This window comes from Typopeltis vanoorti, chromosome 17 (assembly GCF_054136105.1).
Source record: "Typopeltis vanoorti isolate ZY-2024b chromosome 17, IOZ_Tvanoo_1.0, whole genome shotgun sequence".
In the NCBI taxonomy this organism is placed as follows: Eukaryota; Metazoa; Arthropoda; class Arachnida; order Uropygi; family Thelyphonidae; genus Typopeltis; species Typopeltis vanoorti.
The window spans coordinates 82,032,658-82,609,373 of record NC_143565.1 but is presented as its reverse complement, the minus strand read 5'-3'; the positions used below and the strand labels follow the sequence as shown (position 1 = coordinate 82,609,373).

The following is a 576,716-nucleotide window of genomic DNA, read 5'->3' as shown; positions in this document are numbered from 1 at the left end:
ATAATGAAACAACTGAAACAATAGTGTAACTTATATTTAAGTTTTAAATTTTGCAATTATTTAAAAAATACCCATATATTTTTAAAGATATTCTAAAAGTATTTCAAATACCATAAAATAATATCTCTAAATTTATTATAATTTAATTATGAGAATAAGTTAGAGTAATATCAGAAAAAAGAGAAAATATCCTCAGTTAAATCTCTTAAACACGTTTTTGACATTTTTGTTATTGCCATTTTTTTCTTAACATAACATATCCTCTGTTAAAAACACGTTTTTGTTCCCATTTTGTTGGCATTTTTTTTTCATAATAAACCTTTTTTTTTTTTTTAATTAGCAACTGTAAAAGAACGGCATACATCCTGTGACCAACAAACACCTGTCTTTGGAAGAGAGTGATAATCTTTCTTTTCTGCCTTGAAATCAATTCGCAGTTTATGTGTGTGTGTTGGCATTCGTCCCAGCGTGGCAAAACAACTCCTTTCAGTACAGATGCCAGGAATCTCTCTCTGTTACAGCACGCGCTCTTTTATGAGATGTTTTTGAAGCATATTGTGCATTCACACCTCGTGGTAGGCTAACCGTAGCCAGAAACTCCTCCAGGCGTTCCTACTGTCAAAACCTTTGTGCTGTGACAAAGTTTTTGAAAAAAAAAAAAAAAGGTAAAAACCTCTACTACTTTGAGGTATGCGAAATACGATGGTTAACGAGGATAGATTACGGTAAGTCGCTTCCTTTAATTATGCTCTGTTATTTGATGATTTCTTGACTTTTTGCTTAATACAATATTATCATTAAAATATTGGCCGAGGAAGTAAAATGTTTCTCTGATTATCAGATTGGCTGAAATAAGTAGAAATAGATGCTAAATTCAACTTCCCTTTAATTATGTAAATAATAAACATTTATTTGATCTTAAATTGACATGTTTTAAATGTATAATTCTAACCATTTCCATTACGATTGTCAATATTTTGCTGTAAGTATTTCTCTGTATAAATTGATTGATAGTTGGAAGCTTGTGATATTTTAGATACTTATAAAGAAGGTATGGAAAAATATCTTATTCTTCTATGAAATAATAATGCAACTTATATTTATATTTAAAATTTTTCTAATATTTTAAAAACTACTCATATATTTTTAAAAATATTCTAAAAGTATTTCAAATACCATAAAATATTATCTATAAATACATCATAATTGAATTATGAGAATATTCTCATACAATATGAGGAGAATCAATCTAATACCTTTGGAGGGTAATGGATGGCAATGAAGTCTAACTGAGGCTCGGCTATTACTGTTACCCTCCTGCCATGATCAGAGCTCTAATTTGATAGCTCAATAACACCTTATCCCTACACTGTCCTCTATAGATAACGGGGAAGATGAAAAGCATTCTTGCTGCGCCCCTTTAAGCCAGTCCTTATAAGGACTATCTCATAAATAGGTGGTCAGAGCTAATAATATTAGCTCTGACTGGAACATTTGAATTGCCTTGCATGGAAAAATATATCCTCTGTCAAACGATGACACATCGGATGTTGGTCAATGAGGCAGCAGAGATAAAGGAGAGATCATGAGAAGAATAACCCTGAGCTTGAAATGCAATGTTTCCTCCGCTTTATTATTATTGTTGTTTTATCAAGATTTTTGGATTTCCTGCAGATTAACAACGAATCAAATATCACTTTAGTCATGTTTACATTACCCATTTTGACCTGTTTACAAAGAGACAATAGTACTATGCATTTTCAGTGAACGCTAATTAGAATGACAACTGATTTATAATTTTTATTCTTTTATGAGTCACACTCATGAGGATTGCAGATCCATAGTACAGTGAGTGGGCTTAGCATTATATAGTCTGGAGACCAAGCATAGAACTTTTTCAAGTTCAGGTCCGCCATCGTCCCGTATGACATCACCGGTGTCATACGGGACGATGAAAATCGACGAAACCATCAACTACCTAAAGACATTAACAAACACACATACACAGAATAGTATTTGCGTCCAGAGACTGTTGAGAAAGACGCCAACCACTCGCATTCTTCCAGTTACATTGTCGATGTTCTTAACTGACGGCTTGATACCGAGTAGTTAACATATCAGTAACCAAAGCCTGAGGGGTCGAATCCCACATGGATGCTTATGATTGTCTTTAAGTAGAAGATGCATTTCGTCGCCAATGTGCGATCATCTTCCTACTTATGAAGCCTGAAGTGTCTTGAAAATGTCCCATGTCCTGATCTCTAAACTAGAGTTCTTGAAAGATGTATTTAACCCACACATAATATTAATACTAATGTATAGTAGGCTTACATCTTGCAAATGGAATTCATCGTTAAAAACACTCTACGTAAATTTTAATTGCAAATGAATGTATGTTCTTTCGGTCTTAGAAATGTCTCCCAGAGTCGTTCTCATATTTGTGTCACTGGGTGTCACAAATGTATCAAATAGAAAGATATCAGCTGGCTGGCCGAGTGGTTAGCGTGTCCGCTCTCCTTTTAAGAGACTGCGGATTCGAATCCCGCTGTGGATATGGATGTTTGTGATTGTCTGTGGAAATACTAGTCGTGGTGGTCGTCGGTAGATGGCGGTGGTGTAGCTGTGGTCAGTTGGTGGATTTGTGCGTGGTGGAAGCAGAGTTGTAGAGTAGATGCCCTCCCTCGATGAGTCTTTGGACTCCCTGGAGATGACAAAGAATAAAAATAATATCAATAATTAATTTCTCCGATCTACAAGCTCGGTTTGAAGGCGTTACCAAAATCCTTGTCCTATTGTGATAATACAGACTGTAATAAATAAATAAGAGAAATATATAACACAATTCTCTCAATCCTCTAACTTTCGTTTCTGTATAGATCAAAGTTTATTAGTTCCCGATTTAGGCTGCTTTGATATAATTCATAAAGAAGTATATTTTCATATTTTGTTTTCTGTCTGATATCGTTTTGAATCTAGTATTTCATAATTTGATATGTATGTGTGTGTGTGTGTGTGTGTGTGTGTGTGTGTATGCCCGCACGCAGGCTATATGAGTATTACAATTACTTACAAATTAGTGTTAGGTAAAAAATGGTATATATCCTCTGTCCAAAAAGAAACCGAACTTTTCGAAAAACAGAAGAAACTAGTGGCGCCACCTGTTGTATCTTTTTGTTGTCGAAAGCGGAAACCTTCCTTAGTGTTGTGTCAAACTGTTTATGACATTTGTTTCATTAGAAGCCGAGTTATAGCGATTCTCTTCAATTCCCTGCGCATAGTTTGGTGAGATATGGGTCGAGAACAGCCTTCATTAAATGCTTCGGTCCGTACAAGCCTTCCCACACGACGGCGATCTCATTCCTCAACGACTGTCTTAGAACCACAGTTATGCCTCTTAGACAAGCAATGTGGGTTATTTTTCCACTGATTAAACATCCGGGTTATCTCATCTTTTGAGGAACAAGTCGCCTCTGCTGTTTTCAAAATCTTGGTTCCAGCCAGACGGGCATCCCCAATATGCCTTTTTCCGAACTCCGAAAAGATCCTTTTTTTTCCCCATTCGGATCAACATTATTGACGATTACCGACCAGCATCATTCTTAAATAGTTGCTTAGAACGTGGTGACTCACGTGACCAAGTATTTTGCATACACACAGTGCGTGACGTCAATGACCGGTGCATTGTGTCTTTTGTGTACCGTAAGAGATTTCTGATTATTAATTTTCTATTTTATCACACACACACACACACACACACACACACACACACACACACACACACACACACACACACACACACACACACACACACACACACACACACACACACACACACATTCTTCTTCTTAATTTGACAAAACGTGCGATGCATAATCATTTGGAGCTTCAAGATCTTACATAACCAACGTATTAAACTCTGATCTCCTTGCTGTTCTGTAGTAAGGTGAAAATTTCGGCGCTTCATTGTTACCGAAACTCAGTCTTGATTGATTTTTAGCAAGAAAGATCTTATTTCATTTTTTCTTACTTTTATTAATAATAAGTTTCCAAACAGTCAGGATATTCAGTCTTGGGCTGAATTCCACTCCTAGCCATATCAAGAGTGGTCACCTGCATTTCTTTAAGTCTTTCCTTCCCATGGCTTGTGTTCAAGGTTGGAGGAATGTTTAGGGGACTGAACACAGAAGTATTTTCTTGCTGTAGAGTGGATGTCGATATTAGGAAAGACTACGCACAAATGTTTAGCAATTCTTCTGTTTTCTTTTGTCGAAAGATTCGTGGAGACATTTAGAAGTCTTGTTGCTAATGCTGGAAGTGATTTGATGTGTTCCTTAATGTAGGACTCCCAGAAGAAGAAGAGGAAATCCCATAAAATCTGCGTTACTTTGAAGAGGCACTGCATTTGTACCACAAGGACTATTAACAGTTGGATCCCCGGGAAGGAATCCAGTGGCTCTGGTGAATGACCAGAAAGCTCGACTACCCTTTGAGCATGAATTGAACTTTATGCTTTTCGCTTTTTAAAACTTAGATTTCTTGATAGTGTTGTCTGAATTTGTTGAGAACTATAGGCTGAGTGGGATGTTTTTTATTCTTAAGTTACTTGTAATATACTGGTTTCTTTTCATTCGTTCTCTTTTAGTTTTTTTTTTTCTTGGACTGCTTTGACACACTTAAGGGAGAACAAAGATTCATATACTGGTCGGTGATTGTGATTGGAATGCGAAGATGAAGCTTTTCAGTTAGAATTATTTGTATTATTCGATTGCAGCGGATGTTTAGGTGAGAAAGAAACAGAGAGAAGCAGTCAAAATCATCTCGTTTGGCACCCCTATAACGTGGTGCCAAATGAGAAACAAGAAATTGAGAATGGCTGAGTGAAGCTAAGACAAATGGATCTTGGAAGAGAGTTGTGGTCTGCGTTACCAACAGGAGAACTGACATCTACAGGGTGAATGATTCCAATGTATAATTTCACAATTCATGCAGTGTTCCTTTTGTTTTTTTATGATCGATTGCCGGTCTGGTTGACTGAGTGGTTAGCTTGTCAGCTCTCCAGCCAAGAGGCTTCGGGTTCGAATCCCGCCATGGGCATGGATGTTTGTGAATTCCCTATAAGCTCTGTGTGGAAAGGGAATCTGTAACCCTACCACTTATTCTAGCGGAGGACCGTTCCTAGTGACTATACGGCGTCTACGGACGTCAAATGTGGAAAAAAAAAAAAAAAGAACGCACGTGACATGCAGATCGATCTCTGGTTGCTGAACATTGGTATGGACGCTCTTTGTGTCCACAACATTTGATGCTGCATATTGTCACATCTAGCAAAAAGATTTTTTTTTTTTTTTTGGTAGATGGGATTTCATAAAAAAAATAATAAGGCCTAAATGAATATATGGGGAAAAACTGACCTATTATTAATATTAAATATTATTAATATTAAATATGTCATTAGACATATTAAAATATGTTTAATGACATTTCAGCGCCGTAACTCGAAGAAATGCTGTACTTGAAAAGGGTGAATTCCAAATGCAACTTCGTAAGCACATATTTGGATGGCAGGCATGTGTTTTCCAACCTCTCTGTCTCATTCGTAGCGCTTCGGATGACAATACCACACTTCTTCTAGCTTTAAAAAGCTTGTGCTGTCCAAACCAGAATTCATTCCAGTGAAGATGAGGAATTTTCATATCTTAACGTCTATCTCCTCTATTATAAAGCATGATTCAAAGACAATGTTTGAATGATGTTCTCATAGGCATTGTTCTCCTAATTGTCTATTGGAATAACACTACGCATGAGCGCTTCTTCGGCACAAACGTATCTAATTTTTACTTATATAAGTATTAAAAAAAAAAAAAAACATACGTTTTCAGTTTTGTCGTCAGATGGAGTCAGTGTTTCCACTTTGGCAAATGTTTCTTGTCTAAAACCCAAAATGAAATTGATTATTAACCAATGAATTTTCTATTGATACGTGAAAAGTCATTGTTCATGTCAGCTTATGGCTATACATTTCACCATGAAGCCTTTGGCTCTTCATATGTCTAATAATTCATCTCAACATTTGTCAACCCAACACACCATCAATTAAATGCCATCAATTCACAGTTCAGCTTCAAATTTCTTGAATTAACCACTCCTGTTCATCATCTGGCCATCAATATTTATGGTTGAGTCCAATATAAAATGTCTCTAGTACCTTCAGCAATGGTACTATCATGGAAGTACCAACATAAAAGGAATGTGCATTATCTGCATACTCATGGACATAATAAATCCTCTATCACCGTTTTATTCTTGAAATGGAGTGGACAGAAATCCTTTATTCTTAAGTAACATTTGGAAATTTCGGTGGTTCTCAAGACATCGAGACTGCAGAAAACTTTCTTTGCCCTGATTCTACCCCCCCCGCCTTACTCGCATAGTCTGAAATAGTTGGAGTTTTAGGTTCGAATTTTCTGAGCTGCAGCGTTAAAAGCTCGAGTTTTCACAAGAAAATTCCCACTTGTCTGCGTCAACGATGTGTTGAGAACTGGCTAAAGAAAAGCCTAAAAAAAGTTCTTATACTCAATGGAATTTCTTCAGTCTTTCTTCTGGTTAGAAATCATAACAAGGCTACATCTTTCGGTGTCTGTTTCTCCCTTCCACTCAAAGTTAGATTGAGTCTGCTGGTTGAGGGTTTAGGGGAATTATTGCCATTCCTGCTGTATTTCCTAAGCTTGAAGCATGTTGTGTATGTAAATATGTTGAAGCGGTTTATCTGCTTTTTGTTGGATGATAAAACCAAAGTTTTAGAAAAGAAAACACCCTGCTACGTTCGTATGAAACTGATTAACTCACTATCAGTTAAAAAGCCCTTATACAGATTTTTTTTGTATCCACGAGAGTCGAATTATACACGTTGACTTAATATCAATTGCGTTTGTACTTTGAATTCTTGTTTCATCTACTGAAGTTCTATTTTCCAGAATAGATGCAGTGTTTCGGAAACAGAAAAGACATAATTAACGATCGCGACGTACCTCAGTTGCAGATATATATATATATATTTTTTTTTTAATTAGGTCACTTAAATTCATGCATTGAAATCGTACTCCACAGGAACTATTTTTTTTCTGAGCGCAAGCATCTCTCACATTGCTTCCAATGTGACGAATTGGCCAATTAATTCAGTCGTGCGATGATGGTTGCACAGTCACTGCGTACTTCGTTGTAGGAACTAAGTAATTCTCAGCACGCATCCACAAACTTCATTTAATATGCTCCTATCGGAACAAAAGCCTACCCCCTCCACACACACACACAATAGTCCATTGATTACACAATATTCCACACCCTCGCAATGTTTTTGCAACCTTTTTATTTTTCGTGAGCGTAAGTTCGATACAATAACAAAACTCTCTCAGCCAATTCAAATGGCACAACGTTGGCTTGGCGCCAGCACTTTTGTAAATGCTCCTTGCATTCCACGGCATAGCTTGACAGATGTGACATTCCTCACTTTACTAACGACATGCTACTGTCTTTCAGGTCGTTGATGCGTCTTTCTCAACCAGCTCACCTGGTTACTTTTATCTCAAGTACTTATTTGGCGATTCTCCTTTTTCCAGAGAACAGTCGGACGCCTCAAGAGCCGTCTGTATTTACGAGCCTTCTGTACGTTACTTGCTTCTCCACACATTTTGGAACTCAGCTATGGATGACCTTTGCTTCAGGTAAGCAACGGAAGTATCCCTTATACTAGTTAGGTAATTGAGAGACTACACTGTCTAGTTTAATTTTCTTTTTCCTTTTTTAGTTATGCTGTCTTTAATTGATGCTAAATTATTTTTCTCGTTTACAGGATTGGTGTTGTTCTTTACTTTACCACGTCATGCTTTTGGCCAAGTTCAACGTCAACTGTTCCCTATTTATTTCCTACTGAATTCGCTTCTATCTCTCATTACATTAATCATTTTCATCTGCCACCATCCGTTTAGAGACTGGGAATTATGGATACAGGTAACGTAGTCATTAACAGCATTAAACAATGCTTAAATTTTAAAGTAGAATTTCTGTTGATTATAGCTTTTTAAGGAAACATTAGTAGAATGCTACTTCCATTAGACTCCATATTTACAATTAAAATTAATTCTAACAAAACTAATACTTTGCAGTCTTTTAATTAACCAATTGAATCAACGGATTATTGGATCGGTAGGATTCAAATTCGTTTTCACAATGGATTATCAAGAGAAGATGAATCTAGGCATATTACGAACACATATTCTTGTATAACCTTCCTCTTGACTGTTTTTAAAATCTAGATTTTGTTTAGTATCACTTCAATCTGATAAATCAAGCGTACAAATGAAAAGTATTTGTATTATGTTTTATAACTTTCGATTATCATTCACAGCGCTTTTTTTTTCTTTCTTTCAGACATGGCTGTTGGTCCTCTGCTTTATGACCGAACTGAGTACCCGTTTATATGTTGTGCCTCCCTTATTAGACATCTTAAAAGAAAGGATGGAGATTGAGCAGCGAGCAGGAATAGGAATGGAAGTTGGCTATTACGATCCTGGTCCATTGATCTTTGACGAACATTATATGGACATCAACAGACGGTTTCGAGTTCTACATGGAACATGCGTAGTAGCCAATGTCATTGCTATGTTTTGCAGTGCCTCACACATGTATTATATGGGGGTCAGGTTCCGTCTGTTACTTGCATGGAATAGTACCTACATGGACGCTGTGAAAAATGTTGCTATAAATCAGTGTTTTGCTAGGAATTTTACTTAAAGTAAACCTTTAGTTTTTATGTATACAAACTGAATATTGTTATTATTTGTATTCGGGTATTACCACACTGATTTTTCGAGACGTAAGTCAACCTGTCATGTTGATTCAGTGATTGTAAATGAAAGCTAGACTTTTTTTTTTTAATGGTTTATCTGTGCATTTACAGAACAAACCTCTTTGTGCCAAATAAAAACTTTCTTTCTGATAAAGTGAATATTATTAATAAAAATACACAAAGATTTTTTTTTAAATCGAAGTTTTAATTTCATATTATTTATACTATTATTGATAAATAGCATTTTTAAATATGTCATTAGTGTGATACGAAATAGCATCATATATTGATATGTATATATATTTAATTTTGAATTAAAATAAGTATGAATATTGTAATTATTATTTATTTCTCCACTTAATTTCCCTTGTCAGACATGCACAGATGAGGTCATGATAACGAAAATGAAGTAGGCTTCGTTACAATTGTTGATTAAGGCTTTTTCTTTCTAGACGAAGTACGAGGAAGGTCTACGTCATGACTGTGACCCAATAAACAGTTGGACGAATTTTGGTGAAATGTAGTTTAGATACAAATACAGGGTGTTCGGGATAAATTTGACATATTTATAATTAATTATATTTTTCCGTAAGTTACATGTATTAACACACACTTCTCTTCATTTAAAAGTTTGGACCCTTCTTCATTCATATACAAGATGTCAGAAAGGATGGATAGCTGGAACCCACCTGAATCATGGAAGAGAATAACTTGTATCATGATGATTCGTGCCCGCCATCAAAATAAGGATATTACGACTGCTGCCCAATGCTCCCTGAATACAGTAAAAACAATCAGGCATGAACTAGAGACTTGCAATGGTGACTACGAGGATGTAGCAAGAAGAAAGATCCCTAGCAGACGATCTGATTGCGTTCGTACAGCAGAATTCCTCGCAAATCTGCAGGAACAGGTGTTGAAGAACCCTGGCATTGGAATTCGGGCTTTGTTCGTGGAGTTGCTAACTGTAGTCAAGCCCTGGATAACAAGGGTAGGCAATGGTAGGCCGTATGTATGGCAGCAGGATTCGGCCCCTTGCCACACCTCTGGGAAAAGTCAAAAATGGTTGTCTGAAAATTTCTACGACTTCACCAGTCCAAATGTTTGGCCTCCAAACTCCCCAGACCTTAACCCCATGGATTATTTTGTATGGGGCGCAGTTGAAAAAGACACCAATCGCACTTCCAGTAATACAAAAGCCCAGTTAATGGATAAAATTAAAACAGTTTTTGCGGCCCTTCCCAGGGAGACTGTAGCATCAGCTTGTTCGAGGTTCCGAAGCAGAATTGAAGCTGTGATCGATGCTAATGGTGGTTATTTTGAGTAAATCTTGTTGATAGTATTGTAATTAACTCTGCCTGTAATGTTTTTTTGTCAATTCATTAAATTTAATAGATACAAAGAAGATTTTCTTTTTCCTTACGAAACTGTCAAATTTATCCCGAACACCCTGTAGTCTCTGCTCTCAGATAATTCTATGCTTTCATGTTTTTCTCTAAATTTTTTCTAAATTTTAAACCAAATAATTGCTACCCAATTACGTGGTTTAAAACCACATAAATTGGTTATTTAAAAATGAGGTAATTTTAATCTTTTTATCAATGTTAGTATTTACTACCTTCTCTCCTTTTGTGAATGATAAATGACTCAACAGAAAGGCGTCCTTCTTACAGTGGTCAGCAGTCATTCTATAAAAGGTTGGAGACATAAAAGATTGTACTATAAATTTATAGTACATCAGTAACATGGGTGAGTTAAAGAATTTTTTGATCGTTTTTCTTTATTTCTTTTTATTTTTTTTACCTACTCTAAAGACTAAACATGGAACTGTTCAAGCCACTTCAGGCCTCCAACAAGCAGAGAGGTGGTTTCATGCAAGATTCGACGTGTGAGTTTCGATATTGGACGGATTTTTAAAAACAGTACCAATACTCGATAGATTTCTGTGAATAATATCAATCCGCTACAGACATTGTGACTGTTCGAGCAAAAAACCATGGAAATACGAACACTCTACAATTCAATTCTGAATGCTACTGTCAGCAATAAAAGACTCTGTAGCTGTCATTATATATTTAGTTATTGTTGTACAGCGCTGAGCAGTTAGGTTTAGTTTTTAAACAAGTTCAAGGCTAACTGAATCTTTTTCTATTATAATTCCATTTTCATTGACAATAAAATCTGAACCCATATTTCCTTTTTTCTCTATAATGGGAAGTACTTATTGGCAAAATAAACAAGTTGTCTAACACCTTTATTCTCCAAAGGAAATAGGGGGGAACTGTTTTGTTCCGTAACTTTTTGGAGATCAGTAGACAGCTGAGCTCCATCCCTCAGCCATCATTAATAGCTGAACATATGAATTGATAATTTTCAAGAGATCTGAAAGAAAATATGGCAGACAAATCCAGCCATCTTGTGATCCTAAACCAAAACACTTATAAATTTGTCTGAAAGGTGCTTGTTTTAGATTTGATTTTTCTGAAGTGAAGTTGTAAAATCAGAGTTTCAAGATATTAGAAAGAAAATATTATTAAGATAAGTGCTTCCTATCTTGTTAGAATTGAGTGAAACTGATATTTAGAATCAGTATTTGGTGTTTACGCATTGGTCCATTGTAATGGCAAATTAGGAAAAAACAGAATTATGTCTAGTGTCCAAGAGTTAAAGTTCAACTGTTGGGTAATGAATGATGGCACTATATAAGAATGTTATTCATCTTTCTTTCTTTGACATGTTTCTCGTTTCCAACATTTCAAATATCATTTGATTAGCTAAGAATCAGTACTCAATGGAGAAGAATCAGCCCGTTCCGACATTTTTTTTTACGCTTCTGGTTTTACATAATGCACCAGATTCATTACAGACCGAAGGAAGGAGTGTACAACCTTTATATATATACAGTCATCCCTCGACTTACGTCGGGGTTCAGTTCCATCAGGCAGGACGTAAGTCGATACATTAAATCAACAGAGTTCCAGGGTTTAGAGACTTAACAGTAATAAGTATACTGTCATTTTAATTTTTAAACCCTATTATAAAACTGTACTGTGCGCTATTGCCACTGTAAAACAGGAGAACAATCATCCAAATCTTCCTCCACAATCACATCTTCATTACCTTCCCTGTGTGAACGATCAGGTTGGGGCACTTCTGGTGTAACCTTTGTTTTGTTTTTTTTTGATGAAAATGTCCGATGTGCTTTGCTTATTCCTCTTCTTCATTTCATCATAGATTTGTTTATAGCAAGCAAACTCATCATCTACTTTCCTTTCTACTAATAAGTAGCGTTCAACATTGGGGGTCCATGTCTTCAACCATTTTGAGAACATCGCTAACTGCAAAGAACAATTCTGCAAGACGCTTCACTGTGAATTGTTTAACTACCTCTCCTTCTTTCTCTTCCAATTCTTCGTTGGTCAAGTCTTCAGGGGCACTTCTTATGAGTTGAATTATGCAGTCATCATTCACTTCGAGATTCAGGTTGTTTGTTAGGCCCACTATTTCTTCACTCAATTTACAAGGGTCTTCATTTTTTTAAAAACTTCCAAAATCGTGCCCAAACCTTTTTAATGTCTTTTCCATATGCCACAAATACATTGAGAGGTCACTTCATCCCAAGCCACAGCAATATTTTTAATAGCATTATAAATATTGAATGCTTTACAGAATCGCATGAGAGTCTGATCATTTCTTTCATTAACAGAAATGACTCGTGAAAAAGTTTTCCGTAGATAATAAACCTAAAACACCACTAGAACTCCCTAATCCATCGGTTGGATGAATGAAGTAGTGTTTAGAGGAAAAAAATATGACCTTGAACTTGGTGAAGATCACCGATATAAGACTGATGACCTGGAGTATTATCCAGAATTAATAAAATTTTAAATTCTACATTTTATTTCACACAACAGCTTTCCATTTCACTCGCATAACAGTTGATTAAAGCATCCTGGAACAATTTTTGAGAGTCATCCACGACTTCTTATTGCTCCGATAATGAACTAGAAGAGAATGATTTCTAATGTTTTTGAAGGCTCGTGGATTCTCAGTGTGCCATATCACAAATGGTTTCAGTTTATATCCAGTCACATTACCCCTTAACAGAATCCTAACACGGTCTTTAAGAGCTTTTTGTGGGTGAATTGTCCGCTAGGGCATTTTTTTTCCGAAACAAGGTCACATTATGCAGAGCAAAACGCTGCTTGAATCTCATGAACCAACTGGAAGAAGCGTTGAATTCATAGTCATAATCGGGTTCTGCTTTCTCCTTCAATGTGAAAGAGACTCAGTGCCTTAGCGGTTACGGTCAAAGTGATAAGGGATATGCGCTTTTGGTTCAGGTCCTCTATGCATGATGGAAGTAACTTTTTCATATCACCGATAGGACCTTGTCCTTGCTTCGTCACTATCGTTGAACTTGCAACCTCGTTTCAACATCAGTTGCTCGCCTCTTTTTCTGTGATTCTTCACTAGGTTTTGTAATTGGGCGCATAAGGGCCATGTTGCACAAAATATCGCGAAATATTTAATGATAAATAACACATTTTTCAGACACAAAATCAACAGAGGAAATGTTGAAGCCGACAGAGGTTGCCGCTGAATGCGCTGTTGCCACTGCATTGTTGCTAAATAGAAATCTTTTTATTATACGCTCGCTTGCGTCTTGCTCGAAAGTATAGTCGCAAATAGTATTCATTCCATTATGGGAACACAGACGTATCATGGAAGTCGAGGGATGACTGTGTGTGTGTGTGTGTGTGTGTGTGTGTGTGTATATATATATATATATATATATTTTTTTTTTTTTAATTTTCGATAAAATAAGATAGCCCCTCCTCCTCCGGGACAATATTTCCAATATTTATGGCATGTAAAAAAAAACACTTTCCGGTATGTTAAGTACGAAATTGTTTTCAATAAATAAGCAAAAAATCGCCAAAATGACGGCAAATCGTATTAAATAATAGACGTGCATTATGAACTGCAAAGAGTTATATGAACATTTCGAGACTTAAAATCTTAGAAAGTTTTAGGCATCTGACTGCAAGATTCGAGATCGGTTACGCTCATTAATTCCAATTTCCATTTGCACGAACACTTAGCAGGGCATTAAGAAACTTAGAAGTGATTTCACAAGTGTTTGGGAAAGCAACTAACCACCATAATTAAAATCTAAATTTCATCTTACTGCCTTCTAATTTCATTTAGTTTCTTACAGAAACTGATTATCATATAAAAAAAATTAAACTATATAAAATTAAGACAACACGCGATCAACCACTATCATTGTCATTTGTAATTTCAAGTGTTTTTCTAACAACAACGTTATTGATAGGTTGGCAGAAGTGTACCCTATTCATGTTCGTCTTTATCTGTGGAGACAGAGTAAAATTGTTATGAGTAGTTTGTGAGCTTTAAGCTTGCCCTTGGGAGTTTGTGAGATCACGCGCAATCAGTGAATAGCAAAATGGCTTTAGGTCTTTTATACTTGTAGTGATCATATTCATTGTAGTCTGAAGCTTGTTTGATCAGTTGATTTGAGTTCTTTTCTAAAGGCGCCTTTGAAAAGAACTTGACTTCTACAGAATGAAAACAAGATGGGATATCACGGGGTATCTGTTCATTTCTGATGAACCATGGAGCAGCTAGTATCATACGTAAGCATTTGTTTTGTGCTCTTTGTAGTCTTAAGATGTTAGATTTGGATGTATGGCTCCAAGCTGGCGAGGCATAAGCAATTATAGGTCGAATCAGTATCTGAGAGTAATATTTTCTTTGCTGCGTCGGTTAATCATGGGCTAAAGTTCAGTGTTAGCTTTGGATACTTTCGTACAAATGAGTTCGATGCGACTATTGAATCGTGGTCCTTTATTTAATTGTATACCTAAGTATTTTTTTCCCTGTTTTCCATGGGATTTTAGTATTAAACAACTGAATATCTACTTGGGGATGCTAGCCTTTTAGTGAAGAGCATGGCTATACTTTTTTTTGTGGGTTTACTTGACTCTAATCAGAGAACTCTTTTCAAACATGGAGATGTTATCTTGGGGTCTCTTTGAGCCTCTTCAGATGTGGTCTTTAGAATATTTTTAGAATTTTTCCCACAATTAGTCATCATTGCAGTTAGATAATTATATTGGATGCCTGATTAGCTAAGACCCAAAGCCTGTTGGTTTCGGGTTTGAATCCTGCCGTGGGCATGGATGGCTTTAGGTGGAAGACCATCTAAAATGCTTCTGGAGAATAAATTTGAAGTATTTTAGTGTCATTAATGAAACACATAATAACTGTTTGATCTCAATAAAAAGTACCTTTCTTCGGGCTACTTTATTTGTACCAAAATATCCACACACACACACACACACACACACACACACACACACACACACACACACACACACACACACACACACACACACACACACACACACACACACACACACACACACAGCAGAAAAGGCAACTGCAAAAAAATTACTTTACCCTGAAACTTCCCGTCACAGCATCTTCAACTTACCATAATTTACTAGTTACATAACACGGCCATTATTTATTGAAATAAAATATACACATCTCTGTTAAGCACAAAGGAAAATCCACTGAAGGAATCCCAAATATTGATATACAACAATATTAGCATGCAGTAGCTGAACCACTTCGACTTCCTGCAATTAAATGGCACTTATCCCAGCAACCAAGTTTATTGCGTCCTTGGTTGCTTGGCAATGGTGATCACCTTGTTCATTTACACCTTTTATGTGTGGAAAACTGAGAGAAAGGGGGGGGGGTGGAGGATATTGGTAGAGTTTTTGAACTTCTCAAATGTCCTTCTGACCTTCGTTGGATCGCATTTTCCAGATTAATTCAACTGTTTTTCTCGACTAATTTGCCAAAACGTGCAACAAATAAAATATTTATAATAAAATAAAGCTGGGATTACTTCCAGTCACACTTCACTTCCCATTCAGCGGAAGAATTTGTGCCATAAACTGATAATACATTGGCTCTTCCATCTATTCGCCTTTCACCTAAAGGGGAAAAAAAAAAAAAAAAAAAAAAAAAAAAAAATTAGCAAATTTTCGTCACTGATCAGCGAAGAATCAATGCAACATATTGGAAAAATCATCAACACCCTCCCTTATACGATTACGTACCTATGTTCCCTCCTACCTCGTACAAGAAGTGGTTGTGAGCACCATCGCACCCTCTGACCCCAAGTAGACAACTCCGTTGCGATGAAGTTTCATCTTGAGACCTGGAAGGTCAAGAATAGGTTAATGTTAAAGTGATGAGGGCCTAAGAAAATGAAACAACATTCATTTAGGCTTAATAACACGAACATCATATGAACTATATATAACTGAAGAAAACGGACCACACAAGATTTAGTTTGTTCTTACTAACCTTTTCCTTCCGTCTATGTGATTGTCCACAGTGTCCGAGTACTTCAATGTCTTAAGAAATTGCCGCACTACCTCGTTGGCTGTGGTGTAAGTATCGTCAATCACCATGTCTGTGAAACGCTGCAACTGGGGAGCATGAACAGTCAAAATAAATCCCTCGTGTAATATGGCCTGGGAAATAAAGGGATTGATAATTAGATGAGGGAGCGAGTGAAGAAACTCATGCTGAGATTTAGTGTTGTGATTCAAATAATAATGATGTGCATCAACATATTCAACATCGCCTGAAGCTTTCGATACTTAAACCGAAGACTTTTCAAGGTTTTGTCCAAGCTTGGAAAAGAAGGGAAAAAGAGGATGAAACTATGTCAGTAGAATCTTTTTTTTTTTCTTCTATTAAATATTATTATTGATAACCAGATGTTGAAATAAAATATTATTTCAACATCGGGCCATTATAATATAAATTAAACTATACTATCTTAAAATAATTCGTGGCGATTATTATTAAAATCAATGTAATAGAGCTATCTGAAGTGAGAGATACAGAAATTCTAAGAAAAATCTAAAAAATAAAATAAAATAAAGGAAGATATTTATAAAAATATATAATTATTTAATTATGACAAGTCGAATTAAATGCGAGATTACTAAATCTATTAAATAAAATTTATAAATAAGTAATAGCTTGAAATTATGGAAAAAAATATTTTTTTTACTGACTAAATACGTTATGGTAAGCAGATGATCAGATATTAATTGCTAATACAGAAGATGAACTAAACTTGGTCCTAATTTTTGAGATCGATTTAAAAAAAAAAAAAAAAAACACGTGATCTTCAAGCGTAAATATATAGGACATATTTTATTATGTTTTTTTCTGATTTTATTAAATTGTTAATTATATGCAAGCGTTTATACTTCGTGGTTTATTGTAAACATATCTACTGTATTTCTTTATTAAACTAATATTCCAATATTTTTTTTTTGTTCACTGTTCTGGTACTTTGTTTTAAACTAAGAACATCAAGCTACACTAATATCTAAGCTTTAGACTTTCAGTCAGATGATTTCGAAATCTTAGATGAAAATTTAAAACAAATGAACTCCAGTCGATGCTGAGAAACGTCAACTTTAAATCGCATCCCTAACTAGAGGGTAAGGTCAATTTTGAATCCCTATCAAGCGGAATGCAGCATCTTTACACAGATGGAGTTATTCTCATCTTCATCTTCAGAATGAAGATGAAGATGAGAATATGAGAAAGATGAGAACGGGGGATCTGAGTCTGCAAGGTACATTAATGATATTGGGAAGGATTTGACAAGCGACATACAGCTATTTGCTGATGAAGCAAAGATAGGTAGGGTAATCAGGAATGCTGCTGATATGCAGTACAGGAATCTCGATTAGTACGTCATTTTTTTTCGATACCCAAATTCGATTAGTGCGCCTATATATATCTTAAAAATAAATGTTACAGATTCTAAAAATTTTCTATCTATACATTGTTATGGCTAACTATTTTAAAAAATCACTCACTAGAATGAAATGATTTAGTTACCGATTTAAAACATTTTACAAAGTTATTTTTAATGCCCTACTACACTACTTCCATGTACACTATGTTCCAAAATTTACCGCCAATATTTATGTCGTCTGCTACAGTACGTCCACAGATTCGAGACACTTCTGCGCATGTCACAAAAAGGAGAATCCATTCCGATAATAGGGTGGTCAATTCGTCTTCTGGGATGAGTTGTTTTTTATTATTACACGTCGGAAAATTAACTTTTATGAACATTGTAGTTTTTAAAGTGGGAACTATTTTGCTTGTATAACAGTTGGGAAATTTTATCTATAAAGCAAGTGATTTCGCATGTTGGCGACCGATTCGTACGTCCTTCATTTCTTTCTCCCCTTCAGCATGAATCGACTATTCTTGGCACCAAGCCAAGCGAAGCTGTACAAAAGTATGGGCATAATATAATTACAAAGTGCACTGATGGTCGTATCTCATGCCTCCTTTGCAATGTTATATGAGTGTGTTTTCCTTACTTTTTTTTTATTTTAAAGTATTTTCCCAAGCTTTAATCATGGGTAAAAGAATTAGTGAGCAAAAAAGTGGATGTGAGAAAAAGATTCGATGATGAAGAGAGAAGCAGTAAAATTTGCAGAAGAGTAGAAGAGGCAATAGGGCCATACCGTCGGTTGTATGAAAAAAAGAAACAAAATGGCGCCAAACTGCGTTAGCTCAATTCTTTGTTAAGAAGTAGAATAATAAAATTTATATTCTGAATATGTTTTATTGTCATTCAGCTTCATGGTTTTCCTTTAACTAGGCCCTGAGACATACCTTAATTCTTTTATTAAAAAAATTAAGGTTCGAAAAAGAAATTTGAGGAACGAATTATACTGTTTCCCATAGATTATTATGTATCATATATATTCGATTAGTGCGCCTGTTTTAAAGAACGCATTAGGCTCATTAATCGAGGGATTGCTGTACTTACAGAATGATTTGAATAGCCTGGAATTGTGGGCATGGGAAAATGGATGTCAGTTCAATGTCAGTAAATGCAAAGTCATTCATTTCGGCATGATTAGATATCCAATGACGTATTATATTGGTGGGATTAAGCTAGAAAAAACTGATGAGGCTAGGGATCTTGGAATGTTAGTAGATAGGAAGTTGAAGCTTAGGGGCCATGTGGCAAAGATTGCAAATACAACTCCAAAGATAATTGCAATGCTGAAACGAACGTTCACGTGTAAAGATAGAGATGTTATTTTGCCTCTTTACAAAGCCTTGATAAGACCTCAGTTGGACTACTGTGTGCAAGTCTGGTCTCCATTGTGATTCTGATACAGTGGAAAGAGTGCAGAGGAGAGTGTTAAAATGATATCAGGATTGTGGAATACTAAGTATGAAGACAGATCGAAAGGGTCATACAAGATTTCAATTGATGGAATTTTTCAATTTACGGAAAGTGAGGAAAGGACGAGAGGCATCCTTGGAAGCTGAGAATGAAGAGCGTGAAGGATAGATTTTTCTCTCAGAGGGTGGTGCGTGATTTGCCATTGGATGTTGCGAGTGCAAGCAGTGTGAATGAATTCAAGAATAAGTATGATAGCTGGTGTGTGTGTGTGTAGTATGTGGCCTCCCTCGATGGGTCTCCGAATCCCTGGAGGTTTCTCTTAATAATAATAAAAGTTTTTAATAATGGTATTCTACTCACACTACTGGCGCTTTTCGACCTCTCCCTGCCATCCTCTGTTTGCTTTGCATGTCGACCCTGCAGGAAAAAAACAAACATACCAACTTTATGAAATTGATATTTTGGATTATCACCTTTCAGATTTTAACAACAAATCAACTACTGGATAGTTTTGAATAAGAGGAAATAACTGTCAATATTATCTTCAGTATGAATCATGAAGCTGCAGTAGATGGGGAGTTATTACCTGTCTTTTATCTTTGATGGCCTTTTTCTTTCCTCCTTCGATGTTCAACGATCTTATTTGATGGACCAGTAATGGTGGAACCTCAAAGAAAGAAAAAAAAAATAATCAACATACGATTAGACAAAGTTGAAATGCTGTTGCTAGGAGACCATATATTCTATTGTTACAAATAACAAATTTGTTACAAAATAACAAATGACTGTTCGTTGAAAAACTCAGAACTTTGGCGTTTTTTCCCCTTGTTTTAACTTTTAAGTAATTAATCATTTTCAATGAAGACAGAGAGACCGATATACGTTGTTTTTACACGCATGTCGACTAATCACTGGCGCCATCTTGCGCCACGTAACCCAAATAGATATCACTGTTTATTTAAATTAAGGGGATATTAAATCCCACATTGTTTTAAAAACGAATAAGAAACTCAAAGATTGGAATCAGAGAGTTTCACGCCGAATATAGTAAACTATAAAAGTATCGGCGACTACTAGCGTGAGCTAAGTAGTCACTTTTGCTGCGAGTTGCCCGAGTTTGTACTACGTACTAGGACTACTTGCATTAGCTCACGCTAGTAATCGCCGATACTTTTATAGTTTACTATATTCGGCATGAAACTCTCTGATTCTATTGGCTCTTTATATTTAAGTAACAAATCAGTGTTTTACCTAATGATATTTTTTCCTCTGTAGAAAGTAAACTAAGTACTAAATAAAAACAAAACTCGGGTATTAGGAGGAATAGCGCATGTTAGTAATTTTCGATAGGAAATATGACAAGTGTACTGAAAAACCTACCACCCAAAGCATATGCTGGTACTTGATCATCATTTGGGTGAGTCGACACGTGTCCGTTGCCACACTCACTTCGCTTGCCATGTCGACTTTCCCGTTATTTTTCCTGTAAGTCGAATTGAGCAAGTTTGGTGCCATAATCATCGACACATTGTGCAGACTCATACGATTGTATTGTTCGTGTTCGACCACCCTCTTCAAAAACCGTAGCAGCTCCTAAACAATGAAAACAAAAGACTTTAACTGTCTTATTTCCAAGGACATTATTTTTGAAATTTATAAATTTTGTTATCGACATTTATATCATCTATGCAATTGGTTAATTTTTTTAAATGAAAATTAACTCTTTGTTCTATTTCAGATCAAGTGATTCGAAATAGGACAAAGGATAGTGTCGCCATCTATGGTAATTTCATAACATTACTTCTGTAAACCAAATCATTATCATTAGTTGGATGTTTACCTGTAATACATCACTGTAGAGGTCTGGCAGAAGGATGACAAGCAAATTAAGAGCTTTCAGCTGATGTTCTATATCTGATATTTCTGAAAAAGACAAAAAGAAAAGGCAACCGGTGAGTAATTGGATAGTATAAACATCCCAAAAGGAAAAGGGAATGAAGTCTCTAGTCCCATCTCGAAATCTAAAAAAATGAATGTAAAACTATTTGATTATAATATTTCACAAAATTTAAATAAAATTTAAATATATATATATATAATTACTACTCTTGAAATGCTTAAAAAAAGCTTTCTTTTAATTTTTGATGGAAAATTAACATATTAATACACATTACAAAGGGAATAAAATATATAAACATAACAAGAGCAGCATATCAGTAAGTCACTCTTATGGCATTCATAGTGAATTATAAATATAAAAGAATCCTTTATTTATATATTCAATAATTTGAATATTATTAAATATTATAATAATTAAAAATTATAACATATAAGACTTATTGTTAAACTGACCATAGCTTTTTAATTCGTTCGTATGTTCGTACAATATTGCCTACCGATTTCGCTAGTAACTGACTAGCTTTCTCAAGGCTTGCACAGTACAAAAATGATAAATGCAAAAAAAAAAAAAGGTTTAAGAATACAAAAGACGTTAGTACCTGTTAGGTAGCTAAGGTAACACGTTCGCGTGACATTTCTACTCAGTATCATTAACACGCGTTACATGCAAACACGTAATATGATTATTCGCTTATTGTAGTTCTGTTGACCTGAGGGAATTAATTAGATTTTTCCAAGTATCGTTCAGTATGGCCCCTTGATTTCTGTTTAGGTTGCTGCCTGTACGTAGCACTACTGCTGCTTCTTTAAATAACCGATGTCTGTAATCTTCGTCTACGTAGGGCATAGAGCTGTTATTCCAATCTATCGTGTGGTTCGACGTTGAAAAGTGATGTGCTAACCCGGAGGTGATCCTTCTGTTGTGATTTACGTCGCCAACATGTTCTTTCGGCCTTATTTCCAGGCTTCTGGAAGTTTGTCCAATGTAGGAAAGACCACACGTGCATGGAATATTATACACACCTGGATATTTATAAAATGGAAGACTGTCTTTAGGAGATCTTAGAACCTGTCTGATGCTAGTAGTTGGTTTAAATACAACCCTGATGTTATGGCCCTTTAACAATCTTGCAATTTTGGTGGAAATTGAACCCATAAAGTGGATGATTGCTGTTAAAATTTGCTGGGAGACTGTTCTTTCTTGTTGGTTATCTTTGTATAGAAATTTGTTGATGATGTTTCGAGGATAACGATTTTGCGATGGTGTTATAACAATTTGGGACAGTTCTGTTTGAACTTCTTCATCGTCGGAGATAAAGTTTCTGGCTCGATTTCTCAACATGTGGATGATGCTCTGTTTATGTGACCTATGATGGTTTGAAGAGTAATGTAGATATCGTCCAGTGTCCGTAGGTTTTTATAAATGGAAGTTTGAAATTGTTACCTTGTCTTTTAACTAGTATGTCCAAGAAGTGTAGCTGTTCGTTGTTTTCTACTTCTAGAGTAAATTTGATTTTATTATGGAGTGAGTTGATTCTATTGACAAATATATGTAGGTTTTCCATGTTGTCCTGTCATATGATGAAGATCTCATCTACATATCTCCATTATATTGAAGGTTTAGGAGTAATGCTGGTGAATATTTCATTTTCAAATTTCTCCATGAAAAGGTCTGCACATGGTGGTGACAGAGGGCTGCCCATGGCTAGGCCTTCTAATTGTTTGTATACCTTGTTTGTATACAATTGTTTGTATACCTTGTTTGTATAAATTGTTTGTATACCTTGTTGCTAACTTGGAAGAAATTTGATTGTAGGCAGTGCTTGAACATCTTTGTAATATCAGCAGGAAAGAGATCTTTGATAATGTTCATGAATTCTTCTACTGGTACATTCGTGAATAAGAATACTACGTTAAGGGAAAAATTAGACAAACAGAATCCTACATAAAAAATTCTCAACACTTTGTTGACAAACTCAAAAACGTGAAGATAACACAAACAGACATAACTTCACGTTTTTGAGTTTGTCAACAAAGTCTTCACGTTTTTGAGTTTGTCAACAAAGTGTTGAGAATTTTTTATGTAGGATTCTATTTGTCTAATTTTTCCCTTTACTAAGTTCGCTAGGTGCTTAGCCAATAGGTAAGTGGGGGAAGACTTGCCATCCACAATCGGACGAAGTGGCACGTCTTCCTTATGCACTTTAGGCGCCCCATCCAGTCTAGGAGTGATGGGATGCGAGGATTTAAGCTTTCTTTTTAGTTCTTCAGGCCAAGTATTCATGTTACGGATCAGAAAGTTTGTCTCATTATGGATCTTCATGGTAGGGTCTTTATTGAGGATTTTGCACGTGGAACTGTCTGATAGTAAGTAGTTTATCCTCTTGAAATAGTCTTTTGATTTTAGGATGACAGTGGCATTCCCCTTGTCCGCTTTAGTTATTATTTCTTTGTTCTTCCTCAAAGCGCCTCCGTAGCGCAATTGGAAGAACGACGGTACATTGCGCCCTTCGATTGGAATAGGCCTAAGTTCGATTCTCGTCGTGAAGGGAGGAATCTTTATCTGGGCGATTTCAATCGAAGATGAGTTAGCTGATCTCACACGGAGGTAGCAGGGTTTTTTTCTCCCGGAAACCGGGTTTTTCATCCCGCATACATAAAAATCGGCTCTTCAGAACACACGCAATTTACAGACAAAAAATACTAGTTGTGGTGGTGGTGGGCGGTAGATGCCGTTGATGGAGATGATTCGTAGTAGAGGTTCGATGTAGTGGTTGAAACAGTTGTAAGTGTCCTCCCGCGATGAGTCTTCGGACTCCTTGGAGGTGTCAGGAATAATAATAACAATAACATGGAGTGATATTCAGTTTTGGTTGTTTTGCTGTTGCTAGGATGATCGTGCTTTGGAATTTAATATCGTTGGCTACAACTTGTGGTAGCGAGTAGAGACTTTTTTCAACTCCACACATAAAGTCCATTTTAGGAATGTAATTTGGAGTGATTGAAACCTTTCTTTAGTATATCTGATTCATGTTTCGAAAGGCAGTGATTCGACATGTTGAAAATCACTTTGTTATCTGGGAGGCCTTTGTGTGTCTGGTATTTTTTCTTGTAAAGTTCTTCAAATTTTCTAATTTGTTTGACTTTATTTAATTGGAAAGTTTTTTCTCAGCTTTGTTCTATCATGTGGTCTATATTATTCCAGGTCGTGTAATCTATACTATTAGAAATGTCATCAAAATAGTTGCGGCAATTAACATCACTTATATTCAATTCGTACCTGATGTGTTGGATTCCTTCTCTGAGTAGTGCCAATGAAGTCTTTTGGTAAGTTCTTTTGGCTTGTATGGATTGAATATGTCCTTTGATGATAAGGAATTTAGGGATGATAGGGATGATAGAGAAATCCCTAGACCTTTTTAGGAATGTTAAGTGGTTCAATAGTTTGGTCTTTCTGCATTTTTTCTTTTCTAGGCACCGTACTTTGTGTTTCAATAGACTATTTAAATTATACATATTTTTTGGTGGTCGTAAAATGTCAATATGGGGGAGATATGTAGATGAGATCATTATATGGCAGGACAACATGGAAAACCTACATATGTTTGTCAATAGAATCAACTCACTCTACAATAAAATCAAATTTACTCTAGAAGTAGAAAACAACGAACAGCTACACTTGGACATACTTGTTAAAAGACAAGGTAACAATTTCAAACTGTCCATTTACAAAAAACCTACGGACACTAGACGATATCTACATTACTCTTCAAACCATCATAGGTCACATAAACAGAGCATCATCCACATGTTGAGAAATCGAGCCAGAAACTTTATCTCCGACGATGAAGAAGTTCAAACAGAACTGTCCCAAATCGCTATAACACTATCGCAAAATCGTTATCCTCGAAACATCATCAACAAATTTCTATACAAAGATAACCAACAAGAAAGAACAGCCTCCCAGCAAATTTTAACAGCAATCATCCACTTTATGGGTTCAATTTCCACCAAAATTGCGAGATTGTTAAAGGGCCATAACATCAGGGTTGTATTTAAACCAACTACTAGCATCAGACAGGTTCTATGATATCCTAAAGACAGTGTTCTATTTTATAAATATCCAGGTGTGTATAATATTCCATGCACGTGCGGTCTTTCCTACATTGGACAGACTTCGAGAAGCCTGGAAAAAAGACCGAAAGAACATGTTGGCGATGTAAATCACAACAGAACGGTCACCTCCAGGTTAGCACATCACTTTTCAACGTCGAACCACACCATTGACTGAAATAACAGCTCTATGCCCTACGTGGACGAAGATTACAGACATCGATTATTTAAAGAAGCTGCAGTAGTGTTACGTACAGGCAGCAACCTAAATAGAAATCAAGGGACCATACTGAACGATACACGGAAAAGTCTAATTAATTCCTTCAATTCAACAGAACTACAATACGCGAATAATCATATTACGCGTATGCATGTAACGCGTGTTCGTGGTAGAAAGTCACAGTTTCATACGGACATGTCACGCGAACGTGTTACCTTAGCTACCTAACAGGTACTAACGCCTTTTGTATTCTTAAACCTTTTTTTTGCATTTATCATTTTTTGTACTGTGCAACCCTTGTGAAAGCTAGTCAGTTACTAGCGAAACCGGTAGGCAATATTGTACGAACATACGTACGAATTAAAAATTTATGGTCAGTTTAACAATAAGTCTTATATGTTTTAATATTTTACGACCAAAAAATATGTTTAATTTAATTTAAAATTATTTTATTAACTTAAAATTATATTTTACTTTTAAATTATACACCGTTCAAACGAAAACATATCTGGCACTTTTTAATGTTTGGAAATTCCTGAGTGCTTAGAGGCCCTGTATGGTGGCCTGGATAAGAATAGCCTCACTGTAGCCCATGCATGTCGCACGAGGCGACTAAAATGGGGCCCCAGGGAGTGTAATGGATGGCAATACTGTAGCGAATGAAGTTTTAACTGAGGCTCGGCTATTGCTGTTACCCTCTTGTCATGATCAGAGCCTATAGCGCTATATAACCCTATGCATACATTTTCTTTACAGATAACGGGGAATATGAAAAGCATTTTTGTTTCACCCATCTAGCCAAAAAAAAAAAAAAAAAGTGCTTAGAGGAGGGAATGATGGATTAGAGGTGATTAACTCGATGCGGATACACGTTTTTTATTTATTGTGCTTGAAAACCGTACTTTTTTAGGCTGTACTACATAATTTACGGAGGTATTCCGTGAATCTTGCATTGCACTGGCTTTAACTCTGCCCGAATTCCTACTATCTCCCACTATACACGAAATGTGTATGAGGTCAATGGCCGCGTAGGCCCCACCGCATTGATGACCAGTGGTGGATGTATGGTTTTTGGGAGGTAGGGAATCCGAGTTGAGCCAAGCAGTTTCACGGTCTCTTCCCACAACACTACAACACACCACTTCTCGATCTTTGCTAGTTGACTGTTCCAGTCAACAGGATTGTTCTGGCAGGTCTTAAGCCTGAGGGAATATAATTGTAGGCTCACCGTCCTACTTTATTACCAAGTCTTTCGCAGCCCTCAAATAACCAGGAGACGCCGCATTGGCATCGAAGGCATCAAGGAACAGATCCAAACTCTAAACAAGGAGGAGACAGTAGATGTGCTAAAGTTTATCAAGTCAAAGTTTGAGACTGACTGGCCGGGTTATTTAAACCTGCAGGCCCAAACAAACGATCCAGAAGGAGAGGATGAAGAATCTAAAGTGGAATTAATTACTGTTCAACCACCTAAAACATCTCCATAACAACTCACAACGGGAGCATTCAAACAACAGAGAGTTATAACAACAGAGGATCTTATGGAAGAGGACTCACCCACACAGGACGTTCCGAAAAATTCGGAGAAGGTTCCCCCAGTCATATTACGGGATAATGAGAAATGGACTTCTGTCACATCAGCCCTCAGGGAACACAACATCACATACTCCTGGGCAAAAAACTCAGATGAGAGAGTCAAAATCCAGCCAGCTGCTGTCACTGACTACAGGCAGATGACAAGGCTAATGGACAACAAAATATACCCTGCCATACCTTTGCTTTACCAAGCGCAAAGACCCTAAAGGTAGTGATACGCCGTGTCACAGAAGGAATCACTCCCGAAGAAATCTCCGCTGATCTAAGCAACCAGAGCCTGACCCCAATCAAAGTGAGCAGGATGCTCAGGTCTGACAAAAGGCCAATGCCTTTAGTACTTGTAGAGATTGATAACACGCAGAAGACGATACATGAACTGACGCTATTTGTGGCCTCAGAATTACCAGAAAACCTCTAAGAGAGCGTCAGCAGGACAGTGCCACAGAGGTCAGCGGTTTGGGCACGCCCAAAAACTATGCCGGGCCAAATTCAGGTGCTTAAAATGCGGCGAAGGCCACCAGACCATCACATGCACCAAACCAAGATCTATGCCAGCTAAGTGCGCAAACTGAGGACCCATCCAACTATAAGGGGTGCGTAGCACACTCAAAGAACCGCAGATCAGCAAAAGCCGCCCATCCACCGCCCAGCACTGACACTCCAGACAACCGTGCAGATCGCTATCCAGTCCCAACAATCTCCACTTTGACAACTCAGTAAGGAAAACAACCTGAAACCAGGACCAAAACATACGCCTAGGCTGCACGAGCCAAGGATACTTCCTCCAAAGAACTCACAAGCTCCAACCTAACATCAGTACTAACTGCTTCACTAGCAACCATGCTTCAGGAATTCAGCAAAACAAATCCTACGCTGTCTTCCACGAATAAATTCCTGCAAGGTACCCATTCAATTCTGACAGCCCTCAATCATGAATAAAAGGAAATATAAGCCTAACTCCCTTATCATAACTGCGTGGAACGCAAATGGACTGAGCAACAAAATCCTGGAACTGCAAGAGTTCACTCACAGATACAATCCTGATATAATCTTAGTAAATGAAACATCTCAGGCCAGCTAATAATTCTAAATTACGGAGCTACATATTGTACAAAACAGACAGACTCACCACCAGTGGAAGAGGTACAGCCGTATGCATTAAAAACTATCTAAGCCACAACGTCCTGACCAATCCGCAAACCAAGAACCTAGAGATAATAGGTATTGAAGTTCATACAAACAATGCTGTCAGCATCAAAATCTATGTTGTATACAATCCACCCAGCATTCCATTACTGGTATCTGACTTGGACTCCATTCTCGGCTCCACAGACTCCATCATCATGGCTGGAGACTTTAATGCCAAGCATATAGCTTGATTCAGCTCCACAATCAATAACAAAGGTCGTATTCTAAACCATTACTCAACGCGAAACTCTATTGTTATAGTCGGACCCATAGAGCCCACCCATCACATTCCAGCTGGAAGTTCAAATGTACTCGACATCGCCATTCTCAGAAACATCGGATACCAATCAACTGGAAACGTTAAACGAGTTATCTTCTGATCACAACTCCATTCTGCTTAAGCTCGGTACACAAGAGCAATTCTCTCCTCCGCACTCCTTTATATCTTGGGACAAGCTCTCCAGAACTCTCTCAGATCACATTGGCCCAGTACCTATTATCCATAATAAAGAGGAAATAGACATAGCCGTAAACAACCTTACCAGCCAAATCAAAAAAAGCAATAGTATCAGTTACCCAAACCACAGTCTTTCACCTTAGCGGTCGGATTCCTGAGGAAATCATGGACCTAATCAGATTAAAAAACAAAGCCAGAAAGAGGTACCTTAACACATGAACCTCACAAGATAAAACAACTCTAAATAATCTTAACAGACAAGTCCGTGAAGCTTTGCAAAAAAACATCGAAACCAAGATTGGGAAACCAAACTGACTAATCTAAACCCAGAGGACATCTCCACCTGGAAATTCTTGAGAACCCTCCGCACTAAAAGTCAACCTATACCCCCAATACAGACGAAGAAAGCAATTGCTCACACAGATAAAGAAAAAGCCGAAGCTCTAATTGAAAGCGTGGCAACTCAATGTAACCCCTCTTATGAAAATCTGAACATGAATCTTATCTACAAGATTCACCGCCGAGTCAAGCGGGTCTTAAGACAACAAAAGGATAATTCAGAACCTATCACACCCACTTCTCCAGCAGAAGTTACAAATATCATAACCCATCTGAACAACAACAACAAGGCTCCAGGTCCAGATGGACTCACAAAGAGAATAATCAAACTACTTCCCAGAAAAGCCATTGCGCTTCTAGTCAACATAATCAGTGCCATTCTCAGATTTAAGCATTTTCCCATAACTTGGAAGACGGCGGATATCACGCCAATCAAAAAGACTGGAAAGAACTCTCAACTCCCCGAAAGCTACAGACCTATGAGTCTTCTATCCAGCCTTGGAAAGGTTGCGGAAAAAAGTCGTCCTTACAAGGCTTCAATCAGCAACGAATAAATTATTCCAAATGACCAGTTCGGATTTAGAAAAAAAAACCATAGCTCTGTACAACAAATACACCGACTGGTCGAATATATCACAAAGGATTTCAACTGGAATCTCCACACAGCTGCAGTCTTTATAGATGCTGCGAAGGCTTTTGATAAGGTGTGACATCAGGGTCTTCTCTACAAACTCAAATTCAATATACCAATCAATTTAATAAAAATAATTGACACATACCTCGAAGACAGATACATGCAGGTCAAAATAAATGAACTGTATCAACCAGACGCAAGATCCTAGCAGGTGTACCGCAGGGCTCACTTCTGGCCCCATGCTATTTTCATTCTACATAGCTGATATCCCTCAAAACCCAAGTTCAACAATCACAGCATTATATGCAGATAATACTGCTTTATTAGCAAGATCTCTCAGCCCCAAACTGGCAATCAGAAAACTCCAAAGCAGTACTCATACATCGGAGAAGTGGCTGATGGACAAGCAACCATACTGTTCTCCAAAAAGGTCCAGACCAAGGAGGACATACACCTGCTAGGAGTCAAGAGTCCATTGCAGACTAAAGTCAAATATCTCGGCGTGATGCTTTACAAAAAAACTCCAATTCACCAGTCATATAAAACACATAAACTAGAAGACATCCAAAGTAACCGCGCAACTCTACTCCATGATCAACAGAAGAAGCAAACTGGATACTCGGAACAAACTACTCATATACAGCATGGTAATACGTCCAGTCATCACTTACGCATCTCCTACATGGAGCCATACATCAGATACAAACATTCAAAAATTGCCGAAGATATAAAATAAATGCCTGAGAATGATTCTGGACGCCCTATTAGAAATTAACTCCCAGAAACATTAGAAACTCCCAGATTCACAGAGAAGTCAACATTCCCTACATCACATCCCTCCTTCATGATCTGGCAGAAAAGTTCTTCACCAAGAAAAGTAATCATCCAAATCTGCTGATCAAACAAGCTTCAGACTACAATGAAGCATAATTCTACAAATACAAAAGACTCAAGTCAATTCTATGCTTAGCTGAACACAGCTAATCTCCCTACCCTTCCAGGGCGAGCTTAAAGCTTAATAACACTCTACTATAGTGTTTGTATCTGTCAGATACAAACATTATTTAATATTGTTTAGTATAAATATTCTTACACATATCCAGTGTGGATATGTGTAAGAATTACAGCTTGGAGGTCATGAGTAGCTGCGCATGCATATATTACGAGTGATATTCCACACTGTTTATTGCGGTGTTATGTGATATTTCCTAGTAAATTGTATCTGAGAGATACCAGAGATCCAACGACCTACGATGTCAGTATAGTATTGGTTTAGTTGTTTTTTACTTCTTTGTTTTTTTTTCCAATAATTTCTAGATTGTAAACTGAAAATAAATAAACTATCATGTATTATATTTGCAGTGTTGTTGTTTTTTTTTTTTTAAGTTTTATCGCATTTTAGCAGATACTAGCAATGAATGTATCTCTCAGATACACGAGACCTATGCTGCAATTTTTTCGACCGCGACCTCCGTGGAGTTAAAAAGAGAGCAAAAAGCATTCGAGTATTCACTTATTTATCCGCTAACGAACATTATTAGTTTTAATTTAAATGTTTATGAATAAAAAATATGAATAGAATTCTAAATAAAATATTTAAAATTTTATCCGATAGTAAGTTCCCATCTAATTCTTTTTTATTCATTCAGTTCGATTTTAATTTATAATTTGATAATATTAATACTTTCAGATTTTGTATGAATAACATCGTTTTTTAACCTCTGGTGAAAGGTATATTAACTTCCGAGTCATGACTTTAAAAAAAAAAAAAAAAAAAAAAAAAAGATTCCTCCAACACGTTAAAACGATCTCTCTATTCTGTGACCGCAATTTGTCTTTCATCCATGTTTTCTTAGCAGCAAAGCGCACGCTTTCATTCTCAAATTTACTTGGTCTGCATATGTGCTTTCCAGTTTGTAAAATCCCCACATTTCCATTAAGGTTAGCAGATTTCTTACATAATTCTTGGAAGTATTTGAATTAGTCTAGAAGTTTTAACGTCGTCGACATATTTAGCACATCACCCACTCTATAAACTGGTCTCTTTTATAACTATTCTGCTCACGGTAGGGAAGAGTGATTTGTTGGAAAAAAAAGGGGGGGGGGGTCGTATATGTGTTTGACAATCGTTAACGTATTCCCGAATATGGAAGGGTTAAAAGCAGATAGTGACAAGCTAACCTCGTTACCCAAATACTGTCAGAATTCACTTCTTATCATTGGCTTTTTACATCGTTAAAAAGATACTCAAAACCGTTGCGAGTCGATGATGAATTTTAATATTAATTTCGTTAGTATTGGCATATGAATTTCTTGTTAGCGATAGGGATATGTTCTCAGAAGAATATAATTAAGCGCAAGTGGATTTGTTGACCGATAAATAACCACGGGTAGACAAGTACTGATAAATACTGCAAGGAGTTCATGGTTCAAGTGTCCGATGGAGATGGTAGAACTAAAATCAATAGCTAAAGAAAGCGAGTGATTCTGTTTGTCTTATCTTCACTTGAGTAGTGTTTTTAAACTTATTTACTTCTCGTGACCCAGAAAAAGACACAGTTCTGACCTCTACCTAAGGAAGAAACCTTATGACCCCAATTTTAATAAATAAAAGCTAAGAGTCAACAGACATACCAGGATTGATTTAGGTTTATGTAGAGATCCAATGGATAATAAATAGTCTGAGTTCCAAAGTTAGTTGCACTACAGATTGAAGCAAACAGTTCTATCCGCCTGTGGCTTCTAGAATGAAAATTGTATTTCACTTGGTTTGCTGTATCAAATGAAAGCCAGTAAAAGAAGGATTTCTTATACTTTCTAAGACACTGTCAAAAGAAACAAAGCAAATGCTGACACCGTGGAACCATTTGTGTGCGTGTATGGATGTGCGAGCAAGAGAAAGGGTTATAAGTTTCATTGCATGTGCTAAGCTAGGACTTCTCAAACTTGACGTTATCAAGCCCCTTTTAAAATGTATATAAATTCATGGTGTCCCTTTTTTAAGACGTTCGCAGCCTTAGGAGAGGATCGTGAGCTTGTAAAAAAGGAATGAAACAAAATGCATCTAATGAACTTTAAATAATTCGTTTCAAATTAATTAATTGATTTAAAACAAAAAGAAATTATACTCAGTCAGATCTGAGCCACGCTAATTTAATATTTTTATATAATTCTATAGTTCTTCCCTGACTTAGTCAAAAATATGTTTGCATTTGCACATAATATTGAACAGATAGAGCAGCAGATAGTCTAACACGTCTCGACATGTTACAGGTCAACGCAACAATATCAACTTAGTTAAACTCAAGCTCCAAGTTTCCCCCTCTTGGTGCGACATCTAACGGGCATTTCGGATCCTAATACAAATTCAGAAGGGGAAAAAACTGTACACGTGGATTCCTCCCTCACTATTTCAGTCAATGCCCCATTTTCACCCACAGACAGCGAAGTGTCTGTAATCTTAGGTAATCAAGGTTCTCATCTCCCTCTATGACCTGCCCGATTTCGAAACCAATCCAGCTGGTTTCTTCCCCGTGTGTCCTTGACTAAACATGCAGCGTTGCCTGTTCGGTAGTCAATGCAAGCAGGACTCCGCTTTTGTTGTTTGACCTGTTCCCAAATTCTCCGCGTACACACACACACACACACACACTCTCCTCTTTCTCCCTTCCAATTTCCCTTTCAACACATGTACAAAGAAGCCTTATTTCTACGCTGACGCATTTTTCAGGGGGGGGGGTGTTCCGAGAGTACTTTCTTGTTCTAGTTCTCTCTTTCAAAGAGCAGAATGTGCCATTTATTACAAGAAAGAAAGAACGCTTGTCCGATCGTTATATTATTTCGGTTTCTCTCATTTTCTTTAACCGCTGCCAAAGAAATGCACTTGGATCACTTACTTGGCACTTGAAGGAAAGCTTCGATGTAATCCCGAGTCAGAATCGGTTCTGGCAATTGTCTGATGAACTGCTTGAGAAGGGCAGCGCAGTCGTGAACGGATGAACTCCTAATAATACGCTCGGCAGCTGCAGGATTGATGAAGTAATGGCGTTCAATTTCCTGTCGTAACACCTAGTGGGTGGGACAAATTGCAAAATAAACACCTTCGTTTAGACAGAGTCAAACAACTAGTCAAATTACTTACCCAGAAATTCATAAGTGTCCGTGACAAAGATGATTAAATATAAATACTTGATCATTCGTGAACACACACAGATAATTTAGGCAACAGTTTATGCAACATTTTACGTAAAAATATGAATGAAAACCTCGTATTTGTTTTATGATAATCTCGGTCATGAAAAGTTAGCAATCTAGAGCTCATAAGTAAGGTATCTGGACGCCCTAACTCCACAGACCAAATGTAGTACTTTTCAAGCCACTTCAGGGTCTCCAATGAAGAAATTGGTAGAAGCATATTGGATAATAATCAATTCTGTGACGAAAATACTTTAATCATATCACGGTAGGATTCGAGTTTACAAACCAACAAATGTGAGTTCGAATCCAACCGTGATATCTCTGTCCACGTGACCAAATAGCCCAGCAGAAACTCCAAATCAGATTTCAAAAGAGGTATGTTTGCTAGAGCAGACTAAGTAAAGCTAGGAAACCTCAGTTTGTGTACGTTTTGATGGAAATAGAAAGTTAGCCTGACTTAGAAACAACAAATGGGAAATAAAGAATCGTCATTCAAAGGACAATGAGACAGTATTAATTTGGAAGAGAGACATAAAAAAACAGAGACGAGAAAGTACATTTGGAATCGTGACAGATGGATCCAATGGTATGTGGCATTACACTCGGAACTGCATTTGTGCATCTAAATGATTTGACGAGCACGTAGAACGAAATGCAATATGAACAAACAGGGTCAGACATTTTTATTTTTTTTAAAAGTCATTTTTTTTTTTAATTTTAAAACGCCACATTTTCGGACTGTCTCTGTGCGTGGTCATGTTAACAATTCTTTGCTGCTGGGGAACCCAATATTTTCCAAGATTCCAACTGACTATCTGGAATTTTAAAACATTCATTATCGATGTCACTCATATCCAAAGGAAGTCTGCTTCATAGGTTATCTTCTCTCTCTCTCTCTCTCTCTCTCTCTCTCACACACACACACTTTCTCATAGAAAGTGATCGTTCTGTTTCTATTATAATCCTTTTCAGTAGGTATTTTGGGCGCTGAGGTGCTGGTTTAGCACTACTGATGTGCTACATGTACAGATCATATTAAAAAAAAGAATATGCACCCATCTGATATTTCCATTAATATATTGTTTGCTGTTCTATACATTATGAATGATTAGAAAACCATTGCAATCTCTAATATTACTCTTATACTCAGTTCTGAAAGCTTTCAGATGTAAAATTTTATGGTTCCATTCCTGGTCACGTTTATTTCACATTACAAGAACATTATGTAATGCTCGTGCATGTCATAGTTCCGCATACTTTGCTAGATAACTACAAGTGCCAACCGTAGCTAAAACATTAGAATTTGCTGTATTTGCCGTATAGTAACAGCAATAAGTAAAAATGCACGTAAGAAAACCGTATAGTGCATCGTTCTGTAGAATCTCCGAATACGTAACGTTTTTATTTACATATCCATAATGACATTCTAAACGGAGCTAGAATCGCGTACTGCTTAACTAAGCATAATAATATCTCATTTTAGATCCTACAGTTTTCTATGAATAGTCAACTTTCACCTTCAAAGTAAATTAACAATACCAGTGATCCAAAATGCGTTTCGTGACTTCGGTGCCATGATAAGAATGTAATCCATACCGGAGGTGTGATTTAATCGATGAGGTTTATTATTTACTTGTCCATTAAGGTCTCTAAAGTGAAGATCAATATATAGTCATTCAAGATCAACGATCAAACCTATATTCTCATGGTTTGGTCCGTTTTCAACAAAGTAGCCCTATGGATACGTTTCTAGTCCGAGAAAAGTTTTGAATTTTGGTCAAACCATTTGATTTTTGACTGAATATCAAATGACAATATATCAAATGAACTCTTCGACTTATATCTAAAGCTTATTTTCTGCAGTCCCGGCACAAAAAAAGTCAAGTTCCCTTCTTGATAAGTTTAATGCTAACAGAAGAAATGACTAGGTGACTAGTCATTTCCTTTTGTCATTGCATAGGTGAATAGTCATTGAAACGACTAGTCACCTATTTTACAATTTCACATCCAAAGCTCCCTCAGCCTCTGGCTTGTGCAGAAATGGACCCTGTTTCCGCTCAATTCCAGATCTGTTCAACAGAATTTTTTTCAGATTTAGGACGGTGCATCAAAAACTACCCAAAGTTATGCGTTACAAACTTCGCAACTCTCGCGTGTGCGAATGATATTAATAAACGCATTTTGATCGTCATGTCGGAGTGCTGTCACTGGTATTATTTTATTTTTGCTCCCTATCTAGTATCCCTAGAGGGTCTCGAAATATATTACTCAAGACAGTGACAATAAAATTACTACGTCGTTCGATTTCTAACTTTCGGATTACTTTCATCAGCGGCCATATTTGATTTGAAAGCAAAGTTTTTAAACTGATATAAATTAGCTATCAACGTTGTTGGTTGACCTAACGTCATATTTTCCTTTCCATAGGAAAAAAAGCATCAATTAACTTATCATCATATGTAACAGAAGACTGTATGTGTCATTTCTAATTAATATTTTTGCTGACATAAAAGCAAGAATAGCGATGGGAAGAAATGCCTTTAATAGAAAGTGGAATTTATTCAGAAGTAAAATGGATCGAAACCTAAAGAAAAGACTAATAAAATGTTATGTGTGGAGTGTTTGCCCTCTATGCAGCTGAAACTTGGACACTGAAGAAAGAAGAAATTAAGATTTTGGAAAGCTTTGAGATGTGGATTTGGAGAAGGATGGAAAAAATCAAATGGACAGATAAAATAACTAATGAAGAGGTTTTAAAAAAAGAGTAGAAGAAGAAAGAAGTCTGTTAAGGAGAATAAAAAGAAGCAAGGGAAACCGGATTGGACATATTCTAAGAGGGAATGGAATCATCGGAGATGCCATCGAAGGAAAAATAGACGGGAAAAGATCCAGAGGAAGGAAAACAATGCTAGATGACATGGTGAATGGAGACAGGTACAGAACCTTGAAAGAGAAGGCTCAGAACAGAAGAGAGTGGAAGGAAAGTTTCTGTTACTAAAAGAAGAACCTACTCAATTGCAGAATACTCAAAAAGAAGAAGATTTTTGCTGAATAGAGGGACAAGAACTGCTTACAATATGTGTTATTTCTCTTATATCAGGGCTATCGATTTCACTCATCTCTAGCATACCACTATAATAATAATAATAATAATAATAATAATAATAATAATAATAATAATAATAATATAATTATATTATTTAAATAAATATATTTAAATACTTTGTAATGTAAATAAACATCATGAATTGAATAAGTATTTAGACCTCTACTAGTTATACCGAAAGTTTGATCATTTATTACTAAACAACAGGTAAAAGAAAAATTCTTTATGATCTGCAATGCCCAATACTCTGATCGTTCAAACCTTGACAATGGTGCAGGAACTGTTGCGTTATATTTAAGCCATTAAACCTTTTTAATTACATGTAGCCTCATGAAATGTTTCAGAGAAACCTCAGAATCGTGTTCAGAAAGATTTCCCCCAACACCAAAGAGGCTATTACAATTTCATGATTTTTTTTTCGATTTAAAGCACTATACTTTTTTTTTAAGTAGTAGGAGAGATAGAGAGATGTATGTAGAAAGTAGAATGCCCTCCCGCGATAAGTCCTCCTTTGAGGTGTCACGTTGTAATAATAATAATTTTAATTATGAAGTTTAATTATAAAATAAAGTTTCATTTTATAATAAATCAAAAGAAACGTAATTATTAAATTATAAATAACTTAATTATTAAAGGGAGAGGACTGTGAAAATTAAGGTACTTTCATATGCATAGCTATTTTTTTAAACCTCTATTTGTCTCACGTGATTTCATTAACATAATTAATTGGAGGAAACTGACTGCTGAGGAAATATGTACGAAAACAATCATGGAAAGTTGACTTCCTGAAGAAAGAGAAGGTTAAAATTCTTTTACGTTTTACTGAACGTTACGTTTTCTTTGAAAACACTCACACAATAGCCTTGGGGGTAAAATGTAGGTGAGTAGAGCGTGCTGCGAGTTCGGCGGAAAGAAAGTAGACTGCAGGAAGGAAGTTTATAAAATACTGAACGTCAAATAAATCGTACATTCGGAGATTGAGCAAGCACATTTGAGAAATAAGTCAAAGAAAGTGAACTAAACAGCAGGCGCCAAGATAGAAATAAAAAAAAAAGAGAAAAAAGAAATATTAGAATACAAATTCAGAAACAGGCAACAGACCAGTCTACTGTCTTTCAGTAAATGCTTTTAAAGCAAGTTTTTTATACTAAGTCAGTTATCAATTATTTTTCATTAAGAATTTATAAAATAAAAACTCCTTCAAGGAGTTCAATATCATTGGAATACCTATATATTCTTGGAGAAGTCCAAAAGAATCCAATATCAACATTATCATTAACAGAACTTACCGTCACTTTATGTACAGATCCTCCAAGACGAAGAATTCCTTCTTCTCTGAGTCCCTTATTTTCAAGATGGGATAGAATCTATAAAAAAGAAATCAAGGTTTACATTTGAAAGTAAAGAAATGAAAAGAAGAAATTTCGAGGTTTAGAGAACGCGTGTATCGTACAAAATAAAAGACTGACGCAAAAATAATATTGCATCTTACACTTAATTTACTTGCAAAAGAAGTGACTACTTTACTTTGGATTAAATCATCGTTCAGCATTAAACACTTACCCAGACCAAAATTAAAGGAATGTGGTATCCATTTATTCTACTTTTGTCTTGATACATTAGCGTAGCCAATGGTACTCCAAACACTGCATCATCTAATCAATAAAACAACAGATATTTTTTGGGAACCAAAAATGACTCATCACAGGTTATTTTAAAATAACGATTAAAATAATTGTAGACATATTTTGTAAAACATGTCTACAATGCGTCTATATCTTTACCTTTAACTCTTCTTTTCAATAACTTTCTTCTTCCATATTTCAGGTCATAAGATTCGTACAACGCCGTTAATTCAATGAAAGCAAAATTTCGAACTGCTGCCATATCTTCCATACTCAGATCTTCGGTATAGATCGTTCCTTGCTCGTTTGGTTGGATAACCATATCCTGAAATCAGCAATGTTATTTTTAATATACGGGGGAAAAATCAACCAATAAGAATTCATAACTCATTTTTCAGTTAAACAAATAATTTAAGCTGGGCACGAGAAATCAATTTTGTTTAGTCAGGTACTTTTTTCGCCGTCATGGGGCGCTGATTACAAGTTGATTTTCGACTGCGTATTTATTTAATACATAAGCGCCTAAAATAAATACATTTATTGAGATGCTACAAGCCCTCAAAATTTTATTTTAAATTATTATTTAGTGACCCCCCCTTTTTTTTAAGACGATGTAACCGGATTCTACCTATATTTACACCTGTAATTCGAAGCGAAATCTTTACGAAAGGCATCTTGTTAAGCAAGAAAATATCCAGTTTCAGGAAGTATACCTACCTAGTAAAAAATGTTGTAATAATTCTGTAAGATACAAGTTTTGAAATCATTTGGTTGCTCGTGTATCATCATTCTAGCGAAAGCCTTGACACAAATTACAAATGGAGTCAACATTCGGATTATGTTAACGTTTGTGCTAAACCTAATAATGCACATCATTTAAGTTTGTACGTTAGGCAATTCACGGCCAATTTCACGCACAAGTAATTCATAACCATTAAAATATAACTATTTTTATGAATAGTTTTTAAATGAATTGTGTTGACGGCTTAGATTTTTTTTTTTAATTCGTTTGCTTCGAGATCAAAAAAAGCGCCAGTTAAACAGGCGTCGTTTACTGAATAGTCAGAAAGAGAGAAATCGTAAATTGAAGTAAAATACGGTTCACTGGCAGGTCACTTGGTCAAAGCATAATTTCAGTTTCTATGGCGATAATCGTGTCAACGGAGTTTCGATTGTGTAATTGATATTTGACACAGTTCACGCTACAAGAGAAACTTCGAGTGATCGATATGAAACTGCGTCCATAACTTTGCTTTCTTAATAATAAAAATTAAAAATAAAAAACAAAAATGAAATTAGTCTTACACAGCAGGCCATCACATAAGAATGAAATAAAGCAATTAAAAAAAATTTAAATGGAGAATTCTAAAGGTCTAAAGTAAGAAGTCTGTAGGCTCCTCCACATACGCAGTTAATGTTGTACAGTGGCAAACTGAATGTCTTACTAAACGATCAAGATTCCAACATTTTTATAACAATAGAGAAGCCTACCACATTCCTATCCCTTTCTCCAGGGATGTGGTGTTAGCACGAGCAGAACAAGTTGTAGCATGCGGTCAAATAAGTAGGCTACAGGGTATTTTGTCTGTACCAAGTACATGTGTGAGATGTGACACACAAACCGGAACAACCTTACCTCCGACCAGCGTACGTACACTGATGAGGACAAGTCTTCGTCATCAACTCCTGACCTCCCTCCTAAGGCAATGTTTAAAAGAAAAAGGGGGCAAATGAAGAAAGTTTGTACTCTCCAACGAAAGTGCTCCGATGTATCTCTCCCCATCTCATCCCCCTTCTATGCAGCAAACACCCTTCAAAAACTAGGGAATCGAACCCCAAGTGTTTATTCATCTGCACCTGTTCTCTCACATTGAGGTCTGAGATATCGTGAGGGCTAGCTGCAAAGAATTGGGTCTCTATAAAGTTACGGAGTAAGAAAGGCGGGTCATCATTTGCGAGATCGCTCGGCTGCGTAAACAACAAAACTTTCTCTTAGGAATTTTTTAATTGAAGAAAGGAGGTAAGTGTTTTTTTTCTCTCTTTAATTGTTCTTTGTTTGAAAGTATTGGATTCGCATAATTAATCAACTATTGTTCTTTAAATGAATTGAGCAGAACTTCTTAAGAAGTTTGTTTCAAGATGTGGTCAGGATGACAGTTTAAAATTCAAATGACGTTTCGGATGATGTTAAGCCTGTTATTCTTCGCATGAGTTAAGAAATTAACGTAAAGATTTTTTAGACCGTGACTTAGTCGTACTCAATGTCTCCATTTGTGGAACGACCTCAACGAACTCTACCGATAGGTGGTGACAGATAAATTTATCGAAATACTGCATGGTCGTTTGACTTAGTGAACTGTCTCGATAAATATTTGATCATATTACAATAATGAAAACAACTTTAATAGCCTATGAAATATATTTTGCATAGTCATACTAAAATATATATATTTTTTAATCTGTAAACATTGATACAGTAAAATGAATACGATCATTCTGTACTGGCCCAATATGACAATCCATTTTTACCTCTTTTTTTTTGCAACAGTCTCTTCATTTTATCTTGTTGAACAATTGCAAAGTTTGCTGCTCAATAGCATGTACCATTCTTCTATCTTAATAACTCCTGACTACAATATCATTGTTTCAAAATGTCACAGTTGCCTATCCTTACAGTGTGCGTGCGTGCGTGCGTGTGTGTGTGTGTGTGTGTTGAAGCTAAAACAACTTTTAGAATCCACTCTTAAAATTGACTTTGTATCATAACAAAGCGTAGATGTATTTGAGAAAACAGCCCCAATGGTAATTCAAGTTGATTTTATCCGTCTTCTGCTGTATTAGCCTATGGTAGGATGGGCTCGATGTCTATACCATAGGATAATCGCTTTGTAGTAATGGAGATTTGAATCAGTTACTCCTCTAAGAAGTAACCAAACAAAAACGATAAATGGAAGATGTGTGGTTATGGTAGAGCGCGCGCAGTGGAAATAACGGCCATCTAGTCGAAAATGATTTGGATCGATTATCATTGCAGGATGTGTGGAAACATTCAAGGAATTTTCAACTGAATGCAAATTAATTGGTCTCATTATAGAGGGGGCAGCTTTGCCACCTGGAAACTGTACCAAAAACAGACAAACAAGCCGAAGAATACACAGGCAGACTATATAAATAGGTTCAGTCCTCTTAGCAAATATTAAGTTTAGGAAAGCCGATTTGTAATGCAATTTCCACTAACATGCTAAAGGAAAATGGGATGGAAAAATTACATAAATCAATGGATCAGGAACTTTCTAAAGTTTTATTGAAGCACCACATATTTACTTCCAAAGTGCGCATTGTTTCTGAATAAATCGTTGAATAATTTAAAGAAACCGTTAATACTCTGATAATATTTAATATCCTACCTTCAGTAGAACTGTGACATGACGGACCTTATTGTAAGGATGAAACCAGTATGGGTAGGAATGAAAACAAATCTCATATGAGGGGGTTTATGGTAATTGAAATAAGAAACCTGTTCCACCAAACCACTCTTCTGGAAGAGAAGTGACGAATGATCATGACCACTAACATTTTCATGAGTAACATTTACAAGGAAACTTCAGTTCGGTCCATAACTACCAACTAAACTAGTTTTTGTAGCAGTAAAGAAATAGTAAATGAAGATATTCAAACATTTACCTTGTAAAAGGTCTAGGAAGTAGGTGTTGGATTTATACCAAGAAAAACAACACCATTTTGTAGCTTAACAAGTGGAATTATTGAGATGTGCGTGTGTCACTTTTTCTTTCATGCATTCATTTTTTTTTAATTTGACCTTAGTGACATTGGTCACTTTTTTCCCCCTCATTTACGGAACGTCATCTGTTTAGCATCCAAAACACAACAAGTAAGAAAATTTCACCTAATTTTCTTTTTATCAAAAATTGAACACTTGTATTATTTAATATATGGGTTATTACCAATGTAAACAACCATTTTATAAAAAGAGGTTCAAAAAATTCAACAACTATTTCAATGCTATTGCTAAAGGGGAATTGATTGTTATTCATATCACGTATCGATTACTTTTTCCATAGACTAACATACGACCTCTTTTCCTTGTCTTTTATTCCAGAATGATGTCATAAATTTTTAACCTACATTATCTTTGACCGCTTCAGCAAAACCAAAGGCTGTATTATTCTTGGAATTATGTTAGATGTGTTTATATGAATGAATATTAATGTATGTTAACGAAGCATTGCACTGAGGATGAAAAACAGCTCTCATCAAAGCGAATCCAGATTCGCATGTGGAGACAATGAAAAAAAATAGTATATATCAACTGGAATATGAAATTCATGTATAGGAATAAATTCCTCATCTTTGTGGACTTTGGCAAACAAAGATGAGTTTACATGATGATCTCTAATGATTGGGGTATTTGTCCCATCATGCTATGAAATTTCTTTTTAGTTCCTCTGTCGTTGAATATGCGATCGGATGTCCACTAAACTATTTTCGGAAAGTTGGTTTCATTATATTGACACGTAAAATTTCGGTCAACAATGTTTGTCTTCAACGGGTCAAACAGAAGGAGGTCCCTTGAATTAGGTCTACACTATAGAGTCGCGAAGGGCTTTCCATAGCCAGCGATCGAAGACTGTCAGCCAGACTGACTCGATAATACTCGATGCTAAGAATAGCGTTCTCTTATGAAGCAGGAACATTACTGATTGCAAAGCGGACATTTCTTTTGAATAGAAAAAGGCGTTATAATTCGGCATCGAAAGTTCAACCTGCAATCAGGAAATCAATCAATCAAAAAAAAAAAAAATCAATGAAATCAATCAATAAATAAAATAAAATAAAATTTGTAACAGCATGGCATTCTGAGATCACAACATTCCAGCAATGCTTTGTTGTTCTAACATGCACCAGTACAAGAGAGAGAGAGAGAGAGAGAGAGAGAGAGAGAGAGAGAGAGAGAGAGAGAGAGAGAGAGAGACTGTGTTGAAAGCTTGAGTACTATAGCTAGTGCAGTGCTAGCACTTGCCATGTTCTGAAATGTTTTATAATTCTACAATTATATATCTGCAATTATGTGCCTCCTATCAACACTTATCGCAAATTATAGTAATAAGTGTTGATGGGAGTTTCCGTACAATACTATATGGCTTAACTTCACTTTTTCCGGTCTCTCTCTCTCTCTCTCAAAAGCACAGACACTTTTGACACGACGCACTTTCAGATATCTTGAGAGAGAGAAATAACGAGTTTTTTTTTTTTTACTTTATTGGATGGAAAATATGACAAAAATGGGCAAATGCATGATGAACGAGTAATGAAAAAGTGGATGGCCTATTGTTTTAGAGAAATTGCATTCCTTCTACTAGCCTATGATTTCTTTAACCCATCATGGGGTTAGGATAATGCCAGTTCAGAAAGGCAATGATAATTACAATCCCGGAAGAGGGTTATCCGAAATGTTTCCAGTCCTGTTTTCTTTGTGAAGTAAATTTCTTTTTTACACAAACAGCCAATTACTTTTCTACCCTTTTCAGTACTTTATAAAAGATAACAATAGATCCGTACGAGAAAAAAAAAACTGTTTTTAAAGGAGGGAGAGTTGTAGCCTCTTAACTCTTTCAGGTCATAACTAAGAGCTGGTCAGAGTATAATCTTTGATATATATCAATGCATTCAAAATGCAGGACTTGAAAGTTCTGACCTGCATTGAAGCCATATTAGCACACATTAGAAGACTGTGTCACGCTCGACTAACCCTTGTTATAATTCACTATCACTGATTGCTGCCAAAAGAAATTAGGTCTGTGTGCCTGCATTCTGAAAAAGGTAACATTAACATGAATTCGGCCTGCTCTGTAGGAATGTTATATAGCTATTGTATATGAATCGGAGATTGCTGTTATTACGTAACAAAAAACTGCATTTATTTAAAAGAGTTTTATTTTCTGCTGTCTTTCTTTTAAACTAAATGGAATGAATGATGACATTATTAAGATTGGATGTATCTCTATGTAAGGGAAGAAATATTTAATAGGGAGATATTTATGTATGATAACTACTCACGTAATTGCCAATGAAACAAAAGAATTCTATAAACAAACGACGTCATGGTTTAATATGTTGTGTTCAACATATTAAAAAAAGCACAGTGAATTGAGATTAAAAGTTTACTACTGGTTCCCAGAGTTTTTTTTATTTTTTATTTCATTGAAGTTAATGATGCCACCAAGATAAGATGAACCGGTTCATTATATCTTGGCAGCACCCCTAGTGGTATCTTTCACGGAACTAACCCTACTCCTTCCAGGTTGTGATATTGTGCTTACGTGACTGGATAAAACGTTCCCAGGAACTGCAGGATCTACAATACAAGTTTTCTTCTAAAACACTCCCAAAATCGTGGGCACTCGAAGAATTTAACGTCTACAGTTTCTTTGACGAGCGTGAAAAAAAAAAAATCTATTTTCAAATATGGGCTGTAGTTACGGACTTTTTTTAGAATGAAGATATTTTATTATTAATTAATAATAAATAAATAAATATCAACTCTTATTCTGCGATATTCTTGCAAGTCATGATATCATTTAGGAAGAAAGCAAAATGCAAATAATCGGAGAAAATCGGAGAAAATTAATAGTCCATACGCAAAATCTACAGATAAATTTTAATGAGGATCCCAAACAGAACAAGCTCGTAAAAAAATTCATTACATAATACAAACGAATAGCCATCTGTCTGTATTATGCACAGACAGACAGACAAAGCGATAATAGTAAAAAAAAAAAAATCAAAATTTCTAATAACAGAGCTAACTCAAGTACGAGGTATCGTCCATCTATTATATTTCATCGCATTTCGATTACTTATTATTTTTTTTCTCTTGCAGCATGAAGATTAGATGGAGCTGGACTGTTCTTCTCTTCCTTCTAAACATAGAAAATATCAGGACAATATTCCTCCCTATTCCAATCCCAATTTTCGTGGTCACAAAGTTCTTATACGCAACTAAGTAAGTGATGCTGAATGTCTTGTGAATACTCCTAAGTTTAAGGAATGCTAGATATTACGTATTGTTTGTTTTATTTATTAAATAATTGGATACTGGAAAATACATTCAGATGTATTTTCCAGTAGCCAATTAAATTAAATATAAATTGCACTTTTATATCGGATTTATCTGATTATAATAATAATGATCATAGTTCTATACGGTATAACCTTTCAAATCTTCATCTATGTCAGGATTCACCATATACTACACGCGTAATAATATAAAATAAAGGCTACAAAATGAAGACATAGTAGTGTAAGTAAGTGGTCTTAATTAAAAAAAAATTATTTAAGTGAGAGATCGCAAAGCGAGGACTGATTTACATATCAATAAATACACGTAAAAAGGCCTACTTAGTAACTGCCTTAACTCTAGTAATATAAATGATTTATGGCTTACAAACATGGTTTATAGTCCTTTATTCATCCGATCTAGAATCGGGTCTTAGTCCCACTTAATCTGATAGCATTAAATGGAGTTGTAACTTCGCGACATTCTTTACTTATTTGCATTCTGAAATGATTGTTCTTAACCGTTGATCCACAAAAGAAAATGCATCATGGATTGTAGTTTGGCATTAAGCTGTTTCAATAGATGCAATATTCACATCTACTTCTGCTATTAAACTTTTACTATTTTAATAATTCATATAGAAGTTATTTTCGCTAATATATCGATGGGGAATAGAAAAACGTAATAAGTGTGAAACGTCCATATACCTGCTACAAAATATAAAAAAAAATATTTAAAAAAATACTCAACATTGAAGTATTAATGCTGATGACAAATAAGATCATACGCAATGTCACACTGCTCAACAGTACTAGAGCAATAGAAAAGATGAACATTTTAATTGGTATAGTTCGCCCACCGATTTGAGGTCCCTCGACACTTCTGCGCATGTCAGAAAGAGGAGAATCCATTCCGATAATAGGGTAATCAGTCTGTCTTCTAGGATGTAATAATAAACAAACTGAGTTTGTTTATTATTACAGGTCGGAAAATTTAGCTTTTCTTTTACGAACATTGTTGTTTTTAAAGTGTAACTATTTTGCTTGTATAACAGTTGGAAAAATGTACGTAGAGTGTTAATACGTGTAAATACTGCGTTCTACATAAAGCAATGTCACTTCGCTCCATGATAAGTTTCCTTTTATTATGGGACTTTTTAAAACAAAATCCGATTTCATGAAGTATTTTCCTTAAAGTTTCTCTTTTCTAAGAAAAATTAATTTTTTCTTTAAGCACAGGAATCAATTTCGGAACAGTTGGCACCCTTTTCTCGACCACGTAAAATTCGTGAATAGCTCTTCTTATAACGTCTACATCAAAATCATTCAAAGCTACGGTTTCTACGGTTTTCTTTCTCTGGCGCTTTTTTCAGGAGATTTAAATTTTGGCTTACCTTCACCTTTTTGATTCCCTACGAATTCTTTTAACAGTCGACCCCGATACGCCCGCAATTACACTTGCACGTTTTATGACTTGAGAAAGGGGAAGAAGAAGACGGCCTTCTGACTATTCTTTTTCGCAGAATGTCAGCACATTATTCAATATTCTTTTGCAAGAACTACTGAAACGTGTAACAATAGAACTTGTTGTCTGTACTGGATCCATCATACAAATTAATAATAAAAAAAATAATGCAAAAAGAGAACAACAAAAATCAAACTAGTACTAGCACAGCGACAGACAAGAAAGCACGTGATTTCTCATGTTGGCGACCAATTCGTACCTCCATTTCTTTCTCCCCTTCAGCATGAATCGACTATTCTTGGCATCAAGCCAAGAAGGGATCTAGAAATGGTGGGCGAACTATACCTGGGGAAGCGAGTAGGACAGGTAGCTACCCCATCTCTTCGTCTTTAACATTATATTGTCTGAAGCAGTGAAAGCCCGAGGTTCACGGGATGAAAAACCAGAGTTTCTGGAAGAAAAACCATTGCTTGTCCGTATCAGAGATCCACTAACTCGGAAACCTGTCGAAAAAAGGGCTAGAAAATGTTCCTCTGGTCGGTGACTAGAATCGAACTTAGAACGCCTTTTTTTGAATAGGCTAGTGCTATGGACGCAATGCCATTTCCACAGAGCTATGCGATATATAATGTTTACAGATATAATTACTTATGGTGTTAGATTTGAGAGGTTATACCTTTTACTATATTATTGTCGTATACTGAATAAGTTTTTTTCTCATTCTAGAAAACCCGTCTATTATCGTGTACCGGTTTATGAGGAAAAAACGAAATCATATGTTCCATACGACAGCTACCATAAAAAGGAATATGATCATGGGCACTATGCTCCTCCTACTTACAAGAAAGAATACACTCCTCCTGTACATTATGCACCTCCTCCTACTTACAAGAAAGAATACACTCCTCCTGTACATTATGCACCTCCTCCTTCTTATAAGAAAGAATACACTCCTGTACATTATATTCCTGCTACTCCTCATAAAAAAGACCACAGTCATGGATATAGCTATGCTCCTGATAAATATCCTCATGGTTACATTTCTGGGGTAGTGAAAATCGACATTACCGGTTATCATGATCATAGCCCTGTATATTATCCCGATAAGAAATATTCTAGTTATCCTAAGACAGAACACAAACCTTATGGTTATCCAAAAGTGCATTATGATGATTATCCTAAAGTAGATTACGCATATCCAAAAGTGGAACACAAGGATTATCCAGCACCTGCATATGTATATCCAAAGCCTGAATACGCATACCCAAAAGTAGAACACAAGGAATATCCAAAGCCAGAATATGGATATCCCAAAGTGGAGTACAAGGAATATCCAAAGCCTGAATATGGATATCCCAAAGTGGAATACAAGGAATATCCAAAGGTGGAAGGCTATGGTTATGCTGCTGCCCCAAAGGCAGAAGGATATGGCTATGCTGTGGCAGCACATAAAGATCATGAATATCCAAAAGTCGATCTTCATAAAGAGTATCATGATCCAGCAAAAGCTCACTATTATGTAAAAGAAGCTCATCGTACAGAACCGGACCTCTACCTCAGCGTTACGTCATACTAACATATACGACAGTCTCTCTTTCAGCAAGTTAGAAAATGAATGCCAAACATCAAATCAATGTCTGAAATGAAGATTTTTTTTTTCATTCACCAAATAAGTCTACGTGTGCGGGTCACCCAGAAATTTCTAAAGGTGATTGGTAAGTCAAGTGAAAATAGTCCAAACTATTTCCATTTTTGCTGCATTTCTCAATCACCCTGTTGTAAAATCATACTTTGCTGACATTTGTAAATAAATATTGATATCTTTTTTTTTTGAGATTATTAAACATCGGGACTGAAGAAATCTTAAGCTTTACCAAGAGATTTAGAGAACATTAATTCGGGCATTCTAATATCAAGGATTTATTGGATAAGGATACATTTAACTGTGATTTTACCGTCCACAATAATATGTGTTGTGTAGATACTTTCCAGAAACTATGAAAGAAATATATTGTTAGCGAAGATAAACAAATATGGAATCTTTGGTATTATATTAGTGCGTCTTCTATAATAAAGTTCGACAACCAGAGAAATTCTACATTCATTCAATTCGAATTGGAAAAGAAGCTGTGACTTTAGTCGATTTAAAAAATAAAATCCATCTCCTTCCATTTACCGTTTAAAAGAGACTCGAATGTTTATTTTAGGATTTTTTTTTGCCATAAAATAACAATATATAGAAGTCTATGTCTTTATTTCATTTCTAAAAAAATAAACAACGCACAACTTATCTTCTCTAAATACTACTCTAACACTTTCATTGTCAAGCTGAAAATTGGAATTTTGTGTGGTGGCCAATTTTTTATTTATTTTTTTATTTAGTTAGGGACGTCAACGCGATAACGCGTGATCGGCCGTTTGGTGAGAACTCGCATCGCGCGATATCGCGTGATTGGCAATGAACATGTTAAAATAGATATATCCTGACGAATGCTTATTCATTGCTTTTGAATATTTTAAGAAACTAGAAACTTCTATTCTTCTTACTGAACTTCTCAAAGTCGTGGTTCGTAATAAAAATAAATATTTTAACGCCCATTATTCCCAAAGGGAATAAGTACAGCTCCTTTAGCGCTGAGTAACTTTTTGAAGATTGTAGGTAAGCCAGTTTAAACCCTGAACCATTTGGGGATTTTTCTTTAAATTAAAAACCATGAATTTCATTATTGCTTAATGTTTTATTACGTATCTTTACTTAGGGATCACATACATTTGGCGTGCGGCAACTTTTGCCCTTGATCTACTTATATTATTATTCAACATCGAGAAATAATTCAGAATCTACCAAGTATATATAGTTGACCTAAAATAATGCTGGTATTTTAAACACAGAGGTTATTCAAAGCCAATTATGGATAATTCCTTAACCTAAGAGTTGTTCATGTACTCAGTTCTGTGCGCATGTCCATTCCATCCCACTCTTATCAGTAAATGAATTGAATCAAGATGGCGACAATTCAACAAAAAAAGTTCAATATGTTTAATAGTAATAAAAAATTGCGTTAGTGATTCGTATGCAACCATAACTTAAAGCGGATATGGCGGACTAATCTGCCTACTGTATTAGCGGTGATATAACCAGTTTAAAGCGAGTGATTAAAGTAGACAAACATTGGTTAAAAGTAAATAATGACTCGACAACCGTTTTCTGATCACCTCTTAGCTCTGATTTTACACGCTTAGAATTTTCTTAGTTTTGTAAAATATAAAGTGTGCGCATCAAAACTGACTTGGCTATAAGAGTTAAAAATAAATAAATAAAATAGATACGTTGTAACTACAGTTACTTCAGAAAAGGATATGAAATTAGTTGAGTTACTGGATATACGCACATGCTGAGCCACATATAGAGCTCACAATGGACTTAGTAATTTCCCCAAAACATTTTCAATAAATATTTGTATTTAAAATAGTGACGCTCTATTGTAAAGGAAATCATGTCTGTGTGCGCACACATAAAAGCGCCATTAGTATGTAGGTCTAAACAGGCTTGAAAACGGACCACTTTCGTGGGTGAAATTATCATAAAAAATTCCCATAAACAATAGTTCAATGCAACATGTAGGAAGAACACGATTATCACGCTAAGAACTGTCAAAATAAGGTCAATAATTAATGTTTTATTCAGGACTGGTTCTAAAGGAAAGAGAAAACTAATCCTCCTCCCCAACGTGTACCAGGAAGTACACATTTTCATGGAGGAGGGAGTAAAAGTTCCCCTTAGAGCAGACTGAGTTATATCGTAGTCACATAAGCAAAGTGGATATCAGAAAGATCCTCCCGTAGCTTAGTCGGTATGGACGAAACACTTTGGTCGGAAAAAACTGGGTTCAATTCCCATCCATGACGTGAGGAACCTTTATCTGGTCTCTTTCGACTAAAGGTGAGTTAGCCGGTCTCATACGGAGGTAGGTTTTTTTTGTTTTGTTTTTTTCCCACCAGGAAACTCGTTTTTCATTTCCCAGAACAGGCAAACCATGTGTGTTCACGAGGTCAGGCAAACCAGCCCCCGTGAACACACGTGGATTACAGTCATAAATATGTCCCAGTTATATTCCGGTCCCGAGCCCGTAAAATTGGGGGTTGGGGAAAGCAATGGTGAACTCCCCTGTAAAAATCTCACCAGGAATACTTTGTGGGCAATGCCTACAAAGTCACCTAGGGTCGGAAACGATTAAAAAGCAAAAATCGGATAGGATATTAGATCCAGCATTTTCAAAGCCGAATGTAGAAACTATGAAAGTTTCGTAAAAATAAGTTGATCAGAGAGTTGACGGGAATACACTCGCAGCGGCATTAATGAGTTGTCTTAGCGCGGACTACTTAAAAAACATAAACGCTGCCCAAGAGTTTGTATATTCGCTTTCTATTAGTCCATTTTGATATGATAAAGTGTCACTGCGAGTGTATTCCCGTAGCTCTCTGGTCAACTTAGTTTTACGAAACTTTCATAGTGTCTACATTCGGCTTTGAAATAATGCTGGATCTAATATCCACTTTACTTATATAATATATTGATATTTTCCAAATAAGTAAAAAATATTTTCGTACAGGATTCTACAACGTACTATATGTATATTGTGGCGTCCTGTACGACTTGTGGAAGAGGAGGGGGGGGGGGGGGTCGCAATTTTTACGATGCTGTCTGCAAGTTACATGATCATCCAAGTAGTGAGAACGCTAGTTTGCTTAAATTTAGGATTTAAGTTCAGGAATTTTAAATAATTTAATTTAAATTAACGAATTTAAATAATTCGGGACTATTGAACTGTAAAGTCCTTTTATATATATATATATATATATATATATATATATATATATATATATATATATATATATATATATTAAAGCGATTATACAGACGAAATAGTTTAAGAGTTTTAACTGAATAGCTTCGCATCGAATGTGACTTATCTCAGAAAGAATTTAAAACACAGAAGGATAAAAATGGTGTTGACATGGAAGCGGATATGTGTGTGTGTGTGTTTGGACTGATGTGCTGAAGGTAAAAATAGACGAGTAATAACCGAAATAAAGTTTATTTGCCTTATATAAAAAACAAACAAACACACATTAGAATGAGGTAAGTATGCTTATATACTTAAAAAAGGTAGTTTGAAGAACAAAGTGGACAAATAAAACAAGAACTTAAGTGGGGAGGGATGGGGCATCTTTTGCTAAGGTTAAAAATATCTTTTTGTTCCTCAAGTGTCAAATCGGTCTGTTTCAAAGAATTAAAGAGTACCACTCTAACATAAAAGCGGTACATTGCAGAAGCTTTTCTTTGATGTAAGCCACATCTGAGATGATATTTTTTTATTTAAACATTTTTCGATCTTCGTTCTCAATTAGAAAATTAAGTAATTCAAACGTGGGTAGCGAATTTTCTTTAGCTTTTATGGTCATAAAAGATTAAATTATCCACTTGGAATTATCCGAATCAGATTTTTCATTAAAAACTTTCATGAATTTGTTTTGTAAATATACGAGATTAGATGTATCAGCATTATTGCAGGTTATGCCTACAGTTTGGTTTTTATCTGTTAAAAAGTGTGCAAGAATATATAAAAAATGTTTACCAGCATTTTCATTAAATATATTGCCGGTGTTATGAATAATTTTAGAAGATATAAACGAAAGCTTTACAATGCTTGATGAACTTTTTCATAATCTATCATATTTTTCATAATTTTTCAGCAGGTGGCGACATTGAACCGTCTATTATGGCATTCCAAACACGATGCCTCACAAGTCCGTAAACACAGGACAACTTCATTTTAAGTGAATGATTTCACTTAAAATGAAGTATAATATTCATACTGTTAAATTTTGTCTGATATGATTACACTGTACGCACGAAATTAAATATTAACTTAACATTAATTTATAATTTTTAGTTTTTCTGGTTAATAAACCCTATACATTCGCTCACATGATTAACTCATACGATTGTTCATTCACCGTGATGGAAATGAAAAGTTAAACAAAGGGAGAAATATTCTTGTATATGACACGACATTAACACAATCAAAGGCATTTTTTGAAAAACAAACGTTACAAACGATTTCTTATCCAAATGTTTCCATCTACTACAAGTTGACATAACATGAAAAAAAAAAAAAATGCAACGCCATCTACATTGTATACAAATACAAGGAAGCCACAAATATGGAAGCTGCTGGAAGAATGGTCACTATGATTTAACTGATTCATAATTTATTATTTTGATATTAATTTATTTCATCAATTTCTTATTTCTTATGGTTGCAGTAACTTATTATCGCTAGGTGCAATATAACGATGCCCGTCATAGCGCAGTCGGAAGCAAAATGTACTTGGTGTCAACGATTTTTCATTCTGGTTTCCGCTTCCATCAACGAAAAACTGGTCTGAGAATTATACGCAACTGACACACATAGTTTAGCTACACAGGTGTTGTTAATTAAAAAAGATGTAGTGAAGAGCAATCAGGAAACAATGTTAGTAAACGTTATTATCAATTAGTTGCTTGGACAGTAATTCAACTAAGCCCAATACTCGCACATGCGCTGTGATACAGTACATTTAATTCCACATGGATATTTACGTTTTCATATTCTAATGTTGAATAATAGATTCCTTGCCCTACATTTCAATATTCTGTTATTTTATTTTGAATAATCGCTTGCTTGATGAAATCTTCAGGACTGCTATCATCCTGTAATTGTGGTTAATTTAATTTACAATACAAGTTAACTAAGAAGTTAAGAAGCCCGTGTATAATTTCGGCTAGTTGTGTATTCACTGACCTTTTTTTTTTTTTTCTTTAAGCGTCACGAAGTCGCAATAAATTTTGTCAAAGCAGGATAAATTGAATAGCAAATTCGACGTTAAAATAATCAGATTAATTACTATTGTTTGTTGGCTTACAAAAAAAACCTGCTCTTATTCACGCACAAAACTAAACTCAACGTACATCAATCATATTGATCTAACGATGTATTTGATCTTTGATCATCCCACTATGCAATTGATCTAACAAGATCAATTACATAGTGGGATGCTGTTACATATCTGGTAGATCGGTTGCTAGTGATGAAGAAATGCATCACCAAATAGAAAAGATGAGCGCGAAAAGAGTAATCATAATGGGAGACTAATTATCCAAATATTGATTGGGTAGCAGTAGAATCTCATGAGAAGAATGAAAATGCATTTATTGAGCTGTTGCGGGACAACTTCCTCAAGCAGCATGTGACAGAAGGAACTCGAGGTCAAAGAGTGTTAGATTTCATTATAGTGTCAGTGGGCGTTTCAGTTAAAGACGTAATTATTCTGCCTCCAGTTGGTGACAGTGATCATGCCGTACTCACTTGGGAAGTGAAAGTTTATGAATGTTCCATTCAGAAAAGGTTACATGCTGAACTACAAAGCAGGAAATTGTGATCAACTGAGGAGTACACTGAGTTCAGTGGATGGGATCGGTTGCTGGATGGGAAGAATATCAAATAGTGCATGGGAAGCATTTAAACAATACTTAAATGACGCGATATCAGAATGCGACATAGAGTTATTTGCTGATGATATAAAGATAGGGTAATCAGGAATGCTGTTGATATGCAGTACTTGCAGAATGATTTGAATAGGCTGGAATTGTGGGCATTGAAAAATGGGTGTCAGTAAATGTAAAGCCATTCACTTCGGCGTGATTAGATATCCAATGTCGTATTATATCTGTGGGATTATTATTATTATTATTATTACGTGATCCCTCCAGGGAGTCCAAAGACTCATCGAAGGAGGGCATTTTACTCTACAGTTATCTGTCTCCACCAACTACAATCATCATATACACTAACGCCATCTATCGCCGACCACCACTAGTATTTTCACAGACAATCACAAACATCCATGCCCACGGCGGGAATCGAACCCGCAGCCTTTTGGGTGGAGAGCGGATACGATAACCGCTCGGCCAACCAGGCAAGCAAATTATGCTAGAAGAAACTGATCAGGCTACGAATCTTGGAGTGTTACCAGATAGGATGTTGAAGTTCAGGGGCTATGCAGCAAATATTGCAAATACAACTCAAAAGATAATTGCAATGCTGAAAACGTTCACCTTTAAAGATAAGGATGTGAATTTTGCCTCTTTACAAGGCCTTGATAAGACCTCACTTGGATTATTGTGCGCAGGTCTGGTCTCCTGGTTTCCATTGTGATTCCGATACAGTGGAGAGAGAGTGCAGAGGAGAGTGTTAAAAAATACCAGGATTGTGGAATACTGATTATGAAGACAGATTGAAAATTTATAGACCGCAGACACTAGCAAACAGGAGAAAGAGGGGTGATATGATTGAGACATACAAACTTCTGAAAGGGTCATACATGATTTCAATTGATGGAATTTTTCAATTTATGGAGGGTGGGGAAAGGACAAGAGGGCATCCTTGGAAGCTGAGAATGAAGGCCGCCAAGAAAGGTGTGAGGGCTAGATTTTTCTCTCACAGGGTGGTGTGTGTGTGATTGGAATGGATTGCCATTGGATGTTGTGAGTGCAAGCAGTGTGAATGAATTCAAGAATAAGTATGACGGCTGGTGCGTGTAGTATGTAGACTCTCTCGACGAGTCAGGGACTCCCTAGAGGTCTCTCTTAATAATAATAATAACATTTTTTCAAAACTTAACTAATAACTTGGAGAAGGCCAATGAGTGTTGTAATGTTAAGCAGTTCTGTCCCACGCACAATCCAAACAGATATAAATTTGAAACAGTGATTCATCTGTTTTCACTTCAGAATTATCTTAATCATTAAAGATTGAGATCATGAGAGGTATAGTTCGTTCATGGAATCCACGTTTATAACGCCTTTCTGATGAAGTGAATACTATAACTTTCTGCTGTACAGTAACTGATAGTTTTGGGGTAATTGTGGGCATGTACTCGTTCAAAATAGCATATTAAAAATCAAGTTCTAGACGTCTTTAGAAAAATGTGCAGTTAGCTAATTCTAATAAATGAGAAAGAGAAAAGTAACGTTTCAGGAAGAAGACTTAATGTGTCCAGATGTCAATAGTATGAACTCCGCGTAATACCGAAATTTATACTTTAATAGCTCAACAGTACACATAACTACTACTAAATGTGTTCGAGGTAAGGTTATGAAGTTCTATTCATTCATCTCCCCCCCCCCACCCCACTAAACTCCTAGTTTCATTGGCTCACGGGAGTCTGCCATTAGAGGTTTTCGACAATGGTTTGAAAAGTTTGGGCTCAATCCTATTTAGCTGCAGCTATGCATTGAAAACAACTAGCATTGGAATACATGCAAAATCATCTCATAACTTTCGTCTAGCCAATTAAATATGAAGCTGGATAAAGCGTGGTCATCATTTTCCTCACAAATAAATAGTTAAACGTTTTAACAACTGCGTCATCTGTTGTTTTATCGTACATATTTTAAATTATAGTCGGTGACACTTCTTAAAACAGTAGCATATCTGTATGCTTATTTTGTTCTTCTTTTTAAAGATAAAAAAATCCATAATATTCATAAGAATTATTTAATTATTTGTTAGCGATCCGGTGTCTGAGCAGGTCAATGAAGTATGATAAATCCACCATCCTGCAACTTAGATCGCGTTATAGAGCATGAAAGTTTTGCTGCAAACACTTTTCGGATGTTAAACCTTGTTTCCCAAGCGGTAACACTGATCTGAAATAGAATATCTGATTGAATTTCTAAGTCCAATATTGAAGGGACGAACATGACCTTAAAGTTCGTTTTTAAGAATCCCCAGTTGCAAGTCACTGTCTCTGGGTTCTTCCTATGGGAACATAGCAGTTTATCGTACCGTATAGGGCAGTGGAGATCAGTTTCACCATAATAATGCATCCGATCAATAGTGGTGTGCTACAATAGTTGTAGCACACCTATTTACACAGTATGAAAATAAAATCCTCAACAAAATCTAAATCACTACATTATAGGAACTACTCGTTAGAATGACGCCGAAGGTCCAAAGCGACTGACAGAATCCTTCACTCTTCTACACAATATTAGGTCACCACATCACGCAGTTTCTATTCCATCCACTCCAGTAATTTTACTCAATACAACGACATGTCTGTGTGAATACCTTGATCAATATTGGAAGTAAATTTGTAGATTTGTTTTATGTCGGTCCCACTCACAAAGGTTATTATAAACCTATAGTACATTTGTACAGTGGGTAGGCTAAGGATTTTTTTTTGCCATTTTTAATCAATTAAATAAAAAATTACAAAAATATATATATTTTTTACATAGGCTGGTAACCATGCTCTAGAGACTAAACATGGAACTTTTTCAAGCCACTTCAGGCCTCCAATAAGTGAGGAAGTGGTCTCCTACCTAAAGACAATCAGAAACGATCTAAATAAGATAGTTACATCAACCTGCTACCGATAACTACCGACTCTTTTTCTTAGAAACTACATAGTATAAATAAAGCATTCAATTTTGTTCGTATTTGAATTTAATCCATTTTCGAATAATAATAATATATTATAGCTTTGAAATCTACGAGGAAACAAACCCCATTCCGTACATTTTTGTTTTTCAGGCACGACAAAAGGAATGGAACAACAGATTATATGAAATGTTATTCTATTGATATGACACGATACATTTATCGATAAACGCGATTCAAGAATCGTAAAATGAAAACTGTGTGGAGCATATCTAACAAATAAAAAAAATCAAGATAATAAAACACTCCAAAAATACCATGTGATACTCGTACCATATTTTTTAAAGATACTTTGGTTCCAATTCCAATACCTCGTGATAACATTCAATAATTATAACAGAAGCTGGCAACGACATTGAGAAAAGGAATGAAGAATTTTTACTGACATTTTCAAGTATAATATATATATATATATATATATATATATACTTTTAGTGTCTGTTTTGAGCTAATTACTTTTCTAGTAACCAGTATGGCTACGGCCCTTGGTTACACATATTTGCATTAACTAACTTACATTACTCTAAACCAGTTACTTATCATAACTATGAAACCATTCGAAATATATTATATTCTACTTGCATATATGAGAAAACGTTTTATTAACCATAATAAAATAATAGCCAAAATAATTGTTAGTACCAACAGAATATGATAGTAATACTTGAATTTTATTTTGTAACATTGTACTGTGCATTGAATTGTATTGTGAAATATTGTCATAATTATACAAGTTGGATAGCATAATATGTATAATTTGTATACGTGATGTGAATAATAAAAACTGTTTAAAAATTATGTTAAGTAATTATTTTGGAGAGTACTTTTTTAGAATTGAAATTATTTGAATTATTTATAGATTAATTTGCAAAAATATAGGGACACCATAATTATTTTTGAATGTTTGTGAAACATAAAACCGGTGTGGGACGAGCATGAATCAAGTCGATGAGTCAGATCAATTGACGATGTTATTTTCCACTAGTATTTTTTGATGTGATCAGAAGTATTATTTAGGATGTGATTGTGAGTTGCGAGTCTGAAAAAAAGAGATTGACGGTGAATTGTGATACTATAAGGTAAGATTTTGACTTTTAATGCATCCCCAGGCCCTCTCACATGGACGAATTGGAAATTGCATACCACACATTCCAACTAAAGAGCGAGAAAAACTTAAAGGTGGTCATAAGAGGGCTAGTAGAAACTATAACATCAGAAGAGATAGCCTAGGACCTAAAATCACAAGGCGTCGAGCGATAAAAGTTTCTCAAATATACCGGAAAGACAAACACCCCATGCCCCTGGTTCTAGTTGAAATCAGAGAGAAATTTATGATCTAACGACTGCTTGTAATCTAGCGATTAAGACTGAGCCACTCAGAGGGGAAACATCTGCAGGGCAATGCCATCGCAGCCAGAAATACGGGCATGCGCAGAAACTCTGTAGAGCCGAGTACAGATGTGTAAAGTGCGGAGATAAACACCCCACTCATACTTATTCCAAACCACGCACTACTCCTGTTAAATGCGCAAATTGTGGAGGGCCACATCCGGTGAACTACAAAGGCTGCACATTCCACCCAACTACCCTTATGAAAGCTAGAGAATCAGGAACTCCATCATCACAAAAGCGTACAACACCTCCTGCAGCAGAAAACCCTCTAGTGACTACAACTCATAGGTCGTACGCCAAAGTAGTTACCTCGAGTACAAAACAGGCAAAACCCGTTCCAAGCAATCAAAACTCTACTTGCTATTCTAATTGCTACCTTAGGGGAGATGTTAACTTCATTCAGCAAAACAAACCCTAATCAGAATGATACAATTAAGTTCCTGAAAAATACCCAAATCATATTCTCAATGCTTAATGGATAATCTATCTATCTCAGTTAATTCCATACAGATTGCATTCTGGAATGCTAACGGTCTCAGTAATAAACTCCTCGAACTACAAGAATTTGCAGACCGTTTTAGAATTGACATTCTTTTAATTAGTGAGACGAACCTTCGGCCCTGCGACCACCCTAAACTCAGATATTATTGACCACTCAGAAATGACAGGCTCAATGCCAGAGGTGGTGGCACAGCTATCTTTATCAATAAAAGCAACCGTTATAATGAAATCAAGGAAACCACTACAGCAAATATGGAAGTAACTGGTATTGAAATCCACACCAATAACGCAGGTAGCCTAAAGCTATACTCAGTTTATAATCCTCTTGGCAAACCTCTCCTACCCTCCGACCTCTCTCAACTGCTCGATACTAATGAAGCAACAATTGTGGCGGGAGATCTCAATGCAAAACATCCCTTATGGAACAGAAAAAGTTTCAATAATAATGGGATGATTCTCTACAACTTCGCAATGTTAAGAAACATCGTTGTTGCAGGTCCAATTGAACCAACGCACCACGAGGCAGACCAGATGTGCTAGATATAGCCATTTTCAAGAACACCTCTTACCATTTTCAGCTACAGGTGATTAATGACCTGCACAAACTTCACTAAACTCAAGGTCGCACTCCGCACACATGTAGGCTCCGTACCAACTATCTCCTCCTGCGAAGAAATCGACACAGCAGTCAAAAACCTAGAAAATACAATTCATGCTGGCTTGGCAGCAACCTCCACAGTTACCACCCCAGCCCAAACCAACCTGCTTCCGGAAGAAATTCTAAATCTAATCCGTAACAAAAATAAAATCAGACGCCGTTATCACAATATATTATCTCCCTAGGATCGTCAAGAGCTAAACAGGGCTACCATCTTAGTTCGCTATGCGCTCAAAGATCACAGGAATCAACAGTGGGAAAGAAAACTATGTTCCCTAAAAGCTGAGGATAACTGGCTGTGGAAACAGGCTAAAGCTCTCCCCTCGGATCGTTCCAACACACAGCCCATTCATCAAAAATATCCACCGACATGTTCGCTGCGCTCTACGTCAGCCCAGCAGCCGTGAAAATATTTGTCATACTCCACCTAGGAAAGATTTTACCATTGTCAAGAAACTCAACAACAAGAAGGCTCCAGGACCTGACGGATTACCAACAAAACTAAAAAGGTGCTCCCACATAAAGCAGTTATGCATCTGGTAGCCATCATAAACGCAATGCTCAGATTCAGTTACTTTCCAACCCGATGGAAACAAGCAGACATAATTCTCTTTTACAAGCCGTGGAAAGCAACAGAGTTCCCTCAGAATTATAGGCCCATCGGCCTCTTGTCATGCTTGGTAAAAATTGCCGAAAAAATTATTCTCAACATGTCTGCAAGATGAGGTGAATAAAAGCAGCCTTATCCCGAAAGAGCAGTTCGGAATTCGTACTGGACAAGTCTACAAATTAGTAGAGTTTATAACAGGCTTTAACTGGAGGCAAAATACAGGAGCCATCTTTCTTGATATTGCAAAAGCCTTTGATAAGGTTTGGCACAAAGGCCTTATCTACAAATTAATCACAGCCAACATACCACTATACCTTACTAAGCTTATTGACTCCTTTCTAAAAAATCGTAAATTCAAAGTCAAGCTATGCGGACTCAAATCCACTAAAAAAGAATCACTGCCGGTGTACCTCAAGGCTCGGTACTATCCCCACTGCTTTTCAACATCTACATTGCAGAAGCCCCAAGCACAGCATCAACTACCATGGCTTGCTATGCGGACGATATGGCAATTTTGTCCGGATCTCTCAGGCCGCACTTAGCCTAGCAGCGATTACAAAATGCAGCAAGAATCCTGGAAAGATGGTTTAAGAAATGGAGGATCGATGTCAATGCTGACAAAAGCACCGCCATACTTTTTACAAGACGGAAAACATCCCACTGTGGAGAAGTCAAACTGTTCAATACAGCTATTTCATAAAAATCCAAAACCAAATATTTAGGCATACAACTAGATAATCGCCTCAGTTTTAATCCACACATTGAATATGCCTGCAATAAATCCAATTCCTCAATTGTTCAGTTCTACTCTACTCTCTTCTCAATTGGAGAAGCCAAGTTAGAACCGAAAACAAGCTACGGATTTACAAATCAATCATCAGACCCACTTTAACATATGGATCACCGTTGGAGCAACACTCCCCCAACAATAACATCAAGATAACTACAAGTAATTCAAAATAAGTGTCTTCGTATGATTTTCTTTCTCAAGGGCTCACTTTAGTGAGTACGGGCATGGCAAACCCGAGGTACCTGATGCTGGACCATGCCTTACTTCATGTAATATACATCTGTTATATTATCTGTAGACTGGTCCCCCCTTTTTTTCTTTCCTTCTTTCTTTTCTTCTTGCTACCTTCTCCCCGATGCTATTAGAGTATTCGAGGGCTAGGGGTGAATCTTTCCTATTTTGATATTTCATCTTATGTGGAAAGGGCCTCTGCAACCCTACCACTTTCTTCTTGCAGTGACTTCATTCCAAAATGCTACTATGATTGTGCCTAATAACGCATCTGATGCTGCATCGGCTGTCGCGCAGAATAATCATAGCCGCGTTCAGGGCTTAGGCAGAGGTATCAGTGACACCGTGAATGAGCAACACAGAATGTATAAGATTAATCTTAGAAAGGAATTTTACATAGGTACATGGAATGTCCGGGGTTTACAGATGGGTACTCTTGAGAGTGTCTGTAAAGAGATGGATAGGTATAAAATTAACATCTTGGGAATTACAGAGACCAGATGGAATGGAGAAGGTCACTTCAAAAGACAGGATGGTAAGCTAGTTATTTACTCAGGTGGTGACTCAAAACATCATGGGGTAACTGTGATACTGAAGACAACTCAGGCAAGAAGCCTTCTTGGTTATAACCCCATTAATGATAGGATACTCTCCATTAGACTTAAGGCTCAGCCTACCAATGTATCAATTGTGGTAGTTTATGCACCCCACACGGATAGGCCTGAAGAAGAGAGTGAAAAATTCTATGAAAACTTGCAAACTGTTTTGGACTGCCTACCAAGGAGAGACATACTGTACATCTTAGGAGACTTAAATGCAAAAGTGGGAAAGAGTATGAGAGTCAGGCCGGAGTGTGGCATGTTTGGTCTGGGTGAACGTAACACCCATGGTGAAAGACTGTTGGAATTTTCCCGTGCTAACAGATTATTTATTACCAATACCTGCTTCCAGAAACATCCACGACGGACCTATACTTGGACATCCAACATTGATAGGTCAAGGCACCAGATTGATTACATTCTGGCTCTCCAGCGGTGGAAGACGAGCATCTCTGATGTGCATACTTGTCCTGGAGCAGATTGTGGTACAGACCATCAGCTGGTAAGAGCCAAAGTAAGACTAAGACTCCGAAGACTTCCAGGTCAGGCACATTCCACTAGATTGGATGTTAGAGTAATTCCTAGTGGATTCACAGAAGAAACATCAACTCGGCTGGATGATTTTTTGGAGACCAATGAGGAAATCTCACCAGAAATGCTTTGGGAAGGAGTCAAGATGATAATACAGGATACAGCGAAGACGTATCTCGGCCCAATAAGAAAACCAAGAGACCCATGGATATCAGATTCAACATGGGAACTAATCAAAAGAAGACGGTTGGAAAAACAAAGAGACACAGGGACCGAAGAATACAAGAGATTACATAGAGAAATCAGAAGAGCCATCAAGCAGGATAAGGAAAAGTTCTATACTAATAAATATGAAGAAATAGAGTTCCAGATGAGAAGGCATAATTATAAAAGGATGTTTTATTTAGTTCGTGACTTAAAGCACAAGTTCAAGCCTAAATTGAATGTCATCAAAGACAGGAATGGATCATTACTAACAGAAGAGTTGGAAATCAAAAACAGATGGAAAGAATACTGTGAAGAACTGTACAGCAGAGTGGATAAAGAAAATGTGGAGTCCTCCCACCAAGAAAATTTTGATTTGGAACCTTCTCCACTTAGGCATGAAGTTGAAAGAGCAGTTAAGCAGCTCAACAGAAATAAGGCCCGGTACAGATGAAATCCCAGCAGAGTTAATTAAGGCCACAGGAGATGGAGGGATAAGAGTGTTTCATAGATTGATTACAAGGATATGGGAGACAGGATCATGGCCTAGAGACTGGAAGAAGTCAGTTTTCATACCACTACACAAGAAAGGTGATATGAAGGCATGCAAGAATTATAGAACTATTAGTTTGATATCTCATGCAAGCAAAATTTTATTAAAGATCATGCTAAATAGGATTGAGGCCAAAGTTGAGGCAGAGATGCCCGAGGAACAAGCAGGTTTTAGGAAAGGTAGGGGCACCAGAGATCAGATCCTTTGCCTTAGACAGATCATAGAAAAATATAAAGAATTCAGACTCCCTCTGATAATGTGTTTCTAAGACTACTCTAAAGCTTTTGACTGTGTTGAGCATGTGAAACTGTGGGAAGTAATGCAAAGAATGGGTTTTCCTCAACACACTATCATGTTGATAGCCAACTTGTATAAGGAGCAAGAAGCCACAGTAAGAACAGGTGTTGGATTGACTGACTGGCTTCAAGTTGGAAAAGGAGTTAGGCAAGGATGTTTACTTTCTCCTCACTTGTTTAGTATATATGCAGAGGACATCATGCGTGAAGCATTGGATGAGCTCAAGACAGGAATTACGATAGGAGGTAGATTGATCAGTAATCTGAGGTACGCTGATGATACAGTACTCCTTTGTAATGACATGGAAGAACTAGGACTAATTCTTGACAAAGTTAACAAGATCAATAATAACAGAGGACTTCAACTCAATTCTAGCAAGACAAAGATCATGGCTCTCAAAGGAAAAACAAACAGAGCTCTTGAGAAACAAATGTATCTTAATGGAGAAAGAATTGAGGAAGTCAGCAAGTTTGAGTACCTGGGATCCATAATTAATGTGAAGAATTGCTGTTCAGAAGATGTCAGAAAAAGGTTAGGAATGGTTAAAACAACAGTCAGAGACCTGTCTAAAATCTGGAAGGATGGATCTATCTCCATGGGAACAAAGTTGAGGATTTTGGATGCAGTTGTTTTTCCAACAGCAACTTATGGATGCGAGACTTGGAACCTAAAGAAGTCAGATAAGAAACGGATATCTGCTTTTGAGATGTGGTGTTACAGAAGGCTGTTGCGGATATCATACACTGAAAGGCGTACAAATGAATGGGTGTTAGAAAGGATTAGTAGAACTTTAAGGCTCCTTAAGAATATTGACAGAAGAAAATTAAAATATTTTGGACACATAGAAAGGATGGAAGGAGGACTTCTCAGAACAGTAATAGAAGGTGAAGTTCCTGGAAAAAAGAGGCAGGGGTAGACCATCAATGAGATGGATGGATGGCGTGTGTGGAGTGACTGATCTTCAGAGAGTTGAGGCTGCCAGAAGGGCAAACAACAGGACTACAAGCGGGGCCTAGTGTGGAACATCATCGAGCATCGGAGTGACCATACGGCATCTGTAGATGCCGAGTGAACACAGACGTATGATTTTTGATGCACCGCGGTTTGTCAGGAATGCTCTCCTCCATCGAGATGCTAACATCCCAGATATACTCAGATTACTTCTCCGGATTGTCTCTACATTCTTCGTCAAGACGGCTCTCCAACCTAATCAACTCATTCAAGAGTCATCCAACTACGATGAGAAAGACTAAGATGGAAAGATAAACGCCCGAAAGCAGTTCTGCTCATCGGTACAAGCGCTCTCACAAGGCCCTAAATTGGGTGAGCCAGGTGCTCGATAATCTTTTCTTCATTTCTCAACTCTTTAACGACGAAGGGATAAAAATTCAAGGGATTGTCACATCCATCTCGCCATAAAAGTTAACAGTTAACAGCATGAATCAAGGAAGAAAAACGGTCGTAATGGATTTTTGAGTAGTGGGATTATTATCTTGATTCGAATTGTGATCTCATGGTTAGTGGTGATTGGTATTATTGATGGTGAATTGTGATAGCAATTAAAGTGATTAAATTGTGAATCGCATTAGAAGAATAGTGCGATAAACGCAGGTAAGAAAATCTTCGTATTAGAAATATCATTTACGAACGCCACCAATTCAGACAATAAAGAAAGAATTCGTATCCAACCAAAAATTTCCACCGATTACAGACAACTAACAAAATTTCTGAATAATAGCAAGCTACCCTACCACACATTTGCACTCAATAGTGAAAAGAACCTTAAAATTGTGCTCAGAGGAGTAACAGAATCTATTACAATAGACGATGTTCAAGCAGACCTCCAAAACAGAGGCTTCAGAGCTACTAAATTCAGCCGTATGCATAGAGCTGATAAAACACCATATCCTCTAGTATTGGTAGAAATCAGCAAAGACAAGAAACACACCTACGATCTTCAAAACTATCTGTGATTTAGTCATAAAGACTAAATCATTAAAAGACAAATCAATAACGACGCAATGTCATCGCTGCCAAAAATTTGGCCACTCACAACGCTGCTGCAAAGCAGATTACCGATGCGTTAAATGTGGTGGAAAGCATGCAACAATTGAATGCCAAAAACCACCCCCCTGAAGTTTGCGGAGGTCTACAACCCGCAAAACTACAGGGGCTGCATAGCATTTCCTCAAAACCAGAAGACAACTCCAAAGCAGTAGACCCATAAAAGAACACACGTCCTCCCATCGCGCCACAATATCCACAACAGACGGAAGGACGTACGCTGAAGGAGCAAGGCCAACCTACCTAAAAACCCCAAAGCCAAGAATAAACCATTCACAGCAAACCAACAAACCTATCCTACAGAACATAACAAGCTGCATAGGAGAAATGGTTGCTGAACTCCGGCAAACCAACCCAACTCAAGAAGCAAAGAATATCATCCTAAGACACACACACACACAGTCACTGTTCTCTGAAATTCTTAATGGATAAGTGTAAAAGAAAATCTACTGTATTTTGTAATAACAGCTGGAATGCCAACGGACTTCCTACTAAAATACAAGAATTACAGGAGTTTGCAGCAGAAAACCCAAGCAGACATCATTCTCGTAAATGAATCACAGCTCTGTCCTAATGACAAGATCACAATCAACAGTTATAGTACATACCGCAGAGAAAAGTCCACACCCAAGTGCGTAAAATAACCGAGAACGCCACACTCCCATCCAACAACAAATCCATATCACTAGTAGAGATATATCAAATCTTAAGAAAACTAAATGACAAAAAAGGCTCCGGGTCCGGATGGAATCACAAACAAGGCGCTCAAACTACTTCCACGTAAAGGTATTATGCATCTGGTGGCCATCATTAATGCCATCCTACGGCTAAAGTACTACCCAGAACGATGGAAACTCACAGATGTCTTCCTAATTCTAAAACCTGAAAAAAAAAAAAAATAAAAAATCTCAGAACTACAGACCGATTAGCCTCCTATCTTGTGTAGGTAAGATAGCCGAACGCGATATACTCAAACGGATTCAAGAGGTAGCAGATAACAATCACGTCATACAAGACGAACAATTCGGCTTTAGGAAACATCACTCCACAACACTCCACATTGGGTGTTGTGGAGTGATATTCAACGACTACAGAGTCGTTGAATACATCACCCAAGGTTACAAATGGCACCAACACTCAGGCGCAGTCTTCCTGGACATAACTCAAGCATTTGACAGAATTTAGCATCATGGTCTAATTTTCAAATTACACCAAGCAGGATTCCTATTACCACTAGTTATACTCAATATTAAATCATATATTAGCAATAGACAATTCAGAATAACAATCAATGGAGTCAGAACCCACTGGATGAAGAATTAAGGCTGGAGTCCCTCAGGGCTCTTTGCTATCTCCCTTGCTCTTTTCCATATACATGTCAGATCTCCCCAAGTTATCCCCATCCATCACCGCCCTGTATGCTGATGACACGATTATCATGGCCAGGTCACTTCGCCCTCAACTGGCATAAACAAGCTGCAGATAGCAATCAACGTATTAGAGAATTGGTACAGCAAATGGCGTATATCAATCAACCCAGGGAAAAGCTCCGCAGTACTATTTACCAGACGTAAAGCAGATCTGAACACAACCATACAAATGTTTGGAAAAATCATCCCTTGGCACAACTCAACCAAATATTTAGGAGTTCAGCTTGATAAACGCCTAAACTTCAAGACACGCATAAATAGTATCTCCACTAAAGCTAATCAGACTATAGCACAGTTTTACCCATTCTTGAATAGAAGCAGCTTCCTAAACATAAACAACAAAGTTCTCCTCTACAAATCAATAATAAGACCTCAACTAACTTACGCTTCACCCACCTGGGGACACACGACTAAGCAAAACATCCAAAGACTACAAACAAACCAGAATAAATGTCTACGAATGGCATTTAATACCCCTTGGTTCATCAAAAACTTCCAATTGTACCGAGAAGCCAACCTTCTAGATATCAAGACTTACATGATAAACATTGCAGAAAAATTCTTCACAGTCACAGATAATCACCCAAATCAGTTAATTCGACAGGCAGAAGACTAACAAGTCCTCAGATCGTTTCAAGCACAGAAAACCGAACTCCTTCATCGCAGGAGAAAGCTAATACAACATAAAAAGCTCACAAAGAGCTGGTAATTAACCTACAATAATCCTATCACCCACAAACTAAAATTCAGATGAAGAGTCAAGGACCCAGTTCATCACCTAAAGAAGTTCCAAGCAGGAAATGAAAAGGTCAAGAACTATCATTGTACAATGATCAAATTAAGTGTGGAAATCATTAAAAGACAGAAATAAAAATAAAATTTAATAAATATAAAATGGAGAGAGAAGCTTAAGGACCTAAACATCATAGTTGAAATTATATAATAAAAACAAATCCGTGGGACTAAACTAAATTCTTGGGAGAAGGGGTCCATCAGTTCCCAGATGTGCATAATAGATAGATATTCTTTCCTCCAGCTACGATAACTATTTTATTTATTTGAAGCTCCAATATGCCCATCGAATACATTTCAATAGATAACTTTTATAATTACTTCATTTGAAGAGGTTCATAGCCTAATGACCGAAATGCAAAGTTCAGAACAACTGTTAACCACATTAAGATTTTCCACGCTCTCCACTACAAAGTTTATTCAACGTAACTTTAAAATACAAGTAAAAAACGAATGAATAAGTAAGGCGGAAATAAACACAACTCTTTGTTCAACGAATTGTTAAATAGGGCGAGAGTTTTAAGTTCATTGTCCGTGACCCGTAGAAATGCAAGTTACCTCTTAACCTACTGCCTACAGCACCAATCGAACAGTACTTGCATACACATTGACAACTGAAATAATGCCATTCCCAATCGATTGTAAAGAAAATAGAGGGAGTTGGTGTTGCTAAAAGAATGGGCGTGACAAATATTGGCTATATACTACGAGAATAATTTTTGTTCTTTCTTGTTGGGTTTTGTTATTATTAAACAGACCATACAAGGTAACAAATAATCGATAGATGGAGAGTTCTTCTACCTTACAGGGATATTTATATTAATCCTCAGGATTAGAATGGCGAAATTCGAATTTTTCTGATTATCCCAATATTCATTCTAATTTTTTCTGATTATTCTAATTACTTTGTAATTTCAGTTTTTGATTGCCTTATCCTTATAAGGACTGGCTTAAAGGGGCGAAGCAAGAATGCTTTTCATATTCCCCGTTATCTGTAGAGGACAGTGTAGGGATAAGGTGTTATTGAGCAATTAAAGCTCTGATCATGGCAGGAGAGTAGGCTACAGCATTGCCATCCATTACCCTCCAAGGGTATTGGATTGAATAAATCAATCACTGCATCTCACGGTCGATTGTTCTAATCATCCATTATTTTCCCCTCAGTTTTTGATTGCAGTTTCAAGATGTACTTTTCATAATTTTTTTCTAATATTCTCAAAATGGTGTCTTTGAAATATTCCAAATTTTCTTAAAAAGTTTAAAAATAATTTAAATTTACTAAGTAATTTTATGTAAAATTTAACTTAAAATTAATATATATATATATATATATATATATATATATAAAATTTTTAAAGTTCGGATACAGTCCAAATCTTTTCTTCTTCAGTAAAACAAAGAACTATTGGAGATAAGCGAAAACATTTAGATTTATCTTAAAAAAAGAGGGGGGGGGGGGGTATAAACTTTGAGAACCGCTGATCTTTATTAATAGATAGTTACGCAACTAATTTTTCTTTTGGTAAGGATACATACTCAAATATTTAAGTTCCATTCACTGTATTTCATTTCCCCAAGATAATAAACAATCTCTACACTTTAAATTTCAGTTTTCTTCGATTAAAAAAAGTATGTTTCTTTTTCGAAGTTTAGTAAATGTCGCACATTTTAAATAATTAGGTTTTCAGTACACAAGTAATATTATATTTAATAAATCATAAAAAAGAGACTATTTTGGAATAAGAAATTTACAGTTTACTAAGTTAATTAAATAACACAAGTGCGCATGCGGTGGGGAGGGGGGGAAATGCGAAGTTATGTTTAAATTCCAATTATGCAGTTCTGGTTATGAAACTTTTTTTTTGGTTTCTCTTAACTGTTTAGGGATACCTATCCTTGAATGGGAACAAAATGCAAGAAATAAACACAAATATTTGAATAATTTTTTGAATAATATATATATACATATATATTATATTATTAGAGATGGACGGAGTGTTTTTTTATATTTATATAGGGTGGGGAAGGGGTTGAAAACAGCAACTGATTTCCCACAACCCCCCCCCTTTAAAAATCAGTTGCTGTTTTCAATCCCTTTCACCCCTTCCCCACCCTATATAAATATAAAAAAAACACTCCGCCCATCTCTAATAATATAATATATATGTATATATATATGTATATATATATTATTAAAAAAAACCCGGGTTTTTCCATTTCCATTTTATTCTCCCACATTGCCTAACCCCCCCCCACACACACACACACAGTAGTGTGCACATCGCAGAAAGAAGAAAAGTCACAACACCCAGAAAAAGGTATGTGTAAATTTCTCTTTCTTTATGCTACATATATTTCTTGGTAAATATACATCTACAATGCCTAAGAATCTGTGAGAAAAGAGCCAATGACATTTAAACTGGGGCACTCCTAAACAGAAGCAGGCAAAATAGCCGTAAATATAATAGTTTGTTAAGAAGAGTAACATGGGAGTTTTCCCAGAAATAATATCCATAATAGCAAAAGATGAAATTACAGTAGTTTAAAGGAATAGACAAGTGCACTATTCGTCATAGCAATTAAGGTTTTTCTCTATATTTTAATATAGGTGGCGCCCTTTTCCTTCGAAACTAGGTGAATCTGAAAGCCAAATTTTTTGTATAAAATATTAGTATTCACGTAGTAACGTCGTGATGCACTATTTCCTGTCAGGTGTTTCTTCTTTAATGAACCATATGATTATCTTTTCGTATTTCCTTAAATGACATTAATAGCGAAGTGACAGAAATAAACGGTCAATGGAATTCATACACGTTCAGTCGAGTTTGTTATTTATGAATTAATAAACATATGTATTCAGATAATAAACATTCTACCATTATTTTCCTGTCTTTTTAATTGTATATATTACACTTGCAACCTTAATTTTTTGAATAATTTAAATAAAAGTTTTAAATTTTTCAAATTATTACAAAATTGTTTTCATTTTTTTAAAATACACCATTTATTATTTACATTAACCTAAAATTATATACAATTACGTTAAAGTTGGCATACATACATATACATACATATATATACATATATACATATATATACATATATATATACATATATCTCACAATAAATACAATTCTAATCAGACTCATTCCTGCACTCAAAAGAATTCAACAGGGCTGTTCCCTGGGTTTTTTTCTCTCTCTCAAGGCGTGAGAAGAGTATCCCTGTCTATGGTCTCTAAGCAGAATAAGACTGTTGCGTGAATTCGGATTCTATCTACATTTTCTTCGACATATTGCGACAGTTTGGTGTAGTCAGTAGCGAGAATCTAACGAAAACTAAAATCAAAATTTTTGGAAAATGCAACTCAATCAATCTTCTGACACTGTTGACAGATACTGTAATAGTACTTGGAATACCTTTCTTTTGGGAGCTCTGTGCTGCCCACTAAAAAGTTATTGAATTCCTGTCTAGAGAAACGAACACCATTCAAGCATAACTACTTGTCGTTCAAAACGAAATCAGTAATAAAAACACACAGCATCCTTATGGCTTCCTATCAAAACGTAACAAATATAACTGACTCACAAGATCGCTTTATAGGTCAACTTCTTTGGGAGTCACAAAACACGCGATGAACGCGAGGCATTTCTCCATCTTTTTTTTTTCGGGGGGGGGGGTTGTCGTTCCCATACTAAAATACTCTTAATTTACTAACACGGTTCGAACCACGCGAAAAGCACTGTTTTCAAATGATACATCAGACATAATTACCGTGGATACCCTACGATATTTACTGTCCTATTTGGGATCACTGGTCGGGATGTGGAGATGATGCCTATTTCATATGTAATATATTAAGATGTGCTTCAGCAGATTCCAAAATAAGTGTATTGGAAGTTATTTGATTTTTGCGAATACAAAATACCCGGTAGTATGGGACACGTCTACTAGTGTCCATCGGCGTAGCGAATCTGGTGGAATCTAGTTGAAGTACTCAGGATCCAATCTAACTTTTTTGGGAGGCGGTCCTACTGCAGTTTCCCCAGTAAGGAAAAACCATATATGGTCAACTGAGGCCTGTTTCTCTCCTCTTTTACTATTCCCACTCTGTTTTTCTTCTTCTGACTCTCTCTCTGTCGAATCTCAGGGTCACTTTAATATTGTAAAAGCCAAGGATGAAACGAACTCACAATGTTTTATATTTTTATAACTAAACTTTGTTCAACATGTAAACACTAGATATATATTTTATATAATTACTTTCTTATATGATGATTCGTCTAAATTTTATCAAAAGCGTTACGTAACTGAAAGGTAGCTTTTCATAAATGCAAACACCAAAATCCTTGCTAAAATTAAATCAAACTGTGAGCCTAGTTCGCCGAGTGAATACGGTAAATTCTTACCAACAGGCTGGGGGCTCGAATCCCACTATGGCGTGAACATTTGTGAAAGACTTAGGTGGTAGATGTTTCAATCGAGTGTCAGATCACTAAGTTACTTATTAGAGAACTGATGTAGCTTAAAAAAAAGTACCACAACATCTAAAGCAATTTTTAAACGGTTTCTCGTAACCCTAGGGTTCCGTAAAACATAGACATTTATATATTTGTATTCGATGTAGTTTCTGAAAAAAAAAAGTGAATAATTTTCAATATTATGTATGTTTTCTTGATTAAAATACTTTTCAGGTAACGATTGGTTGTTATAATTCCTTTCTGATAATTTTTTATGAAAATTTTCAAAAGGGTTCCACGAGAAAGAAATATTTTAATGTAGGATTCCGCATAGGAAACACTGACCTCAAGTAGGGTGAAATCCTAATTAACGCTTAGCTCACTCATATATACTATGAACTATGTCCCTTCGTGGGTGTAGCATTCACATTAAACATGTAATTAAAAGAAAGAAACTTCAAGGTAACATCTTAAGAGCGATGCTAAATGAAACCAGAAAAATACAGAAAGACAAAAACAGTTCTGTCTTTATCCGTATAAGCAAAATACACAGTAATGCTCATTGGTAGAACTACACTTTTCCAAGTTGCTATAACTCATATGTGATCATTTCGTAGTTAAAAAAATTTACAGGCAAATAAAGAAAAGCCGAATGGAGGAAATTAATGAAGAAAAATAAAATCAAGAAATAAATGTGGGTCAGGTTGAGTGAGTGCACTGACTACAGGATGGACCAGTTTTTATTCCACACCTTTGCAAATAACAAGTAAGTGTTAAGGCAAATGACCTTATCACAGATACGACATCACAATAGAAGAATGGGAAATGACTTTTGGAGACGAGAAACATGGAAGTTCATCAGATTAGCGAGCATTACTGTTTTATATTTTCCTATTTTTAGAATCCCCAAGTGAGACTGATTTAGTATGGTTTAAGTAAGCGCTTAAAATCGATCTTACTAATGCAAAAGCTTTTTCAGATGAAATTTCCATCCCAGAAGAACGTAGAACTTATTGGTGTCGGTTTTTCATGTGGCTTCTACCCAAGAACCACTAGTATGTTTGTACCGTGGGTGGATTAAAGATTTTTTTTATTTACTTATTATTATTATTTTTTTTTTTTACATAAAGTAAAGCGTCAGTAAAAATTCTAGAACCAATTCTGCAAAAAATAACACATTTAACCCTTTTTTTTTTAAATCTATTAACATAAAACATTCTTATCTTTTGGGTCACTGATTTGCATCCTCAGACCTCGAACCAAATACGGAAGGAAACAGATTGTGACCCAAGACAAGGAAGAAAACTGCAGAATACACATCTATAAATTTAAGCATACAATTGGAAAGAACTTAAAAGTATATTGGGAGTTTCAAAAACGCAAATCCTATTTGAAAAGATACTTAACGTACGCTAACTTGATCGGCCTATTTTGTTTAAAAAAGAGTTCCCAGTTAAGTCCCTCACACTTCGATGCAGAGACTTCTCTATCCCACCACATCAAGTGATTATTGGCACGCTTACCTGAAATATCCTAATTTCCTCTTTAAGCTTCAAGGGGAAAAGAAGAAAAAAAAACTGCTAATAAAACATTTGGTACCAAAATAGACTTGAGAAGGAAGACCTGTACATTGGGAAGGTGTTATTTATAAGAGGCGGAACGTCTTAAAGAAGAAAAATGGGGAAAATAAAACAAGGAACTCAATTTTATTGTAGCCTTCAATCTAGAAAGGTTACGTTTGTTTAAACAAAGTACAAAGCGGATAGCAAGATATCATAGCATTCTTATGATGTCAGACAAACACACGACTGTATTCAAATACAATATTTGCACGTTTGGAGGGTTTCAAAAAATATCTAAAAGCTGTTGGATGATTGAATGGCACGCATGCGTGTGTATGTGGAGGAGGGAGAACAGATGTTCGAGCTTTAGTGGTTTCTTAAAAGTATGAAATTTTCGACACAATAAACAGAATATTTATATTCGTATAATGTGTAATGATATGTCTATAACGAAAACACGTTTTTATTATTAAATAAATTTTAAAATATTACTAATTTTTGTAAGGTTAGGTTACCCTATTCACTCGGCGAACTAGACCTGCAGTTTGATTTCATTTTAACAAGGATTTTGGTCTTTGCATTTATGAAAAGCTACCTTTCAGTTACATAACGCTTTTGATAAAATTTAGACGAATCATCATATAAGAAACTAAATACTTAAAGTGAAACTTGTTTCACTTTAAGTATTTAGAAAATATCAAGAATTTTAATTTTTTTTAATAACAAAATACAAACTTTATACACCATTAGTTAAAACCAAATGAGGTTTTAACTGTGGCTCGACTATCGCCGTTACCCAGCAATGACTAGAGCTTTTAGCTCAATAACACCACATCCACACGATTTTCTTCATTCAGATGAAGGGATAAAGAGTCAAGGACTCAGTCCATCCTCACCCCCCCCCCCAAAAAAATAATAAAAATATAAATATAAACAATGATTTTATTCATCACCGATACGAAATACAATACAGTGAAACCTCGATATAACGGACTAATTCGGGCGAGGGGGTCCGTTAAATCCGAAAGTTCGTTATATAATAAAGTAGATTTTTTGAATGCATCGGTCGGCACGCGTTAAAATTGCCGCAAAAAGTCACACCACGCGACGACAAAAAAAAAAAAAAAAACTACAGTGCGATTGGTGTGATCACGTGCTAATCATTCGTCGAACATGTTTTATGAGCGGTGATTCATTTATGTTGGTTAAATTACTACAGTGTTTTTCCAACATATGGACAATTCGCCAAAATTTGTTAAAAACAACAGGAAATTAATAACAAAAAATAACCTGTTAATTTAATTATAAGCAAATCTTGGTTGAAAACATTTTAAAATTAACAGGGTGTTAATTTTCACATTTGACATACGGACCGGAAATTTTGTCCGTTAAATAGAGGGTTTACTGTACTTTCATTTTCACCCACAATTTCATTATGAATTTTGATTATCTCAGAACCAGTGATAGACCAAATAGTGCTAGGGAAGAAGCACCACTGAGTCACAGACACACAAAGTAAAGCTTACATAGACAAAGTTCTGATACTAAAATTGTGAAAATGACGAGTTGCTTAAAAAAAAAAAAAATGACACGACATAAACTTTATTTCTACTAAACTTGTTTCACTTTAAGTATTTATTCTCCTCAATTTCCTTTTTTTTTTTTTTTTTTAACATCTGCAGAATTTAAATAGAAGTTTCCATGTAATAATCATAAGAAATAGTCAAAAAAAGTAATAATTTATAACTAACTGAGTATAAAAGTAAGTTAAATATTCTTTGCAAGATCGCAAATTAATGGATCCAACCCACTAGAAAGACTAACTAATATAAAAACAAAACAAGAAAAGTATTCTTCTTCTAATCTTAGAGGAACGAATATGGGATTAGAAAGAACCGAAAATATCGACAGTAATAACTAAATAAAAGTCCAAGTGGTCGATGCCTTTAATAGACCATTTAATTCGTTCCGCTTCAAACTCTGTTATTGACATCAAAGTCCCATTCTCGAATTCGTAAAAGTCCCGGATGGATAGTCACTTCAGATTGTTTGATCGTATATTATTCTTCCGCACCGGGAAAATATTTTCGTATTCACGCCAATGCACGATATTGTTCTAGAAAACAAGTTTTTTTTTCCTGTATTTTTTTTTATTCCATATTTTTCGCACGTAGACAGAAAGGAGCTGGTTTCATGACAATCTGCGAGAGCAGTCATACTCTCACAAGATCCAGACAGGGACGCCACTATAAACTCAAGCTGACAAGTGCAATATTAAGGACAGGACAACAATCTAGTGCAGAACCATCCCTTGTTTTCCTCACACAACTTGTGATCCAATTACGGGCTGAAGGTGAATGCCACTCCTCGGTGAAAATGTTAAACTAAGCCGTTCTACAATACCGGTTGTCGTTTCACGTATTTGTGTACATTCAAGTGGAACTTTGCTCCAGTTTCAACGTTACTTCAAGCTGGTAAGTGAAAGTAGACATGTGATGTTTCTTTCCAAAACTTGTACGACTACAAACCCATCTATTGTTTCGAGATTCATATTTAAACAAAATAATTCGGTCGTCCGCAATATTTTGATTATGGCTCATCTTCTAGAACAATCTCATACGTAGTCGAACGTTCGCAAATGCGTATTCACTAATACTGAATTGTAAAACGGAATAGATGATCCTAATTTTCAGGTAAGACTTAAAAATAATTATTTTTAAGCATTTACAAAAAACGTATATTGGCTATAGAAGACAGGATTACGTCATTATTTTTGTACGAGAAAAATAAAACTGCAGCGCGTGAAGCTGTAGACGACATAACTGTTTCTCAAACGATGATTGGTTCATGTTTCGTTTTGTCGTTTGCTTAGTGGCGTAGATGAAGAATTCTTCGAAATTAATGAAATTCTAGCCTAGCGGAAATGTTAAAATTGAAGTTTTATAACTTTTTTTTAAAAAAATATTTCACGATATATACTGAAAAAATGCATCTGAGTTGTTGACTAATTACAGCGAAAAGAAATATGTAATTGATTTAACAATGTACAATAAACTTTGAAATTTGGAGTTTAAGAAAATCGGCGTGTTTGAAAATGTAGTACATTAGTGTGCAAAATAAATAAAGAGTATTATTTACATGCTTTTCTCAATATTTTGGAAAAGAATAACAAAAAAAAAAAAAACTTTATATGGATAAAGCAAGGAAATAAATATTAGCGCTCAGAAACTTAAGTAACTTATAAAATATAGCTCTTTCATATTTATTTGATCAACAACCGATTCAAACCTTAAGGGATTGTTTTACGGATCTTCAGGTAAAAAACATTGGTAGCGTAGAGAAAATAATGATAACAAAATAAAATAGAAAAATATGAGTGTTGTCTCCTCAAGTAGTATGTTGAGATCATTCAAGATATAGGCTATCGGTTTAATAGAGAAATTTATACATGAAAATGTTGATGTCTAATTAAACATATGTTCACATTATATACAATGTATCTCAAACAACTATTCTTGAATTATATATAAGGAATAATGCTTAATTATAAACCAATTTTATTTTAAAAATGAACACATTTATTATTCTTAACACTGAATTAACTTCATGACAAAAGAACTTTCTTAACCCTGCGGAGGTCACGGCTGATCTGACAGATACAAACAAATTGTTTAATATAAATATTCTTACACATATCCAGTGTATAGCTTGGAAGTCATGAGTAGCTGCGCATGCATATATTACGAGTGATATTCCACACTGTTTATGCGGTTAGTTTTGGCTTAACACTCGTTATATAAAGGTGGGTGATATTTCATAGTAAATTGTATCTGAGAGATACCGTGAACTCCGATGTCAGTATAGTATTGGTTTAGTTTTTGTTGTTTTTTTGTTCAATAATTTCTAGATTGTAAATGAATATTTGCTGCGTTTTTTTATTTTTTATTTAAGTTTTATCGCATTTTAGCACGTACTAGTAATGAATGTATCTCTCAGATACATGCGACTTACGGTGCAATTTTTTCGACTGCGACCTCCGCAGGGTTTTAAAACCGCGACCTTTAAAAACATATTTATTTCAAAATGTTACAAAAAAAAAAAAAGGCGAGAGAGAGAGAGAAAGTAGCATTTGTCAATAACTGGCTATACATATAATTCCGACCTCAAATCGTATCTGTTGTTTGCCGATGATAGTACACCCAGTCGTTCTCATTGACAAATGTATGACTCCCCATGAATTGGGAGTATTATTTATTTCAGTATTTTCATTATAAAGAGTACTTTTGGTATCATAGTTGCGTAAATAATACATCTGCCATTATAATGTAGTTACGAACTGCGATACAGATTGTTGATTGAAATTAAAGTTAACATGTAAATTACTCTATCCCCCCCCCCAGAGTTCTCTTAATTGCATTCTTAATAATTACGTTCATTAAAATGTATTTTCAATTGTTTATCCTATTTCACTCTTTGCGTTTGTTCATCCTAAGCTACTGAATTAATGTTTGGTAGTTATTCTCAGCAATGAATCGAGTTTAATAAATGTCTAATAAAAATTCTTTTTTACAGTCATGCACAAGAAGACATTGTGTTTCCTACTCATCTGTCTTCTTTGGAGTACCCTTTTTATCAACGACACCAAAGCATTTGGAGAACTACTACAAGCCAAGAAATTTCTTAAGAAGCTTATGAAAATATCGCTTCTTGGAATCCGTAAACTACCTCGTGTACTAGTTCTACCATTTCCTCTTCCAGTTCCGTAAGTATTATTCATTTTTATTCACATATATTTAATTTAATGAATCAAATTTTTGGAATTTTTTTAAAGCAACCACGAGTTTTAATTCCATATCGCCATTAAATTTCATTTGCAAAATACTGTATTCTATTAATCACGAACATAAAATCCACAGAAAACCTACTTTAAGCAAAAGCTAAAAACTTTTCTTACTGTATAATGAAAAATCTAAACAATTAACTTGATAAAGAACTTTTAGTAACTTACACGATGAATTTCTATTTATTATAATGATAAATATCATATTATATTTAAGAATTATTATAATTATCATTATAAATTTTTTTTTTTTTAAATTTGTACAAGCATTATTCAAATTGCTTAAAAACTCATAATTAAGTGCTTATTTTTGTAGGTTAACTCCACAGACGTGAGAGGGCGCTGTTTGATTATACTTTAGAATGGTTAGACAATTGTTTGAAAGTTACAAAATTAAACTGAGAGACAAAATCAGAAAATCAATTAGGAAAACTGTCTACAATTGATGTGAATATAGTGAATTTTAATTATTTAATAATATTGAGATTATTCGAGAAGGAAGTAGTAATCAATAAACATTTATATTAGATTTAAATCAATGTCAACGGTCTAATCAAAATGAAGTCATAAAAAATTACCTTAATTTTGGAAATTTAATACTGGTGAGTTTTAGAGAAGCGCATTTAATTGGGTGCCTATTTTCTTATAACAGACTTTTCTTTAAAAAAAAATGCTAACAAGGAAATCTTAATAGAAACAGTTCGCTGTAGAAAAATATAAAAAATAAAATAAATAAAAGTTAATGTAAAAGATTATTTGCTGAATCTGTTTACCAACTTCATTCACATGTTGAGAGATGATGTCTGATAGGTTGAAAGCACTTCTCAAAAAGGAGCTTACAGGGGTAAATACCAGCAGGGTGACGAGTGGTTTCCTGCACTGGTCCAATTGAATTATTCAATATAATAAACCCACGAGGTCGATGTGAAGCTAAAAGCGATAGGCTATTAAAAAGGGGTGGTTAAGTTAATAAAATGATGACAAATATAGACTTAATGATGTTTTATTATTTTTTTTTTCAAAATTCAAGCGAATATTGAGACTTTTTTTTATAATTCTTTACCGAGTCTCATATACGGAAAAACTGTACTTTTAAGCGACTCATCAAGGTGGCAAAGATGGGCAAACTTGACGGAGAACGTTGACCTCGTAGTCTTAATCGCTTCTACGTCAATTCCAAACAACTCAGCTTCGAGTCTGTAAATACAGCATACAGTAATTGAAATAACGTATTATTTCGTAATTATTATCAAACATTTGAACACTACAAAAGTGTTTTCTTCTGCGATCTTTGCAAATTTAAAAGATACCCTTTGGAAATAACGAAGATAAATAAAAGCCCAAAGTTATGTGCTATTAAACTTTAGTTTAACAGAACTCGAATATTAAAGATGAATAAAATTTTGAAATTTTATTAATAATTCTAGTAATTTTTTTTTTAATAAAATTAACTTTTAAGGTAAAGTTTTGATAAAAGCATCCAGAAGCGTCATCTCAGGACTTTTAGTAAATCAACAGAAATCGCAGAGATGCTCACACATAAGATCTCCCATCCGGTGTACTGAAGGTCAACGACCACGAGAGATGTTCCCTATTTAGCGGTTTATCGTAACTGGCCTGAAATAATCTAAACGAGTACGGTTTGTTAACTAGCTATTAGTTGATCTTTTTTACTGAATTCTTATTGAGGTTTATAATGCCCATGGATATTAATAATGTTGGACTAAATTCGATCATTTTTATGTTCCTTTATTAAAAAAAAATCAGGTTTTCGCGCAAACGTATTCACATTTATGTTATTCCAGCTATATAATTTTCCAACATTAAAGTGATTTTTTCTTTCTTTTTCCAGAACACACGTTGATTTAAATAAAGGTGCAGGTCACTACGGAACTTATGAAGGATATGAACATGATATGCATGCAGAACAAGGAGGTTATTATATGTTTGGCTAAGAGAAGATTACTATAATTAGATGTTTTAGTGTTGTTCATAATTAAAGAATCTGTTTATTCACTAATAAAATGTTTATTCAAATTACGTTTAAGCTTCCAATGTTTATTCTAAAAATGTCTTTATTTTAAATTTTATTTGGCAAACACACTAATATGCACACCCGTAAGAATATGTTATTACTTATAAACATCTTTAAAAAAAGCAATCCGAATACGGAGTTATTTACTTTGAACAAAATCTTTTCTGATTCGCAAAGGATCAGAATGCTTGTAATAGCCTGCTCCATAGTTGAATGCGATTAATTTGCGAAACAAAAAACTATTAGATACAGTACATAAATATTTATGTAAAAATGTTTTACTGCTTGTTTTAATACAGGTAACGTTATAATAATTGAATTGTTATGGGATTTCTATTAAATGATTTTTAATAGAAAAATACTGAACTAACAAAAATGGATCTAATATTTTTATTGTTTTAGGATTTATTAAAATTTATGGTAATTTCAATTCAAGTTTTATTTTGTATGTCACTATGAATGAACCATTTACAGTAGAAAACAAAAATTATACCGTGAAGATACACACACACACACATACGCACAAAAAAAAAAAACTTATTGCCAATACAAGGCTGCTAATTATTTCTAGCAATTCAAGTATGCACCTGAAGTACTTGAACAGTATTTTTGATACTTCATGTAAACTTCGTTGAGAAACGAACACAAACCACAGCTTTCCAAGAAACTAGTTAATATATTCCTTCTTAACCACTTGTCAATGCACAACACTGTTGTGTCACCGTTCTTGTGACCTCTCGTGTGTGGTATATACACACACGAGATCAATATACAATATTATTATTATTACGGGAGACTCATTTTATTAATTATTATTATTAATTATTTATTGATCATTTTAATTATTGAGAGTCCATCATCGAGAGAGGCCACCAGCGGTGGCCCGTACATAAGCACTGCGACACTGCAGCATCCCCAAAGAAAAAACGAAAAATTTTAATTTTGTTTGTGTTTATAAATACTGTAATAACAATGCTTACAACATGTTAAAGGTTACAGCTTATGTTTCGACAGTGATTGAATAGTTAATAATTGGAATTGTTCGATTAACGCTTTAGATTACGAAAGACATGCACTGCGATCTAACGCAGTGTCGGAATTATCACGTTCGACTAATTGCAGCCAGACTCTCCGATATTCATTTGCGCTTGTGATTGCACGTTACAAGTCATTCCGACACTGCTCGTTTGGGAAGTGTATTGTATGCTTGCGCGCGTTATTTCTGTGAGACACGAGACTTTTATTACTGGTGTTTGTTCGTGGTGAGCGCGAAATATTTTTAATAAAGCAATTTTTTAATATTGTAAATTTATTTATTAATAAATTAGTTACTGATTAGGAAAAAAAATTTTTTTTTTATTTTGTATATGCAGCACCCCCCGCTTAAAATTTTCACCGGCCACCACTGGAGGCCACATACCACAAGCACGAGCTATCATATTTATTCTTGAATTCATTCACACTGCTTGCACTCAAAACATCGAATAGCAATCCATTCCAATCACGCACCACCCTATGAGAGAAAAATCTAGCCCTCACACCTCTTGTTCTTTCCCCACCCTCCATAAAGTGAAAAATTGAATCGACTGAAATCCTGTATGACCCTTTCAGAAGTTTTTAAGTCTCAATCATGTCACCACCCTCTGCAGTCTACAAATTCTCAATCTGTCTTCATACTGAGTATTCCACAATCCTGATGTCATTTTTAACACTCTCCTTTGTACTCTCTCCAATATATCAGAATCACAATGGAAACCAGACCTGCGTACAATAGCCCAAATGAGGTTTTATCAAGGCCTTGTAAAGAGGCAAAATCACATCTTTTTCTTTACATGTGAACGTTCGTTTCAGCATTGCAATTATCTTTTGAGTTGTATTTGCAATTTTTGCCACATGGTCCCTAAACTTCAACTTGCTATCTATTAGCACTCCAAGATCCCTAGCCTGATCAGTTTCTTCTTGCCTAATCCCATCAATATAATACGTCATTGGATATCTAATCATGCCGAAGTCAATGACTTTACATTTACTGACATTGAACTGCCATCCATTTTCCCATGCCCACAATTGCAAGCTATTGAAATCATTCTGCAAAGACTGCATATCAGCAGCATTCCTGATTACCCTACCTATCTTTGCATTATCAGCAAATAGCTGTATGTCGCTTGTTCAAATCATTCCCAATCTCATTAATGTACAGATTGAATAAGTGGACCGATCACTGATCCTTGTGTACACCACTGGTTACCTTAAACCTTGTAGACTCAGATTCCCGTATACCACTTTTTGATATCTGTCAGTCAGCAATCCTTTTATCCACGCTAATATTCTATAATCCAAATCCATATTCTCCAATTTATGCAACAGAATATGTAATACGTTTTTTTATTTAAAAAAAAATAGTGTATTATTGAATTATGAAAGTATACATTATGGTATATACTTTATTTCAGTACTTCTCTTTACATTATAAATATTTGAAGGACTTAAGCAATGTGACCAAAACCTTTCCATCTGATGCTGTTGCAGCCTCCTCTACGTTCACGAGAAATAGAATCTGTTGGTATGTTTACCGCTTTATTTGAAAGTAGAAGTTTGTGTTATTAAGTTATAGCGTTATGAAAAAGAAACAGTGTGTACCGTATATCCTGATTAATATCTGAGAAAGAAATTGGCACAGACCTTCGAGAAGTAAAAAGTGACTTTTGGAGAAAAAAAATGAGTTTAATCAATCCAAAGTTTCAGTTTGGTTTTCCGAGTTTTGAAGACTAGAATAATTAATAGTTCTTTACAGAGTGTACAAAATTGCAATGGCGTCCACTGATAGTGATTATTAGGAAAGTCTTACAATGAATGAAAGATAAAACAATGATGAGGTTCAAGCTCCTTGAAAAGAGTGCCTTGGAATTCACAAATTAATAAGTGGGAAATTTCAGAGTTGGGTTGTTCCACTATTAAACAATGATCCTGCTATTCTGTTATGTATTTGCGGGAACTTCACCCAAGTTCGCAGGAAAACTGATTTGGCATCCTAGTATTTTATTTCTTTTTACAAAAGGAAATCTGGTGATATGGAGGGAAGGAGATTTCTTGATCACTTCTTCCCAAGAAAGCACTTCAAATAAAAATGTTTCATACTAATATCAAGATTCTCATTTCCCTCATAACACTGATGTACTCCAAGTTTTGTAGCCTTTTTTTTTATGAAAAAGTTATTCAACCTCTTCGCAAATTAAACTTTGAGGTCATATTCTTTAATTCCGCATCAAAAATTCTCAACTGTACTCACAGCAGTGCAACCAAGTACGGATATTTACATGGACATTGGTCGTTGAAATGAGGTTTGCTACAGTTCACCGATTTCTTCCAACCTTGTTAAACACACGTTGGACAACAAAGTTATTTATAGTTCATCTGCATACTGGAAGAACCAATTTACTTCTTTTTTTTTTCCCCTTTAAATTTATTTAATAAAAATTACGACCTACAGATATCTCAATAAAATATTACAGCACATGTTTCTGTTTTCCTCTGATCTATCATGCTAAAGTTGAATGACCTTTTTCGTTTGCGATTAACCATAGAAAATCAACTACAGCCAAAGAGATTTATAAAGTTACTCAGTTTTGTACGGTGAGTAATGTTTGAGTTCATGCGATTGCTTTCGACCATGGAAAATGTCGATAGAAACGTAGAATAAACACGAGATGGAATATGTATCCTGAAAAAACAGAAAACGAGTTTCGAGTGCGGTTCTATGTCATATATACAGTAAATCCGATACGTTTTTGAAGACTAGAATAATTAAAGATTCTTTACAGAGTATAAAGAACGTCTTATATGGAGGTCATATTGTCCAAGTGAGGTCATGTTGTTTGCCTGTGACCTAATATTGAAGATTAAGTCGTTCGTTGAATTTTCGCACACAAAATCTGGCATTAAGTACATTTGTGTAAGTTTTTATGCTTGAAGCGGTTCAAACTGTTATTATAGCAGTCAAGAAAACAATGTTGCCTTAGCACTATTATGTTTAATGTTTGCTTAGTTAGAACAGATTATGCAATTATAGCATGCAACGAATTTCTTTTTAATGTTATCCGTGTTTTATTTTTCAACTACAACACTAGCGCACCCAAGTGGAAAAACATAGATATTATACCTCAACACTACGCAAATAGTCATTATTGCAAACGATATAAATCTGTGCGTTTTGCTTGGTAAAATCAGCAAAAAAAAAAGATCTAGTCTGCTATAATATATTTGCCTTTTTTTTTTTTTAAAAAAAGCTTAAGGTTTAACCTTATGATCATAAATTAATTAGATCTTATCAATTTTATGTTTGTAAATAATGCATTTGGAAGTAATTTTCAGAATTACAATCGGAAAAGTAAAGTATCGATATTTTATTTTTACCTAAGAAGATCTTAGTATTGGATTGTTACATATTTTGATGAAGTGTATTACTATTCATTTTCTATGTATCGAGTAGTACGGTCTTAAGTGCACTCATCTAAGACTGCAAAGTTTTTACAGCATACACTGTTTACCAAATCACTAAAATACCTGCATATAAGTACAGTATACAAACAATAAATTAAGTTTCAATTGTGGATAAGCCACAAATCAGAATATGCGCTCTCTATATAAATCTACATTCGAAATACGACGACCCTAGGTGACTTTATAGATATTGCCCGCAAAGTGTTCCAACTGTGGAAAAATAATCCAAAGGACCTGTCTAAGACAGTCTATCAGGAACAAGATCGCCGTCAGTTAGATACCGGTATGAGTAGAATGTTATTTACGTTGATACACAACACTTCATGACGATGAACTGATGATATACCAAATTAAAATCGATGGAGAAGAGAATGTGTGCGGCTACACCTTTTTTTTTTTTGCCACTAATTTTTTTTAATACAAAAATTATTCCTCATGATACTCTGATCAGTTTCCGCTTTTCTGATCCATAGCCACGAAGGAGATTAAAAAAGCTTTATTACTCAGAACTGTGTTCTGAGTATTGTAAGTATTGCCGTAGTCTGAGTCCGTAGTGTATTCATACTTTAAATGAATTAAGGGTGCGAAAGAGAATAAAAACTCAATAATATACGATTTGAATTTTGAGAGACAAATTTTCAATTCCTGCAAATGTTTAAAAAGTGAACAGAAATACATGGGAATCGGAGAGAGAGAGAGAGAGAGAGAGAGCAGAAATACATGGGAATCGGAGAGAGAGAAAGAGAGAGAGAGCAAAGACCTTTCCGAATGAGTGGAATTTATGGGAGTCAGAAAAATAATTTCTTTAAAAGTATTCCGTTTATGGTAAGGGAAATTTTACCTTTTAGACTTAACAGGATATCCAACTTCCCCCATCAATGTAGTTCTTCCTCACGGAAAGCACTTTTGACAATAGGGTCACAATTTACGGGGGAAAAAAAGAAAGGTTTATCTCTTCTTTTACAATAGACCGAAAGAGAACAATTACCACTATGATAAAGGAAATATTTCGTTCCTCTTAGTAAGGAAAACTTTATTCCTCCACATGGCCCCAGTAAGCGTCTCCATCGCGATTCTCCAATGAGCATCATGATTTGCTATCAGTTATTAGAAGACATCAAAATGGTAAATGGCAGAAGATTCCTTTCTGACATTCTTCTTTAAAAGCATCAACTTCCGTTGACCCCTTGCTAGTGGGATGAAAAGGTTACAGTTTGCCGCATAATGACCTTATCTACTAAGTAGGTCATCTTAACGCAGATTTATCCAAAACCCAGATAGCGAAAATGGGTGCTCTTGAAATAGCATCATTTGCTTCCTCTAAACTCTCAAAATCTCTTTTGTGTAGAGGTCGCTTGCTGAGTTATATTATCACAGAACCAACGTTGGAAAACAGACTTCTTATTGCGTGATGACATTAAGAAAAAGGACTGGTGTGTGTGTGTGTGCATGGGAAGGGGGGGGAGACAGAACCGATGATTTTTTTTGTTTTGTTTTTATTAAGGAGGTCACAGCAGGTACAAACTAAAATCTTTATCTTGCAAAGCTATTTAAAAGGCTGTGAGTAGATATTTTACTGAAGTCCAGCTAGAAAGCCCCCTGAAGTCTTATGGCCCCTGGAGTCTACGATGTGAATCTGTGTGTCACTTGCTATCGTCTTCCTGTGTAGGCCAGGTAGCCAGAAGGTAAATCTCTCAGCGTTTTTATATACTGGATTACTCCAAAATTTCAAACAGGTAAGCGTATTGTTCTTCTGAGAATTCTTTGAGATTTTATAAGATATGCAGAAGGAATGACTTACTTCAGGAGACATTAATAACATTTCAGCGAGCATTAAAAACATCTCAAAAATTATCTAAACTAGAATTCTTTATTTGAAACTGAAATCTTACAAATATACTTCATTTAAGCTCTATAACTTTAAATGATTTTATTGCTAATAATGTTAGACACTAATTTCTCTGAACTGTTGAAATCTTAATGCTAATTCTACACATTAAAACTTGGAAAAAAAGCAACTTTATTAATAATCACGTGAACCCTACGAATTTAAAAAAAAAAAAAATATTTATAGAGGTACTTTATTCAAAAAAGTCCACCTTTAGCAAACATTGTTTGGATTGCATGTTTATATTTTATTTCTTCATATTTTTCTCGATTCACTTCTTAAATGGAGAAAATTCTTTATTAGTAAAAGGGAAGGTACATTTTCTACCAAACGACTTCCGCAAACAGGAAGTTTTTTTTTTTTTTTTAGTGTGATTCGTATATTACCCAATAGATGGCAGTAGTATACACCAAAAATTGAACGCATGCGTAACTATAACAAAATCTAAACTCGTACTATATCTTAATGGTTCACCCACGGTAAACATGTACAAATGGTTTCCAAAAGATCCCGATGACGCTAAAAAAATGTTTAAATAGCAGGAAAACTAGACAGTGAAATAGAAAAATATAAAAGTGTAATAGTTTTAATTAATTAATATGCGCTAAATAAAATTTAAAATGTTTCATTTAAGAAAAGTATAGATTCTAAATAATTACTGGTTGTTTATAAAGTATTTTATGTACTTTAGTATGTTGCCTTTCTCCCTCATACAAATCCTTTTAGAGATAGAAACAAGCCTTCTTTCATAGTATGGCGTATTACATCCATGCAAGTGTCCAAGGACAATTCGCTTCATTTACCAATGACCTTACCAATGTTCTTTATTTTCTGGAAGTTGTAACGACCACTTAAAACTAGTTTTGCATTCTCGTTTATGTCATAATTCGCAACATTTGGGACACCGTTTGAATTCTTTTAAACGGTCCCAGACGTATCAGATATTAGTTTTACACTTCCAATTTTCGTTTCGTCTTTCATTACTAAAAATAGCTTTAATTCAAGATTTGGATAGATGCTATATAATCTTCGGAAAGGTTTTTGACAATTCCATACAGCTGCAAAGTTCGTTACAGAATACGAACGTTGTAGAGTCACTGCAATGAAACTAGCATAGATTTATTATTATTATTTATTTCTGAATACTTGGAAATAAGCAAACTTATTTCAGCTATATTTTCCCCCACTATATCTGCACTTCTAATCATGGGATTGCACTGATTAAACCTCAAATTTTGTATAAACATTTTAAAGATTATTTTTCACCAAGCAGCTATTGCCATTTTTTTTTTTTTTTTTTTTTATATACAAATTTCATGATTGGTTGCTGTAAATGGGAAAAAATGTCTGCATATCTTTTCAATCAGTACCGATAAATGTGTAGATAAAACATCAGAACGAAATTCCCAGACATAACTTTAATTTTTAAATTAATTGCTTCAGGCATTTTTTTGCACACTCATATAATGTTCCGTTATGAAGCTTGCTACATTGTCAGTAATACGAACTAAAATAGACACAATAACGTTCATCCATTACTGATATAGTCACTTTACGATTACTATATGAAAAATAATTAACAGAAAAAGAAATATGCAAAGAAGAATTTAAAAGATAAAACCAAACATTGTTTAAAGTTATTATAATTATCCAGCTAAGCATATCCCATAATTTGGTATTGAAGAATGTTTTTTAAAAAAAATGTCATAATTGCTAACAGTCACTTATAAAATTTAAAGTCAACTGCACAACGCACCAATCCTAAACATTCATTGTTATTTTGTACAAGTTCTTGCATTAAAATATTAAAAAATCTACTATATTAAGGAAGACAATTACTTTGAATAATAAGCATTATTACATTAATTATTATTTTAAAAATAAGTACTTATTTTTAAAAGCCAAGGAATGTATAGTTTTAAACGAGACAATTAAAAATACATTAATTGTATTTTTTCTACCACTGTTTTCATTTTATTATTAACCTTCATTATTACTTACAGGAAAATGTATTTCTGCAAAGCCACCTACATCCTCCTTACCCTAGTCATTCTACAAGGAATTTTCATTCAAAACGTCGAATCGGGAATGAAGATGAAACTAAAGAAATTATTAAAGAAAGCCCTTCTTGTTAAGGCACTCAGTGGTAGCAAGAGTATTTCTATCATTCCTTTTCCACTTCCCATTCCGATGAAAGATGACGATTACTCCATGATGGGATCGATGGGATATATGGGACAGATGGGAATGGGATATATGGGATCAATGGGATCCTACGGAATGATGGGAATGGATTCGAAAATGGTTCCAGTCGCATATCCGTAAGTATTTTTTATCCCTGTAATCATTACTTATAATTCAAAAGAACAGTTGAAAATGACAAAAACACTTACAGAAAAGATTAAACAAATACATTTTCTATGGAAAATTGATTTTAATTATCAATTTTAGCATTACTGACGATTTAAGAATAAATCGCATGTAACTACAGTTATAACTCACAATATCCAGACTTAAATATAATAATTCTAATTCTTTGAAAAGTGAAAAATTATTTAAACGGTTAACGTTTCATATGAATTTTTAAAACATTTTTTCCTGATGATTTTTATTTTTTTATTTTTTTTTTTATTATGGCAACCTTCTTATGGGATGAAATGGCATCAGTTACTTTAAAGGTAAAAAATGTTAATCTGAATAAATTCCTGCTGAATGAACTGTTTTTACAAGTAACCGCCGTTATCTAGTTACTAAGCAACTGCGTGGTTGCTTAGTAACTAGATAGCTATGGTTACAATCAAAATAAATCTGTCTTATAATAAGTCCATTGGATATTGTTATCAAGTAGCTTTTTTTTCCTTTTTTTTTGCAACTACTAGATATTTTTCATCTTTTTTTTTATAATGAAATTTTACTCATATTTTTTTAAGAATTAAAAATAGGTAACCTATATTTCTTAATACTAAAAAGAAATCAGCAAATTAACTCGTATCAAAATGAATACTAATTCATTAATTTTCACTATAATTCATGAATTAAATTCCCATTTTAAAAATAAAAAAAAAGTAACTACATTCCCTTTCTGAATATTTTGATTATAAATTTAACGTACTCATACTATTTCTTTTATTAAACATTCCTACTGAAAAGACGCTCGCAATGATTTTCACCGCATCTTTCTACCACTCAGCAAAGCCAGGTTCTCTCCTGTGCTGTCATAAAGAACTCAGGATTTATTTAGCACATTTTACAATAAAAGTTTTTATTTTCAGCAAAAAAAAAAAAAAATGAATTTCTTTTTAATGCTTTTGATCCATCATTTGAGTTAAACATCTGAGATTCTATTCTTTATACCGAATGAAATAAAGGAACAAAAACTGATAGCATTTTGGTAGCTTGCAATTCCATCAATGTTTTCTTTGCAGCCTAACCATGCTACTGTCTGAACAAACTACGGAATTCACGAGAGAAAAAAAAAATCAGACGTATTTATATAAGCACAAACTTAAATGGAACTTTAAAGGAGTCAGTTGATGAAAAAAAAAATAAAAAATAGAATAATCACTGCTGTAACCTAAACCCAGCTTGCATCCTTTTGTGCATCGAACTTACTGCATGAACTTGATAATACATGCTCTGTTTCTTTATAAAGCAAATTTCTCTTACTGTAATATTATTTTTAATGTTATTTCACATGTTTTTACAAATTTTCTCCTGCTTGAATCTCACCCAAGAAAGGTCATAACACCGATCGTACTTTAGCACGGTATAGGTATATAAAAATGAACTTTATAATTTATTACAGCGATGTTTACGGATTTGTCAAATATTCTGTCATACGTTTCGTCTGTATAAAAAACGGACGAACCCATTTATGAAGGGAGGGTAGATGTACTCTCTTAAAAATTGGACTGCAATACATTTCTGAAAGTTCCCAATGGGAAGAGATATTACAAATTATCTTGTAAATGTTAACTGAGAATTTCTTTTTGGATTTCTTAATCTACAACTTCATATCTATCTTTGTTTTGTTTTTTTCTATTGTGTAGAAATTCGGCTTTTGGTGGATATTTTAATGGTTTCCTTCTAAATTCAACGATGCGAGTTTCTAATTCTGTAGTAACTTTTTATATTTCCTGAAGTTTCTTTTCTTTTTTTCTTGGCCGAGATAGAGGCAGTTCTCGTAGAATGTAGCGTAGATACTACTTGGTATCGAACACAATATATGACGTCATCATACCTACAAGTTTTGTTGACAGTGAAAATGACACTTTGGATGTTAGTTTTTTACTATTGACAAAGACATCCCCTTATTTTAATAACTCCTAAAACATTTATTTTATGTTGTAGAGGTGGAGTATTAAAAATAAAGTACTTTGGAACTAGAACTTCACCTGGTATATGCAAGCAGAAGCATACTGTTGCCATGGAAACATCACATCTGTCTTAGCAAGATTATTTTATTATATGGAGAGTATATTAATAGATAGAGATAATTGGTAGTTCCGAAAGAAGACGATTTCTTTAAAAAATATTATTTTCTGAATGAAAGAAAGAAAAAACTCGCAGAATCCAGATTTTGAATATTTACAAAAAATATGTAGTCAATTCCATAAATCTTTCAGTTCAAATAAGAGATGAATGTGTGTGTGTGTGTTACTTAAAGTATAAACTGGAATGAAGAGTTTTCGATTTTCCTCAAAATCAAGGTATTTTATCCATAAAGAGAACCAAGGATGGATTTTTCAATGTCAGCTAAGCAGACATTTAACTAGATCAAGACTTATGGATTAGCCAAAAATCTATCTTGTTGGAATGTAAAAGAAATTCGCTATAAAAGTAATGCTTTACAAGAAATCTCAATTGCTGTTGATTTCTTTTATAAACTATATTCACCATCAATTTTGAATGCTGTATGTAAGATCTTTAATATTAATTTAATTTTCTTTATCAGCTTGTATTTTAGTATCTATTTATCTAGCTGATACAATAGATACAGAAAGAAGGTTTGATGTTAAATCAGATGCGAGACCAGGATGAAAATAATCTTCACTGTTGTTTTATCTATATGGACCACATTATGAAAAAATACTCTTAAATAAATCTAGTACAATTCTGTAGGATTCCCAAATTGAACTGAATAATTTGTATAGTAAATTTGGTATGAAATCAGCAATAACAAGACAAAGACAATGAAAATAAGCAGAAACATTGAAAATGTCAACTGTGTTGTGAACGGGGAACAAGCAAAACATTTCAGCTTCTTAGGCACGATTCTTAGTGAAGATGGTAAATTAAATATAGAAATAGACAACAGAATCAGCAAAGCTGGTATGGTGGGAAGTCAATTGAATAAATTCATATGGAATAAGAGAGAAATTAGTCGGAACACTAGATTAGTTGTATACAAGACAGTATTCAAACGAAGTTTAACTTATGGATCTGAGAGCTGGGTCAGAAGTAAAACAGTTGACCTAAGACTAGAAACCGCAGATATGAGAGTCCTGAGAAAGGTTAGGGATGTGAGCAGATGGCATCAATGGCAATATCATATTAAAAACGAGGATATTAGGAAAGAACTTGACATTGTTCTCACACATCCAGGAATGTGTGAGAATAGCTAATCTCGGGTGATATGGTCACTTAAACAGAATGGGAGATGGAAGGTTAGCAAAAAAAAAAACGTTTTTTTTTTTGTCAGGATGGCTGGAAAAAGACTAAAATCTGGATGGATTGATACAGTAAGAATTATCTTAGTAGACCGAAATATAAGATTTTACAATATTGAAGTCCTGATATATTAGGAGTGATACCGAGGAATCTTGTTGATAGGAAGTTAGTAATAATTTGAACTTTTAATGAAGTATATCATAACATCCTGTATACCCCCTCTCCAAGAGTACATATCAGGAATTTGATGACAATGATGTAAATTTTTCATGTAGTATTATACTATCATATCCTGTACACCCCTTGAGGGTATATATCAGGAATTTGATGATGATATATGGATTCTTTAAATAGTGGCTCATATTCATTATTATTATTTTGTTATATTTGAAATACAGAACTGGAGATGATTCTTGTTAGTTAGGGTAAAAAAACACATGACGTCAATGCCTTCCATTTTCGGGTTCACAAAGACGAGTCCTTTCTACGGCATGTTCCATGACAGCTGTTAATGTTTCTGGTCGCAGTGCTCTAATTTCTGTACGCTCCTTCAGTTGTTGGATTGTCTAGGGCTTGTTCACATACACCTTTCCTTCAGATAACCGCTTAGGAAGAAATCGGGAGGTGTCAGATCTGGAATGAACGCGATGGCAAAATGAACTGCAGATCGCGAAATTATTCGCCCGCCAAAAATGGGCTTCAGGGGTTCCATAGTGGCTCTGGCGAGGCGGGCAGTGAAAAATCTCAAAAATAAAATTAAAAAACCTCCAGGTTCTGCATTTCATTATAACGAAAAATAAATAAAAATAATTAATAAATAAAAAGTAAGTTATTAAATGTTTAAACCCCTTCGTGGCGTATTGTCCACCCTGTATAACTGTCATTTATTCCTTTGCGTTCCAGACTCTTCTAACATGTATATTATTCCTTGACCGGGTATAGTTCACGTATTTATTCACTACATATTTATTGCAACATATCAAACTCATATGATGCTTATTACATCTGGAATTAATAACCGGTATCTCTTTCGGTTTCGGATATTTGTGTTGCAGCGTTTCTCACATCATAATGCTAAACCTTTAGAAGAAAAACCATTATAGGTTCGATTCTAATCGCCGACGACCAGAATTTTCGTAATTTTTTTTTCCCCAACTGGTTTCGAGTTAGTCGATTTTGATGCAGACAAGGGTTCTTCCCCTACATACACGGAATTTTTTTTTTTTTTTTTTTTTTTTTTTTTAATGAGAAAAATTAGCAGTAGAGCTCACTATTTTCGGCAATAACATACCGGTTAGGGTTTAGAATCGTCATCTCGTGATTCTAATGAGATGACGATAGTCATCTGTAACTAACAAAAAAAAAAAAAAAAAAAAAGAAATTTCCTTCATTGAAGTGTATTTAAATACACTTCTATGTAGATCATCTTCCATCAATGCTGTCAAGCTCACCCTGAATCGCTTTACACACGCCCATAAAAGTCCTTTAACTCCTGCACTGGAGCTCAATTCAACGCACAACCAGGGAACAAAAATTGTTTTATTATTACGTATCACTCCCATGCAAGAGAGAGGCCGTAGAGTCTATAGATCAATGCCGTGTGTGGATAGGGGTCAAGACCAAAGTAATCTGTTGATATTTTTTTTTATAGCTGCAGGGTTGGTGTTGTATTTGGAGAATACTTAGATGAAATGAAAGATAATGCAGTAGGAGATTCGGATCTTGAATATCTTGAAAAAAAAAATCAACTTTTTTATATTGACGAATCATAACAGAAGTAATGTGTTTGTGTCAGAAACGACTTGGGTAAGACTTAGTTTGAGAAGAGATCTGGTCTTTACTGTTAAGGTACGCATTATGTTCTGTGCACATTTTACAGAACATTTTCGTGTACTTCCGATTCCAACAAGGATTCTTAAAAACAGCCCACTAGACCGAATATTCACATACATGTATACACCAGCAAGATTACTACGAAATCCGTGACCACTTCTTTAATGTGTTCGTTACCCGTTAAGTTAGAAAACGTGACTACTCCCGCTTTTTACAATGTCCTCAAGCTACATCGTGAAATTAAAAAAAAATCCCCCCCCCCGCAACAACACAAATTTGCAGAATGAGTGGGTTGAGGTGTAATCCAATTTATGTAGTTTCTTCGGCACGATGCACTTGTAAAAAAAAAAAAAAAAAAAAAAAAAAAAGATACACAGAGGGCGCTGAACGACTAATGAAGACTTCCACAATATTTTAAGGGACCGAAAATACTAGTGACCGAACATCAGAAATGAAAAGCAAAAACTAAGATCCTAAAAGGTGAGTTTCGTGACAACGTCCTTACCAATGATGTCATTTCTTATAATAGGATCTGAACACGGAATCATTTTGGGCTTATGTACTCTAGACTGTTTATTTTAATAAAATTATTACGTTTTTGTCCATTTTTTTTAACGTATTGATCCTAAATTTCATTAAAGTTTGTCCAACCAGAGCAGAGTTTTTATTTTTTATCCTTTCGAATCGTTTTGTCAAAATTTATGGCTGAAACCAAAATTAAAATACGTTGGCAAAATTTTAGACACGATTGCAAATACAGGATTTTAATAAAACCAAAATGGAGTTATACTTGAAATCTTCATTTATTACAAACACTTATTACAATTATTTTAGCATAAAAATAAAATAAACTCATGGCTTAACCTAATTCTACAAGAAAAAGATATTTTAAATGAATTTTTTTTTCCAAAAAAAAAAAAAAATGCAGTTTATTTAAACGAAACGATCCTTTAAAATTAAAATGGGAAATTGGAATTTCCAAAGATTACTGCTTTGAGTATTGTGCCAGAATATGTCAATAATTTCTTTTTATTCTTTATCAAAAACAAACAACTGAAATATACCTGGCATTGTGTTTGTTATCTTCGTTTGTCATCCCTAAAAAAACAAACACTATCGTATTTTGCGTCGATATCAATATAGTTGTCATTGGCACGTGCAGAGATTGCGTTGCCATGATGTATTCAACACGAACTCTATAAAATAACGTTAACTCAGGGTTCCGAAATAGTCTGAAAATTGTTAGTCATGGAAACATACGAGTTCTACTTAAAATCTAGTTAGTCAAATGAATAAGAGTTTTCCCATAATTCGGGGTTGGAAAAAAAAAAAAAAAACGTGTTTAATGTAGTAATAGTTTCTTCAATTGTTTTGCATGTTTTGGGGATGGAATGGGTGATCAATACTTTTAATAAAAATCCAAATATCCATATCTTACAATACATATATTTCTATCTCCTTCTTAGGATGTATCAGCAATCTCTCTTTCCCGTTGGATCAGGTGGAGGAAATGGAGATTTCAATGAAGGAGGACATGGCCGAATCTATGGAGGCGGTGGTTATGGTTCTGGTGGATATTGACTTGAGCTTAAAATCTGAACTATTTTAATTCATCATCCTCTGAGTATCGTGTAAACTATTTACAACTGAAATGCTTGTCATCCTGTCTTAATATTTACAGTTCATAATTGAAATGTGTTTCTTCTAGTCGTAGGTCAGAAAAAAAATGTAATTTACATTTGTGGAATAAAGATACGCATATTTGATTTCAAGCTGCAGTTTAATTCGGACTTTTTTCTGATGTATGCTATATTACAATGAGCTGAAACAGTTGTATGAATACATGTTATATTAATTTGGTTTATACAGTAATTTTTCGTTTTTCATAAATTAATAATTAAGAAACTCTTTCTATAAATTAATAATTAAGAAACCAATCTACTTCAAGGCTTCAGTCTAGAGTAGCACATTAAAACAAGTACCTACTTAATTTCAAAACAGGTGATTTCAACTTTATGCTTGACCTTTTTTTTTTTTTTTGTTATTCCTCCAACTCTTCATAAACATAAGGAAGAATTCTAATTACTTCTACAATTTTTCTCTCTATTTAAATTAAATATATTAATACGCGTAGATAAAGCGGTCATCCTAAGTTGGCCGAGTGGTAGCGATCCCGTTCTCCAACCAACAGGATGTGGGTTCGACTCCCGATGTCATTGATCTTTAGGTGAAACAATATTTGCATTGGTCGATATGAGAGTTGAAATAACTTTAAAAACTTCCATTTAGTCTCTGGATCAGGATTCCGAATATATAAGCCTTAGTCTACCCATGGTACTTAACCTATGATAAGTTTACAATCTCTTTAATAAGTATGCATATGGGTAAAAAAAAAAAAAAAAAAGCCCCTAAACACTGAGTACAGCAAGTATTGCTTCACACAGATAGAGTGTGTATGCCTTTACTCTTATGCACGTGCATATATATAAGATATGAAAATTCGAAATATGTACTTACACTCGTCGAATCTAAAATTTGTACTTACAGGTAGTCCATACATGTCTTCTCTAGGAGGAAAAGCTCTCTGGAAACTCAGAGCCTGTGGGAAAGAATATTTTACAGTCAGTGTTTAAAAAAAATAAATAAAAAAAAGTTTACAGGCAAATTAATGCAAGTAAAATAAAATATTGCCAGATTTTACCGAGCAAAAAGCATAGTTCTTGATGCTGTTTGTTTTTAAAAGAAAAAGATATTATCGGTCATCAGAATTAGCCACACACACAAGTTGCGTTGATATAACTGCTTTAGCATGATCGGTTAACACTATTCAAGTGTCGTGATGGGATTTATACAAACAACTCGGTACTGTAGCGCAAGCATGCTACCTTCTTATCAGAAGTATTTCACCTTGTATTAAATATCATGTCAACTTTGTTATTTCAAGTATTTCTCAAATGAAAATTTCTGCAGAATTTTATATCCATTCACAACAATATCCATGCAGTTAATATTAAAAATATTTATAAAATACCTTTAAATATTCTGAAGAATACTAAAAAAGGTATTTTAATGTTCATAGTCAAGACTTGAGAACATAATCAGAACGAACTGCTTCATTTATTAATAAAATTGTACCAGGTTTAATTCACTTAATTTCAATTAACTAAAAAATAATTTTAAAAAATAGATTACGTTTGCGATTTGTTTTCATTATAAAACAAACCTTATGAGGTAGAATTTCTCATTGCTTTGAAAGACGGTATCGTAACCTTTAAAATGTCACACGGTTTACGTAAATAAAGCATGCAAATCCAAATCTGGAAGTTATATATATATATAGCACTTAAATGTGAAGACAAAACATACTTCTCCTTACAAATCGTTTGGTTTTTACGACAAACAGTCAATGCGCCCTCTAGCAGAGAGCTGTGAAAAATGAGAAATCCAGTAAAAATCTGACTGTGTCGATTCAGATGATATTTATTATATTATTACGCGACACCTATGGAGTCCACCTCATCGCGGTAGAGCACACCACACAAATCACCGTCTGCGCTTCTCCGCAGGACATAATTTACTGTCTACTAATAGTATTTTTGTCTGTTATGGCCGTTTGTTGAAGTAATTATACGAACTAATAGTTTATACATGAATGAAAGAGAAACTGTTGACTCTCTCGTATAAGTCATGAGCCATGTCTATGTATAATTACATTAAGAAAGTCGTAACTGACTTTAAAATGGTACACTGTTTACGTAATTGACTTTTTATTAGATGTAGAAACAAGGAACAACTTGCTTTAATATATTTTGAAAATAAGCAGAAATTATTAACTGATGTCAGTCGTATGACATTTTCATTTGTTTGTTTACATGTCACGGTCTAAATTACAACTAGAAAAGCAACGTGGCCCTGGAGAGTTGTTTATAATACTATTACTTCAACCTGTAGCTATGTTGCAAACTATTGCAAGAATAAAGCGTGTGTGTGTGTGTGTGTGTGTGTGTGTGTGTGTGTGTGTGTGTGTGCACGCACGTACACACACATCATTTTATTGTGGTTTGAAAACCACAAACAGAATATCGATAAGCGATTTACACGCAGTAAATTTCGAAAAGAGTTGCCCAAGTTTTACAAAAATATAAAATGTACTAACTAATTATATATATATAATATATATTAAACGTATGACTAGTGATCAATAAAGAAACGAGATAAAATTACTGTAAACTATAAAAATCTGTCTCGCATTTAGATTTGGACTTCAAGATTTGTTTTATAGACAAATACATAAAAAGGAAAAAACTTTATTCTATGAATTTGAAGTTCAAATGTGAAAGAGTGTTAAACACCACTGTAACTTGGGAATTACTGATGAAAATTACGAAAAATAGGAAAACTAGAAAAACTATAGAAATAATTTGTAGAAAGTGCAATAAGTAGAAACTGAACGTCTGTGTGAAAAACAACGTGTGGTGAATTGAAATGGGTCACTGATTGACTTAACTGTTCTCTTCCGTACCGAGTGAAGTATTTTTAGGGAGTCCTCCACGCTACCTCAAACGAAAGAACAGTGTTCGTTGGTTGGACAGATTCGCGATTTGCACAGAGACAGTTGTTCAGTTAAACCAGTGTCATAGAAGAGGAAAACCTAGTTTGCTGAGGTGACGATGTTCGTAATATGTTTATATAAGATTGGTCATCTCAAGGAAATAAACTTAGTCTCTGGACAAGTGAAATCTACCTTCTTGAAATTACCAAATGATGAAAAGAACCCCTTGAAGAATGGTTGTAGATGTTTGGAGTTGTAGAAGCTGATATTCTGGAAGTTTTTGGCGATTTATTGGGCTAAAGGTTTGTCAAATGAAAAAAAAAAAAAAGGAATTCAGTGTAGTGTCATTGTTAAAACTGTGCATCGGATTGCAATCAACTTGATTTTTTTTGACATCATATGAAGGAACGAAGAGCCTTGTGGAACCATAACCTAAATTACAAGGCCAGAGGACAAATATCCACCCACCATCACATATAATGGGCATCCAGCTGAAAACCCAGTTGAAGAATTCAGACTATATGGTAGTGCCTTAAATCTTTGTGTGATGCCTTTGTAATATCATTAAAAAACAACTGGGAATTTCCAAACTTTTTCGTAGCATATTTTCCAAAGGCGGGTGATATAAACAAGAAGATCCCCTGCTGATTGACAAAGTAGAATAATTTTAAGTGATTGTAAAATAAATGTTTCCATATCAATAAGACTTCGTTCACTGCAAATATATTTTGACCAGAAGACTGCACAAAATTACACAACGAGAAAATGACTAAGATTGTCCATCTTGGCAACCCGACAACATGTGGATGAGACTGTACGAATGTTGTCACACGAGAGAAGAAATGAACACTAGTCTATGTGGTACACTGTACTTATATGGGTAACAAAATCGCTTACAAGAAACTTCAGTTTTGCAGAAGATGTTTTTGCTGATAGCTCAAGTATAAATGATTTTAATCCAACCTACACTAAAATGGTCAACTGAATTATTCCAGTCAAAGACATTTCTATCGGTGTAGTAACGACGCCCATCCGTTTATTATTCCGAACTTGAACCAGTAGCCAGCTAGAAGCCCTCTAACGATCAACATTTAAAACTCTGAGGGAGGATCACATACTAGTAGACATTTCTAATGAAAATAAGCAAGTTTACTTTATGCAAAAAAAGCCTGCAATACGCAAAAAATATCGCTAGCAAATAATTTAATTTCCTTGTATTTTGTGTAAACGCAAGGCTTAAACATTCCAAAATAACATATTGAAAGACAGAGATTGTTCAATTTATAGGAATTATCAAGAGTATTCAAAATTCGACAAGTTTATTTGCTACTATATTAAATGTGTTTTAACTGCACATTGCATTCAAACTAATGACGATACATGAAACTTCTTTCATCTCTATAAAAGAAGCTTTTCCAGTAGCACTCGAATTCCGATTGACTTGGTTACTGACTTTGTTGTCAGTAAGGACAATAATTCGCAATACTTCACAGTTGGTACTCTAAAAAACAAAAATTATTTTTCAGTCCTTTGTAAACGTCACTGTGACAGATGTGGTATCTAATCAAGCTATCAGTTCGGGGATATCTCATTACAACCTGCCATATGACAAGAAAATATAACTGGCACACTATTTTTCTCTTTTACAGTAGCAAACTATAGACCAATCAATATCTCAGGCGTGACAGTAAAAGCAGTAGAAAAATTGGTAAAAAAAAAAAAAAAATTCAAGAATGGATAGATAAAATATGATACTCAGCATAGTTTTGTGAAGGGTCGGTCGTGCCTTAGTAATTTACTAACTTTTTATAATAGAGTAACAGCTAAATTAGGTAAAGAAATGGCTATACGATGATTCTTCTGGATTTTACAAAAGGCATCTGACAGAATACCACATGGAACACTGTTGCGCAAATTAGAAGAAATGGGGTTGGTTATGACACTGGTTAAGTGGATAAAAGGATGACTGCTGGACAGATACCAAAGATATAAGAGATACCACAGATATCAAAAAGTGGTATATGGAGGAGCAGAATCGAGGCGAAAACAGGTGACTAGTGGTGTCCACAAGGTTCAGTGCTGGAACCATTGCTATTTAATTTGAACATAAATGATATAGGTATTTCCTACCTGAAAGGAAATATTCAGTTGTTTGCTGATGATGCGAAATTAGATAGCATAATAGTTAATCAAGGTGATGTGGAAAGCTTGCAGGAAGATTTAAATAGGCGTCGGCAAAAGTTAATGAGTGTCAGTTTGATGTGGAGAAATGTAAAGGTATGCATTTTGGGATAAATAGGTTACAAACTGTATATCATATTGATGGCACTGTACTCCAACAAATAGATGACGCTAGAGATTTAGGGATGGTGGTAGACAGAAAGTAAAGGAAATCCATAAGATTATTTGGATTAATTCTCTACTTGTTAATGTGAAGAACACATTAACAAGTAGAGATAATGAAGTTTTAATTCCTCTTTATAAGGCCTTGATACACCCACATCTGGATTATCAAGTCTGGTCCCTGGGTGGTTTCTTGGGGATAAGGAAGCAGTGGAGAGGAAGGCAAGTGACCAAGATGCTGACTGATCTGTGGAATGTTCACTACGAGGATCGATTGAGGGTGTGTGAATTTCAGAAGTTGGTTGATAGGAGAAAAAGAGTGGATATGATAGAAACATTTAAGTTACTTAAAGGATTTTATAGGATAGATGAAGGGGAAATGTTTCAGCATTTGGCTAGTGGGACCATAACAAGGGGGGGGGGGGTCATCCCTGGAAGTTAAATAAAAGGTATGGTCAGTAAGGATGTGAGGACTAAATTTTTTTGTTTTGAGTGGTGAATGAGTTTCCAGAGCCAGTTATGAGTGTTTTTTCTGTTGATGGGTTCAAGGAGAGGTATGGTGGATTGTGTGGATAGACTGGGTCTCCCGCAATCAGTCTTCGGACTCCATGGAGGTGCCCGTATAATAATAATAATAATGTTAGAACTAAAGTTCAGTGGTTCTGCAATTTTATTATTATTCACAAAAATGCTCATCTGGATTATCTATACTCTAATTTGGCATAAACAAACACTGAATCTTACCGACGGAGAGTTCTCCACATGTAGGTCCTTGTAATTTTTTTCTAATTGACTGACATCAACTCCATCTGTCATAACTCTGTTGTGTTCTCGTATGGTGGACCGGAAGTTATATCGAAGTCCGGCAATACCTGAAAATAAAGTAGAATTATGTTACGAATTAATATGAAACTTTAAGCCTCATAATTAAAATCTCTATGATAGTTCTGCAAAAGAGACATTCATGTTTTTGTTTGCCTTTAAGTATTGAGTTATTCGGTCTTAAACTGTCAATGTGACTTTTTTTTTTCTTCAAGCAAAAATAATAATGTAACTATTCTGCACATAGCTTTGTTGACAGTAAGGCTAGATTCTCCAACCAACTGGGTTCGAATCAGGGTACGAAACCGCCTTACTTATTAAGGCCTTGAAGTAGAGTGAAAGTTTTGTTCTTTACAGTATAGAATAATTGGATTATATAATCGATAACCTCATCCTGCAGTACTAAACAAATTTGGCATTTAAAACAAAGTTTATTTTTACTTGAAAAAACTTCAATATAGATTGCGCTTTGCGAACATATTTAGGAAAGATTTTGTTGGAAACTTTTATTAAACCGATCATTTTCACGTTTACAAACATCATAGAATTAGATGCCATTAAAATGTTAAGAAAAGGATGTACAAGACATTAACATTTTGTTCAGTTACAGTTTTTCACTTTACGAAAGCCTTATAAGCGTCTTCTGATTGACTAATATAGAAAACGATATATTTTTCAATGACAAATTATTTTCCACATGATCTCCACATTATGGAGATTCTATTATCAACTCATAAACAAAACAAGGTTATAGTTTGTGACATATTTTGAGTCAGCATTTGTTTCCTTGCTATCTTCATGGCGATAGTGTGTATCCTGTTGTTGCGTATGTTGGCTATAAAAAAAGTATAAAAACTGAGTACAAACACGCGACTGTCTTTCCGATGTCAACAGATATATATGTATATCCTGGATCTCCTAAACATAGCAAAGATGACTTAGGTACATTTACAGGGAACGAAATGCTTTAACAAAAATAACTAAATATTTAAAGTATATTCAAATGGAGATCCGATATTATTACCTATTAAAATCCATAAGCAATTAGATTAAGCAGTCCTTTTTAAGAAGAAAAAAATTACCTTTAAGACTTTCTTCACCTCCCAGAGACTTCCATAAAGATAATTTATATTCCTGTTTGTGACCAGACCGCATAAAATTGAGACCCTTTTTATGATCAGATGATTGTGACCTTCCTTCTCTTTCTATATGTTCTGTAGAGATGTTTGTGGGCTTTTTTCTTCGTTTATAGTCTGATATGTCATCGAATATTCTTTCTTCCCTCTGAAAGAGGTGAAGGAATAAAACCAACTCCATAAAAAACAGTTTAACAAAATATATGATCGATGTACATCTATGGGTTATATGCCAATAAATCCTGTTTTTAATAATTATCTATAAACACATTAATCATTCATAAGATAAAATTTTATCTGGTAAATCTGTGGTTTCTAACCATTTCTGTATCAGTACTCGAACTGGTAAATGTCATTACCCGAATCGTTAACACGTTCATTGCCCATCACGCGATACGACTTATCATCAAACGGCCGATCACGGGTTATCGCGTGAACGTCGCTAACTAAATAAAAACAATTTGGCCACCACACGAAATTCCAATTTTCAGCTTGGCAATGAACGTGTTAATCATTACTGTAAAAGGTTAGAGACACGTTCGCACTGTTTTTCTATAAGCGGAAGTTTATTTTCATAAGACCATAAACAACAACAACAAAAATACATTCTATTTTTAGCATTATTTGGCTTGTTTCGATTGGCTTCACGATATAAGAATAAAAATAAAATATAATGTGCATTTCAGTTGTTGTTTAAGTATTAGAAATTATGTCAGACGATCAAGAGTCACGGCTGCATTTCTTCTTCTTATGCAAACACCTCCTGGAATCAAGACTCATCGAGGGAGGCAATAGTAAGATGCATTCTATGCACTCTAAGAGGCATCATCCGCAAATGTTTATCCTACCTCGTCTTAAATGGTTCAATGTTTGCGCACTCACCACCTCATTTGGCAATAAATTCCACTCACCAACCACTCTCCATGCAAAAAAAGTCATGCTGCACTCTCTTACGCCACACCATTATACAACTTCCAAGAATGAACTCTTGTCTCCATTTCCTTCCCTACTTCAACCCTTTGAAAAATATCCTCGGTATCTATTTGATAAGCATCCCTTGGCAATTTATGTCTCAATCACATCACCCCTCTTCCGCCTATTGACTAGCGTCCGTAATTTACATTCTCTCAACCTGTTTTCATAGTCAAGATTCTACAATCTCGATATTCCTTTTCTTATTCGTCTCCGAACTTTTTCCACAGCTTACTTCTCACTGCAGGTGACCAAATCGATGCGCAGTAGTCCAGATGTGGTCTAATCAAAGTCTTGTACAGCGGATTGATCACATCCTTATCTCTACTTATCAGTGTTCTTCTTAATAAACTGGCATTTCTTTGTGCTGTTTATTATTTTTGCAATATGTCCCTTGAACTTCAATTCTTTATCCACCAATATCCCAAGATCACACGCTTCCTCCACTTCCTCTAATATAACGTCGTCAATATGATATACATCTTTACTTTTTTGAGATCCAAAATGCAACACCTTACATTTACTGGTGTTAAATTGACATCTCTACTTGTCGGCCCACATAGCCACTTTATTTAAATCGCTCTGAAGCACCAGTACATCTACATCATTCCTAATAACTTTCCCCAGCTTGGCATCATCCGCAAACGGTTGAATATCAGCTTGCAGACCACTCGCAATATCATTAACAAAAACAAATTGAATGGCAGTGGCTCTACAACAGAACCCTGTGGGACTACACTGATAACTCTCCTCCTGAGAAACGTGACACCTCTGTACACAACGTTTGATAATGATTAGAAAGCCAGTTTGCTATCCAATCAACCCACAGATTGTCCAATCCCATTTTCCATAGTTTATACACCCGTTTATTATGTGGTAGGCTGTCAAATGCCTTTGTAAAATCCAAAAGTATCGCTATATATGAATCACCAGTATCGAGAACGTAAATTAATGAAACAAGACCTTCCCCTTTAACAAACCCATGCTGACCTCTATAAAGAATTTTTTCCTTGTCCACCCAATCTTGTATTCTATTCCTAACCAATCTCTCCAAGATCTTAAACTACTCCAGAAATGCAAACTGGTCTCTAATTTGAAACATCTGTTTTGCTCCACCTTTATGCAATGGAACAATCTTTCTCTCTTTCCACTCATTAGGGATCGTTGAGGACACTAGACCGTCATTAAACAACCGAGTAAACGGAAGTGTCAGTTTCTTAATGCATTCTTTCATAACATGTGGTGAAATTCTATTTACTCCAATAGCATTAATTCACATCAATATGACTTAAGCAATCAGACTTCTACCTCATTCACCTTCAAGGAACTAGGTTGAAGTATTGATTCCTCAACTCTTGAATCCAAGTACAACATCAATCATGGATGACTGCTCTCAGAAGAATCATTAGGACTAAATCCAAACAGTGAACTCCTGTTCTCCCCTCTCACTTTAATTCAACAGATGTATTTAATAAAGCATCTCATGAAAAAAAGATGAGGCTTATTAAAAACGCTTTATTATTATTATACTTTAAATAAAAAATAAAAACAAATCAGCTAACGCCTTTTATTCCCTAATAGGGAGTAGGCGAGGTCTTTATACCTTATCTAGCTTTTGGAGACGGAGTGGGTAGTTCAATCTCCACAGGTAGTCAATCTAAGATAGTTGGCCCATGTCTATCACTAATTATAGGCAGCTACTGATGAAAAGACTAGCAAACAAGTGCTGCCGTCTCTTGGTGCCAATTTTATATTTCAGACAATAATATGTTATTGTCTGAAATAATGTGGGTACTGTGGTCGATTTTCTTGAGTTTCTGGGAGGAAAAACCCCTTGTCCGTGCCAGAGATCGACTAACTTTGGAACCGATTGAAGATAGGCTTAGAAAAAGTTTCTGTAGTCGGCGACTAGACTTGAGCCTAGGGCTAACTTCGAGCGGCCAAGCGCAGAGGACTCAAGCGCCACTTCCACTGAGCTACACAGGCCTTCTATTATTAGAGGCAGGAAAGCAATGAACTTGGTCATCATAATCATAATAACAAGGTAAATCAATTAAAATCTAAGAAAAAAGAGGTCATATGGTATGGTGAATCAATCATAAAATTTGCGTTTGCCGAGGGAGTCAACTACTTCTAGTTTCCCGGGGACGAAAATTAAAGATATGACAAAAGTAATTGAATTCATTTGGCATCAGGAGCCTGGAAAAATTACTTATTGAAATGAGAGCTAATGCAGAGATTCATGGAAACTAGATCATCGAGGGAGGAATTGGAAAATGTGTGTGAAAGTTCAACTACCATGGTATGCAGACGTGATAAAGATGTGAATGACTGCGAACATGGTTATGCATCTGGTAAAGAGGTGGAATTATACGCTTTCAGACAATTGAACATTTTAGCATGTATATTATTAATTATTATTTTATATAAACCTTAAATTCGCGTCACTCTCGACTTGACTCATTTCCGTCTGCACATGGTTAAATGATGTCATTATGATTGTTTTTATTTCAGCTGAAACATTTATTTCCTACTTCAAATTGCATTTTTATTTAAATATATTCAATAAGAAATCTAAATCACTGCGATGCTGAAATACTGAATAACCGTTAAATGTTTATTTACATTTTTTGTTTGAATACTTGTCATTACTAAGAAGTTTAAGCATACATACTAATGTTCTATTTGCACTGAAAAATATTCAAGAAATTATCATGAAACGAAAATTTCCCCACATACCAAAATTAAGAATGAAGTTTTATTAACTAAATTCAGATCACGATAAATATATATTTATATATATACACAATTATTCATTCGTGACATTTCACACTACTACACTGTGTGACGGCTCCTTTCAAGGTTGGCGACACCCATTACAAGAACAAAGCAGTTTTCTTATGAAAACTGGCAGACTACAGAAGGTGACAGCCTTGGAAACTAACTAAAGTGGAAGGTTACAGGTGTACTCAAGTGAAAAAAAAGGCGATGGAAGAGTGAGAAGAAGGAAGGACAGTATTTACGGAAAGGGGCGTAACGCAAGGCACAGGAATTTTGAATTGTGACCGGGAAATGCTTTTAGTATTTTTGATCAGCTGTATGCTTAGACTTTTCAATGAAATATTTCTGTGATCCACAGCCAGCTGCCAATTTTATTTATATTTCTTTGAATGAAACAATACTTACATACACACAATCATTAACTATACGTTTGGAATTAATTATTTCTAATATTCATTTGAAATTGTGCAAATATATAACGATTAGTATAGTGCCGATTTGCACTGCTAAAAATGCAAATTCGTTAATAGCCAATGGCATCGAGAGTATTTGAGTGTAGCGGTTTATAAATAAATTATATTTACAGGATATGTAGTGACGTTAGTTACGAAAATTGAGTAATTTTATAATAACGGTCTGGAATAAGAATAGGGTTAGTTTATAAGCATTAAAATTTTGCAAATCCGAGTTCAAAGTTCATATAAAAAAAAAAAAAAAAAAAAAAAAAAAAAAAATCTGCTAACGCCTTTTTATTCCCGTATATACGGGAGTAGGCGAGGCCATTTAGCCCTATCTAACTTTTGGAGACTGAGTGGGCAGTTCAATCTCCACTGGTACCCAATCAGAGACAGATGGCCCAAGGCTATCACTAATTAAGCGGTACGCAGTGAAGAGAGACGGCTCAAATGTGCCGCCATCTCGTGGTCTCTAACCCTAACACAATATATTTTAATGTCTGAAATAATGTGGGTTCTACGGTCGATTTTCTTGAGTTTACAGGACGAAAAACCCGAGTTTCCGGGAGGAAAAACCTGCTTGCCCGTGCCAGAGATCGACTAACTCGGGAACCGGTCGAAAAAAGGCTTAGAAAAATTTCCTCTAGTCGCCGACTAGACTCGAAACCAAGACTTCCTTCGTGCGGCCTAGCGCGATGGTGTGCAAACGCCACATCCACTGAGCTACACAGGCTCAAGTTCATATAATATAATAAAAATTGCTTTATTTAAAGTCATGAATTTCAATTCTTAGATATCGCCCAATATATGTTGTTCGGAAGAATGTAGGCTTAATCGACGTACAGAGACGTCTGCTATTTACAAAGCAGGAAAATTGGTTGATACATGCGCAGTAAGGTCAAATTGTATTCGGGTTGTATTTGGAGTTTGCGGAAACGTTGTAATGATGCCTTTAACCGTTTAGTTAGACCACCTGCTCTGTTTCGCTACGTTGTGGGTCATGCAGAATTGCAACAAACACACACACATTTGTGAAGGGGATTCAAAGTTATACTGCGTCTATAGAAATAGCGTACGTTACAGGGAAGCACATAAATGGAGCGTTTTTGCATATTGGCAAAGAAAATTAGCATGGGGTCTGAATTGCATCGTGTGGAATGTTAAGGAACCGGCTGTGAGATTACTTCATATGTTCTTGTTTTGAAATGGATACTATGTAGTCGTCGAGTGTTTTTCTGCTATTTAAAAGGGATGATAAGCATAGCATATCGATGTAATTAATTCAGCAGTGAATTATACATAACAAATATGACCTTGTTGAAGTTACATCGGTTAGTTAGCAAGGCAAGAATCGAATAAAAATCATTTAATAATTCTATTATTCCTGAATACTATATGGATTAGTTTTAGATAAAATTACGATTCAAAAATTAATATTAAGTCAGTATTTCACTCACTGACCAAGTGAATATGAGGGTTCAGAGAAAAAAAAAAGTAGTGCAACAACCAGGGCCGTACTTTACACTTTTACCGACGCGCTAGGGTGCTCCTGAACCCTCTTCTTATAATATGACAAAAGCAGTAAGCTGGAAGTTCGAATCTTGCCATGGATGTTCCTCGGCATACTAATCATGTTAACTCATTCACTACCACAATAAACAGAAGGTTGGATAAATTAGGTAGTGGCTACTCTATGACAGCGATCAAATAGGCTTAGAGAAATGCAAACGAAATATTAAATAATTCCTTCAAATAGGGGTAAATTCTAAATATCCAACTGAATGTTTACTTATAAACAAACAGACTAAAGATAGTGTATTATGGCTGTTAAATGCGTTTGTTTTCGGATCGGTTTGTTGGTCTTACGGAAGGTTTAAAAAGCAAGGAGGTAGAGTCCTAACCATTCATCTTCTACAAATTCCCATACCTCCTGGATAGGTAGTATACGGAAATGAGCTTCTCTTTTACTGTCCATATTTTGGTCAGATGGTTTATTCACAAACTTCTAACAGTATACAGAAAAGTGAAAATCTATTTAAATAAAAGTGCATTTTTTTTTAACACTTCTCTACAGTGTTACACCGATTTCGTTGGTGACCACTATGATCTCCCAGAACGTGAAAAATCACTCGTGCTGTCTGTTCTAAACAATTTTTCTGAAACCAGAACTTAGTTTGATAATCCTTATGAAAACAAGTTCTGGAACACTTCTTTCCAAAAGTTTCCACAATCGTTCATATACTCAGACCACAATTATTCACCTTATCAGTTTGTAACAAGGGCTTTGATCCGTCATGTTGTTTACTTAGAATGAAACAAAACATGACACATGTATGCACTGCTTAGTAGGAAGTCAATGGATACCCCCATGGGCAGGGTGCACGTCATTTAACGAGTCACGTATTTGTAGCCAGTATAAATGAAAGGAATATGATGCTCCCAAATCAGTGCAACTGTGTCGGTGAAATGGTTGCAAGAAGAGCAATGACGGATTTTGAAAGAGGCGTTGTGATAGGATGTATTATTGTAGGTCAATTTGTTCGACAAACTGTTGACAAATTGGGCCATCCAAATCAGTGATATCCTACTGAGATGGAAGCGCAGGGAGTGAACTGCAAGGTGCACAACGGGTTACTGTAGCAGAACCACAACATGCACATTACCCAAACCAACATGCAGCGTCGTTTCCAGTGGCGCAAAGAGCGCGTACAGTGGAATGGGATGTGGAAGCTGGGAAAACTGAGTTATGGAGCGACATAACGCAGTTTTCTACCGAGCAGATGGAGGGATGTGGTGGATGTCCTGTGAACGTCTTTTACCAGAGTGTGATCAACTATGAAATTCAGAGGTAGTGATGGTATGGTCCTGTTTTTTCTAGTCTGGGACCTCTGTTTTTGGTGCCACGAACAATGAACTCCAATAGTTCTGATCTCAACCCTATTGAACATCTGTGAGATGAACGGGCGAGTCGGGTGAGGTCAAGAAACGTCCGCTCCACAACAGTCCAGAACCACATTATATGCCTACAGGAAGAATAGTCCAAAATTCTCATTGATCGCGATCGTACGCTTGTAGAAAGCATGCCCCATAGGATTGCCACAGTCATTGCAGCGAAAGGCACTCCTACATCTTAAGGTATTGCTATGGGTGGTTATTCCTCCCACTATGGTGTACATTGACTTCTTTCCAAGCAGTGTATATGTACAGTAGGATGTCAAGAAATTTTTGGGGCAGAATTATGGACAGAGTTTTATTTATTTAACTGAAATTTAGATTTTAGGTGAGTGGTCCATCTGCAGTCCTGCTACAAGCAAAAAACTAAAGAAAGTTCAGCCAAATTCATTTCATGCCTTCTAACAACTCTCTTCCTACTACATCCTAAATTTGTTTTTGTTTAAAGCGTTAATTTGTTTTTTCTAAAATGTAAACAAATGTTTCATAGGTGCGAGTCTCTACAGCTTTACGTTCACTCCGGGCTTATGTAAATTCTAAATTAGATTCGAACAAACTCTTTGGGAATTGGCACCCACGTTAGAAACAAATAGGATCACTTCTACGAAGCATCAAATAAGACACTTGCATTCTGTCAACAATAGCCAAATCACATTGAAGAATGCTTCTGAGAAAAAGTATTTTATATCATCACAAAAACAGGTCTACAGCTGAGGCATAGAAGCAGCAATTTCCACCATGATTCTGTCGCAATTTGTAAAACCAGACTATTCTAAAATGTAGAAAAATTTCTGTGCATAAATCAATATGACGAATACAGACTGATCAGAAAAGATATTCTTCACTTTGAAGTATAAATGATGTGCTATTAAAGTTATTTTTTGTAGAAAAGTTATCACAAACTGACAAGTTTGAGCCTAAATTGGCGATAAGAAATTCAAGGTATGAAATTTAAACTGCAGCGAGTCAAAAGGAGGCGAACATTAACAGATGGCCGGGAAAAAAAATCGCTAATCTTTTCGTAAACAGTCCTTGTTTAATTTATGGTGACAGTTACCGACCTCACTTGTATGGATTCAGTGACTGTCGCCATTAAAAAAAAAAAAAAAAGCATTATGAAATACAACTAAGTTATGTACAAAACGAGGGAAGATCGCCATCTATTTAGAGACGTCTCAGCAGGGATATGACGCCATCTGTTCCACCTGAATGAGCCGAACTGAATACCGAGATTCAAACTAACTAATCGAGACAGGTGTGTGTGTGTGTACGAGCGCTCTATTACAGGGCTAGCAACGTAAACAGTTTAGATAATAATTGTAGCTGCTCTGACATTCTTATCACAAGATGCTACCTTTCATAAATAGAAAAATGAATAGAAAAATAAAAATACTTAGATAAAGTTGTTGTTGACAGGATCGTTTGTAATGTATTGTCAGTTGTAAGTGGACAAACCATATAAAAGTGAAAGATTGATTGCTTTAGTGTGCTAAACCTCCATTTCCAGGTAAAGCCACTAAACATTGAAAGTGCAAAGTCCAGTCACTCAGTCCTTGGAGGCAGAAAGAGTTATCGTTTCTCACGTCAAATGGTGACTTAAATGTCTGTTTTATCTCAAAGCACACGTCGTTAACATTAGGATAATCCAAACATCGCATAACACGGAGTTGAACCACATTGTAGCTCTACTTATGACCTGTTTTGCAATAATGTGGATGCAACACTATCTTCTCTCTCAATGCAGCCAGGTGGCAAGAGATGATTTCAACGTTTATTTTATTTTTTCCCTTCTTTGAATGACCGAAATCAGGTAAACAAAAATGTATGATTCCTTCGCAAACTAGTCTTTAAATTGTATGTATTATCTTTGGGTATTAAGATTGTAAACTACAAACTTTCCTTCGTAGTGCTGATTATATCAACGCAAAATATTTGGTGTTGTAGGATTCGCTTACATATGGGAAAGAAACCCATCGAAAACGTCACACTGGGAGGGAAAGGAATACTGAAGCGATGTCCTACTGAAGTTTATGCGGTTTGAGGGTCGTTCACTTGTCTTTGTTTTCAAGCAAATATGGACGACTATCATATTACACCTTTGGCCGAAACTGCTTAAGATTTGCATTTGAAACTATTTCTTACACCCACCAAAACAGTAGGCTTTATGAGTGCATTTTCGGAAGATTAGATCACCCTATTAATTCTCCTTGAACTGCCATCTTATCGATTTTTAAATTCATACTTTGTTGACCACGAAATACAACTCGCGTTTAAATATGCCGACTTTCGACGGTATGACAGGTAGTATCAAAAGATAGAAAAAGTAAATGTATTTAGGACACAAGCAAATAATTCCTTTCCACTGAATCGCTGGTTTTTAATCTCGCATCTGATTGCAAAACTCACTATTTCAGAGTGGTAAAAGGTACAGAAAATGGCGTCAACTGTCTGCTGTAATCTCGATCCGATACCGCTAAAATTATCGATAGCCATGCACTCAGCTTCGCTGATGGCTACGAGTGAAGATTTTCTTTTAGGATTTTCATACTTTTTTTTAATAACTGAAGCGCGTGCGCGCGTACACACACACACAGCAATACTAGTACACTTTCGACATTCCAGCATCAGTAAATGGCAAGAAATAAAACTTTGTGACCTAGATGAAGATATCGAGGGTAATGTGCTACTCAAAAGTGGCACAGGATCAACTTTTTTTTAACATTAAGAGAAAAAGTAGAACGATATCAAAGCCAAAACGTAATATTTCGCAACAGCCATTGTTAATTCCACGGTATATTAGCAATGACGTCACTGATTTTAATCCCAGTGACCTCTCAAGACGATGAAAATGAGCAACTTGCGTTGCAGACAATCTCTCGTCTATACTTTAGCACGAACTGAAGTAATCCAAACAGATGTTTCGAGATGTTCAAGAGGAGGTTTTAAGTTCTACCATGAAATGGTGTCTGTTTTCCTTCTTGAATCAAATATTATTTTTCAGGCAAACTTTGGAATTTCTTCTCTATCATAAAGCGTACATCTATAATAATTACAAACTTATCTTGCCTTACCTCTGTAGAACATGTTTCTGGAAAAATATTTCTGACGTCTGCCCTTGATCTCTGTTGTCGGCGACTTTTTGTTGCTTGGTATTCGGTGATTTTCTTGCGTACAGTTGCTTGTTGGTGTTGGGTTAAAACTTTCATGAACTTACTATCAACCTCATCTTTGATCTGCTCCTCTGAAAAAAAAAAAAAAAAAAAAGAATAAAAAATCAACAAAAAAGCTTCATGTGAAACTTTTTTTTAAGAATTGTTGAATAGTTGATTTTTTTTTTTTTTTTAATATTACTGGATAATTTTTGTCTCATTTGTGACGTTATCTGAATTCATGAGATGTACACGTGAAAGTGATAGGATGACACGCAATATATCGAAACTACAGATCATCATCAACGTATTCTTGAAAACATACAGATTTTAATGACACATCAAAAAAAAAAAAAGAAAGACGTAAATATTTGCGTAAGTTAGGAGACAAGATGAGACGGAAATAATTTGTGGGAGATAAATTTTACGTTGCATGTACAGACAGAAAACAGATCGAGAAGAAAGAACCGATTAGTTAGTCTTTTTTTTTTTTAATTCATTTCCTAAATATATTTTTTAATCTCATGATTTGTATGTGCATTCAGCATAAAAAAAAAATAAACGAAATACCTACAGGATATTTTCACACTCGGGTTTAAGGAATATATTTCTCTTTCCAGAATAGGATTAGCATGAGTTGCATTTTTTTTATTTCCCATTCATGAACACGATTGCATTCGACACGTGTCCAGAGTTGTTTACCCGAGCGATTTTTAATAACTGTATTGTTTTAAAAAAGAAACTTTGGACACAGAACAAAATCTACGACATAGTTAGGTTCGTTAAAACTAAAAATCCATTTATCTGTAGTCCGCACATTTGTATGATGGTTTATTATTTTTAAGTGCGAGTGAATAACAGTCTTAGACTAAACAAGAATATGTGCCCATCACGGTACCAAAAAAATCAAACACGATTTAGTTTTAACTCACCAAATGATTTAACTTTTGGGAGGAGGGGTGTCAGGAGGGATCTTTAGCACTTAAAACAGCAGGATCTTTAGCACTTAAAACAGAGCACCATATGGTTAAATCTTTAGACATGTGAGAGGGAGATGAAATTCTTACTTAAAATACGAACTCAGGATTCAATTACGATCCCGATTGAACAAGTTGATTCAGCATTTTGAACGATTCCTATTAGAAAATAATATTGTTGACTAAATGTTTCTGTTTACAAGCCTGCAGTTGATGCTAATGTGTAGCTGGAACGTGTCTGTATTGTTCTAATCAGACATGTTCCAAAAAGGTACAAGCACGTGTACCACGTTTGCTTGTTTACTCTGTTGTATTTTAATGATGGGCAACATAAGTGTAAAATATATATTTACCTCGGAATTTATTCATGAAAACATATGATAGTTTTATCAATAGATTTTCGGCATGTTCAACTATGAAATCTCTTAACATTTGGCTACACCTATAATATACTTGCCACCTGGTATACACAAACAGAAGTTAAACATGGAAGTACAAGGTGAAACAAACAAACGTCTTAATTATATTGAGATATTTATCCTCACTATTAAAATAAGTTACTGCTTTGAGTGAATTATCTGTACACATTTCAAATATACACTTCCAAGCCTATCATCGAAAGTCTGCTCCTTGCAATGAGATTTTAAAATTTAATGAGATCTGTCATTTTCTTTTTAAAACATTTTTTTTTTATGTTATAGTGTTGACAAATGAAAAAAGGCTCAGGTGTGTAGTTAATATATTTCTTTCGAATGGTAGAGCAATAGGCATTTGCACCTCTATATGGTGATTGCGATGCAAGGAGCGAGATGTAAGAGTTCAGTAGTGTTAATACTTATTCCCATAGTTCCTATGTCGGCGTGTGTTCTTCTGACCTTTTGTCTGTTTGGAGGGACGTAAAACCCGATAAAAAAAAATTCTCCAGCATCGTATAAGGTTGGCTAACTCACCATTTGATTGAAAACACCTGATAAAGGTTCCTGCCGTCATAGACGGGACTCGATCCTGTGTCTTTCCGACCAACGGACTCGTCTAAACCAATTGAGCTACGGCGACTTCATGAGTATGTTAGTACGATAGATCAAAAGTCTCTTCAAAAGGATCCTTTTTTAACAGCGCAACGTAGGTGTGTACCAATTCACAACAGAAATATTATCTATTAGCCATCTTACATTAGTGAAACTAAGCATTCTGATACTAAACTAAAATATATTTGGAAACTTAATTTTAATATAGATAATTTCATTTTTTAAAATCAGTATCTTTTTAATTCAGCACTGGATGTTTCAATGTCCTATTGGTCCATTTTTACTGCTGATACGATTGCCACGCATAACCCGAAGGCTAATTCGAGTTTGAAATTGCTGTATAATAAATCTAAGCAGAAATTGAAAGTGTATATATATATATATATATTCCGAATCAGTACAACTATATCCCTTCAATATGAGATATACTTAAAGGGATATATAGAACCCGAAATAAATGAGACAAAAAACTATCCCTTCAATATGGGATCTGAATTCAACGAAAGAAGGCGTCACTTATATAGAAGAAGCACTGAAATCTAAAATGGCACTCCAGAATTGGTAGAGAATGTGAAAAATTAAAAAAAAAAAAAAAAATCCATCTATTGTCGCAAAAAAAACTACAAAATTAAGACCAAAGCTTGCTCGGAGGGTTTATGCCCTATCCAACTGAATGCTGTGTGTGTGTGTGTGTGTGTGTGTGTGTGTGTGTGTGTGTGTGTGTGTGTGTGAGTGAGTGAGTGAGTGAGAGAGAGAGAATAAACTGAAAAATAAAGTACAGCGACCCCAAGACTAAGTAAACTGTATACCTAGAATAGTAGTCATTTTTCTTTCCAGTTAATAAGACATTTAATAAATAACACTAAAATAGGAAGAAATTCTCTACTCACCATCGATAATATAGTTCAGCACTCCTGAATGTCTCATCCACGTTTCATCTTCGCTTTCTGTAAAAGAAGTATGAAAGAAAAATTATAAGATACTTCCACGCATGTAGAGGAAGCTATCCGAAAGCAAAGTGCACACACACACACAGGAAGCAAATTATTCCAATAAACTTACCATCTGGTGTTTTGCTATCTTCGGAATCTTCTTCCACTTCTTTCAGATGTCCTTCTTCAATACTACTAATTTCGTTCAAATAATCGTCCATTGTGAAGGAATGCACGAATCGTCCCAACTCGATTTGGAAACTCGAAGAGTGCGAAACTTTGGTACTCGACTTCCTCAGACAGATTTAATTAAATAGTTGAACCATATTAACATCTCCAAAAGCCTGTAACTACAATAAAGTGTAATATTTAAACTTCCATAATTATATATATAAGGGGTCTGATTAAATACAACACCAGAAAGATATCAGAAAAAATATTCCAGTAATAAATATTAGATGTCACATGTTTTTGTTCGTTTATTATCAGCTAGAAGATTAACCAGGTTTCGGTTAATTTGGGGGGAAAAAAAGTTCTAAGTATAGTTTCCAAAAGTAAGGCAATGTTGAATGTGATAATATACGCGATTGCCAAACATCAGATTTTTTTTTTTGGTTTTAGTTTAAATAAAATCTAAATGAAATACCTTATTATTGCTGATCAAGCAACGTAAAAAAAAACCTTTACTTCACACATGTTAGCATCATGCATCAAAAATAACCATAATGTTATCTATAGATTGACTTTTTACTTGATTTCGTGTATCTCCGATTCACTGACACATATCTATCTGGATGATAACTTCAGTTCCGCTGTGCAATCTCTAGCAGAATTATTACTTCATCCTGAAGCACTCACCTATAACGAACTATTCGCTGTTACAGGATCGCAAGAAGATACGCAACCTAGTTTTCCTGTGCAGAAAGTCTGTACATGATCAGGAAGTAATAAAAAGAATTTACATATCTTACAAATTTACTATTTATTTATTTTTGTATGATGAAGGTGGGCATAGTGATTAAATAAAATCAAAATCATGAGACTGGAATTCGAATGGTGCGTGAATCATGATATTTCAATCATTTAACAATGCGATGTCAATTTCTACTTATTCTCAAGCATGCGCAAAAGTCATTACAGGAAAAATTGCAATGAATTGTGAAGAATTCACAATGCATTACAATTTTAATTATAATTCAACATTATCTTCCGTTAATACACGTTACATGCCAGATGCAACATTAGTTCAGGCATCTTTGATTGTAAAACAGGTCCGATTTCAGTTAGTGATAAACTACCATACCGCATCGGCAAATGCATTCTTTACACAGAAACCATTAAAACTGTCTTGTTATTACACAGAAAAATATTTTAATATTAAGCACGCTTGCCCTGTGTGGATTTAAAAACATCTGATAGTACTTTTTACATCAAACTTTCATCGTATAGGGAGAAACATCATTCACTCTACTCATGCTACCATAGAAACCATACCAATAATAGAGGCGTCAAGTGGGAAACAGAATTTTTAATCTACATAGATGGACAAATAAAAACTGCTCTTGAGTTTATATTTCAGTAAAGAATCCCAATTGTGGGGGTAGTTTTATTACTAAATTATCAGTATTAAATCTATATTTTAACAAGGCTACTTAGTTACATAGACAAAGTAGTAACTGTGACGGAAAATGAACAGGTTTTATTTTTATTTTTTTAAATTTCCGTTTTTACAAATTAAGTGTGTGATTTATAAACATAAAATAAGCAAATACTGAACTATATAATATAGGCTAAGGTTATAATTTTTTTTTTTTTTCAAACAGGATTTAAAAATTTTTTTTTTTTTGGAAAAAATAGTCATGTTATTTGTAATGTTGTACTTGTTAGATGGTATTTAACGATAAGATAAAAAAAAAATGTGTATATGAAACTTGTGCTAGGCATTCAGTGAAATTATAGGACTGCAATAACTGAAAAATATTTATTATTATTATTTAAATAATTGGACAGCTAGAGGAGATAAAATATGATATTATTTCACGCAAGTTGAGCGATATATTGCAAAAATCTATTTGATTAAAAACTAAGTTGGTTTTAATCTTCCTCAAGAAAGTAACACGTTAGCAGGATGTAGTAGTGAACGCTGGGTATAATTTAATTTCCGCTTCCTGTTGATGTCTGAAAAAAAAAAAAAAAACGTGTAAAGCCGTTTAATAGGATTTCCTTCACAATGCTTACATGAGGAAACAGACAGTCAAAACAGAAGAAATGTCAGACTACTATTTTTAGCAAGAATATTAGTGGAATAGTCGTAACTGGTTCATGGGAAATCCATAGTATTAACATAGTAAAAATGCAGTTAATTTAAAAGCAGAAGACACGATGATCGTACTGCCTATCTCTGTATGGGCGCATGCGTATAAGCGTGACAAAACTAACACTTTTTTTTTCGCCTATTTTCAAATCGACTAATAAAATGCAACTCCAATAATTTATTCATAAAAGCCAGCAAAAGAAACACGCATTCAGATGATAGCGTATAAGTTTCCCATGAGAATTCTAGTATTTAATGAACAGTTTTCGCTTGACGTATCTCAATGAAAATAAGGAAACCAAACAAGTTTTATTCGTCTTACTCATTTCAACCAATAGATGAAAATCTTTTTTTTTTTTGCCTTACTTTCATTAGAAGGTAAACAACTTTGCACTTACACTTTCCAAGGTTACAGTCCTTGAATAACTTTCTCCTGTTACTCTTAATTAGTATTACCACGTAGATAAACCTTTGATTTAAAAAATAAAAATAAATATATAAACGTTGGAGCAAAAACAAGAGGCAAAGAATAGACATTAAGCTGATATCAGATTAACATCAATAATTTATTTACTCATTGTCCTAGACCAAACATTTGAAACAGATGGGCCAGGGCCCGCATGCGGTACTCAAGAGAAAATGCTCAGTATAATATGGACTAACTTCCTTATTCTGTTTTACGAATTCTTTTTTTTTTAAGGTTAAAAAAAAAACAATTCGTACAACATTAAAAAAGGAAAAAATCTTTAAGCAGTCAATACAGAATTAATTTTAAGACAATCTGGGTTCTACAACAGTTACGAAATAGCTGCTGCATTCAGTCTATTACGCCAATGATTATAAAAGTATTGTTAATAAATAAATATTTGATGTAAGCCTTTTTAGTTGGATTTTCGATGAAAAAAAGTATAATTCTAAAACGTTATATGTAGAAAACCACCAATTCCATCTCAGAAATACCAGTGTTCAGTGTATAAGTAGTTGTTTGACGCATGCTTCAGGTTAATTTGAATTTTAACCTAATGTGATCAGTATAAACGATGCAATTAGTGATGTCCTATTTAATGGGTCGAAGATGCTCCACTTTTGTATGGTTTTCTTAACCGCAGGCTAGTATGTACGACACACACAACAACGTAACCCGATTCTATTGCCCCTTCTTCCCTGTTCGATTTGCACTCCCCTCTTCTCTCTACCTTCCCTGTAGGATGTATTAGCATACCAACAGAATTCTCCTTTCAAATTCTGTTGCTTCAAACGGAAGTTTTAAACCTGATTCATTAGAGGATACTCACTGGAATCAGCACCTACACAGGCTAGCTAAATTGTAGAACGCCACTATAGGATTTCGCTACAATTTGTAGTCAATGCACGCTGGTTAACTTAAGAGGAACAACTATTTAAAAATTCTTACAGCGCACCTTGTCGCCACAGGTATGATAACCCTAGGTCAGGCACGGTAGGGGATGGGTTAACTGGTTCCTCTATAGTTTAGAGGCACGAGATATTCGCTCTTTTCTCCCACAACTAACCGACCTTAATTGGAGCAGACACATTTAGGAATGTTAGATTTTTGAAACTTATAAAAATTTGTTCTCACTCTGTTTGCGCATAAACACGTCGATCCTGTCACTAAACTATGTGACGTATTAGAGAGATGGGACAGGGATTTCTAACCGGATGTTCTGGTTTGAGGCATCGGAGTTGATTATACGCATATACAAGGCTGCACCTGTGCAAAACACACACACACACACACACACACATATATATATATATACATACAAGAAACGTCATGTATTGTTCATACCCTCCGTGGGCTGACTGATAAATAGGGAAGAGGACTGGGTTGCGTAGAGGGCTTCTAAGCAAACATAACCTCTTTTATAAAGACATCAAAAGGAGAGATCCAGCGGAAATACAACTACCGTAGGTCCTATGGATGGTAGACGTCCTTGGGTTTTCGAGATAAGTGTGCCAACAAATCTAAGACACCTTACAAGAATACGAAATTTCCTTCAAAAGAAAGCAATTATAGAAGCCATGGGGACTGATTTCTGTCACAACACTCATGCGGTTTGTTTAGCAGTTTTTAAAGCGAACGTATGATACAGTCACTTTGGACGAAGTCATGCAAGTAGAAAACCAAACCCACAAGCAATTGCCGCAAGTTGTGACGTTTAAAATGAACAAGAATTTTGAAATCTCATCGGAAATCCCATGTACACAGGTGGGGTTATTATTCACCTGACTGAACACATCAACTGATAGACCACAGATGTTATAATAAATAGGATCAGATCGACAGTATGAATAAAAATACATTATATAACAGTGATGACTTTCACTTCTAGAGTGATCGAGGATTTTTATTTTGCTTCAATTTTTAATCTAATAAATCATTTGCTGGTTTCAGTATCACTTTTTTTATAGTAGAAATTCTAGTTAGGCTTAACCGCACACACTCACCCTTCGGAAAAGGTGCTATCATTACATAATTTTCGTAAGAAGAGTTCCGCAGCTGGACTGTCTCAACATTTCATGAAGGAGAAATTGGCCAATAGGCACTGCGGGGATACTTTTTTGGAGGCATGTTTCAAAATGTACAGCGCCTATTACGTTCGTTTAGTTTGTTCACCTAATATTTTTTTTTTATTCTTCTTTCTAGGAAGATTTTATTGACATTCGGCATCTTGAGATTTGTATTCAAATTTACAAGTCAGTAAGACCATTTTTTCTCATCAAAAGGATGTCTGCTGTTTGGCATGCGAAAATTTAATCATATGAGATATTTACAATGTCGAGTGGAAAAACAAAAATATTCGATTTTGATTTAAGTCGAATTATTTTAGCATATCCCTACCCATAAAGTTGACAGAAATAATGCAAATAAATAATCTTAAAGAAATAAAAAGGCCATTTTGTTACGTGAAAAGGTCTTCGACCAAAAAAGTCAAATCTTAGATATTTCGATTTTCCTAATTAAAACCACAGCATCCGATAAAATTTCAAAAACATACCAAATGATTGGAATTCGGATAAATACGGATTCAGGGGAAGAGATGGGGATTTCTTTTCCAGTTTCCGTTTTGTTGTGACACGCATCTAAAGTGTAAGGAGTATTTTGTGGCTTGCGAAGGAAGTCAGCTAGTAATAAAACATTTTAAGGTTAAATCATAACATTTCAAATTAGCTACCAAAACTCATAATTACAGGTCTACTTTAACTATCGATGTCCACATCTTTTTAAAGTAAAAAAAAAAAAAAAAGTCCTAACGAAATTTTATGAGTAAATGTTTCCTTTTAAAATATCAATCTTGGTTTGCTGGATTTACGAGCAGTAATTTACAGTAGTAAGCTCATTAACATGTTTGTTAGCCGATATCTTGTGACTGCGGTGAGTCACACACACACACACACACACACACCAAATCAGGTGTCAGTTTAAGCCAATGATCGATGGAAAAATAGCCAGTTAGCAGCAGATCGTATTAAATACCCGTTCTTTGCCATCTAAATAGCATCATTGTTAAGATCATGGCTTTAATGCCCTTGTAGTTTGAAGCGTAGACATGGGAAGTTCAATGCTTGTATGTTTACAAAAAAAAAAAAAAAAGATAGATAGTCTTGGACGTTGTTATTAGGTTTCCATGGATTAAAAATTGAGATTTTAATTGTAGACAGGTAGCCGGACTCTCTCTCACACACAGACCTTGACAATCATGCAAAACAATCCAATCCACCTGGACGTCATGTTCATTAAAAAAAAAAACATAACTACTTTATGTAGATCTTTATATTTACCTTTTAATTTTCCCAATAATGAGCTGTGATTATAATCAGCAAAGTTTGAGTCATGCAGTGGTACTGAATTAACTGCATATTTAATTACGTTTGAGAAACATCGCCCTCCACAATTACAGGAATAAATGGATCGTGATGAATGGTCTTATTATCGTACAATAAAACTGCACTTCCTGGGATGGCGCTGCATTGGGGGGAGTAGACTTTGTTTACATGCTTGATCGTGTGTTTCTTTAGTACCAGTAGAAGACATATTGGGGAGGGGGAATAATGAAACCGTAGAGTTACTTACGGTTGAAAATACCAGGACATACACACAATAGGTAAGTCTTGGAAATTCCTGCTGCCTTTCCTCCCCATCGTATCGCCCCTGGTGGGACATTACACAGCGGAGAACCGAAGGGCGGAGTGCTAAGAAGAGACCGTTGCTGTTATAGGTGTGGTCGCTTAGCACTAACAGCATCATAAGGTGTGTACTTTGTTTAGCTGAGGAAAGTATAACAGTCAAATATTTCCTTCCTTTCTTTGCAACATTCGCGTGACAAACAACCAAGGAAAATAGAGAGAGAGAAACTAGAGGACTTTATAGTCCGGTTCACTGAACCCCGTATTCCAAATAACGGCAGCTCCTCATAAATATAAACACTGTATATGTAAATATAACAATTCCCTCTTAACTGTCCGATGTTTTGAAATGTCGTGAATATCTTTCTCTAGTTCGTAAGCATTCTGAATTTTAAGTAGTCCCAATCGTGGGAAATCCGGGTCCAGTTGGGATCGTTTTGGTAGAGGCGTCTAATTTACGATAAATATCAGGAATATATGTTGTTAAATAATATTAAGAATTAAGTAAGATATTTACTGATTATATTTTTACAAAAAAAAAAAAAAACACTAATTATAAGAAATTTTTTCTTTATTTATGTTCGGCAAAGTCTTCTAAAATTATATGAGATTTTAAATTTCCTACTGCGGGATTTAGATACATTGGGATCAAAAATGGAATTGTTACAAGTCACTTCAGCCTCCAGTGAGCAGGATGATAGCTCTCACACTGTGAAATAGATTTACCATCCAAAGATTCAAAAATATCTGCTTACAGAGAGATTCAAACTCACGGTCTGTCGGTTGATGAACGAGCACGCTATCCATTCGAAGCAAGGGGATCGGTTTGTCAGGGAAAAATCCGGGTTTGGGATAAAGAAATATCAGCGCCACTTCAACAAAAAATAAATAAGCAAATAAATAATAAAAAAAAGAGATAAACAATAATAATCTAACATGGAATGGCAATAGAAGATTAATCAAGAAAAGAGCGGACGTGTCTTAGCATGGCAATTGTTTCCTCGACATTTCAAGAGTCTGAAATGCACCCCAAGCAAAACAATATCGGGAGTCGATCGATCTTTTTTTTTTTTCCCCTCATCTTCCAAAATGATTATTTTAAACTTACCTGTCATTGTAAGCATTCCCAAAAGTATCCATGAGGGAGTTCCAAAAAGTGGGATCACTCCCACTTGCAAATAACCCCGAACTGATGATCAACTATTCCGACACTCATGCACCGATCTTTACAGCAACCCTCGTGTCATACACGCACGCATTGCTCCACGTGACTGCAAACAAAAACAACGCAAGCGAAAGCACTTCTCCTGGAAGACAAGCCTGTACGGGTACAAATCACGTGGCTTTGCTGACACTTGAACTTTGCTACTACACGCTCACGCGGCACTCGCTGAGATAATCTTTACAGGCTTCACCGGTGACAGCTGCTCTTCCAACAGGGGATCTTCCTGGCATCGTAGGCAGTCAAGTTTCGTATCCAACTACACCGACGATTGGAACGCCACCATACGGTAGTCTTGAGAAACCTTTTTTTACTAGCTTGGAAGTTAGATTCAGGGGAGAATCGGCAGGTAAGCGGACGAACGTGGCGGGAACCGGAACTCCGTTGAAATATTTGTAGCGTGAATCAGTTGGCTAGTAGACAGTTGACTGGTCTTTATAGTCAAAGTTTTTTTTTTCTTCCTCTTTGGTTTTTTTTTTTTTTTTGCTTCTACAGCGTACGTTGTATAGCCAAGGGAAACCACATTCAGCTGTACAAAATTATAACAGAAAACGACCTTTGCTGTGATTGAGGGGCGGGCAAGTGGGACATTTGTATCTAATAACCTTCTTTCCTTGAACAAAGAGAAAATATGAAGTACGTTCGCTTCACTAGTGTACGAAAATATCAATGATGAAAGGGCAGGTATGAGACATGACTGTATAACGATTTATATACTGTGTTACATAGCCTTTGTGTGTGTGTGTGTATCTTCGTATACATACTAATTTGATGTTTGCTAATTATAGTGTTATACAGATAAAAAAAAAAAAATCCCTCAACATCTGTAACTTTCTACTGAACTTACCCTCGACAACCAGTTGTATGTTATTAAGCACACACACACACACACACAGAACATTTGTTATTTACTCGTATGGAAATACGAGATGTTGATAGTTTGAAACATAAGTCATGTTTAAATTGTTGGAAACGTGACTAAACTCTGAGTCAGTTGTTAAAAGAATGGATATTTGAACTAATTCATCAGTGTTCAAGCACTTTTAACTGTGAAGGCGTTTGAATTTTGATAAAAACAAAACATCACTCATAGCCAGGTGAATTGGATTTTATTACACAGCACTTTGCCAAGACGTGGTTTGAAGCTTATGTACGAAAATAAAACTGAAAAACAAATAAAAAAAAGAGAAATATTATTTCTTACTTCTAATTTTTTCTAGACAAACTAGAACACACTTTCGTCCTCCACACTTAGGAAACGCATGATTTGGGGGAAGGCAAGGGAGAGAGATGAATTGATATCTTCAGGTTTTACGCATAAAAATTCAAAGTTCTGTAAGTAAACCACTTTTGTCCTTAATAATACTGAATACATGATGTCATAAACCAGACCAGATTTACTTATTAATCCGATGGACAACAGATTTTGATGGTGATGATGCAGAAGATATTAAATAATTATTGAATTCGCATTCAAAAGACTTCAGTGACAAGGATCTTCCTGAAATTGAAGGAGAACGCGCATATAAAGACACCGAACAGATGGAATGTGAAGATGAGGTTCCAAAGGAAATAACAATCAAAGAATTGGATGGAACATTTCGCAGTTTAGAATCACCTAAGCAGCAAGTAATGGATAATCGAAGAATGCTTGTTTGCCGAGGAATATATGCTTATAAGAAAAAAAAAAAAAAAATTGTTCAAACGACACTTGTTTTTTTATAAAAAATTGCAGTAACTAATGTAGGTACGAGCATTTGTTAAACATTTACTTTGCATTCATTTTTTATCTTTCCTAAAAGAGTACCATATAAAGCGAATTATTAATACAGTAATCGATCATGGACGAATTGTAATTTTTACCAATGATTATTATATTTGATTAACGCGATTTTGATATACGCGGTAACATCGAGGGATTAATTAATAGCGTTAATCAAGGGATAGCTGTACTAGATATATCTTTTTGTGTGTAACCTATATTATACAAGGAACAACATCTTTATTATTATTATTGGTTACTCCATGAGGGCCTTACTCACTGAAGGAGGTCTTAAACAGTCAAGCACTATCCAACATTTGCTCAGCATCTATCATACTTTGCTTTGAACTCATTCTCAGTCATGGTACCCACAACAGACTCTGGCAACCTATTCCAATCATTCACTACTCTCCAAGCAAGAAACTTATTAATACCCTGCTAACTACACTCTTCCTCAGTTTCCAAGGATGGTCCCTAGTTCTTCCACCACTAGACCTGTTCTGAAAAATTTCCTCTGAAGTAATCTTGTAAAATCATCTTCAGTAATTTGAATGTCTCAATCATATCACCCCTTTCCGCCTATCAACCAGTTTCTGTAACCCACAAATCACAAAGCTTCAACCTGCTCTCGTAAGGTTCATTCCATAGACTTGCTACCTGGGGGTGGGGGGGGGGGGGGGTGGGGGGGGGGGGGGGTGGGGGGGGGGGGGGGTGGGGGGGGGGGGGGGTGGGGGGGGGGGGGGGTGGGGGGGGGGGGGGGTGGGGGGGGGGGGGGGTGGGGGGGGGGGGGGGTGGGGGGGGGGGGGGGTGGGGGGGGGGGGGGGTGGGGGGGGGGGGGGGTGGGGGGGGGGGGGGGTGGGGGGGGGGGGGGGTGGGGGGGGGGGGGGGTGGGGGGGGGGGGGGGTGGGGGGGGGGGGGGGTGGGGGGGGGGGGGGGTGGGGGGGGGGGGGGGTGGGGGGGGGGGGGGGTGGGGGGGGGGGGGGGTGGGGGGGGGGGGGGGTGGGGGGGGGGGGGGGTGGGGGGGGGGGGGGGTGGGGGGGGGGGGGGGTGGGGGGGGGGGGGGGTGGGGGGGGGGGGGGGTGGGGGGGGGGGGGGGTGGGGGGGGGGGGGGGTGGGGGGGGGGGGGGGTGGGGGGGGGGGGGGGTGGGGGGGGGGGGGAATAGATTTATTTGGAAAACCGAAACTTCATGAATTTTGATCAAAGAAGACTTCACTTAAACGCGCTGCTAATATTCTCTGTCTTCCGCTTATCTTGTAGGAGTTATATACACATAGTAAAACTCCGTGTTTCTGTATGTGTAATGAGATACAACAGTCTCATTTATTTGAGTAACTGATTGAGTAGAATGGAAGGCAATGCTTCCATCTTTTCATTGTGATCCTGTCAGCATATGTGACGTCATCAAGAGCTCATTATGCTATTGGTTATACGAAAAAAAAAAAATCCCACTGTGAAAACTATGGAATATTAATTACTGTGGCTTCATAAATTTTATTTTTATAAATCGATTTTTATGAAATTTCTAACTTCTAGTTAGAAATTTCTAGTTAGAAATGTGTTGGTGTTGCTATTAGAGCTAATGAGAGGAGATCTGCTCCTGGGAAAATATTTTTTAATCCCACTCCAACAAGAACAAGCCTGTTAATAATTAAAATAGTATTAAGGAAGATAATATGGTATACAATAAACGCAGTCCCCAGATCTCCTTCTGGACCGACAGGCCTCGGTAATTTCTACGACATACCCTGCCACCCTTGCCCTCGTTACTATCCATCTATATTATATTTATTGTCTTTTTGTATGAGTTGCTTGCGGGTGTTGCAGCTTTTATAGTACCGGGGTTCCTGCTGCAGTAAAAAATAGCTGAAATAATAATAATAACACACCATATCCACAACGTTCTTATATTTTCACATTTTCGCACACTAGATTCGAAACCAGGTTTCGAATATACGTTGAAATCGTATTATGGCAACAGATTTATTAGTACTGAGTTTATTAAATAAGCAGAAAAATTATTATCGGTGGTTGTAAACAATCATGTTTGTAAAGAAAGCATTGAGTTCGAAACTTATTTTTTTTAATTGTTTTTGAACTTTTTTAAAAAAAAATATTTATTTTGGTGTTCTTTAGACTAAGAATGGTTATTGAAGTAAGCCTCGTATGCTATTCAACTTCCATGCAAAAAAAAAAAAATATATATATATATATATATATATATACAGTTCAAATAATATATTGATACTTCTGATTTTCTTTTGTTTGATTTCTCAACGTACTGAACGTTAGTTTGTTTAAGAATATTTTCTTAAACGAACATTTCTAACATAAATAGATTAACTAGCTATGGAAAGTTATCTTACAATTAATATTCCAGTCCAGAGGACTCTATTATAGATATGTGTTATTACTATTCTTATCAGTCCATCTATGACATATCTCCTAGATTACAAAAAGAATGTACATTAAAGGTTGGAACACACTTAGGGAGGCTCTTTGTCATGACACCTTACAAAGGTCCTGCATAAGAGTCTCTGTGGTTTTTCTTTCATATCAGGCCTTGCTTCAGGGGGAGTTTCGTCGGATTATTGGGTTCTTGGACTGCAATCTTCCCGGTACTCAAAAAGCTCAGGCAAGAAGTTTCGGCATACAGGCTTGAAGATCACTCTGTGGCTTTTGACTTCGGTTGATTTCCGCAACAATAGGACATCTGACTTGCATTTGGCATGGGCTGTTCTCCCAATTTTTTCCCTCTGGCTTGAGTTCGCCATAAAGTCTGTTTCTCTGGGTCAGTATGCTTTTGGTTCTCCACCGACTGCCTCTGCTCTCTTTGGCATCAGCGCCTTGCCTCTCCTGCTTCGGTAACTGGACCTTGCCTCTGGTCTCTTGGCAGCTAGATCTCGCCTCCCCTCTGTCAGCAACTGGACCTCACCTCCTCTCAACTGTCTCTGGTTCTCTCCTGAAAACTTCCCCTCTGGTTCTCTGCCAAAAACTTCCCCGGCTCAGTCCTCTTTTATTTTCGCCTTTTCACGAACTTGCACCAAGGGTTGTAAAACCAGAAAAAATCGGCAGTTCTCCTTGATCCTTTTGTTATTATTATATAACATATATGGATTGATGTTATCATTGGTTGTTTCTTGAAATCAAAAGACTGAAATTTCGCATGGAATGCATCGTCTTTTCAACTAAAATATAGTCATTTTATTAAAAAAAAAAATCATTCAAATTTTTAATGTTAAGTATATACAGGGTGGTTAAAAATTCCACGTACAAACTTTGAGGGGAGGTAGTGAACATCAAAATCAACCCTATTCACATAGGAAAGCATGACCGGAAACGCCACCCGATAGTGATAGGTGGCGATGTTCGCCAGCGTTCCAGGTGAGCAACTGGGGCTTCCTCATTCAAGCTTTCGACGTCGTACGAAGAACAAGCGTCGTTTTACGAACGCTGAGATGGCAGACATGCACCTCGTTTACCATATTATGTATCCAGCTACTATTGAACTGTTCAGTTACGCCTAATAAAGTTTTATACACTACTTACTGCCTTGTGTTATTTCTGTATCTTTGTGTCCCTGTTAGTACCGTCCGTGGTCATGCTTTCCTATGTGAACATGGTTGATTTCGATGTTCTCTACCTCCCATCAAAGTTTGTACGGGGAATTTTGAATCACCCTGTATATTTATAAACGGACATAACCCTCATCGGTCTTTCCACTACATGTGGTGAGTGGCGATCGAGTTGAACACCATGGAATCAGATGGAAGCCGAACTTGTTATTAAAATCCATTTTACGCTGTTAGATGGGAATAAAATTGTTCTAAAATCTCGAAAACTATCGGAATTGAGCATTAGGGTGATTCTTCACTGACGTTACATTTTCAGGACATGGATTGGTTTATCTGGAAAACCGAAACTTCATGAATTCGGGTCAAAGAAACACTTGACTTACACGCACTGCTAATATTCTCTAAATCTTCTGCATCTCTTGCAGGATTTGTGTACACATATAACAGGAAATGTTTTGATTGTCTTTATATCGGAAACGATGCATCTTATCTCCTATTTTTTGAAAACTTAAAACATTTTTTTTAAATGCTGAATAAGAAGAAAGTCGATTATTGATTTTTGATACGGAGCTGATTATCTCTAATTAATGCAGTTCGAAAGAGGGTGAAGAAAGTTAGGTGCGAATTTAAAGTTAAAACTTCGTGTTGTAGTAACTGATTGAGTAGAATCAAACGCAATACAGTACTATACTTCCATATTTTCATTGTGAAATACATCTTGTCAGTATATGTGACGTCATCAAGAGCTGATTACGCTATTGGTTATACCAAAAAAAAAAGCATTTAGAAAACTATGAAACATTAATTACTGTGGTTTCATAAATTTCACTCCTTTTTAGTTTCAGGATTCGTGCATTCACAACTTTGAATTTTATTTTTATAAACCGATTTTTATGAAATTTCTAACTTCACGAAGCAGCTGGATCATGGAGGGGTCAAAAATAGTTTTACACGTACTGCTAATGCACCAATATTAACATTAACATTTCTGGCTAGATGGGTGAAGCAAAATTGCTTTTCATATTCCCCTTTGTCTTGTAATGGAAGAACTTTGAATGGAGTGTTTGTGAGCTTTATGCTCGCCCATTGAGGGCAGTGAAGTTGTGTTCGGCTGAACTTAAGATAGACTGTGGTCTTTTATATTTGTGTCTTTCTGCTTCATTATAATCCGAGGATTCCTTGATTAACGGGTTTGGATGGCTACTTCTCTTGGTAAAGAACTTCTCAGCTAGATTTATGAGAAGGGAGGAGATATAAGGGATATTCTCAGGTCGCTTGGTGTCGCACTGATTAGATCGTCGGCTTGTCGAGAGCTCCTGAAAAGATTAGTATTAGTTTGTGTTAACATTAGATATTTTACTAGAATTTTAAGTAGTATTGTTTGCTTTTTGATTCTTGGTGTGTCTGTGCAATTTTTGCGTGTTTTCTGTTATTTTAACTATTATTTTTAAGAAAAGATAGCGTACACATGGCACCGATAAAGAAAAAAATGGCGGCCAGGTCGCCATGTTTGTTTAAGAGTTTTGATGTAAACGAATTTATGCAATGTGCTGTCTGTGAGATATATGCCTTGCGAAGAGCGGTGGGAGTTTGGTTAGAAAGTGATAGTGGAGTTAATGTGTAGAAAGTGTAAAGAGAATGAGGACTTCAAGCGCGTTTCGTGTATCGAGACTGATATCGTTAACGGTAGTCAGAATGTAGAAAATGGCGGTGTACTAGAGAATTGCGTGGGTGATTTGATCGATAATGAAACTGGTGAGATAAATGCGAGTAGCGAAATTGCCCGTTTGAATGGCGCGATACACAGAGCCAAAAGACAACTGGAGAGTATGGAAAAATGTGTTTTGAACTTACCGACAAATAACCGGCGGAAGTCTGTGACCTCAAATAATAGAATGTTCGTAAACGTCAATAAAATGAACGAGCGAGTGCTGTATGGGGATTCGCTATTAAGAGGCGTAATAATTGAGAGTTTAACGAAGTCGTACCAGCCGGGTGCGAACATAAAGGACGTCAGCGAATCTATTCGACTGCAAAAACAGAGGGTGAAAGAGATGATAATCGTGGCAGGAACGAATGATTTGAAAGAGGACAAAATGGAAATGATAGAGGATGTGAGGGAGTTGTTTGAGGTAGCAAAAGAGAAGAGTGAGAGAGTTAGGATGGTGAGTATCTTACCGCGGTATGACAGCGAAGTGTTTAGAAGGAGAGCCAAAATTGCCAATGACTTTATGCGTGGGTTATGCATGGAGAGTGGTGTGGAATTTGTGGATGTGTGGAATGAGTTCGATGGGCGAAAGGACTTATATAAGATGGATGGGTTACATTTGAATGGAGTTGGTGTACGGAGACTTGAAAGAGTGTTGATGAATGATGTGGAAGTGGATGTACAGACTCAGGGAAACTAGATTTATTAAGAGGGGGGAGTAGATATGCAGACTTTAGGGGGGGGGGAAGTTAAGTGTATGAATGCGTATATTATGCCCGGGCGAGTACGACGGACAACAAATCAGAATGGGATAGTTAGTATAAGGCATCAAAGTAGAGATGGGACAAATGGGCTTCTGCGATTCATGTACACTAATGCCTTCTTGTTCCTAATACTCCTGGCATTAGTGTACATGAAGAGTTTTTGGCCATGGTTGGCACTTCCAGGCCACAGGTTGTCGGTATTAGTGAAACATGGCTGACAGAAGATGATAAAGCTAGTGGGATTGAATGCGATGGGTATAGCGTGTTCAGGAGTGACAGGGTGAATAAAAAGGTGGAGAAGTGTTATTGATGATAGCTGATGAGCTTCAGCCAAGGAGTATAGAAGTTGAACTGCAGGATGGGGAAAAAAGCACATTTGAGGCTGTTTGGTGTGAGATAGAATCTAGCAGAACAAAATATACAATTGGGTGCTGCTATAGACCGGGTGATGGAGTGGATGGTGGGGATAGTATGCATAAGCAAATAGAAGAAATGAGTGGAAGGAGGGTAATTATTATGGGTGATTTCAATTATGGTAACATTGACTGGAAAGAGGAGAGGGCAAATGGGAGGAAGGAATTGGATTTTATGCAGTTATTAAGGGACAACTATCTACGGCAACATGTATTGGAAAATACCAGGGGGCAGAGAGTGCTGGACCTAGTAATTGCAACTGAGAATGTAGCTGTAACGAACATCACCATGTTGCCACCAATTGGTGAGAGTGACCATAAGGTCATGACTTGGGAGGTGGCTAAAGGAGTCGAATTTACAATTAAGACAGGGTACATGTGGAATTACCGGGCTGGTAAGTATGACAAGCTTAGGTGTGTGCTTGGCTCAATGCCATGGCATGTTAAACTGCAAGGGCTGGATGTTGATAGTGCATGGGAGGTGGTTAAGAACTGTTTGCAGGAGGCAATGGTTGACTGTATACCAAGAGTCCGAATAATAAATCAGGTAGGGGTTAAATGGATGAATAACACTATTAAGCTTGAGCTGCAAAAAAAGAAACAATTGTGGAGGGAATTTAAGGAGAAGGGTGACCATCAGGCGAAGGAACAGTATAAAGCTCAGGCCAGGATGGTAACAAGGGTGGTAAGAAAAGCAAAAGCAGATTACGAAAGGAAATTGGCCACGCAGGCTAAAGAAAATCCCAGACAGTTTTTTCAATATGTTGCAAGTAAAAGGAAAAATGTCATGGTAGAATGATCTTAAAAAGTGCTGAGGGTAGGGAGGTAACCGAATCAGTCGATGTTGTGGAATTACTAAGCGAGCACTTTGCAAGAGTATATCATCCAGGTGGTGACTTTGCGGAAATAGAAGAACCAACAGCTTATACTGGAATTGTGATGAATGAAGTAGAGGTAACTAGTCTATTACAGAACCTCAATGTCAATACATCTGTGGGATTGGATGGTATACCAGCTCGTGTTGTACGTGAAGCGGCCAAAGAATTGTCAGTGCCCTTGACCATTTTGTTTAATTCGAGCCTCAGGACTGGGTAAGTCCCAAGGGGGTGGAAAGAGGGGAAAATAGTTCCACTGCACAAAGGTGGTTCCAAGGCTGCTGTTGAAAATTACCGGCCAATCAGCATAACAGGAATCATTATCAAGGTCTTAGAGAAAATAGTCAAGAGGAAAATACAAGATTGGATAGAAGAAAATGGGATACTGTATCGGGGACAGCATGGTTTTGTGAAGGGTAGGTCATGCCTCAGTAACTTGCTCACGTATTATAACACAGTGACGGCTGAACTGGATAAGGGTAATGGGTTTACAGTGATTCTACTGGACCTTGCTAAGGCCTTTGACAGGATACCACATGGAATTCTAATCAGTAAATTGCAGCATATGGGAATGGACATAGGGTTGGTGAGATGGATAGGAGGGTGGTTGAGGGAGAGATATCAGAGAGTGGTTTACTCAGGAGTAGAGTCCACAAGACGGCCTGTGACTAGTGGTGTACCACAAGGATCTGTTCTTGGACCACTGCTGTTTAATTTGTTCATAAATGATATAGGAAAGGATCTGAGAGGAACAGTTCATTTGTTTGCGGATGATGCGAAGTTGGGTAGGGCAATAGTGAATGCAGATGACGTCAAAATTTTGCAGGATGATTTGGATAGATTGGAGGTCTGGGCTAGGGAGAATGGATGTCAATTTAATGTGGCAAAATGTAAGGTTATGCATTTTGGGGTGAAAAGATTGGAGGCAGTTTACTGCATTGGTGGAAACGTGCTCCAGGAAATTGATGAGGCACGAGATTTAGGAGTGTTGGTGGATAAGGAATTGAAATTTAGGGGACACATTGCAAAAGTGGCCAAATCAACTCATCAAATCACTTGGTTGCTGAAGAATACGTTGACAAGCAGAGACAAGCAGGTTATTGTTCCTCTGTATCGAGCCTTGATAAGACCTCATCTCGACTACTGTGCTCAGATTTGCTCACCTAGGTTTCTTCTTGATGGGGAGGAGGTGGAGAGGATCCAGAGGCGAGTGACCAAGATGATAGCAGGTCTGTGGAATGAACCGTATGAGAACAGGTTGAGGATTTGTGGGCTGCAAAAATTGGTTGATAGGCGGAGGAGGGAAGATATGATTGAGACATTCAAATTACTGAAGGGTTTCTATAAAATTAATTCAGAAGATATTTTTGAGAACAGGGCTGGTTGTGGGAGGACTAGGGGACATCCATGGAAACTGGGCAAAAGTGTGGTTACTAAAGGTGTTAGAGCTGGGTTCTTTACTTTTAGAGTAGTGAATGAGTGGAATGCGCTCCCTGAGTCTGTGGTGGATGCTGTGACAGTGAATGAGTTTAAGGCGAGGTATGATAGATACTGTATGAATTTCGAATAGTTGTGATGAAAATGATTTGGGGCCTCCCTCGATGAGTCTAATGACTCCCTGGAGTTGCCCGTAATAATAATAATAATAATAATAATAATAATAATAATAATAATAATAATAATAATATTAACTTTTCTATGGATCTGGGTGTTTCTTATGAACCAGGGGGGGGGGCATCCAGAATCATCCTCAGGCACTTATTCTGTAATCTCTGAAGTTGTAGAATGTTTGAATTTGCGGTGTGGCTCCATGCTTAGGATGTGTAAGTGATTACCGGTCGAATTACCATCTTGTAAATTGTTAATTCTGTTTGCGTGTCCAGTTTACTTTGTCTGTTGATCATACGGTAGAGCTGTGCTAAGACGTTGAATGTCTTTGAGGTAATGTAACTAATGTTTGCTGAATAAGAGTTTACTATCAAGAATCACTCCAAGATATTTAACTTCAGTCTGCCATGGGATCTTTACTCCCAATAAATAAATATCCTCCATGGTATGGGTTTTCTTTCTAGTAAACAATATAGCTGAACTTTTCTGAGGGTTAACTTGTATCCTCCAGTCTGCCATCCACTTTTCTAAAGTGTGTATGCTAATTTGTAGTCTTTTAGTTGCCCGTTTTGGGCTCAGTGATCTTGCCATCAGTGCAGTATCATCTGCATATAATGCAGATAATACTGCATCTTGGGTTCAGAGGGATGTCTTGGGTTCAGAGGGATGTCTGCTACATAGATTGAAAACATGACAGGTGCCAGAAGAGATCCCTGAGGTACGCCTGCCGAGATCCTGCGTCTGGTCGAAACCGTTTCGCCGACCCTGACCTGCATATATCTGTCTTTCAGGTAAGAATGTATTATTTTTATTAACCTGACTGGAAAGTTAAATTTTTTTAGTTTGTAGAGAAGACCTTGATGCCATACTTTGTCAAACGCCTCCTCTGCGTCGATGAAGATGGCAGTTGTATTGAATTTCCAGTTGACACGTTTAGAAATGATTTCTACCAGCCGGTGCACTTGTTGGGCAGTACTGTGGGCCTTACTGAAGCCGAACTGTTCATTAGGCAAAATTCCTAACTTATCTGTTTCTGCTTGGATTCTTGAGAGGATCACTTTCTCTGTCATCTTTCCGAGGCTGGACAATAGGCTTATGGATCTGTAGTTTTCAGGAAGTTGAGGATTTTTTCCTGGCTTCTTCAATGGCACGATGGTGGCTGTTTTCCATGTAGTAGGGAAATGCTGGAATCTAAAGATGGCATTTGTAATGTTGACGAGATGGACTATGGCCTTTCTTGGAAGTAGTTTTACTATTCTGTTAGTTATGCCATCCGGTCCTGGAGCTTTTTTATTGTTTAGATGGGAGATGATATTTATCATTTCTGTCGAATTTGTAGGAGTGATATGTTCGGAGTTAACAGTGTTCTGTCTTAACGTTGTCCTAACATGACAATGAATCTTGTAAGGTTGATATTTAGATTTGTATAAGATGGATTGCACTGAGATTCTAGATTATCTACTAGTGCTTCGGCTTTCTCTTCATCTTTGTGAACTGTCCCTTTCTTGGTTTGTATAGGGGGTATGAGTTGTTTTTTGGTGCGGATTGCTCTTAAGAATTTCCATACAGAATGATCTTCAGTATTGATGTTAGCCAATTTGGTTTCCCATTGATGGTTTCTGTGTTTTTGAAGAGCTTCTCGGACCTGCCTGTTTAAATTGTTCAATGCTGTTTTATCTTGTGGGGCACTGGTATTGCTAATGCACCGTAGTTTCTGTAACTTTTTATGTGGGACTGATAAAGTAATTTCTTTTTACTTTTCTTTTCTTTTCATTTCTTTTCTTTTTTTTTTTTTTTTGCAATAGAAAAGAAGCACCCAACCTACATTTGGAATGCTTAAAATTAAAAAAGTTATTAAATAGAAAGGAAGTGGATTGCTAATTTTTTTTTTTTAATTTGAAAATATGGAAATCTATATTAATACCTGTTACTATTGATGATAGAAAGGGTAAATATATTTTGGGGCTCTCCACAAGAGCACTGAAAATTTTGTTACAGTTTTCACCTTCATATTTATAAAAACTAAAAAGCGTGCAAGTCTTACTAATATACGTAGGCTGTTCAATAAGTAATAAGACTATATTTATACAGAAAACAGATTACCTTTAATCGTCATCATTTACATGGTCTTTTCCCGAAGTTACTACCGTGAAACGCGATGCATTTATCCCAACGTTGCGTCCACTTCTTAAACACATTGGAGAGTCCGTTTTTTGAGAGTTCTTTCAAAACTGCCTCCGCAGCTTTTACATATGCTTTGTTGCTTTCGAAATGGCGGCCCCTTTCTTAGTGGTTTCACCCTGTTAGATATCCAGGTAGATATCTAACAGGGTGCACCTCGAGAAAGTGAGGATTGGACATTAGGTCAGAAGCCCTGGTCGGTTCTCCGCATTCCTTTAAAGGCTATGTGGAGGTCTCCTCTCAGTTATACAGCTTTGACCCTTAAGCACCCCTTCCATTTTCTTAGACATTATAAACACACATACACACCAAGAAGCGTACGCACTGCGAGAATGTCTGAAAATGGCACCAACGCCTTGCTAAGGAATCAACAAACTCAGCACGCATGTGCACCATTGCGATCGTAAAGCGGCAGTGAAAATATTTAAAAACCGAACTTACTTTCTGTAAGTACTTCCCTCGTACTTCCACATTTCAGTAGCGCCAATAGGATCTACCAACACGTCATCACTAACTCAATAGGCCAGTCGTAGAATAAAAAAAAAAAAAAAAAAGAAAACGGAAAAAAATGTCAGGAGTGGGATTTGAACCCACGCCCACATCCGTGGACTAGATTTCACAGTTGTATTACACGAAAGGAAATTATCCTTGAGTCTGGCGCCTTAGACCACTCGGCCATCCTGACAAGCTGCTTGTTTATTTATAAAATATTGTCCTATGGATGTCAAAAAATAATAATAAATAAATTTTTAAAATGTTAATTTTCGCTCATCACTTTTTGTGTGGGATCAAATTATTAGATGGACCATTTTTAAGTTTCGGGCCAAGGATGCATGATCCAGCAAGGATAATCTTATTAAGGGACAATTCATGAAGAATTGTTATGCGACGCAGAATAAGAATTACTCGATTGCATTTTTCGATATAAACAGTTAAGCAAAGCTTTGATTTTATGAAGCAACCTGAGATCAGAACGTGATTTTTATTACTGACAGCTCTAAAAAAAAAAAAAATCACGTTCTGATCCAAGTATGCACCATATAAACAAAGCTTTGCTTATCTCATTATATCGTCGATGATAAAAGGAGCTACTTGAAGCATTGATTCAGAGACAATATAAATTCTATTGCAAGTACTTAAAAATAATCGAAATTTGACTCATCAACAACAAAAGAAAAAAAAAAAGAAATTGTTAAAAAATGTAAAACATTAATTCAAATTGCTTTCAAACTTTACCCTTATTTTGCATTTTCACAATTTATTTACTTTTACATTCACATTCATTTACGAATAACTTTTGATCCTGTTTTCATAAACCCTCAGCGATAAACAAAAAACAAAAAAACTAGGATAGAGAATAAGCATGGCTTTAATCAAAGATTGTAAACTTTCAAAGCTTTTTTCTTTCTAAATGCCATTCTCTGAAATAACAATGCCCCCCCCCCAAATATAGATATTATAGCATCAACAGTATTGATGTTGCCATTAGCGCCAACTGAGGAAGAGTTTGCCCCTGGGAAAAACTTTTTTTCATCCCAATCCAATAAGGTCGAGCCTACTAATAATTAAAATAGTATTTAAGAAATATAAAACCGTACACACTAAACGCGGTCTCCAGACCTCCTTCTGGACCCCACAGGCCTCAGTAATTTCTACTAAATATCCTTTACTCTTTCCCCTCGTTATCATCTATCAATATTCGTATTTATTGTTATTTTGTTCGAGTTGCTTGTGTGTGTTATAGCTTTTATAGTATCAAACTTCTTGGTACAATAAGAAAAAACTGAAAAAAAAATAATAATAACATATCACATCCACACTATTCTCATATTTTCACATTTTCGCACGCCAGATTCGAAACCAGGTTTCGAATATACGTTTAAATCATATTATGGCAGCAGATTTATTAGTACCGAGTTTATTAAATCAGTAGAAATTATTATCGGTGGTTGTAAACAACATTTTCGTAAAGAAAGCATTGAGTTCAAAACTTATTTTTTAAAATTGTTTTCGATTTTTTTTTTTTTAATTATTTGTGTTGGACTTTAGAGCAAGAAGTGTGCTATTCAACCTCCATATAAAAAAAAAATGTATACAGTTTAAATAATATATTGTTGCTGAAAGTTTTTCCACTTGGTTATGTTATAAATTAAAGATGTCAAGAAATTATATATATATATATATATAGCTTAAAAAGAATGGGAGAGGGAAGATTAGGAAAACAAGTGTTCTCTGCCAGGTTGGTAGGAAAAAGACCCAGAGGAAGACCAAGATATGGGTAGATTGATACAGTAAAAAGTGCCTTAGAAGATAGAAATATGAGATCTGACAATTGAAGCCTTCATAGGATTGATTTGGAGGAAAATTGTAGATAGGAAGTTAGTAATGGTTAAGTTTTTCATGTAGTACTATCATATCCTGTACACCTCTTGAGTGTAAATGTCAAAAATTTAATGATGATGATGAAGAAATTATATACTTGGTTTAATCCTTTATCCAAGTGTAAGCAAACACTTGGATAAAGGATTGAATCAAGTATATAATTTCTTGGTATCTTTAATTTATAATCTATTGTAATTCTAATGTTTTTTTGTTTGATTTTTTTTTTCTTAACGTACCGAACTTTCGTTCGTTTAAGAATATTTTCTTAAAGTATTTTCTGAAAGTACGTAAAACAGAAAGACAAAAGAAAGTCCAGCAGTATTCGGAGAAATATCCCCCAAAATATTTCCGTATAATGAATATAGAAGAAAAAAAAATTATTGTCAGGAGTGGGATTCGAACCCACGCCCACATTCGTGGACCAGAAATCACAGTCATGTTACACGAAAGGAAATTATCCTTGAGTCTGGCGCCTTAGACCGCTCAGCCATCCTGACATATTTTGTTTCTCCTTTTAAAAGGGACATTCTATGAAAATATGAACATTACATTGTTTTATTTATTTACATTGTTCCCAATATAAATGCATCATAGTAATCATATAAATGCATCCAAACAGTACAGTATTTTTGTTTTTGCTGAATATATCGATATTTCAAATTATCACCTCTTTCTAAACGTACAATTTCCACTTCTTAAGCATCTGTTATAAGATATTCTCGCTTTTAAAGGGGAGGAACCTTAAAAGTCAAAACGAGGGCGATGACATTACAGCCAGTTTAGAAATAACTTTTCTATGCAACATAGAACAATAATTGCAAGTAGATATAAAAATTAAAGAAAAGTGACGAGTCAGTAAACTTCGAAGCAAACAAACATCTTTCCCTCGATTTCACGACGTGTGGATCTCGACATTAGGAGCCCGTAGTCAGTACAGCGATGACCAACTTTTTATTTTTTATTTTTTACACAGTTGCCATTTTACACAGATCAATCACATTATTTATTTATTGAAAAAATGTGCCATTTTTACATTAGTGAATCCCATCATCATTCCAGTCAAGGATTTAGGCCTAGCATGGCCTGTTCCAGCCTTAGAAGTCATCGTTGAATCTCTTAAGAAGACGTCCTGGTTTTCTTTATGGCTTGTAATTTAAGGCTTTTTTGTATTGTATTTATTTAAATTATATTTCTTTATATATAATTATATTTATTATATATAGTTATATTTAAATTGAAATACTAATTATTTAAATAAAAATTAAATTATATTTGTGTGTATAATTTTATTTAATGTTATTATTTTAGAAAGAAACGCAGACGTATATTTCACATCACATATTGGAATTGATGTTATCATCAGGGACGCGATAGTGGTTTGTGGCGATCGAGTAGAACGCCAGGGAATCAGATCCAAGCAGAACCTGTTATAGACTCCCATTTTGTTCTTTTAGATGGGAATAAAAGTGTTCTACAAAACGCGAAAAACTATCAGAAATGAGCATTCGGGTTTATTCTTCACTGACGTTACATTTTGGGGACATGCATAGATTTATCTGGAAAACCGAAACTTCATGAATTTTGATCAAAGAAGACTTCACTTAAACGCGCTGCTAATATTCTCTGTCTTCCGCTTATCTTGTAGGAGTTGTATACACATAGTAAAACTCCGTGTTTCTGTATGTGTAATGAGATACAACAGTCTCATTTATTTGAGTAACTGATTGAGTAGAATGGAAGGCAATGCTTCCATGTTTTCATTGTGATCCTGTCAGCATATGTGACGTCATCAAGAGCTCATTATGCTATTGGTTATACCAAAAAAAAAAAAAAAAACCACTATGAAAACTATGGAATATTAATTACTGTGGCTTCATAAATTTCCCTCCTTTTTAGTTTCAGGATTCGTGCATTCATAACTTTGAATTTTATTTTTATGAACGGATTTTTATGAAATTTCTAACTTCACGAAGCAGCTGGATCATGGAGGGGTCAAAAATAGTTTTACACGTACTGCTAATGCACCAACATTAACATTAACATTTCTGGCTAGATGGGTGAAGCAAAATTGCTTTTCATATTCCCCTTTGTCTTGTAATGGAAGAACTTTGAATGGAGTGTTTGTGAGCTATATGCTCGCCCATTGAAGGCAGTGAAGTTAGTTGTGTTCGACTGAACTTAAGATAGACTTTGGTCTTTTATATTTGTAACTTTCAGCTTCATTATATTCCGAGGATTCCTTGATTAACGGGTTTGGATGGCTACTTGTCTTGGTAAAGAACTTCTCAGCTAGATTTATGAGAAAGGAGGAGATATAAGGGATATTAACTTCTCTATGGATCTGGGTGTTTCTTATGAACCAGGGGGCATCCAGAATCATCCTCAGGCACTTATTCTGTAATCTCTGAAGTTGTAGAATGTTTGAATTTACGGTGTGGCTCCATGCTTAGGATGTGTAAGTGATTACTGGTCGAATTACCATCTTGTAAATTGTTAATTCTGTTTGCGTGTCCAGTTTACTTTGTCTGTTGATCATACGGTAGAGCTGTGCTAAGACGTTGGATGTCTTTGAGGTAATGTAACTAATGTTTGCTGAATAGGAGTTTACTATCAAGAATCACTCCAAGATATTTAACTTCAGTCTGTCATGGGATCTTTACTCCCAATAAATAAATATCCTCCATGGTATGGGTTTTCTTTCTAGTAAACAATATAGCTGAGCTTTTCTGAGGGATAACTTGTATCCTCCAGTCTGCCATCCATTTTTCTAAAGTGTGTATGCTAGTTTGTAGTCTTTTAGTTGCCCGTTTTGGGCTCAGTGATCTTGCCATCAGTGCAGTATCATCTGCATATAATGCAGTGAATGTTGTTCTTGGGTTCAGAGGGATGTCTGCTACATAGATTTAAAACATGGCAGGTGCCAGAAGAGATCCCTGAGGTACACCTGCCGAGATCCTGCGTCTGGTCGAAACCGTTTCGCCGACCCTGACCTGCATATATCTGTCTTTCATGTAAGAATGTATTATTTTTATTAACCTGACTGGAAAGTTAGCCATACTTTGTCAAACGCCTCCTCTGCGTCGATGAAGATGGCAGTTGTATTGAGTTTCCAGTTGAAACGTTTAGTAATGATTTCTACCAGCCGGTGCACTTGTTGAGCTGTACTATGGGCCTTACGGAAGCCGAACTGTTCATTAGGCAAAATTCCTAACTTATCTGTTTATGCTTGGAATCTTGAGAGGATCACTTTCTCTGTCACCTTTCCGAGGCTGGACAATAGGGTTATGGATCTGTAGTTTTCAGGAAGGTGAGGATTTTTTCCGGGCTTCTTCAATGGCACGATGGTGGCTGTTTTCCATGTAGTAGGGAAATGCTGGAATATAAAGATGGCATTTGTAATGGTTGACTATGGCCTTTCTTGGAAGTAGTTTTACTATTCTGTTAGTTATGCCATCCGGTCCTGGAGCTTTTTTATTGTTTAGATGGGAGATGATATTTATAATTTCTGTCGGATTTGTAGGAGTGATATGTTCGGAGTTAACAGTGTTCTGTCTTAAGGTTATCCTAACATGACGATGAATCTTGTAAGGTTGATATTTAGATTTGTATAAGATGGATTGCACTGAGATTCTAGATTATCTACTAATGCTTCGGCTTTCTCTTCATCTTTGTGAACTGTCCCTTTCTTGGTTTGTATAGGGGGTATGAGTTGCTTTTTGGTGCGGATTGCTCTTAAGAATTTCCATACAGAATGATCTTCAGTATTGATGTTAGCCAATTTGGTTTCCCATTGATGGTTTCTGTGTTTTTGAAGAGCTTCTCGGACCTGCCTGTTTAAATTGTTCAATACTATTTTATCTTGTGGGGCTCTGGTATTGCTAATACACCGTAGTTTCTGTAACTTTTTATGTGGGACTGATAAAGTAATTTCTTTTTACTTTTCTTTTCTTTTCATTTCTTTTTTTTTTTTTTTTTTGCAATAGAAAAGAAGCATCCTACCTACTTTTTGAATGCTTACAATTAAAAAAGTTATTAAATAGAAAGGAAGTGGATTGCTAATTTTTTTTTTAAATTTGAAAATATGGAAATCTATATTAATACCTGTTACTATTGATGATAGAAAGGGTAAATATATTTTGGTGCTCTCCACAAGAGCACCGAAAATTTTGTTACAGTTTTCACCATCATATTTATAAAAACTAAAAAGCGTGCATGTCTTACTAATATACGTAGGCTGTTCAATAAGTAATAAGACTATATTTATACAGAAAACAGATTACCTTTAATCGTCATCATTTACATGGTCTTTTCCCGAAGTTACTACCGTGAGACGCGATGCATTTGTCCCAACGTTGCGTCCACTTCTTAAACACATGTGAGAGTCCGTTTTTTTGAGAGTTCTTTCAAAACCGATTCCGCAGCTTTTACACATGCTTTGTTGCTTTCGAAATGGCGGCCTCTTTCTTAGTGGTTTCTTGAGCTGAGGAAACAACCAGAAATCGCACGGTGCGAGCTCAGGACTGTATTGAAGGTGTGGTAGGATATCTGTGTTGTTCTTCTGCAAAACGTCCACTACACAACCAGCGAATTGTGGCCTTGCATTATCGTGGTGCAATAAGAAGCCATTCTTCAGCAATGGACGCTTCCTTTTGACATGCTTGATGATAATCGCTGCTGTGTTGATCATTGTCTCTGTGATGGACGTTGAAGGTCTTCCCTAACGTTCAAGATCTTCCACATTTTGCCTTCCTTCCTTAAAAGTTTTATGCCAGCGAAAAACACTTGCCCTCGACATTGCTTCATCGTGGAAAGCTTCGCGTATCATGTTAAAAGTGTCCGATGCCGATTTTTGCAAACGCACGCAAAATTTAATCGCAGAACGCTGTTCCAAGGACGCTTCCATTTCGAAGAGTAGTCGCACCTCGAAGGCGCGCCGATGAGTACTTGCGTTTAGTCAAGTGACACTCTGGCACATCAGCCCGTATACGCCATCTATCAACCTCTTTTGTTAATACAGACAGCAACATTTCTTTATTCCACAGAAATTAATATTGTGATGAGTGGTTTCTCCACAGTAAAATTAGTCTTATTACTTATTGAACAGCCCACGTACACAAAGAGATGAGGGTAGCCATATCACACATTAGACCTGATATTATTAGTGAAGTCTGTAAAAGCTGACAAGCTCAAGTATCGCATTAAAATAAGTTCCATTTTTATAAAAGGCAAGTCCATGCATATTTTTATTGTTAGTTTTATGACCTTATTGCTTTTGGTGTTCCCCAAATTTTTCTTATAATCGAAAGTGTTCCGTGACTTTGAAAATGTTAAGAACCACTGAGTTAATCAAACAAATTTCATTTGTTTGACTAACCGATTAGGACTGGGAAGTAAGAGTTCCAACTTTTCCGTACCGAAAATACCCTTTGTGAGCAACATACGTGACTCGTCAGGAACTAAAGAGCTGATTGGTCGCGGATCACTTTGAACTCTTACTAAATAGCAGTAATTTCACAGTGCAAACACAATGAAATATGGCGAATTTGAGTGATGAATTGTATTACGACGATTATGAATTGTGAGTGAATTTTATCAGTATTCGACTATTTCAGTTTTTTTTTTTTTGAGTTTGTGTGGTGCGTAGAATGATTGAGGTAGTGTTGTTATCTGATGTGCAGTTCTCGTTACTCTAGATAAGTACTTTACTCCAGAAAACTGTAATTGCAACGAGGGCGATTTACTAAGCCTAATTTTTGCTTCCGTTACACACCGTCATTAGAATCGCCATTGTTGGCTTATATATATATATTAGAAATAACAGATTATTAACTATTGTAGTGCTATCATCACCATGTGCGAAGAGGAAGATGACGCTTTTATTGAATCTCTCAACAAAGGGCGGACGCTCAGCATTCTCAAAAAGATTGTAAGAAAAGTCGAACTCGCGGTTTTCTTACAAACTACGTTTGTAAGAAAACCGCCTTGGTTTCCAAACGTAGTTTGGAAACCAAGCAAAATAAAAGGACGATATAAACAATACTTTATTCACAAATTATACAGTATGATGTCCCGGATGAAGTCAATTCCATTCATTGTACGTTGCTTCATCTGTTTCATTGCAAATGTGCTCGTCATAATAACAATTAAACTCTTAATTAACCCACACTTTTCTTTCAGAATTCTCTCTCTCTCTCTCTTAGAGACACTGAACTTCGTATCGATGCCTTATTGGGCTGCATGTTTAAAAAAAGGATGAGGACGAAGACATTTGCATCCGAGTATTTCGTTGTGTTGTCTATTTAGTTCTTTTATTTGTTTTATTTAAAGGTCAAAATAATTTACATTTTATAGTGGTTATATACGTTTCCAGTTTGCATTTCTCATATTCTCTTCTTTTTAAAGTCATCTATTATTATATTTATTATTTTCTGTAATTTCTTATTACAATTTATTATCATATTTTATCATATAATCAAAGTTAGAAATTATACAATCTCGCAGTAACAAATTACAAACATATTTTTATGCTTTTTGCCCCAAGATTAAAAATATTAAAAAAAAAAAAATCTTCATATTCAAGGTGGACCCAGGTTGCTCTTCAATGCTTAAAAATTTCGACGAAACTTGCAGCAGAAAACCCTTTACTAACATCACCCAAAGAAGTTGACAATACAACCGTTCTTTATTTATTTATTTTTTTTATTTTAGTTTTGAGTAGTTAGCAATCTTTGATTAAAATTCATTCCTAATTCTTCATACTAGTTAATTTTATTTATCTATTTTTCATATTTATGGGAAAAGATAAAATTTTCCCAAAAATATATAAGAAAAAATTTACAAATGGAAAAGTTGTCAACTCTAATGTCGTTGCTCGTCTTATTAATTTAATATTATAGGAATTAATAACCTATAATAGCCAAAAGTAGATAGAGTACTAGACTGCTACCAGAAGAGAACTTATAAGTATTATATTTGCATATCCAGTGATCATACCATTTGATCTAAACACCAACTCCTTAGCTGGATAAATCGGCGCATGGCTCACGATGATGTGCCTGATATAAAAGAAAAATAAAACTTATCCACGACTCCAAGTGGCACCCCCTTATGACTCGGCACCTAGAATTGAGGGCACCCGTCGCCCTAACAATGCTATGTTGCTGCTCAAGGGTGAGACATGTGTGAAATATCCTGGACTCAAACTCCGTGAAACACTGGTTTCGAATCTAGCTTGCCAAAATATGAATGGAGTGAATGTGTATTATTATTATTATTATTATTATACTTTTACTATTTTTCTTAGTGTAGCAGAAATTCCAAAAGTATGTATAAAAGCTAAAAATATGCAAGCAATCATCGTATGTTAAGAAAATACATAAGAATATTGACAGGTGGTAACCAGAGACGAAGAGATGTGGCTGAGGGAAGACTAACAGAAATTACCATGAATTAGCGATTCGAAAGGGGATTCAGGGATCCTACTGTGTTGTACATATTTTTTGTTTGTTTGTTTGTTTTATCTTTCTAACTAATATCATTATTAGTTCGTCTGATCTTGCTGGCTGGGCAGAAAAAATTGTTACTGTGACGCGGACATTCTCACTTCGGCTTTCATGGTAAAACCAATACATTCGTCAGAAATACTGTTGTTATGCAATTCTATTAATGCTATCTATATTGGGGATTGTAGGGGGAGACAGGGATCGTTTCTTTATTCCTTAGAATAACATTTTGGAAAAAGAAATATATATGTTGAATTTCTTGATTGCATTGGACTTAAAAAGAAGATCCAACGTGAATTCTGCTCCACGAATATGGGTGATGTTTCAATCAATCTCGTAAAAAGTTTTATTATTATTATTATCATCATCATCATCATCATCTCTCAGTCACGTACCTCTTAAAGTAATTATATGAATAGTTATACAGTGCATATATACTCCAATTTAAGTTTCTATTTTACATTTTCAAAGCTATAAATATTATTTATTAAAAAAATAAAACGGAAGGAAAACCGCGTGGTGTTTTATATCAAATCTGAATTAGAAACAAATAAACAACAACATCAACAGTACTTCATTTATGGCTAGAACGTAATTTGATGAGTTTCATTGGTTCAACATTAGTTTTAAGGAAATCACGTGATTCTTCATTATGTTTACACTTCAACTTCAACTCGACTGACTCCAAGGGTGAAGCAAGATGCTTTTCATATTCCTCGCGGTCTGAATGGATACAGTGAAGAAAATAATTTATGAGCGATATGCTTGCCCTGAGAGGGCAACGGGATTATAGATCATTTCTTGAAATCAGAATGGCTTTAGGTTTATTATATTTGCACAGATCCATTTCATCATAGTCGGCAGTTTGTTGCACCAATGGATTGGGATGTGTAGACGTTTTTAGGAAATACTTTGCTGCAAGAGGCTGGAGGAAAGAGTAGATATATAGGGGATGTCTCTGTCCCGATGAAGTCGAACATCTCTGACAAACTATGGGTGTTCAGAATCATACGAAGGCACTTGTTTTGAACTCGCTGTAATTTCACGATATTAGTGTCAGCGGTGTGGCTCCATGCTGGCGAAGCATGTAATTATAGATCGAATCATCAATTTTCAGTTTCGAAAATTTTATTGTTGTCTCTAAAATTTGTAGGAATATCAACTTAAAAATTTTAACAGGAATGAGTTAAAAAAAAAAAAACGATACTGTCAGGTTTGGGATTCAAACCCATGACCACATTCGTGAACCCGAATTCACACTCTTGTTACACAAAAAGATCCTTAACTTTGAGGCCTTAGACCACTCGGCCACCCTCACAACACATCGTAACTTATTTTATTTATTTTATTTTTAACTCAATCTATTAATTTAGGAAGGGATGATTTTATGTTTATTTGCTGCATATAACACCTGCAACAGAGTTTCATGTTAGCAACGTTTATGCCGATCCTATTAGCATTTTCGTTGTATCAATATTCCTATTTTGATTATCATTTATAGCCCCAGAATTCCAGTTACGCTGAGAGAAAAAAAAACTAATTAAAATCCTTGTAATAATAATAATGCATCGTATCCACTATTTTAACATTTGGACATGCCATATTCAAACATCCGGGGTTCTGGTTATACCAAAGAGATGATCTTCACGGACCTTAACACTCAGGCGCTCGCAGCTGATCTGTCAGATACATGCAAAATGTTTAATATAAATATTCTTACGCAATTCAGTGTATAGCTTGGAGGTCATGAGTAGTTCTGCATTCATATGTTGCGAGTGATATTCGCACTTTTTTTTTGCTGTCAGTTTGGTTTAACACATGTTATGTAAATGTTTGTAATATTTGAATATAGTATGGTTTAGTTGGTTTTTTTTTTTTTTATTCTTTGTTCAATAATTTCTAGATTAAAATCAAACGATGTGGCCTCTGTAGAAGCGTAATATAGTACAGCGGTGCGATGATGAAAGGCCACAGTGTAAGATGATCAATTAATTATTATTTTTAAAAATTTAACTTTTAATTTTTGAATGTGAATCGAATCAAACGTGTGATTTGAAAGTAAAAGTAATGGAAATTATTTTCACACTTAAATCACTAAAACAAAAATATATTAGGCGAAAACGTTTCCAGATCAAATTTCATATTCTTCTAAATAACTTTTGTTTTTTTTTCTGATTTACTTAGTTGGCATTATGTTTCCAAGGAAACAACAGATCCGCTTACACCATATGTGACGTCATGAAGAACTAAAAAGGAGATTCATAGCTAATTCTAACCGTTCTGTTTTCCAACCCAACTCTAGACGACTTTAAACAGAAGAGAATATGAGAAATGCAAATTGGTAACGTACATAACCACTATAAAATTTAAATTATTTTGAACTTTAAATAAAACAACAAATAAAAGAACTAAATAGACAACACATCGAAGAACTCGAATGCAAATATCTTCGTCCTCATCCTTTTTTAAACATGCAGCCAATAAGGCATCGATATGAAGTTCAGCTTCTCTGAGAGAGAGAGAGAGAGCATTCTGAAAGAAGTGTGGGTTAATTAAGAGTTTAATTATTATTATGAAGAGCACATTTGCAATGAAACTGATGAAGCAACGTACAGTGAATGGAATTGACTTCATCCGGGACATCATACTGTATAATTTGTGAATAAAGTATTGTTTATATCCTCCTTTTATTTTGCTTGATTTTCAAACGTAGTTTATTTTTTATTTTTTAAGGTTTTTTAATATAAAAGGAGAAGCATAAAACGAAATTCAGCATATAAAAAATCGCTTTTTTTTTCTCCCCAAAAGTAATGCATGAAGTAGAAGAGAATACCTGTTCTCAGGAGAGTGATTCGAATGCTTTCCCCATTTTCCATTTTGTTTTAAAAAGTGTAAATAATAAAAAATATATTAAAATTACAACTTTCACGTTTTTGAAAAGAAATGGCTTCCCATTCGATGCAAGAAAAATTTTGCCATGCAACAGAGGAACAGAATTACAAACTGTCTGTTAAAAAATGGATGCAAATTTAAAAAAGGATACAAAAAAGAAGAATTCGTTAAAAATATAAGAACGATATAAGAATAACTATATTTTTATTAAAATAGAGAGCGCTAAAAGGGAAAAAAAAAGTAAAGCCAGTGAACACAATTCAGAGGTTTCTGATGATAGTAGTGTGAAAAAAAAATAAATAAAATTAATTAGTACTGAGAATTAATAATCCATTCCAAAGCAAACTATCGAAAACTATATTTAAAAAAAAAACTGCTACTGCATGTTATCTTGGAGGTCAAGTTAGTAAAGCTCTACCTACGCAGATTTCAAAGCTTTTATTTCCTGAAGAGAATTGTGCCTGTTAATTATTATTATTATTATTATTATTATTATTATTATCAGTCATTTTAAGAATGCCTGTGAAATTAATGCACTGTGCTGAGCAATTTTAATATAAACAAGCGTTTTGCAACAGTATAAACACAACGAACAAGAATTTTTTACAATTAATGTTGAATCACCGTAACATTTGCAGCATTGGTAGGTAATTTGTAAAGTTACGTTTCATGTACTATAAACGAGGTATTGTTGTGGTTTATTTCTTTTTTTGTTGTTTATTTTCTTTACCACATTTGATGGAAAATAACGTCGTTTTCCTTCCTTCAAAACAAACAAGAAAGGACTTTTCTTTTTCAGTTTTAAAAAGTTTTGTTTGCTGTTTCGAAGATTTGTGCAACTATGAAGATAGGATTTCTGAGATGGGCGAGAGAAAGAAAAAAAAAAGCTACTGTCAGGAGTGGGATTTGAACCCACGCCCACATACGTGGACCAGAATTCACAGTCAGGTTACCCGAATGGAAATTAAACCTTGAGTCTGGCGCCTTAGACCACTCGGCCATCCTGACAACAGTATGATTTTGCTGTAAAAATTTTACTGTGTGAATTACTGAAATGATGTTTTTTTATTAATATTAATCATATTTCGCAGTGCATCTCCGTCTCGAGTTTTAAGCACTCTAGCTGTAAGCATTAAGAATGCGTACAATAACAAGAGAGAGTTCGCCAACATATGTGATACTATTCGATAGCACGATCAGAATAACTTGCTCCAGATCAACACAAACCATTCTCGATGTTTATAAACAATTATCTTTATTACAAAATATAATTGTTGTTGGACTTTAAAAAACGTAATTTAGATTGAAGAACAGAAGTTTGAAAAATGTCAGCAGTACGTCCAACAGCGGAAATTTTCACCAGTGAGAGCTACCACGCTATTGATGCCCAATCAATGCAAAATTCACAAGAAAGAAAAAAAACATTTTCTATAGGATTCTACATTAACGGTACATTAAATTTTTTTCATTCATCCTTTCTTTAGTTTTTTCTTTTCTTTTTTTTTTGTTGCTTTATTTTTTTATCGATTTCATAAGAAGGTAATAAAAGACAAATAATGAACTAAGAGCTGGAGACAATTTTTTCCCAGTCATTTTTAAATGTAAAAAGAAACAAAAAATAGCTATATTTTATAGAAAAAATGAACACAAAAATTTCTTTACAGTAGTTTCAAGAATGTTTATTAAAGTCAGCATGAAGTGCTGCTTAACTTCAGCGTAAGCCAGAGGAGCACAACGAACTCTTCATGATATAATAATGTTCACTGCAATGTAAAAATGCATAAATTGCAAGAACTGCATGAAAGTGATGCGGAATCACTGTAACATCTCGCAAGACAGAATTTACCACATCAAGTACAGCATTTTGTGTCCTTGTAAATGGTGTATTGGTGCTTATTTATACTTTGCTCTTGTGCCTGGGTCCTCTAGCTGAGAGAGTTTGCGTTCGTTTAACAAATCAACATTTTTCGAGGCTTTGAAAATACGTAAGAGAGAAACATTAAGCGGAGTTTGGCTGTATTTGTAGAAATATATGACCAATAATGAATGAATGAAGGAAAAAGATCCACAAATAAGACTAGTTATGTGTTATAGAAATGCCAGTATTCGAAAATAAAGAATGAAAGAAAAAAAAAATCTGTCAGGAGTGGGATTCGAACCCACGCCCACATTCGTAGACCAGAATTCACAGTCGAAAGGAAATTATCCTTGAGTCTTGCGCCTTAGACCGCTCGGCCATCCTGACGCGTTGCATCTTACTTCGTGACAGCTCTTTCGACTGTAGTATTGAACCTCACGTAGCTTGGTTTCCTGAAGGGTCTAGTTCTGGACGTGGAAAGATAAAGTCCGTGGTATACTCATATAACTCGTCACTAACTGGCAACAGTACAGAATGTGGCAGAGTTGCTAGTTGAAGTGACAATATCAGCAAATAAGGATATCAAAGGATATTGATGAGATAAGCTGGTGTGAGTTTGTTTGGTGCATATTGGTCCGATTGGGAATTTGCAATTGAGTCGAGTTTTGATGAATTGTGATTTTAGTTTTGTACGTGATATTTGTTGCAGATGAGTTTCGAAGGTTTGCGAAAATACTGGCCAAACTACACTGCACGGTAAGCGTTTTTTTTATTTTTTTTATTTAGCTTCTGACACTTCACATTAACAGACATGGAAAAACAAATAGATGAGACGATATTTGAGGAAGTATATCGTGAATTCATCAGACTAGGTGAGCTGCTTAATAACAACTGGCCAGGAAAGGTGAAAGTTTAAGATACGTTTCCCCCGCAAGCGTCACAGGTGAAGATGCCGCTAAAATGGAGGAACAGTTGGACTCAGTGATCTCTACTCCCTCAGATTTAGAGGCCCGCGCACACACAAGAAGAGAAAAACGCCGATGGTCAGCTCTAAGATCTACAATGTACTGTTTACAAATTGATTACACAAAGGCCAAAAATGTGGATGAGGATATCAAGATACAACCCGCAACGAAAAATATTATAGAAAATTAACAATGGAAATGGTCGTCAAAGGTATTCGGCACCATGCATTCTCACTGAGTTCAGAAAAAAATTAAAGGTCGTCCTCCGTGGCGTCTGTGAAGACATTGATCCAGAAGAGATAGCTGCTGTTCTTAACTTACAGGATCTGCCTCCTATAAAGGTCAGCAGGATGTATAGATCTGAAAAGATTCCTATGCCGTTAGTCCTAGTAGAGATTCACAACATATGCAAAAATATTTGCAACTTAAAATTAATCTGCAGGCTCATCATCACACCAGAGCCACTCCGGAAAAGAGCATCTTCTGGCAATGCCACAGGTGTCAAAAGTTTGGCCACGCCCAGAAACTGTGTAAAGCTGAGTTTAAATGTCTGAAAAGTGGGGATAGTCACCAAACCAATATCTGTACAGACCCGAAAACCACCCCGGCTAAATGTGCCAACTGCGATGGCCGTCATCCAGCCAATTATAAGGGATGTAGTCAGTGCCGGATTTACGTATAAGCTAAAAAAGCTACAGCTTAGGGCCTCGCAATCTGCCGGGGCCTCAAATAAAAAAACAAAAAGACCAGCTGATGTCATTCAAAACAGTAGGGGGCGCGGGGGCTCTGGGTTTTGTATAACTTAGGGCCTCAGCAAGTCTAAATGCGGCCCTGGATGCAGTCAAGACCGAAGAACAGACGTTTGGAAACAGCTAAACAGTCTTCCTCCTCTAGAACACGAATATCAGAGGTCCCTGCACCACAGCCGGAGGTTCAGCGGCCACAATCAGAGGCCTTCAAGAATAAGAGTATACCAAAGGCAAACAAGAAGTTATGCAGATGTTGCCCGTTCAAACATGTCAACCCAGAACAGAATCAGCAAACAGCACCTACAAACCTGACCGCTATTATTACGGCCACTCTAGCAAACATGCTACCAGACTTCAGTATGTCAAACCCTTCAACAACCTCCACTAAAAGATACCTACGTGAAACACAGGCCATCCTCACAGCACTTATAGATGAATAGAAACAAACTAATTCCAGTCTCTTTCTTCAGATCGTTGCATGGAATGCAAATGGCCTCAGAAACAAAATTTTAGAGCTCCAAGACTTTACTCATAGATATCAGCCAGATGTTATTCTAATAAGCGAGACACATCTAAGACTCCTCGGACAGCCAGAAATAAGGGGATATCTCCTATACAGAACCGACAGGCTGAACTGTCGAGGCGGCGGTACTTCCATCTTCATTAAAAATTATATCAAACACCATTCTGTAAAAAACACTCCAAACCTTGAGGTCACAGGCGTTCACTAGCTCGGCTGGCAGACTGAAAATCTACTCAGCTTACAACCCACCCTTAAAAACCCTACTGCATTCTGATCTAAATGCCATCTAAGGCGTTAGAGAGTCCATCATTATTGCCGGAGAGTTAAACTCCAAGCACCCTGCCTGGAATTGTAAAACCACAAGCAAGAATGGATGCATCTTTTCAAACTACATAGGATCAAACTATGCTGTTGTGGCAGGCCCCACCGAACCAACTCATCTCAGTACGTTTGGCACTGCTGACTCCTGGATACAGCTATCCTGCAAAATATTAAACTTCAGTACAGCCTAAAATCATTGAACGAGTTATAATCTGATCATAACCCAATTCCGCTACAGCTTGGAAAACAAGAATACCTGTCTCCTTCCTCTCACTCATTTATATCGCGGGAAAAATTACCAAAAGTACTCCGGGATTAATTTGACCTGTTCCTCATATACGTTCAAAAGAAGATGTTGAAACCGCAGTCACAAGCCTCACCCACCAAATTAACTTCGCTATAATGGCAGCCACCTCCTACAAATCTGCCCTCAAGCCTGGTCGTCTGCCCGAAGACATTATGAACTTGATCAGAGAAAAAAACAGAGCAAAACATTTCACAACACTTACGCGCCACAAGACAAAATAGTACTTAATAGACTAAATGGGGCAGTGAGAGATGCACTCAAAGCTTACAGGGACCAACTATGGGAAGAAAAGTTAGCCTCTATCTCACCTATTGATCACTCTACCTGGGAACCACTAATAAATATCAGAAAGAAAGGCAGATCCCTTTCCCATATACTTTCTGACAAGGATCTTGTTCACACAGACGTAGAAAAGGCAGAAGCCATAGCAAAATATTTAGAAGAGCAGTGCAAACTTTCATAAGAAAGCTTAGACTTCGGTCACTTCTATAAAATTCACAGATAGGTCAGACACTCATTAAAACTCCCTGACACCGGTGCTGACCACTTTGCACCCACATCACCTGCTGAAATATATGATATCATAAAAAATTTAAAGAACAAAAAAGCTCCTGGTCCAGATGGCATCACAAATAAAGTGATCAAGCTGCTTCCCCGAAAAGCTGTAGTGCACCTGACCATAATCATAAATGCAATCTTGAGGTTTCACTATTTTCCTATCACTTGGAAACTTGCGGATGTAATCCCTATACATAAGCCAGGCAAGGACACACACCTGTCTCAAAATTATCGTCCAATCAGTATCATCTCCAACCTGGGTAAGGTTGCAGAGCAGGTCATCCTCTCACGAATTCAAGCTTCAGTAAATGAACTAAACAATCTTCCTAAAGAACAATTTGGTGTTCGGCAATACCATAGTACTACCCAACAAATCATCAGAATAGTTGAATATATTACCAGCAGCTACAACTGGCGTCAATACACGGGAGCTGTTTTCCTTGATTTATCCAAAGCATTTGACGAAATATGGCACTTCGGATTGCTACATAAACTTATCTCAGCCGATATCTCATATCTACAGAATAGAAGCATGTAAGTCAAGATCAATGGTGCTACCTCATCCCAGCGCCATATCCTGGCCGGAGTACCACAGGGATCCTTACTGGCTCCATTACTGTTCTCTATATACATGTCAGACATTCCACACAACCCATTGTCATCCATCATGGCCCTATATGCGGATGATACAGCATTATTAGCCAGATCTCTTTGGCCACACCTTGATACTAAAAAGTTTCAAGAAAACCTTCTAAAGTTAGAGAAATGGTTCTCCAAATGGAGACTACAAGTAAATCACCAAAAGAGCTCAGCCATTCTCTTCACGAAAAGGTCGATATCTTTTCCAGGAGACGTCTTATTATTCAATACTAAAATTCCTTGGCAGACAGAAACAAAATACCTTGGTGTCGTGCTCGACAAAACATTAACTTTTAACCAACACATGAAGACTACGTGTGTAAAGGCATCTAAAGACATCGCCCAGATCTACCCCCTAATTAACAGGAACAGCAAGCTAAACATCAGAATCAAATTGTTTTTATACCAGCTGACTGTTCGTCCCATAGTCACTTAAGGGACTATGTAAGTGACTATGGGACTCTCCAGCCTGGAGCTATACCTCCAACACTAATATCTTCAAACCGTAACATGTACAAAATAAGTGCTTACGAATGATTCTAAACGCTCCATAGTTCGTCAGAGCCAAGCAACTTCATCGAGATACAAATATTCCATATATTTTCTCTTTCCTACAATCTTTAGCAACAAAGGTTTTCCTAAAAATGTCCATACATCCCAACGATCTAGTTCAGTAAGCTGTAGCGTACGATGCAACGGATATATTTAAACATAAAAGACCCAAAGTCATTTTAATTTTATGTAGCCATACATAATTCCCTATTCCCATTCAGGGAGAGCAAACTGCTCATAAAATTTTTCCCTAACTGTAGCCGTAACAGATAGCGGGGAATATGAAATTAATGTCAAATGTCAAATCAGTGCATAATGGTCGTTAATCAGGTATGCTTCACTTTATTTGTATTGTACGAAAAATCTGCTATTCTGGAAAGAAATCCTGCTGGCTCCGTGTGGGATCGACTAACTCACTTGCAAATAAGACGTCCTCAGAATGGTCCCTCTGGATTATCAGTGTAGGAAGCGAATTCAAATGGATTACGCTCTTAGAAAATATTTCGTAAATGGAACTTTTTTGAGACGAATAGAATTGTTCTCTGGAACTTCAACAAAAGTATCGTAAATGTTCATCCGGGTCATTCTTAACTGACTTCACATTTTGGGGGGGAACAGGTTTATCTGGAAAATATCCAAGTTCACGAGATGCGGACGCAAAGTACTCAACCAACTCTTCACCTTCACGCATTGTTAATATTCTGTAGGTTCTGCAAGTTATCCTGTGGGATTTCTATACACATATAACAAAAAAAAAAAAAAAAACTGAATTTTTCAGTTTAAAATGAAAGCATCTTAAACTTAAAAGTTTTAAAAATAATTAACAGTTTCTATAAATAACTGCTGGAAATGAATACAATTGTTCATTTCCAGCAGTTATTTATAGAATTGTTTATTTATTTATTCTATATTCTGACCTTTAGTGAGATTTATTATCTCACTAAAGGTCAGAAAAAGAAAAACAAACTTAGGAAAAATTTCAAGGTCAAACTTCGTGTGTCACTCTGTATAATAAGACAGTTTCATTTATCTGATTGACTGATTAAAACGAAGATGCCATCATCTTTCCACTTTTCCACGGAAACAGTAGCTTCTATAACAGCCCATATGACGTCATCAAGAATTAAATTAGCCAGTCATCGTAGCTCAGCAGTACCATAATGGATAATATTTGGAAATATTCTGGTTCATAGATAAGTCTACGTTTAAATTATAATATGACAGCACATTCACAATAATATTTGTAAATAATCCTAAAATCATTTTTAAAAAAATGAAAATTGTGATTACAAAATTTAATTTGTTTTTAGATTTTTAAAAACGTATTTATATGAGGAACAGAAGTTTGAAAATGCTTACTGAGATCAGTGTCACGAGCTGTTTAACCTCACTGTCAATAGAAGTACGTACAGTAGTTATTACGTGTACGTAATAACTATTGTACGTAATTGTACGTATTGTAAGTTAGTACGTGTCAGTAATTATTAAGTACCTGACACGCCACTGATTCTGAATCAATGTAGAATCCACACCCACAAAAAAAAATTACTTCATTCTATTTAGAATTCTATTCTGGCAAGTATTGTTTACATCATTTGATTGAAATGAAAGTATGTAGAGTTTTGCATTAGCAGTGTTTCTTGGTTTCTATCGAATCTCAAAATAAAAATGGGAATTAGGCTTAACGAGCGTTGAAGTCATTAATGTACAAGCGCCTCTCTATCGTTCATTATGTATGTTGCGCTGATAACTGATAACTGATGTGGCATGATGGATATCAGTCCCAAGGACTCCAATCCCTTTGTCTCTATGAAATAGTCTTGCATTAAAGATTAGCGAGCACTTGGCTCACCCTATTTAGAGCTGTATGGAGGAACCTGAACCGATAAGGAGAGCTGTTTTCGGGCGCTTATGTTTCCACCTGTCGTGTTCGTCATAGTTAGAAGATTCTCGAATGAGTTGATTTGGATGAACAGCTGCTTTGGCAAAATAAGCAGCAGCACTGTTATGGAGGAACGTGGGAATATCTGGAATATCGGCATCACGGTGCAAGAGAGCATTTCTGACAAACCACGGAGCGTTAAAAATCATACGGAGGCACTTGTTTTGAATAACTTGTAGCTTGTTGATGTTGGTGGGGGAAGTGTGACCCCAGGCTGGAGATCCGTAAGTTAACGATGGTCTGATAATTGTTTTATAGATCCGTAGTTTGTTTTCAGTGCTAACTTGACTTCTTCTATTGAGGAGAGAATAGAGTTGTACAATTGCAGAGTTTGCCCTTTTGCATGCATAAACTATGTGGGAGTTAAAGTTTAAACGGTTATCAAGCTGAATGCCTAGATATTTGGTAGTAGATCTCCATGGGATGGCTGTGTTAAAAAGTTTAACTTCTCCAGAGTGAGATGCTTGTCTTCTTGTGAAGAGAATGGCAGTGCTTTTATCGGCATTTACAGATATTCTCCATTTTCTGAACCAGTCCTCCAATTTTCTTGCTGCAGTTTGTAATCGCTGAGTAGCTATATTAGGCCTAAGAGATCTGCTAAGAATTGCCATATCATCCGCATAACTAGCTATAGTGGTTAGTGATGTGCTAGGAACATCAGAAACAAAGATGTTAAAAAGCAGCGGTGAGAGCAGCGAGCCTTGAGGGACACCAGCAGTGATTTTTTTCATTGAGGATCGAATTCCGCGCAACTTGACCTGGATTTTACGGTCCTGTAGAAAGGAGTTAATAATTTTGGTAAGGTAAAGAGGGATGTTGGCTGTAATTAATTTATAGATGAGACCTTTGTGCCACACCTTATCAAATGCTTTTGCAACATCTAAAAAGATAGCTCCTGTATGCTGTTTCCAGTTAAAGCCTGTAGTGATGAATTCAGTCAGTCTGTGAATTTGCTGTGTAGTGCTATGGCCGGTACGAAAACCAAATTGTTCTTTCGGAATTATGTTATTTTTATTCACCTCCTCATTAAGTCGGTTGAGAATGACTCTTTCTGCGATTTTTCCTAAGCATGATAAAAGACTGATAGGTCTATAGCTCTGTGTCATTTGAGGTGCCTTACCAGGCTTGAGAATAAGGAATATATCAGCTTGTTTCCATCTTGAGGGGAAATAATTTAATCTCAGAATTGCATTAATAATGGCTACTAGATGCATGACAGCTTTGTGTGGGAGGGCTTTAATTGTTTTGTTGGTAATTTCATCTGGACCAGGGGCTTTTTTGTTTTTAAGCTTCCTAATGATTGAATAGACCTCTTTAGGTGAGGCGGGACAGATATTATCACAGCTACAAGGTTTCCGAAGCGCAGAGCGTACACGACGGTGTATCCTCTCTATGAAGGTCAGATCAGCATGCGTATAATTAGGACGGCACTGAAGCTGGAGGGCATCAACGAAAGCTTCGGCTTTTTCATTATCTCTGTAAACAAGACCTCTTTCTCCGTGAATGGGCTGGATGTTAGAGCGATCTGTACGGAGAGCTTTAGTCAACTTCCACAGAGAATTATCTTCAGCTTTGAGAGAACAGAGTTTTCTTTCCCATTGCTGGTTTTTGTGATCTTTTAATGCGTAACGAACTTGGTTGGATGCTCTATTTAGTACTCGACGGTCTTGCGGAGATAGCGTGTTGTGATAGCGGCGTCTGAGTCTATTTTTGTTCCTGATCAGAACAAGGATTTCTTCAGGAAGTGAGTTGACTTGAGCTGGGGTGGAAATAGAACAAGCTGCGGATAAGCCAGCGCGTATTTTACATTCAAGATTGCTGACTGCCAGGTCAATTTCTTCACAGGTGGAGATAGTAGGTACTGAGTCTATGATAGTGTTCATTTTAGCCTTGAATTTTGCAAAATTAGTGTGAGATTGGTTGGGAATGAGCTCAGGCTCCCCCCCTAAACTTAAGAGTACTGGATTGTGATCTGAGCTGAGCTCGTCAACCACTTGAAGTTGAAATTGATGACAAATATTGTTAAAAATAGCAATATCCAAAACATCAGGTCTGCCGATCGCTCCATAATGTGTTGGCTCGATTGGGCCTGCAATAACAATATTTCTCTTCAAGGCAAAATTGTAGAGGATCATTCCGTTGTTGTTAAAACTCTTGCTGTTCCATAAAGGATGCTTAGAATTGAGATCTCCTGCTACAATTATTGCTTCATTTGTATCTAGTAGCTGAGAGAGATCAGAGGGGAGTAAAGGTTTGCCAGGGGGGTTGTATACAGAATAAATCTTTAAGCTGCCTGCATTGTTGGTATGAATTTCTATGCCTGTCTCCTCGAGGTTAGATGTATTAGTCTTCTTAATCTCATTATAGCCGATGTTTCTTCTTACAAAGATGGCAGTGCCTCCTCCTCTGGCATTGAGTCTGTCATTTCTAAGTAATGAATAATTTCTGAGTTTGGGATTATCGCAGGGACGTAGGTGAGTCTCGTTTATGAGGAGAATATCAATTTGTAAATGATCTGTAAGTTCCTGTAATTCCAAACTTTTGTTGTTGAGACCGTTTGCATTCCAGAATATTATCTGTATAGAATTTGATGTTGAAGCTGAATTAGTCATTAATCATGGAGAAGATGACTTGAGTATTCCTAAGGAATTTGTTGGTATCGGCCTGGCTTGGATTTGTTTTGCTGAAGGCCATTAGCATCTCCCCTAGTGAGGCAGCAAGAATTGCTGAGGAATTTTGACTGCTAGCTGCAGGGAGTGCCTCGGTGTTACGTGAGGAAACCACAGAAGCATAAGATTTATCTGGTGTAACTTTTCGTGCTTTGATTTCAGGCACATATCTCACAATATTTTTCTGCGTGGGCTGAATTAACTCCTGTCTAGGTTTTTGAAGGTTGGATGGATAGAGAGAACAGCCCTTGTAATTAGCAGGATGTGGGCCACTGCAGTTCGCACATTTAGCAGGTGTGGACTTTGGTTTGACGCAAGTGTGCGAGGGATGGTTGCCACCGCATTTCACACACTTGTAGTCTGCTCTGCATAACATTTGTGAATGCCCAAATTTTTGGCAGCGATGGCATTGACCAGCCGATGCCTTTCTTCTTAGTGGCTCGGTCTTGATGACCAAATTGCAGACTATTTTAAGATCATAAATTTCTCTCTGATCTTTACTGATCTCTACTAAGACCAGAGGCATGGGACGCTTGTCTGCTCGATACATTCGAGAAATCTTTATTGGCTCCAAGCCTTGTAATCTAAGGTCAGTAGCTATTTCTTCTGATGTTATGTTTTCTACCAATCCTCTGATCACTACCTTGAGGTTCTTTTCACTTTTGAGTTGGTAAGTATGGTATGGAAATTTATGATCATCCATAAGTCTGGTGAGCTGGCGGTAGTCCGTTGTTCCTTCAGGCTGTATACGGACTCCGTCATCTGTGTTTTTGGCTGATGAGAACTTGATGTTATTTTTCTTCATCGTCTCTGCAAGCAATGACCATTTCTCCTTAGATCGCAAGACTACTGGTGGGATCCTCTCTTTGGGCTGTGTCGGTATATTTGTCTCTGTTCTTGCGCTAGATTGTGCTGATGTGTCCATTTGAGGTACAAATTCAGGTTCTGCAGCAATAGACTCTTTCTTTCTCTTCTTTCTGCTGACTTCCTGATAATCATTGGAATCTATGTCAGTTGTTGTGACGTTGTCATGTGTATTGTGAGGAGAAATTTCGGAGGTTTGAGGGTCTTCTGTCTCGACCTCCATAACCTGATGAATTTCAACTCTTCCTGGCCATTTCGTGTGCAAAATGTTACCAATTTGCCGAAAAATAGCTAGAAGTTCTTTGAAAGAGAGATCCTCATATGGTGAATCCATAATTAAATCTAGACTTGAAGTGGGGGAAGGATCTGCCTTGTCCCTTCAACCACCAAGTGCTGCACAGGGCAGGGAACAGGAGAGGGCCTGAAAAATGTTTTTGAAGATGAAATAAAAGTCTTACCTGCTCTGATGATCGAGCACTCTGTTGACGCTGGATAATGCACTGACGAAAATTAAGTGACTGTTTATAACAGCAAGCTATTAACTACTATTACAATGAATAATCATAAAAAATCGCTAAAACATATCAATTAAATTCACAATTCATCATCAATAATACCCGATACGAAACACTAACACACTCGACTGATAATTCTAAAATCAGAATTCTCAACATCGACTACTCGAGACGCCATCCTGAAAAATATCCTCCTAATTAACAACACAATGACTCATATGTTGCGCTCGCTTTGAAAGAGACTAAAATAGAAGAAAAATAAACCTAGGGAACCTAAGAAAAATAAAGCAAGCAAGAAATCTGATAAAGGTCCTTTATTCAAGAGCAATAGTTCTCAAACTTTCAGTGCCCGCGTGCCTTTTTTGAAATTTTAGTAACACCGGCAAACCTCCCCCCCCCCCCTTTTCAGGCAAAGACAACTCGAGAGAAGTTATATTTCATTCAAAGACGAATAATTATAAAAATTATTTATTATTTAACATTTGTGTTATAATAAGGGTCTAATAAATTACTCTGACAGTAGTATATTATTAAATTACAAACATATGAACGTTTTTTTTTTTTCGAATTATTAAATACAAGCATGATTAAACACATACAGATGCACGAATCGGTGGTGAAGCAATTGCTGAGTACGGTTATAATTTAAGATACGAATGATTCCGAAATTTAGCGGAGAGTTCCGACTGCGTGATTAGAACTATTCGAATTTAAACTTTTAATGCAAAGAATTCGAACCGCGAGGTTGGAATGCGATCGTGTCGTCAACCAGATGCTCCCGAGACAGTGGTCTGTCGATACGTGCCAAGACACACATTTTTTGCTTATTGAAAAAAAATTAATTATAAAATAGAGGGCGTTGCGAAATGAGAAAATATGGCGACAAAAATATAAAACTAAAAACAAAGTACGCTTATCTAGAGGAATGAGGCGCGTTCGGCTTGGTAAAGGCGCTTACTGGAATAGTACGAAAAAAGTGGATCAGTTATGTAAGAAGTGGCTATGAACGAACAGCAAAAGAATTCTTATCAACAATGAAAAGCAGATGATTCCAGGTGAAAGTAGACGTCCTCCAGGATCGGCAAAACTAGTTAGGAACCTTTTGATTAGACTGTTAGGTGATGACAGCAGTGGGTACAATGGTCGTTAAAGGCAGAGGTACTTTTGGTTTTTTATATTTGAAATGATCTGAGGGTTTGTAGTCCGCTGCCTGTCGAATTAGTTGATTTGGGTGATCATCTGTGATTGTGAAGAATTTTTCTGCAATGCCTGTCATGTAGGTCTTGATATCTGGAAGATTGGCTTCTTGCTGTAACTGGAGGTTTCTGATGAACCAAAGGGCATTAAATGCCATTCTAAGGCATTTGTTCTGGATCGTTTGTAATCTGTGGATATTCTGTTTAGACGTGTGTCCTCAAGTTGATGAGGCGCAAATTATCTGAGGTCTTATCTTGATTTGTAGAGGAGAATTTTGTTGTTTATGTTTAGGAAGCTGTTCTTATTCAAAAGTGGATATAGCTGTGCAATAGTCTGACTTGCTTTGGTGGAGACACTATTTATGTGTGTCTTGAAATTTAAGAGTTTATCCAGATGAACTCCTAGATCCTTGGTAGGGTTGTGCCAAGGGATGACTTTTCCAAACATTTGTATGCTTGTGTCGGTTTACATCTGGTGAAAAGTACTGCAGAGCTTTTTCCTGGGTTGATTGCGATACGCCATTTTTTTTGTACCAATTCTCTAATTCGTGGACTACTTGTTTGAACCTAGATGTGTACGGAGGGATCTGGCTATGATAATTGTATCATCGGAATAGAGAACGGTGATGGATGGGGACAACTTGGGAAGTTCTGCTATGTATATGGAGAAGAGCAGGGGAGACAGCAGAGAGCCTTGAGTGACTTCAGCCGTGACTCTCTTCTCTATGGATCTGATTCCATTGAGTTTTATTTTAAATTCTGTTATTCAGATATGATTTGATAAGTAGAATTAGTTTTAATGAGATTCCTACTTGGTGTAGTTAAAAATTTAGACCATAATTCCATATTCTATCAAATGATTGTGTTATGTCCAGGAAGACTGCACCAGAATGTTGGTGCCATTCAAACCCTTGTGTGATGTATTCAACGACTATGTAAATTTGAAGCGTTGTGGAGTGATATTCCTGAAGCCGAATTGCTCGTCTTGTATGACGTGGTTGATATCTGTTGCCTCTTGAATCCGTGTGAGTATAGCGTGTTAGGCTATCGTGCCTACACATGATAGAAGGTGATCGGTCTATAATTATGAGGATATTGTGTATTTTGAAATTAGGATGACATCACAAGCTTCCATCGCTCTGGAAAATAATTTATCCGAAGGATGGCATTAGTAATGGCTACCAGATGCATAACCCCTTTACGGGGAAGTAGGTTGAGCACCTTGTTCGTTATTCCATCCTGACCCGGAGCCATTTTGTTGTTTAGTTTTCTTATGATCTCATATATTTCTGTTGGTTGGAATGAGGCGTTTTGAGTAATTTTACGCACTTTTGTGTGGATGTTTCTTATGAAGTTTATATCTATATTGGTATAATTGGGGCTGCATTGTCTTTCTAAGCTGTCTGCAAATGCTTCTGCTTTTTCCTCACCATTATAGGCGACTCTACATTCACCTTGGATTGGAGGAAGTGTGAACCGCTTCGAACGAAGTGATCTGATCATTCTCTACAATGATTGATCCTATGTGTTTAGGTGATGTATTTTGTTATTCCAAAGTTGGTTTCGGTAATCCTTTAGAGCATACCGAACCTGGTTTATTGCGCTGTTAACTGGCTGCTTATCTGTAGGATCCATTGTTCTGTGATATTGTCTTCTTAATCCTCACGGATAAGACGTTTTTTGTCTTCTGGGAGTTTATTTGGTGGTGCAGACTTGGTTATATTTGTTATCTGTGTGTTACTGTTGTTAATATTTGCTTTTCAAAGGTTTTCACTGCCTTTTCTATATCTTCAGTGGATGTTATATGTAGAACTGGGCCAATGTTATTCTGGAAAGCTGAGGGTAGTTGTTTCCAGTTTATAAAGGTGGTGGCGTTTTCCGTTAGATCTTGTATGGCGCCTAGTTGCAATATGATGGGATTGTGATCATAACTTAAGTCGTTAACTGCTTGTATTTGGTAGCTGTACGTAATGTTTTTTAGTATTGTTATATCAAGTACATCTGGATGGCCGGTTGCTCAGTAGGGTGTGGATTCTGTGGGTCCTGTTACTGTCATGTTTCTTGTAGTGGTATATGAATTCAGTAGTCTGCCGTTGATATTTGAGTTTCTGCTGTTCCATGTGGAATGTTTGGCTTTAAAGTCGCCAGCTACGATTATTGCTCTACCTGCGTTTAGTATTGTTATATCAAGTACATCTGGATGGCCGGTTGCTCCGTAGGGTGTGGATTCTGTGGGTCCTGTTACTGTCATGTTTCTTGTAGTGGTATATGAATTCAGTAGTCTGCCGTTGATATTTGAGTTTCTGCTGTTCCATGTGGAATGTTTGGCTTTAAAGTCGCCAGCTACGATTATTGCTCTACCTGCGTTTAGTATTTCATCCAGATCTGAATCAAGGAGTTTTTTTTATTTGGGGGGGGGGGTTGTAGGTTGCGAATATCCTGATACTGCTTGTGTTTTCCATATGTGTTTCTATTCGTGCGGTTTCGATGTGTCCTGTTTAGGGTTCTAATCAAATTGTTCGCAAATTTGAGAAAAATTTAACAAAGTGCTCGCGCAGCCCCTTATAGCAAACCACTATATATATACCCAGCAATTAGACATGTGAAATGTCCAGGAAGAGTGGTCATTATCCAATGCCTAAATACATATAATTTCCTTGAAAAGATTCATGCACTCATATGTGCCTGGACATCATCTGCTTCTTAACCACGCTCTTACCCAGTTTCCCTTTCCCTCCTGGTTATCTGAATAATTATCAGTCTTACTCTTAATTCAAAATCAAATTCTTCAAATAACATATAACATTAAGCGCCTCCGTAGCGCAATTGGAAGAATAACGGTACAACGCGCCCTTCGATTGGAATAGGCCTAAGTTCGATTTTCCTCGTGACGGGAGGAATCTTTATCTGGACGATTTCAATCGAAGGTGAGTTAGCCGATCTCATACAGATGTAGCAGGATTTTTTATCCCGGAAACTCGGGTTTTTCATCCCGCATACAGACAAATCGGCTCTTCAGAACACACGCAATTTACAGACAAAAAATACTAGTTGCGGAGGCGGGCGGTAGATGGTTGATGGAGATGATTCCTAGTAGAGGTTCGGTGTAGTGGTTGAGACAGTTGTAGGTGTCCTTCCGCGATGAGTCTTCGGACTCCTTGGAGGTGTCGCGAATAATAATAATAATATTTCATGCAATGTGCTTAGTAGATATTCTTTGAATTTATAACATTAATTTAAGAAATACCCTAAAATTTCCTTCTTGATTGTGGAACGTAATATTTACAGCTTTTGAAATTTATTTCTAAACATAAAGACAGTATAATTCTGATATATGATAAAGATAAACAACTGTACATTTATATTCATTACTAATTTTGTATAACGTATAATGCTACTGCAGGATGGATGAAGCAAAAATGCTTTTCATATTCCCCTTTGTAAAGAAAGTTATTTGGGAAAGGGAGTTTTGTGAGCTTCAAGCTCGCCCTCTGAGGGTATTTGTATTAGTTATGATCCGCTGGGAGTAGAAAAGCCCCCGGGCTTTTGTATTTGTAGTATTCTGTTTCGATGTAATTAACAGCTTGTACGATCAGCGGGTTTGAATGTGTACTTGACTTGACAAAGAATTTTTCTGCAAGATCACGAAGAATGGAGGAGATGTATGCCGGTTTCTCGATGAAGCTGTGAATTTCTGATAAACCATGGGCATCTAGAATCATCCTTAGGCACTTATTTTGGATTCTTTGTAGTTTTGAAATGTTTGTTCGTGAAGAGTGGCTCGTGCTGGTGAGGCGTAGGTAATAACCGGACGTATAACCATCTGGTAAAGTAGTAATTTATTTTGTAAGTTCAGTTTACTGTTGCGGTTGACCATTGGGTACAGTTGAGCTATTACTCAGAATGCCTTGGAGAGAATGAGATTGATATGCTTGTTAAAAAGGAGTTTCTTGTCCAGTAGTACTCCAAGATATTTGGTCTTGGATTGCCGTGGGATCTTTTGACCAGAGAGCAAGATGTCTTCTTTAATGCAGACTTTTTTCTAGAGTATAACATGGCTGAGCTTTTGAAGGGGTTTACTTGAATCCTTCAGTTGGTGAACCATTTTTCCAGTGTGTTGATACTTCCTTAGAGTCTACTGATTGCCAGGCGAGGGCTGAGAGACCTTGCTAGAATTGCAGTGTCTTCGGCATAAAGGGCTGTAATAGTTCTTGAATTTAGAGGGATGTCTGATAAGTAAATTGTGAACAGTAATGGGACTAGAAGGGAACCTTGAGGTAAACTAGCTAGAATTTTGCATCTCGATGAAATATTTCCGTTAAGTTTTACTTGTATGTATCTTTTGCTAAGATATGAGTTAATAAGTTTTACTAGCTTAATTGGGATGTTGTTTTCAATAAGTTTCAAGATAACACCTTGATGCCAGACCTTATCAAAGGCCTTGGCAACGTTGGTAACACAGCGGCAGTGTAGAGGTGTCAGTTGAAACTATGGATGATGTGTTCTGTTAATCGGTGAATTTGTTGCACTGTGCTGTGAGCTTTGCGAAAATCAAATTGCTCATTTGGAATTATTTTATATTTGTCAACTGCTAGTTGTAGCCTTGTTAGGAAGACTTTTTTCTGTTACTTTACCGAGACAGGAAAGAAGACTGATGGTCTGTAGCTTGGGAGAGTGTGGGTTATTACCAGGCTTTTTCAAGGGATGATGTCAGCAGTTTTCCAAGCTGTGGGAAAGTACTGGAATCTAAATATGGAATTGATTATATTAACTAGATGAATTACGGCCACCCATGGGAGTGATTTTATTATTCTATTGGTGATGCCGTCGGAACCAGGAGCCTTTTTATTCTTCAATTGGGATATAATATAATATTCATTATTTCTGCTGGAGTAGTGGGTATGATGAGGTCTGAATCATCCTTAGGCTGTCTTAAGGCTTTTCTGACTTGACGATGAACTTTATAAATTAGATTAATATTTACGTTTTCTTATGATGAGCTGCATTGATTTTCCAGATTGTCAATTAGGGCTTCTACTTTTTCTTCATTTGAGTGTGCAATTCCATGTGTGGTCTTCATAGTGAGGAGTTGTCTTTTGGTATGAAGAGATGTTAGAAATTTCCATATGGAGTTTTCTTTGGTTGATTTCCGTAAGTTTAGATTCCCCATTCGGAATGCCTGTGTTTCTGGAGCTTCTCGAACCTGTCTGTTCAAGTTGTTTAAGGTTGTTTTATCCTGCTGTGCTCTGGTGTTGTGGTATCGCTTTCTGGCTTTGATTTTAGCCCTAATCAGGTCCATTATCTCTTCCGGAACCCGACTGAACGAGTGTAAGACAGTGGTTTGTGTGAGTAATGTTATTGCTGTGTTAATTTGTCTTAAGTTGCTTACAGCTAATTACTAATATATATATATATATATATATATATATACATACAGAAACCCATATACGTACAGACTGGGTTTCCATAAATTAAGGAACAAAGAGAAAAATAATGATAACTCAAAAACTATGAATTTTTATGTAATTCAGTGAAAAGCAGTGTGTGTGTGTGTGTGTGTGTGTGTGTGTGTGTGTGTGTGTGTTAAAGATACACCTACCTACAAAACTTGTAAATAGTTTAATTCGGTAACAAATGGGTACATGAAGAAAATGGTAAAAAAAAACAAGAGGTCAAAGTGCCTCAATAAGGAATGTGGTCACCCTTCACAGCAATTCAGAATTCCCGTGCTTCATGCATTTATAATAATAATAATAATAATAACAACAACAACAACAACAACAAACACCTCATTTGCTAATAACAACCATTGCTTCTGCAAAGCCAAAGCTCTTCTAAGTCTATCAAGGTCTGGGGGAGCAAGAGGTTATGAACATCAACCAGTGGCGCACTCAGGATTTAATCTTGGAGGGGGCCGAGTACTCATAACTTAATCTTGGGGAAGGGGGGGCCGAGATGAGTAGATGATTTGAGAATATACACTACGCATGGCATACGACCTATGACTAAGCATCTGCAGTGATCGCCAATACATGATACCAGTGATCTCTGGCCCGGCTCGGGCAAAGTATCGCCCGAGCACTACTTCGTTTGCTTTGCGTTCACAATGGCCGTGATTCCCGAGAGCCAGAGGGTATTTCCACCTTATGCGACCGCTAATTCATAAGTACAGTAGTATAGAAATAGTAGACACGACACAACAGAAATAAAAAAAAAAAAATAATAAATTTCATCAGGAAAAGATTTTTGGAAAATTTTCTAGTTTTTTTTTTCCCCCTTTTTCTTTTGGGGGGAGCCAGGGCGACTTGGACCCCCTACCTGGGTGCGCCAATGACACCAACACATATACTTAAAGATGAGGACGAGCATTATTTTTGCATTTTGCATATATATATATATATATATATATATATATATATATATATATATATATATATATATATATATGTTGAAGATACCAAGCAATTTTAAACCTGGTTTTACTCCATTTTTTCTAAGTAAGCAAACAGACAAAAATGTCAAGTTTGCGCCTGCAAGTGATGCAAGACTAGCTGATCCTACAGATAGTGCAAGACCAAGGCAACTCGTGGTAGAGGTGGAACAAGCTCCGATCACTTATCTTAATATTTACCCTTAATGCCAAAACACATCTCCAAGAAGGGGATGTATGATGTTTTGTATTAAAGGCAAGGGGCCACTACCCAGATCGGTTTCGATCCCCTTCTTGGAGATGTGTTTTGGCATTAAGGGTAAATATTAAGATTAGTGATCGGAGCTTGTTCCATCTCTACCACGAGTTGCCTTGGTCTTGCACTACCTGTAGGATCAGCTAGTCTTGCATCACTTGCAGGCGCAAACTTGACATTTTTGTCTGTTTGCTTACTTGGGAAAAATGGAGTAAAACCAGGTTTGAAAATTGCTTGGTATCTTCAACATAATTATACCCAAGGTAAAAATACTTTCTACATATATATATATATCTATATAATCTATATCTATATCTATATATATATATAATATATATATATATATATTCATAAATATATATATATATATATATATATATATATATATATATATATATTTATGAAGAATTGAATGACTAGAACCGAGATTTAAGTAAAAATGTTTTAATATAAAAACACGACTAGTTTCGGCCTGTAACAGCCTTCATCAGGTGACATTATAAAAGAAAAAAAAAGCACTAAACACTGAAGGTTAAAAGATTATGAACAACATAGAGAGTCTCTATACATAATTAGCATGAAAACGTTGTAGTTGTATTTAAAGCTGTTCTTTCGTTTGTTGTATTGTTGGGAGAGTGCGTGCTTGCAGCATCATGTGAACGCCAGTACACGATTACAACTGAATGACTATCTGGGAGGTTGTAGCTCAAGTTATTATTTAGATGAACAGGACTGAAGATGATTTCTCTTGATTCCACGATTTTTCTCTCTAGTTCATCATTGCAACGGAAGATGTTAGTAGATTTTTCCTAGCAGACTTTGTGACTTTGGTTTTCATCATTAGGATTAGCCGAGAAAAGGATATGACTTGATAATGCACTGGCTCGCTGTCACTTGTAACAAATGTCCCTCATGTGTTCTTCCATACGCAATTCGACAAATTTGTCTGTCTGCCCAAAATAAAGAATATCACAATCACACAATATTTTATACACACCAGGGTATTTGAGTTGATGATGACAAGGTTTTGGGTGGCTTATTAAGAAACGGATTTTAGGAAGCGAAGTGAAGAAGATATTGTATTTTCTTAGAACTTTTGCTAATTTATGTGAAACTGTACTTATGTAAGGAATAGATATATTGCCTTTGAATCTATTTGTTTCTTCTGAGTGATGTCTAGGAGGATTAAGAAGGAATTTTTCAATGATTCTCTTGGAATATCCACTGACTTCGAAAGAAGTTTTCAGATGGTTTATTTCTGCAAGAAGTTCATTTGGGTCATTCAGAAGAGAACGGGCTCTATGTCCCAAGGTGGAAATTATTCCAAGCTTATGAGGAGGGAAGCGATGGGACTGATTATGCAGATATCTGTTGTTGTGTGTGGGCTTTCTATATATCGATATTTTGAGTTTACCAGAAGAGCGAGTCAGTTTGACATCAAGAAAATGCAAGGAATTATCCGTTTCAAGCTCGGCAGTAAACTAAATACTTTGATGTCGGCTATTGAGATGTTCGAGGAAAACCATAAGGGATTCATGTCTATGGTTCCAGATAATGAAGACATCATCTACATAGTGTTTCTAAACCTTAGGTGTTAAAATAAAGGGAGATAGCCTTGGTTTCAAAATCCTCTACGTAAATATTTGCGAGTACAGGGGATAAAGGATTACCCATAGCCAGTCCATGATTTTGTTTGTATATATTATCTTGAAATTTGAAGTAACCGGACCTGATGCAATGTGCAAGCAAGGCTAACATTTATTTTGATAACTGTCCTTGAGTAATGTTAAGACTTCATCTGTTGGGACATTATTGAACAAAGAAGTTATGTCCAAGCTAGCCATGATGTCATCTTCATTAACTGTAATATCCTTGATGTATGTAACAAATTCTGTAGTGTTCTTGATAAAGGATGATGACTTGCCTGAAAAACGTTTTAGGTATTTGGCAAGATATTTTGAAAGATTGTACGTCGGAGAATTGATACCTTCTACAATTGGGCGCTCTCTTTATTGATTTTAGGAACACATATGCGAGGAATTAACGGATGGAGGGATGGAGAGAGCGTAGAGATAAGCAAACGTTTCGGGATAATTCAGTTGTTGGTTTTAATAAGTTATTTGTACGATTTTGAAGTTCACGGGTTGGATCTCTCTCTCAGGAATACTTACCAGTTCTGGGAGTTAAAATAGGCGGCCCAGAAACGTATGAAGAATAGTGGAGAGAACTGTGGAAAATAAATACCATGCGCCCAAGACAACTATCTCTAAGAGGAAAAGCGCGAATATGCAACATATATTTACCCTCCCGCATCTGGTACAAAGTGAACAACATACTATGGGCAGACAAGATCCACAGACTGTGTGCCACCTACATCCGGGGCTCTCGGTACGAACCGATGAGGAGAACAACGCTCTTTCACGAATTAGAAGCCGGAGGTCTAGGTCTACTTAATATCCACTTAAAAACAGTTATCAACAGAGTGAAGACTGCAGAAACAGCAAACACTGAGTCATTCCACGGATATGCAATAGCATTCCTATAGAAATGCCTTCCACACAGAATAATCAGCACAATGCCAGAGATTCACGGAAGAGTTCCCAGAATGTTTACAGAGATGGCGGAGGGATATGTATTTGTGACAGAGCGCATCAACACTGAAACCTTAATAAGTCAAAAAACAAAAGCAACATACTACAAACTAAGCAGAACAACCATTCCATACCACAACATAGAGAATTAAGAAGAGGACAAATCACACTCAGTCCGGTATTAAACAATATCTTCAAGCTCCCAATATATCCAAGGTATAAAACCTTCTTCTTTAAAGTGCACCATGCCTGCTTACCAACCAAGATGTGGATAGCGGCTAAAGGTATACACCTTGAAGGGCATGCAATATGTCAGTTTTGCCAGGAACCGGAAACACTATACCACCTAATATTATATTGCAAGGAAGCCGTTAAAAGATGGCTTCCCGAAATCAAAAAAATGAACAAATATTATATTATTCTGGCTAAAAGGAAAACATATAAACAGGGTGCAAACAATTGTTCTAATCCTAACGATGTACGCAATTTGGACTCACAGGTGCGACCAAGCGTATGGAAGGGAAGACAGTCCCGGAACCATATCGAAATTACATCACTATATCCAGGAGGAGATCACCAATTCAGTCCAGTCTAGAAGAATGACTACAGAAGAATGGGCACACTTAACCTCCAACCTTACATCAGACGAACCCTCTAACCAACAACAGAACGACACCTTCATCACTCCTAGTGGAAATGGGGCAAATCGGAAGTAAAATCGGAAGGATACTAGCTCTCCACCTCCATCAGAGGAAACAGCGCCTGAGTCACTTGGAACAGATCTCCTACCACAGGAAAAAAGAGTGCTCTCCTACTTCAATGCAAACAGCGAACTCAGTGTTACAAGTTAAAAAAAAAAAAAAAAAAACTATCAGGAAAATTACAAGACACCGAATTTTATGTAACATACGTAAAAGCTTCGTATGTGATTATAAATACCACTTGTAATATATAATATAATAGAAGAAATTCTGTAGATGATTGCATATGAATGTTATTTCGCTGTACAGATGTATATATGATTTATCTTGTAGAATATATAGTTTGCTATATATATAATAAGTGTGTATGTAAATATAATTTACTGTATATTCCTTAAAGAAAAAAAAAGTGTTAAACCCAACTGAGAGAGAGAAGAAAAAAAGCTAAAAAAGCTGCAATATACCTTAATTGATGTAATAGAAAGTAATGTGTATGTAACTAACACTTATGAGATTCCCTGTTTATGAGTAAAGAAGTGAAGGCATTTTAAGAGAACAGTAATGTAATAACTACGTTATAACATGATGATATAATATCACATGAAACTTCGATTGAAATAATGGTATAACAATTGTATATATAATTCATTATGATGTAAATAATTGCAAAAGTTGATAATAAAGTTGTTCATCAAAAAAAAAAAAAGAGTTGGATCTCTCTCTCAAGTATTGAGTAGGTATCATTATGTAGTAATTCAAGCATTTTATTCTGGTAATCTTCAGAGTTGAGGATGACTGTTGCATTGCCTTTATCCGCAGGAAGGATAATTATATCTCTGTTTTTTTTTTAAACTTTTAATAGCTTAGCATTCTGTTGAAGTAATGTTATCTGCAGGTGGTTTTGAGTTATTAATAATAAAGATTGATTCAATACGTAGAAGTTTTGCATCTTGTGGAGGGAGAAAAGAAGTAGCTTTTTCTATTTTTGTAAGTAGTGTCTCCTTTGGTATTAATTTTGGGGAAGGAATAAAGTTTAGACCTTTACTAAGGATGCTTTTTTTCTACATCTGAAAGTATATAAGAAGATTTGTTGATAACGACTTTGTCAATGTTGATGTGTGGTTTTGAGAAGTTCCTATTATTTTGTATTCTTTTTAATGTTTCAAATTTACTTTGTTATTATATTGTATTGTGGCTGCTTGAGATTCACAGTATGTATTAAAGGTATGCCAACTTTCATTATCTAGAGATTCTTCCAGTTTCTCCACTATAGTTCTTTTTTTATTGAAAAGAAAAGCGAGAGTTCGTTTAGTATCCAAGATTCTTTCGTCCATATCCATATATATATATATATATATATATATATATATATATATATATATATATATATTGGTGTCAGGTCCAAATGACATGAAGAATGGTCCATTTCAGACATTCCTTCTGTGGGGATATTGGCACACATTCTACTGGTAGTATGGCATACAGTCTGCCTTAATGAAGCCATCTACACTCAGTGGAAGCAGATACTAATGTTCCTGTAGCCAGGTCTATCATAGCTGAATTCAGGGTAGCACTCCTCCTTTTGATCAGCAGATAATCAGAAAGGTTAGTCATCCATGGCATTCCTTCACTGTATGTCCAGGATGCTGATTGTGACTTTTGGAATTGGTTTCAAAGTCTGTGAACCATGGAATAACTGGCATGCAACCCTCTTGCTACCTCCACTTGACTTTTGCTGGCCTCTAGTCTTACAATGGCTCACCCGAATTCATCAGTTAAATGTCTTGCATTTATATCCAAGAATTTTGGTATCATGAGAGGTCATGTTCTCATTTCAGACATGAAATGGAAAACTAATCTAAAATGCCAGCTTTTATGTTGTTACTTATTTGTATATACCCCTGGCAGTGCCACTCATTTGTATAGAATAGCCAGAGAGCATTCACTTTTTTTTTTTTTTTCATAATGCACCTGACATATCCCCCCTCCCCCTCTTCACCTGAGCTATCACGATTTTTCTTTATTCTTTATGGAAACCAGTGTATATACACATGTAGCTAGTACTTGTAAGCAGTGTACTGGAAGAGTGCCCATTACGAAGATTATGCAATACCTAAATACCATTTTTTTTTTTTTTTGAAAAGATTCATGCACTGACTGTATTTGCCTGGATCTCAAATGCTTCCTAACCACACTCTTTCCCAGTTTCTGGAATGACACATGGATCACATTATGGACAAAACTGGTATTAAATCATATCTATATTATTAGAGATATCAAACTTAACTTTTTATGCGATTACTATTATGCACTGCTTGGAAAGAAGTCAACAGACACCATAGTGTGAGGAACAAACAGCCATGACACCTTAATAAGATGTCGGATCTCCGTAGGATTTTTATGAAATCGGCTATCACATAGCAGTGCCATAATTGAATTTGAATTAGCTGTTGTCCAGTTAGTGTGTAAACTGTCAGTCTTCAGTGACTTCCAAAACAGATACGATTGTTAGAGTGTGACTTGCAGCACTGCCGTAACCAAAATAGTAGAAATCGTAGGTGTATCACAAGCCACAGCATAAAAGATCATGGCAAGGTATTGAAATGGACAAGGCATCTCAAAGGGTTGATCACATTTTCTGCTTGCAACATCACTGGCACAGTCAGGACATATTTTGCAGGAAGAGTGGCCCAAATTCCATTATCTTATGTACATGACTAGAATCTATGTCGAATTCATGGTGTTCTAACAGCCCGAGGTGGGCTGTTAGAATGAAATTGTCAAAGTGCCTCAATAAAGAATATGGTCACCCTTCACAGCAGTTCAGAACTCACATATTTCATGCAGTTTATAAAATTAATAACAAATAGCTCAGTTGCTAATAACAACCATTGCTTCTGCAAAGCTCTTCTAAGTCCGTCAAGGTTTAGGGGAGCGAGGGGTTATGAGAGCAACACATCTACTTAGAGCATCCTTATTAATAAAAAATTTGTAGGTATTTCCATTATTTTGATAACCCCTGTATTCTTAATGATAAATCTATTACAAGCAAAACATTTATCTATTCAGATATAAACTCCTCTGACATCTTTTATCTCCAAAAGGAACTAAAAACACTCCAGCCTTAAGTACAGGAATTTGGTAGACTGTCAGCCTTTGCCCTTAATCACTATCAATAGATGAATTCACTACTACTGATGAATTCAAGACTTTGGGGAGAGTGCTGTAGACAACTACTGCTATCATATACTTCTACATTCAAAATAGCATGTTCCATGAATAATGCGAAAAATCCAAATTTCTGGGAGAACCCATTCCACTTACCTGTGTCAAATATCAACTCAGGAAAGAACTGAAAACAGGCCTGGAAAGAGTTGCAGTAGACAGCTACCAGAATTTCACATATAATGGTCTTTCTTTTGGTAGTCCAGAATCACTATCTATTGGTAAATAAGCTTCTATTGGGAACAGCTGAATAAATTATATGGATGATGCAGAAGTTAACTAGTGCACTAAAGTAGCAATAATGCACAACCGCACTCAACACAATTTTAACTAATCTGAAATTTGGGTTAGAAACAAAACTCTTGACTTAAAAATAGAGACCGCATGTGGTGTCAATGTCACACTCATATTAAAACAAAGATTATTAGGAGGAAACTTGGCATCACCAGTATCAAGAACGTGTGAACAGAATTGATTTAAGATAATCACTCAAACAGAATGGATGAGGAAAAGGTTAGCAAAAATAGCTGTTTGACATTAAAGGTTGGGCTGGGCTGGGCTGATTTGATGGAATTATCGCTGAAGAAACTAAATTCCAGAAAAAAAATTATATTCTTGTTTTTATTCTTATTTTACTCAAGTATACGTAACCAAAGTTTGCAAATAAAATATCTTCATGAGGAGACTACCTGCACACATACAGGAAGTTAACAAAGTGATCTACTTGAACAGAAATCAATTATTTTGATGTTAATTTTACATTATATTGTACTAATATTCCACAAATACATGGAATTATTCCTTTTTTGGGCACGTATGCGATATAGTCGCCGACTAGACTCGAAACCAAGTCTTCCTTCGTGCGGCCAAGTGCCGTGGTGTGCAAACGCCACATCCACTGAGCCACATAGGCTCTGACTGGGGATGAAAACAAAAATATAATTTTTTCACATGTAATTAGTATTCCTTCCCACTGAAGAAAAAAAAAAGCTACAAGACTGAGTTTGGTGATTTTGTTAAGTGTGTTTTTCTTTCTAGCCAGTACTACTTTTTCTTTTTAGAATGGTAAACCCAAGTTCGGGGGGGGGGAATCTTCACACATGGCTGCTGTCTCACCTTCAGTTAAAAAGTCCTTAAAGGTTCCTTCTACCATAGATCCAATATGAATTGCTTGCTGTTTGAACTAAAGAACAAGTGTTTAATTGACAAGAAAACACCAAGAGGAAAACAAAAATCTAGTTGGATTGATGTGTGGCAGATGATAGTTATTAGTGCCCTAGAAGACCTAAATATAATAAGCCAATACTGGAAACCCGACAAATAAGTTGAATTTGGAAGAAAACCGTTGAACACAAGCAATAATGTATATTTAATTATTTATTACTATTACAGTACCTGTGCATTCTCTTGACTGTGGGTGTATATACACACACACATTCCCCTCCTTTCAGAATGCTGTAGCTTTGAGAGGACTCGAATACACCAGCTGAATGGGTAAATGAGTGGGGATGCCAATTCAATGTTGCAAAGTGTAAGGTTTTGAAATTTGGGAAGCAGAAATGGGGTGTAGAGTACACAATCGGAGGAAATATCTTGGAAGTGGTAGAGGAGATGATAGATTTGGGAGTGATTATAGACAAGGACCTAAAATTTTGGGGACATGTTACTGAAATTGTGAGGACAACACAGCGGATAATGGGAATGATGCAGAGGACACTGACTTGTAGAAGTAAGGATGTTATGGTTCCTTTATACAAGGCTTTGATCAGGCCACATATGGATTACTGCACAGATCTGGTCACCTGGTTTTCAAAAAGATGAAGATGTGTTGGAAAAAGTTCAGAGACGATTGACTAAGGTGGTTTCTGGCATGTTGAGTATGAAGACAGATTGATAAGATGCAATTTGCAGAAATTGGTGGATAGAAGGAGAGGGGATATGATCGAGACATATAAACTGTTAAGAGGTTATTACCAGATTAATGTTGGGGAGGTTTTGCACAGAACGGGTGAAGATAGGAAGAGAACAAGAGGTCATCCCTGAAAGCTGTATAAGGAGGGTGTGAGCAAGGGAGTGAGGAACAGGTTTTTTTGCATGGAGTGATTGGAATGCATTGCCCGAGAATGTGGTGAGCACAGAGACAGTAAATATATTTAAGGCGCGGTATGATAAACTGTGTGTATAATAGTGGATCTTCCACGATGAGTCTTTGACTCCATGGTTTTTTATAATAATAATAATATCTCAGGAAATGATTTCACATACTCCCCTCCTTCCAGAAACTGTTTTTTCAATGTACAAAACAGGGGGAAAAACAAACTGTTCACACCCAAATATATTTAAGGACTCTCAAAAGTACATGAACTGAGAATACCACACACCTCATATCCTGGGGGAAAAACTACTACTTAATAAAGAAATGAGCAGTCAGAATTAACCACTGGATCCTCTTCCAGATAACATTATGCTTAAATGAATATGCAAATAAAATAGATACATATTTCATGTATAAAGATTTTAGTCATTTTGTTATTATCTGCTTTCATCTTATATATCATAGCTCATAGCACCCAAGTCTACAAAATATGGTGAATTTGATATATCATTTTTTATTAATAAAATAATGCTGAATTTCATTGATCCTATCATATGATCCTATCATATTATATGCTACTATACTAGAGAAATGATTATGAGCAAGGTGGTTTCCCATTGCCTTCCTTGCCATGGTATATTTTATTTTATGACTGTAGCTGTGTGTTCACAAGGCTGGTTTGCCTGTTTTGAGGGATGAAAAAACCCACAAAAGGTGAGTTAACCGGTCTCCATATGAGACCGGTTAACTCACCTTTAGTCAAAAGAGACCAGATAAAGGTTCCTCACATCACTGATGGGAATCAAACCCAGGGTCTTTATGACCAAAGGGCTTTGTCTATACTACTTGAGCTATGGAGGCTCCAATTTCATTGAGAATATATTACAATTATACATTTTTTCCTTATGTCTTCATTGCACCTGACAGCTACATGTCTCTGATTAGCTGGTCTGGTTGGCTGAGTAGATAGTGTATTTGTTCCCCAACTAGACTGCATTTGAATCCTACCATGGACACACATTTTAGATGCATTTCTTCACTTGGTGCAAGACCACCAACCTACTCAATGAAGGTTTAAAAAATGTTCCATGGTTAGTCTTTAAAAAAAAAATTTCCAGTTTATTTAATTCTTAGTCTATCCACAGTACTAATTAATGTATAACGTGTATACAACCTATCACAGGTGGGAATCATAAAAGAAACATAAATTATATTAAACAATTATTTTGTTTAATATAATCTATCCACAGTACTAATTAATGTATAACGTGTATACAACCTATCACAGGTGGGAATCATAAAAGAAATATAAATTATATTAAACAGTTATTTTGTTGCTTTTATCCTTTAAATGAGCATGAGCAAAACAAAAGTTTGCTTGTGACATATCTTCAAGACTAGGCTAGGCTACTTGTATAGAGAAGCTGCTAACTGCACATCAAATTGCCTCAGTATTCCATTAGCACATTTCCTTTTGGATGGATTATATTGACACACATTATGGAAGGGGATTCACTATCCATGCCAGTTTCAAACTTTAGTGAGGTCTTACCAGTGGAAACTAACTAATGGTCAACAGCCTTTACATGTAAATAGCCTAGTCGTGAAGATACTCATATGCAAACTTTTCTTTGATCATGCTTAGATAAAGAAGAACAAAAATTTGCCAAGTATAATTTACTTTTTTTGATCAAGTAAAAAAAAAAAACCTAATTATCTCTCATCAAGAATATTTTAATAATATGGTGATATACTATTCTGCTACATGAAAAATATGATTTCTGCAATGATTAAGCTCTCAGTATCTCTGAAGCTGAAGGTTACCTTCCACTAATGAGACCTCAATAAATGTTGAAATTGGTCTAGGTATAACGTGTATAACTTCTCATTTATTTGTTTATTCTTATGGCAAAAGGAATACAAAGAAGCTACAGGTCAATGTCCAGTCTAGAAAGCCAATCCAGGGCCTCATCAGTAACCTCGTGGATGTCCTGGAGGCCACCACCATGAAATTAGCACCTTGAGCAGTAATTCACGATATGAGTAATTGTCTGGGCCACAGGGGAACAATCACAATAAGGGTGGTCTAACAGTCTCCATTTATGCAGAGGTTGTCACATCTGCCCTGGTTTGTTCTGGTCCTGTTGATAGATGACCAAATCTTCCTAGGAAGAGAAAACCAGGCTGCAGAGCATAGGGATCTTCAACCAGGAAGCCATTTGTTGGAAGACTGTTGGACCAGTGTTCTCTCCACGTCAGGTGTTGATGGTAAGGCAGCTGAAGAGAGTTCGTCTATGAACCAGAAAGGGTTTCTTGATTTTAGGTGAAGACTAGGTGGATTTATGAGTCTGGTGCAGAGGCAGAAGAGGGTTACTCATTACTTTATTAAATTCTTTAATCGAGGCGTCTTCTCCGTATATCTGGTGGAGCAATGCTAGATAGGACAGGCAGCCAGGGGTGCTTCTCAGTGTCCCACTAATCGTGCACATGGTAGAGTTAAGCTGGGTGTCTATAATGTTGGTGACTATTCCCACAATGCAGTGCAATATACACGATTGAACGAAGGTTCGCTGTGCATTGTTTGGGATGCTTGAGGCAATTTGATGTGAAATTAACAGCCTCTATAACTTTAGTGTGAAGACACTTCATGCACAAACTCTTGTTTGTGATTGGGTAAAAGGATAAAAACAAGAATATTGTTTCTTGTCAAATTTAATTTATTTTCTCACCAAGATAATACTTGCTAAAAGAAAAAAAAAAGTTTGTCATGTCCAAGACTGCATCTGGATCTTGCCAGTAAAAGGGATATATGTCATTTTTCAAAATGTGCTGTAGAGGCATTTAAATATAGTCAACTACATTTAAATTTTATGAGAGTCAACAATGATATAGTTAACTCTCATTATGGCAAACACTGTTAAACAAACTCGTTCATTATAACAAACTACTATTCCTGCGGTTCCTATGGATGTAGCATCACTACAACCTACTGTTGCAAGCAAGGCAGCATTTTTAATGTACTTATGAAAAATCAGGAAATACTGAAAAAAAAAAAAGAGGTGGAGGAAAAGTGGGTGAAAAATGAAGTCTCCTCTCTAATTTGTGAGAGTTTACAGGACGTGCAAAATTATAAATGAAACATTATTCAGTTTGTAAGTTACCTTACCAGGAATAGCATGAAAAAACAAATGGGAGAAACTGATAATAGCATTAGCTTTTCTGTAACAGCAAGTGGATATTTCACTTTTCAACAAGTTTCATAAAAACACTTCGTTTACATCATCATCAAATTCCTGCCATGCCCTCAAGGAGTGTACAGGATATGACAGTAATACATGAAAAATTTACATTATTATTAACTTCCTATCTACAATTTTCCTCCAAATCAGTCAAGACTCCAGTATTATCAGCTCTTATATTTCTATCTTCTAAGGCACTTTTTACTGTATCAATCCACCTATATCTTGGTCTTCCCCTGGGTCTTTTTCCTGCCAAACTAGCAGAGAACACTTGTTTTGCTAATCTTTCCTCTCCCATTCTGTTTAAGTGACCATACCACCTGAGATTAGCTCTGCTAACACATTCCTAGATGCTGACAATATCAAGTTCTTTCCTGATATCCCCGTTTTCAATATGATACTGTGATTGCTGCCATCTGTTCATGCCCCTAATCTTTCTCAGGACTCTCATATCTGCAGTCTATAGTCATTGGGCAAGTGTTTAACTTCTGACCCAGTTCTCAGATCCACAAGTTAAAACTGGTTTGAACACTATCTTGTATACAGCTAATTTATTTTGACTAATTTCTCTCTTATTCTATATAAATTTATTCAGTCGACTTCCTACTGATAACAGCTTTGTTGATTCTGTTGTCTATTTCAATATTTAATTTACCATTTTCACTAAAAATTGTACCTAAGTAGCTGAAATGTTTTACTTGTTATATAAGTTCTCCATTCACAATGCAGTTGATATTTTCAATGCTTCTGCATATTTTCATTGTCTTTGTCTTGTTGACCTTCAAAGCATATCTATAAGAACATGTATTCAATTTAGTCAGGGAATCCAGCATACTTGTAGCAGATTTATTTAGAAGTATAACATCGTCTGCATAAAGCAAAGAGCTGAGATTAACATCTCCAATTTTGATATCAGGTTTAATACCACTTTCCTTCATAATTTTATCCATACAGATAATGAATAACAGAGAGGATAATGTATATCCTTGTTGGCACAAGATTTAACATTAAACCATCTTCCTGTACTTCCTTCATTTCTAACCTGACTTACAACTCAAATAAAGACTAAGTATTGCTTGATATAATGCCTTATTGATACCATATAACTGTAGCATTTTGAATAGCTTCTCTCGACACCTTGTCATATGTTAAATACAGATCTTTGTTATATTCCCATGATTTCTCAATTATTTGTTGTAAAGCAAAAATCTGATCCTGACAGCCTAACTGTCCAGAATCCAGCTTGTTCTTCGCAAAACTTCCCCTCCACAATCCTCCTCAACCGTTTCTCGAGTATACTTGCATAAATCTTACCAGGAACATTCAGTAGAGAAATACCTCTCTAATTCTCACATTGTTTTATTTCTCTTTTTATGTATGGGTACCATGAGAGCTCTACTCCAATCATCTGGAATTCACTCCTCTGTCCAAGCGTTCTGAAATATGCAGTGGAGCTACGGTAAGATGTTTATACCTCCATACTTGAGCATTTTTGGTCGAATATCATCTACTCCTGCTGCCTTTACATATTTCAGGCTTTTGGTCTTTTCTACTATGAATATGTATTCCTGACTACATGCCTGTGCAATGTTTTTTTTTTTTTTTTTTTTACCACAGTGCTATCACCGATTGTTTCATTTAGCAATTTTTCAAAGTAATTACTCCATACTTCAACGATATCTATTTCTCCAATTCCCATGTCACCTTTATTATCTCTAATTTCTTTTACAGCACTCCTTCCTCCATTTCTGAGCTTCTTCAACAACCTCCAGAATATCTTGCCACCTTCTTGATATTTATTTTCTATGTCCTTACCAAAGTTTTACACAGTGTATAGTTTTACATTTGTCTCTGTGTTCTCTAAGAGCACAAGCTGATTTCTTTACTAGGAACTTTTGACATGCTTTCTTCTTTTTCTTCACTGCCTCTTTAACTTCCTGTGTCCACCATGGAGTTCTGATTTTTCTATCCTTGCAGACAATCTTAGCCCATGCCTCTATGTCTAAATCAATCAGTGTTTTCTTCAGGATTTACCACTGAATATCCAAGGTTTGGTTCTTATTCTCAAATTCTTTCATTTTTTCTTCAATAATCTTTATGTATTTTAGTCTACAGTTCACATCGGAGAGCTGCTCAACTTTTATTTGCTTTAAAAGTTTCTTACATGTTTTTCTTTTCAAAATGAAATTCACTTTTATCCTGCTCAAGACTAAATAGTGATCACTTCCAATTTCAAATCCTCTGTACACTCTGGTGTCCTGCACCAGGGAGAAAACATCACTATCAACAATAACATAGTCAATGAGACTTTTCTTATTCCTTGCCTCCTCTCTCCATGTGTATTTGTGCACATTTTTATGTTGGAAAATGGTGTTAGTAATAACCTGTTCATATCCTGAGCAGAAATCCAACAGGTATTTGCCATTATTAGCTTTGCTCTTTTCTCCAAATTTTCCCAAAATATTTTTGTATGTCTGACTATCATTTCCTACTCTGCTATTTAGATCCCCAACAAGGACCAACTCTTTCTTTTTCATTGTCAGTTGCAGGGGCGAATGCTGGGCTTGAAATTCACGCTTGCTCTTGTTATCATTCCGGGAGTGAAAGGTGTGATTGAAGTCTGATTAGTGGAATAATGAATTACCGATCATTTAAAACTATATATTTAGTAATTTATGCACATTTAATTATACAAATAGAATATCAGTTGTAAAATAAATGTTCTATCTTTTTCAATTCAGCTACTTGAATACAAATTCTACCCTACGGTTCTTCTTTATGAACTGGTCAATAACATCGTCATAAAAAGTTGGTTGTGACTTAATTTTCCTAAGCAACACGCACACTTGTAAAGGCTGACTGAAGCTCACTGGCTAGAGCTACTTTGACTGAAAATGGCCTTGTGTTTAAGATGATGTGAAGGGAGCGGACATGGTTATGCGAGCACATGAAATCACAGTGCCGCAGCGAGGACCTGGAAGCGCCTACAACCGAGCAAGCCAAGGTAACTTTGACTATACGAGCAAGCATTGGCCTTCGATACACAACGCAAAGCTCAATTATTGCTGTGCAAGCTTAAGACATCTTCTGTCTACAAGAATAAAAGCCTAAATGGAATGCTTATAAATGCATGCATTTATTAACAAATAAATGTTATTTCTTTCTCAATTAATGAGCTTATGCAGCAAACATGGAGAATTTGCCACTGGTCAGTTGTTTTCTCTAAAGCCTCAAAAAATTCCTCCACTTCTACCTAAGTAGAACCTTCTGTGGGACCATAGGCACAAATAAGTCTCATTGTCCAGTTCCCCATTCTGATATTTGCCCACATCACTCTACTTGAGACTGCCTGTCATTCAAGAAGATTAGCCTCGTATTTAGTGTTGAATATTATGGCTACTCCTTTTCCTTGATTGTCATTGCTTGAATATAACCTTTTGTATTTATTCTTTTACATTAATAGCACAAACCTTTAATAATTTTAGAATCAGTAGATTGTGTATGCATAACTATGAAAGAATACTTAAAATATCTATCTCTCCGTTCCATCTGATTCAGACAGGTCGGATCTCCTCCTAATGAGAAGTCACAGCGAAATAATGCAGCCGGAAACTCTGCTGCATCCTTATTAGAGGTATTCATGACTGTAGTCCGTGTGTGTTCACAGGGCCGGTTTGCCTGCTTGCGGGATGAAAAACTCCCAGCTAAACTGGGGGAAAAAACTCTACTGCCCATGCCCAAGACCAGCTAACTTGGCTATGGCTGAGGAAGATCCTTGAGCTCCTAACATCTCCAACAGGAATCGAACCTAGGACACTCCTTCCCCAGACATATGGCTGCGAAGCACACAGCCACTAGGCTAACCACACAGATATATATAGTTTGCATTTCTGTAGAATGCAGTTATTATTACTACTACTACTATGATCGATCACATGCTTCTCTTATACAGTTACCCCTCACTACAGCAAACTTATAGATTACAAAATCAGTTTATCATAGTGCCATGGTCAGGTCAGGACTTTTTTTGATAGTCTGTTAAGATATTTGCTAAGTGAGAGTCAATTATAGGTAACTTTAATTCAAAAAGAATATCAATAATTATTTGAATCAACCCCCTCCCTCCTTTTTCAAAAAATTATAACGAATTGACTGCACTCATATAATGAGTACAGTCAACAAAATTAAATGAGCTGACTCTACTTTTATGTGCATCACTTCTGGCCTAAAAGACTTCAGACTTGTGATGTCAAAAAATTATTTACAAAATACCTCGATCACTACTCTCAACCACCTTCACTGCTGCTGAATTACTTATTTTTAATACCTTTTAGAAGCTCTTTCTCCCACCCAAACATCAGAGTTCTAGAGTTTTTGCAATTTTGTGTATAGAGTTGATAACCTACTGCCCCTCCCCTCTCTCACACACACACTTTATTCCAAAACCACAAAAGTAAAATTGTTGATAGAACATGCTTTCCATTGTAGTAGAATAGTGCTGTATAGTGGAGTCAACTGCTCTCATTACATAAAAGCAGAATCATGACATTAGTTTATAAATTAAAAATGCCAAGAAATTATATTATTGGTTTAATCCATTATTCAAGTGTAAGCAAACAAAGTTTGCATGTGAATAACTTAATGACTGGACAACTCTTATACAGAGGCTAATAACTTCATATCACTTGCCTTAGTATCCCATAATGCAATGCAAAGCACATGTCCTTACAGACATGTATCATGCTATGCATTATGAGAAGACTTACTAACCAGGCCAGTTTCAACCTTTATTGAGGTCTCATCAGTGGGAACCAAACCCAGAAGTGATACCAAGGTTAAAGTAATGCAGAAGTCATATTTCCATATACAAGTAGCCAAAAGGTGTTAGATGTTGAAAGTTTCCTCACTTGATTATAGTATAAATTAAAGATGCCAAGAAATTATACTCTTGGTTTAATCCTTTATCCAAGTGTAAGCAAACAAAATGTTTATAGTATGACCAAGTGAAAAAACTTTCAATGACAATTTGTATGAAAACTTTTGTTTGTAATGTTTTGTTTTGTAAGGTTATGGAAAAAAAAAAACTTCTTATCAAATGCTAAAAATGTGACATTAGTGTTGAAACAAGTTTTGACATCACTGTTGCCACTTACAACAGGTTGATTTTTTTTTTTTAGGGGTCTGGGGACATTTTAGGCAAGAGAGAGTTTTCCAGATGTTACACTACAACAAATGTTTATCAATATATGTTCTTTTGGCAATTTATATTTAAAATACATATGTATTTTGGATTAAAAATTGAATTTTATCTTCTATTATGATTCAAGTCAAAATTATCACAGGAACACAATGTGAGGTTGTATTGTTCTACTACATATACTTAGTTTAGTGGTTCAGCTGTTGTTAACTAAGTGTAAGTAATGTTTCTTATAACAGAAATAATTTATGCATGGCAGTCAAAAAAACTGTTACGAAAAAAAAAAAAAAGTTCACAGACTACCCATTAGTGATTCTGTATGGCTATTTGTGCAATATATGTTATTCTACCAGAATTGTCAATATTATTCAGATCAGTATACAATTATAATATTTCATGCAGTTCTATTCATAACATATTTAATTTGGCTATTAATACAGTATTTACACTACTTGGTGAATAAGATAATTTAATAAGACAATAAATATCCTGCAGCTTATTAATTACTTTGCATTTATACACAGTATAAAGCATCATCATCATCATCAAATTCCTGCCATGTACCCTCAAAGGGTGTACAGGATATGAGAGTACTACAGGAAAAAAATTACATCATTACTAACTTCCTATCTACAATTTTCCTCCAAATCGGTCTGTTACTTGTCAAGACTCCAACATTATCAGATCTTATATTTCTATTGTCTAAGGCACTTTGTACCATATCAATCCACCTATATATTGGTCTTCCTCTAGGTCGTTTTCCTGCCAACCTGGCAGAGAACACTTGTTTTGCTAATCTTTCCTCTCCCATTCTGTTTAAGTGACCATACCACCTGAGATTAGCTCTGCTAACACATTCCTGGATGCTGACAATGTCAAGTTCTTTCCTAATATCCTCGTTTTTAATATGGTATTGCCATTGATGCCATCTGTTCACGCCTCTAATCTTTCTCAGGACTCTCATATCTGCGGTCTCTAGTCTTTGGTCAAGTGTTTTACTTCTGACCCAGCTCTCAGATCCAGAAGTTAAAACTGGTTTGAACACTGTCTTGTATACAGCTAATTTAGTGTTCTGACTAATTTCTCTCTTATTTCATATGAATTTATTCAATTGACTTCCCACCATACCAGCTTTGCTGATTCTGTTGTCAATTTCTATATTTAATTTACCATCTTCAGTAAAAATCGTGCCTAAGTAGCTGAAATGTTTTACTTGTTCCAACAACACAGTTGACATTTTCAATGATTCTGCCTATTTTCATTGTCTGTTTTTTTATTGCTGACCTTCATACCATATCTATTACAAGAGCTATTCAATTTAGTCAGAGAATCTTGCAGACTTGTAGCAGATTTATTTAGAAGTATAACATCATCTGCAAAAAGCAGACATTAACATCTCCAATTTTGATATCATGTTTAATACCACTTTCCTTCATAACGTGATCCATATAGATAACAAAGAACAGAGAGGATAATGTACATCCTTGTCTCACACCAGATTTAACATTAAACCATCTTCCTGTACTTCCTTCAATTCTAACTGCTGACTTACAACTCAAATAAAGACTAAGTATTGCTTGATATAATGCCCCATTGACACCATATAACTGCAGCATATTGAATAGCTTCTCTCTTAGCACCTTGTCATATGCCTTTTCCAAATCAACAAAACTTAAATACAAATCTGTTATATTCACATGCTTTCTTGACTATTTGTCGTAAAGTGAAGATCTGATCCTGACAGACTCTATTTGGCCTGAATCCAGCTTGTTCCTCACCGAGCTTTTCTTCCACAATTCTTCTCAACCGTTTCTCAAGTATACTTGCATATATCTTGCCAGGAACACTCAGTAGGGAAATACTTCTGTAATTCTCACATTCAGTTTTATTTCCCTTTTTATATATGGGTACTATGAGAGCTCTACTCCACTCATCAGGAATTCGTCCCTCTGTCCAGGCTTTCTGAACTATGCAGTGCAGCCACTGTAAGACTTTTATACCACCATACTTCAGCATTTCTGATCGAATATCATCTACTTCTGCTGCCTTTCCACATTTTAAGCTTTTGATGGCTTTTTCTACTTCAAGTATGGGTATGTATTCCTGACTGCATGCCTAGTCAGTGTCTTTTTTTTTTTACCACTGTGCTGTCACCACTGCTTGTTTCATTTAGCAGTTTTTCAAAGTAATTACTCCATACTTCAAGGATATCTTTTTCTCCCGTTTTCATGTCACCTTTATCATCTCTAACTCCTTTTACAGCATTCTTTCCTCCATTCCTAAGCTTCTTCAATAACCTCCAGAATTTTTGCCACCTTCTTGATATTTATTTTCTATATTCTTGCCAAAGTCCTTCCATGACTTTTGTTTAGCTAGTTTTACACAGTGTTTAGCATTCTTGCATTTGTCTCTATATTCTCTAAGTGCACAAGCTGACTTATTTGACAGGAACTTTTGATATGCTTTCTTCTTTTCCTTCACTGCCTCTTTAACTTCTTGTGTCCACCAGGGAGTTCTGATTTTTTTATCCTTGTAGACAACCTCACCACATGCCTCTCTGGCAGAATCAATCAATGTTTTCTTCAGAGTTTGCCACTGAATCTCCAAGGTTTGATTCCTGTTCTGAAACTCTTTCATTTTTTCTTCAATAATCTTTGTGTATTTTAGTCTACAGTTCACATCTGAGAGCTGCTCAACTTTTATTTGCTTTAAAACTTTCTTACATGTTATTCTTTTCAATATGAAATTCAGTTTAATCCTGCTCAAGACTAAATAGTGATCACTTCCAATTTCAAATCCTCTGTACCCTCTGGTGTCCTGCACCAGGGAGAAAACATTACTATCAACAATAACAGTCAATGAGACTTTTCTTATTCCTAGCCATAAAGTATTATTATTTAAATTAATAGAAAATGAACTGATCATTATCTGTACATTTCAAAAAATTTTAACTTAATTTTAAATATTCAGTATGACCAAATCATTGTTTCTTTAGCTTACTGCATGTAATGTAACTCAGCTTGTCCTGTATATTTGCCCTGTATATCAGCTTGTCCTGTATATAATGTAACTCAGCTTGTCCTGTGTATATGCTTCAGATGATGATCTTAATATGAAGATCGAAACATCGGGAAATGAAAAGAGTTATTTATAACACAGTTGTAAAGTCCATAATGAAATATTCATTCCCTAAAATGTAATATTCAGTATCTTTTGATATGTCACATAATGTTCTCTGCAATTAGGAACTTAATGCTATTTGTAAATATTGTGAAAATGTCATTATAAATTAATGAATAAATTTTCCTATTAAATATACAGCTTTATAGAAAGAACATAACCAAATTACATAATTTATTTATGCATCTGCTCTGAATAAAACATCAGTAAGCAAATGTGTTAGCAAAGTGTAATACTGTCCAATAAACTGAAAAAAGTGGAAAGTCACATGAAATAATGCTACAAAATATCATTTCCACTTGATTTCATTATTGGCAAGGTAAAATCCAATTCAGAATTCTATCATATAATGAAAGTGTAGTGTGTGTGTGTGTGTGTGTGTGTGTGTGTGTGTGTGTGTGTGTGTGTACATGCACAGATGACTGGTACGTGGCCGTGTTAGATATGTTTTAATCAAACTTCTGGAATTTATATTGCTAAATAAAGTATAAGAAGTAGAAAATCCAGCACCAGTCAATGTGAAATAATATTATAAATATCACTTCAATTTTATTTCATTACCGTCATGTGTCAAACCCAATCTCATTCAGAATTCTACTATATTGTGCATGTGCATACATGCACAACCTTGTTCTTGTAAAAAAAATTAACACACACACACACACACAGAGAGAGAGAGAGAGAGAGAGCACTTACTTAATATAATGTTATAAGCAACAATATGATCAGAATTGACAGTTATAAAGTTAAAATGCTTTACAGATTTATTATTTTTTTTTTTTCCAGCTTCATGCTTTTCTTATTACTCTTTTGTATCATTTAATACTTCAAGACTATAATGCTAACAGACTAAGATACCTTAAAAATAAATGCAAACATGTATAAAATAATGTTAAAATTTGTTAGAATATGTAACTAATATTATTATACTTATGAAGATTCTAATGACAAAGCTATTAAAAACTATGTACAAAAAGATAGGCCAAAGAAATTATAAAAAATAAGCCAAATGTAGATTTGTGATTGTACAAAAAAGGATGTATCCTGATTAAAACCATTCAATCTGAAAACATAGGCTTCTCACTGAGTATCAAAATCTTTATTTATCACGCAATGAAAGCAATGCCTCCAGCGCGCTGCAAAGACAGTATTAAAAACTATTATATTATCACATGGTAAGCACACTAAAACTATACATTTGGCAAACTGTTAAATATTACCGAGCCTAGGCCACTTATGGGAGCACTAGGTTTGCAACAACAGAAGAGAATATTTGCCCTGAAGGCAGCATAATACAAGTCAAGGAAAAATGCACACGTGTACAGAAAGGCAGGTTCATTTCGATTCCTAGTCACCATTTACAGAACAAAGTCTTCAATGAAGATTCTATGTACAGAAAAAGCCACCCATTTTCACTTCCTTTTATGGTCCATAATAATTCTGATGCTGCATAATAATTCTTTTCACCTTCCTTTCTCCTTTCTTTAATGCAAATATTAGATAAATAAGTTAAGCTTCAAAAATTTTTGTGCTAGTAAAAGCTAATTAAATTCTCCAACTGCTGTTAAAATTACTCACCTCTCAATTTCTTTATCTTGCTACTTTTTTTTATTTTATTTTTTAAATATGATATAGATAATTTTGCACTGCATCATGAAATTCAAAGTGAATAGTAGAACATTACAGAAATCTTCATGACACTGATGATTATCACTTTATGACCATATACAGAAAGGAGAAAAGTTGGCACAGATGTAGCAAAATGCTACAGTAAGTAGATTTTCACATAGTTTAACTGCAAAAGTAAATTTTGCAACCTCTTCGATAACTAAAATATTTTTAAATACAGTACAGTGATGGAAGTTCATACAGAATTCTTAAGAAAAACAAAGGTCTATGATGTCCAGTGCAGTAGTTTTAAGTTAGTAATGTTGTTCTTCGCTGTTATACCTACAGGCATGGTTAACTCCCATAAATTGTGAAATGCACAATTTCTTCTGGTTAATTTATACTTATGGAATGTCTTCTGTGGTGCCTCATGCTGAGACCACATAATTTACTTTATATATATATTATAGATATCAAAATTACAAGCCACAGGAACACACTAAAATCTGAAATGCCTATGCTCCTCTGCAGCTGCTCTTATTTATTTTCCTACAAAAATTCTTTCTTATGTGGAACCACTTTTTTCCCTGACCATAAATTATTGTGAATGGTAAAGGCATCAATGGTAACAGTCAAATGTTTAGTATGAACTTCAGTGAAGCACTTTCCACCAGAGTTGTACCTGGAAAAAACACAAAATGTAGTTTAAAATTTTATACCCTACAAATTGCATGCAGTCAACTCTTACCATAACAAGTTATTATAGTAAGAAAAGCAAATCACTAGAAAATAGCAAGACTGGTATTTTAAAGGAAATATGCTATGGCAATTTTCCACTATAACAAACCATTTATTAATCCTGCAAGTTTGTTATGGCAAGAGTCAACTATATTAATAGTTATCAACACCTGCTAAAACTATACTGATATCTGTTTTTAGGAAACAATAACAAAGAACTAATTTTTGCATTCAAAGGTAACCATAGTGTTAACTAAATTGTTGTATTTCTGAAGTTATCTAAATCCTTCTGTTACTGTCATTTAATTATTTTAAGTGAAATAGCAGAAGAATTTTGAAATCAAAAGTGCTTAGGGATAAAGAAATTCAGACTGTTCTATTAAAAAAGTACAGTTAGTGATTTTTTTAAAAAACTCCCACTTTATCAAAAACAGCTCATTGCATGTTTCTATGTAGTCTTTCATCAGAAATATATCAGAAGAATCATGAATAACTTGGATACTAAGAAGTCTTCTGATCTTGATAGAATCTTCACAACTGTGCTTCAGAAATAACACCCACCTGTTATAACAGCATGGTTTTGTTCTGATTATGACTAAAGCAACTAAGAGTTTTGTGGAAGAAAAAATTGGAATTTCTGGGAGGAAAAATTCTTCCACTTTTGTATGAAACTAGCTAACTTACCTTCACCCAACAAAGTCCTTATAAAGGTTTTTATGTCCTAGATGGGAATTCAAACTCAGATCTTTCCAACCAGAAGGCATCATTACTGACAGCATGCATGCAAGCAGGGCCATCGCCAACTTAGATGGTGCCCTGAGGTAAACAAATATCGCCCCTGATGAATTATAAGACAAAAATATAAGAAAATCTCCAATTGCTATTTTGTTTTTATTACAAGAGAAACATTAATACAAAACAATTACATAATAATATTAATTAAATGTTTGCAATACGGGGATATCGTACAATAAAACTGTTTATAAAAGCTCTTCTAAATTTAAATTATAAGCTATGTCCGCTTCTATCGATATAGTTGCTATACCAACCAATCTTTCCTGGGTCATTGCAAATAATTTTTAATCAGTTTAAGCTTGGAAAAACTGTTTTCTGCACTTGCTACGCTAACAGGAATTGTTAGCATAGTGACGGCGCTTACTGCAATATGGCTGAACGAGTGCCCTTATTAAGCTGCACTGTGAGGCAGACTGACTCTATGCTACACCCTGTCAATGGTGCTGCATGCAAGCTTATATTCAACCAACTGGAGACCTGAAGTTACTTGGAAAAAGGCTGCATATTTGATCTCTAAAGCAGCGATAGGCAATCTTTTCAGACTCGCGGGCCACATTCAACTTTTATTGTTAATAACTGCACCCCAAGGGTTTAATTAACCGAAACTAGTGAGTGAAAAAAATACTTAAATTATCAATTTTTATTATATCAATCTTAAAAAACAAAGAAATATTTAAAGTACGAGATATGAAACAAGTATGAAAATGAAACTCAATGAAAATTATCACATAAAAACAAAGTAACATAGTTTATGCATCACAATATGTGTCTCCCTCTGCTTTTTTGGTGAGCATCAATAAAATTCTTGGATATTTTCTAATGAAAATGCATTCTTTAATGTGTGGCAAGCCAAAATCTTGGTTGTCATCGGATGAAGTTGCCTTTGTTATGACGACTCAAAAAGGTTGACTCTGCCAAGTTGCATGGAGATATCACGATGTATAGGCATAAAATTAATTTTAATTTTTTATTCATATTATAAAATGTGTTATTTAAATAATTCAACAAATGGGCCACATGCCATGTAAGTATGGTCAACCTTTTATGGGCCACCAACCCCTGCTCTAGAGCACTGTGTTAAGATTAGCTAACCCTTCAGTCCACCCACAGTACTAATACTAATGTACTATAATAAAAGATTTTATGACTTTTCGTTCAAACCACTGTCCTTATATCAATATTTTTGAAAACAACAAAGGTCATCAAATGTCAAATTTCAATTACCTGGAGGGTCTACCAATTAATTAGTAATTGCGAATATGGATTCTATCACTCTTGCTTGACAGTCACTGGAAAGGTTTGTGCTCTTGATATTTTCAGGACATTAATATGTGGCAACTCCAAAGTCTTGTTGCACACAACCCACAATCTCTAATATTTAATCCACTAAATACACACAAAGGCAGTATCTACAATGTAATCTCTGCCCACAAAGCATATTTTTTTGTCTGCAGGAGGGAAAAAAAATCTGAATTTCAAAGAGGGAAATCCTGCTTCCTTTATACAAGATTGGCTAATTCACCTTCAATTGCAAAAGCTCAAGTACACTATGGAGGCACTTGTCTACTTTTCCACTCTTTGCAATTGCTGAATCATTAGTTTTATCACTAATTACCAGACCAAATCCAATGGTCTCAAAATCTTAGCTGTTTCAGCCATCATTCCTGTATTTCTGTCAAAACCTCCTTAACAGTATCCTATTCCCATTTCCTCTTGCTGTAAAGGGAAATGTCACTGCTGTTAGATTTCAAAGAAGCTAAGGAACTTAGTTTCTTTGAAACCTAATTAATGCTCTAACAGGGCCATTAATCCTATCTACTTAAGTGTATTATGGCTATAAATTGCACATGTACTTCTAGTTTGTTGCTTTTTATGATGAAAAACCAGACTTTCTGGAAAGGAAAACTCTGTCACTTCCACATCAGACCAGCTAACTGATTTCAATTGAAAACCCTATGTCTTGATTTGGGATAGTGCATCAAAACCTCCCTAAAAATGTCCCCGATACTACCCAGCAAAGGGCAGCTACTTAACAGATATTCTTTTAGAGACTTGTTCCAATCACCTTCTCATATATGCTTTGATATTGCCTTTTACAATAAAAAAAAATTCTTTGAAATTTAATGCTTATAGCTGGCATCAATAGTATTTCTGATAATGTCTATAGCATTTTTTTTTTATAGATACCTATTGCTCTGTTACTCCGATTTTCATAGTTTTCACAGACTTCAAAAAATCAGAGTAACAAAGCAGCAGAACATTTAATGAATGTCTGTTAAATGTGCTATCACTCTGAGGTTGTCACAATTCACTGCAGCTGATATATATTTAAAAAGCAAAGGCAGATTTCCAGAGATTCCTTCATATGGATAACATGTTCTAATGGAAAAGTGAGATAATTATTTCCAGTATGTAGATGTATAGCTTTCATTGAAATCATATTTTCTGCCTAATTATATGTTCTATTAATCTGCTAACATCACTGCAAAATACAAGGTCAGCAATTAAAGAAAAAAAAATCTAAATTTTGCTAACTTTAGAAATGAGGTAAACTTTGGAAAGAATCGGGTGAAGAGAAACCTACTGATACATATATTTTTTGAGGAGCTGTGTGTGTGTGTGTGTGTGTGTGTGTGTGTGTGTGGAGGGGGAATTAGTGAGGAAGAGATAAGCAGGTTTGGTGTGCTTGAAGTTGGCACTGTCTTCTTTCAGACATTAACAAATATGCCAGATTTCAAGTTGGAAATATATAATATTACGTATATTATTATATTGAAATTAAATAAATTACGTAAAAGAACATTTAAATTAATAGAATTTTGAATATATTGCATTCTAAACTATCTGAAAATTTACACATTAAGATAAAATATATTTATTTACTATTAGAATTCTCTCGCAGCCCACCAGGAACACCATGTGGCTCACACTTTGAGAAATGCTAATCTAGAGAATTAATAAATTCAGTAGAAAGTGATTTGGTAGAGGGTAAGTGTTCTGGTGTATTGAAAATGACAAACTCAGGACAGATAATAATGGTAGTTATTAGGGTTACAATAGGCTTTTAGCAGATGAATGAAATGTGATGGAGGATTTTAAGTCAGAATCCCTTACTTAAATGTATGTTAGATTCCAAATTAAGTACCAATTACCAGTTCAATTTACTTTACATAAAATTGCCATAGCATTAAAATCTATGGCAATTTTATGTAAAGAGGTGTGGAGTAGGCTACATCACAAGAATGTTAGTTGAGTATGATTGCCATAAGGAGATAACGGGAGGGAGGGAGGGAGGGAGGGAGGGAGGGAGGGAGGGAGGGAGAGAGAGAGAGAGAGGTTTAAATAAAGTTATCAAAAAAAAAAGAAAAACAAAGCTAACACCTTTTATTCCCGTATAGGGAATAGCCAAGACTGTTTTAGCCCTATCCAACTTCTGGAGACTGAGTGGGCAGTCAGAGAGATAGCTGGCCCAAAGCTAACACTAATTTAATCAGCACGCAGTGAAGAGACGGCTAACAAGTACCACCATCTTGTGGCCTAACACAATACTTTTATCTGAAAATACCAAAAATTCCAAAATTATGCTCATGGGAACAAACGATCTAAAACTGGAGCTACTTCAAAGCCTAAAGGAGGATTTTTTGGCACTTATATTAGCTGCTAAGTTCAGAGTTAAAAAGGATAATTTTATCAACATAATGCTAGGTTTGATAGTGATTAAGCAATGACAGCTCGTTGGATTCTAAGTAAGTTATGCACAGAAAATAATTGTGGCTTTATTAAGTTATAGAATTAGACTGTTAATAAATGGAAATACTGATAGATCTGAGTTAAGTAAGGTCATAAAATCAGTAATATATTTAAAAGAGTTACAAAACAATACTAAAGGAACTTTCTGGCAATTGATGGATGTGAAGAGTATTCCAAGTAATAACAGGAAGGACATTTACACTGACATAGGGGAAAAAAAAAAAATAGAACAAATATAGAACAAATTAAAGCATGTCTTGAATGGTAATTCAAGAATGGGAGAGGAAAGATTAGCAAAACAAGTGCTCTCTGCCAGGTTGGCAGGAAAAACACCCAGAGGTATCGCATTCATATGTCACGATGCACAAAGCTTAAAGAATACTTACTGTATTTACATGAATATAACTCACACTTTTTTCCCTCCAAAATTAAAGTTAAAAAATCATGGTGCAAGATATGTGCAAGGATTTTCAAAAACTAATTTTTCAGGAAAAAACTAAATTGACTTTTATAATTAAATCCTCAGTATTCATTATAATTTATAATTGCTCACAATATTTATAAAATGAATGTATTTAAATTTTAATCATCAATGTTATTTCGGCAATGAGCTGCTCAACATCACACGATATATTTGAATCTTTAACGACAACAGTTCTGTAATTAAATTAAACAAAACAGTTTGATTATTGCTTGTCCATTTATCATTTCAGAATCATAAGATCACCATGATTTAAAAAATTTTAAAACAGGAGTTTAAAACCAGCATTGTAAACTTGAACATTTCTCCATATTTCAAGCAACAATTACCAGTAATTTACAAGACTTGAGATATGTTATGAACAATCCTTCATGAATGACTAATGAGAAGTGAAAGCAGAGCAGAAAACGAACAACAATGATAGTCTAGCAGAGATAGCACAGCTGTGAAGACATGCATACGATTGGAGCTGTATTAACAAAAGATTGCATGATTTAACGACAAAGGCAACCTGATAATTGTTGAGTTGAAATATGATTCTCTTCAACTGAATTCCAAAATATCTGAAACTGCCATAACAACATTCACTATCTATTTCTTAACGTTTTAAACTTTTTTTTTTTGTGCGAGGTATATGCAAAACTTTTTAATTTCTATTTTCGTAAAGTAAAATCAAGTATCATAACAAATATCTGTATTTAAGTTCTGTAGATCTGGAAAAGGCATATGACAAGGTGCCAAGAGAGAAGCTATTCAAAATGCAACAATTGTATGGTGTCAATGGGGGCATTATATCAAGCAATACTTAGTCTTTGAGTTGTAAGTCAGCAATTAGAATTGAAGGAAGTACAAGAAGATGGTTTAATGTTAAATCTGGTGTCAGACAAGATGTACATTATCGCCTCTGTTATTCATTATCTATATGGATCACATTATGAAGGAAAGTGGTATTAAACCTGATATAAAAATTGGAGATGTTAATCTCAGCTCTATGCAGACAATGTTATACTTCTAAATAAATCTGCTACAAGTGTCCCTGACTAAATTGAATAACTGTTGCAATAGATATGGTATGAAGGTCAGCAATAACAAGACAAAGACAATGAAAATAGGCAGAAGTTATGAAAATATCATCTGCATTGCGAATGGAGAACCTATAGAACAAGTAAAACATTTCAGCTACTTAGGCATGATTTTTAATGAAGATGATAAATTAAATATGAAAATAGACAACTGAATCAACAAAGCTGGTATGGAATAAATTTATATGGCATAAGAGAGAAATTAGTCAAAATGCTAAATTAGCTATATACATGACAGTGTTCAAACCAATTTTAATTTATGGATCTGAGAGCTGGGTTAGAAATAAAACACTTGACTAGACAAAGATTAGAGACATCTGATTTGAGAGTCCTGAGAAAGATTAGGGGTGTGAACATTGTTAGTATCTAGGAATGTGTTAGCAGAGCTAATGTCAGGTGACTTAAACAGAATGGGAAAGGAAAGATTAGCAAAACAAGTGCTCTCTGCCAGGTTGGCAGGAAAAACACCCAGAGGAAGACCATGATACAGGTCTTCCTCTAAGTGTTTTACCTGGTAGAGAGCACTTGTTTTGCTAATCTTTCCTCTCCCATTCTGTTTAAGTGACCATACCACCTGACATTATTAATACAGTAAAAAGTAAATTAGGAGATAGAAATATAAGATCTGATAATGTTGGAGTCTTGACAGGTAACAGACTGATTTGGAGGAAAATTGTAGATAGGAAGTTAGTAATGATGTAAATTTTTCATGTAGTACTATCATATACTGTACACCCCTTGAGGATACATGTCAGGAATTTGATGATGATGATGATAATAATAATGCCAGAATTATTGAGAATAAGGATGTGGAGATTTTTGGCATTGGTTAGCATAACTTGGCCAAAAATTACTTCCATTAATGAGCCTTAGTTGACGGAGGATGATATAGGAATAGAATGCAAGAAGCATGGTATTTTGAGACAGAGAGAAGAGAATGGGGGAGGAGTTTTGCTGATGATGCAGAGAAATGCAATTCACTTGAGGCTATCTGATGTGAGATAGAGTACTCTAGGATGAAATACATAAGCAGTTGTTGCTGTAATCCAGTGGGTATAGTGAAATGTAGGTTGTATGTAATTGACATGATGAGTGCAGATTAATTAATTATTATGGAGGGATTTCAACTATGGGGATATAGAGATGGAGGAGAAATGATCACAGGGAGGGAAGGAAATAGAATTTACACAACTGCTAAGAGATAATTACTCAGGACAGCATGTAATAAAGGGGTTTGATAGTACAGAATTGGTCATAGCATCAGAGAATTTAATAATAACCAATCTAACCATACTGCATCTGCTTGGGGGAAAGCTATCATGTAGTCTTGACCTGGTAGATTGTAGACATGAGGAATTTTCTATTAAGAAGAAGGTGGGATAACAAAGCAGGTGATTATAACAAGCTGAAGAGTTAGCTTTCAGCAGTGCCATGGCATAAGAATTTGGAAGAGAGATGGTAGTGAACAGAAGCGGTTAAGGGGGGTGTTTGAAGAAAACAGTATCAGACTGTGATACTGCTTTCTTCACACATGGTCATGCTAATGGTGATTAGCATGCCTATGAGAAGTACAAGGCACATGTAAGAGGGGGGGGTGACTTGTAGGGTAAGGAAAGTCAATGCTAAATATGAGAGAAAGCTAGCTGATGAGACAAAAAGAAATGCTAAAGAGTTCTTTCACTATGTGGAAAAGAAAGAAAATAATGCCGATGGAAGAATGACTCAGAAGTGCTGATGGTTGGAAGGTAACATAAGCAAACCAAATAGTTGAGTTAATAAGTGAACATTTTGCAAGGGTGTACTTCTAAGTGATGATCATGCAATGTCGGATATGATACTGACTGATGGGAGAAGAGAAATTGAAGAACTGGAGATGCTTAGATGGCATATTGGACTGTGAGAATGTGCAAGAAATTAGTGCTTATTGATGACTAAGATGTTTAATTTAAGCCTCAGTTCTGGAAAAGTGACAGTGGGGTGGAAAGAGGTCAAAATAGTCCCACTGTATAAAGGAGGCACCAAGACAGAAGTAACAAATTATAAGCCAATTGGTGTCTCAATAGTGGTGATTAAGTTATTGGAGGAGTTGTTAGGACTGAATGGACAGCAATATGACTTGATAAGGTGCAAACAGTTCTGTGAAGGATATAGGTCTTGCCTTAGTAATTACTTTCTTTTAAGGTTACATGGTGATCAGCATTCATATTTAAGAATTTAGGGACACAAAACACATGTGTTGAGATGATTATTTTACTAATTATTAATAAAATAACACTTGACGTTTCGACCCCTGTATTGAGGTCATCATCAGAAGGATACATGTGTAGAGGGAACCAAGCTACATGCTCTTGCACTCTATACCGGTAAGTTCAAGATACCAAGCAATTTTAAACCTGGTTTTACTCCATTTCCCAAGTAAGCAAACAGACTAAAAGTCAAGTTTGCGCCTGCAATTGATGCAAGTCTAACTGATCCCACAGGTAGTGCAGGATCAGGGCAACTCGTGGCAAAGGTGGAACAAGCTCCGATCACTAATCTTAATATTTACCCTTAATGCCAAAACACATCTCCAAGAAGGGGATGTATGATGTTTTGTATTAAAGGCAAGGGGCCACTACCCAGACCGGTTTCGACCTTAATTGAGGTCTCGTCAGTGGGAGCTAGGCTAGAAATATCAAGATTTAGTAATACTGAGCTTGTAAGTATTTCGCCAAAACAAGTTACCATAAGGTGTTTTAACCTTATTAAATAAAAATCTCTGGAGGAGATATAAATGTAGAAAGTATTTTTACCTTGGGTATAAATATGTTCAAGATACCAAGAAATTTTAAACCTGGTTTTACTCCATTTCCCAAGTAAGCAAACAGACTAAAAGTCAAGTTTGCGCCTGCAATTGATGCAAGTCTAACTGATCCCACAGGTAGTGCAGGATCAGGGCAACTCGTGGCAAAGGTGGAACAAGCTCCGATCACTAATCTTAACATTTACCCTTAATGCCAAAACACATCTCCAAGAAGGGGATGTATGATGTTTTGTATTAAAGGCAAGGGGCCACTACCCAGACCGGTTTCGACCTTAATTGAGGTCTCGTCAGTGGGAGCTAGGCTAGAAATATCAAGATTTAGTAATACTGAGCTTGTAAGTATTTCGCCAAAACAAGTTACCATAAGGTGTTTTAACCTTATTAAATAAAAATCTCTGGAGGAGATATAAATGTAGAAAGTATTTTTACCTTGGGTATAAATATGTTCAAGATACCAAGCAATTTTAAACCTGGTTTTACTCCATTTCCCAAGTAAGCAAACAGACTAAAAGTCAAGTTTGCGCCTGCAATTGATGCAAGTCTAACTGATCCCACAGGTAGTGCAGGATCAGGGCCTTTAGTACAAATGCCTTTAATACAAAACATCATACATCCCCTTCTTGGAGATGTGTTTTGGCATTAAGGGTAAATATTAAGATTAGTGATCGGAGCTTGTTCCACCTTTGCCACGAGTTGCCCTGATCCTGCACTACCTGTGGGATCAGTTAGACTTGCATCAATTGCAGGCGCAAACTTGACTTTTAGTCTGTTTGCTTACTTGGGAAATGGAGTAAAACCAGGTTTAAAATTGCTTGGTATCTTGAACATATTTATACCCAAGGTAAAAATACTTTCTACATCTATACCGGTAAATAAAATCTACGCTGTTACTAACAATTAAAAATTGTTAACTAAATAAAAATTAAGTAACAGCGTAGATTTTATTTACTGGTATAGAGTGCAAGAGCATGTAGGTTGGTTCCCTATACACATGTATCCTTCTGATGATGACCTCAATACAGGGGTCAAAACGGCAAGTGTTATTTTATTAATAATTAGTAAAATAATCATCTCAACACGTGTGTTTTGTGTTCCTAAATACTTCAATATGAATTAGTAATTACTTTTTTTACAATAAAGCAACAGTGGAGTTGGATAAAGGAAATGGCTACTTGCAAAAACATTTGATAGGATCCCAAATAACTGGATAATTTGGGAGCAAACTGAGATTGATATGAATTAGTGATTTGGATTAGAGGATGGCTGATGGACAGATATCAAAGAAAGAGAAGTTTATGGAAGGAGTTGAGTTTAGAAGAAGGCAGGTGACTAGCAGTGTACCACAGGGCTTAGTACCTGTTGTGCTGTATGGTTGAATTTATACATCAATAATACAAGAAATTATCTGACAGGAAAGATTCACTAGTTTGCTGATGATGCAAACGTTCATTTACTAAAATCTTCTTTTACTATTGCTAAGATCATGTGCAGATTCTGCAGGATGACTTAAGTAGATGACTGGCAGTATGGGTAAAGGTAAATGGCTGTCAGTTTAATGTGGCCAAGTGTAAGGTGATGCACTTTGGGAAGAAGAGATCACAAGCTATGTACTATAATTGATGGAACTGAATCACATGAAATTGAGCAGGGAATTGAAGTTTAGAGGCATATTGAAATGGTGGCCAAAACAGCAAAATCTGATTACGTGGTTGTTGAAGAACACACAAGCAGGGATAGGGAGATTACTGTTCCCCTTTATAAGGCCACATCTGGGCCCTGCATGCATATCTGGTTACCTGGATTCTATGGGGGGACGAAGAAATGGTGGAAGGAATCCAGAGATGAGTGACAAAAATTGTGGCAGATCTATAGAATGCTCCTTATGAGAATGAAGGTATGTGGGTATTTTGTGAGCAAAAAAACTAGCTCACAGTCAAAAAATGAGGAGACATGATAGAAGCATATAAGTGGGTACTTAAAAATAAATGGAATCTGAACTTGGCACATGCACATTTTCTAGTTACAGATGATGCCACTAGGCATTGTGAGTGTACAGTTTTCTGTGCCAGTAAGGCAAGTGGCGTCATCCTGCATGAACTGGTTCATTGTTAGTGCTTACAAGCAAGTTTGGCAATTTTATGATGGCTGACCATAAGGAACAGAGAGTGTGTGTGTGAAATTTTGTTTTCTTTTGGGTAAAACTTCAGCTGAAACTATTGTTATGCTTTGGCAAGCCTTTAAAGAGCGATGCTTTAGATAAAATGCAGGTCTATGAATGGTTTTCATCATCATCAAATTCCTGACATGTACCCTCAAGGAGTATATAGGATATGATAGTACTACATGAAAAATTTGCATCATTACTAACTTCCTATCTACAAATTTCCTCCAAATAAGTCTGTTACTTGTCAAGACTCCAACATTATCAGATCTTATATTTCTATCGTCTAAGGCACTTTGTACCGTATCAATTTACCTATATCTTGGTCTTCCTCTGGGTCGTTTTCTTGCCAACCTGGCAGAGAACACTTGTTTTGCTAATCTTTCCTCGCCCATTCTATTTAAGTGACCATACCACCTGAGATTAACTCTGCTAACGCATTCCTGGATGCTGACAATGTCAAGTTCTTTCCTATTATTCGTTTTTTATATGATATTGCCATTGATGCCATCTGTTCATGCCTCTAATCTTTCTCAGGACTCTCATATCTGCGGTCTCTAGTCTTTGGTCAAGTGTTTTGCTTCTGACCCAGCTCTCAGATCCATAAGTTAAAACTGGTTCGAACACTATCTTGTAAACTAATTTAGTGTTCTGACTAATTTCTCTTTTATTCCATATGAATTTATTCAATTGACTGCCTACTATAGCAGCTTTGTTGATTCTGTTGTCTATTTCCATATTTAATTTACCATCTTCAAAAAAATTGTGCCTAAGTAGCTGAAATGTTTTACTTGTTCTACAGGTTCCCCGTTCACAACACAGTTAACATTTTCAACAATTCTACCTATTTTCATTGTCTTTGTCTTTTTAATGCTGACCTTCATACTATATCTATTACAACAGTTATTCAATTTAGTCTGAGAATCTTGCAAACTTGTAGCGAATTTATTTAGAAGTATAATATCATTCGCATAAAGCAAAGAGCTGACATTAACATCTCCAATTCTGATATCATGTTTAATACCACTTTCCTTTATAATGTGATCCACATTAGATAATGAATAACAGAGAGGATAATGTACATCCTTGTCTCACACCAGTTTTAACATTAAACCATCTTCCTGTACTTCCTTCAATTCTAACTGCTGACTTACAACTCAAATAAAGACTAAGTATTGCTTGATATAATGCCCCATGACACCATATAACTGTAGCGTATTGAATAGCTTCTCTCTTGGCACCTTGCCATATGCCTTTTCCAGATCGACAAAACTTAAATACAGACCTTTGTTATATTCCCATGCTTTCTCGACTATTTGTCGTAAAGTGAAGATATGATTCTGACAGCCTCTATTTGGTCTGAATCCAGCTTGTTCTTCACCAAGCTTTTCTTTCACAATTCTTCTCAACCGTTTCTCAAGTATACTTGCATAGATCTTGCCAGGAACACCCAGTAGGGAGATACCTCTGTAATTCTCACATTCAGTTTTATTTCCCATTTTATATATGGGTACTATTTGAGCTCTACTTCAATCATCGGGAATTCGCCCTTCTGTCCAGGCTTTCTGAACTATGCAGTGCAGCCACTGTAAGACTTTCATACCACCATACTTCAGCATTTCTGGTTGAATATCATCTACTCCTGCTGCCTTTCCACATTTTAAGCTTTTGATGGCTTTTTCTACTTCAAGTATGGGTATGTATTCCTGACCGTATGCCTGTGGAGTGTTTTTTACCACTGTGCTATCACTGCTTGTTTCATTTAGCAATTTTTCGAAGTAATTACTCCATACTTCAAGGATATCTTTTTCTCCTGTTTTCATGTCACCTTTATCATCTCTAATTCCTTTTACAGCACTCTTTCCTCCATTTCTAAGCTTCTTCAACAACCTCTAGAATATCTTACCACCTTCTTGATATTTATTTTCTATGTTCTTGCCAAAGTCCTCCCATGACTTTTATTTAGCTAGTTTTACACAGTGTTTCGCTTTCTTACATTTGTCTCTGTATTCTGTAAGGGCAAAAGCTAACTTATTTGCCAAGATCTTTTGATATGCTTTCTTCTTTTCCTTCAATTCCTCTTTAAATCCTTGTGTCCACAATGGAGTTCTGATTTTTCTATCCTTGCAGACAACCTCCCCACATGCCGCTCTGGCTGAATCAATCAGGGTTTTCTTCAAGGCTTGCCAGTGAATCTCCAAGGTTTGGTTCCTGTTCTCACACTCTTTCATTTTTTCTTCAATAATCTTTGTGTATTTTAGTCTACAGTTCACATCTGAGAGCTGCTCAACTTTTATTCATGTTAAAACGTTCTTACATGTTATTCTTTTCAATATGAAATTCAATTTTGTCCTGCTCAAGAATAAATAGTGATCACTTCCAATTTCAAATCCTCTGTACACTCTGGTGTCCTGCACCAGGGAGAAAACATCACTATCAACAATAACATAGTCAATGAGACTTTTCTTATTCCTAGCCTCTTCTCTCCATGTGAATTTGTGCACATTTTTATGTTGGAACATGGTGTTAGTAATAACCAGTCCATGTCCTGAGCAGAAATCCAACAGATATTTGCCATTTTTATTAGCTTTTTTTCTTTTCTCCAAATTTTCCCAAAATATTTTTGTATGTCTGACAATCATTTCCTATTCTGCTATTTAGATCCCCAACAAGGACCAACTTTTCCTTTTTCATTGTGTCAGTTGCTTTTTCTAAAGCATCAAAAAATTTCTCCATTTCTACCTTAGTAGAATCTTCTGTGGGACCATAGGCACAAATAAGTCTCATTGTCCAATTCCCCATTCTGATATTTGCCCACATCACTCTACTTGAGACTGCCTGCCATTCAAGAAGATTAGCCTCTTATTTTGTGTTGAATACTATGGCTACTCCTTCTTTTCCTTGATTGTCATTTCCTGAATATAACATTTTGTATTTATTGCTCAGAAAGATCTCACCAGTTTTGGTCTTTTTTGTTTCAGTCACCCCTATTATGTCGATCTGGTACTTATCTAATTCCTCAGCTAGCTCCATTTCTTTGCCATTCAGGCTTCTTACGTTGATAGTACCGATCTTTAACTCTGGTGATGTTGAGTTGGGGTTTATTTTCAGATTTGTTCCATTAGCTGACTTTTCACTGTTCACCCTGGTTCCCTGGCGAAAACAATGGGGGCCTTGTTTAACTGGGCGACGCCCCAGCCGGCATGAAATTTTGTCATGTTGTACCATCATTTTCTATATTGGTTTAAGCCAATAGGAATACAATTTGGTCGGTTAAATCCCAAATTGCCAGCCCATCCTCGTTCGTTCAGTATCCAGGTAGATACCCAACAAGGTGCACCACGAGAAGGTGAGGAATGGACATTAGGTCAGAAGCTCTGCTCGGTTCTCCACATTCCTTTAAAGGCTATGTGGAGGTCTCCTCTCAGTTCCTGTTTCAAAAACATGGACATGTCAGTTGAAGACTGACCACGATCTGGCAGACATTAAACAAGCAGAAATGATGAAAACACTGAAAAGGTTTGCCAGGCAATCAATGACTTGTCGAAAGACCATCGAGAAGTTTCTGAAGAGATGAATTTTAATGGAGTTTGTGACAGAAGATAAAAAACAATCGTGTGAATGTTTGGCACAATTTAAGGGAGCAAGTTCTTAATGACCAGAACTTTCTTTCAAAAGTTGTGATTGGGGATGAATCTTCGTGCTACGGTTATGATCCAGAAACAAACAAGCATCAAGTCAGTGGAAACATGCAAATTCATAGAGACCCAAGAAGGCATGTCAAGTTCGATCACATGAAGACAATATTGATTTATTCCTCCTGGACAGACAGTGAACCAACATTTTGAGAAAAATATGTGATGTGTGCAATGAAAGGGGCCAGAAATGTGGAGTAATGGAGATTGGTTGCTGCACCATGACAATGCCTCAGCCCACATGGCCTTGTCTATCTAACATTGAGGTTGTTCCCCACCCTCACTACTTGACCAATCTCTCTCTCTCTCTCTCCATGCGACTTTATTTTTTATTCCTGCGGATATTAATGAATCGTTATAATTTTTTTTATATGCTAATTAATAAGTTACTTTATGCAGTTATGATTTAATACCGCATCTTTACGTTTATTTAGATTTCTCTTGACCGAATGGCCACGTACGGTCTGTAAGTGGTTGTGTGTGTAAGTTTTGATAAATTTTAACTTTTTTTTTTATAATATATTTGTGTATATTTTTATGTTAGTAAATGATAAAAGAGACTAGTATTTACATATATTTTATGCATTCATGACCTACTGAACTTTTTTCTTAATTTTTTCAATATTTGTAAGCTGCGTGGTTTATCTGTGACTTTCTTCAAATTGTCGAAATCTTTAAAGAAATGTCCTTATATATTTATTTTAAAAAATGCATATGAGCGGAACCACGCAGTTCAAACTCGCATTCTTCAAGGGTCAACTGTATATAAAAAAATAGATGAAAATGTGTAAAAAAGTTCATAAAACATAATAATATTGGATCCTACTTCTTCTCAATCTATACTTTGGATCCGATATGATTACTAATACGATGTTCTTAACTAATTAAGTTGTAAGTTGATTTCTAATTCAAATATAAAGAAAATTTATATTTAAAGACTGCGCCACTTTATATCTGAATTAGTTCAAGAATTTAAGAAAAACCAACTCTCAACTACCTTTCCTTTATATGTTGTTATTATATATACTGGCCGAGAATATTTAACTTACTTAATTTACCCGCTTTGGTTCGAACATTATATGAATGGTGCAGTAAAAGAGATTCAGGCAAAATACAACTTTTGATTAACAAACTCAAACATTTAATTTTAGAATCACAAATTTTACACTTAAGATCAAATCACTAATTAAGTTATTATAAATACTTCAGCCTTTCTGATAATACTGTCATACAAACTCAGACAATGGTAAATTTGTTCTCTCTAATACAGTCTTCTCACAGTTCCTTAAGTTCCAAATTCAATAAAATCGCAGTAACACCTCTTTACAAGCAAACACTTTTAAATTTACACTTCAGCTAATCTTCGCAATAGTTACTGTTAACATAAGGAAATTCTAGGATGAAATACACTCACATCTCTGCATTGGAATATTAATGGTTGGAATGTTCTTACCGATAATCTTCTTTCTTCATCTACTTATACGCAAACACTTTTTATAACTGTAAACACTTTATACAATAAACGGCAATCATCGAAATAAATCTTCTAAGCAATAACTGAATTAATAAATGGTTACAATGCACATAATCAAACGTTCTTGCATGATCACTTATGAATTAAGGTAACACACAATAATGCCTTGACTTGAAGTTTTATATGCACAGTTGTCCATTCCTCCAGCATTCAATTAATTCTTTAGGTACTATAATTCTAAACACAGCTATCGTTAAACTTCAACTTTACAGCCTCTATTATTCTCTAGTTACTCCGTGCTATGCTTAAAGATTCCGTGTGTCCTTGAAAGGTCGGCCCTGAAATTAAATCTCAACTCTAGTATCGCTATTCATTCAGTAGTCACTCAGCTGTCTTCCGTAGCTATAATTGTTATTCTACAACTTATTAGCTAACCACTTCTCGACTACTGGACTTTTAATTAGCTGCTTGAGTGACTTGCCGACTCGCTATTATCACACTTTGATTCCAACCGAATGCCAATCCTCTCTCTCTCTCTCTCTCTCTCTAAATATATTTTCAGCGTTCCTCACTTATATATCCGTTCTTCCCGCCTAAATTGTTCTCGTGATCTCTTTAACTCAAATTCCTTCTAGAAAACTTTCAGCATTCTCCTCCATGCACTGTTCCAAACTCGCGCTCGCTCACTTACTTACGTCTCCATGACAACAAAACAAAACATAATGGAATTGAGGTATTGCATAAAGCTAAACTTCTACTAGTAGGAATAAATAAAAAATATTTACATTTACATTTCAATTAATGTGCAGTTAAAATATCAAATACAAATTCTTATAATATTAACATAGCAATAATTAAAATTAGTTTAATAATATTTTAATACAGAGTTTTTTCTTTATTAGTACACATTCTTGATTAAATAATTAAATATTAAATCAACTTATAGGTAGTTATATGAATATTAATTTATAAATAAGTGATTTACATTAAATAATATTTACAAATGTAGCCTTTGCCATGGTGGATTATGTTGGATTCTGAAGAGAGTATTAATAATTTAAATTTCTCTTCATTCAGAATCCAACAATAATAACACAACAACATATAAAAACTGTACATACAAGAAGCAATTGTATAAATAAGAATAATGTAAATTATCTGTATACAATAAAATATATTAATTTTCTATAAAAATGTAAAATCAAAAGAAACATCTGACAAGTCTTATAAAATCTAGCTGGGTGTATAGGGTTTAGACAGATTATGAATGCTGCTTAAATAATGAGTGTGCTCAAGCATAAAATGAGGATATTCAGCTAAAATACGATGAATGGTAAGTCTGGAATTACAAAACTCACCACAGGTACATCATCATCTATCAACAGGAAGAAGTGTGCGAGATGACTATGACCTATATGGAGCTGAGCAAGTACAACTTTCACTTTTTGAACCCCATGTAGACCAGACTGCCATAATTTAATTTCAGCCTTAATTTGGGAGAGCTTATTATTAGTCTCGCAATCCCGAGATGATGGCCACTGAGACTCAGTGACTCCCTACAGGGAAAAAGGAATTAGTGGATTTATGAGGTTGGGAGTGGCTGTAGGAAGGGGAGACGTGACCTCAATGTTTTATCTGGAAGGAGAACTGATTAAAAAGAGGAAAAAGAAAGAAAGAGTTAAAAAAATTATTAAAAAAGGAACAGAGGATTCTAATTTAGTCATTCTTTGGTAAGCAACACTGATTGGAATAGAGATCTCATAGTACCCATCTATAAAAAGAGAAATAAAACAAAGTGAGAATTAGAAGAATTTCCATTTTGGGTGTTCTAGATAAGATTCAGGCAGAAAAGGTTACGAAAAATTGTGAAAGGGAAACTTGGAAAAGAAGAAGAGGCTGGGTTCAGTCCAAAAAGTTGAGAAAAATCATGGGAATATAATGAGGGTCTTATTTAAGTTTTGTAGATTTGGAAAAGGCATGTGGAAAAAAGGTGCCAAGAGAAAGTTGTTTAAAACCTTAATTATATAATATAAATGGCACATTATATTGAACAAAGTTTATAAGGAGGTGCAGGAAGATGATCTGATGCAAAATCAGGTATGATACAGGGGTGTACATTGTCTCTACTGTTATCCATATCAATATAGATCACATTATGAAGGAAAGCAGCATTAGGCCTGATATAAAAATTAGACATACTGAACTTAGCTCTCTACTTTTGTGCAGATGATGCTGTACCCCTGAACAAATACTGCAGAAATCTGCAGAATTCCCTAACTAAACCAAATAACAGCTGTAATAAATTTGGTATAAAAATGAGCAATCAAATGATAAAGATTAAGAAAATAGGTGGGAACATTGTTAACATCAACTGCATCCTGAACGAAGAAGCTACATATAACTAGAAAAAATTTCACCTATTTAGGCACAATTTTTAGTGAAGTTGATAAACTAAATACGAAACAGACAACAGAATTAGCAAAGCTAGTACGATAGGAAGTCAGCTAAGTAAATTTATATGGAATAAGATAAAAATTGTTCAAACCAATTTTAACATGGTTCTCAGAGCTGGGTTAGAAATAAAACACTTGATCAAAGACTGGTAAACACAGATATGAAAGTTCTAAGAAAAATTAGAGGAGTGAATAGGTGGCATAAATGGCAGAACCATATCACAAATACGAATATTAGGAAGGAATTTGACATTGTTAGCATTCAAGAATATGTGGGCAAAGTTAATCAAGTAGTATGATCAGTTAAACAGAATGGGAGAAGAAAGGTTAGCAAAACAATTTTTTTTTGTCAGAATGGCAGGAAAATGACTCAGAGGAAGACCAAGATATAGGGTACATTGACGAAGTAAGAAGCGCCTTAAAAGACCAAAATACAATACCCAATAGGTAAGAGATTAATCTAGAAGAAAATTGTTAATAGGAAGTTGATAATAATGTATCTTTTTTATGTAGCACTATCATAAAATCTTGTTCATCCATCCTCTTTTAAAGGTATATATAGGAATTTGATGATGATATCTGATAAATTAATTTATTAAGGAAAAATCATAATCCATATTTTGCAAATATTAACCAAAGAAAGAAATCTATACAGGCTGCAATATTGCTGCATCACAGACTGAAGTCTGAATTCTAAACAGTAGCAGAGATCAGAGGTAATGTGATGTATCCAAGGATGACAATACTCACAATTAAAAATTTATAGAAAGATTAACTAATGATTTGAAAACAACATACAAGTTTATATTTTTTAATAAATTTCTTTTTTAACACATTTGCTGCCACGCTACTTCGGCATAGTCTGTTCCCGTACGCCGAGCATTTTCACTTCTTCAAGGTCAGTACAGTAATCTCGTTGCCGGGGATAAGCATCATACGAGTATACTCGTAGCTGGTTTACCAACTACGAGTATACTCGTAGTTGGCAGCAAACGTGTTAACTAAAATTTGCATTTTTCTAACTGAGAATGATAGAAGGTCTGCAACAGAAAAAGATTAAATGTAGATATAAATGTATATATATTTAGTGTATGCAGGAAATTTCAAACAACATACTTGTAAAACCTATCCATCATCTGGTCTGTAACTGCTTTAGGTCCAATACCATATAACTTGAATACTTCTTCTCTATCAGGATTATAAGAATAGAGAGCTCTAAACTGGCAACCTGCATCACGAAACAGGATCAGAAAATGTTTGCTTTCTGACCTGTTAATTTCCTGAAAATAAGCACAAATAATAATACCATTAATATTTTATTAATTCAAAAGGATATTCTAAAAATTTTTTTTAAAATTAAATCTGTTGCAAGCAAAGTAGTAAATTTTAAATCCTATTAACAAAATAATACATATAAATCTCTTGGATCATTTGAATAGCTAATTATTAAAATTTCTCCCAGATAGCATTTGTCTCATAAAAAATCTCCCCACCTATCCTAACAGAAAAATATCAGATAATGCTGAGATGAATTTGCACCATTCTGACCAGAGTAATAACAATTGTTTTGGAGACTTGTGGATGAAACTAAATTGTTCAACAAACAGAGACTATTTGTTGAACAATTTAAGTTTTAAAATGTACTACTTTCACATGCATTATGTGGTATGGTGAAAAAATAGTACTGAACTTCAACATCCCCTTCAGTGCAATGTGCCATTTGACTGCATGTACATTAGAAGAGCACGTGTAAGTCTATGGCATTATATTTAGCCATAGCAGTGGTGTTAATGCTGGAAAAAAAGACGTTTATTGTAGAGCATTATTTTCATTCATATAAAGTTGGTAGAGCAAATGATCCAAGCCTACGACATATTTGTGATCAGTTCATTCGTCATTTCCATAAGCATGCCCCAAGCAATAGCATCATCATTGTTTTAATAGAGAGGTTCTGACATACTGGGAGTGTTCTGCTGCAATGCAAAAGGTTCGGGGAGACCACAAACTGTTAACACAAATGAGAATCGTGTGTACTGGAGCAGGTATTACACTCTCCGACACACAGTCAATGCTGAACAACAGTAAAACCTGGAATACTGAGGCAGTCACTACAGCAAATCCTTAAAGAGCTAGGTGCCTTTTTGTATGTCATTCAGATGGATCAGTGCTTAACAGCAACGGGTTATGCTGCACGGTGGGAATACAGTGCACTCATGCACTGTATTCCTGCCAATTGTCTATGACAATCCATCTTTCCTCCATAATGTTTGGTTCTTAGACAAACACATTTCCATCTAAACGATCAGATGAATAGACAAACCTACAAGTTTCTTGGTCTCTCAAGACCAATATTTGACCAAGAGAAACCTCTTCACAGCGAGAAGGTCACCACATGGTGTGTGTGTGGTTTCCGGCCATGGCATAATTGGGCTCTACTTCATTGAAGAGGGTGGTGTAACTGTGACCTTGAATTGCAACATCGAGAATGTGTCGGTTCCGTTCACCCAGGATTTGCATAGTATGTGTTGTGCAAAAATCATTCTATTTCATGCATAGGTATTCCAACAGGATGGAGCAACCTGTCACACATCATGTGGTTCTAGAGTCCATTTATCAGAACACTTCTCTGGGAGGCTCATTTCAAGGTTCACAGAATTCCTGATCATGTAACTTAGGTTTCTTTGTACATTTGGCTGTAAAATATAAATGGATTCATAATATCCTTTGTACTTTTATTCTGCCTTTGATATTTTCTTTTTCAACTCTATATTTTAATTTCAGGACATGAACTAGTCATTAGTAACACCATGTCTCAACATAAATATGGGCACAAATTCACATGGAGAGAAGACACAATACTGGTACAGGATACAGAGTGTAGACAGGATTCAAAATGGAAGTAACCATAACTTAGTACTAAGAGGATAAAAATGGATATCACACTGAAAAGAACAGTATGTAACAAAGTCTTAAAAAGAATTAAAGTTCAGCAGTTTTTACAGGTAAATTGTAGACTCAACTATGCAAACATTATTGAAGAAAATTTGAAGCAGTTTAAAAACAAGAACCAAACCTTAGAGTCTCAGTGGCAAACTCTGAAGAAGACATTGATTGGTTCAGCTAAGGAGACATGTGATAAAGTTGTCTATAAGGATTAAAAATAAAAACACCATGGTGAATGCAAGAAGTAGTCCTGAAAAAGAAGAAAGAATACCAAAAGTAATTAGCAAATAAGTCAGCAGATGCCCTAAAAGAATGCAGAGAAAAATGTGAGATAAGCTATCTGTAGAAGTAGCTAAAGAAAAGTCAATTATGGAAAATAAATATCAGGAAAGTGGCAAAATGTTCTGGAGGCTATTGAAGAAGCTTAGAAATGGAGGAAAGAGTATTGTAAAAGGACTCAAAATGATAAAGGTGACATGAAATTGGAAAATAATGATATCCTAGATGTCTGAAACTTTGAAAGATTGGTAAATGAATCAACCAGTATAGAGCTGTACCAGAAAATTTTTAAGAGGAATGCAAAGCGGAGTGCATATCAATACTTGAGTTAGAAAATGCAATCAAAAACTTGAAATGTGGAAAGGCAGCTGGAGCAGATGATAATCGACCAGAAATGCTTAAGTATGGAGGTATAAAAGTTTTGCAGTGGCTATACTGCATAATTCAGAAGGTCATATTCCCAAATGACTGGAGTAGAGCTCTCATAGTACCCATCCATAAAAAAGGGAATAAAGTTGAATGTGAGAATTAGAGGAATTTCTCTGCTGAGTGTTCCAGGTAAAATTTATGCAAGCAAACTTGAAAAAGAGGTTGAGAAAGATTGATGGAAGAAAAAGTAGGAGAACAAGCTTGTTCAACCCCAAATAGTGGTTGTCAAGGTCAGATCTTTAAGGTCATTCACATTAGGACAATAGTTGAGAAATCGTGGGAATATGACAAGGATCTGTAGATCTGTAGATTTTGTAGAGCTGGAAAAGCCACATGACAAAGTATCCAGAGCAATACATAGTCTATAAGTTGTCAGTCAGCAGTTAGAATTAAAGGAAATACTAGGAAGATGGTTTGATTTAAAATCAAGGATAAGACAAGGAGGCACATTATCTCCACTTTTATTCATCTATATGGATCACATTATGAAAAAAAGTGGCATTAAGCTTGCTATTAGAATTGGAGATGTTCAACCCAGCTCTTTGCTTTATGCAGATGATGTACTCCTAAAAATATCTAGTATAGGTCTCTAGGATTCTTTAACTAAATTGAATAACAGATGTAATAAATTTGGCATGAAAATCAGCAATAAAAAAAAAAATCAAAACTATGAAAATAGACAGGAACATAGAAAAACTTCAGCTGCATTCTGAATGGAGATCCTATAGAACAAGTAAAATATTTCTGCTATTTAGGCACAGTTTTTAGTGAAGATGGCATATTAAATCTGGAAAGAGACAACAGAATAAGCAAAGCTGGTATGGTAGGAAGTCAGCTGAATAAATTTATATTAGAATTAGCAGCATTATATGAGAAAAAGCAGAATTTGTCTGGGAAGTTTCTTCATGACTAGGCACTTGTATATAGAAGCTAATGACTTCACATTAATTGCCTTAGTATCCCATAATGCAAAAACACACCCAAAAAGATGTGTGCTTTGCATCATAGGATACTAAGGCAATTGATGTGAAATTATTAGTTTCTATATACAAGTGGCTAGTTGTGAAGAAACTTCATTTGCAAACTTTGTTTACTTACACTTGGATAAAGGATTACACAAGAATATATATTTTTTGCATTTTTAATTTAATTTATAACCAAGTGAAACAACTTTCATGCTCCTATAACAGTTGTTCTACTGATAGTCTAATATTACGTACCAGAAATGTTGCTACACAAGGCTACACAAGCACCTAAGCATTTCATAGAATGTAACTAAAAGGTATAATCACAACATAAAAAATAAGAAATAAACCAAAACAAAGAACCAAACTAATTCAGGATATAGAAAAATAATTGAACCAGTTAATAAAATAAAATAAGATTTTGCATAATGGCATAGTTATTTAGTTCTCTTATGAACAGAACTAAATAACTATGCCATTTCACAAAATGAGGTACAAGAATAATCAATCAAAATAGCAATGTGTTAACAATCTCATATGGAAGAATAAGAACATAAAGAAAAAAAATATCTATAAAGCTTCCATTTCAGACAAATTATGGAGACTACAACTGTAGTAAAAATAATTACTTTAATTTTCCTGATGAAAAGAAGGAGTAGCCATAGTATTCAACACTAAATACAAGACTAATCTTCTTGAATGGCAGGCAGTCTCAAGTAGAGTGATGTGGGCAAATATCAGAATGGGGAACTAGACAATGAGACTTATTTGTGCCTATGTTCCCACAGAAGGTTCTACTAAGGTAGAAGTGGAGGAATTTTTTGAGGCTTTAGAGAAAGCAACTGACACAATGAAAAAGGAAAAGTTGGTCCTTGTTGGGGATCTAAATTGCAGAGTAGGAAATGATTGTCAGACATACAAAAATATTTTGGGAAAATTTGGAGAAAAGTGCAAAGCTAATAATGCCTGTTGGATTTCTGCTCAGGATATGAACAGGTTATTACTAACACCATGTTCCAACATAAAAATGTGCACAAATGCACATAGAGAGAGGAGGCAAGGAATAAGAAAAATCTCATTGACTATGTTATTGTTGATAGTGATGTTTTCTCCCTGGTGCAGGACACCAGAGTGTACAGAGGATTTGAAATGGAAGTGATCACTATTTAGTCTTGAGCAAAGATAAAATTGAATTTCATATTGAAAAGAATAACATGTAAGAAAGTTTTAACATGAATAAAAGTTGAGCAGCTCTCTGATGTGAACTGTAGACTAAAATGGATATTGGTGTTGAGGCTAGCAGGTGAAAAGACGTAGTCAGAGAGCTCCTGAAAGATTTGTGATTTTTGTTGATTTATTAAGTGTTTCTTAGATTTAATTGTGTATTTTTAGTATATTATTGTAGTTTTATTAGTGTAGTTATTGTACTAAAGTGCTTTATAACATAATTTCAGAGAAATTATTCGTTTTTACTATTCTTGAAAATGGCGCCAAAAACTCGTCATAACAAGGCAGTGACTAAAGCTAAAGTTGCAACTGAGGAGAGAGTTTGTCCTGAACAAAAACACTGCTGCAGTGATGATAATAATTTATCTGAGGTTACACTGACATTAGAAATAGCTCGGTTAAAAGAAATTATTAGGAAATCGACCAGAGAATTGGAAAAGGTGGAAAAACATTTGTTTAAACTTCGACAGGATAAGAAAAAGGATGAGAGCAACAACAGGCAGGAAAATACTGAACTTGGTAATCAAAATATTGATAACAACAAGGTAAGTCCATTAATATCTAAGAAAAAAGAAATAATATAGTATGGTGACTCAATTTTAAAATTTGCGCTTGCCGAGAGAGTCACCACTTCTAGTTTCCCCGAGAGCGAAAATGAAAAATATGACAAACGTAATTGAAAACCAAAAAACGAAACGTAAAAGAAATGGTAGTGCTGGTAGGTACAAATAATTTAAGTCGTGACAAACATAGTATGAGAGAAGATATGAAAGGTCTGTTTGAAGAAGCAAGAAAGAAATGCGAAAGAGTAAAAATTGTAGGATTACTACCTAGATATGATAGTACTGAGTTAAGGAGGGCGATGATAGCAAATGATTTCACGCACAGGCTATGTAGAAGATATGGATGTGAGTTTTTAGATGTGTGGGGTGTGTTTGATGGCCTGCACTTGAATTCATTTGGCATCAGAAGCCTGGAGAAATTTCTTCTTCGTATGAGACTTAATGCAGAGAGTTAGGGAAACTAGATCATCAAGGGAGGAATGGGGAAAATGTGTGTGAAAGTTCAACTATGGTATACAAACGTGGTAAAGATACGAATGCCTTTGAACATGGTTATGTATGTGGCGAAGGAGTGGGTAAAATATGCTTTGGGTTCGGGCCTTTTAAGTATGTCTGGGGAGGGGAAAGAGAAAATTCTAGACCAAGACCAAATACATTGCATATCTAATTATAAGAATAGGCTGAGTCGTAATTTATTATGTCTATACACAAATGCTAGGAGCATTAGAAACAAAGGGGTTGAGTTTGTTGCTTTATTGAATATGATGTGGCCTAAGATTGTTGGCATTAGTGAAACCAGGCTATCAGAATCAGATATGGTAAGTGGGATCGAGTGTAACGGATACACTATTTTTAGGAATGACAGAAGAGATAGGAGAGGAGGAAGAGTGCTACTAATGATATCAGATGATTTAAGTCCAGTTAGGGTAGAAATACAAGAAAACAAAGATGGTAACAATGTTCCATGTAGCAATGAGTTTGAGTCTAAATGGAGGTTAGAATGAAATATATGGTGGGGTGTTGCTACAGACCTGGCAGCTCAGTTGTAGGGGACGAAGAAATGCGTCGCCAATTTAGCCTTATGGGTACCAAGTGAATGATCATTATGGGTGACTTTAATTTTCCAAACATTAATTGGGATAGAATAGAAATCTCATGATCAGAAAGAACAGGAATTTATTGAATTGTTACGACAAGCAGCATGTGAAAGAAGGAACTCGAGATCAAAGAGTGTGGGATTTGTTCCTAGCATCAGAAGGGATCTCTGTCAAGAATATGGCTATTTTACCACCAACTGGTGACAGTGATCATGCTGTTCTTTCTTGGGAAGTATCTACTTGTATTGAAGCTCCGATTAAATCAGGCTACATGCTAAATTACAAAGCTGGAAATTATGATCAACTTAGAAGAATACTATCTTTGGTCCCATAGTATCAGTTACTGAATGGAAAAAATGTCAGCAATGCATGGGAATCTTTGAAAAAGTGCTTGAACAAGACGGTATCTGAATGTATCCCTAGTGTTCGAAGAGTAAATAGGTTGCGAGTGAAATGGATGTGCAGCCTTATTAAGCTAGAGATCCACAAGAAGAAGTTGATGTGGAAAGAATATTGTGAGAATAAGAGTGAGAGAAGTTATGAAATATATAAAGCTCAGGCCGAAAAGTAACAAGTATTGTGAGAAAAGCTAAAACAGAGTATGAAAAGAAATTGGCCATGCAAGCTAAAGGCAATCCAAAAGAATTTTATCAGTATGTTGCAAGCAAAAGAAAGAATGAATGTGGAAGAATAACTTCATTGAATGCAGATGGTACCATAGGTCAGAAGCTAAGGAGATTGTTCAGTTAATGAGTGCTCACTTTGCTAAGATATATCAACCACATGTATGTAGCATGGTGCAACTGCTACATTGGATGAAGAGTTAGAGGTTCATGAAAATGAGGTTGAAGAGCTCTTGCATAACCTGGATAAGAATTTGTCAATAGGAACAGATGGAATATCTATCTGTTTGTTAAAGAAAAGGCCTGGCCAATTCAGCTGAATTGGCTAGGCCTTTCACACATTTGTTTCACCAGGCCCAGAGCTGGAGATACCAGGCAGAAGCAGTAGCAAGTCATCTGTGCCTATGGGAGTTGCCAAAAGGTTTATCACCTTTTTTAAAAATTACTCTGGATTTAGAGAAAGATGTTGAAAATTTCACAGATGACTTGCTACTGCTTCTGCCTGGTATCTCCAGCTCTGGGCCTGGCTCCCACTGAAGAGACCTCAATAAAGGTCGAAACTAGTCTGGGTAGATGGCCAATCCCTTTAATGCATAACAGTATACATATCCACATAGGAAATGTGTTTTGCATTATGGGAGATACTGGGTTAGAAGTGCCTGGTAGCTTGCTCCACCTTTGCCACGAGTTGCCTTGGTGTTGCACTACTTACTGGATAAGATAGTACAACACTATATTTAGTCCTGAAGATATTTTCAGGCGCAAACTTTGTTTGCTCTCACTGGGATAAAGGATTAAACTAAATCTATTATAGTCTAACCTAGTGATAAATAAATTTTCAACATCTTTCTCTAAATCCAGAGTAATTTTTAAAAAAGGTGATAAACCTTTTGGCAACTCCCATAGGCACAGATGACTTGCTACTGCTTCTGCCTGGTATCTCCAGCTCTGGGCCTGGCTCCCACTGAAGAGACCTCAATAAAGGTCGAAACTAGTCTGGGTAGATGGCCAATCCCTTTAATGCATAACAGTATACATATCCACATAGGAAATGTGTTTTGCATTATGGGAGATACTGGGTTAGAAGTGCCTGGTAGCTTGCTCCACCTTTGCCACGAGTTGCCTTGGTGTTGCACTACTTACTGGATAAGATAGTACAACACTATATTTAGTCCTGAAGATATTTTCAGGCGCAAACTTTGTTTGCTCTCACTGGGATAAAGGATTAAACTAAATCTATTATAGTAAGTGTGAAGTTATGCACTTTGACGTGATTAGAGCCAGTGGCATATTATATTAGCGGGGTTATGCTACAAGAAACTGAAGAGGCAAAGGATCTTGGTGTATTGATGGATAAGAATTTAAAGTTCAAAGGTCACATAGCAAAAGTTGCAAATACAACTCAGAGGATAATTAATTTGTTGAAGCGAACCTTGACATGTAAGGATAAGGAAGTAATTTTGCCTCTTTATAAGGCTTTGATAAGACCACACTTGGATTACTGTGCACAGATTTGGTCTCTGGGTTGCAAGGGGATAAAGAAGCTGTGGAAAGGATGCAAAGAAGAGTTACAAAGATTATATCCGGATTATGGGATTTAGATTATAAGGACAGATTGCGAGTATGTGGATTACAGACTCTGGTTAACAGGAGAAAGAGGAGTGATATGATAGAGGTCTATAAACTTTTAAATGGGTGTTATAGCATTTCAACTGATGAAATTTTTCGTTATATGGAAGGTGGGAGAGAACACGGGGGCATCCATGGAAGTTAAGTTTGTTTACGGTCAAGAAATGGGTAAGAGCTAGGTTTTTCTCACAGAGAGCAGTGAGTGAGTGGAATAATTTGCTCTTATGAGTAGTGAGTGCATCTAGTGTGAATGAATTCAAGGGTAAGTATGATAGCTGGGTTGGGTAATTTACAGCCTCCCTCAATGAGTCCTTGACTCCCTGGAGATCTTAGATAATAATAATAATAATAATAATAATAACACACAAACATTATTGAAGAAAAAATGAAAGAGTTTGAGAATAGGAACCAAACCTTGGAGATTCAGTGGCAAGTCTTGAAGAAAACTCTGATTGATTCAGCCAGAGAGGCATGTCATGAGGGTGTCTGCAAGGATAAAAAAATCAGAACTCCATGGGGACACAGAAAGTTAAAGAGGCAGTAAAGGAAAAGAAGAAAGCATATCAAAAGTTCCTGGTAAATAAGTCAGCTTGTGCTTTTAGAGAATACAGAGACAAATCTAAGAAAGCTAAACACTGCATAAACCTAGCTAAACAAAAGTCATGGGAAGACTTTGGTAAGAACATAAAAAAAAAATATCAAGAAGGAGGCAAGATATTCTGGAGGTTGCTGAAGAAGCTCAGAAATGGAGGAAAGAGTGTTGTAAAAGGAATTAGAGATGATAAAGGTGACATGAAACTGGAGAAAAAGATATCCTTGAAGTATGGAGTAATTACGTCGAAAAATTGCAAAATGAGGCATACAGTCAGGAATACATATCCACACTTGAAGTAGAAAAAGCCATCAAAAGCTTGAAATGTGGAAAGGCAGCAGGAATAGATGATAATTGATCAGAAATGCTGAAATATGGAGGTATAAAAGTTCTACAGTGGCGGCACTGCATAGTTCAGAAGACCTGAATAGAGAGATGAATTCGTGATGACTGGAGTAGAGCTCTCATAGTATCCATATATAAAAAGGGAAATAAAACTGAATGTGAGAATTACAGAGGTATTTCCCTACTGAGTGTTTCTGGTAAGATTTATGCAGGTATACTTGAGAAACGGTTGAGAAGACTTGTGGAAGAAAAGCTTGGTGAAGAACAAGCTGGATTCAGACCAAATAGAGGCTGTCAGAATCAGATTTTCACTTTAGTTGAGAACAAATAGTTGAGAAATCATGGGAATATAACAAAGATCTGTATTTAAGTTTTGTAGATCTGGAAAAGGCATATGACAAGGTGCCAAGAGAGAAGACATTCAATATGCTACAGTTATATGATGTCAATGGAGCATGCTTAGTCTTTATTTGAGTTGTAAGTCAGCAGTTAGAATTGAAGGAAGTACAGGAAGATGGTTTAATGTTAACTTTGGTGTCAGACAAGAATGTACATTATCTATATGGATCACATTATGAAGGAAAGTGGTATTAAACCTGATATCAAAATTGGAGATGTTAATGTCAGCTCATTGCTGACATTAAATCCACTACAAGTCTGCAAGATTCCCTGACTAAATCGAATAACTGTTGTAATAGATAGGGTATTAACTTTTCTTTTACAAATATATATTCGTCCCACAAATCCTTCCTCTCTAAGAACAACTATAAATAGGACTACAGAAAATCCAGGATCCTAAATCTAAAATATCAACATTAATACTAAAAAATAGGACATCACTGTTAAAGAAAAAATCTGTAAGAAAGAATGTTTATTCATGTTGTAATTTATGAATAATTTTTTAAATCAAAAATAATAATTGTAATAATAGAAATAGAACATCACTGTTACTGGAAGGAAAACTATCTGTAAGCAAGAATATTTATTCATGTAATCATAAATTAAATCGAGCTTGATGTAAAAGAGAAAATATTCAATATGGTGTGAAAAAAAAAATAATAATTTTTTTTTTTTCACTAGAGGTCATGCCAGCAAGTAGCATGTGATCAAATCATTGTTTCTCTAGCTTTCAGTTTGAAATGTAACACAGCTTGTCTTGTATATTTATGTATGCTCCAGATGATGATCTTGATACGAAGATTGAAATGTAGGGATAATAAGAAGAGTTATTTTAACACGGCTGTAGAATCCTAGTTTCGAAAATGAAAGACATAGTATGAAGGTCAGCAATAACAAGAGAAAGACAATGAAAATAGGCAGAATCATTGAAAATGTCAACTGCATTGTGAATGGAGAACCTATAGAACAAGTAAAACATTTCAGCTACTTAGGCACAATTTTTTGTGAAGATGGTAAATTAAATATTTAAATAGACAATAGAATCAACAAAGCTGGTATGGTAGGAAGTCAACTGAATAAATTCATATGGAATAAGAGAGAAATTAGTCAGAACACTAAATGCTGTATACAAGACAGTGTTCAAACCAGTTTTAACTTCTGGATCTGAGAGTCCTGAGAAAGATTAGGGGCGTGAACAGATGGCATCAATGGCAATACCATATTAAAAACGAGGATATTAGGAAAGAACTTGACATTGTCAGCATCCAGGAATGTGTTAGCAGAGCTAATCTCAGGTGGTATGGTCACTTAAACAGAATGGGAGAGGAAAGATTAGCAAAACAAGTGTTCTCTGCCAGGTTGGCAGGAAAACGACCCAGAGGAAGACCAGGATATAGGTGGATTGATATGGTACAAAGTACTTTAGACGATAGAAATATAAGATCTGATAATGTTGGAGTCTTGACAAGTAACAGACTGATTTGGAGGAAAATTGTAGATAGGAAGTTAGCAATGATGTAAATTTTTCATGTAGTACTATCATATCCTGTACACCCCTTGAGGATACATGGCAGGAATTTGATGATGATGATTTCCTGATGTTTTGACCTTCACATTAAGGTCATCTTCTGGAGTATACACACATATATATAAACAGAGACAACCTATATTGCATTTCAAACAGTATGCCAAAGAGACAATGAATTGATAAAAAAAAAAAAAAAAAATACATCAAAGCTATATACTATTTATAACATTATCAGAGAACAAACTCATGACGGGGCAATTCCATTCTTACAACTGGTCTCATATCCTCACTGAAAATGGCCCATTCCTTTATATTTATAACCCACTCATGTGGGGCAACTCATGAATCCCGGCGAGTGTATTCCTGTAAGCTCTCTCTGGTCAACTTTTTTTTTACGAAACTTTCATAGTTTCTACATTCGGTTTTGAAATAATGCTAGATTTAATATCCACTTGATTTATATAAATTCATATAGTTTTATTACAGCAAAGATCCTGGATTACTTACAGTATTATTTATAATTAAGTCTTGGATGAAAAGGTTATGTGGGTAGAATATGTGCCTTCCATATTCTTGAAATTTTTAGACCATTATTACTGTTAAGATTAGGGTGGTCGATAAGAATTTCACAGGCCTCCTTATATTTACGTTCATACCACATTTTAGTATGATGTAAATAACAGGTGCTTTTCCAGTCAATTCTATGTAGAGTATTCAGGACATGATCAGAAAGGCTGGATTTACCATAGTTATTAAATTTAATGTGCCGTTTATGTTCTTTTTTTCAGATAGGCATTGTATGTCCTGTTTCCCCTATATAGGGCAAATTACAGGTGCAGTGAATACAGTATACTCTAGGTTGGGCCAGAGGAGGAAGTGGATCTTTGTATGAGTTGAATAAGTTCTTTAATTTTTGAAGGAGGTTTAAAAGTGGCATTAAGTTGTATTTCTGTAGTATTCTGTTTATTTTAATTGATAAATCACCTTTAATGTATGGAATGGTTACAGTTTCATTGTAATCTAGTTTATTTTTGATTTTAAGTGAGGTCTTGTGAAGAATTTTGTTGATAGTGTTTTGGCTAGCCATTCTTCAGGAAGGTATTGCCAATATTACAGAGGAAGGCAATGGCAAATCACCTCTGTACCTTGCCAAGAACATACCAAAAATGAGAAAATACGATATGGTGCTGGATGGTGAGACTCCCAAGGCCTGAAGGAATCCAACATGCAACTGGGGAAGAACAAAGGGCTTTCACAAGTAGAACCAGTTGTTATAAAGTGTCCAGGTCAAACCCAGAAGGAAGCTTGGTCACAGATGTTGCTGGTTGGAAAAGGGAGGCTCCCTGTTTCACAAGAACCCACAACATTGGAACTTGGAATGTTAGAAGTATGAACCAAGGTAAGCTGGAAATCATAAAGATGGAAATGGAGTGTAAAAAGCTGGATATATTGGGAATAAGTGAACTTAGATGGACGGGAATGGACCATTTTCAGTAAGGGGACTATATGGTGTATTACTCAGGAAAAAGATGGCCAGGTATGTATTAGGCTATAATCCAGTAAGTGACAGAATCATTTCTCTCAAGTCAGTGGACATTCAATGAATATGACCATCATAGAGGTTTATGCAGAATAGTACTTGGTTTCTCCAGTAGTACTGGCCCTATTTAGAAGTCTAAATGGAGCCAGTACTGCTGGAGAGTGAAGTGAGGTGGCCACTGCAACAGCTATCCAGTAAGAAAGCACCAAGAGGGGATGGTATACCTATTGAGGCACCAGAAGAAGACATAGAAGATTTTATGGCAAGTTACAAGAAGTAATAGATGCAACACCCAAGTGAGATTTATGGCTATTTATCAGAGATTGGAATGAAAGTGGGAGAAACCAAGGAACAAGGAATAACAGGTCATTTTGGATTAAGTATTCGTAACATTGCAGAGAAAAGACTAGTTGAGTTTTGTGCAGAGAATTCCTTGTTTGTTGCTAACATCTGCTTTAAACAACACAAACAGAGATTGTACACATGGATATCACCTGATGGACAATACAGAAATCAAATTGACTATATACTTGGACAAAGAAGATGGAGAAGTGCAATTCAGTCTGGCAAGACTTTTCCAGGTGCAAACTGTGGACCAGACCTTGAATTATTAGTGACAACGATATGTGTTAAATTACGGAAATCAAAAACAACACAAACGTCAATCAGACATGATCTTGGAAACATACCGACTGAATACAATATTAGTATACAGAACAGATTCAACATGCTCAATTTGTGTGAAAGAGAACCGGATGAACTATGGGAAGAGATTAAAGATATCATTAAATCAGAAGCAAAGAAGAATATTCCAACAGTTTGTAAGAAGAAGTCTAAATGGCTGTCAGAAGATGCCATCAAAACTGCTCAGGAAAGGAGGAAAATGAAGGCCACAGGAAATTTGCAGGAAGTACAGCATTTGAATGCAGAGTTGCAATGACAAGCCAGAAAAGACAAGGAAAAATACTTTAACCAGGAATGCCAACAAATAGAAGACCAAAACAAGAAAGGAAAAACAAGAGATCTTTTCAAAAAGGTCATGAAACTGACAGGGAAGTTCAGCACCAAGGTGACAATATTGAAAAGTAACCACAAAGGATATCTTACAGAAGCTGCAGACATCAAAGAATGATGGAAAGAGTATACAGAAGCCTTTTAGAGAAATGACTCCAAAATTATCGAAAAATTTGAAGAGCAGGATTATACACAGGAGCTAGAACCACTGGAGAATGAAGCGAGGTAGGCACTGCAACAGCTATCCAGTAAGAAAGCACCAGAGGGAATGGAATACCTATTGAGCTGCTCAAAGCCCTGAAAGAAGAGGCAGTTAAAATTTTAACAGCTCTATGTCTGTGATTTGGATCACAATTACATGGCCTAGGTCAGGGCTATCCAACCTTAGGTAATCTTGAGGGCAGGATTAGAAAAAAAATTCATCCGAGGGCACATCACAATGCGTATCTAGTAATTTGGTGAGTAGCAGTGACACAACCTCGAAAGCTGAACGAACGAACAACACTAATTGTGCACTAATCGCGAACTCATGTTCCCCTTGAGCACCTGGAGCATGCACGTTGGAACAAAACAGTGTAAGAATGTGACTTTGACACATCTAATATTTGAAAAACACGTAGGTATATAGGGATGTAAAAACACCAAATAGAATTATCAACATCGAGATTATTGATAGAATTAAAATATCTAATATGCAGAAAGTGCTAAATATGGCCTTAAAATCATCTACTTCAAAATCATTATGTTCAAAAAGACAAAAGTTAATGCAACATGTGAACGTAATGATTTTGAAGTAGATGGGGAGAAAATGGAAGTAGTTAACAATTTTGTGCTCCTAGAATCCTGAAATGATAAAGATAAAGGCGGGCCGCATGCAGTCCGAGGGGCAGTGTTTTGGACAGCCCTGGCCTAGGGAATGAAAAAAAATCTGATTATAAATCTTTATTGAAGAAAGGCGATGCAAGAGAGTGCATAAATTACAGAACTATAGCACTGATTTCTCATGCAAGTAAAGTGTTACTTAAGATCATTCAGAAAGGACTGGAACTATTCATGAAGAGAGAAATGCCAGATGAACAGGCAGGATTTCAAAAAGGAAGAGGAACAAGAGATCAGATCGCCAATGTGAGATGGATAATAGAAAGAGCAGAGGAATATCAAAAGTATGCCTAACTTTGTTTCCTCGACTATAGTAAGATTTTTGACTGTGTAGATCATGTGAAACTGTGGAATGTGTTAAGAACAATGGGAGTAAGAGCATTTCATTATCCTTCTGAGGAATCTTTATTATGAACAAGAAGCTACTGCCCAAACATATCTTGGAAAAACTGAATATTTTATTTTAAAACTTATTATACTAAGGATGTATTTTATCTCCATACCTGTTTAACTTGCACAGCAAATACATTTTAAGAATGGCAGGACTGGAGGAGTCTTCAGTTGAAATTAAAATTGGTGGAAGAAATATTAATAATTTGAGGTATGCAGATGATACCACCTTGCTAGCAGAATACAAAGAATATTTGGAGGAACTTATTATGAAAGTTAAAGCAGAAAGTGCTAAATATGGCCTTAAAATCATCTACTTCAAAATCATTATTATTACGGGCAACTCCAAGGAGTCAACAGACTAATCAAGGGAGGCCCTAACATCATGTCAAGAACAACTATTCGACATTCACACAGTATCTATCATACCTCACCTTGAACTCATGCACGGTCATAGCATCCACAACAGACTCTGGCAGCTTATTCCACTCATTCACCACTCTGAAAGTAAAAAACCTAGCTCTAACACCCCTGCTAACCACGTTCTTGCCCAGCTTCCACGTATGGCCCCTAGTCCTCCCACCACCAGTCCTGTTATCAAAAATATCTTCTGGATTAATCTTATAAAAACCCTTCAGTAATTTGAATGTCTCAATCATATCACCCCTTTTCCGCCTATCGACCAATTATTGCAACCCACAAATCTTCAACCTGTTCTCATAAGGTTCATTCCACAGACCTGCTATCATCTTGGTCATTCGTATCTAGATCCTCTCCACTTCCTCCCCATCAAGAAGAAACCCTGGCGCCCATATCCTAGATGGGGGTCTTATCAAGTCTCGATACAGAGGAACAATAGCTTGTTTGGCTCTGCTTGTTAAAGTATTTTTCAGAAGCCATGTGATTTGATGAGCTGAATTAGCCACTTTTGCAATGTGCCCCCTAAACTTCAATTCCCTATCCACCAACACCCCCAAATCTCTGGCCTCATCAATCTCCTGGAATACAGTTCCACCAATGTGATATACTGCTGTTAATCTTTTAACCCCAAAATGCATAACCTTACACTTTGCCACATTAAATTGACATCCATTTTTCCCTTGCCAGTCATCCAAACTATCCAAATCATCCTGCAAAATTTTGACATCCTGTGCACTCACAATTGCTCTACCCAACTTTGCAACATCAGCAAACAAGTGAACACTTCCTCTCATATCCTTTCCTATATCATTGATGAACAAATTGAAAAGTAGTGGTCCAAGAACAGAACCCTGCGGCACACCACTAGTCACAAGCCGTCTTTTGGACTCAACTCCTGAATAAACCACTCTCTGGTATCTCTCCATCAACCACCTCCTATCCATCTCACCAACCCTATATCGATCCCTATCTGCTCCAGTTTACTGATTAGAGTTCCATGTGGTATCCTGTCAAAGGCCTTGGCAAGGTCCAGTAGAATCACTGTAAACCCATTACCTTTATCCAGTTCAGCCATTACTGTGTTATAAAACGTGAGCCTGAGGCATGATCTACCCTTCACAAAACCATGTTGTCCCCCATACAATAGCCCATTTTCATCTATTCAATCCTGTATTCTTTTCCTAACTAATTTCTCTAAGACCTTGACAATGATTCCTGATATGCTAATCGGTCAGTAATTTGCAAAGGCAGTCTTGGAACCTCCTTTATGCAGTGGAACTATTTTCCCCTCCTTCCATTCACTCGGGACTAACCCAGACCAGACTCAAATTAAACAAAATGGTCAAGGGTACTGACAATTCTTTAGCCGCTTCACGTGCGACACGAGCTGGTATACCATCCAATCCCACAGATGTATTGACATTGAAGTTTTGCAATAGACTACTCACCTCCACTTCATTCACCACAATTCCCGTATAATCTATTGGTTCATTCATTTCTGCAACGTCACCACCTGGATGATATATTCTTGCAAAGTGCTCGCTCAGTAACTAAACTATATCAACTGATTCAGTTACCTCCCTACCATCGGCATTCTTTAAAATCATTCTGCCATGTACATTTTTTCTTTTACTTGCAACATATCGAAAAAACTGTTTAGGATTCTCTTTAGCCTGCATGGCTGACGTTCTTTCGTAATCCTTTTTTGCTTTTCTTACCATCCGCTTTCTAATCATCCGTTCATGTGCCTGCCGGTCACCTTTCTCCTTAAATTCACTCCATAGTTGTTTCTTTTTTTGCAGCTCAAGCTTAATGGTGTTATTCATCCATTTAACCCCTACTTGATTTATTATTCGGACTCTTGGTATACAGTCAGCCATTGCTTCATGCAAACACTTCTTCACCACCTCCCATGCACTATCAACGTCTAACCCTTGCAGTTGCACATGCCATGGCACTGAACCAATCAAACTCCTAAGCTTGTCATACTTACCAGCCTGATAATTCCACACCTTTAGCCACCTCCCAAGTCAAGACCATATGATCACTCTCACCAATTGGTGGCAATGTGGTCATATTAGTTACAGCCAAATCCTCAGATGCAATTACTAGGTCAAGCACTCTCTGACCCCAAGTATTTTCCATTACATGCTGTCGCAGATAGTTATCCCATAATAACTGCATAAAATCCAATTCACTCCTCCCACGTGTCCTCTCCTCACTCCAATCAATGCTACCATAGTAGAAATCTCCCATAATAATTATCCTCCTTCCACTCATTTCTTCTATTTGCTTGTGCATACTATCTCCACCATCTTTTCCATCACCTGATCTATAGAAGCACCCAATTGTATATTTTGTTCTGCTAGCCACAATTTCACACCAAATGGCCGCAAATGTGCTCTTTTCTCTATCCTGTAATTCAACTTCTATTCTCCTTGGCTGCATATCATCAGCTATCATCAACAATACTCCTCCCCCCATTTTATTCCCCCTGTCATTCCTGAACAAACTATACCCATCACATTCAATCCCACTAGCTATATCATTTACAGTCAGCCATGTTTCGCTAATGCCAATAACCTGTGGTCTGGAAGTGCCAACCAAGGCCAAAAATTCTTCCTTCTTGTTCCTAATACTCTTAGCATTAGTGTACATGAATTGCAGAACCCCCATTAGCCCCATCCCTACCTTGATGCCTTATACTAACTATCCCATTTTGATTTGTTGTCATTAATCGCTAGGGCATATTATACTCATTCATACACTCAACTGCCTCCCTAAGGTCTGCATATCTACCCCCCCCCCGGGAATAAATCTAGTTTCCATGATTCTGCACATCCATTTCATTCAACAACACTTTTTCAAGTCTCCTTACACTGAATCCATTCAAATGCAATCAATCCATCTTATATAGATCCTTTCGCCCATCGAACTCACTCCACACGTCCACAAATTCCACACCACTCGTCATGCATAACCTACACATAAAGTCATTTGCAATTATAGGTTCCTTCTAAACACTTCACTGTCGTACCGTGGCAAAATACTAATCATCCTAACTCCCTTACTCTTTTCTTTTGCTACCACAAACAATTCATTCAGGTCCTCTATCATTTCCATTTTATCTCCTTTCAAATCATTTGTACCTGCCACCACTATCATTTCTTTCACCCTTTCCTTTTGTTCTTTAATAGACTCACTTACGTCGTTGATGGTCACACCAGGTTGGTATGATTTTGTCAAATTAAATTATGTTCAAAAAGACAAAAGTTAATGCAATATGATTTTGAAGTAGATGGGGAGAAAATGGAAGTAGTTAACAATTTTGTGCTCCAAGAATCCTGAATTGATAAAGATGGGTATTGTACTGAAGAAGTTAGAAGATTATTACTTGGAAGGAAAGCAATTAACAAATTTAAGCAAGATCTTTAAAAATAAAGATATCAGCCTCACAACAAAAATCAGAATAATGAAAGCAATGGTATTCCCTGTGGAACTGTATGGATATGAAAGTTGGACCCTGAGAAAGAGTGAAAGAAGGACGACAGATGCTTTTGAATTATGGGTTTGGAGACACTTACTAAGAATACCATGGACTGCAAAGCAAACCAATAAATCAGTGATAGACAGAATGAAGCCAGATTGCTCCCTCGAAGCTATAATCATCATCAAATTCCTGCCATGTATCCTCAAGGGGTGTACAGGATATGATAGTACTACATGAAAAAATTACATCATTACTAACTTCCTATCTACAATTTTCCTCCAAATCAGTCTGTTACTTGTGAACACTCCAACATTATCAGATCTTATATTTCTATCGTCTAAAGCACTTTGTACCATATCAATCCAACTATATCTTGGTCTTCCTCTGGGTCGTTTTGCTGCAACCTGGCAGAGAAAACTTGTTTTGCTAATCTTTCTTCGTCCATTCTGTTTAAGTGACCATACCACCCAAGATTAGCTCTGCTAACGCATTCCTGGATGCTGACAATGTCAATGTCTTTCCTAATATCTTCGTTTTTAATATGATATTGCCATTGATGCCATTTGTTCACGCCTATAATCTTTCTCAGGACTCTCATATCTGCAGTCTCTAGTCTTTGGTCAAGTGTTTTACTTCTAACCCAGCTCTCAGATCCATAAGTTAAAACTGGTTTGAACACTGTCTTGTATACAGCTAATTTGGTGTTTTGGCTAATTTCTCTCTTATATCATATGAATTTATTCAATTGACTTCCTACCATACCAGCTTTGCTGATTCTGTTGTCTATTTCTATATTTAATTTACCATTTTCAGTAAAAATCATGCCTAAGTAGCTGAAATGTTTTACTTGTTCCACAGGTTCTCCATTCACAACACAGTTGACATTTTCAATGATTCTGCCTATATTCATTGACTTTGTCTTTTTATTGCTGACTTGTAGCGGATTTATTTAGAAGTATAACATCATCTGCATAAAGCAAAGAGCTGACATTAACGTCACCAATTTTAATATCATGTTTAATACCACTTTCCTTCATAATGTGATCCATATAGATAATGAATAACAGAGGGGATAATGTACATCCTTGTTTCACACCAGATTTAACATTCAACCATCTTCCTGCACTTCCTTCAATTCTAACTGCCGACTTACAACTCAAATAAAGACTAAGTATTGCTTGATATAATGCCCCATTGACACCATATAACTGTAGCGTATTGAATAGCTTCTCTCTTGGCACCTTGTCATATGCCTTTTCCAAATTGACAAAACTTAAATACAGATCTTTGTTATATTCCCGTGCTTTCTCTACTATTTGTCGTAAAGTGAAGATCTGATCCTGACAGCCTCTATTTGGCCTGAATCCAGCTTGTTCTTCACCAAGCTTTTCTTCCACAATTATTCTCAACTGTTTCTCAAGTGTACTTGCATAGATCTTGCCAGGAACACTCAGTAGGAAAATACCTCTGTAATTCTTACATTCAGTTTTATTTCCCTTTTTATATACGGGTACTATGAGCTCTACTATAATCATCAGGAATTCGTCCCTCTGTCCAGACTTTCTGAACTATGCAGTGCAGCCACTGTAAGACTCTTATACCACCATACGTCAGCATTTCTGGTCGAATATCATCTACTCCTGCTGCCTTTCCACATTTCAAGCCTTTGATGGCTTTTTCTACTTCAAGTATAGATAAATATTCCTGACTGCATGCCTGGTCAGTGTATTTTACCACTGTGCTGTCATCACTGCTTATTTCATTTAGCAGTTTTCAAAGTAATTACTCCATACTTCAAAGATATCTTTTTCTCCCATTTTCATGCCACTTTTATCATCTCTAACTCCTTTTACAGCAATCTTTCTTCCATTTGTAAGCTTCTTAAACAACCTCCAGAATATTTTGCCACCTTCTTGATATTTATTTTCTATATTCTTGCCAAAGTCCTCCCATGACTATTGTTTAGCTGGTTTTACACAGTGTTTTGCATTCTTGCATTTGTCTCTGTATTCTCTAAGAGCACAAGCTGACTCATTTGCCAGGAACTTTTGATATGATTTCTTCTTTTCCTTCACTGCCTCTTTAACTTCCTGTGTGCACCATCGAGTTCCAATTTTTCTATCCTTGCAGACAACTTCACCACATGCCTCTCTAGCTGAATCATTCAGGGCTTTCTTCAAGGCTTGCAAATGAATCTCCAAGGTTTGATTCCTGTTCACAAACACTTTCATTTTTTCTTCAATAATCTTTGTGTATTTCAGTCTACAGTTCACATCTGAGAGCTGCTCAACTTTTATTCATGTTAAAACGTTCTTACATGTTATTCTTTTCAATATGAAATTCAATTTTGTCCTGCTCAAGAATAAATAGTGATCACTTCCAATTTCAAATCCTCTGTACACTCTGGTGTCCTGCACCAGGGAGAAAATATCACTATTAACAATAACATAGTCAATGAGACTTTTTTTATTCCTTGCCTCTTCTTTGCATGTGAATTTGTGCACATTGCTATTTAGATCCCCAACAAGGACCAACTTTTCCTTTTTCATTGTCACAGTTGCTTTTTCTAAAGCATCAAAAAATTCCTCCACTTCTACCTTAGTAGAACCTTCTGTGGGACCATAGGCACAAATAAGTCTCATTGTCCAGTTCCCCATTCTTATATTTGCCCACATTACTCTAGTTGAGACCGACTACCATTCAAGAAGATTAGCCTTGTATTTTGTGTTGTATACTATAGCTACTCCTTCTTTTCCTTGATTGTCATTGCCTGAATATAACATTTTGTATTTATTGCTCAGGAAGATCTCACCAGTTTTTGTCTTTTTTTTTTTTTTCAGTAACCCCTATTATGTCGATCTGGTACTTATCTAATTCCTCATCTAGCTCCATTTCTTTGTCATTCAGGCTTCTTATGTTGACAGTACTGATCTTTAACTCTGGTGATGTTGAGTTGGGGTGTGTTTTCAGATTTGTTCCAGTAGCTGACTTTTTGTTGTTCGCCCTGGTTCCCTGGCGAAAACAACGGGGGGGGGGGCCTTGTTTAATCAGGCGACGCCCCAGCTGATATGAAATTCTGTCATGTTGTACCATCATTTTTTTTTATTTTGGCTTAACCAATAGGAATACAATTTGGTCGGCTAAATCAATTGGGGGCATCCATGGAAGTGAAATTTATTTGCAGCCAAGAAAGGGGTAAGAGCTAGGTTATTCTCCTAGAGAGCAGTTGAGTGAGTGGAATAATTTGTCCTTAGGGTAATGAGTGCATCTAGTGTGAATGAGTTTAAGGGAAGGTATGATAGTTGGTGTGGGTGATTTATAGCCTCTCTCGATAAGTCCTTGACTCTCTGGGGGGGGGGGGGGGGATCTTAGATAATAATAATAATATTTATTTTTTTGTTATATTTTATCCATGTGGCCATTTGGATGGGTAATAAACATAACCGGAAAGAAATTACAGCTTTGCCACACTTAATAGTGAAGTTCAGATTATATAGGCTTGAAGATAATTGCACTATTCCCTGGCCAATATATCTGAAGTGTCACAAAGTATACACTTTTCACAATTTTATTATTAAAATGCATGAGAAATGCTGTTTATAATGAACTGTACAAAATAATGAACTTCTACTTATTCACCACTCTTTTGTATCTTAAAAAAAATTGGGAGACAAATTCTTGCTTTTAAATTATTAAATGGAATGAAAATAGAAAAAATATAGTTATGTAATATTCCTATAAGTAGTTCTTCCACTACAAAATGCAGATTATACAAGGTTTCTTCAAGCCTGATTCTAACACAAAAAACTTTAGTGTCTGGAGTCATTCTAAGTATGAAATTAGCAAAATTATTCTATGGGAAAAAAAAAAAATAGTAGTGTGCATACTTAACTCATATGCAATCAGAGAAAAGTAAAGAATAATTCAACATCTTGTATCCACTGTCAGAGAATCTATTTCCAGACTCAGTTTTGAAGCAATCTACAGCTTTAGTTTTATTAACTTCAGGGCCAATTTATCAATTTAGCCATGTCTCTTCTGCTCTACTTCATCATGATATTCCTGATATGTATCCTCAAGGGTGCATAGGATATGATAGTACCCCATGAAAAAGTTACATCATTACTGATTTCCTATTGACAATTTCTCTTCATGGTAATTATTATTACCATGTGACACCTCCAAGGACAGTGCAAGAACTTAATCTGTTATCTGTTAAGACTGTAATATCATCAGATCTTATATTTCTGTCTTCTAAGGCATTTTTTACTGTATCAATCTACTTAGGTCATCCACTGGGCTTTTTTTCTGCTATCCTGGAAAAGAATGGTTGGTATGCCAACCTTTCCTCTTCAATTCAGTTCAAATGGCCATACCATACAAGATTAGCTCTGCTCACACATTCCTGAATGCCAATAATGTCAAGTTCTTTTCTAAGATCCTCATTTTTGATATGATAATGCTATCTATCCTTTAATCTTTTTTTATAGTTTTCGATTTGTACTCTCCAGTCTTTAAGTGTTTTATTTCTAACTCAGCTCTCAGATCAATGAAAATTGGTTTAAGCACAGTCTTGTATATAGCTGGTTTAGTGTTTCGACAAATTTCTCTCTTAATTCATATACATATATTGACTTCCTACCATACCAGCTTTTGTTAATTCTGTTGTCTCTATTTCCATATTTACTTTTCCATCTTCAGTAAAAATTGTGCCTAAATAGCTTATATAAAATAGCTAAATAGAAAGGTTTTACTTGCTTTATAGCAGGGGTTCTCGAACTTTTTAAATTTTGTACCACATAAATACGAATAAATATATGTACCACAATAAAAGCATTTCCCGATTAAAAATCAATACATCCCAAATGGAGTGTTAAATTTATATTATTCATTTATATTCGTAAATGAAATGTTTACATTATAATGAAATATAGTAAATGGTGGGTGAAATATAGTAAATACATGAGCAAATATTAAGAAGATTTATTATTGGCAAGGATTAATGCGACGGATGAGCCTGTTTCATTGTAACCAATTTCAATATGTCAGGCTTTATCTTCATTAATTTCAAACGTAAGTCAGGTTCAAGTTACAACCGTGTCCTATATTTATTTTTAATTAATAGCATGGCTGAAAACCCAGATTCGCAAAGATATGATGTGTTGAAAGGCATTAAAAATTTTATTGCTTTGTTGGAAATATACTTATATTCACCTCTTCTTTTTAACCAAAAATTGCATAATTTATCTTTTTTGAACTCATTCATGAGATTTCTGTCAAATGAAATATCTATGAGTTGATCTCTTTCTTGAATTGAACAATTATCTAGCACAGTATCCGAAAAAGAAAACAGATCTCTTATCCAACTTTCATTTTCTAAATTTTTCAGAAAAGTAGGAATGAAAATTATTAACAAATTCTATGCAGTGTTTTTCTATATCTTCAATTAGTTGTTCATTTAGACAGATCATTTTCCTGGAGATACTCTTCTAATGTTGGTAATATAACAATTTTCTTCCTTTTCACGTCCTTAATTATGTATTCTAGTTTTTTCACAGCTGCATTTATTTTGTCATGTACAATAAAGACAGTTATATTGGAACCTTGTAGAACCTTGTAAACTAGAATTCAGTTCGTTCAGTTTTCCAAAAATATCGGCCAAATACGCTAAACGTGATAGCCAGAGTTCATCAGTAAAACAATGGCAGAGTTCAAATTTGAATTCTGACAGAAATATTTGGACCTCTGAATGTAATTCAAAGAGTCGAGTTAAAACTTTTCCCCTTGACAACCACCACACTTATGTGTGTAAAAGGAGTTTATTGTGGTTACTGCCCATGTCATTGCACACAAAATTGTAAACAGTCGTGAATTTAGGGCCCGACATTTAATAAAATTCACTACCTTCACAGATTGATCTAAAACAGTCTTTAGTTCTGTGGGCATTGCTTTGGTAGCTAGTGCTTCACAATGTATGCTGCAATGTGTAAACTTGGCATCTGGTGCAACTTCTTTAATTTTGGCGAAAACACCACCACAACAACCTGTTATTGAACGTGCACCATCAGCACACACACACACACACACACACTCCTACACATTTTTTCCAATTTATTTCATGACCAGTGATAAACTCATTAATTTTCTTAAAAATCTCATCTGCTGTGATATGATTTGGAAGAGGCTCGCAAAATAAAAATTCTTCATCTATGACTTGTTTCTCTTTCATATCGAATATAAGCCATCAACTGTGCAAAGTTGTTTACGTCTGTACTTTCATCGAACTGAATTGCAAAATATTTGCTTTGCTTTATATTTTCGATTAGTGTTTGTTTTACTTGAGCTGCCATTTCATTAATTTGTCGCGAAACAGTGTTATCTGACAAAGAAACAACATTCAACTTAGCTGCTGCTGTAGGGCCAAGAATAGACATCACATCTTTGGCTGCAGGTAATATTAAAGTTTCTCCAATAGTGTGTGGTTTTGCAGTTTGAGCAATTCTCAAACTAACCAAATATGATGCTTCCTCTGCTCGTTCATTAATTGTAGTAAAAGAATGAAGTGAACGTTTGTTAGTTTTCATTTCAGTTCATTTTCTTTTAAAAAAGTCAAGAGGGTTACCTTTTAAACAGTCATGTTTGTTTTGAAAATGCTGTAGCAGAAGCAATGGTTTCATCGACTGATTCGAAAATTGCTCGTAACAAATAACGCACTGGGGCCTGGGGTCGTTTTCATCCTCGTTTCAAAAAAAAATCCATATTCCAAATAATTTTCATTATACTTTCTTGTAGCAGTAGCATTTCGTTTTCTAAATGCTTCGTGAGATTCAGGATTAAAACTAGAAGTGCTAGTGACATGCTTATGACACGCTAATGAGACTTCGCAACTGAAAATTCACATAAAACTGCAATAAAATTTCTTTGTTCGTTTTATTCAATTCGACAAGCTAAATTCTTGGAACAATCTAATCATTACAATATAAAATACATTTTTCTGAACATTTATTTAAATATTTTGTGTAAAAATTGTACCACCAAAAATAACATAATGTACCATTAGTAGCACATTTACCACAGTTTGAGAAACGATGCTCTACAGGTTCTCCATTCAGAATGCAGTTGAAATTTTCATCAATGTTTCTGCCTACTTCCATAGTCTTTGTCCTTTTTTCATCAAGCAAAAATTGTAATATTTTGGACATATCATGCAAGCAAATGACAGTCTGGAGAAGATGATGCTGCTTACTAAAGTTGATGGAAGCAGGAACAGGAGGACCAAGAATTAGATGGGTGGAAGTTAAAGAAGCAACTGGAATACAAATGGAAATTCTGAAAGATATGGCCAGGGACAGATCTGAATGGAGAGTGTATGTTCATAGAATCACCAGGAGTTGAAAACAACTCAATGGACCATAACAACAGCATTGCTGATAACTTTTAATTCATCTTTAAGTGCTTGTTCACTGGAGCAGATCTTCAAAGTCCTATTGTTTAGTGTGTTAATTTTAAGTGTGCTAAGTTCTTAAATTTTGCAGGAGGTTTAAAGGAAATTAAGGTTGTATTTCTGTAGTATTCTGTTTATTTTATCTGACGTCCCTTTAATATATGGAATGGTTACAGTTTCATTGTAATATAGTTTATTTTTATTTTTAAGTGAGGTCTTGTGAAGAATTTTGTTGATAGTGTTTTGGCTGTAGCCATTTTTCAGGAAGATATTGCTGATAACTTTTAATTCATCTTTAAGTGCTTGTTTGCTGGAGCAAATCTTCAAAGTCCTGTTTTTTAGTGTGTTAATGACACATGGTTTTTGTGTTGAGTGGTGGTAGGAGTTTATGTGTATGTGTAGGCGTCCAGTAAACAGTGAAGGAAAGACTGCCAGAAGGAAGATGTGTAACAAGTGTATCTAGAAAAGGAAGTGTGCTCTGCCAATTTTATATTTGGTTTAATCCTTTATCCAAGTGTAAGCAAAGAAAGTTTGTGCTGAAGTATTTTCAGGGCAATTCGTGGCAAAGGTGGTATAGCTTCTCATCACTTGCCTTAGTATCCCATAATGCAAAGCACATCTGCTTGCAGACATGTATAATGCTATGCATTAAGGGAAGGGTCACTACCCAGTCTGACTGGGTAGTGACCCTTCATGACTGGTTTCGACCTTTATTGAGGTCTCATCAGTGGGAGCCAAAAGAGGTGATGATAGTAAGGTGGAAGTAATGGAGAAGTCATATTTCCATATACAAGTTGCCAAAAGGTGTCACACCTTATTATTAGAATTCTCTGGATTAGAGATAAGTTGATGTAAGTTTTTTCACTTGGTTATGCTACCAATTATATATTTGGTTTAATCCTTTATCCAAGTGTAAGCAAAAAAATGCGTAGCATTATATATGTCCATAAGGAGATGTGTTTTGCATTATGGGATACTAAGGCAAGTGATGAGAAGTTATACCACCTTTACATGAGTTGCCTCAATCCTAAAAATACTTCAGGCACAAACTTTGTTTGCTTACACTTGGATAAAGGATTAAACCAAATATATAACTGGTACCATAGTCAAGTGAAAAAACTTCCATCAACTTATCTCTAATCCAGAGAAGTGTGTTATGACTTTCAATCAATCTCAATTGTGAATTATGTGTTTGTGTTGTTTGTTTGTTTAGGTGGAAAGGATCTATAAAGCTGTCAGACTGGAGGTAACATCTGAAGTGGAAATCATGTTGGAGGCTTAATGGATTTTTTACAACACTCAAAAAGAATTAAAATAGAATTTAATACTTCCTATATTTCGTCCTAGTCACTAGGACATCTACGGGATTACAAAAACAATTAATGTAACATATACACAAATAACAAACAATACTAAGCCCAACCATGTGGGTGACACTAAAGTCCTATCTAGGTAGAGTGTCCTCTATGGGCAGTAGTAGGTGGCCTGGAATGTAAGGTGGGATTTAATACTTCCTATATTTCATCCTAGTCACTAGGACATCTACGGGGATTACAAAAACAATTAATGTAACATATACACAAATAACAAACAATACTAAGCCCAACCACGTGGGTGACACAAAAAAAAAACAACTTAACCCACCTTACATTCCAGGCCACCTACTACTGCCCATAGAGGGCGCTATACCTAGATAGGACTTTAGTGTCACTCACGTGGTTGGGCTTAGTATTGTAAGTTTTTGTGTGCATGTTACATTAATTGTTTTTGTAATCCCTGTAGATGTCCTAGTGACTAGGACGAAATATAGGAAGTATTAAATTCTATTTTAATTCTTTTTGAGTGTTGTAAAAAATCCATTAAGCCTCCAACATGATGTCCTCACAGCACTTAAGCCTCTACACACGTATGAAGTGGAAATATGTGCAGAATCTATGAAATAAGACAAATAAAAGTAAAGATAAGACCAGTGGGGGAGGGAAGAAGGAACCCAGAAAACAACAGTAACATACGTATCAGAAAAAACTGTAAAAATAAATCCAATAACAACAACAAAAAAAAAAAAAAGAACAGAAAAATTCATATAGAAAAATCATAGAAAGAATGAAGGATAACAGATGAGAAAAAAAACAAAACAGATATGACAATTACTCAATTATTAGGGATGTTTACATCGAAGCAAGCAATGAATTTTGCATTTTAACATTAAAACTTAAATCAATTTAATTTTACTTGATGTGTTTTTCATGACATAAATGTTAAATAAAAACAAAGTGATGTACAAAATGGTTATGATCAATGCATCTTTATATAACTTGGGCCTTTAGAAACTGAAGAGCACTTAATAAACTTTATGGAACAAAAAAAAATAACACGAGACAATAGTTTAAAACTCATAAATTTCAAACCCCGACTCCTTACAAAGTTCAAGTTTGAAAATAAAGTAGTATGACATTCTTTCATGCTGTTTTTATTTTCAAACATTCCACGATGCAAGTATCTCCAATACTCTGAATAGAAGGACCTATAATGAGACTTGACTTATAATCAATTACTGTACTGCAAATTTAAATAAACTATAAGTATAAATAATATTCATATACATAAATAATTATTCAAAATTTTTCTTTCCAAAATAAATAAATAAATAATAACCAAAACTTACTTCTAGAACTTTCTTTTTTGTTATTGCATTCACTGCACCAGCTAGTACAGTACTAACAGCATTTGTTATTATGCCTCTATTAGATTTTGCAGTTGGTTTTACAAATAACTTGGGACCTGTGTACTCTGCAATGAAAGCTGATGAAGTAGTAGAAGCTGTATCTGATGCACCATCACTAGGTGGACCTGTTCCTTTATTTCGAGCACCAGGAAGAAGTCCCAGGCTTCCAATACTACCTGACGGCAGTTGCGAAGGAGAAGTGGGATGGCGAAGAGAGGAAGAATTCACACTGTTCAGAGAATCTGTATCAATATCATGATAGTCTAAACCTAAAAATATGAAAACAAAAATATTAAGCATCATATGTTTCAAAATTAAGATGTTTGGGAGGCAATCATAATAAGAAGTAGGTCATTGATCCTTTATAAGGCCCAATTAAAATTCTTTTTATATATATGGTATACGTGGTCAAGAAATTTTACTCATTTTCATTCATATTTTAACTTAGCTTAAGTGAACAGCAAAAGCTTTATGACTAACTACTTGCATAACATAATGACCAGCAGATAACTTCATAAAAGGCTATCCTGGGTATCTCTTCAGGACCAAAAGTATTGTTTAAAATGCAAGAATACAAAGTAAAGCAAAGCATGTTTGTAGGACATGCATATCAGCCTATATTATGAAAATGTCACTTCCCAAACTGGTTTTAATATTTATTAAAGTCTCGTTGGTGGTAAGCAGACCTGTGATCAGTATACTCATTCAAATTTTTAGTACTTGCACATACTTCTTGTCTGTCAGAACAGTATATTTAAATAGAATATCTACTGAGGAAAGTGTTATGGGTAATTTTTCATCCTAATTTCAATACCATTGGTTCTGAAAGAGAGTTCCCATAACTTTTTTTTTTTTTTTTTTGTTGTTGATTATATACAGAGGATGATGAAAACGTGTATGGATGCATTTTATCAGGAACATGGCTATGCAGCTTAGAGAAAACAATGCCTGTGGAGGTAACTCTCAATAGTTGAAGTTGCATTCTTGATTTAAAATATCAAAATGGTGCATTTAATAATGAACAGCTACTGAGTTAGCTCCAGTACTTCCATGAATCTCACATCACACTCAGCAGACCTCAATAAAGGTCAAAACTAGACTTGAAAGAATCTGTTGAAATAAAGTAGGCTAATATACACAAATGAAAAAATGTACTTTGCATTATAGGATCATAGGGTAATTTGTATTTAAAAAAAAAAAGAAAAAAAGATGGCTCTTAATATAAAGCATCTGGTAAAAAAAAATGAAAATATTTCATGTACAAATTGTTACCATTCACTTAAACTACAGTAAAAAAAAAAAAGGAGAGGGGGAGTTTAAAATACTTATGCTTTCAATGCAACATTCTTCATACAAAACTCCATTAATGCTAGTACGTGCATACAGTTTGTGTATTTTACTAGTGTTTCTTGAGTTTATAAACTTCACTGTCATTACCTGCTTCAATACAGACTAAAAAATATTCAAAAATAATGATGTTATAAGATACAAAAGAATAACCAGCTAGAGGTTCATTGAGTTAAACAACACCCTCTCTCTCCACCGTTTTCTTGGAACCAAGGCAAGCAGCATAAAGTCAGCTACTCAAACAAACTCCAAATCAACATGCAGAGTTCAAGGTTGGCACCATCAACATATGAAGCATTAACAGAAAAGAAATGGAACTAGCAGAATTATTCAATAAGTACCAGATCAACATAATAAGTGTGACTGAAACAAATAAAACAAAACATGTTGTTCTAAGCAGTAAATACAAGATGTTATATTCAGGAAGTAATGATCATGGAAAAGTAGGAATTGCTATAACATTCAAACAAAATACAGTGATAATATTTCCGAATGGCAGATAATATCTAGTAGAGTGACAGGAGCAAATATCATAATGGAAAATTGGACAATGATACTTATTTGTGAAACCACAGAAGGTTCTACTAAAGAAGAATTGCAGGAATTTTTTGAAGCATTAGAGAAGACAGTTGAGACACAAAGAAAAAGGAAAACTTGGTCCTTGTTGGGGATCTAAACAGCAGAGTTGGAAATCAATACAAGACATATAAAAATGTTTTGGAAAGTTTGGAGAAAAGAGCAAAACTAGTAATAATGGTAAGTGCCTAATGTTTAGGACATGGACTAGTCATTACGAACACAAATTTCTGAAATAAAGATATGCACACATTCACCTGGAGAGAGAAGACACAAGAAATAAGAAAAATCTCACTGACTATGTCATTGTTGATAGCAATATCTTCATGCTGATTCAGTACATGAGAATACAGAGGATTTGAAAAGGAAATGATCACCATTTAGTTTTGGGGGCATGTTCTGTATCCTTTTGAAAAGTGTGTAAGAAAGTTTTTAAAGTTGATAAGCTTTCACAGTAGAATAGCAGACTCACATACACAAATATTATTCAAGAAAAAAAATTCAATAACCAAACCTCGAAGATTCAGTATCAGAACTCTGAAGATAACATCAACTGATACAGCCAAAGAGAGTCATGTGGTGAAATTTACAAGGATAGAAAAATTGGAACTCCATGGTGGACAAAAAAAGGCAATCCAGGAAACGAAGAAGGCATATCAAAAGTTTTGTCAAGTGAGTCAGCACATGTGCTTTGAGAGAATAGAAAAAAATGGAAGAAAGCATAGTAGTATGTAAAACCAGTTCAATGAAAGTAATGGAAAGACTGGTAAGAGCACAGAAAATAAATATCAGGAAGGCAGCAAAATATTCTGGATGCTATTGAAAAAGCTTAGAAATGGAGGAAAGAGCAGTAAACAAAGAATCAGAGATGACAAAGGTGACATGAAAACTGGAGATATTCTTGATGTCTGGAGTAATTAGACCTAAATGAAACAAGCAGTGACATCATGGTGGCAGAAAACATTCAAGAGGAATGCAATCAGGAATACATATCAAAACTTGAGATAAAAAACCCGAGATGTTGAAAAGCAACTAGAATAGATGATATTTAATCACAAATGCTCAAATACGAAAGTATAAAAGTTAAACAGTGGCTACACTTCATTATTCAGATCTGGTTGGAGGATTGAATTTCAGATGATGAAATTCCATCCTCCAACCAGACCTTTCTTCTAAGTATGTGAAATCCTAAAGCAGCAGCTGCTGTTCAACATCCATTCATAGTCTTTTGCTTCAAAGGGCTTAACTTCTTACTCTACTCTTTCATTCCATTCACCTCTGTCCTATGAACAGCCTTTCTCACACCAGTTTTCTACAAACATTAAAACACAGCAATAATTAAAAAAAAAAAAAATTGGACTAAATGTTGAAGGTTTATGATAATTTAAATGGAATTTCATGTGGCTTGAGAATTTGCACAATTAATGTGCATGATAGATGTACATTTTATCAAATCTGAAAAATAGAAATATTTATAAATTGAATTTCATATTGAAAAGAATAACATGTAAGAAAGTTTTAAAGCGAATAAAAGTTGAGCAGCTCTCAGATGTGAACTGTAGACTAAAATACACAAAGATTATTGAAGAAAAAATGAAAGAGTTTGAGAACAGGAACCAAACCTTGGAGATTCAGTGGCAAACTCTGAAGAAAACATTGATTGATTCTGCCAGAGAGGCCTGTGGTGAGGTTGTTTGTAAGGATAAAAAAATCAGAACTCCCTGGTGGACACAGGAAGTTAAAGAGGCAGTGAAGGAAAAGAAGAAAGCATACCAAAAGTTCCTGGCAAATAAGTCAGCTTTTGCTCTTAGAGAATATAGAGACAAATGCAAGAATGCTAAACACTGTGTAAAACTAGCTAAACAAAAGTCATGGGAGGACTTTGGCAAGAATATAGAAAATAAATATCAAGAAGGTGGCAAAATATTCTGGAGGTTGTTGAAGAAACTTAAGAATGGAGGAAAGAGTGCTGTAAAAGGAATTAGAGATGATAAAGGTGACATGAAAATGGGAGAAAAAGATATCCTTGAAGTATGGAGTAATTACTTTGAAAAACTGCTAAATGAAACAAGCAGTGATGACAGCACAGTGGTAAAAAACACTGACCAGGCATGCAGTCAGGAATACATATCCATACTTGAAGTAGAAAAAGCCATCAAAGGCTTGAAATGTGGAAAGGCAGCAGGAGTAGATGATATTCGACCTGAAATGCTGAAGTATGGTGGTATAAGAGTATTACAGTGGCTGCACTGCATAGTTCAGAAAGCCTGGACAGAGGGACGAATTCCCGATGATTGGAGTAGAGCTCTCATAGTACCCATATATAAAAAGGGAAATAAAACTGAATGTGAGAATTACAGAGGTATTTCTCTACTGAGTGTTCCTGGCAAGATCTATGCAAGTATACTTGAGAAACGGTTGAGAAGAATTGTGGAAGAAAAGCTTGGTGAAGAACAAGCTGGATTCAGGCCAAATAGAGGCTGTCAGGATCAGATCTTCACTTTACGACAAATAGTCGAGAAAGCATGGGAATATAACAAAGATCTGTATTTAAGTTTTGTCGATCTGGAAAAGGCATATGACAAGGTGCCAAGAGAGAAGCTATTCAATATGCTGCAGTTATATGGTGTGAATGGGGCATTATACCAAGCAATACTTAGTCTTTATTTGAGTTGTAAGTCAGCAGTCAGAATTGAAGGAAGTACAGGAAGATGGTTTAATGTTAAATCTGGTGTGAGACAAGGATGTACATTATCCCCTCTGTTATTCATTATCTATATGGATCACATTATGAAGGAAAGTGGTATTAAACATGATATCAAAATTGGAGATGTTAATGTCAGCTCTTTGCTTTATGCAGATGATGTTATACTTCTAAATAAATCTGCTACAAGTCTGCAAGATTCTCTGACTAAATTGAATAGCTGTTGTAATAGATATGGTATGAAGGTCAGCAATAAAAAGACAAAGACAATGAAAATAGGCAGAATCATTGAAAATGTCAACTGTGTTGTGAATGGAGAACCTGTGGAACAAGTAAAACATTTCAGCTATTTAGGCACGATTTTTACTGAAGATGGTAAATTAAATATAGAAATAGACAACAGAATCAGCAAAGCTGGTATGGTGGGAAGTCAATTGAATAAATTCATATGGAATAAGAGAGAAATTAGTCGGAACACTAAATTAGCTGTATACAAGACAGTGTTCAAACCAGTTTTAACTTATGGATCTGAGAGCTGGGTCAGAAGTAAAACACTTGACCAAAGACTAGAGACCACAGATATGAGAGTCCTGAGAAAGATTATAGGCGTGAACAGATGGCAACAATGGCAATATCATATTAAAAACGAGGATATTAGGAAAGAACTTGACATTGTCAGCATCCAGGAATGCGTTAGCAGAGCTAATCTCAGGTGGTATGGTCACTTAAATAGAATGGGCGAGGAAAGATTAGCAAAACAAGTGTTCTCTGCCAGGGTGGCAGCAAAACGACCCAGAGGAAGGCCAAGATATAGGTGGATTGATACGATACAAAGTGCTTTAGACGATAGAAATATAAGATCTGATAATGTTGGAGTCTTGACAAGTAACAGACTGATTTGGAGGAAAATTGTAGATAGGAAATTAATAATGATGTAATTTTTTTCATGTAGTACTATCATATCCTGTACACCCCTTGAGGGTACATGGCAGGAATTTGATGATGATGATGATGATGATGAAAAATAGAAATGGATCTGTTGTGGGAATGATAGTTGCATATTTCAATCTGGCACACAATAGTGCTAGATAATGCAGTATCCCAAGATACATATATGTTGCACAGAGTTGGTAGTAATGATAAGTGTAGATGTTCTAATTGATGAGATTAAGGAAACATGGTTGATAGTAATGATTATGCTAATGTCATTACCTAATGATGTCCCTTCATTAGATAAAACACAAATCTATATTCAGTTAATATTAATGAAAGATTGTAATGAATTGGCTTATTAAATTTATTTAGCACTTTTTTTTCTGCATAATGCATACATTTCATTGGAGCCTTATATATCGAACACAACACAACGCATATCCTTTGGTCAAAAAGACCTAAGTTCAAATCCCATTTAGGACATGAGGAACTTTTATAAAGGCTTTTCAATTGAAAGCAAGTTAACTAGTCTCCAATCAAGATTAGTGTTTCTCTTTTGACTGACTTTCATATAAACCTTTCCTGGCATAAACACATCATGTCTACAGCCTGCTCAGCCTCCTAGAACTTTACATCATATTTCACTGAAAACACTACTTCATCTGTACAGCTCCTAACAACTCCATGCACAGTGAAATCAAAATAGTATTGCTATTTCCATCATTTCACAACTAGCCATTCCTCCAGGTGGCACCTGCATCAGAATACATGATGCTGGAGCCTTGTGACAATGTTCATATAAAATTGCTGATCAATGGACAAGGGATGTGATCTGAGTCTTTAAAAAGGCATGGTTGTTAGGTCCAGCTGAAGGGGGGGGGGACATTTTCTAGGAAATTGCCAATCCTGTAGGCTGTCTGAGGAGTGCTGTAGCACTCTTCAGACAACCATGCACAGTGCTCCACTGAGCTGGCTCAAATCATTCCTCTCCATCCTTTTATTCATGTAAGAACATGAGCAACTACTCATCAACTTTTATAAGGTGTTCCAAGAGTGTAAGGATATTGGACAGAACAATGTCACCAGGCCAGTGGTGGGCACCTGTGTTTCACTGATACTCATGGTGAATGCAGATTGTCCTGCCTTGTATAAGCCTATAGATTAAAAACTGGAAAGGCTAACATTGGAATTAAACCAGAGAATGAATGGCCATATTTCTCAGACCACAATCCAACATACCTTCTTCCACATGAACCTCCAAAGTAAATGCTCAGTCAGGATACTCTCTGCTTATGCCTAATAATCAATGAATACATCTGTAGTTTGCATCTGGGATGCCATTAAAGACTGGAAAAAAAGCTGTCTTTTTTCAGATGAATCTCAAATCCAGTTGTGCCACCATCCATTATGGTGGTCATATTTTGACGGGATAATGTATAAATCCCAAATCTTAAAATACAGTTCTTGCATTTGATGTAGCACTCAAAACCTTCCTGAATGCTTGATTAGATCCAGAAGAGGCTTTCTGTTAATAAATGACCCCCTCTACCCTCTCTCTCTCTCTAATGGACTCCATCCAGATATTTTTTCATAGAAGCTCTGTTTCTCCATTGTCTTTTTAATAGGTATTTTCTTGGGCAGCGCTCCTCTGAACTGACCAAAACCATTCCTCTCCATTATTTTCTTCATTTAAGAAGATGAGCAATTGCTCATTAACTTTAAACATTTCAGCTCCAAACTTACTGAACCATCTTCTCATTCTTTTATTTGAAACAACCTTCAACATACTATTCCAAAGGACTATAATCCCAAGCTATACAAAACACATCAGCAGATTCCTTCATTCTTTGTAATCACTTACCCAAAACATTTGGCACTATAGATTTTATGACCACTTGTATGTGATTATATATAAAAAACAATATTATTTTGAAAAATTATTAAATGAAATAAGAAGTGACAGAACAGTGGTAGAAAATATGCAAAAGGAATGTAACATTTTGAGTGAGTATTGAAGGTAGGGAAAAGCTGAGAAAAATTGTGGAAGAAAAACGCGCGAAGAATAATTTGAGTTAAGACCAAATAGGTAGTCAGGATCAGATTTTTACTTCGTGACAAATAGTCAAGAAATCAATGGAGTATAGCATAGATCTGTATTTAAGTTTTGTCATTATCAACAAATTCCTGATATGTACCTCAGGGGTATACAGGATAAGATAATACTGTATGAAAAGTTTACATCATTAACTTCCTACTGACAATTTCCTTCAAATTAATGTGTGATTTCTCAGGACCACAGCATTATCATATCTTATATTTCATTCTTCTATGAATGAAATTCTTCTTACTGTATCAGTCCACTTAGATCTTATTCTTAACTTTTCTTCTCCTTCTGTTTGAGTGACCATACCACTATACAGTAATTTTGCTCACCTATTTCTGAATGGTAACAATGTCAAGCTCCTTGTTAGCATTCAGGAATATGTGAGTAGAGCTAACCTAAGGTGATATGGTCATCTAAACAGAGAAGAGGTTATCAAAACAGGTTTGTTGCCAGGATAGCGAGAAAAAGACATGATCTAGTCGTATTGATATATAGTAAGAAATATCTTTTAAGTTTTGTAGATGTGGAAAAAACATTTGATAAGGTGCTGAGAGAAAAGGTATTAAATATTATATGGCATAGAATTTTGGACATTCTACCAAGCAGTATATAACCTGTGCTTAAATTGTTTGTTAGCAGATAAAAGTGAAGAATATAGAGAAAGATGGTTTAGTGTAAAGCATGGATAAATGCCATCCCACCCTTATTATTAATTTAGCTATATTGGTATTGATTATTTTATGAAGAAAAACAGCATCATCAAATTCCTGATATGTACTCTCAAGGGTTGTACAGAATGCTACGATAACATTACATGATTACTCATTTTCAAGTAACAATAGTGTCCCACCGCATACACCAGAAGTAAAACCTGTAAAAAATTGATGCATGTGTGAACAAATATCCTAATATTGTCAGATCTTATATTTTGGTCTTACTGCCATCCTAGCATCAAACACATTATTAATCCTTCATCTCACACTATAAGTGACTCTATCATCTTAGATTAGCTGTTTATGCATTCTTGAATGCTAACAATGTCAGGTTCCTTCCCAATAGCTTCATTTTTAATGTGACAGATCATTCAGTGATCTGTTCACTTCCCTGATTTCTCTGAGCTTTCATATCTGTATATGAGAGCTCAGATTCAAGCTGTTTCATTTCATGCTGCAGTTTTCCAATGGTTCATAATGGGCCCTTAAGCATCCATAACTGTCCAAGGTATCTCTAGATTTCATAACCATGAATGAGTTCAGGATAAGATGGCTAGTCCTATGCCAATAAGTATGCTTTTATATGTAAATTGTGTGTGTGTGTTCTGCTGGCCAAATTGCTGAATGCAGGATTAAAAATCCAAGTTTCTCCTTCACCTTCACTTGAAAGGTTCTGATAAAGATTCTTCGCATCCTATTTGATGGGATTCAAACCCAGGTCTTTCCAACTGAAGGGTTGTCAAAATCAACTGAGCTATGGAGGCTTCATCTGCTAGATTTGTTAAAGCTCTTATTCAGTCAGTTACTGAATTCTGCAGAACTTCAGTGAATTTCATTTGCAAAATTATCACCATCATTATCATCAGATCTATGGAATTAAATGATTCATCATGGGAAGTCTGCCACACACACACACAGACAGTTCATCATGCTGTGACTTAAACATATTCATTGTCTCTACACCCATTACACTTTAAGGCAGTGCATTTCAACCAACCCTGGATCAGAGTTTTCTATGAAAAATGTGATCCACATTAATCCAGTAAAAACCCCTTATCAACTTATATGTCTCACATCCTTTTCATCCATCTCTCCACTAGGAAATGCAAATTGCATTCCCTCAATCTGTCTTCTTACTCAACATTCCAGAAACTACCTTAGTCAATCATCTCTAAACCATTTCCATCTCTCCATCTTTTTGAAAACCAGATGACCAAATCAGTGCACAGTAATCCACATCCATGTGAAGTCTGATAACGCCTTATACAATGGAATCATAACATCCTTACTCCCATATGTTAATGTTCTCTGAATCAGTGCCATAATTTGCTGTGCTATCCTCACAATTTTAGCAAAATGTCCCTGAAATTTCAGTCCTATCCACCAACATCCCCAGATCCCTCATCTCCTCCACCACTTCTAAAATATCCCATCACCACCAATCTTATGCTCTGCATCCCATCTGTGCTTCTTAAACTTTAAAACCTTACACTCTGCTATATTAAACTGGTAGTAATTCCATTCATTCACCCATTCACAAGGTCTATTCAAGTCCCCTTGCAAGGCTACAATATCTGTTCTGCTCTTCATAATTCTTCCAAATTTCACATCATCATCTGACAACAACTGTATATCACCATTCAAGCCCTTTCCAATATCATTTACATACAAATTAAACACCAATGTCCCACAAACAGACCCTGAGGGCACACCACCAGCGACTTTCTCATTCATTCCATACACAACTTGCTGATATCTATCAGATACCCAATCTTCAATTCAGTGCACTAATCTATTATCCAACCCCCATCTGTTCCAGTTTAACTACCAGCATGTCATGTGGGAGTCTATCAAAGGCTTTAGCAAAATCCAAATATAATGCTGTGTATGTATCTGCTTTGTCCAATACATTTGTCACCTTGTTATAATGAGTAAGTAGATTGCTAAAAACAAGATCATCCTTTAGCAAATCCATGTCGTCGATAAAATAGAATGTTACTCTCAACCAATTCTGAATTCAGGTCTTTACTGACCACCTCTCTAGAGAGAGGCATCTACTAAGGACCAGGAGTAAGTTAAAGCTGTTGTTAACTCACTGGAATATTCTATCAAGACACGTGGTGATATACCATCAGTTCCTTCAAGCCTTAGTGAGATCAAGTTTACTCAATTACTCATATACCTACTGCTCACTCACTGTCAGTGGCTCCTCCTTTACCACTGGTTAAGTTCTGCATTTTACCTTCATGAGAATGAAGAGAAAATTAATGCCTCATTTACAGTAACATTGTCTGATGAAATAATCAAATCCAAGATCCTTGTGTATCCTTTGTTACATACTGTCTAAGGCAGTTATCCCTCAAAAACTTTTAAAAAATTCATTCTTTTTGTTTCCAAATGCTCTCTTTTCACTCCAATCTATATTACCATAATGAAAATCATTCTTCCACCCTTTTCTTATTAGTTAGATCATTTTGCCAATACATTTCCTTCTCACTGCCTTTCACATTTGCTTTATGCAGATGATGTTATATTTCTAAATAAATCTGCTACAAGTCTGCAAGATTCCCTGACTAAATTGAATAACTGATGTATTAGATATGGTATGAAGATCAGCAATAAAAAGACAAGGACAATGAAAATAATCAGAATCGTTGAAAATGTCAACTGCATTGTGAACTGAGAACCTGTGGAACAAGTAAAACATTTCAGCTACTTAGGCACGATTTTTAGTGAAGATGGTAAATTAAATATGGAAATAGACAACAGAATCAACAAAGCTGGTATGGTAGGAAGTCAATTGAATAAATTCATATGGAATAAGAGAGAAATTAGCTGTATACAAGACAGTGTTCAAACCAGTTTTAACTTATAGATCTGAGAGTTGGGTCAGAAGCAAAACACTTGACCAAAGACTAGAGACCACAGATATGAGAGTCCTGAGAAAGATCAGGAGTGAAAACAGATGGCATCAATGGCAATATTATATTAAAAACGAAGATATTAGGAAAGAACTTGACATTGTCAGCATCCAGGAATGCGTTAGCAGAGCTAATCTCAGATGTATGGTCACTTAAACAGAATGGAATAGGAAAGATTAGCAAAACAAATGTTCTCCGCCAGGTTGGCTGGAAAACGACCCAGAGGAAGACCAAGATATAGGTGGATTGATATGGTACAAAGTGCCTTAGACGATAGAAACATAAAATGTTGGAGTCTTGACAAGTAACAGACTGATTTGGAGAAAAATTGTAGATAGGAAGTTAGTAATGATGTAAATTTTTCATGCAGTACTATCATATCCTGTACACCCCTTGAGGGTATATGGCAAGAATTTGATGATAATGATAGTAACACCCAACTAGATATTTCATTCTGTTCACCTCCACACTATACTGCCTCAAAACCACTGCCATTATTTGCCACAAAACCACCTTTCATCTCCATCGTAGATGAGAATAATTCCTTTGCTACTATCAGTAGCACTCCTCTTCCCTTTCTACCATGTCTATCTTGACAAACAAGTCTCACTAACCCGACTCATAGTGTTTCCCTGTTTGTCTTGCATTCCTTCACTCTAATTCTCTTCACACATGCCACCCACCTCTTCATTTACAAGCTCTCCTACTCTACTTTTCTGCTCTTTCCACCTCTTACTTCCTTAAGTCTTCCATTCACTTCAGTTATTTCTCTCTCTTTCTCCCCCCCATCTCTCTTGTAGTAATAGTTCTTCCAGCTGACTCATCTCTTTTATACAGCTCCATCTGTCCCTGAAATTCATCCTACACATTCACAAAAATGAATTCCTTTCTCCTCACACAACTTTGCTAGTATCCCATTCATAATCTTTGCTCACTGTCTCAACTCCTCATTATCATACCTGGGCAACATGGACTACCTTTCCTACCACATTGTTATCTTTTACTCTCTTTATCAACTCCTGATATATATTCTTATATTCTCCTTGTTGCCATCCAGATCATAATAGAGATCAAGTTGAATATTCCAATTTTTATGACAAGTTTAGTGCTACTTTTCTTCATAATGTGATCCATATAGATAATGAAAAAATGTATAGATAGTGCCTTGTCATGCACTTGATTACATCAAACCATTTTCCAGTATCTCCTTCAGTTCAACTTAAATATAACTATGTAGTGCTTTGTATAATGTCCCATTTACCCCATATAATGTTTCTGAACAGTTTTTCTCTTAGCACCCTTTGATATGCCTTTCCTAAATCTGCAAAACTTAAACATACATCTCACATCTTGTAATTCTTACACTGTTCTTCCCCCCCCCCCCCCCCAATCTTTTTTTATAGATGGGTATAATGAATATCTGACCTGGAAACCTTCTGACTAGGCTTTCTGAATTATGTACAAATTTTATAGTTCTATATTTGAGAGTATTTCTCACTGGATATTATCCTTTCCATCTGCCTTTCCACATTCAGGTTTCTTATAGCTTCTACCTCAAGTATTGATGCATAACTTCTGATTTCTCTTGCAGATTTTCTACCACTGTTCTATCATAGTTCCTTTCATTCTCATTAACAATCTTTCAAAGTTCCTACAGAAATCCAGGATATCTTAAGTTTTTATGCCATATTTATCATCTCTTTTGAAGATGGCAGAACGTTTTGCCATCTTCATAATATTTATTTTCTATATTCTTACCAAGTTATTTTCATGACTTGTGTAGCTACTGTTATACATAACTTTTTTTTTTTTTTTTTTTTACATTTTTATTTTGTTTTATCTCAGGATCTCTGCTGACTTTATTATGAAGTCAGCTGCTCAGACATACTTGATTTTTGCCTTAATTTTAAAGCTCTTTTGCAGTTTCGTTTGACAAATGCTGGTCATATTAATCAGTAGTATAATATCAATTTTTGTTATGTCCTGCTGACAGGAATCAGCAAGAAGAACATATGTGATACATTTATAATGCCACAATGGGGAGTCAGAAATTAATCTGGATATTTCATATCAATCTATGCATCTTCTATGTAACTCATAACAAGAGGTTTATACATCCATTCAAAGTTGTCAAGTTAATTTATAAACATCCTGTATATATTAAAAAAAAACTATATATGAAATGCAAAAGAAACTATTGCCTAAATATTTAAGCTTTAAAATTAAAAATATATTTAAGCAGTTACCAATACACTGTAGGAGGATGGTCATATAACAGTGTATGGGGTATTACTATATATTTGAACTGTGGGTAGTTCTTAAATCAACAGATGCATACCATCTCTGTTACATTAATTGTCAGAAATGCTATTAGTGAACTTTTCTTACTCATATGTTTGACTGACAGTTGAGTATACTTGTAGGTTATATGTTACTGAAGAGTATAAAAACCAGAATACCTCCTAAAATAAGATGAGAATTCCTATTCACTCCAAGCTGGTAATCAAGTGAAGGTGTATTGCTACTGGAACCACCACTGCTATGAACAGATTTTGGTCTTGGCTTAGATCCTGATCTGTAAACAAAAAGAATAAAAGCAATTAATTATGGTGAAAATCAATTTTTTACAAGTTAATAGTATTTCATTTACAGTATGATGCTGTTGTCACCTTATAAGATTAATTTCTTCATATACAATATGAACTCACACATATATCAACTAGTTAAGAAAGGGAATGACACAATGTTTTCTAAAATTATGATGTACCAGTTGTCTCAATGAAACAGCAAATTTACCCAAAAAATGCATGATGCAGCAGAAAGAATTATTTGTATAACATTTACTAAACCTCACCTTCAGCAGAAATTATTTTAATTTGATCTCACAGACATCATATAATACAGAGAGTCTAACTGATTCATCTATTCAACTGTTATATAAATAATTCCCATAATCTAAGCACTTGATTCCCAAATCTTTGATGGTGAGAAATGGCCAAATGTGTAAAACTAAAATGGCTATAAAAACTTCACAGAGCAAAAAAAATTACTGGCATTTAATAAGCATAACCATGACTCATCATTTACTATTCAAGTGATTTGTTTTTATTGAATATTTCTAAAATATTCAATAAAAATGTATATGAAGAAATTAATCTTATAAGGTGACAACAGCATCATACTGTAAATGAAATACCATTAACTTGTAAATATTCTTTTGTTTTACTATCCAGACACATACTTTTGATTCTCACTCATTTTTAAGAAAGCAGAAATATATCAAATTTAAACAATCGTATTGTCTGCAAAATGACATAAACCAGAGACGAAACTATACTGAACTACAGTTATTTATGCAAGGCATTGGTAGATCCTTTGATAACTAAAGCAAACTTCACTACACAGACAGCAGCATTCATTAAATGGAATGCTGCTGTCTATGTAGCATTCATCAAATGGAATACTGTGCTACCAATGTCACTGATCATAAAATAAAAAATAATGGTTGTAAATTATGATACCAATTTACCAAATTGGTAAATTTTATATCAATGATACCAAAACACAGACCTGTTTAATCATCCATTCAGAGGTCAACATCCGTTTTCACAACAAAGGTCTCACTTCACTTTCCCCTTACCTTCATAATACTCAGATCTCAAGATAAGATCAATTTTGTCTTCTTGGGCTGACTTCCATCTTTCCTTTCCTGGCACAAAGACACAAATTTGGGAAGAGAAGAGCTAACCAGAAGAGGGCAATCCAGTTAATAAATAACACCATGCTCCATCTCACAAACTTATTCCAATCACTTACTCATGAATATTCTGTTTCATGTCTTTTCTACAGATATTTTTCTGAGTGCTATTTTGTTGAAGTGTCTTCCATCATACTTCTACTCTCTAAAAAAATATAAGCACTAAGGAGCATTGGCAGTGAAGCTTCAAATTTAGAATCAACTTCTTGTCCTCTTTCATTCCATCTACCTTTCCACTTTGGAACAGCTTTCCTTATTGTGTTTTCTCCAGTGAACACCACCACTGCCTACAGATGTTCAAGAAACACACTGATAAGTTCTTTCCATCATAATTACACACACACACACAAAGGCATCTTTAGACATGTTTTCTCCATTAAACATTAATATATGTGTTGTTTATTTTTTAACGGTATATATTAGAACACAGAATAATAAGTAAATAATTATTTATTAACTTATTGCTGATATTTCACTGGTGTTATAACCAGCATTTTCAGAGCACAAAAACACAGTTTGTCACAATACCCGAGACTATAACAACATGGTGTAAACAACGGACTGTTAAACAAAATTGTTGCAGCAACACAAAGACTGGAGTCCTGACTTTTAGTGCTCTCTATCTGAAAAAAAGAAGAAAAAAAGCAGCTATCACATAAGACTAGAGTCCTAAACAGAGAAAAAACCGGTACTAGTTTTTTCTTAAGATGACTGTCTCCCAGATTTTAGGCAAATTTATATAGCCATATTTGTTGAGATTTGGAGTGTTTCAGGGCTTTTGTTGCCTCTAAGAACAATCCCTCTGACTTGTAAGAGCTTCTGGGCAGTACTTTTGTGTTCTTCCAGTTGATCCTGTGTGCAGGGTATCCAGAGCATGGTCTGCTAGGCCCGGCTTGCCATAGTGATAATGCCGGATGCATTTTTTGTGTTCGTTAATGCGGATGTTCACAGTTCTTCCTGTTTGACCGTAGTAGGCTTGATTACATGAGCAGGGTACTTCGTAGACTCCTGGATGTGATAAAAGGGGAATGCTGTCCTTGGGTGAGCAGATAAGGGTTGCTAATTTGCCACATGGTCTGAATGTGGTGCGTAGTTCATGTTTATTAAGAATTTATTAAGAATTTTTTCGGATGTGCCTTTAATGTATGGGATGGTGACTGTTTTGTTGTAGTTCTCTGTGGTGGATAGTGGGAGGGATTTCTTAGGAGCGTTTAGTATTTTGTTTATCTTATGGGAATTATAGCCATTGGCCAAGAAGGTGTGGCTTAAGTGAGCCTGTTCAGCAGCAAGAGCATTGTCAGTGGATTTTTGGATGTTGGCTATTTAAATGCGCTAAAAATGTTTTCAATGTCTCTGGGCTATGTGGCCAAATAGCAAGCGCATCGTCAACATAGTGTAGCCAAAGTGTTGGTTTGAGAGTGGCTGTATTGATTGCTAGTTTTTCCAGGTGTTCTATGTAAAAGTTGGCTGGGGGGGGAAGGAGCCCATGGCTGTCCCATCTATTTGTTTGTATATTTTCCCTTTCCATGCGAAATATCCTGCATGTACTGTGAATTTGAATAGTTTAAATATATCAGGGGGGAAGTGTGACTTCAGTAGACTGAGGGTTTCTATTAGTGGTACATTTGTGAATAGTGAGGTGATATCAAAGCTTACCATTAAGTCTGAGCTTTTTAGGGTATGGTGTTGTAAAATGCTTTTTAGGTGGGCTGAATTTTTGACAAAGGAGAGAGAATTGTTTGTGAGAGTGGCTAGTAGCTTAGCTAAATGTCCAGTCAGTTTGTATGCGGGACTATTTATACTGTCCACAATTGGGCGTAAGGGTATACCTTGTTTGTGAATTTTTGGTGCTCCATAAATCCTAGGTGTTTTAACATGGAAGGACTCGAGTTTGTTTACTGTGTCTTTGGGCCAGGAAGTGACTTTTTTCAATAATTTATGTATCTTATTCTTTTGTGTGTTGGTGGGATTGCGATCTATAATTTTGTATGTTAACTAATCTTGTAACAGTGTGTGCATTTTGTTTTCATATTCTGTTGTGTCCATCAACCATGGTTGCATTCCCTTTGTCTGTTTTTGTTATGATAATCTGGCTATTATTCTGTAGCTCTTTTACAGCAATGATTTCCTTATGCGGGAAATTATTTTTAGGAGGCTTAGACTTGATTAAGATGTTGGCTACATCTAAACATCTGTTGTTGGCTATTGTTGGAGGTAGGTCGTATATTCCCCATTCGATGGATGCCATTATTTCAGCTTTTGGAACTTGTTTGGGAGTCATGGCAAAATTGTGCTCTTGACTTAAAGCACTAGTGGCTTCTTTGCTTAAGGTGAGCGATGATAAATTCATGACGACAAGATCTTGTTGTAATTGCGGTCGTTGTATAGTGCTGCATTGTTGGAGATTTCAAACTTATTTTGGTGCTGGTTTCTGATTATGTTGAATTCTTTTTTAACCGTTGTGTCGGTGATGTTATCTAGGATCTCCCATAGTTCCGTATTCAGAATATTATATAGTGATTCACTTAGTGCACTGATGGTCGAATTTGATTTTGCTAATTCCAGACGAGTCGCGTTAATCTGTTCTCGTACTAGCGCTACACTCGCTCGTTTATAAATGCGTAGAGCTTTGGCCGAGTGGAACTTGTTTTTGATTTTAACACAGTTCGGTATTAAATTGGTGTTTCAGCACCTCTTTAAGAAGGCTAACCTGTTCAGTTGTCATGCCAATTTTAACTTCCACTTACCATATTGTCGTGTCTTGCGTACGATATCGTCTCCATGAAGAATCCTTAAATGTGTGGACATACTTATATATTATATGCATATACATACTTATATGTGTTCGTCGTACATGTTGTTTATTTTTTAACGGTATATATTAGAACACAGAATAATAAGTAAATATTTATTTATTAACTTATTGCTGATATTTTGCCGGTGTTATAACAATCACACCATCACCCTTCTCAACCATATGGCATTTTAAAAACACTAACCCACAGAGCGAGAGCAATCTGTTCCAATGACAATGCTCTTGCTGCTGAACTGTGCTCATTTACGCCACACCTTCTTGGCCAATGGCTATAATCCCCATAAGATAAACAAAATATAATACTAAATGCTTCTAAGAAATCCCTCCCACTATCCACCACAGAGAACTACAACAAAACAGTCACCATTCCATATATTAAAGGCACATCCGAAAAAATTTCTAGAATTCTTAATAAACATGAACTAAGCACCACATTCAGACCATGTGGCAAATTAGCAACCCTTATCCACTCACCCAAGGACAGCATTCCCCCTTTATCACATCCAGGAGTCTACGAAGTATCCTGCTCATGTAATCAAGTCTACTACGGTCAAACAGGAAGAACTGTGAACATCTGCATCAACGAACACAAAAGATACATCTGGCATTATCACTGTGGCAAGTCAGGCCTAGCAGACCATGCTCTGGATACCACTGCACACAGGATCAACTGGAAGAACACAAAAATACTGCCCAGAAGCTCTTACAAGTCAGAGAGATTGTTCTTAGAGGCAACAGAAGCCCTGAAACACACCCCAAATCTCAACAAATATGGCTGTATAGATTTGTCTAAAATCTGGGAGATAGTCATCTTAAGAAAAACCTAGTACTGGTTTTTTTCTCTGTTCAGGACTCTAGTCTTATTTGACAGCTGCATTTTTTTTTTTTTTTTTTTCCAGATAGAGGGCACTAAAAGTCAGGACTCTAGTCTTTGTGTTGCTGCTACAATTTTGTTTAACTAATCCGTTGTTTACACCATGTTGTTATAGTCTCGGGTATTGTGACAAACTGTGTTTTTGTGCTCTGAAGATGCTGGTTATAACACCAACGAAATATCAGCAATATTTCGTAATAAGTAATAAGAATAATAAATAAATAAATAATTATTTACTTATTATTCTTGTGTTCTAATATATACCGTTAAGAAATAAACAACATGTACGACGAACACATAAGTCTGTCCACACGATTAACATGAGTGACTTAAGTGGGGGATTAATATATGAGTGTGAACAGCAATGAATCCTGGCTTATACTTTTATTTAGGCTTATACGTTGATTCTCCAGCATCATATATTGCTTAAGGAAATTGACAAAGGTTGAGATAACTAAAAATATTAAATTATTATCCCATATTTTTGCCGAAGTTAAATCAGCATCTTCAGGAATTAATACAATTGTATTAAACGTGCATGCAGGCACATTTCAGTAACAAAGATGAAAACAGGAGAAATACAGAAAGACCTAAAGTCCTATGATTATGCCAATTATTCGCTCTAGTTGGGTGTTCTTGGAAGTTGGGCTGACTGTCTGTAGATGAGGGTCTCCTATATGAGGGGTAGTCTGATTCAACCATATTTGTTTAGTTTGAGATAGTTGGTAATAGCTGCAGCAGATTCGAGGAAAAGCCTCTTGAACTTAAATTTGCTTTGGTGAAGTAAGGTAGCTTTTTTCTATTGGATCCTATGCTGGGTATCCACAGCATGGTTTTCTAATCCTGAGCAGCCATAGTGGTGGAATCTGATTCTGATGTAATCCTGGTGCTTTGCTATATGGACGTTGGCTGTCCTACCTATTTGTCCATAATAAGAAAGGTTGCACTCCAGGTAAATTCAGAAGTTGTAGCTGGTTGGGGAGAGCAGATAAGGGCTGCTAGCTTTTTGTATGGTTTATAAGTGATCACAAGATTGTGCTTTTTAAATATTTTGGCCATCTTTCTGAGACATCATGATTATAGGAAATGGTGATAAATTTGCTGTAATCTATGTTTGAAGGGATGGGGGGGTATGTGGTGTGAAAATTCTTTTTATTTGGTAGGAGGTGTAGCCATTGACCAAAAAATTGTTTTTTTTATGTGGCTGAGTTCTGTTGAGTGCAGTGTTATCTGGGCAAATTAATTTTGCCCAGTGGACTAAGGTTTTTATAGTTCCAAATTGTTGGGAGGAGGGGTGATGTGACTGCTGATGATAGCCTGAGTTCATAGTGAACTGAAACAGGGCTGAGATATCGGGTGGACTTCACACTCTGCTACACTGACTTAATGGTCAGTTTCAATGTCTCCTCTCCTTATGTGGAATTTCCTCCTGATATCTCAGCTTTGTTTCAGTTCCTATATCAGACTACTCCTCATATGGGAAACTCACATCTGCAGACAGTCAAGAACTGACAACCACAGACAATAGGTGGTGTAATCCTGACTTTAGGTCCTCTTGTATCTCTCCTGTTTTCATCTTTGCTACTGAAGTGTGTGCCTTCATGCATGTGTTTAATACCAGTGTATTAATCCCTTGAAAATGCCGATTTAACTTCAGCAAAACATAGGAAATAATTTAATATTTTTAGTTATTATCAAGTCTAAATTGTTAATTTCCTTAAACAATATATGATGCAAGTAATGGAAACAGAATTCATAAATGCTAATGTTAGGAAATAGCAGCATAGCCAACAGACATCTCTGATCTTGAACAATTAGTATAGATAAGCAAGAAATCAGAGTGGGCTACTATGTGCATTGAACAATCAAAGGTAGATAGTGAGGGTGTATGAGACTTCTGAAGTTGACAAATTGAGAGGTTGCAGGATGGGGTGCAACCTTGCCATGGAAGAATGCTGTTTTGTTTGGTGCAGGTAATGTTGTCAACACTAATGCCAAGAGTCCATAGCCTCTTTAACGTGCATACCAAAAGGACAGATGGCAGCATGATGTGTAATACAGGACCTTCCAAAGTAGAGAAAAGAGACTAGCCCATGTCAGATGATCTGGAAGGGACTTTATTTTTAGAAAATAATTAAGAGACAAATATTTTCACCTAAGTATGAGTGATGTGTGAAAAGCAACACTAGCTAATCAGATACCTTGATGATGATGGATTGGATCCAACCACTGGAGCATGCTCTTCCTTATAGAACTGTAAACTTGGGACCCATAGTCAAGCTTTCCTTCAAAGGAAGGTGAAATGAAAGCAAACTGCATAATACTTTAATACACCAATAGTTCATTTTGAAATGAACTTAAATGTTTAAAAACTAATTCAGCTTTTTCATACTGTTACTTATTTTAAATGTTTGATGGGGGATTGAGATAGCCTCCAGTAGCGTTTCCCCCTCATGATATATTGCTGGTGTTTCAGACACAAGAAGCCCAGAGATGTCACACTGGTAGCATGAAGCTAATGTCTCTAACCAGGTGTCCAAAGGTACCAAGCCTCCTAGACCACATGCAGCAACCATGGACAATGCACAACCCAAAAAACTCCACGCTGGCTTGATCATTCATTGCCTGGAATAACAAGGATTGTGTGGCTTGTTTGGGAGAAGGGCAAGCAATGAAAAATAAGTTATTACAGTCCTCTAAATAACACTCTCTCAAGATATGTTCCTTAAACATAGAAGGACTATCTAAATCCAAAGCTGAAGTCATCAACAAAATAGCCAAAGACAAAGTGATTGATGCCATGGCTCTCCAGGAAACCCACATGCCTGACACAGTTCTCAACAGACTTAAGATCCCAGGCTTAATTCTTGTGTCTTATAACTGCCATCCCAAGCATGGCCTGGTCTCAAGGACATAACCCAATGTGTGCCTGAAAGAGAATACTCCATAGGCATTAAAATTCAAAACACCCCCATCTACAACTTCCACAAACCATCATTGCAATCCTGGCTTGACCAGATAGACGGCTTCTTCATCAACCTACTATCTATGTTGGTGACTTCAACTTTCATTACACCATGTGGGGCTATTCTTCTAACAACCAAGATAATGATAATCTGTTTAACTGGATGGATACATATAACTTATATTTGAATAACGACACCAAGCAAGAAGGCACTTTTCACTCAGCCAGATGGAACAGAACCTACACCCCCAGATCTGTGCATAGTCTCTAAGGATACTGAAGACAACCCACTACCAACAAACAGAACCATCCTGAACAGATTCCCTAAGAGCCAGCACTGTTCTACACAAACAGAGACAGGCACATGAATCCCAATCATCACCGGCACAGCAATTGCTAGATGGAAGCTTTGTAGATCCAACTGGAACATATTTGAGAAATAAATTGAACAAACCACCAGATTTGTTAACCTAATCAAAACTGCAGCCAAAGCCCCTATTCCCAAAGGCTACAGAAAACAGTATATCCCATGATGGAGCAAGGAAACTGAGGAACTTTTGGCCAAATATGAAGAAACTGAAGACCCAACTGCTGCTAAGTAGCTCATAGCAATGCCCCACAAAAATAGAAAGGATAGATGGATGTCAACTATCCATGGCCTTGATTTCACCAAGACTAGCCGGAAAAGCTGGTCACTTCTGAGAAAATTAGGTGGGGCAGAACCAACGATATACAAACCACCTGAGATAACTCCAGACCAAATGGCTAATCATGTAATGAAAACCACCAAGATACATCCCAGCTCTACCAGGAAAATAACTGTGCAATCTACCATCAGAAAAAACCTGAAGATGGACCCGAGCAACTATACAAAGGTGGTCTGAAAAGTTCTTGGCTTCAACCACAGATGGCAACACTATTGACAAGATTTTATTATATTTTTTTCTAAGTTGGTACATCTGTCATAAGCATCCATGTGAAATTGCAAATCATTCTATCAAGTAGTTTGTTTTATACAGCTGTCTGAAGCAAAAGTGTTGTCTGTATCCCCTTGAAATGGATAAAATTGAGTATCGTGTGGTTATAAAATTCTTTGTAAAAGAAGGTTTAACGCCAAAAAAATTCATTCGAAGTTCATAAAAGTTTATGGGCATTCTTCTCCTTCATTTTTGGCAATTAAGAAATGGGCTGCCAAGTTTAAACGTGGGCGTACTAGCCTTGAAGATGATCCACGTGAAGGACATACAAAAAGGGTAACACCACCAGAAATCGTTGATCAAGTGCACGATATGGTATTGGATGACCAGTGAGTCAAAGGGTGTGAAATTGCTGAGACTATGGGCATTTCTAAATAACATGTAGGATATATTTTGCATGAAGAATTGCATATGAAAAAGCTTTGCACAAGATGGGTGCTGCACTTTCTCACAGCAGATTAAAAACGCACTTGCACGAAAATCTCTGAACAGTGTTTGGAGCATTTTAACAAGAATAAAACTGATTTTGTGCTTCGATTTATTACAATGGATGAGACTTGGATTCACCATTACACACCAGAATCCAAACAGCAGTCAAAACGTGGACAGAAGTTAGTTATTCAGTGCCAAAGAAGACAAAGTCAGTTCCATCAAGGTCATGGCATCGGTGTGGGATGCTAAAGGAATTTTGTTTATTAATTATCTTGAAAAGGGCAAAACAATAACTGGGGAATCTTATTCCGATCTTTTAACCCGACTAGATGAAAAAATTCTTGAGAAAAGACCCGGTTTGCAGAAGAAAAAATCACCTTTCATCAGGACAATGCACATGGTGTTTTGGCAATGGGAAAATTAATAAGGGATCTGCACTATGAATTGTTGGAACATTCAGCCTATTCTCCAGATTTGGCTCATAAGCCTAACCTATAAAAGGCACATCACCAACTTGTCCATGAAGATTAAAATGAGAAATAATATCATTTCATGGCTTGCTGGAACAACTTGGGGTTGTTCCAGCAAGTCCTAAGGTCATCTGCACTATCCCTCGCATTCTTTGCAGCAGAATAGTGTGCCCCCATCTGGGAAAGAAGTGCACACACACTAACATCATAGATACCAACTAAACTCTGCCATGCACACAATTAGTGGGACACTGAGAAGCACCCCTCTCCCTTGGTAGCCTATCCAATTCAACATTCCTCCACCAAATAATGGAGAAGCCAAGATTAAAGGAGAAGCATGATTAAAGAATTTAATAAAGTAATGAGCAGCCCACTCCTGCCCCTGCACCGGACTCTCAAAAATCCACCTAGTCTTCGCCTAAAACCAAGAAACCCTTTCTGGTCCATGGACAGACTCCTTCAACTGCCTTACCATCAACATCTAACACATGGAGAGAGAACACTGGTCCAACAATCTCCCAACAAATTTGCTTCCTGGTTGCCAACCAGGGCAGATGTGGCTACCTACCTACCCACTACACAAATGGAAACTGTCAGACCACCCTTATTGTGACTGTTCCACCATAGTCTAGATGATCACTCATATTGTGAACGACTGCTCAAGGTGCCAATTTCATGGTAACCTCCAAAACATCCACAAGGTGATGGACGAGGCCCTGGAATGACTTTATGTGCTAGACATTAACCTACAGCTGCATTGTATTCTTTTCACCATAAGATAAATCAATAAATAAATGTTTGATGAAATAAAAAATGATTTTTTTTATTATTTTTTACAATATTCTTTATTAATATTACTGTGTAGACTAGATGATAGATGAAGTTTTCTAACTGTATTTGTAAAGCTGGAGTGTGCATGCATGAGCATTATCTCTGGCTAAGTAATGCTAAAAACACAATTCAGTTACTAGCTGCAGAAATATTCATGCAATATGTTTTTGAAAACTCTGCCAAAGCCGATCCTAAGCTTGGTTGAGAAAGGAGGATGGTTTGGCAAAGGACTAATCCCCCTTTCCAATAAAAACTAAATGATTATGAAAACTAAGCATCCTGAACAAACTATAACTGGTGAAAGGATCAAAATACTCTGCAAGACACCAGATAGTGACTATCTCAGCTGGGAAGTAAAACCAGCAAAAAATGAAGTCTCAGAGTGAAAGCCTTTTGGAAGCTCTAAGATGGAAAAAGTGTCAACTGGTGTCACTAAAATATAACTTAAAATTTGTAACATGGAATGTAAGAACCTTTATATGAAACTGGAAAAACAAGACAGGTCTCTCAGAAATGGATGCTCATGATATAGACATCTTGGGAATTAGTGAGCTCAGATGGAGAGGTTTTGGACAGGTGGTAACTGTAGACAAAATACAGTCCTGTCCTCTGGTCATGAAAATAGACACATAAAAGGAGTAGCACTAATACTAAATAAAAAGGCTAAAAGTTGCCGTATTGAATGTGAACCAGTAAATGACAGAATCATTACTGCACATTTTAATTCAACATGTCAAAATGTCAATAATACAACTTTATGCACCTACAAATGATGCTGTGATGAGAAAAAGGAAAAATTTTATGAACAACTGCAAAAAAGTAATACATAAAATACCCAAACATGACATTCTTATAAGATGGGCAATTTTAATGCAAAAATAGGAAGAAAAACTCAAGACAGTTGCAAAACAATAGGAAAAAAAGCTTGTGGAAGAATAAATCAAAATGGTAAAAGATTAATAGAATTTTGCAAGATAAATGACCTAATAGTTGAAGGTAGCCTTTTTAAACACAAAAATATCCATAAATTTGCTTGGACTTTCCCTGATGGAAAACCAGAAACAAATTGATCACATAATAATAAATCGGAAATACAGAAGATCACTTCTAGATGTGAACATAAGAAGAGGAGCAGATATTGGGTGAGAGCATTTCTTAGTATTAGCCAAACTAAGATTAAAACTTAAAGCAAATAAAAGGACAATTCATCCCATCAATTAGAAAGAGATTCACAAAACTGGAGCAAATGGATGAAGAATAAAATGATTGTCAAAAATGATAAATGGAAAAAGTTCCAAGATGCTTATAATGATAATAAATTTAGTTTAATCCTTTATCCAAGTGTGAGCAAACAAAGTTTGCACCTGAAAATATCTTCATGACTGGGGTCAGGGAGTACAACACAGGGCAACTCATAGCAAAGGTGGATCAAGCTAACATCACTGCAATCTCAATATCTTCCATAATGCAAAACATCTCCTTGCGGATATGTATAATGTTATGCATTAAGGGAAGGGCCACTACTCAGACTAGTTTCGACCTTTATTGAGGTCTCTTCAGTGGAAGCCAGGCCCAGAAGTGGAGATACCAGGCAGAAGCAATGGCATGTGAAGCAAAGGTGGCACACCTTTTGGCAACTCCTATAGGTAAAGATGACCTTGCCATTGCTTCTGCCTGGTATCTCCACTTCTGGGCCTGGCTTCCACCGAAGAGACCTCAATAAAGGTCGAAACTAGTCTGGGTAGTGGCCTTCCCTTAATGCATAACATTATACATATCTGCAAGGAGATGTGTTTTGCATTATGAGATACCGAGATAGCAGTGATGTTAGCTTGGTCAAGCTTTGCTATGAGTTTCCCGGTGTTGTACTACCTGACCCCAGTCCTGAAGATATTTTCAGGTACAAGCTTTGTTTGCTCACACTTGGATAAAGGATTAAGCTAAATTTATTATAGTCTAACCAAGTGAAAAATAAACAGTTGCCCGGTGTTGTACTACCTGACCCCAGTCCTGAAGATATTTTCAGGTGCAAACGTTGTTTGCTCACACTTGGATAAAGGATTAAACTAAATTTATTATAGTCTAACCAAGTGAAAAATAAACTTTCAACATGCTAAAGAACATTTAAACTTGACTGGAGGAAAAATAAACAAAGAGTGGATAACACAAAAAAACTGGAATTTAATTGAGAAAGAAAAAGAATAAAAATACTACAAGACAGTACAAAGTCTGAAAGGCTTTATCAAATATATAAAGAAAAATATACTGTACTTCTGTTGACAAAGAAGTATAGAAATCAGCTATAATAGACAAAAAGTCTAACACAGAAAACCTGGCAATGGAAGCACAGAGAGCAGCAGACATGGGACAACTTAATACAGTATATGAAATAACACGAAAATGTTTGGAAAGAAAAAGAAATTGGATACTTGTGTAAAGGATAAAAACAGAAAGCTGTTAACAAAGGAACAGGAAGTAAAAGACTGCTGGAAACAAAATTTTGGTGAAACTTTGAATATAATAGAAAATGGTTAACATACAAAAACTTCCTGTTCTAAAACAATTAGAATGGGAAGAATGACATAAACTAAACATAAGCATTGAAAAAATCATCCCATATGAAGTAATGAACACAATAAAGAAACAAAAGTCTGGAAAAGTATGTGGAAATGACAACAAACATATTGAATTACTAAAAGTAGATAAAAGGCACTGCTGTAAATGAATTAACTAAATTATACAACCTGTTTCTGGAAACTGAGAAAATATCAGATCAGTGGAAGGAAGCAGTGATAGTGAAAATACCAAAAAAAAAAAAAAAAAAAAGAGACCTAACAAAATGTGAAAACTGGAGAGGAATTAGCCTTCTATCTGTGCCAGGAAAGGATATTTAGCAGAATATTAATGGAAAGAATGAAAAATGAAATCAAAGCTATATTGAAGAAAGAACAAGAAGGCTTCAGAACTGAACAAGACGGCAATAGATCTTCATTTTGAGAAATATAGAACAAACTCTGGAATTTGGTATCTCCTTGTACTTGAATTTGATAGATTTTGCCAAAGCCTTCAATTACATTAACAGGGAAATCTTCTGGAAAATCTTAGGCATCTATGGTATACCAAATACGATAATTAATGTTATCAAACAAATGTCTGAGACAGAAGCCTTTGCCATTGCAACTGGAGTTTGACAGGGATGTTGTGTACTGTCCAATCTACTTTTCAATATAGTGACAGACTGGGTTATGACTAAAACCACAAAAACCAAAGCTGGCTTAAGACAGAATTTGAGAACATGTCTTGAAGACCTAGATTATGCAGATGACATTGTTTTGATTTCTTCTCGTTTCATTGATTTGCAACAGAAAACAGAAAGATTAAGAGAAAATGCATTTTCAGTAGACTTAAAAATAAATAAAGATAAAACAAAAGTAATAAGGATTAATAATAAAAGTAAAGAAACTCTAAAGATAGATAACATACTAACAGAGAATAGCCAAGTTTACAGCCAATATGAAATTTGCAGCATACAATATTAAAACAAAACTGAAGATCTTTTTAAGTAATGTTAGATCTATCCTACTCTATGGAGCAGAAATTTGGAAAATAAGTAAAATGCAAGAACAAAAGCTAAACAGTTTCCAAACCAAATATCAAATAAAGAACAATATAAAACAACTAACACAAAAGTATTCAAGAGGAAATCAAACTGCATGGATGGAGATGGACAGGGCATGTACTCAGGATGAACCATGATGACATTCCAAGGGCGGCTCTGACTTGGTGGCCTCTGAAGAAAGACATAAGAGAGGAAGACCAAAGCTCACATAGTGAAGGATGATGGAGAAGGAGAGAAATGAAGCTCGATGGGTGAGTTAGTTAGAAGCGAGAACACTGGCTCTGGACAGAAAGATGTGGAAAGAAAGGATCTTAGCCTTATGTGCCATGGGGCACGAAGAGGATAAGTAAGTATGTTTTTGAAATCTTCAGGTCTCAGTAGCTTCATCTAATAGTATAAGCATTTGTCAAAAATCACTGAAATTATTATATAAAAAATAATAAACAGTTACAAGGTACTAGCTAATCTTCATTTGAAGTCAGGATTTTTTGTTCTATCTTTTCCCTTTGCTTTAAACAATCCCCCCCCCCCCCCCCCGATTCAGAACTATTCTTTTAGAGACAAAAAGTTGTAACTATAACCAGGCCCGTTTCTACATTTTGGGGGCCCTATGCAAAATGGAAAAAAAGCGGGGCCCCCGAAAGTTAGTAACATTTATGGAAATTTTTAATGGAAGAATATCTTGTTAATTAATTAATTAAATCAAATATGAAAAATATTTATGCCCATAAATAAACAAGTATGCTCTCTAGCATCAATTTAAGTCAAGGGAAAAAATTAGTTAAAAAACAAATGTGTTCGTATGTACATGATATATTATTTAATTATGTAAGTACACATCATCATATAAATACGCCAGAACAATAATTTATTTAATAATATAAATAATAATATAAAAAAAATTTATCGTTTTTACTATAAAGAATGAAATATATGTATAACAACTTATAAGATTTAAAAGATATCTTAATATATTAAATTTTATTTAACCTAATGTGCTTATCAATAAAATCATTTATAATGCTATCAAAATTCAAATTTTTTGCAATTTCATGCTCTATAGATATTATTGCCAGGGACGACAAATGTTCTTGAGGCATAGAAGATCGCAAATAGGTTTTTATTAATTTTAATTTGGAAAAATAACCTTTCTGCTAATGCGACCGTAACTGGACTGGTCAATAATATTTTAAATGTCTTAGTAATATTTGGATAAATATCCAATAAATTATTTGCGATTATGAATTTTAAAATATTAATGGGTGCATCTTCTGGAACAATATTTCTAAAAATAATTAATTCATTATAAAATTCAGATTCATCAATATCTGTATTTAATTTTTGATGCAACTGTTTGCATCAAAATTTTAATTTATTTTCTGTCCTTTTCTTATTAATTTCATATCATAAAGAAATCCAAATGATTTTTTGTGAATTTCATACAATTCAAATATTTTTTGACAGATTGTAGAGCAGTATCTAAAATTACAAAAACGAAATTTATCCTAAAATTATCTTTCTTATCACCTATATGTTGTCAGGCGTTTCATAATCAAAAATTACTTTTCTTCGACGTATTCGACTTTCTTTAAATTTAATTTCTATTTCTAATAGATTTGACAGTTCTTTAGCAATCTCAAAACAGCTATCAAATCCTGATATTCTCTGCTCTTCAAAGTACTGCACTAACTCTTTAATATGCTACGTCTATGGGAATTTTTGCATTTTGTAATATTTTACTTACTAAATTAACTTTTGACAAACGCTCATACCAAATTACAGGGCTTAGTATAAACTCAAATGAATCTATTTGTTCATATATTGAAACCACTTCTACTTTGATAGTATTATCTGATGCAGTTTTAGATAATTCTTTTAGTGCATTTAAAAATGTTATATGATATTGTTATATATCTTAGAGTAGTTTCAAATACTACTGCTCTAGCGCTATGATCTTAAAATTTATTCCCTATACCAATTACTGTTTATCCTAATGTTATTTCATCGAACAATAGAACGGCGCAGGGCCCTGTGCCACCGCATAGTTCACACATCCATGAATACGGCTCTGATTATAACCATACCATATATCTATATTTAGGGCTTGAAAATATTTGTACTGGCTCATCAGTCAGGCATATATTTCACTTGTTAGGTGTGAATCTGGATGGAGCATAATGATTGTTTAATATTATTATTAGATAACATCTCAACAGAGTTCAAGGATACAACTGCCAGAGGACACTGTACACCACACAATCCACAGTCTGTAACTACATGCCATTTACTGCCTAATAACAGTATTTTTGTTTGTTAACTGCATGTTCCTAGACCTGATCAATTTATAAGCTTTTGTTATCATGTTCATGCCAGGCACCAGAAAAACCTCCATGAAGTCAGAAGACTCATCATGGGAGACCCACTCAACCAGCAACATGTTGATCACATTGAACCTTTTCTTCTAAGAAAAATATTCGTAGTGAATAACACTATACTAATAATAACCCTCCTCCCATCATACTACAAGTCAAACAAAAGTAGAATACAATGTTTTATCAACCTATTTCACAAAAAACTGATAATTGAAATTTATTCTAAAAATTATTGAAGGTTATCTTTTTCTTCTTTTACTCTAAGAAAAAACTTACTAATTCTTTAATATGTTTTTATTTTTTTTTGGAAATTATCTGTGAAAAAAAGGTATTTGATATGCCAATAACTATCTGATACAAAATTTTATAATTATTTATAGAAGTAGCAATGACTGTGGTGTGTGTGTTTTATGTAATGTTTGATTGCATTTTTGGTGATTGTAGAGTAGATAAGAATAGAAACTATCCCTCAGTTTAAGGGGGACAGTTTCTGTTCCCAACTATATAAAATCATTACAAGTTCAATGAACTGACTGATAATTAGAACATGCAAAATTTTCTTTTGACTGGGTTTGCATCTCATTTCCTCAAACAATATTTATTTAAATAAATAAATAAAACATCTTTGGATGTTCACAGAGCATCTTTGGGTGATCACAGATGCTCATAATTATATGCAGTGACACATTGAACATGGCTAAATTTAAAAGGGGAAAAACTACAAATTGTAATGATTGGTTATTTTCTTTTGGCTGTTTTTGTGAATAATATACTCCTAAAATTGCAATATTGCTAGGCATTGATATATACATACACACATCACCAGGCAAAGAAAACAATCTATTTTATGTGAAGCAGAAAATTTTGAAAATAAACATATACATATATACATTTATGCCTTGAAATGAGATTTATATATATACAGGGTGTTCGGGATAAATTTGACAGTTTCGTAAGGAAAAAGAAAATCTTCTTTGTATCTATTAAATTTAATGAATTGACAAAAAATCATTACAGGCAGAGTTAATTACAATACTATCAACAAGATTTACTCAAAATAACCACCATTAGCATCGATCACAGCTTCAATTCTGCTTCGGAACCTCGAACAAGCTGATGCTACAGTCTCCCTGGGAAGGGCCGCAAAAACTGTTTTAATTTTATCCATTAACTGGGCTTTTGTATTACTGGAAGTGCGATTGGTGTCTTTTTCAACTGCGCCCCATACAAAATAATCCATGGGGTTAAGGTCTGGGGAGTTTGGAGGCCAAACATTTGGACTGGTGAAGTCGTAGAAATTTTCAGACAACCATTTTTGACTTTTCCCAGAGGTGTGGCAAGGGGCCGAATCCTGCTGCCATACATACGGCCTACCATTGGCTACCCTTGTTATCCAGGGCTTGACTACAGTTAGCAACTCCACGAACAAAGCCCGAATTCCAATGCCAGGGTTCTTCAACACCTGTTCCTGCAGATTTGCGAGGAATTCTGCTGTACGAACGCAATCAGATCGTCTGCTAGGGATCTTTCTTCTTGCTACATCCTCGTAGTCACCATTGCAAGTCTCTAGTTCATGCCTGATTGTTTTTACTGTATTCAGGGAGCATTGGGCAGCAGTCGTAATATCCTTATTTTGATGGCGGGCATGAATCATCATGATACAAGTTATTCTCTTCCATGATTCAGGTGGGTTCCAGCTATCCATCCTTTCTGACATCTTGTATATGAATGAAGAAGGGTCCAAACTTTTAAATGAAGAGAAGTGTGTGTTAATACATGTAACTTACGGAAAAATATAATTAATTATAAATATGTCAAATTTATCCCGAACACCCTGTATATGTATATATATATATATATATATATATATACTGTGTGTATATATATATATATATATATAAATCTCATTATATATATATAATCAAAAATCTCATATATATATATATAAGGTACCTGAGGCAAATAAGGCCCACCTTATTTAAAATTTGAATAAATTAGACAATTGTTTAGATTAATTGAAACAACAGTGTTTAAATCCAGCCATGTTCAATGTGTCGCTGCATATAATTATGAGCATCTGTGAAATATATCTATATCATCAAAATCTGCTGTATTTACTCAGTATGAAGATATGTTCATATTTTTTTTATACTGACTGAAATCCGAGAATTAGACAAATGATTAATTTATTTAACAAACAACATGTTTCGTCGATAAGCCGACTTCTTCAGGAGTGAGAACATTGAAAGCAAAATAAAAAACACTACAAAGAAACATTGTACCACTACAAAATCGACTATAAACTTCAGTTAAGCGGACTGTAGCTACAGTTCAAACTTAACTGAAGTTTATAGTCCATTTTGTAGTGGTACAACGTTTCTTTGTAGTGTTTTTTTATTTTGCTTTCAATGTTCTCATGCCTGAAGAAGTCGGCTTTCCGACGAAACATGTTGTGTGTTAAATAAATTAATCGTTTGTCTAATTCTCGGATTTCAGTCAGTATAAAAAAATATGAACATATATATATATTGTAGCCCTCAAGGGCTCACTCTAGTGAGTACGGGCACAGCAAACCTGAGGCACCTGAAGCTGGACCATGCCTTACTTCATGTAATATACACCTGTTATATTATCTGTAGACTGGTCCCTACTCTTCTTTCCCTCTGTATTTCTTTTCATCTTGCTCCTTCTCTCCACAATGCTATTAGAGTATTCGAGGGCTAGGGGTGATTCTTTCCTATTTTTTCATCTCATGTGCCTACCCACCCCCAGTTAAAAATGGTGAAGACAAATCAGAACTCTATACCGCATCGATCGTCGCGTGGGTTACCAAGGACCGCACTAGGCTTCCTGGACAGCCAGTGACAAGTGGACTACAGAAGCAAGATCCACAGAACTCAAAAGTAATTATTAGGAAAAAGTGGAGCATGGCTGAAAATCGACAAGTCATGCAGTGCTTCTACAGTTCAAACCCCTCAGTTAGGGGATTTCAAAAACGAATGTTCCAAATTTGGTTTGAATGACACCCAAATTCGGAAATTTCATTCGAAAGGCTGATGCAGCAATGCAGCTTCATTATTAAACCCAAGACATTTAGTGAGATGGAAACACTGTAACCTCAAGCTGTAAAAGGAGACTGTACTCATCCTGAAGTGACCAAGAATATGAATGGAGCAGAACCATATTCCAAAAGTCTGAATGCTGAAAATATACAAATAGTTGAAAGGAAGCTATCAGATAAGGAACAAGAACTCACAAGAAAAATTATTGAGCAAATGAACAGCAACCAGGAACGAGTTAGGCTTCCAGTACTGAGACAAGTACCTCAACAAAAACTGAAGGAACTCCTACAAGAGGCCAATAAAGCTGCAAGGGCTATTCCTACCGGAACTATTGGGCAAACAAATCAACTTATGTACTGAATAGCCTACGTTGTAACATCTGAATTAGGATATAAGATTAGTGAACCCAAAAGCAATAAGATTCAGGAACCAAAATGGAAGCATCGACTGGAGAATAAAATTCTTAAACTCAGAGCAGACGTGAGCAATTTGAAAAACCTTAAGGAAAAGAAGTTGAAAAACACGAAAATCCAAAATAACCTCATAAAAGATATACTGGAACACGACCTATTGATGAAGTATTAGGGGAAGTGAAGCAAAAAATAGTTGCAGTTGCAGCTAAAATAAGAAGATACAGTGCATGCATTGAACAGTACAAGCAAAATTCGATGTTTCGTGCAAATCAGCACCAGTTTTACGAGAAAATTGATTGCTGCAGGAATGATAATCTTAAAGAAAATATAAATATAAATACCAGAGACAATGCACTTAAATTTTGGAAACCTATGGGACAACCCTAAGAGGCACAATAACAAGGCAAAGTGGATTGAACAAATTACAAATGAATCTCAAGAACGAAAAATGGACTGAAATGGTTCAAAAGCAAGCTAAAAAGATAAAAAAATTGGTCACCACCCGGGAAGGTGGAATTACATGGCTACTGGTTGAAATATCTAACAGGCTTACACAAAAGACTTGCTAACCAATTTTATGATGCTTTAGAAGGAAAAAGCAAAGAAGAGTGGCTCATAGCAGAGAAAATGTTTTTGATCATAAAGGATAAAGAAAAAAAAAAGTCCAAACCCAGAAAACTTCCGACCAATAACCTGCCTGCCAACAACTTTTAAGCTACTCACAGGCATACTAGCTGATAAAATATACATCTATCTTAAAGCAAATTCTCTTTTCCCATTTGAGCAAAAAGGTAACAGGAAAAATTCAAGAGGCACAAAAGACCAATTGCTGATTTACAAAATGATTCTGAAAAATTGCAAATGTAGAAAAACCAACCTTCATATGGCTTGGATAGATTATAAAAAAGCATTAGATTTGGTGCCTCATAGTTGGATTTAAAAATGCACAGAACTATTCGGTATTAGCAAAAATGTACAAAAATTTTTGCAATCCAGCATGAAAAACTGGAAAACGTTGGTTCTGAATAGAGAAGAAATTGGAGAGGTAAACATCAAAAGGGGTATCCTTTCAAGGAGACTCATTATTGCCTCTATTGTTTATCTTGTCATTGATCCCCTTAACTAGAATTTTAAATAAAACTCTGCTCATGGTTATCAAACTGCACAAAAAAAGTGCAAAGATATCTCACCTTTTATACATGGACGATCTGAAGTTGTATGCAAAATCAGAGAATGAACTCGGATCATTGCTTAATACCGTGCACATATTCAGTCAAGATATATCAATGGATTTTGGCTTAGACAAATGTGCAATTGCTGGAATAACAAGAGGAAGGGTTTGAAGATCTGAACGAAATCAAGCTGCTCAATAGTGAAATAATCAAGGCAATAAAATTTGAAGATAGCTACAAATATTCGGCAATTTTAGAAGCATCAGAAATTCTACACAATAAGATCAAAGAACTAGAGCAGAATACATAAAACGACTAAGAAAACTCCTTAAGTCAATGCTTAATGCTGGAAATTTGATAAAAGCAATTAATACCTGGGCCATACCTGTTCTGAGATATTCAGTAGGCACTGTTGAATGGACCCAGCTAGAGGTGGAAGATTAAGACCGAAAAACTTGAAAATTAATGACAATGCCCTCAATTCTCACACTGACATTTATTGAAGAAGAAAAACGAAATTTGAATGATTATCTGCAACAAACAATGGAAAAATTAATAATTGAGGTAAGAAAAGAGGGTTTATTTAAAAAAATGGAGTCAAAATTGGAATACAAAACCAACCAAGTAAAAGTGAGAACTGAAAGATGGAAAAATAAGGCACTGCATGGAAAATACCTTCACAGCATAGAGGACAGCAACTTGATCTGGCTATGGTTGAGAAATGGAGCACTAAAGAAAGAAACATAATCGGTAAATTTTGCTCTGCAAGAACAGGAAGAAGACAGTAAATGTAGATTGTGCAAAGAAAAGGAAGAAACGGTAGACCACATTATAAGTAGATGCAGCAAAATTGCACAAATTGAGTACCGTAAAAGGCATGATAACGTAGCTAAGGTAATTCATTGGCATTTATGTAAAAAGTTTGGGTTTCAAGTATCTAAAGACTATTGGAGGCATAAAGTTCATCAGCAAGTGGTTGAGAATGAAAAAGCTAAAATACTCTGGGATTTCAAAATCCAGACTGACAAAAAGCTTGGAATGTAATACACCCGATATAACAGTGGTAGAAAAAAGTGATAACAAGGGTGTTAAGTTTATCGAAATATCAGTACCAGGAGATAGTCGGATTGACGACAAAGAAAATTAGAAAATTACAAAGTATTGTGATTTGCAAGTCGAAGTTGAATCTGGCAAAAGAAAACGAAAGTTCTTCCCATAATAATAGGTGCTTTAGGCACCATCCCTAAAACATCTAGAAGCACTCGAGTTAGATGGATTAAAAATTGGGCAGCTGCAAAAGGCTGCTTTGTTTGGCACATATATATATATATATATATATATATATATCATCAGTCATTGTCGATCCACTGCTGGATGCCTTTCCAAGATTACTCCAAAACTGTCTGTTCTGTCCATGGCTCTCCTTTTCTATATCACTCCTGCAAATCTGATGATATCATCAATCCATGATTTAGGTTGGCGTCGTGGTCGTTTTTCCTCTTGTGGAATCCAATCCAGTACTTCTTTTGTCCATCGCTGATCTTGTCTTCGAGCAATATGCCTGGCCCATTGCCACTTCAGATGTTTCACTCTTCCTATGATGTCAGAGACTCATAGGAAGAGTGAAACATCTGAAGTGGCAATTACAAAATTACAAAAGGAATACATGGATTTCTTATCCATGTATTCCTTTTGTAATCCAATCTTGTGATACCAATCATACTTCCTTCCATACTAAATTGTGTTGTTCTTAATTTTTGAATTTCCTTAGCATGCTGTATCCTTGTTTCTATATATATATTCTATTCTATTCCCTCAGCCATACGGCTGGTGGGGGTAGCTATATGCCACCAAACTAGGGAAATGATAATGAGCAAGGTTTCCCCGTTGCCTTCCTTGCTGTAGTATATTTTATGACTGTAGCCATGTATGTTCAGGAGACCAGTTTGTCTGTTTTTGAGGGAGGAAAAACCCTCCACCTCCATATGAGACCGGTTAACTCACCTTTAGTTGAAAGAGACCACATAAAGGTTCCTCACGTCACTGACAGGAATCGAATCCAGGTCTTTCTGACCAAAGGGCTTCGTCTATACTAGCTGAGTTACAGAGGCTCCATATAAATGTGTGTGTAGGTATAGCTGGACTGGTTGGCCAAGTGGTTAGTGTATCCACTCTCCAGCCAAAAGGCTGCGGGTTCGAATCCCACTGTGACCATCTGTGGAAATGCTAATAGTCATGGCAGTGAGTGCAGAGGTAGATGCCGTTGGTGTAGTTGCGGTTAATTGTAGTTTGTGGAGACAGAGCCGTAGAGTAGGCATCCTCCCTCGATAGTCTTTGGACTACCTGGAGGTCCAATAATAATAATAATAATATATATATATATATATATATATATATATGTACTGAGGTTGATTTACTCGGTTGTTAAACATATTTTTTAAAAGAATTGAATGATATAAACCGAGAGTAAAGGAAAAAGATTTAATGATATGTATCACACGACTAGTTTCGGCTTTTTACAGCCTTCTTCAGGTGTTTTCATATAAGAAAAAACATTAAACATTGAAGATAAAAACTATGAACATCGCAAGAAAGTCACTATACATATTTAACGTGAAAACGTATACGTATTCAAAGCTGTTCTTTCGTTGGCCACATTGTTGGGTGAGCGCATGCGTATAGCATCTCGTGAGCGGCAGTATGTGATCACAGCAGAATGACAGTCTGGGAGGTTGTAGCTTAAATTATTATTTAAATGTACAAGGTTTACGATGATTTCTCTAGATTCAACAATTTTTCTCTCCAATTCATCATGGCAAACGAAAATGTTGTTAGATCTATCCCAAAGGATTGTATGACTATGGTTTTGATAATCAGAATCAGCAGAAAAAAGGATATGGCTGGATAAAGCACTGGCACGTGTTCTCTTGTAAGTGATGTCCCTCCTGTGCTCCACCATACGCAATTCAATAGACTTATCTGTCTGGTCAAAGTAAGGAATGTTGCAGTGACACCATATCTTGTATACACCGGGATATCTTAGATTGTGATGGCTAGGCTTTGGACTGCTCACTAGAGAGCGGATCTTAGGAAGCGGAATGAATAAAGTTCTAATGTTATAATTTTTGAGAACCTTGGCTAATTTTTGAGAGACTGAGCTTATGTATGGTATAGATATATTGCCTTTAACATTATTCATTTCTTCAGTATGGCGACTAGGAGGATTAAATATCCAATTCATGGCTGCGTTTGAAACTAATGGTTCCCTGCCTTTCCTGGACGTGAAACTGACCAGTTCTTCTGAAAAACTTAAAATTTCGATCTATAGAAAATCTACACACGCCAATAGATAACTCCATAGTCAGCCCCATCATTTCCCTCCTCAGAAACTTGGAATTATTTCTACTTTGGGACATAGAGCTTGCTCTCTTCTTGACGACCCAGATGAACTTCATAAAGAAATCAATTTTCTTAGATCTACTTTCAGACTGAATGGTTATTCTCAAAAAATTATAAAAAATACCTTTTTAATCCTCCTAGTCACCATACTGAAGAAATAAATAATGTTAAAGGCAATATATCTATACCATACATAAGCTCAGTCTCTCAAAAATTAGCCAAGGTTCTCAAAAAATATAACATTAGAACTTTATTCATTCCGTTTCCTAAGATCCGCTCTCTAGTGAGCAGTCCAAAGCCTAGCCATCACAATCTAAAATATCCTGGTGTATACAAGATATGGTGTCACTGCAACATTCCTTACTTTGGCCAGACAGATAAGTCTATTGAATTGCGTATGCAGGAGCACAGGAGGGACATCGCTTACAAGAGAACCAGTGCTTTATCCAGCCATATCCTTTTTTCGACCGATTCTGATGATGAAAACCATAGTCATACAATCCTTTGGGATAAATCTAACAACATTTTCCATTGCCATGATGAATTGGAGAGAAAAATTGTAGAACCTAGAAAAATCATCCTCAACCCTGTACATTTAAACAATAATTTAAGCTACAATCTCCCAGACTGTCATACTGCTATGATCAAATACTAGCACTCACGAGATGCTATATGCATGCAACAATGTGGCCAAAGAAGGAACAGCTTTGAATATGTATACAACGTTTTCACTTTAAATATGTATAGTGACTTTCCTGTGCTGTTCACAGTTTTTATCTTCAATGTTTAATGTTCTTTCTTTTCTTATATGAAAACACCTGAAGAAGGCTGTAAAAAGCCGAAACTAGTCGTGTGATACCATTAAACCTTTTTCCTTTACTCTCAGTTTATGTCATTCAATTCTGTAAAAAAAAAATATATATATATATAAAAGCACCTCTGCAGCACAACTGGAAGAACAACAGGACACTGAGTGCTTCAATTGGAAAGTACCAGAGTTCGATTCTTGTCGTTTGTATTTAAGAATTTAGTGACACAAAACACGCATGTTGAAATGATTATTTTACTAATTATTAATAAAATAACAATTGATGTTTCGACTCCTGTATCGAGGTCATCATCATCAGGATACACGTGTATAGGAACCAAGCTACATGCTGTTGCACTCTAATAAAGGTAAATTAAAACTACGTTGTTAACTAATCTTTTTCTTAGCCTGACCTCTAGTGATAAAAAAATTATATACACACACATATATATATATATATATAAAATAAAATAAAAAACAATAAACTCTGCTAAAGTCCTCACATACTAAGATTCTTCTGGAATTGTACAGTTCATATTGTTATACTAAGATTTTCTTCTGGATTTGTACAGTTCAGGTTGCTATTGAATGTTCTGGGGGAAAAAAAAACTTCACAAGTCTTCTTGTATTGAAATATATCTTTGTGGTTGCTATGAAGGTTGCAGATGGGTCCTCCACATTCTTGGAATGGTTAGACCATAATTTTTATTCATATTTGGATTATGTTTGAGCATTTTACATGCCTCTTTGAATTTCCTCTCGAACCAGGATTTGGTACGGCATAGGGACTTGGTACCTTTCCAATCAATTCTGCGGTATGTTTGGAGTGTGTGGTCAGAAAGGCTGGTTTTTCCAAAATGGAGGTATTTAATATGTCGTCTGTGTTCGTCCTTCCTGATTGGGATGGTTTGCCCTGTTTCCCCTATGTCGTGATGAGAGGGATCCTAATATGGTTTTTTTTTAAAACTGAAGGTGAGTTAGCCAATTTGTATATGGCAGTAGCAAGTTTTTATCTCCTGGAAATTCAGACAAAAAATGCTGCTACTGCTGGTGGTATTAGTTGGAGCATTAAGTAGAGGAGATGATGAGTTATGTAGGATGGAGTAGAGTTCTTCCTGCAATGAGTTCTTGGAGGTGTCACGTAATAATATGTATTGGCCACTTTGTGCAAAAACATGCCCATCTGATGTGCAAAACATGGACTGCCATGAGATGTATTAATGTTATAACTAATTTTTACCCAGTATAATTACCAGTGCTGAATCAAAAAAGTTTATTATTATTATACGGGTATCTGTATATAATAATAACACACTCTAGCGATCAAAGCTATAAACATGTTTGTTACTTTTATTCAAAGGCGTGTCCTGTAAAAATTGATCTTATTACTTAATGGGCATGTTGTGTATATGTAATAGAATATTCCAGCTTGATTACAGTCTCTTTTCTATGGGGGGGAGGAACTGCCTCCAAGTTTGTTTGCAAAAATTTAAAAAGAAGGTTAACTTTAAAGTCCAAAAAAAGTTATGTCAGGTACCAAATAAAAATGTTTAGTAATGTAAAAACAGAGTAGACAATTTAGTACAAGATATGAATTTTGTCAATTTTATTACCAATTCTATAGTAAGACTATTTTAATAGTAACCATCGTACACATAGTAGACAATCATTAAGGCATGATGAAATAACCTATATGTTCAAGTGACTGCAACAACTTCAAAGTTCAAGTTTTCTGAGGAAGAACAGTAGCAAACAGAAATGCTTTTCTCATTGACTGGTACCATTCTTGTATTGCCAGAAGTTCTGCAGCCTCCAGAGTTCTTACAGGTTAGGACATAAGAATGGTAATTTTTTTTATATAATTCATCATGCTCATATCTTACTCTTTCCTGGTTTAAACATTAGCATCTCTAATTTTAAATTTTAATTGAGGGCCCTCAATTACCATATTATTTTATCACTTTAGTTATCAAGAAATAACAATAGACAAAATCCAAGAAAGAAAACTGTGATGGCTTAGCCATGTGACCAGAAAGGGAACAGAGAGAGATTACCAAACTAAAGGCCCTGTATACAATGATAAAAGGCAAAAGATCCAAAGGGATGGATCTAATCTAATTAGATCCAGAATTAGATGGATAGACAAAATAAAAGATGACCTGAAAACCAAATCACAACCAAACCAAAGACACCTAACTGGACAGAATTATTTGGACTCTCAGACAGAAGAGGAAAGAGTTCATTTGGCCTCATCATCATCTACATAGATGACGGAAAAGAGAAGAAGTAGTTATCAAAATACTATTCTCTCTCTCTTGAAAATGGAGTGAACTGTAAAAAAAAAAAAGAAATCAAATTATAGATGTTCCTGCAGTTCTTCCAATTGGATGTTTGATGCTTTATATACCTACATACGAGTATAAATGTTTTTTTTTTTTCTCTTTTTTTAAGTATTCAATCATTTATTTTTTACTCTTCTATTTGCTAATGTCATATGGCACACCACCCGTGATCCTAAAAAAAAATTGCCTTGATAATTTATGAGAGATGCTCTTGAGATGGCTATAAAGCAAAATTGGCCCATTATTTTTTTTTCATCCCTTCACCCTAGACAGCCTTTTGAAAGTAAACAAAACAAATTTTTTTTTCTTGCAATTTTCTGTCTGTTGACTGAAAAGTGCAACAGCTCTCAAGAGCATTTATCATCAAAATTTCAAATTATTTGTTTGGTCCCTCACACTTCAAAGTCAACATTCTTTTTCTTTAATAATCTGGAAATGCTGAGACAATTTTTTAATTTTTATTTTTTATAGAAGAGCTGCAATCAAGGTATTTTTGGACATACATATTCCACTACATTTATGCATGAAACATACAAAAAAAAATCAAAATGATGAATTCAACCTAAAGTTTGGAGAAGAGCACTTGGAAACAACTAAACACAGGTACCTGCCACCTCGGAAAAAACTAGTTTGAAAATACAAATAAAATTCAAAAATTACACACCTTGAGCTAATGTCATATGGCATTAGCTCAAGGTGTGTAATTCACTCACATCCTAAACAACAGTAGAAAAAAAAAAAAAACAGAAATAACTTGTAATTTTTTAAAACCCTCCAAAATTGTAAAAATTCTGCAGATCCACTGAGTAAATATGGCTAATGTAATTAATATGATGCCAGAAAAAATCTAAAAAAATATGTTTTCTTCCAGTTGAAGGATAGGGTAACCAAATAACTCACTTTCATCAATCAGTTTAATTTTTAAATGACTTCACATGATTTCAACCTCTCTCCTGAATCCAAGCCAAAAAGAGGTTGCCAGGATGATTTTCACTTCATGAAAAACAGTTGAGAAATTATGGGAATATGACAAGGACAAAACACTACAGTTATATGAGGTAAATGGAACATCATTATACAGGGAAATACATAGTCTATATTTAAGTCGTAAGTCAGCAGTTTAGAATTGAAGAGAATTGAAGGAACATGGTTTGATGTAAAATCAGGGGTAAAACAAGGATGCATGTTAATAATCCACTCTTATTCATCATCTAATTGGATCACATTATGAAAGAGAGTGGTATTAAACCTGATATTAGAATCAAAGATACCAAACTTAGCTCTTTCTGTTTATTAACCTTTAAACAGATGCTGTTGTACTCCTAAACACATCCAGTGCAAGGTCTCCAGGATTCTTTAACTAAACTGAATAACAGCTATAATAAATTTGGCATGAAAATCAGCAATGAAAAGACCAAAATAGGAACATATAGGAATAGCAAGAACATAGAAAATTTCAGCTCCATTCTCAATGGAGAATCTATAGAAAAAAATAAAAGTATTTCAGCTATTTAGGCACAGTTTTTAGTGAAAATGGCAAGTTAAATCTGGAAAGAGACAACAAATTTAAGCAAAGCTGGTATGGTGGGGAGCCAGTTGAATAAATTTATATGGAATAAGTGAAAAACTAAACTAGCAGTATACTAGTTTAGTTTTCAAGACAGTATTCAAAACTTTTAAGTTATGGATCTGAGAGTTGGGTTAAAAATAAAGCACTCGATCAAAGATTAAAAACTACAGATATGAGAGTTCTTTAGAGGCCTGAACAGATGGTAGCAATGGCAAAATAGTTAAAAATAAAGATATTAGGAAGGAATCTGACATTGTTTGTATTCAAGAATGTGTGAGCAGGACCAATCTAAGGTGGTATGGTCACTTCAATAGACTGAGTGAGGAACGGTTAGCAAAACAGGTGTTTGATACCAAGATGGCAGTAAAACGACCTATAGGAAGACCAAGGTCTAGGTTGATTGATTCAGTCAAATGTGCTTTAGAACGAAATGTTAGATATGACAATATTGGAGTGCTGACAAACAATAGACTAATTTGGAGGAATTGTTGTTAGGAGATTATTAATAATGTAAACTTAATCATGCAGTGCTGTCATAGTAGCCTGAACACCTCTTCAGGGTATATATCAAGAATTTAATGATGATTTCACATGGAATGATCCTTATCAGTTTCTCTGGAAGCAGTGGCAAGTGAAAAAACAAACTAAACACATTTCACTGTATTTTTAGAATGGATATAAAGAAATCTGTAATACTTTTAATCTGTAACCTTTCCTCTCCCAAATCTGTAGAAATTAATGGTTCAAATTCTGCATATTTCATTAGCAGGTATGAAATAAGCTAATTACTGTTATCAACTGGCTGACTACTTTGCAGCATGCAAAAGCACTTTCTAGAGATAAAATGATGAGTGAGAACCCTATCCTCTTTGGTCATATTCTATGATGACAAAAATACATATGCATGCACTGTATGTCCACAAAGTAACTTGCAGCTGCCATTACTAAAATGAAAGTTTCAGGGTGATTAGTAATTGGTGTATTCTAATGAAACAAAGTGTAACTCCATCATTATTAATTATTCAATAAGAACTGATTAAAAGAATTTAAAATGTGTTTTGAATTATAATACTTATTTGATGTTTTCTTAAATTTCTGCTACTAGAGTTTATGGACTTCAACGAGCTAATGATTTACCAACATGGACAAGACATATAATTGGCAATGCTTGATCTAGGGAATTGTACTGTATATATTATACGATGGCCAACATAAAAAAAAAAATTAAAAAAATAAAAATATTCATAATCAAATTCCTGACATATACCTTCAAGGGATGTACAGGATATTACGATCATACTACACAAAAAAGTTACATCATTACTAGCTTCCTATCGAGAATTTTCCTCCAAATTAACCTGCTATCTGTCAACATTCCAGTATTATCAGATCTTATATTTCTGTCTTCTAAGGCACTTTTTACTGTATCAATTCGCCTAAATCTTGGTCTTCCTCTGGGTCTTTTTTCAGCAATCTTTGGCATCAAATATCTGCCAATCTGTTTAAATGGCATTACCATCTGAGCCCTCTTTTATCACAATCCTGCATGCTAACAAAGCCAAGTTCTTTCCTAAATCCCCATTTTTAATATGCTGCTGTTACCGATGCCATTTATTCAGTCCCATAATCTTAATCTGTGGAGACAAAATAAAATAAAAATCATCTTCTTACTATAATGGATTTTAAGCTAAGTGGCCTGTTCCTTCAGTCTAATGCTATCACTTTCTTGGTCTTCTCATTCTTCCTTTCCCATTTATTTTATATCCATATATATTATTTCTGGCAGTCTGCTATTGTTCATTTGATTTAGATGTTCTAATCATTTTTGTTTATATTTGCTTATATATAGTTAATTGGTTTCATATTCAGCGATTGTAAAATTTCATTTGCTTTATGATCCCACTTGTTATGCCCAATGAGAAATTTCATTTCTGCTGTTTGAATCCATTTTTCATTCTTTTTTTTATGGTCTATGTTTCACTTACACATAATAAAGTTGGTTTAGACAGGATATTATATAATCTGATTCTGGTGTAATTTTGAACTAGGAATGACCAAAATATATCATTTATTATGCTATTTACTTGTTTAAATCTGTTTGATATTTGTTTAATATTTCAATGTCTATATCTTTTTCAACTTCATATGATAAATCACATCCCAGGTAAAATAAACAAATTTATAAAATAAAAATAAAATAATAGAAATACATATATATTATAAAATAGAAACTAAAGAATTAAGTACATAAGTATAATAGTTGTGCAGTATTCAAAATTTCAAGGTTTTTTTCACTAATAATGTGACATGAATTTTTATTTCGGTTAGCACCTTTTAAAATTAAAAATGCAATAAACTGAGAAAAAGATTGTCATCATTCAAGATAAGGTTCATGTCTTTTGAGTAGTGCATTAGTTAGGCAGCTTCCAATAAATATCAGTCTGCTTAATTGGCAATTTGTTAGTGAAATTTTTCAAAAAATAAGCTGTTAAATTTGACTTTGTTTTAATGATATAAGAAAATTTATTGTGACAGTACATTATGTGCTGTATATGCAAATTGTAAGAGTTCTAAAAATCAGTTTTATTTATTGTAATAATAAACCATAGAAAAAAAAATCAGAGTTGTAGACAGGATTCCAAATTAATTTTAGAGGAGAGTGTCATTTATCAAAGACATATTGTTAAAAAGAGTTTCATGTTGGGAACTTATGTCCCCAGTATGAACTTATCTAATAATTTCTCAGAACTTCTCTGATACTGGGAAAAGTTTTGAGAACATGCACATTTTAGTAAGTCACTAAGACAGATAATTCTGAAAAGAAGGGAAGAAATCACAAACTTTCAATCTTCTTCTCTCCTCAACATATTGGTTGTTTTTTTAGTATGGGCTGTTTGTTGATAGTGGCCTTCTATTTTGTGCTGTTAGTTTGACTGTTTCCTAATTTTGTCCATTTTTGATGTCACTCATGTATTAGGTCCTTGGTCTCCCTCTAACATATCTTCCCTCCATCAAATTTGTAGTCCAGCTTGAGTGTCTTAATAGATGTCATATCATGTTATTTCTCCTTTTTTTCTTCTGCCTTTCTTAATACCTCTTCATTTGTAACTCATTCTGTCCATGTGATCTGCAGCATTCAGCATCAAAATCACATTTCAAATGCTAGAAGTCAAATCAAAAAGACAAATCTATGACTCGTTTTTGAAGAGTCCATGTCTCTGATCCATAGATGGCCACACTCCAGACAATTTTAATAAAGTGCTTCTTTGTTCTCAATGACATACTCTTTGATCTTAATCATGTTCTTTTCTTGTTAAATGCCTTTTTTTATTTTTCTCTTCTTTTTTGCTTGTGCTATTCTTATTCTCACATCTCTTCCACTTCTCTCATCTGTAATTAGGCTTTCTAGGTAGGTAAATTCTTTTACTTGCATTAATCTTTTCCCTTCTTTTTGATTTTTATGATTTTTTCACATCCCTTGTACATTTCATTACTTCTCTCTCCCCATTGATTTTCACCTTGCATTTTTCATTTAGGAGTTTATTCATCTCTGCAAGTGATTCTTGATGTTCTTTTTCATTTTCTGCTATTAAGGCTATGTCATCTGCAAATCTTATTGTATTATAAAGTCTACCATTGATCCTTATTCCACTGTTGAATTTTTCTTTGAATTCCTTCAGAGCCTCTTCAGTGTAAATATTAATAGTAGTGGCAAGAGTCCACACCCTTTCTTATTTCAGCTTCTTCCCCTGGTTTTCCTATGACAGTGGCTTGAGTTTTATATAGTTGATAAATTAGTCTGTATTGTAATCTATCTTCAGATTTTTAAGGACTATGAGCATTCTATTCCAGTCAATATTGTCAAAACTTTTTCTATATCAATGAATGCTGTGAGTATGAGTTGTGTTTATTCTAAGTGCTTTTTCTATGATCAGATGGAGAGTTAGTATAGCTTTTCTTCTCCCTCTATTTCTTCTGAAGCCAAATTGGTCATCAGGTAAATGTTCTTCTCTTTTTCTTTCAATTAGATAATTCTAGTTAGAATTTTAAGATTTTGGGGTAATAATCTTAAAATTACCAGTCTAAACAGTCTAAAGATCACCAAATGTTAAGGGTTAACATATGGTGATTGATCTTTCTACATTTTTGTATATCACCTGTAATAATAAATTATGTAGCATTTTTAAAGCAAATAAGGTACACAAAAGAAAAGCAGTTGGATTTCAAAATCAGCAACTTAAGAGCACAAAAACATATACCGCAGGGCACTAATATTAACACATAAGATCGCTTAGCATTAAAGAACATCAGAAATAACATCTGCTATCATTTTGGCAAGTAGAGGAGTGTCAGACACCTTTTCAGACAGGTTAAATGAAAGAAAGCTACGCAGCAATAAAAAAAAGCCATTACAAGTATCAGATACTATTTATGAAGTCAATATCAACAACGAAGCAATTTCTGAACAAACACTAAGCATGGCCGAATGATTTTGCCAAAATTATGGGATTATCATTTTAAACCCATCTTCATTTCAGTTAGCCACAGAGGGAACCGTATAGGATATTAATTCCTTTGACCATTACAATTTTCAATTATTCCCAAAATTATTTGAGTGTTAGTGACTAGCATTTGCTGACAAGAGGTTTTGTGCTCTGAGTATCTAGCTTGAGGGGGATCCCTTAAAAAACAAAACTAGATATTTGGAAACCTCATTTAAAAAATGCAAAGAACTGATTAGGGCTTCTGACCTAATGTCCAACCTTCACCTTCTTGTGGTGTACTCCATAAGTTCAGTTTCCATCAATATGGAAACTAAACAAACACGTTTCTGCTTTTGTTATTGGCTTAAAACAAAATGATGGTACAATATAATGAACGTTCAAGATGGAAAGGGTTGCTCAGTTAAATGGTCCCTCTGCTATTTTTTTTATCAGAACTAAGGCAAACAGTGAAAAATTAAGCAACCAGAACAAATTCAGCATTAGCAGGATGCACGATAGGCACCAACAATGTAAGAAGTTTCAATGAAAAAGTAGTGAAATTGGAAGAATACGAAATGTACCATGTTGACATAATTAGCATTACTGTAGCAAAAGATGAAAACAGGTAACAAATACATGATGCTATACTCAGGCAATATCGACCAGGGAGAGGAAGGAGAAGCTATAGTATTCAACACTACACATGAGTATTTTTTTTTAATGGTAGGCAATATCAATTAGAGTGATGTGGCATCAAAATGGAGAAGGGAACAATGAGACTTAGTTGATATTGATAGTCCAACTGAAGGTTCTACTAAGGAAGAAGTGGAGGAATTTTCAAATAATTAGAAGACAGCTGACAAAGAAAAAAAAAAAAAAGGGAAACTGGTCTTTGTTGGAGATTTAAAAACTGCAAAGGAAGAAATGAATATAGAAATCTAGACATACAGAAATGTTTAGAGAAAATTTGGAGAAAAGAACAAAGCTAATAATAATCTTAAGTACATGCTGGATTTCTGTTCAGGACATGGACTGGTCATTACTAATACCATATTTCGACATAAAGATGTGACAAATTTACGTGGAGAGAAGATATAAGAAATAAGTCTTGTAAACTATGTTATTGTCAATAGTGATATCTTCACTTAAGTGATTGCCATTTAGCTTTGAGAAGGATGGTGATGAATATTATATCAAAAATAAAAAGTGTTTAAGAAAATTTAAAAAAAGATATCACAGTTGAGCAGTTTTTGAAGATAAACTGAAGACTCAAATATGCAAATATTATCAAAGAGAAGTGAAAGAGATACAGGTGTATCATGGCTATTTCTGTAATGGGGATCGAACCGGTTGGTAACTCTTCAGGAGGCTTCACAATCAAATGCCAAATAATCCTGTTGCCGGTTAATTTGCTAAGAGACACTCTGAGGCCATGCTTGGATTGGAATCTGGGCATTCTTGGTGTGAAAGTGGTGGCTCCTTTTCTGTGTATGCCACGGAAAATTTTGGAGAAACTCAAGTAGCTGATCTTGATACTTCAGAGTCATCAGACTGAGTCGAGGCCTGCTTGTAAGATGGTTTCATTTCATCAGATTTTTCAATTAATGCTGGTGTATCCCAGGGCTCAGTGTTGTCATGTACACTCTTCTTCTCATACATTAAAATGATCTTCTTTCTCTGAAATCCAATCCTAGCTTTCTTGATGACAGTGATCTCCACTTCGTTTTTTTTTCTTCCCCCATTTTCAAAACCTTGTGCTCAGGTAATTCATGCCATATCTTCTTTAACCAATAACTTAAATCAGGGCTATCCAACTTTAGGTAATTCGAGGGCCTCATTTAGAAAAAAAAAATTTATCCAAGGGCAGCATCACTATGCGTATCTAGTAATTTGGTGAGCAGCAGCGACACAACCTCGAAGGCTGAACAAATGAACAACACTAATTGCGATTCACATTCCCCGTGAGTGCCTGGAGCATGCATGTTGGAACAAAACAGTGTATGCTTCTTTGACACATCTAATATTTGAAAAACACGTGGGTATATAGTGCTATATAAACACCAAATAAAATTATCAACATCAAGATTATCGATTAGTGATAGAATTAAAATATCTAATACGCATTAGATTCAAATTATTTTATTTTTTCACTCGTGAAAATCAAAACCTACAGGCAGGCTACACAAAATTGCACTGCAGGCAGCATGCGGCCTGCAGGCAGTGCTTTAGACAGCCCTGACTTAAATGCTGATCTCCTTGACATTCTCTAGTGGGGTAAAAAAAGGTGGTGAATTTTAATGCCACCAAAATGCAAGATATTCTGGCATAAACTGATCAGATTCAAAGCCTCTTCAGCAAAAAAAAAAACTTGATTTTTTTTTTTTTGGTTCCAAACAGTACTCCTCTCCTGTTTAACTCTTGACACTTTATAAAGTTCAAATTCACACAATCTTAAAATAATATTCCCATATTTGGGTTGGTGCAAGATTTCCATCAGAATGCTTGATTGTATTCAGAAGCAAGCTACTACTTGATTTAATTAACGACCCCCTTCCAGTCACTTTCCCCAGATGCTCTATTGCTGCATTATGTCTCTTCTATAGGTATATCCTTGAGTGCTTCTCCACTGAAGTGGCTGCAAGCAACCCCTCACTTTCCTCTAATTATATATGAGCAGCTGTTGGTCATCACCCCCTATACAGCTGAACTCGAAGCTCATCGACCTAACTTCTCATCCTCTGCCTTTGTTCCCTACACCCCTGTTCTCTGGTCAGAAGCCCAAATTCTGGATGATTGCAGTAGTGCTCTCATAATATACAATGTATATAAAAAAAATGGATATGAGAATTAGAGTAAATTCCCCAATGAGTGTTGGTCCTTGTAAGATTTATGCAAGTATACTTGAGAAAAGGTAAAGAAAAATTGTGGAAGGGAAGACTGGAGAAGAGCAAATTAGGTTCAGGCCAAAGAGAGGTTTATCAGGATCAGATTTTCACTTTAAGACAACTGAAAAATCATGGGAATATAACAAGAATCCATATTTAAGTTTTGTTGATCTAGAAAAGGCATATTACAAGGTATCAAGAGAAATGCTGTTCAAAATGGTGTAACTGGCTGACCATATTTTTGGTGGATGTTGGCAGAGCTCCCAGTCGGACCATAATATGATAACACACTAATTTGAAGAACAAGAATTTAATTTCCCCAGATGCTCTATTGCTGCATTATGTCTCTTCTGTAGGTATATCCTCGAGTGCTTCTCCACCAAAGTGGCTGCAACCAACTCTTCACTTTTCTCTAATCATATATGAGAAGAACAAGAACCCTTGTTGATATATGGAACAGAGAGGGAGGAGGAGGAGGAAGAGAATCCTTAAGAGAGTGGAGAAGTGAGGCTAACCCCAAATAAGATTTGAAAGTGGTGCAGACATATTTCTTTAAAGTTCTGGCTATTTTTTCTGAGATGCCCAGATATAAGGAATATAATAGCATTACTGTAGTGTATGTATGTTGAGAGGGATGTAAGGAGATGAGAATAAAAGATTACTAGTTCTTGGAACTTATCACATTACTGTTAAACTGGGAGATCTGGCAACATCCACCTTGGTGAACACAAGAAATATATCTGCTGCCAAAACTATGGTTAATCAAGTCTAGATGACCATGCCTTGGATACCTTGCAGAGGATCAGATGTAAAAAGATACTATGCTTTATCAGAGCAAATACAAACTTCACTCTTTCTGGAATCAGGAGCAGATTTAAAAAACCATCACCAGCAATTTCCTGATATTTACCCTCAGGGGATGTTCATGCTATGACAGCATTACAGGATTAATTAAGTTTACATTATTATTAATTTTGTATTGCCAATTTTTCTCCAAATTAGTCTATTACTTGTCAGCATTTCAAATTGTCATATCTAACATTTTGTTCTTCTATGGCACTTCTGACAATCAATGCACCTACACTTAGGTCTTTCTCTGAGTCTCTTTCCTGCCATCTTGGTATCAAATAGCTGTTTTCCTTACCTTTCCTCTCCATTTAAGTGGCCATACTGTTTAAGATTAGCTCTAATGACACATTCTTAAATGCTAACAATGTCAAGTTCATTTCTAATATGATTCTGCCATCTGTTCAGGTCCCTAATTTTTCTCAGAACTTTCATATTTGTAGTCTCTAATCTTTGGTCAAGTGCTTTATTTCTAATCCAACACTCGGATTCATAACTTAAAACTGGTTTGAACACTGCGTTGTGTATTGTTTAGTGTTTTGACTATTTTCTCTCTTATTCCATATAAATTTATTCCCCACTATAACAGCTTTGCTTATACTGTTATTACAATCAATTATGTCTTCAGAGGTTTGCCAGTGAGACTCCAACATTTGGTTCTTGTTTTGAAATTTCAAAATTTCATTATTTATAATAATGTTTGTATAGTTGAGTCTATAGTTTACCTGTAAAAGCTGCTTTAAAAAAAACCCAGTTGAATCTAAATATATATATATATATATGGTTGTGTTAAACTTCACAAGATTTGGGAAACTTTAATTCTTAGGCCTTGTGCCCAGCAACTAAGGTTAGCCAACAACACCAATAGAGAGCATCCCCCCCCCCCATAGGACTTTAGTGTTTTTGTATGAGTTATTACAATTTTCATATTGCATTCCTGAGATGTCTCCATGACAGACAAAATACAATTAAAATGTTACTTAATTATTTCTTTGTGCTTGTATTTATTCCATTAAATTTAATTATGAGTGTAGACCAGCACATAAGCTTAAACACGCAACACATAGTCTGTATTTGAGCTGTAAGTTGACATTTAGAATTGGAGGTATAGGAAGATGGTTAGATGTTTAATCAGGTGTGAGACAATGGTACACATCATCTCAAGTGTTATTTATCATTATATAGATCACATCATGAAATAAAGAAAGCAACATTAAACCTGATATCAATTGGAGATGTTAACTTCTCTCTGCTTTATGCAGATGATGTTATACTTCAAAATATATCCAGTACAAGCTAGCAGGATTCCTTAGGTAAACTGAATAACTGCTATAACAAATTAGGTTTGAAAATAAGCAATACAAAGACAACAACTATGAAAGTAGACAGGTACAATGAAAATATCAGCTGCTGCTGCTTCTTGAATGGGCAACCTAAAGGAGTAACACACTTCAGATATTTAAGACAAAATTTTTAGTGAAGATAGCAAATTAATAATAGGAATAGGCAACAAAATAAACAAAAACTGGTATGGTAGGGAGCTAATTGAATAAACTTATATATATTAAGAGAGAAATTAGCCAAAATACTAAACAAGTAGTACAGTATAGTTTGAACACACAAGATAATACACTTAAATCAATTTAACTTTGGAATCTTAGAGCTGGGTTAGAAATAAACATTTATAAAAGAAAAACTGGAGACCATAGATAGGATGTTCTTAGAAAAATTAGAAGAATGAACAGATGGCATAATGCAGAATCACATTAAAAAGTGAAGATATTAGGAAGAAACTTTATATTGTCAGCATTCAGGAATGTGTGAGCAGAGTTAATCTCAGGTAGTAGGTTATTTAAACAGAATGGAGAGAGAGATTAGAAAACAGATGTTTGATGGCTAGAAAAAGACCCAGAAGAAGATTAACATCCATGTGGAGTGATACACCAAGAAGTGCCTTAAGAAGACTGAAATATAAGATCTAATAATGTTGTAATCATGATATATAACAACTTGGGGAAAATGTCATTCAGAAGTTCGTAATAATGTAAACCTGTCATGTGGTACTGTCATAATATATGTATACCACTTGAGGATACTTATCACCAGCATAATGAATTTTTTTTTCTTATGATAATGCAAGTTAATATCAGTAAACAAATAAAAAGAATAATTAAAATGAAGTATCCAGAAGTGCAGATAAGAGCTACTGAATAAATGTAGTCAAAGAGACATCAAAAACAGCAATGTTACAAAATTGAAAAGGTCATTATTATTATTATTTTCAAATCTGTTCATATACTAACTGATCAAAAACAGTTCAGCAGGCAATCAAATTTTCGAGAGCTGCTATTCAATAGATATTTCTGGGAAAAGGTTTTATCACCATCCCCCCCCACTTCAAAACCCATTCATTAAGTGAGGCACTTTCTTATAGAGACAAATTTTTTTACTTTATTTATTTATTTATTATTTTTTTTATGGGCTTATCTCATTAAAATGGGTGGAAAGTGTGATAAACTTTTAATAACTTACAATATTTTAATACAAATTTATTAAAAATAATAAAGTTGTATAAAAAAGCTAACTTTACAAATTTACCTAGCATTTACATCTTGTAAATGCTAGGTAAATTTGGAGGAGGCAGATGTTTTTACTGTCTTTAATAATTTTTAACTTGACCTTGTATTTTCAGTTTAAAAGAAACTAACTGAAATTTACTTCTCGGCTGCAGGTAATCTACCAAGTAAAACTAAACTAGCTGTGCTATCAAGGGCCTGCACACCTTAATTTCTGCATAAATTTCAGTCAGTGCAAATGCACCAGCGAGTGTGCTGCTAGTGCATTTGCATGCAGTTGCTTTATTCCAAGCTCTGCATAGGAATCACATTTTAATCTTCATATGTAAGTCAAGGCATGCTTTGATGGCAATGGTTGCCTTATTTAATTTACTGTCACACTGGGAATGCCTTATTAGACTATTTCAAATAAATAACTGATAAAATAAAATAAAAAAAATTATTTCTTCATGAATTTTCCAAATGTGCAGCACACATTAGAACACCAAGAATATACACTCTGGTGAAAGTCAAATAACTTTTTTTTTTGAGAAGATTGTAAAAAAAAAAAAAAAATATTCTGATTAAAAAAAGCCTTTCTCTCTCCAATACAACTTGTCTTAAAATGATTACAAATACCAGTCTTGAGGAAAGAGTACTGTGCATACAAGATTTGATATTTATGAATCATTATTGTTTATACTTTTCCTCCTCATAGATAGTTATGAGTGGATAAATTATACATTTAAAAGGTATAATTTTAAATGTATACAGTTAAAATCAGTTTTGCATCACTTCCAATATTGAATCATTTAATATCAAGAAGAGGAATGGTGACAGATTCTGATGTAAATGAGGTTGAGAAAGAATTATTCTTCAAATGTTCTTAATTCACATAACTATCTGAGAGTGCATCTCATAAATTAACATTGAGAATAGGTGCTCTCAGAGCTCTCAAACTGCTAAGAACGTTTACATGAGCTCACATTATGTTTCACCATGATAATTAACAAAGCAGAATTCTAAACACATCAAATATTATAATGCATTGGGATTATTTCTCTTATAGGAGGATAAATGCTATAAGCTCTTGAATCAGCAGGATAGGAAAGCAAGTTGGTATTAGGGGAAACTACTAATGATTTGTATAGGCATTAAGGATGAAATACAATGTAATCACAATTCTAAATTGTAGTTTTTTCATAAGATTATACTAATAATATTTATAATCCATTATTTTCTACTGTCAATATTACGTTTCTAAATGAAGTAACATGAGCATGATGAAAAGTGAGGAAACAGAAACATGAATAGAGGCAAGTTGAGCATTTGAGAAGATAGTTGAACAAGGAATGCGTTCCAGCAGAGATTCATGTTTCGTAAGAGCATATTATGTGAAGGTATTTTTCACAAATGTTGTGGTTTCATTTCTTTTGTCAGATCCTAAGAGAAATTGTTATTTAAATCAAAGCAGAAAATTTCATAGTACAATGTTAAACATGCAAACTGAAAAAAAAATAAAAAAAATAAATAAAATAAAATAAAACAGAAAAAAGTAGTAAACAGCAAAGCTTGTGTTTTTTGTTTTTAATACTAAATGCATCCTACCTTGACTGTCTACTCAGAGTATTTTGACATCTCGATGCTTCCAAAGCTGGTCTTGTGAAATGAGAATGGATTCGATATTCATTCCATGGTTCTTGTGTATTGCTCTTGTTTTTTACTAATGCACTGTTAAGATTTAAAGCAACAAAAGATAGAGCACAAAAATACCCAAATAGCAGCTGTGACATTTTAAACATGATAAAACAACTGCCACTGCCAAATTAATTACCAACCAGACACAAGTAAAACATTTTAAGTGAAGCTATCAGATCTATATTTATATTGCTGTGCAAAGGACTAATACAGCTACTTTCCACTTTCTTATTTCATTATTAAAAACTAAAGCAATGTGTAAAAATCAAGAACACTAGTATAATTGGAAACATTAAGTATGAATTACTTAAATTCTTATAAAACTGAGTAATTATTCTGCATAAATTTGGTTTTCTGGAGAAAAGTGAAAAGATCATGTATATGAACACTATTAATATAGACAGTGTTCATATTAGTTACCAATTCACAGATATTTTAAATATAGGTTCATTCAACGACATGTACGAAACAATATTTAAGGATATGGAAGTCACATGATAGAATAGTAGGGAATGAAGAGAATGACTAATATCTCCTAAACCTCCGACAACCAAGCACACACAGGTGTGCACAACATACCAAATTAACACAGCAAGACATTATTTATGCTTACTAAATAGCTTAAGGAAATTACAACGTACAATAGAATATACATTAAAATAAATTTTAATACACTTCCAATATTTCGGCAACGTCACGTTGCCATTTTCACAGGAACTTAGAAACAAGACACATGCATGCAAGCACAATACACAGTAAATGAGGACAAAGTAGGAAGCTATTCTTTCTCCTAAAAGTCCTGATGGTGCCCCCTAACAGGCAATGTGGGTATTCTTGGCCGTTTGGGCTGAAGGTCTTCTGATGTAGGTTTCCCAAATTTGAGGCAGTCTCATGCAACCAAATTTATTGAGGTTTGGATTGTTTCTTAGGGCTGAGGTTGATTCCACGAATAGTGTTTTCGCATTTGAATTTACTACGGTGTATTATTGTGGCTTTCTTCCACCGTATTCTATGGCGGGTATCCAGAGCATGATCTGCAAGACCAGAGCAGCTATATTGGTGAAACCGGATGTAGTTCTTGTGTTCTGAAATTCTGATATTAGCTGTCCTACCTGTTTGGCCAAAGTAGGACAGCTTACAGCTGCAAGGGACCTGGTATACACCAGGTAAGTCTAGGGGAGGAGGTTGGTCTTTAGTGAAGCAGATAAGGGATGCCAATTTTCTATATGGTCTGTAACAAGAAGTCAAGTCATGTTTTTTTAGGATTTTTGTAATTTTTTCCGAGGTGCCTCGGATATAGGGAACGGTGATGGTAATCCTTGTTGTGAAGCAGGGGGGGGGGGGTTTGGTTTCAATATTTTTGGATTTTTTTGGGGGGGGATAGCCATTGGCTGAGAAAGTGTTGAGAATGTGGTTTAGTTCTGTGGTTAGTGCATTGTCATTTGAACAGATAAGTTTAGCCCTGTTGTGTAGTGCCTTAATGACTCCATATTGTTGTGGTGGTGGTGGTGGGGATTGTTGGTGGATGTATCTGCCTGTGTGGGTGGATTTTCTATAAACTGAGAAAACCAAGGTTCCATCAGGCTGGTGGGTGACTAGTGTGTCTAAGAAGGGAAGGCAATTGTTTTTTTCTTCTTCCAGGGTAAACTTGATTCTGGGGTGTTGGTTGTTTAAGTGTGTTAGGAAGGAGAGGAGTGCATCAGAGCCATGTGGCCAAATAGCGAACACATCATCAACATAGCGAAGCCATATGGTTGGTTTTTGTGAGGCAGAGTTTAAGGCTTTCTCTTCAAAAGTCTCCATAAAAAAGTTGGCCAAGGGTGGGGAGAGTGGTGAAGCAAGACATTAACCAAATGATTATTATTATATACGTATCTCCATGGAGTGTGAATAATGGGAGATCCATTATTCACACTACGTATCATACCTCTCCTTAAACTCATTCACTGATGAAGCATCCACAACCACCTCTGGCAACCCATTCACCACCCTCCAAGCAAAAAATCTAGTCCTAACACCCTTGCTAACCACACTCTTACACAGTTTCCACTGGTGATCCTTATTCTCTCCCTTCTTGCCCTGTACTAAAGACAGTCTTCAGGGTCAATCCTATAAAACCCCTTGAATAACTTAAATGCTTCTATCATGTCTCCTCTTTTTCACCTATTAGCTAATTTTTGAAGCCTGCAGACTGTCAATCTATTCTCATAGGGAGCATTCCACAGACTAGCTACAATCTTTGTCACTCACCTCTAGATCCTCTCCACAACTTTTTCATCCCCATAGAATATGGGATTCCAGATGTGGCCTTATTAAAGCCTTAAATAGAGGAACAATGACCTCTTTATCCCTGCTTGTTAGTGTATTCTTCAATAACTACGTAATCAGATGCACTGTTTTGGTTACCTTTTGCAATATGCCATCTAAACTTCAACTCCCTGTCCACAATTATAGCCGAATCCCTGGTCTCAGCAGTTTCCTACAGTTCAGTTCCATAAATACAGTACACAGCTTGTGATCTCTTCCCAAAGTGCATTACCTTACATTTGGCCACATTAAACTGACAGCCATTTACCTTTGCCCATATTGCTAGTCTGTCTTCATATAGGATCTCTGCATCACCTTCATTTACCATTGCTCTTCCAACATAGATAACATTAGACATATCCACAAGGAGATGTGTTTTGCATTATATAGGAGATACTGAGATAGGATTGTTGGTAGCTTGCTCCACCTTTGCAACGAGTTGCCCTGGTGTGTTACCACCTTAACCCAGTCCTGAAGATACTTTCAGGCGCAAACTTTGTTTGCTCACACTTGGATAAAGGATTAAACTAAATTTATTATTGCTCTTCCAAGTTTGGCATTGTCAGAAAACAACTGCATATTTCCTGTCAAATTATTTCCTATATCACTTATATACAAAATAAGCAACAGAGAACCAAGTACTGAGCCCCACGATACACCACTGGTCACTTGCCATCTTGTAATAGACTGAACTCCTCCATAAACCACTCTTTGATATCTGTCCATCAGCCACCCTCTAATCCAAATCACCAGATTCATATCATCCCCATTTGCTCCAATAGAGTTCTATGTGTAAATCTTGTTTTTGCAAAGTCTAGCAATATCACCGAGTAGCCATTTCCTTTATTTAACTACATTGTCACTTGATTATGAGAAGTAAGCAAATTACTTAAGTAAGACCTACCTTTCACAAAACCACATTGCCCTTATAGAGTACCATATTTCTATCCACCCAGTGCTTAATTCGGTCTTTCACCAATTTCAGTAATACCATAACTACCACTCCCAAGATGCTGATTGACCTCTAATTTGCTACTTCTATCTTGGAGCATTGTTTAGGCAATGGGACTAGTCTGCCCTTTTCCATTTCACTGGGACCTTCCCAGTACTGATGCTTACATTAAATCATTAAACAGCTTGGTCAGAGGAGCTGATAATTCCCTTGTACGTTCTCATAATACATGGTCCGATATGCCATCTCCCATGGCTGTGTTCGTATTGAGGTTCGCAATATTTTAAGCACCTCCAATACTCCAATCTCCTATTAGTTAATGTCACTTCTGGCATTGCAATGTCACCACCTATATGGTACACCCCTGCAAAATGCTCACTCAGTAATTCAACTATTTCATTTGGTCCTGTTACCTCTCCACTATCAGCACTTTTTAAAGTCATCCTTCCATAGTTAGTTATTGCTTCTTTTACTTGCCACATAGGGAATGAACTCTTTAGCGGTTTCTTTTAGCCTCATCAGCTAGCTTTCTCTCATAATTAACTTTGGCCTTTCTTACCACACAGGTCATCCTTCTTGCCTGTGCCTTATAGTTTTATATTGCTCATGTGTATGCTGATCACCTTTCTGTTTATGATCCCTCCAGAATCTTTTATTTGTACACAACTCATGCTTAATGAAGCTATTCATCCATCTAACTCCTACCTGATTTATCCTTCTGATTCTAGGTATACATTCAGATACTGCTTTCTTCAAGCACTCTTTGACCACCTCAGATGCACCACTAACATCTCTCCCCTCCAACTTATGCCATGGCTCTGCTGAAAGCTGACTCCTCACACCGTCATAATCATCAACGTAATTCCACATCTAATGTGTTCCTTCTTAATAGAAAATTCTGCATGTTTGGCAATCTCCCAGGTGAAAACTACATGATCACTTTCTCCAAGTGGAGGCAGCATAGCTATATTGGTAAGTGCTATATGATCTGATCATTGCATCAGAGCCAGCAGTCTTGAACATCATGTCCCCTCCATGTGCCTCAGGGAATTATCTCTCAGCAGCTGTATAAATTCTATTTCTTTGATCATTCCTCCTCCCAATCTATGTTCTCCATAGTTGAAATCCCCAATAATAATCACACGACCTGTACTCATCATGTTTATTTGCAAGTGCATGTCATCCACATTCTCCCTTATATCCCCTGAATTATAGCAACTAATTAATATTTAGTCAAATTTAATTTATATGAGGCATCTATCTCATACCAGATATCTTTAAATAAACTGCTCTCTGGATCCCTGTCACTGTGATGCACTTCTACTCTTTTTGGCTTAAATCCTCTGCTATCATTAGCAAAACCCCCTCTCCCCATCCTGTTCCTTCCATCCTTTCTGAAGACACTATATAAGTGAGAAAGTGATCACATGATGCAAAATGTAGCACCCCAGATCATGCTCTGGATACGCGCAGTTTATGTATACTAATGCCATAAGTATTTGAAATAAGGTAGAGGAGTTTTTGCCATTGATTAGTACAACTTGGACAAAAGCTATAGCAGTGTTCTCCCCAGAAATTTTTATCAGCCAGGTGGAATGAAGCATTAGTCAAGCATACAAAAATTTTGAATGAGTTAAGAAAGACCCTTTTTTAACAAATTAAAGTAGTAATTTTATTAGAAATTACTTCAAACAAAGATAATATTTTATATAGTAATTACAACAAACAAGACTACAATTTTTCTTATTTTCTCATTAAATAATGAAAAACCTTGTAATGCTCATAGCTTAAAATTCTATACATTAATTCTTCTCTTCTTAGAAGCCCAGTTGTCAGCAGCTTTTTCTTAATTAAATTCTGTTGGATCTGGTCTCTCCAGTGAAATCAGCATCAGATTATTTAGAGTGTTCTGACTGATGCGATTTCTCATACAGGTTTTTATCCTTTTTAATGAAGAGAAACCCCTTTCACATTCGGCTGTGCTCACAAGTATGGCCAGTCCAACAGCAGCTAGTATTTCTAAATTTGGAAAAGACTCTTTTAGCCCAGATGTTGTTGCTAATTTCAGCAGAATTTGTCTTGGATCTAGATTTTTGTGTGACTGTTCATTAATCATTTTTGATGCAACTGCCCATTCTAGTTTAGTCCTTTCATTGTTTAAAACTGCAGGACTTTCATTTCTAGAATAATAATCAAAAAGAATCTCAGTAGCCTCACATTGATCATGACTTTCTGCATTAAAAAGCAGGAAATGATTGGCATATCTGGAAATCTTGCTTCTAGGTGTTTAATAACTGTGCCTATGTATTTATCATATATTGTAGTCTTAAACGTAATAACATTAGAATCTGAATAATCAATGTGAATGTCTGACCATTCACCTGAAAGATGCTGATAAAGATTTTGAAAATGACTGCTAGGAGTGTCTTTCAATTCCATGATGGATAGTTTTCTGGCTTCTAAGACTGGCTCTATTTCAGTTAAGTCAACATCTTGCCATAATCTAGACAAGTTAGATAAATGCGGTAACACATCTGAAAGCATCATTAGTGAAGCTACGAAATTGTCATCATCATCATCATCAAATTCCTGCCATGTACCCTCAAGGGGTGTACAGGATATGATAGTACTACATGAAAAAAATTACATCATTATTAATTTCCTATCTACAATTTTCCTCCAAATCAGTCTGTTACTTGTCAACACTCCAATATTATCAGATCTTATATTTCTATCGTCTAAAGCACTTTGTACCGTATCAATCCACCTATATCTTGGTCTTCCTCTCGGTTGTTTTCCTGCCAACCTGGCAGAGAACACTAGTTTTGCTAACCTTTCCTTGCCCATTCTGTTTAAGTGACCATACCACCTGAGATTAGCTCTGCTAACGCATTCCTGAATGCTGACAATGTCAAGTTCTTTCCTAATATCCTCGTTTTTAATATGATACTGCCATTGATGCCATCTGTTCACGACTACAATCTTTCTCAGGACTCTGATATCTGTGGTCTCTAGTCTTTGGTCAAGTGTTTTACTTCTGACCCAGCTCTCAGATCCATAAGTTAAAACTGGTTTGAACACTGTCTTGTATACAGCTAATTTAGTGTTCCGACTAATTTCTCTCTTATTCCATATGAATTTATTCAATTGACTTCCCACCATACCAGCTTTGCTAATTCTGTTGTCTATTTCTATATTTAATTTACCATCTTCAGTAAAAATCGTGCCTAAATAGCTGAAATGTTTTACTTGTTCCACAGGTTCTCCATTCACAACACAGTTGACATTTTCAATGATTCTGCCTATTTTCATTGTCTTTGTCTTTTTATTGCTGACCTTCATACCATATCTATTACAAGAGCTATTCAATTTAGTCAGAGAATCTTGCAGACTTGTAGCGGATTTATTTAGAAGTATAACATCATCCGCATAAAGCAAAGAGCTGACATTAACATCTCCAATTTTGATATCATGTTTAATACCACTTTCCTTCATAATGTGATCCAAATAGATAATGAATAACAGAGGGGATAATGTACATCCTTGTCTCACACCAGATTTAACATTAAACCATCTTCCTGTACTTCCTTCAATTCTAACTGCTGACTTACAACTCAAATAAAGACTAAGTATTGCTTGATATAATGTCCCATTGACACCATATAACTGCAGCGTATTGAATAGCTTCTCTCTTGGCACCTTGTCATATGCCTTTTCCAGATCGACAAAACTTAAATACAGATCTTCGTTATATTCCCATGCTTTCTCGACTATTTGTCGTAAAGTGAAGATCTGATCCTGACAGCCTCTATTTGGCCTGAATCCAGCTTGTTCTTCACCGAGCTTTTCTTCCACAATTCTTCTCAACCGTTTCTCAAGTATACTTGCATAGATCTTGCCAGGAACACTCAGTAGGGAAATACCTCTGTAATTCTCACATTCAGTTTTATTTCCCTTTTTATATATGGGTACTATGAGAGCTCTACTCCAATCATCGGGAATTCGTCCCTCTATCCAGGCTTTCTGAACTACGCAGTGCAGCCACTGCAAGACTCTTATACCACCATACTTCAGCATTTCTGGTCGAATATCATCTACTCCTGCTGCCTTTCCACATTTCAAGCGTTTGATGGCTTTTTCTACTTCAAGTATGGATATGTATTCCTGAATGCATGCCTGGTCAGTGTTTTTTACCACTGTGCTGTCATCACTGCTTGTTTCATTTAGCAGTTTTTCAAAGTAATTACTCCATACTTCAAGGATATCTTTTTCTCCCATTTTCATGCCACTTTTATCATCTCTAACTCCTTTTACAGCAATCTTTCTTCCATTTGTAAGCTTCTTAAACAACCTCCAGAATATTTTGCCACCTTCTTGATATTTGTTTTCTATATTCTTGCCAAAGTTCTCCCATGACTTTTGTTTAGCTAGTTTTACACAGTGTTTAGCATTCTTGCATTTGTCTCTATATTCTCTAAGAGCACAAGCTGACTTATTTGCCAGGAACTTTTGGTATGCTTTCTTCTTTTCCTTCACTGCCTCTTTAATCTCCTGTGTCCACCAGGGAGTTCTAATTTTTTTATCCTTACAAACAACCTCACCACATGCCTCTCTGGCAGAATCAATCAATGTTTTCTTCAGAGTTTGCCACTGAATCTCCAAGGTTTGATTCCTGTTCTCAAACTCTTTCATTTTCCCTTCAATAATCTTTGTGTATTTTAGTCTACAGCTCACATCTGAGAGCTGCTCAACTTTTATTCGCTTTAAAACTTTCTTACATGTTATTCTTTTCAATATGAAATTCAATTTTATCCTGCTCAAGACTAAATAGTGATCACTTCCAATTTCAAATCCTCTGTACACTCTGGTGTCCTGCACCAGGGAGAAAACATCACTATCACCAATAACATAGTCAATGAGACTTTTCTTATTCCTAGCCTCTTCTCTCCATGTGAATTTGTGCACATTTTTATGTTGGAACATGGTGTTAGTAATAACCAGTCCATTTCATGAGCAGAAGTCCAACAGATATTTGCCATTGTTATTAGCTTTGCTCTTTTCTCCAAATTTTCCCAAAATATTTTTGTATGTCTCACAATCATTTCCTACTCTACTATTTAGATCCCCAACAAGGACCAACTTTTCATTTTTCATTGTGTCAGTTGCTTTTTCTAAAGCCTCAAAAAATTCCTCCACTTCTACCTTAGTAGAACCTTCTGTGGGACCATAGGCACAAATAAGTCTCATTGTTCAGTTCTCCATTCTCATATTTGCCCACATTACTCTACTTGAGCCTGACTGCCATTGAAGAAGATTAGCCTCGTATTTTGTGTTGAATACTATGGCTACTCCTTCTTTTCCTTGATTGTCGTTGCCTGAATATAACATTTTGTATTTATTGCTCAGAAAGATCTCACCAGTTTTGGTCTTTTTTGTTTCAGTCACCCCTATTATGTCGATCTGGTACTTATCTAATTCCTCAGCTAGCTCCATTTCTTTGCCATTCAGGCTTCTTACGTTGATAGTACCGATCTTTAACTCTGGTGATGTTGAGTTGGGGTTTATTTTCAGATTTGTTCCAGTAGCTGACTTTTCGCTGTTCGCCCTGGTTCCCTGGCGAAAACAAAGGGGGCCTTGTTTAACCAGACGACACCCCAGCCGGCATGAAATTTTGTCATGTTGTACCATCATTCTATATTTTGGTTTAACCAATAAGAATACAATTTGGTCGGCTAAATCCCAAATTGCCAGCCCATCCTCGTCCGTTCAGTATCCAAGTAGATACCCAACAGGGTGCACCATGAGAAGGTGAGGATTGGACATTAGGTCAGAAGCCCTGGTCGGTTCTCCGCATTCCTTTAAAGGCTATGTGGAGGTCTCCTCTCAGTTATACAGCTTTGACCCTTAAGCACCCCCCTACGAAATTGTATGTTCTGATATATTTACTTAAACCTTCGGCTGTGATATCATTTTGTTCGGTGGCCTCTCTTTCCAATGCAGCTATAACACTCACCATGCATTCTCTTAGAGACTGTATTGCAGAATCATGAGACAGCTATCTAGTATCATTAGCCATTTTAAGTTTAATCTGAGGACTGTTCAGTATATTTTGGATTTGGGTTAAACCAGCCATCCTGACTGAGGAATTTTGGAAGAAAAACAATTGCCTTAAGATATCATTAAACATAACTAAATAAGGCACTTCAGCAGCTGCTTGGGCACTAGCAAGAGCCACTCGGTGGTTTACACAATGACAGTTCACCATGAGTCCATCTGTCTTATCTTCGAGCAGTTTAGCAACTCCCATTTGCTTTCCAATCATGACAGCTGCTCCATCAGATCCTAGGCCACCAGATTACAAGTTTTTAAGCCTAGACTGTCAAGGGTTTCAATTACTTTGTTAGTTATAGTCTCAGCTTTGCCATCAGTGAATTGCAAGTTGATACAAAACTAACCCTGACCTCTTTTCTAAGTTGACAAACATATTTAATGTACACAATCAGCTGTTTTAAAACTGAGATCTCTGTAGTTTCATATTTTTTCACAGTATATTTTTCAGTATTTCAGATCTAATTTCTGATGCTAAAATATCAATCAACTCTTGCATTATTCTTTCTGAGGTATAATGTGCATTTTTACCAATGTTAAGATGCTCTAAGTAGGAACAGCCCATAGCCTTGCAATGCTCATGCAATTTTTCAAATAATGTAATATGTGGTAACTCATTTTTCACTAACCAATACATAGATCTTAAAGTTCTCAGAAAAGCATCTCTCTGCAAGTTATTCAAAATTGAAATTGATTTTTCAATTTGCCCTATTCCAGTTTCTTCTAGTATACATTTAGCAATTATATCTGAACAAGAATCAGTATGTAACTTGCTTTGTTCATGGTCAACCAAGCTTTCTTTTCAAAGTCTTGTGCATGGCATAGTTACCCAAGTCACTTCCTTGTTTGTGGGTCAACTCTTTCCGTATTTCATACATGTGGAACACATCATTCCATTATCTTTCACCACTAACCAATAGAATTTTTTAAATCACTCACTGTTAATGCCCAATAAGCAGTGTTTAGATGCACATTTTGCATTTGAAAGAGACTCTGCAGAAATTGATGATTCTGTTGTTGGTTTAGTGTCTTCGCTACTATGCTTATCAGTTTCATCTTTCTTAAAATAACTTAAGAGTGTGGTTTTCTGACTTGACTTTTTACTCATTATGGGGTAATTTAATAAATACAAAATATCACTGTTATTAAATTAATCAGAACAAATCACCGAATTGTGCACTGACAGTAATACCCGAGACACATACTGTGTTATGTCGCAATTTTACTATTTATAAGTATTAATTACTAGGAATGGGAATTGGTATCACTCGAGACTGACATCATAGTCTCGAGTGACACGGTTTAGATAAAAAAAAACCATGGATTTTTTTATACTAATTGAATTATACCAATAACAAATGATATACATATTTCATAAATATTTAGTGATCCTGAGGGACAAGTGATCCCAATGAATTTTGCAAACATGCATTGCTAAATGTCAAAACATTGCCTAGCATAATGGCATATGGTCCAAAATTCCTATTGATCGCTATTACACGCGTGTGGAAAATATGCCCCACGGGATAGAATAAACAGTTGTTGAAAACTAGCTCTAAATTAAGGAAGTGATAATTGCCAGACAATTTATAAATGACAAACTACCTCTTTGCACTTTCATCATTAACATGGATAGATGATGACAATGAATTATGAAACCAAGTTGCTTCTCTGATTAGGACATCTTTTTACAATTCTGTGTTAAGGTACATGACACAACTGATTTATTTGAGGTGGTGAAAATCTGCACATTGACGCACTGAAACAGAATAAGAAATAGACAATTCCAAATTGTGTGGTTCATGCAAAAAAAGGAAGTCATAGAAAATAACAGGGAGCAATACCTAAAATACTGAAAACTTATGCAATCTTTCAGATATCACAAATACCTCCTCCAGCATGACTAAACCACATACGAGGGTGGTCTGAAAAGTTCTCGGCCTAACAATGGAAAAATGAATTTATAATTTCAAAATTACTTTTATTTTTCAACATAATCTCCCTTAAGACTAATACATTTATTCCAGCGATGCTACAGAGCTATTATCCCATCCCTGTAGTGGTTCTCAGTAAGATCTGCAAAATACTCCTCTACAGCTGCAATCACCTATTGATTCGAAGAAAAACGCTGCCCAGTGAGGAAGAGTTTTAGTTTTGGGAAGAGACAGAAGTCAGAGAGAGCCAAATCTGGGGAATAAGGTGGATGTTTCAACAATTCATAGTGCAGATCCCTTAATTTTCCCATTGCCAAAACACCTTTGTGTGCAGGTGCATTGTCCTGATTAAAGATGATTTTTTTCTTCTGCAAACAGTGTCTTTTCTCACAAATTTTTTCGTCTAGTCTGGTTAAAAGATCGGAATATTATTCCCTGGTTATTCTTTTACCCTTTTCAAGATAATTAACAAACAAAATGCCTTTAGCATCCAAAAACACTGATGCCATGACCTTTCCTGCTGATGGAACTGCCTTTGTGTTCTTTGGCACTGAACAACAAGCTTCTGTCCACTGTTTTGACAGCTGTTTGGATCCTGGTGTGTAATGGTGAATCCAAGTCTAATCCATAGTAATAAATCAAAGCACAAAATTAGTTTTATTCTTGTTAAAAAGCTCCAAGCACTGTTCAGAGATTTTCATGCGAGTGCGTTTTTGATCTGAAGTGAGCAAGCGTGCCACCCATCTTGTACAAAGCTTTTTCATTTGCAATTCTTCATGCAAAATATATCCTACATGCTCTTTTGAAATAGCTATAGTTTCAGCAATTTCATGCACTTTGACTAGCCAGTCATCCAATACCATACCATGCACTTGATCAACGATTTCTGGTGTTGTTACACTTTTGGACGTCCTTCATGTGGATCATCTTTAAGGCTGGTACGGCCACGTTTAAACTTGGCAGTTCATTTCTGAATTGTTGAAAATGAAGGAGAAGAGTGCACATAAACTTTGAATGAATTTCTTTTGGTTAAACCTTCTTTTACAAAGAATTTTATAACCGCACGATACTCAATTTTATCCATTTCAAGGGATACACATAACACTTTTGTTTCTGACAGCTGTATATAAAAAAAAACTACCTGATAGAATGACTTGCAATTTCACATGGATGCTTATGACAGATGTATCAGCTTAGAAAAAAAAAATTCTTGTCAATAGTCTTGCAATCTATGGTCGAGGCAGAGAACTTTTGAGACCACCCTCGTAACATTATGTTAGCCAGTGAAAGCCATAAGTTCTGGAACAAATTAATTTGGAGGAAAACAAACAAACAAACAAAATGTATGGTTTCATAGGTTTACCAGATTTAATCCATCTAGATTCCTGTGAGATAAAATAAAGGACTTGTGTACCAAAATACAGTTGAAAACACGGCCAAGTTGTCTGAGGATGACTGCACATGATTCCATCCCAATGAACATGCGACAAAATACTCGGTGAAAGACAGAATCATCTTGATATTTTTCAGGCCAGGAAGGGTGTACATGTGGTAGCAAAATTCTGCTTCTATCTCTGCTAATTTATGAAATATGACATTTTGTTATCAGTAGTAATTCTATAGGACATGCCAATTTACAAGTAAACTGCAAAATAATAGCTATGTATAACGAAATTAGAAATGTTTAATGGTATATAATAATAAAATAAGACTTTTTGTTCAGTTTCTGAATGTAAATCTGCTTATTTTCACAAGATATTTCAGGCTGTCTAGATTATCTATGATCTGAAATCAGCATAATTATGTTAACTTTCTTACTGATTTATATGCCATCTTTCTTAAAACTAAAACAAGTAGTTACTATATCATTACTAACAAATAATTTTACTATTATTACTTATAAGTTATTCTGAATAGCCCTTCTTAAGGGAATATGCCAAACAATTTAGTCATTAATCTACATCACTAAAAGTTTTTCCATTTTGACAATAAGATTGTTATATGTACGAATAGCTATAGTATTAACTGGCATAGCACTTTTCACTTCACTAAGAACTTTATCTTTATTTTTAACAACAGCAGTACAAGATAAGTTTAGCCTGAGGTCCATTTCTGTGTTTGACACGCCATTATCACTGAAGTTAACACTTTTAATTTTAGTAAATAATGTAACAAGAATTACACATCTTCTTTTCAGTAGAAGCAACAGCAGCCTTACTTTGAATTTTATCTGCCATTAACAACAATGATAAAATAAAATAATAGTTATAAACAGCTTATAATCCATAGCAAAATACCAAAATGTTGAGATGTAGCGAGCAATGACATCATAAAAAAAGTTCATGAAAACTACATACTGGTTAATTCATGGAAGCGTCATGTTGCTAAAACCCATCATATGAGTGAATGCAGTACCATATAAATGGGCATTAGTCATAATTGAAAAGTGTCATATGTGGATTGTCATAAAAACAAAGCATTGTAAGGTGGGGTATTACTGTATATTTATTTAAAATATTTTCTAGTTTTCAGCTGGTTAATATACTAGGTACTGTACCTAGTATGTTTCATGAGCAGTGTAGGGGCACTGCTCATGAAACATACTATGACTCTTGTATAACTTACATGAAAGGTAAACTTTCATGTAAGTTATACAAGACAGTATACAAACTCAGAAGACATGGATTTATATGGTAATTGACATATATTTTAGCTTTTAGCCTCAGCAGCATAACTTACATATTTTAGAAAACCTCAGCTTTTTTTTTTTTTTTTTTGTAAAACTATGATATATTCCTTGAGCTATTATTCTTCATAACAGCTGTCACTACATGCTATGATTTTATAGGAATTCAATACTTTTTGAGGAAACAAAATACTACTCTACAACATACAAATAAATGGACGTTGATCTCTGATTTGTTAAGAAAGGGATGAAATTTGTAAGCTAGTGCTAAAACAAAGCTACCGGATTCATTCTCTGAATTAGGAAAACTCAAACACAATTGGTGAGAGAGAGGACAGTATACACTGGGTGTATATCACATATGATCATTAAAACAGATTAAGTAAAGTGAATGCATCAGCATACTGAGTCAGTTGCCTGGATAGTATATTTATTCCTTAGCAAGCAAGCTGCTGGTGGTTCATATATCCATCCCACAATGGAATGGATATGTGAAAGTCTTTTAGTGATAGGTAATTTGTCACCTGATTGAAAAAAGATCATGTTTGGTTTCTAGGGTCGGGCTCCCAGCTTATCTATTCCTTAGCCCATTCATGTGCTGATATATTACAGGTTTGCAACCTTTTGTGTAGATGAAGCACATAAAAAATTGCTAGGGAAGGGGGGGAAGAGCTACCTGGACTATCATAAGTCAAATACAGTAATATATACCATTTATCTGACCTTCAAAACAATATCACTTCAATTAATCAACTTCTGGTACAACACCATGTAACTGCACCTTCACTTATCTGACTATTCAATTTTTCAAACAGCAAATTACTTTCCTGCTATGGTTGGATAAATAGTCAATTACTGTATGTTAATTCAGAGCAGTCCATCTAATTACTTGGTTTACTTAATGAAATCAAAGAATAAAATACAACAGATAAAATGTGATGTACTCTAGTAGATATTATTAGAATTCATTATGGGCTTCATATTTCTAGTTTACTATATTTTTGTTGTAACTAGAAAGTTTTTTTCGGTTCTATAATAGTGAATACTACTCTTACATCTTAAAATTTTAAGCATTTTAAATTTCAAGTGGAGACATTATATCTGCTTTTGGCCAACTAAGCTGGTCTTATGAAGACTCTTTAACATGTTCATTGCCAATCACGCAATATCGCGCGATGCGAGTTCTCACCAAACGGCCGATCACGCATTATCGCGTGGACGTCGCTAACTAATTAAAAAAATAAAAAAAAATTGGCCACCACACGAAATTCCAATTTTCAGCTTGGCAATGAACGATACGCGTGATGCGAGTTCTCACCAAACGGCCGATCACGTGTTATCGCGTGGACGTCGCTAACTAAATACAAAAATAAAAAAAATTTGGCCACCACACAAAATTCCAATTTTCAGCTTGGCAATGAAAGTGTTAAAATATCAGTACTGCTGTCTAAGATAATTATTTAAGCAGACAGATTCTTCCCCAACCTATAAACATGGAAGTCTCCACGATTACATATACTACAATATTTTTTTTCTTGTTATTAAATCATTTGTTTATTATTATGTAACATCTCCAGGGAGTCCAAAGACTCATCGAGGCTCATCTGCACTGTCTTCATCACTCAAATCCACCAACTACAATGAACTGCAACTACACAAATGCCATCTACTGCCCACCATCACTAATATTTTCACAGAGAATTACGAACATCCATGCCCATGGCAGGATTCGAACCTGCAGCCGTTTGGCTAGAGAGCAGATACTAGTGGCGGCAGGTGAAAATTTTCAGTGGGAGTGCTGCATATACAAAATAAGAAAAATAATTCATTTTTTCCTAATCAGTAACCAATTTATTAAGAAATAAATTTACATATTAAAAAATTGCTTTATTAAAAATATTTGACCCTCACTACAAACACACACCAATAATAAAAGTTTTGTACACAGAAATAATGCATGCAAGCATACAATTTATCTGTAGCGACACTGCTCAATGAGCAGTGTCGGTTTCGACGTTCTGACATTGCGTTAGGTCGCAATGCATTTCTTTTGTGTAACAATAATTGAGAAAATATAATCCTTTTCATATTTTCAACAGTGATCGTCATAATTCAGTCTTGTTCTATAATGTTCTATAATAAATAATTATATGTTATTTTAACAGAATAAAATAAGATTTATCAAAAATATTTCACCCTCACTATGAATACACACCAATAATAAAAGTTTTGTATCTCACAGAAGTAATGTGTGCAAGAATATAATTTATCTGTAGCGGCACTGCTCAAAGAGCAGCGTCAGATTAACTTGTTACGTGTAATGCCAACTGCAAACGAATATCGGCAAGTCTAGCCGAAATTGACTGAATGTGATAATTCCAACACTGTGTCAGATCGCAGTGCATTTGTTTTATAATCTAAAGCATTAATCGAACAACTCCAATTATTAACTATTCAATCAATGTCGAAACATAAGCTGTAACCTTTAGTATGGCCTGCATTTGAATAGATTTGGTGTGCGAGACTGGAAAAAGTGTTGCCGAATGAAGTGAAAATGGATGTGCAGAACCAGGAAACTAGAACTACCAAGGAAGGAGGGAAGTGGATATGCGGACATCAGTGAGACAGTTGAGTGAAAGAATGTATATAATGTACCCGAGCCAGTACTAAAGGACAAAAAATCAGAATGGGATAGTTAGAATAACGCATCAAGATAGGGGTTGGATAAAGGGACCACTGCATTTCATGTATACTAATGCCAGGAGTATTAGGAACAAGAAGGAAGAATTTTTGGCCTTGATTGGCTTTTCCTGGCCACAGGTTATTGGCATTAGTGAAACATGGCTAACGGAAGATGATATAGTTAGTGGGATAGAATGTGTAGGTTACAGTGTGTTTAGGAGGGATAGAGAGAATAAAAGTTGTATCGCAGGATAGTGAAAAGAGCTCATTTGAGGCTATTTGGTGTGAGATTGAGACTGGCAGAACAAAATATGCAATTGGGTGCTGCTTTAGATCAGGTGATGGAATAGATGGTGGAGATAGTATGCATAAACAAATTGATGAAATGAGTGGAAGGAGGGTAATTATTATGGGGGATTTCAACTATGGTAACATTGATTGGAAGGAGGAGAGGACATATGTGAGGAAGGAAATGGATTTTATTCAATTATTAAGTGATAACTGTCTGAGACATCATGTAATTGAAAATACTAGGAGTGTGAGAGTGCTTGAACTAGTAATACATCTGAGAATTTGACTGTAATGAATATGACCATGTTGCCACCTACTGGTGAGAGTGATCATAGGGTTTTGACCAGGAAGGTGGCTAAATGTGTGAAATTTTCGATTACGACAGGGTACATGTGGAATTACTGTGCTGGCAAGTATGACAAGCTTAGGAGATTGCTTGGTTCAGTGCCATGGCATGTAAAACTGCAAGGGCTGGATGTTGATAGGGCATGGGAAGTGGCCAAGGAGCATTTGCAAGAAGTTATGGCTGACTGTATACCTAGAGTCTGAATAATAAATCAAGTAGGGGTTAAATAGATGAATAACACCATTAAGCTTGAATCAGAAAGCAAAAAACAGTTGAATTTCCTGGACATAATAGTAACAAAAAACTGGGAACTTCCAAAAATCTTATTTACTGGGATTTACTATGAATTCACAGGAAGCCTAATTCACACAAGACATTTATATGAATCCTCTCACCATCAAAAAGAAATGATCATCACAACTTAAAAAAATATAAAACATTAATATTATTCGCAGGATGAGGACAGAATTGGAATTTCTTTCCAGGCAGGTGTGACTGAACAGGCACAGCAAATGGATTTTAGATAAATATTATACATACATTGCTCTTGACTTGAAATAACAAAAATCCCATTTCCAAGAAGCTTTTCTCCCAGACATCACCAAGAAAGTTTATTTTATTCATAGATATCAGCTTTCTTTAAAGAAATGCAATAAAGTTTACATACTTGTTTATACATGTCACGTACTTATTACTCATACTGCAAAATATACAATAGATGATCCTGAAAATCTGAACAACAGAAATAAGTGACATCAAACACAAATGTACAGATCAGACAGGATTGACATGCAGCACATGCAGTCTTAGAAAGTCACACAATAACTGGAGAGGCATATGATCTACAGAAAGGACTAGAAAAGAGATAGATCAAATGTGCAATTTGTATTTTTCTTTGATTTCTTAAAGAGTCAACGACTATAATTAGACTACAATTCTTCTTCAACCTTTTGGTTCTGTCCACTGCTGGACAAAGGTCTCCCCCATGATTTTCCAGATCACTCGGTTTTCTGCCTTACCCACCCATCTCACTCCTGCAATTTGTTCCAGTTCATCCCTCTACCTTATTCTCGGTCTTCCTCTTTGTCTTGCTCCATTCATTGGTCTCCACTCTGTTGTTTTTCTAGTCCATCTCCCGTCACTGCATCTGGCAATATGACCAGCCGGCAAAGGTTGGTCGATTGGTAGAGCCTCTGCTACTAATGGCTCAGTTAAGTAAGTTTGAGCGCGGTTAGTAGTTAGAAGGGAACCAATCGTTCGATGCTGTTGGCACACTCTCCCTCGATGAGTCTTTGGACTCCCTGGAGGTGTATAATAATAATAATAATAATAATCTCCACTTAGCCTGTTCAATGTATTTTACAATATCTGTGACATCTGTTTGAGATTTTATCCAGGTATTTGTTTTCATATCTCTTAATGTTATTTTTAGCATACTTCTTTCCATGTGATGTTGTGTTGTTCTCAGCTTTTTGTTCAGGGCTTCTGTTAAAGTCCACATTTCTCCTCCGTATGTTAGGACAAGAAGCATGCACTGGTCAAAAGTTCTCCTTTTTAGACTCATAGGGATGTCACTTCTGAATATGTCTCTCATTTTCCCATAAGTCATCCATCCAAGGTGAATTCTTCGTCCAATCTCTTTTCTTTGGCACTCCTCAAAGGATAACAATTGGCCCAAATATACATATGAAGTAACTTGTTCTATTTCATGGTTTTCAACTTTGACAGTTCTATGGTTAATATAATCAAAATAATATAATCAACCAAGAACTAAAACTTTCATGACATTTGAAAGGTATCTCATTAAATAAGTCCTATTTTCATCTTGATCAATTAGTATGCTATGATTCCCATGATTGATCGTAGATGTTTAGAGCAACAATATCAGAAATTTGTACTGGTAGTCTGCAATTTATGCTTATTTTTAAATGATGTTTTCTCCATTAATGTATGACAGTGCTGATGCCACCAAGAGATTACACTGAAACACACTTCAAGTAATAATCTAAGTATTATTAAAAAGAATACATGAATTTAATCCAAATCTCAAATTTACGGAAGTAAAACAGACAATGAACAAAATACATCAACAAAGAATCCTTATACGTGGGTGGTCTGAAAAGTTCTCGACCTAACAATGAAAAAACGAATTTATAATTCCAAATTATTTTTATTTTTCAACATAATCTCCCTTAAGACTAATACATTTATTCCAGCGATGCTACAGAGCTATTATCCCATCCCTGTAGTGGTTCTCAGTAAGATCTGCAAAATACTCCTCTACAGCTGCAATCACCTATTGATTCGAAGAAAAATGCTGCCCAGTGAGGAAGAGTTTTAGTTTTGGGAAGAGACAGAAGTCAGAGGGAGCCAAATCTGGGGAATAGGGTGGATGTTCCAACAATTCATAGTGCAGATCCCTTAATTTTCCCATTGCCAAAACAACTCTATGGGCAGGTGCATTGTCCCAATGAAAGATGATTTTTTTCTTCAGCAAATCGGGTCTTTTCTCACAAATTTTTTCGTGTAGTCTGGTTCAAAGATCAGAATAATATTCCCTGGTTATTGTTTTACTCTTTTCAAAATGCCTTTAGCATCCAAAGATACAGATGCCATGACCTTGTCTTCTTTGGTGCTGAACAACCAGCTTCTGTCCACTGTTTTGACTGCTGTTTGGATTTTGGTGTGTACTGGTGAATCCAGGTCTCATCCATAGTAATAGTTTTGCACGATAATTGATGCACGATATCAGTTTTATTCTTGTTAAAACGCTCCAAGCACTGTTCAGAGATTTTCATGCGAGTGCATTTTTGATCTGCGCAGCACCTATCTTGCGCAAAGCTTTTTCATATGCAATTCTTCATGCAAAAGATATCCTACACATTCTTTTGAAATGCCTATAGTCTCAGTAATTTCAGGCACTTTGATTCGCCGGTCATTCAATACCATATCATGCACCGATCAATGATTTCTGGTGTTACACTTTTTGGACGTCCTTCACGTGGATGATTTTAAAGGCTGATACGGCTACATTTAAACTCAGCAGCTCATTTCTTAATTGTCGAAAATGAAGGAGAAGAATGCCCATAAACTTTTATGAACTTCAAATGAATTTGTTTTGGCATTAAACCTTCATTTATAAAGAATTTTATAACCATAGGATACTCAATTTTATCCATTTCAAGGGAATCAGACAACATTTTGGCTTCCAACAACTGTATAAAAAATACTACTTGATAGAATGAACTGCAATTTCATATGGATACTTATGACAGATGTACCAACTTTGAGTAAAAAAAATCTTGCTGATAGTGTTGCCATTTATGGTCGAGGCCGAGAACTTTTCAGACCACCCACGTATAACATCACATGAAAAAAAAACAACATACACAAAACCAGAAAAAGAGATACACAGAGATGCAGAGAAATGTTATAAGAACTACAACCTCACAAGTAGGACAAGGCTTAATACTGTGAAAAGAAGATGGCAATGATATAATATAAATATGAAAATATTATTATAAATAGTCAAAAAAGTTTTTTTAAACACTACCAAGTATAATAAGTAGTTAGTTTTAATAAATTAGTAGATCTATCAAACAGTAAACAGCAGCTCCTTTAACCTCTTCAGTCCTTATACCAAGAAAGTTGTGTAAACCTTGCTACGTCAACCAAATCTAAATAGAAGCAATGGACTTAAATTATCCCTCGTATGGTAAATAGTTCTTTACATGTTCCAGAATTAATTTAATTTTTACTTTATTTTATTTATTTATTATTATTTTTTTAATTTCAAATATCTTGTTAATTTTTACTAGAAGCTTAATGTATTTAGACATGACACTCTACATCATGTACATGCAGTTCATGCATTTTCATTGTTAAATCTATCTGTTTTAGTTGTTTAATTTGAAACTACCCTTTGATACTGGAGTAAAAATTTCATGCCAATAAAATATTTACATTTTTATTATTATGTTTAACTGGAAGTAATTTTATGGGTATGCTTTCCCATGTAGAGCTGAATGCATCCTTCAATTGCTTCAGACTGGACTGTGGCAGATCCCTGTCACAAACAGCTAATTTTACTTCACTTCATAGATTTTGAATTGTGTTTAGATCTGATTAATATACTGGCCAATGAAAATGAAGTTATACCATTTCCTGGAATCATTCCATAATGGTCTGTGTCTTATGATAAGATGAAAATATTAAATTATATCTCAGAGTTTTCTCTATTATGAATAAAATGAGATAAAAGGATTCACCCATTTAGCACAAACTTATCATTCTTCAAAAGTCAGCCATGTTCATACAAAGTATGATTACATATCTCTACCTGACTTATTGCTTTCAATCTCAGAACATTTATCCTTTATTAAATGTAATGATTAGCTAGAAAATTTGGCTACTGTATCTTTAACACCCAACCGACCACACGAATAAAAGATATGCTTTGTGTCCATATAATTTTTTCTATAATATCCAATAGTTATATGGACTTCAATGGATACTTCACATCCATGTAATTATGACTGCGTATATATGTCAAGGCTGGTAGGGTGGTTAATCTTCAAATAATTATCTTCAGTTACACAATAATAATATAATCTGCCATCAACTAATACAATATCCATGACTTCTAACAAAATCTGAAAATTAGAACACTGCATGTTTGCTTTAAGATATTTCTAAGCAGTACTTCAAAAAACATAATATTACGCAAGGATGTGACAATTATTGTTAATTTATTTAGTTTAATTTGCCAGTTTTAATTTCATTTACATGTGAAATTTAGAATTTAGTTCTTTTTCCTTTATTTTTTTAAACATAAGACTTAGAAATGCAAGATGCACTGGATAAATTATGCAACCTATCCATTTTAAATTAATTTATCATTCTTCCTTTCCTCCTATCTTTTTTCATGATAAATTATGACTATTACTGAGTGATTGTTAATTGAAAAAAAAAAATTGAAAAAAAAAATTAAAAAAAGCACAATTTGCCATTACTTTTAGTACTCTAACTAATACAGAGCCTGTCAAAAATTTCTAATACTAAATTTATACAGACATCAAGAGATGAATACAAGTTACTTTTGACTTCTACAATTACAAGAGGTACTCAAAGTGGTTATCATTAACATCCAGACACTTATTATTACGATGAACTACTGCTTAGGCAACGTTGGTCAAAGTGTCCAGTGGGAATCCTGCGCATGCAGTTTCAATTACTTTCCGAAGGGTCACTAATGTAGCTAGTTTTCTATGATACCCTGTAAAATTCTATGTAGCTTGGAAGTACCAAAGCGCTTTACATTGGTCAAGTTTCATGAGAATGTTACAAAAATAACTTTGTATGTCTCTATATATTTTATGCTAAATAATAATGTAAATAACCCTATGGGAATTGACTGTACTTACTGCTTTTAACAAAAATTTCTAGAATGTCAAAAACAAAGGCAATGTTTTTGCCACCAGAATTTGGTATAATAGCTCTATACAAGGGCATAAGAAAGTTGTTTACGATTTAAGCGTATAAGAAAGTTGTTTGCGAGCTCTGCGTATAAACACCTTCAAAGTCAGTGTCAAAGAGATCGGCAAGGTTCTAACAAATTTCTGCTGCCCAACAAGATAGGATTAAAGGAGTGCGCAGAGGAGAAGAAAGAATGGGTCGATCTTAACAGAAGATCAAGGAGTCATGCCAATTTCTTCAGGGTTACAACCTTTTGTGAAAGGTCCCAGAGAACGTGAAATAAAAAGCGACTGAGCCGAACATCAAGAGTTATAGGAGTTGGCAATTAGAGGCAGAAGTTCCAGAAGTAGGATCCGGAGGACAGGACGTTACAGCGAGCCATGCCAGAGGAGAAGTCGATCGGAATGAGGAGAGAACAGCCGATGTAAATACCCGAGGCAGTGTTGGTCGGATGTCTTTTTTGCCGTGGGAGGTCAACCAAAGCCAAAAGCCGCAGAGCGATCTTCAAGCCTGTATGATGAAACCTCCTGCCTGAGCTTTTTGAGTACTGGAAAATTGCAGTCCAAAGTCTGTCAATATCCCGACGAAACACCTCCTGAAGCAAGACTCTCCAGACGGAAGCCTAAGGCCTGAGATGAAAGGAAAAGCATAGGGACTTTAGTGCAAGATCTTTGGATGAGTGTGCAACACAGAGCCTCTGTAAGTTTGTTCCATCTTTTGTTGTACATTCCTTTTGTAATCTAGGAGATACGTTATAGATGGACTGATAAGAATTAACTTAATTGTAATAAGAAGTGTCTATAAGAGAGTCATTTGGCATGTTAATGATTGTCATAAGATTTGTGAAATAACTTAGCATAGTTAGCTAACTTCTTTGTGAGGAAATTAGAGTTTCAATAATTTGATTTCATAAGTGGAGAAGTAATTAAGTAATTATATTGTATAGTTATTTAGTATTAAAAAGGGAAAGCTTGTTTCTTTATACTAAAAATCTAACAGATAGGTAGAGAGAGAGTAACCTCCCTATCGTTTAATTAATGTACTTTGTTATTAATGTAAATAAATATGTTTCAATTATATGTCACTAGAGTGCCGCCTGAGCTTTTATTTTACAATGCACTGTTCCTAAATAAACCCGGATCTGTGAGCGAGAAACAACTAAGGCATTAAAAGTGTAGTTTAAGTACTTCAGAACCACGACTGTTTATGTAAACTTTATTGAAGGAATTTATGAGAACAGCCAATGTAAATAACCGAGGCAGTGTCGGTCGGATGTCTTTTTGCCGTGGGAGGTCAACCAAAGCCAAAAGCTGTAGAGCGATCTTCAAGCCTGTATGATGAAACCGCTTGCCTGAGCTTTTCAAGTACCGGAAAATTGCAGTCCAAAGCCTGCCAATATCCCGATGACCCCCCCCCCCCCCCCGAAGCAAGACTCTCCAGACGGAAGCGCCTAAGGACCGAGATGAAAGGAAAAGCATAGGGATTTTAGTGCAAGACCTTTGGATGAGTGTGCAACACAGAGCCTCTCTTTTAGGTTTATGGAGGTATTTGAAGGTAAAGGACTGGAAAATAGAGGTGCTTTGTTTATGTGGGCATTTAGCTGATCAAGACCTATTTCTTTCCTGAGTGTTGCACACTCATCCAAGTTTGTTCCGTCTTTTGTTGTACATTCCTTTTGTAATCTAAGAGATACGTTATTTAGAAGAATTAATTTAGAAGAATGCTATCAGGCCATAAAAGAAAAAGAGGAAAGGCTAGGCGATCTTCATCCTGCATCTAGTGCCAGCCAGATACACAACATTACAGAAGTGTCAGATCCAAAAACTGAGGTTAAGAAAGAGAAAAATCCAGGGAATCCTAAAGAAAAAAGTAAAGACCAACAGAAGGGAGGAAAAGAGGAAAATAAGGCCATAGAAATAAATAACATAAACCACAACAAATTGACTGTCGCAGAGTCTATTAACATGGAAGGGCTACACTCTTATATCAAAAAAGAGGTAGAGAAACTGCAGCAGCCCTTGATGGATAAACTTGACTCCATTCTAAACCAGTTAGGGGAGTTCAAAACAAAAACCTTCAAGGAACAGCTGGACTCTGAACAAGAGTATACTGAAAGGGAAAACAGAAGGAAAGTACCTCAGTGCTATAGATGCAATAAATATGGGCACACTGCCAAACATTGCTATAGCAGTAGAAGAGACTCAAATAGAAGGATGCATTGGGAATCTAATGTGGTAATGACTCACCATCATCCCACACGGAGGACTAAGTGGCCAGGAAACATTAGGAATCATGAAAATGCCATGACAGTAATACGAGGAAAAATAAGAGTGGCTAAAGTGCAGAGTTTTACTGGACACTGGTTCCCAAGTTTCAGTGATAACCGGATCTCTGTTCAGGAAGTTGCGATCCCGAGCATCCGACGGTATCACTAAGCTACGAACACCAGTCATGTTGAAGGGAATAACAAACCTCACCATTTATGCCTCGGAGAAATTGAAGGTAAAACATCTGGTTGCCAGATTTTAAGCTAAATGTTTCACCAGAGTTGTTAATTCTCCCAGAATCCTCTCAACAGCTTGGAACTTGGTACTGACTTTTTAGAGAAACAAATTTTCCTGTGATTTCTCTAAAAGGGAGATTTCCATATTGGGATTCAACCAGGTTGCCCGGCAGAGAGGTAGTTAAAGGCGTCACACTAGTGAAAATATTGATGAGATCAAAACAGGAAACGATCATTCCCAGTTACAAAAGGAGGGGGGGGGACAAAGGAAAATATAATTATTGATCGGAAAGACAGGGAAAATTCTTTGCCTGATCCCCCCAACTGTTAGAAATAATGAACAGGTAAAAGAGGGAGAGACCTTACACATCTTGAGTGTCAGGTGGTGGGAAATGAAAAAGAGGAATTAGAGGCCACAATAACAAATGCAAAGAATGGAATAGAAATGAACACATTAGAAAAAAAATGATAGTGGAGTTCCCCACTCAGGTAACAGGAGAAACAGAAAGAGAGCAAGAGGTCAGAAGGGAATTAGACACCCAAGGGATAATGACGATCATGAATCACAACATCAGTCGCGCCAAGAGGAGCCCACAGGTCAGGCTGACGGCAGTCCAAGCTCAAAATAAGATGACAAACCTGAGTATTGTCCGACCCAGAGAATGCATGAGATATGACACAGAAACTGATTAAAGATAAATTTTTTACCCATGTTTTAAAATTTTTTCATGAAGGGGGTGGGTCTTTGTAAAACTTGATGTAGCTTGGAAGTACCAAAGCGCTTTACATCGATTTTTACAGAGTCTCATGAGATTGTTACAAAAATAACCAAAAATAAGAAGTCGATCGGAATGATGAGAGAACAGCCAATGTAAATACCTGAGGCAGTGTTGGTCGGATGTCTTTTTTGCCGTGGGAGGTCAACCAAAGCCAAAAGCCGCAGAGCGATCTTCAAGCCTGTATGATGAAACCTCTTGCCTAAGCTTTTCGAGTACTGGAAAATTGCAGTCCAAAGTCTGCCAATATCCCGACGAAACACCTCCTGAAGCAAGACTCTCCAGAAAGAAGCCTAAGGCCCGAGATGAAAGGAAAAGCATCGGGACTTTAGTGCAAAACCTTTGGATGAGTGTGCAACACAGAGCTTCTGTAAGTTTGTTCCATCTTTTGTTGTACATTCCTTTTGTAATCTAGGCGATACGTTATAGATGGACTGATAAGAATTAACTCAATTGTAATAAGAAGTGCCAATAAGAGAGTCATTTGGCATGTTAATAATTGTCATAAGATTTGTGAAATAACTTAGCATAGTTAGCTAACCTCTTTGTAAGTAAATTAGAGTTTCAATAATTTGATTTAATAAGCGGAGAAGTAATTGAGTAATTATATTGTATAGTTATTTAGTATTAAAAAGGGAAAGCTTGTTTCTTTATACTAAAAAACTAACAGATAGGTAGAGAGAGTAACCTCCCTATCGTTTAATTAATGTACTTTGTTATTAATGTGAATAAATGTGTTTCAATTACATGTCACTAGAGTGCCGCCTGAGCTTTTATTTTACAATGCACTGTTCCTAAATAAACCCGGATCTGTGAGCGAGAAACAACTAAGGTATTAAAATTGTAGTTTAAGTATTTTAGAACCACAACTGTTTATGTAAACTTCATTGAAGGAATTTATGCTAGTAAAAGAGAGGGAGATCTACTGGACTTATTACTGAGTCTTATGCCGATATAGAAATACTGGTGGCGCAGTCTTAACAAATAAATTTTCCCGTGTTCATAGGCATATGAATAGTAAATACGAAAGGATAAACATAGTATGCAACAGAATAAGTAAGAAAGGTTATGAAAGCAAAAGAGCACTAATAATTAGAATAAAGATAATTACATTAGCGCGGTAACCAAACAGGCTTACAATATAGGAAACAGCTATTGTTACAACCCTGCATCCTTTAGAGCCCTCCACAGGTAGAAGTCCAAGGGCATTAAATCAGGAGAACGTGGGGAGAACTCAACTGCACCTCTTCGTCCTATCCATTGTCCCTGCAAACTCTCATTGAGGTAAGTTCTTACATCTTGGCGGTTCTCCATCTTGTTGGAAGAGAAACTGATCCTTTCCATAAAGTGCATGAATGGCAGGTAAAATGGATGCGCATAGCATGTCGAGGTACACTTGATCAGTAACAGTACCTTCAGAGAAGAATGGTCCTATTTAACCCCTAAATGACAATCCACACCACATATTGAACCCCGGTAAATTGAATGCCTTGTGCAAATGAATGCCCGGATTTTCTGGAGCCCAGTAAACACAATTATGCCGATTCACTGTTCCATTAAGCTTAAATTGTGCTTCATCAGACCAAACCATCTTCCTTACAAACTCCTCATCCTCATCTGCAATGTGTTGAAACCACTCACAATACTGCATTCTTTGATCAGCATCGTCTTCATTCATTGCATGTAATAATCTTGGGATGTAAACTTTCCATTTAGCTGCTTTAAGAGTGTGCCGTATGCTTGCACTGCTAACTCCTGTCTCATGGACACACTGTGTGGTAGACTTCTGTGGCGAGTGTGTAAACTGTTTCAACACCAGCCATGGAAACAGGACTTGTTGCCATGCGAGGCCTCCCAGATCTTCCCTTGTGTATATCACACACAGTACCATGGGTCTCAAACTTATCATGAATACGTGCAATTGTCAGGTGTGTTGGAGGTTGTGTTGCAAACTCATACCTCCATTGTCATTGAGGTATTACACCAACATTCTCAAATTTAAAATACCACTTTAAAATAGTCTTGGGTTCCTAGAACAACAATTGTGCTCGGCCATTTTGTTTGACCATCCTACCGGTCACATATTGATGCTAGTATTCATGTGAGTGATGACATCTTTTGAGAGAACATCATACTACACATTGCTACCATAATTCGACCTAACTTTGAAAAATGTCCACAGATGACAGCCGTTAAAGTGTGTATACATTTTTTTGATGGACTTTGTATAAACAGAAGTTTGGGAAAGTCTAAACTAAGAATTCTCTCTTCCTTGAACATTAATGTCTTCTTTTCCAGAAAGCTCCCTGAAAACAGATTTATGAATTAATCTATTTAAATACAGTATCCAGCAGTCTTTGGATTCTCTATACCTGCAGTAATTCTCAAACTTTTTCAGACTGTGGCATACTTGGCAATTGCAAATTTCTATTGCAGCACACCTGTGTTCTTAATGCTGAACTCTCATATAATTAACAGTAAATTTATATATTTTACAGTTTACACTGCTCTACTATATCTTGTTCAGTTACAGCAGCTTTGATAAAAAAAACAAGACAATTACTTTTTATATGCAGAAAAGACACCATCTGATGTATTCTAGAAGATCATGTAAACAAGCACTGTAAAAAAAAATATGTAATGACCAGAAGTTAAAGGGAAGGAAGTAAACTTATGATACAACAGTGTTTCAAACACCATAATATCAAGGGAGCACAAACTTTAAAATTGAGTGGAAGAACATATTTTCAGCATCAAGGGCTCTGAAGATAAATGTCCATGGTTGAATAAACAGCATGATAGGAAAAAAACAAGTTTATATCCTCCACAAGAACAACTGAGGTTACTGTTTAAAGTTCCCATTCCCAAAATGATATGTTTTTCATCTACTGCATAGCAAACAGTCAATGCTACTGATGACTAAAGCTGAAAGCTTTGTAAATTCGAAATTTACTATATTCAGGCACAAATACCTATCATATAAGAGTAAACTGTTAAAAACCTGCTAGCTAACAACTATGCTTTTTTGTAATGCAAATTAGACAGAATTTCATTGGAAGCTTATTTTTATCACCATTAAGGAAGTTTTAAAATGCATGGTCAAACATTTGTGCTTTTGTTAGGCTACACTTTAATGAAAAATTTACTACAATTACTGAAAAATAACTTATAGAAGTTTATATATAGATAATTGTAATCAAAAACATTGAACGTTTTTAAAACTTAGTTTATCATTCTTGAAATATACCAGCATCTGCTGGTATATAGTCTTAATAATTCTGCTGATGCAGACTTCTAGATATATTAGTTGTTGCATCTGTAATTGTAAAAACTGAAAATTTCTACCACAATTTCTATTGCATTAGCTATATGATACTGTGAAATCCTCACTTTAAAAGTATCAGTTTTTTTTTAGTCTTAATGTGATAATTACATCTTAATGATTTACAAGAAAAATAAGTTTTATGTAGATGTTTATTTAAGCTAGGTAATTTCAAACTTTTTTAGTTTTAAGGATTTGCATATCACCTTTAACATGCTGGATTCATTAGATCTCACCATGCTGAACTAGATATCAGAAGAGCAGGCATGAGTTTCAAGAGAAATAAGTCTTCTTAAGTACAGATAAAAAAAACTCAATAAATTAAAAAAGAATAAGTTTACTATAGTTGTAAGGTACAAAGTTAATAAGGTATTTCACATTAGCAGAAAATTATCTATAAGTAACAGCTGATATCTTATAATCCAAGTAGAATTTGTTAGACAGCAATGTTCTACATATATACGAACCTACAAATGAAACTTGAGGTCGGCAGCTGATCAGGAAAAGGTAATTAATTAAAGATTAAGCTCAGAGAAATATATAAACACAGACCACAACTGTTATTTCCATATAACTTAACAGTTATTTATTTCAAAGATTCTGATTATAAAAAATAAGAGGATTAGTTGTCAGAATAATACTTTTAAATTCTTGTATACAATATTGAATTATATAAGAATAAGAGACATAAAATGTCATTCTGATATGCAGAATTTTCAATTTTTTTTTAATTGAAAATTTTCATATTTCTGACATCAGATATAGCTGATTACTAAGTGATATGAATAAAAATTTAAACAAATGTAAGAACTATGCATTATGTTAAAAAAGAAAGAGACATAATATTCTCATTGTCACTTCATTTGTTCATAAGCAGAAAGAAGAGTATTCTACTTCCATTATTGCTGCATGGTTATAAAATATTTGCCAAAACTATAATCTAGTGAATAGATGTAAACATGTTCTTGAAATTCATGCTTGCACAATGCTTGTTCCTGAATGTTAAATGTTCTAAGATTGGCAGTGACACCTGTTTTAGCATGCAGTAATGTGCAATAATACCCAAGAGCATGGCAAAATTTACGAAACCCAGCCAAATGTCATTTTTTTGAATCTAGAAACTAAGTTAATAAATATACATTATGCATTAATGAAAGGAAAAATCTGTTGCTCTAAGAAACATGAGAGAGAGAGAGAGAATGTTGCAAAATGCTAAATACTGACTTATGCAAGCAACTAATGAAAACTAATTTGAATTCATTTTCTAGTTAGTATTTTTTTTCATGCACAAAGATTTTCATACATAAATAGAAAAAAAGAAAACTCATTACAGATGGGTTACACATTGTATCATTCAAATTTTTAGATGCATTTTTTTTTTCAAAGTGAATAACTAGCAATGAAGAATTTATCATATTTTAGAAAATCAGAATAAAAAAAAAAATACAAGGTCAATTGTAAATATGAAAGGATAATCTTCAATATCTTCTTAAAACAATTTAATTTACTAAGGATAAAAAACATTCCATATTAAAATTACAAGGCCATAAGCACAATGTAACATATGAACGATTATTCAAAACTGTCTACTAACCTGATAAATTCGAAAAAAAAAAAAAAAAAAAAATGTACACACACACACACACACACACACACAAAATAATACTGATAAATATATACATATCAAATCAACATAATAGTGATCTCTGAATTACTTGGATAATTGATAACACTGTGGTTGGGTAATAGCAGCATCCAAGAAACTGTCAATACATGTAATTTTACATCATTGCCAAACAACTGAATATCCCTGCTTAAAATATTCTGCTATATCATTGATGCACAAATTAAGGAGTATACTGGTCCTTGTACAGAGCCATGGGGAATTCCACTAATCAACTTCGTTTGCCTGTTTCCACTCCACTATACACCAACCTGTGATGTCTGTCTATCAGCCACCCCTCCCCTATTCATGCCACCAGTCTCATTGCCATCCTCATTTGTTTCAACTTATATAACAGCTTTTCATGTGGTATTCTGTTAAATGCAAAGGCATTTAACAGAATAAGTCCAGGAGTATCACAGTATAGCCATTTTCTTTATCCAATTTTGATGTCACCTTATTATAAAATGTGAATAAATTACTAAGCTGGGACCTACCCCAGACTTAAGATTTATTGTGTTATGAGTTGCACAGGAGAGATATGTTTTGGAAAAAAACAAAACAAAAAAAAAACATACCTACAGTTTTGGAGGTTAAGGATGTTATGGATATGATGTCATACCAGGCTAAGCTAGATGTGAAATTCACGTTAAGAAGAGAAAATGACTTAATTGGTATTCAAAATATCATCAAAAGTAAGATCTTTCTTCTATGAAATAAGATAGGACTGTGTTTTGACAGCACAGAAATTCACTAGTTCACTTCCACTTAAGAATGGCGAGGAAATCAGTAATGTTTAATGCATTAATTATGGAAAATCTTAAAGCTTGAATCATTTAAGTGCTGCAAGGTTTTTCAAATGAAGAAAAGGAATGCAGAGAGTATAGTAAATCATCACAAGCAAAACTATGGACAGGATTTGAGATTAGAGAAAGATCATTGATGTATAAGAACATGAATGAAGATACCAAATCTGAGGTAATCCGGCATTTATAAAGAAATCTGATAAACGGAAGCCATCCATCATGACATTCAATGAATGGCCAAAAAAGAAGCTGGCAATCTAATTACAAATGTCACATAAGATGACAGCTGGGTAAGAAGGCCTTAATACCAAACACTATTAAATATCTTTGAAATATTACAAGTGTCCATGCGAGTTTCTCCAAATCTTTTAACAGGCTGTGTCCAAAGGTGGGTAAGGTTACTGAGGAAGTCTGCTGTACAACAGGTGTGGCAAAAATTCAAACTAGTGATTATTAACTGATGTGGCTCCAAGGCAGTGAAGAAGCTCACAGCTGATGATCATCACTTTTGAGAGTACTGTGGTGTAGACAACGGGACAATATTTGATGAGTGGCTTTTATCTCCTTTATTCTAAGGTCAGCTGGATAAAGGCTTACTTCCATGCTTTGATTAGATGCCAGACAAAATAAAAAAAGATGGTACAACATGGCAGAATTTCATGCCGGCTAGGGGTGGGGTGTCTCCTGGTTAAACAAGGCCCCCGTTGTTTCACCAGGGAACCAGGGCAAACAGCAAAAAGTCAGCTACTGGAACAAATTCTAAAATCCACCCCAACTCAACATCACCAGAGTTCAAGATCAGTACTATCAAATTAAGAAACCTGAATGGTAAAGAATGGAGCTACCTGAGGAATTGGATAAGTAGCAGATCGATATAGTAGGGATGACTGAAACAAAAAAGGCAAAAACTGGTGAGATCTTTCTGAGCAATAAATACAAAATGTATTTTGTATTTATTGCTCAGAAATAAATACAAAATACATGTATTTGATTGTCATGCCTGGCAATGACAATCAAAGAAAAGAAGGAGTAGCCATAGTATTCAACACTAAATACGAGGCTAATCTTCTTGAATGGCAGGCAGTCTCAAGTAGAGTGATACGGGCAAATATGAGAATGGGGAACTGGACAATGAGCCTTATTTGTGCCTATGGTCCCACAGAAGGTTATACTAAGGTAGAAATTGAGGAATTTTTTTGAGGCTTTAGAGAAAGCAACTAACACTACGAAAAAGGAAAATTTGGTCATTGTTGGGGATCTAAACAGCAGAGTAGGAAGTGATTGTCAGACATACAAAAATATATTAGAAAAATTTGGATAAAGAGCAAAGGTAATAATAATAATAATAATAATAATATTATTATTATTATAAGAGCAAAGCTAATAATACGCTAACCACTCAGACAGCCTCGCTGTCCGAGTGGTTAGCATATTTGCTCTCCAGCAAAAGGGCTGCAGGTTCAAATCCAGCCGTAGGCAGGGATGTTTGTAATTCTCTGTGGAAATAGTAGTGGTGGTGATCGTCAGTAGATGCCATTGGTGTAGTTGCAGTCAGTTGGTGGACTGAGTGGTGGAGACAGAGTTGTAAAGCATGTGCCCTCCATCGATGAGTCCTTGGACTCCCTGGAAGTGTCGAAAAATAATAATAATGGCAAATACCTGTTGGATTTCTGCTCAGGACACGGACTGGTTATTACTAACACCATGTTCCAACATAAAAATGTGCACAAATTCACATGGAGAGAAGAGGCAAAGAATACGAAAAGTCTCATTGCCTATATTATTGTTGATAGTGATGTTTTCTCCCTGGTGCAGGACACCAGAGTGTACAGAGAATTTGAAATTGGAAGTGATCATCATTTAGTCTTGAGCAGCATAAAATTGAATTTCATGTTGAAAATAAGAACATGTAAGAAAGTTTTAAAGCAAATAAAAGTAGAGCACCTCTCAGATATGACCTGCAGACTAAAATACACAAACATGATTGAAGGAAAAAATGAAAGAGTTTCAGAACAGGAACCAAACCTTGGAGATTCAGTCGTAAAGCCCTGAAGAAAACACTGATTGATTCAAGCCAGAGAGGCATGTGGTGAAGTTGTCTGTAAGGATAGAAAAATTAGAACTCCATGGTGGACACAAGAAGTTAAACAGGCAGTGAAAGAAAAGAAGTAAGCATATCAAAAGTTTCTGGCAAAAAAGGCAGGTTGTGCTCTTAAAAAATATAGAGACAAATGTAAGTAAGCTAAACACTGTGTAAAACTAGCCAAACAAAAATCATCACAGAACTTTGGTAAAAACATAGAAAATAAATATCAAGAAGGTGGCAAGATATTCTGGAGGAAAGAGTGCTATAAAAGGAATTAGAGATGATAAAGATGACACATGAAAACAGGAGAAAAAAAAAAGATATTCTTGAAGTATGGAGTAATTACTTTGAAAAATTGCTAAAAAAAACAGGCAGTGATGACTGCACAGTGGTAAAAACACTGACCAGGGATGCAGTCAGGAATACATATCCATACTTGAAGTAGAAAAAGTAATCAGAAGCCTGAAATGTGGAAAAGCAGCAGGATTAGATGATATTCAACCAGAAATGCTCAAGTATGGAGGTATAAAAGTTTTACAGTGGCTTCACTGCATAGTTCAGAAGGTCTGGACAGAGGAACGAATTCCAGATGATTGGAGTAGAGCTCTCATAGTCACCCATATATAAAAAGGAAAATAAAACTGAATTATAGAGGTATTTCTCTACTGAGTGTTCCTGGTAAGATATATGCAAGCATACTTGAGAAACGGTTGAGAAGAATTGTGGAAGAGAAGCTTAGGGAAGAACAAGCTGGATTCACGCCAAATAGAGGCAGTCAGGATCAGATCTTCACTTTACGACAGATAGTTGAGAAAACATGGGAATATAACAAAGATCTGTATTTAAGTTTTGTAGATTTGGAAAAGACATATGACAAGGTGCCAAAAGAGAAGCTATTCGAAACGCTACAGTTATATGGTGTCAATGGGGCATTATATCAAGCAATACTTAGTCTTTATTTGAGTTTTAAGTCAACAGTTAGAACTGAAGGAAGTACATTATCCCCTCTCTTATTCATCATCTATGTGGATCACATTATGAAGGAAAGTGGTATCAAACCTGATATCAAAATTGGAGATGTTAATGTCAGCTCTTTGCTTTATGCAGATGATGAATACTTCTATATAAAATTTATTGATGTTGAAAGTTTATTTTTCACTTGGTTAGAGTATAATAAATTTAGTTTAATCCTTTATCCAAGTGTGAGCAAACAAAGTTTGCGCCTGAAAGTATCTTCAGGACTGGGTTAAGGTGGTACAACATACAACACCAGGGCAACTCGTTGCAAAGGTGGAGCAAGCTACCAACACTCCTATCTCAGTATCTCCTATAATGCAAAACACATCTCTTTGCGGATATGTCTAATGTTATAAGGTTTGTACCACCTTAACCCAGTCCTGAAGATACTTTCAGGCGCAAACTTTGTTTGCTCACACTTGGATAAAGGATTAAACTAAATTTATTATACTCTAATCAAGTGAAAAATAAACTTTCAACATCTTTCTCTAAATCCAGAGTCATTTATTAAAAAAGGGTGGCACACCAATTGGCAACTCCTATAGGTAGAGATGACCTGCTAATGCTTCTGCCTGATATCTCCACTTGGGCCTGGCTCCCACTGAAGAGACCTCACTAAAGGGCGAAACTAGTCTGGGTAGTGGCCCTTCCCTTAATGCATAACATTAGACATATCCGCAAGGAGATGTGTTTTGCATTATAGGAGATACTGAGATAGGAGTGTTGGTAGCTTGCTCCACCTATGCAACGAGTTGCCCTGGTGTTGTACCACCTTAACCCAGTCCTGAAGATACTTTCAGGCGCAAACTTTGTTTGCTCACACTTGGATAAAGGATTAAACTAAATATATTATATATAAAATTTAGAAGTTCTATATAGAACTTCTAAATGAATCTGCTGCAAGTCTGCAAGATTCCCTGCCTAAATTGAATAACTGCTGTAATAGATATGGTATGAAGGTCAGCAATAACAAGACAAAAACAATGAAAATAGGCAGAAACATTGAAAATATCAAATGCATTGTGAATGGAAAAACTATAGAACAAGTAAAACATTTCAGCAACTTAGACTCAATTTTTGGTAAATTAAATATGGAAATAGATAACAGAATCAACAAAGCTGGTATGGTAGGAAGTCAACTGAATAAATTTATAAGAGAGGAATAAGAGAAAGAAATTAGTTAAAACACTAAATTAGCTGTATACTACACAGTGTTCAAGCCAATTTTAACTTATGGATCTGAGAGCTGGGTTAGAAATAAAACACTTGACCAAAGACTAGAGATGGCAGATATGAGAGTCCTGAGAAAGATTAGGGGGTGTAAACAGATGGCATCAATGGCAATATCATATTAAAAACGAGGATATTAGGAAAGGACCTGGATGCTAACAATGTCATCATTGTTAGCATCCAGGAAAGTGTTAGCAGGGCTAATCTCAGGTAGTACGGTCATTTAAACAGAATGGGCAAGGAAAGATTAGCAAAACAAGTGTTCTCTGCCAGGTTGGCAGGAAAACGACCCAGAGGAAGACCAAGATATAGGTGGATTGATACAATAAAAAGTGCCTTAGGAGATAGAAATATAAGATCTGATAATGTTGGAGTCTTGACAGGTAACAGACTGATTTGGAGGAAAATTGTAGATAGGAAGTTAGTAATGATGTAATTTTTCATGTAGTACTATCATATCCTGCACACCCCCCCCTTTGAGGGTATATATATCAGGAATTTGATGATGATGAGATGACATATATAATGCTTGCATAGTTAACAGTGGATGAGTGTCAATTAATTCTGGAGTACAAGACTACTGAGGATTTTATTGATGCCCTTCTGATAAAATATCAGAGGAAGTATGCTATAAGCAGACTGTGCTATAATAGGAATCTGAATGAGAATGAGGTATGTCTTATATTTCAATGATGTTAACTATGACACTATCATAGTATAAGAAGTGAAAATAAGGAAGGGCTAAAAGTATGCCAAACAGCCTTAAAGGGAACAGAAGGGTTGACTGCTATTTGAGCAAGAGGAACTTTTTTTTTTTCTCCTCTTATGAAGTGTGTATTGGATTTGTTGATTTTCTTATACTGTTTTGGGTTGAAAGTGAGTGAGAAACTGGGGTTTGTAACTTCAGCTATGGAATATATGAGGAATTTTATCCTGGATTACTTTGGTACATTTTTAGAAAACAGGGCTTGTACAGAAGTCAGAAAGGGGGAGGCAGTGGAATTGGAAATGAAGTTATCTGGCTAAAGCAGGTGTTTGAATCAGGAGACCAGAAAAAGTAATAAGACCATGGAAATATGAAAAATAGTCATAGAAATCCCAGAGGTTCATCCTAATTAGCAGCACTGCAGTTACACAGAGTATGAAGCTGGGATAAGATTGATCAGTAGGAAAGGAAATATGGATAAGGTTATAGTCAGAGTTACATATACATTTGGAGGGAGAAGAGCTGGCTAAGGTTTAAGAAAGTTCAGGGTATTGAGAGATTACTAGGATTATCTCTCAATACTTCTCCCAAAGCTTTTTAAAACTTGGTTGCAAGGTGAACAATTCGTGTTGGATCATGACTGATAGCCCACCTTGATCTGAGTTAAAGAAAGGAACATTAAGAGTTTTCAAGGAAGATAATCTCACAATTTGGGTAACATACATATAAGATAAAAAAAAAAAAAATATATATATAAAAAAAAGAGAATATCATGTGAAAACTATCGGCCATCATCACAGGGACTCAGATTGTGGATTATAACTAGTTGGGCACTATAGTATACCCAAACATAAAGCACTAGTAAGCGTCATTGTTTCTTGGTGATATAATGGCTTTTTAGGTTGGTAAATGCTAAACTCTTAGTGATCTCATCTGCCACGATGATGAAACACAAGGTTGCATCTACAAAAATCCAAATGGGAGATAGAGCTGCAAAGACCAATTTATTCTGTCCCATCATGAAATTTCTCAAATTTAACTTTATTTATTTTTATCAGAACAGCAAGTTCTGACAACTGAAGAGTCGGATAATTGAGGTGCAATTACATGATGCTTTACCAAAAGTCAGTTGAGATGCCAAGGTCAGCCGAATAAAGGATCATTGTTTTGAAGGTTGGATAAACAGTAGATTACTATACAGGGTGGTTCAAAATTCCATGTACAAACTTTGAGGGGAGGTAGGGAACATCAAAATCAACTATATTCACATAGGAAAGCATGACTGGAAACGCCACCCGAAAGTGATAGATGGCGCTGTTGACCAGTGCTCCAGGTGAGCAATTGGAGCTCCCTCATTCAAGCTTTTGACGTCATACAAAGAACATATGTCGTTTTATGAATGCTGAGATGGCAGACATGCACCTCGTTTATGGGTTAGCTGATGGTAACGGACAAGCCACTGTACGAATGTATCGCGAAAGGTACCCAAACAGACGTGTACTGTATCATCAAATTTTTGCGCATTTGCATCAGAATTTGTGCGACTATGGATCATTCAGGGATCGCAAGCATGATGGTGGGAGACCACGATTGACACAAAATCCCGCCATGGAAGAGAAGGTGTTGCATGCGATGGACAATAATCCAGAGACAAGCACATGTGCCATTGCCTCTGCTATAGGAGTATCTTGATCCAGTGTATTGCACGTTTTGCACTCTGAGTCCTTACATCCATTTCATCTGCAATGGGTCCAGTTACTAATGGCCGAAGATTATCCTGGATGTGTGGAATTTGCACAGTGGTTTCTGCAGAAAAGTGCCATAGACCCAGCCAACTTGTGTTTTGTTCACGGATGAAGATTCATTTACTCACACGCTGTGCGATCACATGCTGCACAACAACGCTTCGCCACTAATGTATGGGCAGGTATTGTCACTAACTGTGTAGTCGGCCCATACCTGTTGCAAGAAGTAACAGGAAGATCCTTCTTCCAGAAAGCTCTGATACTTCTGTATCGGATCTTTCTGGAAGAAGTTCTGCTGGATTTACTGAACAATGTTCCAATGACTGTGCGTTGGCAGATGTAGTTCCAACATGATGGGCTCCAGCCCATTTTGGCATTTCTGTGCGTCAGTATTTAGACAGGTCCTTTGGGGCTCGATGCATTGGGCATGGTTTCTTTCTGTAGGGGACCCTTAAAGCCATGGTGTACGAAATGCCTGTTGCGTCTAACATGGACCTCGTGGCAAGAATCGGCATCGACACTGCTAATATCCGGGAAACTCCAGGTATTTTCAAAAATGTACGGCAATCAATGCGTCGTCGGCATCAGGCATGCATCACTGCTGATGGTCGTAACTTTGAGCACATGATGTGAAACTATATTATGTATCCAACTACTATTGAACTGTTCATTCACGCCTAATAAAGTTTTTTACACTAATTACTGCCTTGTGTTATTTCTGTATCTTTGTGTCTCTGTTAGTATCTTCCAGTGTTGTTTCCGGTCATGCTTTCCTACGTGAATATGGTTGATTTTGATGTTCTTTACCTCCCCTCAAAGTTTGTACGGAATTTTGAACCACCCTGTATATATATATGTGTACACACACACACACACACACACACACACACACACACACACACACACACTTTTATATGCTGCTAAATCTATCTAAAAAACAGTCATTCCATTATTATTTTATATGGTTGATGATATAGCCAATGTAATTTCTATCAAAACAGTATAAATGAATAATTTACCTTTGTAATCGGTTGCCTTAAGAAATTACAGTATAACAATGCTGTTTTTATTTGAAATTTTGCTTCACACTACTTAATCACAAACTATAATTCTGTAATACTTATTTTTTTATATTTTAGGGATTATATGAATGTTTCCATTTATACTATTCAGTCAGAAAATCCCACAATATTTATGAAGGCTCTATCTTATTAGCCAATGAAACAAAAGCAAAACTTCTGGATGACCATGCCCACACATGCAACTCTGCTCCAGAAATTTCCAAAATGCCAATGGCATTTTTATCATATAAAAATAAAATCATTCGATACAATTTTTTGTTTTAAGTTATGATACAACAAACTTCAACAATGCTGAGGGTATACTGGGTGATAGAAGCCCAATTTTAAATTTATATTTAGTGAGATAGTGTGCATTTAAATAGAAGGTAGATGTCATAACGTTTATCTTTTTACAATGCAATGCAATCATCACATTGTAAAAAGACATGCATTTGATGTATAATTTTGATTCTTGTTTTGTTTTTACTACCTGGGGCAAGTGCTTACCCCCCCCACAATCCATCTATGATGAAACATTTTATATAATGCAACAATTAAAGGATATCACAGAATGAAATATATCATAGATAGATAATTTCTATTTGCATAATAATATGAGTAGTTTTCAGTTCAAAAATAAAAAAAAATAGAAAGTCATATTATTATAGTTTTTGTATCTGCCTATGAAGATTCCAGCAAGAAAACAAAACAAGAAAACAAAGTAGCAAGATAGAATATAACAGCATAAAAATTTTAAGAAGGATTTAAATAAATCACATTATCAAGTCACCACTAAACTAATAATAATAATTTTTTTTTTTAAATTTCAGAATGTTAGACAATCGTTATGTCACAAAAAAAAAACTAAAATTATTAATCATATCACTTAAGCCAGTTAGTTCTATCCTGTATATAAAGGGCTGCAGTAAGAAAGCAATACTTGCACAAAATAATATGGGGGAGGGGGGGAAGGAATATATATATATATATATATATATATAAATTCTAGATTCCAGACAGGGAATTAACTATAATTAAGGAAAGAAAGGTAAAATAATGAATGAATTGTATGTATGGACTTTTTATTCATTTATGTGCAATCCACCACTCATGAAAGGTTAATCCTACAATGGTTTAAGAAGGGTTGGATACTTTTAAAACCCTGCTCTAGAGACAATATATGACACTTAATTAAGCCATTTTGGGTCTCTGATAAGCAGGGCAGAGCTCTCACAGTGTATGTGTGTGTGTGACAAAATTCATTTTCCACAAAGACACTCATAAACATCCACTGTCACAGTGGAATTGGAAATGTCACTTGGCCAGCCAGGCAGGCAATAGCAAGGTACCACACATCAATTTTCAATACACAGGTAACTTTTGTTATATGTGTTGGAGTTGCATATATTCGAAAATGCATAAAATGGAATGCTTATAACATGGGATAATAGAGTTGCATTCCTAAGTGAGCAAAGTTTCCAATCTTTCAAGATTAATTTAATCAGAAATGTACCTATTTTTCATATATATTAAGGCATAAGAATAGTAAATAAAATATTCAGTACATATAAAGCAAATAACTATCAAGGTAGTTCTTTATTTTTGCAATTAATACATCACAACCACATTTTTTTCTGGCATGACGGAGGCTGAAGGCTTCTACTATCTTTGCTTTGAGGAGAAATTGATCAAATTCTTTAGTGGTAATAAGATCATCTACAGTTGTAGCCTTGCTAGTCATGTTGAGATTGTGGAATGTATAGTGACTATTACAGCAGTTGAACCACCTATTACCTGCAGCAAAAAGTGTCGGTTACTTTTCAACTTTCACGAGATCATACAAATTTTTTTGCCTTCTTTCATATGATTGCCTCAAAAAAAGGCTGGTTCTAATGCTCAAGCCATCTAGTCAGCATCCTTTCCATTTTCTCAACTGATTGATATTGAGATTTCATTACTAATTGTGGATGATTGAGCACTTTTGCAAATTGTATCAGCCATTATCACTGTAGAATCACTGAGTGCTGTGGTCCTTTGAATGTCAAAGCTAAGCATGCTTCTATCAAACCAATTCAGAACTTCCAACTTCTCCTCTAAAGAATGGCATATCCTAGGCCTTTTCTTTACTTGATCTTTATTCACATCCTTCTTTTAGCTTTTAGTTTCCTTTGTTTTTCTCTTGCCAGACATTTTGCTCAAAGGGTGCAGGAGTTATTTACTGATAACACATAGACCAATAAGGCAACAGGGACAAAAATGGACACAGCCACTGGAATAAGAAACATAGTGCATGCATGGAAGCTTCCACACCTTGTAGAGGAAACAGGGAGTCTTTATTATTAAAAAAGCATGTACTAACCACAGTAACGACTATTTAATTCGTAAATATTTCATCCCAAGTATCTTGGGACATCATCAGTACAGTAGTTCAAACAATACTAGGAATAACATACAGTTAGGGTGCATGATTACAATGGAATCTCAATATGCGTGCAGTAACGTGTTATAGAAGTAAATTAAATATAACTGAAAAAAAGAATATAACAAAGATCTGTATTTAAGTTTTGTTGATTTGGAAAAGGCATATGACAAGGTGCCAAGAGAGAAGCTATTCAATACGCTGCAGTTATATGGTGTCAATGGGGCATTATATCAAGCAATACTTAGTCTTTATTTGAGTTGTGAGTCAGCAGTTAGAATTGAAGGAAGTACAGGAAGATGGTTTAATGTTAAATCTGGTGTGAGACAAGGATGTACATTATCCCCTCTGTTATTCATTATCTATATGGATCACATTATGAAGGAATGTGGTATTAAACCTGATATCAAAATTGGAGATGTTAATGTCAGCTCTTTGCTTTATGCGGATGATGTTATACTTCTAAATAAATCCGCTACAAGTCTGCAAGATTCTCTGACTAAATTGAATAGCTGTTGTAATAGATATGGTATGAAGGTCAGCAATAAAAAGACAAAGACAATGAAAATAGGCAGAATCATTGAAAATGTCAACTGTGTTGTGAATGGAGAACCTCTGGAACAAGTAAAACATTTCAGCTACTTAGGCACAATTTTTACTGAAGATGGTAAACTAAATATAGAAATAGACAACAGAATCAGCAAAGCTGGTATGGTGGGAAGTCAATTGAATAAATTCATATGGAATAAGAAAGAAATTAGTCGGAACACTAAATTAGCTGTATACAAGACTGTGTTCAAACCAATTTTAACTTATGGATCTGAGAGCTGGGTCAGAAGTAAAACACTTGACCAAAGACTAGAGACCGCAGATATGAGAGTCCTGAGAAAGATTAGAGGCGTGAACAGATGGCATCAATGGCAATATCATATTAAAAATGAGGATATTAGGAAAGAACTTGACATTGTCAGCATCCAGGAATGCGTTAGCAGAGCTAATCTCAGATGGTATGGTCACTTAAATAGAATGGGAGAGGAAAGATTAGCAAAACAAGTGTTCTCTGCCAGGTTGGCAGGAAAACGACCCAGAGGAAGACCAAGATATAGGTGGATTGATACGATACAAAGTGCCTTAGACGATAGAAATATAAGATCTGATAATGTTGGAGTCTTGACAAGTAACAGACTGATTTGGAGGAAAATTGTAGATAGGAAGTTAGTAATGATGTAATTTTTTCATGTAGTACTGTCATATCCTGTACACCCCTTGAGGGTACATGGCAGGAATTTGATGATGATGATGATGATGAAAAAAAAAAAAAAAAAAAAAAAAAAAATATATATATATATATATATATAAAGATTATTTTACACAAACTTATTTTAAACAAAATTATTTTTCAAACTGCAGAAATCTGGTCTCTCTCAACACGGAGTTGAAAATCCAAGCCATAGGATCCATTGGGAGAAGTCGAAACTTTTACACAGATCTTTATATAAATATGAATGTTTATATAAAGAAAGTGCTGAAGCCCTACTACACAGACCAAATTTAAACCGCAATGATGTTCTTACTATTCCTAAAGTATGGGAAATTGTCATAGAAAATTACGAAATTGTGTAAAATAATCTTTTTATATATATATTTTATTTTTTATTTTTTGGTTATATTTAATTTACTTCTATAACACGTTACTGCAAACATATTGAGATTCCATTGCAATCATGCACCCTAACTGTATGTTATTCCTAGTATTGTTTGAACTACTGTATTGATGATGTCCCAAGATACTTGGGATGAAACATTTACGAATTAAACAGTCATTACTGTGGTTAGTATGTGTATTTTTTGGTGATGAATTCACCACAGGTTTCGTTATATAAAAAAAAAAAAAAATATATTATATATATATATATATATATAAAAAGCGAGTCCTTATGTACCATAATAAAAAAAAAAAAACTGTAGATAATGAAATTGCATATAACGAGTTACCTGTATCTAAATTCTAGCTTATTATATTAAAGCTCTTCTGATTTATAGAATTATGATTATTACTGTACTAATTGTAAGAATTGATTACGTTGAATGTGTGGACAGACTTATGTGTTCGTTGAACATGTTGTTTATTATTTTAACAGTATAATAGAACACAGAAACTAAGTAAATAATTAATTTATTAACTTGATGCTGATATTTCGGTGGTATTATAACCAGCATCTTCAGAGCACAAAAACACTGTTTGTCACAATACGCGAGACTAAAACAACATGGTGTACTTAAACAAAATTGTAGCAGCAACACAAAGACTAAAGTCCTGATTTTGGCGCCCTCTATCTGAAAAAAAAAAAAAAAAAAAAACTATCATATGTTACTAGAGTCCTAGAAAAGTGCTAGTTTTTTTTTAATATGACTGTCTCCCAGATCTTCGGCAAGTTAATACAGCCATATTTGTTGAGATTTGGAGTGTGTTTTAGGGCTTCTGTCGCCTCTAAGAACAATCTCTTTGATTTATACGGGTTTCTGTGTAGTACTTTTGTGTTTTTCCAGTTGATCCTGTGTGCAGGGGTATCCAGAGCATGGTCTGCTAGGCCCGACTTCCCATAATGATAATTCCGGACATATCGTTTATGTTCGCTGATGCGGATATTCACAGTTCTTCCTGTTTGACCGTAGTAGGCTTGATTGCATGAGCAGGGTACTTGGTAGACTCCTGGATGTGATAAAGGAGGAATGCTATCCTTGGGTGAGCGGATGAGGGTGGCTAATTTGCTACATGGTCTGAATGTAGTGCGTAGCTTATGTTTATTGAGAATTCTTGAATAAACATAAACTACGCACTACATTCAGACCATGTAGCAAATTAGCCACCCTCATCCGCTCACCCAAGGACAGTATTCCTCCTTTATCACATCCAGGAGTCTACCAAGTACCCTGCTCATGCAATCAAGCCTACTACGGTCAAACAGGAAGAACTGTGAATATCCGCATCAGCGAACATAAACGATATGTCCGGAATTATCATTATGGGAAGTCGGGCCTAGCAGACCATGCTCTGGATACCCCTGCACACAGGATCAACTGGAAAAACACAAAAGTACTACACAGAAACCCGTATAAATCAAAGAGATTGTTCTTAGAGGCGACAGAAGCCCTAAAACACATTCCAAATCTCAACAAATATGGCTGTATTAACTTGCCGAAGATCTGGGAGACAGTCATATTAAGAAAAAACTAGCACTTTTCTAGGACTCTAGTAACATATGATAGTTTTTTTTGTTTTTTTTTTCAGATAGAGGGCGCCAAAATCAGGACTTTAGTCTTTGTGTTGCTGCTACAATTTTGTTTAAGTACACCATGTTGTTTTAGTCTCGCGTATTGTGACAAACAGTGTTTTTGTGCTCTGAAGATGCTGGTTATAATACCAGCGAAATATCAGCATCAAGTTAATAAATTAATTATTTACTTAGTTTCTGTGTTCTATTATACCATTAAAATAATAAACAACATGATTACGTTGAATTCAAAATAAGTCTAACATGGAATTACTTAACATTCAACTTTATTTTTTAACAATAACAGTGAAAATACCATTTAAGAGAGAATTCAGAAATCACTAATTATAACTAATTTTCACAAGAAAATTTTATCAATAAATGCAAGTGAAAAATAATTATACTAAATTTATTTTTGAAAATCATATAAACAAAACTCAAAACTAACATTTTGATACTTCAATGCCAAGTATTTAATTTAGCATTTGATTCTTAGCTTAATCTTAAGTCATTATTTGGTTCTATTAATTTTCTTCTGCAGAAAAATTAATGCATCAAGAATTAAAGTAACTGTGAAAGGAAGCATAGAGATAACTAACCTTGATTTAGGTTTAACAATTGTTCCGCTTCTGCTACTAAATCCAGAGTCACGCAGAGCAGGTCCAAGTGTACTCGTTCCTCCACCTGCAATTCCTTCCTTCTCAAGTTCGTCTTGAATTTTACGGTGCCGATATTGTTCCAAGATGATCTGACGTCGCAGCCTTTCTTCCTCCCTCTTCCTATCATACATTTCCTTTCGCATTCTGAAACATTAATTTTAAAACAATAGTTTTTGTAAGATATTAGAAACACTTTCCAGCTAGTATTCTGAGTTTTTCTAGATTGATATTAACTACTCATAGATGCAAGGCATATCTACTGACTTAAGAATAAACTTGATGTATCATCATTACTAAACAGCACAAAACTATAAAATTTAAAAATCATGACATTCAGTTAAATATCATTTTGAAAAATGTGACAGAAATTTAAATAACTTTTACGTGTTGTTAACTTTTCTAAATATATAAGCTGAGGTTTAAATCCTTGTGTGGCACAAATGTTCATTGCCAAATATATAACAATGTCAATGAATTATTTTCTTTAGTTGACCTACATTTTAACTACTAGATGTGCAAGGTACAGAATAACAATAATTGGATTCTGATTTTTAGTGGAACCTGTGGCATAGTAATTAAATAATAAAGAAACACGTAAAATTACCCTCCAGATATCGCAAGGATATTCGAATATGTCATCCACTCAGGTTATTTCAATTGGAAAAACAAAATCTACAAAACAAATTGAAGGTACTGCCATGGGTAGCCCTCTGTCTCTGTCTTTGGCAAACTACTATTTGAAACAATTAGAAGATACTATGTTCTCATCCATTCATCCTCAACCATCTCTTTGGTACTGTTACGTCGATGATGTTTTTGCTGTTTGGCCACACACTGAAGATGAACTTTCCACTTTTCCACAACGGATAAATAACCTTCACCCACGCATCTAATTCGCTATGAAAAAAGAAAACTCTGGTACTTTACCATTTTTGGACATCCTCCTTACTAGAACGCCTTCTGGTACCTTATCTACAAGCATCTTTCGAAACCCCACATTTACTGGCAGATACATTCACAAAAAGTGTGCGCACCACATGTCTCAAAAATTTGGCATTCTTAAATCTCTAATTCATAGAACACATAAAGTTTGTTCTTCCCCAATAATCTTACAACAAGAACATTCCATGATTAAAAAGTTAATGGAATCAAATGATTACAACTCCATCAAATCCAACAGATACTTGACTCTTATGTTCCAACACCTACAGTTTCTTCAACAGTCTGCAGAGTTCCTATTCCGTACATTATAGGAATACCAGAACCTATAGGTAGAATTCTGAAAAAGTATCAATTGATTCCAAAATATATTCCTATCAACAAAATTTCTTCTTTATTACTTTCTACAAAGGATAAACTGTCTTCTCTATCTTTGGCTGGCGTTTACCTAATACCTTGTGAATGCGATGTCTCTTATTTTGGACAAACTGGCTGTTCTTTGGAAAAAAAGAATTAAAGAACATCAATATTATATTGATTATAACAAACCTCTGAAGTCTGGTCTGGCGCAGCACAGTATTGACTCTACTCATAGTGTCCAGTGGGATAAAGTAGTTCTCCTCCATAGCTGCAGATTCAAATATGAATGCTTATTCAAAGAAAGTTGTGAAACTATCTTACACCGACCGAATTTAAATAGAAATGACTATGTCTCTCTCAAAGATCTGGGAGACTTTTATCTTATGTAAAAAACCACTTATCTTAATAGATTAAATTTGTTATTTCTATTATTTCCTAGCATGCGGTAACAATTGTATTTTGATAGGTGATCCACCAAACGTTTTACTTGTATTCCATTCCTATTACTGTTACAGACACTGAAGATGTACTATTAATTTTAGTACGAAATATCTTAATAAAATCCTTTATCCTTTTACTAATTAAAGATATCACAGTGGTTTTTACGTGTTGCTTTATTATTTAATAATTGGATTCATATAGCTGATGGTGTACTGACTTCAAAATCTATATTGTTAGATATTAAATGGAGAACTTATTGACAAGTTATTCATTCAAGATCTGAAATGTAAGCTTTACAAAATTACAAAGAAATTTGCATAATACTTCCTTACCAGTAGAAGATGAGAAACACCTAAATTATTGTATGTGAAAGTTTATATCAGAATGTGTAAAATATTGGAAATTATTTATTGTGAAACGGAAAGCTAAAAAAAATCAAGAATAATGTCAGATTAGCATTTCATGTAAAGCAATAATGGCTCAATTTATGTATTATCAAACTATCATAAAATCGTAAGTTGCTAGGTAAGAAATGACTAATAGGATCAACGGTCACGACTGCATGGAATCAAGATCTATATACTCGCGTGTGAATTTAGATTAACGTATATGCCTAAAACCTAGGAATATTTCCCTGAGCATGAATTATATTCTTGTTATAGGAAGCTGGCTGGCACAGTAAAAATATAAATTTGCCCGTTTCTGAAGAGGAAATATCCCTAGGGGTCAACCTGGGTTATATATTAAGGAGAAAGATATAAAATTTAGGTAGAAGGATATAGAGAAGACTGGATCAATTTGGATCATACTTAAATACGTACTCTAATAAGGAAACGAAAATACTTACAATATGATAAGAACCAGGAATAAAAAGGACTGAAGACTTAAAACATATATATATATATATATATATTTATAAAATTAAAAGTTAACCGACTAGAACCTGAGAAAGTATAACAAAAACTTTTAATAAATTACGACTAGTTTCATCGATGTTCTGACTTCAAGGTGAGAAAGAAATAACATAAGACTTATAAAAATAACAAGATAAAAAATATGGACTTTCCAGCTTAATAAAAAGAAGCAGAATAGTAACAGTCATATTTGAATAGGTGACTGCATGTTACTGTTGGCATGAGTTGAATGTGCGTGACAACTAATTTTAGAGTGCCAGTATTGGATTACTACGCTATGGGAATCAGGCAAATTGTAGCTTAGATTGTTGTTCAAGTGTGAAGGGTCCAGAACTATTTCTTTTGATTCGATAATTCATCTTTCAAATTCATCCTTGCATATATATAAATTGGTAGTGCGGTCCCAATCAACTTGGTGTTGCCGTTCTTCAAGGTTAGAGTTTGCAGAGATGAGAACATGACTGGAAAGGGCACTCGCTTATGTTCTACTGTAGGAGATGTCACGTCTATGTTCCTCAAGACAAAGTGAAACAGATTTATCTGTCTGAGCAAAATAAGATCGACCACAGTCGCAAATAACTTTATAAACACCAGGAAAATGCAGTTGGTTGTGTTTTGGTAGACTCAGAAAAGAACAAAGTTTTGGCAGAGTAGTATAGTCGGTCTTTTTGTTGAATTTCTTCAAAATCCTAGATAGTTTTGGGGTAAGAGAGCTGATAAAAGGTAACTGTATATGAGTGATAGGGTTGGAATCATCTTCTTGTCAAGGTTGTTGGCGTGGTCTCAAACGTTTAGTGATGTTACGAGATGAATATCCATTATTTAAGAAGGTGTTTTTCAGGAAGTTAAGCTATGTTTGAAGGTCTTCTTCTGTGGAAGTGAGACATCTTGCTCGATGGGCAAGAGTGGAGATAATACCCAGTTCTGAGGAGGGAAGTGATGAGAAGAGCCATGCAAATATCTATCAGTGTGGGTGGTTTTTCAAAAAATTGAAAATTTAAGACAGTCAGGTAATCAACTGATCATTGGATCCAAGAAGGGGAGAACGCCGTTAATCTCTAGTTCTGATGTTGATTATTTAAATGGTTTAGGAAGTTTTGAAGTTCCTCTAAACCAGGGGTGGGGAACCCTCGCCCGCGAGTCTATTTCAATTCGCCCATTTTGTTGATGTACTCGTATGTACATCAGCACACTACATACACTATATATAAGAGTTAAAATTTTCCAGTCGCCTACAGAAGTTTTTAAATTAGGAATTTTCCCTTGATACTAAAAAGGTTTCCCACCCCTGCTCTAAACCATGTTCACAGATAAGGAAGACTTCATTAATGTAGTGTAACCATAGTTTAGGTTTTAAAGTAGCTATAGAAATAGCTCTCTCTTCAAAATCTTCTAAAAATGTGTTAGCTAAGACTGGGGATAGAGGGCTGCCCATAGCTAGCCCGCTAGTTTGTTTATATATTTTATCTTCATAGGAGAAATAGCAGGAATTGATGTAGTGAGTTAGAAGAGCAAATTTTTTTTTAGAAACCTTGTCTTTAAGAAGAGTCAGAACGTCATCTGTAGGTACATTCGTAAAAAGAGACACGATGTCAAAACTCGCCATTTCGTCAGTCTACGAGATTAAAATTTTTCATTTTTGAGATGTTGTTTTAAAGAAGCTGAAAGATATTTAGACAGATTGTATGCAGGTGAGTCAATACCTTCACAATAGGTCTTAAAGGAGTGTCAGTCTTGTGGATCTTAGGCAGGCCGTACAAACGAGGAATGAGGGGATGGAGAGATAGTCTTGTGTCTAGAAAGTTCAGAAGTTGATTTCAGAAGATTGTTTGTACGGTTATGAAGTTCTCTTGTGGAATCACTTTCTAGAATAGAAAAGGTATTGGCCACACCAAGTTGATTGGGACCACACTACCAATTTATATATATGCAAAGATGAATTTGAAAGACGAATTATCGAATCAAAAGAAATAGTTCTGGACCCTTCACACTTGAACAACAATCTAAGCTACAATTTGCCTGATTCCCATAGCGCAGTAATCCAATACTGGCACTCTAAAATTAGTTGTCACACACATTCAACTCATGCCAACAGTAGCATGCAGTCACCTATTCAAATATGACTGTTACTATTATGCTTCTTTTTATTAAGCTGGAAAGTCAATGTTTTTTATCTTGTTATTTTTATAAGTCTTATGTTATTTCTTTCTCACCCGAAGAAGTCGGAAAACCGATTTATTAAAGGTTTTTGTTATACTTTCTTCTGATCTACTCAGTTAAATATTAATTTTATAAATGTATACATGATTGTCAGATATACAAAAATATTTTGGGAAAATTTGGAGAAAATAGCAAAGCTAATAATAATAGCAAATAATTGTTGGATTTCTGCTCAGGACATGGACTGGTTATTAAACACCATATTCCAACATAAAAATGTGCACAAATTCACATGGAGAGAAGAGGCAAGGAATAAGAAAAGTCTCATTGACTATGTTATTGTTGATAGTGATGTTTTCTCCCTTGGTGCACACCAGAGTGTACAGAGGATTTGAAATTGGAAGCAATCACTATTTAGTCTTGAGCAGGATAAAATTGAATTTCATATTGAAAAGAATAACATGTAAGAAAGTTTTAAAAGCAAATAAAAGTTGAGCAGCTCTCAGATGTGAACAGTAGACTAAAATACACAAAGATTATTGAAGAAAAAATGAAAGAGTGTGAGAACAGGAACCAAACCTTGGAGATTCAGTGGCAAGCCTTGAAGAAAACACTGATTGATTCAGCCAGAGAGGCATGTGGTGAGGTTGTCTGCAAGGATAGAAAAATCAGAACTCCGTGGTGGACACAGGAAGTTAAAGAGGCAGTGAAGGAAAAGAAGAAAGCATACCAAAAGTTCCTGGCAAATAAGTCAGCTTTTGCTCTTAGAGAATCATCAACATCATCATCATCATCCGTATCAAGGATTTAGGCCTAGCATGGCCTGTTCCGGCCTTAGAAGTCATCGTTGAATCGTTTAAGAGGACATCCTGGTTTTCTTTTTCCTAATGGCTTGTACTTTAAGGCTTGTTTTGGTAATCTTTCTATTTTCATTCTTTGAACATGTTCTATCCATTTATGTTTATATTTTTTAATTTTTTCTCTTAGTGGTTCTTGGTTTAATTCTTTCATAATATATGTTCATTTCTTTTGTGATCAAATAGGGTATACTTGGCAGTTTTTCTCATAAACTTCATTTCTGCTGTTGTTAATCTTTGTTTGTCTTTTTGTTTTATTGTCCAGATTTCGCTTCCATACATTAAGACTGGTAAGGCTAATGTACTGTATACTTTTAGCCTGGTTTGTTTTTGAACTAGGTTTGGTTTAAATATAGAGTTAATTACACCTGTTATTTTTAAATATTTTGCAATTTTTATGTTTATATCTTTTTCATTTTCATATGTGATCATACATCCTAGGTAGTTAAATGAATTCACCTGTTCTAAGATCTTGTTATCTATTACTATTTTAGTTCTTGCTGGATCTTGTCCTTTAAAGGCCATAGTTTTTGATTTTTACGTTGATATTATCATATCATAATCTTTGGATATCTCATTTAGATTTAAAATAACTTTCTGTAAGTTATCTTCAGAATTTGTAATTATTATTTGGTCGTCTGCAAAGAGGAGAGTGTTTAAGTTAACTGTAGGTGAAAGTTTAATTCCTTGATGTAAATTTTTACTCCATTTTATTATTATTTCATTTAAATAGATATTAAAAAGAGTTACTGAGAGGGGACATCCTTGTCGGACCCTTTGGTTTATCTCTCTTGTATATGATAGCTCGTGATTTAATCTTATCTGTATTTGATTATTTTCATATATACTTGTGATAGCTTTTAGGATATTATTTGGTATTTGTCTTTCTTTTAATATGTTAAATAATATGTTTCTTTTAATTTGTCAAATGCTTTTTCAAAGTCAATAAATGCAATATGTGTGTCTAAATTATATTCTTTTCTTTTCTCTATTATTAATTTTAGGCAAAAGGCTGGGTCTATACATGATCGTCCTTTTCTAAATCCATTCTGTACCTCTAGAATAAAGTTTTCAGAATATTTCATTAGTTTGTTATTTAAGATTCTGCTATATATTTTGTAACAGGAATTTAGTATACTGATACCTCTATAGTTTTTAGGGTCATCTCTATTACCTTTCTTAAAGATAGGAATCACAATTGCTTTTTTCCATTCTATTGGGGGGATACCAGTTGAGTAAATTTTATTTAAAAATAATAAGAGTCTTTCTTTGAATCTTGTTCCTGCATATTTATATAGTTCTGAACCTAGCTTATCTTCTCCAGGTGATTTTCCAATACAGAGACAAATGTAAGAAAGCGAAACACTGTGTAAAACTAGCTAAACAAAAGTCATGGGAGGACTTTGGCAAGAACATAGAAAATAAATATCAAGAAGGTGGAAAGATATTCTGGAGGATGTTGAAGAAGCTTAGAAATGGAGGAAAGAGTGCTGTAAAAGGAGTAATAGATGATAAAGGTTACATGAAAACAGGAGAAAAAGATATCCTTGAAGTATGGCATAATTACTTTGAAAAATTGCTAAATGAAACAAGTAGTGAGAGCACAGTGGTAAAAAACACTCAACAGGCATACAGTCAGGAATACATATCCATACTTGAAGTAGAAAAAGCCATCAAAGGCTTGAAATGTGGAAAGGCAGCAGGAGTAGATATTCGACCAGAAATTCTGAAGCATCATCATCATCATCAAATTCCTGGCATGTACCCTCAAGGGGTGTACAGGATATGATAGTACTACATGAAAACTTGACATCATTACTAACTTCCAATCTACAATTTTCCTCCAAATCAGTCTATTCCTTGTCAAGACTCCAATATCATCATTATCAGATCTTATATTTCTATCGTCTCAGGCAGTGCTTCCCAAACTTCTGGATGTCAAGGTCCTCTTTGGAAAAATTGAAATTTATCATGCCCCCCTCTTTGAAAAAAAAAAAATCGTAATATAGACATATATTATTATAATATTTATTGTATTCAGATTCAATACAAAACATACACAGCGAATATTGCCAAAAGAAAATGCAAATATTACATTTTTAACATCTTACATACACATTTGACATGGCACATTATCTCATATTTTTATATAGATAGATATATTGTTATTGTACATTACAGTACAAGCAAATGAAATGTAAAACGATTAGTAATAAAGTAAGAATTAAAAACATAAAAAGAAGTTTAATAACAATTTAATGTGATGGATGTGTTTCAATACTGCTACACCAACATCAGGTGAAATATTTGAAACTGCAATTCTTAGATTTCTGCTTTGAAATGAAACTTATATGAATAAGCATATATTTACTATTATTCATTAAGCGCCGAAATACGCAGGAAGCAAAATTTTGAACCAATATGTGATTTTTTTCCATTAAAATATAAAAAAATAACAAAAAAGAAATAATAAATAATAAAAATTAAATACGCTTCTTTTAAGATAAAAAAAACCTACTTAGTCCTAAAAGATTTTAAATTTACAAATTTAATAAGCCGAAAGGCTATTTTACCAGCGATTTAATTTTTCGATGGATTTCGATAAAAGTTTCGTACCCGGCTATAAAAACATAAAGGGATTTACCATCCCCCTTTCTACTAGATTTTAAATTTGTTTACATTATTTCAAGGTTCCGCTCAACAAAACTTACGGTCCCCAATGGGACGACGGCCGACAGTTTGGGAAGCGCTGGTCCAAGGTACATTGTACTGCATCCATCCACTTATATCTTGGTCTTCCACTAGGTCGTTTCCCTGCCAACTTTGCAGAGAACACGTGTTTTGCTAATCTTTCCTCACCCATTCTGTTTAAGTGACAATACCACCTGAGATTAGCTCTGCTAACGCACTCCTGGATGCCGACAATGTCAAGATCTTTCCTAATATCCTTGTTTTTAATATGATATTGCAATTGATGCAATCTGTTCATGCCTTTCTCAGGACTCTCATATCTGCGGTCTCTAGTCTTTGGTCAAGTGTTTTACTTTTGACCCAGCTCTCAGATCCATAAGTTAAAACTAGTTTGAACACTGTCTTGTATACAGCTAATTTAGTGTTCTGACTAATTTCTCACTTATTTCATATGAATTTATTCAATTGACTTCCTACCATACCAGCTTTGTTGATTCTGTTGTCTATTTCCATATTTAATTTCCCATCTTCACTAAAAATCGTGCCTAAGTAGCTGAAATGTTTTACTTGATCCACAGGTTCCCCTTTCACAACAGTTGACAGTTTCAACAATTCTACCTATATTCATTGTCTTTGTCTTTTTAATACTGACCTTCATACCATATCTATTACAACAGTTATTCAATTTAGTCAGAGAATCTTGCAAACTTGTAGCAGATTTATTGAGATGTATAACATCGTCCGCATCAAGCAAAGAGCTGACATTAACATCGTCAATTCTGATATCATGTTTAATACCACTTTCCTTCATAATGTGATCCATATAGATAATATATAACAGAGGGGATAACGAACATCCTTGTCTCACACCAGATTTAACATTAAACCACCTTCCTGTACTTCCTTCAATTCCAACTGCTGACTTACAACTCAAATACAGACTAAGTATTGCTTGATATAATACCACATTGACACCATATAACTGTAGCGTATTGAATAGTTCTCTCTCGGCACCTTGTCATATGCCTTTTCCAGATTAAAAAAACTTAAATACAGATCTTTGTTATATTCCCATGCTTTCTTGACTATTTGTCGCAAAGTGAAGATCTGATCCTGACAGCCTCTATTCGGACTGAATCCAGCTTGTTCTTCCACAATTCTTCTCAACCGTTTCTCAAGTATACTTGCATAGATATTGCCAGGAACTCTCAGTAGGGAAACACCTCTGTAATTCTCACATTCAGTTTTATTTCCATTTTTATATATGGGTACAATTAGAGCTCTACTCCAATCATCGGGAATTCATGCCTCTGTCCAGGCTTTTCTAAACTATGCAGTGCACCCACTGTAAGACTTTTATACCACCATACTTCAGCATTTCTGGTCGAATATCATCTACTCCTGCTGCCTTTCCACATTTCAAGCCTTTGATGGCTTTTTCTACTTCAAATATGGATATGTATTCCTCACTGTATGCCTGTTGAGTGTTTTTTACCACCGTGCTATCACTGCTTGTTTCATTTAGCAGTTTTTCAAATTACTCCATACTTCAAGGATATCTTTTCTCCCGTTTTCATGTCATCTTTATCATCTCTAACTCCTTTTACAGCACTCTTTCCTCCATTCCTAAGCTTCTTCAACAACCACCAGAATATTTTACCACCTTCTTGATATTTATTTTCTATGTTCTTGCTAAAGTCCTCCATGACTTTTGTTCAGCTAGTTTTACGCAATGTTTCGCTTTCTTGCATTTGTCTCTGTATTCTCTAAGAGCAAAAGCTGACTTATTTGAGAGGAACTTTTGATATGATTTCTTCTTTTCCTTCACTGCCTCTTTAAAATCAGGACTCCACCATGGAGTCCTGATTTTTCTATTGCAGACAACCTCACCACATGCCTCTCTGGCTGAATCAATCAGGGTTTTCTTCAAGGCTTGCCAGTGAATCTCCAAGATTTGGTTCCTGTTCTCAAACTCTTTCATTTTTTCTTCAATAATCTTTGTGTATGTTAGTCTACAGTTCACATCTGAGAGCTGCTCAACTTTTATTCGCTTTAAAACTTTCTTACATGTCATTCTTTTCAATATGAAATTCAATTTTATCCTGCTCAAGACTAAATAGTGATCACTTCCAATTTCAAATCCTCTGTACACTCTGATAACCAGTTCAAGTCCTTCACCAGGAAGAAAACATCACCATCAACAATAACATAGTCAATGAGACTTTTCTTATTCCTTGCCTCTTCTCTCCATGTGAATTTGTGCACATTTTTATGTTGGAACATGGTCTTAGTAATAACCAGTCCATGTCCTGAGCAGAAATCCAACAGGTATTTGCCACTTTTATTTGCTTTGATCTTTTCTCCAAATTTTCCCAAAATATTTTTGTATGTCTGACAATCATTTCCTACTCTGCTATTCAGATCCCCAACAAGGACGAACTTTTCCTTTTTCATTGTGTCAGTTGCTTTTTCTAAAGCATCAAAAAATTTCTCCACTTCTACCTCAGTAGAACCTTCTGTGGGACCACAGGCACAAATAAGTCTCATTTTCCAGTTCCCAATTCTCATATTTGCCCACATCACTCTACTTGAGACTGCCTGCCATTCAAGAAGAATAGCCTTGTATTTTGTGTTGAATACTATGGCTACTCCTTTTCCTTGATTGTCATTTCCTGAATATAACATTTTGTATTTATTGCTCAGAAAGATCTCACCAGTTTTTGTCTTTTTTTGTTTCAGTCACCCGTATTATGTCAATCTGTTACTTATCTAATTCCTCAGCTAGCTCCATTTCTTTGCCATTCAGGCTTCTTATGTTGATAGCACCGATCTTTAACTCTGGTGATGTTGAGTTTGGGTGCATGCAGTGGCTGCACTGCATAGTTCAGAAAGCGTGGAGAAAGGGACGAATTCCCGATGATTGGAGAAGAGCTCTAATAGTACCCATATATAAAAGAGGAAATAAAACTGAATGTGAGAATTACAGAGGTATTTCCCTACTGAGTGTTCCTGGCAAGATCTATGCAAGTATACTTGAGAAACGGTTGAGAAGAATTGTGGAAGAAGAGCTTGGTGAAGAACAAGCTGGATTCGCTGGATTCAGGCCACATAGATACTGTCAGGATCGGATCTACACTTTACGACAAACAGTTGAGAAAGCATGGGAATATAGCAAAGATCTGTATTTAAGTTTTGTTGATCTAGAAAAGGCATATGACAAGGTGCCAAGAGAGAAGCTATTCAATACGCTACAATTATATGGTGTCAATGGAGCATTATATCAAGCAATGCTTAGTCTTTATTTGAGTTGTAAGTCAGCAGTTAGAATTGAAGGAAGTACAGGAAGATGGTTTAATGTTAAATCTGGTGTGAGACAAGGATGTACATTATTCCCTCTGTTATTCATTATCTATATGGATCACATTATGAAGGAAAGTGGTATTAAACATGATATCAGAATTGGAGATGTTAATGTCAGTTCTTTGCTTTATGCAGACGATGTTATACTTCTAAATAAATTCACTACAAGTTTGCAAGATTCCCTGACTAAATTGAATAGTTGTTGTAATAGATATGGTATGAAGGCCAGCAATAAAAAGACAAAGACAATGAAAATAGGTAGAATTGTTGAAAATGTCAACTGTTGTGAACGGGGAACCTGTGGATCAAGTAAAACATTTCAGCTACTTAGGCACGATTTTTAGTGAAGATGGTAAATTAAATATCGAAATAGACAACAGAATCAACAAAGCTGGTATGGTAGGAAGTCAATTGAATAAATTCATATGAAATAAGAGAGAAATTAGTCAGAACACTAAATTAGCTGTATACAAGACAGTGTTCAAACCAGTTTTAACTTATGGATCTGAGAGCTGGGTCAGAAGTAAAACATTTGACCAAAGACTAGAAACCGCAGATATGAGAGTCCTGAGAAAGATTAGAGGCGTGAACAGGTGCCATCAATGGCAATATCATATTAAAAACGAGGATATTAGGAAAGAACTTGACATTGTCAGCATCCACGAATGCATTAGCAATAGTAATCTCAGGTGGTATGATCACTTAAACAGAATGGGTGAGGAAAGATTAGCAAAACAAGTGTTCTCTGCCAGGTTGGCAGGAAAACGACCCAGAGGAAGACCAAGATATAAGTGGATTGATACAATAAAAAGTGCCTTAGATGATAGAAATATATGATCTGATAATGTTGGAGTCTTGACAAGTAACAGACTGATTTGGAGGAAAATTGTAGATAGGAAGTTAGTAATGATGTAAATTTTTCATGTATTACTATCATATCCTGTACACCCCCTTGAGGGTCATGTCAGGAATTTGATGATGATGATGATGATTTGCTTTCATTTAAAGAAGCTAAGTATAATGTTAGTATTTTCTTTGAAGCATACATTTGTAAACAGAAATAAGAGTTAATCTGTTACCAAATTAATTACCTGTCAAGACCACAACATTATCAGAACTTATATTTATCTTCTGAGGCACTTTTTACTGTATCAATCCACCTGCATCTTGGTCTTCCTCTGTGTCTTTTTTTTGCCAATCTGGCAAAGAAGACTTCTTTTAGTAATCTTTCCTCTCCCATTCTATTCAAGTGTTCATACCACCTGAGATTAACTCTATCAACACATTTCTGAATGCTAACAATGGCAGGTTCTCTCCTAATATCCTCATTTTTAATATGATACTGCCATTGATGCTATCTGTTCAATAAGCTATCTTTTTCAGAAATCTCATATCTGTGGTCTCCAGTCTTTATCAAGTGTTTTATTTTTAACCCCAGATCCATAAGTTAAAATGGTGAACACTGTCTTGTATACGGCTAACACTGTGTTTTGACTAATTTCTTTCTTCTATCCTATTCCCTCAGCCATACGACTGGTATGGAGTAGCTATATGCTACCATACTAGGGAGATGATTATGAGCAAGGTGGTTTTCCTTTGCCTTCCTTGCTGAAGTATATTTTATTACTGTAGCAGTGTGTGCTCACAGGATCGGTTTGCCTGTTTTGAGGGATGAAAAACCCGAGTTAACGAGAGGGGGGGAATCCCCCAACTCTGTATGAGACCAGTTAACTCACCGTTAGTTGAAAGAGACCAGATATTGATTCCTCACATCACTAACGGGAATCGAACCCAGGTCTTTCTGACCAAAGGGCTTCGTCTATACTGACTGAGCTATGGAGGCTCCAATTTCTTTCTTATACCATATAAATTTATTCAGCTAACATTACCAGCTTTACTAATTCTGTTGTCTACTTCATATTGCTTGCCATTAAAAAAGATCATCCTCATATTTAGTGTTGAATAGTACAGCTACTCCTTTTCCCCTGATTGTTATTGTTTGAATATTACATTTTGTATTTGTTGCTTACAAGATCTCATCTTTGTTTTGGTTAGGCCTATTATGTCGATCTGGCACTTATGCAAAGAATGGAACTAGAATGAATGCTAGTTCCATTCTTTTCCATTGATACTTCTTACACTGATAGTACCAATCTTGAACTCTGTTGATGTTGCTTTGGGATTTGTTCCAGTAGCTGATTTTACGCTGTTTGCTCTGGATCCCTGATGAAAACAGCAGGGCACTTGTTTAACCAGGTGGCATGAAATTATGTCATACCACCATTTTATATTGTGGTTTAAGCCAATAAGAATACAAAATTTGGTCGGATAAATCCCAAAGTGCCAGCCTATCCTTGTTTGTTGAGTACAGAGGTAGATACCTAACAGGGTGCACCATGAGAAGGTGAGGTTAGAAGCCCTGGTTAATTCTCTGGATTCCTTAAAAGGCTACATGGGGAGGGGATCTCTTCTGGTAGTTATACAACTTTAACCCCTTAAGCACAATGTTAATTTATCTTTCAATCTTTAATAAGAAATGAATCAAAACATCTTCTGATAGGAACTGTGCATCCTGTTTCCCTATATAGGGCAAATTACAGGTGCAATGAATTATTAAAACACTTAAGGAATAGAACAACGTAGTTAAGGATATAAATTAAATTAAACTTTAATAAATATTTCCCGATATTTCGGCAACGTCACGTTGCCATTTTCTAAAGAAACTTACAAAACATTTACGTGCACGTAGGCACCACAACACAGAAACTGGGAATGAAGAGATGAAGCTATTGTTCTCCTAACAGTCCTGATGGTGCCCTCTAGCAGGCTAAGTAGGTGTTCTTGGCCGTTGGGCTGAAGGTCTGAGGCTGATTCCATAAAGAGTCTTTCAAATTTGTATTTGCTACGGTGTATCACTGTAGCTTTCTTCCACCGTATTCTGTGGCGTGTATCCAGAGCATGGTCCGCAAGCCCAGAATGACTGTATTTGTGAAAACGGACGTAGTCCTTGTGTTCCGAAATTCTGATATTCGCTGTCCTGCCTGTTTGGCCAAAGTAAGACAGTTTACAACTGCAAGGGACCTGGTAAACACCAGGTAGGTATAGGGGAAGTCCCTTTCCTAGACACAATAGTCACCCGCCAGCCTAATGGATCCTTGGTTTTCTCAGTTTACAGAAAACCCACCCATACAGGCAGATACATTCACCAACAATTCCCCCCCCAACACACACACACAACAATATGGAGTAGTGAAAACACTATACAATAGGGCTAAACTAATCTGTTCAAACGACTTGGCCCTAAACACTGAACTAAATCACATCCTCAACACTTTCTCAGCCAGTGGCTATCCCCCCAAAAAAATGTTAGAACCTACAAACCACAGATCCCCTCCCCACAACAAGGATTACTCTAAATCCATCACCATTCCCTACATCCGAGGCACCTCTGAAAAGATTACCAAAATCTTAAAAAAAATGACCTGCCCTCCTGTTACAAACCTTACAGAAAATTGGCATCCCTTATCCGCTCCACTAAAGACCAACCACTTCCCCTATACCTACCTGGTGTTTACCAGGTCCCTTGCAGTTGTAAACTGTCTTACTTTGGCCAAACAGGCAGGACAGCGAATATCAGAATTTCGGAACACAAGGACTACGTCCGTTTTCACAAATACAGTCATTCTGGGCTTGCGGACCATGCTCTGGATACACGCCACAGAATACGGTGGAAGAAAGCTACAGTGATACACCGTAGCAAATACAAATTTGAAAGACTCTTTATGAAATCAGCCTCAGCCCTAAGAAATTCTCCAAACCTCAACAAATTTGGTTGTATGCGACTGCCCCAAATTTGGGAGGCCTACATCTGCAGACCTTCAGCCCAACGGCCAAGAACACCAACTTAGCCCGCTAGAGGGCACCATCAGGACTGTTAGGAGAACAATAGCTTCATCTCTTCATTCCCAGTTTCTGTGTTGTAGTGCCTACGTGCACGTAAATTTTTTGTAAGTTTCTTTAGAAAATGGCAACGTGACGTTGCCGAAATATCGGGAAATATTTATTAAAGTTTAATTTAATTTATATCCTTAACTACGTTGTTCTATTCCTTAAGTGTTTTAATAATGCATAACCAACGTATAAGCCTGTCTACGAGGTGCAATGAATATGGTATACTCCAAGGTGTGCCAGGGGAGGGAGTGGATCCTTGGATGAGTTGAGTAAGTTCTTTAATTTTGCAGGAGGTTTAAAGGTGGCTTTAAGGTTGTATTTCTGTAGTATTCTGTTTATTTTATCTGATATCCCTTTAATGTATGGAATGGTTAGCTTTATTGTAGTCTAGTTTATTTTTAAGTGAGGTCTTGTTTTTACAGAATTTGTTGATAATATTTTGGCTGTAACAATTTTTTATGAAGGTATTGCTGATAACTTTTAATTCATTTTTAAAGTGCTTGTTCATTGGAACAAATCTTCAAAGCGCCGTGTTTTTTAATGTATTAATGGCATCTAGTTTTTGTATTGGGTGGTTGTAGGAGTTTGTGCATACCATTACAGTTAAAAAATTACTTCTGCACTGTGCTCGTTCCACGAGAATTTACAGTCTACCAAAGATTCACAAACAAAATGCACCGCTCCGGCCGATAGTCAAGGGTATAGACAGCCCCAATTATCACCTAGCCAAGCAACTAGCGTCAACACTCAAGGAGTTGGCAGGTCATTCCCCCCTCCTATATTAAAAACAGACAACACTTTGTAAACAAAATCAAAGACATCACACTGATGATTTATTAGTCAGTTTTGACATCTCTACCCTCTTCACAAATGCCCCAGTCAATGACACAATCCTTCTATTACAGGACAAATTCCCTCCCGGTATCACAGCGTTCTTTGCGCATGTACTACATTCTGGCTATTTTGTGTAGCAAAACACTTTCTACCTACAAAAAAAAGGCACAGCCATTATCCCCCCCCCCCAATGCTAACTTTTAAATGAATATTTTGAGCAATGTGCTCTAGATTCCTCTCCTTTAAAATTCAAAGTCTGTTAGATATGTTGACGATGTTTTTGCTATCTGGCCCAATGGTTGCCAGATATTAGACACTTTCCTCAGCCACCTAAAAAATAACACAAATGCATACAATTCATGATTGAGATTGAAAAGCAGAACACACTTCTGTTTCTAGATACACTTGTCACACGTCTTCCTATTTTTCCTTCACTGTTTATCAGAAACCAACACATACTGGCCAATATATACATATAAACTCCTACCAACACAAAAACTAGGTATCATTAATACACTAAAAACAGAGCTTTGAAGATTTGCTCCAATGAAAAGCACTTAAAGATGAATTAAAAGTTATCAGCAATACCTTCCTAAAAATGGTTACAGCCAAAATATTATCAACAAAATTCTGTACAAGACCTCACTTAAAAACAAAAATAAACTAGACTACAATAAAACTGTAAACCATTCCATTCATTAAAGAGATATCAGATAAAATAGACAGAATATTACAGAAATACAACCTTAAAGCCACCTTTAAACCTCCTGCAAAATTAAAGAACTTAACTCATCCAAGGATCCACTCCCTCCATTGGCTCATCCTCATTGCATCTGTAATTTGTCCTATATATAGGGGAAACAGGATGCACAATTCCTATCAGAAGAAGAAAGGAACATAAACGACACATTAAATATAATAAAGGATACAGGGTTCTTTAAGTCCAAGTAGGTCTAGGACTCAAAGTGTTAAGGAAGGAGTACCATTCTCACAGTGCTTACAATAAACCTGAGAAGTGCAGCTTAGCACAGCATGGTATAGATACTGAACATAGAAACTTCCGGTCATGAATCCGATTACTTCATCGATGTCACTTTAAATACAAACGTTTAATTAAGAAATGTACCAAACCTTGGTACACTGCCCAAAATTAAATCAAAATTATTCTATGTCTTTACCAAAAATATGAGAAAGTCTTATTCACCTTAGTCATCACTAGTTTAAGTATTATATTCATAATTAGATGTAGTCATATCATATGCACATGTGGCTATTATTTGAAGTAATCCAATTTTAGCATTCTTCCTTGTTCAACCATTCTTCCTGATTATGGCTTGTTAGTTTCAAGCCAAGATATTTGTAAATAAAATGTTATCATTTGTTGTGTTTATGCATTAAAAGTATATTCATTATTATGACACAAGTGCCTCTGAAAATGGATATGAATAATGATGTTATTAGGATGGGATTTGATATTGTTTGCATTTAAGAATGTGTGAGGAGAGCTCATTTAATGTGATAGTCGCTTACAGGAAGGAAGGGGCATGGTTCGTAAAACAGGTATTTGATGCCAGGATATCCTCAAAATTACCCAAGGAAGACAAGATTTAGGAGGACTGATGCACTCAAAAGTGCCTTAGAAAACAAAATATAAGATCAGATAATATCTGAATGCTGACAAATAATAAGCTCATTTGGAGGAAATATGTTGATACAAAGTTGGTAATAATGTGAACTTAATCATGAAATACTATCGTTGTATCTTATATTCGGTGGTATGCACATAATCAGGAATGTGATGATGATGGTTTTTCCTCTAATATATTGAAACATTTTGAAATTGGTTAGTGGATTTGGTAAATTCGAGGGAGTGATAAGTTAGTGTACCATTCTTTTAATTCTTTTAAAGTACTAATATTCTGGCACAGATGCAATATCTGTGTACCTATTTTAATCAGAATGCAGCAGGTTCAGGTTCCACAGATCTCTCCCATATACATACAAAGCTAGTGCAAGGAATTGTAATTTACAGAGTACATGGACTGTTTCATGACCAAAAAAAAAAAAAAGTAGAATCTCTGAAAGTTGATTGAGGGCTATTTTATTTACAACTACAGTTGAACCCTGATAAACAATTTGGTGTTTATGAGATTCCATTCCATGCTCATGCAAATTATCTTACTTTGGACAGACAGGTAGGTCTGTTCAGAAATGCATCTCGGAACATCAAGACCACATTCGTCTTCTTAAACCGCAGAAATCTGGCCTCTCTCAACACGGAATTGAAAATCCAAACCACAGGATCCATTGGGAAAAGGCTAAACTTTTACATAGATCTTTATTTAAACATGAACGTTTATACAAGAAAGTTCTGAAGCCCTACTACACAGACCAAACCTAAACCGCAACGACGTTCTTACTATTCCTAAAGTATGGGAAATTATCATACAAAACTGTGTTAAATAATTAAAGTTTTTTTTTTTTTTTTTTTTTTTCTTTGTACTACTTTAGCACATTTTCATGAGATTCTATTGTAATCATGCACCCTAACTGTATGTTATTCCTAATTTTTGTTTAAATTCTGTATTAATGATGTCCTAAGATACTTAGGATGAAATATTTACAATTAAATAATTTTCACCGTGGTTTATACGTGTGTTTCTTCTAATTATGAACGCACCACAGGTTTCGTTATTTAAAAAAAAAAAGAGAACACATCATCTACATATCTTAGCCAGATAGAAGGTTTGAGTGGGGCTGAGTCTATAGCTCGTTTTTCGAAATCTTCCATATAGAAATTGGCAAGGGGGGGAGAGGGGGGAACCCATGGCGGTTCCCTCTATCTGCTTGTAGATTTTGTTATTCCAAGAGAAATACCCAGAGTTGATGGCAAAGGAAAAGAGATCTAAGATGTCAGAGGGGAAAACGTTTTCTAAGAGAGAGAAAGTGTCAGTTAAGGGAATATTGGTAAACAAAGAGGAGATACCAAAGCTTACTAATATGTCTGTATTATTCAAGGTTAAATTTTCTGTGAGGGCTTTAAAGTGGGTCGAGTTTTTTATATAGGAAGCTGAATTTCCGGTGAGGGGGTGGCAGAGAGTTGGCCAGCTGTTTAGACAGTCTGTAACAAGATGCATTGGTGGCATCTACTATAGGTCTGAGTGGGGAATTGGGTTTGTGGATTTTTGGTAAACCATATATTCGGGGGGGGGGGGGGGGGGGACGGGAGCGGAGAGGTTTATGTTTTTTCGTGATATCAGGGGGCCCAGAGGTTACTTTTTAAGTAAGATTTTTAATTTCTTAACTTGTGTTTTTGTGGGGTCGTGTTCTAGCGGGATGTAGGTAGCACGATCGCGGAGGATAATGTTCATTTTACGATTGTATTCGCTGGTATTAAGAACAACTGTGGCATTACCCTTATCCGCTCTGGTGATGACGATACTTTTTTCTTTGCGTAGTTTCTGGAGAACCATGCGTTGGGAATAAGATAAGTTACTTTTTGGAGGCGAAGAGTGAGCGAGGATGTTGGCTACGTCGAGTCTGATGTTGTTGGCGACCTCTGACGGTAAGCGACCGATCCCCCGTTCGACGTTAACCATTACATCGAGCACCGGCACTTCTTTCGGGGCGATGGCAAAATTACCGCCAAGGCCAAGGGCGCTGACAGCATCCTCGTTGAGCCTTTTGGAAGAGAGGTTTATTACTGTCTGCAGCAGTTGAATTTGTAGTTGTGGTTTGTCTTTAACCAGTATGCTGTATTTCTTGACGTGTTTGTTTTTTATTTTTTGAAATTCTCTCTGTGCGGAAGTTTCCAAAATGGCAGAGAGAATCGACCAAAGTTCAGGGTTAAGAACAGTGAGAGCTCTGAATGTAAGGAGCCAATGGTGGCGTTCGTCACTGCGAGGGCGGCTCGAGTAGAGGCGATTTGCTCGTGTAGTAATGCTAGGCTGGCACGTTTATATATACAGAGTGCTTTTTTGGAATGGAAATTGGTCTTCATTTTAACACATTTCGGTATCACTCTTGTATCCCGACATCTTTTTAAAAAGGCCAGCCTATTTAGTTGTCTAGATAGTCGTAGTTTTGACTTACCGTATTGCTTGGATTTACATGCTAAATCTTCTCCATGGATGATTAGAATTCTTGTGTAGAGGCTTAAATGCTGTGAGGACATTATGTTGGAGGTTTAATGGATTTTTTACAACACTCAAAAAGAATTAAAATAGAATTTAATACTTCCTATATTTCGTCCTAGTCACTAGGACATCTACGGGGATTACAAAAACAATTAATGTAACATGCACACAAAAACTTACAATACTAAGCCCAACCACGTGGGTGACACTGAAGTCCTATCTAGGTGGAGCGCCCTCTAAGGGCGGTAGTAGGTTTACCCTTCCTAGACACCTTAGTCACGTGCCTGCCTAATGATACACTTGCCTTCACTGTATACAGAAAACCCACACACACACAGGCAGATACATTCACAAACTCTCCCACCACCACCCCTCACAACAATATGGCATCATTAAAACCTTTACCAAGAGAGCCCACAATCTTTGTTCCAGTGGAACCACCCTCACTACTGAGCTTAACCACATACACAGAACTTTCCTCTTCAATGGCTACAGCGAACACAGTATCAAAAAAATAATCAATTCCTCCCCCATTCCCCGTCCCTCTCGTCAACAAGATTTTAAAAATGCCATCACCATACCCTACATCCGAGGCACTTCGGAAAAAATAGCCAAGATACTAAAAAAGTATAACCTACACACAGCATATAAGCCCTACTGCAAACTTGCTACCCTTATCCGTTCTACGAAAGATCAGCTCCCTCCTCTCTCTCTGCCTGGAGTTTACAAAGTACCCTGTTCCTGTAAGCTTGCGTACTTTGGACAGACAGGCAGATCAGCATCCATCCGCCTGGAGGGACACAAGTCGTACATCGTTAAACACAACTATGGCCATTCAGGCTTGGCTGACCATGTTTTGGACACCACCCACAGAGTATCATGGAAGTAAACTACCATGCTCCACCACAGCAAATTCAAGAAAGAGAGACTTTTCTTAGAAGCAGCAGCAGCTCTCAGAAACCAACCAAATCTTAACAAATACGGTTGCATTAAGCTTCCGAGGATTTGGGAATCACTCATCACCAGAGGTCCCACCTTACATTCCAGGCCACCTACTACCGCCCTTAGAGGGCACGCCACCTAGATAGGACTTTAGTGTCACCCACGTGGTTGGGCTTAGTATTGTAAGTTTTTGTGTGCATGTTACATTAATTGTTTTTGTAATCCCCTTAGATGTCCTAGTGACTAGGACAAAATATAGGAAGTATTAAATTCTATTTTAATTCTTTTTGAGTGTTGTAAAAAATCCATTAAACCTCCAACATAATGTCCTGACAGCACTTAAGCCTCTACACAAGAATTTATGGTTTTCTGAGAATTGTTTTTAAGGTATATACTAAAGCTGATTTCCAAACCATATTCTTCCTCATCAAGTTTTTAGTGACTGATGTACATGGGAATTTGGAACATTTGGTCTTGTATTTGAAAGTGATGTTAACCATGAACTTTAAAATAATATGCTCTCAACAGTACAAGAGTCCAAGGAAAGCAGATTTCAAGTAACTATTAAAAGAGTTTAAGCAGTGTTCATTTTTTGAAGTAATTGAATTTTCAACTTAAGTGTTTTGATATCTTAAAACTTAAATTTTAATATAAACATTTAATAGGGTATTCTAGTTCTTTTCAGTTACTTTTTTATATCAATTTTAAACATAACAGATTTTGTAACCTATAGCACATCAGTACCATGTATGAGCAGAAGATGAGAGACCCATTCTCTTTGAACAGCTGATGGTTGTAGTATTCTGAAGTCTGGCAGATGAATGAATATTGGGCAGCTATTGCTTAGGTCTTAGGGGGAAAGGGGAGGAGTTAAAAATAATGGTTCATTGGAAAAGCACCCAAAGAGGTACCTTCATGGGTGAGCAAAGACTAAATCCCACTTAAAAAGCATTGGAAACGTAACTTTTCCAATGCTTTGTTAACTGGGATTACCGAAAAAGAAAGTCTACCTATGTACTGTGAAGAAAAAATACTGCTCTCTGTAACTTCATAAAACAAGCTTGTATTTAATTCTAATTAATATCTGGATTGTATACAGAATGCAAAATGCATATGGGTAGATCAAACTAGACAAGATACTTTTCTCATTATGCTATGGATAGCAACAAAGTGTGACCACAGACTGTAAAGGGCCTAAGGGCCACTAGGAAGATTACAGAAGTTTAACAAACAATAGCCAGAATGTTTGTGTAAGGAAAATCAGAATAATGTATTTGAAAAAAAAAAAAAAAAAAGTACTACTGAAATAGCTGACAAGTATGCCGATGTTTACATTTATAAGTTTGAGAAGTATGTTACTACTATAATATGTTAGCCATTACCTTTCCTGTTCTCTTTTGTGAGCATATTCCTGTTCTTTAGCTACTCTGTTTGCCTCTTGCTCTGCTCTTCGCCTCAATGACATTAACATAATCATTTCTTTCTTGCGGGCCATCTCATTTTCAGCATCCTAAGAAAGCCATTAACTTAATATGAAGAACATGTGAAATCTGATGCAATGCCATGCTTAAAGTTAATTAATATAATATTCAAGTGAGATATTAATCAGAATGTTAGAAATCAAATGACTACAGAATAAATCTTAAAAACCACTTTTATTATTATTGTGTAGGCTCTTCCAGAGAGGTCCTTTAATTATCTATACTGAAATACCTATCATACCTCTCCTTGAACACAGTTGACAAAGACATACAATATCTATCAGAAGCTTATTTCCACATGATATGAAGAAAACAGACTTTCTAACCATGCCCTTCCAAATCTCACTTGCATCTGTAAGATCCCTATTATATGTTTATCATATTTTTCTATTCTGTCTGTATATAAGCAGAACAGAGGACTCTGGACTTAAGTCCAGATACTACTAGATTGAGTGTTAGTCATGTCTTTCACCTTTGCTGTTTGCTCCCATAAGTTTCTGACATCGACTATGAAAGATACTAGTAAATAATAGGGACAGAGCAATTAAAAAATACTCACAAAAATCAATGTCCCCCCCCCCCTCAAAAAACCCTTTAAAAAAACAACAAAACTCATGCAAACAAATTTCCACACCCAATTCACTATCATTTGGGGACCCCTCAACAAACAATCATGCTCTGCATGATTCCTTCTGTAAAACAAGCAGAACATATGGATTGTCAGATCTGATATTCCATGGCTTCATGGCAGAGGTTACAAATCCTTGAAACGCCTTTTATGATATGTTCTGACTAATTCTTATAATTATGCTGAACTCTGATTATTTATCTCCGAAAGTTGATTATATAACAGTATTACCCAAACAGTGAGCTCCTTCCATGAATATCCATAATTCTCATCAGTCTTCCAACAACCACCCTTAACTCTTTCTTAACTTTAGCTCTCTTCTTGGCAAATCTGATCACAACTTTGTCTATGTTTTCTTTTCTACAAGATCATGTCATATGGAATTATAATAGTGTCAACTGGAATGACCAGTGAAATTCTATGGTTCTTTTCCATGTCCTGAATACTGACTGATTCAAGCATTTGCTCTGATCCAATAACTGAAATTTTTCCTGCTGAGGTGAGTGCCTTTCTAAGAGCAATCCAAGCCTTGGTTTCCAACAAGCATGAGCAGTCCAAGAGGAAAGTTCAGCATATTCCAAGTATAATGAAACCAAAACCCAGCTCTACACTCAGTCTATCCAGCAGTTACAACAGCTGCAAAACATGAAATTTTTACTCCTGTCCAACTCCTAACATTCATAAATTCCAGATCAGCATTACTTCAGAATGTCTGATGATATTCAGAAAAGGGTAATTTACTTATTAATGACTCCTCTAGAACAAGCTTTTCCCAAATGCTTTCTTACAGATACTTTGTTTCTGCATTATGTCTTTTTTAAACATATATTTTCAAGGGTACTCCTCAAATCATGCAAGAATAAGCAACTGTTGGCCAACACATATACACAAAGTTCAAATCAAAACTTATCATACTAACCTCTAACTTATCACATACTAAATATAGGAACAGCCTTCTCTATACCACATTTCCCAATGAATAAAACCTTTAGCTCTTCAAAAAACACATTAACAAATTCCTTCTTTCTTCCTAATCTACTGCCTGCCCCTCCCCCCACCCAGTTAAAGGATTTGTGACCGCATATATACATGATGTTCATATAAAACAGATGCCAAATTTGATCTATCCACCATCACATATATGACCAAAAAAAGGTGGCAATGCAATTACAGAAGTCAGATCATATGATGGGAACTCTCAACAGGCTTAGAGCTGAACAAGATAGCATGCTTATTACACTTGACAAGAAATTATGTTATTATTTTAATCCTTTTGTATACCATCATTTAAAATTTTGGTTTGGAGGAAAATTGTAGATAGGAAGTTAGTATGTAAATTTTTCATGTAATACTATCATATCCTGTACACTCCTTGAGGGTATATATCTGGAATTTGATGATGATTTTAATCCTTTACCCAAGTATAAGTAAGAAAAATTTGTGCATGCGGTATCTTCACAATTTATCTACTTCTATGCAGAAGCTGAGACAAAGTCTTGGTATTACATAATGTGTAATATTTTCACATTATGGGGTACTAAGACAATGAGTCTCAGGCATATCTTCTTGCTGGAAGACATGTCTAAGACTTTTACTAAATCCAAGAAGATACTAAAGTTAAATCAATGCAGAAGGCATATTTTCCATATCGAAATAGTAAAATGGTATATCACCATATTATTAAAATACTCTGGATATGAATTAACTGTAAAAAAATTTTTCCACTTGGTTACAAGGAAAACAAGAATAATAATAAACTTTGTACCAAACAGAAATTTTCTACAATTATCTCTAATACAGAATATTTTAATATGATGGTATTATTAAATATATATCCATATATTTAATTATAAATACCCATATATATAAATAAATAAGAATCAACTACATTCTCAGATATATTAGCTATTTGGCCCCACAGCTACCAAACTTTAAACAATTTCCTAAGCCACTTGAACAAATAACAGACACATCCAATTCACCACTGAAATTGAAAATAATACACATTTCCTTTTCTGGATACGTTTGTCTTCCTTCAGGCTATCTATCCTTCACTGTAAACCAAAATACACACACACCACTATCCAACACAAAAAAAAAGGGGTCATTAGCACCTTCAAAAATAAAGCTCTAACCATTTGTTCTGATTTCCAGTTGTAGCCAGTTTATACAAACTGGCTACAGGAAATGATCCACAGACTCCTTTACAAAAATAAAACCAAAATAAAAAAAAAGATTACAATGAGGCCATTACAATTTCAATCATGCAGATAGATGTGCAAGGAAGGAGGAAGCGTGGGCGGCCAAAGAAGAGATGGAGGGAGCTGGTAGAAGAGGACTTGAGGATGAAGAACTTGGATGTGGTGACAGCCCAAGACAGGAGGATGTGGAGGAGACTCATCATCAACAGTGACCCCACTTAAGTGGGAGAAGCTGCAGAAGAAGAAGAAGAAGACAATGAGGCCATAGCTAATTCTTTATATTTGGGGAATATTGGAAAAAACAGACAATACTGCAAAAATACAACATGAAGACCACATTTAAACTACTCATAAAATTAAAAAGTGTACTCAGCTCTTTCACTTGCCTACCTAGGTGAAACAGGACATACAATCAATCCCAAAATTAACAAAGAAAACAAATAACACACATTTTTTCATCTCAGAAAATCAGACCTTTCTGATCACACTTGAAATATGACACATGAAAAAATACAACATGAAGACCACATTTAAACCACTCATAAAATTAAAAAGTGTACTCAGCTCTTTCACTTGCCTACCTAGGTGAAACAGGACATACAATTCTTCTTCTTCCTCTACGCATATATCTCGCTTCCAACGCAGGGTCCGCGTGTTACATTTTGATGCGACTTTTTTTTACTACAATCCCCAACTGAGCTTGCCGCTGGCAGGGGGGGGGGGATTATTTTTTTGACTGTAGCAGCAGCATGTGTTCAAGGGGCCGGTTTTCCTGCTTGCAGGATTAAAAACCCTGCTGTCCATGCCCTAAGACCGGCTAACTTGGCTATGGCTGAGAAAGATCCTTAAGCTCCTCATGTTGTAGACGGAAATCGAACCTAGAACACTCCTTCCCCAGGCATATGATTGCGAAGCGCATAACCACTAAGCTAACCCCACGGAAGAAACAGGACATACAATCAATCCCAAAATTAACAAAGAAAACAAACAACACAAATATTTTCATCTCAGAAAATCAGACCTTTCTGATCACACTTGAAAAACACACCAAGTCCTTACATTGAATCAAAACCTGACACAAATGCAAATTCAAAGAAGCAGTTAAATGCTAATCCATAAATCCAATCTCAACAAGAATGATGGTTTAAAAGTCCCAAGGATTTGGATGGCTTATCTAAAAACCATGTAACATCTAGAAAAAAAAACAATTTAACAACCATGAATAACTTATATATTAAATAGAAAAACAAGGAAGAACAGATACTGAAACAGTAGCTCTCAGACCATAAATGAAATTTAAAAATAACAGGACAACAGGAAACTAAACTCTAAACAGCAGCTACCAATTATATAGGGTGTTTCAAAAAGAATAAACCGATTTCAAATAATTAAATATAATTATTTGAAATCGGTTCATTCATTTTGAAACACCCTGTATAATTATTTAATTACTTCCCCCTCCCCCGCTAGAGTTAATGATTGAACAAAACAACATTCTGTGGGGCTCAATGTAGTGTGTCCTGATGTATCTTGTGTCCTAATGTATACTATTATTATTATTAGACCTCCAGAGAGTCACGGAGTCATCAAGGAAGGCCATATGTCACCCACATCATCTGTCATAACCTTTTCATTAGATGCATTCACCTTCAACAGGTAAACTGTTCCACTCACTCATGGTCCTGTGAAAGAAAAATCTAGCTCTCGCCATTTACTTAACCACAAACTTGACATTAAAATATATGAGAAAAATTTCATATTACAGGATTATTTCATCATCAACATCGAATTCCTGATATATACCCTCAAGGGGTGTACATGATATGATAGTACTACATGAAAAACTTACATCATTACCAACTTCTATCTAAAATTTTCCTCCAAATCAGCCTGTTAAATGTCAAGACCCACAATATTATCAGGTCTTATATTTCTGTCTGTTTTACTGTATCAATTCACCTATATCTTGGTCTTTGTCTGGGTCTTTTTTCTGCCAACCTAGCAGAGAACACTTGATTTGCTAATCTTTCCTCTCCCATTCTGCTTAAGTGACCACACCACGTGAGATTAGCTCTGCTAATGCATTCCTGGATGCTGACAATATCAAGTACTTTCCTAATATCCTCGGTTTTTAATATGATATTGCCATTGATGTCATCTGTTCATGCTCCTAATCTTTCTCAGGACCTCTCATATCTGCGGTCTCTAGTCTTTGGTCAAGTGATTACTTCTAACCCAGCTCTCAGATCCATAAGTTAAAATTGGTTTAAACACTGTCTTGTATACTATATAGCTAATTTAGTGTTTTGACTTATTTCTCTCTTATTCCATATAAATTTATTCATTTGACTTCCTACCATACCAGCTTTGTTGATTCTGTTGCCTATTTCGATATTTAACTTACCATCTTCACTAAAAATCGTGCCTAAGTAGATAAATGTTTTACTTGTTCTATAAGTTCACCATTCACAATGCAGTTGATATTTTCAATGTTTCTGCCTATTTTCATTGTCTTTGTCTTTTTAATGCTAACCTTCATACCATATCTACAACAGTTATTCAATTTAGTCAGAGAATCTTGCAGACTTGTAGTGGATTTATTTAGAAGTATAACATCATCCGCATAAAGCAAAGAGCTGAGATTAACACCTCCAATTTTGATATCAGGTTTAGTACCACTTTCCTTCATAATGTGATTTATATAGATAACGAATAAGAGAGGGGATAATGTACATCCTTGTCTAACATTAAACCATCTTCCTATACTTCCTTCAATTCTAACTGCTGACTTACAACTCAAATAGAGACTAAGTATTGCTTGATATAATGCCCCATTAACACCATATAACTGTAGCATTTCAAATAGCTTCTCTCTTGGCACCTTGTCATATGTCTTTTCCAGATCTACAAAACTTAAATACAGATCTTTGTTATATTCCTATGCTTTCTCAACTATCTGTTGTAAAGTGAAAATCTGATCCTGACTGCCTCTATTTGGCCTGAATCCAGCTTGTTCTTCCCCAAGCTTCTCTTCCACAATTCTTCTCAACTGTTTCTCAAGTATACTTGCATATATCTCACCAGGAACACTCAGTAATGAAATGCCTCTGTAATTCTCACATTCACTTTTATTTCTCTTTTTATATGTGTACTATGAGAGTTTTAATCCAATCATCTGGAATTCTTCCCTTTGTCCAGGCCTTCTTAACTATACAATGTAGCCACTGTATGACTTTTATACCTCTATACTTGAGCATTGCTGGTCGAATATCATCTACTCCTGTTGCCTTTCCACATTTCAGGCTTTTGATGGCTTTTTCTACTTTAAGTATGGATATGCATTCCTGACTGCATGCCCTGTCAGTGTTTTTTTTTTTTACCACTGTGCTGTCATCACTGCTTGTTTCAATTAGCAGTTTTTCAAAGTAATTATTCCATACATCAAGGATATCTTTTTCTCAGGATTGTTTTAATATTATATATCACCTGATTATTTTAAGGAACAACAACTTTCACAGATGTCCCCCTTGTTCCTTCCCAATCTTTCATATAATGAAAAATTTTATCAACCGATATTCTATGATGTCTTCTCACAAGTTTATACACCCTAATCATATTGTCCCAATGTCTGCAGCCCACAAGCTCTCAACTCATCTTCATAATCTATGTTCCATAATCCTGATATTACCCTTGTAACTGTTCTTTGCACCCTTTCCACAGGCTTCTTTATCCCCTCCAAACTCTGGCGACCAAATCTATGCACAGCAGTCCAGGTGTGGTCATATCAAGGCCTTGTAAAGAGGCAAAAATGACTTTCATATCTTCATGTCAAAATCTGTTTCAATATTACAATTATCCTCTGTTGAATTTGCAATTTTTGTTGTGACCACTGAACTTCAAATTCCTTTCTACCATAATAGGTTGCGAGTTTGAATCCTGCTAGGGGCATGGATATTTGTGAGTGTCTTTAGATGGGAGATGAATTTCATCAACAAGTGTGAAACCACTGCATAACTTATTGGAGGCATGAAGTGGCTTGATAAAATTCCATATTTGGTCTCTAGAGCAGGATTTCCAGACTAGGTAAAAAAAAAAATAAAAAAAAAATTAATAAAAATAAAAAAAATAATCCTTAGCCCACCTATAGTATTAATGTATTACAGGTTTATGAAATAACCTTTCATTAAAAAAAAAAAAAAAAACTTGACATTGAAATATATGAGAAATTTCATATTACAGGAAGATGTAAAAAAAGCATCTGATTATTTTATATAACAATAACTGTGGTTCTCTGTATAATATTTGACTTATTTTTGATGTCTGAACTGAATGGAAACAAGAATATAAACTAACCATTATGTAAACAGTACTATTCAGCACCAATATATAAAATTGCAAGTTTAAACAATTCATTATTAATTTGAATACACATTCTCCAAGAAATGATTTATTAAAATTAAAAAAAAAATTGCAAAAAATATAAGTAAAAATATTGGACATAGCAGTTCAATGTGCAATTCTATATTCCTAGAGATGGGGAAGGGGGAATTACTGCTTGCAACGACTGCCTCTGTTTTCTTGTGATGTTTTTGTAGAAAATGCACCATGGCATAAAACAGAAATATCATTAAATATTCAGATATACTCCACTTGGCAGAGAAACCAACCCATTCATGTAATGCATAATATTTTAAAAAGGAAATTTTATTTACAGTTAATCTTTGAACAACAAAGTTAGGGGTGCTGACCTCGCATTGTTCGAAAATCCGCATATAACTTTTGACTCCCCCCAAAAACTTTACTAATAGTGTACTGTTGACCAGAAGCCTTATAGATAACAAACAGTCGATTAACATCTATTTTATATGTATTTTTTTTTATATATTCTTACAATAAAGCAAACTAAAGAAAAGAAATGTCATTAAAGAAAATCATAAGGAAGTGAAAATATATTTACAGTACTGTATTTATTGCTACCGTAATTTTTCGTGAAAAGATAAGGTGAAAAAGAAATTATTCATATTTATTTACAGGTATAGCAATTCATGCATAGTGAAGCAGCAGCAATATGAATGTCAAGGTCACCTAGTGCAATCGATATTATTGCTTTATGGCAGTCTAGCCTATACGCTAATGAGTGAATCGTTATCATTTTTTTATTTTATGCTAATTTAACTAATTAGCAAGTTATTTTATGCAGTTATGATTTAATACTGCATCTAAGTTTGTTTAGATATCTCTTGACCGCAAATGGCCAAGTACGGTCTGTAAGTAGTTGTGTGCTTAACTTTTAATAAATTTTAACTTTTTTATAATAGATTTGTGTATATTTTATGTCAGTAAAACTTCTTTAGTAAATGCATTGGAGGCCAATATGATCAAATAACTGTACAATGGACGAGATGTTTTAAAATGAAAAGTGAAAATTATGTGAAGAAAATAATACATTTTGAATGAGGCTGAAAATTCGGCACTTGTATCTGATTTCTAGAGCCCTGTATATGCATGCACATGCATGTACGCACACACACTGAAGAACTGTAAAAACGTATCCGATCCACAAAGAATGTTATGCAACAAGCTCCCACCAGATGTAACATGTGTAGTGCAGCATAAATGTGTTAATTTAATGGTTTTCCACTGAGAATGTTTTATGACCCTGCCTATTTTCACTGTCTGTCATTTTAATGAATGTCACATTTGTTACGGCTGCTATTCAATTAGTTAGAGAATTCTAACAACTTGTGCTAAACCAGACTTGTACTAAATCATCAGTGCATCAAAACTTTCCAAAGAGCCAACAGCATGAAACTTACATTGTGCCCGAATGGCAGCCATGTATTTTGGATTTGCATAAAGCAGAGCTCATTTGACCTCTATGCTTTCCATTCATATTAATGAATGTAGGGACACAAAACACACGTGTTGAAAAGATTATTTTACTGATTATTAATAAAATAATAACTTGACGTTTCGACTCCTGTATTGAAGTCATCATCAGAAGGATACATGTGTATAAGAACCAAGCTACATGCTGTTGCACTCTATACAGGTAAATTAAATCTATGTTGTTAACTAATCTTTTTTTAGCCTGTTGTCTATGATAAAAAAATATCAATAAAAACTATAATAAACTCTGCTGAAGTCCTCACATACTCAGATTCTTCTGGAATTATACAGTTCATATTGTTATATTATGATTATCTTCTGGATTTGTACAGTACAGGTTGCTATTGAATGTTCAGGAAAAAAAAAAATTCAAGTCTTGTTCTATTGAGATTTTTCTTTGTGGTTGCTATGAAAGGTTGCAGATGGGTCCTCCACATTTTTGGAATGGTTACACCATCGTTTTTATTCAGATTCGGATCATGTTTGAGCATTTCACATGCTTCCTTGAATTTCCGCTCGAACCAGGTTTTGGTGCGGTGTAGGGTACCGAGTCCCTACACCGCACCAAGCCGGTTTTTCCAAAATGGAGGTATTTTATGTGTCATTTATGTTCATCCTTCCTGATTGGGATGGTTCACCCCGTTTCCCCTATGTATGGTATGTTACATGTGCATTGTATTTTGTAAACTCCTGGGTGGGCTAGGTGTGGCAGAGGATTCTTGGAAGAACTGAGTAGATGTTTTAATTTTGTCGGGGGTTTAAAGATGGTTTTGATGTTGTATTTGTGTAGTGTTCTGTCTATTTTTTCGGAAATGCCTCTAACATATGGTATGTCGGGGGTTTAAAGATGGTTTTGATGTTATTTGTGTAGTGTTCTGTCTATTTTTTCGGAAATACCTCTAACATATGGTATGGCAATAGCATTCTTGAAATTTTTTTTGTTATTAGTGGTATCTTTGTGGAGGATCTTGTGAATGGTTTTTATACTATATACATTTTTTATAAAGGTATGTTTGATGGTCTCATACAAATAGTTTGAGCTCTGCATTTAAGGGTGCTTATGATCCCTAGTTTTTGTGTTGGGTGGTGATAAGAAGTTTTGTGTATGTACTAGCCTGTGTGTGTAGGTTTGCAGTAAACTGAGAAGGAGAGACAGCCAGAGGGAAGACGTGTGACAAGTGTGTCTAGGAAAGGAAGAGAGTTGTTTTTTTTCCATTTCAATGGTGAATTGGATACGTTTATGTTGTTTGTTTAGGTGGCTAAGGAATGTATTTAGAGCCTCACGGCCGTGGGGCCAAATGGCAAAAATATCGTCGACGTATCTGAGCCAAATTTTGGGCTTTAGACATGCTGTCTCTAGAGCATGTTGCTCAAAGTCTTCCATATAAAGTTAGCTACTGGGGGGAAAGTGGTGAGCCCATGGCTGTATCTTCTTTTTGAAGGTAAAAATTGTTTTGTCACACGAAATATCTGGAGTGGAGTACGTGGGCAAAGAGGGCCGTGATGTCGTGTGAAAATATGTTCTGTAAGAGCAAGATAGTATCATTGATTGGGACATTGGTGAAAAGGGAAGTTATGTCAAAGCTGACTAATAGATCTTGGTCGTTGAGTGTAATGTTTTTAATTTTGTTTATGAAATGATGTGTATTTTTTTATGTAGGAAGGGGAATAACCAACCAATTCCTTGAGTGTGGCTGCTAATTTTTTGGCCAAGTGGTAATTTGGGCTGTCGATTCCTTCCACAATTGGACGTAATCATGTATCTGTTTTGTGTACTTTTGGCAGGTCATAAATTCTGGGTGCATGGCATACTGAGGTATTAATTTTTTAATTGTTTCTTCCAGCCACGTGTTAACTGACTTAAGTAGTTCAGTTGTTTTCTTTTTGTTGCATTGTGTGGGGTTGTAATTTACCATTTGGTAGGTCATGGTCTGATACCAAATGGTTCATTTTTTTCTATGTAGGTTGTCCGATTTAAAACAACAGTGGTATTCCCTTTATCTGCTTTTGTGATAATAATGTCACGGTTATTTTTTTTTAGGGATTTGAGGGCCAGTATTTCCACTTTGTTTAGATTGCTGCTTAATTTTTTGGTTGAATTTAGTAAACAGGCAGTTTCCATCCATATTTTGTAAGTTAAATTGGCGGGGAGAGATCTTAAACCTCTCTCGATATGATAAGTTATATCTAGTTTATTTACTGACCTCGGCACAATGCCGTAATTTAAAGCTTTCTCCAGTAGTGAGAGTTCACCTTGGCTGAGATTGTAATCCAATTGGTTGATAACCAGACAGTCGTCCGATGGTGGTTGGTTGCTCCTAACTGCGTTTGTGGGTGATTGGCTAATCCTTTCGTTATGGTGTCGTAATTGTCTTGTTCTTTCCTATAGTTTTAATGCTTGAAACTTCTTTATTAATTGTTCTTTGTTTTTGAGTAATAGGTGCTCGGCCAAGTCGTCTGTGATCTTGTCCAAAATATCCCAAATTTCTGGATACCTAAAATTTTAGTTATAACACTTTGGCTTGGGTAGATGCTAAGTTTTTTCGTGCCTCGTGGATCAGTTCCCTCAACAACACTTTTTCTAGCCTGGCATAGATACGGAGTGCTTTAGCTGATGTAAATTTCTTCTTTAGTTTAATGCAGTTGGGTATTAAGTTGCTGTCTCTACATCGTTTCAAAAAGGCTAGTCGATTAATTAACATGGAACTACATATCTTTAGCTTACCGTAGAGGCTGCACTGCTTGTGGGTCACATCTCCATGGATTATGATCTATTATGATTACTCTTTCTTTTAAGGTTACACGGTGATCAGTATTCATATTTATGAATTTAGGTACACAAAACACACGTGTTGAAAAGATTATTTTACTGATTATTAATAAAATAATAACTTGACGTTTTGACCCCTGTATTGAGGTTATCATCAGAAGGATATATGTGTATAAGAACCATGTTACATGCTGTTGCACTCTATACAAGTAAATTAAAAATACGTTGTTAACTAATCTTTTTCTTAGCCTGCCCTCTAGTGATAAAAAAAAATTATCAATAAAAACTACAATAAACTCTGCTAAAGTCCTCATGTACTCAGATTCTTCTGGAATTATACAGTTCTTATTGTAATATTATGATTATCTTCTGGATTTGTATAGTACAGGTTGCTATTGAATGTTCAGGGAAAAAAAAAAAACTTCACCAAGCCTTCTTTTGTATTGAGATTTTTTCTTTGTGGTTGCTATGAAGGTTGCAGATGGGGCTCCACATTCTTGGAATGGTTAGACCATCATTTTTATTCAGATTCGGATCATGTTTGAGCATTTCACATGCTTCCTTGAATTTCAGCTAGAACCAGGTTTTGGTGTGGTGTAGGGACTTGGTACCTTTCCAATCAATTTTGTGGTAAGTTTGGCGTGCGTGGTCAGAAAGGCTGGTTTTTCAAAATGGAGGTATTTTTTGTGTCGTTTGCCCTGTTTCCTGCTACATATGGTATGTTACATGTGCATTGTATTTTGTAAACCCCTGGGTGGGCTAGGTGTGGCAGAGGATCCTTGGAAGAACTGAGTAGGTGTCTTAATTTTGTAGGGGTTTAAAGGTAGTTTTGATGTTGTATTTGTGTAGTTTTCTGTCTATTTTTTTTGGAAATGCCTCTAACATATGGTATGGCAATAGCATTCTTGAAATCTCTTTTGTTATTAGTGGTACCTTTGTGGAGGATCTTGTGAATGGTTTTTATACTGTATCCATTTTTTATAAAGGTATGTTTGATGGTCTCATATTCATGGCTAAGAGCTTGTTCGTTTGAACAAATAGTTTGAGCTCTGTGTTTAAGGGTGCTTATGACCCCTAGTTTTTGTGTTGGGTGGTGATAAGAAGTTTTGTGTATGTACTGGCCTGTGTGTGTGTAGGTTTGCGGTAAACTGAGAAGGAGAGACAGCCTGAAGGAAGACGTATAACGAGTGTGTCTAGGAAGGGAAGAGAGTTGTTTTTTTCTATTTCAATGGTGAATTGGATGCATTTGTGTTGTTTATTCAGGTGGCTAAGGAATGTATTTAGGTTCGAGCGGAAATTCAAGGAAGCATGTGAAATGCTCAAACGTGATCCGAATCTGAATAAAAATGGTCTAACCATTCAAAGAATGTGGAGGACTCATCTGCAACCTTCATAGCAACCACAAAGAAAAATCTCAATACAATAAGACTTGGTAAAGTGTTTTTTTTCCCCCCCCCTGAACATTCAATAGCAACTTGTACTAAACAAATCCAGAAGAGAATCGTAATATAACAATATGAACTGTATAATTCCAGAAGAATCTGAGTAAATGAGGGCTTTAGCAGAGTTTATTGTAGTTTTTATTGATAATTTTTTTTTTATCACTAGAGGGCAGGCTAAGAAAAAGATTAGTTAACAACGTAGATTTAATTTACCTGTATAGAGTGCAACAGCATGTAGCTTGGTTCTTATACACATGTATCCTTCTGATGATGACCTCAATACAGTAGTCGAAACTGTCAGGTTATTATTTTATTAATAATCAGTAAAATAATCTTTTCAACACGTGTGTTTTGTGTCCCTAAATTTATAAATATGAATGCTGATCATCATGTAACCTTAAAAGAAAGTGTCATTTATGCTTTCCATATTTAAAATTATATTAACATGTTGTCACATTTACACCTGGATGTCTGTTTCCATATTCTCTGACAGATACTAGCTTTTAGCATATGTATGCCACTTCTGCATTGAGCAGTTACATTTTTACAAAGCTTATACAGCATGTTAAGGACATTTTTTATTCTAATCTTCAGAAACAACAGATGTAGTAAAATTTATCTGTTCCTGAATAAAAATGAATACTTCTGTATTAAGTTGTTGATCTACAAGAAAATACTAGCATACATGAGATTTCTATTACTCATGAAAAAGAAGAGATGCTGACACTAAAAAAAAAAGTAATGAGTGTAGGATCTCGAAAACATGGATAATTCCAATAATGATTGGATATTATGTATCCTATTATTGTGTAAAATGTATACTAAGTCTCAGTCAACAAATGAAAATTCTTAGAAAATGAAGTGAAATATACATAAACCAGAGAAGTACACATAACATGCACAAATTTTACAAGTTACATACTGCTCTATCAAACCACGTGCATTCCTGCCATGCCTAAATGAATCATCTAATCAACATTATGAGTTCATTGTATTAGCTTCACCCTATAGTTTTTAACCGAACTGCTAAATGTATATAATGGCTGTTTATTATTAGTTATGTTTTACAAACAAATCTTTTCCCCTCTAAGTTTTTTTTTTTTTTTAAATTATGCCATTATACGCCCTCTGTCCAAAAAGAAACCGAACTTTTCGAAAATTGAAGGAACTAGTGGCACCACCTGTTGTATCTTTTTGTTGTCGAAAGCGACAACCTTCATTAGTGTTGTGCCAACTGTTTATGACATTTGCTTCATTAGAAGCTGAGTTATAGTGCCAAGAGTGACAGTGTTTTGATGAATAGTTAGAAAATGAGTTTCAAACAGAGCTGCGATTGACTTTTGTGTTAAACTTGATAAAAGTTTTACCGAAACACATCAAATGCTTCAAAAAGCATATGGTGATGAATGCTTATACCGTACTCAAGTTTATGAGTGGTTCAAGCAATTTCAAAGTGGTTGTGAGACGCTTGAGGATGACGAAAAGCCGGGCCATCCAAAAACTGGACTGAGCGAAGTTAACATCCAAAAAGTGCATGATTTCATCAAAGAAAACCCGAAATCATCCATGAGATTGATTGAAGATGAATTGGGGATTCCAAAATTAATTGTGCACAACATTTTGACCGAGAGCTTAGGCCTTCATAAATTGAATTTGCGAACTGTTTCCCCCAAGTTGACCGACGACCAAAAAACGTATCGAACTGAGCACTGCAAGGACCTCATAAAACTGCTCGTAAGAACTTAAACTTCCCTGAAACGATTGTTACTAGTGAAAACGTGGTGTTTTGGATATGAGCCAGAAACAAGTGCCAGAGTGCTGAATGGAGACCACCAAAAGAGGGGCATCCGAAAAAAAGTTGCTTGGAGAAGTCAAAAGTCAAGACAATACTGATTTGTTTCTCTGATTCCAAGGGCATTATCCACAAAGAATTCGTTCCACCTGGCCAAACAGTCATGGGTATTCGAGATAAAACTCACTATTGAGTTTTATCTCGAAGTTTTGAAGCGATTGATAGCGAGAATTTGTCACGTATGGCATGAATATCATATGCAGGCAGCTGGTCACTTTTGCATTATAATGGATCATTTCATCGTTCGAACATTGTGAGACAGTTTTTGAGCAAAAACCAAGTTTGTGATCGACGTATTTACCTGATTTAGCACCCTGTGACTTCTTTCTCTTCCCCCGATTTCATTTGCCGATGAAAGGAAAGTGATATGACATCACTGAAAATGTTCAAGCGGCAGTAACCATGACCTTCAACAGTACAGTATCCCATAAACCTATATAAAAAACTCATTTAACGAATTAACTGACCATGCCAAACGCTGTATTGAAGCTGAGAGAGAGTATAGTGATTGAATAAGAATGATTTGAATAATTATGATTGGCCTGTGTTTTATTTTCTATCAAAAGTTTGGTTTCTTTTTGGAAAGAGGGTGTAAATTCACTTATTCATGTCTAGACTTTATAGGATCACATGCTAATGTAAATAACTATTTGGGAACATTGATCAAGTGTAAACGAATAAGTATTTTAATACTGACTAGTTTCACCAAACTTAAGCTGTTGGCATCATCAGAGTACAAGCACTGAGGTTAAAACATATCACAAAATAGATTTTAACTGTAAATTCTAAAAATTATAGTTACAAACTAAAATAGCATTGAACGTGAATAATACACGTATAATAATACAAAAACTTGAAAAAGACAAACAACTACCGTTCTTAGGCATCTTAATTAAGAAGCAAGTTAATGGCCTTATGAACCTATCAGTCTATAGGAAACCTACGAATAAAATGTAGATAACATCATAGCTTCTCACACCACATTTCTCACAAACTCAGCATAGTACACATACTAAAGAAAAGAGCTGTCTGCATTACAACGGATGAAAAGGACCTCCAAGATGAATTAACATTGATATCTAATAATCTCGCCTTGAATGGCTACCCATGAAGACTCGTCAACAAAATCCTTTTCTTTGAGCCAAAAAAATTTTCTCGTTCTCTTTGTGAACCACAAAGAGAACGAGAAGACACTCAATATATTACAACAATCATCATTCTGTATGTGAGCAGTATCTCTAATAAGCTCGCTAATCTCCTCAAACCACATAAAATAAGAGTGACATTCAAACCTATAGAAACAATTCACAAACTACTACTATGATCTCCAAAAGATACCCATCCTTTCTATAAGTATGCTGGAGTCTATAATATTCCATGCTCGTGTGGTTCAAGTTACATCAGCCAGACTTCGAGAAGCCTCGAGATTAGACAGAAGGAACACATTGGTTATGTTAAAAACAACAAAGACATATCAGGCCTCTCATCACATTTCTCCATAACAAACCACATCATTGAGTGGGACAAAAGTTGTACCTCTTACATACAAGAAGACTACCACTCTCGAATGTTTAAAGTAGCAGCCACAGTCGCACGCACTACAGATAACCTTAACAGGAACCAAGGTTTAATACTTCCAGAGATGTGGAAAACCCTAATTAGATCTCTGAACACACAAGAAATGAACTTTAATGCTAATTATAGCATTAAAGTTCATTTTAACCTTAGCAACAACTGGTAAATCATGTACACGCAATACGTGTATTATTCACGTTCAATGCTATTTTAGTTTGTAATTATAATTTTTAGAATTTACAGTTAAGATCTATTCTGTGATATGTTTTAACCTCAGTGCTTGTACCCTGACGATGCCAACAGCTTAAGTTTGATGAAACTAGTCGGTATTAAAATACTTATCCATTTACACTTAATCCATGTTCCCAAATAGTTATTTACATTAGTTCTGTGATCAAGAAAAATACACGCTCATTAGAATCACATGCTATTTGTTCTACTCAGCAACTTACAGGATACACATATCACAAATATTAATTACTAATAATTCATTTGCCATTAATGAAAGTATTTCTATGTACATTTATTCTTTCCTTCACATTTCCCATCTTATGACTTATTAATGATGGTTCACATATTTAGACTTTTGAGTAATTCAAATATATCAACCAAATATAGCATTTACCTTCATTATTGTTTTCTAATATATCTCAAAACAAACACCTGCACTCCATGCAGGTTTTGTTACAATTAATTGATAAATGAAGGTATTCAAAGTGATTCCTACAATTAATTGCATTGGACCAATTAAGATGAGTGCTGATCAGCTATGCACTCTTAAAACTCATACATCAATAAAAATGCAATCATACATTCAAATTGATGGGAATTTTGTAATGCAGGTTGTATAAGCCACACGACAGTACACTCGACTGAAATGGGCATGCAACGCCACTGTTATATATATATATATATATATATGAGAGAGAGATGAACTGCTCCAAACCATAACTAATTAAGATGTTGAGAGGACCAGATAACTGAAATTTATCCTTAAAAATAAATAAGCGGGGTGGCTAAGGGTCAAGGCTGTATAACTGACAGGAGACCTCAACATAGCCTTTAAAGGAATGCGGAGAACCGACCAGGGTACTGACCTAATGTCCAATCCTCACCTTCTCGTGGTGCATCCTGTTGGGTATCTGGATACTGAACGAACGAGGATGGGCTGGCAATTTGGGGTCTCCTGAACCAGGGCGAACAGCGAAAAGTTAGCTACTGGAACAAATCTGAAAACAAACCCCAAATCAACATCACCAGAGTTAAAGATCGGTGCTATTAACATAAGAAGCCTGAATGGCAAAGAAATGGAGCTACTGGAGGAATTAGATAAGTACCAGATCGACATAATAGGGGTGACTGAAACAAAAAAGACAAAAACTGGTGAGATCTTTCTGAGCAATAAATACAAAATGTTATATTCAGGAAATGATAATCAAGAAAAAGAAGGAGTAGCCATAGTATTCAACGCAAAATACAAGGCTAATCTTCTTGAATGGCAGGCAGTCTCAAGTAGAGTAATGTGGGCAAATATCAGAATGGGGAATTGGACAATGTGACTTATTTGTGCCTATGGTCCCACAGAAGGTTCTACTTAGGTAGAAATGGAGGAATTTTTTGATGCTTTAGAAAAAGCAACTGATACAATGAAAAAGGAAAGTTGGTCCTTGTTGGGGATCTAAACAGCAGAGTAGGAAATGATTGTCAAACATACAAAAATATTTTGGGAAAATTTGGAGAAAAGAGCAGAGCTAATAATAATGGCAAATACTATTATGGTTGGATTTCTGCTCAGGACATGGACTGGTTATTCCTAACACCATATTCCAACATAAAAATGTGCACAAATTCACATGGAGAAAAGAGGCAAGGAATAAGAAAAGTCTCATTGACTATGTTATTGTTGATAGTGATGTTTCCTCCCTGGTGCAGGACACCAGTGTACAGAGGATTTGAAACTGATCACTATTTAGTCTTGAGCAGGATAAAATTGAATTTCATACTGAAAAGAATAACATGTAAGAAAGTTTTAAAGCGAATAAAAGTTGAGCAGCTCTCAGATGTGAACTGTAGACTAAAATGCACAAATATTATTGAAGAAAAAATGAAGGAGTCTGAGAACAGGAATCAAACCTTGGAGATTCAGTGGCAAACTCTGAAGAAAACATTGATTCTGCCAGAGAGGCATTTGGTGAGGTTGTCTGCAAGGATAAAAAAAATCAGAACTCCCTGGTGGACACAGGAAGTCAAAGAGGCAGTGAAAGAAAAGAAGGAAGCATATGAAAAGTTCCTGTCAAATAAGTCAGCTTGTGCTCTTAGAGAAATACAGAGACAAATACAAGAAAGTTAAACAAAAGTCATGGAGGACTTTAGCAAGAACATAGAAAATAAATATCAAGGTGGTGGTAAAATATTCTGGAGGTTGTTGAAGAAGCTTAGGAATGGAGGAAAGAGTGCTGTAAAAGAAGTTAGAGATGATAAAGGTGAAATGAAAACAGGAGAAAATGATATTCTGGAAGTATGGAGTAATTACTTTGAAAATTTGCTAAATGAAACAAGCAGTGATGACAGCACAGTGATAAAAAACACTGACCAGGCATGCAGTGAGGAATACATATCCATACTTGAAGTAGAAAAAGCCATCAAAGCCTTGAAATGTGGAAAGGCAGCAGGAGTAGATGATATTCGACCAGAAATGCTGAAGTATGGTGCTATAAAAGTGTTACAGTGGCTGCACTGCATAGTTCAAAATGCCTGGACAGAGGGACGAATTCCCAATGATTGGAGTAGAGCTCTCATAGTATCTATAAGTAAAAAGGGAAATCAAACTGAATGTGAGAATTACAGAGGTATATCCCTATTGAGTGTTATTGGTAAGATATATGCAAGTATACTTGAGAAACAGTTGAGAAGAATTGTGGAAGAAAAGCTTGGTGAAGAACAAGCTGGATTCAGATCAAACAGAGGCTGTCAGGATCAGATCTTCACTTTACGACAAATAGTGGAGAAATCATGGGAATATAACAACGATATGTATTTAGGTTTTGTCGATTTGGAAAAGGCATATGACAAGGTGCAAAGAGAGAAGCTATTCAATATGCTACAGTTATATGGTGTCAATGGGGCATTATATTAAACAATACTTAGTCTTTATTTGAGTTGTAAGTCAGCAGTGAGAATTGAAGGAAGTACAGGAAGATGGTTTAATGTTAAATCTGGTGTGAGACAATGATGTACATTATCCCTTCTGTTATTCATTATCTATATGTATCACATCATGAATGAAAGTGGTATTAAACATGATATAAAAACTTGGAGATGTTAATGTCAGCTCTTTGCTTTATGCGGAAGATGTTATACTTCTAAATAAATCCGCTACAAGTTTGCAAGATTCTCTGACTAAATTGAATAACTGTTGTAATAGATATGGTATGACGGTCAGCAATTAAAAGACAAAGACAATGAAAATAGGTATAATCACTGACAATGTCAACTACTGTGTTGTGAATGGAGAACCTGTGGAACAAGTAAAACATTTCAACTACTTAGGCATGATTTTTAGTGAAGGTGGTAAATTAAATATGGAAATAGACAACAGAATCAACAAAGCTGGCATGGTAGGAAGGCAATTGAATAAATTGATATGGAATAAGAAAGAAATTAGTCAGAACACTAAATTAGCTGTATACAAGTCAGTGTTCAAACCAGTTTTAACTTATGGATCTAAGAGCTGAGTCAGAAGTAAAACACTTGACCAAAGACTAGAGACTGCAGATATGAGAGTCCCGAGAAAGATTAAGGGCGTGAACAAATGGCATCAATGGCAATATCATATTAAAAACGATTATATTAGGAAAGAACTTGACATTGTCTGCATCCAGGAATTCGTTAGCAGAGCTAATCTCAGGTGGTATGGTCACTTGAACAGAATGGGCGAGGAAAGATTAGCAAAACAAGTGTTCTCTGCCAAGTTGGCAGGAAAACGACCCAGAGGAAGACCAAGATATAGGTGGATTGATACTGTACAAAGTGTCTTAGACGATAAGAATATAAGATCTGGTAATGTTGGAGTCTTGACAAGTAACAGACTGATTTGAAGGAAAATTGTAGATAGGAAGTTAGTAATGATGTAAATTTTTCATGTAGTACTATCATATCCTGTACACCCCTTGAGGGTACATGTCAGGAATTTGATGATGATGAAATAAATAATTAAAAAAAAAGAAAAATGTAATTAAACATTATTTCACATTACTGTCAAGTAAAATACCACAAAAAATATGTAGTTAAATTTAGTTCCTGGTATTAAAAAACAGGGTAAAAATTCTTTATTACATTAAATAATGTATAAACTGGAACCGCAGGCAACATTCTCTACTGATGAATAAGGCCAAACCTTTTTCAGCTATAAAAACTTATTACGGTTGTTCAAAATATAAACAAGGTAATAGATGATTTTCATGTCTGAGATATGCTTACTAGAAGTCTCAATACTGAATTTCAGTATTGATGTTCAATTTCAGAATACTGAAAACTCAATGCCAGTGGAAAGGTAATTTTTGAGCTACAATTTTTAGTCAGAAAAGAAAAAAAAAAGAATTAACAAAACTTGTACTGTAAACAGACATTTAAATAATTTAATACAGAACAAAAGAACAATTACTTAAAGAACCAAACTGAGGGTTACATTTTAGGAAATGAAGATAACAAGTAGCAAAATCAGACCATAACTTATTATTATTATTATTGCTATTATGGGATCTCCAGGAAGCATTCAAAGAACCCTGCAACCAGTTAAGACATATATGCAAGATCTGTTCTAAATGCCACAAAAAAGTCCATCGAATCCCATTGTAAATTCATGTCTATATACCAACCACATAACCATTACACATGCTCATGTGCAAAAACCTTACTTCTTCCTTATTTACAGAGCTCAGCTGACTCTTTCTCTTATTTGCTTTGTTTCCTTCCAAATTCCAACCTCTGGAAAATCTCATCGTTACCCATTGGAGAAGCCCCCCCCCCCTCTCAACAACTTTGTTTCAATCATATCACCTTTTTTTTTTTTACTTACAAACTGGGTAAAGATGTAGTCTGAGAAGGTTGATACACCAAAACCACCACATCTTTACTAGCAATATTTTTTCCACCATTGTGGATCTTTTTGTCTTAACCATCATTACAATACAATTCCTCAAAATGCAACTCTCCATTCATCAATGCTCCTAGATCATTTCTCTCTTCTGAATGCCAAGTTTAAAAACCTTAATTTAGCTCTGATATCTCTGTTATTTGCCTACCTACAGTCTATCCTAATCTGTTATATTGGCAGCATTCCTCTAATAACACTCTAATCTCATTATCTGCAAACAAACAAATAACCATTTAAAGTCCCATCAAACCGTTCACATTATAATTAATATAATGGATGAACAGCAGTAGTCCTTGGACTACTGCTGTTCATCCATTAAAAATAAAAATAAAAAAGTGCTACAAAGGCCCTACTTGTCACTTTGTTTGGTGTGAAGTTGAGGTAAATATTTATGGGACAAAATATGCAATATGTTGCTAGAGTTGAGTAAAATGCAGAGAAAAATGCATTTAGGCATGCTGCTATGAAAGGGGATGAAGGAAAGAGATCTTGACAGATTTAAAATCTTCAATTAAGATTTTCTTCTTAATATGAGAAATATGGATCAGAAGGAGAAACAGCAAAAGTGCCCTAAAGACCTGTTGCAGATATTAAGATTTACCAACTATAATTTCTCCAAACTGCTCAGAGGAAAAACAAAGCTCTTTATTTATAAAAAAAATCACATTTCATTTAAAAAAACTAAGAAGTTAGCAACAGAGCCATCAACATTCTAGCAAGCCTGGATGCATGAAACTGTTTATAAATGCATTAATGTTTCTTAATTATTCTACATATAAACTATTTTAGTATTAAAACCATATGAAATATCTCAATAAATAAAAACTTACTGGATCGGGATTAACAAGATCAGCACCAATAACAAATCCTAAACCAGAAGTATTTGCTGAACCATCTTCACTTTCTTGATCTTTATTTTCCTCATTCTGTGGTACAACTTCTTGTTCTTCAGGAAGTGTTGATGCTGGTTGAGCTTCTGACAAATCAGATGCAACATTTGTCTCTTGACTATCAACAGGAACTTCTGATCCTTTTAGTGGGGACTGTGTTTTGAAAAGACGAGGACGTAATTTGGGTTTTGGTTTACGTGGCTGATCATCATCGAATGAAATGTAAAATCCTTTTTCAGTTTCTGTGGCACTTTTAATAGGCTGAACTGGCAATTCTACATTTTGTTCTGTGTCCCCTTCACCCAAACCTTGTAATGATGCACATACTGGTGATTTAGAAACTCGATACGTTTTATGGATGACATGTTTAGTTGGTGGTATGGAATGTTGCTCTTCATCACTTCTACCAGAACTAATAACAGGTTCGTTAAGAAATTCTTCAGTATGAGGTGCACTTCGATCTGTCCTTTGATTATGTTGCTGTAATTCTGAGGACACAGGTAGAGTAGCAGATTTTGGGGATTCGAAATTTTGTTGAAGTTGGGGCTGTGAATGGGACAGTGAAATGGAATGTGGATGTGTGATAGTGCCTTCAGGAATTTGATAAGGAGGCTGTTGTTTCTGTTGACACAAATTTGGAAGAGATGCTGGAGAGGTATATAATACCCCACCATACTGCATAGCATGTGGCTGCTGCATGCTATCATATGGATGAGATGACGGAACTGTATATGTAGGTAAACCATAGGGTTGCGATAAAAGTTCTTTTGATGGTCCATTTTGATAATGACTGGGAGGTTGAAGTCCATATTGATAAAAGGGAAAGTTGTCCATAGGCCCTTGATGAAGAGAAAAGCCTTGGCCTTTGTCTAAAAATGGCACTCCGGAAGGCGGTTTCCTTTCATAAACTTGAGGAGGAGGAGGAATGTGTCCTCCCACCTGCTGAGGGTCCATAGGTGGTCTGGAAGAAATTAATGGCGTTTGCCACTGCTGATTAAGAGATGCACCATCTATAAAATGTTTTGGCTGGCTTTGCATAGCTGCAGAATGTCCCCACTGACTTCTGGAAGGAGATCGTTCTAAGTGAGAAGGAGATCTTTCTGGATGGGAATGTTGTGTTGCATGTGATATATCATTCCATCGAGGCAATTCTTGATTTGGTAGGTAAGATTGTGGATGCTGCTGAAGAGGAGAACGACTGTGAAGAAAAAATTGTGGTGGTTCACTTTGTGGATTATCAGCAGGTTTCATCATTTTCTGGATTAAGTCTTCTTGCCGACAAAGTTTGTATATATCAGCTTGAATATCATGTAAGCTATTATTCAAATGTTCAATGGAAGACTGAAAATCTTCTGCATTAAGACTCTCATCATCTACAGACTCAGTATCCTTTTGTTCAGTTTTTTCTACTTGTTTCGGTAATCCTCCAGATGATTCTTGGCTGTCTAACCATTTTTTTCTTACTGAATCTAGATCTGCAGCTATTTCGTGTATTGATAACTCCCTAGCAATTTGTGGTGTGGCTTGCTCAGCTGTCATTACTGGTTCTGCAACAGTTGTATTTTCAACTTCAGTTTCTGTTTCTTCCTTACCAGTACCACTATCAGGTGTTGCAGCACCTGACCCACTCCCCTTACTTACTGCTTGAAGAAATGCTGCTTTTCCTAACCTCTGTCGCTGCTTCTTCCAAAGAGATTCTACTCGTCTTTTATCATGTTCTATTTTCCGGCGGCGTTCTTCCAATTTAAGCCTTACATTATTAAGCTGTATAGTTATGGGAGCATCTCCTGCTGAGTCTGTGGGTGTTTCATGGCCTGAATCTACTTGAGGAGACACAGCATTATTGGCATGTTGCTTCTGCCATGTTGTTGTATTTGGAAGGACTGCAAATGTTGTCTTTTTTTCTTCACCATTTCTTGATTTCTCTTTTGCTTTCTGCAAGAAACTGGACTTCAATGGATTCTTACCTGTATCTGGATTGCGGTTATCCCTATCATGCTGCATGTAAACTATGTTAATGGCATTGCTGTTATTTTCTTTGAGCTTTGATAACTGAGCAAAACTAGTAGTTGCAAAGGGACTTTTGTTATCCTTTTCATCAATATAAATATCAGCTTTAGTAAGGGCTGAAGAATCAAAATCTGATGCAGAATTTTTCTCATCAAGAATATTATTGAGAAATTTTTCTTTATACCTAGTCTCCCAATTCTTTGTAAACTGATTACTATTTAATTCTGCTTTAATTTTTTCTTCTCCTTCCGTGGCTAACTGGTTATAATAATTTTCTAATCCTGCACTTTGTCGATGTACACTGGAATGCATTGGAGTTGATTTTGAAGTTTCTCGTGTCACTAGATTGTCAGAAAAATCATCATCATCTATCTCTTCCCTTTGCATGGAATCCTCTTTGGTAAGTGATGTATATGTACCCATATGTTTTGGACTATTATAAATGCTCAATTCAGGAGATGGCGAAAAATGATCACGGTATGGTGAATCCCTAAGTGTCTTTTGAAGTACTTTAACATTCTGTTCACCTCTTTCTAAAAGTTTTGAATCATTATTAATTCTTTCTTTAGGTTCTTTTGTTTGTACAGGTAGTAATTCAGCACTTTCATGGCCTGATAGCCTCCTTGATCGTAATTCTTTCATCGAACCAGCAGGTGAATATTCATATTTAAGTGAGGGGTAATTTTCTGAATAATACCCTGGCTCTTCATCACTTTGAAACCTATATGAGAGGAAAAAAAAGTATATATTTAACAACACTAAAATCATACATAGTTCACAATAAAAATACCTTTAAAAAAATTCTTAGAAGGGGAAAAAAAAAAAAAAAAAAAAAACTGAACAGATGAAATATAAATATTTTATGTTGCAGTCCTTTCTTTTAGTGTTACACGGTGATGAGCATTCATTTTAGAAATTGTGGACGTTACAACAGTGTTATAAATAACAATTTTAATTTCCCGACGTTTTGACCTTCATATTAAGATCATCATCTGGAGTATAGACAAATATACAAGGACAAACTGAGTTACATTTCACACAGTATGCTAAAGAAACAATGATTTGATCAACGGTTATTCTACTGGCATGACCTCTAGTGAAAATATAATAAAAAAAATACAGATAACATTAAAAAATTAATTATTTAGAAACTACATCAAAGCTAAATTCCATTTAAGATAACATACAAGAAACATTCTTTCATATAGATAGCTTAAGATTAACATGTTAAATCTAACATAACATTTTATGTTAGATTTAAGATTCTGTATTATCTACAGGTCCTGTTTATAGTCAACTCTTAGGGAGAAAGATTCCATGGGTAGAATATATGCCTTCTATATGCTTGGGATTTTTAGACCATCATTATTGTTCAGATTGGGGTGGTTGATAAGAATCTCACAGGCTTCCTTAAATTTACTTTCATACCATGTTTTGGTGTGATGTAAACAACTGGTGCTTTTCCAGTTAATTCCAAGTAATTTCTGATCAGGGCTTGATCAGAAAGGCCAGCTTCACCACAGTTATTATATTTAATGTGTCGTTTATGTTCCTTTTGTCTGAGAGGAACTGTGCATGCTGTTTCCTCTACATATGGTAGATTACAGGTGCAATAAATACGGTATACTCTAGGGTGGACCAGCAGAGGGAGTGGGTCTTTGGATGAGTTGAGTAAGCTTTTTAATTTTGCAGGAGGTTTAAAGGTGGCGTTGGGGTTGTATTTCTCTAGTATTCCATTTATTTTATCTGATGTCCCTTTAATGTAAGGAATGGTTATAATTTTATCGTAGTCTGGTTTATCTTTGTTTCTTATTGAGGTCTTGTAGAGAATTTTGTTAGAAGTGTTTTGGCTGTAACCATTTTTTAGAAAAGTATTGCTGATAACTTTAAATTCGTTTTTCAGCGCTTGTTCATTAGAGCAAATCTTCAAAGTCCTGTTTTTTTAGAGCATTAATGACACCAAGTTTTTGTGTTGGTAGGAGTTTATGTTATATATTGACCAATATATGTCAGTTTCTGGTCAACAGTGAAGGAAAGACTGCCAGAAGGAAGACATGTGACAAGTGTATCTGGAAATGGAAGGGTGTTCTGTTTTTCAATCTCAATTGTGAACTGTATACGTTTGTGTTTGTTTAGGTGGCTAAGGAAAGTGTCTAGTGTCTGGCGGCCATGGGGCCAGATTGCGAAAACATCGTTAATGTATCTAAGCCAGACTTTGGGTTTTAAAGGAGAGGAATCTATAGCATGTTGCTCAAAATGTTCCATATAAAAGTTAGCAATAGGGTTGGATAATGGCGAGCCCATGGCTGTGCCTTCTTTTTGTAGGTAGAAAGCGTTTTGCCATACAAAATAATCAGAACGTAATACATGCAAAGAGCGTCATGATATCTGGAGGGAATTTGTTCTGTAAAGAAAGATTGTGTCATTGATTGGGACATTTGTAAAGAGGGCAGAAATGTCAAAAGCTGACTGACTAATAAATTATCTTCTTCTAATGTAATGTCTTTGACTATGTTTATGAAGTGTTGTGTGTTTCTGATATAGGAGGGGGAATTACCTACCAACTCTTTGAGTGTTGCTGCTAATTTCTTGGCTAGGTGATAATTTGGGCTGCTATACCTTTGACTATCGGCTGGAGCAGTGTATTTTGTTTGTGTATCTTTGGTAGACCATAAATTCTTGGTGAACGACAGTAGTGCAGAAGTAATTTTTTTGACTGCATCTTCAGGCCTAGTAACTGATTTAAGTAGTTTCTCCATTTTCTTTTTTATTCTATTGTTGGATCGTAGTTAACAAGTTGGTATGTACTATTGTCCGAGACTAGCAGATTCATTTTTTCTAAATATGTAGTTCAGTTTAGAATAACGGTGCCACTTCCTTTATTGGCTCTAGTTATTAAGATGTCCGGATTTGATTTTAGCGATTCCACTGCTGTTAATTTGCGTTTCGTTAAGTTGCTTGTTATTGTTTTCTTATAATTTATATTTAAAATGTTGGTGGTTTCTAAAAGTATTTTATCTGCTATGGTATTTGGGATGAATCTTAAGCCTCTTTCAATATTACAAATAAAATCCAGTTTGTTCATCGATCTGGGTGCTATGACAAAGTTTAGACCTTTGCCGTGTAGCAAGAGTTCATCTTTGTTTAAGGAGTGATTGGATAGGTTAATTACATTACTGTTACCTGCAGGCGATTGATGGCTCCTGTTATTTCTTGCTTCTGGTTGGTTGTTAACATTAACTGCAGAGAAATTCAAATGTGTCTGTTGGTTTTGTCGATCTTTTAGTCTATGAAATTTGGATACGAGATTTTCTTTTTTAGTTTGAAGGATATGGTTTGCTGTGTTGTCCGTAATTATCTTCAAGAAGAAAACAAAGATAAACCAGACTAGAATAAAACTATAACCATTCCTTACATTAAAGGGACATCAGATAAAATAAACAGAATACTACAGATATACAACCTCAAAGCCACCTTTAAACCTCCTGCAAAATTAAAAAGCTTACTCAACTCATCCAAAGACCCACTCCCTCCGCTGGTCCACCCTAGAGTATACCGTATTTATTGCACCTGTAATCTACCATATATAGGGGAAACAGGACGCACAATTCCTATCAGACAAAAGGAACATAAATGACACATTAAATATAATAACTGTGGTGAAGCTGGTCTTTCTGGTCATGCCCTGAACACTTTATATAGAATTGACTGGAAAAAGCACCAGTTGTTTACACACCAAAACATGGTATGAACATAAATTTAAGAAGCCTGTGAGATTCTTATCAACCACCCCAATCTCAACAATAATGATGGTCTAAAAATCCCAAGCATATGGAAGGCACATATTCTACCCAAAGAACCTTTCTCCCTAAGAGTTAACTATAAACAGGACCGTAGATAATCCAGAATCTTAAATCTAATATAACAATTGTCATGTTAAAAATAGGACATCATTGTTACTGTAAAAAAACTATCTATATGAAAAAATGTTTCTCTTATGTTATCTTAACTAGAATTTAGCTTTGATGTAGTTTCTAAATAATTAATTAATTTTTTAATTCTGTATTTTTCTTTCTATATGTATTTTTTTATATTTTCACTAGAGGTCATGCCAGTAGAATAACCGTTGATCAAATCATTGTTTCTTTAGCATACTGTGTGAAATGTAACTCAGCTTTATCACTACAAGAAATACATGTATTAACCACAGTGAAAATTATTTAATTGTAAATATTTCATCCCAAGTATCTTAGAACATCATCAGTATAGTAGTTTAAACAATAATAGGAATAACATACGGTTAGGGCGCATGATTATAATAGAATCTCAATAAGTGTGCGTGAAGTGTTACAGAAGTAAAAAAATAAATTAAATAAAAAATAAAAAAAATATTTTACACAATTTTGTATGACAATTTCCCATACTTTAGGAATAGTAAGAACGTCGTTGCGGTTTAAATTTGGTCTGTGTTGTAGGGCTTCAGCACTTTCTTTATATAAACGTTTGTATGTTTATATAAAAGATCTATGTAAAAGTTTTTAGACTTATCCCAATGGATCCTGTGGCTTGGATTTCAATTCCATGTTGAGAGAGACCAGATTTCTGCAGTTTAAAAAGACGAATGTGGTCTTGATGTTCCGAGATGCGTTTCTGAACAGACCTACCTGTCTGTCCAAAGTAAGACAATTTGCAGGAGCATGGAATCTCATAAACGCCATGCAACATAAGAGGTGAGAGTTTGTCCTTAGGAGAAGGTAACAAGTTGTGAATTTGGTTGATAGGTTTGTAAATGGTGGCAAAATTGTAATAATTATATAAGAAAGTAACTCAGCTTGTCCTTGTATATTTGTTTATACTCCAGATGATGACCTTAATATGAAGGTCGAAAAGTTGGGAAATTAATATAGTTATTTATAACATGGTTGTAAAGTCCACAATTTCTAAAATGAATTTTACTTTGCAAAATAAAGTAGATGTGAGCAAAATACAGAAGAGTAGCCTAAGCCCTCACAGAACCAATGCTATTTTAAGCTAACTATTTCAAGAACAGTAAAAGCTTATAATATTTATAAATAATTGAATTTCCAAGGAAATAATGCCACAACAAGTAGACAAAGGAAATGGCAGAAAATCATGCTTTTATGATAGAAAAATGTTTATGTATGACAGGAATGAAATATAAATAAAGGTAATGGTAACTGTATACAGTCAGAATGGCAGGAAACAACTAAATAATAAACACAAAACAATAACATGTAGAAGTACAAATTATAAAAATAAAGATGCAGAATAATGTGCAGATTTTGAAAATGTTACATTAGCTTAATGTTATTTACCAGAAATAATGTAAAAATCACCATTTTTTAAAATAGTATTTTTGGTATTTGAAAAGATGGTTAAAATGGAATGGGTGGGGGAATATGATACTGTATAGGGAGCAGCATGGCTTTGTAAAAGTTAAGTCCTGCCTCGGTAATTTATTCACATTTTATAATAAAGTGACAGCAGAACTGGATAAAGGAAATGGCTATACCTTGACACTGCTGGACTTTGCAAAGGCATTTGACAAAATACCAGATGGAAAACTATTACATAAGTTGAAGCAAATAGGCAGGGGATGGCTCTGTTATTCAGTTGTTTGCTGATGATGCAGAGGACAATAGTTGATAAATATGATGTAGATATCTTACAGGATGATTTAAATAAATTGGAAGTGTGGGCAAAGGACAATGGCTGTCAATTCAATGTTGTAAAATGTAAGGCAATGCACTTCGGGATGAAAAGATTACACACTTCATATCATATTTGATAGTACTAGTTTACAGGAAATTGATGAGGCTAGAGATGTGGGGATGAAGGTAGACAGAGATTTGAAATTCAGAGGATTACTTGGATGCTAAAGAATACATTGACAAGTAAATATAGGGAGGTTATTATCCCTCTTTATAAGGCTATGATTCAGTCACATGTTGACTACTGTGCATAGATTTGATCACCAGCGTTTCTTGGGGAATGGGAGGTGAGGATTCAGAGACAAGTGACCAAGCTGGTGACAGGTCTGTGGAACGTTCCCCATGAAAATAGACTGAGGATGTGTGGGTTGCAGAGTTTAGCTGACAGGTGGAGGACAGAGGATATGATAGAAACTTATAAGTTACCAAAGGAATTCTATAAGATTGACACAGAAGTTTCAATACATAGAGAGTAGGGGGAAAACAAGGTGTAACACTTAGAATTTGTCTAAGAGTGTGGTTAGCAAGGGTGTTCACAGACTATGTTGTTTACTTGGAGAGTGGTAAATGAGTGAAATGGATTGCCAGAGGTGGTTGTGAGCACCCCAACAGTGAATAGGATTAAGATGTATGATAGGTATTATGCTGATATATATAAATTGGTCTCTCAAAATGAGTTTTTTGACTCCATGAAGTACCTATATAAATAATAATAATAAACTATCTTATTTTCATATTTGTATTTGCTTTTATATAAATTCTTAAGCAAATTTCTTTTTTCAATAGAGAATGCTTATTAGACCAGCTGAGGAGGTTAGATCAAGATAAAATGCAAGCTTCTGTTTGTCTTTCAACTTAGTTTAAAAAAAAAACTTTTTATGGAAATCTGAAACATAACAAGTTTGTTAAATTTTTGATAGGAAAAGTTGAGAAGAAAACTAAAACCTCTTTAATATTATATTTAAAAATGCCTGCAGACTAATCTTTTAAGACAATTCACTAGCTATAGCAAACTATCAAAAAACCTCAGAAAATCTACAATAGTAAACTATCCCTTATAACAGACTATTTCTTGTTCCCAATGAGTTTGTTATAGTGATACTTGACTGTAAGAAGACTGTTCCAATGGCTACCAATAGAGAATGAACAAAGAGGAAAAAAAAAAATTTTCTGTGAATTTGAAATATAATTATGTTGACTAATCTTTGCATGTATCCTAACAGATTCAGCAGAAAGTGGTAAAGGTTATTGATGCCAATTCATCAGGAACCATGAAAGTAACAAAAAATGACTGCAACAGAAAAATAATTGATCAAAGAGAATAGAATGAACTTGTGAGATACAGGTCAGTTACTGATCAATATAACTGTTCTATTTTGTGTGAAGAGAAGAATTTTAGTTAGTGCATGGGGTACCCCCCCCCCTAGATTTTTTATTTTTTATTTTTTTTTAACAGCCTGTAACTTTTCCTCACTGCAGGGATAAAGGCCTCTCCCATTGCAGGCAGGTTGGGTCTACTTCTCCCATGGTGACCCCATTCCACTTTGGGAGGGTGTTTATTCACTTGTATGAATGTATGAAGGTGGAAGACAATCACAAACATCCATGCCTACATGGGATATCAGAACAATATTCAATTTGTGGTTTGTATAAGGTTAATAGCACTGGGCAACAAATTTCAAAGTGATGAATACATACATTGTTTGCTGGTTGGTTATTATAATAATGAATGATTTAGCTCTTAAGAAAGAGTTAATGAGTTGCATATAAGGATTTAGATATTTTGATTTCAAACAAATAAAAGTTCAGGAATCATACCAGTGTAAGCTGTGTTTGGAATTATGACTGAAGCAGATAAGGCTACAAAGGACAGCATATAATGTCTGCAAATTGTATGTGCTATCTTCTGTCTAGTTAGCTTGTTTTTCAGGATGAATAAAAAAAAACATCTGCATGGGTGGTGGGCAGGAAAGTGAAGATTAAAATTTAGCATGGAGAAATGGAAGCATACACAATTCTATAAGGCAGCAGCACTGGATATAAGTTCAATGCATATTCTTTAGAAAGAGTTAAAGAACTGAATAAATGATTTTGCTATCCATCAAACAGATGGGATACAAGCAAAGTGTAGTTTGAATCTCAATGCAAGAAAAGTAGTTTATGAATGTCTTCAGATGATGGGCAAAATTTATTGCCCACTGTGAAACCACCAGCTGTTTAAAGCCTCCTATAAGAAGAGTGCTGCATAACACAGCTGAAGTATATTAGTGCTGTGTTTCCAGATTAGACTTAGTCCACCCACAGTACTAATATACTGTTGTAGTATATTAGTGCTGTGGGCAGACTAAAAAAACAGTAGATGTATTTTGCTGTTGATATTTTTGTGTTTGTTCAATAAAAAGAGAGAGAGAGAGAGAGAGACAAATCCACTGGTGAATTAAAAAACTACATAACTGCCAAGTGTAGAAAACTAGAAAATTCAATAATCTTAAAATACACAAATAAGGAAAAACAATGCTGTAAACTGTGTTGCTATTACTTGTTATTTATAAAGCCTGCTTGGTTACTGCGCCTTTGAAATACCATTATTCTAATTAGCGGTGCGCACTTTCTCTCTCGTAACCTTTCTTGCTTATACTATTGCGTACCATGCTTATCTACCTTTCGCACTACGAGTCACCTATGGATACTAGAAAATTTATTTTTATTGAGACTGCACCACTAATATCTTTTAATTGGCATAAAACTCAGCTGGTTGATTTCTCTCTCTCTTTCTGTAACACAAATTCCTTCAGTAAAGCTTTACACAACAGTCGTGGTCTATTTGCACTTAACTATATGCTTCGGCTATCTCACTTAGTTTCCTGCTCACAAGTCCGATATTTTTTTTTAGGAACAGTGCATTGTAAATTAAACAGTCAGGTGGCACTCTATAGACATATAATTAAAACACATTTATTTACATTTAAAATAAAGTACATTAAATAAGCGATAGGGAGGTTACTCTTCTCTACCTATCCTTTTGGTATAAAGAAACAAACTTTCTCTTTTCAATATTAAATGACTAAACAGTATATTTACTCTGTTACTTCTCTGCTTAAGAAAACCAAACTTCCGAGTCTAATTTACTCATAAAGAAATTAACTAGCTATGGCAAGTTATCTTACAATTTATATTCTAACAACAAATCAGAGGACTCTCTTATAGCTATTTCTTATCAGTCCATCTATGACATATCTCCTAGATTACAAAAAGAATGCACATTAAAGTGTTGTGTCCCATTTTATTGATTATTTTTCTATCTAGTGAAATTCTGCTTAAATATGTTCAACTATTATCTATGCACGAGATATCACCAAAAATACAAACATTTAAGTTATTTCTCCCATTAGTGTCCCTAATATTTATATTATACTGCGCCTTTTGGGACATTTAGTTTGAGATATTAAATACAAAAACAAGGAGAAAGTACTAAAATATGTCTGAATGTGAAACAATATTGCAGTCGTGACACTTTATCTCGTTTTTTTTACACATTAATTTCCCGCATGATTAAGTTTGTACGTTTTTCAAGTGGTGCATTGGGCAATTTCAGACAACTGTTTTATCAATGAACAAAGGTTTATTAAACTCATTAGTATGGTACAATTCCATTAATATATATAACTCAATTCAATACTAAGAAAACATTTACAAATTAACATTAGCTTATCACAAGTAATTTGGCTATGATCCTATATGGGTATTATGATCATGCCGCCATAACAAATTCAACACATAAAATTGTATGTGTAATCCCAGATCTAATTAACACCTTAGTTAACCCTATATTAGTCTGAATATACTATATGCTGTAGCACCTGGACATATGTGATCAACTCACTCTATTTAACTATTTAAAACTATGTAGATTAAATTATCCTTTTACTGTGTTAACACATAACCTTGACATTTAAAACTTTCCTATACGTTATAATACACATGCATAATTCTCAGGACACATGAATTACTTATATAATATTAATATTAACAAGTATATTTTCATTATAATCAGTCATGTACTAAAGTCCTAGTATAAATTTCCTTAGTCTCTTCAACAGTTCAATAATAGAATAATGATAACAATTACAGACGATTTTCAGTTAACACGAGATTTTACAGTACCTTTTTCTCTTGAGTTTTCTATATTGGCCTCTACCTTTTTTCCGATTGAACTATCCTGGTATGATCTCTCCTATAATCTGTTACTCCTAAGTGTCTTTTGGCATTGAACTGTGCTTATGCAATCTTTACTTTCATAGTTGAATTAATAACACACTTTAGAATCATCTATACCATGGCTGTGAAACTCACCACGTGGACACCGACTTCTTTACAGATTTCCTTTTTTCGTAGTTGTCACTGGACGATGAAACACATAGAATATACCTTCTTTCCTTTGGCTAAATGGCATTCCTCATTTCTTACCATAGGAAATACGGAATCCCGTTCACTTTTGTTTCCTTGTTGTGACGACGGAGATAACTCCAATCCCGCCACTCAGGAAAACCACGTGAAACCTATACGGAGGAGCTCGTGAAGAAACTATCCGGGGAAAAAAGCCTCCTTTGGGGGGGGGGGGGGTTTCCTAACCCTTTTATACCTTGATCCCTAACAGGACCTTCTTTAATTTCTTTTCTCTGCCCCTTACTTGATTCGACTTCACCGACCAATTAGGGTGGCGTTTTTCTGCCAAACATCCTTTGGTCGGCGAGCCCGTGACGATGTCTCAAATCGGGAATTGACCCTGAGCGATAGCCTGTCGTTTTTCTTTTGCTAGCCTCTAAATTAATCCCCTTTCCAAATTTTCTAGGAATTTGCTTCATTTTTTTATCTCTAGCCTCTCACATATAATTCCTTATGACTAATCTTTTCTGTCTTACTTAGCTAATTTTTTTTTTATATCACAACACTAATATATTCCATCTTTTATTAGTTAGTTCAACAAACGCCCTTTTTTTTTCTTATATATTTTACTTGGATGCAAGAATATTTTCTTTCTTTAAATAATTTGCATATTAGCTCTTATACAGGGGTTTTATTTTATTTTCTCTTCATGTTACACCATGATAGCTGGGAATTCTACATTCTTAAGGTATCAGGGTGTAACAAAAGGAACTAATACACTTACAGAGGCTCTTAGTCATGACACCTTCCAAAAGTCCTGCATCAAAGTCTCCATGGTTTTTCTCTCATCTCAGGCCTTAGGTTTCCGTCTGGAGAGTCTTGTTTCAGGGGACGCTTTGTCGAAAAATCAGCGGGTGTTGGAGTGCAATCTTCCCGGTGCTCAAAAGTTCAGGCAAGAAGTTTCAGCATTCAGGCTTGAAGATCGTTCTGCGGATTTTGGCTTCAGTTGACTTCCCGCAGCACTAGGACATTTGACCGGCACTTGGCATCACATCGGCTGTTCTCCCAATTTAGTTCTGGTTCTCCGCTGACTGCCTATAGCTCTCTTCGGCAACAGTGCTTCGCCTCTGCTCTCCTCTGTCAGCAACTGGGCCTCACATCTTCTCTCTCGGCAACTGGACCTGGACACTCCTCTCGATGTTTGGCTCAGTCCCCTTTTATTGTCGCCTTCTCGGGACATTGCACCAAGGGTTGTAAACCCCGAAGAAATCAGCAGTTCTTGATCTTTTTGATACGGCTGACCCGTTCTTTCTTCTCCTCCATGTACTCTTTTTTTTTTCTTGTCTTGTCGGGCAGCAGAAACTTCTCTGAAACTAGCGGACCTCTTTGATACTAGCTTTGAAGGTGTTCATGCGCAGAGCTTGTAAGCAACTTTCTCATGCCTTCATATAGAGCTATTATACAAAGTTCTGGTGGCAAAACATTGCCTTTGTTTTTGACATTCTAAAATATTCTTGTTAAAGGAGTAAATGCAGTTAATTCCCATAGGGTTATTTACAATAATATCTAGCATAAAATATACAGAGACAAACAATGTTATTTTTGTAACATTCTCATGGGACTTGACCTCTGTAAAAATCGATGTAAAGTGCTTTGGTATTTCCAAGCTACATCGAGTTTTTACAATGCTTTTTAAAATTAATTCATATTCTGATTAACATGTTAAAATTTTAAAAGATCACTAGATTTAAGAGAGCATAACAAAGATTATTTTGGAAATGTAAAGGACATCTTTGTAACCTTAAATGGTGATATTAAAAGAGCATCCGTTGATTTTACAACTGCAACAACAATGATATTTATATATAAAATGGGAATGAAAAGCAATCACAGAAATATAAAGTCATCACTGAACATTCAAAGATCATCTTTGAATGTTCAGTTCTCAAAAATACAGTAGAGTGTGTGTGTGTGTGTGTGTGTGTGTGTGTGTGTGTGTGTGTGTGTGTGTGTGTGTGTGTGTGTGTGTGAGAGAGAGAGATAGCGTATATTTCCTTAAATTCTTAAATTCAAAATAAAAAGAAAACATCAAAACTAATCTCAGTAAACTTTGCACACAGGTTCGTATCCCAGGATATCTCATATGCAACTTTTCTTCTAAATCACTTTTTTAAACTCATTTGACCCATTAAGAAATTGGGTTTTCAAAGACTTTAAACAAAATATAAATATTTAATCTACATAAAATGCAAGTATAAATGTATATAATGTACAAAATGTTTTTTTTTTTTTAAATGTTGAGTCCATACGAGAGGGTGGTTGATCAACCTATAGTACTGTATATGAATAGTGGGTTGGGAAAGGAGGTGCATTTGATTTAAATGACTGTATATTGTATTCCTTGGGGAACATCAGAGAGAGAGAGAGAGAGAAGATTGTTCCACAATGTAACAGGGATGAAAGAGGGGGAAAAGAAATTTGTTTTGTCAGTTTCAATGTGTTGAGCAGCAGCTGCACGTGTTCCAACGGGCTTAGTACTAAGTAGGGGAATTATTGATGCTATTTCAGATGAACATTTGTCATGGAAATATTTATAGAATACACATATTGCAGAAACCAAATGTCTGTGTGAAAGCGGGAGGAGTGAGTTGGTAAGAGATGGGTCGTTAATAAATCTGATTACTCTCCTCTGTACTGAAACAAGCATTTTGAGGGAGTTCTTAGGAGCGCACTCCAAATGTGAGAGCAGTATTCGATAGCTGGGTTTGTGATTTGTATAAGGTTAACAGTTATTCAGAGGTGAAGTAATGTTTTGAATGAAAGAGAAATCATCCAAGTTTTTTAGAAGCTGAGGATGCAATGGTTGTGATATGGTTATGCCAGGAGAGGCTTGAAGTCAGGGTAATTTCAAGAGAAATCTCATTTTGTCTGGAAATTTGGGTGTTGTCAAAAATAATACTGGGAGAAAATGATTTTTTTTGTGAGAAATAAGACACTGGGTTTTACTAGCATTAAAATTGATGAGGTTATCTGAACCCCACTGGATTCCATACTGATGGCTTGGAGATCAGAATTGAGGGCAGCCGTGGTTGATGTTCTGTAGGTTGAGATGAGTTGTGTAGAGTAAGGTTTATCAAATGAAATGGAGGAGTGCAATGTGCTGTCATCTGAAAAACTGTGTATTGGGTTGGAGGTCAACTGAAGTAGGTCATTTGATATATAGCAGAAAGAGGGTTGGTGAGAGGATAAGGAACTATCTACCATCACATATAGTGTGTGTGTCCAGACAGAAAGCTGGCAATCCAAATACAGAAGTCCTGAGACAGATCAAATGATGGAAGTTTGCTTAGTAAGCCTTTGTGCCAGACATGGTGTCATGAATCTCAAGTACACTACTTAAGATTCATGACATTTGTCCAGAGATGGGTGACATATGTGAGCAGATCTCCTGCTGACTGGCAGTGACAAATCCATAATGGTAGTTGTTTATTAGATGGGTGCCTTCAAAATAGTGTAGAAGTTGAGAAGTGACGATTCTCTCCATTACTTTCCATTTTCTCCATGAGTGAGCTAGGGCAGTAGTTAGATGGCAGTGATCTGTCGCCCTTCTTGGGAATGGGTTGAATATAGGCCAATTTCCAGGATATGGGACAGATACCAGTGGAGTAAGGAAATATATAAAGGGACACAGAATAGGAGTCAGTTCTGGTGCACAAACCTTCAGGACAATTGGAGGAATGCAATAAGGGCCAGGAGACTTTTTTGTGTCTAATTCGGACAGTATTTTTCTGGTCTCTTTCTGGCAAAAGGATATATGGGGCATTGTATGTTGGGCATCTGGAATAGTTTGGGGCATTTGCCATTGTCATTTGTGCATGCATTGGAAGAAAAGTGTGAAGCCAGGAGATTGGCTTTTTCTGTGAGTGATGATGAAATAGAGCCATCTGGGTATGATAGGGTGGGAATAGTGTTGGGTAAAAGTTACATCCAACTGCTTTGGCAAGAGACCAAAAGGCTAGGTTGCTGTTTGGACAAGCTGCAAGTTTCCTGCTTTTTGCTCTTTGGAACTCTGTTTTGGAAGCATTGATAGTTTTCTTCTATCTATTTTGGGCTTGAGTATAAGCACTAAAGGAGGATGGGGGTTCTTGATGTATTAGGGAATGGCAGTTCAGAGAAATGAGGAGAATGTATGTTTCCATGCCATTGAGGATTCTTTTGGTGATACGTTTGGTGCATATGTTTGGGTTAGAAGGCTAAAAGCAATAATCCAACCACGGGAATGAGACATAGAAATCTCGGAGGCTGTCCCACTCGGCATGGTTATAATGCCAAACTTACTACTCTTGTATGGGAGTGGCTGTGTTGTTGCATGTAGGAGGAGATGAGCACTAGATTCTGGTCAGAATTACCTAAGGTGTCTACTACATTCACTGTGTATTTGGAAGGGTTGTTGGTGAAGAAGAAATCTAGGGTGTTTGGGGAGTGGTTTGGGTTATCTGGTATTCTGATTGGCATAAGTTGTGAATAAGTTGTGTAAGGTCATTAGTGATGGCAAACAGAATTACCTAAGGTGTCTACTACATTCACTGTGTATTTGGAAGGGTTGTTGGTGAAGAAGAAATCTAGGGTGTTTGGGGAGTGGTTTGGGTTATCTGGTATTCTGATTGGCATAAGTTGTGAATAAGTTGTGTAAGGTCATTAGTGATGGCAAACATTTTCAGCATCTCTGCCTGCAAGATCTGCACAACCGGAGGTGGAAAGCCAGTTGGTGTGGTAGACATTAAAATCTCCTAGGAGGATGATTTTGCTGTTGGGAAAGTGGGACTGGAGAAAATAAATTTTTAAGGAGAGGAAATTAAAAGAGTTCAGAAGGGTTGGTGGCATTAGGGGATTGATAGAGAAAGGAAATGAATTTGACAGAGTTGGGAAGGGATATTTTCAACCAAAGAAGGTCAAAGTGGGGATTCTAGGTTGGATACTTTCTGGTAAGGTGAGCTCCGAGCAGATTTACCCACAAATGCCACCCTTGGGTTAAAAGGAGTTAAAGAGTGTGTAGTTTGGAAAGCTGAAATGAATAGTGGTGCTGGGGGAGGGGTGAAATTTGAATTTTTGCCAAAAACATTATGGAAATGGATTTTATGCAGTTACTAAGGGATAACTACCTGAGACAGCATGTAATGAAGCATACTAGGGATTTGAGAGTGCTCGACCTAGTAATTGCATCTGAGAATTAGACTGTAATGAATATGACCACTTTGCCACCAATTGGTGAGAGTGATCATAAGGTCTTGACCTGGGAGGTGATTAAATGTGTGAAATTTTCAATTAAGACAGGGTACATGTGGAATTACTGGGCTGGTAAGTATGACAAGCTTAGGAAATTGCTTGGTTCAGTGCCATGGCATGTAAAACTGCAAAGGCTGGATGTTGATAATGCATGGGAAGTGGTTAAGAAGCGTTTGCAGGAGGTAATGGTTGACTGCATACCTAGAGTCTGGATAGTAAATCAAGTGGGGTTAAATGGATGAATAACCCCATTAAGCTTGAGCTGCAAAGAAAGAAACAACTGTGGAGGGAATTTTAGGAGAAAGGTGACCTGCAGGCAAACGAAAAGTATAAAGCACAGGCCAGAAGGGTAACTAGTTTGGTAAGAAAAGCAAAAGCAGATTATGAAAGGAAATTAGCAATGCAAGTTAAAGAGAATCCCAAACAATTTTTTCGATATGCTGTAAGTAAAAGAAAAAATGTATATGGCAGAATGATTTTAAGGAATGCTGATAGTAGGGAGGTAACTGAATCAATTGAAATAGTGGAATCACTGAGCAAGCACTTTGCAAGAGTATATCATCCAGGCGGTGATATTGCAGGAATGAAGGAACCAAACCAATAGCTTTTACAGAAATTGAGGTGAATGAAATGGAGGTGAATAGTCTATTACAAAACCTCAATGTGAATACACCTGTGGGATTGAATGGTATACCAGCTCGGATCTTACGTGAAGAAGCAAAAAAATTGTCAGTGCCCTTGACCATTTTGTTTAATTTGAATCTCAGATCTGGGTTAGTCCTGAGAGAGAGAGGGGGGGGGGGGTGGAAGGAGGGGAAAATATTGCATAAAGGAGGCTCCAAGACTGCTATTGCAAATTACCGACCGATCAGCATATCAGCAGTCGTTGTCAAGGTTTTGGAGAAAGTAGTCAAGAGAAAAATACAGGAATGGATAGATGATAATGGGATACTGTATGGGGGACAGCATGGTTTTGTGAAGGGTAGATCATGCCTCAGTAACTTGTTCACGTTTTATAACACAGTGACAGCTGAACTGGATAAGGGTAATGGGTTTACAGTGATACTGCCGGACCTTGCTAAGGCCTTTGACAGGATACCACATGGAATTCTAATCAGTAAATTGCAGCATATGGGGATGGATACAGGGTTGGTGAGATGGATAGGAGGGTGGTTGATGGAGAGATATCAGAGAGTGGTTTATTCAGGAGTAGAGTCCAAAAGAATGCCTGTGACTAGTGGTGTGCCGCAGGGTTTTGTTCTTGGACCACTGCTGTTTAATTTGTTCATCAATGATATAGGAAAGGATCTGAGAGGAACTGTTCATTTGTTTGCTGATGATGCAAAGTTGGGTAGAACAATAGTGAATCCACATGATGTCAAAATTTTGCAGGATTATTTGGATAGATTGGAAGACTGGGCTAAGAGAATGAATGTCAGTTTAATGTGGCAAAGTGTAAGGTTATTTTGGGGTGAAAAGAATAGCAGCAGTATACCGCATTGGTGGAACTGTGCTCCAGGAGATTGACGAGGTCAGGAAATTGAAGTTTAGGGGGCACTGCAAAAGTGACTAAATCAATTCATCAGATCACTTGGTTACTGATAGAATACTTTGATGAGCAGAGACAAGCAAGTTATTGGTCCTCCTTATCGAGCCTTGATAAGACCCTATCTTGACTACTGTGCCCAGATTGCCAGGGTTTCTTCTTGATGGTGAGGAGGTAGAGAGGATCCAATAGAGGCGAGTGATCAAAATGATAGCTGGTCTATGCAATGAACCTTATGAGAACAGGTTGAAGATCTGTGGGTTGCAGAAATTGGTTGATAGGCAGAAGAGGGGTGATATGATTGAGACATTCAAATTACTGAAAGGATTTTACAAGATTAATTCATAGGAAATTTTTCAGAACAGGTCTGGTGGTGAGAGAACTAGGGGCCATTCATGAAAACTGGGCAAGAGTGTGATTGGCAAGGGTGTTAGAACTAGGTTTTTTGCTTGGAGAGTGGAATAAGCTGCCAGTGTCTGTTGTGGGTGCCATGACTGTGAATGAGTTCAAAGTATGATAGATACTGTGTGGATGCTGAATAGTTGTTCTGAACATGATGTTCAGGGCCTCCCTCGATGAGTCTGACTCCTTGGAGTTGCCCGTAATAATAATAATTATTATTCTCAACCATTTCTCAAGCCTGCCCCCCTTATATTTTCATAACTGATGTCATACTTATGCACATGATATTCCAGCCATATAAACTTCCCCCCCACCCTTAAGCATCTCTTGCTTAATCAGACTGCACATCCACTTCACTTCTATCCTATTTATTCTTTGAACTCTTATGATACTGCATCGTTTCAGTTTTTCTTTTTAAATGCTTCCAATAAACTGCCAATATCCATACTGTCTGGGAGAAAAACTAAATAAAAAAAATATATATATATATATATATATGTATAAAGATTCTTAAATTCATTCTAATTGTAAAGTCTTATGCAAACTTTCCAAAGCAAATCCTGTCATCCCCTTCCTTACTCTCTCTTCTTATTTCTTCCTTGGTTACATAGTTACTGATGCTCTCAGAGTCCAACTGTCAATACTCCCATAATTTCCTTGCTATGCACATGCAGTCAACTATGTGCAAGCAGGATTAATAATGGTTGCCACACTGTCATTAGGGAAAAGTGTCTTTCGAGACAAAAAAAAAACCAGGTATTACTGTATAGCATTTACAAATTCAGGAAACTGAATAAAATCACTGATATTTCTAGTAAGTACAATTTAATCTAATGAACTGTTCATTTTCTAAATATATCAATCTTTAATCATGCATGTAGCAACTGACAACGTGTAGTTATGAAAATCAAAATTAATAAGAATTCCCATCTGAATGTAAATGGAAATTATGATTATTTCTACACCTGTCCATACTAAAAAAACTTAAAGAGTACCTTAAGTTCGTGCTGTTAGCCTAGTGGCTGTGCGCTTTGCAACCATATGCCTGGGGAAGGAGTGTCCTGGGTTCGATTCCCGGCCGTGACGTGAGGAGCTGAAAGATCTTCCTCAGCCATAGTCAAGTTAGCAGGTGTTGGGTGTGGACAGCAGAGTTTTTTTCCCAGTTTATCCTGGGGTTTTTCATCCCACAAAGCAGGCAAACCGGCCTTGAGAACTCAACACTACAGGACAGAGGATACACTGGGGCGTAGGGCTGACCACCCTATCCTGGGAATGGTTTGAGGTCTGATTAATAAAACCCTCGACACCGCAAGGTAAAAGAGGGTATAAAAAAGATGAGATGATGAAGAGTACCTTAAAAAAAACTTAAAGAGTACCTTACTTTCTACAATATTAACCATGATGTTTCCAAAAAATTTGTTCAGCTTCAGGAAGTGTGAAACTTAAATTACTCACCTAATGTGGTTAATGCTTCCAATGATAATTTATGTAGTGCTTTTTTAGACCTCAACCTGCTCTTTCCCAGACAAAAATTATTGTGTCACATATATAGGTGACCTCCCCCATAGATGATATATGTCACCCATAACCTTGAGCCATCACCAATGCACACACACATTCTTTCCTCTGCGCTAGCCTGACTGGCCAAGTGGTTAGTATATCTGCTCTCTGGCCAAGAGGCTGTGGGTTCGAATCCCACCAAGGGCATGAATGCTTGTGATTGTCTTACTAACCATTTATCATATGTGCCGCTGTAACACATATCATGGTGTAGTACGACGTTTTGATGTCTTTGCACCACATTTTAAAATCAAATTAAATCAAAATCTTTCCTCTACATCTGCCTATATAGTATGGAACAGGTTGCCACAGATACACATGTAATTCAATGTGAAATGGGCTACTTGGTACAGAGAGGTAAATACAGCATAATATCACAAGTACTATCACAAGATAAGCAAGTTGACCTTAAATAACACAAAATTTTTAAATCCTGGAATTTACTATATAACAAAAGTGTATAAAGTTCACTTTTTTTAATGTCATAATTGTTAAGGAAGTTTACCTTCTGTCTCCTATAGATAATCCAGATAAAAACATATTCATTTTTTTATTGGGATGGGGAAGATTCACAGAATTTGTACGACGTAAATGTGACAACTGTGTACTCTCATTGCCTACAAAGAAAAACCACAATAAAAGAAATGTAGCATTTTTCATGTCAGCAAATTAATTTGCATTGGAATGTTAGAAAAATATGTAATATATAATAAAACCTATTTCACTAAGGCTTTCCAATACTGAAAAAATTTAAATATACCTTTCTATATGGATATATCATGGTACAATTGACTCTCACTGTAACCAATGCCATTATAACAAATACACTAACTATAACAAACTACAAAAAAACTCCCAAATGAAGCCCTCTAGGCACACATTTATTCTAAAGGAAGAAAGAGTACTATAGCAAACTAGCACTATAACAAACTATTTGTTTGTCCCTCGAAGTTATCTTGAGTGAGAATAGACTGTACTGGCACAAAAGTTTTAGCATGGACTAGAATTATGCATTAAAAAAAAAAAGTATTAGTTTTGTTAATAGCAAATTCTACATGAGAGGAAGTTTAACCTATAACATATTATAGTGAACCCCCCCCCCCCCCTGCCCAACTCTCTTTTTGGTCTTTCCTTCTATGAATTCTGGTCTCTCAGCATCAGGCAGCATGCTTAACAACCATAATGAATATTAACTACACAGATAAAGCCAATTAACCACAGTCTATCAGCTCAGTTCCAGAGTCATCTTCAGAATAGAAATCATAAAGTGATCACCTTCACAAAACATGATACGAAAAATATTAATTCCTAAAGTCCACTCTCCAAACAGACTACAGTAAATATATCACCATTCCTACATATATGTTTCACTCTTCTGGAAAGTTTGCAAAAATCCTAAAAAATCCTAAAATCACCACACCTCATATACAGAGGTGTGGCAATTTAATTCTCAGAATGCATCTGTGAAAAACCTATGTTCGAAACAATACATTAGTGGCTACTGTCACCTTCGAAGTAGTCCCCTTGTGCATTTCTACACTGGTTTAGATGGAGTTTCCATTTTTGGAAACAGGCCTGGAACTCTTTTTCTGGAATACTCTTGAGTTCCATTATGCTGGACAGCGATATCATAAAATCTTTGTCCTTTTTTTTTTTAAATGTTGGGCCCATATACAGGAGGCTGGCTGGTCAACCTATAGTACGTTAGTACTGTATATGGGTGATGGGTTGTGAAAGGAGAAACTTGCTTATATTTGATTTGAACGCCTGTATATTGTATTCCTTGGGAAATACATCAGGGGGAAGACTGTTCCACAGTACTGCAGTAGCAGGGATGAATGAGGAGGAGAAGAAACTTGTTCTGTGGGTTTCGAGGTGTACTGTAAAAGGATGTTGGGCAGCAGCTGTACGTGTTCCAATGGACTTAGTACAGGGTGGGGGAATTATTGATGCTGTTTCAGATGAACCTTTCCCGTGAAAGTATTTATAGAATATACAGATTGCAGAGACCGTCTATGTGAAAGTGTGTGTGTGGGGGTGGGGGGTGGGGAGTTGGTGAGGGATGGGTCATTTATTAGTCTAATTGCTCTCCTCTGTATTGAGTCAAGCATTTTGAGGGAGCTTTTTGGAGCCCCACTCCAGATGTGAGAGGTGGGCAGATTTGTGCATATTTAAAACTGTATAGTGTTAACAGCTGTTTAGAGGTGAAATAGCATCTTGAACGAAAGAGAAACCTAGTTTTTTGGAAGCTGAGGATGCAATGGTTGTGATGTGTTTATGCCAGGAGAAGCTTGATGTCAAGGTATTCCAAGAAGAGAAATTTCGTCTTGTCTGTGAATTTGAGTGTTATTGAAAACAATGCGGGGAAAAATGGTTCTTTTTTGTGAGAAATAAGACATAACTGGGTTTTACTAGCATTGAAGTTGACAAGGTTGTCTGAGCTCCATCGGAGGATCACTTGGAGGTCGGAATTAAGGGCAGTGGTGGTTGATGTCCTGTGGGTTGAAGTGAGTTGTGTAGGGTAGGATTTGTCAAATGAAAGGGAGGAATGTAGTGTGCTGTCATCTGCAAAACTGTGTATTGGGTTAGTGCAGTCTTTAATTTTGGAAACAGACAGAAATCTCAGTGAGCTAAGTCGGGTGAATAAGCAGGATGACCTAATTCAGTAATCGATTTTTTGGCCAGAAACTCTTTCACGATGAATGCACTATGGCTTGGCACCTTGCCGTGATGGATGATCCACTTGTCAGGCCATAATTCATGTCCTTTTCTCCGAACAGAATCTCATAATCTTTTCAGCACCTCTACATAGCATTGTTGGTTGACCATTTGTCCCTGTTCAATAAATTCATAGCGGACTATCCCCTTGTGATCAAAGAAACACACCAGAATGGTTTTGAACTGTGAACATGACATGCGTGCTTTTTTCCGACATGGTGAACTCGGGGGTTTTCCCACTGCATGCTCTGGCATTTTGTTTAAGGATCATACTGGAAGCATCAGGTTTCAGTAATTACTCTGGAAACGTGCTTATTTGCAGAAAGATCAGTTGCAACTTGAAGCTGACGCTGCTTATGTTCGTCTATCAAGATCTGATGCACAAACTTTGAAAATCTTTCGCATACTCAATTCTTCATTTAAAATTACCCTGACCGTTTCTCGATTCATTTGCAATTCCTCAGCCATTAATCACACACTTAATCGTCTGTCAGACTGTACCAAATCTCACGCTCTGTTCACATTTACATTCATCATTTTTGTTTTTGGCTGTGCATTTCTTGGGTTGTTGGTCACATCTCGCCCACCTTTGAATCTATGCCACTAAAAGACACTTGACTTTTTCAGAGCATCCACACTATATGCCACTTTCAACAGCTCCAACATTTCAGTAGAAGTTTTGTCAATTTTCACACAAAATTTGATGTTAACACACTGCTCCAAAGTTTACATGGAGATCTCTATTGATTGTGCAATAGTCAACTAGCAAATGGCTCTATCGGCTTGAGGTTTATGCACGATTAGTTAAAACATGTACAAAGACAATTACTCATGTGGACGTTCCGGGAATTAAATTGTGATATGTCATACAAAGAACTGGCATTCATTCTCTTTATGATCAGCTACAGCCCCTAGATCTGCTGGTATCCACCAAGTACCTTGTAGCTGTCATGTGTCCATGGCAAAAGAGACAGGAAAGCAAAATCTTCAAGAATAAAGATTACATCTTGCACTACTACTATGGCTTGTCAGGACTTACAAAATCAAGATTTCTGCTACAGGATGATATACTGAAAAAAATACATCTATGCATTTGCTATGGCAAAATTCCTGGAATCTGCTTCTGCTTTAAAAAAGTAACTAAACCTCATCAAATCTGGTACATAAAACTGCTTTACATTAGGAAAATGCCCATTTTCAGACCATCAGTGCAATGGCCAAGGGCCAATTCAAGTCAACTAGGTGGTGCAATTTAGAACTTTAAGTCCAACTTTGTTTCTCTATTTCAGTCTCACATACTCATGTAGTGCCTACGAATATGAATATAATAAATTTAGTTTAATCCTTTATCCAAGTGTAAGCAAACAAAGTTTGCACCTGAAAATATCTTTGGGACTGAGGTAAGGTGGTGCAACACCAGGAAACTCCAAGCAAAGGTGGACCAAGCTCTCATTACACCTTGTCTCAGTATCTCCCATAAACCAAAGCACATCTCCTTGCAGACATGTATAATGATATGCATTAAGGGAAGAGCCACTATCCAGACCGGTTTCGACCTTTATCGAGGTCTCGTCAGTGGGAGGCAGACCCAAATGTGGAGATACTAAGGCAGAAGCAATAGGAGAGGTCATAGTTACCCATACGAGTTGCCAACAGGTGTACATACCACCTTATTATTGAATTACTCTGGATTTAGAGAAAGATGTTGGAAGTTTATTTTGCACTTGGTTAGACTATAATAAATTTAGTTTAATCCTTTATCCAAGTGTAAGCAAACAAAGTTTGTGCCTGAAAATATCTTCAGGACTGAGGTCAGGTGGTGCATCCCTAGGCAACTCGCAGCAAAGGTGGACCAAGCTCTCATCACTCATTGTCTCAGTAGCTCCCATAATGCAAAGCACATCTCCTTGCAGACACGTATACTGCTATGCATTAAGGGAAGGGCCACTACCGAGACCAGTTTCGACCCTTATTGAGGTCTCGTCAGTGGGAGGCAGACCAAGAGTGGTGATACTAAGGCAGAAGCAATAGAGAGGTCATATTTACCTATACAAGTTGCCAACCAGTGTACCACCTTGGTCCTTCCCTTAATGCATAGCAGTATACAGTCCACAAGGAGATGTGCTTTGCATTATGAGAGATACTGAGACAAGGAGTGATGAGAGCTTGGTCCACCTTTGCTGCGAGTTGCACCACCTGACCTCAGTCCTGAAGATATTTTTAGGCACAAACTTTGTTTACTTACACTTGGATAAAGGATCAAACTAAATTTATTATAGTCTAACCAAGTGCAAAATAAACTTCCAACATCTTTCTCTAAATCCAGAGTAATTCAATAATAAGGTGGTACATCTGTTGGCAACTCCTATAGGTAAATATGACCTCTCCTATTGCTTCTGCCTTAGTATCTCCACGTTTGGGTCTGCCTCCCACTGATGAGACCTCAATAAAGGTTGAAATGGGTCTGGGTAGTGGCCGTTCCCTTAATGCATAGCAGTATACATGTCCGTAAGGAGATGTGCTTTGCATTATGGGAGATACTGAGACAAGGAGTGATGAGAACTTGGTCCACCTTTGCTCGGAGTTGCCTGGTGTTGCACCACCTTACCTCAGTCCTGAAGATATTTTCAGGAGCAAACTTTGTTTGCTTACACTTGGATAAAGGATTAAACTAAATTTATTATAGTCTAACCAAATGCAAAATAAACTTCCAGTACGCGTATGAATCTTTACTTTTATGTTGTTCTCTGATGATGCTAATTAGCATTATAAGGGAACACTTCTAACTTTGATGAAATACTGGAAATAATGATTTTTTTTTTTGGCATATCATCCCTGTTGCCATCTGTAACATGGAATTTCAGAATGAATATATACACAAATCAACATTTGAGATGAAAAGAGAAAACTGAGGTGAGTAGTGAATGAAGAAGCTGATTGTTGAGTAACAGAAATAGGGGAATATTATAAACCAACATCTATGCTCACGGTAGGAATCGAACTCATGATCTGTTTCCAAGAGTAAAAATTCAGTCATCACCACATAAACTTTACTCACCTTGAGTTCCAAAGCTTATGAATGCATCTTGCATTCTCGATGGGATTTGAATTCCAAAGGGTATCATTGTTATTTCGACTGTTAGAAGCACTTATTAGAGTTCCACCTTCATTAACATTTCAAATTCAAGATAAACCTTGTACAAAATGAAATTTATTCATTCATTGGAATAAAGTTCAGTTAAGCTTCTAGTCAATATTCACTAATTTCAGAAGCAAGATAATGTTGCTGAATAAGGTTATTATTGGTAATTCAGCATACAAGTCAGACCTGTTGCCAAGACAGCTTGCTCACATAGTTGCTCTTCTTATTTCTAAATAATTTAGAGTAATTTCTCATCTTATGGTCGTTTACTGATCAAGCATTACCAACAAATTTATACAAATCATAAATCCCTCCAACCATTGAATAATGCTTTTACATTTGGGACAGTGCACCTAAGAGTTATATGAAAATATTTGACTTGGTGCAGGAGAAAATGACCCATCTCTCACCAATTAACTTCCACTTTTTTACAGAGATTTTTAGTGTCTGCTGCTTGAATTTTCTACAAATATTTGCCTAGTTCCTATTAATCAGAACTGGCATCAGTCATTTTCCTTACTCTCCTCGCAATCTATTAAAACACATGTAGCTGCTATTTCCATTCTAAACCCAGAGTAAAATATTCTTTCTCTTCATTCATTTTACCTATTGTTGTCTTTTGGAACAGTATCCTCCTTCGATTTTCTAAAGATTGCTAACTAAAAGTGATCAACCCCCCCCCCCCCCAAAAAAAAAACTGTTTTCCAATGACACTAACATAACATATGAATGGGTTTACAATAATTTACATAAATTGGTTTATGTATGAATGGGTTTACAATAACAAAGACTTGCTACACTCAGCATAACATTTTTAAAAAAGCTTTTTTAATACTAAGTTTTTGGCCATATAACTTACTTGACTAAATTATTGCAATGTTATGTAGTACAGCAAATTAACAATATGGCCATTCGAAGATATTTTGAAATTAGAAAGTACATTTAATGAAATTAATTTTAATACATTTAAGCTACATTACCTAGCTGAGGATAATAAATGTGAGTATTAACTAATCATTACTGGGAAAGCTAACAGGTAGAGAAATTAAATACAGTAACTAAAATTAATAAATTATTGAGATTACCCAGAAATCTGAATACAAATACAATAATTTTTATTCATATTAGGAAAGGTGGATAAGGCTTGATGGGAATATCTGAACAGCATATCAAAATGGAATAAACTTCTAAACCCCAGTTTTTCCTTACAGTGAATCATGTGTGAATGATTAATGATGTCACTCTCAATTTAACTGTCCCTAGAACATGGTTGCAGTAAACATGTTCTTGGCAATACTAGAAGTTTGGCCAGTTAACAAACCAATCAAACTGCTAGCTGGCATGGTTGGCCAATCGGTTAGCATATCCGCTCTCCAGCCAAAAGGCTGCAGATTTGAATCCCACTGTGGGCATGGATGTTTGTGAAAATACTAGTGGCGGTAGTGGGTGGTAGATGGCATTGGTGTAAATGATGATGGTAATTGCGGTTCACTGTAGTTGATGGATTGAGTGGTGGAGATAGAGAGCTATAGAATAGGTGCCTTCCCTCGATGAGTCTTTTGACTCTCTGGAGGGACCATAATAATAATAATAAAAGCAAGAAATGTTATGTAAACAAGAATCAATTTTGCCTTGCTCATGTAATCAAGGATCTTTTAGATGATTGAATACAATTATTGTAAACAACACATGATATATAAAGAATTTTATTTCTAGAACATTTTTTCCGCCTGATCACTAGCCAATTGCTTAAGATGCTGCATAAGTGCTAAGACAACCATAATTCAGTAAAAGAACGTTTATCTATAAAAGTAATTTAATGAAGTATGGTTACTACAACTGTTACTGTTTGGTACATGTGCAAGCAAACATCTGCTTTTCTTAAACAACAAATGCCAAATTTGTGATTTAAAAGAAGAAATAGGAAAGTGAATAAAGAAAATAAACAAATTCATTCTTACCCATGGCTGTTCTACTTGTATGCTCAATGGTGTGTTTTCCTGGTATCCTCTCTCTTGAGGTTCCATTTGAACTAGAATTACATAGGAAATTTTATGAAATTTACATAAGAAAATAATGAAAAGTGCATTTTATCAAGCAACAAAACTTCAAGTTTAGATTTTGCAGAATGTTCAGCTGATAAATATAAGATACAGAAGATTAAATAAACCTTTAGTTAATGGATAGTTTAAAAAAACACAATGAATGCAATAACATTCTATATGAGTAGTTTTGTTCATGGAATAAATTTCTCCAAACAAAGTTTTTCATGTGTTTTCACTAAGGATGAAAATAAAGTAGGAATTAGTGCTGCATATGTTTTGGATTAGCGTGATTAGATTAGACTGTGGCAGGCAAATTTTAGTAATGGCCAGAAACTGTTGGCTAAAGTAAAACACATTCCTAAAACTATTTTTCATATCATGCTTTTGTTGGACTACACGCTTCAATATTCTGTCCCTTTTCCTCCAAAGCTGAAGCCATTACGTTATTTTACAAAATAAAAACAACACGATCAGTATTGCAAAACACTCGCAGTAACACTCTTGTGCTATAACAAACCAAACTACACAATCCTATTTGGAACCAGCCATCTAGATGACAATTTTCAACATGTTTAGACATGTAGAAAGTTTTTTACCTTGGGTATATACTATGTTAAAGATACCAAGCAATTTTATAAGCTAGATTTTAATCCTTTTTTCCAAGTAAGCAAACAGACAAGTCAGTCAAGTTTGGGCCTGAACATAGTTCTGAGGCAACTCGTAATAAAGGTAAAGTAAGCTCTTTACTTAGTATTTTCTCTAATGCAAAGCACATCCCCTTGCGGAGATGTATGATGCTATGCATTAAAGGTAAGGGCCACTACCCAGACTGGTTTCGACCTTTATTGAGGTCTCATCAGTGGGAGCCAGACCCAAAAATGCCAAGGTTGAAGTAATGCATAGCTTATAAATTTTACCTAAACAAGTTGCCACAAGGTGCTTTGACCTTATTAAATAAAAATCTCAGGATGAGAGTAAGATGTAGAAAGTTTTTTACCTTGGGTATATACTATGTTAAAGATACCAAGCAATTTTATAAGCTAGGTTTTAATCCTTTTTCCCAAGTAAGCCAACAGACTCCGCCTTTACTCGTAGGTGGTTTCCAGCCATTTCATGAACTGCCAGATTCTGGACTTTGGCACTAACATTATATATATATATATATATATATATATATGCGCTCAATGGACGCATTTTTTCAAAATATGAAAAAAAAAATTTTTTTTTTTTTTTTTTTCATATTTTTCACTGCAGGACTTAAAAATCAAATTTCATCTTTGTTAAATTTGTGTCTGCCCGTATATCGCGCAAGAAGTTATAAGTATCGAATTTAATTTTATTGTATCACTGAATAAGGTACTGTACAGAGGGCTTTTGCAGTCTGTGTCATTCTCAACAAATAGTGCAATTAGAAACAGATGGAATAAAAACGGTGCTAACTAATAAATCCCCTCTCACAGAAACTATGCTGTATAGACTTAAGCAAAACTATATGTTGCACCGAAACACAGCATCTAACTAAAAACTACTGTCCAATTTTTTCAATTATGAAATAAGTGTTTTTTTATTGCATTTGACATTCTCGATGTCATTATGACAGATCACAAAGGCTAACTTAAAATAAAAGACTACCAAGAATTGAAACATGCCATATAATGAATGTGTGAGTTCGCCTGCCACCTCAAACGCAAACAAGAAGCCATAAAATTCAACCAAGGGCTGAAACGTTTGTGTGAGTTGAGCCAGTCAGTAATGAGAAGTACCATCGGAACAATAAGTGACACCCTGTTGTGAATGTGTTAAAACTAATAGTGAATGTTGTTATGACAGTTTCAGATGTTATGGAATTCGAATGAAGAGAATTAGTGTTTCAACTCAACACTTATTGGTTGCTTTTGTCTTTGGGTCGCGCGATCTTTTGTTAATACCGCATCAATCATATGCATGTCTTTATGGCTGCTGTCTTGTGTAAAACAAAATTCAGCTTGTATGTATTGTAACAATTAAAAAAAACTTGAATAATTTATAAGCGTATAAAAGGATATCACCTGTAAATCGTTGCTGTGCCAGCAAAATTCTCAGTCGTGCCACCTCTGGCATGAATGCCATAGGTTCGCCACTAGCATTTACTGTATAAAGTTTATTGTTGAAAATTGTCTTCGTTTTCTGCCAGGAAAGCACATTTAAAATCATAAATGTGTTATTCTCAAGCAGAGCAGTTTATTTTCTGGTGAGTTACATACATATATAATGCTTTTATGTAAAAGTTTATTTTTATTGTAATGGCTACTAAAATTGCAACGAAAGAGAAAAAACCAACATTTAAGAGGAAATTCATTTCTCTCGAAGAAAAGAATTAAAATCTTGGATCAGTTGAAAATTGGAGAAAAACCAGGAGTTGTTGCAAGGACTCTTAATTTAAATGAATCAACAATTCGAACAATCAAACAAAATGAACATAAAATCCGAGAAAGTGTTATTACTGGGTCAACGGTAAGTGCAAAGCGTGTTGCTCGTGTTTGCGATATTCTAATAGAAAAAATGGAGAAATCTCTAATGATTTGGATAGAAGATTACACTCAAAAGAAAATTCCTTTGGATGGACACCTTATTAAGCAAAAAGCTCTCAAAGTTTATAAACATTTAAAAGAACTTGATCAAGATTCTTCAGAAGAAATCTCTCAGCATGGATTTTCTGCCAGTAAGGGTTGGTTTGAAAACTTTAAAAAGCAGTTTTCTTTGTATAATCTTAAAATCCAGGGAGAATCAGCATCAGCAGATGTTGAAGCTGCCCAGAAATACCCAGCAGAACTTTTAAAAATCATTAAAGAAGGTGGTTACAGTGCAGACCAGGTGTTCAATGCGGATGAATCTGGGTTATATTAGAAACAAAAATGCCAAAACGCACCTATATTTCGAAAAATGAAAGATCAGCTCCTGGATTCAAAGTTTTCAAAGATAGAATTACTCTACTGTTTTGTAGTAATACATCAGGTGATTACATGACAAAACCAATGTTTATTAACCGATCTGCAAATCCTCGTGCGATGAAAGGGCTCGACAAGTCCATCCTACCTGTTTATTGGCAGGCCAACAAAAAGGCATGGGTTACAGCTAGCATGTTTGAAAATTAGTTTTTCAAGTGTTTTGTACCCGATGTAGAAAGTTACACAAAGAAAAAGAACATGGACTTCAAAATTCTACTAATTTTAGATAACGCACCAGGCCACCCAACAAATTTAAGCCATCCGAATATTAAAATAACTTTTTTTGCCGCCTAATACTACTTCACTTATTCAACCACTCGACCAAGGAATAATATTAACATTTAAGTCATATTATATTTGGCGAACATTTCAATTAATTTTAGAAAAAATGGAATCTAATCCGAACATGACACTGCCTCAAGCGTGGAAAGAGTTTTCAATATTGAATTGTGTAAAAATTATTTCTCTGTCCGTTAAGGAATTAAAACCCTCTACGTTGAATGCTTGCTGGAAAAAAAATATGGCCTGAAGCTGTAATGGAACAAAATTTGAAGCTGTAATGGAACAGTGGATTCCGAGCTACGTCGTATAATAAACGTCGCACACATTTTTGGTGGAGAGGGCTTTTGCGATGTGGTTGAAAACAAAATTAGTGAATTAATTGATGGAGAAACAGATTTAAATGAGGAACTGGAACAATTAATAGATGGCGTCGAACCAAATAGCAGGTAAAGTTCTGCTGAAGATTCAGATTGTGATGAATCCGTAAAAGAATTCAGTTTAAAGAAATTGGCAGAAGGATTGGACTTGGCAAGAAAGTTAGGAAGTTATTTTATGGATAATGATCCCTCAATGGAGTGCTCAGGAAAATTCAAGAGACAATTGGATATTTGTTTAGTGCCATATTATGAACTTAATAAAAAATTGCAACATAGTGGAAAGCAAAGTCTTATTACTGACTTCTTGATGACTAAACCAGCCAAAGTATGCAATGAGAATTATCCAAATGATGTCCAAGAGATTTCAAGTGGTGACGACATCCGGCCACTTAAAGAACATCTACGAAATGTTATTTCTGAAGACAGCGATGACGATTAAAATATGCGCTTTATTTTATTGTGTCTAAAACATTTATGTATTATGCGCAATGAAATTTATGTACAATTTTTAATTTTTATAATTTTATACTACATATTTGTCATAGTTTATGTTTGCTTAACTTACATGAATTAAATAAAAATATTGTTTTTGTTGGATATGTCATTGTTGTTTATATAATTTAAAAAAAAAAAAAAAACGATTTCGGAACCTAACCCTACTTTTTCTATGTGATCTATGTCTCGTATAACGCGGCATTTCTATGGAACCTAACATCTGCATTATACGAGGGTTACCTGTAGTGATTTCATATATACTTTTTTTTTTTTTTTTTTATATAATTCCATTCCTAGTGACCAGTTTATAAAAACCATGCTCAGATTTTTTTCTAGTATAACAGCAATTATAGAATGAGAATCATATTTCCCACAGTCTACTTTGATAATTTTAATAACAACAGTAGAAGAATACAAACTAAGATATCTAGCTTTTTTGAAATCTTTTCTTTTCTTTCTTTCTTTCTTTTTCTTTTTTTTTTTTTGCTTGTAAATTTACATTCTGAAGATTGTTTTAAATGAACACCAAATGGCATAACCATTCTCAGGTAATCTTGCTTCCTGTAAGTAAAAACTCTAGTCCTCATGGCCATGCTTCCTTTAAACAACTTCCTAGGTTATCTTCTTTTTCTCTCTCATCTAATCATGTATGGGAAAATTGCTTTAGCATCTACTAAATAAAAGCTCTTAAGTACTTTATATGTTTCTATCATATACTTCTGCTGCACCTATCAGACAAACTATGAAACCCACAAACCTTCAATCTAGCTACATAAAAAAAAAAAAAAAAACTACACCCAATATTAATGTACTAAGGGTTTACACTGGTAGAAAGGCTTATATTTTGGCTATTCATAACTATTATTTTTGAGGAAATTACATTTACTGAATATTAATTACAATAACTTTTAATTAATACTTCCATATTTTGGCAAATTCAAATTGCCATCATCAGGGAAGGAACACAGAACAATGGTATGTGCACACAGTACTTACCCAGTGTAAGTGCCTATGTAAGTGAAGCTGAAGAAAGGCAACCAATTTGTATGTGGGTGAATCAATACCATCCATAATGGAGCATACAGGCACATTTTGTTTATGGATTTTTGGAAGCCCATGACCTCCTCTACTCCTACTTTTCTTTAGAAGTAGAGGAGGACATGGGCTTCCAAGTGCTCTGATCTATGTATTGGTGGGGGGTCATAGTCTAAAGGAAAGTAGGTGGAGCAATCTTTAAGCAGGGAGGCAAGCTTTTTAACCAAAAAGATGACACAGGTAGGCTTGCCTCCTTGCTTAGAGATTGCTCTACCTACTTTCCTTTAGACTATGACCCCAACCAATACACAGATCAGAGCACTTCACAGACTTCTTAAAAATATCACTAATAAATGAAAGCCAATTAACTCTTACCCTCCCTCCAGATATATGGGCTACCAAAAATCCATAAATAAAATATGATATTACATACAAATTGGCCAAAGTGATCTCACAATATACTGACAATACTGATTCACACATAAAAAAGCTCAGCTCACTTTAAAGTCACCACAGAAAACCTCACACTCCAACACACTGACATAAAGGTCAGCTTTGATGTCCTCTCTATTCACTAATGCCCCACTCAAAGACAACCTGGACATTATCCAAGCCATATTTCTTCCCAATAAATACCTCAGCCCTGTTTCAGTTCACCATGAACTCTGGCTATTTTGCTTGGCAAGGGAAATTCTACAAACAGATAGAGGGGACAGCTATAAGTTCCCTGCTTTCTCCAGCACTGTCCAACTATTTCATGGAGACCTTTGAAGAGAAAGCCATAAAATCTGCCCCACATAAACCCACTGTTTGGCTATGCTAAGTAGATGATGTGTTTTCCATTCGGCCACATGGCCTGAATACTCTCAACATTTTCTTAACATATCTAAAACATCAAACATTGCAGGATCCAGTTCACCTTAGAAAGGAAACAACATTCTCTCCTTCTTAGACAACTTGATTACATGCCAGCCTGATATGGATCCTGTCATTCCCCATTTACAGAAAACCCACACATATTGGTAGAGACATCAACAGCCCCCCCCCCAACAATATGGGATTATAGAAACCCTATATAACAGAGCAAAATTAATCAGTTCTGATAACAGTGCCCTAACTACTGAAGTTGATTGCATTCTCAAAACTTTCTTAGCCAACGACCACAACCCCAACCAAACCTCAAAAATATTAAACCCCAAAACTGCAATCCCTCCAGAACAGACTATACAAAGTATCACCATGTGATATATTTGGCACACATCCAAAAAATTAACAAAAATCCTAAAGAAATACAACCTTATAACCACCTAAAGACCACAATGGGTATCCTTTATCTGCTTTCCCAAAGACCAGTCACATTCTCTATATATACTAGGTGTTTACCATGTTCCTTGCAGTTGCAGAACTTGGAACCTAATAAGGTTGGTCGTACAACAGCCTAACAGGCAGGACAGCCAACATCAGTATTTCTGAACAAATGGACTACATCCAGTTCCACCATTACAGCCACGCTGGACTTACAGACCATGCTTTAGATATCCACCACAGGATATGCTGGAAGAAGGCCACTCTACTCAACCATAGCAAATACAAATATGAGAAGCTATATAGGTATTATTTCTGGGAAAATTCCTATGTTACTCCTCTTAAAAAACTATTGTTTTTAAGACTATTTTGTCTGCTTTTGTAACATAAAAATTAGGTCACAACTCTGACTAGTAAGAGCACTTCAAAGGCAGAAACACCAAGCCAATGTGACATAGCATCCGCTTACCCCATGAGTTCCGAGAACGACACACGGTCGAAACGGCTCACACCCCGCTAACCCTCTCCTCTGTCCCCCTTTTCCCATACCCCCCCAAAAAAGATTTCTATTTTCAGCCCCTCTTTCATCTCTTCCCCCCCTCCAAAAAAAGCACCCTTAAAAATAATAATATATGTATATATTATATAAAAAAACCCAGGTTTTTCAAATTAATTCTCCCACATTGTCACACATCCCCCCACTTTTTCCAAAACTCGCTCTCCTTTTAAACACCCTAACAGCAGAAGTATTCACATCGCAGAAAGAAGACAGCCAACAACATCCAAAAAAAGGTATGTGCGATTTTTCTTCCTCTATTATTCTGCATACATTTGTCTCAAAAAAATACACCTGTAATATCCTAAGAATTCTTGAGTAAAAAGCCAATGACATTAAAAAAAGGGACACTCCTAAATGAAAGCAGGAAAATTGATCTTTCATGAGTGGAAGTCACATTAAAAAGAAGTTTCAGAAAAACATAACATAATTTAGTTGCCAAGTCCTAAACTGCCAGCTTACTGCATCCAAGTAGACATCTAGTAACGAGATGCAATACAGGGAGCTAAGAAATGGATTGGGCCCCTCTAATTATACAACAACAGTGCTTAACTCATCTCTTCTAAAGAATAAATGGAGTTTAAAATAAAATAAGGCACAATTTACTGATCCACAGATATAGACAGTTATGAAGGAAAGTAAATAAGATAAACCAAATGATGTAGAAAAATCAGCATTGTTGCTCTTAAGTTCCTTTTGTTTTTAGATTTCTTGGGTGATGTCAATTTTTTGATTAAGTTAACATTGTGAATGAGATGTTAAGGCATTATTTATCCCTTGGTTGTAATATGCCATTCCTTTTGTGGTGCTCATTCCTCCCTTTCTAAACTGAGTTTTTGCTGCCTTCATATTTATCTTTTATATTCTTTCCAAAACTTTATGACTTTTGATTAGTTACTTGGAATATTAATTTCTCTGCATTTTCCTCTATAATCTCTAAAAGAACATGCTGACTTAGTAGCCAGCAACTTTTGATTCATATCCGATTTCTTCCTATTCAACTTAATCATAGTAGTGATGAACACAGCAAAAGGTTTCATTAGGATATGGTGGTCATGTCTCAGTGGAATAAATAAATGATTATTGAAAACTCCACTATTATCAAAATCATAAAATACATGTATATACTACTTCTAAAATTTTTATTAATAGCAAAATTATTGAACATAATAAGCTTGCTATTATATTTATTACATAAAATACATAATTTAAAATCGCAAACAATGCTTGTTTGTATTAGTTGCAGAAACAACATTGAAAATATGTTGATGATAATAATAACTCAATGAGGTTTCATTATAAAATTAATTAGGAAAAAATTTTTCCCTCTGACATGTACTTATATCTTCAGGAAACACACATTGGTGCTATATTCATCTTCCTTTTTTGATATTTGAAAATACTCTGGAATATCTCTTATACAATATACATATGCTTTCCCAATTACTTTAGCATGACATTGAGTTAATGATATTAATGATACCAGAGATGGTCTAGAGCAGGGTGCGGTTGTGCACTGCACAAGGACGCTTGAAGATAGGGGTGCCATTTCACCATGGGAAACAATAAAAAATATATAAATTTTCTTATTCTTGAATTATATCGTTTGAAGTGAAATGTTATCAATATTACCACAGATTTTATTTCACAGAGTAAGCATCGACTCAGCGAAAATTTTATAAATATTCTCGATTGTTTATTATAGTTTTATTGGAAATTGTTAGTTTAAGACAGACCCTGAATTCATTCTTACGCCGTGCTTTGCCCAGTACTGTCGACAGGATGTAGCATAGAGGCAGCCTGCCTCACAGCGCTGCTTAATAAGGGTGCTCGTTCAGCCGTATTACGGCAACAAGATATTTTACAAAAATAGAGCATTTAGTTTACCAAATAAAGAGGCGCCGTTTCCCATTGACAGTTAAATATGTGCTCATTATATTTTATTAATAAAAAAAATTATAGTCATACATACTAAAACTAAACATTTTAGAACCCACTTATTAGATACATAAGGAAACAACCCATAAAGTATCACATGATGTGAATTTCATAAACTTTTATAGTCTATATATATATTAAATTATATTATGCATGAATTCTCCTACTCAAATTGGAGTCTCTATTCGCCCTGAATTTCACATTTGAGCGATAATTCGCTCCCTGCAGTAAACAATACGCTATCCCCAACAGCTATTATACTGCAGAAACACGAAAACCAATTAGTTTTATCATGTCACCGGATAAGGTTCACAGATATCATTTGCAGACTGTGTAATATATTTTTCAACAAATAGTGCAATTACAGACAACTGGGAATATAAATACCAATGAATCACATCCTCCCTCCAACAGAAACTGCTATATACAGCAGGTGCAACATATGGTTTTTGTTTTATTGTCCAGATTTCGCTTCCATACATTAAGACTGGTAGGGTTAATGTATTGTATACTTTTAGTCTGGTTTGTTTTTGAACTAGGTTTGGTTTAAATATAGAGTTAATTATGCCTGTTATTTTTAAATATTTTGCAATTCTTACGTTTATATCTTTTTCGTTTTCATATGTGATCGTACATCCTAGGTAGTTAAATGAATTCCTGTTCTAAGCTCTTGTTATCTATTACTATTTTAGTTCTTGCTGGATCTTGTCCTTTAAAGGACATAGTTTTTGATTTTTCTGTTGATATTATCATACCATAATCTTTGGATATCTCATTTAGATCTAAAATAGCTTTCTGTAGTTTATCTTCAGAATTTGTAATTATTATTTGGTCGTCGGCAAAGAGGAGTTTATAAAGTTTATAAATTATAAATATATTAATCAGCTGAGGGACCATAGCTAAAAATCCCGTATATATGCAGGATAGACTATCAGCACGCTGACAGCTCGAATTAAATTAATAAACATAGGTTATTTATGAGCTATAAAACCCTTTAGATGATCTTTGTTTATACATACTGCAATTGGCCCTTTCTTGATACTTTTTTGGTGTATTTTTGCATCATTTCGTTTTGTGCGTTACAGTAACAGTGTTACTGGGCAGTTGCCTTTTGTTTTATAAAATATATTTATTGTTTAGTAAATTTTTTGTGAATTTGGATTATTATTCACGCAAAGTAAGTATATCTATTATATTTTTTGCTAAGTTTGAAAATCAGTTAAATTGTTTCATTTTAGTTAATTATCTTATTTTGAAAACAAAAGATTTTTATGTTATGTTGGGTAGACGTCTAGAAAATAAATAATTTTCAATAAGAGATTTATTTATATATTTGTTCTTCTTCTGGTTGGAAGACATTGGGGTTGGGGTCCTTTTGCTACTTTCTTTGATAAATAATTTTAATATTCTAGAAATTTCTTAATTATTAAACAATTACCAGAATGTAAAAAATATTAAATAAATATCACTGAGAAATCAATCAGTGGCCAATATCTCTACATGTTAATTTTCAAAAAATACCTAAAATGTAAGCATAGTTATTATTCAAAACATCTGAAAAATCAAATTCTGTAATAAAAAAAAATAGTCTTGGGCCATTCACTTTAAAAATAATAGTCAGTTAAGCAATTAAAAAATAAGTTTAAGGGAAAATTTCAGAAATTATTATTTATTTTGGTGGACAACTTTTAACGCTCTTCTTATTTTAAAGTCTAACCAAGTGTGTAAACCCTAGATGTCGAAAAAAAGCCAAAGAAGTTATCTGGTGCACAAAACAGGAAAAGACAATTGCAACATAAATTGGCTGGATCGCTGAATAAATTTTTAACTTCAGGACCACATAAAAAATGAAGAACAGAAAGTTCTGACGAAGCAAGTACTCTGTATAGCTCTACTACAGAAAAAGAGAGGACACAAGATAACTATGAAAAAACAAATGTTACATGTGAAAATGAAACTGGCCTAACTGGATTGTTTACAGAAGTTGCAGCAGAAGAAATATTGGATTCCGATTCAGCGAAACACGAAACTTCAAATTTTACTTTAAATTTTAATGTTAATGATCCAGGTACTTGGCCAAATCATATAACTACCAAACTTAGAGATTGTTTAGTTGAGCATTGCTCGCGTCAAGTAGTTAATAAAGAATTTCCCAAAGATAAATCTGGCCGCAAGCTTTCCAATTCATACTATAAGGGTCAAAGCTGTATAACTGAGAGGAGACCTCCACATAGCCTTTAAAGGAATGCGGAGAACCGACCAGGGCTTCTGACCTAATGTCCAATCCTCACCTTCTCGTGGTGCACCCTGTTGGGTATCTACTTTGATACTGAACGAACGAGGATGGGCTGGCAATTTGGGATTTAGCCGACCAAATTGTATTCTTATTGGTTAAACCAAAATAAAAAATGATGGTACAACATGACAAAATTTCATGCCGGCTGGGGCGTCGCCCGGTTAAACAAGGCCCCCGCTGTTTTCGCCAGGGAACCAGGGCGAACAGCGAAAAGTCAGCTACTGGAACAAATCTGAAAACAAACCCCAACTCAACATCACCAGAGTTAAGGATCGGTACTATCAACGTAAGAAGCCTGAATGGCAAAGAAATGGAGCTAGCTGAGGAATTAGATAAGTACCAGATCGACATAATAGGGGTGACTGAAACAAAAAAGACCAAAACTGGTGAGATCTTTCTGAGCAATAAATACAAAATGTTATATTCAGGCAATGACAATCAAGGAAAAGAAGGAGTAGCCATAGTATTCAACACAAAATACGAGGCTAATCTTCTTGAATGGCAGTCAGTCTCAAGTAGAGTAATGTGGGCAAATATGAGAATGGGGAACTGGACAATGAGACTTATTTGTGCCTATGGTCCCACAGAAGGTTCTACTAAGGTAGAAGTGGAGGAATTTTTTGAGGCTTTAGAAAAAGCAACTGACACAATGAAAAATGAAAAGTTGGTCCTTGTTGGGGATCTAAATAGTAGAGTAGGAAATGATTGTGAGACTTACAAAAATATTTTGGGAAAATTTGGAGAAAAGAGCAAAGCTAATAATAATGGCAAATATCTGTTGGATTTCTGCTCAGGACATGGACTGGTTATTACTAACACCATGTTCCAACATAAAAATGTGCACAAATTCACATGGAGAGAAGAGGCTAGGAATAAGAAAAGTCTCATTGACTATGTTATTGTTGATAGTGATGTTTTCTCCCTGGTGCAGGACACCAGAGTGTACAGAGGATTTGAAATTGGAAGTGATCACTATTTAGTCTTGAGCAGGATAAAATTGAATTTCATATTGAAAAGAATAACATGTAAGAAAGTTTTAAAGCGAATAAAAGTTGAGCAGCTCTCAGATGTAAACTGTAGACTAAAATACAGAAATATTATTGAAAAGAAAATGAAAGAGTTTGAGAACAGGAATCAAACCTTGGAGATTCAGTGGCAAACTCTGAAGGAAACATTGATTGATTCTGCCAGAGAGGCATGTGGTGAGGTTGTGTGCAAAGATAAAAAAAATCAGAACTCCCTGGTGGACACAGGAAGTTAAAGAGGCAGTGAAGGAAAAGAAGAAAGCATATCAAAAGTTCCTGGCAAATAAGTCAGCTTTTACTCTTACAGAATACAGAGACAAATGTAAGAAAGCTAAACAGTGTGTAAAACTAGCTAAACAAAAGTCATGGGAGGACTTTGGCAAGAATATAGAAAATAAATATCAAGAAGGTGGCAAAATATTCTGGAGGTTGTTGAAGAAGCTTAGGAATGGAGGAAAGAGTGCTGTAAAAGGAATTAGAGATGATAAAGGTGAAATGAAAACAGGAGAAAAAGATATCCTTGAAGTATGGAGTAATTACTTTGAAAAACTGCTAAATGAAACAAGCAGTGATGACAGCACAGTGATAAAAAACACTGACCAGGCATGCAGTCAGGAATACATATCCATACTTGAAGTGGAAAAAGCCATCAAAGGCTTGAAATGTGGAAAGGCAGCAGGAGTAGATGATATTCGACCAGAAATGCTGAAGTATGGTGGTATAAGAGTCTTACAGTGGCTGCACTGCATAGTTCAGAAAGCCTGGACAGAGGGACGAATTCCCGATGATTGGAGTAGAGCTCTCATAGTACCCATATATAAAAAGGGAAATAAAACTGAATGTGAGAATTACAGAGGTATTTCCCTACTGAGTGTTCCTGGCAAGATCTATGCAAGTATACTTGAGAAACGGTTGAGAAGAATTGTGGAAGAAAAGCTTGGTGAAGAACAAGCTGGATTCAGGCCAAATAGAGGCTGTCAGGATCAGATCTTCACTTTACGACAAATAGTCGAGAAAGCATGGGAATATAACAAAGATCTGTATTTAAGTTTTGTCGATTTGGAAAAGGCATATGACAAGGTGCCAAGAGAGAAGCTATTCAATACGCTGCAGTTATATGGTGTCAATGGGGCATTATATCAAGCAATACTTAGTCTTTATTTGAGTTGTGAGTCAGCAGTTAGAATTGAAGGAAGTACAGGAAGATGGTTTAATGTTAAATCTGGTGTGAGACAAGGATGTACATTATCCCCTCTGTTATTCATTATCTATATGGATCACATTATGAAGGAATGTGGTATTAAACCTGATATGAAAATTGGAGATGTTAACGTCAGCTCTTTGCTTTATGCGGATGATGTTATACTTCTAAATAAATCCGCTACAAGTCTGCAAGATTCTCTGACTAAATTGAATAGCTGTTGTAATAGATATGGTATGAAGGTCAGCAATAAAAAGACAAAGACAATGAAAATAGGCAGAATCATTGAAAATGTCAACTGTGTTGTGAATGGAGAACCTGTGGAACAAGTAAAACATTTCAGCTACTTAGGCACAATTTTTACTGAAGATGGTAAACTAAATATAGAAATAGACAACAGAATCAGCAAAGCTGGTATCGTGGGAAGTCAATTGAATAAATTCATATGGAATAAGAAAGAAATTAGTCGGAACACTAAATTAGCTGTATACAAGACTGTGTTCAAACCAATTTTAACTTATGGATCTGAGAGCTGGGTCAGAAGTAAAACACTTGACCAAAGACTAGAGACCGCAGATATGAGAGTCCTGAGAAAGATTCGAGGCGTGAACAGATGGCATCAATGGCAATATCATATTAAAAATGAGGATATTAGGAAACAACTTGACATTGTCAGCATCCAGGAATGCGTTAGCAGAGCTAATCTCAGATGGTATGGTCACTTAAATAGAATGGGAGAGGAAAGATTAGCAAAACAAGTGTTCTCTGCCAGGTTGGCAGGAAAACGACCCAGAGGAAGACCAAGATATAGGTGGATTGATACGGTACAAAGTGCCTTAGATGATAGAAATATAAGATCTGATAATGTTGGAGTCTTGACAAGTAACAGACTGATTTGGAGGAAAATTGTTGATAGGAAGTTAGTAATGATGTAATTTTTTCATGTAGTACTGTCATATCCTGTACACCCCTTGAGGGTACATGGCAGGAATTTGATGATGATGATGATGATGATGACTATTATCGAACTTTAGCAAATGGAGAAAAACTTTTACGAAGTTATTTAGTTTATTCAGAATCGCGAAATTCGGTTTTCTGTTATTATTACAAAATATTTGGTAGTCAAAATTCCCAACTTACTAACAAATACGGTTGTAACGATTGGCAACATTTGAGTCATATACTAAAAATACACGAGACAAGTTCTGTACACATTAAAAACTGTTCAAAATACAGCGAATTTAAAATGTCGGTGATTAAGAAATGCATTATGGATTGCACACAACAAAGATTATTACGAAACTGAGAAAAAATATTGGCAATCTGTTATAGAACGGTTAATCTACATAATACAATATTTATCAAGACAGTGTATAGCTTTTAGAGATTCTTCACAAAAACGTTTTGAAAATGATAACGGCAATTTTTTAAAGTTAGTAGAAACTTTCACTAAATTTGATTCGATAATGAAAGAACACTTGCATCACATCCAAACATCACAAAAAAGTAACATTGCTCATTATTTAGGTGATAAAATACAAAATGAAATCATCCGTATAATTTCTGAAGCTATAAAACAAAAAAATTTTAGAAATGGTTAAAGTGGCAAAATATTATTCATTAATTCTTGACACTACTCTGGATATAAGCCACACAGAACAATTATCTATTGTTATTAGATTTGTTAATCAAAATAAAGATACAAATATAGCAAAAATTCATGAACATTTTTTGGGTTTTCAATCTGTAGAAGATACCACACTGGGCAAGGACTATTTCAATTTATAAAAAATTATTTAAAATTATTGAATATTAACATTTCAGATTTACACGACCAAGCTTATGATAATGGTTCAAATATGTGAGGCAAACATAATGGACTGCAGAAAAAAAATCCTTGAAATAAATTCAAGGGCTTTTTTTTATTCCTTGTGCTGCTCATTCATTAAATTTGGTAGTTAATGATGCAGCTAAGATATCCTGTGAAACTAAATTTTTTTGGGGTAATACAGGAATTATATAATTATTTTTCAATATCTGTAAAGTGTGCTATATTAAAAAAAACACATTCGTGTTTTTAATTTGAAACCACTTTCTGCTACTAGGTGGGAAAGTAGAGTAGAAGCAATAAAGCCACTTAAAAATAATATCAAGTAAATTTACCAGGCTATTTTTGATATTACGGAAGATGAAACTAAAGATATCAATTCTAGAATTCAGGCAGACAACTTAATTTCAAAGATTTATTCGTTTAAATTTATTTGCTCTGTTAATGTTTGGTATGAAATCTTAAGTCTTGTAAATGTTGCAAGCAAAATAATGCAGAATCCAACATCTGATATAGGAAAAATTACAAAAAATCTTGATTATGTTATACAAGAATTAAATACTTGCCGAACAGACCAATATTTTGAAAATATTATTAGAACTGAAGAAGTAGCAAACGATCTTAATATTGATCCTATTTTTCCAGACATTCGCAAAAGAACAAAAACAAGAATGTTTGGTTACGAAGCATCAGATGAGACAACGCATGATCCTAAACAAAATTTTAAAATAAATTTTTTCTTCATGATTTTAGACACGACAATAACTTCAGTCACAGAAAGATTCATACTCTTAAAACAACATAGTGAGGACTTTAAAGAGACATTAGCAAATTAAAAGATTGGAGTGATGAAGATTTAATGAAACATTGTAAAGATTTGCACTTTAAACTGAGTGACAATCAAGATTCCAACAATCGCGATATTGATGGTATGACTTTATTTGAGGAATTAAAAACTTTGCAATATTTTATTAAAAAAGAGTCGGCTCCTCAGGATGTTTTAAATTATATATACGAAAATAAATTAACTGACACGTTTCCGAATACTGCGATTGTGATTCGTATTTATTTAACATTATAGATATCTGTAGCATCAGGGGAAAGAAGTTTTTCAAAACTGAAACTAATAAAAAATTATTTGCAGTCAACAATGTCTGGAGAGCATCTAAGGGATTTATCAATTATATCAATTGAAAATAATATTATGGATTCATTAGACATTAAAGATATTATTAAAAATTTTGTGGCAGCTAAAGCAAGATGGATAAATATATAAAATAAATCTACATTTATGCTAATTGTTATATAGTTAAAAGCATATATCCAAATTATCTTTGTTATGTAATATTTCTTTTTATATAAAATAAATGTAATTTTTGTTTATATATATATATAAACAAAATATATATATATATATATATTTATATAATTCTCTTGTATTTATATATTAAGGAATAAACATTTTTGAAAATTTATTATTAAAAATTCCTTATTAATGAATTTCAGTGATTACAATGTTCTACTACTGTTAAATAAAATTTATTTTTATGTATGCATATAAACTGTTTTGTCCTTTTAAAAAAGTAAAATTTCCACAAAAATTTTTCATGGAAACTTATTTTATGGGGCGCTGAAAAAAATTTTGCACAAGGGTGCCTCCTACCCACGGCACGGCTCTGGTCTAGAGTGTGATAAGAAATGTAACTAATACAAAATCCCTGCAAGATGATTTGAACAGATTTGCTATATAGGCAAATGACAATGTCTGTTCAATGTTGTCAAGTAAAGTTATGCATTTTGGATGGAGCAACATCATAAGTGCAGAATATATTAATGGAAATATGCTGGAAGTTATCAATGAAGCTAGAGACTAAGGGTTGTTGTGGAGTGCGAGTTCAAGTTTAGGGACATATTGTTAAGGTAGTTCAATCATCACAATGACTAACAAGCACTGCTAAAAGAGAAAGCTAACTTGTAGGAAAATAAGGAAGTTATACTCCCACTTTACAAGGCCTCAATAGGAGCACAACTGGATTACTATGTGCATGCACTGGTTCCAAGGAGGAGACACAGTGGTGAGTAACCAAGATGATAACTGGACTATGCCATGAATTGTTGAATTGTGCAATTGAGGACAGACTGATGGAATGTGGTCTTTGAAGAATAAAGAGAAGAGCAGATATGATAGAAAATTAATAATTAGTAAGGGGAATCTTAGTAAAGATATAAGATATTTTGCAGTTTATGGATAGTGGAGGCAGACCCCCAGGGTCATCCCAAAAGGTGGCTAGGGATGTTGATAGGAAGCATGCTAGATTTAAGTTCTTCTCATGGTGTATGTGGGTGGAATGAGTGTCTTTGGTAAATGTGTTCATAAAGTAATATGGCAGGTATTTAAGTATGCATATCTAAATGGGCCCTCCCTCAATGAGTTCTTAGACACCTTGGAGGTGCATTCATAATAATAATTTACTCTTTATTAATATTTATTAAATCTACTTCTCTTGGAATGAACAAGCTTGTCCTTAAATTATTAAATACCATATAGGAGTGGCAGGGATTTTCTTTCCCAGAAATTTGGGTTTTTCATCCCACAAAATAGGCAAACTGGTGAGAAAAGCACACACAATTTCCATACATAATACACGGGCTTCACAGCCTAGTTGGTTTGGCTGTAAATCCAAACCAATCAACCAACTAATTATTAAATGCATAAGAAATGAACCTGGTACAAATATTATAGGTACAGATCACTTTTTTCTTTTGAATTAAAAACCTAATAAAAATAATTTTTAACAACTGAGAATTATATTCATTCACATCTGATAGTATAGCATAATATAAGATCAACAGTTAGAATATGAGAAATATAACAAAAATATTTAGTAGACCAAAATAAAAATTGGATGTCTGTTAATCACGTGACCACTCAGTGAAACAAACCATAGAAACTGCATTGTAAAGAATAATGATTAAGAAAGCTAAGTTTAAACAGAACACACAATACTGATATTTTTATGATGATCCCAAATAATGTTTGGCCTATAGTAGACTATTATCATTCTTTGCATTTGAATTGAAAACTGTTAAATGGATGATGGCTACTGCACTGAGTGAAGAATTTTTTGAGTGCTCTTCAGATATGAGAATAGCATTCTGGACTTTGGTGATTACAACACAGTAATAGCTCTTCAAAGTTAAAGCAATGCCTGCAGCAAAAGAGGAAACCTAGTTACACAGATGATGAGATAAGATATGAGAGAAAATTTGTTTTAAAAGATATCTTTAGTCTAAAAGATAAGGATATTACAATGATAAACATGGGAGGGAAAGGAATTTTTTTTTTTGCAAGAAATCAGCAAAATTGGGGATTTGGAATAATAAAATTCAGGAAAATTAGGAAAAGAAAACATTTGGACCATAAATAATGATATAACATGTAACAAATATTTTATACATCATGTTGCATTACTTTTTTCAAATCATTATAAAAAATATAGTTATTAAAGTAGAGACTACTAAAGTTTATATAAGTGTGAACTACTACGGTCTTATCTACCTTGATCTAATGTCTGGTAAACTGCATGTAGAACCACCATAAGATCCTGTTCGCAAATTGGTAACTGGACTTGCCATATGTTGAGAATATTTATTTAGCTGCTTAAGATCATCTATTTTAGTTTGATTATACAGATCATCTGCTAAAAAAAATCAGCTATTAATAAATTGAAGTTATGAAACAACAGATAAGCAAATTCAACTACTGCATTTCAGTAACTTTTATAACCCGATTAACATATAGTAAAATCCATTTAATCTGAAGTCCTTTGAGCTTTGGCTCAAGGGAAAGTATATTATTACAAATTTAACTGTTAGAAACTTTTCCAGAAAAGTTGTCAATTATACATTAACAGTTGATCATCATTATTTTACTGATATTCTACTGATTCTGTGCAAGCTAAGTTAGTGAACTAGTGATATAGAAGTAAAATGCTATATTCTTAAAAACTTTTTTGTGAAAATTTAGGAGTGCTTATCCATGAACTCCCTCCACCAAATTGAATAATTACTTGCATTCAACATTTAGAACACTTTGATGGCCTTTGTTTTTAATCTGATCTGAAAAAACAAAATCCCTTTTCCTCATCACATTGGCCGGATGGACTGTCAACTGTTCCATCTGACAAGAAAAAAGTGTTTCCCCCAAGTTTGGTTTTATACAGTACGATTACAACATGAAATTCAATCTAGAAGAAACAATCAATCCTAGTTCTATTTACATGACGGATGACCTAGGGTAACAAATATCTGTCTAAAACTAAGTCATTGTTAAAGGAGTAAACATATGGCTGGTTCACCCTAGAAACTGGTACATGTGAACCAACAATTTGGAAATTTTAAAGTTGGATTTCAGTACAGTAATTCAGATGTGGTCATATCAAAACAGTGATATTGCTAGATCCTGAATGGACGAATTTTAAGAAATTATTCATTCAGAATCTAACATGAGAATTCTAGCTAACTTAGATAATACCTGCTCACTAGCAGAAAGCTCTGATTTGTTGTATAGGAAATTGTGTAATAGTATATGAATTGTATCAGAAATATTTTGTAGTCGAAAACTAAACTGGAGAATTATAAGATTTTATGATTTTTTGTAAAAAGGAAATAGTAGTTAAACTTTGTCCTATTAAGCTGTCTGGAACGTCATAAATCGCCAGACAGTAAAGAGCATCAGTGCAAAGGTCGTGTCTGAAATGCACGTGTCGGCAGTAACGCTGCAGGGTACTGCATACGCGGAAGATGACGCAAGCACGCTTCCCGAGAAGACAGACCTAATGGCAGTAAGGAAATTGAGGATCATCTTGAGGGCAATACGCGCCATATTGCGAGGCTTTTTGTTCCTGATTTCACCTCGAGGATTCCTGACCAATGGACGGAGAAAGGACGAGCCAGGGTCCTACGATGTCAGACGGCTGGCAGTCTTTCTGAGTATGTCGAGCAAGATCCCAAGACGAGCTGCACGCGAATCATCGGCCTACGTAGAAAATATGCCAGTCGCTGGATGCCCCACTCAAGAACCAAGGAGCGGAAATAACCCTCAGTCGAGGCAGTGATAAGTTCGAGTCTGGAAAAATGTAGAAGGGACGATGTGGCCATAAGCCAGGCGCAGAAACAACTGATCGAAGGATGACCTGAACAACATAGGGCAGTTAACAGATCTTCGGAAAGAACTGGGTAATGTAAAGATCTTTACTATATGTTTTGAAAGAGATAGAAATTAATGTTAGATTAAGTTATGTGGACAATCCATAGAGGACTCTGATAAGAATTTGTAATTTGAGACCACAAAATTCTGTTGAACAAAGAAAAGTCAGGAATGAATCTATATAGTTGCATGTGACTGAAATTATATGTGTATTTGTATTTTGTGGATGACCTTTACCAGATAGTAACAAGTTGTATAAAATGTCTTTAAGAGTAGCATGTATAAGAGAATTGATTTAGAGTAATATCGTCATTTAGTTCTATTGTTTTGTGTGATTAGCATTGTGATCTGAGTGCATTTTGATTAATTTAGCATTGTGTAACTAGCTTAGCATGAGATATTAACCTAGTAAGAGATTTGGAAGTCTTAGTATTTTAATCCAATTTTGTTGTAATTGTAATTAGTTCCAATAAACATGTTTTGTTGCATATACCTGACTCATGCTTGAATTCGAGAATTCAAATTACACTTATAAAAAAATTAGAACCATAGCAGGAGGGATTTTGATGAATATGTTTAAGTGATAGATCATTGGCCACGACTGCAATTAGTACCGATATCTATTTAGTGTGTGTTAGAGTGAATGCTAATCAATCTAGGAATATTCCCTGAACCTGAATAAACTCATGTTACAGGATATTGGCTGGCGCAGCAATAAAAAATAAATTTGCCAGTATCTGAAAAGGAATCATTCCTAGGTAGAGTCGAGTTAGGCACACATAAGGAAATATATTAAAGAGGAGATTGTATGATTAAAAGGTATATAGTTAAGTTAACAGAAATAAGAGAAATAAAGATAAAAAAGATAATCATAATATATAACAATATGACCATATCAAGAGTAAAGCAACTCTGTTGGCACTATAAATCAGTGTAGTGTTTGCAGTCCCACAGTAATCCTTTCTGTGTTTTACTTTTGCATTGTGAACCCTGACCTAATCTGTATTAACTCCCAAATTCTTTATTAGGGAGAATAAAGGAGTTAAACTTTATCAAAGTAAACTCATGTCTTGCATATCAAAAAATTCCCAAATTTTCCCTGATAAATTTTCTATATACTTCCTCTATTAATATGACTTATTTTCTTTACTTATATTGCCTCATGTATACAGTATTCTCTCTATTTATGTGCTGGTAGAATAGACTGACATTTCATTCAAAATACTGAAAAACATCTTTTCAGTGCTGAGAACAGAAGCCAGCCAAACCTTCCTTGCTGACTTATTTTCAAACTTTTCTTTTAAACATTTAAATTAAAAAATAAAATGCAAAACTTGAGTCTTTGTTTGCAAATCAGGGTTAACTAAAAATGTGACACTTATAAATTAAATTATGTTCTAGTGAAATAAAGTGCAGCCCAGTAAAGTTAGTTGGAGTACGAAAAGAAATTCACTACACAGGTAGCTCAAAAGAATAACTTTACTTCACACCCTTTACATCTTGTAAAGGATGTGAAGTCCTTTACAAGACTATGCTGTAATGGCACCTGAATGTGCACAGATTTAGTCTTCTGGGTTAATGGAAAGGCTGCAAAGACTTACAAAGATGATATCAGGATTATGGAAAATGCAGATTATGAGGATAAATTGATAGTAATTGATAGGACTGCAGATAGACAGGAGAAAGGGAGTAATATGACAGAAGAATAAATAACTTTACAACACTTTATATCAGAAGCAGATGCAATAGTTCCAATAATGAGTGCTCACTTTGCTAAGATCTATCAGATTGGTGTATATAAATGCACAGTGCTACCACTACACTGGATAAAGAGATGGAGGTGCACGAAGAGATTCTAGAGCCATTACATAATGTTACGTCGTTGTTTCCTCTCTATTTTCTAAACTTGTATACCTCTTTAACCTCTATTATCTTTTCTTCTGTGTAGCCTATCTTGATTCTACCCAGGGATATTCCCTTTTCGGATACTGGCAAATTTGTATTATACTGCGCCAGCCAGTATCCAAAAACAAGAATTAATTCAAGTTCAGGGAAATATTCCTAGATCATTGGCATACACTCTAACATGCACTTAAATAGATATCGGTACTTTGCAGTTGTGACCAATGATCTATTACTTAAATATATATCTAAAATTTCTCCCGCTAAGGTTCTAATTTCATAAGTGGTAATTTGATATCTCGAATTCAGGCATGACTAAGGCATATGCAATAAAACATGTTTATTGGAACTAAAAGACAAGTACAACTAAATTGAATCAAAATACTAAAACTTCTAAATCTCTTGCTAAGTTAAATCTCATGCTAAGATAGTTAAACAATTCTAAATTAATCAAATTCGCCTAGACAGATCAAAATGATAATCATACAAAAACAATGGAAAGCAATGAAATATCGCACTAAATTAAGATCCTCTCATGTATGCTATTCATAAAAGTACATATTACACAACTTGTTGCTTTCTCAGTTAAGGTTATCTACTAAACGAACTACACTTATCATTTCAGTCACATTCAATTAGAGATTCGTTCCTGACAATTCCTTGTCCAACAGAATTGTTCTGGTCATCCTTCGATTGGCTATCTCAGCGCCTGGTCTTTTGGCTACATCGTCCTTTCTACTGCTGCCGGACTCTAACTAGTTTCTGCCGCAACTAAGGGCTATCTCTGCTCCTTTCCGATGGGACATCCAGCGACTGGCACGATTCTGCATAGGCTGATGATTCGCGTATGGCTCTGCGTGGAATCTTCTTCGGCATAATCAGGAAAACGGCCCATTGTCCGACATCATAGAACCCTGGCTCGTCTTTTCCCCAACCACTGATCAAGAATCCGCAAGATGAAAATCCGGAAAAAAGGCCTTGCAATATGGCACGCATTGCCTTATATTTTGTATTCTAGCACCCTCTTTTTGCTGTATCCTTTTTCACATGACCCTTTACTTTTAATGCGCTTAAGATGATCCTTTACTCTCCCTTTTGCTGTTAGGTGCTGTCTTCACGGAAAGTGCACGTAAATCACTTTCTGAGTAAGCTGTAGCCTTCGGCATTACGATCAATACGTGCGTTTTAGACGCGACCTTTGAACTGTTACTCATTACCTGTCTGGCGACTTACGTTATTTTAGATAGCTTAGTAGGACACAAATTCAAGCTAATATTTCTTTTACATGGAATCACTAATTTGACACAAATCTCTAATTTAGTCTTCCGTTTGACAACAAAATATTTCCAATACATTACACATATTAATGCACATTCTCATATACAACAAACAAGGTCTTTCTTACTTTCTGCTGGTGTGCACGTATTATCTTAAATTGGTTAAAATTTTCATGTTAGATTCTGAATGAACAATTTCTTAGAAAATCCTCCATTCAGGATCTAACAATAACCTGGATAAGAATTCGGCAATAGGGACAGATGGGATATCAGCACGTATGTTAAAGGAACGTTCAGCCAAACTGCTAGGCCCTAGATATGTTTTTATAATTTGAGTCTTAGTTCAGGAAAGATCTTGCAGGAATTGAAATGATAATCCCATATGCACAAGGGTGGTGCAAAAACTGTCTAATTATGAACCTATCAGTATCTCTGGTGCAGTAGTGAAGATTGTAGAGAAGTTGGTAATAACTCCCATACAAAAATGGGTGGTAAACAAGTTATACTTTGCAAGGAGCAGCATGGGTTTACTAAAGGAAGGTCACATTTTAGCAATTTGCTCATATTTTATAACAATGTTACGGTTGAGTTGGATAAATGGAAAGCATACACTATGATAATGTTAGATTTTTGCTAAGGCATTTGTTAGGATACCACATGAAAGACTGCTGCATAAACTGGAGAATACGGGATTGGAATATAAACTCTTGAATCGGATCAGTAGATGGTTGACAGTCAAATATTAAAAAGTAGCACGTTAGGTTTGAATCTGCAAGATTTAAGGTGACTGGTGGTGTGTACTTCAAGGGGCTCAGTGCTTGGTCTATTGTTTTTCAATCTATATATTAATGCTACTGGAAATAACCTGATAAGAGATCTTCAATTTTTTTTTTTTTTTTTGATAATCCAAACATAGGTAGGGCAATCAAAGATCTATTAATAAAGCATTTACAGAGTGATTTGAATAGGCTGAAATTGTAGGCAAACGATAATAGTTATCAGTTGAATGTTAGTAAGTGTGTAAAGTATATACTTTGGCGAGATGCGTTATCCAACAGCATATTATAATGGTGGAATTGTTGGAGAAACTGATGAGGCTAGAGATTTTGAAGTTATGGTGGATAGAAAGCGTCAAAGGGGTACTCAAGGGTCAAAGCTATATAAATGAGAGGAGACCTCCACACAGCCTTTAAAGGAATGCAAAGACCAGGCCTTGTGACCCAATGTCCAATCCTCACCTTCTCGTGATGCACCCGGTTGGATATCTACCTGGATACTGAACGAACGAGGAAGGGCTGGCAATTTGGGATTTAGACGACCAAATTGTATTCTTATTGGTTAAACCAAAATACAAAATGATGGTACAACATGACAAAATTTCATGCCGACTAGGGCGTTGCCCGGTTAAACAAGGTCCCTGTTGTTTATGCCAGGGAACCAGGGTGAACAGCAAAAAGTCAGCTACTGGAACAAATCTGAAAACACACCCTAACTCAATATCATTAGAGGTAAAGATCGGTACTATCAACATAAGAAGCCTGAATGGCAAAGAAATGGAGCTAGCTGAAGAATTAGATAAGTACCAGATCAACATAATAGGGGTGACTGAAACAAAAAAGACAAAAACTGGTGAGATCTTTCTGAGAGCAATAAATACAAAATGTTATCTTCAGGCAATAACAATCAAGGAAAAGAAGGAGTAGCCATAGTATTCAACACTAATACGAGGCTAATCTTCTTGAATGGCAGGCAGTCTCTGGTAGAGTGATGTGGGGAAATATGAAAATGGGGAATTGGACATTGTGACTGATTTGTGTCTATGGTCTCACAGAAGGTTCTACTAAGGGGGTAGAAGTGGAGGAATTTTTTGATGCTTTAGAGAAAGCAACTGACAATGAAAAATGAAAATTTAGTCCTTGTTGGGGATCTAAATAGCAGAGTAGAAAATGATTGTCAGACATACAAAAATATTTTAGGAAAATTTAGAGAAAAGAGCAAAGCTAATAATAATGGCAAATACCTGTTGGATTTCTGCTTAGGAGACGGACTGGTTATTACTAACACCATGTTCCAACATAAAAATGTGAACAAATTAACATGGAGAGAAGAGGCAAGGAATAAGAAAAGTCTCATTGACTATGTTATTGTTGATAGTGATGTTTTCTCCCTGGTGCAGGACACTAGAGTGTACAGAGGATTTGAAATTGGAAGTGATCACTATTTAGTCTTGAGAAGGATAAAATTGAATTTCATATTGAAAAGAATAACATGTAAGAAAGTTTTAATGCGAATAAAAGTTAAGTAGCTCTCAGACGTGAACTGTAGACTAAAATACAGAAAGATTATTGAAGAAAAAATGAAAGAGTTTGAGAACAGGAACCAAACCTTGGAGATTCAGTGGCAAGCCTTGAAGAAAACACTGACTGATTCCGCCAGAGAGGCATGTGGTGAGGTTGTCTGCAAGGATAGAAAAATCAGAACTCCATGGTGGACACAGGAATTTAAAGAGGCAGTGAAGGAAAAGAAGAAAGCATATCAAAAGTTCCTGGCAAATAAGTCAGCTTGTGTTCTTAGAGAATATAGAGACAAAAGTAAGAAAGCTAAACACTGTGTAAAACTAGCTAAATAAAAGTCGCGGGAGGACTTTGGCAAGAATATAGAAAATAAATATCAAGAAGGTGGCAAAATATTCTGGAGGTTGTTGAAGAAGCTTAGGAATGGAGGAAAGAGTGCTGCAAAAGGAGTTAGAGATGATAAAGATGACATGAAAACGGGAGAAAAAGATATCCTTGAAGTATGGAGTAATTACTTTGAAAAATTGCTAAATGAAACAAGCAGTGATGACAGCACAGTGGTAAAAAACACTGAACAGGCATACAGTGAGGAATACATATCAATTCTTGAAGTAGAAAAAGCCATCAAAGGCTTGAAATGTGGAAAGGCAGCAGGAGTAGATGATATTCTCCAAAAAATGCTTAAGTATGGTGGTATAAAAGTCTTGCAGTGGCTGCACTGCATAGTTCAGAAAGCCTGGAGAGAGGGACGAATTCCCGATGATTGGAGTAGAGCTCTCATAGTACCCATATATAAAAAGGGAAATAAAACTGAATGTGAGAATTACAGAGGTATTTTCTTACTGAGTGTTCCTGGTAAGATTTATGCAAGTATACTTGAGAAACGGTTGAGAAGAATTGTGGAAGAAAAGCTTGGTGAAGAACAAGCTGGATTCAGGCCAAATAGAGGCTGTCAGGATCAGATCTTCACTTTACGACAAATAGTTGAGAAAGCATGGGAATATAACAAAGATCTGTATTTAAGTTTTTTTTATCTGGAAAAGGCATATGACAAGGTGCCAAGAGAGAACTATTCAATACGCTACAGTTATAAGGTGTCAATGGGGCATTATATCAAGCAATACTTAGTCTTTATTTGAGTTGTAAGTCAGCAGTTAGAATTGAAGGAAGTACAGGAAGGTGGTTTAATGTTAAATCTGGTGTGAGACAAGGATGTACATTATCCCCTCTGCTATTCATTATCTATATGGATCACATTATGAAGGAAAGTGGTATTAAACATGACATCAAAATTGGAGATGTTAATGTCAGCTCTTTGCTTTATGCGGACGATGTTATACTTCTAAATAAATCCGCTACAAGTCTGTAAGATTCCCTGACTAAATTGAATAGCCGTTGTAATAGATATGGTATGAAGGTCATCAATAAAAAGACAAAGACAATGAAAATAGGTAGAATCGCTGAAAATGTCAACTGCTTTGTGAACGGAAAACCTGTGGAACAAGTAAAACATTTCAGCTACTTAGGCACGATTTTTAGTGAAGATGGTAAATTAAATATGGAAATAGACAAGAGAATCAACAAAGCTGGTATGGTAGGAAGTCACCTGAACAAATTCATATGGAATACGAGAGAAATTAGTTGAAACACTAAATTAGTTGTATACAAAGACATTGTTCAAACCAGTTTTAACTTATAAATCTGAGAGCTGGGTTAGAAGTAAAACACTTGACCAAAGACTAGAGACCGCAGATATGAAAGTCCTGAGAAAGATTAGAGGTGTGAACAGATGGCATCAATGGCAATATCATATTAAAAACGAGGATATTAGGAAAGAACTTGACATTATTAATATCCAGGAATGCGTTATCAGAGCTAATCTCAGGTGACTTAAATAGAATGGGAGAGGAAAGATTAGCAAAATAAGTGTTCTCTGCTAGGTTGGCAGGAAAACGATCCAGAGGAAGACCAAGATATAGATGGACTGATATGGTACAAAGTGCCTTAGACGATAGAAATATAAGATCTGATAATGTTGGAGTCTAGACGAGTAACAGACTGTTTTGGAGGAAAATTGTAGATAGGAAGTCAGTAATGATGTAAATTTTTCATGTAGTACTATCATATCCTGTACACTCTTTGAGGGTAAATGGCAGAAATTTGATGATGATGATGGTGGATAGAAAGTTCAAGGGCAACAATCAAAAATTGCAAATACAATTCACAGAATAACTGTAATGTTGAAACACAAACATTGACATGTAGGGATGTGAAGTCCTTTACAAGACCATGCTGAAATGGCACCTGAATGTCCACAGATTTAGTCTTCTGGGTTAGTGGAAAGGCTGCAAAGACTTACAAAGATGATATCAGGATTATGAGGATAAATTGATAGTATGTGGACTGCAGATGCAGATAGACAGGAGAAAGGGAGTAATATGACAGAAGTCTATAAACTTTTGAGATGGTGTTAAAGCATACTGATTGATAAAATTTTCTGTTATATGGGAAAAGGACAAGGTGGCATCTGAGAAAGTTCAGTTTGAGTGTGGTCAAGAAAGAGGTGAGAGCAAGATTTTTCTTTCACAGAACTGTCAGTGCATATAACAGTTTGCCTGGTGAGTGAGTACATCTAGTGTAAGTTTATCATAAGTTTAAGAGAAGGTATGACAACTGGTGTGGGTGATTTATAGCTTCCCTTGACGAGTTCTCATCTCCCTAGAGTTCTGATGGTGATGATGATAATTCCAGTCTCCTTGGATTTGTTGCCTATGTGCACAAAACCTATCCAGTTTGAACATTTTAATATGATGTTGCTTTCTTAGCTAATAATGTCTATTCATATTGTTCTAGGTTTTCCTTTTGGTCTTTTACCAATAATTTTACAATTTATTGTCTTCAAAAGAATACTATCATTTCACATACAAAAAACATGTCCTACCCACTACCACTTTTTGAACTTGATTATACTGGATACTATGGGTTCTTTATACAGTTGATATAACTCACTGTTGTATCTGATCTTTCAGAGACCATTATCATTCACTGGGTCAAATATTTTTCTAAGGATTTTCCTTTCAAAAGCTGAAACGAGATTCTCCACCCTTGCCATAAATATTCAGATTTTAGATTCCTTCGTAACAACTGGACGAATTATTAGTTTATATCTTTTTACTTTTGCCTTCCAATGAATATCTTTTGAGCTGAGTACATGTGAGAGAAAACAGAAAGCCTGATTATCTTTCATTATTCAATTCTGCATTTCAACATCTCATTTGTTGGCTAGCGATCATTATTCCTAAATATTTAAACTCTTCCACATTTTCTATTTAAGAAACTTGCATTTACATTACACTTACCACCAATAATTTCAACAACTGGTGATAACTATTATATTTTGTAAAGCAAGAATGCCAACAGGTATTTCCCATAATAATGGCAAATACCTGCTGGATTTCTGCTCAAGACATGGACTAGTGATTACTAACACCATGTTCCAACATAAAAAAAATGTGCACAAATTCACATGGAGAGAAGAGGCAAGAAATAGGAAAAGTCTCATTGACTGTGTTGTTGATAATCATGTTTTGTCTCTGGTGCAGAACACTAGAGTGTACAGAGGATTTGAAATTGGAAGTGATCACTACAGAAAGTAAACATCCTTGCCTAACTCCTTTCCCAACTTGAAGCCAGTCAGTCAATCCAACACCTGTTCTTACGTGGCTTCTTGCTCCCTATACAAGTTGGCTATCAACCTGATAGCGTGTTGAGGAAAACCCATTCTTTTCATTACTTTCCACAGTTTCACATGCTCAACACAGTCAAAAGTTTTAGAGTAGTCTAAGAAACACATTACAGAGGGAGTCTGAATTCTTTATATTTTTCAATGATCTGTCTAAGGCAAAAGATCTGATCTCTGGTGCCCTTACCTTTCCTAAAACCTGCTTGTTCCTCGGGCATCTCTGCCTCAACTTTGGCCTCAATCCTATTTAGCATGATCTTCAATAAAATTTTGCTTGCATGAGATATTAAACTAATAGTTCCATAATTCTTGCATGCCTTCATATCACCTTTCTTATGTAGTGGTATGAAAACAGACTTCTACCAGGCTCTACGCCATGATCCTTTCTCCCATACCCTTGCAATCAATCTATGAAAAACTCTTATCCCTCCGTCCCCTGTGGCGCCTTAACTTTGCTGGGATTTCATCTGCACCTGGGGCCTTATTGCTGTTAAGCTGCTTAACTGCTCTTTCAACTTCATGCCTAAGTGGAAGAGGTTCCAAATCAAAATTTTCCTGGTGAGAGGGTTCCACATTTTCTTTATCCACTCAGCTGTACAGTTCCTCACAGCATTCTTTCCATCTGTTTTTGATTTCCAACTCTTCTGTTAGCAATGCTCCATTCCTGTCTTTGATGACATTCAATTTACGCTTAAACTTGTGCTTTAAGTCACGAACTATATAAAACATCCTTTTATAATTGTGCCTCCTCATCTGGAACTCTATTTCATAATATTTATTAGTATAGAACTTTTCCTTGTCCTGCTTGATGGCTCTTCTGACTTCTCTATGTAATCTCTTGTATTCTTCGGTCCCTGTGTCTCTGTTTTTCCAACCGCCTTCTTTTGATTAGTTCTCATGTTGAATCTGATATCCATGGGTCTCTTGGTCTTATTGGGCCGAGATACTTTTTCGCTGTATCCTGTATTATCACCTTAACTCCTTCCCAAAGCATTTCTGGTGAGTTCTCTTCATTGGTCTCCAAAAAATCATCCAACCGAGTTGATGTTTCTTCTGTGAATCCACTAGGAATTATTCTAACATCCAATCTAGTGGATGTTAGAATAGCACCTGACCTAGAAGTTTTTGGAGTCTTTGGCTCTTCTGTACCACAATCTGCTCTAGGAGAAATATGCACATCAGAGATGCTTGTCTTCCACCGCTGGAGAGCCAGGATGTAATCAATCTGGTGCCTTGACCTATCAACGTTAGATGTCCAAGTATAGGTCCGTCGTGGATGTTTCTGGAAGCGGGTATTGGTAATAACTAATCTGTTAGCAAGGACAAATTCCAACAGTCTTTTACCATGGGTGTTACGTTCACCCAGACCAAACATGCCACACTCTGGCCTGACTCTCATACTCTTTCCCACTTTTGCATTTATTATTATTATTATTTGACACCTCCAGGGAGTCCAAAGACTCATCGAGGGAGAGTGTGGCAACATCATCGAACGATTGGTCCCCTTCCAACTACTAACCGCAATCAAACTTACTTAACTGAGCCATTAGTAGCAGAGGCTCTACCAATCGACCAACAAGTTCCCTAAGATGTAAAGTATGTCTCTCCTTGGTAGGCAGTCCAAAACAGTTTGTAAGTTTTCATAGAATTCTTCACTCTCTCTCTTCAGGCCAATCCATGTGGGGTGCATAAACTACCACAATTGATACATTGGTAGGCTGAGCCTTAAGTCTAATAGAAATTATCCTATCATTAATGGGGTTATAACCAAGAAGGCTTCTTGCTTGAGCTGTCTTCAGTATCACAGCTACCCCATGATGTTTTGAATCACCACCTGAGTAAATAACTAGCTTACCATCCTTTCTTTTGAAGTGACCTTCTCCATTCCATCTGGTCTCTGTAATTCCAAGGATGGAAGGGGGACTTCTCAGAACAGTAACAGAAGGTAAAAAAAGAGGAAGGAGTAGACCATCAATGAGATGGATGGATGATGTGTGTGTGTGTGTGGAGTGACTGATCTTCAGAGAGTTGAGGTCGCCAGAAAAGCAACCATGTAGCCTGGTGTGGCACATCACCGAGGATCGAAGTGACCATACAGCATCTGTAGATGCCCAGTGAACATAGAGAGAGAGAGAGCAAGAGGTCATAAGTTTGCCATTTCACCTAAATGCTTTCCATATTTAGATTTTATACACAACATTGAAAGAAACATTGGCAATCTTTCCAGTACTGAAGTCAATAGACTTCGTTTTGAAATAGCCAAAATAATCTATGATGCCAAACCTTTTGACTTGAACATCCCACCATCAGAATTGAAAGCTCTTACCTCCTTAAAATGTAATAAAAACATAATCACCAGAGCCGACAAAATAAATACCACTATAGTTCTAGATACCAATTCATATGACTGAAAAATGAATTTACTACTCAGACTTGATTATGATCCTACAAAAAGACAGCTAAAGAAACTCAACAAGTTACTTGATGAAACCACTTCCTTAAATGAAGAAACAATAAAAAAACTCAGGACATACCATGCTAGGACTCCTAGAATATACAGATTACCTAAGCTTCACAAGAATAACGTTCCACTCAGACCCGTCATGGATTCTATTATCAGCCCGACCTACAAATTATCAAGATTTTTATCTAACCTTCTCCATCCTCACATAGGCCACTCAGCTTCATCAATTAAAAATTCAACAGAGTTTCACACAAAAAAAAGACATTCAACTGTTGGAAACAGACATGCTAATTAGCTTCGACATTTGTCTCCCTCTTCACTAATATTCCCCATAAGGAAACGGTAGACTTGTTAACTCAAAAATTTCCATCTAATATTGTTGAATTATTCAAATTCGTTATTACGTCCGGTTACTTCACTTGGAAAGAGAAAATTTACAAGCAAGAGGAAAGAACAGCAATAGTGTCTCCCTTATCACCAAACTTAGCCAACCTGTTTCTTGAATACCTTGAAGAAAAAAGTTTCACCGTTTAAACCCAAACCAAAAATTTGGCTACAATATGTTAATGACATCTTTGCTGTCTGTGGTCATTCCGAACAAGAACTACACCTGTTTCTAGATAAAATAAATCTTCTTCATCCTCACAAATTTATGCTAGAAAAAGAATCTCCACAGGGTATCTCCTTTCTGGATTAACACATCCAAAGAAAATAAGATGGTTCCATCTCCACTTCTATTGCAAGCCAACATTTTCAGGTTACTACATTCAGAATTCTTCTGCTCATCATCGATCTCAAAAATTTGGCATCATTAAATCATTAGTAACCAGAGCACACAGATTCTGCTCCTCTGAAAAATCTCTAAACCAAGAATTGTAAATAATCAAAAATACAGTCATGGATACAATCTTAAAACAACTCAAAAAAATCATCATCACTTTCCCACACATCAACCTAGACAAGAACAAGCGTAGGATTCCTATAACTTATATCAAAGGCATCTCTGAACGTCTTTCAAAAATTATGAAGCAATAATACTACCTACAAACCAATCAACCAGATCTATAACTTGTTACCTTCTCCTAAAGACAAACTCTCACCTGTGATGCTAACTGGCATGTACGAGGTTCCATGCTCCTGTAAATTGTCTTATTATGGACAGACAGGTAGATCTGTTCGTAAATGCATTTCGGAACATCGAGACCATATCCATCTCATCAAACTGCAGAAATCTGGCCTTGCACAACATGGTATTGAAAATCCAAACCATAAGATCCACTGGAAAAAGACCAAACTTCTACATAGATCTTTATATAAACATGAACGTTTATATAAAGAAAGTGCTGAACAGACCAAATCTAAACCGTAATGACGTTCTTGCTATTCCTAAACTATGGGAATTTGTTATACAAAATTGTGTAAAATAATTTTTTTATATATATGTTATCTTATTTTTAATGTAATCTATTTTTTTTTACCCCTCCAGATTTATTTTAATTCAATTCTATAACAAGCTACTGCATGCATATTGGGATTCCATTGTAATCATGTGCTCTAACTGTATGTTGTTCCTAGTATTGTTTGAATTAACTGTACTGACAATGTCCTAAGATACTTAGGATGAAATATTTACTTATTAAAACTTATTACTGTGGTAGTATGGTTATTATGTGTGCTTGTTTACTCATGAATTTTCCACAGGTTTCAATGTACAATAAATGAAAATATACAGATGCACTCAAATATCAACTGCATTGTGAATGGAGAACCTATAGAACATTTCAGCTACTTAGGCATGATTTTTAGTGAAGATGGTAAATTAAATATGGAAATAGACAACAGAATCAACACAGCTCGTATGGTAGGAAGTCAACTGAATAAATTTATATGGAATAAGAGAGAAATTAGTCAAAACACTAAATTAGCTATATACAAGAAATTGTTGAAACCAATTTTAACTTAAAGATCTGAGAGCTGGGTTAGAAATAAAACATTTGATTAAAGACTAGAGACCATAGATATGAAAGTCCTGAGAAAGATTGGGGTGTGAGCAGATGGCATCAATATCATATTAAAAATGAGGATATTAAGAAAGAATTTGACATTGGTAGCATTCAGGAATGTGTTAGTAGAGCTAATCTCAGGTGGTATGGTCACTTAAACAGAATGGGAGAGGAAGATTAGCAAAACAAGTGTTCTCTCCAGTTTGCAGGAAAAAGACCCTGTGGAAGACCAAGATATAGGTGGATTGATATAGTAAAAAGTGCCTTAGAAGGCAGAAATATAAGATCTGATAATCTTGGAGTCTTGACAGATAATAGATTGAGAAAATTGTTGATAGGAAGTTAGTAATGATGTACGTTCTTCATGTAATACTATCATAATATTCTGTGCACCCCTTGCGGGTACATGTCAGGAATTTGATGATGATGATCCAAAATTTTATAATTCTGATCACATTATATATAGATAATTCTTGATGGAGTAAGGCTTTTATGTTTCATTCCATTCAAAATGCTATCCACTAGCCAAGTTCTAGACAAAATCTACAGCTTCACTCTTGGTCTAAACTGTGCAATAATAACAAAAATCCAAATTTGATTGTGAAAGATCAAATGCATGAAATTTATCTCCTGAACATATAGCAGTCATCATAATTTCTGGTTCTTTACTAAGGTTACTTGGAAGTGACTTTTGATCACCTATGCATCTGACTGTCCCTGAGATCAAAACACCACTTTAGTATCAGAAAAAAATAAAACATCCACATTATTCTCCTCCTCAGATTCCTGTCCAGGCAAATCATCTGCTATATGCTTCTACTGGTTTTCTGTCACAGAGAGAGAGAGAGAGAGAGAGATGACAGTATTCCACCAAAATGTCTGAAAAGGAAGCTATATTCAGCCCCATTTCAAAAAAAAAAAAAAAAAGGGAAAAAAAGTTGGCCACGAAAAACAATGAACTTAATCTCCTCACCTTAGTTCTCCTGAAGTAATGAAGAAGTGCTAAACTGTCAACTTCATCACCACTTGGAAATCCACCAATTAATCTGTGACTGCCAGTAAGAATTCAGCCACTTGTGCTCCATAGCAAATTAGCTCACTATGATATCCACTTCTGGTTATGTGTCAGAAAGGTTTGGAAAAATCTATATAGTCACCCTAGAGATTTTGAATGCATCTGATGAGGTCTGCCACAGAGGCTTTTTACTCTTTATAAGTGAATAGCCAGTTTAGCCATTCACTGCATGCCACCACAGCAGAGCTATAATTTTCATATTTGCTCATCAGTGTAGGAATATGCCTCAACATTCTGTTTCTTTCGCTCATACACCTAATTGTATATAGGTTATCCTATAAAATATATAAAAAAATAGATTAAAACTTACATATACACTTTAGTAATTATTCACACACACACAGGTGTACATGTATCTCTGAGATATTTCTAGCATCTCCAGGATTGTAAAAATTAGCAAGAAATTAGATATATAATGTTATATTAGAATTAGATACCTAGCAGCATAAACAAACAAAATTTCAGATGTTCCAAGGCTGCAGTTTTCAATGAATGTATTAAGCTTTTTGTTGTTGGAGTTGTAACCTGTATGACTTAGTGTTCCCTAAATCTTCAATGTCAACATCACTTTATAAGGGGTTTTCTATACATCGTGTAGTCTCCTCTACCAATTCAGGCTCATAAAATGGACTAAAGAGTATTTAGAACAACCCCCTGTATTATAAAGGGGGTGTTCGAAAGAGTTTGCTGAGTTGATCAGAACGAATGGCACAGTGAACTTAAATCAGGAATTAAGATTACAAAGTGATGAAGAATTCAAAATATAGACTGCACTAAGTCATACAGTTACAACTCCCAAAATGAGGACACAAGATGAAACTTCATATATTTAAATGAAAATGCTAACTTGAAGGTCTGAAATATCATTACTAAGTGAGGTTTTTGTAGTCTGTCTGTGCCTTCAGAGTAAAATATCCAATTCCTTTTATTTAATATGTCTTGAGGATGCTAAGTGTATCTCAGCAAATTGTGCCTGAATACATGAACAGTTATTGAAATACCTACATGAGTGTATATACTTTACACAGCTGATTGACCTCAAATCTTATCCTAAGTTCAGCTGATAGCAAGAAAGTCCATTCTTTCTCTAATGAGTTCAAGCCAATGAATGTTAAACACTGCTTTCCAGGTTGGAAAAATCTTCAACGAAGCTGGATTGTTAAATCAACTTCAATATTGAATATTATTACTTCAATATTACTAATATTGAAGTAATAATATTCAATATTACTTCAATATTAGTACAGCTCTGTCTTTTCTCTCTCATTCACTTCATTTCCATTACTATGATAATAACCATAAAGTCTTTAATGACATTTGTGAGATACTAGAAAAATACTGAAACATGTAGACACAAGAAGTTAATAATACATTTATTAAATTGCACAATTTTTGTCTGCGCAGTTAGCCTAGCGGCTGTGTGCTTTGCAACCATATGCCTGGGGAAGAAGTATCCTAGGTTCGATTCCCGTCGGTGACGTGAGGAGCTGAAGGATCTTCCTCAGCCATAGCCAAGTTAGCCGGTCTTGGGTGTGGACAGTAGGGTTTTTTCCCCAGTTTATCCTGGGGTTTTTCATCCTGCAAAGCAGGCAAACCGGCCTTTGGAACTCAACACTACAGGACATAGGATACACTGGGGAGTAAGGCTGACCACCTTATCCTGTGAATGGCTTGAGGTCCGATGATTAATTAATCATCGACACCGTAAGGTAAAAGGAAGATGAGATGAGAATTGCATATTTTGATCAGAGATAATTCAAACATTATGAGCCATGGGCTCGTAAGCTCATTTTTTTTTTTTTGGTGAACAAGCTCTCTTCTTTGTTACTTTCCACCAAGGATAAACTGCCTCCTTCCTTACTCTCAGATGTTTAACAAGTTCCTTGTGATTGCACTCTCTCTCTCTCTTTTAGTTTGGACAAATAGGACATTCTGTTGAGAAATGACAACAGGAACACCAATCTTATATAATTTATAATAAGTTGGAGATGTCTGGTTTGGCATAGGATGGAGTTGACACTAACCACTCTACTCCACTGCCACAGATTTTAGCATTGGTTCAAAGAGAGTGCTGAAGTGCTAGTACATCATCCTAACTTGAATCATAATGACTTTTTTTTTTAACCTAAAGTTCAGGAGAATCTTATTTGTATTAGTTACAAGCAGCATTATTATTATCATTATTTTTTAATGCAGCTTGCAATTTATTGTACCATATTACAAGACCATGCAGCTCATATCATTTGAAATCCACCGTTGGTATTCTACCTTGTTGGTATTGTCTGTTCATCTGTTATATTCATATACAAATATCTGATTTAATAAAGTGTATGTGTTTCAATGTTTATTTATGATAATACCCAAATTATCAGACAAGATTAGATTAAACTCTTGGACCGTCACACATCATGGTCTCTTTTTCCACTCAAGATGTAACTTGTCATCTCTATCCAACCTATGCATCTGCCCTACCTTAAAAATGTTCAAGTTTTTGCTGATGTACTAATAACTTCTCCAAATATTTTTGATGTACACCAGAACCATATCTTACAGAGGTTCTGCTTGTGACTATTCTATTGTTATTACTTTCATGGGTGCTGTTTCCCTGAACTAGCATCTGTCATTCTTCTGGCTTCCTCTAAGCTTTTAAAATATGTTTAAAAACTAGCTAACATCCTTTCACAGTCCAACTAAACAGTCCAACCAAAAAAGGGGGAGAAGCCAACAACAAGTTGGCTTCTCCCCCTTTTTTGCATTCTAGCTCTATTCTTTGGAACAGCCTTCCTCAGTGTTTCTCAAGAACTGCAGCCTCCAGATAAATTATATGTTACATGCAGTTGTATGTAAACATTAGTCTACCTAGGCTAATAATACAAAGTATTGAAATAATTTTACCTTCTAGATGATGTGGCCATTCATGCTCATCCTCAATTCCAGGCCTATTCACACACTTTGAAGGCCATATTTCAAAAGCAAATAACAGATCAGCAATGAAAGCCAATACACATTGTTTAATACTCTGATCTAAATAAAGGTAGTCTTCCAGAGTAAGAAAGTGTATATCACGTTGTAAGTGATTCTGGCAAAATTCTTCTATAAGCTGAAGATTATGAACACAAGCAGCCAAACTCATTGGTTCGTTAAAACATATATCTGAAAAGAAAAACAGAAAAGAGAAATTTGCTTTAAATTGGCATCAGATAAATATTCCATAACAGAGGTTCTCAATTTTTTTTTTTTTTAATACTTGTAACACCAGAACCAAAACTGAAAAATTCTGGTATTACTTACTAAACTATGCATTTTATTAAAATATAGGGTGATCAAAATTAATGTATCCCTTTAAGGCCTTGTGGAGCCATCCAGTGATCCAAATGCTGCAAAACTTTGCAGGAATACATTGTGCATCATGTGGAAGTGATATCCAAGGGGAAAAAAAAAGTAGTTACAAAAATCACTACTAGAGGCCATTGTAAACACCAAATACATGGAATTTATATACCACACAATTCAGCAGGTGCTAGAAGGGTTTAAAAAGAAGGATATGGGATTTTTCCATTCATTCTGGTTGTCAATACCATTTACAGTGATGGCACTAACCTTGCCCCAATGTGCTTTGCTTGTGAAGCTGTACTACATAAACAATTGCGATGCTGGTGATGCATTCTACAAATTTTTTGCTTGAACAAACATCGATGAGGTCCACTATCTCCACGTGCTTTGCAACAAATGATTAGTCATTTTGAAGAAACAAGATTGTTAGGAGTTAGGTCTAGCAAAGGTCATAAACCAATCAGTTCACAAGTGAATAAAGTTGCCATTGCCATTGTGGAGCAGGCCATGTATAACCATACCACCATTGGTTTCTGCAGTGCACATGCTATATTAAGACATATGGATGTACCTTACACAACTGGAAAATTCTGCATTTCTACCTATTCAAGATAACCCTGACACAAGAGTTGCAGTCACAGGACTTTGAAGTCCTGTGACTGCAACAATGACAGTCGACTGATATTTGCTTTAACATTTGTTGCTCAAGTGGAGTTGGATGCTGCATGACAGTGGATGATTTTGTGGGGAGACAAGGCTCACTTTCACTGAATGATGCTGTGAATACCTACAACTACTGGGTATGGGCTATGCAAAACCTGAATGCAATCTAACAAATCCTTTGCATTATCTAAAGTTACTGTCTGGCACAGGTTTACAGCTTTGTTTATTATTATTGGACAATTCTTCTTTGAGGATATTTGCCAGTCAGGTCCATTGACCTGCTCAGTTACTGCTGAGCTGTATTACTGCAATTTGATAAACAATTCTGTTGTCACAGCAGCACCTATGCATAGATTCAGTAATTTTCATGCAGGATGAGCCCCCCCCCCTCTCCACAAGTCGGTCAATCTGTACAGAACGTTCTTTGAGTATATTCCACTGAAGCCAGAGTGATCAGCAGTGTGTTTTCCACTGCATGGCCACCTTGTTTGCTTGATCTGACCCTGTGATTTCTGGCTCTGGGGGATTTCTCAAAGACGGGGTTTATCAGGATCATTCTGATAACTTGCCAGCACCAAAAGACAGTATAACATCAGTCCCTATAGCTGCATTCTGCCGTTGAACATGCTGTGCAAAGATTGCAGTTTGTGGCATATCAAAAAGGGCAGTACAATGAACGGTACAGCCCGTGAATGAAAATGTGTCACATTTCTCCTTATGGTACATCATACAGCAACCCTGGAAGAGAATTTTGGAACTACTTCCCCCCCCCCTCAATCATTGCTTTTATTTTATGCATAATGTATTCCGGTAAATTTTGCAGCATTTGGATCACTGGATGGCACTCCACAAGGCTTTGAACATGTGTTAAACAAGGCCCTGTACATACAATACAAAATGAACTATAAAATATCTTATTAATGTAATGATTTAATTGTAATCAATAATGAAATGCAATAAATTGTGAGAACTTGAACAAATATTTAATTAAAAATAATTGACTTAATGTAACACTTGTTTGCAATTTTAAGCTTTCCAAGAAATATATATAGCTATCTGCTCGGAGGTTGAACAAAACAAAATATTTAAAAATGAAGATGATTTATCAACTCCTGCTAAACTGAAAAAAAATAGGTAAAACGTATGTATCTTTAGAGGGCAAATTTTTAATGCTTTTTTCATAATTTCATAAATTAAAAAAAATTCAACCATCCATTATTCACACACACACACCACTGAATCTTTTTCAACCAGTTGAGAACAGCTGTTAGTAATAGTGTCCATCTTAAATACAATCAGCTGTCATTATAACAAACCCATATGATCCAAAATAGTGCTTTTTTTATAGCAGAAGGTTTACTATAGCAATTTTTTATAAAAACAGTATTAGTGCTAAGGGCCTTTAGCAACAAAGTGGAGAGAACATGACCTAATTAAGATGTATTCACTACACAAGAAATATCAGTAATTACCTTGCCATTTGAGGTAGTTCGGACAATAAAAACTTATTAATGCAGCTAAACAACAACCATCGCTTAACTCTGTTACATCCTGCAGCAACGGAACACCAGGAACTAGAGAATCGGATTCCTGTAAGGTGATGCAAAAAGTATTTACTAATGATCATTTCAGGATACAAAAACATCCTAAAAATTCTGTGTTTAAAAAGTACATGAACAATTCATATAAGTAACGTAAAAATTTACCAAGTGATGATCCTGTTCATCTGAACTATAATTTACATTTACATTTTTTTCAATATGGAATCGAAGTTCTATACAACACTTGTTAATCCACAGCACAGCTGCCTCTTCAGGATCAGATGGCATTTCAATACCAACATCAACAATAGAAAACCTCCTATTTAAATAATACAATTAAAAATAAGAAAAGATTATTAGAAAAAAATTAGGAAGATATGAATGTATGAAAAACAAAGAAATATTAAAATCATCATCATTATTTTCTGTATGTACTCTCAAAAGTGTGTACTAGATGTTACAGTATCCCAACATCATTACTGGTTCCTATTTCAGCAGTAAACTGAAGGTGAGTTAGCTGATTTCATATGAAGGTAGTAGGGTTTTTTTTCTTCTGGAAACTGGGGTTTTCATCCCACACACAGACAAATTAGCCTTAAGAATACACAATTTACTAATAAAAATTACTATTGTGAAAGGTGGTGGGAAGTAGATTATGTATTTTAACAGTAGTAGTGTTATCGTGTCTAGTTTGGAGGATTAAGTAGGGGAGATGGTGAGTTATGTGTAGCGGAGCAAAGTGTCCTCACATGAAGAGTCTTTGAACTCCTTGGAGGTGTCATGTAATAATTATTTTTCAAGCCAGATTTGATCAGCTCTCACAATTTTATCTTCTAAAACGTTATCTTCATCTAGTCTTTATTCTAGTGTTTCTTTTAACATCTGTTTTGCTAAAATCTGATATAATTTTATGTTTAAGAATGTGGGATTTCTGATTAGATCTGATTGCACATATCTGAATATTCAGAGCATAAAATTCCTTTCTAATATCTTTATTTTTAGTGTGATTCTGTCATTGTTGCTATCTATTCGCTCCCCTAAAAGGTCTTGAAATCTACAAACCCTCACATGCAGCCTCCAGTTTTTGGTCAACTTTTACTGACAGGAAACCTACTAGATAATAAACAATTACTACATCAATGACAATCTTTTAGCCTAAATCACCACTACTGGTCAGCCATGAAAAGGTTTGGAGAAGCTTGTGCTATTACTCTTGATAGTTACAGAACATCTGATGAGGTCTGGCACTGAGGCCTGCACAACACCTTCCATCCTTTGAAATTGAGTAGTCAATTTCAAAGGATGGAAGAAATGACCTTCTCTTGCTCACTTCAAAGGTTATGAATATTTCGCTAAGTACAATCCATTCTTTCTACTTGTTTACAAAGCATACACTGCACAAACATCAGAAGTTCTGAGATACATAGATCTTCGTACCATTTTCAACAGGTAAAAATAATCCACTCACAATTCATGTGTTAAGGTTCAAGTGCTGGAAGAAACTCATGTTAGAGACTTAATAGAGTGAAACAGTACTGAGAAAGGATTAAAATATATTAAATAAATAAATGATATCCTCCTAATATTATAGATCTCTTTTTCTTTGCTTTTTGCTATCCATTTTGGATATCTCTTTCTTGGAAGCACAAAATTTATAAACAGACAGAAGGTACCTCTATGGGTCCTCATCTCGCCTTGCCAATTTTTGAAATATTTTGAAAAACAAGCTCTTGATTCCATCCCTCTCAAATCTTCCACCTGGTTGAGATATGTGGATAATGTGTTCTCTATTTGTCCCAGACAGATCAAACTCTTTCCTCTCTCACCACTATCGTCTTCTTCCTAGAATCCAGTTGACTATGGAAAAGGAAACTAACAACAGTTTAGCCTTGTAGAGTTTTTACCTCTACCTCAGTAACATGCCAACCCAATGGTAACCTTTTCAGTATAAAGGAAGTCCACTCACACAGGCAGATACATTCAAACTTCCCCCATTGCCTGCTCTTAACAATACGGTACCATTAAAACACTAACCAATAGAGCCTATAACACTTTTGTTCCTGTCTTCACATGCATGCCACACCAATTACCTTCCTCACCTCCAAACTAGGTGTCCTTTTTGAAGATATTACCCCCCCCCCCACACACACACCTCCTAACACTGTATAAGGTCCATATCTGCCCTACCTTAGAATACTATTCTCCCAGATGTCGTGATGCTTTCTAAAAATTCTTGGCGTTCAGAAGAGTACAATTTGATTAACTAGTGACCCCCTCTAAGAGACTTGCTCCAGTTGTACTGTTTTCATCTTATACCTCTTCTACAGGAATTTCACATGTGCTGTTCTATTCAACTGGAAGACATTATTTTTCCACTTTCCCTCAAGTTCATAAATACATGAAGAGCTGCTGGTCAACACCGATTCACTGTCCAGTTATAAGCATCATGAATTAACTTCTGGTCCTCCTCTTTCATTCCATCTACTTTTGTGTTTTGGAAGAGTCTTCCCTATTAAGTTTCTGCTACGGGATACAACATCCAAATGTTTAATAAACATATCAACAGGTTCCTTCTTTCTTCTTCACTGCTCACCCATAAACGAGATGGATATGCTATAGATTCTGCAACCAATGATATTTAAAAAAAATTTAATGAAAAAATACACACACAGAGTGGATAAAATTAGATGACATCTGGTATTTATAATTTTTTCCCCATTCATTGCAACTTTATTTTCAGAAGAATAATTGAATGCCTGTTTGTCCATAAGGTCTGTGTAGCCCTGTGGAAATGGTGCTTATATTCAAAGAACTAAGTGCCACCCAAAGAAAAACCAAGAGAAGTTCAATTCTAGTTGCTGACTAGCAGAACTTCTTCTAAGCCTTTCTTTCACCCGTTCCCAAGTCAGTCAATCTCTGCCACAGACACATAGGTTTTTTCCTCCCCAGTTTTTCATCTTGTAAACTCAAGAAAATCAACTGTAGAATCCTATTTCCGACAATAACATAGTGTTAGGGATCACGAGATGGCGGTAGGTGTCTGCCACACACTCTTCAACAGATGCTGTTTAATATCGCTGAGTTTGGGACAGTCATCTCGGACTGGTTAAGTGGAAATTGCCCCCCCCCCATCTCCAAAAGTTAGACAAGGCTAAAATGGTCTCGCTTATTTCTTTTAGGGAATAAAAGTTAGCAACTCCCCCCTCCCCCCAAAACCACATTCATATTTTCAAATTGTTTTTGGTGGACAAATATTGAAGAAAATTGATAATCAGATCTTCACTAAAGGTTTTGGATATATATTCTTATTTTAATTTCAACTGGACAATTTAACATGACTAGCAATGAAATACATTATTAGATGATTCGTCTGGATTATCCATGTTTGTTAATAAGATGGATATAACTTACCGCACAACTTCAACGACCTTCTCTGGAATTAGAACTTCTTTAATATACAATGCCATGATTCCATCAATTATTGACATGTGAGCATTCTGAAATTATATCATGTTAATAATTTATAAGAGAAATCTCATTATTAATATACTAAGTAACTTTAATGAACTGACAAGATACTTTAAATTAAAATGTACTCATATATAGAAAAGAAGGTAAAAAAATTTACTTACTATAATTTGGGAGTAATCATTCCTTCAGGTTAAGAATTTAGGGAGACACAACACACGTGTTAAAATAATTACTTTATTTAATATTAGGAAAGTAACTTGATGTTTCGACCTCTGTATTGAGGTCATCATCAGAAAAATACATATGTATAAGAAGCAAGCTTGGGAGTAATCAACTGAAAATCAAAAAATTCCAAGACTTATTTTTATTTTTTTTGTGATAAATCCAACCAAAAGAGGTTGGAAACCTAAGCACATTCTGGTGGCAGATGATTTTCATTAAGAGGCAACGAACATTACGGTAATAAATTATTTTACTCTTAGTCCACCCATGGTACTAAATATGTGATAGGTTTATCACCCCTTGGGGATGAGATTCAGATAAACAATTGTATGAGTGAACTAGAGATTACATAATCTGGTTCCTGCTGTTCTGTAAAATGTTGAGTGAGACCATGTCTAGTCACTTTTCAAGCCACATAAGGCTCCCAATAAGCACGATGGTGGTGGTGGTGGTCTCACCCTAGGCAAAGTTATAAATAAAAAAAAAGAAGATCATATTATTAATGGTAATTTGCACAGTACTGTGTTCTTAAATATGAATGCATGAAGCTTAAAGAATAAGCTTATGTGGCTTGTGATAATGAAGCATGTAATGGTAATTATAATGTCATTAGAAAAGACTGAACAGGTAAAATAAGATAGTGGAATTGTGTTATTACTTATTAGGGAAGGTTTGGACCTTCATATTGATGATATATGGAATTCCTATTTGGAACAGGAAATTGAGACAGTGTGCTGCATAATAAGCATGGGGTCTGTACAGTTGAGGATGGGAGTATGTTGCTGTAGTGGAGTAAGCAGTGATAATATTATGCACCAATTACCTAATCCCAGTCATGTGACAAGTTAGGTTCCAGATTACTGCCATAGAGAGAATCACTGCTCCACTTTTTCCTCCACTTGAAGCATGTAATGATTTAATAACATTTTTATGCAGTCATGTATGTGCATAAATGACATAAATAAAGCATTTATTTAAATAAGACATACAAACGAAAAATTTTCACAAAGAAAAAAGTTATTCTGAATAGCTTGGCTTAAGGAAACGCGTCAACTAGTTTTGGTCATCAATCTACAGCATTAAAACCTTTTCCATTTCAGCAATAAAACTCATGTAAAAATAATCATAATTTAAAATTATGAATATTTTTACCAATTGTTTATGTTAGTATATCTTTAGTCTTGGTTTCATAACACGTATATATTGCACTTGCAATGTGCCTATTATTTATATTATTAATTATTGTCAGAAGGAAATGTAAGGTTGAAAAATTGATGTACTTACTAGATTTTGATAGGTCACTTTCAATATTTTATTGTAATTTAAAATTGTTGAGATTTGTGCATTGTAAAGACATTCTCGTTATGCTAACAGAGTCGACGTATCAGCCATTATACGTAACTTCTTAGTTGCCACTTGCACGGAGTGTGCAAGTGGCATTAAACTCCTCACCGAGGAGTTGGGTGGGCTTCCTATAGCGAGTATTTCACTATTTTCCTTACATTGATTAGGAAAATCATAATTCATCAAAACAATACAATTGCCACCATCACCTAATACTTGCTGGTTCCATAGCAATTTTTACTATTATTACTACTACTATCAGCATTCTTAGATCATAATTTACCTACATATATGTTTTGCTGAAATGTGTAAATGTAGTAAGGCAGATAAATAAAAGTTCAATGAAATTAAAAATTAAAATCATAAAGAGTTTTTTTCACTTGGCTATAAATTAAAAATGCCAAGAAATTATGCTCTTGTTTAATCCTTCATCCAAGTGTAAACAAAGTTTGCATGTGAAGTTTCTTCCTGACTAGGCTACTTGTATATGAGAAAGAAGCTAATGACTTCACATTAATTGTCTTAGTATCCCATAATGCAAAGTACACATCGTTTCACTGTGTATAATGCTATACATTGTGGGTGAGTTGAGTTAAAATTATTCTTTGGGTCACTCATTGGGGTTAGTGATCTGAAGGATTGTCTTCTCCAAACACCCAAAGGATAATTTTAACTCATTAATTCTCGATCACCCCAATATACTCAACATTGGTTCCACTCAGTGATAGGCAAAGCCCACTACTGAGCAGGATCTGCTGAAGGGTCCTGATAAAGGCCATATCAATAGAGGCTATACTATAGGCAAGCATCTAATGATTGAAACCACTTTACATCAGCAGAAGCAAGACCCAGAAGAGATACCAATTAAAAATATCAAGAAATCGTATTCTTGTTTAATTCTTTATCCAAGTGTAAGCAAAGAAAGTTTGCATGTGAAATTCCTTCATGACAAGGCCACTTGTATATAGAAGCCACTGATTTTGCCTTAATTGCCTTAGTATCTCATAATGCAAAGCACACATTCTTTAGGGTGCATATATAATGCAATGCATTATGGCATTTTTAATTTAATTTATAACCAAGCGAAAAAACTCTCTACAACTCGCTATAATCCAGAGTATTTTAATAATAAATTATGACACATTTTTACTACTTAAAAGTATATGAGATATATATAACTTTTACATTACTTTAACCTTGGTATCTCTTCTGGGTGTGCTCCTACTGATAAGACCTCAATAAAGGTCAAAACCAGTCTAGATCATGGCCCTATCCATAATGCATAGCATTATACACACTGAAAGGATATATGTGCTTTGCATTATGGGATGCTAAGGCAATTAATGTGAAGTCATTAGCTGCTATATATATAATTAGCCTAGTCATTAAGTATATTCATGAGCAAACTTTGTTTGCTTACACTTGAATCATGGATTAAATAAGAATATAATTTCTTTGCATTTTTAATGTCAAGCTGAAAATTAAAACTGTTGTTGAAGAATTTTAGAATTAGATATATTTATGACAATCATTCTTATAAACAATTGTTTTACTTTTTTATTTGCAATTAGGCAAAAGGCCTTTATAAAAGGCTTTATAACCTATTTCAAAGAAAAAAAAGGATGAATTATTTGATATTTGAAAACTAAATACTGATGTGCCAAGTAGGCAAATAATGTTAGAAATTCTCTTTAGCAAAAAATGAATAACATTATGATAATTGTTTAATAAATATAAGTAACATGTTGTTGCTTTTTTTGTGCGTGTGTGTTTTTTAATGTTCATATCAGATTGGTGAGCATGGTTCTATTAATAACAATAAATAGTGGATACAGAAAAATGAAATGATCAACAAAAAGAGGAAAAAGATGCACCTCAACTGTTCGGAATGCGAAATATTATGTTAAAAATAATATAGAACACTTATAACATCAAACTGATGTTATAAGTGTTCAACAAAGTTAACAAATATAGCAAATTGCCAGTGATAACTGTTATTTGTGTACTCTGAGTAAAAATTCTTATTTTCTAGTGCAAACTTTGGTTTGCTTGTACTTCATAAATTGCAAGAAGCTTGTTTCAAAATGCTATGAAAAATAAGCTTTCATAGCTTTGCGATGAAAGCTTATGTTTTTTGCCCTTGGTTTCCTTTATGTGTGCATGCAAAATTCGATTATCCAACACACAACACTGTGCTTTAGCATACAGTTGTGTATTGTGGGAATGCGTCATTCTAGGGGCCCAAAAGATGTGAAAAAGTTATTTCCCAAGCTATTCAGATTAGAGTTCGATGTACTATTTTAATTTATTATAGGAAATTCAAGGATTTATTACATTTTATAGTATACGTGGGTGGTCTGAAAAGTTCTCGGCCTAACAACGAAAAAACGTATTTATAATTTCAAAATGATTTTTATTTTTCAACGTAATCTCCCTTAAGAATAATAGATTTATTCCAGCAATGCTCCAATGCCATTATCCCATCCCTGTTGTAGTTCTCAGTAAGATCTGCAAAATACTCCTCTACAGCTGCAATCACCTCTTGATTCGAAGAAAAACGCTGACCAGCAAGGAAGAGTTTTATTTCTGGGAAGAGAGAGAAGTCAGCAAATCTGGGGAATAAGGTGGATGTTCCAACAATTCATACCGCAGATCCCTTAATTTTCCCATTACAAAAACACCATTGTGGGCAGGTACATTGTCCTGGTGAAAGATGATTTATTTCTTCTGCAAACCAGGTCTTTTCTCACGAATTTTTTCGTCTAGTCTGGTTAAAAGATCGGAATATTATTCCCCGGTTACTGTTTTACCCTTTTCAAGATAATTAATAAACAAAATGCTTTTAGCATCCAAAATACCGATGCCATGACCTTTCCTACTGATGGAACCGATTTTGTCTTCTTTGGCGCTGAACAACCGACTTCTGTCCATTGTTTTGATTCTGGTGTGTAATGGCGAATCCAAGTCTCATCCAAAGTAATAAATTGACACACAAAATCAATTTTATTCTTGTTAAAATGCTCCAAGCACTGTTCAGAGATTTTCATTCCTGTGCATTTTTGATCTGCTGTGAGCAAGCGCGGCACCCATCTTGCACAAAGCTTTTTCATTTGCATTTTTTCATGCAAAATATATCCTACACGTTCTTTTGAAATGCCTATAGCCTCAGCAATTTCACACACTTTGACTCACAGGTCATCCAATATCATATCATACACTGATCAATGATTTCAATGACAAAAAAGTGAAGGACACTTTTTTGGACGTCCTTCACGTGGATCATCTTCAAAGCTGGTACGGCAGCATTTAAACTCGGCAGCCAATTTCTTAATTGTCGAAAACGAAGAAGACCAATGCCTATAAACTTTTATGAACTTCAAATGAATTTCTTTTAGTGTTACACCTTTTACAAAGAATTTTATACTCAATTTTATCCATTTCGAGGACATATAGACAACACTTTGGCTTCCGATAGCTATATAAACAAACTACTTGATAGAATGATTTGCAATTTCACAACGATGATTATGACAGATGTACCAACTTAGAAAAAAAAATCTTGCCGATAGTGTTGCCATTTATGGTTGGGGCTGAGAACTTTTCAGACCACCCACATACATATAAAATTAAGTTATATAAAATAAAATTATATTTAATAAATAATATTATTATTTATTATATATAACTATATTTATTTATTATAGCAATTAATAGCCAAATTCAGAAGAGGAGGAAAAAGGAATATAACAATGAATGAGAGAGATGATGTGTACACAGAAATGTACAGGGCCAATTCTCTCAAGAACAAACTAAGGGTGGGAAAAAAAGTGAATAATTTGTTATTGTAGAGCTATTTAGAATATTAATGTTATGGGGTTTGGTTGGGAATTTTCAGTAGACTGTTTAGTGATGATAATGCACTGTGAGGATATTTCACATGTCAACTTTTGTTTGCTTCAATTGGGTAAAGGATAAAAACAATATCTTCTATGGGTATAATGTATTTCATAACCAAGCAGAAAAACTTTCTACAAAAAGTAGAGTGTGATGTACAGAAATTTAAGGAGGTTAAAACAAATCACATACCATTTTAACTGGTGCAGTTTGTACAAGTACTGTTTCTGTAAGAGTTGCATCGTGAGGGTCCACAAGATAAATTCCTTTCCTAGTGAGTGTTTGGATAACACCATGATGATTTAGACAATGATAATTAGGATCACTGTAGATATTTGCTAGTGCAAGACAGTAGTATTCTGCACTTGCAAGTGAATGGACTATTTGAGGCTTCAGTCTATCTTGGTCCTATGGATGGAAGGGAGAAAAAATCCTGGCCATTAATTCTAGTGCTGTATATCTGAAATTCATGTAATGTAATTAAAAAAGCAGAATAAATGAAATTATACAGTGAATATGTTCAGAGGATGTAGGCACTAAGTAATAGTTTAGTTATTATTATTATACAGGTATCTCCATGGAATCAGAAGACTTATCATGGGAGATCCATACTAACCTTCATATATATATATATGATAACCTATCATACCTCTCTCTTAAACTCATTCACTGTCAGGACACTCAACTAATTCTGGCAATCCATTCCACTCATTCACTACTTCCCAAGCAAAAATCTAGTCCACACCCACTCTTACACCACTTCCAGGGGTGACCTCTATTCATCATGTATTGAAAATTTTCCTTTGTGTCAATCTTATAGAACTCCTTTAATAACTAAAGGAGTATGAAGAGACATTTGTTCAGTATGTTTGGATTTATACAGTGTATGGGTATTTGCCAGTGGCTGCTCTAGTTCTTACATGGTTAGAAAAAAGTGGAAGAATGGTAAAAGCATTCAGAGGAGCAATGATGCCCATGAAAATACTTATAGAATAGGTTCTGTTTCTTCACTGTGCCTTTTCTATAAGTATTTGCCAAATTCTGTATATCATCCAGACTTCTTAGGGAGGTCTTGGGTGCACTACCCAAATATGAAAACAATAATACTTCAATACAGAAGAAGATTGTTGAACAACAAGGTTAAATTTGAGATATCAAGCTTCAGTAGTCTGGACGGACTCATCATCAACATCATCATTATTAGTGTTATTATACAAGGTATCCCCACAGAGTCCAAAGACTCATTGTGGGGGATCCACACTAACCATTACTCACACAATACCTATCACATAACTATTCTTAAACTTATTTACCATCGGGGTGCTTGCAACTACCTCAGGCAATTCATTCCACTCATTCACCATTCTCCAACCAGAGAACCTAGTCTACACATCCTTACTAACTCTCATACACAACTTTCAGGGGTGATACCTTGTTTTCTTCCTGCTCCCCATGTATCAAAAAATTTCTTTTGTGTCAAACTTATAAAATTCCTTTAGTAACTTGTAAGGTTCTATCATGTCCCTTCACCTCCAGCTGTCAACTCAACTATGCAACACACACATCTATCCTCAACACAGGGAGCATTTCAAGACCCATCACCAGCTTGGTCACTTGTGTCTGAATCCCCTACACCACCTTCTGATCCCCAAGAAACCCAGTCAATCAAACCTGTGAACAGTAGTCAAGATGCAGCTGAATTATATAAAGAGAAATAACCTCCCTATCTTTACTTGTATGTTTTTCAACATCCAAATAATCCTTTAAGCTATTTCATCATCTTTTGCAATATGTCCTCTAAACTTCAACTCCCTGTTCACCATTACCTTTAAGTCCTTAACCTTATCAATTTCCTACAATCCAGTACCATCATTACAATACAAACTATAATCTCTTCTTCTGAAAGTGCATTACGTTACATTTTGCAACATTAATTGACACCATTATCCTTTACCCATACTGCCAATTTATTTAAATCATTCTGCAGGATATCAACATCACCTTTATCAAGCATTGCCCTCTCCAGTTTTGCATTGTCAGCAAACAACTGAATCTTTTTCTCTCTCTCCTAAATCTTCCCCATATCATTAATATGAACCATTAAAGTGACCCTAGTATAGAGCCCTGGGGTACCCCACTAGTCACTCTCATTTGTCTTGATTCCACCCCACCATACACCATCCTCTGATGTGTGTTATCAGAGGGTGGTGTACAATGGGGTGGAATCCATGCTACCAGCTGCATATCCATTCCTATTTGCTCTAACTTTTGTAATAGTTTAAACACATGGTATTCTGTCAAATGCCTTTGCAAAGTCCAGCAGTATCATGGTGTAGCCATCTTCCTTATCTTATTCTAATGTTGTTGCTCTATTACGAAATGTAAGTAAATTACTAAGGCAGGACCTATCTTTTACAAAGACATGTTGCTCAAATATATTGGATTCCTATCCAACCACTGCAAAGGATTTTATCTTTTACCTTTGATCTCTAATTTGCTTTCTCTGTCTTGGAACAACCTCTTTCCACTCCCTTGGAGTACTGCAAAGAATACAAAGAACACAATCCGACATGTCAGCTACAGCTAGTCCCAGCTGTATTCATATTGATAATTTTCAATATGCTGAGCACCTCCTGTTCATCCACCTCAATTCTGAAATCAGTCTGTAACATAAGCAACTACAAAATCTCTATCTTTAGCTTCTGTTGCCTTCCTACCATCTGCATCGATTGAAGTCATTCTTCCTCTTACTTGATACATAATGAAAAAACTGTTTTGGATTTACTTTGACCTGCTTAGCTAATTTTCTCTCATAATATGATTTGGCCTTTCTTAACATATTAGTCTCCTTTCTTGCTTGCACTTTGTACTTTCATGAGTATGATGATCACCCTTTTCTTTATATTTCCTCCACAATGTTTTCTTTTCTTTTCTTTTTTTTTTGCATCTCTTTAAATCTCTACTCATCCACTTAACCCCCACTTGGTTTATCCTTCTGAGAGTGGATACACAGTCTGATGCTGCTTCTCTCAAACAATCTCTAACTGCCCATGTTACTTTAACATTCGTTCTTTGTAACTTTTCAAGCCACGGCACCACTCCAAGATACCTTATAAGAGTGTCCTCATTACCAACTTCACAGTTCAACATGAACCCTTTCTTGACAGAGAATTCCACATTTAGCAACTTTCCAAAACAAGACTGCATGGTTACTCTCCCTGACTAGCGTTATGAAGTTGTTTCTTGGTTCCATTTTATAAAATGAAACTAGGAAACTTTATCTGCAGATGATTTTCACTGCCCTTTATAAGATCAATGCCCCACTTATTTGAAGCCTAAAGAGACTCAAACAAATACAATGTTTGGTCTCTAGAGTAGGGTGTTTGGATAATCTACAATAGCATTTAACCTACCCATTATACTAATATGCTATAGGTTTCCATCTTTCTGTTAGTAAGATTATTATTAATATTATTACTCCTTGGGCAACTCCAAGGAGTCCTTAGACTCATCAAGGGAGGTCCTAAACATCATGTCAACAACTATTCAGCTTCCACAGAGTATCTATCATACTTTGCTTTGAACTCACTCACAGTCATGGCACTCATAACAGACACTGGCAGCTTATTCCACTCATTCACCACTCTCCAAGCAAAAAACCTAGTTCTAACACCCTTGCTAATCACACTCTTGCACAGTTTCCATGGATGGCCCCTAGTTCTCTCACCACCAGACCTGTTCTAAAAAATATCCTCTGAATTAATCTTATAGAAACCCTTCAGTAATTTGAATGTCTCAAATCACCCCTCTTCCACCAATCAACCAATGTCTGCAACCCACAAATCTTCAACCTGTTCTCATAAGATTCATTCCATAGACCTGCTATCATCTTGGTCACTCGCCTCTGGATCATCTCTACCTCCTCCCCATCAAGAAGAAACCCTGGCGCCCAGATCTGGGCACAGTAGTCAAGATGGGGTCTTATCAAGGCTCGATACAGAGGAACAATAACTTGCTTGTCTCTGCTCATCAAAGTATTCTTCAGTAACCAAGTGATTTGATGAGCTGATTTAGCCACTTTTGCAATGTGCCCCCTAAACTTCAACTCCCTATCCACCAACACCCCAAAATCCCTGACTTCGTCAATCCTGGAGTACAGTTCCACCAATGTGGTATATTACTGCTAATCTTTTCACCCCAAAATTACTATAAAGAGTAACCTATAACAACAATATCAATAACATTAACACTACATTTTGTCCTTTTATTCTCACAATGATGATGATTATTATTCTTATCTGTATTTGTCTCTATACAATTTTTTGTATAGAGACAAATTCAGGGAGCCTCTTAATTTGCTATTCATTTTTCACTTTAATCAATTTTTTGTCATCTTAGGATATTTTCTAGACATATCAATTTTTAATCTTGGTTGCTATTCAACTATTATTACAAGGTGATAATTTCAATGTGAAATATACAGTATTTTATTTTCTCTACAAAAATAGCTAAACTCTGTTACAATTTGTAGTATAAATTATATGAATAAGCAACATTTATGCAAATTTACCAGGCATACACAAAATATAGAGCTTATTCTTATTATGATTTCCTCTCAGTGTGTAATCACTGTGAATTTTTGTTATCACAAGGTATCACAATTTATCATACTCAACTGAGATATGCATGTACAACACGATGCTATCAGATCTCTTCACTGAAATACATAATTAATATTTGACAGCGGCTGGCTATATTTAAATAATTTAATGTAGCCAATCAAAGCTTGAAAACTTGATTAGTATAACTGAAACAAAATCATTTGGTTTGTAACAGAATATAAGATTAAGTCATTTCACTTCACTGTGAGTGTTAAATCTATTTATACTACTAATTTATTCTTGTTTCCATGAACAAACTTTATTTTCAAACATTGTGAAAGAAACTTAATGGAACTTTGATTTACTTTATGACATTTATATCTGATTACATACAAACTAAACTATTAGTTTAGATTGCTTCAATTATACTAAGCAAGTTTTCAAGCTTTGGCTAGATTAAAATAATTATTTTAATGTAGTTGTTCATTAAGAAATATCCTGCAAAGCTAATTTGAGTATGCATTTAAAACAACTAAAAACAATTAGAAACTTCAGAAATAATTAGAAAGACCTATAAATTTCACTCCCTACTTTTGATAATTTCAGTATCCTTATCACTTTCCCTTCTTGGGTTATAACTTTCACATCCAGCTTATCCTGGCATAAACATATTACATCAATAATTTCCTTAGCCTCTAAAAATAATTTATAGTCTCCTTAATCTCTGTTTTAAAAAGAATACCCCATATTCTTTTTAAAACACCTCTCCTGCCCAACTTCTAGCACTTTATAAATCTCAAATCTGATTAATCTTAGAATATTGTTCCTTCATTTCATGCAGTGCACCCAAAACTTCCCTAAGAATTCTGAAGTGTATATAGAAGAGGGCAATCTGCCCTCTAGGTGACTCTCTCACACAGACTCTTTCCAGTTAATAATCTACAGATGTTCGTTTTCTGCATTATCTCTTTAAGGTACTTTCATTGGCACTGTTTCGCTGAAAACACTACTACAATACCTTCAACTATCCTTTAATCATGTAAGAACTACAACAACTACTGGTGAATACTTGTATTCGCTGAAAACACTACTACAATACCTTCAACTATCCTTTAATCATGTAAGAACTACAACAACTACTGGTGAATACTTGTATATAGTCCAACTCCAAACACAGAAACCAATGTTTGATCATTTTTCTTCATTCCATATTTTTCTATTGTATAACTTCCCCCACCCTTTTCAAGAAAATTGTCAATAGATTACTTCTTTCTCCCTAAACATTTGCCTACATGTGGCACTGATGTGTTAGAGGTGTTGCGATTTCTCATGTGTGCAGTCAATAAATAATAAATAACATATATCAGCTTTTCAAATTCAGCTGAGGTGAAGAAAACAGTCTGCAGTAGAGAGAGAGAGAGAGAGATTTGTTCAAGATGAACATCTCTTTAATATGTATTGATTTAGCATGGCTTATAATCTTTTCATCCTAAAATGCTTAACTTTCCACTTTTCCAAATTACACTAGCACTTATTATCCTTAGTCCATTGTGTCAGGATCATTCTGCAGGATCTCTGGATCTCTACATCACTGTGATTAACTATTATTCTACTCAATTTTGCATCATCAGCAAGCAATGTACAAATTAAATAGCAGTGGCCCAAGTACAAAGCCCTACAACATGCTGCTAGTCATCTACCTTCTCCTGGATTCTACTTTTCCATATACTACTCTTCGGTATCTGTCCATCAGCCATCCTCATATTCATGTCACAAGGTTCCTAGCAGTTCCCATTTCCAATTTATGTAACAGAGCTCCATATAGTAGCTTATCAAATGCTTTTGCAAAGCCCAACATCATCATCACATATTTATTCTCTTTATCTAACTCTATTATGACCAGGATTATAAACAGTGAGTAAATTCCTAAGGCACGACCTGCCCTTCACAAAGCTATGCTATCCCCCTCCCCAAGAAAAATCATTTTTACTAATCATGCCTGCATTTTGCCTTTGACCAGCTTCTCTATTACTTTTACACCACTCCTGTGATACTGATTGGTCTACAATTTGCTAACATTCCGTTCTTTTGGAATTGTTCTAGAGCTGAGATATTACAGTAAACAGGCTAATTAGAGGAACTGCCAATTCCCTTATACATTTTCATAATACATGGGCGAATGTATCATGGCTATATTGACATCAAGATTTTGCAATATCTTAATCCAATTCATCCACATCTATTCCCACATTAATCACTGCAACATCTTCACCTGGATTATGCAAATTTGCAAAGTTATCAGTCAATCAACTCAACTATTTTGTCTTCTTCTGTCACCTTCCTATCATCAGCTTTCATCAAAGTTATCCATCCATAGTTAATAATTCTTCATTTATTCACAATGCAGTGAAAGAACTCTCTGGATTTACTTTGACATTTCATTTGTACATTTCTTTTCATAATCTGATTTTGCCTTCTTTACCACGTCACTTTCTTGCATGTAATCTGTAATACTTGTGAACTTGCTAATTATCTTTCTCCTTATATACTCTCTACCCCCCCACTTCCATTTTTTTTGGTTCCCACATAATTATGCAACTCATCTATTTAACTCTTATCTGATTTATCCTTCTGATCTTTGGTATACTGTTTCAAGTAATTATCTCACAGCAGATAAATTCTATTTTCCTTCCCACCATGCGATTTTTTCCTATTTTGAATCTAAATTGGAAAAGTTTAAAGCAATCATTTTATTGAGTTAAGGATTGTGAATGTGTGCTTCACAACATCCTTGATCCCCCTGACTTCATGGTCTTCCCAAGTTTTATAGGGTGCTCACGAAGTGTTTAAAATGTGAATAACTTTTTTGATTATTAATTTCTTCATTTTATTTTTTTTTTTTTCAGGTATGCTATGTTCCATAGAATTCAATGGAATAATACTAAAGTTCTACACAAAAAATCATATAAAGAAAGCTGTGAAGCACATGTTCACAATCCTAACATTAATAAAAATTACTGCATTAAACTTTTTCAATTTTGGGAAGTTATCCTAAATTAGTTTCTGTGCCAGGGCATAAAACATTACAGGGTAAGGATTTTAGCAGGGCATGGGAGATAGTTAGGGGTCACCTAGAAGAGTAAGCAATATTAAATTGAATATGTAAGGTAAGTAGGGTTAATCAAGTAGGAATTAGATGGATGAGTGATATTGTAAAGTTTTAATTTTCTCTTTTTTATATATTATATCATATATGTAGTATGCTTTTGTAAAGTGTTATATAACTAAAGTCTTTAACTTTATGTCTTTACTCACTTACACTGCATTAACGCCCCCCCCTCCTCCTCTCTGCCTTGCCTTAATCTTTATTGCATATATGGCCAGCTTTAATTCTGATTGCCACCAGCCATATGCCTACAACTTATCCAGTCCCTTACGCTCTACAGCAGGGATCTTCAACGCATGGCCCGCAGAGCTCTTCGCCATGGCCCACCAGCCATATTGAAAAAAGAACTACTTAACATTAAAACGCGATTAAATAAAAAATAATTCCAACAAAGCCTGTGGACCACTAAACACATTGTAACATGCTTTCCAACACAAGGAAACGCTGTGCATTTGATACTTTACATAAAATCCTATAAAAATAAATATTAAATAGACATGCTTCCTTCAGCCATTTACCAGTGCCAAGCAGTACTAGTACTAACGTCGCAGGTAGATGGCTGAAGCAGTCGTTCGTTTGAGTATGATGTCTGGTGCCTTCCAGATACATCTTGAAGGTTCTTGATACTTCGTTATTTTCACATAAATACAAGAGGATGTCATCCACAGTCAGTCAGTCACGAACAGCGTGATATTTGTGTATAAGCGCACGCAGGTTCGTCGTGTCAGCCATAGTCTATTGTGGTTTTATATTGCCAGATTTTTTTCATTAGCGTGAGACATATTCAGTGGATAATAACCGTTACACGGCCATTCTGGATCATTTTTTTGGGTTCATCTTCTGTCACTATGGCGTCTACGAGTAAAAAGTGTAAATCAAGTGATTCTTGTTGGGTTTTTAATGAAAAGTGGATCAATTTGTACTTTTTGTGCCAATCGACGATAAGCCAATGTGTTTAATTTGCCGTGAGTCAGTGTCAGTATCAAAAGAATACAATATAAAATGACACTATAAGACAAAGCATGCATCCAATTTCGATCACCTTCAAGGGCAGCTTTGTGTGGACAAAGTGAACAGTCTCCAAATTGATTTAAAATACCAGCAGGGTATATTTAAAAAGCAGAGGGAAGAGAGCAAAGGTGAGTCAAAGTAAGTTATGTATTAGCTGAAAAAATTGCTAAAAAATCAAAAGTATTCTTGGATGGCGAATTTGTGAAAGAGTGTCTCATCACTACTGGAGATATTCTGTGCCCAAATAATAAGGAAATGTTTAAAAAACCAAGTTTGTCTGGGGTAACTGTAGCACGATGTATCGAAGAACTTGCCAATGACATTCAAGGAACTTTAAAAAAACGATCGTTTGAATTTACGTCATATTCATATGCTTTAGATGAGAGCACAGATGTGAAGGGATACAACACAAGTAGTTATCTTTGCCCGTGGCATTGATCAACAGTTTGCTGTGAGAGAAGAACTGCTAGCACTCCTATCTATGAAGGGAATGACAAAAGACACTGATATTCTTGAAGCTGCCAAGAAAACGCTCCAGCGTTTAGACCTCAGCTTAACCAACCTCAAGGGTGTGCTAACTGATGGTGCCCCACTATGGTGGGAAAGAACGAAGGGTTTGTTGCACTGCTACAGAAAGAACCAGAACTAGAAGGAAAAGATTTCATCCATTACCACTGTTTAATCCCCCAGGAGAATTTGAGCCCGAAAACTATTGGATTTGAGAATGTCATGAAAGTTATTGTGACTGTCGTCAACATTATTAGGGCAAGAGAAATAAATCAATGAATGGGTTGCTTAAGGGTAAAAGCTGTAACTGAGAGGAGACCTCCACATAGCCTTTAAAGGAATGTGGAGAACCGACCAAGGCTTCTGACCTAATTTCCAATCCTCAGCTTCTTGTGGTGCACCCTGTTGGGTATCTACCTGGATACTGAACGAATGAGGATGGGCTGGCAATTTGGGATTTAGCCAACCAAATTGTATTCTTATTGGCTTAAACCAATATAGAAAATGATGGTATAACATGACAAAATTTCATGCCGACTGGGGTGTTGCCTGGTTAAACAAGGTCCCTGTTGTTTATGCCAGGGAACCAGGGTGAACAGCAAAAAGTCAGCTACTGCAACAAATCTGAAAACACACCCTAACTCAACATCATTAGAGTTAAAGATCGATACTATCAACATAAGAAGCCTGAATGGCAAAGAAATGGAGCTAGCTGAAGAATTAGATAAGTACCAGATCAACATAATAGGGGTGACTGAAACAAAAAAGACAAAAACTGGTGAGATCTTTCTGAGCAATAAATACAAAATTTTATATTCAGGAAATGACAATCAAGGAAAAGGAGTGGCCATAGTATTCAACACAAAATACGAGACTAATCTTCTTGAATGGCAGGCAGTCTCAAGTAGAGTGATGTGGGCAAATATCAGAATGGGAAATTGGACAATGAGACTTATTAGTGCCTATAATCCCACAGAAGGTTCTACTAAGGTAGAAGTGGAGGAATTTTTTGATGCTTTAGAAAAAGCAACTGACACAATGAAAAATGAAAAGTTGGTCCTTGTTGGGGATCTAAATAGCACAGTAGGAAATGATTGTCAAACATACAAAAATATTTTGGGAAAATTTGGAGAAAAGAGCAGAGCTAATAATAATGGCAAATACTATTATGGTTGGATTTCTGCTAAGGACATGGACTGGTTATTACTAACACCATGTTCCAACATAAAAATGTGCACAAATTCACATGGAGAGAAGAGGCAAGGAATAAGAAAAGTCTCATTGACTATGTTATTGTTGATAGTGATGTTTTTTCCCTGGTGAAGGACACCAGAGTGTACAGAGGATTTGATTTGAGCGATCATTATTTAGTCTTGAGCAGGATAAAATTGAATTTCACATTGAAAAGAATAACATGTAAGAAAGTTTTAAAGCAAATAAAAGTTGAGCAACTCTCAGATGTGAACTGTAGACTAAAATACACAAAGATTATTGAAGAAAAAATGAAAAAGTTTGAGAACAGGAACCAAACCTTAGAGGTTCAGTGACCAGCCTTGAAGAAAACCCTGATTAATTCAGCGAGAGAGAGGCAGGTGGTGAGGTTGTCTGCAAGGATAGAAAAATCAGAACTCCATGGTGGACACAGGAAGTTAAAGAGGCAGTGAAGGAAAAGAAGAAAGCATATCAAAAGTTCCTGGCAAATAAGTCAACTTTTGCTCTTAGAAAATACAGAGACAAATGTAAGAAAGCGAAACACTGCGTAAAACTAGCTAAACAAAAGTCATGGGAGGACTTTGGCAAGAACATAGAAAATAAATATCAAGAAGGTGGTAAGATATTTTGGAGGTTGTTGAAGAAGCTTAAAAATGGAGGAAAGAGTGCTGTAAAAGGAGTTAGAGATGATAAAGGCGACATGAAAACAGGAGAAAAGGATATCCTTGAAGTATGGAGTAATTACTTCGAAAAATTGCTAAATGAAACAAGCAGTGATAGCACAGTGGTAAAAAACACTCAACGGGCATACATATCCATACTTGAAGTAGAAAAAAGCCATCAAAGGCTTGAAATGTGGAAAGGCAGCAGAAGTAGATGATATTCGACCAGAAATGCTGACGTATGGTGGTATAAAAGTCTTACAGTGGCTGCACCGCATAGTTCGGAAAAGCCTGGACAGAGGCACGAATTCCCGATGATTGGAGTAGAGCTCTAATTGTACCCATATATAAAAAGGGAAATAAAACTGAATGTGAGAATTACAGAGGTATTTTCTTACTGAGTGTTCCTGGTAAGATTTATGCAATTATACTTGAGAAACGGTTGAGAACAATTGTGGAAGAAAAGCTTGGTGAAGAACAAGCTGGATTCAGGCCAAATAGAGGTGTCAGGATCAGATCTTCACTTTACGACAAATAGTTGAGAAAGCATGGGAATATAACAAAGATCTGTATTTAAGTTTTGTCGATCTGGAAAAGGCATACAACAAGGTGCCAAGAGAGAAGCTGTTCAATACACTACAGTTATATGATGTCCATGGGGTATTATATCAAGCAATACTTAGTCTTTATTTGACTTGTAAGTCAGCAGTTAGAATTGAAGTACAGGAAAATGGTTTAATGTTAAATCTGGTGTGAGACAAGGATGTATGTTATCCCCTCTGTTTTTTTATCTATATGGATTATTATCTATATCTATATTATCGATATCTATATTATCTATATGGATCACATTATGAAGGAAAGTGGTATTAAACATGATATCAGAATTGGAGATGTTAATGTCAGCTCTTTGCATTATGCAGACGATGTTATACTTCTAAATAAATCTGCTACAAGTTTGCAAGATTCCCTGACTAAATTGAATAACTGTTGTGATAGATATGGTATGAAGGTCAGCATTAAAAAGACAAAGACAATGAAAATAGATAGAATTGTTGAAAATATTAACTGTGTTGTGAATGGAGAACCTGTGGAACAAGTAAAACATTTCAGCTACTTAGACATGATTTTTAGTGAAGATGGGAAATTAAATATGGAAATAGACAACAGAATCAACAAAGCTGGTATGGTAGGCAGTCTATTGAATAAATTCATATGGAAAAAAAAGAGAAATTAGTCAGAACACTAAATTAGCTATATACAAGACAGTGTTGAAACCAGTTTTAACTTATGGATCTGAGGGCTGGGTCAGAAGTAAAACACTTGACCAAAGACTAGATACCGCAGATATGAGTCCGGAGAAAGATTATAGGCGTGAACAGATGGCATCAATGGCAATATCATATTAAAAACAAGGATATTAGGAAAGAACTTGACATTGTCAGCATCCAGGAATGCTTTAGCAGAGCTAATCTCAGGTGGTATGGTCACTTAAACAGAACGGGAGAGGAAAGATTAGCAAAACAAGTGTTCTCTGCCAGGTTGGCAGGAAAACGACCCAGAGGAAGACCAAGATATAGGTGGATTGATGCGGTACAAAGTGCCTTAGACAATAGAAATATAAGATCTGATAATGTTGAAGTCTTGACAAGTAACAGACTGATTTGGAGGAAAATTATAGATAGGAAGTTAGTAATGATGTAAATTTTTCATGTAGTACTATCATATCCTGTACACACCCCTCGAGGGTACATTTCAAGAATTTGATGATGAAGAATGAAACATCGTCAATTCCAAGAGTTTTTTTGACCCAAGAGTGCGAAACGGATCACGGCGACGTGGTTTATTATAGTGATGTGCGTTGGTTGAGCAGAGGGAAGGTTCTTAAAAGTGTCTTGACTTAAGGAGCGAAATACAGCAGTTCATGCAAACCAAGGAGAATCCGATTGTGGAATTTAATGATCTGAAGTGGATGACAGACTTTGCCTTTGTGACCAACATCTCGTTGCATATGTTAAATCTTGAATAGATGGAATTATAGTAAAATAATACCTATTGTTCAGATTTAACAATATCAAAAATCATGCTAAAATACTTATCTGTTAATAAGAGAAATTGAGTGTAAATGAAATAATGTTAATATCTTTTCCTTTAAATTTTGAATACTGTATTATCGGGTGTTTTGTATGAGAAAAACAGAAATTGTATATGTGGTGAATTGTGCATAAGTATACCTAAGTTAAGCTAAAGCTCCAGATAAAATAAGAGGATTAATTAGTGACCTGAGGCACACGAACGCAAAGGTCAACGTTGCTTAGGGGGTTTCCCGTGGAAATGCAATGACAAGCAATGGTATCGGGTGCAGAGTATCAAGGTGCTGATGACGTAAGAGGGGGAAGGTCATCAGAGCCGGATATATAGAGGTTTGCGATGCTGAAAAGTGGCTTTTTTCCTGTTGTTTCCGGAGTGGAGTATCTGTGTGCAGTTATGCGGTCAAGTAGAATTCCAACGTGAGATTTAGGACTCCATACAGCAATGAAGTCAACGTAACCCGAGGAGATAATGTGGAAATGTGTGTTCGGAAAACGGCAGCTGATCTTCGCATGGATCGTAGGCAATGAATCGTGACTGTATTCCCAGACCTACACATACAAGAAGCAAAGGCCAGAGGAACGTAGCAGCAAACTCATCTAGAAAGAAACTGATGTGAAATTACAAGCCACAGGAATTCAAAAGATGTTCGCAAGTAAAAGCCAGAGAGATCCCAACTTCCTTTCCATTTTGTCTAGAAGGAAGAAAATTAGTAAATTTTGTGATGGTGAATGAATATTAACTGGAATTGTACTTTATGTAGAAATGCAGGACTTTAGGAACTATACCATTAGATGAGATCAATTAATCTGTGCTAGAGATCATAGCTAAGTTATAGAGTGTAATACTAGAATCTGATGTTAATAGATAATTCCTGAACCTGAGTTTTATGTGATGATATTCTAAAGTAAGCTAAAGCTTTACGGGGTAAGTTTCTATGTACGTGGTCCCTGAAAAGTTCAAGATTAGTTAAGGGACAGGAGTGTATATATTATATCGAGTTGCTTAACAGACCCTATATGCTAGACTCAGTTGAATTTATTGAATGACAATTGTATATTTCTTTTTCTTAGTAATGAATAAATTCCTTTCTTGTCAAACAAATAACTTGCCTGATCACTAAATTTAATGCACTGCTCATAAAGAGAACCTATGCATATGTATTTTGATACAGTCATGACTGCAAAGTGAGAAACATACATGATTATAGTATAGGAATAAGATAAAGAATTAAGGATTGTGTGCCATACTGAGTGTTTTAATCTTGGATAAAAAAAATTCTTTTATCTTGTAAATTTTGGTGGTGCAGCTTAAACAAATAAATTTCAAAATTTTTAATCAGATTGAGCACTAGTAATCTAACAAAGAATTAACCAAGGCACTGTCTTTGTTATCAGAGTTTCGCACACTCAAGCAATATATTAGTAGCGGCCATAAGTTTGAAGTACTACCAAGGATTAAGAGTAGACAAAGGGCATAACATAACATATAAGTAAAATAACAAAATTAGCAGATTTTTTTCAAAGACGAAGCCCAACAAGACTCAATTATAAGATTTAAATGAAAACGTAAAATAAAATAACCAACGATATAATATTAATTATTTTTACATATACGAATGACCTAAATATGTGGCTACAATCCAAAGATTAAGTTGTGCTTCTCAAACTAGTTGAGAAGTTGAGGCACAAAGACTAGTTGTACCTCTCAAACTATGAGAGGCACAACTTGCAAAAAAGACAACTCATTTTCAGCTTCTCGCTGAGTCCAACTGTTCATCTCTTGATGAATATGCTACAAAATTAGCTGTGCTGCGAAGCAAGTTCAAAGAGAGATTTAGTGATTTTTGTAACCAACAGTCTTCTTTAGATTTATTTTTAATGCCATTCAGTGTCAATGCTGCCGAAATGCCAGGCTCAGTACAAATGGAGCTGCTTGAACTCCAAAACAACTCTTCTTTGAGAGAAAAATTATTCAATGTGCCCTTGCTTACATTTTACAAAGACTACATTTCTGAGGACACATTCCCTAATCTTCGCCGGCATGCTTTGAAGATGTGCACTTTATTAGGAAGCATATACTTATGTGAGCAGTTCTTCTCCAGAATGAAGCATGTGAAGTCCAAGACAAGAACTCAGATTATGGACCAACATCTCGAGAATACTCTGCGCATAATACCTTCCAACATCGACAAGTTGGTCAAGGAAAAACCTTGCCAAGTTGCCCATTGACATTGTAAAAAGTGAATGTTTTCTTCATTTAACTATCTTTTTTCAAGTATTTATTGTATTTACTTATATCATGAACCAAACTCCTACCTACGCTTTTAAAGATGAGTTAGGATTTTATGTAAAGTATCAAATGCACCGCGTTCCTTGTGAATCTGGAAAGCATATTACAATTCTAAATACTGCAGTATAGCTTAGTGGACTATGGGCTTCATTGAAATTTTTAATGATGTCTGCATTGTCTGAAAGGTTGAAGACCTCTGTTCTACAGTCTTGCAATTTTTTTTTTTTTAGACAGTGCCAGCTAGACTGCACTTCCGAGAGTGAGTGATTGGAATGTGGACTAACAGCAATGCAGGGACTCATAACCTTAACCGAAATTTCTCATTATCTTATTCAACACTAGGTTAGTCATGGCAATTTTCTACTAGCACACAGGTCTGCAATTTTTTTTGGAAATAGTGCACTGACAGGTATCAGATCAGCATTTGTTTATAAGTCATTTATTATAACTAAGAAATGCATGTACAGTTGAAACAACAAGTAGTTACAGCTACACTTCGCTAGCCTTCCTAAATCTTGATTAAAAGCTATTATAGGGCTAAAGCATTACACTAATGAGGAATGAAGGATGCTCTTGGATAATTTGAGGCTAACCTTCTGACATATTATACACTACTAAGATAACTTATTGCATACCTTCTCACAGTTATTTATATCCATATTACAAGCGCACCAACTTATCACAGTTACTTACAGATCTTCCTTCATAAACAGTCCTTTGTATTCAGTGAAAGTTCCATTAGGATATCTCGCTCTTTTGCCTTGATCATGACGTTTCTCTTATGTTACGTTTCTCTTGATGCTCTCTAACCTTCACAGAGACAAGTCTCTGCAAAGGTTAGAGAGCATCAAGAGCTGCAGAGTCTCTGCAATATTTCCCTTCAGTGTTTTCTTTTGTTCTTCCCTAATCCAGGTAACCTTTCTGTTGACTCATTACTTAACAAAGAACAATTCATTTTTCTTGTGTTGAGCACAATTGTTTTACAAGTAACATCAAACCATACATATATTATAACTATGAAAAAATAGTTATAACATTATATATTATAACTATTTTTTCATATATGCTTTACATCAACTTTATATTACATCTCGTATTTTCCTGACTTAAGACTCTTGAAATACCAAGTATGATAAGTTATAGAATTACAATATCATTAAGTGTGAGCTACAGAAGAAGAAGAAAAAAATGCTGTGGAGGGTATATAAAGAGAAAGATGACCAGCAAACTAATGAACAGTACAAAGCTCATTTAAAAAAAAAGGCGACTAGCATTGCAAGGAAGGCAAAATTAGATACAATCTAACAGATAAGCTAAGGTGTTGATGGTTATTAATGACTTATTTTTCACGGCATTAACAACACCACAAACACTTTTATCACAAAGATGTTTTATTAACGCTTATATTTCGCTGATTTTCAACTAAGCATCATCAGAGCACAACACACTTGTAAACGCGACAGTGAGTGAGTGAAACAATATAATTGCAAAAGACAAAGGATCTAAAGTCCTATTTTTTTTGGTGCCCTCTAATGGGAAAAAAAAAAAAAACCAGCAGTTATCCAGGAGTTTTTCTTAGGATAACCGTCTCCCAAATTTTTTGGCAAATTAATGCGACCATATTTGTTAAGGTTGGGAGAATTCTTCAAAGCCATTGCTGACTCAAAAAATAATCTTTCAGATCTATAACGACTCCTAAATAGCACATTTGTTTTCCTCCATCTAATCCTGTGTGAAGGAGTGTCCAAAGCGTGGTCTGCCAGTCCCGACTTGCCATAGTAATAGTAGCGAATGTATCTTTCATGTTCTTCCAGGCGGATGTTCACTGATCTTCCTGTTTGCCCATAATAGGCCAAGTCACAGTCACACAGAACTTCATACACTCCTGGGTGTGCTAAAGGGTGAAGTTTATCCTTAGGCGAGCGGATCAGAGTTGCCAGCTTGACATGGGGTTTGAAAGTGGTGCGAAGGCCATGTTTCAACAATACTTTGGCTATCTTTTCCCGATGTACCTCTGATATAGGGAACAGAAATGGTCATGTTGTATTCTTGTGTATTGGGGGAGGGTAGAGTAATGGGCCTATGTAGTATTTTATCTATTTTGTAGGGATTGTAGCCGTTGGTTAAGAATGTATGCCTCAGGTATTGGAGTTCAGTAGTCAGAGCTGTCTCATTAGAACAAATGGTTCTGGCTCTATGTGTAAGTGTTTTTAAAATGCCGTACTGTTGGACTGGATGATGGCGTGATTGTTTATGTAGGTGTCTTCCTGTGTGTGTGTGTGTAGGCTTTCTGTAAATAGAAAAAGATAGTGATCCATCTGAAAGGCGGGTGACTAATGTGTCAAGAAATGGCAAACAGTTATTTGATTCTTTTTCTACTGTGAAGTAAATTTTGGGGTGTTGGCTGTTTAGGGAGGTAACAAAAGCATCCAAAGTGTCTTGTCCATGGGGCCAGATGGCAAACACATCTTCAACATAGCGCAGCCACACTTGTGGCTTGTATGTAGCTGTGGTAAGTACTTTGCTTTCAAAGTGTTCCATGTAAAAATTTGCTAACGGGGGAGAGAGGGGGGGGAACCCATAGCAGTACCATTAATCTGATTGTAGAATTCCTCCCCCCCCTATGTAAAGTAACCTGCATTCATGGTAAATTGAAATAATTCAAAAATATCTGGGGGAAATTTAGACTTGATTAAATCAAGAGTGTCTATAAGTGGTACATTGGTAAATAAGGAGGTGACATCGAAACTAACCATTATGTCTGAATCTTTTAGGATTAGATTTTCAACCAGTGTTTTGAAATGGATTGAATTTTTTTACAAAAGTAGAGAAGTTGCTAGTAAGGGGGGCAAGCGACTTGGCTAAATGCCGGGCCAGTTTATATGGGGGACTATCGTCCCCCATATAAACTGGGCATAGGGGAATATTAGTTTTGTGGATTTTTGGTAATCCATAAATACAGGGTGGTTTAACATGAATTGGTTTTATTTTCCTGATGAAATCATCAGGAAAATAAAACCAGGCCCAAAGAAATCATCAGGAAAATAAAACCAATTCATGTTAAACCACCCAGTATTTATGGATTACCAAAAATCCACAAAACTAATATTCCCCTACGCCCCATAGTTGATAGCATAGATAGTCCCCCATATAAACTGGCCCAGCATTTAGCCAAGTCGCTTGTTCCCCTTACTGGCAACTCCTCTACTTTTGTAAAAAATTCAATCCATTTCAAAACACTGGTTGAAAATCTAATCCTAAAAGATTCAGACATAATGGTTAGTTTCGATGTTACCTCCTTATTTACCAATGTACCACTTATAGACACTTTTGATTTAATCAAGTCTAAATTTCCCCCAGATATTTTTGAATTATTTCAATTTACCATGAATGCAGATTACTTTACATGGGGAGGGGGAAATTCTACAAACAGATTAATGGTACTGTTATGGGTTCCCCCCTCTCTCCCCCGTTAGCAAATTTTTACATGGAACACTTTGAAACAAAGTACTTACCACATATGTAGATGATTTGTTTGCCATCTGGCCCCATGGACAAGACACTTTGGATGCTTTTGTCACCTACCTAAACAGCCAACACCCCCAAAATTCACTTCACAGTAGAAAAAGAATCAAATAACTGTTTACCATTTCTTGACACATTAGTCACGCACCTTTCAGATGGATCACTATCTTTTTCTATTTACAGAAAGCCTACACACACAGGAAGATATCTACATAAACAATCACATCATCATCCAATCCAACAGTACGGCATTTTAAAAACACTTACACACAGAGTCAGAGCCATTTGTTCCAACGAGACAGCTCTGACCACTGAACTCCAATACCTGAGGCATACGTTCTTAACCAACGGCTACAATCCCTACAAAATAGATAAAATACTACATAGGCCCATTACTCTGCCCTCCCCTAATACACAAGAATAAAACATGACCATTTCTATTCCCTATATCAGAAGTATGTCAGAAAAGATAGCCAAAGTATTGTTGAAACATGGCCTTCGCAGCACTTTCAAACCCCATGTCAAGCTGGCAACTCTGATCTGCTCGCCTAAGGATAAACTTCACCCTTTAGCACACCCAGGAGTGTATGAAGTTCTGTGTGACTGTGACTTGGCCTATTATGGGCAAACAGGAAGTTCAGTGAACATTCGCCTGGAAGAACATGAAAGATACATTCGCTACTATTACTATGATAAGTCGGGACTGGCAGACCCCGCTTTGGACACTCCTTCACACAGGATTAGATGAAGGAAAACGAATGTGCTATTTAGGAGTCGTTATAGATCTGAAAGATTATTTTTTGAGTCAGCAATGGCTTTGAAGAATTCTCCCAACCTTAACAAATACGTGTTGAATTTTTTCTCGACTATTATTTATAAGACTATTACACTTTTTTTATATAATGTTCGTCAAGTAGCTTTATTTTATTGTCCTACATGTTTCGCCAATATTTTTCTATCGGCATCTTCAGGGAATACAAACTAGTAAGCTATATGAAGGTAACAGACTAGGTTATACTGATGGTTCTAATTCATACAAAAAAATAGTATTGAACAAGGCAATGTGCGTGTCTCGGGAACATGATTTATTCGTTATGGCTCATGATGTAATTGTTATGAAAGTTCATTTCTTTGATGTTTAATGATCTGATTAAAGCTTTCCAAATTTCTGGTAAGGTTAGACCTTGATTCTTGTTTAGGTTTTCAGTTTTACGGGCGACTGTAGCTGCTTCCTTGAAGGTTCTTGAATGGTAGTTAGGCTCTTATCCCACTCAATGTGATGGTTAGTAGAGGCAAAGTGGCAAGAAAGGCCTGAAATGTCTTGTCAGTTGTTTCTGACATATCCTATGTGTTCTTTCTTTCTCGTTTCAAAGCTTCTAGAGGTCTGACCTACATAACTAATACCACATGAGCAAGGTATATTATATATTCCAGAGTACTTGTAGAATAGATGAGGATCTTTCGGTGATCTTAAAAATTTCCGAATAGTGTTGATTGGCTTGAATGCTACTCTGATATTATGTGGTTTTAGAAGGTTAGCTAATTTTTTGGAAATGCTCCTGACAAATGGAATAGTACTGATGTATTGGACGTCATCACGTTGTCTATGTGTCATTTATCAGTCAAGATAATCTTGTTGTAGAGTCTTTTTGGATAACCATTTAAAGATAGTTCTCTGAAGATGCCGATAGAAAAAAAATTGACGAAACATGTAGGACAATAAAATAAAGCTACTTGACGAACATTATATAAAAAAAGTGTAATAGTCTTAACAAATATGGTTGCATTAATTTGCCAAAAATTTGGGAGACGGTTATCCTAAGAAAAACTCCTGGATAACTGCTTCCCCCCCCCCCCATTAGAGGGTGCCAAAAAAAGTAGGACTTTAGATCCTTTGTCTTTTGGAATTATATTGTTTCACTCACTCACTGTCGCGTTTACAAGTGTGTTGTGCTCTGATGATGCCGAGTTGAAAATCAGCGAAATATAAGCATTAATAAAACATCTTTGTGATAAAAGTGTTTGTGGTGTTGTTAATACCATGAAAAATAAGTTATGAAAATAAGATACAAGAAGAATCTAGCCGAACAGGCCAAACGAAATCCCAGAGTTCTTTTGTTATCCTTTCCTTTAGTGTTACATGGTGATCAGCATTCATTTTGTGAAAACAAAATGAATTCTGATGAATGAAAATGAATGTAACAAAACTATCTATATGAAAGAATGTTTCTCTGATGTTGTCTTAAATAGAATATAGCTTTGATGTAGTTAATTTATTTTATTTCATTTATTGTAATTTTATTTACCATATTGTAAATATGTAAATATACTATATTGTAAATATGGTATGATGACCTTATATGACAACTCCAGATATGAAAGTCAAAACATCAGGAAATTAAAATAATTATTTATAACATGGTTGTAGCGTCCATAATTTGTGTAGAATAGTTCTTTTGTTACGTAGCAAGTAAGAAGAAGAATGACCATAGAAGATTAACTTTTAACTTTAACAAATGAAGATGGTCATGAGGTGAAAAAGCAGATAAAATAGTTCAGTTACTGAGTGGTCACTTTGCAAGGATATATCATCCTAGTGAGCTAACTGCTTTAACCTATGTGACTAATGTGGGAACAGAGTGGATAAACTGGAGGTCCTTGGGATATTGCAGAATCTCAATGTCAATACAGGTGTGGAATTAAATTAAATGGGATATTAGCTTGGGTTTTGCAAGAATGTGCAAGGGAACTGGCAATGCCTCTGACTAGGTTGGTTAATTTAATTTTCAGTTCTGGTAGAATTCCAAGGAAGTGAAAACAGTAAAAATAATTCCTTTGCATTAAGGGAGGTTCTAAGACTGCAGTAGCAAATTATAGAGCAATTAGCATCTAAGGCATGGTGGTAAAAGTACTGTAAAAACTGGTCAAAAAGTGAATTCAAGAATGGGTAGATAAAGATATGATTTTGTATGAGGGGCAACATGGTCTTGTGAAGGGTAGGCCATGCCTTAGTAATTTACTAACTTTTTATAATAGAGTAACGGCCGAGTTGGATAAAGGAAATAGCTATGTGATGATTCTGTCGGATTTTGCAAAGACATTTGACAGAATGCTACATGGAACAGTTTGTGAATGTCAAAGAAACACATTCACTCTATTTAATGTGAAAATTATAATATAAAATTAGCAAAAAAAAATACCCCCGATAAACTTACCTCATAATCTTTGTAATAAGGATCTTTGAGATCAAGTGGAATTTTATTGTTATATACCTTTGACAAAAGCCAAAGAATTGAAGCTCTTTCTTTGGCCTATAAATGAGAGAAAAAAAAAAAAGTAAAATAAAAACATGGGAATTTTTATGTTAAAGGAAATTCTAATATTAAGATAAAATGACCCATTGGCTGTCTAGTTTCAATTAGTAGAATACTGAGATTTAAGTTATCAATAACGTGTTGATAACCTATTCAATTACTTGTCAGCTACCTTAACTATTACTACAATCCTTAAAGTAAAATGCACTGTGCAAATTGAAATCAAAAACTTTTTTTTGAAAGTTTTTGATTTCAATTTGTTTTTAGCTTTAGATTTTAGTTTTTAGTTTTTTGTTTTAGCAAAAAAATTAACTTATTTAATCTCAAGTTCAAAGTGTATTTGCATACAAATTTTGTTTACAGCCATTCAGTATTAAAGAAAAGTATAGACTAGCTGCCTCCAATACTGTAGTTTTACCAACATTATATAATTGACAAAGAAAACCTGGATACCAGTCCAGTTTTGTTAAAAATAGTTCTGGGCTTTACTTAAGCAGAACTAAGTCAGTCTAAGACGAATTGGCAGCGTTTCTTTTCCTGGTAAATGAGGATTTTCTTCAAGTAAAAAGCAAGAAGATATGCAGTTATTAAATAAAGTATACCGATATGCATGCATCTTATCAAAAAAAATTGAAATAAGATCAAAATTTATAAAAGCTAATTACTTTACCGTTACTATTTGTTATGTTAATTTCTGATTTCCTTAAAATAACATGTGAATCTTGTATAAAGATACTTAGTACATTCAGTAATTTAAACCAAAAATACACTGCATGCCACAGTCAAAAATTAATATTTTTTTAAACACATATATTTTGTTTTACATATCATAAAATTATTATCATTATCATCATCAGACTCCCATGTAGTCAAGTGACTCATTGCGGGAGGTACCACTATTGCAAACACATTTCATCATACTGTGCCTTAAATATATGCACCATCTCCAAATTTTCATGTTAGATATTGCATATTTTGTATAATATGAGACTTTCACATGATGCACCTAATCCCACTGAAAAGTATGGATGACAAGTGTTTCCTCAATTTCACTCGTATAGTACCCACATGAACCTCTAGATCAGTATTTCTCAAAGTGTGGTACGCAAAAGGTCTTCAGGTGGTACGTGGAAATTTTCGGCTATGCATCATTAACGCATGGAATCATTATATTATATGCAATTAGAGACAACTGGGATAGAAATAACTAATGAATCACATCTTCCCTCCAACAGAAATTGCTGTATAGACTCAAGCAAAACCATATGTTTTTACCGGTGCAACATATGGTTTTGCTCGACGCCACCCCATCGTGAATGTTTTAAAACTAAGAAATATATAGTGAATGTGTTTCAGATATTATGGAATTCGGCTGAAGAGAATTAGCATTTCAACTCAATTGTTGAAATGCTAATTTGTCTTTGGTTCGTGCAATCTTTTGTTAATACCGCACCAATCATATGCACTGCTCTAGGTGCTTTACGTATCTCATAGCCGCTCTACGTATCTCAAGTCTTGTAAATTACTGATAATTTTTGCTTGAAATAATGGGAAAGAAGATGAAGCTATTTGGGTAGATGACTTTAACGATGCACACAAGGAAACTGTTCTCGATGCCTAAAGTAGCGATAGCGAGTAGGAGCTTCTTGGTAAGTCACGCCATTTGCAGTTTTTTTTCTGAAAACTTTAATTTCCGAAAATCCCTGCATATATCTCGCAAGACGATTTTTTAGCTTTAATTTTGGGAAAAAAAGTGCGAGTTATATTCGAGTAAATAAGGTAATTTTTTTAGCTTTCAAATTAAGTATGGATCATTGGTTAATGATTGGATTTATAAAACCCACAAAAGAGAGCAATATAGAAAATACAAGTAGCTGTAAGCAACAAAAAAACATTGATATCGCACCTGGATCAAATGAAATTAATAAGGGTGTGTCGTCTGACATCTCTAGATAACCAACTATGATATGAATTACTTGAAAATGTGGATTTTCATGGATGGGAAATGAAGAGGAATCTATTACAAATTTTGTTCTATTAAAAATAAATCATATTTTTTGTTTACATGAACATACAAATTCAAATAAAATACACATTTACAATGAAATATACTTTAGTTATTTATTATTTGATAAGGGGGTACTTGGTAATAATGAAAATTTAAGAAGGGATATGCGGATATCAGAAGTTTGAGAAACACTGCTCTAGATGTTAATCTGTTCCTATGTTGTAAGAATCATTGTGAGAAATGCTTCATTACTACTGATGACGTTTTTGCTGATGGGATTACAAGACTTACCAAAATGATGGACAACAATAAGGCAGAATGGAGATTGTATCTAAAGCATACAAATGTGTTTGGTTTTTAAATAAATGTTTGGTTTAACAACAGGAACAGAACTTTTGAAACAGTGAATTTATTCTTTTCATAAGATACATTGTTAAATTTTTAGCATGTTCCTGAAATAAATTACCTTAATACAAAGATAGTAAAAATGAAGAATTCCAAGAAAATTATCCTAATTAATATAGAAAATGAATTCTATATTAATTTAATTAATAAAAATAATCCCAGACATGTTTAATAGGATTAATTAAATGTGGCGTCCTGTTTGGTTCCTTCGTGGAAAGAAATAAAGTAGTATACTTGTAGAAATTTCTGCCATGTTTTGTACTGTGCTTGCTTTGGCTAGTTACACAAAGAAGAAAGTAGTGAGAAGAGACAGACACTGGGATATAATACTCATACAGAGAGTGACCAGTCTACTTGCTATGGTATGAGAACAGGCATGCAGTATGCTAATTTTCAAGAGAAAATTATCTTTTCTTTTCAAGTTAGCCATGGTTTGACAGTGTGTATTTTTTAAATACAGTATTAAATTACACATTAAATACTGATCAATAAAATACAGTCTTTCTTTGGAGACCACAGAATAATGATATAATATTTAAATGCAACATTCATAGTTATTATTCAAATTTCATAATTCATAAATACAAGGTGACAAACACTTTTCATAATTAAAAAAATTACAAATGAAATAGGTTATCACTCAACAAATAAGTCATTCCTTGGTTCCGACTCTATGCAAGCAGCTCAATTCCACAAAGATAACAGACCTGATACTTAGAGGCAAAACATTCTTGGTATCCACAACAATTGTGAAGTATTGTCTATGCAAGGAGTGAACTGCTGATCAGAACAAGTAATAATCTGATGGTATTAGGTGAATACCATCAGATTAATCTTAATAGAGAAGATTCAGCTCCTTGATTTTTTCTTCCATCCAAGCAAACATACTCAGTGTGGTATTCTCTTGTTGGAGTACTCATTTATTATTAATTAATCAAAAGCAGATAGAATAATCCCCAGTGATATCCAAAGTCAGCAGACTTATCATGGGAGGCCCACTTAACTAGAAACATGTGTATCACACATTGAACCTTGAAAATCATTTACACTTCCTGCATTCACAATGTGCTCTGGCAATGCATTCCACATCAACCACTCTCCAAGTAAATAATATATTCCTCATATCCTTTTTCACCATACCTCTACACATATCCAAGGATGGCTTCATTCTTCCCCTTATACCCTCCACACGTTATAAGCCCTTCTGTATCAATCTGGTAAAATCCCCTCACTAACTTGCATAATCAAAATCAAAAATCATGTGTGGTCTGACAATGCCTTATACAGTGGCACCACCACCACCACTTTATCATCCTACTCGTCAATGTGCTTCTTATTATAGCAGCAATACGATCATGCTAAGATTATGAATTTCATTCACTTCCTGAAGCACAATCCTACCAATACTGTACACAGCCTAATATATCTGCATTCCAAAGTGCAGCACTTGATTAATCTTAAAAATACAACCTCATTAATTTGTCCAAGCTAAAAGTATCTTCAAATCTTCCTATAAGGAAATCAGAAAAAAACTGATATTAATTTAGTTGTTTATTGATTTCCAGCTAACACACTTTAAAAATAAGTTAAAACAGCAGCGGCCAAAAATGACACAGGTAATCCTCCTTTTTGGAGACACTGCTCCATTATACACAATTTGATAGCATCACTCAAAAAGACAATGTTCTGCAGCCAATATTATCCAATTCCATCATCTGTTCTTTACTGCACGTATGCCACTACAAGACTTTCATTAAATAATCAGGTCAAGGACATAGGTAACTCTTTTGAACATTCCTTAAAAATGTGTGTGATGACATGTTATCCATTCCCACAACTATATTAGCATTTACCCAAACAACATGTGATATTATATGCTACTTGATAATATTTGCCTCCCTTCAACATGTTGCACAGCATCATGCACACTACATAATATAATATATACTGATAAAACTGCTTATTAAATAACTCCACTACATCCTTTGCTATAGTTACTTTCTTACCATAACTATCCTCCAGTATCACCCTTCTACAATTATTCTTCCTCTTGCTTGACACACAGTGGAAGAATTCCTTTGGACTGGCGATCTTCTCCCATAAAACGTTTTTTTTTTTTTCCTATGCTTGTTAACTTTTTTGGCCTGCATTTTATACTCTTCACATCTGATTACTAGAAACTATCTTGTACCTACTCCATAACATATCTTTTCCCCATACTCCTCACCTGATTTCGCTGTTCATCTATTTCACTCCTACTCTATTTATTTGCATAACTCTTGGAATACAGTTGCATATTCCATGTATGAAATATTTCCTAATCAATTCCCACTTGTTGTCAACCTCTTTTTTCCACAGTTCATCAACCCATGTTACTGATGCTAGTTGACTTAGGAGCTTCTCATATCACCCACATTATATTCCATATATGTACTTTTTGATAGCAACATGTTTAACCACCTCCCCAAACAGTGCCTCATGATCACTCTCACTAATTGGTAACAATGTACTTACAAATCATATCTTACCAAATCCAATGCCCCAAAACCTTATGTCACAAGTAGCTTAAGCTAGTTATCCCTCAGAAACTCAACAAATCTACTATCCTTGTTTCCACGCACTTACTTTTCCTTCTAATCCACGTTGCTATAATTCAAATCTCCCATTAGGATTACCTTCCTTTTATATTATTATTATTATTATTATTATTACCCGAGACCTCATGGAGTCAAAGACTCATCTGGGAGGTCCTTTTATCACACACACACAGCTCATCATACTGTGCTTTGAACACATTCCAACTCCCTGCAGACAACACACTCTCAGGAAAGGCATTCCAATCATTTACAACCTCTGCACGAAAAAACCTGCCTCTCACTCCCCTACTCACACCTTTTTTATACAGTTTCCAGGGATGACCTCTGGTTCTCTCCTGATCTCCCACTATTTTCTGTAGAACTTCTCCAGCATTGATCCTATAACAACCCTTTACCAACTTGTAGGTCTCTATCATATCTCCCCCTCTTCCTCCTGTCCACCAGACTCTGCAAATTGCATCTCCTCAATCTTTCCTCATACTCGACATTCCAGAGGTCAGAAACTACCTTAGTCAGTCACCTTTGGACCCTTTCCAGCATCCTTCTGAAAACCAGGTGACCAAATCTGGGCACAATAGTCCGTGTGTGGCCTAATCAAAGCCTAACTAAATGTCTAAATATTCCAAAATCAGTGCTCTTTGCATTTCCTGGTCTATAACAATATCCTATTACATATACACTGCTTGGAAAGAAGTTGACAGACACCATAGTTAGGAACAAAGCACCATGGTGCTCAACTTAATAAGACGTATGACTGCAGCAATCCAACAGGGCATGCTTTCCACAAGCGCACAATGGAAATTTTAAACCATTCTTCCTGTAGACACATAATGAGGTCCTGGACTGTTGTAGGGAAAACGTCACTTGACTTCACCAGATGCTCCAGTTCATCCCACATATGTTCAATAGGGGTTGAGATCAGGGATCTGTGCAGGCCAGTCAAGTGTGATGACGTTCATGTCTAGAAACCATGCAGTTATAGCAGCAGCCTTATGTCATGGTGCATTGTCTTGAGATGTTCATAGTGCATCTGTCACACCCATCCATCTGCTTGGTAGAGGGTGTAGCATGATTCTTCATTCATTCACATAGCTTTCCAAGCTTACACGTCCAACTCTACACGCTCTTTGCACTGCTGAAGAGGACGTTGCATGTTGGTAATGTGGGGTTTGCATATTGCAGTCCTAACATGGAAACCCATGTTGTGAGCCTCGATTATGAATTTTTGTGCAGATTTATGTTCCAGTGGATGCCCGGAACTCCACATATGATGTTTCGGCTGATGCATGGTGGTTTTTACATATCATTTGTAATGGGAATTTTAAACCATTCTTCCTGTAGACACATAATGAGGTCCTGGACTGTTGTGGGGAAAAGGTCGTTTGACTTCACCAGATGCTCCAGTTCATCCCACAAATGTTCAATAGGGTTTGAGATCAGGGATCTGTGCAGACCAGTCAGGTGTGATGACGTTCATGTCTACAAACCATGCAGTTATAGCAGCAGCCTTATGTCATGGTGCATTGTCTTGAGATGTTTGCAGTGCATCTGTCACACCCGTCCATATGCTTGGTTGAGGGTGTAGCATGATTCATCATTCATTCACATAGCTTTCCAAGCTTACACGCCTAACTCTACACGCTCTTTGCACTGCTGAAGATGACGTTGTATGTTGGTAATGTGGGGCTTGCATATTGCAGTCCCATCATGGAAACCCATGTTGTGAGCCTCGATTATGACTTTTTGTGCAGATTTATGTTCCAGTGGATGCCCGGAACTCCACATATGATGTGTCAGCTGACGCATGGTGGTTTTTACATATCATTCGTAGTATCTACAGTCACATCTGGTGAGTCATCTGCTGTAGGTAACACTTGCAGCAGTTGACTCCCTGTGCTTCCATATCAGTATGGTATCATTGATTGTTGACCTGAGTTGGCCCAATTTGTCAACAATTGCTGAACAGACAGGCCTGCAACATGGCATTCTATCACAATGCCTCTTTCAAACTCAATAAGTTCCCTTCTTGCAGCCATTTAAACCCTGACATAGTCACACTGACTTTGGAGCATCATATTGCTCCAATTTATACTGGCTACAAACATATGATTCATTAGATGGCATGATGCACCTTCTGTTCTATTAATTTCAACTTAACACCATGCAGCTTAGAAATCTTCACATGCACTACTATTTTCCACTTCCACTCTTAGAGGATACAATTCCTCTGTTATTATTAATAGTACTCCCTCTCCTCTTTTCACCTTAATATCCTTCTAAAAAATTCTATGTTCCTCCATTTCTCTTCTTGACAGTATATCATTCTCAGACAACCAAGTTTCACATGCACCAATTATCTGTGGGTATAATGACTCAACCAATGCCACAAATTCAGTTATCTCATTTGGGATGCTTCATACATTAGTATACAAACCCGCTCGCCTTAAGGCCATCCAACCAACATCGACAAGAAGTAAACAGTGGTGCAATACCAATGTACTGCATTGGTATTGCACCATTATGGAACTAGTTAAAAGTGGACTATGCCAATGAAATGCTAAAATGCACAATGTAACCTTGTTCTTGAACCAACCTCTTAATCAGGACCAAGAGTGTTGTCTCACCCAGATTCATCGAATATCCTAACAAAAAGATTCAGCTGCTTCACCTCATTTTCACTTCTGATAAAAATGTGTCTGACTGATTCAAACAATTCACAGTCAGCAACACCACTCTTAAAAACCAACTTTGTTCCAGATAACAGCTCTCAGTTGATCCTGAGATACTGCATCAAGCTATTAGATCTGAACTCTGGAATTTAAAGGAAATTATACAATATCATATAGAAAGTTTTTTCACTTTATTATTATTAAGAGAGACCTCCAGGGAGTCAGAGACTGATCGAGGGAGGCCACATACTACATACATCAGCTATCATACTTATTCTTGAATTCATTCACACTGCTTGCACTCACAACATCCAATGGCAATCCATTCCAATCACGCACCACCCTCTGAGAGAAAAATCTAGCCCTCACATCCTTCTTGGCGGCCTTCATTCTCAGCTTACAAGGATGCCCTCTTGTCCTTTCCCCACCCTATATAAATTGAAAAATTCCATCAATTGAAATCCTGTATGACCCTTTCAGAAGTTAAGTCTCAATCATATCACCCTTCTTTCTCCTGTTTGCTAGTGTCTGCAGTCCACAAATTCCCAATCTGTCTTCATAATCAGTAATCCACAATCCTGATATCATTTTTAACACTCTCCTTTGTACTCTCTCCAATATATCAGAATCACAATGGAAACCAGGAGACCAGATCTGCGCACAATAGTCCAAGTGAGGTCTTATCAAGGCCTTGTAAAGAGGCAAAATAACATCCTTATCTTTAATGTTAACATTCGTTTCAGCATTGCAATTCTCTTTTGAGTTGTATTTGCAATCTTTGCCACATGGCCCCTAAACTTCAACTTCCTATGTATTAACACTCCAAGATCCCTAGCCTCATCAGTTTCTTCTAGCCTAATCCCACCAATATAATACGACACTGGGTATCTAATCATGCTGAAGAATGACTTTACATTTACTAACATTAAACTGACACCCATTTTCCCATGCCCACAATTTCAGCCTATTCAAAACATTCTACAAAGACTGCATATCAGCAGTATTCCTGATTATCCTACCTATCTTTGCATCATCAGCAAATAACTGTATGTCGCTTGTCAAATCCTTCCCAATATCATTGATGTACAGATCGAATAACAGTGAACCAAGCACTGATCCTTGTGGTACACCACTTGTTACCTTAAACCCTGCAGACTCAGATCCCCCATATACCACTTTTTGATATCTGTCAGTCAGCCATCCTCTAATGCATGGTAATATTGTATAACCCAAACCCATTTTCTCCAATTTATGCAGCAGTCTGCCATGCTATATTTTGTCAAAAGCCCTAGCAAAATCCAATATCATGGTGTGTCCATTCCTCTTGTCTAGTTCAATGGTAACATTGTTATAGAATGTGAGTAAGTTGCTAAAACATGACCTTCCCTTAGTAAACTCATGTTGTTCATTGCAAAGTAGAGATTCACTGTCAACCCATTTCTGAATGCGGGCCCTAACCAATTTTTCCAAAATCTTCACCACCACTCCTGAGATACTAATTGGTTAATAGTTGGATACATTGGTCTTTGTACCACCCTTGTGCAATGGAATTACCATGCATTCCTTCCATTCTTGTGGAATCTTCCCTGTTCTGAGACTCATATTAAACATCCTGGTCAAAGGAATGGCCAGTTCAGCTGAACACTCTTTTAGCACACGTGCTGATATTTCATCAGTCCCTATTGCTGAATTCTTATTCAGTTTGTGCAACAGCTCTAATATCTCGGTCTCGCACATCTGCATTTCTTCATCTAGTGAAAAGGTAATAACAGTGAGCTCAATGTTGCATTCATCAGTTAATGAGTGCCCTTTTAATGAAATGGGCTCATTAACTGAACAACCTCTTCTGCATCTGTAATCTTCATGCCATCTGGATTTAGAAGAGTTATTCTTTCATATTCATTATTTCTTTTACTGCATATCAATAAAATTCTTGTGGGTTATCTTTAACATGCAGAGCCAGTTTCTTTTCATAATCAGACTTTGCTTTCCATACAACAGTTGTGACTATTCTAGCCTGCTGCTTAGAACATTCACAATGGACGTCATCCTTATGCAAACGGTATTCCTTCCATATCGTCCTTTTCTTACGAATCTCTTGCTTAATAAGATTACACAACCATTTGACTCCTACTTTATTTATTCTTCGAACTCTTGGGACACATTCTGATATCGCATCATTTAAGTATTGTTTAAATGCTTCCAATTCACTGTCGATTTTATTTATTATAAATAAAATTACAAATGTCAATAAATTATATTCTTGTTTATTCCTTTATGAAGTCATTAGTTTTTATGTACAATTCTATATACAATTTATATATTCACCTGAATAAAGCTCAGAACCAGTTCAGATAGTGGTTCTTTCCATAATGCATAGTATTTTACACACCGGAAAGATGTGTGCTTTGCATGGGATACCAAGGCAATTAATGTGAATTCATTAGCTTCTATATATAAGTAGCCTAGTTGTGAAGAAACTTCATGCACAAAATTTCTTTGCTTACACATGGATAAAGGATTAAACAAGAATATAATTTATTGGCATTTTTAATTTTATGCAACATCATCTTCAACAACCCAGTAAAGTGAAGAGAATACAAATTATATATTTAGTTTAATCCTTTATCCAAGTGTAAGCAAACAAAGTTTGTGCCTAAAGTATCTTCAGAACTGGGGCAACTCATGGCAAAGGTGGACTAAGTTCTCATCACTTTCCTTAGTATTCCATATATAGCAAAGCACATCTCCTTGCAGACATGTATAATGCATAGCATTATGAGAAGGGTCACTACCCAGACCGGTTTCGACCTTTATTGAGGTCTCTTCAGTGGGAGCCAGACTCAGAGGTGATACCAAGGTTGAAGTAATGCAGAACTCATATGCCAAAAGGTGTCACACCTTATTATTAAATTACTCTAGATTATACATCTCCTTGCGAACATCTATAATGTTATGCATTATGGGAAGGGTCACTACCCAGACCGCTTGCAGACATTATACATGTCTGTAAGTAGATGTGCTTTGCATTATGGGATACTAAGGAAAGTGATGAAAACTTAGTCCACCTTTGCCACGAGTTGCCCCAGTCCTGAAGATACTTCAGGTGCAAACTTTGTTTGCTTACACTTGGATAAAGGATTAAACTAAATATATAATTTATAGTCTAACCAAGTGGGAAAAAACTTCCAAAGTGAAGAGAAGCTCGCCCAGAAAGTTCTGCATGAATTCCTACCTGAACATTTTCAACAGTGTGCTGATATTTAAAGATAATTACTTGATAGGCCTTAGATGACCATTTCACAAAACAAATTGGTCCCTAAGATGAAAAGTTTGGTAATCTATAGCATGTTTAGTACTGTGAGCAGGGTTAAAAAAAAAATTAGAAATCAAACAGAACTTTTTCAAGCCACTTGAGGTCTCATTTATTAGGGAGCTGAGCATTTCACATTTTCTTTGCCTGGTGAAAACTGCCTATCCACTGAAGATGTCTACAAATATCTATGGCAGGGTGGAATTCAAATACATCATGTTGACTGCAAAGAGAGTAGAGATGCTATCCACTTGGTTAAGCATGCTGACAAAGTGGGACTAGTTCAAAGAACATGTTTTTTTTTTCTTATCTCTTATTTTGCTCTATCTCCACTTTTTAATGAAGTTATTTATGAAATTATCTGAAGAAACAAAAAAGGCATAGCAAACTACCATTAAAAACCTAAAATTTATAAGTCTTATTATAATGTTGATATATTTGTCATTTGACCAGGTTTAATAATATAACTAAGAGAATTCCCAGACTATTCAATTTTCCATGTTGCAGTGCTGTTACAAACAATGAAATCAATCACCAAATTACCATGATGGGTGCTAAAAAAATAGTCATTACGAGTAACTAATTATCCAAACATTGATTGGGTAGTGGTGAAATTCACATTATGATGAATCTAGAGGGATAGAGCATGCTACACAAAATTAAACATGTAAAGAGCACATTCCCATCTCAGTTAAAGCATTCACATGAAAATCTATGTATATCAGAAAATCCTACTGATAGCTTTTAAATTCCACTTTTTCTGTCACATCAGAATTTCATAATGATGATCAGGGTAGAGGATTCCTTGCCTGTCCTTATCAAACTACATGATAAATACTTGGCAAGAATATAAATAAATGTTTAGGAATTTCACAGTTAAACTACTCAGATATGTAGTTAGATGACTTCACATTAAATTGTACCAGTACCCCATAATGAACAGTACATTTCCTTTCAAATAATGTATATTGTCATGAATTATGGGAATCGTCACTACTAGACAAGTTTCATTCTTTATTGAGATCTCATTAGTGGAAGTTAGGCTGGGGAAATACCGAGAAATAAATCAGTTGAAGTTATATTTCATTATACAAGTGGGAAAATGGTGTGTCACCATATTGTTAAAAAAACTCTGGATGAGAGCTATAGCAAAATTTTTTAATGGTTGGAAAGTAAATTATACTCAACAAGAAATTATATTCTTGTTTTTATCCTTTACTTAAGCATAAGCAAAAAAATTCTATAGCTATATAATGTGAAGTCATCTGTCCCCATATACAAATAGCTTAGTCGTGCAACTTTTGTTTGTTACACTTGGTAAAATATAAAAACAAGTACAATTTACTTTCTAAACAGGCGAAAAAAAAAAAAAAAGTAAAAAAACATGAATTTTATCATGATTAAACTCTGAATCATCTACAAAGGTCTAGCTCTCAAGCTCATTAATTCTTCCCATAATGTATGGATATGAAATTACTTCACAATGCAATGCAAACTTTTGTTTGCTCATGCTTGGGTAAATGATAAAAACAAGAATAAAATTTCTTGCCAAGTACAATTTCCTTCTAATCAAGCCAAAAATGCTGCTACAAACCAAATAATATTTCTAAGCAACAGGAGAAGAAAGTTGTGGTTGCTTATGTACAGACTTTTTATATATAAATAATACATTATGATATCAGTTGATCCTACATGATTTAAAAGTACTAGTTACAGTAATAGTGTATAATTACACTATAAAATTATTTATTGTGTAGCCTTCATAGTTTATCCACCAATTTTGAGAGCAGTTAAGAAAAGTTCACGATTCTTAAACATGGTTTCCATGGAACTGACTTGCTGTAGGAATGTATTTGTATTATGCAACAGATAGCAGTTACAGTATTTCTCAAATAAATTAATATCTTAGAAAGAATCAAGCGTTCACACTAGAATAGTAAAATATTAACCTTTCATTAAAACCACCAGATTCCACTCAATTAAAAAAAGGAACCTTTTTTTTTTCAAAAAGAAATGTGAAATGTGAAATTACGAAATTAGTGTTAATATTGCTTTAAGCCAGGTGGTTCCCATTCCCTCTCTAAAAACCGGAAAGAATTATGAATTGCACAAATTACTATACACGGGTCAATAACAAAGACAAAATCTGCTTAAAAGAAAGGAAAACTGATTTATGATTACAAACTGCAACTTTGATAGGACTAACATTTCTAAATAAAATTTTAAAAAATATTGCGTACAATTAGAAAAAAAAATGGATGGAAGAGGCAAAAGTAAAAATTTGATGGTTTCAATTAAGTATACAATGATCAACGATTACATTTTAAACCAGGTAATAAGTATTATTTACCCTATCAAGTTCTTCATAGCTAGGTTCATCAATATCTAGACATTCTTCCACAAACAGAGAGTTTTCTTGCTGCACTGCTAAAACGCATTCCCTAAACATCACAAAAAAAAACTAATACCAAGCGTTTCGCTCAACAGGGAGAATCGAGATAGTAAGCAGTTCATTTACGTTAAATAAAGGGATAATGATTACAACCTATTTAACACATGCTACTAATTCAATCAGCTATAAATTTAGTTCGGTGTAAATTTTGACATCAACTTGGACTGCGTCAGGAAATTTAATAATAAACCAATTTTAACATTGCAGATTAATATTATGTCACATTTTGTAGACAGATGTGTGTGCCATGAATATTTTTCGGCAACGGTACGCCTACAGACTACGACATATAAGGTGGGGCTGGAAGACGTCAACCAACGCAGTGACCCACTATGGTAGTTGCTGAATGAATATTCACGACTGTGAATTTTGTCGGGAAAGCTGCAACACATCCTTGTGTATAATAATTTGATAGTAACGAGCAACTGTTCAAAAGTATACTGAGACATTATACTACACGAACAGGAATCATTTTATTAGAACGCGAATCGGTTAGATTTTTTGATCAAATTCCTGCAACAACCTTTTTTTCTTTATTAAGGGATATTTCTACATCATTTTTTATAAATAAGAAGAACTGAAAATAATGTGAAGCTATCAATTAATGTATGATACGGCTCCAAAAAAAAAAAAAAAAAACATGAGAATTTCTAACGAACTCTTCGCACGTCTCTCTTCTTGACATGCATCACTTCAATTAAAACATTATGTTAGCAAGCAACACTAACTACTATATTGACAACACACGAAAATAAAAGAATGGTGACTCACGATACCATTATAAACACTATGTTATTTCATAACTGCATTTTAAGTGTGAACAAGAAAGTTCGTTGTACGTCACATAAGTTATTTCCATTTTTAGAAATATCTAAGTTAGTTAAATTTTTACTGATAATTACAAGATTGTGGAGAAGTGATCACAACTTGAATACAGTACTGGTTAGAGAGAGAGAGAGCTGAATCAGCACGAGTTTAAATGGAGGCCTTGATTTAGTAATTCATTACATTTTATAAGATAACAGCGCGATTATATTTAACTCAGCGTAATTCTTTCAAACTGGTAATAGAAATAAACTGACACTGAAAGTATCATGCGTATTAACCCCCCCCCACACACACACCAGTAAACTATTTGCTTAGGTAAACCTCTGCGAGAATAATATGAATCGAGTAGCTATTACATATGTCAAAAGTATCCCCCCCCCTCTTTCTACTATATGAAAAATCTTCCCGGTGTCAGTCTGATAAACACCTTTAACAGATTCTGCATAAATCTTGTGGCAACGTAGAATTTTGGATCATTAATGTTAGTTCACTAGAATACTAGATGATAAAAGATCTAGTCCAGCGCTTCCCAAACTGGGGGCCGTGAAATAATGAAAACAAATTGAAAATGTTTTAAGACTAAGTAGATTTTGTTACCTTAAAAGAAACATATTTAATTTTTATTATTTCTTATATTTTAATGGGAAAAAATCACACATCGGTGCGGGTTCACAAATTTTGCTTCTTGCGTATTTCGGCGCTTAATGAATATTAGTAAATATATGCTTATTCATATAAGTTTCATTTCAAAGCAGAAATCTAAGAATTGCAGTTTCAAATATTTCACCTGATATTGACTTTTTTGTGTAGCAGTATTGAAACACATCCATCACATTAAATTGTTATTAAACTTTTATGTCCTTAATTCTTTCTTTATTACTAATCATTTTACGTTTCATGTGCTTATACTGCAAATGTACAATAACAACATATCTATCTATATAAAAATATAGATAGATATTTTTATATAGATAATGTGCCATATCAAATGTGTATGGAAGACGCTAAAAATGTAATATTTGCATTTGATTTTTGCAATATTCGCTGTGTATGTTTTGTATTGAATATAAATACAATAAATATTATAATAATGTGTGTCTATGTTGCGATTTTTTTTTCGAGGGGGACCGTGAAATATTTTAATTTTTTCAAAGGGGGGGGGCTGACATCCAAAAGTTTGGGAAGCACTGATCTAGTCGACCAGAACTTTTTCAAGGTATTTTTTTCAGCCAGTTCTTTAATTCAGTCGATCTCTGATACTGACGCGTTTGTTTTTTTTTTTTTTTCATTAGAAATGCTTAGCTCTTTCTTTATTGTCCATTACTATTTTCGAGTTGTTGCCTAAGGCTGCTAATAAAGAGATTATGAAGAACAAAGCTATTCGGCCTAACAGTATATTTAATTTACATTAGCAAGGAATCTCACGCTCAAAGAAAAACAAATTATGTTTCTAAAAGATTATACATATTTACTTAAAGTATAAAGACAAAAGGCTTTAATTTGACATAAGAAAGATATTATAATGGAGGATTTTATGGATCCATCCATCTTTTATAGCCAAATATTGAAAGAAACTGAAAAGTTTCGAAATTTACAAGACAGCTTATGAGGAAAGAAGAAACCCAAAAGACTAATTCCTCCAACAGAATGAGCAAATTGCTCGAGCTCTGTGAACAAGTTTTGATACCTGTTTTCTGTGATGGATGTGTAAGAATGTTTCTATATATATTTAAAAAAAAAAAAAAAAAAATTCAATATTGACTATATAAGTACGGTTTATTAAGTATCCAGAAAATGAAGACTGCTGATGGATTCGCGTTCAATAATGAACTTGATAAGGGAGTAATTTACAAGGAATTTATTTTATCCAGAATTTGTAATAATTCCGTCGCGAATCCAAATACGAGGTTGAAGGAAAATGGCATGCATTGATGGTGAATTTATATAGATTACCAATGTACTCTGAGAAATCAGTAAACCTCAAAGTTTCTCGATTCCAAGCATATGCTACGTGACTCACACCTTATGCTGCCGAATAGTAGGGAAGCTACATCAAAGGACACCAGTATTTCATTATCCGCAGACACATATCTTTAACTTCTATCTTTGAAAACAATGCATTTTTTAAAAAAAAAATGTTAAAGCTTGTGTTGCGGCTTCTTTGATTCTATGATCAAATAACATCAAGTAAGAGTGTGCGTGAGTGGCGCGTGTCAGAAGTTGCGTCATGGAGCAAAGAGCTGTGATAAAATTTTACCGTAAATTAGGAAAACTAATACAGAAGTGTGCCAAGACCTAAAAAACGTTTACAGCGATGACTGTCTGAGCCATGCATAGGTGTTCCGCTGGTTTTCAACGTTTAAAGAGGGGGAGGGAGTCTCTGGTGGATGAACCACGCTATGGATGGCCAGTTTCTGCACGGACAAATGAAAATGGGTAGAAGCTAGGGAAATTGTTGCCCATGACATGCGAATAACCACTATGTTACTCAGGGGCGTGCCAGTAGTGTCCGCCGCCTGTGTGCAAAACTTTAGTTGGCAACCCTATACCCCTCCCCCCCAATTTATAAAAACGTTATTTTTAATATTTCATGCCAATAAAGTGAGTATTTCATTTTGAATTTTATCTCCTTAAATAGGAGGGCATATTTTTAGTCAGGTTCATTAGCTACACGTTGCGGGTGTTCCGATATAAAAGGATCAAACTTTTCTAACATATCAATGCATTTTAAAAAAAGTGCCATTGTTGCGATCGTAAAGTTTATTACTTTAACAACGAAGAGCTAGATTTTGTTTGCCTAAAAACTGAACTACAAAAATTATTCTTTTTATAACTTCATACCAACGTTTCCTTTCATTATCTAAAACTGTTTGCTGCAAATGATCAATACAAGTTTTATTTTTTAAGGATGTAATTAATTCTGTCCATTTTTTGTAATTGTTCAAATGATTTAAATTTTTCTCATGACGATTCAGGTACATTGCAAGATGTTGCCTATATTCTGCTGTTATTATCAGCAGAATATAGAATAAAGTTAAAACCTGCAGCAATTTTCTTATATATGTTTAGAGCAAATGCGAGTGTGAACAACAAATTCAAACGCGCGTCATCCTGTAAACAATAAACTCACGCAAGTTCAAGTTTTTACTTGTTTACGCTAAACTACTTGTTAGAACTAGGTACAGAATAAAATATTTTAAGGAATAATAACAAATAAGTGATTATAAATAATTTGTTTAAGACAAATCTATAAAATATAATTAAAATTTAAACAAAAATATAATTTATTTTGATATAATTAATGAATAATATTTTTTTTTTTAAGTATTTCCCCCTCGCCTGAAATCTTTGGCGCCTGTGTGCGTCGCACATATTGCCGGAGCGCCCCTGATGTTACTCGCTATACAGCTTGGTGTCGGTAAGGAAACGGTCAGGAAAGAACTGTTCCACAACATTTGGTTTCTGTTGCACGACAACGCGCCAGCACACTGCCTGTGAAGCAGTTTTTGGCTTCGAAGTCGATCTGTGTGTTCGAACATCTCCCCTATTCGCCACATTTGGCTCCCGCAGATTTTTTTCCTCTTCATAAAGAGTAAGTGTGCCTGAAAAGGGGGACGCTTCAGTGACAATGAAGACATCCAACGCGGTGTGACCCAGAGGTTCCAAACATCTGTACGATAGATGTAAACGTTGTGTGGAGTTGGAGGGAAATTATTTTGCATTTGTGTAATATTCCAAATATATTTCTCTGTTTTGGTAACTGTTGTCTTATTAACTGGCACACTATGTATGTTTCTATGCACTATTGGAAAGAAATAATAAAAACTCAGTTACAATCGGGACTAGGATATATATACAACACTGCAAATGGCAGTAGAAAACTATAAAATACACTACATAGAAAATGCTTTTATTCATTTTTAGACTAGGTTCTGCATTCTGATGGGCCAACCGCTCGCTGTTTACTTGGGTAGTCTGAAAAGTTCTCGGCCTCAACCATAGATGGCAACACTATCGGCAAGATTTTTTTTTCTACGTTGGTACATCTGTCATAAGCATCCGTGTGAAATTGCAAGTCATTCTATCAAGTAGTTTGTTTTATATAGCTGTCTGAAGCAAAAGTGTTGTCTGTATCCCTCGAAGTGGATAAATTGAGTATCATGCGATTTAAAATTCTTTGTAAAAGAAGGTGTAACGCCAAAAGAAAGCCATTCGAAGTTCATAAAACTTTATAGGAACTGGTCTTCTTCGTTTTCGACAATTAAGAAATGGGCTGCCGAGTTTAAATGTTGCCGTATCAGCATTGAAAATGATCCACGTGAAGGATGTCCAAAAAGTGTAATAACACTAGAAATCATTGATCAAGTGCACGATATGGTATTGGATGACCGGCGAGTCAAGTTAGTGAAATTGATGGGACTATAGGCATTTCAAAAGAACGTGTAGGATATATTTTACATGAAAAAATGCAAATGAAAAAGCTTTGCGCAAGATGGGTGCTGCGCTTGTTCACAGCAAATCAAAAACGCACTGGAATGAAAATCTCTGAACAGTGCTTGGAGCGTTTTAACAAGAATAAAACTGATTTTGTGCGTCGATTTATTACTTTGGATGAGATTTGGATTCACCATTACACACCAGAATCAAAACAGTGGACAGAAATCGGTTGTTCATCGCCAAAGAAGACAAAGTCGGTTCCGTCAGTAGGAGAGGTCCTGGCATCGGTATTTTGGATGCTAAAAGCATTTTGTTTATTAATTATCTTGAAAAGGGTAAAACAATAACCGGGGAATAATATTCCGATCTTTTAACCAGACTAGACGAAAAAATTCGTGAGAAAAGACCTGGTTTGCAGAAGAAATAAATCATCTTTCACCAGGACAATGTACCTGTCCACAAAGGTGTTTTGGTAATTGGAAAATTAAGGGATCTGCACTATGAATTGTTGGACCATCCACCTTATTCCTCAGATTTGGCTCCCTCTGACTTCTATTTGTTCCCAAAACTAACTGGTCGGCGTTTTTCTTCGAATCAAGAGGTGATCGCAGCTGTAAAGGAGTATTTTGCAGATCTTACTGAGAACCACTACAGGGACGGGATAATGGCTCTGGATTAAATGTATTAGTCTTAAGGGAGATTATGTTGAAAAATAATTATTTTGAAATTATAAATTCGTTTTTTCATTGTCAGGACGAGAACTTTTCAGACCACCATCGTACAGCTATATAAAAAAAAAAAAAACGGATTTCCGTTGTAAAAGCTATTTATCTGTTATAAATTTGAATGATTTCTATTAAAATATTTCCTAAAATGAATAGCATATAATTATGGGAGGTAATTATACAATTTGTTATTCTCTAAAAAATGAGAAATATCCTTGATTTTTTTTGAGTACTGAAAGGGGAATGTATATTTGCAAAACTTCGAGATTCTACGCGATAAGCAGAAGTACCCGCATTTCGTATTTAAATAGGCATGTTCTTGTAATCAGACATTTACATAATATGGTACTGAAACTTGTCCTTATTGTTTAAAAACTCATTCCTTAATTTCTCGACAAGAGCCATTTGAAACATCCTTTCCTTCTAGTCTCACATTTGACAAAGAAAAAAAAATAAAAAAATAATAATAAAATAAAAAAACAAAAAATAAAATTTATGAATAAAAAGAGGTTTCTTGAGATAGTCTTCAATTTCTTGACATAAATATATTACAAGTACCACTTCCTCCTCATCTAAACAAAGCGGGTTTCTCTGTCGTCCAGGTGCTCACTGAGAAACTAATCAGTGATCACTTACTCTCATTTCACCTGGTGTCCTTAGGAATTCATGCGCATTTCACCAATTCATTATACCTAGTCTAGCCATAAATATTGTTACAACTTGATCAGCACGTAAAACCTTTAATCTATCAGTAAATCATCTACAGCTTTCAGCACATAGAAACCACATGTAACGTGTGCAGCACTCAATATTCGAAATTTCTCCCACATCCAACGGAAACGCGGCCACTGCTCGCTCCAAATCCACCTTCAGGCAATTCACAAGCTTCGACCACAATTTTCAGATCAGAACTTCCAGACGGCCAATCAGATAGAAATATGTGGTAGGGCACTTTAGCTTCCAACCAATGTTGTGTGGTTCTTGGCTTGTGTGTAGGGGCAGAGTCCTGTTGGAAGGTCCACTGCCTACCGCGAAACAAGGTGTTGTTCAGGGGCCGTACCACAGGTTCCATGTGTCTTGATACACTTTGGCGATTACTTTCTCACAGAAATGCAAGTTGTACGTCATTTCCCACTCCAAACCATCACTGACGCGGGCATATACCCGATCGTTAGACGGTTAAACGACTGCTCAATGTGAAAATCTTCTCATCTATGCAGAGAAATATCCGAGTGTCTGTTGTTGGCATACCGCAAGAGAAGTGCCTTTGATTTCATCACCATCTGCCACATAAGTTGTGGTGTTAGGAAGTGTCCAGTAGAACGATGACAGGCTCCCCCCCCCCCGATCATCAGCTACAGTTACAGCATACGTGACATCATTCTGTGCGTTCAGGATTATGGCGGAGGCGTGCCTTCATAGCCATCACAAGCTGTTGCATCTTAAAGCAGCTTGGTCGACCTGTTCTCTGGCAGTCAGATACGTCTTCTGTTTCGGTATAACGGTTAATAGTCCGATACACGAACATCCCACTGATCCCGAGTGTTTTGGCGTGTTGAAAATAACAGATGGCTGTATTCCAACCTTGTGAGGTGCAATTACAGCTACATGGTTCTCATAATCTCCCGCTGCATGTTAACCCGTACAGCTAGACAACTTTTTCTCTCTCTCTACTGATAAGCACGCGAATGTTCGCTGTGCACAACGCCACTAACGGAACCGGACTCGCGCAATTGTGTGGGCAGCTCGGGAAGTTGACAGTATTTATGGCAAGACTGCGTACACTCTTTCATACTGCTATTTTCTACAGATATTCCAGTTACCGTTCATCAGAATTGACACTGGTATTCCCCCTCCCCCCGTTCTCTTAACCTGTTAAAACACGCGGCTATTCAACACCGATTCAGATTTCAACCCAGTAGGGGGGGATCCTGTTTATTCATTTCGTTTACCGCTGTTTCAATGGATAGTGGTAAACGAAATGAATAAACAGGATATCTCCTGTATATCTCCTAAAGTGCAATAATCTGCAGATTTTAGAAATCCAATTTTAACAAAATTTCTTCTTTCGCCCATCCTATAAAGATTGAACCAATTCTCATATACGAGATCTGCCCCATAACCCACATGTGCACCAGGAGACTGCTGCAAGTGCAATTACTTTTCCACACAAATTTTCACGCTGGTTAAATCAATTTCCATAAAATAATATGTAAATAATACAGAATGTGAATCCACATAACGAAAATAATTATTAAGTGCAAGGTTTTTTTAAGCATAAAATGTTCGCTCTAATATTCTTTCTTTCATGTTTACACGGTGATCAGAATATATTATGAAAATTATGGATACAACTACCAGTTAGAGTAAAACTTTAGTTTAAAATAAACCAAAATATACACTCGACGTTTCGACCTTCATCTTCTAGAATATACGTATATATAAAAAGAAACAAGCTGCACTACAATCTACGTGGAATGCAAATATTACTGAGCAACCATTAAAACTATTTGCCGACCTCTGGTGCTATTAAAAACAACAACAAAATCCTCAGTACATGAAAGCTAGAGTCCTGTTATTATTATCATCTATTAGGTTACAAAGTTAAATTAAGCTGGAGAGTAATGTGTTCATACAGAAAATAATAGATAAATAAATAAACAGAAAATAAAATTATTTCAATTAAGGGGATATTAAATCCCACATTGTTTTAAAACCGAATAAGAAACTCAGAGATTGGAATCAGAGAGTTTCATGCCGAATTTAGTAAACTATAAAAATATTGGCGAATACTAGCATGAGCTAATGCTAGCAGTCCTAGTACGAAGTACAATACCGGGCAACTCGTTGCAAAGGTGAGTAAAGTTCTGATTGCTATTCTTTGGTATTTTCCATAATGTAAAAACACACTTCCTAGGAAATGTATGCTGTTATGCCACTCACATTTGGACCCATTTCATGGAAAGGTTGGGAGAAACCTGTGCTGTTGCTCTTGATATCTCCAAGGCTTTTGATAGAGTCTGGCATCGAGGGCTTCTTAACAAGTAACTAACATTTGGACTGCCTTTGTCCTTGTGTAAATGGATCACCAATTTTCTCTCAAATCAATCCCTACATGTAATGGTGGATGGCGTTCTTTCCTGTCAATGCTGCTGTCATTTCATGCACCCTACTCCTGATTTATATAAATGACTTGCTTTCATTAACTGCAAATCCCATTCATAGTTTTTCTGATGATAGCATACTCCACTCATCCTAATCATATCATGCTCAAACATGTTCAAGATCATCTATAGTCAACTTGAATGCTTACAAAAAGCAGTTTAGCTTGTTATCCTGTAAAAAAAAAAAAAAAAAAAAGAAAGAAAGAAAGAAAGGCTTCAGACCTTCTACGCTTACTTTTGATGATGCTGATCTCAACAGTCAAGACGATATCTCTCTCTCTCCTTGGACTGACTCTTACTCCAAACTTTTCCTGACACAACAATATCACTTTTGTTGCATCAATAGCTTCCAAAAAACTTGGCACCCTTTTCCAGTCAAGACAGTACTTCTCTGCCAAACAGTTACTTACTTTGTATAAATCCGAAATCCAACCAACATTGGAATACTGCTCTTGTGTATGAGATGGCACACCCACCTAAGACTCTGTTAAAAATTCTTGATGCTGTTTAGAAAAGTGCAATTCGGTTGATAAATGACACTTCTCTTATATACATATGTAGAGTTTTTTAACTTGGTATTATGTATTCAAGATACCAAGTAATTTTATATAAATTTCTTTTTAATCCTATTTTCCAAGTAAACAAACAGACAAGTAAGTCAAGTTTGCACCTGCACGTGGTGCAAGTCTGAGGCAACTCATGGTAGTGCCACTCTAGGCAACTCGTCGTAAAAGTAGATTAAGCCCTGATCACTTTCATTAGTATTTTTCCCTTAATATAAAGCACATTCCCTTGCGGAGATGTAAGATGCTACGCATTAAAGGCAATTGTCACTACCCTTACCGGTTTCGACCTTTATTGAAGTCTCGTTAGTGGGAGCTGGACCTGACAATGCTAAGATTGAAGTAATGCAGAGCTTATGAATTTTACCTAAACAAGTTGCCACAAGGTGGTTTGACCTTATTAAATAAAATCTCAGGATGAAAGATAGATGTAGAAAGTTTTTTTAACTTGGGCATATTATGTATTCAAGATACCAAGTAATTTTATATAAACTTAGTTTTTAATCCTATTTCCCAAGTAAGCAAACAGACAAGTAACTCAAGTTTGAGCTGCACGTGGTGCAAGTCTGAGGCAACTCGTGGTAGTGCCACTCTATGCAACTTGTGGTAAAGGTGGATTAAGCACTGATCACTTTCCCTGAGATTTTATTTAATAAGGTCAAAGCACCTTGTGGCAACTTGTTTAGGCAAAATTCATAAGCTCTGCATTACTTCAACCTTAGCATTGTCAGGTCTGGCTCCCACTGATGAGACCTCAATAAAGGTCAAAACCGGTATGGGTAGTGACCATTGCCTTTAATGCATAGCATCATACATCTCCGCAAGGGGATGTGCTTTACATTAAAGGAAAAATACTAAGGAAAGTGATCAGAGCTTAATCCAATTTTACCACGAGTTGCACTACCATGAGTTGCCTCAGACTTACACCACATGCAGGTGCAAACTTGACATACTTGTCTGTTTGCTTACTTGGGAAATAGGATTAAAAACCAAGTTTATATAAAATTACTTGGTATCTTGAATATATATATACATATGCATGGAGGTTCATTTACTTGGTTGTTAAACATATTTTTTAAAAGAATTGAATGACATAAACGGAGAGAAAAGGAAAAAGGTTTCACATGACTAGTTTTGGCTTTTTACTGCCGCCTTCAGGTGTTTTTATAAAAAAAAAGAAAAAACATTAAAGATAAAAACTGTGAGCAGCACAGAAAAGTCACTATACATATTTAACGTGAAAACATTGTAGTTAATGTATTCAAAGTTGTTTCTTCGTTGGCCACATTGTTGGGTGAGTGTGTGTGAGTATAGCATCTCGTGAGCGCCAGTATTTGATCACAGCAGAATGACAGCCTGGGAGGTTGTAGCTTAAATTATAATTTAAATGTACAGGGTTGAGGATGATTTCTCTAGATTCAACAATTTTCCTCTCCAATTCGTCATGGCAATGGAAAATGTTGTCAGATCTATCCCAAAGGATTGCATGACTATGATTTTCATTATCCGAATCGGCCAAAAAAAGGATATAGCTGGATTAAGCACTGGCACGTGTTCCCTTGTAAGTGATGTCAGTTCTGTGCTCCTCCATATGCAATTCAATAGACTTGTCCATCTGGCCAAAGTAAGGAATGTCGCAGTCACACCATAATCTTGTATACACCAGGATATTTTAGATTGTGATGGCTAGGCTTTGGATGGCTCACTAGAGAGTGGATCTTAGCAAGTGGAGTAAATAAAGTTCTAATGTTATATTTTTTGAGAGACTGAGCTTATGTATGGTATAGATATATTGCCTTTAACATTATTCATTTCTTCAGTATGGTGACTAGAAGGATTAAAAAGGTATTTTTTAGTAATTTTTTGAGAATAACCACTCAGTCTGAAAGTAGATCTAAGAAAATTGATTTCTTTATGAAGTTCATCTGGTTCATCAAGAAGAGAGCGAGCTCTATGTCCGTCCCAAAGCAGAAATAATTCCAAGTTTCTGAGGAGGGAAATGATGGGACTGACTATGGAGATATCTATTGGTGTGTGTGTAGGTTTTCTGTACATCGAAATTTTAAGTTTTTCAGAAGAACGGGTCAGTTTCACATCCAGGAAAGGCAGGGAACCATTAGTTTCAAACTCAGCCATGAAAGTATCCTAAGCAAGATTTTAAATTTTATTCTTTTCCAAAATCTATCCCAAAAGAATCAATCAATTAATCAACCAAGATAGAAAAGGCTGCTTCCTTCCTCCCTTCACAAGATGCAAAACTTCTCCATATTGAATCCATCTTCAACATTTCGACAAAGATAACATCTCTTCGTTGAAACGACAGGCTCTTAAGAGTTTAAAAAATAACAGAAATATAATTATCCTTCCCACAGATAAAGGCAATGCAACAGTTGTTCTTAACTTTGAAGATTATAAAAATAAGATGCTTGAATTACTACAGAGTGACACTTACTCAATTCTTGAGAGAGATCCCACTCGTGAACTTCAAAATCATACCAACAATTTATTAAAAACAACTTCTGAACTGTCTAGAAACATTCGCCTTTCTCTTCGCTCTCTCCATCTGCTTATGCAACGCATATATGGAGCTCCCAAGATTCACAAAGAAAATACCCCACTTCGTCCCATCAGTAAAGGCATTGATTCACCAACATACAACCTTTCAAAACATCTCGCAAAATACCTCAAATGTTTTTCCGGCAAGTGTCTTTGTCTTTTATTAATAAAAGACGAACACTTGCGGATTTTGTATCATACATTAAGGATATTACTGTTCAAGAAAATGAAATCATGGCTAGCTTTGACATAGCATCCTTGTTCACAAATGTTCCATACTCAAAGATAAGTTATCCAAAAAAATGTCAGCCTTATTTACTCATTGCATCAAGTCTGGATACTTTAGATTTCAGGACACCATCTACAAGCAAAATCATGGTTTAGCAATGGGTAATCCTTTATCTCATGTAGTTGCCAACATTTATCTGGAAGATTTTGAAGTTAAAGCTATCTCTTCCTATTCCTTAGCACCTAGAATTTTGTAAACGATATTTTCCTCATACAGAGCCATGGACGTGATTCTCTCCTGTATTTCCTTGAACATCTCAATAGTCAACACCCGAATATCCAATTCATGGCTGAGTTTGAAACTAATGGTTCCCTGCCTTTCCTGGATGTGAAACTGACCCAGTCTTCTAAAAAACTTAAAATTTCGATGTACAGAAAACCTACACACACTAATAGATATCTCCATAGTCAGCCATCATTTCCCTTCTCAGAAACTTGGAATTATTTCTACTTTGGGACATAGAGCTCGCTCTCTTCCTGACGACCCAGATGAACTTCGTAAAGAAATCAATTTTCTTAGATCTACTTTCAGACTGAATGGTTATTCTCAAAAAATCCTGGTCGCAATACTGAAGAAATGAATAATGTTAAAGGCAATATATCTATACCATACGTAAGCTCAGTCTCTCAAAAAATATAACATTAGAACTTTATTTACTCCACTTGCTAAGATCCACTCTCTAGTGAGCCATCCAAAGCCTAGCCATCACAATCTAAAATATCCCAGTGTATACAAGATTATGGTGTGACTGTGACATTCCTTACTTTGGCCAGACGGACAAGTCTATTGAATTGTGTATGGAGGAGCACAGGAGGGACAACCCTTACAAGAGAACACGTGCCAGTGCTTTATCCAGCCATATCCTTTTTTTGGTCGATTCTGATGATGAAAACTATAGCCATACAATCCTTTGGGATAGATCTAAGAACATTTTCCATTGCCATGACGATTGGAGAGAAAAATTGTAGAATCTAGAGAAATCATCCTCAATTCTGTACATTTAAATAATAATTTAAGCTACAACCTCCCAGACTGCCATTCTGCTGTGATCAAATACTGGTGCTCACGAGATGCTATATGCACGCACTCACCCAACAATGTGGCCAATGAAGGAACAGCTTTGAATACATTAACTACAATGTTTTCACTGTTAAACCTTTTTCCTTTTCTGTCGGTTTATGTCATTCAATTCTTTTAAATATATATATATATATATTTGAGAGTCGATATAGATGAAGCCCTTTGGTCAGAAAGACCTGGGTTTGATTCCCATCCATGATGTGAGTAACCTTTACCTGGTCTTTTCAACTAAAGGTGACATGACACTAGAGGTGTAATTAGCCAGTCTCATAAGGAGGTACAGGGTTTTTTCATCCCTGGCAAATAGAGGCAAACCGGCCCCATGAACACATGGATTTACAGCCATGAATACTTATAACCCAGCCATAGACCTGATTTGTCAGCTATATGCTGGTTCCAAGGTCGGGTAACATGCACGGGGGGGTGACTTGTCTACAAAGTTACCAAGAGTTGGACACGACCAAAGAGTTAAATCATCATCATCATCATCATCATATATATATATATATATATATATATAAATAATGAGAAAAAATACATTACCACGTTGTTGTTGAACACATAATATATATGTTACATTTGCTTTTGGCAAAGCAATGTCTGGCATTCAGAGGAACTTTCAAAACACTTTATGAAAGTGATAATGGAAATCTTCATTTGGCAAATGGAGAAATGGCCATAAAATAATATTACACCTCATTTAAGGTATGAAATGTAAAACCAAATAATCAAAATTATAGCACATGCAATGAATGAAATCATTCTGGAAAAGGTAAGAAATGCTAAATATTAATGTACTTAATTATTTTAGATATACCCACTAATGATAAGTCATGTAGAACAGATAATTATTATTAGACTTGTAGATTTCAACATACAAATATTTCTGTATGTGAAATTTTTTTGGGATTTATCCAGTGAAAAGTTTCCAGTACAAAAAAGGCATCTGGCAAGGTGATACCATATCTCCGAAACTATTTACAGCTGCATTAGAAGAAGTCTTTAAAAGCCTTCATTGGGAAACAAAAGGAATAAACATAAATGGAGAAACGCTGCATCATCTGAAATTTGCAGATGATGTTGTCCTAATAGCAGATAATCTTGAAGATCTGGAAGAAAGGCTAAATACAGCTAAATGAAGCCTCAAGAGTAATTGGATTAAAAATAAATAGAGAAAACACAAATAATGATGAATAAATACATAAACCAAAGAAGTGTCAAAGTTGAAAACCATGAAATAGAACAAGTTACCTCATATGTACATTTGGGCCAATTGTTATCCTTTGAGGATTGCCAAAGAAAAGAGATTGAACGAAGAATTTACCTTGGATGGATGGTTTGGGGAAAATGAGAGACATATTCAGAAGTGACATCCCTATGAGTCTAAAAAGGAAAGCTTTTGACCAGTGCATACTTCCTGTCCTAACATATGGGGGAGAAACATGAACTTTAACAGAAGCCCTAAACAAAAAAGCTGAGAAAAACACAACATCGCATGGAGAAAAATATGCTGAAAATAACATTAAGAGATAGGAAAACAAATACCTGGATAAGATCTCAAACAGATGTCACAGATATTGTAAAATACATTAAACAGGCTAAGTGGAGATGGCTGGTCATATTGCCAGATGCAATGACGGGAGATGGACTAGAAAAGCAACAGAGTAGAGACCAATGGATGGACAAGACAAAGAGAAAGACCGAAAAGAAGGTGGAAGGATGAAATGGAACAAATTGCAGGAGTGAGATCGATGGGAAAGGCAGAAAACCCGAATGGTCTGGAAAACCATGGGAGAGACCTTCATCCAGCAGTGGACAGAACCAAAAGGTTGAAGAAGAAGATCCAGTAGATAACACAAATGAAGGATCTATAATACACTATTTACAAAACCTGGTTCTACATACAAAATAAAAATAATAATTTCAGGATTCAGAGATACTACAATGCTGCAAATATGCATGGAAAACCAAACAGCAATAGAAGATACTCGAAAAAATTTCAATAACATTTTATGAGGGTGGTCTGAAAAGTTCTTGGCCTAACAATGAAAACAAGAATTTATAATTTCAACATTTTTTTTTTTTCAACATAATAATTCTTAAGACAAATACATTTATTCCAGCGATGCTCCAGCGCCATTATCCCATCCATTAGTGGTTATCAGTAAGATCTGCAAAATACCCATCTACAGCTGCAATCAGCCCTTGATTCGAAAAAAAATGATGACCAGTAAGGAAGAGTTTTAGTTTTGGGAAGAGATAGAAGTCAGAGGGAGCCATATCTGGGGAATAGGGTGGATGTTCCAACAATCCATAGTGCAGATCCCATAATTTTACCATTGTCAAAACACCTTTGTGGGCAGGTGCATTGTCCTGATGAAAGATGATTTTTTTTTTCATCTAGTCTGGTTAAAGACTAGATGATAAACTAGACTAGATCAAAAAATCGAAATAATATTCCCTTCTTATTGTTTTACTCTTTTCAAAATAATTAATAAATAAAATGCCTTTAGCATCCTAAAACACCGATGCCATGACCCTTCCTGCTGATGGAACCGACTTTGTCTTCTTTGGCGCTGAACGACTGGTTTCTGTCCACTGTTTTGACTGCTGTTAGGATACTGGTATGTAATGGTGAATCGAAGTCTCATCCATAGTAATAAATCGACGCACAAAATCAGTTTTATTCTCGTCAAAATGCTCCAAGCAGTGTTCAGAGATTTTCATGCGAGTGCGTTTTTGATCTGCTGTGAGCAAGCGTGGCACCCATCTTGCGCAAAGCTTTTTTATATGCAATTCTTCATACAAAATATATCCAACGCTTTTTTTTTAAATGCCTATAGTCTCAGCAATTTCACGCACTTTAACTCGCCGGTCATCCAATATCATCATCTTCAAGGCTGGTACCGTCACGTTTAAACTGGGCAGTCCATTTTTTAATTGTCGAAAACGAAGGAGAAGAGTGCCCATAACTTTTATGAACTTCGAAGGAATTTCTTTTGGAGTTAAACCTTCTTTTACAAAGAATTTTATAACTGCACAATACTCAATTTTTCCAATTCAAGGGATGCAGATAGAACTTATGCTTCAGACAGCTGTATAAAACAAACAACTTGATAGAATGATGCAGATTCACATGGATGCTTATGACAGATGTACCAACTTAGAAAAAAAAAATCTTGCAGATAGTGTTGCCATCTATGGTCGAGGCCGAGAACTTTTCAGATCACCCTCATATGTTTCCTTGTTCTTGAATTCCGAAAATTTGCTTGGTAGTCAGTAATGCATCAAAAATCACTTTAGACACAACTGAATTTTTTTTTTATATTGTTCAAGAACTATGCAGCTACGTTTTAGCCTCAAAGAAATGTTGGAGTCTATTGAGAATACATTTACCAAACAAATCAGAAACCATCAATTTGATTTTGCCATCATGCCACTAAAAACTCAGACAGCATGTAATGATCTTTGAGAAATTGACATTAATAAAAATTTTAGAATGCAAGCTGGAAAAGAGGTATACTTTCAAAAATTTTCGAAAAAATCTACTTTTAAATTTATTTGCTCAGTGCGATTTGGCAAATGCTTTAAGTAAGATAAATGATATGCAAAATGATGTAGGGACCAAAATTTAATTGTATATAAAAATTAGGAACTGCAGCACCCACAATTTTCTAGATATATAAATATATTTATTAATTTATTTATATTTGCTTGTAATATTTAATTTTATCATCAACAATCCTATACAATTCTCTTACTTTGTATAAAAAATAATAAAAATCCATCTTTTAGCACTTAGGAGGCGAAGGATGCTAGCAGCACTGTGTTTACCACAGTGCTACGTGTGCAAGCATGTGCACGTCACAGTGAGATGCGAGCTATTAGTGTAATGCGGCACTCCGTCGTGAGTTCCACTGTTGTTTATATGCAGTTTGGTCAGTAGTAGATTGTTCATAGTGTTTATCGTGTTTACTCCATCTCTAAATATTTGGACATTACAATTAAAGACATAACATTTGTTATAGTTTTTATTTTAAAACATTATTGGGGTTATTGACAATTATGGCCTCAGAAATGCAACCTCAAGAAATAAGTTCTGTGCCAGTAATGACTGTAAGTGAACAAGAAGAATATATTTTATTTTTAAGTAATTTTGAATTATACCAAACTGTATAATTTTATCGATAATAAACAATATTTTTTCATGTTCAATTTTTTTTTAAAATTTTTACCATAATTTTGATATTCTATCCAAACATGCATAGACTGTACTTACAGTGTGTATGTATATTTTGAAAGTGGCAGCACCCCCACAATTTCAAGCCATGATTTGCCACTGATGAAAATGTATATAAAATTTTCTTGAAAGCATCAAAAAGAATAAGAAATATGAAGAGGTGATGTTTACAAAAAATATATTCTATTCCCTCAGCCTTGTTATAGTTTTATAACAAGGGTGATTATGAGCAATGTGGTTTCCCCGTTGCCTTCCCTGTCATACTATATCCTATTACTGTAGCCTGTGTGTTCACGGGGACGGCTTGCCTGCTTGTGGGATGAAAAACCCCAGGTAAACTGGTGGAAAAAACCCTGCTGCTCCTCACGTCATTGACAAGAATCAAACCTAGGACAGTCAGTATCACACACCTTTTTTTTAAAAAAAGGTGTGTCATACTGAGAAAATATCATGGCCTTTTCATTGTTCTAGATATGTCATTTGAAGAATTACAATACACATGATCTACTGCAACCACAAAAATTTACAAATGAAATTGACTGATGATACTCTATCTGATTAAAAATATCTGGACATCCCTTCGTAGCAGTAGATATGTCTATATACATCACAACTATGGGTGATACAAATATAAAAGGCAGCATCACAGCCTTGCAACCTTCAGAGGCAAACATTAACCATATAATGGATTGTACTGAAGAGTTCCATGTTTTTCAACGTAGCACTATCAAGGATTCCACCTTTGCAACTCAGTTCAAGAAATTTCTACCCTGCTGCAGCTTCTCCAGTCAGCTGTAAGTGATGTTATTGTGAAGTGGAAAGGAACAACAATTGTTCCTTTTCAAGTGCTGAAGCATGTGGTGCTAAAATATCACCTATTCTCAATTGAAACATTCATTACTGAGCTCCGAAATGCCTTTTGCAAGCAACACATCTGTTTTTGTGAGGAGCTGAAAAACAGGTTTCCATGGCTGCGTACACACACACACACCTAACATCGGTAAGAGTAAAGTCAAGCAATAGGTGGTGTGTAGTTCACTGACATTAGACTACACAGCAATGGAAATGTTCTATAGAGTGATGAACCATTCCACTATCTGGCAGTCCAACTGATGAGTCTGGGTTGCTGCATTCTCCTAGCAGATGCCAGGAGAATGCAGACAGCCCAGAAGTGAAGTTTGGTGGAGAATGAATCATGTTCTGGAGCTGGTTCAAGCTGTTCCCCTTAGTACCAGTGATAAGGAATCTTAATGCTGCAGCTTATAATGATATTCTAGACAATTCCGTGTTTCTATCTTTATGGTAACAGTTCAGCGGAAGCCCTTTCTTGTTTCAACATGACAATACCCCATTCGCAAAGTGAGGTTTGTACAGGAATGGTTTGATGAGATGGATGTTGAAGAACATGACTGGCCTGCACAGTGCCTTGATCTCAACCCATCGAACACCTGTGGGATGAATGAGAACATTAATTGTTTCAAATATGCTGTGCAATACTTCAACATGAGTTGGAGGATTGCACAGCATATTTGCAGTAATAATTTACCAGCTATTTTTCCAAATAATTCTGTAGTCCTCAGGACATATTTAACTTTGCCAATATCTGTCACCAGTGGAGAACTAGCTTTTCAGAATTAAAATTTATTAAAAACTACTTAAGGTCTGCAATGTCACAGTAAACACTGATCTAAATTATTTCATTAACGTGAAAGCAAGACAACAATTAAATTCCTAATTATTGTAATTAAAATTTTGAATTTTCCATTGTTTTATGTTCAGTAATTTGATTTTCATAATTTATATACGACTTGACTTGTTAATTATTATCATTACTATTGAGAAATAATATAGTAACTTAAAAATTTTAGTTGAGGAAAGGGCACTTTTTTTTTTTAATTTTCAGAAAAGAACCATATGGATTAGTGGTGGTGGTACTGTTCAGAACTTGTATTAGATGTAGTTTCTAAAAACTTCAGTGAATGGGGCGGGGGTACATTTTTTTTTAAAAAAATTAACATATTTCTAAAACTTATTTTACATTATGTGTAATATATATATCATGTGTTTTATGATTTAAAGATATTTTGCTGTAATGGTTCATTATTGTAATCTCTTTCCGATAATTTTTATTAATCTGTGGAAGTAATTATACAGAGAGAGAAAATGGTTTGAATGACGAAAAAAATGAGAAATTAGCTGTAATGAGTGATATCGCACGGTTACACGGAGTAATACATAGGGCACAGCGGCAGTTGGAGTGACTGCAAAACTCTTTCCCGAGTGCCTCGGCAAATGGAAATAAGCAATTGTACGAAAGGAATAATAAGCGTATGATTGGGAGTGTTTCAGAAATGAAGGGAAAAGTGTTGTACGGTGACTCGTTAGTAAGAGGTGTGATAGATGAGAGTTTGACTAAATCGTACTTACTGGATGCGAAAATTAAGGATGTAAGTGAGAGTGTTAGAGAGCAGAAGCAGAGGGTGAAAGAAATGATAGTTATAGTGGGAACGAATGATTTGAAAGGAGATAAATTTGATATGAGAGAGGACGTGAAGGAATTATTAGAGGTAGCGAAAGAAAAGAGTGACAGAGTTAGGATAGTGAGTCTGTTGCCACGATATGACAGAGAAGAGTTTAGAAGGAGGGCCATAATCATAAATGACTTTATGTGCAGATTATGCAGACGGTGTGGTGTGGAGTTTGTGGATGTGTGGAGTGAGTTTGATGTGCGAAAGGATGGCTTACATTTGAATGGATTCGGTATGAGAAGACTGGAAAAAGTGTTGCTGAGTGAAGTGAGAGTGGATGTGCAAAATCAGGAAAACTAGAACTATTAAGGAGGGGAGGAAGTGGATATGCAAACATCAGTGAGGCAGTTGAGTGTAAGAATGTTTATAATGTGCCCGAGCCAGTACGAAGGACAAGAAATTAGAATGGGATAGTTAGTATAACGTATCAAGATAGGGGTGGGACAAATGGACCTCTGCATTTCATGTATACAAATTAGTATACATGAAACATGGCTGACAGAAGATGATATAGTTAGTGGGATAGAATGTGTAGGGTATAGTGTGTTCAGTAGGGACAGAGAGAATAAAATGGGGGGGGGAGAAGTGTTATTGATGATAGCTGATGAACTGCAACCAAGGAGAATAGAAATTGTAGTGCAGGATAGAGAAAATAGCTCATTTTGAGGCTATTTGGTGTGAGATTGAGACTAATGGAACAAAATGTACAGTTGGGTGCTGCTATAGACCAGGTGATGGAATAGATGATGGAGATAGTATGCATAGGCAAATTGATGAAATGAGTGGAAGGAGGGTAATTATTATGGGGGATTCAACTATGGTAACATTGAATGGAAGAACGAGAGGACATATGAGGAAGGAACTGTACTTTACTGAGTTACTGAGGGATAACTATCTGAGACAGCACGTAATGAAAAATACTAGGGGTTCGAGTAGCATCTGAGAATTTGACTGTAATGAATATGACCATGTTGCCCCCTATTGGTGAGAGTGATGATCATAGGATCTTAACCAGGGAGATGGCTAAATGTGTGAAATTTTCGATTAAGACAGGATACATGTGGAATTACCGTGCTGGCAAGTATGACAAACTTAGGAGATTGCTTGGTTCAGTGCCATGGCATATAAAACTGCAAGGGCTGGATGTTGATAGGGCATGGGAAGTGGTAAAGTAGCATTTGCAAGAGGTTATGGCTGACTGTATACCTAGAGTCCGAAGAGTAAATCAAGTAGGGGTTAAATGGATGAATAACACCATTAAACTTGAGTTGCAAAAAAAGAAACAACTGTGAAAATAATTTAAGGAGAAAGGTGACCTGCAGGCACACGAACGGTATAAAGCACAGGCCCGAAGGGTAACGAGTGTGGTGAGAAAAGCAAAAACGGATTATAAAAGGAAATTAGCCATGCAAGCTAAAGAGAATCCCAAACAGTTCTTTCAATATACTGCTAGGAAAAGAAAAACTGTACACGGCAGAATGATTTTAAGGAATGGTGATGGTAGGGAAGTCACTGAATCAGGTCGATATATTGGAATTACTGAGTGAGCACTTTACAAGAGTATATCATCCAGGTGGTGATGTTGAAGGAATGAAGAAACATCAGTTTATATGGGAATTGTGGTGAATGAAGTGGAGGTGAACAGTCTATTACAGAACCTTATGTGAATACACATGTGAGATTGGATAGTATATCAGCACGGGTCTTACGTGAAGCGGCTAAAAAATTGTCAGTGCCCTTGACCTTATTGTTTAATCTGAGTCTCGGGTCTGGTTTAGTCCAAAAGGGGTGGAAAGAGGGGAAAATAGTTCCACTGCATAAAGGAGAATCCAAGACTATGGTTGCAAATTACCGACCGATCAGGATATCAGGAGTCGTTGTCAAGGTCTTGGAGAAAGTAGTCAAGGGAAAAATACAGGAATGGATTGATGAAAATGAGATACTGTATGGGGGACAGCATAGTTTTGTGAAGGGTGGATCATGCCTCAGTAACTTGCTCAGGTTTTATAACACAGTGACGTCTGAACTGGATAAGAGTAATGGGTTTACAGTGATACTGTTGGACCTGGCTAAGGCCTTTGACAGGATACCACATGGAAGTCTAATCCATAAACTGCAACATATGGGAATGGATATAGAGTTGGTGAGATGGATAGGAGGGCAGTTGATGGAGAGATACCAGAGAGTAGTTTACTCAGGAGTAGAGTCCAAAAAAACGGCCTGTAACTAGTGGTGTGCTGCAGGGTTCTGTTCTTAGATCACTGTAGTTTAATTTGTTCATTAACAATATAGGGAAGGATCCGAGAGGAACGGTTCATTTGTTCGCTGATGATGCTAAGTTGGGTAGGGCAATAGTGAATGCAGAAGATGTCAAAATTTTGCAGGATGATTTGGATAGATTAGAGGTCTGGGCTAAGGAGAATGGATGTCAATTTAAAGTGGCAAAATGTAAGGTTATGCATTTTAGGGTGCAAAGATTAGCAGCAGTATATCACATTGGTGGAACTGTACTCCAGGAGATTGATGAGGCCAGGGACTTGGGAGTGTTGGTGGATAGGGAGTTAAAGTTTAGGGGGCACATTGCAAAAGTGGCTAAATCAGCTCATCAAATCACTTGGAAGCTGAAGAATACTTTGATGACAGAGATAAGCAGGTTATTGTTCCTCTGTATCAAGCCTTGATAAGACCCCATCTTGATTACTGTGCCCAGATCTGGTCACCTAGGTTTCTTCTTGATGGGGAGGAGGTTGAGAGGATCCAGAGGAGAGTGACCAAGATGATAGCAGGTCTATGGAATGAACCTTATGAAAACAGGTTGAAGATTTGTGGGTTGCAGAAATTGGTTGATAGGCGGAAAAGGGCAGATATGATTGAGACATTGAAATTGCTGATGGGTTTCTATAGGATTAATTCAGAGGATATTTCTGAGAACAGGACTGGTGGTGGGAGGACTAGGGGACATCCATGGAAGCTGGGCAAGAGTGTGGTTAGTAAGAGTGTTAGAGCTGGGGTTTTTACTTTTAGAGTGGTGAATGAGTGGAATAAGCTGCCAGAGTCTGTTGTGGGTGCTAAAACAGTGAATGAGTTCAAGGCAAAGCGTGATAGATACTGTGTGAATGTCGAATAGTTGTGATGGACATGATGTTTAGGGCCTCCCTCGATGAGTCTAAGCACTCCTTGGAGTCGCCTGTAATAATAATAATCATCTTCATAGGAGTGCCCCGAAAAGAAATATATTTACACGGGGTTCCACAACCCTTTGATCAAAAAGTTTAAAACTGATCTAGAGCATCTTCAATATAATTTTCAAATTAAACAAGTAAACGAGATAACCAGGATAACCCACAATGTAAGCAAGTGCATCAGATGAAAACTCATATGTCAGAGTGGCATGGTCTAAAATACAATAAGGTTCTAAATGCATAAATTTAAACAAGAGATAAATGATTATTTACAAAAAAAAAAAACTTGATTACAGAACATGTGGAGAAGAACTATTTCATGATTAAAGTTATTTAAAATTTTATAAGTTAACAGATTAAATTTTAGTAAACCTGTCTCTCTCTCTCTAAATTAGACATGAAATTATTCCAGCTTCCTTTGTCTTTTCTTCACTTCTCTTTTAGCTATGGCTTTCTATCATATTTAATATTATCTTCAATTAATGTGTTTGATAAATATTTCTAAAATACATTTTATCTTCTATAATCCTAAAAATATCCTCATCACTTCTTTTATGATGTAATCTCTTCTTTTTTTGCTTAAGATTTCAAATGCTGCCTGTATTAATATATCATAAATGTTCAACCATTGTTTAACTGGCTCACTGATTTGTATATGTTCTGTTAATTTTTCAATTCTGATGAAAAACTCTAGTATAAAGTGGTAAACTAGCTTCTTCGCTTCTTTAGTTTGTTTTTATTATTCTAGACCCGGGGTCGGCAACCTTTTGAGTCGGAAGAGTCAAAAATTACAATTTACAAAATTTCAAAGTTTTTAAAGAGCCACAAAATTTTAAAAAGTTTTTAAAGAGCCACAAGATCTTATTGTCTTCAAGGCATTTTTGCACGGCATTCGCTATATCTTCCCCTCTAGTTTGTCCCGAGAGCGGTAGCAATCCTAGAAGTTCTTCTTTTGGACCTTGGGAAGACATATACCTGACAAAAAGGGCAACTTGTGCCGTGTCTTTTATGTCGCAAGACTCATCTATAGCAAGTGATAAGGCAGAAGAAGGTTGAATATCATCCACCTGCAAATATGTTACATTTGAAGACATTTTAGCTATTCTATCTTGTACTGTTTTGGCGGATACGAGAAGCTGGGCATAATGAAATATAATTTATCAAAAAACATTTTACAACGATATTTCCCAATTAAAAATACCTACCTAAATAAAATCAATAATTCTCTAATAATTTAATTATTAAAATAAATAATTTAGACATGAAACACTGTTTGTCTCACTCTCTCACGTACTGATTGACTATAAGTACATAGTTTCGTCGCATCTGTGGTCGCCTCCCGTGTGCGGTGATCACCGACTGGCACGAACGGACTTGTCAGAACGTGTTTATCACGGCGCAGTCTGCACATTTTAGTTTTTTTTTTTAATTTTGGCAAATATTAGATACTTAGTTTACGAGTAAAGGTGTTATGCCCAGCTATGCCGAAATCAATGAAAATTGCCAAACATATAAATTTCCGAAAGCTTCCGACGGACTGACGACAGTGACGATGCATGTCACGGGGGAGGGGTGCGGTGAAAAGCGAGTACAAGTGGCTGAGAGATAGAATCGGTGCCTAATCCTTGTTAATCGATTCAGAGCGATTTTTTAATTTTTTTTTTTTTGATAAAATAAATAATATTTGCGTATGGAACTAAAGAGCCGCAGCTTCACATCCAAAGAGCCGCATGTGGCTCGCGAGCCGCAGGTTGCCGACCCCTGTTCTAGACCATTGTGGAGGAAATCAACTTGGCAAAACTAACTGGAAGTGATCAATTTCATATTCAAAGCTTCTAAAATCCCTTGTGTCAAGAATAAATTTTGCTAATTTATTATTTACTTTTATATAGTCTATTACTGATCTGTGTTCTCTTGCTATATAAGTATACTTATAACAATCATTGTGTGGGACGAATGTGTTTGTAAGTTTAAAATTATTACTATAAGCTACATGACTGATTACAGCCGTCTCTCATTTTTATTAATTGTTTGCTTGCCATGTTATACTGATGACTGAATTAATTTTACTACTGCCAATTCCAGCATTTAAGTCTTATAAATGGACAGTCACACTTAGTTACTTTATTATTTCTTGCAGGAAGGAGTAAAAGATTTCATTACTTTCTTCATCACCTTCCACGGGTATATATGACAGAATTGATCATTGACTCGGTTAACATACATAGTTTTATGAAAAAATTGAATGACTAGAACCGAGATTTAATTAAAAAGGTTTTAATATAAACACACTACTAGTTTTGGCCTGTAACAGCCTTCTTCAGGTGACATTATAAAAGAAAAACACTAAACATTGAGGGTTAAAAGACTATGAACAACATAGACAGTCTTTATACATAATCAGCATGAAAACGTTGTAGTTGTATTTGAAGCTGTTCTTTCATTTGTTGCATTGTTGGGAGAGTGCGTGTTTGCTGCATCATGTGAACGCCAGTACATGATTACAGCTGAATGACTATCTGGGAGGTTGTAGCTTAAGTTTCTTAAGAAGCTTAAGCTTAAGCTTCAGCTTCAAATACAACTACAACGTTTTCATGCTAATTATGTATAAAGACTGTCTATGTTGTTCATAGTCTTTTAACCCTCAATGTTTAGTGTTTTTTCTTTTATAATGTCACCTGAAGAAGGCTGTTACAGGCCGAAACTAGTAGTGTGTTTATATTAAAACCTTTTTAATTAAATCTCGGTTCTAGTCATTCAATTTTATCATAAAACTATATATATATATATATATATTCTAACAATAGTAAATTAATCCTGATTTTCGGATATTACTGCAATTTTTATGTTCTTTTGACTCAAGAATTCATGTAATTGTTTACCTTTTGGTCTATATACCTTGGATACTAGTGATAATTAGATTCTTGTTTCCATTTCATGCCCTTATATTTTTCATTTTCATCAAGTGATTAAGGGAAAAAAACATAGCCTGCTGATAAGTTTTTTAAAGAGGGGGAGGTTGTACACAGTGGGAAAAACAGTATGGGGCAGACTGTTCTAAAGAATTAGAGGTAGACAGAATGAAGGAAGCTGTTGAGAAGTTAGTTCGGCAGGTTCGAAGCTGGACAGTGTATGAGTATTGGCCAGTGGCTGCTCTAGTTCTTCTATGGTTAGAAGAAAATAGCAGTCAATTCAGAGGTGTAATGCCGATGAAAGTACATACAGAAAAGGCACAGCGCTGAAACAGAGTGCATGCAATTGAAAGGAGGGAAATATCACCAAGAATTCTTAGAGGTCTTGGATTCAAAATGTGGGAACAATTCTCAAAAGTTGGACAGATCTGAGACTTATAGTGTTGGGGATTCAGAAGAAGAGAAATAATGTTTAGAATGGAAAAGAACAGCAAGCTTTTTTTTAGACTAAGGAGACTATGTGAATAACATGTTTGTGCCAGGATAAACTGTATGTGACAGTACAACCAAGAAGAGAAAGCTGATCTTGAAAGGAAACTGGAACATTATATCAAAAATGAGAGGGGATAAGGTAGAATTTTTCTTGCAGGTAATAAGGCAGGCTTGAGTTTTTTTTGGCATTGAAATTTACTAAGTTGTCTTCAGCAATTTCATGATGTTGAAGAGGTCTGTGTTCAAGTCAATAATTATGGAAGATTTTGAGGCATCTAATATTAGGGTATTGCAGAGTTTATCGAATGACAAACAGGAATGAAGAGTACTGTCATCAGCAAAACTGTGAATAGGATTTGAAGTCAGAGAAAGGAAGTCATTGATGTAAAGGAAGAAGAGCATGGGTAAGAGCACAAACCCCCTGAGGCACTCCAGCAATGATGGAGTGCTGGAGTGCCTCCAGCAATGATGAGGAAATCTGATGAGAGATTTCTAAGGCACATTGTACCATATCAATCCACCTATATCTTGGTCTTCCTCTGGGTCGTTTTCCTGCCAACCTGGCAGAGAACACTTGTTTTGCTAATCTTTCCTCGCCCATTCTGTTTAAGTGACCATCCCACCTGAGATTAGCTCTGCTAACGCATTCCTGGATGACGACAATGTAAAGTTCTTTCCTAATATCCTCGTTTTTAATATGATATTGCCATTGATACCATCTGTTCACGCCTCTAATCTTTCTCAGGATTCTCTTATCTGCGGTACCAAGTCTTTGGTCAAGTGTTTTACTTCTGACCCAGCTTTCAGATCCATAAGTTAAAACAGAGTCAGAGAATCTTGCAGACTTGTAGTGGATTTATTTAGAAGTATAACATCATCCGCATAAAGCAAAGAGCTGACATTAACATCTCCAATTTTGATATCATGTTTAATACTACTTTCCTTCATAATGTGATCCATATAGATAATGAATGACAGAGGGGATAAAGTACATCCTTGTCTCACACCAGATTTAACATTAAACCATTTTCCTGTACTTCAATTCTAACTGCTGACTTACAAGTCAAATAAAGACTAAGTATTGCTTGATATAATACCCCATGGACATCATATAACTGTAGCGTATTGAACAGCTTCTCTCTTGGCACCTTGTTGTATGCCTTTTCCAAATCGACAAAACTTAAATACAGATCTTTGTTATATTTCCATGCTTTCTCAACTATTTGTCGTAAAGTGAAGATCTGATCCTGACAGCCTCTATTTGGCCTGAATCCAGCTTGTTCTTCACCAAGCTTTTCTTCCACAATTCTTCTCAACCGTTTCTTGAGTATACTTGCATAGATCTTGCTGGGAACACTCAGTAGGGATATACCTCTGTAATTCTCACATTCAGTTTTATTTCCCTTTTTTATATATGGGTACTATTAGAGCTGTACTCCAATCATCAGGAATTCATCCCTCTGTCCAGGCTTTCTGAACTATGCAGTGCAGCCACTGTAAGACTTTTATACCACCATACTTCAGCATTTCTTGTCGAATATCATCTACTCCTGCTGCCTTTCCCCATTTCAAGCCTTTGATGGCTTTTTCTACTTCAAGTATGGATATGTATTTCTGACTGTATGCCTGTTGAGTGTTTTTTTATCACTGCTTGTTTCATTTAGCAATTTTTCGAAGTAATTACTCCATACTTTAAGGATATCTTTTTCCCTGTTTTCATGTCACCTTTATCATCTCTAACACCTTTTACAGTACTCTTTCCTCCATTTCTAAGCTTCTTCAACAACCTCCAGAATATTTTGCCACCTTCTTGATATTTATTTTCTATGTTCTTGCCAAAGTCCTCCCATGACTTTTGTTTAGCTAGTTTTACACAGAGTTTAGCTTTCTTACATTTGTCTCTGTATTCTCTAAGAGCACAAGCTGACTTCTTTGCCAGGAACTTTTGATATGCTTTCTTCTTTTCCTTCACTGCCTCTTTAACTTCCTGTGTCCACCACAGAGTTCTGATTTTTCTATCCTTGCAGACAACCTCACCACCTGCCTCTCTGGCTGAATTAATCATGGTTTTCTTCAAGGCTTGTCACTGAACCTCTAAGGTTTGGTTCCTGTTCTCAAACTCTTTCATTTTTTCTTCAATAATCTTGGTGTATTTTAGTCTACAGTTCACATCTGAGAGCTGTTCATCTTTTATTCGCTTTAAAACTTTCTTACATGTTATTTTTTTCAATATGAAATTCAATTTTATCCTGCTCAAGACTAAATAGTGATCGCTTCCAATTTCAAATCCTCTGTACACTCTGGTGTCCTGCACCAGGGAGAAAACATCACTATCAACAATAACACAGTCAATGAGACTTTTCTTATTCCTTGCCTCTTCTCTCCATGTGAATTTGTGCACATTTTTATGTTGGAACATGGTGTTAGTAATACCCAGTCCATGTCCTGAGCAGAAATCCAACAGGTATTTTCCATTATTATTAGCTTTGCTCTTTTCTCCAAATTTTCCTAAAATATTTTTGTATGTCTGACAATCATTTCCTACTCTGCTATTCAGATCCCCAACAAGGACCAACTTTTCCTTTTTCATTGAGTCAGTTGCTTTTTCTAAAGCATCAAAAAATTCCTCCGCTTCTACCTTAGTAGAACCTTCTGTGGGACCATAGGCACAAAATAAGTCTCATTGTCCAGTTCCCCATTCTCATATTTTCCCACATCACTCTACTTGAGATTTACTGCCATTTAAGAAGATTAACCTCGTATTTTGTGTTGAATACTATGGCTACTCGTTCTTTTCCTTGATTGTCATTGCCTGAATATAACATTTTGTATTTATTGCTCAGAAAGATCTCACCAGTTTTGGTCTTTTTTGTTTCAGTCACCCCCTATTATGTCGATCTGGTACTTATCTAATTCCTCAGCTAGCTCCATTTCTTTGCCATTCAGGCTTCTTATGTTGATAGTACCGATCTTTAACTCTGGTGATGTTGATTTGGGGTGTGCTTTCAGATTTGTTCCAGTAGCTGACTTTTCGCTGTTCGCCCTGGTTCCCTGGCGAAAACAACGGGGGCCTTGTTTAACTGGGCAATGCCCCAGCCAGCATGAAATTTTGTCATGTTGTACCATCATTTTTTATTTTGGTTTAACCAATAAGAATACAATTTCGTCGGCTAAATCCCAAATTGCCAGCCCATCCTCGTTCATTCAGTATCCAGGCAGATACCCAGCAGGGTGCACCACGAGAAGGTGATGATTGGAAATTAGGTCAGAAGCCTTGGTCTTTTCTCCACATTCCTTTAAAGGCTATGTGGAGGTCTCCTCTCAGTTATACAGCTTTGACCCTTAAGCACCCCAAAATATAATTTCTTGGCATCTTAATTTATAATATAACCAAGTGGAAAAACTTTCAACATCTCTAATCCAGAGTATTTTAGTAATAAGGTGTGATATATTTTGGCTACTCATATATGGAAATATAATTTCTACGTTACTTCAACCTTAGCATAACGTGTAGGTCTGACTCCCACTGATGAGACCTCAATAAAGGTCGAAACTGGTGTGGGTAGTTACCCTTCCCATAATGCATAGTATTATAGATGTTCGTAAGGATATACTCTTTGCATAATGGGATACTAAGACAAGTGATGTGAAGTCATTAGCCTGTATATATGATTTGCCCAGTCCTGAAGTTACTTCAGGTGCAAACTTTGTTTGATTACACTTGAATAAAGGATTAAACCAAGCATACAATTTCTTGGAATCTTTAATTTAAAGAAGCAAAAAAGAAAACTTAAGAGTCCTGAATAGGGTGGAACTGTTGGCAAATGTAATAGATATCAATTCAAATGGTGGTAGGTGTCAAGTTGTGCATTTTGGCATGATAAAATTTTGAATGGCATAATATATTTATGTGTAAACAGAATGAATCAACAGAGATTACCTTCCTACAGGGACAGAAAACCACCAAACAGACAAGAGACAGATGAAGGATAAGCTGGATCACTAATATTAGGAAAGCTGCTACTATCAACTGCCTTCAAGATCTTCTTTCAAGAAAGACTATTAAGAGAAGACTGACTCATGAAGTCCTCAAACTGTCTTGATGGAAGAGAATCAATCAATATATTTATATAATTATGCTTGAAGAAACAAGGATGTTATAGGATACTATATGGATATGTTATATGGAAGGTGGGGAAAAGAACAAGGGAACATCCATGGAAGTTGAGTTTGTGTCCAGTTAAGAAAATGGTGAAAGCTAGATTTCTCTCTCTCTCTTTCACTTAGCAGTGAGTGATTGAACAGTTTGCCTGGTGAAGTAGTAAGTGCATCTAGTGTGAATGTGTTTAAGAGAAAGTATAATAGCTGGTGGGTTATGTATTGACTCTCTTGATGAGTCTTTGACATTCTGGATGTCTCTGATGATAATAATAATATAGTAATGCACCTTCAAAGGTATGTTAAGGGTCAAGCTTTTTTTTTTAGGGGAATAAGCTCCCTTTCCACAGTACCTTTCTGTTATTCTGCATATCTGGAATGACTGCTTCTCTCCTCCCACCCTTATATGCAGTGTGGATGACTCCTTTCAAAGACATGCAAAATGCATTGGAGGGACCCAGACCATTCCCTATTTCAGGGTATAGCAGTAAAATGGTTCTGAAGGCTGGCTGCTAGTAGGCAGATATGGACCAAATCACCTAGAAACATATCTGGTGGCTTCCCAATCAACTAGTCCTGCTGCCACATAATATCTGGAGGAAGTCAAAGTATAGTGATTATGCATGGGGGAAGGGGGCATTGAAGCCTTATGATCAGATGGCAGTTCTCTCAGTGGGAAAAGTGTCTGATTCTTTCACCACCCACTGTGTGTCCTCACTCTTTAACTTTCCTTCCTACATACACTGGACAAGTTATTGAAATATGGTTATACTACAGATCACAAAACATGATTCCAAAACAAAAAAAAATCACGGCTTCAACAGTAACTTAAATGACAACTTCTGTCCAACTCAACTACTCAAATTACACATTGCACAATTCCTACTACCACAAGGGCAACACGTATATTCATCAGAATTGACATCCCACGTCAGTGTATGCAATATCTTGAATACCTAATCCCCCCCCCTCCAATTTGGTTTCCTTTGGCTTACAATTTATTTCTCTCAACCTGTGTTGCACTGATTCATTCAGCTGTGTCCACTTATTACTAAATTCAGATAAACACTCTGGCCTGTTCAAGTGCCTATCCCTAAAGCTTGATTTTCTGCAGTCAAAATATCCACATCATCTCTTGGGACTTCAGTCTCCATAATTCCAATTTGTTTTCCTTCTTCGGTTCCACTGATCAAGCAGCAGGGATGCCAAGGTATTTTGTATTAGCAACAATATAGATCATCCATCTTCCTACCAATATACCAGACAACCTCACCATACTGCTAATGTTCTTGACCTCTTCCTAAAGAAAAGACAACAGCTAATCTAAGTTTCATGCACTTTAGAACAACCTATACCTAGCCATTGTCAGACTTCTGCGCTCTGGCATTGTGCCAAATGGGATGACCTTCACGACTGCTACTCCTGCTATTGTTTGACAGTTTGTACACCACCACTGTTCAACTCCTGTGTTGTTTTCAAATGTCACATCTATCAGCTGTTCTTATAATGTAAGGTGTAATGTAATGTATGTGTGTGTGTGTGTAGACAGTTGGTTTGAACTGCGCAGTTCCACTTATACACAGTTTTTAATAATTTTTTTTTTTTTTGGAGATTTGCGACAATTTGAAAAAACTCACACAAACCATGTGGTTTTAGAAATACCGAAAAATTAAGAAAACGTTAGATATGTCATGAATGCATAATGAATCATTATACCTGCAAATATGAATAATTTCTTTTTCACATTATCTTTTCATTTTTGATGTCTAGTATTAGAAATGCATATAACAATGAAAGGGTTTTGTATCTATTAAGACAATATTGATGTATGTACTGACAGACATACGATTCATCTTGTATGCAGATGATGTAAACTTACATTTTCGATAAATACAGTACAGTACTGTAAACGTATTTTCACTTCCTTACGATTTTCTTTAATAACATTTCCTTTTCTCTAGCTGCATCTTTACTTTAGTATATAATATGGTAGTTAAATATAAATATATAGTATATAATACATACATACATACCATACAAAATATGTGTTAAGCGAATACTTATGTTTTGGTAAGGCTTTAGGTCAACAGTAGGCTATTAGTAGTTAAGATTTTGGGGAGTCAAAAGTTATATGCGGAATTTCAAACAACAGAGGGGGATTGGTGCCCTAACCCCATCATTATTCAAGGGTCAACTGTGTTGGTGTGCAAAACAAACATATATATATATATATATATATACTGGGGGGGCTACACTCATGGTGCCTACCCCCCTGTTCAGGACTGGTAGGCCAGTTCTCAAATTCTGATGACTCGAAAGGTAAAAATCTTTAGTTTATATATAGTTTTAGCTGGACAACTTGTAATGTTATCTAACAGACTAATAACCGTATTTTTTGACCTGGATGTTAATATATCTGGCATTTCCTTTATCTGCTTTGACAATTACTGTTTTTGAGCTTCGAAATTTTTAAAGCTGTTTTTTCCTCCCTTAGATATATTGCTTCTTGGAGGGTTAGCATATTTAGTTAAAGTTGGGGCATTTAGTCTAATGCTGTCTGCTTCTTCCTGAGGTAATCTTTTGATGGCAAATTCGATCTTTACCATGTGAGTAAAAAGTATTTTTTCAGGAACAATCGCAACATAGACCCAAAATTTTTGTTTCATTGTCTGAAACTACATAATCTAATAATAAACACATTTTATTTCTTTTATTATATTAAAGCTTACCTTTGAAAAGGGATATTTCTCAAAACAACAAATTTCTGGCATGTCCATATAAGTTCCACCGTCTTTTGCTCCCATTTTTCAATCACATCAGCATAATATACCTGCAGAACAAGAATAATACATTAGTTTTGAATACTACAAATTTGAAGAAAATGTAGACACATAAAATTCAGAAAATAGCACTACTCAGTTATTTGAGCAGAACTAAAACAACCTCTGTTCTACTAGATATAGGTGGTAAATACTTTCATTTTTTGGTAATACTACTAATTTGCTTATTGGGGTTGAAGTAGTCAAAAACCATTATTCTATAGGTGGATTACAAAGCAAAGACAGAGCATACCTGGATATCAAAAGTCTCCAAGAATATGAGATTTTTGTTATTTATCTAACTCTTTTAAATATTTGTGCTTCAGAGTTGGCTCTGGCACACAAATTTCTTTGAGATATTTGTACCTCAAAGAAAGAAAGAAAGAAAGAAAATGGGTGAAGAAGAGTTTTGGAATACCAGTATTAGTCGGAAATTTTGAGGATAAAGACCCATCCACATTACACATAATATGAATCCAGATGGAAAGCTGGTGACCCAGTTGTAGAAATCAAAACACAGACCATATGATGGGAGCTTATTCAATAAGTCTTCATACCAAATTCCATCAGATACCTTAGAGAAGAAATATCTAGCACAACCTTTAGATTCCCCAAACTTCTGACTGTCATGGTATAGATCAGTGATCAGCAACCTTTTTAATATGAAGGGCGCAATACTGCAGGCATCATGATGCTCGCGGGCGTGCATTGCCAACTCCTCCTGATTTAAATAATTAAACTTAAAATTACAATTGGCATGAATGGCTTTGAAATGTCTTTCTATATTGCTTTTTTTAGAAATAGCCATGCTATTATTGCATAATAAACAAATACATTTACCATTATGATTGATAAAGCAAGGCGCTCGCATCTGATCTGACAGATACGTGCTAATTGTTAACATGAATATTCTTTAACGGTTAAAGAATATTCATGTTAACAATTAGCATGTATCTGTCAGATCAGATGCGAGCACCCTCTGATCATAAGTAGTTTGAGTTGTTGACGTTATCTAGTTATCAATGCGACCGCACTCACTACCCTTCACACCATTCTAAACGCTGTTAGAACCCTTTGTTTTTTAGTATGTGTGTTTGTTGAATCACTCCCACTATCAGTGCAAATACTTTGGCTTACAAAGATATTTCTAACCCTTTATAATCGATGTCACGAGCCCTCCGTAATTTTAAAATTTTATATTGCGGTCTTCATATTAAAAAGGTTGCTGACTTCTGCAAGATGTGCTTTACATTTATGGAAAATACTAAGGAAAGAGGCCTGGAACTTACTCCACCTTTACTACGAGTTGCCCACAAGGAACTACTTATGCTTGCATCTGCCCAAAACGCTTGTTGTTTCTATATTCGACTATGAAATAATGTTGGATTCAATATTCACTTAATTTGGATCATCATGTATTATATCTGCAGTGTTTTTTCTTTATGTTTTCTTGCATTTTAGCACATACTAGTAATGAATGTATCTCTCAGATATACTACGCTCTACGCTGCGAGCTCCAAAGCAGTTTACAATAATTTCTCTAAGGGTGCACTAAAAATTCACTGCAGGCACCATGGAAGCCATTGGGCACTGCATTGCTGACCTCTGGTATAGATACTTCAACAACTTTTTTGCAGCTTACCAAATGTAATACACAGATGTATCCGAGAAATCCTAAACTTTAATCACAGAACCATTCTTTAATGGGAAGACAGTAAAACTGTATCTTATGTTGCTTCTTGCAAAAATTAACATTTTTCTTCCAGTCTTATTCTTACAACTCCTAATCTCTGGATAAGATGAAATTTCTCTTCTTGAGATTACTCTACCACCACCCCCTCCAGCATTAATTCTACACAAATCAAAAATCCACCCAATCACTGAATATTATTTGAACAAGGCCCCTATTGTTCTTTTCAGGGAACTAGAATGAAAAGTTGGATTCTAAAACAAACTCCAAATCACCATCAACAGAATTCAAGATTGGCGGCATCAGTGAAAGTTGCATCAACGGAAAAGAAATGAAACTGGAGAAGAACTGCCAAGTCAACATAATTGGTGTTACTGAAGCAAGACAGAAACAGGTAAGATTCTTATAAATAACATGAACAAAATGTTATATTCAAGCAATAATAATCAGAGAAAGAAGAAGCTATAGTACTCAACACTAAACATGAAGAGAAGAAAATCCTTTTGAATGGCTAGCAATATTAAGCAGAGTAATGTGGACTAATGTCAAAATGGGAAATTAGATAATGAGATTTATTCGAGCCTATGATCTCATAAGAGTTTCTGGTAAGGAAGAAATAGAGAAATTTTTCCAATCATTAGAGAAGATGATGAAACGGAAAAGTTAGTCTTTGTTGGAGATCTAAATAGCAAGGTAGGAAATGAATAGCAGAAACACAGACATTTTTTGGAAAATTTGGAGGAAAGAGCAAAGCTAATAATATGGTAAGAACCCTGAATTAAGGACATGGACTAGTTATTACTAATAACATGTTCAAACAAAGATGTGCACAAAATTCACATGGAGGGAAGCCACAAGAAATGTCTTAATGACTATGTTATTGTTGAACAGCAATATCTTCACACTGATTCAGGACACAAAAGTATACATAGAATATGTATACTTTTGTGTCCTGAAGTGATTATCATTTAGTTTTGAGTAGAATAAACTAATTATCATACTGAAAAACTCTGAATCAGCTTTTAAAGATTAATTTTAGATCCAATAAATAAATATTATTCAAGAAAAAAAGGCTTAGAAATGGAGGAAAAAGTATCATAAAAGAAATCAGAGATGATTAAAGGTTACATAAAAACTGAAGATGCAGATATTCTAGCTGTCTGGAGTAATTACTTTGAAAGACTGTTAAATGAAAGCAGAAGTGATAGAAAACATGATTGCTGTATGATACACAACAATAATCATAATAATAATATTCATGGAGTGCAAGCTGCCTTGAAACAAGTTTAATTTTGTTTTTATTATCCCTCTGCTACAGTTTAGTGTAAAGCAGTATAAAGCAAAGTCAATTTCTAACATTGCACAAACAATGAATTAATTTTTTTTTTTTTTTTACGAATTTGTCGAAGTGTGTAAAAAAACAGCATGCACTGAATTTAATGCAAGTAACTAATGAAATTTACTGCCAATTATTCCTGCCACTCAGATGTGAATATTGTAATCACTGGGCATGAAGAACAAGAAACACTAAAGACATAGTACATTAATGACTGATCATAGAATGCAAGTAATTATTTTCATAAGCAGAAAGGTAAGTAGTTAATCAGATAAAATTGGCAAATAAGTCAGAGATCACTAACTAACTTGAAATTAAACACTGAATTGGTATGAGTAGTATATAATGCAATCACACTGTTACAAAATTACAATAAAACATGCATATTTGGTGTGATGTCAGTTGACTAGCAAAATTAACAGATGAGACTGGAAGTTTATCACCAATAGTCGGCTTGATTGGCTATCTTCTCTAGTGGGTTTGAAATGCACCATGGGCACGGATGTCCATGGTGCATGGACATCCGTGCCCATGGTGCATTTCATAGTAGTAGCAGTAGTACTACTGCTACTACTATGAAATGTACTGCTACTAACATTACAAAATTACAATAAAACATGCATATTTGGTGTGATGTCAGTTGACTAGCAAAATTAACAGATGAGACTGGAAGTTTATCACCAATAGTCGGCTTGATTGGCTATCTTCTTTAGTGGTTTGAAATGCACCATGGGCACGGATGTCTCTGGGTGGGGAAGGGGGGATATTTCATCACCTAATATGAGACTACAATCCTGCCTATTAGAGGCCAAAAGTGGCTTGAAAAGTTCAATGAAAAAAAAAAAAATTAACATTAACCAAGAGAAGGCAATGCCCATCCTCACAAAATCTTAACTGGAGATGAAAGCTTAAGTCCGTCACTATGATCCTGAAATGAAAAATTCAGTCTTCAGAATAATGTCACCCAACCACACCAAGAGCCACAAAAAAAAGTTCAAAACTCAATCCTATGATAAAAAGTGCATATTGACTGTCTTTTGGAACAGCAAAGTGTCATTCATCAGGACTGTATGGTGAAAGGAAAGGCAAATTTCCAAAGCTAATAAAACCTTGAGAGAATGAATAAATCATGTTTCTGCTGAGGAATAGCCATTATTTTCAGAAAATGGCAATGTGAGGCCCCACAAAACAGTGTCCAGCTAACAGACACTGAAAAGCATCTGTTGGATTTGAAACCATGGAATATTATTCCTACAGTAAAGATTAAGTTCTGCCAAATCCACAGTTATTTTCTGAATTAAAGACATATCTCAAAGGTGTTTTGAAAATGATGATCAAATCAAAGTAGAGGTGATTTCAGAAACTGGTTCTAAAACCCCTGGAAAAGTTTTAACACCAATGGTTTTAAAAAACTTGACATATAGTAGAGAAAATGTACTGAAATGAAAGGAGATTATATTACTTTTTGCACAGAGAGCAGCTATCACAAAAGAGGCATAGCTTTCAAAATTCCCTCATGTAGTAGTACTACTGCTACTACTATGAATAGGTTAAGGTTAGAAAACCCAGAAACTTTAATCTAGAAACCAAACATGAAACCTCTTTCAAGCCATTTCAGGAGGACAATGATATTCATCTAGGAGGCACTTAACAAAATAAACTAGTTTCTTTTTAATGCTAAAATTAGAGCTAGGAGAAATAAGTATCAATAATGTTACATACCTTCTAATGTTAATTAAAAAAGTCTAAATGATAACTATAAAAATAGTTTTTTGAAAAAATCCGATTTTTAACTAAACTTACCTTGTTATCTAGTGCTTGCAATGTGTTGAAGAAGAAAGACAAAGCTCTGTAGATATGGTTAAGGTTTGCCTTTCATCATCGTTTTCTGAATAAGATGCAAGTGTTCCAATAGCTTTCAAAGTGTTTTCTGGCCGTTTATAAGTACTGCAGCAATTATTATGCCATATCAATCCAAACACAGTAGTTAACATTTCTGCTTTTATTATATTTCTTACTTTAGATTTTATGTTATTCATGCTACTGAATATTGTTCCACTTCAGCATTTCAATGTGGCAAAATTAATATCGAAGTTGCAAATTCTAAAAGTGCTTTGAATGGATTGCATCCTTATAGTGTAGGATCTCACTCCAGAAAGCTTCAGTATCATTACATTTCCAGTTACTTAAATGAATTTTTTATACTACTATTCAGAAGCAGATATGACTTTTTCAGATATTTCCTTGTTTCATAAAACTAACAACTGATTCTTGAATTGGATGGACTTTTTTTTCAACAGATAAAAATTACATTTTTGAGAACAAGCAAATTTTTGGGTAGTCTTTGCTTCAGTTGTTTAAATAAAGCCAAAAGAAAATTTTGACATCTTTGTCTTTAAAGGGCTTTCTTCAATCCTGTAGTTCTGTCAATCTTTTCTTAATTCTTCAATTTTTTCCTTCAAATATCTATCCCAAATAAGACTTTTGGTCTAGAAATTCCTCAATATCAGAGTAAGAGGATCAAAATTAACAGCAAATGATTTTATAAGGAGGGTAAGTTCATCTAGATGTTCAAGGATCTTTTCATCTCTGTACATTTTTTATAAAATTTTGGAGGTATAGCATTTTTCATCTTTTCTCATAATAGCAAAATAGATCTTTACTCGCACCTCTATCTTTCATAAGATATTGCTAATTGAGGCATGTGACTGGCATATGTGCTTAAATAAAATTAGTGATGGGATTTCTTTCTTAAGCTTTAGATAAACACTATTATTAACACTGCAATTAAGTAGGTCCGATTTCTAAATATTTTCTAACAAAAAGAATTTCTACTAATTTATTTGCATTTTCATTTAAAAATATAAAATACAAAATTTCCAATTACTAATCTGATCATCATTTATGGACATTTATTGTCCTTCCAAAAAAATAAATAAAATAAATTTGATTAAAAGAAAGCTATACTTTAAGCTGTCTGGCATGTAACTTTTTATAAGCCAGACAGCACTTAGCAACTCTAATCCAATGCCATCCACTGACAATGCTATCCATAACCAATTCTCAAAACTGAATGGGTGTAGCCTATTTTGCCTCCTCAATTCTGGAATAAGTGCTTAACATTAATATCATTCTCTCCTTTCCAGTTAATGCATAACCGACTTTTTATCCAGTCAATAAGACTCTTCATCCTTTTCTACCTTAGTAAATTTTTTAATCCTAGTGTTCAAGATATCTCCATAGCACAACTGGAAGAACGAGGCATTGCGCCCTTCAATCCGAAAAGGCCTGTGTCCGATTCTCATCATGATGAGAGGAATCTTTATATGGGCTTTTTCAGTTGAAGGTAAGTTAGACGATCTCATATGGAGGTAGAAAGGATTTTTCTCCCAGAAACTTGGGTTTTTCATCCTGTATGGCTAACAGGACACACAATTTACAGACACAAGATACTACTAGTGGTGGGTGGTAGATGGTGTTAAGTAGAGGAGACGGAGTTGTGTAGTGGACCTGGTCATAGGATCAGAAGAGCTATCCATAATCAAGTTGACAGCACTGCCTTCACTTGGGAAATTGTAAAACATGAGGAATATTCTATCAAGAAGGGGTATTTGTGAAACTATAAGGCAGGTGATTATGACATGCTTAGGAAGAAGCTTAAATCTGTACTGTGGCATAAAACACTGCAGAGTAATGAAAATACGTGGCATTGACCAAGCCACGTATTAGTAGTGCATTGGATATAGTTAAGGGTCATCTAGAGCACTGTTTCTCAACCGCTGGGCTGTGGCCCAGTACAGTACCGGGCTTGGCATCAATTATACTAGACTGCGAGAGGTTCTTCTGGAATTTGTCATTTTAGTTTTCTAAGCATTTTTAATGAATAAATATTTTATACTTTAAATATTTGGAGGAGAATAATATCCATGAATGTGTCAACAAGCTCAGACCCAGAATGCCTAAATAACAACTATGTAGAAAATGTCATTGACAAAAATATGTCAAGCCACATATTTTTAAACATGGAAGTATTCATGAATCATCAGGAATTTTCAGACATCGGAATCTTTCAACATTCAGGAAAGGGAATACTACTGTTTAAAAAAAAAAAAAAAAGCATAAAAAAAGCAAATTACAACAATGGGTGGTGTATCCTCTGGTCTCAAAACTGAACAAAATGACATCTGTGTTTCAAATGTCAGTGACCAATCAGCAAGGAAGTATAAAGAAAATTTTTCCACTGAAACTGAAGATCAAGGCAGTAATACTGTTTCTTTGCAAGTGTGCACTGCAATGTATAAGTGCTCGTTTCAAAACCAGAGTGCCTTGATTTTTTAAAAATAATAGGTCTACAGATTTAGATTTTAATATGAATAACAGACAAGGAACTTTGTTTAATTTTGGTGTTAAGAAATCTCTTATTGAAGGTGTTTGTGATGCAACAAATAGTGATTCATCCAGCTCAAGCCTACAGAGCGATCTCCAGGATGTACAAAAGAAGAGGAAAACTAGAGGAAAAAGTCTGCATTCACTTGTAAGTAGATGGACAGCTATTTAAAATTTGTTCATACAATGCCCACACTGACCAACTGCCATGACCTCAATGTGTCATTTGTACCACTGTTCTGGGAAATGAAGCCACCGCGACTTACCCAACATCTCAACGCAAAACATTCTGATCTAGTCAACAAACCCATTGAATTCTTAATGTGTAAAAGATGACTTAAAATAGAAAAGAAAATTATTTAACGAAGCTTCAACACTGACACTTCACTTCTGATGGCATCCTGTTTAATATCATTACAGATAGCTAAATGTAAAAATCCATATTCCATTAGCGAAGAACTCATTAAGCCTTCTTTGATTGCTGCTTGTAATGAAGTATTAGGCCAGTCTGCAGTAAGTACAATGAAAGACATCCCATTGTTGAATGATACAGATGAAAGGCAGGTATCTGATATGACAGAAGATACAGAAACACAACTCATTGAAAAAAATTGAAATTGTTGCATTACAACTGGATGAATCTACAGGTATTCAGTACATATGTAGAATATATGCACAATATATTGACCATGATGAAAGTGACATGAAGGAAGACATTTTAAGTGTTTCTGAATTACCTATGCACATTACCAGCAGAGAAATTTTCAAAGTTTAAATGGTTTCATTGAAGAGAGAGAGGTCTTGAATGGAAAAATTGTGTTGGAGTTTGTACTGACAGCGCTGCCTGTCTTAGGTAGAAATTCAAAATTAGTCACTAAAATTAAGGATATGGTGGGCAATAACTTATTGTCAACACGTTTGCTACGTTCATAGGCAAAACATGGCCTCCAAAAAAGTGCCACCTGAGTTTAACGAAGTCCTGTCTCAATCTGTTAAAATTATTAATTATATAAAAACAGTGCTTTAAATACAAGACTGTTAAAAGCATTGTGCGATGAAATGGGGTCTGATCATCAAAATCTTCTTTTCCATTTGAAAGTCCGTTGGCTGTCCCAGGGTAAAGTTCTCAAGAAGTTACATGAACTCTGAAAAGAAGTTGAGCTGATTCTAATTGATAAGTGACCTGTCCCATTATTTCCAGGATAAGAAATGGATAGCCAGGCTGGCATATCTCAGCGACATAATTTCTTACATAAAGAAGTTAAATTTAAAACTTCAAGGTACAGATACAACAATATCTAATGATTGGAACAAGATCGAATCATTCAAAAACAAACTCAAATTCTGGCTTAATATGATTGCAGAAAGAAATAATGAAATGTTTCAGTTGTATTCAGATTATATTATGGAAGCAGATGATTTCTATTCACAGAATTCAGTTTTAGACATTATTGCAGCCCATTCGAAGAAGCTATTTGAAAAGTATTATCCCCAACATGACAATCCCCAGAGGCAAAACCTCTTTGTTGAACACAAAGAGACAGCCCTTTCCCATGAAGAAACCCTTCAACTTATTGAATTATCATCGGACAAAGGACTGGAAAGTACTTTTAATTATGAGTAATTTGAAATTCTGGATAAACATGAAAAATTAATATCCAGATTTACATAAAATAGCAATGAGATTTCTTCTTTGTTTTTCCACCACATATCTTTGTGAAACTGCACTGTCATGACTGTGCTTAAAACAAAACAGAGGAACTGAATGCAACTTTCTGACTGTCTCTGTTTAGCATCGCTTCAATTCATCCCAGAATTAATAAGCTAACAACAGAAAACAGCAACAAAAGTCTCACTAGCCTAACTAAAACTTTAAAAACTGAGTTGTAATAAAAGAAATAAGTTTAACTTTTTCAATAACTTATAATTGCTGTGTTAAATTGCAGCATTGTTAACCTCAAAATATTAATTAGTGTTTGAAGTAGTGTTTAGAAATGAGATTCGTACATTTTAAATATTTGCCATGTGTATGTGATAAGTGTTTCTCTGACAAGTTGACATCCTTCTGCTGCTGATTCCCCCCCCCCACACACACACTGACTTCTATCGTGAGTTACAATGCATAAATATTTTTATGCATTGTACATCCTTCTGCTGCTTCCCCCCCCTGCTCAGCTGACTTCTATGGTGAGTTACAATGCATAAATATTTTTCTCACTACTGTGTTTTTTTTTAAACCAACATCATTAAAATCAATTAAATAATACAATAATCAATTTTACACTGAATAATATTATAAATGTTTGGTGATCAGAATGGGATATGTCAATGAAAATCAGCAGAAATTAATTTAATGATGTTGGCCTGAGGAAACTACAATATGCTACAAGATTTCATTAGTCCAGTGATTAATAACTAATTTAAATGTAATTTTATATTTGTCGACATGCCAAATAAGTCTACATAAGTCTACTAATACTCTTTATCATTATGCCATAATTATTAATACTTATGTTAGATTAATGTATGAAATTAAAAAAAAATTGGAAAGGTATTTATGAGTAAATTTCTTGGGACTGGGCCCTCATCTTATAAAAAAAGAATTTACTGGGTCGCAGTCTCACAAAATTTGAGAACCACTGATCTAGAGGAAGCAGTATTAAATCGTATACCTCGGGTAAAGAGGGTTAATCGGTAGCAGTTAGGTGGATGAATAATATCATTAAGCACGATCTGCAGAAGAAGTGTTGTGGAAGGTATATAAAGAGAAAGATGACCAGCAAACTCATGAACAGTACAAGGCCCAGTATGGCCAGGAAGGCAAAATCAGATTATGAGAAGAATCTACCTCAGCAGGCTAAAGGAAATCCCAAAGAGTTCTTTCGTTATGTGGCAAATAACAGGAAGATTGGTTATGGAAGATTAATCTTAATGAGTGATGATGGTCACAAGGAGATGGAAGCAGATAAAATAGTTGAGTTACTGAGTGACCACTTTGCAAGCATATATCTTCCTAGTGAGGTTAATGCTTTAACATATGTAACAGACACTAATGTGGGAACAGAGGTGGATGAATTTACTGAAAAATTTCAGTGTAAATACAGCTGTGGGATTAGATGGGATATCAGCAAGGGTTTTGCGAGAATGTGCAAGAGAACTGGCAATGCCTTTGACTAAGCTGTTTAATTTAAGTCTCAGCTCTGGTAGAGTTCAAGAGAGTGAAAAGAGGGCAAAATTATTCCTTTGCATAAGGGAGGTTCTAAGAGTACAGTAGCAAATTATAGGCCAATCAGTATCTCAGGTGTAGTGGTAAAAGTATTAAAAAAATTGGTAAAAAAGAGAATTCAAGAATGGGTAGATAGAAATATGACAATGTATGTAAAGGATCAATATGGCTTTGTGAAGGGTCGGTCATGCCTTAGTAATCAACTAACTTTTTATAATAGATTAACAGCTGAGTTAGATAAAGGAAATGGCTACACGATGATTTTGCAAAGGCATTTGACAGAATATCACATGGAACACTGTTATACAAATTAGAACAAATGGGGATGGATAAGAGGGTGGCTGCTGGATAGATATCAAAAAGTGGTATATGGAAGGGCAGAATTGAGATGAAAACAGGTGACTAGTGGTATGCCGCAAGGTTCACTGCTGGGACCCTTGCTGTTTAATTTGTACATAAATGATATAGGAAATAACCTGAAAGGAGGTATTCAGTTGTTTGCTGATGTGCAAAATTTGGTAGCGTAATAGTTAATCAAGGTACATCTGTCACGATGTGGAGAGCTTGCAGGATGATTTAAATAGGCTGTCAGTATGGGCAAAAGCTAATGCTGTCAGTTTAATGTCCAGAAATGTAAAGTTATACACTTTGGGATAAATAGATTACAAGCCATTTATCATACTGATAAACTTCCTGTAGTCCAGGAAATGGATGAAGCTAGAGATTTAGGAGTGGTGGTAGACAGAGAGTTAAAGTCTAGAGGACATATTGCTAAGGTAGTCGATAAAATTACTTGGCTAGTGAAGAACACATTAGCAAGTAGAGATAAGGAAGTTGTCATTCCTCTTTATAAGGCCTTGATATGCCTGCACCTGGATTAGTGTGCTCAAGTCTGAGTTCCTTTGGAATTTGGAAGCAGTGGAGAGGAGTGACCAAGATGGTGAATGGCCTGTAGAATGTGCCCTATGAGGATAGACTGAAGGTGTGTGTGGACTTCAGAAATTAGTTGACAGAAGAAAAAGAGGGGATATGATAGAAACATTTAAGTTACTTAAAGGATTTTATAGAGTAGATGCAGGAGAAATGTTTCAGCATTTGACTAGAGGGACCAGAACAAGGGGGTCATCCCTGGAAGAGGATAAGAGGGTGGCTGCTGGCCAGATATCAAATATTGGTATATGGAGGGGCAGAATCAAGGTGAAAGTAGGTGACTAGTGGTGTGCCACAAGGTTCAGATGAATAAAGGTATGGTCAGTAGGGGTGTGAAGACTAGATTTTTTGCTTGGAGAGTGGTGAATGAGTGGAATGGGTTGCCACAGTCAGTTGTGAGTACTTTTTCTATTAATGAGTTCAAGGAGAGGAATGACAGATTGTGTGGATAGACTGGGTCTCCTGTGATGAGTCTTCGGACTTCATGGAGGTGCCTGTATAATAACAATAATAATAATAGTGTAAGCAAACAAAAGTTTGTGCACTAAGTTGTCCTTGGCGTTCCATAATGCATAAGACACCACATTCACAGACAGTGTTGTTGAAATTTGGAATTATGCCAAAGAAACTAATGCTAGGAGGTCAGGGTACTGCATAATACCATACATTATGGTAGAAATCAGTCGAAGACTGGATTTCACCTTGACTGAGGTCTTATAAGCAGAAACTAATTAAATTCCAATAACTTAATTAAGAATAACCCAATCTATCCTGCGGCATAAACTGGTAAGCACATATAATTGGTTAACAGAAATTTCACAAATTGGTAATTTGTGAAATTACTATTTCACAAATCCTTCGAGTAAGAAATAATGAAGACACTGCCAAGCAAATGAAAAATACCACTAACAACAGACAGTAGAAAAAAAGCAAATCACTTATTTTTTTTTTTTTTAAGTAATAATGTTTTTCTTATTTTAAAGTTTAAGCTTTATATTTTGGAAAGTAACCACTCAATAATCTTTATAAATTTATATTGGTTTTCTTAATCATTAAATATTTATAATGTTATGAACAAATTTTTTTCATATTACCTCATATGACCACATGAAAGAAATTGAAATCCATCATTTCTTATTTTAATGAGTTCAGTAATGAACAAATTTTCATATACCATATATCTGGACCAGGATTCCTGTATATAAATATATATAAAACAGTACTTTAAAATATTTCATAAAGAAGACAGTATATGAATATTATAAAATATTTTTATACCTATAAACAATAATTTGAAAAAAAAAAAAAACACTGGAATTAATCATATACTATTACACTGATTAGACTTGTTTTGCAAAACCAAATGACTGGGATAACACACACACACACACACACACACACACACACACACGATCTACAAAGAACAGCATAAAAAAGATCTTGGACAGAGGGTGGTTCTGAAATTTCTCGGCTTTGGCCATAGATGGCAACACTATCAGCAAGATTTTTTTTTCCCTAAGTTGGTACATCTGTCATAAGTCCGTAAGTTTTTAGTGGCATGATGGCAAAATCAAATTGATGGTTTCCGATTTGTTTGGTAAATGTATTCACAATAGACTCCAACATTTCTTTGACGCTAAAACGTAGCTGCATAGTTCTTGAACAATATAAAAAAATTCAGTTGTGTCTAAAGAGATTTTTGATGCATTACCAACTACCAACAAAGTTTTAAGAATTCACAGACCATACGAGGGTGATCTGAAAAGTTATCAGCCTTGACCATAGATGGCAACACTATCGGCATGATTTTTTTTCTAAGTTGGTACATCTGTCATAAGCATCCATGTGAAATTGCAAGTCATTCTATCAAGTAGTTTGTTTTATACAACGGTCTGAAGCAAAATACTTTTGCTTCAGACCGCTGTATAAAAAGTGTGTCTGTATCCCTTGAATTGGATAAAATTGAGTATCGTGCAGTTATAAAATTCTTTTAAAAGAAGGTTTAAAGCCAAAAGAAATTCATTTGAAGTTCATAAAAGTTGATGGGCATCTCTTCTCCTTCATTTTCAACAATTAAGAAATGGACTGCCGAGTTTAAATGTGGCTGTACCAGATTTGAAGATGATCCACGTGGAAGACGTCAAAAAAAGTGTAACACCACCAGAATTCATTGATCAAATGCACGATATGGTATTGGATGACTGGTGAGTCAAAGTGCATGAAATTGTTGAGACTATAGGCATTTCAAAAGAATGTGTAGGATATATTTTGCATGAAGAATTGCAAATGAAAAAGCTTTGTGCAAGATGGGTGCCGTGCTTGCTCACAGCATATCAAAAATGCACTCTCATGAAAAGCTATGAAGTGCTTGGAGCATTTTAACAAGAATAGAACTAATTTTGTGCATCGATTTATTCACCATTACACACCAGAATCCAAACAGTAGTCAAAACAGTGGACAGAAGCCGGTTGTTCAGCACCAAAGAAGACAAAGTCGGTTCCATCAGCAGGAAAGGTCATGGCATCGGTGTTTTGGGATGCTAAAGGAATTTTGTTTATTGATTATCTTGAAAAGGGTAAAATAACCGGGGAATATTATTCTGATCTTTTAATCAGATTAGATGAAAAAATTTGTGAGAAAAGACCTGGTTTGCAGAAGGAAAAAATCATTTTTTATCAGGACAATGCACCTGCTCCCAAAAATGTTTTGATCAGTGGCGGCTCATGGCTTGAAATCATGGGGGTGCTGCAACTTTCGAAATATACATTGTAAGTACAGTGTATACGTGTTTGGATAAAATATTAAAATTATGGTAAAATTAAAAAAAAAACATGAAACAATATTGTTTATTATCAATAAAATTATACAGTTTAGTATAATTCAAAATTACTTAAAAAAATAAAACCCATTATCATAACCCCAATAATGTTCTAAAATAAAAACTATAACAAATGTTATAGTTTTTATTTTAAATATTTGGCCATTTTAACAAATGCCCAAATATTTAAAGAGATGGAGTAAACACGATAAGCACTACGAACACTACTACTACTGGCGCAAACTGCATATAAACAACAGTGGAACTGAGTGACGGACACTGTCGCATTACGCTAATAGCTCGCATTTCACTATGATATGCATGTGCTTACGCACGTAGCAATATGACACTGTGGTAAACACAGTGCTGCTAGCATTCTTCGCTCTCCTAAGTGCTACAAGATGGATTTTTATTATTTTTTTAATTTTAATTTTATTTTTTAAACAAAATAAGAGAATTGTATAGGATTGTTGATGATAAAATTAAATATTACAAGCAAATAGAAATAAATTAATAAATATATTTATATATCGAGAAAAATTGGGGTTGCTGCAGTTCCACAGTGCCTATGCACAAGCCGCCCCTGGTTTTGGCAATGGGAAAATTAAAGGATCTGCACTATGAATTATTGGAATCTCCACCCTATTCCCCAGATTTGGCTCCCTCTGACTTCTATCTCTTCCCAAAACTAAAACTCTTTCTCGCTGGTCAGTGTTTTTCTTTGTATCAAGAGGTGATTTCAGCTGTAAAGGGGTATTTTGCAGATCTTACTGAGAACCACTACAGGGATGGGATAATGGTGCTGGAGCATCATTGGAATAAATGTATTAGTCTTAAAATAGATTATGTTGAAAAATAAAAATAATTTTGAAATTATAAATTCGTTTTTTCATTGTTAGGTCGAGAACTTTTCAGACCATCCACGTATATTCTTGTTTGACCCTTTACCCAGATGCAAGAAACAAAGATTTTGTGTGAAGTATCTTCACAACTAGGCCACTTGTACATAGGGGCTGTTGACGTCACCTCAATTGCCTCAGTATTCCATTATTATTATTATTTTCGGGCTACTCCAGGGAGTCCTTAGACTCATCAAGGGAGGCCCTAAACATCATATCCACACAACTATACGACATTCTCACAGTATCTATCATACCTTGCCTTGAACTCGCTCACTGTCATAGCACCCACGACAGACTCTGGCAGCTTATTCCACTCATTTACCACTCTAAAAGTAAAGAACCCAGCTCTAACACCACTGCTAACCACACTCTTGCCCAGCTTCCATAGGTGTCTCCTAGTTCTCCCACCACCAGTCCTGATCTCAAAAATATCCTCTGAATTAATCTTATAGAATCCTTTTAGCAATTTGAATGTCTCAATCATATCTCCCCTTTTCCGCCTGTCAACCAGCTTCTGCAACCCACAAATCTTCAACCTGTTCTCATATGGTTCATTCCATAGATCTGCTATCATCTTAGTCACTCGCCTCTGGATCCTCTCCACCTCCTCCCCATCAAGAAGGAACCGAGGTGACCACATCTGGGCACAGTAGTCAAGATGAGGTCTTATTAAGGCTCTGTACAGAGGTACAATAACTTGCTTGTCTCTGCTTTTTAAGGTATTTTTCAACAACCAAGTGAGTTGATGAGCTGATTTAGCTACTTTCGCAATGTGCCCCCTAAACTTCATCTGCCTATCCACCAACACTCCCAAGTCCCTGGCCTCATCAATCTCTTGGAGTACAGTTCCACCCATGTGGTATACTGCTGCTAATCTTTTCACCCCAAAATACATAACCTTACAATTTGTCACATTAAATTGACATCCATTCTCCTTAGCCCAGAACTCCAATCTATCTAAGTCATCCTGCAAGACTTTGACATCTTCTGCATTCACTATCGCCCTCCCCAACTTTGCATCATCAGCAACAAATGAGCTGTTCCACTTAGATCTTTACCTATATCGTTAATGAACAGATTAAACAGCAGTGGTCCAAGAACAGAACCCTGCGGCACACCACTAGTCACAGGCCGTCTTTTGGACTCCACTCCTGAATAAACCACTCTTTGATATCTCACATATGCAAAGAACACTTCCTTAGACAAAGTCCTAGCTGGAATTAAGATTAGTGGCAGAAAAATAATTTAAGATGATACAACCCTCATAGCAGAAACTAAGAAAGATATGAAATGATTTGATTCTATTTGTTCAGAGGGAAAGCAACAAAGCCAGGCTTAATTTAAATATCAGCAAAACAAAAGTATTGGACTTGGACAGTTTAGTTGAATTTATGATAGAGGGATATAAAATAGAGATCACTGAAAATTATCTATTATCTATAAGTCCAGAATAGGAAATAATAGTAAATGTGAAGATTTAATTAAAACAAGGACAGTCGTGGGGGGAAAAGTTATGTTAAACCTGACAAAAATTATGAAAGATAGAGGTGTGAGTAAGGCCATGAAAGTTAGACTTGCCAAAGCAATGGTATTTCCAGAGTGATGTATGGATATGAAAGCTTGATTTAGAAGAAAGACAAAAAGTGAATTGATTCATTGAATTATGGACATGGGGGAGACTTAAGAATTCCACGGACTGCAAGAATGAATAAGAAGGTTTTAGAGATTATGCTCTCTAGACAATGCTCCTTGGAAGCAATGATTGCTAAACTGAAGCTAATGTACTTCGGACATTATGTGAGTAGATGAATCATTGGAAAAGGCAGTTATGCCTTTTCCAAAGAGAAGATTGAGGACATGAGAAGGAGGGGGGGTTACAAAACAGTTCGATGGACAACAAAAAGGAACTTATAACTGCTGAAAGAAAAGACAGGAGACTGAGCAGAATGGAGAGCCTTTGTTCAAGAAATCCCCAAGAGTTGACGACTGGATGACACATAACATTGCTATGCATTATGAGAAAGGTCATTACTCAGCCTGGTAACCCAATGAGACCTTTACTCAGGTCTCATCAATGGGAGCCAGACTCAGAAAGATACTAAGGTTGTTTTTTTTTAATGTCACTCCTATACGAATGGTTGTAAGCCTAGAAAGAAAGTGGGCTAAACTTTTTTTTCTACTTTTTTGGTATTTTTATTAATTTTTTTTTACATAGTCTGAAAACCCTGCTCTAAAGACCAAATTTGGAACTTTTTCAAACCACTTCAGGCCTCCAATAATCTGAGACCACTCAGATTATTGGATGTGGGTGATGAAATTCATCTCCCACAGCCTGTTGGTTAGAAAACAGGTATGTTAACTGCTTGGCCAATCAGGCAGAATTACTTTATACATTATGATAAGATGTTTTTTTCAAAATAGTACATGGTGGCTTCATCCAGTTTATGTTATGATTAGTAGTAGCTACATGTGGGATGAACCAAATTTTTCTTGTATTTTATGCACAATATCACTAGGGATTTTTTTTTTTTTTATTCAACACTGTTACTAGTCTGATATATATGGTAAAGATGCATGACCAAGAAATTTTATAGATCCCTGGATATTTTATGCATTCTTAAGAGAATTCGGATAGTCTGGATTGGTTTATAGGCAACACTGATGTTATAGACTTTTAGTGGTGAAATCCTTATTGTCACCCAAATATAATATGGAATAGATAAGAAGTCTCTACATTAGATGTTTAGTAGCTTGGAAAGGAAGTGTTTTTGATGAATAGTAGTTTCTGAATGGATAGCTGTAAGGGCATGAACTGATTTTTTCTCTATCAATTCTTCCGGATATTTATTATCATCTTTTATGGTGAGAGATTTGGATGATGCCAAATTTCTGCAAAGGATGATGAAGGGATCTAGCATGAAGACAGTATCTTGTATGAGCATGTTTTTGATCATATCTAAAGAGTGATATTCTTGAAAAAGGTAGTTTCTCATCATTTTCAAATGCCAAGGTTAATTTGATTTAATGAAATTAATCTAAACATTAGAAAGATAAAAGGATAGATGTAAAATGGATGAATAGCAATGTTAAGCAGGTAGTCTAGAAGAAGAAAGCATTATGGAGTAATATAAGGTGGAGGGTAAAATTATCTATATAAACTATAGGGTGATGCATTTGGTAAGGAAAGAATGCACAGCACGATTAGTGTTTACCAGTCAGGCCAAGAAAAATCACATGGTTCTTTTGATGCAGCTGATAGAAAAGATTATGGAAAATGATATTAGTTCATGGAAACAGACATATCTACTGTTGAGAATACAACTGAAGAATTTAATGGATACTTGATTGAGATATTTCATGGCATGTTTTTGTATGAAGCTTGAGTAAGGAATGGAACACCAAAAAAAGAGGTTGGAAGTAAATGGGAAGGAGGCCTTTGTGATATCAAAGCCGAATTAGAAACCATGAAAGTTTTGTAAGGTAAGTTGACCAGAGAACTTACGGGCATACACTCCCTGGCATTCACAAGTTACCTTAGTATGGACTATTTAGAAGGCACCGCCCAAGTGTCTATATATTTGCCTTTTATTAGGTTAGATAAGGTTTCACCGACCTGATTTTGAACTAGTTGATTCTCCTCAAAGATCAGGTAGAAACCTTAAGGGAGCAAAAACTTTTGTTCATTATTATGGAACTTGATATGCCAGAGAAATGTATTTTTTGTAAGTTAATTCTCAGTTGGTGAGTAAAAGTAATTACCAAAATAAAAAGCCAAAAGGCTTCAGTTCAGTGATCATGAATGCCGGGAAGTGCATTTCCGTAAGCTCTCTCTGGTCAACTTACCATATGAAACTTATATGGTTTCTACATTCGGTTTTGAAATGATGCTGGATTTAATATCCACTTGACTTATATAATTTTGCATCGCTAAACTGAAGCCTTTTGGCTCTTTATTTTAGTAATGATATTAATCATCATCATCATATGATAATACCTCTGTGGAATCAAAAGGATCATGGGAGGTCTGACTGCCACATATGTACTTTATCACAATGTGACTTAAACACATTTACTCTGCACTCACCATCACAGGAAGTGCATTCCAATCACCCTATGATTCTCCATGCAAAAAACCTACTCCTCACATTCTCATTATACAACTTCCAGAGATTGCCTCTTGTTTTCCTCCTATTCTATGAAAATCCTCATTTACAACAATCTGCTAATAACCTCTTACCAACTTATACCTCTCAATCATATCCCATCCCCCCCTCCTCTTCCTCCTTTCACTAGACTCTGCAAACTGCATTTTCACAATCTTTCTTCAAACACCAGAGTCCTATAACTATAACAGTCGCTGACTAAAGTGGTTTCCTTCATTCTTCTAAAAACCATGTGACCAAAGCTGTGCACAGTAATCTATGTAAGCTGATCAATGCTTTATACATTAGGACCATTATCTCCTTTCTTCTATATATCAATGTCCTCCATATCATTGCCATAATCCCATAATTTGTTGTACTGTTCTTATAATTTTAGCAATGTGACTCTCAATTTTAGGTCATTATCTACCATCATCTCAAGATCTCTTATCCTCTCCAAGATATCCCCACCAGTTGTATACTCTGCATCCCATCTTTGCTTCCCAAAAATTTAAAACCCTAATCTTGAACTATCAATCCTACTCACATGCCCATTCGCATCTATTTAAGTCCTCTTGCAAAGCCACTTTGTTCTACTCCTCAGTTTTTTTCAACTTTGCATATCACCATTCAAACCTTTCCCAACAGCATTAACATACATCACACAAAAACAGTTTCGAACTACTTCTGGGGCATGCCACTTGTGACTTTCCTCTTCTAGGATATTGCTTCCCATACCCAACTTGCTAATACCTATTACACAGCCAGATCTCAATATACCACTGTGTATGCATCTCCACTGTCTAATGCATTTGTTGCCTTTTGTAATAAGGAGATTGTTAAAACACAATCTTCCTTTAGCAAATTCATGCTCACTAATCTCTAATACAGGGTGTTTCAAAAAGAATGACCCGATTTCAAATAATTATATTTAATAATGAAAATGTGGTACAGTTACAAAATAAATTACCAGGTATGAAGTAATGCCTAAAGTTTCACTCACCACAATTACAAATGCTCAATGTTGCATTCATTTATGGTTCGTGGTTGCAGAGATATACAATTTTCAAATTGGGACATTCTTTTTGAAACACCCTGTAATTTAACTATAACTTCACATGCATACAGATTAGTCTATAATTTAAAGCCTTGGTCTTATCATCTCCCATACAAAGAACAATGATTTTGCCAGTACATCAAAGCTGTTGTTAACTCCTTGGAATATTCCCTCAAAACACATCAATCATCAAGCTCTACAGCCTTATGAACATCAAGTTCATTCAATTCCTCATATACCTTCTGCTCGCTCCTCATTTGATCCTTTCCACATTCTGCATAATATGTCACATTCAAGATGATAATGTACCATTCATGATAGTGGTTGACAAAAAATCATTATAGATTTTTTGCCAACCACTATCATCCTTCCATAATCGTTCTTTTTCATTCTGGCCACATATCAACACCCTCAGATTTTTTTTAAACTCCTTCTGCTAACTGTTGCTCATGCTATCCTTACCAAGTGAGTCACCTTCCTTCCTGCTGTTTGTACTCCTCATGCAACTGATTATTATTACCACTCATCTTGTAATGCTGCCATAATTGCCTTCTTCTATCTTATTTAATCTTCTGATTCTTGGAATACATTCAGACATTGCCTCTGCCAAAAAGTTCTTGAGTTAGAGTCCAAGTAGCACTGATTTCCTTTCTATCCACCTCCTCATTCCATGATAGAAGTGTCTCCTGGGCTTTCATAATCAACCTTATAGTTCCACTAGTTGTATATCCTTTTCTTACAAAAGTCCTCATAGCTGGTAAAGATTTGGAGGAAGATTTATAATAACATCCTCTGATGAGATGATCAAATCTCAAGACCCTTGGATCCTCATGGTGTTCTGTATTGCATGCTGCCTAAGAATTTTTTTTTTTTAATTTTTTTTTTATTATTGTGAACATAACAATCTTATATACAGGATTAACCTGTTTTGGTTCTCTGCAGTCAGGCAGAGAGGTTACATGCTCATACTCTTGTTGAGGTATGTTACATCGAAGTCACTTATAAGGCGAATTACATTTTTTTTTTAGATTAAAGCCATTAAAAGTTATTTTGACATGATACTGTATAAGAACATAAATGTGGATGAACAGAAGAGTTACTATAGCACAATATTATCTATTTACATGAGCGTGCCAGCTGATTAATTTTCGTACTGTTAAGCAACAATCCTTCTTCTCCCTTTCTTTTTTTTTGGGGGGAGGGGGAGGGGAATGATGTCACTTCTATGCTGGACAGTGGACTATGATGCAGTTGCCCTGCTCAGCCAGGAGTTGATTCCGTGGATTCCAGTCTTGGTGGAAACAATCTAAGGTGTTGTTTCGCCTATGGTGGTGATGCTTGTGTAGGATCCGACTTCTCACCTTTTGTTTGAGGCTGCAATGAGTTGGTCAGTTGCCTCTCTCTGTGAAGTTGCTGTGCTGTCTGGTCTTGTATGTCTGAGGTAGAAGTTGTATATTACCGTTTTCGCGGTGATGAAGAGGTAATTGCAGAATGAATGGTTATTTGACTCTGCATGGACGAGATTGAAATACTTCTCTTCTGTATGAAGACTACCACAGGTGAGAGCTGCCATTTCTCGAGACAAACTAATTAATTTAGTGTTGACTGGGCATTCCAAGTAGATATGCCGGACTGTTCCTAATTGGTAGCAGAACAGGCAGTTATCTGAGATGTTTGAGTTAAATTTTCATAATATAGTAGGAGTGGGTAATACATTGTGCCCCATTCTCCACTGAATATCTCTGTCAGGTTTGATGGCTCTTGTGCGATATGGTAGGTCCCTTTGAAATACTGTTTGATCAGATGATGCAGGATTTTCCAGTAAAGTGCTTTGGTTCAACTGTTGTGAGGAGCTCTCTAAAAACTCAAGGAATTATTCCCTTTGCCCCCAAGATGCCATCTCTTCATTCTAATCTATATTACCGTAATTAAAACTACCCATAATGATTACCCTTTTCTAATTTGTTTATAATTTCCTTCTCCACATTACCAGGTCTATAGCATCGATATCAACAAATCTCCATGATGAAGACAATCACAGAAAATACAAGAAATATAGCATCTCCATAGTGCAACTTGAAAAACAATAGTATTACACCATTCGATTAAAAAAGGCTTAAGTTCGATTCTCATTTTCATGGGAGGAATCTTTATATGGGTTATTTTCAATTGAAGGTGAATTTAGCCGATCTCATACAGAGGTAGCAGGATTTTTTCTCCCAGAAACTTAAGTTTTTCATCCCGCATAGAGACAAATTGGCCTTCAGAACACGTGCAATTTACAGACAAAAAAAAATACCAGTGGTGGTGGTGAGCAGTAGATGGCATTAGTGTAGATCAGTGCTTCCCAAACTTATGGATGTAAAGCCCCCCCCCTGGAAAAATTAAAATATTTCATGGCCCATCGGGGAAAAAATCGTAATACAGACACATATTATTATAATATTTATTGTATTTATATTCAATACAAAACAATACACAGTGAATATCGCAAAAATCAAATGCAGATATTACATTTTTATCATCTTACATACACATTTGACATGCCACATTTAGTCTTGAAACATTTTTTAAATTTGTTTTCATTATATCCCCCCCCCAAACAAAACTAATGGCCCCCAAGGTGGCCGCAGCCCACAGTTTGGGAAGCGCTGGAGGTGTCATGAAATATTGTAATAATAACAATAATAATATTGACTCAGCCTGAAAATCTAAGTATTAGCAAATGTAAAGAAAAGTAAAGTGAGAGGTTTTTTTTTTTTTTTAAGGAATACCTAAGAAAGGACTGTTTTCATAACATTGAAGTTCACAAGGTTGTTCAATCGTACTGGAGAATGGCAAGGAGATTAGCGTGTGGAGCCACTGGTTACGAAAGATTTTGAAGCTTGGGGAATATTTTCACTATGAAGACTGTCAAATGAAGAAGATAGATGGCCATTTGTGTACAGAAAGAAGAAGAGTGAGATCTAAAGTACGGGACCATAGGATATTCACCATTAGTGGAGAAATCACACCTCCCCATAAAATGGGGTGCTTAAGGGTCAAGGCTGGATAACTGGGAGGAGACATCTGACATGACCTTTTGGAGAATGAATGTGCAAAACAGACCAGGGCTTCTGACCTGATGTCCACTCTTCACCTTCTTGTGGTGTACGTTGGTTAAACAAGGCCCTTGTTGTTTTCGTCAGGGAACCAGAGCAAACAGAGAAAAGTCAGCTACTAGAACATATCCCAACACAACATCAGCAGAGATCAAGATTGGGCACCATCAACATAAGAAGCATCAATGGAACTAGAAGAAGAATTGGATAAGTACCAGATCGACATAATAGGTGTTACCAAAACAAAGAAGACAAAAACAAGTGAGATCATTCTGATTAACAAATACAAGATGCCATATTCAGGAAATAACAATCAGGGAAAAGAAGGAGTAGCTATAATATTAAACATTAAATATGAGGATAATCTTGAATGGCAGACAATATCGAGTGGAGTGATATGGGCTATTATCAGAATGGGGAACTGGACAATGAGACATCATGTGGGACTCTGAACTCCACAGAAGGTTTTACTAAGGAAGAAATGGAGGAATTTTCTGGGGGATTAGAGAAGGCAGCTGACACAACAAAAAAGGAAAAGTTCATCCTTGTTGGAGATCTAAACGGAAGATTAGGAAATGATTAACAGACATAAGAATGTTTAGGGAAAATTTGGACAAAAGAGCAAAGCTAACAATAATTGTAAGTGCCTGCTAGATTTCTGCTCAAGATGTGGACTAGTTATTACTAACACTATATTCCAACATAAAAATGTGCACAAATTCACATGGAGAGATGAAGCAAGGAATAAGAAGTCTCATTGACTATGTTATTATTGACAGTGATGTTTTCCACTGGTTCAGGACACAAGATTATACAGAGAATTTGAAATAGGAAGTGATCACCATTTGGTTGAGCAGGATAAAATTGAACTTCATATTGAAAAGAAGGGCATATAAGAAAGTTTTGAAACAAATAAGAGTTGAACAGTTATCAGATGTGAACTATAGATTCAAATACACAAACATTATTTGAGAAAAACTAAGAGTTTGAAAACAAGAACCAAACCTTGGAGATTCAGTGGTAAACCCTAAAGAAAACTTTGATTCAGCAAGAGAGGCATGTAGTGAAGTAATCTGCAAGGATAAAAAAATCAGAACTCTGCGGTGGTTGTAGGAATTTAAAGAGGCACTCAAGGAAAAGAAGAAAGCGTATTGAAAGTTCCTAGAAAGTAAGTTAGCTTTTGCTCTTAGGAAGTACAGAGAAAAAATGTAAGAAAGCAAAGCATTGTGTAAAAATTAGTTAAACCAAAGCCATGGGAAGACTTTGGCAAGAACATAGAAAATAAATATCAGGAAGGTGGTAAAATATTCTGACGGCTATGAAAAAGCTCAGAAATGGAGGAAAGAATACTGTAAAAGGAATTAAAGATGATAAAGGAAACATGAAAACTGAGGATAAAGTTATTCTTGATATATGGAGTAATTACTTTAAAAGATTGCTAAATGAAATATGCAGTGACAGCATGGTGGTAGAAAATACTCAACAGTAGAAAGAACTAAGAAGAAAAAGTTACCACAAACCTGAAATGAGGCAGCCAGAGTCGCTGATATTTGACAGGAAAAGTAAAATATAGAAGTATATTTACAGTGGCTACCCTTCAAGATTCAGAAAGCTTGGTCAGAGGGTCGAGTTCCAGATAATGGGAGTAGAGCGCTCATAATACCCATCTATAAAAAAGAGAATAAAGCTGAACATGAGAATTACAGAGAAATTTCTCTACTGAATGTTTCCAGTAAGATTTATGCAAGTATTCTTTGAAAAGGCTAAGACAAATTGTGGAAGAGAAGCTTGGAGTAGAACAAGCTTGTCTCATCCTGATAACCAAACAGAGGTTGTCAGGATGAGATTTTCACTTTAAGACAAATAGTTGAGAAGTCATCGGAATATAACAAGGATCTGTATTTAGGTTTTGTAGATCTGGAAAAGGCATATGACAAGGTGCCAAGAGAAAAGCTGTTCAAAACACACCAGTTATATGGTATAAAGGGACATTATATCAAGCAATTCAAATAGTCTCTATTTGAGTTATAAATCAGCAGTTAGAATTGAAGTACAGGATGATAGTTTGATGTTAAATCAGGTGTGCGACAAGTGTGTACATTATCTCCACTGTTATTCATCATCTTTATGAATGAAAGTAGTATTAAACCTGACATCAAAATTGGAGATGTTAACTTCAGCTTTTTACTTTATGCAAATGATGTTACACTTTTAAATAAATCCAGGACAAGTTTGCAGGATTCCCTGACCAAACTGTATGAAAGGATTAAAAAGACAAAGACAATGAAAATAGGCAGGAACACTGAAAACAGCTGCATCCTGAATGGAGAACCTATAGAACAAGTAAGACATTTTAGCTATTTAGGCACAATTTTTAATGATGTTAAATTATGGTAGGAAGTCAACTGAATCAATTTATATGGAATAAGAGAGATATTGTCAAAATACTAAACTAGATATATACAAAACAGTTTTCAAATCAATTTTAACTTATGGATCTGAGAGCTGAGTTAGAAATAAAACTCTTGATCAAAGACTGGAGACCACAGATATAAGTCCTGAGGAAGATTAGGGGAATGAACAGAATGGCATCAATAGCAGTATCATATTAAAAATGAGGATACCAGGAAAGAACTTGACATTGTTAGCATTCAGGAATGTGTTAGCAGAGCTAATGTCAGGGGGTGGTGGCATGGCCATTTATGCAACAGAATGGGAGAGGAAAGATTAGCTAAACAAATGTTCTTTGCCAGGATGGCAGGAAAAAGACCCAGAGGAAGACCAAGATGTAGGTGAAGCAGACCTCTTTACATCAATTTCTTCTTCCAACTCTTGAAAAAACAACCAAATCACCTCCTATATACAATGAACTGTCCATAGCATGTCTCCTCTGATCTTTTTGTCAGAACATCAGAAAACTGCCAGAAGTCTTGATGCTAACAAGTCACCTAACTCAGATGTGCTAAAAACTTGTACTCCAGAATGAACCTCCATCTTACATTGCCTATATATGCTCTCTTGCTCATCTGGCATCTACCTAACAACACAGAAGGAAGCCATTACCAGCCTGACCCTGAAGGAGGTGAAATAAAACTCAGCAATCAAATGATTATCTAACACTCTGAAAGGCAATAGAGACCAGTTTCTATCTTATTATTAGTTAGCTATCACCAATATTGATTCCATTACCCATCTTTTTTTATGACACAGGCCATGGAAAGAGTCTGAAAACTCTTCTGAACACTTTTGATATTTCTCAGGCATATGATTGTTTCTGATATCAAGGTTTTCTTGTCAAGCTACCATTTTATAGTCTCTCTCTCTCTCTCTCTCTCTCTCTCCTGCCTTTGAAACCAGCTTCCTCTCCTCTTATTCATTGAATATCATTAGGTAGCTTCTTCTCATCAGATTTCTTCATCACTGATGGAGTACCCCCAAGTGTATGTACTACCAACCATGCTCCTCCTCTTATATACACTGCTTGGAAAGAAGTCAATGGACACCCCCCCCCATGAGCAAGGTACATCGTGCCATGTAACAAGTCACGTGTTTGTAGCCGGCATAAATTATAAACAAGAGATATAGCAGAGCCTATAGTAAATAAATGGCATGTGTATACAGGGGACAAGAGCAGAGCAATCTGTTGATATCTCCTTAAGCAGCTAGCGATTGTAGTCCTTTGTCAATACTTCATGGGGGGGGGAAGCAGTTCAACAGAACTGATGTGGTTGGAATGAAAGATGGGGAGTAGCAGGTTCAGTGAGCATGCAGTTGATGGTAAAGTGATATTGAGCAGCTGTTGCTTGAGTTCTTGCAGATCTGGAAGAAAGTGATGGTATAATGGATGTTATTTTCATACCTGCTGTTCAGCAGAACTATCAGTAGAAGATACAATGCAGAAAGTGGTTAATGCCAGGAAGAGTTTGGAGTAAGAGTCAACCTGAGAAGAGAGAGAGATAGAGAGAGCTAATCTTCACTGCTGAGCTGAGCATTATCAAAAGTGGAAAAGATCTGAAGTCTTTTTTTGCAAGAAAACAAGCAAACCATCTTTTGGAAGCTTTGAAGGTGACAGGTTGTTTTCACTCAAATCAAGGATATTGCAGAGATCAGTGTTCAAAGCACTTATTAGTGGTCTTAAAGTTTGAGTTATTTGTGCACTACAAGGCTTGTCATAGGATGAGTGGAGAGTGCTATCATGAAGCACAACTATGAATAGGGTTTGTAGTCAATGAGAACATTTATATAAATCAGGATGAAATGACAGATTTACATAAATGAAATGAGGGACACATACATTAACAGGAACTCTGAAAGGACATCTTCCACCATTACACACAGGAAATGATCTGAGAGAAAACTGGCAATCCAATTGCAAAGGGAGGAAGGCAGCCAAATGATGGTAATCTGCAGAGGAGCCTTCAATGCCAGATCTTATCAAATGCCTTGGAGATGTCAAGTGTAACAGCAAAGGTTTCTCCAAACCTTTTCACGGCATGCCCAGATGTTGGTGGTGGTGGCCAGGAGATCTAGATTGATGAAATTCAGGGTGTCCACATTGGATCTCCCCTAGTTTCAACGTGTTATTACTACTTAAGTTTATGGACCATGGTGTCAAAATTGTACAAAAAAGGAGGAACACTCACCAAGTTTTTGTAAAAAAAATCAATACACTTCCTTTAGTAGCACGTACAATGTCAAGTCAATAATCTATCTCTGACCAGGTTCTCTGAAGCATGTCAGGGGTGATGGAGTACACAGCAGCAGATGCATAGACTTATATTCCAATTCCTTCACATACCCTCACAAGAAAAAATCGAGTGGGTAAGATCTGGTGATTGTAGTGGCCAGGGAATCAGTCCTCCACATCCGATCTACTGCTGAGGGAAGATCGTGTCAAGAGTTGCACGCACCTCCAAATGCCTGTGTGGCTGGGCACCATCCTATTGAAAGATGAAGTTTTCCAGCTTCATGCAAAGGTCTCACGAATCCACAAATGGATACTCTTGGGGTTAGGTGCTGCCTTTTCGTACACCTGATGGAACTGATTTCAGCTCAGCTAACCACCACCACACAACTTGTGCTTTCTCCACACCTGATGACGTGTTTAAAACTACAACAGCCTTGTCCAGCAGTGCCACTGCATCATGACACAGGAAAAAATTCTGGATGAATCTTGTAGAGTCTCTGGAATGTTTGAATAACCCAAATCTTACATATTTCCACACTTTGATTCTTTACCATTCTTTGAAACTAGGGAGGTCCAATGTGGACACCCTGTACATACTGGTGGTCACTAATTAGTTAGTAGTTCCGCAGGTATCAAAGAAGTAGGAAGTAGTGTTGATAATCTTTTCAATTACTTTAGACAAAACTGAAGTGAGAGCAATAAGGTTATTAGTAGATATCACCTTTTTTTTTTCTTGGTGGATGCCAGCTCAGTACAATATACAGTGCATGTTGAAGGAGAGGAGATCCAGATTATTTATATACCAAATAAACTGATAATTTAGAAAATTACATCTAAATGCTTTCCCAATAACGATATTATGACCAATTTTTTTTTTCTCTGTCTAAAAAATCAAATAATGTAGTGTACAAGATGATAAAGAACAAGTGTTAGTTCAGGAGCACATAACTTAAGCACAACAGGTGGGATATCATCAGGACCAGCTGCCTTTTTTTTTTGGTATCCAGGTTTTTTCAAGATTCTTATGTTTTTCTGGCAGCAGGTCAAAGGAGGCATGCAATGCAATGCTCTAGACCAGGGGTCTCCAAACTACAGCCCACGGGTCAGATACAGCCCACGATATGTTTTATCCGGCACGCCAATTGGACTAATTTACAATAGGAATCCACAAAAAAAATGAGGTGTTGATAGATTTCAAATGCATTAATTAAAATTGATTGTGTTCAAAATATATTCCCGAATAGCAAAAAGTAACCGTAATCCAAGTTACGGTCTTTCTGACTGTAAAAGGTCGGTTAAAATGGACTAACAAAGAAAAAAAATTTGAATTTTACAAAATTTTACAAGCAAATTTGAAAAAATTTGCTTGTAAATTTATCTCTATTTTTGGGACAACGTATCTTTGTGAACAAACTTTTTTCCGAATGAAATATATCAAGTCAAAATACAGGGCAAATTTATCTAATGAACATTTGAAATCGCTACTTGTGATTAGCACTTCAAAATTTGAACCCGAGTTTAATAAGATTTTAAAAACACAAACACAGTTACATCATTCACATTAATGGTTTTATTATAATTTGTGATAAAAATATGAGAATTTGCTGATAGTGTTCGTTGTCATTAATATACGATAATTTAAACCCACATACTCTGTAATCAGTTTTTATCTGCTTTCAATAAAACTCATATCTAGTTCTATAGATTTTTTTTTTTTTTACTATGGCCTGCTGAACAGTGCTGAAGTACCCAATGTGACCCTTACGGCGAAACGTTTAGAGACCACTGCTCTAGACAAAGGAAGAGGTAATTTGCCTTGGTCAGGAGTTGGAACAGAAAAATGAAGCCATGGCATCAGCCTTGTCATTAGCAATGATGCAATATTACCATTTGGCCATGAAAGAATGGATGCTAGCTCAGTAGGAAGTAGTTCAATTTTCCAAGTTGTGCCCAAGAGCTTTGGCAAGGGACCAGAAGGAATGACAGCCATTTGCACAAATGAATTTCCTACATGTAGAAATGTAGAAAACTCAAAACACAGTTGCCCACAACAAGTGCTGTGGGCAACTGTGATTTTGGTCTCAAGCCACTTATAATAGACTGTTTTCTTTTCTTGAACTGCTGCCATACTTAGAAGACCATGGTTTATATAGAGAGTGGAAATTTTGAATAAAGTGAGGAATAAAAGCTTATATTCCAATATGGATTATTGGAGCAAGGGTCAGGATCTGAAGAATGAAAACATTTGGAATGAACTGTAATACTAGAATTTATGAGATTGTGAATGGTTAAGGAAAGGACACTAGAGAAACTTGGATGAGATTGTGATCTGAAATAGACTTGACAGTGTATATGGAAGGAGAGGAGATCCCATACATATACCACATAAGCAGATCATTTAGAAACATGCATCTAAATGCTTTCCCAGTAAGGACATTATGACCAAAAAAATTTTTTTTTCTCTCTCTAAAAGATCAAGTAAGTACAGGCTTATGCCTATAAATTTCATTTATAGTTTAAATATATGAAGTGAAACGATGTAGGTGCCAATCAAGTGTACTTCAGAACCTCAAACATTTGTGGATGAGATTGCCATAAGAAAAAATAAATCAATAAAATGGTAACTGAGTGTTTCATATTATTCTTAAAATTTTTAAATCCATATAAATATCTTATGAAGTAAAAGTGTCAATATGTGATACAGTATGAGAGAATTATAAAAAATGCATTTCATGTTGCTTTTTTGTGATCTCCTCCAGTGTGGGTCTTTCAGTTTAAAGTCATGCTGTTTAGTCGTCAAACTTATAGTTGGTTGGATAGCAAAGTCATAAGTTATTAAAACTCTGGGTTCATCTGGGAATAATCCATTGAAAATTGCACACAATTTTCCAACTTACAATTACATAGAGAATCTTAATCAGTTTATAGAAACGTGTTTTACCTTGCAAAATTAGCAAACTGACTAGAGACATACTGGTCACAATAACTTTAGTTTCACTGACTATAATTAAAAAAAAAAAAATGATTATAGTCAGTGAAACTAAGGCTACTGTGACCAGTATGTCTTTCTATCCCTTAAAAAGGACCTCCCTCCTCAGTTGGTGATGAACTGATCGATGGTGCATTGCCGACAAGAAGAAGAACACATAATATGTAATATAAAATCAGCACAATCGTAAGCGCCTCTGTGGCTCAGTCAGTATAGATGAAGTCCTTTGGTCGGAAAGACCTGAGTTCGACTGCCATTCATGACATGAAGAACCTTTACTGGACTCTTTTGAGTAAAGGTGAGTTAGCCAGTCTTGTACGGAGGTAGAGGGTTTTTTCAACCAGAAACTTAGATTTTTTGTCCCTCAAAACAGGCATACCAGCCCATGCACACACACACACACGGATTTACAGTCATAAATACGACTATATGAGGGATGACCATCAGATGGTAATCTGACAGTCATCCCTCATTAAGAGGGCTCAACCAGTCCTACAGGATGGATGAGGAACCCCATACGAATAAATAAACTGACTATAATCATAACCAAACCAAGAAATTCCAGTGAGTGTTGAATGTATACAGATAATATAAGGCATATGTTACTGATTAAATGAGACCTCCTAAAATGAATCTGACTCAAAAAAGGTTTGATAACAATAGTTATTTATATCACTCAGACAATTATTAAAAAATACATTCCTTTCACCATGGCTATTAGTAGCAGATCTAACTGTCATGCAATATTTCTGCTCAAGTTGAAACATTGCCAAAACATGCCTTAGTATGCAATACTCCTACTCAATGTAAATAAGTTCAATAAAATAATTTGTATTATTTTATACTGTCCTTATTAATACCTTATATTCATAATTTTTCAAGTTTCATTCAAAAGGTCCATAACTCCAATTTTACTATAGGCTCCAAGGCAATGACAATTTATCTCTAAAGCATATAAAATATCCTAAACAGATTTTTTTTTTTTTCAATTTAATTTCAACACCTGAAAAGTAAGAAATTAGAGTGCTTTCTCAAATTATCCAGGTAAACTGGGAATTAATTTGCTGGATGGTTTACTCACTGTACAGTTAACTGGATTTAAGGTTGTTTTTGAATTCCTTAAGCTATAACTTTTAAGAGGTCTCCTCTACTGAGTAAATTTTAAGTGATCTACACTGAGGTGGAGGCCATAAGCTATAGCTTGGTTACACAGTGATGTTTTAGATATTTGAAACAATGGTGAGCTGAGGTACTAGTTACCTGAGGTTCAGATAATAAACAAAATCATGTATATATTACCAATTACTTTTAAAAGATGTACAAGAAGGTATGTTGAAATAATATTTAAAATTATTTCAACTTTGGAACACATACAAAATATCCAAGACTAAATGTTAAAAATAGATACAGAAAACTTATGCTATATCTCCATCTCAGCTGGTTTTGTAAGATAAAAAACTGCCACATCCACATGAGAGGCAGCAAACTCACCTTCAAATGAAAGGTCCTTATAAGGTTCTTGACATCTAATAGAGAATCAAATCTGTTTGTGGATGGATGAAAATACCAAGACATAAGCATCAGTACTGATATCTATGGCCATCTGGAAGTACTGGCCAACTAGAGGTACTGATTTGACACCTAAATATTATGTTTGTTGGGGTTATTTAAAGTTAATTCTATCAAAACAGATGAAGAACAATCTAGATTCTGACGGGATGTCAGCATCACCAATGAAATGCTACAGAGAGTAAAGTGGCTCCTGAATAGTAAATTAGATAACTGCTCAGGTTTTTCCAATCATAAGAAACTTTTCTTACACCCTGTATTGTACAATTTGATAAAATTGTGTTTCATTCATTTTCCCAAAGATAACACAAAGATAATTATTATTATCCATACATCGCCATCAAGTCCAAAATTCCATTTATTACACAACAAAAAAATCTAATCCTCACATCCTTACAACACACTGCTGCTCACCAGGGAACCAGGGCGAACAGCGAAAAGTCAGCTACTGGAACAAATCTGAAAACAAACCCCCAACTCAACATCACCAGCGTTAAAGATCGGTACCATCAACACAAGAAGTCTAAATGACAAAGAAATGGAGCTAGTTGAGGAATTAGATAAGTACCATATCAACATAATAGGGGTGACTGAAACAAAAAAAGACCAAAACTGGTGAGATCTTTCTGAGCAATAAATACAAAATGTTATATTCAGGCAATGCAATCAAGGAAAAGAAGGAGCAGCCATAGTATTCAACACAAAATACAAGGCTAATCTTCTTGAATGACAGTCTGTCTCAAGTAGAGTAATGTGGCCAAATATGAGAATGGGGAACTGGACAATGAGACTTAATTGTGCCTATGGTCCCACAGAAGGTTCAACTAAGGTAGAAGTGGAGGAATTTTTTCAGGCTTTAGAAAAAGAAACTGACACAATGAAAAAGGAAAAGTTGGTCCTTGTTGGGGATCTAAATAGCAGAGTAGGAAATGATTGTGAGACATACAAAAATATTGTGGGAAAATTTGGAGAAAAGAGCAAGGCTAATAATAATGGCAAATATCTGTTGGATTTCTGCTCAGGACATGGACTGGTTATTACTAACACCATGTTCCAACATAAAAATGTGCACAAATTCACATGGAGAGAAGAGGCAAGGAAATGTCTCATTGACTATGTTATTGTTGATAGCGATGTTTTCTCCCTGGTGCAGGACACCAGAGTGTACAGAGGATTTGAAATTGGAAGTGATCACTATTTAGTCTTGAGCAGGATAAAACTGAATTTCATATTGAAAAGAAAAACATGTCAGAAAGTTTTAAAGTGAATAAAAGTTGAGCAGCTCTCAGATGTGAACTGTAGACTAAAATACACCAAGATTATTGAAGAAAAAATGAGTTTCAGAACAGGAATCAAACCTTGGAGATTCAGTGGCAAACTCTGAAGAAAACATTGATTGATTCTGCCAGAGAGGCATGTGGTGAGGTTGTCTGCAAGAATAAAAAAATCAGAACTCCTTGGTGGACACAGGAAGTTAAAGAGGCAGTGAAGGAAAAGAAGAAAGCATATCAAAAGTTCCTGGCAAATAAGTCAGCTTGTGCTCTTAGAGAATACAGAGACAAATGCAAGAATGCTAAACACTGTAAAACTAGCTAAACAAAAGTCACGGGAGGACTTTGGCAAGAATATAGAAAATAAATATCAAGAAGGTGGTAAAATATTCTGGAGGTTGTTGAAGAAGCTCAGAAATGGAGAAAAGAGTGCTGTAAAAGGAGTTAGAGATGATAAAGGTGACATGAAAACGGGAGAAAAGGATATCCTTGAAGTATGGAGTAATTACTTTGAAAAACTGCTAAATGAAACAAGCAGTTATGACAGCACAGTGGTAAAAAAACACCTGACCAGGCATGCAGTCAGGAATACATATCCATATTTGAAGTAGAAAAAACCATCAAAGGCTTGAAATGTGGAAAGGTAGCAGGAGTAGATGATATTCGACCAGAAATGCTGAAGTATGGTGGTATAAGAGTCTTACAGTGGCTGCGCTGCATAGTTCAGAAAGCCTGGACAGAGGGACGAATTCCCGATGATTGGAGTAGAGCTCTCATAGTACCCATATATAAAAAAGGGAAATAAAACTGAATGTGAGAATTACAGAGGTATTTCCCTACTAAGTGTTCCCGGCAAGATCTATGCAAGTATACTTGAGAAACGGTTGAGAAGAATTGTGGAAGAAAAGCTTGGTGAAGAACAAGCTGGATTCAGGCCAAATAGAGACTGTCAGGATCAGATCTTCACTTTACGACAAATAGTCGAGAAAGCATGGGAATATAACAGAGATCTGTATTTAAGTTTTGTCGATCTGGAAAAGGCATATGACAAGGTGCCAACAGAGAAGCTATTCAATACGCTACAGTTATATGGTGTCAATGGGGCATTATATCAAGCAATACTTAGTCTTTATTTGAGTTGTAAGTCAGCAGTTAGAATTGAAGGAAGTACAGGAAGATGGTTTAATGTTAAATCTGGTATGAGACAAGGATGTACATTATCCCCTCTGTTATTCATTATCAATATGGATCACATTATGAAGAAAAGTGGTATTAAACATGATATCAAAATTGGAGATGTTAATGTCAGCTGGTTGCTTTATGCGGATGATGTTATACTTCTAAATAAATCCGCTACAAGTCTGCAAGATTCTCTGACTAAATTGAATAGCTGTTGTAATAGATATGGTATGAAGGTCAGTAATAAAAAGACAAAGACAATGAAAATAGGCAGAATCATTGAAAATGTCAACTGTGTTGTGAATGGAGAACCTGTGGAACAAGTGAAACATTTCAGCTACTTAGGCACGATTTTTACTGATGATGGTAAATTAAATATAGAAATAGACAACAGAATCAGCAAAGCTGGTATGGTAAGAAGTCAATTGAATAAATTCATATGGAATAAGAGAGAAATTAGTCGGAACACTAAATTAGCTGTATACAAGACAGTGTTCAAACCAGTTTTAACTTATGGATCTGAGAGCTGGGTCAGAAGTAAAACACTTGACCAAAGACTAGAGACGGCAGATATGAGAGTTCTGAGAAAGATTATAGGCGTGAACAGATGGCATCAATGGCAATATCATATTAAAAACGAGGATATTAGGAAAGAACTTGACATTGTCAACATCCAGGAATGTGTTAGCAGAGTTAATCTCAGGTGGTATGGTCACTTAAACAGAATGGGCGAAGATAGATTAGCAAAACAAGTGTTCTCTGCCAGGTTGGCAGGAAAACGACCCGGAGGAAGACCAAGATATAGGTGGATTGATACGGTACAAAGTGCCTTAGACGATAGAAATATAAGATCTGATAATGTTGGAGTCTTGACAAATAACAGACTGATTTGGAGGAAAATTATAGATAGGAAGTTAGTAATGATGTAATTTTTTTCATGTAGTACTATCATATCCTATACACCCCCTTGAGGGTACATGGCAGGAATTTGATGATGATGATATATTTATATTTAATTTATAGTATAACCAAGTGGAAAACCTTTCAGAACTTTCTCTAATGCAGAGTATTTTAGTAAAGGTGTGACACCTTTTGACTACTTTTATATGGAAATATGACTTCTGCATTACTTCAACCTTGATGAGGCCTCAATAAAGGTTAAAACTGGTCTGGATAGTGGCCCTTTCCATAATGCATAGCATTATAGATGTCCATAAGGATATGTGCATTGCATTATGGGATACCAAATCAGTTGGTGCGAAGTGATTAGCTTCTATATACAAGTAGTCCAGTTGTGAAGTTACTTCATGCGCAATCTTTGTTTGCTTACACTTGGATAAAGGATGAAACCAAGAATATAATTTCTTAGCATCTTTAATTTATAGTCCATATAAAGATTTCTCTCATGACTATGAGAATTAACTTCAGGTCACCATCAGTCAAAGAGAGTAACATTCCATCCTTCCAACGCACTACAGGGTACTATTCTTGATTCTTCTCAGCCATATACTACTCTGCCTATCCAATCGCCACCCTTTAACCATATTACCAGCTTCATCTCATCCCAATTTGATCCGATTTATGGAATAATAAATTTAGTTTAATCCTTTATCCAAGTGTAAGCAAACAAAATTTGCGCCTGAAGTATCTTCAAGACTGAGGCAACTCGTTGGAAAGGTGGACCAAGCTCTCATCACTCCTTATCTCAGTATCTCCCATAATGCAAAGCACATCTCCTTGCAGAGATACTGAGACAAGGAGTGATGACAGCTTGGTCCACCTTTACCATGAGTTGCCTCAGTCCTGAAGTTATTTCAGGCTCAAACTTTGTTTGCTTACACTTGGATAAAGGATTAAACTAAATTTATTATAGTCTGACTAAGTGGAAAAAAACTTCCAACATCTTTGTATAAATCCAGAGTAATTTAATAATAAGGTGTACACCTTTTGGCAACTCGTATAGGTAAATATGACCTCTCCATTGCTTCTGTCTTAGTATCACCACTTCTGGGTCTGGCTCCCACTGAGGAGACCTCAATAAAAGTCGAAACCGGTCTGGGTAGTGGCCCTTCCCTTAATGCATAGCATTATACATGTCTGCAAGGAGATGTGCTTTGGTTTATGAGAGATACTGAGAGAAGGAGTGTTGAGAGCTTGGTCCACCTCTACCATGTGTTGCCTCAATCCTGAAGATATAATACTTCAGGTTTCAAACTTTGTTTGCTTCCACTTGGATAAAGGATTAAACTAAATTTATTATAGTCTAACCAAGTGGAAAATAAACTTCCAACAAATTTATGGAATAATGTTCTGTGCAATATTCTGCCAAATCTATTTGCATGTGATCTTTTCATGTGTTGTTGATGCAGGTTGGAAGATGCTCATTACATTAACAAAAATGTTAATTTATAAAATGTTTGAAGACAATGCACAGAATTATTGTACAATAAAAAAAATACAGCAAGCAGAAAACTTATTTACAAATAACAGAGGAAAAGTACTACAAAAAAAAAAACACAGTTGGAATGAAAACACTGCTCCTGAGAATAAACAAATGTACCTTAAGGCATACAATACATAAAATTATTTACTTGGAGGAGGGGGTAGTGGAGTCAAATTAACAATTAGGTATCAGTTCGAGGAAGCGTAGAATAATAAGGAGTTAGAAAACTGAAGTCAAAATTTAATAATACTCATTTTACCTAAACTGAGAAGAAATTATTGCAGTAAACAAAACAGAAAATATCAATGGAAATTCAAGAATGTGTAAACAAACACAAATAAGATTCATTCAAGGATAGTCTGGTAGAACTAATGCCATTATTACCTTTTACAAAGTATTACATGGAGAAAAAAAAAATGTTTATACTTAAGAATGCAACTCTGCATTATTTTCCTGTAACAAATATCTTAATGACAGATCATTATGAAGAATTTTTGTGTGTTCAATTTAGTCTGAAAGTTTGGTGATAAATGAAAGAGAGAAATTCCATGTGGGTATGAACCAGCAGTAAATGGCAAATTTTTAATGTCATTTATCTAATGACTAGGTGCTTTGAAGACTATCATTATGTAATATCTTAAGCATATGAAACGTTTTGTACATGTTAAAGATGTAAAATCTTTTGCTAGTTTATTCAATTTATTGCATATCAATTCTTAGTTGAAGTTTTTACAGATCTTTTTCATCTTTTAAAAATTTTCTGGTGATATCATGTAATTAACCTGCTTCTTGGAAGAAGAATCTATTCACTTTTCCCTAACTCTATTTAAC

At 35.6% G+C, this 576,716-nt stretch overlaps 4 protein-coding genes, 1 long non-coding RNA gene and 4 other non-coding genes across 13 annotated transcripts; 3 read left to right on the top strand and 6 right to left on the bottom strand.

Moving 5' to 3' along the window:
- Nucleotides 1-668: 668 nt before the first annotated feature.
- On the top strand, nucleotides 669-9,020 carry LOC150097570 (transmembrane protein 205-like). Its single transcript, XM_090407541.1, has 4 exons — nucleotides 669-725; nucleotides 7,537-7,721; nucleotides 7,850-8,007; nucleotides 8,428-9,020. The coding sequence occupies exons 1-4, from the start codon at nucleotides 691-693 to the stop codon at nucleotides 8,788-8,790; spliced, it is 741 nt and encodes a 246-aa protein (XP_090263667.1). The 5' UTR covers nucleotides 669-690; the 3' UTR covers nucleotides 8,791-9,020.
- Nucleotides 9,021-15,383: 6,363 nt separating this feature from the next.
- On the bottom strand, nucleotides 15,384-124,997 carry LOC150097567 (rho GTPase-activating protein 18-like). Of its 3 annotated transcripts, XM_090407286.1 has the most exons (18): nucleotides 124,707-124,997; nucleotides 117,266-117,485; nucleotides 117,094-117,150; nucleotides 114,121-114,290; nucleotides 103,836-104,037; nucleotides 102,676-102,803; nucleotides 97,582-97,635; nucleotides 38,664-38,829; nucleotides 38,443-38,534; nucleotides 38,169-38,246; nucleotides 33,473-33,644; nucleotides 20,971-21,053; nucleotides 20,511-20,723; nucleotides 19,717-19,797; nucleotides 19,491-19,547; nucleotides 16,253-16,422; nucleotides 16,003-16,103; nucleotides 15,384-15,876 (listed from the first exon to the last, which is right to left on the bottom strand). In XM_090407286.1, the coding sequence occupies exons 2-18, from the start codon at nucleotides 117,354-117,356 to the stop codon at nucleotides 15,785-15,787; spliced, it is 2,007 nt and encodes a 668-aa protein (XP_090263412.1). In that variant the 5' UTR covers nucleotides 117,357-117,485; nucleotides 124,707-124,997; the 3' UTR covers nucleotides 15,384-15,784. The 3 variants fall into 3 exon arrangements, with proteins under 3 accessions (XP_090263412.1, XP_090263413.1, XP_090263414.1); XM_090407287.1 differs by lacking the exons at nucleotides 117,094-117,150; nucleotides 117,266-117,485; nucleotides 124,707-124,997 and adding an exon at nucleotides 115,131-115,353; XM_090407288.1 differs by lacking the exons at nucleotides 117,094-117,150; nucleotides 117,266-117,485; nucleotides 124,707-124,997 and adding an exon at nucleotides 115,266-115,328.
- On the top strand, nucleotides 76,692-81,065 carry LOC150097569 (uncharacterized). The gene is made up of 3 exons (XR_016549701.1): nucleotides 76,692-76,744; nucleotides 78,843-79,032; nucleotides 80,963-81,065. It is a non-coding gene; the product is annotated as an uncharacterized LOC150097569 (long non-coding RNA).
- On the top strand, nucleotides 88,030-96,782 carry LOC150097568 (uncharacterized). Its single transcript, XM_090407691.1, has 3 exons — nucleotides 88,030-88,110; nucleotides 89,537-89,854; nucleotides 96,503-96,782. Exons 2-3 carry the CDS (start codon nucleotides 89,541-89,543, stop codon nucleotides 96,615-96,617), a joined length of 429 nt encoding a protein of 142 aa, XP_090263817.1. The 5' UTR covers nucleotides 88,030-88,110; nucleotides 89,537-89,540; the 3' UTR covers nucleotides 96,618-96,782.
- A 13,276-nt stretch (nucleotides 124,998-138,273) lies between the features above and the next one.
- TRNAL-CAA (transfer RNA leucine (anticodon CAA)) lies at nucleotides 138,274-138,389 on the bottom strand. Its single transcript has 2 exons — nucleotides 138,352-138,389; nucleotides 138,274-138,319 (listed from the first exon to the last, which is right to left on the bottom strand). It is a non-coding gene; the product is annotated as a tRNA-Leu (tRNA).
- A 2,078-nt stretch (nucleotides 138,390-140,467) lies between these two features.
- TRNAL-CAA (transfer RNA leucine (anticodon CAA)) lies at nucleotides 140,468-140,583 on the bottom strand. The gene is made up of 2 exons: nucleotides 140,546-140,583; nucleotides 140,468-140,513 (listed from the first exon to the last, which is right to left on the bottom strand). It is a non-coding gene; the product is annotated as a tRNA-Leu (tRNA).
- A 10,788-nt stretch (nucleotides 140,584-151,371) lies between these two features.
- On the bottom strand, nucleotides 151,372-151,488 carry TRNAL-CAA (transfer RNA leucine (anticodon CAA)). The gene is made up of 2 exons: nucleotides 151,451-151,488; nucleotides 151,372-151,417 (listed from the first exon to the last, which is right to left on the bottom strand). It is a non-coding gene; the product is annotated as a tRNA-Leu (tRNA).
- Nucleotides 151,489-152,618: 1,130 nt separating this feature from the next.
- On the bottom strand, nucleotides 152,619-152,725 carry TRNAL-CAA (transfer RNA leucine (anticodon CAA)). Its single transcript has 2 exons — nucleotides 152,688-152,725; nucleotides 152,619-152,664 (listed from the first exon to the last, which is right to left on the bottom strand). It is a non-coding gene; the product is annotated as a tRNA-Leu (tRNA).
- A 39,410-nt stretch (nucleotides 152,726-192,135) lies between these two features.
- Patronin (calmodulin-regulated spectrin-associated protein patronin) lies at nucleotides 192,136-550,923 on the bottom strand. Of its 3 annotated transcripts, none has more exons than XM_090407071.1 (19): nucleotides 550,821-550,923; nucleotides 538,069-538,169; nucleotides 490,643-490,738; nucleotides 468,553-468,768; nucleotides 462,841-462,926; nucleotides 459,595-459,748; nucleotides 459,361-459,478; nucleotides 456,788-457,045; nucleotides 437,486-437,627; nucleotides 418,518-418,588; nucleotides 411,202-411,313; nucleotides 389,715-392,505; nucleotides 367,274-367,401; nucleotides 344,247-344,450; nucleotides 298,168-298,290; nucleotides 256,371-256,486; nucleotides 242,554-242,882; nucleotides 213,209-213,372; nucleotides 192,136-193,342 (listed from the first exon to the last, which is right to left on the bottom strand). In XM_090407071.1, exons 2-19 carry the CDS (start codon nucleotides 538,141-538,143, stop codon nucleotides 193,210-193,212), a joined length of 5,316 nt encoding a protein of 1,771 aa, XP_090263197.1. In that variant the 5' UTR covers nucleotides 538,144-538,169; nucleotides 550,821-550,923; the 3' UTR covers nucleotides 192,136-193,209. The 3 variants fall into 3 exon arrangements, with proteins under 3 accessions (XP_090263197.1, XP_090263198.1, XP_090263199.1); XM_090407072.1 differs by having other exon boundaries at nucleotides 437,486-437,624; XM_090407073.1 differs by lacking the exon at nucleotides 298,168-298,290.
- Nucleotides 550,924-576,716: the final 25,793 nt, after the last annotated feature.

What these genes read in the sequence shown, in the direction of transcription:
- LOC150097570 (XM_090407541.1), top strand. Translation starts at nt 691, where the DNA reads ATGCGAAATACGATGGTTAACGAGGATAGATTACG. An exon ending in ATGGATGACCTTTGCTTCAG is followed by an intron (nt 7,722 to 7,849) that starts GTAAGCAACGGA and finishes TCTCGTTTACAG; the next exon opens with GATTGGTGTTGTTCTTTACT. An exon ending in ACTGGGAATTATGGATACAG is followed by an intron (nt 8,008 to 8,427) that starts GTAACGTAGTCA and finishes TCTTTCTTTCAG; the next exon opens with ACATGGCTGTTGGTCCTCTG.
- LOC150097568 (XM_090407691.1), top strand. Translation starts at nt 89,541, where the DNA reads ATGTATTTCTGCAAAGCCACCTACATCCTCCTTACCCTAGTCATTCTA. An exon ending in ATGGTTCCAGTCGCATATCC is followed by an intron (nt 89,855 to 96,502) that starts GTAAGTATTTTT and finishes TCTCCTTCTTAG; the next exon opens with GATGTATCAGCAATCTCTCT.
- LOC150097567 (XM_090407286.1), bottom strand. Translation starts at nt 117,356, where the DNA reads ATGGACGATTATTTGAACGAAATTAGTAGTATTGAAGAAGGACATCTG. An exon ending in GATCTGTACATAAAGTGACG is followed by an intron (nt 33,645 to 38,168) that starts GTAAGTTCTGTT and finishes CCCACCCACTAG; the next exon opens with GTGTTACGACAGGAAATTGA. An exon ending in CCATCAAAGATAAAAGACAG is followed by an intron (nt 19,548 to 19,716) that starts GTAATAACTCCC and finishes TTTTTCCTGCAG; the next exon opens with GGTCGACATGCAAAGCAAAC.
- Patronin (XM_090407071.1), bottom strand. Translation starts at nt 538,143, where the DNA reads ATGGGAGCAAAAGACGGTGGAACTTATATGGACATGCCAGAAATTTGT. An exon ending in ATGGCCACATCATCTAGAAG is followed by an intron (nt 437,628 to 456,787) that starts GTAAAATTATTT and finishes GATTTTTTTTAG; the next exon opens with CAGATGATCTGTATAATCAA. An exon ending in TTATCTATAGGAGACAGAAG is followed by an intron (nt 392,506 to 411,201) that starts GTAAACTTCCTT and finishes CCTCTCATATAG; the next exon opens with GTTTCAAAGTGATGAAGAGC.